Source organism: Dermacentor variabilis, chromosome 2 (genome assembly GCF_050947875.1).
Source record: "Dermacentor variabilis isolate Ectoservices chromosome 2, ASM5094787v1, whole genome shotgun sequence".
Taxonomy (NCBI): domain Eukaryota; kingdom Metazoa; phylum Arthropoda; class Arachnida; order Ixodida; family Ixodidae; genus Dermacentor; species Dermacentor variabilis.
In genome coordinates, this window is record NC_134569.1 from 46508396 (window position 1) to 47025276 (window position 516881).

A 516881-nucleotide genomic window follows, 5' to 3' on the forward strand; every position below is an offset into this window, starting at 1 on the left:
GGTCGAGGACAAGCGCGGAACTTTCCACACATGCGCGCAGAATTTATACTCGGATGAGCAAGAAACGTGAAAATGGGAGAGCCACAAAAAGGAAAAAAAGACAGAAAACAAGGAACTAAGCAGCACAAACCAGACTTGCAGTTGAATGAAGAGGCGTAAACGCACAAGCGTAGGTACGTGCACAAACACAAGTGTACATATTCCTGTCCTCTGCGTTATACCACCTTACTCTTATGAAGAACGGTGTCAACACAGCAAGACGATCAAAGACATATGTGTCACGTAACGTGGCGTGAGGTGAAAAAACATAACGCGTTTGTTCAATGAAGCTCACTGCGAACTTCTCTGGCTGTCACCAGGCAACAAGTTACTGCTGCGGATTGCTGGCTCAACTTTCTTGCTTGGTTGCCGAGAGCGGAAGGAATAAAGAGTCGACATGTTTGCCCCACATGATGCGTTCGAGAAACATCGGCACCAGACAATAAAAGGAATCTCCTTTTATTGTCCAGGAAGAATGTCCAGGAAGAATGCCGCACTGCAGTGGGACGGCATAATTTTCTTGGAAGAAGAAGCGATGAAGAGAGAGAGGGATGAGTTTGTCCGCACGTCGAATTTATAGAAGTTCGTGCGACATTCGTCGTGTTCAAAGCATTTGGAAACAGCACAACTAAACAAGAACAGGAGTAAACATGCACCACAGCACAAGCGCTGACACATTAGTCGCCAGCTTTCATTGTATGTGTGGAGCCCATTTCTTGTTAAGATAAATAGCGTTTTCAGAAGAGCGCATCTGATATTGTCATTTACTTATGTACGTGTGCTCGACCTGAACAGAGTCTGCGAAAGGCTGGCGTCCGTTGAGTAAAATACAGCTGGCAGCCAGCACTTGTCTTGCGGTGTTTGTGTTAATTTTTGTTCTTGTTTACAGTTGCGCGCGGTTTTAGCTTAGTTTGAAGACGAGCTGACTAGCCCTCACCAAGACGAGATTAGTCGTGTCTTTAGGATTCCTCGCACGCTACCTTCAATTCTATTGCCGCTAAGTATAGCATGCATACGCGGGATCATGGCGGCTGTGGCCGTCACACCCGTCAGGGGAAAGGGCTCAAATAGTTTTCGCCGCCTAGAGGACCATTGATCCTCAATTTCCCAAAGAACCAAGAAATGACCTGAGGCGAATGCCGTGGTCGCAAGCAGACTTCACCTAAAGTGACGACAAAGTACGGCGAAAAATCGCAAATGCGACGCGAACGGGTTGTAAAGACGTCCACGCAGCAGCGCTGATGTGGGAGCGTCTATTTTCTTTTTTATTACGGCAGAGTTTCGCCGTCCGAAACATCCAACGAAATACCCCGTGGAGCATCCGGCCTAAGCAGACAGTCTTTCCCTCATGGACGTTGCGAGCGCTATAAACCTCTACTGCGAGGGCGCGTGCGGGGGGCCAACGTGCCGCGCGTGTTTTAAACCACAGATAATCGTCTGCGAACGTAACCACGGGGGCGAACACCTCTCCCGGCTCAGGTCTTGCGCGCTTGCACGAGCGGCTGTTGCTCCCTCGCGGGTGCGGCCTTGGGGACGGCCGGTGACATGACGCGTGGCCTTGACAGATAGTCCTGGTGTCCGGGGACCGGATCGGCCATCGATGCCACCTTTATCCCTGGTCGCATCTCTCGCCCACCGGGCCCCGCCGCCCGGACAGCTCTTTCTTGTGCCGGGTGTGCCTCGCGCCGAAGCCGCGCCGGGCTACGCCGGTTGTCGCACCCTGACGAGGACCGGTCGCAGGGCGTCGAGCGCTGCATACGGCGACCACCCTCGGCCAAGAGCGGCAGCGCGCGCAGCCAGCCCCCCGTGGGACACGGTAAGCCACGCGGAGTGTGTTTGGGTTCTGCCGCGACGGCGGCGCGAAGCAACGCCCGTGTGGCGGCGGCGGGACGATGTTTTCGACCGGACGCGTAGGTTTCGGCGGCGACGCGCACTGGTTGCACGACCTCCAGCTGGGAACTGTTGACTTTTCGGGCGTCCTCATGGCCGCCGGCAAACATACGATCTGTCCGTTCGGAAGGATTATAGCTAACACGTTCATAAGTACCGCACGGCTTCTCAATAAGTGACGTCGGTGCGTTTTTTTTTTTCGTTTTTACAATAAGTCGTAAAAATTGCATGTTCTGAGTCGATGATTTCAGAGTGAACGTCATGCAACGTCTGCTACATGTAACACATAAACGGTGCATGACGAATGCGGCTATCCGCTACGTTCTGTGGAGCACGGTGTAATTTATAGAAGGTTTTACAGTTTTTATGAGCGACATGTACACGATAAAAGCGGTGTCCACGCAACCATCCGCCTGCCTTCGAATTCAGCAACTCTCCTCTGTCTTGTAGTGTGAGATGACCACGCAAGCTTCGTCTGATTATCTTTAGTGAAAAATAGAGTAAGAACAAAAACGCCTGATCCTGACGTACTGCATGAAAAGCACGCGACATGGTGGCCTTCCGCAATTTCTCGTCTCAGTGTGTGATTAACGAGACTTGCCTTATAGCGGTCTGCTAGGCTTAGTATAGTTCAGTTAATAAGTTCATTCAGTCCATTAGTAATCGATATGTCACCGCTGGAAAAAGCAACACGGTACCCAGCTAGCCGAAGTCCTCCTTGTCCATAACAAAAGGGCAACTGCTGAAGCATGCAGCGCAAGCGAGACAGCAACACGGGATACATGCTTGAGCTACTTTGTAATCGACAAGCGATACTCAGAACGACCACTTTCACTGCGCGACGTGACTTGCTGGAGGCCATCTTCGTTGCTGCCCTTGAACGGGAAGCTCGGAATAAGGATCAGTATGCCAGCTGGATGCCGGCATCGGTGCGACCAGCGCAATCAGTGCGAATGCATCGTGCATCAGACCCACATCAAGCTCGTTAAGAAAGATATACAGACGCAGAAGAAACAGTGGCCGTACAGTCTGTCGCAAGAATATTTACGATGGCGTATAGTTCATTTAGAATTCGTGAGACGCCAGCACTTTGTATGCTTGAAGCCAATATACCAAGGATGAATGGGCGCGGGCTTACTTGCGTCTTAGATCGCATTTGGAAGGAAAACACGGATCTTGCCGACGGCGAAGGCGTGTGGGAGCGAATTCGGCTCACCACTGGCGTTGTAAACCGTATAGCCGTGATTCATGTCAACGCGACAGCTCCGTCCACACAAGCCCTTCTGGTTAATAGTAATCAACACTGGTGTACTTCAATAACTGCATTGTTACAGATCCTTGTATATGTCACACTAATTTCGTTCCTTGCATCCGTCATGGGCATGGTGCTGCTGATGTTACATTGCCCGCTAATGCAACTATAGCACAAGGACCATGGTGCGTCTCGCGAAACGTCATCTGTCATTGTGGTCTGTACCACTATACCAGACTAGTGAAATGAACGCACTTGGGAAACCAATATGGGATACTTATAAAGTAAATGTTTGGCCGTAACATATACAGTGTCTGTTTTCAGGTTAGGGAGAACCATCGGTACCCGGTGTTCCGTTGCGGTCTTCCTCTCGAGTGCTGAGCAAGTACAGAGATGCTCAAGTTCGGTCATTTGTTCAGAACTGGCGTATTCAGAGTTACGTGCCCAGGCAGTAGCGGTACGGACGTAACGTGAAACTGAACGTTCGTAATCGTACGTCGTGAGAAATTTTTTGAATGGGCGGAACCAGTAAACGAAGGCGTATTTCAAAACAGACGCAAGAAAATATTGACGTCCGCTTGAGCTATCGCTCGTGGCCATATAACTGACTCTGTAGCATTAAGTAAACCGGAGGCATGTCGAAGAATGTCTGCAGTTAAGTCAACTACTTACGATGACGAAAGACCGACTCTCAGTTAAGCTGTTACTTCCTGGTGTCACGCCCTCTCTGGGCGCCGCTAGTCATTCCTGTGAAAACTCGGGGCAGCAGTTCTACCGTGGCGGCCGCGCGGTGACGCGCTTGGCTGGTCACGCGAAATTTCCTCTCGGATTGGCCGCGCCCTTAAGCTATAGGAACACCTCGTAGAGCCTCCGTTTCACCTTTCTCGCGACGTGAACGCGCAAGAGAAAGAGAGAAAAATAAATTTAAGGTGTTAGTACTCAAAGGAGAGTGCCACTTAAGACAGCGCTTTAGCTGGCCCAACCACAACGCCACAACGACGACGATAAAGACGGCGAAGATGACGACGACAACGTTCGGCGTCGGGGCAACCACATGAAGAAGATGGCACAATTAGTTACGGCAGGAGACGATGACATTACCACGACGACGGCAAGACGACGGCGCGGCGATGACGGCTGCGGAGATGACAAGCTTGTTAGATGTCGTGACGATGATGATGATATCAAAGATGGCGACATTTGACGTCATTTGACTATGAATGATGACGCCAGGACTATTACTCTGAAGTTGGCCCGATGGCTCGCAGGGCGAGGACTTAGCATGAAATCCTGGCTGGGAACAAAACAAACAAAACAAAGTTGTATTGTGATAGCATTTATATAGACACTCCAAGCGAATTTCCGCCGTCGTCGTCGCCGTTGGGCTCCGCACATACTTACGTGTATGTATGCTAGATGCTCATCCACGCCGTATATGTGGGTTAGATCGCTAGACCATTCAATAAGTAAAGTTGCTCGCACCCGGTCTTACGTTCTCGGCTAAATTATTCCACAAAATTTTTAGGATGGCAGTCCACAAAGAAATGTCGCTGAACACAACGTTCATAACGTAACATAATGTCATAAACATAACATAATGTTCTCAGATTGTTAAATATTAAAAGTGCAAAACAATATCGGTGCTCAGACCTGAAAATTATGTCATTTTACTGGCGCAACTCTTTACGGCCAGTGTAGTGGCGCCTGTGCGATGTCATTATAGGCCCTACATGCCGTCTTAACGCTATCAAAGGGGCCAGGAATTTTGGCCCAGCCGCATATGTCGCGACCGCGTTAGTCGGACCTATCTAATTAGAACTCCGTCCAAGAAGTGCAGAACTGCCCAAGAAATGTAGCACCTTGGGCGAAACTGTCAACTTATTTTTATAGCTACGATGGGTCTTCCAAGAAAAACTGTCATTATAAACGTAGTTATTACGCTGTGACAAGTTCCTAGAAATGTGAGGTCTCGAAACAAAAAAAGCGAATAATTTTGTGAAAAAACAGCTATTTTCTCGCTTTTTCTTCCCAGGGCATAAAAAGCGATAAAATAAAGGGTCCAAATTTATCAAATAAAATGGAGTTCATTGACGTCTATCGTGCAAACATTAGGTTGGTGTAACTTTGTGAGTACATACATTCAGGCGACATATCATCCCATCCACTTTGCATAAATTATTTTATCGTTATTTGATCGTAGTGGTGTGCTGCATCATCAAATTCTGTTGCTACATACGTCATATATCCCTGAACACAGGATCCGACCTTTTACGGTCGAAAAAATGACAAGGTGGACAGCCCCGGTAACTATACCATACACAATGATCCATCAAAAACAACGCTATGAAATACTGAGGACATCCTCAACTGGAACGTATACGTTAGGACGTCCTCATGACATCCCTGCATAAGCCTCAAAACGTACTATAATCAAATTTATTTGTTCGATCTGAGCACATCCCCAGGGCGTCCTCAGGACGGTACCTGAGAATTTATTCAGTAGGAAACCTTCACTGAAAGGTCTCAAATGTCTTGCGCAGTTTGCCCATAGACATCTTCGTCGGTATGCAGAACAGAATTTGCTGTTGCGTCAACTTAGTACCAGAGTTCACGTGAGCTGAAAGATGAGCAAATGTGTGCAGCATTTTTGAGTAGCAACTCTGCGTTTGCGTTTCTTGGCATCAAAGCGAGTGCGCCATCCTACAGTCGTTGCATACGAGTTTCTGTCATGGTGGAACAAAGCGCGCACTCCTGCCCCTCCTGTATATTTAGTAATAATTCTTCCAGTATAGCTGTTCTCTGCAAAGGAACTGCTTGACTTGGTTTTATTCTCAATCTGACAAGGAAGGTGTGAGACCGAGCTAGATGGCAATCCATAATGCGCACAGCGGGACAGCAGACAAATGATGGGAATACACGACGGAGACAAGCGCTGACTGCGACTTTGGGCGAAGAGCAAAGGTACGTCTGACTAAGTCGGGTAAGATGACGTCATCTTCAGTGTGGATCTGTCCTGGATACCCTCTGTTTTCCGACGGGTGGGTAACTTCTTCTGTTTCGCAAGATATCGAAGATGGTTTCCACATCTAAATGTAAAAAATTTTTTTGATTGCGACATATAATTTAATTAACTAGATTTTATATCAAGTGGATACCTTTATTCTTACATGTACAATGTAAGAACAACAGGTCCCCCTACAGCCTTGAGCTTTGGGACCTCTTTCTGTATATCTTGTTACTGTGATTTTATTTTCGTGAGTGAATAAATAAAATTCTTCTTCTTCTCTTCTCTTCAATGAAAAATCTGTTATATTAAGCAGAGTTAGCATATTATTAATGCTTCATGAATGGCATTTTTTTAACCGTGAGGGGGACATTTACTAAGGCAGAAATGACGCAAAAACAAAATCTGGGTGGTGGCCCTACTCTAAAGTTCCCCGCTGTGTCTCGTGAAAAATGTCATCGGTTTCGATAGCATTTCCGTGGATCTATGGTTACCTTATTTTCATTAACGAATGACTACATTGCGTTCTGAAGAAACCGGCTCAATCTAATAGAAAGTGTTTAAGGCTAGTAGCGCAGCTCAGGACGAGCAAAAATGGAAAGAGGTAGGGGTAATCAAAGGGAGCGGAAAACAGGGTGAGCGCTCACCATGTTTTCCGCTCCCTTTGATTACCCCTACCTCTTTCCTTTTTTGCTCATCCTGAGCTGCGCTACTAGCCTTAAACAGTTATGACATACCAACTCGCCCAAACTGCCACGCTTTTGACTAATAGAAAGGTTTAGGACCTCATCTGAATCCAAAATGGCCCAAGTACGAGAGTAAAAAATTTGAATTAGTGAGGTCACGTACAAGCACTGAAGTTTCGACGAAAAATTCACTGAAGAAAGTTTGGTCTTTAGTTCTTTAATTATTTAGATATATCTTTATCACAGCATGAATAAAAACGGCGAAAGAATACTTTACCAGTGTAAACTGTTTCAAGCGGGTCGCATTGGAGAATCTACTTAATTATGGCTTCTCCTCTGTCACCTCTCCGCAAGTCTCAAGGCCTCGACATGGCGGGCCTTTTTTTTTTTTTTTTTTGGCCATGGCGAGCCCGCAACATGTAATTGAACACGTAGGGTATGCATTGCATCCGCAATCTGAACGGCGTATGTTCCGGAATCGCGCAGGAGAGTATGCGCCAGCGTTCCCTACCTAAGAGAGCAAAAGAGCAGCTTTCACGGATGGTAGATGAGAATTACGAAAACTACCGAGAATCTCGGAGCATATAAAGAAGCGAGTTACTTGTTATAGAATGTCAACATATTGCCTTAAGTTTTGAAAACACGCCGCTGTATGTACTCACGCCTAGTGTTCATTTTACTTTCCGTGGTGCTACAAAATGTCAGGCTATTCTTTCAGTTTTTCCGAAATTTTTGTTTTTGTTTCTCTCAAGCCTTTCAAATTTCCGGAAGTTTTGCATCACCATTTCCACAAAAACTGGCCGCTCAATAAGTACTTTAACTATAACGAAGAAAAAAAAAAAGGGAGTCGAAAGAAGGAAGTAAAAAAAAGTGGAAGTTCGAAGGAGTCAGCGGTGAAAACGGCAAAAAGTATTATCCGCGTGAACCGCTGTAAGAAGGCGCCGCTCTCAAGGATACGCGTATTGAGCGCAGGTTTTGCAAAGCTTAATGCGCGCCGAGAGCTGAGCAGTGGCTCGAGAGGCTTAGTGCAGCAGTGCCGGGCCGGCCATGCTCCGGCCATGCTCTACTTTATGAAGACGTTACATCTGCGAGGCCGCAATTTTAAACGAGCGAGCATTTCTACGCCTACCCAACGAGGAAACCTGCCCGCCCGCTCGTCCGTCCGTCCGTCCGTCCGTCACGTAAGACGAATCGCTATAAAGAAATTAATGTATAAAATAAAATAAATTCAAAAGGAAAGACGCTGGTGGTGGTGAGTTTCGAATCTACGAACCCACGCTCAGAAGCCGAGTGTCTCAGAAGCGGAGTGGTTTATATGACCTACGCTTGCAGTAGTCGAATGTACCTGAGCCATATGAACGTGTTGTGCCGATGGTACAAAACAAACGGCAACGGAGAACAGTTTCTACGAAGGCTTTGTTGAATGATTTGGTCATCGAGAAATAAAAGCCATCACTAGGAATCGTCTTGGAGCACTGCAGACATCAGGAAAATTACATTTTTGCGAAAATTTAATGCTAAACACGCCACATCCCTGGTGCGTTTTGATGGTCGCGGGATATGCCTTTCGTTGGGACGTTCCTCCGCCGACCGAAATGCCACCGACCTCTGAGGTCTTATGAGCTTCACGTCGCGCAACACAGACAGATAAGCAGTGAATGAGTTGATAAGGAGTGAGCAGAGGTTGTATGGGACTCATTACGGTCGATAATAATTCGACGCGGGTGGATAAGATGCTAAAGAGCGATAAGGGCTTGTAATTGGCGGAGCAATTCTGATAAGGTCAATAAGTACCGATAAAGGTCGGATCAGGTCCGATAATGTTGATAAAGACCGATAAGAGTTGATAAGGATCGGATAATGTTCGATAAGGTTAAGGATAGATACGGGTTGATAAGGCTAGTATGGAGTCTGATAAGAGTGATAACAAGCGATAAGGGTCCGATTTAGTCCGATAAGGTTGATAATGACCAATGAGGCTGATAAGTGTTTATACTTGTCGGATAAAGTTTTATAACATTGATAATGACACCGGGCTATGTGGAGATGAGCAAGTGGCATAATGCTTACGCATACTTGGACAACTCCAGGAGGACTTTCTGCGTGAATCTTTTTGTGCACAAAACGGCACTCGCGACAAGCAACGTCTCACACGGTCACTATCGTACCTTCGCGTAAAAGGTTACCCAAGGGTCGGTTGCGCGGCGCTTGATTCACAGTCAGTCGCATTAAGCTCCAGGCCATTCTGGAATAATGAGAGGATGAAGCTCATTCCATGATAGCGATTTTTACCATATTTCAAGCGAATTCGCTGTCACCCCTTCAGTAATACAATGAGCAGGATGCGCTGGATTTAGAACACAACCGTTTGACGAAGCGCATAGACGACGAACCTATACAACACAGAATGACGCCCGCATCAGCTCGTAGCTCCAGATGACAATTTGCATCACTTGCGTGGAAAGCTGCCGTGCGTGTTTGTTACACGGTAGCATTTCAGTCGGCGGCGGTGCGCTATAGCCAGAGCGTCCACTTCAATGGCCAGATAACAATACGCCTCGAAAGTTTTCGCTAATTTCATAAGTGAGATCGACCATATCGCACGTATTTTTGCGCTAGAGTGGTTGGGTGGGTGTTCCACTATTTAGTGACATAGTTTTGTGCTTGGGCGTTCCCGCAATCAGTCCCCATACGAACGCAGCCGGCTTAGACTCGCTTTCGTCTAAGCAGAGAGAGGTACTCTTGTCCCAACTTCAATGCAGATTACACTTCTGTGCACATCAGCGGGCTTTGAATGTGCAGACAGGCTGGCGCCTGACGAGGAGTGCCTTGATGAGCGAGCCAAAGGCGATGAAGGTCCGTAAGGCCGCCCTGTGATGACAGAAATGACAAATACCGGTGAAAGCTGGTCGCCGGACCTGTAACCACAATTATGGGAACAGCTGGCACAGGGATCGACCTCTTCGCCTGTCAATCAAAGCTCTTCGCTTCCTGCCCCTGAGAGAAAATTGTGAGGCTCTGCCGCAGTATACTATGTCATAGCAGAAAAGCCAGCTTTACGCCGTAACCCAAAAGCCGTTTGTGTGGAGAGCGGCCTAAGCGGTAAGTCGTACACATAAGAAACAAAATAGTGTAAATGAATAATGGCAAAAATAAAAGAAGTGTATACAATGGTGGGTGGATGGGCAGGCATGGTGTATTAAGCGTGTCATTTGCGTTTTGAGAACAGGGTTGCCGTACGGACACCAAAACGTAAATTTAGTCGTTTGTTGGTCAGTCACACGATTTATAATTGTTATACAAGGATAGCACGTTGTGCGATGGCTCATTTAAAGTAATTCCGTGTGCAATATTCTAAAAATGAAAATTGAAAAGGAAAAATAATAGAAATTCTGCTGTTAGAAATCCTTCTACAATTTATACCGTGACAAAGTTGCTGTTCTCGGATGGGAAGATAAGTCTAGAGTTGGTCTTCGCTCTGAGTTAATCCGTAGAAGGCTTTAAAAAAATGTGTGTGTGGGGGGGGGGAGGGAACTTTAGCGAGGGAGCTTATATATATATATATATATATATATATATATATATATATATATATATATATATATATATACATGACAACGAATAAATCGTTTTCCTCGGTAACCACTGCACCGATTTTGATAACGTTTGTTGTATTTAAAAGGAAAAAGCGAACATATAGTGCCTACAGGAAGCGGATTTGTTATTTAGGCCGTCAACATTTTTAATTCTTGAAAATTGCAAAAATGAAAAATTAAGCTTGAAGTTTGAGACTGTGTAACACAACAATAAAAAACGATGTCATAATTCTGTAAGCTCCACCTAATAAAACATCTAAAGCGTATAAAATTGATGTATTATACACCACTCTCAAATATATACTACTGATTTCTGAGTAGGACTTTTTCAAAACCCTTGTAAACATTGTAACGATTTTACATACGCTCTGATTACATATATCAAATTTGCCAGCTTTAGATTATCTAACAGATGCAGCTCACAGAATTTCGATATCTCTTCTTAAAGCAGATTTACGGATTTGTAAACTTGTTGCTTCAATTTTTTTAACATATTAATTTTCAAGAACTTTTATAAACAAGTGCAAGTCTAGAATCAAGATTCTACATCCCAAGGTCAACAGAAATTAGCTTTCTCTCCATAACACACCAATTTTGTTTCAAATTGGCCATGCGGTTGTTCCTTAAGATTGTTTCTGAGTTTTGCATGTATATTAGGCAGGGAAGTTGGAGTTGGCCTAAACCTAAAGCTTCCTCTGAACCGTTGATGCAAAGACGTGTGCGTTGCGGCTACTTTTATCGATCGTATACCTACCTGTTTTGTTCATTTGCAGCATCACCAGCGGGTTAGCAACAGGAGCAGCGCCAGTATCTGAGGCGGAAAATACGCACCGGTGCCGGAATGGGGTTGGCTGTCCCACTGGCGGTCACCCTGACGGCGGTCCTGCTCATCGTACCATCAGTTCAGGCACTGCGTCGCGGTACGGAAGTCCAACGGACAGATTTTCGTCGCCTAGCGCTTCATATGTACCAGGTGTTTCTGCGAAGACTATAAGTAATCTTTAAACATGACCTGTGGCAGATAGCATACAATTCGAGTCCTTGAGCTGGTCTACCCTAAGAGGCGGGCATGACAGAAATCGGAATGCATAACAGACGAATTAACGAAAATTCACTAATGAATTTTTGAACTAATTAGCTTACGACACATATTGCAATTTAAAAAGATTGTATCAAGGGAGATCGCTAGGAATGTCCACTTGAAAATAAGAATGTGGATGACATAATTTTCGAGATATGCCCCGTCATAATTGCAGCAAATTTGACGTCTTGAAAGCTTTAGCTCGGGTGCTCCTATCTAAAGACATGTAAAAGGAAAAGTTGTTTTTCTCGGCAACCACTGCACCGAACTTGACGCGGTTTGTTGAATTTAAAAGAAAAACTTAAAATCTAGTGATTATTGGTTTCGAATTTCTGAGTTAGGTTGTCAATTTTTATTAAAAATTCGCGAAAATCGAAAATTTTCAGGAAACTAAGCTATCAAGTTTAAAAGGCTGTAACTCACCAAGAAAAAATAATATCACAATTCTGTGGATTGCATCTGATAGTACATCTAAAGCGGACAAACTTGATATGTTATGCATGAATGTAAAAAAGAATCAGTAATATGATAATACAGCTTTTGCAGGACCCTTATACACATTTTAACAAATTCAGGTGAGGTACTGTTACGGAGATGTTGGGAGTATAGAAGGAGTGTATTTACAATGTATATACAAAATGAGTCGGAGTAGTTAAGATGGCTGACCACCAACAACACGCAGCAGCCAGCGTCCCGCGATCTTCTTCCTCTCTCTTCTTTCATACTTCCGTAACAAAAAAAAAAGATACACACATCGAATTTGTGCGCCTTGAATGATCTAATGGATGCCGTTTACGAAACCGCGATATCTGTTCTTGATGCAGAGCTATTAATTTATAAACTTCGTGTGTCTATTTTTTTCGAGCTGCCACATTCTTTAAGATTCTTTTAACAAAATTCGGACCCTAAATCGATATTCCGCTTCCAACAGTCACTAGAATATAACTTTCTCTGTCAAATGCAACACATTTTATTAAAATAGGTCCAGAGGTTATCTCAAAAAGCATTTTTTCGTTTTACATGTATTTGAACAGGTAGCATCGGAACTGGGCCCGAGCTAAACCTTCCTCTTAAGCGTCCTCCAAATTTTTTGAAGATCACTTAATATCTTCGCAGAAACATCCGGTATAGAGAGAGTAATATGCGGGAAAACCGCCGAAGGCCATCTTATTAAATGTCACATTGCAGTCAGCGCGTTGACGAGCACGAGTTATTTATGTGTGAATATCTGGCGAGCACAATGAGAAAACGTTTGTAGGCCCCTAGACGTTGAGAAAATAGTCATAGCTGTTTTGCAGTATCAAGAAACTATTAAACAGAAAAGTAGGCCATAATAAATACCCGAACGCAAACACAAAATAATTATTTATATTAATGATTTATTGCATCCCCTTATTGCTAATAGTGCAACAAGTTTATTTTCTTTAATTTTAATTAGTGACTCTGCTCAACCGGCTTATGGCTAATTCCGCGAGCCAATGTGGAGCAACGCGTTTTTCTGCTTCAGAAATGAAAGAGTAGGTTCGTTTTATTGATTTTGCACAAGATATCGTGTTTTCCTATCACTGCATTATTACCGCATATACGCTTAATTTCAGTATACATGCAGTACGTCATACTTGTCGACGAAAAGACCATGCCGTCTTATAAGCAGAGCTAAAAAGAAACTGCACCATATCGACCAGTGGAACTCACACAACGTGTACAAGACATCGAAGCGCCAAATGCGGAACCTAATTATCTAGGAAGCGCGACTAGAAAATTCTAAAAGTGAGCCTGCCCGTAAAGCCAAGTACGGGTTTTGTGGTCGGCTGTGTTTATCTTTGCAGAGGAGCTAACTTTTGTTATCTCCTTGACCGTTGTTGGTGGGCTCTTTTCATTCTTTTCACCTGCGAGTTGAGGCAGCTTATCATATGCAGAATGACGAGAACAGCACTTACGTTGTTCTGCCACATTGTGGGAGTGGCGGTCAACTTCTGGCATAACTTTAACAACTCAAAATAAACATTTCTTAAACTTAACCAGTACACTGTCAGAGGTCGATTTATCTTGTTCTGAGCTGAGAGTTGAGCTTTGGCTGAGTTGGACTGAGAGTTAAGTTGAAAGCTGAGCTTATCAATGTTTCACAATGGCAAAAAGAAATGTAAGTAAGCAAGCAAGCAAGCAAGCAAGAAAGAAAGAAAGAAAGAAAGAAAGAAAGAAAGAAAGAAAGAAAGAAAGAAAGAAAAGAAGGAAACCTGCATTCACGCTTGAATCTAGACATAAAATGTCGCCACCAGCGCTAATGTTTCCGTCTATACATTTCCAACGTCCGACGTACGGTTATACGTAGTAGTACACGTCAATATAAACAATGCTATGAAACATCGCATGCTTCGCAGGCGTCTACAACGAGATACCGGACATAGCCAACAGGACGCTGCCGCCCGATGTGGAGCCACTCGAGAGCAAGCTGGGATTCGCCTGCTTTTACCCCAGGTACCTGCGGGGGTAAACGGGAGCAGGCGAGGGCTCGAAATACAGTCGCTAGGTGGCCACCAGTAGACAGCGAATTACCCTACTCTCAGGGAAAGCTAGTTGAACGTTATCAGTCTGAATGCGTGACGTTAACGTCGTCTTACACGATTCCGATGTGTACAAATCAATCAATCAATCAATCAATCAATCAATCAATCAATCAATCAGGGTGAACACTGGGTACGTGGCTCTCCCCCGAAATTTTGTCCACTAAATACAGTACGTGCCCAGCCCCCCTGCCATCCCCCCCCAATCCCATCTCCTGGCAAGTGCCGTTCACTCCCCCCCCCCCCCCCCTCCCACTACGAAATCTAGTTTCCTGGCTACGTCACTGCTTGTTGGTACTACCAATAGTACGAAAGATCGGATAATTTCTGATAACCGGCCGTACAAAATACCGGAGCTATTTCTTCGTACGTAAGATCGGACGACCTGCCCTACGACAAATTGGACATATTTTTTACGCCCACGTGGCTGCCAAATATACGCGTGTCCGTAGAGACCATTCATTGGCGTTCTACGAGCGGTAGTACTAAGACTTTCAAAAAACTTTCGGACAGGCTTCCGCTGCCCAGTGCAAAGAGCCATCTTTTAGACGTGTCGTCTGACAGATGGGACGGTTTTTGACGCACGCGCGTTCGCCTCGACTCGCGCGCAGCGAGCCCCCCGTGGCCGGTCCGAGCGCGTACCACGGCAACCGTCCACTGGGCGCCCGCTCCGTGGTTCCGCACGGGGGCCTGGTGCGCTTCCACTGCTCGGTGCAGCAGTACTACCAACTGGTGGGACCCGAGGCGGTGCTCTGCATCGACGGTGCCTTCAACGAGACGCTGCCCACGTGCGAGAGGGCCTTCCTCGGTGAGCAGCTCCTCTCTCTCGACCGCCGTCACATACGCGCTCTCCAATTGTTCGGCTTTGCCTCTCCGGTAGCAATCCAATTCCCTCGTGGCATGAGAACAAAACAAAGTTTATTGAGGAAATCAGCCTGTTCGAGACAATAAAATGCACGTTCCGAGAGACGCTGTCAAATGCTGTGACCACGCAGGGAGAAGTGGTGCCGCAAACTTTTTATTCGACATATACGACACGTGATATTTAAGAACGATCAGACCATTCTATTATATACTTTCCTTTTCTGTAAATTTTGTTGCAGATGAGACTAACAACAGATGTCCACGAACACTTTAGTACAGTTTGCAGGCATTTATGGTATCTATAAACGCTCGTAGGACTCGCGTACAGCGTTAAGAATGCTTTTTGCATGGCATTTCACGGGCCTTTTACAACATATTGCCTTTGTAGATTGCCTTTGTAGCACTGCTTGCATTTCAGCGGTATGGTCCACGGTATGGTCCACGGTACGGTCCACGGTATCGTTAGTGTGGTTAACCTTCTCATTCTTCCATCTTTCCTGGTGCTGACATTTTAGCGCGAAAACTAGACCTACTCCATCATCGTGTCGTGTGGTCTCTATCGTCTCCTTTCAGAAGCACGAAGCGTGGTTTAAACGCTAATACGATGGGACGATCTTGAACGAACGCGTGAATGAAACAGGTTTCGCGTCTTTCTGAAATGGCAGCGACGGCGCAACTCACTCGCGTTCGCGTTCAGCACGACACACGCGACCGCATTGCGGCCAGCACGCCGTGGTGCCGGAGGGTGCGCATTGGATGCAGTGCGGCGGAGCTCAGCCAACACTCAATGCTGATAGGAGGACGTAACTCCATGGACTTCCGAAATCAGCGAGCCTTGCTTAGCCCTGTATATTTTTTTTTTCGCCGTTTGCAACGCACTGTCGCGACGGGCAGACGGGTAAAGACGCGTCAGTACACTGCTATACACGGCGTATATACGCTCGTGTTTCACTCGCAGAGCGGCGACTGGTGGTCAGCGTGAAGGGTGACTACGTGCTGGGACCCGGCGGCCTGTACGTGGTGCCGCCTGATGCGCCGGTCGAGATCACCTGCCGCCGCACCATGGGCGGAGGAGGCGGCAGGCCTACTTGGCAGTGGGACGCAAACCTGGACGTCTTCGTCAAGGGTAAGCGGCACCGCCACGGTCTCCTACGCTGTTCTTGCGTCGCCGATATCGACCACGACGGAAGTACGTCACGGTTCAGGAGAACGGACTGAGGAAAGGCGCGGAGGTAAACCATCAGGCCATGCCCCGTTGGCTACACCGCAATGGAAAGTATAGGCAAGCAGAGTGGGGGAAGGTGGGGGAGTAAACGAAGAGAGACAGAAAAAACGTAATGCGGCCTCACACGCACGTGCATAAGTGCCTGATTGCAATGCAGTTCAAGCAGTCATACAACTGTTCAAGCATCAGGCCAAGGTTCCAAAACCCTCAGCTCCGTAACATGGTCAGCTGACCAGCACGCGTATATAGGCTCGAGAAAAGATGTTTGGTCGCCGACCGAAAGGGCAGCTAAGAGTTTCATTTCATTTCATTTATTTACTCTCAGAGTTAATGTCATTACATAGAGCAGTAGGTAATATGGTGTAATTACATCACGTGAGAAGAAATGTTAGTCTTTAAAGTTGTTGTCGATGATGGAGGCGAAGTGGGCCGAATGATGGTTCCAGCCCACGCTTGTGGTTGGCACAAAAGGATGGAAATACATATTAGTACGACAACCAGGCACATCAGCTTTGAACCGGTGGTCGCGAGTAAAAAGAAGGAGCTGAATTTCGCAATAATTATTTTTCCTAAAGCCGTATTGATGTGCGCAGAAGGAAGAATTGGCCTCAAGAAAATCAACAACGTGACAGTAAATTACATGCTCCATAAGCTTACACGTTAGGCTTGTTAATGAAATTGGTCTATAATTATTAAAAGAATGTACGTTACTAGTTATCTTTGTTATTGTACCTGTCCAGCTTGGATAAGAAAATGAGACTATCAAAAACATGCTAGTCCCCCTTCTGCATAATTTTCCGTACTTTACCCGTCTTTTCTTCACCAGGAGGGCGCTAGAGTTTGTGCGTGCGAGATTTTTCTCGATGAGGGGGCTCCCGTACCTCATGTCTTTTGACTCATGAATCACCCGTTCACAGAGAGCACCTTCTTCACGGCCCCGACGTCGACGATCCGGATGAATCCCGTGGAGGGAAGCCACGGAATGTTCATCTGCTCGGACGGCAACGAAGAAGTGATGCTCTCCCTCGAAGCACGAGGTGCGCATACATTTTCAATCGCTTTCTGTTAGCTTTACAGTATATATGTTTGTAATCTTTGCTATCATGTTAGCTAGCAGAAAAATGAACGTCGAGTCCGCCTTGCATTCATGGCGAAACCTTGCCCATATCCCCTCGTCGGTACGTGAGCGAGAGGAATATAAGCGGATTCGAGGGGCTGGATATTTTGTTTTTGGTGGTCCACCGTACGAAGAAACATACATTGAAGCCAGATAAAGCATAGGGAAATTTGATTTTGTTTAATTGAAATACAGAAATATTAAAATAGAAGGAAATAAAAAGTTGACGAACAAATAACTTTCCGCAGGTGGGCAAGCCAAATGTGGCGAAATTGTATACCGTCTCGTGGGTATACATGTTATTTCTAATAAACATTATCAACGCACGGCACGCTGACGCATCACCTCGACACATCTTACGCCGTGCCGCTCGAATGTGCGCCCCGCCCCCACTGGCTTCATAGTCGATCATCATCATAATCATAAGGTGTGTCAGCAATCGGAATCAGCGGCCGCGCATTGTCTCAGTCTGCAGTGCACAGAATTAAGTGTATTCCAACAGTGGACCTTCGCCGAAAAGCGGCGCGCATGATCCTTTAAACATCACACAACACGTTTCGGCTCGACAGACAGACAGACAGACAGACAGACAGACAGACAGACAGACAGACAGACAGACAGACAGACAGACAGACAGACAGACAGACGGACGGACGGACGGACGGACGGACGGACGGACAGACAGACAGACAGACAGACAGACAGACAGAAAGACAGACAGACAGACAGACAGACAGACAGACAGACAGACAGACGGACAGACAGACAGACAGACAGACAGACAGACAGACAGACAGACAGACAGACAGACAGACAGACAGACGGACGGACGGACGGACGGACGGACAGACAGACAGACAGACAGACAGACAGACAGACAGACAGACAGAAAGACAGACAGACAGACAGACAGACAGACAGACAGACAGACAGACAGACAGACAGACAGACAGACGGACGGACGGACGGACGGACGGACAGACAGACAGACGGACGGACGGACGGACGGACGGACGGACGGACGGACAGACAGACAGACAGACAGACAGACAGAAAGACAGACAGACAGACAGACAGACAGACAGACAGACAGACAGACAGACGGACAGACAGAAAGACAGACAGACAGACAGACAGACAGACAGACAGACAGACAGACGGACGGACGGACGGACGGACGGACGGACGGACGGACGGACGGACGGACAGACAGACAGACAGACAGACAGACAGACAGACAGACAGACAGACAGACAGACAGACGGACGGACGGACGGACGGAGAGACAGACGGACGGACGGACGGAGAGACAGACAGACAGACAGTTCTTTGGGAAAATAAGACTAGATGCAAAGGTGCGTGGACTACCCGAAACGTATCACATCAAGAAAAGGGGATGCTATACTCTTTACTGGTGTCCTTTCTAATATGTTTCCATTCTGGTTAGATAGATAGATAGATAGATAGATAGATAGATAGATAGATAGATAGATAGATAGATAGATAGATAGATAGATAGATAGATAGATAGATAGATAGATAGATAGATAGATAGATAGATAGATAGATAGATAGATAGACAGATTGCAAACATCAATGCATCATAACCTGTCATCTTCCTTGTGTGTGCCAATACCTTACACCAAAGGCCACATAATCGATAAAAAAATGAGAATAGTCCACCATCAGGTATAGTCCCCTGCAAAGTTTTGGGACGTTGATCTTCGTCAATTGTCCAGTTCCCTGCGTTTTCGAAGTGGCCGTGCAGCCCTGTAAAATGAAAGTGCAAAGCGGCCGTTTCTATGCACACACACACACACTGACGCCTTGTTGCGCTTGCCACTTCCTACTCAGGTGACCGGTGCCCTCGCCCCCCGCTGGACCGGAATTTGCTCATGCGATCCAACACGCTCCGGGCCGAGTTCGCGTGCAGCCGAGGCCTCCTGCTGGGCCCGCTGAGCGTTCGCTGCCAGAGCTTCCGCCGCTGGGACATGGACCCTCCCACGTGCTTCGTGGCCGAAGGCTGCCCCTCGTCGGCGCAGGGCGGACAGCAGGGACCCCGCTTTCCCTGCGTGGTGCCCGAGCTGGCGACCGCGGTCGAGGCGTTCGCCGGCAACCGTCGCGTCGTGTCGGGCGACGCCGTGGCGCCTGGCGAGTCGATACGCTTCCACTGCGCGCCCGTGGGAGGCTTCAAGCTGTTGGGCGAACCGCAACTGTCCTGCGTTGACGGTCGCTGGAGTGATAAGCCTCCGGTCTGCGGCGTCAGCAGCCGTAAGTCAGCCTTACCTTGACGGTGGAGTTGCGACCTAAGGCCATATATTTATTTAATTAAAACATCTTGGCTTGGCGGCATACCCGGGTGCTTAAGTGAAAGCGTGCTGGTCCTCGGTGTGCAAGAATTGATGTAATACTTCATAGAACTTATTGTCCATTAGCCAACGCATATAAGTGTCTTTCTGATCAGTTAACAGCTTGAACATTCACAACTCTCTCTCATGTGGCCATATTTTGTAAAGATCGATTTCGTTTCCGCCCACCGTTGTTATCCGTGACGCCACCGAGCTGGAGTTATCACTTGTGTGTGTGTATATATATATATATATATATATATATATATATATATATATATATATATATATATATAGAGAGAGAGAGAGAGAGAGAGAGAGAGAGAGAGGTTTTCACAACACGCAGAACCAAAAGTGTACGTGTGCTGTAGACTTGACAATGTAAAAGGAAAGAATTGTTTTCTCAACTGCTGAGCTTTGTTCGCGATAAACCCCGAGTGGGTTTCCCTTGTAGTTTCGTGCTACATGTGGGTGGACAACAATTTTCCCTTTCCATGCACCTTTCGGTATTCCGCAGAACTGGTTTACCAGACTTAAGAACAAGCCCTCAGTCGATATTAAAGAAAAAAAAAACACACACACAAGATACGCCAATTTATGGCTATAGAACAACAGGGTTCCAAGAAGTGACGTAATGGGTGAACAAAATGCCCCGTCCCGTGTTCCCGGCGCAGCGCACACGCTGTCGGTGACGCTCAACTTCCCGCACGCCGTCGCCCCGGGCGGTGTGGTGCATGTGCTGCCCTACACGGAAGTCAACATGGTCTGCACCAGCAACGACCCGGGACTGCCGCCCCAGTGGACCATGGAGGCCGAAGTCAACGCCACAGCCACCGGTACACGACACGTGCGCGCTCGCTAAACAAAGGCGGCCACGCTCCCACGCGGCGGTTGCTTGTACACAGCAAAACCTGCTCAATACGTGCTACGTAAAAGTGTTTTTTTCCGAGCGTGAAAGAAGCCAGCCAACGTACACGCAATGTTGTCGCGCGATTGGCCGCTCGAGGCACTTTGTGCGCATTTGCGGGCTGCTTTCACGCTCAGAGAGAGAGAGAGAGAGAGAGAGAGAGAGAGAGAGAGAGAGACAACTTTATTGTCGCTCAGTGGATTACCGAGTAGGTGGCGCCTCAGTCGGAAAAACACTCTTATGTAGCACGTATTGAGCAACAGAAAGCTGTATCGGGAGTTTTTCATGTTGCTCTACAATTTTTTTTCATTCACACTTCTCATCTAGTTATAATATTTTAGAAATTGATTAATTATTTAAAACTAATTGTCTAATTAAGCAGGATGAACAAAATAATAATGAGTATCTCCAAGCGATAGCGACCAACATTACCTCGGTTCTGTCCAGCTACGTGGCATTCACATATTTTTTTAAACTCTGGCTAAAGTTAGCTCGGGCACCCTGTATATACTCTCAATGTGATGACTCTGGATAAAGCGGTACGTGCCTTCAGAATAGTAACACACTAAACATTACCAAGTTTGGAAGCGATCTATGTTTAGAAGGGGTAGCAAAGAAATAAAAAGTTATTGATAATCATACACCACGGGAGGAAACCCGGCCAGGCTTCCGCATGGGCTGCAGGCAATTCGCGGCAGCTGCAGTCGCTCTGCTTCCCGCGCATGTATGCCAAGCACGTACGGTGTTACACGCGCGCACATAACAGCTGCGTCAATGCCGCGCGTGCAGAGAACCCCGGCTACCGGCATTCGACGAGCCACCTGCGGTTCACGGCGCCGCAAGCGGGCCTCGAAGGGAGCTTCACGTGTCGGTCGCACCCGCAAGGCGGCTGGGCCGAGTCGCGCACCGTCCAGGTGCGCGTCAGGGGTGAGTGCGCGGTGCGAGCCGTACACCTTCCTGCGAAAGTGTACAGCCTCCTTTATTACACTGTAGCGGCAGTGAACAGAGAAGCCATTCATTTTAGACAGCGCCAAAAAGCACACACGCACGCACACACACACACACACGGACAAGGAAGAGCACAGGACCAGCGCTGTGGCAACATCTTTATTGAAGCCCGCACAAATATATGCTATTCGCAACGGGCTGAAAGAGAGAAAGGAAGAAAGGGAGTGCGAGTCATCGTCAGTCAACTCCTGCTGCGCATGGGTCAAACGTAAAACTATACAAATGTAAAGTGCACAATACGCACACAATACAAATTGAATCACTTCTAAGGAACTTAGATTCCTTATTGCAAAGAGCTCTGGTCCTGTGCCCTTCCTTGTCCGTGTTTTTTTTTTTTTTTTTACGCTGTTTAATATGAATGACCCATACCAACTAGCTCGCACCCAAACCCTTCTAAGAGAAAGATATAGGGTCGGAGCCTTTGAGCATGTGTTACAGCGCCAAAATGTTCCGGCAGAGTTTGACAGCCCCTTTGGTTTCTGAGAGTCCACATGCGGCGGTTTCGCATTTGCCCGAACGCGGAAGAGAAAAAGCAGGCGAAAAGAAAAAAAAAAGGAATATGTAGCACTCGCTAGTGTATCCTGTCTCATTTTGCCGCTGTAAATAAATGTCTTTCTTTTATTCCTCCTCGGCGTAAATCAAGTCGAATGAAAATTCGGTGCATTTTCAGGGGCGCTCTTGCTCACGCGCGCCTTGCCTCGCTTGATTGTCTACGAGCACAGTGCATGAAAAAAAAATAAAATAAAGGAACAGCTCTCGGCCTTGGATGTTTTCACCTTCGTAACTGCCCTGCGAAAGCAGCTATGGGCAGTTACAAAACACCAGAGTCAGACAAACTCATTTGATGAAAAGAAAAATTGGTTCGTCTCTTAAAAAAGAAGTTATTTTTCTCATCCGTGTAACGTACGGGTTACGTAAAACAGAGTCATATTGCCATCAAAACTGAGAGTTGAGCGAGTTGGTGTGATTCCAGCTCAACGAAAAAGTGCGCCAAAAAGACGTAGACGAGAAAAGAGTTCTCCTTTCAGCACAGTTTTCTACTTATTCTGTTTCTTTGAATAATGTTTCTTTCTTTTCTTTCTTTGTTTCTTATTCTGTTCGTCTACGTCTTTTTCGCGCAATTTTTCGTTAAGATCGATCATATCGCCATCCCCGCAGAAACTTCGAAAGCATGCAGTGATCGGTCATCGCAATCCGCTAGCCGATTCCAGCGTCTACCGTCCTCCACGCCAGGTCGTCACTCACTCGTTCCTCGGCGAAGAGCCTACAAAACCATGCCATATAAGCCAAACTAGGAGATTCTCCGCACTTCACGTCGTCGCAATCTGGGCCCTTTGCAGGCAAATTATGCACGTTACCTAAACTGTTCACGCCGCCGCACACATGTGTCGCGATGCTCGGCGGCGAAAAGGCACAGAACTGACGGCGGTGTGTCATCTCGCAGAGCGCATGTGTCCCGTGCTGATGCCCCCGCGTGGCCTGCGCATGCGCGCCAACTTCGACATGGCCGTGTTCGAGTGCGAACCTCCCGCACAGTTGGTGGGCTCCTCGCTGCTCCAGTGTCAGCCCTTCGGGGACTGGGACTATCCGGTGCCCCAGTGCCTACGGCCAGGACGAGTCGAAGACTGCCCCGTTCCCGTCCAACGTGAGTGTGTGTCCACATGTCGCCGTTGCTGCGATGGGAAAGGGTGCATGGCGCTTCGAAGCTACGCAGCGTTGCTACAGCATAACTATGTCGTAACATTGCTGCATTCTTAATTTCGTTTCGCACTGTAACCTCTGTTTTAACATATATGTTTTAAAAAAATTTTCCACTTGCTTAGTGGCCCTAAACTGTGTCTGTTATATAATGCTACCGACTGAAACGCTTGGAATCCGTGTGTGGCGCACACAAATGCAGGGCCTCGAGGAGGTGTCAAAGATCCGGACGGCGTAGGTGGAGGCGAGGAGGCGGATGTCGGAATGGGAGGCGGCGTCAGTGGAGTGACCTGGCCCGACGATGCCGAGGGAGGGGAGCCACCGGCCACGCCAGAGGACAGCCCGCCGCTGCGAAGTCGGAATGCGTTCGTGGCGCCCTTCCTTTCGCGCCTGCGCCCAGCAATGTTGCGCCCGCTGTAGAACCTGCTCGCACAAACGTCCCCATAAAGAAAGCAGTTCAGGACACCTCACAGGCTCACAGGCTCGGTTATATTGTCCGTGTCTCGTGAAATGACCGCAAGGAGCGCCACATGGCAGTACGCTTCCGAAAGACAGTTTTTCGTTTTTGCAGATTCGTAGTATCATATTTACTCGGAAGCCATCGGTATGTACGATTGGGATGGTCTGTGACCTGCGTGACCTATGAAAACCGGGCAGCCACTGTGACGTCGGAATGCCGTGGCGGTGATCAAAATTAATACGGGAATGCCCAGGTGATCAAAATAAATACGAAGTCTCCCTTTACGGCGTGCCTCATGATCAAATCGTGGTTATGGAACGTAAAACACCAGAATTCATTCACACAAACGTATCGTTTAGCAGAGAAGTCAAGACACTCACACCTCGAGTGATATCGTCTCTGTTCTTTGAAATGGCTGGAGAGGATGGAATGTATCCCTGCCACACATTTATAAAGATGGAAAGGTTTTTACAATGCGCCGATAAGGCGATCGGTGTTAACCGGTACTTCGTCTAGGTGACGTGGTGCGCGTGTATATATATATATATATATATATATATATATATATATATATATATATATATATATATATATATATATATATATATATATATATATATATATATATATATATATATATATATATACACCTGATGGCGGATGACACGTACGCTGCTGCCGGGTGCTCTTGAAGTGCGGTGGCGGTATACAGCCCGTCGCCCAGAGTCGAGGGGTAGAAATAGGGTGGTGGGGATAAGGTAGCGTAGGAGCAACGCCACCTAGATTAGGTGGTGTTGGTAGGAGACGGTGGGTGGCGGATGCACAGCATATGAGAGGATAGAAATACAGAGATCCGAAGCGGTAGAACAGAGGAGAAGACAGTGCGGTGAGGAGTTTGTCGGCGACGCTGAGATGTTGCAGCACCTGTGTGGATGCATGCAGCAGGCTCACGTGTCGTGCGTGCCAGCCACGTGCCCATCATTATAATAACAGCTCTCCATAAGTGCCTCTGGAATGTTTCACTGTCAGGAGTGTCAATCGTGGGGCACCATATTTTAAAAAAAGAAACTAATTCGTTTGTCATTGTGTCATCAAATGTGTTCTTCTTTATTGCTTGTTTCTTTCACTTTTTTAAATTTCTGCTGTTTGCAGTTCTTATCTCATTCTGTGTGGCTAATCTCCCTCGTCTGTATACGCCATGCATTGGTGTGACAACAATGACGTATCATTGTGCTTCGTGTTCCTGCCGTCATCTGTCGCCTGTCTTCCTCTGCATGCTCAAAGAAGCCAGTTTATAGCTTTACTTTTTCTCACATATGAAATCTAATCATCACATATACCAATACGAGATAGGTAATGCGAAGCGGATTTCCCGCTTTCGCATAAGCAGTCTGATTACCATTAAGGGTTTTTCCCGCTCTTCAGGTGCTTGGCTTGGCTTGTCTTGTATCCTAAACAGTGGCGCATACCCACTATGGGGGATTGGCCAAGAAGCAGGCGGTTTTCCGTATACTTAGAAGTAAAGCAAAACTAGATTTGAATAGTAGAGCATGGGACTATCTAGTGGAGCGCTTTCTCATGCCCCCCCCCCCTTTCTTCTTTCTTTCTTTCTTTTTTTTTTGTAGTTAAACACTGAACATCTACACTTGCTAACGCAGTTGAGAGCGACTGTTTATGAAAAAGTGGGACAAACATTCAAGCGCGATGCAAACCTTGACAATACCACGTCACCGGGGTCTTCACTTTACGTGCTACTACACGTATCCGGAGCGTACGGCGATTTCATCTGGCAACAAACAAAATACTGCGGTGGATGGGATGCTTCAATATATTTTGACGAAAACATGCCGAACGGGTTTCGCTTTTGCTTAATTAAGGTAACACTTATAGCAATTGGCATGGACGTTTCGTCATCGATGGGTGCGGCGTCTCTCGCAATGCTTATATGCTTATACACACCAAAGGTGGCCTCCAGACAGCCATATCCAAAGAGCTACGAAGAAGTTTGCATAGCCGATCTCACAGCAATACACGGGTAAGTATAACAAAGCAAGATAGGGTAAGCAGGGATTTCAGACCTTGATGTCATTGCCTCCTTTTGACTCCGTGTACTTCCTGCAAAGAAACACCGTGGCGCATGTATAGTTTCCGAAAGCGTCAGATGCATTAATTTGTGAAACTTGCTTAGAATATTAAAAAAACTATCACAATATTGCACTGGTTGTTTTCGGAGCGGACAGGGACAGCCAGACCGAGTAGCTGGCCGCGAGCCGCTATAGTAGACACGAGCGAATCCAAATGTGGGCACTCCGTTTTATAAGTATATCAGTAGACGTTAACAAGTTTGATAAAGGATGAACTGGATTTATTAATTAAAATAAGCGACGTAACGAAAATGTTGCAGAAACCATGGAAGATTATTGTCGAAGTGATGCGGTAGCCTATGAGGGCCACATAAATCAAATGCACACTAGCAATAATTCCGAAGTATATGCTGCTGACGTCGACAAAGGTGTTTCGTAATGACGGCACAACTTATCATCGACATGTTTTTTGGTAAATGGAATGACCCGCCGCGGTATAGTCCATGGCTAAGGTGTTACGCTGCTGAGCTCGAGGTCGCGGCGGCCAAATTTCAATGGGGGCGAAATGCAAAGACGCTGGTGTACTTAGATTTAGGTGCAATTTAAGGAAAAAACCAAGTGGTCAAAATTAATCCTGAGTCCCCCCCTCACTATGAGGCGCCTCGTAATCATATCGTGCATGGTTTTGGCATGCACGATATTGGATGCACGGGCCGAGCTGGCCCGTGCAGTGCTTGATGACAAGCGTGACGACAACGGGACGACAACGGAATGATGACGGCTCGACGGCAACAGCCGGCACGACCAAGACGGCACGACAACCGCGAAATCGCGACAGTGTGACGGCGACGACGACGCGACGACAGCGGCACGAAAACGGCGTGGCGACGATGGCATGACAGCAGCAAGCGCTTCCTTCTTCACTCGCTTGCTCCACGGGGGCCAGATACTTCTCCGACCATTCTCTTCGAGGTCGTGCAGATGCAGATCCCACGCACTGTGGGAGTCGGTCTGAGCGAAGCTGTGGCGAGCTGGCGAGACGAAAATTTGTTTATTTGCTGACATGCTAAATAACGGCCTTTAATAGGATAGGATGATAAGACACCCTTCTTCGATGGCGCGTACCCACTGCGGGGTATTGGCCAAGATTTGGATGCTATTAGGAAGATGTTGGTATTACAAAAGAACTGGCAAAAGTGTCATGTGAAAACGGATAAAAATAGTATATGAGAATCATCTCGAAACAAATATGAATTCCTCCACGGCTGAGAAATCATCCCTGTGGTAGTTTCTAAGAGAGAAGGCTTCTAGAGAAGTGATATTTAAAATGTGAAAATTTAAACCAAGTTGCGTGAACGTTGGTTCTAAAATGTTTTTCGTTAAAGAATAAGAAAAAGTGATCTATGGTCTCATCTACTGCACAGAATTTGCACAGAGGGGAGGGTGCCAGACCAGTCCTGTGACTATAAAAGTTTAATAATGGCGTTCGACAGCGTAACCGGGTAAAAATTACTTCAGTTTTTTTTTTTTGTGTGTGTGTGAAAGGAATTTTTGTGCCAAGGGAATAGGAGGTGTCGATATTCTGAAAAAAAAATTGCTGTTACTGGATTCAAAAAGCCTAGAGCAATTGCATACCTCCTGAATCTAGTAGTAGTTAGGTAAGCTGATGTGGGAAGTAATGATAGTACAGGGCCATTGAGGGCCGCTCTCGCGAGACTGTCAGCCATTTCATTCATGTATAATCCCCTATGACAAGGCACCCAGAGTAACCTAATTAAATTTATGTGGGCAGGCACTACGAGATGAAGTGTACGTAAAAGGTAATTAGTACTACTATTTGTTGTGAGCGATGTACATAAAGATAAAGAATATGACTATCGTCGATATTGATGAATTTAGTTTACGTAAGGCTAACACTACAGCTAGAAATTCAGCCAGAAATACGGATAAGTAGTCCAGAATCCTAATTGAGAATGACCAGTCTAGAGCAGGAGCTAAAATGCCTATTCCAGATTTTTCTCCGCACTGTGAGGCGTCTGTTGTAATGACCGTATTTATACCTGAACTCAATAAATGATCTTGTAAAAGCCCATTTAATATATTTACAGAGAGAAATTTTGCACTGTTTGGGTAGATGACATCATAGATGAGTCATAGACTCTCTCGCACATTACAAATGATGGCACCTCCCAAATACGTACATTTAAGCAGTTAATCAATGTTTGTACAAAGACCACTTGTGGTGTATGAAACCGGCCGGGGCCAGTGTACTTCGAAAAATTATGCAGGCTGGGAAATGAATATGTTTTCCAATCTTCTAATAGGGGATTCGCACATATTTAAGAATGTTTGCACTGTCAGCAACCCAAATCTGAACAATATTGAGGGCAACCTGGCTTCTTGATGTATTACGTTATTAGCCCGGTAATCCGCAGCACAATCGCAGGGCTTCCCGCTCATCAGAACAAGGGGTCGTAATTTATAAGCTGACGCATCAGAAAAGAGCCCACATCCAAATTCTAAACTGGGCCGCACTTACATTATATAAATCATTAGTACTGGGTCTCTCCGCATACCCGACCGACTGTTGCATAGCTTACGTGCCATGCCAACTGCTCTCATTCCTTTTTTTAACTATGTGATCAATATGGCCAAGCCAACTGAGGGAGCCGTCACAGACAACACCTAAGTACTTCACCGACTCCACCTGAGGTATAGTCTTCAGACGGTAGGGTAGCGATATGCTAACGGGATTGTTAAGAGGGAAAACCAATATTGAGCATTTTCTCACGTTAAGTGAAAGGCGAATCTTGTTTAACCAGCTTTCCATAGCGTAGAGATAGTTCTGTATAGATAATGTAGGGAGTGAACATCGCTGTCTGATGCATAGAAAGCAATATCGTCTGCGTATACATATGTTTGTACATCTGGATGTAAATGAATGGAACTCATAAGAATGGTAAATAATAATGGAGAAATAACACCTTCTTGAGGAACACATCGTAAGTGATTACGTATGCTCGAAGAAAAGCATCTTAGAGAGCAGTAGAATTTCCTCCCATTTAAAATTTCACATATCCAGTTTACAAGATAACTTGGCAACTATAAATTTCGTAATATATCCCATAAAATTACGTATTCTACACTGTCGTAGGCTTTGGAGATGTCTAGTATCACAATAGCATCTATCTGCCTTTGGCGCCGTGCTAATTTTATATTTTTCTAAGTCCGTGTGAGCATGCCAGATTGGGCATGGTGGTCGGAATCCAATTTGGCAGGGATTAAGCGAGTCTTCGTTCTCTACAAATTTAAGCATACGGGCATATAGGATTATTTCAATTAATTTCACCAAATTTGATGTTAGCGCGATTGGTCTAATGTTATCTATTGTATATCCTTCCCCATGATTTTTAAGAACTGGAATTATTTTAGAAATTTTCCGAGCAGACGGAATACATGAAAATCTAATTGAGTGATTTATAATAGCTAAAAAGTCATAGGAGCTTCCTTAAATAAAATTTTGATCATGACAGAGGTTACCCCATCTGCGCCGGGAACTGAATCTGGGAGTCGCTCCACAATTTCAGCCATTTCTAACATGGTAATTTCTACAATATCATCTGATGCCCTACGTAAGCTTTGAAAAATTTGGCAACACTGACGAAAATCTAATTTATAATTCCTTAACGATTTCTTCTAGTGAGTGGTTCATTTCATTACTACTTAAGACTATACGGTCAATATTAATTGCACGCGGAAGAATTTTCCTACTGCGGAGAAAACTGAAAACCGCGCGTTTATTTTTATTGTTAGATAGGAAGTCAAAATGCTTGCAGTCGTATTCCTCTTTGGCTTTTGAAACTATATTTTTAAAGACGGCTCGAAAAAAAATTTATAATCGCTCCAATTTTTCGGACTCTGGTAATGTAATAATTTTTTTACAAGCGTCTTTTCTCTCTCTCTAATCACGAGCGCTTTCTTTATTCCACCAAGGGCTGTACGAATTTCTGTTATTTAGACGAATCTCAAATTCAGATTTTTTGCGACAACCTTCCAAAGCGGAACAGATAATCGTGGTTTTTTGCACAGTGCACGCGTCAGACAGAGATGAGAGAGCATTTCGTAAGCATTTTCTAAAAATATTGTAATTATTGTTCGCACCTGATAACTCACAGAGGTTACAGGGCGTGCTACTTCAAAAACTAGTGGAAGGTGATCACTGCTCGTCGCATACTCAACAGTCGAACAAGAAGATACGGAGAGTCTCGGGCCACAGATTGTAAGATCTATTGCAAAGTAACATGTGCCTCGCATAAACGTAATAGATGCTGAGTTTACACACTTTAGCCCATTGTCCAATGACCAGTTCCATACTATGGCGCCGCACAAATCTGTTCCTAATCCTCATGATAGAGGGTAACGGTTGAAGTCACCTGACAGTAGGATGTCCCGTTCACAAGAATTAAGAACCCTATCCAGTGTGCGTGTGTCCTGTACGCCAAAAGGAAAACATGCATTTACTATGGTAAAGGGGCAACATCCAGGGATATTCAGCTGTATCGCTAGGATTTGAGACTCAGGAGTAGAAAGTTGAAATGAAATTTTGGCTGCATGACAAATTTTAGACAAAATAAATGCAATTAATCCGCCACCTCTAGTAGGACGGTCTAGATGAAAAGTTCTCTAAAATTTCATTTGAAAATGTTTTGCAGAGTTTAACCAAGTTTGTTGTAAAAGAATTAAATCAGGCTTAAGTTGAGTAGTTAGACAAGATAAACCTACTGAAGCAGAATATAAAGAGCGACAGTTACACTGAAGCACTTTCAGCGACCCTATGGTTTAGAAAGTGCGCCGCCTTTTTTTTTCCCTTCTCCTTTCTTCTTGTGTGGCGTGGCAGAGGCGCGGAGTGATACGTCCCGGGCTGACGGCCATCTTCATGCTGACTCCTCTGATTGGCTCACGCGCCCCGTAGGTTTCACTGCACTGAGTTGGCGATGAACGCATCGCGACCCTCGGGGACATGGGAACACGCACAATCAGCGGAGAAGGCGGCAGCCGACCATCACGGAACGGGCGAAAGAGCTAATTAGAAAGCTGTCCTCTCTAAAACGACATCGACGACTGCGGTGTCGGCAAAAGGGTTTTGCAGGCTCGTTGGAACACTGTATACCTTCGCTGATTGTAAATGAGTCATTTTGCCAAAAAAGCTTTCAGATAATATCGTAGATATAGGTTTCCAGCCCCTGCGTCGCCTGCAATAACGCGCATACTTTTGTTGGGTGACTGCAACCGTTGTCGCGCACGTCAGTCAGTTTAGTGCGTGCGCGTTCGTCAAAGCTGGCTTCGCCGCAGTGGCAGTGTTTGTAGGGAGAAGCCCACTTCAACAGCGGACAATAAACCTAGCTCCGCCAGCAAGCTTCACCACGCGACCGAGACATCACCGCTGGGATGATGGATGATGGTTGGAATTTGAAATCGCGCGCTGTGACCAAGGACGGGAAAACGGCGCGATAGAAAGCGTTCCCTGCTTTACCTTTTGCCATTGCCAGTTTTCGTTGCGAAAACACACGCACACGCACGCACAAACATACTTGCCCACCTACCACCTATAAAACTTCACAGACAAAGAATGAGTCAGCGCCGCCTCAATGCCTATAGCCACAGATGGCGCGTGACGAGACGTGGTCGTATTAAACGTGCGTTCGTCGGGCTCAATTTGTGTCGCTCTTTCGTTAAAAACAACATTCCGCTGTCGCAAATGATTTTGCGCTATAACGAACAATTCCACTGTACAACTGGAAACCGCGTGTCATTATTTAGGTACATTTTTCTGTGCATGCGTATAGATAAACAACAGTGCAAGGTTGCGTAGCTGGTGTGCGCGCAAATATGGGAGGTGTCGACGCATGCGCAAGCACGACTGCTTGCGCAGCGTGCTTGAGCTCGCGTGGAAGTCCAGCAAGCGTTTTCTAAATTGCCTGAGGAGAGCAAAGCGCGAGAGAGTTTTCGTAAAGGGGCCGTTACGCAGGCTCAACTTGCTCGTCGGTACTCCTCCAAGCCCAAACTTCATTCCACGGTAAAACACGATTACTATAATACAAAACATTGTTAAAAAACTGCGTTAATTACAGTAATTTCAACTACAGCCATACGTATACGGCAACATAGCATAACAGCGCAGTGCACACTATAGCGCAGTACAAACCATATCCCTCACAGTATACAGGTCACGTGTGCCGAGGCAAGTGGACGAAACACGTTTTTCCAGCCATGATTTTTTGACGGAGTAACTAAGACTTACAATGAGCTACTTACAAAAAAAAAAAGAAGAGAGAGAGGAAAAGAAAATCTCAATGAAGTCGATAATGTGCAATTCCCAGTGATATAGTGACAGCCAGCAAAAATTAAATGATCTAAATAATTCTTTGAGAAATAAAAGATGCACCAGTTGCAATTAATTATTGTGGTCTGACGCTGTAAGGCCGTACTGTAGGTTAATCTCAGCATACAGAATTAGGCTCCAGTTTACTTCTAGTTAGAGCATTGATTAACTTCTTTTTTCTTTATTATAACATAAAATCTAAAAATACACTATTCCGTTAGCCGACCAAAGCACTGATGCTTTTGAGCGGAACTGCATGATGACATGGCCCAGAAAAAGTTCAGTTTCCGCACATTCCGCTGTCTATACAACAGACAATTAAATTGCTCTCTGTCTCTTTCGTAATTGACCAGACCTCAAGTCAGCTCAGTGTCTCTGTAGCTGCAGCTGCAACCACCCGTCGAAGACGCTTGCCGCGAGGCATTCTCCTGCTTATGCTGCAGCTGGAAACTGCGGTCGCGAAAGCTTACACCGCTCTCATTAGAATGACTGATACTGCCGCGCGTGACATACATACATATATGGGAGACCATCTATACATAGCTTTTTGTTTCACCACCTTAGATTTGTTGCGCAGTAAAAATCGCCTCGCTCTGTCGCGTTATCATGATTAGACACCTGCCATTGTCTATAGCATAAATACGATAACGGAGCATCGGCGTACCTCGTCGTTCTTCGGCGCACAGGACTACGAAAGTGGTATTGCGAAGTTCCATCGTATATAGCTCTTATAGCCTCTCTCTTGGCTTTGAATGCATGGCCTGTGTGGCCTGCAACAGGCAAATCAAGAAAATTTACCATCGCACTGCTCATAGATGACAGATCATAATGTTTTTTTCAATGTCTGCCGAGTCACATTGCGGCATCGTTCCTAACCATCTGCTCGACCGGAAGACGTCCGATTAGCCAGCGCCGGAACGCCAGCTCTCGTTGGATCGTACGATTGTGAACAGTGCGAGCTGCGAGACGGCTTCGCGATATTATAGTCGTAATATCGCGTTGGTTTGCTCGAGATACGCCGCACGGTGCCAGTCGTCATTTCCTCGATTCGTCCTTACGACTGCAGCGATACTGCTGCCCACTCTCCAAGTACACGTGACGCAACACTGCCGACGTCGCCGGTGATTCGGAATATCTTTCACGAAATCACACTCACTGGAAGGGCCGACTTTCCCATGTTCTCCCAATGCACATGTGGATAGCCTATCGACTACCTTTTCTGGTGCTGTTCTCCCTCCGGCTTTGTATATACAGTGCGCTTCGAGCCAACCGGGCGACCGGCTTTATTACTGCCGAAGCTATAGGGAGCGGTGCCTCCCCCGTCCCATTTCGGCCCACGAAGCCGCGCGAGCGCGTCTGGCCTCATGGCAACGGACTTTATGTGTCCTGTCTGGTTCACATGATCAGTGCTAATTCTCGTTCCTTGCATCACTCTGTCTTTCGCTCGCCCATTTAAAATTCACGTGTGGTAACCAACTGCGAAGCGCCTACTTAAACTCCCTGAGTTTTCTCCCCCCATCTCTCCTCATCTCTCCTCCTTGACGTCGTCGCCATCGTTTTTTGTTGTTGTCAGAGCCTGGCTGTGTGACGCCATGACGATGTATTGTGCCGCGAAGCAGGAAGTGCCGGTCTGCTCAAGCGGGGATGCCCAAGTGATTGCCCTCTCCCTTCCTCTCAGGGCTGTTGTTTTGCGATTGCTGTATCGTGGAACAGACCGCCAAACAATGGGCGGAATGAAAGAAAAAAAACGCGTTTCGACCAGCTGCCACTTCTTTCTGTCTTCTTTTGTTTGGTCATACTAAAGACAATTCTTTAAATTACCCCTTTGATCGAGCTTTTTCTTTTTCTCTAAATATCATCTCGCCTGTGTAGCCGTCTTTCGCGATGCCTTGGGTTAACGACATTGGTTCGCGGGCGTGCATGGCTATTCACGGAACCTTATACGTACATCTTCTCATACTATGTACTATCCTCTGCTCCTCTACCCAAGAAACGAATTCTTTCAAAGAAAAAGCATGCTTGATCAACCAGAGCACTGAGAACGAGGCTATATATGTATAGTGCCAAGCACGCTCGGTTCTTTCCGAGTTTCTGGCACCACCGTTGCGCTATACGAACACCCAGCTTGGCGTATAAAGATAAGTTTTAATGAATTATTTACAGCTCATCGCACCGTGCAGCTCACGACAGCGAACGGGATCAACATTACAGGCCGCCCTTCAGAAGTTGCGTCATACCAACTTTTCCACGAGATTTCGCCCGTCTGAAACTGGATTCAGGAGTCGTTGCCGATTCCTTCTTGCAGTGGAGTACCCCTTGGTTGACTACGTACATGGATCACTTTGTATTTCCGGAGCAGCCAAGTCTTCAAACGAGAGTTAAACTGGTTTCTTACGTCAGAGCAACGAAGACACGCGCATCTCGGACGGTTCGGAACGCACTTTGGTGAAGCTCCCCCTCCGGCGCGCTCTATGTCATTAGGAATCTGTACAGGTTTGTATGCTGGCCTCCGCACATAATGCACTTGGTTTGTCGTTTACTAAAAAAGAGCAGCGAAAAATGTGGGAGAAGAGAGAGAGAGAGAGAGAGGACTAGAAAGATATCAGAGGGCAGAGGCCTTACACGGCGGCTGCTGTGTACCATCTACATCCAGTTATCACGAATAACTTTGAACGAAGGAAGCTGAAATCCATATTTCCCAAGACACAAAACATAGATACCATAATAGCATAAGCATAAAACACAAATAGGGCAACACGCTACAGGACAGACAAAAGAAGAAAGGAAACTTCAACGAATATTTAAAGCTGCCTCTTGACTGTGTACAGTTCGAATTCCCAACTTTAAAATGAATGTGAAAGTAAAAGTTGAGTGACTAAGTAAGGCTCTTAAAGTTGGGATGAGTAGGTTCTGTCCAGCATAAAATCTAGTGCGATTGCTATCGCTCTAATAAGAGGATTCGTAATTAAAGGAGGATATGTCAGCAGACAGACAGACAGACAGACAGACAGACAGACAGACAGACAGACAGACAGACAGACAGACAGACAGACAGACAGACAGACAGACAGACAGACAGAAAGAAAGGAAGAAAGGAAGAAAGAAAGAAAGAAAGAAAGAAAGAAAGAAAGAAAGAAAGAAAGAAAGAAAGAAAGAAAGAAACGCAGTAAGTACAGCTTATCTATAGGTGAGACCCATAGTTCCATAATGAACGGCAAGGATTACGATAACTAAGCACACGAATGGCACAGGATTTCTTTTTTTTTTAATTTCACACAATGAAGGCGCAAGACAATACGTGGGTACGAACATTCACAGGAAGAAGTACAGTAGCTGAAACAAGAAGACGCGGTCGAAGTGGGAGGGTCCGCACTGTCATCTTGGCTGTCTTTGGGGGAGGGGGGTTAGGTGCCGCTGCATTCCAAGGCATCCGGCGCTACGGCTAAACGAGGTCGAAGTCATGTGACGAGTCATATGAACAGCATCTGGGAATGGGTTGGGTCCAAGGGAACGTTTTCTGATGGTACTAGAGGTTAAGACATTCGTCTAGAACGCGCTCCTTGTGGCCAAATCAGTTACCAGAGCATGAGACGACCAGCAGAAAGAGAAAAGACAAGGATTCTCGTAAATATAACACCGCATGCTCACATTCGGCCGACAACGCACAAGGTGTCATCGGTAGATGTTGCGAGAACGTATAGCCCGGTGCACAGGGCTTGTCGAGTGCATTGACTTCTGCACGATGCCTGCCGTATACTCATCGTGTATAGGCACATATATGAGGAAGGCACAGATGCATCTCGATTTGCAATAACTGCGCGAGCGGCCCTATGTGCCTCCTCACTGCTGCTAGTGAATTCGAGGCATTGAGCGATACTTATAAGTGGTACTATAAGCCCGTTCATATGGCAACCTCGGTCGTTTGACCACGGCCGCGCTCAAATGCGCCCGAGCACGGGTGCTTTCGAAAGCGGCCCTGATTTGATGAAGAGAATCGACGAGAACCGTCGAGTTGCGCGGTGGTAACGGCGGGGGCATGCAGAAGTCTACAGATGCTGGCGAAGGCGCGTGTTCGTTAAACGCACGTGACGGCAGTATCAATGAAATTGCCTCAGCCCAAACTCTCTCTTTGAAGACTATTTTTTCCCGGAACACTCAGCTTCAGGCAAAAGGCACGAAGACCAACGTGCCCAAAATGTCATCCTAAGAGCATTCAAGCTCACTCAAAGGCGTGCTTGCCCGTTCTCTCGACGGACGCCGCGGCCGACGGCGTTTGCGATCGAATCCGAGCTGGTCGAAGAACTTTTATTTTTGTCAACACGATTAAAGCTGCACACTTGGGTCGTCCATAATCAAATATTTGCTCGACGCCGTCGGTGCGAAGAACAAACGTGCAGGCCAAGCGAGCAGCCTCGCTCGAACGGTCGGTGTGCGCTGTTTAAATACCTGCGAAATGCCCTCGCATCGCGGCTCCCGATCTCGCCAATAGCTTAGTAGTAGTGTACTTAGGTGATGCTTTGCAGAACAGGCACACATGCCAGATAATATTACTGCATTGGTAATAATATTACTGCATTCGCGTCAGAAACAAATTGTAGCTGGCAAGCAAAGAAAAAAAAATTCAGCGCCCTTCCACTCTGTGAAGAAGGATGACCAGCGAAGTTGTAAATGTGGGCCTCTTATTGGCGAAGTGCACCTCCGCCGCGGGTCGGCCCGGTATTGCACAATCTTCGGGATCAGCCAACGTATGGGTAGTTTAACGCCTGCTTCACCTCCACCGCAGGTCGGCCCGGGATTGCACTATCTTCGGGATTGGCTCACGTATGGGCAGTGCTTAAAGGGACACTAAAGGTTACTATGAAGTAAAGTTAAAGTGATAAAGCAATGCTCTAGAACATTTAAGGCGTCAATATAATCGCGAACAGAGCTTTAGTAACCGAGAAATTGAGGTAAATTCATGACACGAATTGAGACCCCCCAGCGACATTCCGGTACTAGCCCGATGACGAAAGCACTCCTCATCATAATTTATGTCACTAGTACTCAACTACTCGTATTAAAAAGATTCATTAGGTTATAAGACGGAAGAAAATGCTACTTGTCTACTTCTGTTCGATTCTAAGAAAAAATAACATTTTGACGTTACCCTTCAGTAGTATGGGTGGTCGAGAGGTTTCGTTTTCGTTCTACTCTGCGCCGCGCGCACCTTGGAGTTTCAGTTGTTTCGTTATCGCGTCGGGCTGCGCTGGTTGTGCTGGCTCGCGAAACTTGCATTTGGAACAAGCAGCGAGAATGCCACGTCCATGTGATGTCGTGGGATGCGCGAACGGTCCGCGGAACTTGGCCAAGAGCAGTTGCAGCGGCGAATCCAACGTTACTTATCACTGTGTGCCAACGAGTGAACTTCTCCGTTCGAAGTGGTTAAGTGCCGTACCTCTGCCACGTCGCGTTGGCAAAGAGCCGAAAAATCGCATAGTGTGCTCGCTCCCCTTTTGTCCAGAGGATTACGAGGTCAACGCCGACTTACTGAAGTCGTGTGGAGTGCCTTTCAAAGCAATGCTTTCCCTTAGCGCTGTTCCGTCGATCTTGCCTGCATTCTCCGAAGCGCAAGAAAAACTGCAGGTAGAAAACTGGGGGGGGGGGGGGGGGGAGTGAGTGCGGCATTTGGTTTTCACGAAGGAAAAGCTACAAATGTGTGAATATGTACAGCCATGACGTACAGTTCCCGTCGTAGTAGTACGCAACGACGTCTGCAGCGCGAGCCCTCAGCAGCAGGCCAAGTTCATCAGTGCTTAAATCGCTTGAAGTCAAGCCCAGCATCGCGAGCCAATGTGTCGTTGTCAGGGTCGTCCATTGCAACAAGCGTCAAAGTTGGCGTCATAAAATAAAGAACCGCCTTATCGTCGCGCGCTTTACCTTCCGCTAGCCACCATAGTTCCGCTTTCGCACTGCTGTCGGCTCTGTCTTGGCTCTGTTTCTGGCCGCGCGTTTGCGTTTTGCGCAAAAAAGCCGTAGCGCCGTCTGCGGGCGCCGTTTTACTCACCGACGGCGTAACGTCACTATGAGACCATGACGTCACCACTCCTTGATCGGAGAGCGGGCTATTTGAACTGCGCTAGATGTACGCGGACGCTTCAGAACGCATTTTCTATTAAAATAAGTATCTTCTTTGCATGAAACAAGCGTTCTGAGGTTTCTGGGATGGTATCTCAACAGTCCACGTTGACTTAACCTTTAGTGGCCCTTTCGCCGTCCGATGCGGCGTGTCGGACGCCGCATCGGACGGCGAATCGAACTGTGTGTCTGCTGAATAGGGTTTCCGGCTTGCGTTATATAGCATCACGCTATTACTACTGCACGCGGAAGGAAAATGAAAACATAATGCTAGAGAAAGAAACACGAAATAATGCAATCCGTAATATTTTACATGATGTCTAGTGTACATCAGAGTTTATTATTGCGATATCAATTATATGGACACTCCAGGCGCATTCTCCCGTTGCCGTGATCTTCCACATAGTGACCAAGGACGATAACACCGTCGCCGTGCGCCGCATGCATGCTGTAGGGGCGAGTGAAAGCGTGCGAGGGGAGCTGACAATCGCGCAAGGTCGCGCAAGGGAGGAAGTGGGGAGGAAACGCGCAGTCTTCCATCGCGCGCATAGCGCTGGGAGGAGGGGAGGGAGGCGAGGCGGCGTTGCACTCTGGCAGCGACTCCGCATTGCGCGGCCGCGCACGCCCCATCTAAAAAGCGATCTGCGCCAGGAGGTGCGACGGCGGCTCCTATCTTTGTGCGTGCTGCGTTCTCGCCGCTCAGTTTGCGTTGAAGCGATACAAAGCGCGAAGGTCGCTTCGCTCGATGCTGCTGCCGCGCTTTCTCACGCTAGCGTTTTGACGGCGAGTGTTCGCTGTCATCGAGTGTGGTGTTTTCATATTTGCCGGTGCGCGCTGACACCATGCTTGCTAATTTAGATACTAAGCGAATGTTTGCAAGTTTATACGGCCGATAAAACTACTACCTTTATTTCGTATAGCTTTCTACGCATTTGCTTTCGCAATCGATGGTTCACCTTTCAGGCGAAACTGCGACTTTTTTTTTATTAGCGAGACGATAATCGTTAGGGGTCCTTTATCACTGCCGGCCCCTATGCTAAAATAGCCTAATTTTGTACTAGTTCGTGTAGCCTTTTGTTTGGCATGTGTGCCCCGGCGTGGTATCGAGCAAAATTTTACTCGCGACATCAAGTGGCACTTAATGTTGTCACTTGTTCGTGTCGGCTTGTCTGAAGCCTTTTGAATCATATGTCATATTACGCAAATAAAAAAGAGGCAGGAAAGTACTCAAATGTAGGCACAGAAATGTCGAATGAAGAGCTGTTAGTCGCAACGCGCACGCTAAATAGCGCCACAATACCGCGCCACAGCAATCGCAGAGGCTTCACCAAAGCACGTACGTAGTACTTTCACCTTGCTCATGCATGTTGTTCAACGTACGCCTGCAGCTGCGATTGATAAGCAAGAGACCGTGTAGATCAGCCGCAACGTGTACAAAAAGAAAAATCTTAAATCAAGTCCATTTAAGTCACATTATGTTAGCCAAAAGTCTCGTAGTTATTTCTTTTCTTTTTTGTCATTTCGCGGTTGTCATGTCTCGGGGGGGGGGGCACAAACAGCTGGTCTTATGTTACTTCACTCAACAGGCTCACTGCCCCTGGTGGGTTTGATTCACTGACGCGCCACCAAAATTCCAGTCTCCTCTTAGTCACTTCTACCGCTTCCCACTGTCCTGTTCTTTCGGGCGATAGTATGGCGAAAGCCTACTCCCTGTCGGCAGTGATGCCAGGTTGGACAAGGCAGCGTAGCCCAAAGCTACAGAAACTAGCCCAAATGTAGCCAAACACAAAAATGAGCAAAAAGATGTGTAACCAAGTATAGCCATTCTTATTCTCAGTTTTATTTATATATGCATTTTCAAATTTGACTAGGGCAATCCCATTTTGCACAACCCGTCGCAACAAAATGGCCGTGACGGACCTTTGATATCAACAACAGCGACATCATGCTTGCACACAGAACAATTTTTTGTTGGCCCTGGAAATGCAAGTTCTAGCGAATCCATACAGAGGGCGAACCTATCGAAATGAATCTCGAATGTAAGCCCGAACAGGAAACGTGGAGGAAGCTTCGCCTTTATGAGTGGAACGCAATAACATTCAAAGATCCCTGACTGCTTCTCACGCTTCCCGGCAACTGCAGCTTACATTACCGTAATGTTCACCTACAAGGCTGGCGGCGAACGCTATACAAAGGCGAGCCTTTCTGGTTCTTTTCCCCCGCACGGCGGGCGCCATCGCTGCCGTAAAAGTAGTGACACGCTTTGAAGCACTTTGAAGAATGCCGCCTCCTCCTCGCGCGCTCTGGCTGAGGCCGACGCCGCGTCGCTATTGGCCTAATAGCATCCCGTGGGCCCTCGCGCCGTGCATCAACGCCATTTTTGCTCGAGAAGCGTCTACGGAGTGGCGACGAGCGCATGTTGGCGCCGTTACTACGCTCGAGCAGTGTAGGCGGCGCCACGGTCGAGGAGGGAGCGTGAAAGAGAGGAGAAACGAGGAAGAGTGCTACTTGTAGCCGTGCGTACGCATAACGACCTACTGTATAAACAGTAGGTCGTGGTACGCATATTGATAGCTGTCGCTGGCCGCACTTTCCGCGTCGCCGTTTTGTAGCGGATCGAGGCAAAAGTGGTTGTCCTCGTCTACTACGGCGGCGACTAGCTCCCGCCTGCAGGAAATAGTCGCCGCTGGAGGACGAAAACGAGGACGACGATGATGGCGAGGACATCGCAAAGCACATGCAGGCGTAGCAGACGAACGATAATAGCTACACGAAGCTTGCGTGCTGGCGAGCGCGCTGGCGTGCGCACGTCACAGTTTTATGCGATCACGTACCCAGCTGTGTTTACATTCTTTCTTTGGCCCATCTCGTTGCTCTCGGAAACCGAAAGTTGGACTGGTCGCTACAAACGAAGACTCCAAATAATTACCTGTCGCGCTCTGGAGCAAATGATGTTTCTTGACGTGATTACTGGGTCATTAGCTACTTATTGCATAAGATCGAAAACTTTTTTTGCAGTACTCGTAATATGCTGCAACCACACCGACCGCCTACGGCGCTAGCTACGGGGAGAACCCGGATTACAGGAGACGCGAGAGCCATGCGGGGAAAACAACTTCAGGGGACGCGTGATAGTCGAGCATCCCCACAAACTAAGAGAACCGTGGTCACGCTAGCTGGCCACTATGCATGGTCTAGCTAGCAAAATTAGATGACTGCAGCCTTCATAGGTGGAGGCTGCGGACATGGAGACGAGATTGAAATAATTTCTCTCTCTCTCCCACGCGGGTAAATTTTCCTAGATGTGAAAATGTTCGTGTGAGTGGCCACGCGACACTATACGCCAACCTTCAGTGCCATCTAATAAGTGGAAAGGGACATTTAAAAACCAAGCCCACTTTGTAACAATACAGATACAAATACCTGTATGCGTCTTTCTGTCCTTTCCAAACGCGCTTGCGCTTGTGATAGGCGCCCCCGACTGCAGTCTTAGAAGAATCTGCGGCGATTAAGCGGTAATTGCTAGAGAAATCTTCTAGTATTACGCCGCACCTGTTTTGGGTCCCGGATCGATGGTTTAAACCGCGGTATTGCTCAGGATCGAGCTTATTCGGAACTTGTCCTGCCTCTACGATGAGCGAAGTACACCCGTGAGCAAAAGTATACGGACCAGGGACAGCGCGATAATGCCGATTTTTTTCTTCTGCCTGTCAATACAACTTGGAATTGAAGACTGCGGTCAAACTTCGTATTGCGAACTTTCCATTGTACTCGTCAGCTTCAGTTTATGCACGTTAATTGCAAAGAAATTCAGTTTTTTCGGCGACCCTATGGTCCGTATACTTTTGCTCACGGGTGTACGTGAAACTTCTCCGTACACCGTCAGAAGCACTATGCAGCGTGATCATTTGAAGCGTGAAATTTTACGGAATATTTAAAGATTTCCTGTGGCAGATAGCATAATTATTATCTTCGAGCTGAATTATTCGAAGAGACGGAGATTACTAGCACGGAAAATCGAAACACCTTATGCAACTAACAAAAATACTAATTATTTTAATTAATGACTTTATGCCACATCTTGTAGTTTACTGATTGTAGCCGGAGAGCTTGAAATACGTATCTACTTGAAATGAATTTCCAGGATGACACCAGTTTCGAGATATTATTTCCCGTAGCGTGCGGCGAAATACATGGGCGTTCCAATTACATTCGTGCTTCAATGCATAAAAGCGTTTTATTAAAAAAAAAAAAAGGTATGTGGAACAACTAGTGCATTATTATGGCGGGTTTGATGGTGCATATCTCCAAACTGGTGTCATTCTGGAAATTCATTCCAAGTACATACGCCCTGCAAACTCACCTCTTACAATGTGAATTGCAATATGTGCGGTAAAACAATTAATCAGAAAGTTCATTAGCTATGTTTTTTAATTAGTCGAATATGTGTTTGGATTCCTTGTGCAAGTAACGTCTGCCTCTCTGAAAGATCCGGACTGAAATAATGTTATCTGCAAGAGGCAAGTTTTAAAAATTCCGTAAAGTTAACTTCAAAATGACTAACCCGTACACTCTTTCAGCGAACACTTTCATATATGTTTAAAAATTGCCGGTGTCAGCTGGCACAATTGTAATACAGGTCTGCTCGAAGAGGCGGACATTATACTTGCACAAATAAGTTAAAATGCATAATCGACTCATTAACGAAAATTCGCTGAGCTTTTAACCAATTACCTTACGGCACACATAGCAATTTACAAATTCCAGCCGGGGAGTTCGCAAGGCCAATCCACTTAGAACGAATTCTCAGGACGACGCCAGTTTCGATAAATTAATTCTCGAACTTTGTGGGAAAATGCGTTGGCGTTCCAGTTACTACTGCGCTTCAATACATACAACGAAGTTTTCACAGTTTCACTCGCCAGAATTTGCAAATTGCAGTATGTGTCATAAGGTAATTAGTTAAAAACTTAATTAGTACATTTTTGTTAATTGGTCGATTATGCATTTTAAATTTTTTTGCAAGTAATCTACGCGCTTCTTTGAGTAGACAATTTTGCTTGTGCACTAGAATTGTGCAATCTGCCACAGACAATTTAAAAGAAAATGGAAGTGAACACCCGTATATATATACACATACATAAACACACTTCTAAGCTCTCCCACCTCCTCTCTACCTCTACATGCGCAACCAGCTGCCCACACATCCTCTTCTTTTTGACTGTTCTGTGTTATATGTTATATGTTATATATATATATATATATATATATATATATATATATATGTATGTACATGAACGATATGTATAACTTGCAGTAACTCGCCTCTGGAAGTTAGATTTCAATTTATGTTATTGTCGTGACTGATCTCTGAACGCTCTGAACTATCGATAACCAATCCAATGTCTGCAAATACAACCAGCACGAGCACATACATATGAAATACCACCATTAAACGGGAGAAACGCGTATCTCTTTATAGGTAGGATAAAGTGCGTCACCTTCCAGAGAAACTTGGTGTCCCACGGGCTTCAGTCGGAAGTCAAATAGTTCTGGCTGTTGAGTTTAGTTTACTGCCACAATCGAGACCCTGGGCACAACACAAGGGGCGGGGGGCACACGATCCCACAACCTCCCCCTCTATCGGGTCCGTCACTGATAGAGCCAGTAGAGCTGCGTTGCTGGCTGTACCATGGCTGTACGCATCTGCGCGATAACCGCACCACAGCACACTTGTGGAACTGTAAAGTAACTTGAACGGTGTAACTGAGCTAACCAACGGCGGAGGACGCAGTCACCGTGGCAACATTAACATTGCAGCCAGTCCATGACCAATCATCGAGAGATAGAAGCCAGTGAGTCCATCAACCAGCTGCCCTCGCTTATATCACCTTACATGGAGCCGGGAGAAGTTATAAACATTCCCGATCACCTCGTCGCGGCAGTTCGTTTGCAGCACATGGTTTGAGCCGCACGAGATTCGATGCCACGCGGGGATTGCCCAAGCGCGTCCAAGTAAGGGTCGACGTACCGGCAGCACGACTACACCGGCTACGATTTCCCGGCTGATAAGATAACGCGCTGCGCGCGCCGGCGCGGCATGCACGCCAGTCGCAGTGGTCGCACCACCCTCTGCAACAGCGCTCTTCGTGAGCGAAAAACGAATCAGCAGCGAAGCGTCGCCTGCTGCTGTTCAGCCTGTGCTAAGCGTGCCGCGTCGGAGCAGTTGAAGGTCGGCGCCACGGCGAAGCGGGCTAAACAGTGCGCAGTGAGAGCAGTCATGTTTTTCAAGCCTGTTTTGTCCGTAGTCCGCTCGAATCGGGTACCATGGCTGCTGGGACGGAGTCTGGCTAGTACGGCAGTGGCGGGATTTCAGTCGAAACAAGCAATCGTTCTCAAGGCGTGTGCTACGAAGATGTGCCGTTCCGTGCAAACCGGTCCCTGTAAGTAAGCTTGTTTTCGGAAATCGCGAGCTTGCCGATAGTTATCGAGACAAAAATTAAACTGTAGTGATTCCGCAGGACAATCAATTCGCCTACTGCACTAAGGAAAACGGCAGTACGTTTTGCTTATACTTTGTTCAATTTTTCAGCGAACTGGCAGGTTGCGCCATGCTTTTTCACATTTCAGCGCCACAGTTTAAATATACATTTACATTGACAAACCAAGGCCTGCGCTGTGTGGCATTGCCCGTGCCATGTGACTACGCAAGTTCTACTTTGAGTGAACAGGCAATGTGCATTGTCTACGCTGCGTTGGAGGTTTGCGTTGCGTGCTTTCGCACCCCTTTTGACACCGCCCTATTGGAACTGACCCTCCCCGTCTTCGTTGACACCTTTGCTCATAGTAACTACAAATAGATTACCGTCAAGTACTTCAGTTTGTTATTTGTAAAATTCCACGCCTTTTTCTTTTGCCGTAAGAAAAGTTGTAAGTCTGCGTTTGCATACTCCGTGTGTGCCATCAGTTTCATTGTCAGCAATGTCGGAATTTGAATTTTGATGCTCGACACATCCACATTATCACACCAGGTTTGTTACCACTACTGGATTCGGTTGTGGCAACACTTAAAAAATAAGCTGTGTGATATGATTAAAATGGCCTTGTCATTACTGGCAGGCAACTGTGTAGACATGTTTCGATATTGTGGGAAGGGAAAGAACTGGACATGTCTTGTGCAAATAAATGAACACTGTGGTGGGAAATCAAGCACCTCGCTTTTTCTCACAGTGCTGTTTGTTACAATACAATTAGTTGTCAGCTGCAACATTTTTTTTACAGGAACCATTGCTAAAGATAGCACCCTGGTGTCAAAACAGTGGCATGACATATTTTATGTAGCTCTGCTTGGAAATTCTATAAAGTTTTATAGGAGCTGTGCTGCAGGCTCACACTAACAAACATCATATATAGAGTCGTGTATACATTGCTAAATAGCTGTGTGGCATTTCAGGCTTTAGTTAGAATGTTAGAGAAGCCATGCATGAACTGCATAATTCTACCTTTGTGCAAACTCTTGCTTATCTTGGATATTTTTCTTACCTTGTAGATTTGGGCCTGTTAGTGATACATCACTGACTTAACAGCTTGCTAGGAAGAAAGACAAAATGTAAAAATACACAATGAATAAGAGCAAATACCATTGCATGCAGTTCTGTGCACTAATTAGGTTTTTATTTCCGTATACATGCCCTTCTATGTCTTTACTGGAAGTCAGCTCAGTGTTTGTTGTGCACTGTAAGCCAGCAAGCTCTTTAACAAAGAAACACCATCATGGCTATTTGATGCGTAAAACGAGGTGCAAAAGAAGCTTATTTTGCACATGGAAGGCCGTTACACTTAACACAGTTTGCATGCAAGATGTTCCAGTGATAGCTGAGATGCTGTACAGCCACCTACACACAGTTGTCAAAGGCAGTATTGACTTTAAGCAAGTGATCAGTTTAAAATGGAACAATGTTTTACAATGAACATTACGTAGGAAAAAAAAGGGGGGGGGGGCACTACGGCCATTTGAATATTTACATCACGCATGCTATATACAGCAGGCACATGGGTAACCTGGCTTTCCACGAGAGTGATTACTGGATAGGTGATAGTTAAGTGAAGCTGAACACCTTTCTGTCAAAAAAATTGCACTGCACATTAATTTTTTGTGTCACTTTACTAAGAATGAAATTTCAGCAAGCTGGTGCGCATTTATGTTGCTAAAAGTTTATTGTGAAAAAATAAATTTGAGGCTTAACATTTTGAAACTACACAGTGGAAGTTGTGAGAGATGCTGTAGTGGAGGGCTCTGGGTTAATTTTAACCATCTTGAGTTCCTTGACGAGCACACAAATGTAAGTACACAGGCATTTTCACATATCGTTCCATGAAATATGGTTGCCAATACTGAGAATCGAACCCACAACTTTCTTAATTTAGCCCATCCCTATGATCATGCGAATGCTACCAAATTCTCTACGGAATCCATTTTCTTTTTTTGTTGCACCATTTTGTCCAAGTTCTCAACAGTGGGCAAAGAAGGGAAGCCTCAGCCATTTTGTCCACTGACACTCGCTTTTGCAGGTATTGTGGGCACTCGCCCTGTGACAACGTCGAGTGTCAACTTCCAGGACCTAAGCTATGAAGACCTCAAGGCTCTGCTGCAAGGTGGCGACATCCAACTAATTGACGTGCGTGAGCCTGCAGAGGTGGCTTCCTCCGGCAAAATTGGCAATGCCATCAACATTCCATGCAAGTGGCCCTTACCTGTTGCAAGTGTATTGATCAGCACATCACCACTTGACATATGATTTGTTCATGATAATATTGTGCATAACCATTAGAAAATGAAATACAGCCTGGAGAGCACACATTCATTGCCATTATGGGAGCATGTTATCTGTGGGTATTGTACGAATTGCAGTGAAACAAAGTGAAGTTGAAACAATGCACTCAAGATAGCAACCGTGTTGTCTAGGGCAGATTTAATGTTTCAGCTGTACTCCCCAGATAGAAACCTCAGCATTACAGAAATAGTGCTGGATGACCTGTGCAGGTGATTACTATATCACTTACCTTTTAGCAGCATCACAGTAGTACATAGCAGAGGTTAAGTTTCATCACAATGTAACATGCACAGCATTTTTATGATTGTCACAATTGATGAGTTTGTGGAGAATACGACTTCTCCTCTAGTGCAAGAGGAATTTATTCCTAGCACTGACAATACAGGAACAAGTTATCTATTATTGAATGCAGGGAATAAAGGCAAGCAGTGTCTTGCTGCCGATTAGTCTGTGCTGAGAAAGCTTGAGGAAAGGGAAACGAAGGCCAGATAGGACAAGAGAGTAGAAATGTATAAGTGCATTCTGACTTGCAGCATAACATTGTGCTTTACAAAGAAAAAGCAAGAATACTGCACTGATGTAGCCTTTCACCATCTCATTGTGATAACCCTGATTGAAACAATCTACTTGAAAAGCATAATAATTGTCTAGCCAAGTAAGCCGTAAGCACATTTTACAGCTAAGTTTGGTAGCATTAAGGTACTGCACAAGACTGTGACACAGAAGAAACAAACCCGTAGAACAGTTTGGAAATAGTTGCAGGTAAACATGGGAACTATCACTATTACTATGTATAAAATGTCGCTGCACACTTTATCTTGGTTTGACATTTGCTATGTCGTTATGTGAAAATTGAATCTCACAACTGCAGCTAAGTGTCAATAGCTACATTGCATATTAAACATCTAGAGGTTATCCTGACTGCATTCGGCTTCATGACTGTGACATAGCACTTCCTCCCTTTGACCCCTACATCTAGTTAGAGCCATCCATTCATTAACATAAGGATTTATTTTCTTCTGTGCACTAATGTATGCCTTCTTTGAGATTTAGCAGAAGTTACCTAAAACATCAGATAACAAATTATGCTAAATATTACTTATGGTAAGTATAGGCAGACTTGCAACTGTCTGGTTAACAATTGTGATCCCTTATATGCACAAAAAACCTAACGGAACATTGAATTAAACCTCCTTGATGAAAACTGAATCACGACAAATGCATTATCTGGCTACATTTGTATAGCTGTCACCCACAATTAAAACATGCCTCACTTTCGTGGTGCATACTGTATATGTGCAAATATATGAGACTTTAACCTTCTAAATGTATTAGATGGCTCAGCTAGTCAACACGATCCTGGTTAATTTTGCTTTGGATGACGTCAATGGCAATAATTTCATTTTCAACACAATTTGAATGAACCCAGCATGTTCGCTTCATTTTTCTTTTACTACCTAGATGGCTGCACTAGCAATGCTTGAAATCTAGTTATTTTGCTTTTTCTTGTTTTAATACATAGACGCTAGCACTTTTTCAGCGCCCAGTTATGTTGATTCACTATTTGTGTTGTACAACATAGAGGGCAGCCATTTCGCCAGCACTGGAGGGATGCGTTTATTGCGGTCGTTGTTTTCTTGTGAAAAGGTCAGCTGTAAGAAATTCTTCATTCACACAGTTCGTTTGCCATTTCTGCAGTGGGACAAGTGAAAGACGCTCTCCTCATGACTGAGGAGGCCTTCCAGAAGACCTACCATGCACAGAAGCCCCAAAATTATGACCACAACATTGTGTTCTACGGCCTTGGCCCCATCAAGAGCCATGCTGCACTCAAGCTTGCTCACAAAGCCGGCTATACACAGTATGTGTGCCATGTTTCTGCAAGTCATGACAAGCAGAGAAATGCATACAATGCGCATGGCTTAATGTAACAGCAAAATTTCTTGTGCAGCCAGCCTGTCCGACTCAGATGGCTCCAGGGTGGCATAAATCTAGGGAGAGAGAGACTATAAAAAAAAGAACAAGTTGGGAAGGCACTATATGAATTTTAAAAGCGTGTTACGCTTGAAACCAGAGACCATATTTTTAATCAGTCATTTCCAGTCATACTTTTTCAGCACAGTACTGCAGTGCAGTCATGGGCTTTTGTGTAACATTTTTGCTATTCATGCTGCCATAGTACTTCACAGACCTGTCCACAAGTTTTCTTGATTACATCTTTATCTGATGGTTTAAAGCAAATGCCTTGTGAAAATGGTATCTTCAATGCTGCTAGTCAGAACTATATCCTGAATTTCAGACTGTGTCTCATAAGAGAATGAAATCATGCTGGCAATCGTTTTAACACAGTTGGCTCCCTTCAAGACAAATACACAGTGGCCTTGGAAGTGTCCAAAACACCAGGATGTGCAAGAGTAACTGGGCAATGTTTTACGAACTTCAAATGAAACAATCAACAGTGGTTGAGCAAGGGATGTTTCAGGCTGGAGCCAATCATTTGGACAAGAACAATAAATGCCCCGACAAGAACAAGTCCCCTTGTCAAGCCGTTGGATCCAGGCTGAGACATCCCTTGTTCAAGCACTGTTGACCACTTCAAGTTCCAATTTCCCCATGAAACTCAGTCGTGTTTAAACACAAATAAGGAAACATCTACTAAAAAATGTGAAGCATTGTGTAAGAAAGCTTTGCGTAAGAAGTGCAGCTGCACTTTCAAGGCATTTTGACATAGAGGGAGGGAAAGGAAGAAAAAAAAAAAGATAACCACTGAGACAGCTTTTGGTGCACCACTTCATAACCACAATATGTGGTGTAGTTGTATGGCCCACCGCTAACTAAGAGTGCCTGTCGTTTCTTAGGCCTGTCCGTTCGGTACGGGGCAATGTGAATGTTGTTGATTACAAAAGATCCGCATGGTTACTAGCCTTAAAATGTTCGCTGCAGTTACTTTGGTGACATCTCTTACATTTTTAACAAATTTAGTTGAAGTGAGATATTGTTGCACTTGGCCCTTAAACTTGGCTATGTTTATTTTCACTTGAGTGCTTTAATGGTGACTCATTTTATATGTACTCCACTGACCAAGTGCAGCAGTTGCATCATTGCTGCTGAAAATGTTTCCTTGTTGGCAAAATGTGATGCTATGAGTGGAATATATAGAAGTATAACTGGTTCAAATTGGTATACATAACTATCTGTTTCCAGTGCCCGGGAGTACAGCGCCGGCTGGGAGGATTACCAGGCAAAGAAGGGCAGGTGATCCCTGCCTTCACCACCATATTCTTGTTCCAGGAAAGCTCATAGAAGTCATCTTAGGCCTTGCTAGGCAGTCTTCCAATGCCAATCTTTACTGCATTATCATACAGACGGTACTGCGATTTAAGTTCTTAAATAAAGCGAATCGTTTACACATTTTGCAAGTCCTGATGCCTTAGTAGTACGAGAAATTTATACACAAACATGCAGTTTTCAGAGACCAGATGTTTCTAGTGTATACAATATATCTGGCTTATTTCACTGTATAGTACTTGCAGGCAGCTTTCTGTGGCAATAAGGGAAAGCTGCAGAGGCAAAGCATACACGTGCAGTATTGCTGCTGTAAATAGTCTGTCTCATCCATCTTTCATTGCATAAGCTGGTGAACAGAAAGCATGAACATTTTATTTACTACAAGATATCAAAATTGTGCATAAAATACACTCAGAATTAAATCTGAATTTCATATTTTTGCTTTACTCTTCCACATTTGGCACATGTGAAACCATTGCAAGTAGCAAGCTAATGATTCCGTATGTGCTTTGAAAAACCGTAACACTGCTGTCTGCCAGACCACTTCACACAGTAACACGTTGTGGAGCTTTGCCCCTGTAGCTTTTCCCTTCATTGCCACAGAAAGTAGTCCAGAAGCATATAGCCAGCAACTTAAAGGTATTAGACTCTTTCATGCACAAAAGTTTTTGTGAGTAAGACTATATTTTTTTAAAAAGGTGCTGCTGAAAAAAAAAAAAGCCTTTTAGTGAGGCAGGTGAGCATGCTGGTGACCCTGGGTTGACCACCATGTGCTAAGGGTCTAGCAGTCACTTTTGGTGTAGGCCAGCAGAACAGATCCTGTCTCCTAGCAGGCACAAAGAGACTTTGCATGCCTCGCACATCCATGTGGTTCTCAAAAAGTGGGCATTTGTACTGCAGACAGCACACCACTGTAGAATGCGACTTTTCGGCTGGTGCTTTCAGTTAAGGATACATATTGTAGTGTTTACATAAGGTAACGACTTTATTATCTTGCCCACCTCGGTGATGGGGGCCCAGAAAAGAACACATTCCAGTAATTTAGTTGGTGTGTACAGTTTGCACCACTGCTAAGCATAGGCATTTGTCTCGAAGACCAACATCTGTGCCGAGGAAAGTTTCAAGAAAAGGCTTAAGACTTCACTTGGACTTATCTCTTTGTTCTGATTGGCAAATGACACTCTACTGTATTATAAATGCTTCAACAATGAATTTTGTAGGACAGACTCCATATAGGCAGCTTCGCATTCATGAGAGGAACATCTTCATCAGTCTCTGTACCAGGAGGCTCACGCACAAGTGCTTTTCTTGTGCAGGCTCTTTATCTATGCATTTTAGTAGCAGTATCATTGAGCTTCAAAGTCGGAATCACTGTCATTTGAGTTGTCACACGCTACGAGACTAATATATCAGAATCTGATCGCATTTCCACCAACTCCTAATACGAAAAACCGACCAATAATGATAAAAACCAGCCTTCTAAGACCCCTCAAGGTTGGTGATCACCACAGGCAATCACCAGCTTCAGTGATGTGTCAAATTATAATAATGGAGTTGAGTACAGCTGAAACTCGCGATGACGAAATCCCGCAACGACGAAATTCTTGCAACAATGAAATATTTTTGTATCCCCGGCAAAAGCTCATAGGCTTCAATGCATTTCATAGCTCTCGACGACGACAAAATGTTGCTGTACTATGACCCCGCATCAACGAAATTTGTTGGAACATTACCCCTAATATTACTTACTTGCGCAAGTCTAGCAGGCTCCAAAATGTGCTAAAATGCGGCTGCTTTGCACTAAACTTGCATAAAATACCACCACATTACACTTGCGTGGGTGCCGCCATTTTCGTTTACAAAAGCAATCGCGCGCTGGACGCGATTGCCTGTGCTGGAAACACGTCAGGCCGCCATCGTGTTTGTTGATCGCCCACTTGAAGCGGCACGCATGTTGCTAGCGGCATGTGATGATGGTTTTTGCACACCTATACTCGGGGACAGTGCATCTTGGCAGTGCATAGAAGGCTACAGAGGTGGGACTTGTGCACATTCGTGTTACTCCGCTAGTAGTCCGGCAGCTTACAGCTGATTTCAGTGTCAGTTTCGCTTTTGCTTGCTCGCAGCGTTAACACATTTATGAAAACGTATACAGTGAACTCTCATTTGAGTGAATTTCAAGGAACCGAAGGAAATAGTTCATTTAACTGAAAGTTCACTAAACTGAATATTCACTAGACCAACATAAGACATGGCATACAGAGTCAAAAGTTTGAAGTGCAATTCATGGAGCAAAAGACATGGCATCCATAGTGTTAGAAATGTGTGAAATGGAATTTGTACATATCAACAAGAACAAGGTTCATAACAGTTATAATGCTGCCTTTCTCACTTGGAAAAAAAATCTGTAATCTTCTTCTGCACTTGTACTGTTAAAGCACAGGAAGTAACAAAACTGTCCAAAGAGTCAATGTTTTTGTACACTTCTTCTGGCACAGCTTGCTGTTGAGACACGAAGTCTGTCAACTTTCCAATGTACCCTACAACCTCAGCTAGAGTTATAGGGCTTGAAACTGGCTCGACAATGGCCTCTTCTTCGTCTTCTTCGCCTCTTCTTCAAAAGAAAAAAGACGACAATGCCACGACTAGCCAGTCAAAAAAAAAAAAAAGCACACACCACGTGGTTTGTGATGTGACAGATCGCCGCTTTACTCTGGTGGCGTTGTAAGCGCCAGCGATGTTACTTTGTTTATGGCCTCCGAGATTACATGCTTGCTCGTTTTATGCGGGCGATCTCAGAGGCCATGACTCGTTGCCGTTCGTTTTCCGCGCCGCCGCTTTACCCCAGGGGCGCTGTAGCGCCAGCGACGTTACATTACCGCTGGAGCGGTGGTTTAATGAGGGCGGGCATCGGTTCTGATCGTAAAAATAAGCCTTGGTCCTCTGAGCGAGTTCGTTAAACTGAAATATTGACTGTTCCGAAATTCGTTTAAGTGAAACATTTTTGCATAGAATCTATAAGAAAACTGCCGGGGATTTTTAAGAAGTTCGTTATTCTGAAATATTCGCTAAACCGACGTTCGTACAACTGAGAGTTTACTGTACATGGAAAATGTGAACGGGAGAAAGACATTCCATTTGTTCAGTGTGCATATAGGCATCTATTTGCTGTATACAGTTGAAACTCAATTTAACGAAGTGAAGACCACGCTCGAATTATTTCGGTAAATCGGGAAGCTTGGAAAATCGAGTAAGGGATTTTTCCTTCGAAATCTAAAATTTTAACGCAGCGACACCCAAAAGGTACCGCGGCATTGTATTTGCTGCTAACGTATTCCCGCACGTGTGAAAAGTTTGCAGGGGGGGGGGGCGCAAATACCGCTGCCCCTAGCGCCATCTGGTACGTAAGTATGCTAGTGACTGCTTAGTCCGTTGCTATGTGCATGGGTGTGGTGTGTAGCCTCATAAAGATAAAGCTAGGGCTGTGACTAGGATGCCTAAATGTTTTAATGTGATAACGCCCTTGAAGAAAAACCTATCTGCATCAAAATTAGAATTCGCAGCTTTATTTTACTCGTTTATTTTCGGAAAAGCTTCGTTAAAACCAGTTTAATGCAAGCTAGTTTCGCCAATTCGGGTTGATGAGAACATTGAACTTTATGGGTACTTGCCCGGGAATGGAAATTTCTTTGTTTGATCGGGAACTTCGTAAAATCGGGTTTCATTAGATCGAGTTTTAAATGTATACAATGATATTCTGTAAGTCTTCCGTTTTTCTTTACTGAGTGCATTTTGCAGCCATTATAGTGCAGTGCGTAATGTGCGCCTCGCTGAGAAGAATGCAGCAAAAACAAGGAAATCCAAGTCCCACCGATGTGGAATTGTTAATGGTGCTTGAGATGGCGGTCGTGGCATGGAGTGCCAGGCATTGGGCTGTGACAGAGCGGTCGTCTGGGAATACACCTCCCTTGCTACAAGAACGCTGGTTTTGGTGCCACCCGACGGGCATCGCGTGCTGCTTCGGTGCCGTAATGTCGATCGATCGATAGTACAAGATACGATCACTTTTGCACTCAGCACCAAACATGTCGGCGCCTCCAAGCGACGGCATGCACTGGAGAAACGCTGCTGCATGCATGGAACGCTGTTGCTCTGCATCCAGTGCCTAGCTACACAAAATCTCGCAAAAGTGAACTTATCTCTAAGAGCAAATGACCGAGAATACTGCTCTATGACGGTGCTGCCACTGCTGATCGATGCATGCAGCGCACTTTGTACTGTCGGCAAGCTAGTCCAAGTAGGCTCACGGAATTTCGACAGTAATGTTTCATTCTGCAACTGATAGCACGCTAGCCTATCTGTGGTGTCTCATTTCGCAACAATAAAATTCTTGCGAAAGCGAATTTTTTTGCATTTCTCGCCGATTTTGTTACTGTGAGGTCCAACTGTACTTCATTTCTTGCACGATACTAACTTTCTATGCATAAAACACGTTATCGCATGCTTGAAACTCAATAAGGACATAACTGAAGTTTCTTTCCATACAAGACTTCTGGGTTCAGCATGTATCACGTCATGGATGTCATTGCAGTCGGGTTAAAATGTTGCCACACGTGACACTGGAGTCCAAAGGCTGTGTGCCATGACTCTTGAAGTAGCAGGTTTGAAAGAGTGCGTCATATGAATGTCGACATGCGAGACTCGCACGCTTCAAGAGGAACAGAATACAGAAAGGGTGACGAACACGCTGCAATGAGTTAAAGGATAGAGAACCACAGATTTGTCATGCCTGTAGAAATGTAGCTTTAAGGTGGCATTTTACGTATAGCTACAGCTTCCAAACCCGCATACGGAATGGACAACTTAGACCAGTCCTGTCTGACAAATCAATCCAAGAAGTATTATTTTATTTAGGACTGAACACGAAGAAGGAAAACAGAGGGGTTCAGATTTTTTTTAAACCATGACCGTATAAGGCCAACAGGCAGTGAAACCCAGGAAAGCATAGGGGTAATTAGCTGTCACAGAAATTAAATGTAGAAAATAATAAAGAGAAATGAAAGTGGACGAGAAAGATAACTTGTTGCCAGTAATATGTAATGTGAAGGCTGTAAGCTCAGTCCTCATCGACAACAAGTTATCTTTTTCATTCATTTTCATTCATTTTCATTTCATTTTTCTTCATTATTTTCTATATTTAAATTTCTACCACAGCTAATTACCCCTATGCTTTCCTCGGCTCCATTGCCTGTTGGCTTTATATGGTATTTATATAGGACTGTTGCACAATTATAAACATTCAGACTAAGAAGGCAATCACTCCGCTGTAAGAAGCACAAAAGCTCGGGTGATCGTCAATGTTTTTTCACATAAACCCATGCATAAAAAAGTTCACTGTGTACACCTACATCAAAACATTGCAGTATCTTGCTCACAGTTCCTTCAGCTCCAAATGAAGGTAAAAGTGGGCATCTTCTTGTGTGCCTACTCTTCAGAAGGCATTACTTGAAAAGGTTAAGGGCATTTAAAATGGAACTTGTGCCTTAACTGTGTGCTGGCAGCTGGTGGTAACATTGCATGGCAGGCATGGCAGCAGTTGAATCTCCTAAACTTGGACACTGGACCTGCAGTATGCAAAAAGCAGAACCCCACAATGACAACACTGCCAGCAAAAAATTATTCTAATAGCATTCAAACGCATTGATCCCCACTAAATTCCCCATCGGTTCTGTTGCTGAAGACCGCTATGCAGCAAATTTCTTTTAAGAAAAGCATGAAGAGATCTTGGGAATGTTTTATTGAAGGTTCATTGTAACAAATCCACTGTATCTATGAGAATCTAAACAGAGGTCTCCAAGCAGCTCTGTTAAGCAGAGCAATTTTGTTGAATTTATGAGAAGTACATGCAAATTCAGTAAATGAACCTAAAATATAAAATATCAGGCCAGTGGTAGGAGATGTTATAGCTTCACTTTTCACAGGGAGGAGAGCTTTCCAAGGAAGAAAGTGATGTGGACATAGGACAGGGTTACTGTGAAAATATGGTACCAACTTCCATGACACAACTTCCTGTTTAAAATTCATAAATTGTAGTTTACTATTCATAATAAAAAAAAGTCTGTAGTATGTTGCATTTTCAGAGGGGAGAAAATGCATGTTGACGAACTTCGCCCCTCATGAGGCGCCCTTAGGATGAGGTACCCCATTAATTGCATGCAATTTGAAGAGCAGAAGAATTATACGGCAACTCCTGTGCTGAACATGACAATCACGCTATATACTCATGTCATGCCATGTAGGGAATATTCAAATAGGGGCCGCAAAGGTTTTGTGGCCGCAATAAGAAAGATAGCGACAACGCCACTGCGCAAGTGCGAGATGCAAATAGGGTTTTGCATTTGCATTTGCGTCAGCGACGCTATTTCGGTACCCCAATAGCAGCGACCCAAGCTCGAAGCAAAAGTTTTGCGTCAACAAGCATGGCACAGCCATCAAAGTGCCTGCTCTCGCGGTGTACCACATTTGACCTCATTCGCTAATACCATTTTTAACTATGCACCATGTGCGATTCTGATCACAGTGGCTCTTTTGCAAAGCCTCACTATCACCCATGAACATCGAAAAGGCCTACCTTTAATCCTAAACTCTGACATCCTCCTTTGGCAAACTCTGCGGTACCATATAGATGGGTTTGATGAACACCGAAATAAAGCGAATGCAAGACAGTACAATGGCACTACATTGCACGTCTGTCAGAGAAAAATGTGCGAATGGTGAACCGGACGACTCCAAAGGGCCCATAGTGCTCGTAACTCTATGGACAGGCCTCTGTTTCCTTCTATGATGATGATGATTGCAAGCTGTTGGTTTTGATTTCAGTTTTGCTGGCTGCGAAGCATCAACGGAAGGAGGGTTTCACTATCATATATGCTTAGGCGCAGGCTCGGCGCAATTTTCCGCTAAAATGGCGCTTTGCCGCAGGATGGCGCAAAGGCATGGTCGTGATGCAGTTTGGCACACTTGGCACAGTTGTTCCACCACTGCACAAATGCTCTGGCTTGCGCGCACTTTGCCTCCGTAGGTTTCCCTTCACTGCCACAGAAAGTTATCGGCGAGCATAGGCTGAGTATATGCTTCTTTTAAAATGCAACATCGATCAACTATTATCCAGCCTCGAGGAGACACTGCTCATGTCACAGGACTTCGTGAGGAACTAGTAGAGATTTCGTCTTTGTTCTGATACGAGTGCATGAAGTGTGTCCTCGCTATAGTTTTAATGCGGTTTGTAAAGCAGGTTAATCCTGAATGCAGTGCAAAATCACGACACCACGCACATTGTAGTATTGACCTACAGAGCCAACCAATAAGTGTGCCCAACAGCATATCTGAGCAGGTCTGCCGAGAAGATGTCGCTTGACTGACAATCGTGCTCCAATAAATTTTGCCCAAATTATCGGGCTTACAAAAGACACCACTCATGGTAAAAGCAACGTGCTTAGTTTTACAGAAGTGTAACTTACTAATCTAGCTTAACTACACAGTCCTCTATTGCGTCCCTTTATGAACACATGCGCACATTGTTAAAATTTTTGAGGTCTTTGCAGTGATGTGTTTGTAAAAGAAACAGGCCTACCCTTGGTACTGTCGACGGCTGTGGAAAGTCATTGAGGTCCGAAGCTGTACATTCTGCCTGTTGTAGAACTCCGAGAAGTCCAGTCGGAAGCCTAGTCCTTGAAGGTTGGTGTCGTCATGCCGGGACAGGCTCAGCAGAAAGTCCTGCACTAGACGCTGCAAACCCCCGCTCCTGCTAGTCAACAAAAACTGTTTTGTCAATTCAGTTGCAAATGATGGTGCTTGACATCTGCTCAGTTAAATATTTCATATGCCAACAGTTAATGTTCTTTTTCTTTTCAACCTGACAGCATCAACATCTCCTGGCCACACATCTTCATGTGGATACTACTAAATGGCAGTCTGGTGCAACAGTCATTCAGCAATCGCAAGACTCATGAGAAGCATGTGGGTTTTTCTTAACTGGAGGCTTCTTTGAGAACATTAATTGTGGCTTCCTTTTTCTTAGGTGTTCGTGTTTGTTCTCTAAAGGGTAGTATAAAGTTAAGTGGACACTTCAGAACTTGAAGTAGTCGCTGTTAATCTGGAGCTTTCCTACACCCTTAAGCATTAAATTCAGGCAGACCATTAAATTCAGGCAGTTATAATACAGTGTGTCTGTAAAGTCATGGTGCATTTTTGACCGGTCACAGGAAATGAAAAAAAAAAAAAAAGAACACTATAGAAATGTGCAATCTTCCCCAAATAAAAGAAAAACTCTCCAAGTACTTTGACATGTTGGAATTGTATGCAGTGCCACAATTTCCCGAAGGTGTCATCTTTCAAGATGACGGCGCTCCTCCACACTATGCCAGCACTGTTTGTGAATTTCTGGATAGACCATTCCCCCAGCGGTGGATAGACAGGCGTTCCGTCAAGGCATGGCAACCACGATCCCTGGATCTGATGCCATTACACCTTTACTTGTGGGGTTATGTGAAACATCATTTGTACAATGAACGTATCAACATTAATCATTTAAAACAGAGAATCACAGATGTTATTCACTCTGTTAACTGGATGTCCTTAACCGTGTGTGGGAAGAACTTGAATATCATTTAGATGTTATATGTTATATGAGCTATATGGGACCCCTTTCACGAAAACCTAATACATTCCCTCGAACTAATTTAAAACAATGCAACTCATTTTATTCCTTGTAACTACAACTATGCTGCGGGCATATCTTCAATGAAATCAAATCTGGGTCTTCAGACGCTAGCAACACGTTGAAGAATTTCCCGCCTTTCATATTTTTCATAAGCTGTATCACCACCCTACTCTTCATTCGAAATTCATGTTGCAACCATATTACTTATCTAACCATACTGATCATCAACATAAAATTAGAATTGGTGCAAGTAACTTGACATATTTTTACATTCATTTTTGCCACGTATAGTATCAAAGTATTGGAATGAACTTCCCTCCAATATTGTTTCCATTAATAACAATGATAATTTTCAAAAAGCACTAGCTAATATTGTATAATAGCAAGCATTTGTACGAACTACTGTTGCTTGTTTTATTTTTTAATGTTGCTTACATATGCCATGTTCTATTACTGTATTTATCATACTTTCAGCTAACATTGTATAATTAGCAGATACTGTGTATAAACTCGCAATATATTTCCCCCTCATTTCTTGTATAACCCACTCCCCTCTCTAATGCCAAAAAGCCTTGAGGTTAAATAAATAAATAAATAAATAAATAAATAAATAAATAAATAAATAAATAAATAAATGTGTGTAGGGGCAACAAATGGAGGCCACATCGAACTGCACTGAACAGGTATGAAACTTGGAGAGTTTTCCATTTATATGGTGAAGATTTCACATTTCTATCTTGTTTTGTTGGTTTCCTGTGACCGGTCAAACATGCACTATGACTTCAGGGACACACTGTGTATTTGTTCCGCATTTCAATTGCCACAACATTCACTTATTTAACATTCAGAAAGAATTATAAATTTTCCAGCACCAAGAAAGAGTAGCATTAAGAGGCTGAAACAACCAGTCATGCAATAAATTTGTGATGACTACTGTCACTCTGTGTGCGTGTGTGGTGAGGAAGTGGGCCCCACATACCTACTGAGCACAGACATGCACAGAATGACAATCATTCTCTGTCAAGTTGTAGCTGAGGCTCGTTACAACGGACTATGATAATCCAGCAAAAAAAGGTGCATTCTATTCGAAATCCATTCTATCCAAAATTAAAGTCTCGGTATGTTGTAAAATGGCGGAACTTTGCATATACTGCCATTTATAACCCGTTGGCGATTGAAAAAATTATAAAAACATTGAAATTAAAATTTGTAACTATAGGTAAGAGGTTTGCGCCGTAATCGTACAGCTACGTGGTACTGCGTCTTTCTGTCCATCGTTTTCCAGACGCAGGTGGCTCACAAATGGCAGTTTCCACACACTAGAGCATCTACACATCCGCATAACAGCAAGATTAACAACGAGGAGTCGACCAGCCAGTGCAGCCTTGACAGTCGCCTGGCCCAATCGTGTCACTGGTACCGATGACACAAACACCGGCTGCTGGAACAAACTGATGTCTTAATTATATCTTTTGCGACAAGCGATGACCACAGTCAAATCAGTAGCACGAATGAGAGCTGCGGTACGTGGCAAGTTCAACTCGGAGCCCGCGTCGGGCCGCTGCTGCACTTCATACAAGACGGCTCGACCACATCACGCACCTTGTAGTCTGGATGCTGAGAATAGCAGCCTATCTTCTTTTCTTGTGCGAATTGATGCAATGTGAAGTAAAGTGCACTCAAAAGGGTGCATTTTGCAATTGTCAGTGGCTGTTTTGAAGTGCCGTATGAGAAGGCTTCCCTTCGAGGATAGTTAGGCCTGGTGACACCCTTGGCACTTGCTCAACACTAAGCTGACAACGGCGGGCAACGTAGGGCCACTTACGTGGTTGACACAAAAACGCCCCGCTGGTGGGGCGTTTTTGCTGCTTGCCGCTTGTGCATTCATTCCTTTAAGGAAATGAATTTTCACAAATGCCGCCAGCGGCCAGAAATAGTTGTGTGCTGTGTAATACCACATGCACACATCGCTGCAGCAAACTAAGTTTTATTTACCCCGTCTAGACAAAATTTGCCATAAGGGCTGCCTGTTGTAACCAATAGTCTGTTATAGCCGGGTTCGTTAGAAGTGGGATTTGTCGCATTTATAATACAGTAGAACCTCGCTGATACGTTCCCGTTGCCTATGCTTTCCCCGCGCCAACGTTCGCAATCGAGAACACAAAAAATGACCCAAAAGAGTTGTGCTCAATTTTTACCAGTTCCTATGTTCCCGGAAAGCACGATTTTTCGGCACAAACGTTCAGTACGTCACCAAACTGCTATCGTATGATACGTTTTCCGGCCTCTAGATCCCATGGAAACAAGAAAATGCGCGAGGTGTGCGTGATCGAAAACAGTACGTATATATAGCTGCCCAGCGCGGCACTTTTACCACAATACTCGCCCGCTCGTCTCATTTGAAAACGCCGGCGCACACTCAATTTCTCATTTCGGTATCAGCATATCTCCTCCGGGGTTGCCGCCCGCCGCATTCACAGCTATCACCGCCAATCCTATGTCAATAGGTCGCATTGCTGTTCTCACAGCGCATGGTGCCGTCGGAAGCGTAGCGCACGCTTTTAATAGGCAATAACCAAAACACGCCGCCATTCCCTGCTGCAGACTGCAATCGTATATGTTTTCTGGCTGTTAGATTCCACGTGAACAAGAAAAGCCACAAGGTGCGCGATCGAGAACAGTATAGCCACCTGCCTTGCATGAAAATGACGCCGTGCACAGTTTCTTATTCCGGGACCAGCAAATATCTGCCTGGGTCGTCAGATGCCGCATTCACAGCTATCGCCGCCAGCCATATTGCAATAAGCACATTCACCTATCTGCTTTACAGCGCGAGTTTCCGTAGCGCCATTTGTAGCGTACTGCATGCTTTTAGAAGGCGATAATTCAAATGTGCCGCTTTTCCCTGCGTGAGGCGGCTTGATGTGGGCATTACGTTTCGCAACGGCGGCATCCAGCGTCATCCACCAGCTTCATTTCATTTTGGTTTCCCGTCGGCCTCTTAAAACACCACGCAATAGGCATAGTGTACAACACAAATTGTCTCGGGCCGCCGGAGCACCACCAGCTAGACACGTGTCAGTGTCTTGTGCCGCGACGATCCATGCAACACTTCGCATTACGTAGATGTCAACAATAGTTGAGCCTGTCAAATTTTTTTAGTTACTTTGGAGCGTACATTTTCCCGGTTAGCACGTTTTGTTGGCGTTTTTTTTTTCCAAAACGCATGAACGAGGCTCTACTGCATATGCAAACCAAGCTAAGAGAGAAGATTGGTCTGTTATATTGAAAGTATGTTGTATACTTTTGTTAAGTTACTATGGGTGTGGATTCATTGCAACGGGTCTGGAAAGTACTAAAAGGAGAGAGATTGATATGCATATTGAAGCGATAACTCGATAGCTGAGTGTGGGTGTAGGCCAGTTGGTTATTCACGATTTTGGGAGGTTACTGCAAGAAAACACGAGACTAGAAGAAAGGGTTTGAAAAAAGACTTGAAGAAAGGGACTACCACTTCGTCTTGTCCCTTCAAGTCTCTTGTTTTCTTGCAGTAACTTCCCAGAATCATGGATAACTCAATGCCTATTTGGGGAAATGCATAAGGGTAAGGGGTGGCAGGGCTAGTCAAGCTGCTAAAATGCAGCTCTTTTTGCCACACCATTTAAGTACATTCTGTTCTGTACTGATGTGGTGAAATAAGCCAAATCTAAAAAAAGAATCTCAACAATGAGATGAGCTGGGCTGGTTGGTGCAAGTTGAAAGGAATAAAACAGTATGAAGGATGGCACATGCAGTGTAGACACGTCACTCCCTAAGGAAGTTTTAAGTGTGAAGCTCCCAGTAAGCGAAGTGTCTATTCACATTAGCCTGAAGCTGGAACCAGTCCTTGAACTCGAAAGTTTCTACAAAAATGATGCGGTGTAGCCAACCTCGATAATATTTTTCCGCACAATGTTCTGAAGTGAATTCTTGCTCTTGCAGTTTACACTGTACTCTGTCATAGCGATTTCATCATAAAAATATACTTACTAACCCAGCATTTTGTATGTTTCTTAAAGAGACACTTGGCATTAAAATGGTTAAGGGAAGAATGCACAAGGTCATCTGAAGCCAACTTTCTGCTGCAAACCAAGAGAAATACACATAGCACTCACTGTTCCTGTACTGGTTGAACTGCCACACTGATGGTTTCCTCAGCAGGTACCAGCAACTACCATACTTTTTCTATTGAAACGCCTCTTTGATTGTAGCATGCACTTCAATTTTTATACTTCAATAAATTATATGTGTGAGTTCCTCTATATTAAACTTGCCACTCTTTTGTTGTAAAAGAGAGGGTAATGATAATTTGTTTTCCCTTGCAAAAAGGAATACTTATTGCATCCGAGCCAGTTAATTGCACTCAAGCCAATCATCTCTGGCTGCCCATGGGCAGCCAGAGATGACAATATGACAAATTCTACAAAGTGACAGAGTTTCACATGCAGTGTTCAGAATAGCACCCTTTCAGCGACTTGTAGATTGGATTGGATCACAGAAATATTAAATGCCATTGAAGATAGCTGGTCAATACAGTCAACGGCTGATTTTTCTGGTGCCGCATAGAGCCAGCATATAACAATGTCTGTTAAGTCAGATGCTGATACTTTTTGTACATACTAGTCCGTATTTATTTAGACTTACTGCCATGATCGCAGGTCTGAAATAACATTAAATGAAGCCACCACAACCACCATTTTGATTATTCCGCAGCCTCAAACCAGTTTTCTCGCATGCCAATTCACTAACAACTGTAGCCATTTGGCCACATGGTGTTTGGTGCTTTTGGTGTGTAGTTGTTTTGTTTCAACCATTGTGACCTGCAACGCTTGGCCTAGTTAGCTGCTCTGAAGTTCGTTGCCATGCTTCCTGCTGTTTGGCGCCATGATTTTATTTGAACCAATTCGTGTTGTCAGCCATGGCATCGACTCCAACTTCGTCATCCTCATTGATGGCTTCAAAGTGCGGAATGCGCTACCGACTATCGACTGATCTGCAAGCCACAGGCACCTCCACTAAAATAGCATTTTAACGATTCGCCAACACTGACAACAAACTCAACGTCTGTATTGAATTAACCAAACATAAAATCGTTCGTCCCATGATGGCAGATTCAAACTCGGACACCAAAAACGAAAAGCCAGCACCTGCACTGCCAACGCACTGATTGGTAGGTTGTCATCAGTGTACAAAGATAGCCTCACACTAGCCTAAATTCAAGCAGACATTATTGTGTGCAGGCACAATAGAGAATCCATCGGCTTTTCAAGTTATTAGGACAGTAAAAGGCAGTGTTCTGAAGAGTGTTGAAAACCCCAGTTGAAGATAGTGCCGGCTACTTTGCCAGCACACGCTGTCAACATTTCTTTCTCCTTTCTCCTTGTTTTCTTTTTTTTAACCAACGGCTGTTTTCAGAGCCACCTCAATGATGCATTGCAAAGTCTATCCTTGACCCTCTCCATCTGAGAAATACATATAGAATGGCATTTTCCGCATGCCTTTGTTTATTCAGACCCCATTTTTCAAACGTTTTTGCGGTCCCTGGAGTTTGAAAATTCAGACACTGATTGTATTGCAGTTCTGGCTTCGTACTCGAATCAAACCGCATGTAATTTTGCAAATTTTTACGGAAAGAAAAAGTGCATGCTACAATTACGTAAATACGGTATTTTCTACCAGTAATCTTCGCATTCAACTACTGATTACTTTTTCTGCATTGTGCATGCAACAAAAGTTGGTTGAATGAGCAAACCTGGTAGGAGTCGGAGATCATTCGGAGAGAAGCCTGGGCCCGCAGGCTGCTGGTGCCACTGGTCAGCTGGGAAAGCAGCTCCCCCTGCACTTCTTTGAAGCGAAGCACTTGGTCGAAGATGGAACGAAGTTGGGAAAGAATATCCTGGACACGAGAAGAACACGAGACTTTTGCAAAAGCTGTTGGCATCATCACCAATTACTATCACACGTACATTGTTTTGCTTTTTGGCAGCAATTCTGTAGCGAGAGTTTTGTCTAACAACACTGCGCAAGTTCAGATTTCGAAGACCGACAACTGTGCTCACCACTATCATTGTGCTTTGAGTGCTGCTGTTATTTCTGGACAAAAGTTCGCCCAATAAAGGGTTAGATTCGTGACTCACAGTTCTGGCGCTGTCTGGTTTTGCACCACCACTACAACGTAACAACATTCAAGTTACCCAAAATGAACTGCAGCAAAATCTCACTCTGGCTAAATTGGTTATAAATAAATAGCATGTATCACTGAAGCAATTTTGGCAAAGCTGCATGAATGGTGACTGTCCACTTTCTTTTTTATTAGCCTAAGGAAATCATTTCATCATAGCACCTAAGCAGATGATGTCTGCACCTCTTGTTTAGCAGATACTATGGAAATTCCAGACAATGGCTTCCGAGACTTTCAGCGCACCACAGTCGCCAACCAATATAGGAGGTCATGCTGAGCTGGTTCTCAACTTTCTGAGTACTGCATCATTTCTAGCGAGCAGGAATGGTGTTTCTTTTCTTTTTGTTTTTCTTTCCAGTTTTGGTATCAAAATTGCTTACTTTGACAAGTTCTTGTGACACAGCCACTGTATTTCAATGAAAAACTTTGCAATAAACTTAGAAGGGTGGTGGTTTTGGCTAGCTGGCTTTCCGTAAGGTTAAGCAGTGCAGCACGAAGCAGTACAGAGGGACACAGAAAAGACACTGACCGACTGTGAAGCACTTGTCCTCGTCTTTTCTGTGTCCCTCTGTCCTGCTTTGTGCTGCACCACTTAACATTTTGCAAGGAAGCTGTTTTGTATCTATGCTATCTGAAAATACGTTTTTTACACAGTCAAAAATTTCATTGCGGTTGACCTTTAATTCTCAAAGCAGCAAAAGGTTATAGATGCTGTAGAGGAGGGCTCTCAATGAATTTAGAATGTTTCAGGTTCCTTCACCCAACCACGGCACCCAAGCGTTCTTGCATTCTATTATTATTAGGATGTGGCTATCACAGCAGAACGCCATAGGCATTGAGCCACTGTTGCACATGCAATTAAAGGTGAAAATAGTTAACAGATAAATGGAACCCACTATATTTTTGTGCCAGTTATACCAGCTGTCCCAACTAAATTTCACTAAAAATAAAAGAAAAATGAAAGGTTAAACACAATCGGAGCTAACTGTATGTCGATAGGCATTGTCCATGCAAGTCCCAAGTGTATTTTTCAAGGTGCACAAATTATTTGCATTTAATTAGCTAACTCACTTAATCTATAAAGTATCAATGCAAAAGTTGCAGGGGATGTCCGGAAATTACTGATAGCATTGACCTGGGTCTCAAAGAAACATAAAGCTCACTTACTCGTCTTTTTGCATTACATGATGTTCATCATGACCATCTAGCCCAACAACCAACTAGCCCACAAACAAGTCATTACAAGTAAAAAGCATGTGACCACATGTGAGCACGACACTTATAGCAGCAGTCTCAAACATAACCTGGCCATCTAGAATGTTGTGTATCTTGCACTGGTTTGATCTGGAGCACCAAGCATTGTGAGCGAGCTTACGTTGTCCACCTGTTGACCATCACCGCCAATGGCCTTATTCACAAAGATCTGCATGTCAATTTGGGTCCACAGTGGCAGCTAGGCAGAGATGCACAGTGACTTCATGTCTAAAGTGAAGCACAAAGAATGTTATAAGGCACAGCTGGATATCACTAGCTGTGACCTCAGCCAGGACTTCGGTGTTGCGGCTTTTCCACAATGTTAACCCTTTGAAGGTTTTTGCCGTACATATACGGCGGCGGTTTTCTGTCCTGCAAGGTCTTTGCCTTACGGGTACGGTTTCGACCTTCCGTTTGAAATTTTGCACCATAATGACGATGCGTGCTCACTGGGAGGTGCTGCCACCTCTTAGGACTTACAAGAAGTGTTTGAAATTTATGCTACCTTCTTGGGGAGATAAGCAGAACTTATTTCTAGCTTCAGCACGTCGCGCAGACCGCGGCAACACCCCTTTTGCGGTTTCGGTTTCACTGCGTGATCGCAATGGAGGTGCGCGAAATGTCATTTTTCTCTTTGTCGGCACTCTCTTGCAGGGCAGCGGAAGTTGATCTCTATCTTGATTGGCACTGCTCTTAGCCTGTTTATCACCACCGCTCGCGAGGTATTCTTGCTCTCTGCGGCAATGCGTTTATGTGAGAGGGTGCCTCAGACCTCTGCCCAAGGCAGCCGCATGCAGAGATGTCATGTGTGCACCAACAGAACTCATTGCTTCAAGAGGAGAACAGACACGCATTTTAGGTGTGCAGACTGTGATAAGGCGCTGTGCGTAGACCTGTGTTTCAAGGAGTACCACACTCTGAAATACTATTGAACATTTTGCAGTTCTGAGCGATGCCGACACCAAAATACTGGTCCTAATTTTTTTTTACTATTTATTCCCGACTTTATACATTTTGTGCAATCAAGATCCGCAATAAGTAATTTGACCATTTGGGATAGTTTTTTTCAAAATAATTCGGCTCTCAAAGGGTTAATTGTAGGGCTGCAAACCTAACCTTACCGTATGTGTGCCTCACTGGCAAGCGCACAAGTGTTTATTTGCACATTTTGGAAAACATAGGTTTCCCCTGAAAACAAGAAGCTTCAGGACCTTCTTCCTACAGTATTTTCTTCTTTTTTTTTTAATGGGGTTTTACGTGCCAAAAACCACAATGTGATTATGAGGCACACCGTAGTGGGGAACTCCAGAAATTTGGACTACCCGGGGTTCTTTAATGTGCACCGAAATCTAAGTGCACGGGTGTTTTCGCATTTCGCCCCCATCGAAATGAGGCGGCTATGGCCGGGGTTCGATCCCATGACCTTGCAGCCCAACATCATAGTCACTAATCAACCATGGCAGTTTTTTTTCCTACAGTAACAGTAGCGGTCTCGTCCTGCCTGAAACTGCACTGCTTACAAGACAGAGAGGTATGCAAGCTTTAATGATATGCCGGAGAGATTAGCCTGGCTGATCGCCTGGCATGCTTCTCCATGCTACCAGACGGGAGCACTCACCCGTGACTCTGGCTCAAGCAGTGCCCTGGTCATCAGGGCCGCTAAGAAGTCGTCATGAGCATGGATGACTTGGTCCAAGTCTTGTGCCTGCTCCACACGCGATTCCAGCTCGGCCCATGCACACTCTATCACCTGCATTCACAATTCAAATCACTCAATGATTGTCACAACCTTTTGTGGTCATGAGCATTTACCTGCTTTGGAGTGGTGCCAGTGTCAAACTACTAGTTTGTGTGTTTTGCATGCTACCCCAAAATAGCTCTCGTATGAGCAAAGACGCGTTTGTGACCGAAATATTCCCCCCAAAATTTACTCCTGAGCCCTCTCATACAGTGCACAATCACCAGCCTGCGCCACGTAGTTGATGGTCACTACAAGAACTATTTTCTCCAAGGTCTACATCAGCATTTTATTTTCATGCTCTTACCCGAGCATACATTCCTCATCAGAAATAAAATCACCACATTTACTAACTTGCAATGGCTTTCCTTCCTTGAGGTGAACGTGAATAACACATTGCCTTCCTCAATGCTCTGTGCCACAAAAGCGTGCCACAATGAAGTGCTTGCCTCATACATAGATGTTGAGAGATGCAATTATAAACTGCTAAAAAAAGTTTTCAAAATGTGCCAAAAACAGTGCATGCAAGCATGCACTTGTTGGATGCTTCCCGACACAACTGAAACCAATATTTTTTCATGTCAGTAGGGGTCCGACACATTAGTACTGCAAAAGGTTCATTTTGATGTACCAAGGTTTGCAGAAAAACTATGTTGGGTGTCCTATTTGCTTCTCAGGTAATGCCACCCGGGGCAAACACTTTTGAGGAGTGTGCACAATAAGACTGGAGGTATTTGAGCTGACCATTTTAAGCGATGTGGTTACTCCTCTGATTTTCAGCCCACGCATTTTTTAAAGAAGTGGAAAGATAAAGCAGAGCGTGGAATTGTAGAAGCTTTTTTTCACCTATGAAGTCGGAGACAATTGCATTAGCAAGCCTTCTACAGTCGACTCTTGTTACAACGGACCGTGATAATTCGACAAAAAAACGTCCGTTTTATCTGAAGTCCGTAATATCCCAGACGCCTCACTTCCAAAATTTTCGTCGTGATGTCTAACAACTTTATTGCAAAGAGTGAGTGACAAACATCCAAAGTAAAAAACAAACATAAATGTCGCAGTTTTGCCCAAAAGGCGAAGCATCAATTGCAATAGCAAACTAAGCAAGATAAGCGCGGCCGCAGCAACGAGCAAATGTACCTTCGTGCTCTCTCTCGACTGAACTCCAACTAAACGTCAAAAGCACAGCTCATACAAAGCTACTGGCACTGGGTGCACTTTGTCCACATTGCAGATTGCTTTGACGATGAGGCCCCTGTGGGTGCGCACTTTGTTCACATCGCAGGTCGCTTTCAAGATACGGCGCCCATGCGGCCGCGCCATTGACAGCAGCCACTGGAATAGAACCCCCTCTTTCCCTCGCCTCCCCCCCCGTGCCTCGCGCATGAAAGACAGTGCGCTTCTACCCCGCTTTCCTCCCTCACTCGCATGTAAGAAATTGAGCCGCGATTGTAGGCTGACCCTTGTAAGTCAGTTGCCAGCTGGTGTCGACATGGAAAAAGTCCGTTTTATGCACCCGAGTGTGAAAAAAATTGACGCTAATTTCGCCCGCATTAGCCGATAGTCATTTGTAGAGCGGTCCGTTAAAATCGAATTTCGTTGCATAAATAAAATAGGCGGACCAAACTAAGGCTGAAAAATGGTCCGTTATATCCGGAAGTCTTAAAATGCGGGTTCGTTGTAACGCGCGTGGACTGCTGTATTGCACTGTCTAACGCAGAGATCAATTACCTCAGGGGTTTCATTGAATGCGCCATTTTTTTTTTGCCCTGTAATTTCTTTTTTTCTTCTTTTTCACGCTGTATTAGGGAGTCTCGCATGTTGTTGTTCTTAATGACTTCTATACGCGTCCTTGTTGATCACCTCCTGACACACACACATAATGTGCTTTCTTGGTTTTTCTCGCTGTCATTTCTATTTTCATGGTTTGTATTACTTTGAAGCAAAGCATCCATTAGTTTTCACCTTTTCGTTTGATTAGTTCTGCTCCTGGCATCCTTCATCCCACGTACGCTCAGAATGAAACATCTGTTGTGTGAAATCTTGAAAAGAATGTTTTTATCATAAGTTGTTTGAACTGGCCTTGTCAAAGCAGATTGTGAATTCTTAGTTAGGCGATTGTGCTACATATTAATGTACGGGTGATGGCAACAAATACTAGTCGTGAGTCAGCACTCGTCCTGTGTACTATATGTCTCTGTCTCCAAGTTTTTAGCACTGCTTTCCCAACTGTTCGACCATAAACCTACTCGCCCAAACCAAAGTTCTGCTTGATGCATAATGGCCTACCACAGAAGTCATGCAGGGAAGAAAACACAGCAATGACACTACCTCGTCTCTGTGGACCAACTAATCGCATTGCTCGCACCATGGAACAAAACATGAGCAAGCAAGAATAAATAAATAGGCACAATCTAACTCAAAAATTTGGAAACCAATGCCAGTAGTTTGTTCAAGCACATATGGTACTATGTGGTTATGTGGTTTATTCAGGCACATATGGCATACTGACATTTTGTGGAATGAAGCTACACTCTTCAGTTAGCAATAAGCACTGCTATGCTTACCTCAAAAACCATGTAGTACTGGACCTGCTGCATGAAATGAATCATCTCCGAGAGCAGAATGTGGCACTGGTGAAGCGTGCATCGGCTCTCTGCAAATGAAGATGCAAACACAATGCACACAGTCATTCACTGTTCAAGGGAACACTTATCAGCATACTCTTCAACTAATATTATAATTGCTATATTTGAAAATCGCTTAACACATGCTCCAACATGCATGGAAATACAGTCACTTTATTGACTGGTGCCTTAATGTGCTCACATTGAATCTCGCCACTTTCAGAGCTCTCAAAGAGTGGACAATAATGTCTCGCAATTCTCACTAGATGGCAGTGCCTGTTCTAGTAGTACTGGCCAACAAATTACTTGCTGAAGGGAAAAAGAGCCACCATAGCCAAGTTTCTAAAGTGCGTCATTCTTTTTATGTTTAATACTTTGAACAAGAGGGTTTGAACGTGAACTCGGTATGAATCTCTCGAAGAAAATAGCGCTAAAAACAGAGATCAGAAAGGAAGAAGACAGGACGCGCGCTTGTCCTGTCTTCTTCCTTTCTTGTCCATGTTTTTAGCGCTGTTTTCTCTGATGGACATTGAATAAATTTTTCATTGCCATACATAATGAAGATAAATGAGCAGTACCGTGCTCATTTACCATGCTCATTTATCATGCTCAGTACCATGCACCAGTACTGCTAGTAATTAATAATCAAGAAGATTTGGTGTTTGATGTGTAGTCATGGCAGCCGGTAACAGTAGGACAGTATCTCTATGCTAAAGCACTCAAATACAGTTAAACCTCGATATAACGAACTTCAATATAGCGAAATTCTCAATATAACAAATTATTTAACTTAAGTATTTGAGTTGGCACTTCGCAATTTCTGCCGCCCGTCTCGGCCGTAGCTGCGCATGGCTGTAAGCATGGCTGAGCACCTACGCAGCTGCGCACCCTGCTTTAGAAGTAATCTGCCGTGTGTACAAAGAGTGAGCATGCCGAGCCAGTGTGGCATCATGTCAGCTCATGTACCCATGAGTTTAGTATTGAAGGTTGCGTTATCTAAAGTTTTGGTGACTCGATGAAGCGAGAGGCAGACAAAGCATTCGCTCCCCGTTGCCGGCGCATTTCATGATAGCGTTGTCCCAGTGCGGGTGACGCCATCAGCCGCGGGGGCAGAGTGCACACAAAAGCGTGGCCGACTTTGCTTAATTCGTACTGCCTATGTGAAGATATCGTCAACGTGGCAAGAAACTGTGTCATTTGTCGCAGACTCCCAAATTCATCAAAATGAATTGTTTTCTCATTCAAATTTGCTTTTTTTGATTGCCTGATAATTCAGAAAATTCTGCGGCCCCTTTCCATGTAAGAAAAATTGATCAGCGACTATACTTATTTGCATAAAAGGTTGAATTTCAATACAACGAAGCAAATTGCAGATTTTACCTACTTCGTTATATCGAGGTTTAACTGTATCAATATTTAGGGTCGCTTTAAATGTGACTGGTGACTTTTGTCTATGTGCTCAAACACCTTACAGCATCGTTTGTATTTGTATGCACAAATATCAGATAAAGCTACATTGAAGTGTTAACCTCTGAAGAGCATGCTGATGCTCCCTTGCCTCATGCTTCTTCAACACGAGTAGAAATACAAGTCAAGAAAACAGCAAAACAAAAACAAAAAATCAAGATTTCCCGAGAGCTGTGCTCTAAGAAGATACAGGAGCCACACACCAGTAGCATGTTGGCGGTTCTTGACCTTCAGGTCGATGGTCTGTTGCATCCAAGCTGCCGTGGCTACATACTCCATGTGCTTGGTCCTCCACATGTGGTTGAAGAGACGCAGGTACACTGACATGCAGTATGGCGTGAATACCTGCACGCACAAATGCTCACTCAGCAGGAAGCCTAGCTGGCCGTTAAACTGCAATATGTTCATCATAGGCCGTCAACTTCACTGAAATAACTAACAGTAACACAAGTTAAATATCCATCTATGGTTATGTCCATCACACTGCTAACACTTTCCTGCCCATAGGAAAAGCAGCAGTTTCTGGGTAGTCTATACATTTTTTTTTCGTTCACAGAGCAGGCTTGAAACTAGTCTATAGCATCAAATTGAAAAAAGGAAAAATATTCTCTTTCCGATGGTACTAGTCTCAAACAACACATTTATTAAAAAGAATTTACAAAATATACCTAAACAAATATTTTGTAGAATGAGTTATATAACGTCATTGTTGCTTTGCACAGAATCTTTCTTTTTCTTTTTTCAGAATATACGTTATCTACGGAAAGGACCTGCACAATATTTCAGCAATTAGCAGCTTTCTATGTAAAAAATTTCTAGATATATAAAAGAAAATGTTAATCCTAGTGACTAGACCTAGTGGGATGCTGATGCTGGCTCCCAGACATCTTATCACGTGAAACCACTGCTATAAGACCGGCAAATGCACAGCTACCAGCAAATGATCTCTACCAAAGGATGTTAACACCCTGCAGATAAAAACTGTGACCTGTAGAACATGCAGATCTTTATCAGCGCATGGCAGTTTTGAAATAGGTCGGCAAAAAGACTGAAACTCTGTTCTGAAGTCCAATGAACTGAAGTTGTCTTCTGTGTCAGTGCTGCTGATGTGAAGATAACGTCGACATGGCCTGAAACCGTACCTTTGGTCACTGACTGAAATTTAACAAAATTAGTTTCTTTTTCTCATTGAAATTTGTGTTCTTTTTCCGATTTCACGGCCCCACCTGTGTGAGAAGAATCCTTTGGGGACTGGGCTTATTTCGATTTAAGGTTGACCTTTAATACAACAGAATTTCCGTAGAATGAAGTAAAGTGCTGATTTTAGCGACTTCATTGCATCAAGGTATAACTATTTCTTTTTTTTCTCATACGCAATTAAGTAGCCCTGAGAAGACACTGAGACCTCAAAGAGAGCTTGAGCAGAAGTTTTAAGGTTACACCACCATTTATTTTCACTCATCCATCCTGAGGAGTAGCTTCACCGCTTACCATGCCGATGGGTCCATCGACGCGGTAGAAAAGGCTGAACACATCCCAGCCAGTGTCACCCGGGTTTATCTGCAAAAATGTTGGTAACATAAAGATGGTGGGCTTGTTCTTAGAGTAAGCAAGTGACAGATTTCATGCACAATGTCAGAGCATTTATTTTTCACACCCATCCACATATATGATGTACTACAGACCATAGTTTGCTACAAAATTACTAGAGGGAGACCTCGCAACAGCGTCTTTGGGACTGCAAGAATGGTGTTTCAGCCAGAATGGAAATGACAGGCAGTACACTATGAATCACCTAAGCTTCGTCTTTCTCCTGACTTCAAACGACTGTTGGTGCGGAAAATTAAAATTTTAACAAAATATTGCATTACAAATGCAATTATTCACAATGATTATGCATGTACACAGTCTTATTACATATATGATTGCATGAAAATTAAGGCCAACAAAAGCAAATCAAGTGAAATAAGTAGAGCCACAGGAACATTTCAAGCCACGAGAATGAAGATTAGACAAACCCATGCACTAACCCTTATTTCCATGGTAGCTGAATGATTGCATTGCCAAAGATCACCCTAGCAATTTTAATAGGAAACTGTGCTGTCGACAAGCTGCACAGCTTGATATCACAAAGATGTGGCAGTTGTTACGTCTCAACACCACAAAGGCATTAATTGGACATTTGCCACAAGGCAAACCCCCGCCCATCCATCAGGCGGGGGTCCGGACGTCAATGCAGTGCGGACGCCGACTCTTGACGGGTCCCCAAAAAGCCCACAACCCCGCCATTACCTGGCCGCCTGAGCTAAAGGGGGGCCCCCATCTAATTCCACCAAACAATGACGGCGACCTGGGATTTGCAGTTAACTACAACTTTTTCCACGAGGTAAACCACCACCCAGCTATCAGCACCTATCCAGAGGTAAACGCAGCATGGACACCAACTCTAGACGGGTCCACAACAGGCCACAACCCCACTATTACCCGACAGCCTGAACTAAGGATGAAAGGAGGGGGGGAGGGGGGCACATCCAATGCTACCAAAGAATGACCCCAATCCTGCCACATATTCCTACCATTGGGCATCGGAAGCGCAGTTGCTGGGGAGTGTTGCGAGCATGGATGTGGTATCGCAACGGAGTCGACGATTGTGATTTGCTGCTTGACAGTCTTCAGATTCCCTATTTGACTCGCCTAGGGAAGACGACGGTATTAAATGTGGAGGCTTTTCAAGCAGTAAACAGAGGGTCTTGATGTGAATGGAGACATTTAACTTGCTCTTGCATGCAGTGGGCATCCATAACTGAAGCCGTGTAACTAAGCTAATAAACCCCTTTTTCTTCATTTTTTACAACCTGAAGTAGTAGTCGATGGGCTTGGTGGATTCCTTGCCCTAACGCCACCCTAAGCCGCAACATAGGGCTGCTGTCACATTTGGTAAACGGAAACAAGAAATCAACAAACTCTATGATGACTCTCCTCTGAAGGCCTTATCTTGAATAAAAACATGCAATAAGCACTTTGACGCGCACAGTGGTTGCACGGCTGGGCAATGTGGGCGTTTGGATTTAACATTTGATTAGTACATGAGAGACCGTTCCGCAGCAAGAGCAACTTGCAACATTCGCGAGCAAAAGAGCAAAAATAAGTGCTATTATGTGAATTCAAAGCAGCCTTGATGAAGCAAATCGATAAGTTTCCACTTTTCATGATCTCAGGAAACTGCCTGAGACGTGTGGAGATCTCAGATAAGCTTCGGAGAAGCATATATTATATTTCAAATTATCAATATATACAACTACTGGCGACCCCCTTTAAGCTCAACATATCTGGCATGAACTGTATATATACAAGTTGAACTATGTTATGTGTGACAGCAGGTGCAGAGAAACCTAAACCAACCACTTTCCTGACATGGTTTTAAAGAATTCATGGGAGTTCTACCTTAGTTAACTATTGACATTCTTACATCGAGGAGTTGTATTTCAAGCCGCTTCAGCATTTCAGGGTCCACAAACTGTGCGTTGGTGGTGCGCACCGCCTCGTCCAAGGCTGCCTTCAGGGAGTGGTCACGCAAGAGCTGCGCAGGCTGACTAAGCTGCTCACTGCAATGACATAAACAAATGTGTTCTCACCAAGCCAAGCAACACTAGATGCAAATCAAACATCAGATTAAATTTTTTTTTTTTTTTTTGGAAGAGCCACCACAGTATAGTTTGTGGGGTTCTGACCCGTGCTCTTGGGACAAAGGAACGACAACATAGTAGGGAAAACAATCGCAAGGGAATTTATTGCACCTTTCATAGATCAATGCCTGTTAGCTGAGTTGCTACCCACAAAACATGCCGATGGGCGCGCGACAATTCGCGGAAGTTCGACTCACCGTGACCAGATAACGAGCGAATATGTTTGCCCCATCCTGACACCAATGCCTGGTCGTTCGCGTGTACAGTCACGCGAACGGTGGTGCGTTCGAATCGTGTTTGTCCATTTCGGGGTAGGCTCCGCGAGACGGTCTCACAGAAGCATGGATTGGCGCATGCGCAGAACGTCCGCGCCGCTTTCCGGCCCCGAGCCAAAGAGAAAAAGCCTTCTTCTTTTTGCGCCCAAGTAACCCCGCCATTAGGTTTCGTTAGCAAGGCCACACTCGCGCCATCTCTCGAAATGCGCATCTACCAGAACGACTGCCGCTGGCACCAAGCTATGCGGTGGAGCCGGATTACAGGAGACGGGACCTATGCTGGAAAACAACATATTAGGGGACACGTGAGAGTCGTGCATCCCCACAAGTTATACAGACTAAGAGCTCACATAAATCTGTATTGCAGGCTTGAAATGAGTGCATTTGGACATTCGCAAGCATTGTAAACCTTTTGCAATCTTTTGTTTACCAATTCCTTGGCAATGGATCCTCTGAGCCCTGCTTAGTATTTCTCTAGATGATTACATATGTGCCTTCTTACCAGCCAGATATCTTTCACGCTGAACCTTTGCACTTTTTATGCTTAACGACTGTTTTTACAATATGTATTCTACACACCAATCTCCAACAGGAAAGAAAAAGCACAGGCTTGAGTTGGCACTGTGCACTTCACTGGCAAAAGCTCATTTGCTTCTTGACAGCAGAGAAACACTCACCAAAGTGTTAAAAAAATTTTTTAAAAAAGCTGAAAATAAGTAAATGAGAGCTCTCTCTCTCTATCTTTTTTGTTCAAACTTTGGCGAGTGTTTGCTTGCTGTCAAGAAAATGTATCATCATCATCATCAGCCTAGTTACGCGCACTGCAGGGCAAAGGCCTCTCCCATACTTCTCCAACTACCCCGGTCATGTACTAATTGTGGCCATGTTGTCCCTGCAAACGTCTTAATGTCATCCGCCCACCTAACTTTCTGCCGCCCCCTGCTACGCATCCCTTCCCTTGGAATCCAGTCCGTAACCCTTAGTGACCATCGGTTATCTTCCCTCCTCATTACATGTCCGGCCCATGCCCATTTCTTTTTCTTGATTTCAACTAAGATGTCGTTTACCCGCGTTTGTTGCCTCACCCAATCTGCTCTTTTCTTATCCCTTAACGTCACACCCATCATTCTTCTTTCCATAGCTCGTTGCGTCGTCCTCAATTTCAGCAGAACCCTTTTCGTAAGTCTCCAGGTTTCTGCCCCATATGTGAGTACTGGTAACACACAGCTGTTATACACTTTCCTTTTGAGGGATAGTGGCAACCTGCTGTTCATGATTTGAGAATGCCTGCCAAACGCACCCCAGCCCATTCTTATTCTTCTGGTTATTTCAGTCTCATGATCCGGATCCGTGGTCACTACCTGCCCTAAGTAGATGTAGTCCCTTACCCCTTCCAGTGCTTCGCTACCTATCGTAAACTGCTGTTCTCTTCCGAGCCTGTTAAACATTACTTTAGTTTTCTGCAGATTAATTTTCAGACCCACCCTTCTGCTTTGCCTCTCCAGGTCAGTGAGCATGCATTGCAATTGGTCTCCTGAGTTACTAAGCAAGGCAATATCATCAGCGAATCGCAAGTTGCTAAGGTATTCTCCATCAACTTTTATCCCCAATTCTTCCCACTCCAGGCCTCTGAATACCTCCTGTAAACATGCTGTGAATAGCATTGGAGATATCGTATCTCCCTGTCTGACGCCTTTCTTTATAGGGATTTTGTTGCTTTCTTTGTGGAGGACTACGGTGGCTGTGGAGCCGCTATAGATATCTTCCAGTATCTTTACATATGGCTCATCTACACCCTGATTCCGTAATGCCTCCATGACTGCTGAGGTTTCGACTGAATCAAACGCTTTCTCGTAATCAATGAAAGCTATATATAACGGTTGGTTATATTCTGCACATTTCTCTATCACTTGATTGATAGTGTGAATATGGTCTATTGTTGAGTAGCCTTTACGGAATCCTGCCTGGTCCTTTGGTTGACAGAAGTCTAAGGTGTTCCTGATTCTATTTGCGATTACCTTAGTAAATACTTTGTAGGCAACGGACAGTAAGCTGATCGGTCTATAATTTTTCAAGTCTTTGGCGTCCCCTTTCTTATGGATTAGGATTATGTTAGCGTTCTTCCAAGATTCCGGTACGCTCGAGGTTATGAGGCATTGCGTATACAGGGTGGCCAGTTTCTCTAGAACAATCTGACCACCATCCTTCAACAAATCTGCTGTTACCTGATCCTCCCCGGCTGCCTTCCCCCTTTGCATAGCTCCTAAGGCTTTCTTTACTTCTTCAGGCGTTACCTGTGGGATTTCGAATTCCTCTAGGCTATTCTCTCTTCCACTATCGTCGTGGGTGCCACTGGTACTGTATAAATCTCTATAGAACTCCTCAGCCACTTGAACTATCTCATCCATATTAGTAACGATATTGCCGGCTTTGTCTCTTAACGCACACATCTGATTCTTGCCTATTCCTAGTTTCTTCTTCACTGTTTTTAGGCTTCCTCCGTTCCTGAGAGCCTGTTCAATTCTATCCATATTATAGTTCCTGATGTCCGCTGTCTTACGCTTGTTGATTAACTTAGAAAGTTCTGCCAGTTCTATTCTAGCTGTAGGGTTCGAGGCTTTCATACATTGGCGTTTCTTGATCAGATCTTTCGTCTCCTGCGATAGCTTACTGGTTTCCTGTCTAACGGAGTTACCACCGACTTCTATTGCGCACTCCTTAATGGTTCCCATGAGATAGTCGTTCATTGCTTCAACACTAAGGTCCTCTTCCTGAGTTAAAGCCGAATACCTGTTCTGTAGCTTGATCCGGAATTCCTCTAGTTTCCCTCTTACCGCTAATTCATTGATTGGCTTCTTGTGTACCAGTTTCTTCCGTTCCCTCCTCAAGTCTAGGCTAATTCGAGTTCTTACCATCCTATGGTCACTGCAGCGTACCTTGCCGAGTACGTCTACATCTTGTATGATGCCAGGGTTCGCGCAGAGTATGAAGTCGATTTCATTCCTAGTCTCACCATTCGGGCTCCTCCACGTCCACTTTCGGCTAACCCGCTTGCGGAAAAAGGTGTTCATTATCCGCATATTATTCTGTTCTGCAAACTCTACTAATAATTCTCCTCTGCTATTCCTAGAGCCTATGCCATATTCCCCCACTGACTTGTCTCCAGCCTGCTTCTTGCCTACCCTGGCATTGAAGTCGCCCATCAGTATATTGTATTTTGTTTTGACTTTACCCATCGCCGATTCCACGTCTTCATAAAAGCTTTCGACTTCCTGATCATCATGACTGCATGTAGGGGCATAGACTTGTACTACCTTCAATTTGTACCTCTTATTAAGTTTCACAACAAGACCTGCCACCCTCTCGTTAATGCTATAGAATTCCTGTATGTTACCAGCTATTTCCTTATTAATCAGGAATCCGACTCCTAGTTCTCGCCTCTCCGCTAAGCCCCGGTAACACAGTACATGCCCGCTTTTTAGCACTGTATATGCTTCTTTTGTCCTCCTAACCTCACTGAGCCCTATTATATCCCATTTACTACCCTCTAATTCCTCCAATAATACTGCTAGACTCGCCTCACTAGATAGCGTTCTAACGTTAAACGTTGCCAGGTTCAGATTCCAATGGCGGCCTGTCCGGAGCCAGGTATTCTTAGCACCCTCTGCAGCGTTACAGATCTGACCGCCGCCGTGGTCAGTTGCTTCGCGGCTGCTGGGGACTGAGGGCCGGGGTTTGATTGTTGTATTCATATAGGAGGTTGTGGCCAAGTACTGCACCAGGGTGGCCAATCCTGCTCTGGTGAGAGAGTGCGTTACCGGTTCTGGTCACCGGGATCAGGCCGCACTCCAGGCCTGTTTGTGCAATTTCTCAACACACGGTTTTTTTTCTTTTTTTTTTTTCTTTTTGTATTTCCCGGGGGAGAATTGCGCGGCACCGGGATTTGAATCACGGTCCTCTTGCACTGGAGACGGATACTCTACCGTACCCGCAGGAGCTAAATTAAAAATTGAATTATGGTGTTTTGCGTGACAAAAACCACTTTCTGATTATGCACGCCGTAGTGGAGGACTCCGAAAATTTCGACCACCTGGGGTTCTTTAACGTGCACCTAATTCGAAGTACACGGGTGTTTTCGCATTTCGCCCCCATCGAAATGCGGCCGCCGTGGCCGGGGTCCGATCCCGCGACCTCGTGCTCAGCAGTCTAACACCATGACCACTGAGCAACCACGGCGGGTCCCGCAGGAGTTGTACCCCTCATTTAACCTACAGTGGCGCCCTATTTGATCAGTCAAGGTGGACCAATCTGAGCTCGGTTATACCGCATGGATGGCACTCGGCTAGAGAACCTGGTATTTATGACCTGCACATGTGTGGTCACACATAATTGAGGATATAAAATTTTTTTTCTAGGAGGGTTTCCGTACAGTGATAAAAGGAAGGAAAATACCTTTAAAAAAAAAAAAAGAAAAGGAACATAACATGTGATTTGAACTCGTGATCCTTCAATGTTGCCCGGAAAGGTAGCTCAGTCGGTTGGTTCGTCAAGCCAGCGGTTACTTTCAAGCGCCATAGCTCCTGCTCCGAGCCTCATACTTATGTGGAAAGGGGTGGTTGGAAGGCATAATTTCTTGGAAAAATGGCCGCCAGAGGAGCAGCGTGAACTCGAGCGGCTTTAGAGACTAGGACAACTGCCTTAAAGTATTTAGAATTGAGGGGTAGTTTCGTTAACAAACTATAACACGGCAATCAGCACTCGAATATAATTATAACCCTAATAATAATTGTAAATATTCGTCTCATCTATAGTATCTAAAGCGCGCGCTGTTTCTTGCCTCTGCGTGTAGTAGTTAAGAGAGTCAGTTTAAGGGCGGAGAAGAGGGAAGGAAAAGAAAGCAAATTTGCAGCGCCGTGGTTTTAAGGTGCAACCGTGGTAGAGAAACGGAAAGGCGATATAAGCATGCGTGGCCATGATACGCACACGACAAACTGCCTTACAATATTTAGCCTTGAGGGGAAGCTTCGTTAACAAACTATAACACGGCAATGAGCACTCGAATACGACGAGAGAAATAATTGAGACGTGGAAAATTCCCTTGAAATAAATCTGGTTTGCGAGACAAATGCTTGTATGTATTGAATCTCTTAAAAGATGAGGGGGGAAATATGCGCTCACCGAGCGGGCATCGTCCGCACGAGACCACCAGCAGGCTCCTTACGGGGATGTGGAGAGCTTCGCGGCCGGAACGAAGCCCCCCCTCTCCGCCGGCCAGGCGTGGAAAACGCGCTTTCCGATCGCTCAAGGTTGCGTAAGAATAGTATAGTTCTAGCGTCTAGGAAAAGTTTTAACAGGTGCGAGGACGGCACGCATAGCGTGGGAAGCTAGCCGCCGGAATAGCTATCTTCGAGGGCTATTCTATATTATATTATATTATACTTCGAGAGCTATGACTGATGCTTTTCTATATATATGTATTCATCTCATCTATGCGATCGCATGCGCGTGCTGTTTCTTTGTCTCTGCGTGTAGTAGTTAAGAGAGTCAGTTTAAGGGCGGAGAAGAGGGAAGGAAAGGAAAGCAAACTTGCAGCGCCGTGGTTTTTAAAGCGCAACCATGGTAGAGAAACGGAAAGGCGATATAAGCATGCGTGGCCATGATACGCACACGACAAACTGCCTTACAATATTTAGAATTGAGGGGTAGTTTCGTTAACAAACTATAACACGGCAATCAGCACTCGAATATAATTATAACCCTAATAATAATTGTAAATATTCGTCTCATCTATAGTATCTAAAGCGCGCGCTGTTTCTTGCCTCTGCGTGTAGTAGTTAAGAGAGTCAGTTTAAGGGCGGAGAAGAGGGAAGGAAAAGAAAATGTATACCCCTTGCCAAACAGTGTTCCGTCAAACCTTGGTCTAAAAGCTCACCTGTGTGTTATTTTCTTTTCTAGATCAACATGCCATTCTAAAGGGTAATTTTAATATATTTAGACTGTGTGTAAAGCAGTCAAAATAAGCTGGTCATTACAATTTGAAATTAGAGATGTAAGTATCAAAACAGAAGGTGTAATGAGGTTTAATAAGAAATTTATAACTGCTTGAAGGCACAGTATAGTGTAATCCAGTAACAAGAGCTCTCGCGTAAATCACGGCACAGGTCTTCCTTCTTTCTCAACGCACCACGGACAACACAGCTGGGAGCGCTTCTGCTTCATTACAAATGTAACAATAAGTTGGTGCCTCAAGTTAGCTGACAGTATAATTATGTATCAAATAAACACTGGAAGTTAATGCTAAAGGGAACATTATCACTCATCTACATACAGCGAGATGGAACTGTCAACCCCCACCCCTGTCATGCTTTTTTCATAACACTTGTTCTATTTGACATGTATACTTTCTTTCATACATAGTAGGCAACGCTAAGAAAGCTAAAGAGACTTTTTTCACTGTTTGCATCCACAACAGAAAAATAGAGCAGCGTGTATGAAAGACAGATACAAGTATACACCATGGAAAACATGGAAGGCAGGTGTTGGGAATTCAAGACAATGAGCAAAACGAGAACAAGGTAAAAGCGGGAGCCAACGTTTCGACAAGTCGACTTGTATTTTTCAAGGCGACACATTCTTTCTTCGGCACAGCATATATAGGTAGGTTTCTCCTAAAGGAAAGAGGGGGTAAGGCAGGTGGGTGTGTTAGCGAAGAGGGCGTAGATTTGAGAACAAAGGGGTGCTGTGCACAAGGCCAGTGACACGGCCGTGTGTCAGCTGGCGTGTCAACGGCTTGCACAGCACCCCTCTCCTACCTGCTTCGCTAGTAGCGTTGATAGCATAGCGAATATTTGCTATGCTAAATTTCAAGCTATAGGCAACAACACTTAATTTGGTTGCTTAGTGCTTTTTCCTTCCTTTGTTTCCTTTTTTTAATTTATTTATTCCATTTCAGTATCCTTTTTTTTTTTCACAAGCATAATTTTCTGCCCCACCTTTTATTATCTCTTTCAGAGACACGATAGTGCACGACCACCAGCGAAGCAGGTAACAGAGGGGTGCTGGGCAAGTCATTGACATGCCGACTGACATACGGCTGTGTATCCGGTCTTGTGCACAGCACACCTTTATTCTCAATTCTACACCCTCGCTGCTAATACACCTCCGGTCATTGCCGCACCCACCTGCCTTACTCCATCTCCCCTTTAGAAGAACCCTACCTATGCCGAGGAAAGCATATGTCGCCTTGAAAAAGACAAGTATACACCACATAATGAAATGTAAAATGAAGTCTCATACTTTTATTTTGCAAAATATTACATATTTATTACAACATAGGCATAGGAAATCTGAACCTTTCTTTACTACCAAACGAGCTGAGTGACACATTTCTGTGACCAGTGGCCATAGCACAACCCTTGTGCTTACAACCAAAACATAGCATGAAACATACTGGAAGCACAAAGGTGTGCAAATAACATGTTACTTGACATAAACTTGCATCCACAAGTTGTAATATAAGACATTGTTTCTCCGTAGAAAGCACCACAGGTGAAAAACAACTGCATTGTGAAACACACGGAGTGAGAAATCGATGACCGCACTACTTCCATATTTTCTGCAGCGTTGCCTGCTAAGTATGGAACGAAGTATACACTAGTTAGTTGAAGTGATGCTCAACTTACTCTAATACATCCATCAGGTGGCGGACAAAGTCTCCCTGACCCAACAGAAGAAATCGTCGCAAGGCCTGAAAAAAGGTAGACTTGCATCACCGTTGCTCAACAGTTACGGTTCTCCATGATAAAAAGAGTTGCACTGTAAAGGTATCATTTGTTCAAAAAGATCCTTTCAAGGAAGGGCATGGCTTCCTAGATCACGTGTTCCAAGATTACACTTGCTCATGACAGGAGAAGCCATGTTAGAAGTTAATGTAGCTTGCTGTTAAAAGACAATAAATTGATAGATGCATAGGGAATTCACATTACTTTCTTCCTAAGCTTACTGTTTACCACTAACGTTTTTCTGTAGTTTGTAAGACAGTGTATTAGGAAAGTGTGCAGTGACTGCAGAGGGATACTAACCTGCAGGTGCTCCTTGAACTTGAACTCAGTGTTGAACACAGAGAGGACACGACAGTTGCGTGTGTGGTATGCCTGCTCCAGGAATTCTAGAAAGGAGTCCTCTTGTTGCCCATCCAACAGACACTCCACTGCACAAGCATGGTCCCAAGATATAAGCACCTCTCTTGTAAGAGAAGTTCCACGGGGCGCTACTCAAAGAGTAGCACTTGCCAGTACCCTTCTCTTACATTTACTGATAACTTAAAAAGAGAGTGCAGAGGCAACAATGCCCTTGTGCAACTTCGGTACAAGGAAGTCTACTTGTTGAGCACAAAATTTACAGTAATGTTTAGAGCAAAAGCCTCGATCAGGCTTCCAAGATCTGAATGTAACCTCATACATCCCGCACAATGAGAGAAGACCAAGTAGGATACCACACGACAGTCCATACATCACTGCAGTTATGAAAAGCCACGCTGCAACGGTACCATTTTGGTAAGTTGGTGACCATGTATATAGGATTAGCAGTGCTAATTCAGACATGGGAAAAAGTAAAAAAATATGTGTTCATATCTTACCCAGTTTTCATCTGCTTTCACTCAGTTCATCCAAATAACACAGCAACAATACTGTCATATGAGCAAAACACATTTTGCAAATGCACATGCTCAGTGATAACACATTATTTGGAAAAACAGGAAAAAGAAACAAACTCCAGCTTCTTGTGTTTGGACATGTCAAATGCAGTTGAAAGGCGCTTGAAAAGTACCATGTTTCATAGCTTCCTAAAGTCTGCAAGAGAACCACCAAAAGAGGGGGTTGCTTTTACCAATCCATCATCATGACACCTGCCACAAAGCGCAGTGCTTGATCAGCTTGCAGTGGCCAAATGCAGTACCATAGTTCCCTGCCTGCTTCACTATTGGCACCATCACTAGCGGGCACTAGTGGGCACTAGTGGGAACGTTGGCTGGCCACCTGTTACAGCTATGACCAACTTGTTACTTTACTTCGTGCAGCGACATGGATGGCCAACGCATCCCTCAAGACAATGGATTTCGCCACCACGGCACCCTTCTATCTTGGCAACTGTGCAGAAGAGACCACTGTGTCTAAAGTTTTGGACGCCACTGCAATCATTGACTGCCACCAATATAAGCAACTGGACTCCTCAGATTGCTTCTAGTGGGCACGTCGGCTGGCTGCCTGTCACAGCTATGACCAACCTGTTACTTCACTTTATGCAGCTGCTCCTGCTACGAGCGACATGGATGGCCAACGGATCCCTCAAGACAATGGATTTCGCCAACACCGCACCCTTCTATCTTGGTGACTGTGCAGAAGAGACTTCAACGTGCTTGAATTTTTGGATGCCACCGCAATCACTGACTGCCACCTATATAAGCAACTCGACTTCTTGGATTGCTTCTAGTGGGCACGTCGGCTGGCCGCCTGTCACAGCTGTGACCAACCCGTTACTTCATTTCATGCAGGTTAGTAACAAGCATTCTGCAGTCAAATCTAATGATCCCTGCTTTACCCAACTGACGTGCCCCAACAGCTTGTGTTTGTGTTGCCTGCATGTACGAAATATAGTGTTGTCATTACTGAAATTTTGTGACGACATAGAATCCAATCCAGGTCTGTCTACTGAACAATTATTAAAGGAACTTCTTGAATGTCAAAAGACCACGCATAAAAGATTAGATGCAAGAGAGTTGAAACTTAAGAAGGTTGAAACATAAATGTCAGTGGTTAAGGAACTGGTTACCAAAGTATCCAGTCTTGAAAAAACTGTTCAGGGATTGGAAAAAAAGCTAGCGAGTTTTGAAGACAGAAGTAGGTGAAACAATCTTCTGGTTTTTGGAATCTCTGAAAGATCAGAAGAAACACAGAACTCGCTTGAATCAATCGTAGATGAAGATTTGTTAAAAAATAATGTCGGTGTAGAAGTGAATCCTGTGGAAAGACTTCATAGAATATGGTGCATGCAGCCAAATAAACCAAGACCGGTAATTTAACAATTAATAGACAACCGGAACGAAAAGAAGCTTGCTGAAAATCTGCTTCAAGCTAAAAGGAACTGCTTTTTCAGTGTCAGAGGAGTTCTTGGCAGTCACCAGGCAAATCCGGAAGAACTTGTGGGACAGTCCGTCCACTCATGGAAAAGCAGGTGCTAAGGTGAAACTAACATACAACAAGATTAGAATTGATAATCACATGTATGAATGGGACAGTCTTCATATGAAAATGGTTTTAATCGACGCAGCAGCAGGCTTCGTGATAAACAGTGACGTAAAAGCGAAGTAACAAAACAGTCTCGATGTCTGAACATAAATGCCCGAAGCTTAGTAAATGAAGCTGTCGACCTAGAAAGCGTTCACAAGCCACATGTACTAATAATAACGGAAACTTGGTTACACCAAGGTATTAATGATTATGAAATAGCACCACCGGGCTGCATGATATACCGTAATGACAGAGATTCCTGCAGCGGCGTCGCCGCCATTTTGTTCCAAGAATCACTAAGTTTGATGCGATTGCCCAACATCAAAGGAATCGAACATGTTATCGTTTAAGTTTTCCTAGATGAGCTCACTATGGTCACAGGGGTTTTTATCATCCACCAAATTGTTGTCATGAGTTTGTGGATCAGCTGAACAAATTTTTTTGCATGTACAAAACCAGTGATTAAAACATTTTAATAGCCAGTGATTTTAATTTTCCTATGGTGAGATGAGTTTCCAGGTGCGCTTTCAAATGGTTCCGTACCTTTTCTTGGTGTTTTACAGTACCATGATCTGACGCAGTCGGTGAAGATGCCTACTTGTATTCAAAGCGACTCTAGCAAATTTTAGATAGTTTTCTTGCCAGCAAAGGCATATGCCACCATAGTCCAGATGCGCAAATATATGATGGCATTTCGGACCATAAGATAGTGTCTCTAACCATCTTAGGATCTAGCTATGCTTTGTTAAGTTCAATAAAAAGAGTACCACTGTACCTGCATTTTCACGTGCTAGTGACGTGGACATTACAGACACTTTAGACGATTCATTCTCCTATTTTTCAACACTTTTTGAATAAAATGAGTGCACTGCCGACGAAGTGTGCTGGTTTTTCAAGGACCTGGTGACAAACTGTATTAATAATTTCATTTCACATAAGTGCAAGGTATTCAACCAATCGAACCCTTGTGTGACAAAAGAAATTGTACGCCTAGAACGTAAAGTAAAAAAGGTAAGAAAACAGCAAAAAACTAGACCATCAGTGTCTGGCATAGACAAAATAACTGAGATGAGTATAAAGCTAAAAGACAGTTTGAAGAAAGTGAAATAAAGATATCAAAGTGAAGATTTGACGAATTTCCTTCTAACGTCACCAGATAAGTTCTGGCAGTACCTTTCACCTCAAAAAAGTCCTATTACAAGCATATCAGTAAACAACGAAGTAGTAACTGATAAGAGGGAAATAGCAGAAGCATTGAATGATTATTTTTGCTCAGTTGACATGTCTGATAATTACCTTACCCCTGATTTCGCCACTTATGATGCAGTCATAGCTATCGAGGATGTTTCTATCTCCGGAAAAGGCGTACTGTCACTTTTCCTTAGTCTAGATCTTAAGAAATTGCCAGGGATTGATGCCATACCAAATGCCCTTCTTATAAAGTATGCTGAACGGCGTGTCAAATATCTGTGCTTGAATTTTAAAGCATGACTTTCACGCGCTGAACTTCCCAATGATTGGAAGTATGCTAAGATCACACCAGTACCTAAAACCAATGATCACTCTCTTGTGTCCTTTTCCAGGCCTATTTCCCTGCTATGTTCTAGTGCAAGAATTCTTGAACATATAATATTTAAATATCTTAGCGTCTTTGTTGAAAGTAATAACATAATTACCCCCCATCAACATGGTTTTCGCAAATGATTCTCAACAGTAAACCAGCGCGTTGAGACAGTATATGACTTTGGAGCAGTGGTTGATGTGCATAGCCAAATAGATCATATATTATTAGATTTTGAAAAAGCCTCTGATCATGTGAGTCACCAGATTACTGCTCAAACTCAAATCAATACTGAAAAATGAGCCTTTACTTTTGTGGATAGCAGCATATCTTCCCATGAGAAGCCAATGTGTAATAGCCAATGCTGTAAACTCAAACTCAGCCCATGTGAAATGAGGTGTCCCACAGGGTTCTACTTTAAGGGGCACTGTTTTCCCTGTTATTTATCAAGGACATTGCACAAAATATATCGGTAAAAATAAAACTTTTTGCCAACGATTGCATACTATATCAAGAAATTTGCGGTGCGAGTGATCAAGAATCTTTAAACATAGCATTATCCACATTGCACACATGGTGTATAAATTGGCAGAGGACAATTAATTACAAAAAACAAGCGCAATGAGAGTGACGCGGGAAGGACAACCGCTTTTGTTTACTTACCACATTGATGGTCATGCTCTGTCAGATGTCTCTAGACATAAATACCTAGAATTAATACTCAGATCTGACTTAAAACAGAATGACCATGTCGAGTACATTGAAGAAAGGGCCATGAAAAAGCTCTGTTATCTAAAGAGGAGGCTTGGAAATGCCACGCCAGACATAAAACTTTCCGCATATAAGGCATTTATTAGACTGTTGTTGGAATACGCAGCTGTAGTGTGGGATCCCTCTACAGTGTTCAACATAAAAAAAAAACTAGAAAGGGTTCAAAGAAAATCTATCCGATTTGTCTTTAACTGTTATATGTAGCTGACAGACGGCACCCTCACTCCTCCTACAAAAAGTGGAACTTGAAGGGCTACAAAGAAGTAGAAATAAGGAACCGCTGAAATTCTTTGATTTAGTTTTTCATGACAAAATTGAGATTGATAAGGCATCGTATATAAAACCAGCATCAGAATACACAATGCGCTTTTGTGACTCCAATAACGTTGTAGATTTTACAAATTGCACTGATGCATTCAAAAATTAATTTTTTCCAAGAACAACCCATGAATGGAATTGTCCAGCAGCTGATGTTGTACGTCTGATGTACCAGCTGATGCGAAACAGTCAAACTATTCATAAGTGCACTCAGGAACCAATCCTGATTTTTTTCTCACTGTATTGGTTGTAGAATGATGTATTTCATTACAGATAATGCAATGTTTCTTTTTCTCTGTGTTCAGTCATTTTTCTATTTTTTCACCATGTTTTCGTGATGTTATATGTTGCAACTATTTTGCCAAAAAAAAAAAAAAGTTCTATGGTCACTTCTGCTTAAAGGGCCCCTGAAACTGTTCGGACAAATTTTGTAGACGCGCTAAAGTGAATCATTCACACCCCAATTTGTGTTAAGCGTCTCATATTAAGAGAGCTACAGACGATTGCAAGTTACCCTCCTCCATAGTCATGCATTTTCTCCTCAACTCGTTCACCGAGTGATCGGGGCTAAGCTCCACCTTCACTGGCTCTGCGTCATGACGGCACATCGTGTCGTCGATTTCCGGTTCTCTAGGAGCGAGCACGCAAAGCCTCTCCGAACTCTCCGCCAGCTGCTTGGCAGTCAACCCCAAAGCGAGAGCTATCAAAGCAGCGTGCATTGTGAGCATTCTGTCGCAGCTCCAAATGTGTCTGATATTCCGGTAACCACAGGCGAGCTGGGCGTTACGACGGATAGCTGGAGGCATAAACTCAAGCTGATGAAGGAACTTTAGCGTAGACGTACGTGAGCGGCCTGATCGGTCTGCACGGTCCATCCACCTGTTAGCACAGAGTTTAACCAGCCAAATAAAGCGATAATATTACTCTAACCAAGTGTAAAACATTTTAAACAATTACAAAAACAATGTGCTGATGATTACACTTCTGCGAAAAAGTTACACCAGCAGCAAAGAATACATTTCGTTACTGCTACTGTGTGTGGTTGAGCTCTATGCCACCTGGTGGCTGCACCATGCAGACCATTCACATTCGCGATTCTGCTTATCCAGTGAAACGCCACGGTCAAATGGCCAGGCCCTGTCTCCTTGCACTTGCGTTTACCCGAATACCAGACTTGCGAAATGCTATTGCAGTAGTAATCCTCTGGTGTAAAGTGACGGCCGCAAACGCGCAAATCCTGGCGCCGATCGGATAGCGGCAGTCTGATGCACTGCAGCTAGTCTGCTCATCTGATGCCTTACAGTGATGTCACAGCTTGACATATTGCCAGTCACTACGTTTGCGGCCCACAACGCAACAAAGCCGAATCATGGTGCTTGTGAAAAGACTGAGACCGACTCTGACCGTGGAGCTCTCGTCAAAATGGAAAATATTGTAACGTGAGCAGACGACGCTTGCTGTGTGCCGGAAGTGCTTAAGCGTAGTGAGAAATTGTTCTTGTGCATTCTCTTTCTGTTACTTTCTTTTTATAGAAACAAATTAAATAACAACATTCCAACTATTACGAACAACATTTGTTCAGCATAAAGTTGAAAAAATTATTGATGACGCACCCTGGGCAGCCAATCGGATAGCTCGCCCTACTAACGTCATTGGGGAAAATGACGTCAAATGGGTAGGGGCGGCTTAAAATTCAGCCGAGCGATGTACATTTTTGAAATCTTATAATAAATTACCTACACGCTTTATGCGGAGCACTTAGATGGGTCAATTAATGATCATAAGGACCTACTCTAACGACTTGGTACATTTGTACAAAATCGTCAAAATCAATTCAGGGTCCCTTCAAGGTTTGACACCCTGGCTAGCAGTATTGAATAAACAAATAAATAAAATAAAAATTTGCACCAAATGCAATATAATTATATGGCACAGCCTACCGTAAAGACAATATATTCAAAGTATTCAAATACACAGGATACTGTATGCGATAGGGCAACTTTCAAATAAAGAAAAAAAAAAGGAAGAAGAAATAAAGAAAGGTTGCTTGGGCTTGCCAGCACGGCATATTTCACTCGTATTTATGAAGCACACACAAACGCAGACATTAATGCAAAATAGTATAAGCACAAATAGCACTGAAATGTTCATTTGGCAGCCATGGATGTCATACACTCACTTGTACCACAAAGCACTGTCCATAAAAAACAACTTTCGTTTTGTGCACATACCTATATTTACTTTGCTATTGTGTGCTGTACAAAACTACTGCCTTTTCTTCACATTTATTAACTATAACGATCTGGAGCTATTGTCTCTGTGGTATGTGGGAGTATAAGATGCCTACAGCTCTGGCAAAAAGGTGATTTATTATTGCTATGTGCTACAGCATCAAGATTTAGGGCAAGTAATGCAATGACTGCAAAGATCCATTCCACATTCAGTCCTTACAAAAATCTCGATACATCTAGTCTGCTTCTGAAATGCAAGCATGCAACAATGAACTCAACAGAAAAGTCAAGGCTAAAGTTAAGCATGCCCATGAAGTTGGAAAAAAAAACAAAGTTGTGCGAAACAAATTTTTGTAATGCCGATTCACAAGCTACCAATGCACAAAAGCTTCATATGATATCGCTACCGTGCTACCACACGTTAGAAAGATTTCGCTGTTTTGGAATGAAGCGCCATCAAGCGGAGCTGCTGCTACCTCTCTCGAGTTCTAAATGATGTTCCTTGATTGAGTTGTCACCTATCGGCTCTGGCCAGAAATTATTTTTTTTCGCTTCACGCTAAGGTGGATACCACTGTGATGGCCTAGGAGTATTCGGCATGTGCTGTTTCAGGTTATCAGTGTCACAAAAACTGAATTCAATGTCATTTCTAATCTCTCAAATTGTTACTGCAAAATGGTTATAGGTGAGCACTTAATATGTTTACAAGCAAGTGCTTGCCGACAGATGAAGCCACTACACATTCATCTTTTTTGCGAGACACAGGAGAACTGGTTGTACCTTGTTTAGCAATCTGACAAATGCTGCAAGTTTTTCACTTGCTTGGCTTTCCTGATAAGTTTGCAACTACCAAGTTTGTTTGCAGGCGCTCACGTGGCATGTCCTACTATCGATACTGCCATGGGTGCTGGTTGTTTAAACGCTACTTTGAAAATGAAAGAAGTAGAGAAAATTTTACTGTATTTGCGAAGAATAAGACCACGTATACAGCATACTTGAATATATTTTGTCACTTCAATGACACCCAAAAAATAATGAACTAGTGTTTTTCTTTAAAATAAGACATTCTGTAGACATTGAATGCTCAATAAAGATAACTCTGGCAGACACATGGCAGTGATGGAAAGAAACACACCTCAGAGGGTTAAAGGCTGATGTTTTACTGAGGTCATGGTACAAAATTAAGCATCAGTGTGTGATACATGCAGGCAGAGGCCCAAAAATTTACCTGCATGAGGTGGAGGCAGGTCTGCTTGCTGCGGCAAATTTTGGCAAACATGATGCAAAAAATTGACGGCCTTGCCTGTGCAAAGAATCTGCATGGACGTAGAAGACAAGATGTAGAGTCAAGATATCTTGGCCTTTGTTTGTTTGCAAGCAAAGATATGTTTCTTGAAACAACATGCAATATAAACACGAGCTTCAAAAGAGGTGATCGGGCCACCAGTCTGCTTCACAAAATTTTGCAATCTGGCAGAGGCGCTTGGCATGGGTGGAAATTACAGAATAGTTGCAAGAGACTGTTTTGCGCCACAGCATTTAGTGCAAACGACAGTGTGCCATGGTAGTTTCTGTCAGATTTCCAGCCGTTGTTCAATACATAAAACACGAATTCTCAAACTATCATTTTGCATTTTGTCATGGTGCACCATGATAAACAATGTGGAACTGCACATTTTTCTGCAGGACTCATTTGTACACTTGCATCGGCCTCTCTTTTTCTTTCTTTCCTTTTCTTTCCTTCTCCCATTATACCAATGTTGAGTAAATGTCTAGAACACGCTGGTTCCAGTGGACCTCTCAGCTTTTCTCTAATGACAAATATTTCCACCTTGGTTCTCAAGTTATAGCTTTGTAACCAAGCATCTTTATTTTTACTTGAAAGAACTTCATAAAATAGGTTTCTTAAGCAGTTCTTTTTTAATTAACTCAAAGCATTTATTTCTTTAATCACAGAGAAATGGGGGAGGCCGAGGTTAAAAGCTGCCCCTTGCAGTTTGCAACTTGTGTCATAGGGGCTTAATCACCAACAGCTATTAGACAGCTTCTTAATTAATCATGATCATAACTGAACCAGCGAGTACTTCAGCTGAGGAGCGAAATTTCCCTCCAGTCGGAGAAACAAGGAAGAGTGTATAATCAACGCACATTCGTAAGATGCACCCCTGCAAGGAGCAAGCAGCAAATACAAGCAAAATATAGACAATTCTGACAATTTTGTGAGCGCACCTTCCGGGCCTGTTCTTCAGAGAGGAATGACGGCATCATACTCTTGCGCAGGTAGTACTTGTCGTGCCAAAGGCTTTCCACGGAAATGTTTGAGTTCATGGCAATGAAGAACTGTGAAACACAAAACAACACGGACATTTAGCAGCTCTTTCCTGATGCAGTAAGCTCTATGAAAAACAGTAAAAGATAAACAGTAAGCAGTAAAGTAAAGTAAACAGTAAACAAGCTAGATATAGAGAAATTTCAATCACTGCAATAAGATTTGCTATTCACTGTGCTAAAGCTGTGTGCTGTGGCCTGGATGCAATCACTACAGCTGCTGACAAGCAAGGTTTTCTTACACTTTTGTCACATTTTGAATGTGTTACATGAGCTGGCTTTTACTGAATTTTGCCAACTTTCTGCAGTCACCTTGACTATGCATAATTCCACATGACTTTTGGTGAATTGTGGATTCCCATTTCCAGGCAACTTTCAGGCCGCTTAAAGATGAATTTGCATATCACGCTAAGAACGAAAAGCATTGCAAACAATAAAGGGGCCGCTTATCTTCATCTCGTAGAGCAATAAATATTCAGTAAAACAAACAATACTCAGCAAAGTAATGCTGGACAATGCACAAGGAAACTTCGAGCTTGCCACATCTACATATCATTGAGTTGCATTTGAGCAGAAAACTGTTTTTTGCTACTGTGGCCATGATGATGGATAACAATGCTTCAAGCTTCAAATGCCAGTTGTCATTTCTCACTGCTTCCACGTGTGCCTTTTTCAGCACATTTCCCCATGCTACCTTAGCTTGCTTGAAATGGGAACAAATGGCCGTTTCTCCTTTTCAAATTTTCTTGCTTTATAAATCTGGAATGTCTGGTTAGTTACACACAATCTAACCTGAACTTAAAAGGACAGTACGAGTGAGCAAAATGCACAGAGCCTCTTACCTCATGATGGACATCTTCAAGTTGCCCAGTCTGGATCCATCGGCAAAGCATGTTGTACCATGGTTGAAGCACCTGTTTATTCCAGAGAATATTCATCAAGGGTCGCCCACTTGAAGCAAAAGTTCATGACAACAACTACCATATTTACATGATCGTAAGTTGACCTATTTTTTGTTTTAATTTGAGGATCTGAAGAGGGGGGGGGGGGCTACTTACAATCGAAACCACAACATGCACCATGAATAAAAGCGAGACAAACGAGATATCAGCGCACTACAATGCGGCACAATTCTATGTTTGCTCTACGGCTCTAACCATTGCAGTCGGCCATTCCTCGCTTACTGTCATGCTTTTTCAATCGTCATGAATGCTCCGGGTCCACCAGACATTCTGCACTCGTTCACGGCAGCGTTCCAGAGGGCTGCGATTCTTTACACCAAAGAAAGAAACAACTGCACGGGGGGCTGCAAGTTCTACATGTCTGAACAAGTGGTGCAGGAACGGAGACTGTAGCGAGGCAAAACATTTTAGTTGGGACAGCAAGTGAAGAGGTTTCTGCCAGCGGGGTGCTTTCCGGAGCTGGAGGCCAAGCTTGAGGCATACATAGTTGAAATACGTGATCTGTTCCTGCCAGTCTGGTGCAACATGCTCATGAGACAAGCTTGGGTCGTTGCTTCCGAAACGGGGATAATACTGAGGATAAACTTCAGAGCCAGCAGGGCTTGGGTATCGAAGTTGGTGAATGGGGCTGGTTTCTCTCTGTGTCGCATATCAGTGTGTGCCAGAAGCTACTTGCTGCATAGTATGAGGAGAAAGTCGTCGCCTTTTATAGGCACTTCTTCAAGCTGTGCAACTAACGGGAATACTTGTTCGATCAGACTCCCATCTATTTCGACATGACAAACAATACGACAGTGAGTGTGAAGAGAGCTGGAGAGGTGAAAAACCTCACAAACTGAAATGAAAAGCTTCAGTTTACTGACATGCTCTCATGCTTAGCAGATGGTACCAAGCTCCACCCGTAGATTGTCTTCAAGCGAAAGACAGTGCCATTAGAACTTTTTCCCAAAGGTGTAGTTGTGAGAGTCAACAAGAAGGGCTCTATGACGGATGACACGGTAATCGAATGGCATAGCCTGATGTGGCTCCTGATGCCGAAGGCGTCCTTCAAAGGTAATGTTCCCAACCTCCTCATGTTGCACTCCTTTCGAGGCCACCTCAAGGCCAAGGTGAAAGCGCAGCTGCCGAAAGAACTTACAGATATACTTGTGATTCCCGGCGACTTGACGAGGCAGCAGTAGCTACTTGATGTCAATGTTGGCGTGAACAACCTTTTTAAGGACCTGCTCCCCCGCGAGTACAGGGAGTGGCTGGCGACAGAAGACCGCAAACTGTAGTCAACTAGACGTGTCAAAAGAGCCTTCCTGAGAGCTGTGTGTGGTTGGGAGCACTTGGCAAGGGCGGTTGTTCCACAAGATGTCATGATGCAGTTGTTTGCAAAATATGGAATTTCAGTGGACGATTATGTGCTGTGGGACCGTAGCAGCGATGAAAATGGCAGCATTAGTGAGGATGATGGCACAAGTGCATACAAGTAATCCAGTGACCATGACAGCTACTAATAAATTTTCATTATGGCATGCACCCACGGGTATGTCCTTTATTTCCCACTGAAACACGTGATATGGAGGGGAGGGGGGTTGACTTTCATTCGAGTCGACTTACAATCATGTAAATATGGTATATGAACACTCGAGGCAATATCAGTGCACCTGCAAGCAGGTTAGAGGGCCTTTAGATACACAAACTACGCACAATACGTTTGGTTGCAAAAACAATGAAGTCGATTGATGAACCATCACACTTAGCTCAATCGGCATGAGCACTGTGAACAAGCACAAATAGAATTTCTGCTGGGAAGCTGTGTGTATATGGTAGACTCGGCAGAACGAACAGTAAGTGACAAGCTAAAATTATCTCAATTTTTCATTAGATGCTAACAAATGCCAACGGTTCTCTCTTGGTCTCATCTTGTGCTCCATTGAGGTGCAACACCTGCAACACCACTAGTAAAACAAGCGAAAAGAGGCACTAAACTTGTCTTTAAATCAAGCAAGGAGCCCCAGTTTCAAGGTCAAACCAATAATTCCAATGGCATCAAGATTCGTCAATACGACAAATATGGGAACATGCAAACAAATTGTTTTTCACCTTTGTTTTTTTGGTTGCGATGATTAAGCTATTTTAAATGGAAGATTAAACTATTTTGAATTTTGGGTGCATTATCGAAATGAACATGAGCTTGCAATACAGCCCACTGCAATTGTCAAACGTCACCGGAATAAAGAAATGCACAGCTCGTCACTGTCCAAATGCATATCGGCTGCATTAGCCAATAGGAGCGCTTCTTTACGTACAGAAAGCAGCAGTGAATCACGAAGCCAGTTCTTCCCCTTTTCGCTTGCTTCTTGTGATTTTTAGCTTTGCACAATGAAATACGGTGCTCCGGCTATCTGAAGCTCCGTTCTGCTCTTTACGGTAGTACAACAATGACAGCATTGCGTTAACGAAAAGCTGGGTGAAACGTTGTGTGATGGCGCCTCTCACAGCCTAATTTTCTATTTGATTTTTGTTGATAGTCAACTAGAGACACATGATTTTCTCAACTTCTACTTCAGATTTATTGATCATTTTAATTGCCGAGTCTCCCTTTAAAGCGGTTGGGCGGTCAACCATAGCGGTGATTGGCAAACCGGAAGAATGGGCAGCATTTCCCCACAGCCCACTATTGGGAGAACTCTGGTTTGTTTCAAAGCAAAGCTTTGCAAACGCTCTCGGTCTTTCTTGACCATGGCTGTTGGATGCTGCAGCTGTCTTTCCAAATAGCCCACACTTAAAAAAAAGAAAAGAAAAAAAAAGAAAGACTAATTATGTGCCCGATGTTTTAACTATTGTGCCGCAATCGCACATATACTTCTATCGTGCCAATAGCTCTTTAAGATGACCGCTGTGTGTGTCACATTGCCTAGCATAGCATAGGTGCCCAAGAGCACATACGCATGCACCAGCTTCCCTTGCACCAAAGACACAGGAATGAAATGGCAAAATTTGTAGTATTTGTTTTAAATGCTTCACAAAAGATTTTCTTCAGATAGATTTCAGGATGTACATTGGATCTGCATAATTTTTTATGGAGTCATCTACTTGCTGAACTAAATTCACTTGGTCATTTTGCTCCAAGCTGTAAAGAGATACCTCCCACTGTCACTCACAGCTATCATGGTCACATCTCGAAAACGTGACTACATTAAAGAAAAAGTGCTGCCACTCACCGCAATAAGGAGTCTGCGTGCAAGAGCGCTAACTTCGGGATCCCCATTGGCTAGACATCCGTGGAGTCGGCTGGCTAATTCGCCACCCTTGAGCTCTGGACACAAAACGTGGAGGCACTTGTATTACTGGTTTATACTGAGTAAAGCATGAAAGTGGGTTAGGTGGTGTTCATTTGTCTTGTAATGTGCCGAGTACAACTGAGTAAAACTAAACCACGATAGGACACGACGCACAATGATGACAGAGAAACTGTCATCCTTGTCTCGTTCCACTCAATTGTTCTCGGTGCATTACAGTATTACAGTATCTATATTGTCATGCCTCTGACATACCAAGGTTTTTCTTTCTTGGAGTAGTAGTAGTAGTAGTAGTAGTAGTAGTAGTAGTAGTAGTAGTAGTAGTAGTAGTAGTAGTAGTAGTAGTAGTACTTGAATATGGCAGAAAGAAAAAAAATACCTGGCAGCTTTGTGGCTATGGTGTTCTGATGAGCATAGGGCTGCTCCCATAGCTGGTGCTGCTGACTCAGCTACGGCAGCAGCATTATGATGAGAGCATATTGCAAAAATGCTCATGCAGTTAAATTTAAGTACAGACAGAAGAACCTCAGGTGCTTAAGAGAGGATGTGGTGTTTAAAATCACCTTTCTTATTTCTTCTTAGATTCTGATGAAAACGTGATAGAAGATCTGTTCAAAGAACTCTGTTTTCCAGAATGAGTGGTTGAGATCAGAAAATGTGTATATCTTCTTTATTTAAAACATATATTATTTTCTTGGTTTTCATATTTTATAAGGTACAACATGCATCTACATAGTCTACGAACAACTATAGTCGAATCATTAAAATTAATCTGGGGCCGACAACTGAAACTTGGAAATGCAACTCTGGCATTTCAGAGTTTACATCTTGACTGGCATTTGTACTTTTTCTTTTTTAAAGAAAAAGATTTACTCCTTTTTCAATATTCACTTTTCTGACCAGCCACAATCCTTGGAATGTATCCTCATCATGAGCTCATACAGCCCCACAGCAGGACAACGACTTCTCTACGATCAACCACCTATCCCCATCTTGCATCAGCAAACCTCACCCTATGCCTGCAAATTACCTACCGCATAGACTCATGTAAGAGCTGCACTTCATCAAAATTGTGAAAAAATAAAACATGGCCCTTATACGAGTCTATACGATAATCTTGTTGCTCTATCTAATCCTCTACTACCCATTACAATGTTTCTATTGCCTTAGCTCCCATTCAGTTATTCAAATAGAACACCTGTCATCTGTTCTATGCACTGCATGAACTGCCAAACTGCTTTTCTTCTGCTTAATCTCAACTAGTATATCAGCCTCCTGCGATTCGTCTCCAAGGCACACTGCTGTCTCCCTCTCTCAATTTCATGCGCACCATTTTACAATCCACTGCTTCCTGCACAGTCCTTAGCTACCTTTCGAGTTCATTCATCACAATTCAAGTTTTGGCCTTGCAGGTTAGTACTGACCAGAGCGCATCCACTGCTAGGATGCTCTTGATCCCTACCTGCACACAATTGCACGAGGTCACCCAGGAAACGATATCTGGTCATGGACTTGCTCATCCATGTTACCACTCGAGGCAATGTCAAAGCACCGGCGTTTCCTTCAGAGGGGTTCAGCTGTGTTTCAGAAAAAAGGCTCAGTTTAGTAATTATCTGAGTAACAATGGCCAAGAGTTAAAAGCAATGCCGTCAATACGGAATGAAAATGGTCTTCGATACTGGACACTAGCTACAGTATGGTCCACTGTTAAAGGGAAAATGCAATTAGTATTTTGCCATCGTGATTATCGCTGCATAAATTACAGACAGAAATGTATTGATTACAGCAGTTACTTCTTTCACATAAAAGATGAATAAATGTTCCAGTTTTACAGTCAAACCTCAATTTAACCAAATTTGCGATGTAACAAACTATTTTTATTTCCTGCTCTTAGTTCCATTGAAAATTCCACATTTTCCTTCCCAATTTAATGAAATAATTTCGTGACAGTTTTAATTTAACAGCATTTGGCCATCTCAAACACATACATGGAGCCCGTATGGCTGGTGAATCTAGCAAAAAGAAACTATAAAATGCCAGCCGAGGGCAAACTTATTTGCAAGCAGCCTTGAACACGAAAAGTTTGAGCGGCAAAAAGGTCGTTGAAGTGCATGGCCGGGACACAGTATGCAGGAAACAGTGCTGTGACACTTGTTGCGTAACAACTTGTGAAGGCCGCAGGGTGCGCAGCAGCTCGGAGCAGTCGGAGAAGACTAAGAGCTGAAGAGTCCTTCAGCGGAAGAAGGATGGGGAATGAATGTGCGGCAATCTGATCAAGCATGCGCTAGTGGAGGGGTTGCAGAAACGTATATCCCCCTAGCATGCGCATCTTCCCCTAGGCAGGCCCCGCACAGTATGTTGGGGGTAATCTTCAGCAAGTGCAAAGGCCGAGCCGAGGTGATTGGTGTCCTCATGCGCATTTTGTTCTTACATGTTTAGTGTTGGCAGTCACATAATCTCAAGTTTCTGAGGCACGATGAGAAGCGTTCTTGGTGATTGAGTGATCTTTGCCTGAGTGTGCGAGACACTGACAAAAATAGGAACCTAACTTCATGTAGTTGTCTCTTTGCTGTTGCCATCAATGCTCCGCCTTCCTGGCAAAACTACGTCTTTATTTTTCTTTTTTTATTATTTATTTTCTTTTATTTGGGGAGGGGGGGAATGAATGAAATGTTGCTTCGACTTGTCCCCGTGATTACCTCGTTGCTTTGATGCCATTATACATGGCTCGAATGTATGTGGTATACTTTCTTCTTTAGTTAGGAAGCCTGCCTTTAGGCACTCATCACTATGAGGCACACTATCTGTATAGTCTGTGGTAACACTGTGTGCATAGCTTGTGGTATACAGTAACACCCTGGTTATTCGGATTTCATCGGATTTCATGGGGCTGAATAAATCTACGAATTAAGTGAATGTTGAATTATCAAGAGTACCAAGAGAACAATAAACAAATGCTTAATACATTAACTCGATTTTATTTATCAAATGATTCAGCAAATCCTGTTTCTACTTTGCGCAAAAGCATTCAGAAGCTGCAATTCTCGTCATCTCGTGACTGATTAGCAGTTGCAGTGACGAATGCCTTGTGGCTTCTTTAACATTTCAGGCATGACACAAAGATCGCGTCTTCATCCAAGTCATGTTTTTCACTACCGCGTGCACATCCTGATTATTTTTTTCACCAGTGAGCTGGTCAGCAACAGATTGTCCATCTCACATTACAATGTAGCTGTCGGATTTGATGCCAGCGTGTGGGCCACGGTATCGCCTGCGCATTGCACTGAGTCAAAAGAAACTATTGCTTGCCACAACCGCCGTGAACGAAACAGCAGTCGCTATCGATGCAACCACAGATGGACGGCGACCACACAATTCTGAAGGCATGCAGCCAACATGCACTGAGTCAAAATGAAACTACTGTTTCCTGCATCTGCTACGGACAAAACTGTGGCTGCTATTGACGCCACAATCATGAATGCTGACTGCGCAGTTCTGAAGGCACGTGGCCAACACGATCCACTGCTTCGTTTAGGTTGGATGCTTGTGCCGCCTTTGCTCATTTAGGTCGTGCATTTGCGGTGCTCCACACTTGCTCTGCTCTTAGGTTTGCCCGAATTAACTGGCCCGCAGCCAAATACGTCCGAATTAATGAAAGTTTGATGCCATTAGATATTGCACATGTCTGCTAGCACCAGAGGATGAGTGAATTATCGTATTCTCTGAATTAACGGGAGTTCAATTAACAAGGTTTTAGAGTACTTTACCTAACTAGTACGTATGTTGCATAGCCAGTGCCCTTATAGATCTCTGTAATGTGTTCATGTTGCTTACTAAATACTCCTAATTATGTTTCCTCTGAAATCACTTTCTGATGCCACTGTCTTGGAATCAACAACTGGTACCCCTTTAGGATTTCTTTTACTGCAATGATAGTGCTCACAATGTCGAAAACAGAGCCCAGCTTCGAAGTGACAGCGATGTTAGGTTAAGGAGAAATATCACCACACTAGGACTCTTCATTGCTACAGTTACAGTGGAACCTCGATAAACAGAAATCGCTTAAACGAAACTGACTCTTAAACGCAACCCCATCCACATGGTTGGTTGCTTTTGTATTCATGCAATTATATTCAGCTTTGCCTTTCAGTAAATGGAACTCCTGACAAACGGAACCAATTTCCCTGGTCCCTTGTAGTTCCATTTAAAGAGAGTCCATTTTAGTTCCAAATGACTGTCATAACAGTTGAAGAAACATTCAGACAACTTCCATGCAGCTACTTGAAGCAACTACGGAGACTATGCAAGGTACAGCAGAACCTCGTTCATACATTTCGGAGAAAAAAAAACGACCAACAACGTGAGCAAAAAACGTACTAACCAGGAAAACATACTATCTGAAGTCACTTAAAAAATTGGCAGACTTAATATAGTTGACATCAAAGTAATGTGAAGCATTGCACGAATCGTTGCAGCACAAGATGCCAGCCCTGACGCACACCGAGCTCGCGGGAGTCGAGTGGCCCAAGGCTTTTCCGGCTTTGGCAAGCTTACGTTTGCATTCAAGTCCAGCCTGGGTCTGCAGCTTCTTCAAGTGGGCCATGGCATTTCGGCAAGAAGTTTTGACGTGCCCACTCGGCACGAATCATAACGAATCATTGCAGCATGAGACGCTGATGTGCGATGGAGCTAATGTGCCCAAGCGACCACTGTCATTCAATCACACATTGTTGTTTTCCTTTGCAAAACAAAAGCAAGATCAAGCTTGCGGGCAACAACGGAATACAATACCTACGGTGCAACCTGAGCGAAACGTAACGCTCTCTACTTGCCACCTGCAACATGAAATGGCAGCGCGTTTGGGCTATCACCTTTTAAAAGGTGCAGTATGCTTCCAACGGCACTACGACACATGCACTGTGGAAGACATAGGTGAAGACTCTTATCGCAATAGGGAAGATATTTGCTGATACCAGAATAAGAAACCAAGTGTGCGCGGACATTTTCTCGTGAGACGCGCGGATCAGTACAGCGGGGAAGCGGCTGTCGGGAGCAGCTACTGTTTTCTATCGCGCTCGACTCTTGCCTTTTCTTGTTTACATGAGAACTAGCGGCCAGAAAACATATCAAATGATTGCAGTTTGGCGATGTTCTGAACACTAGTGCCAAAGGATGGTGCTGTCCGGGAACGTATGAACTGGTAAAAAAGGAGAGTAACTGTATTGGGTCGTTTTCAGTCTTCTCAATCGCGAACGCAGGCGCTAGGAAATTATACGAAACAGGATCGTATGAACAAGGTTCTACTGTATCTTGTTTTGTAGTGCAGGGCTATAGATACATCAGAGGCCAAAAAAATTCATTGTGGTCAACAATGCAAAACAATGTTCACTTCTGAAGCTTAGCACAGTAAAGTGGCACCTGAGCGTCGAGCAGTGCGAGTATTCGGTAGTATTCCGCCATCTCAGCCTGCAAGGCTCCCACAAAGGCCTCACACAGAAGCCCACGTCTCATCGTCTCTGGTCGGCAGAAGCCATCCACCAGGATGCGCAGCCGCCCGAGCACAGCCAGATTCCGCACAATCTGCCGTTGTGGACCCGAGAGCTGACACTGCGCAACATTCACCAGCATACTTTAAGTGTGTGTCTAATGGAAAGTTATGGCAAAGGGTAAAAAAACTCATGCTGGTATCATCCACAGAACCGTGCTGATGTTGAGTATTCTGTTAATTGCAAACCAACCCTTTTGGATTTGCACACAAAAAAAATGGGTGGCAGTAGGGGAAAGGAAGGATTGCTTAAATTTGACTCCAATTTGGGCTGTAAGAGAACACACAGATGACAGAAAAAGACAAATTTTTAGCTTTGCTACATGTGCAGATAGATTCAAAGGTGCAAAATGGCAAGTGTGAGTGCCTACTCTCCTGTAATAATTAAGTGTTTTACCTAAAGCGTGCCTATATAATTGAGGAGTCCCCACAATGGCTCAGTGGCTGTGGTGTTGCACTACTGAGGATTCAGCTGAGGTTTTGACTCTTGATCACAGGTACTGCATTATGCTTTAGACCATGTACAATGACTTAGGTGCATACTAAAAAACTCCAGGTCATGAAAATTCATACAGAACCTTCAACTATGATGACCATATAGTCCAGAATGCTTGTTTAGAATAAAAGGAAAAAGATCAGCCACTTTTACATGGTTGAAAGCTTTCTTTGTCTTTGTAGGTGCTGCTCAGTAGCAAAGTTGACCGGAGGAGGTTGGATACAGAAGCTGCAGCTGTGACCCAGTGAGTAGAACACTTCGCTTGGCTGCAGGAGGTGCGTGGTTCGATCCCCACAGCCGGACACCCACCAGATTATAAGATGGGAGCAAACCATCCCCAAAACCAGATGTCCGGCTTTCCTGGGTAGTGCTGCTTGTGAGAGGTTCATACAGACCGTTATGCTTGCTGTGCAAGAAGCAAGACAAACGGAACAACCAACAAATTGAAAAAACGAAGTCTGGCGGTCCCATGCAGCCAACTTCCGAATAAGCAGTGCCCTTCCAAGTATCTGGAACTCCCATATTTACCGAGCACCTGGCTGGGAGCACGCTAGTACCCGTTTTACCGGTTGGTGCCCGGCGGCAGCACTCGTCTGCCTCTCACTCAACTCGAATTGATGCTCAACTATTTCACTGAAGCTGTGGTGGGAGAAGGGGCGCGCAGAGGCCTTCATAAATCTCTATAGGGCCCCATTTCAAGATAAAAACGTATATAAGCAACCGAGTGCAAGGTCGTGGTATGTCTATACACATTAGAAAAAAAAATGGCGGGTTTCTAGCGGTACCAAGATTCGAACCTAGTACCTACCGCATACGAGGGAGACACTATCATTTCGCCACCACTCTGGTTTTGCTGGGGGGTCATGAGGTTTGGCACCATTACTGTACAACCCTACACATGTCTGAAGCTTACAGTGCTGTTTTGCAGTGACATAAATGAAGAACTGAATTATGAGGCTTTACGTCTCAAAGCTACACCAAGACTATGAGGCAATGTCCTCATGGAAGGCTCCAACAAATTTCTAACACCTTTTGTGAAATGTCAACATATGGGTATTTTTACGTTACACCTATATTACGATGTGGTAGGAACAACCAATAACCGCATGAAACAGCACAGTGCCGCAGCCACTAAGCCACTGCGGTGAGTGAGTAAATACGCAAAAAATCTGGACAATACTGCCAAGTGGACAGCATTGCAGGTAGAGCTGATATGTTAAATTCATGGTTTCATTTCAGCACATTTTGTAACAACAGTACATTTCGCTGGTTTCTATCACACTTTAAACTCGGTCTGCAACGATTTGGAGCCCTCTTGAGATTAGAGCCAGGAAATGCCTGCCCCTGCAAACGTTCAGCTGCTCCCAGATAAATCGGAGGGGCCACATAATCAAGATTCTGTTGGACCTCGGCTGCACTACCTTGCTTGCTCCAAGGTAAGAGCGCCTCCGACTACTCTGAGATTGAGTGCGGCACACTGAATGAATAAGGCCAATGTGTTCTGAGTGCTCACTTTTCACCAGCCAAATAAATGTAAACCACCCCGCGAGAGCACTCTAGAGTGTTTGAAAGCTGCCAGTTGAATGCAACATCATCTTACTGCTTCTGTAAAGATCGTCACTCCATTCAGGTTTCATCCGGTTGCTTCCATGTTCCAGTTTCAAAGCGATGACGAGCCGAATGGCAGTGGCTCTTGCTTGCTCAAAATTGGGGGAATAAGCATGGCAATTATTTACAGGCCTAGTTTTGACAAGTTAAATCAGAAGTGATGCTTTCATGCTTTATTTTTCTTGTTACCTTTAGAAATCAAAAGCGATATATTTATTGTTCTCTGTCACAAACAGCTTGTGTCCCTACGTACCCTCCTTCCCATCCGTTCTATAAGGGAGATGTTTCGGTCAAGAACCTGCCCTACGGCCCCTTTTGCTGCATTTCTTTGCCGCATTCGTCTCTTTTGTTTCTTTTCCTGCTACTCCACACCCGTCTCTACAACAATGGCACTATTGAGGCATCGCCCTTTTCTTAAAATTAAATGAAAAATTAAATTATGGGGTTTTACGTGCCAAAATCACAATCTGATTATGAAGCACGCCATAGAGGGGTACTCCGGAATAATTTTGACCACCTGGGGTTCTTTAACGTGTACCTAAATCTAACTACATGGGTGTTTTCAGATTTCACAACCATTTCGTAGGCTTATCGTTGTCGACCCAAGTCACAAGTCCACCTTCAATGTCTAGTCGGCTCCTGTATGCAAGAACCAGCAGATGGACAATTAGTTGGTTCGTACAGAATCTTTTTTTCCCTTCTGTTTTTCATGTATAACTTCGACCAGAATAGTGTGCGCTGCGTCGCACTATACGTAGGCCTAGTCCGGCTTCCCCATGTGGCGCAGGTAACCCATTCTTAGACATCTACATATAAGGCCATGTTTTTTCTTTTTTCTCACACACATAATTTGCTGTCTTCCATCTCGTAAAATAATTCACCTTTTTTCTATTTTTTTTTTCTCTCGTGTAGAGTTTATTTCTAAGCTCTTGTGTTATTTTGTTTTTCCTGTGGCGCATTCCGATCTTTTCCTTTGTTTTATGATCTCGCTCTGTTGTTTTAATTAAATGCTTTTGCTGTTCCCGAATACGCAAATATCAGTGTCCGCTTTGAGTTTGTCATTCCTCCATGACATCGCCACATGTGCACCTCGTGTGAGTCAACTGTTGAACTGAAAAACAAAATCATGGCTCACCACTTGGGGGCCTTTTAGGGTATCGCAGACAGAAGCCTGCAAGTCATTGCCGAGACACTGTCATGGGACACTGAGTGGCCTTACCAAGCGTGTGACATAACTGGCATCCACGACAGGAGTGGTCAACCATGTGGTGGTGTCAGCGAGGACTGACGGAACTCTTTAAGCACTCAGTGTGTAGCAGCCCAGGTATTTATATTAATTGTGCAGAGTTTTGTAACAATGGACAAAACGACTTTTGAGAAGCTCATGGAGCAGCGCAAAACATTGGGTATTGCAGGAAAAGAGCTTTAGGATTTGGTTGATAGGGGAAGGAACAAACGAAAAGAGGAGCACAATGCCGGGCGCGTATGGTTACAACGCACTCAGTATGAAATGCAACAACTTAGAGAACAGTCAAAGATTAGAATGCAGGAGATGGAAAGAGAGCTTAAGGAAAAGGAAAAATAACTTTTGGTGTTACGGCAGGCCACTCTGCAGTCGGACCAGAGGGTAGGTCTGGGAACACCAGACCAGATTGCGTAAGCCACAAGTTCATGCCGCCCTTTAATGAGGAGCGCAATAACCTGGATGCGTATCTTAGATGATTCGGGTGCGTTGCACAAAGACAAAAGTGGCTCCACGAAGACTGGGCGACAGCTTTAAGCCTCTGCCTGAGTGGCGAGGCGCTGAATGTTTTCAGCCGAATGGTGGCCTCAGATTGCATAGACTACAAGTTGCACAAGGCTCTTATGATCCGCTTCCACCTCAGCAAGGAGGCTTTCGTGAGAAATTCTTAAAAGCTATGCCAAGTAACAATGAGACACATTCGCAATTTCTCACGCACCCCCAAAATTTTCTCGAGTGGTGGATGAAATTGTCGGGCGCAAGAAATAGATACGAGGCTCTCCTTAAGCTAATCTTGAAGGAACAATTTCTAAATACTTGGGCTATACCCCTCGACCTGTTCCTCAGACAAAAGACTGATGCTTCAGTCACAGACATGGTGGCAAGGGCTGAACAATACACAGAGGTGCATGGGTGGGACAACTTTTTGGAGCGCGCTTCTACAACAGAGAAGTCCAAAACGCTTGCAAACCAGGCTAGCCAGATAGGCGACACTCCGCCACCATGCGAAATGAGAACCCAACAAGACAAATGTTGTTTCTTGTGCTCACTCTCGGGTCATACCGCCGAGAACTGCAGAGTTTCCAATGACGACAAGGGGGACAAAGGAAAATCCTGTGAATACTGTATAGACTCGTGTGAGGGCCGCAGATTTTTTTTTTCTCAGTTTTGACAAGGTGCAGCCCTTACACGGGACCGAACCTTTAGGTCAAAATTGTGCACACCCCAGATGTACCATTGCACCAGAGGTCAATGCACAGCTCTCGCCATTTAGTAGCGGCACTCGGAAGTATGCTTGAAAAATTCGCTAATGCACGCATGGCATCGGGGTGCCAAACGCGATTGCATCTTCACTGAAATATTTTTTTCCATATTTTGGGCTGCGAAGTTGGGGGTGCGGCTTCTACAAGGGTGCAGCCCTCACATGAGTCTATATGGTATTGCAGAAAGCCCGGTCATTCCAGTTGGGAGTGCTGGAAGAAGGGAACACGAAAGCTTGGCAGATCACCTAAAGAGTACGCAGCTTATTGCATTGAGGATAGATTTTTGGAACTGAAGAACAGGGAGAAGGTCCTCGTCGTCAACGCAGGGCAGGGTGTCCACACATGCCTGAAGAAGATCTATACATTCTCCAAACCCAAAAGCCAAACAAAGAATGTAAAAATGCAGTTCTGAGCTATAGCACTTTATCTTTATCCAGCCACCTCATTGCCTAAGAATGTCTGTTGACACTTCCTATTGCTGCAAAACATCACAACCGTAAACCAATAAATGCCAGTAGTGGCCTGCATGGTGAGTAGCCAATTACTAGCTTCTCAGTCAATAACTATGTATAGCGCACCCAACAGTAAAGCCACTTTCAGAGCTAACATTGCTACTGAAGGTATTGAGAGCCATGACTTACCTCAGGGTCAACAGTGAAACTACCCAGTGGCAAGTCATGAAACTGCACCAAGCTGCTGGAGACACCCTGCAGACAGAACAGCACATCCCGCAGAACCTTCTGCCCAACATGACTGGTCGTTCCAATCACTGCACCAGAGGAGGGGTAAGACATGATCCAACTTCTCACGTACATGTAACAAACCAACAGGCCCTTCGGGATCACCAAATGCTTGTTTTCTTTACATTTCTTTATTTGGCTATGCACTACAAGCTAAGCAATCCTCAGCTAAACACTACTGTAAAAAGAGAGAAAGAGATAGAGAGAGGGAACTGCAGCATTTTCTTTTCAGCTAGGCAGACCACCTAAAAAGTTTTTGACTGTGTATGCATGAAGAAAAAAATAGAGGCACCATCCACTCAATGAAAATGCCCACACTGTGTGGTCACCTGTTCAAATTGATCACCTGTGATTGACGATTTCCACTGCTGAATTAAGCATGTTGAAACCATTTCTCAGATATATAGTGCTGCCCAGTAGGTAGCCTCCCCCCCCCCCCCCGACCCCGTCAAAATAAAAAGCTTTCGCAATCAATTTTGGCTTTGTTTCTACAGCAAAACTGAAATTATTGACAGAACTTTTGGTAAACTGAGGCATGGCATTGTGGCAGAAATTTAGCCTTTGCCATTTCCGAAAAGAAAAGAAAAATGTGTGTAACTTGTGATTGTGGCACAGCAATATCAAACTTTTGTGATCAGAGCACCAGCAACAAGTTGGAAGACAAGAATACATTGTCAGATTGACTGCCTTAAAGTACTGAAGGGTTTGTAATTTAAAGAAATTGTCAGCAGCTCTCAGCTGGTAAGCTTAGGTTTTGGCTCCATATAGTTTTAATCCTCTCAAGCACACTTCAAAAGGTCTGCTGCAAGTCCAACATGTAGAACTGGGCATTATTGCGATATTTACAAAAGTTTCATTTTCCTAGAAGTGTCAAACTCAACTAGTTGCTGCTAAGAATTAACACCTTAACTGCTGATGACGAGTGAACTTTTTATGATAAAAGTTCTGATATGGAATTTTGACACAAATATTTCACAATGTCATTTTCTAATTTTTTAAAGAAGAACAGTAAAGGATTTGCTATAGACATTCCTGGTGTGACGTTCTTTAGACATTAATGGCAAAGTAAATGTAAGTAAAAGAAATGTGCGCTTCTCATAAATATTTAAAAATTTCTCATGGCGGTTAAGGGGCTAAGCTCATCCAGCAGCTACTGGGGCTTGACAGTGAAGGCCACAAAGGCCTTCCAACTCAAAAACCAGTATCAGACCTTAAACACCAACCCAAGAAGATACAGTAAGAGGTGAAACTGCAAGCTGCGCTATTGGAGGACGCTTAAGCTTTGCCATTAAGAGTGGAATGCAACTGCATTCAGAGATCCCCGACTGCTTCTCCCGCATCCCAGCAACTGCAGCTTATGTAACCGCAATGTTTACCGACAACGCTGGCGGCGAACGCTATGCACGAAGGAGAGTTCGCTGGTAGAAGCGCGGCCTCTCGCATGGGTCGATCCCGGAGGTAGCGCACAGCCGCGGCATAAAAAATTACATAATTTTCAGGTTTTTGTTCTTGTTTTACACATTTAATATTAAGTCTAAGAAGATTTAACATAACAACACATGCGCTCTCAGTGGTTTTTTTCATGACATTTGTTTGTGGGCTGTCATTCTCAAAATTCCGAGGAATAGCTTTGTCAAGAATGTAAAGAAAGGTATAAGCAACTTCAATGATAGAATGATGCGGCAATGTAACCCGCATATACCGCATGTCATACAGCAAGGTGTGGCATATACATATACCTAATATATACGGAAATTTTCACTCACAGACAACTTCGCCGACACTGGATTTTCTGCGACACGAGGCACTTAACACTATGGCATTAAAATCGAACATTTGTTGCCAGTAATGAACAGTCTAAAGAAGCAGAGGAACTGCTTCACTGCATGGCACATGCATCAGAAAGATCTTTTGTGTTTTACATGCAAAGAACACCTATCTGCTGGACAACATATTTAGAGAACTGCCCTCAGGACCATTTATCAGTGAAATTTTTGTACAAAATCTTAAAGTTTACTTTTCATATCTTATTACCTTTCTTTAAATGGCTGAAAAAATGTTGACTTGAAAACACTTCCTTAATTACCTAATAGTGTTTTTGCATGTTATGTATTTCAATACACCAACATTTCCTATACCTTATAACGCTGCATTACATGCTAAATCTTTCTCTCTGATGACAAAAAAAAATTTTTAGACAATCTAGAAATGGGCATTTACCGGTGGTAACAAAAGCGCTAGTCACATGCCTTCAAAAAGTTGTCTTTATTATAAAAAGAAGGAAAAAGGAAGCAAGACGTTTAGCTTCCAGTCTCTACCAGTATAGGACAAGTAACTGACCATCAGCATTGCAATGACAAAAACGTCATGTGGGAAGGGGCCCACATATTATCTATATGGCTCACAGAACCTAAGAAGGTTGAAAAAAAGCCCAGTACAGGTACTTCTGCTCTAGCTAAGCCAAACGAAGTTTCATTGTTGAACACTAGATAGTCTTGGCATTCGAAGACCTCAAGAATGAGTGCCTTGAATGATGTGAGTGTTCACAGGGCACTGTGACAGTCAACCCACTGAAAACAAAGGCAGGGCCACATGCCTTGGGTGCGGCCTGCTGATGCTGAAAGCTCCTGGGTCACCTCAGCTGCTGCACGACCTACGTCAGGAGGCCAGAACTCTGGGCGTGGTGTAGGCTGGGACTGGACACGTCTCAGATGGTAAGTTCCCTAGAGAAGTGAAGGTTATCATCAAGCTTCAACAAGGAGGAATAGATTGTGCTTTCATATGAAACCTTGAATCGCCAAGCCAGAGCTGGCTTGGTCTACCAATTTGTACCGATACTGTCAACTGCTTCAATCGCTATGAACAAGTGACACAACTCTGCTCATTCCACTCCCTACTGCTAAGTTTGGGTGCACATGCATATTATTTTGCAGTTTACATTTGTTTTGCTGGCATGCGTTGAGATAATATTATTAAAGACATTTATGTATTGTCAGAAAAACTGCCCTTTTCAAAACATGGTTTGTTTGGTATTCAATGTTTTCATTTGAGTACAAATAACAGAGCGTGCACATTCAATATTTTTACAATGAGCATGCTATGTGAAAACTCTTGGAGAAGCAGGAAAGAATTTGAGAAACCTTTGGCAGTTTATCAAATAAAAATTTTGGGCTTTAAAGTATTACATCAAGTCTAGTTCTAAGTCATAAAGCCCAAGCCAATATGGTGGCAAAGAATGTCTTATGTGTGCAATTTTCCGCAAGGCCTACAAGAATGGAAGGAACTCGGGTTGGTGTCTCTTTCATGCTAATGCAATTATGATAGCCTCACTCTGCCATTACTTGAACCAGCCTTAATTAGTGCTCCACAGAAAACGAATAAATTCACTTTGTCCAACTTCTGTGTTTTGTCATGTTCTGCATTTGCTCATGGTTGTGGCGCACGACTGTCAGCATTAACGTGGATTTGCACAGCTGCTAGTTCTCACAGTCAAGAGCTTGGTGTAGCCGGGCATATGCCTGCAATGACACATCTAAAAAGACATGGATTACATTCCTGAGGCAATATACGCACCCCACAATCGGATCAACAAAGTTTTCATGCAGACTGGCATTTATTGGCACCTTTTGCTGCAACTAGTTCAGTTCAATGAAAAGTGTCTAAGAAGCAAAGCACCCCATTCCCTTATAAAGGTCAATCAGCCAAGAGCTCACGAAGTACTTTTACAGGAAACTTTTCAAAAAGGTCATTCGCAAGACAAGTCAACAAAAGTTTCATTAGAAGCAGAGTCAAGTGATAGTATATGTTTGCAACAGTAAGAAGCTTGGTATGTTGTGATGGCAAGTGATTGCGGAGTCGCGAAAGCAGTTCAATGCATTCCAACAGATCCAAATGCAAGGCTTTACCTAACTGTGTTTTGTAATGAGGTTTCTTTTGCCTGATGATCTGATTGATCACTAAGACATAGCCCGACTTTGAAGTATTTCATAAAAGAGAGCACTGATTACCCTGGCCTACCCCAGCCCTTTGGCATGTTTGGGACATTTGTGGATGGGCATTTTCATACCTGACCTCATTGGAATGAAGTCTGTCTGACTGAGATTTGAACTTGTGCTCAGCAGAACACCGCAGTCATTGAGCCATTGCAACAAGCCCTTAACAAGAGGGTGCCTGCTAAGAGTATTGCCTGTCTCACATAGTGCGATTTCAAACTTGCAATTTTACAGGTGTGGTAAACACGCCACTTCGTGCATTCAATTTTTGTTTTTAGGGATGAATTTTTCTGTAAAATCGTTCATACACCGTAGACGGGGAACCAATAATAACATGATCACTAGGCATGCCATGGTGACCTGCCAGCTTTTTTTTTTATTAAAATTCTTTTATTTGGGGGCGGGAGAGGATGTAGTAGAGTAATGAGTTCGAACATGAAAAAGTTAATTAATTCTAGGGTTTTATGCACAAAAACCTTGATATTACTATGAGGCACACCTTAGTGGGGGACTCAGGATCAATTTTGACCACCTGGGGTTTTCTAATATGCACCCAACGCACAATACACGGATATTTTTGCATTTCACCCCGATCAAAATGCAGCTGCTGTGACCGGGATTTGATACCTTGCCCTTGGGCTTAGCAGCACAACGCTGAAGCCACTACGCCACCATGGCGGGCAAACACGAGAAAGCTTCACGAGTATTTGTTTCACCTTGTTTGGACTGAACAAGCCTATGCCAATAACAATTCAGTCTTCCACTAGGCGCTCGCAAGTGGAAAAATCGAAGTTGCTGCAAATGGTACATGCGAAATAGAATTATGGAAAGTCCACATGTGTGAATATCACAGTGCAAGATCACTCCATGTGAAACAAGCATAAAAGAAAGGTCAAGTGCAGCACGTCTCAAAATGCAAAGCAAACCCACCAAGGTTGGTCGTGTTGTCCCTTGGTGTTCCCCAACATCCTGCAGGGTAAGGAGAAGCTTGAGCAGAGATAGTCGTCTGGACAGCACTCCATCTAGTGCCTGCATAAGGAGTCATAAAAAGATATTCAGCATGAATTCATATTTCTGATATCATACTCCATCCTATCCATATGACAGCCAAGCATTTTTGTGCAATGCCTTGCAACACATTTTAAGTATCAGCATTTTCATCAGCATTTTGCTTTTGATGCACAGTCTTGGCATGTATCGTTGCGCCGACAGTGTCTGAAGGCGCAATACTACAAAACAACAGGAACATGTTCAAGGTTGGATTACTGCAGACCTGACAAAGTTTACAAAACTGAAATATGCGCTGTGCTTTACAGACTGACAGAAAAGCAAGCAATGGCAAGAAATGCATATTCTGAACCTTAAAAAAGAGAAAAAGGGGTACAGGAAAGAGCAGGTGTTGCAGAGAAGAAGGTGAAACAGGCATGAATTGAACGCAGGGTAACTCACCGGAGATCGAAGCCTTCGGTACAGGTCAGAGAACCGGACTGCTTCTTTCTCCTTGTGTTTTCTTATAACTGAAAAACAATAGCCATTATCAGAAATGCAAGCAGTAGTAGCCACGATTCAGCAGGACTGCACTTACAAGACTGGACGATCTGCTCTGCCGCTCTCGTCTCATCTTCCTCTTGAGAGCTTTCAAATGCGCTGCAAGGAATGCAAAAGCTGTTCACATTTTACCTCAATCCTGTCAACTACTAAATGTCTGAATGAGGCACTGCATTTCTCATTGGCACAGACAACACTGTGCTCTATGTGAAGAGCAGGGCGCAAAGATCAGGACAGAAGAACACAAATGACAGGACCTGCTCTTTACACATTCAAGCATGAACCAACTAGCCAAGCAAGAGTTTTACTTGAACTGTGCTCTAGTTGCCTGTGGTTCAAATGCAGTATGTACGCAACGATCTCAGTGCCTTCCCTACACGAACGCACTTCTCCAAGAAGGTGGCTTCAAGGTCGCAAAATAATCGTCAGTATGCATAAACTCATCCCTATCCGAGTTCAACCAGAACTTACGACAAGTAACACGCAACTATTTACACGCCACTATTCCAGAGATCCGAACGCACTAGGTCAATCATTGTCCATGACGTTGATAAGGTGTTTAGTCCCAATGCGTAGCACAACCAATTGCCAGAACATGCGCGACAAGAAGTTTGGTAGCAATTCGTCAATCACTGCACAGCGTTAATGTCGCAGGGATTCTCGTACGTCGGTTAGCAAATGACACTTGCATAACCACAATAGAGCAAAACACTACAGCCGCCGATCACTATCAGACCTAGTTCTGAAGAGGGCCACGAAGTTTTATTTAATCTCAGTCCTTGGTGGTTCCAAGTGGAAGAAAGCAGTTTAGAAGCGTCGACCAAACATTTTACCAACTTCTGAGACAACGAAAGTAACAGGAGGCAGTATTTACCATCCAAGAGCCGCAAGAGTACCCTCGTAGAAACTGTGGACAGAATCTGAAAGAAGGAAATTTTAGGTGATTGCAATTGCACGGCGAATCGTTTTTTCGCCAAGGAGAATACCTTCAGGAAGTCCAGTCAGCTGCACACACAAACTGTGCCACAGCTTCGCAATTTCTAGCTCTCCACCGAGTAAATTCATTTCCATCAGCTCTGTCAAGCGCTAGGCCGCCAACGGTAAAACTGGAAACGTCTTGCCATGTCAAAGTTATTGTGCCCGCTGGCAGTTTTAAACACCGCGTAAACCGTAAAACATTTTCTACATTCTACCTACGATTTTACGGCATTCGCGCGCAGCCATGGAACGACTGACAATTTGGATCCGAATGGCTGAAGTGTGGACTATTGGCTTATAAAATGTTGGTTAGCGCACAATACATGGCGTCCATGACGTAATGACGTGCTTTAGTGAGCATCGATAACAAAAGCATAGTATTCTGTAGTAACAAAAGCATAGTTCGGATTCTGTTTTTCGGTGGGGGCCCATGCTAAGAGCCTTCGCTGGGGCATGAATTTGACGTTCCTATCCGGGGGGCTAGCACACTTCCCCTCGGGACTGTTGCGCGGGGCCATCATAACGCGCGGTGCAGCGTCTGCAGTGCTTTCACGAGGGCCTCAGGTGCAACATTAATTTTGAATTATGTCGTTGCCGCTTTCTACGTTTGTCAGTACCCCTGACACAATATTTACAACAATTTTTTTCGCTTTAAATCAAAGTTCTAGACCTCTAAACCCTAAAAAAATTGTGACAATCTTGAGAGAGGTGTAAACCATTTTACACACTACAGATGCAGTTTCGGTACACAGTAGAAACGAAACTGCAACTGACTGTTACATTACCTATTATATTGCCACGGCGCTGCGAAACTTCTCAGTTGGTTCTTTATTCTATTACTATATTTTCTAGAATTTCGTGGTACCGAACCCTCATTTAAAGCAAAAAAAAAAAGGACTTTAAAGGTTTTCACGTGGTAACTGAGCAGGCAAATGGTAGCCCACAATTTTGCTGAAGCACTTCCCTGTCCATTCCTGTAAATTTTTCTTGCGATAGCAATTACATGGACACCACACACTAATTTTCGCCGTCAGCATCGCCGTGATGTTCTGCATAATTTTATAGAAATTGTGGCTTGATGTGCGCTTGTCTACTCACGTGCAAAAGGGAGAGGGGCAGTGAGGAAGGGTGCGCGCGGTACTGTATCAAGAGCGCACCAATTGTGTGTGTGTGTGTGTGTGTGTGTGTGTGTGTGTGTGTGTGTGTGTGTGTGTGTGTGTGTGTGTGTGTGTGTGTGTGTGTGTGTGTGTGGAGGGGGGGGGGGAGCAGGTAAGTACGCGTCTGCTCCTCCGGATCCTCCAACCTATAAAACCCCTTGATAATTTGAAAGTAGCGACACCATCCTCCTCACGTACGGCGCTTTCCTCCTCGATTTTCCTCGCCCGCCGGCTGCGCACGGCACACTTTTCCTCCTGGGCTCCCGCGGACGGACCGCAGGATTCTATGGAGGCGTGTTATTTTGGGCCAGTTGCGCGCCCCAGTGGGGATGAACATTTTGAGAAATGCTAATAACAGCATCGATAATGCTGGAGCCAACGTTTATGAGGAGGTTGGTTTTTTCTTAAAGCCGTATGAATGGGGTATACCGATGTAAAGGGAGCTTTGAGGCGAGTTCTATGCTCCAGACAATTTTTTCTGCCACATGATCAGATGCTTTACTTCGTGCGTCTGATCTAGTATTGCTTGTGACGTACACATCCCTTTTTTGTGTGTGGCTTATTAAGCGAAAGCCTTAGACCTCTGCTTCAAGGTCCCATTGTAAGCTACAGAAAATATCACGTGACCGAAGGAAGGCGGGAAGTGAACCAAAGCATGTGCAGCCGCGTATAAGAGATATGATTAATGATTAGCAAATTAATGATTGATTAGTGATTGGATTAATATGAATTCGGGTGTATTAAGGAGGATTAAGGTGGATTAAAGTCGATGAAGGTACATTAGGGTGATTGAAGGTGCATAAAGGAGCACTAGGTTGGATTAAGGTCGGTGAAGGTGGATGAAGATGCGTTGAGGTGCATTAGGACGATTATAGTGGATTATGGTGGATTAAAGTGCATGAAGAAGGATAAGGGTGGATTAAGGAGGATTATGATGGGCTAGGGTGAATTAAAATGAATGAAGGAGAATTAGGGTGGATCAAGGAGAATTAGGGTAGACTATATAAGGTAGCTGAATGTGGATTTGGGTTGATTAAGGTGAATTTCGGACGATTACAGTGGATTAGGGTGGATTAAAGTGAATAAGGAAGCATTAGGGTGGATTAAGGAGGATTAAAGGGCATTAATGAGGGTTAGAGTAGATTAAGGTCGATGAAGGTGGATTAGGGTGCATTAAGGAGGACTTTCGTGGATTATGGTGGATTAAAGTGAATGAAGGAGGATTAAGGTCGATGAATGTGGATTCGGTGGATTAATGTGCATTAGGAGGATTATGGTAGACTAATCAGTCTTAATACTCAATGAACCTTAATTCACCTTGGTCCACCCTAATGCTCCCTTATCCACCTTAATACTCCCAATCAACCTTAATACAACCTAATCAGCCTACGTCGCCCCTAATGCACCTTTGCCTACCCTATACGGTCTTAATCCTTCTTTATCAACCCTAATCCATCATAATCCGCCTTAATCCTTATTCATGCACCTTAATTCTGCTTAATAGTCCCAATCTACCTTAATACACCCTAATCCACCACTATCAAACCTAATCCAGCTCCATCGCCCCTAATCCACCTTAATCTACCCAAATCGGTCTTAATCCTCCTTTATCAACCCTAATTCACCTTAATCCACATTAATCTTCCTTTATCTACCTTAATCCTCCCTAGTCCTTGTTCATGACCCTAATCCACCCTAATTGGTCTTGATACCCTTTCATCAACCCTTCACCTTCATCCACCTTAATCCTCCTCCACCCACCTTAATACTTATTCATGCATCTTAATCCTTAATGCGCTCTAATCCACCTTAATCTTTAATACTCTAATAAACCTTAATCCTCCCTAATCCACCTTATGTCAATCACTAATGATTCATTAATTAACTTGGATAATCATTCTCTTATACAGGGGTGGACATGCTTTGGGTCACCTCTGGCCTTCCTTGGATCACGTGATACCTCCAGTTTACAACGAGATTTTGAAACATAGAGATCTAAAGGCTTCTTATCACCTCATCCACGGGTACACTTCACGCTCATCACCTGCAATACCACTATTTTTTCAGGGCGCAAAGCAGAATCTATAATGCTGCACTTCCGAACAAATAACAACAGTTAGCGACGTGCGAGGTGATGGAGCCACCCCAGAATATTAAGCATACTGAGGACAACCGCAACAAAAACGCTGGTGAGCAGGCCGGAAGAATGAAAAAAAAAAAATGCAGCATTACGGGATGTTTTGCTACGAGCTATAAGAAAGACGCCTCAGCTCGCAAACAACGCTGTTCTTTGTCGGAACAAAGTTATTTCGGCCAATGTCATGCAGCCACTGCTTCCTGCGCAAGCCATCACGTTTTCCTTAATGGTATCATAAAAACGGCATAACCATCTGCAGGCTTCTTGCTGCAGTTATATGCGCAAGAGCCCGGCATAGCACTAGCACATAGAGCAGGAAACAGAGCATACAACGTTCGCTACGCCGAGCTAACGCGGCGAGCCAGCCGTGCTCAGGAGGAAAATGGCGCGAACGAAAATAAAAAACACAAGCAGAACTCAAGATCCGCGCGTTTCCAAGGGCAACGGCGGGGAGACCAATTGTCGTGCAGAAAAACGGGGGCAAAACCGCAAAACAGGTTGCCGTGGGGGAACACGCAAGGGGCGAGGAGGAGGTGAGGAGGTCGTGCAGCGGCGGCAGAGTTCCAAAGAGTGTCAAAATTATCAAGGGACTTTACTCCAACCCAGCCGTACGCCGCGCCCTGCTTTGAAGGCACGATGTAAGGCTTGGTGTGGAGCTAGATTCACGACTGTCCTTTCTCATCCAGGTGCACCGCACTATGGCCAGGTCCTACCGAATGCTTGCATTTGTTAAGCACAGTAATGCTGGCATGCCACCCATTGCTTTCCAGCTGCTGCACACTGTCTTGGTGCTGCCCATCCTGGAATATTGCTCCCCCATCTGGCTACCCAAATCTGTGATGGTTCAGGGTCGCCTTGCTAGTGTAGTGTTGAGCTGCCTATATTTTCTATAGCTGCAGTACACCAAGGAACCAACACCTCTGCTACACACATCTCGACTGATGCAGTAGATCGATTTGCTTCCTGGCAACCTCTTCTATCTCGAGTTCAGGCTTCCAGAGTCTGCCTTCTTTGCAGACTTCTTGCTCTTACAATCAGGCATTAGCGGGCACACCACGGCTGAACCGTCGCAGAAATTGCCTTGAGCCCCTTCTCTCTCGAACGGAGAGGCATGGTTCCTCGTGGATGCCGCGTGTTGTTTCATTGTGGCGATGTCTTCCACCAACTATTACCAGGACATTCCCTCCCAAAATCGAAGAGTTTGGGCCTATAATGAGGGCTGCACAGCGATTGCTGTGACAATCCACCTCGCTCCTCCTCTGGGCAAGTATTCTGTAAGAGTCCACCTAGTGGACGTGTCTATTTTGTCTGCTGTTGAAGTGCTTACTGGCTGTGGCACCTCGCTGCTACAGGTGGACAGCCCAGCCCAGCCCATCCAATCGGAACTTCAACAGCAGACGAAATGGACATGTCCACTAGGTGGACTCTTACAGAATACCTCCCCTGCAGGTTTAGTGCTACCCCCATGGGTTCCAAGTTGGGCACACAAAGCACTCCAGTTCTGCCTTTTGCGATCTTGTATGCCTCAACATGCCCCCTCCAAGTGCAAATAAAGTATTATTATTATTATCATTATTATTATTATATAGATACTCTTAAGGTGTTATGTGGACATGTTGCAATAAATGGCATCGCGGGCGCGTCCAGATAATGACCTTTACGCTGCCCTTAAACAAACCAATGTTCATAGTGTCATTCAGTGAAAAATAGTCGCTACATAGTGCTGAAAAGTAGAACTAGAGGAAATGGTCTCATCGCCATACAACTGGCACGTGTGTCCACTAGCTTATTGCGCACAGAACTGGCACAATAACTGCACAGGACTGGTTTTATCGTCGTCAGTGGCAGGGTGCCAATGGTTATGCAAAGGATAAACTTGAATAGCATGCCAAAAGTATTTCTTTTTAGCAACTCCTAAAACAGTCCTTTCTGTGACTTCACACAAAACCATGCACATAGAGACAAAGGTCTGACAAAGGAACACAGTCACGTCCTATTATTCATAGTACAAAACAAGAGAGCGCAGAAAACTATGCTGGCACAGCAGACATTTCCCATAGAAAGGCACTGCTGCCTCTCAGGCGACAAACCTATGATGGGAGAGTCATCTTGTGGTGCTGTTTTGAAGTAGGGGACATTATCAGCCCTTCCTGCAAGGCGTGCTGTAGACACCTAAACAGTATATCTTAAACCATGCTTGGAGGTCATCTCGGGCAGGGGCAAACGCTGGGCAAGACAAGATGGCTGGTGGCTGCATGTGCACTGTCCTTCCGTGCCTAGTGCCTGGTGGTTGCATAATCTCAAGTAGCAGAGATGCGGTGAAGGGAAAGACAGCAGAAGCATTCGCTTCCCTTGGTTTGCACTCTTGATTACACCAGCATTGCAACAGCACGTTTGTGGTTGTCAAGTGAGATTGGTTCATGTTTGCCTGTACATGAATGGCACCAGGCTTACTAAAGTAGTAAGCGAATGTTCACTGCACTTATACGGCAGATAAAACTATGAACCTTGCATCGTGCAGTTGTGCAATGCTTTTCTATAATGTACTATGGCCTCCAAGGATGGTGGCCACACGATATAGAAGTCATGCCGCTAGAAATACTTGGAGTGGGTGGAGCATATGGTGGGCATTACTCTGTGCAGGCACAGAGGTGTAGTGCTCAGCTGGTTCGGTTTCTTATTCTATGTATGATTACGTGGCATAACATGTTGGGAGCTACATAAAGGAGGGGAAGACCGTGAGGGCTACAGACATTTAGAAAGATGCATTCCACACTTTTCAGGTATTCCAGAACATCCCCTTTAATGCATTACCTGAATAAAAGTTCTGGATGGGCCTCTGGGCTAATGTGAGGAAGGGAAGGGGAACTTGGTGCTCTCAAAAGGCATGTTGCGAGGAGCAGGGTCTGCAAGTACTAGTGCAAGAGCCCAGCTTTCCTGGAAAATGTCAGGAGACACTTCAGGGCCACACAAGAATCCTCTAAGCCATGAGCCAGTCAGATACACTCACGGTGGCTCAGCACCCCTTTTGAACCTACCCAAGTGCTTTTTTTTTTGCACTGTAAGAAGTGGCCAAGGTTCCCAAATATCACGTGTTTGCCTACAAGTCTAGGTTATATAAAACACGAGTTCATAATACCCACCATTTGCTCAACAAGCATGCACATGCTTACAGCCTGTGCTGTTTATTTGAACAACCTTTGATGATGCACTGTGCTTACTATTGTTGCATTTGTTCTCAAAGTTCAAAATAAGATTTTTTTGTTTGCCTACATAGTTCAATAGAACATCTAGCATAGTTATTTGCTTGGTTACGTGCCTCCTCCCCCCTCCCTCCACACACACCAATAAAATTTTATAAAGCTGCCATCATGTGCACACCTCACCCCAGGAGAAGCAGGTAGCTGTAGAACAAATGAGACTTTTGTGCATTTCTTAGCACTACTGCAGGAAGACAAAATGCGAGATATACAGAGGCAAATGCATTTGCATATGAATACTTTTGTGCAACCAGTATATATTTCTGGCAAATCTGCATTAAAGCAGCTGCATCACACATGGTTCATCTATGGTATTTTTGTTTCTATACTGCCCCCACATTGCTCATACCAGGTTTCATACTTCATACTTGCACTGATACAGTGACTGATGCACAGCTCTGGAATAATTTTTAGTTTGAAACATTCTGCAACTATTGTTAGTATGAACAGTTCAGGAAACTGTTGCATTCAATGAAACCAACTGCACTAATGAGGCACCAGGCTAACAAAATCACCACACAGACTTCAAATAATTCTTAAGTGAATTCTAAGTGACCTGAAATGACTTAGCAAGGATTATGGCATATTTTGTTGCAAGCAGTAGACAGTTAAAAACATGTCTCAGAACTGCAATAGGAGAATAATGAGCATTAAGCAAGGTGAGACAATGTCATGAAAGATTTGTGTAAGATAAAGTGATACAGTTAAGGTCAAATAAATTTGAAAAATTTTCATTTTGTTACCATGATTTTAGACTTGAATTTGAATCACTAATATGACAAATTATGACAAAATGTAGTGCTTTGAGACCAAAATGGTCATTGAAATACTAAAGTATAGATTGACAAAGAAACAAAATTGTACATAACTGCGAGGAAAGTGTAAACAAAACACACAGAGCACACAATCTTTTTTTAAAAACATCAACGTCATAAATTTATTAAAAATAACTACATCTACACAATTCCATGCTTTATTAAACATCCCAACTAGCAACAACTGTACTAAAATAGTAAGTACCATATAATATTGCAAACTTTTTGTCAAAATAGCCTTTTCATATGAGAACACGACAGTTTACTTTATTGACTGTACACAGTATTCCTGTAGTTGCATAGGAATGCTGCTACTAATAAATATTCTTTCATCAATGATTTGAGTCACATCGATAAAATTGTGCAAATAGATTCAAGTCGCAGATCATATAAAAAGGGCAGCATGAAACCATGCTGTACTTCGTGGCTGTTGTTGAAACGCCACCAACACTCTTCAATGCAAGTTCAACAACCTAATTTGTCCATTCATGGACGCATCGATAGAGGACACAATCATTCTGGAAGAGAAGAAATAAAATAATGAAAGTGCACACATCGTAATCAGAAAAATATAAAAGCACGAACAGAAAGTGACAACATATGTACAGTGGACATAAAATGTTTACGGATCATGAGATCTGATAAAATGTTGAATTTCCAAGCAGTTTGTGACTGTTGGTAGTAAAACCATACAACATTATGCTTCTTGAGCATACTAGGTCACACTGGCAATCAAAATGCCAGGCTGAAAAAAATATTCAGCTTATTTTTTAAATTTCACACTGAACATTTGACATAAATTATACGTTCAAGTACGTTAGCTTTTGTATTTTACTACCCATTGCTTACATTGTAGGACACACACACACACATTATATATATATATATATATATATATATATATATATATATATATATATATATATATATATATATATATATATAATGTGTGCGTGTGTGTTCATTACCACATGATTATTTGCAACAATGATTTCTACTAATCTATGTGGTTTTCCTGTGTACAACTGTCTTGCAGTGATGCCCGCCTTACTCAATGCTACTGATGAGGCATATAGGGTTTTGAAGAAAAAAGAAATGTGTATGTGTGTACATCCATGTGTGTGTGTGTGTGTGTGTGTGTGTGTGTGTGTGTGTGTGTGTGTGTTTTCCAGCAAAAGTACTAATAACTTGTTCTCACTGGATAGCCACAAGTAGTAGTACTCACAGCTCTCTTAAAGTATTGAACAAAAAACTCTTATAAACTAAAAATATGCAATACCAGTGTCTGCATTGTAGAAATTGTTGCAAGACAAAGTCAGAATTAGCATAAAGGCCAGTAAAACATGAAGACCTTCTGTATTGATTACTTAAGACGTGATTAGGTAGTGCAAGAAGGCAAGTGCATTTTAACCACGCAATATTAACTACCCTAACAAGCCACTACTTCAAACTCAAAACATCCTGAAAGCAGTAATGAAGCAAGGGAGAAAGAAAATAGAAGAACCATTGAGTGGACAAACACAGAAAGTGACTGAGTTGATACTAACCACAAGTGGGTACTAACTGGTATGAGCTCACCTGGTAAATAGAACAGAAAGTGGAGAGACACACACCATTAAGCCAAGCACAAGCGAGAGAAAGAGTACAGTGCACATAAACCTACCCCCCGCCCCCCCCCATGGAATTTGACAGCAGTTCGTTGAAGTATGTATTAACTAACACCTGGTGCACATCAGTCTTTCTTTGCTAACTAGCATTAAAGAAAGATTACAGCTAAGCCTGCTCCTGGTAGCTGCAAACATTAAAATTAACCCATAGTCAACGAATGAGCTGCTATCATCGCAAGGCGAGTGCCTATTACAGGGTCGCCGCTGTGAGCAAGACTGGGTCGGCATAATGTAACGATTCCTTTTACTTTATTCAATATTTATTTTTTCATCATTCATCTTGTGACTGACCAATCATGTGATAACAAAGGTGGAACGCTGCCCAGGTCACTGGCAAAGCACGAAAAAAGAATTGGAACAGAATCGTTACATTCTCCCAGCCCAAGATGAGTCACAACACACAACATTATTCAGTGCACATAACCATACTGTGACTGCTGAGAACACATTATAAGAGCAAACTGCATTAAGATATAAGCACAGCACAATAGTTCTGTACAGAAAACAAATGCGGCAGCGAATGCACTCATAATCATGCATGCATCATGCAATAACTACAGTGCACATGTTCTACAGACAGGAGCAATGGTGCTTTTATGAAGAATTGAAGAGGGCACAGAACGAAAAAGGCAGAGCAGCCCTTCAGCACTCTCTTCAATAATTTGACACTGAAATGTTTTGCAGTGACAAATACACAGAGCAAGTGAGCCTGTCAGCATGCTTAACCGTCCTGTTTGTTAAAGGAGTCTCAGTCAATGCTCTCAGGCAGCACTGGTATGGTGCAATGAGGCTCAATGTGAGCGGCTAATTAATAAACACCACTGACTCTTTGGTTGATATGGGAGTAAAAAGCACTTAACAGAGTGGCATCACCAAAGCCAGGCCATTTTGCATTTTGCAGTGATGCACATCATGTGACTGTGCTGCATGCATAAAGACAGCCAAAGATTTTTGACCGAGTTCTGAATGACAGAAATTAGAATTTCGTATCGAATGCCTGCAAGCAAAGCATGTAATCTTACTCAGTAACGCTTTCCAAGCAGTTTTACCAGTTAGATATGGCTTGATCAGTGCCATGAGCAATGTTAAAGAACGCACTTCCTAAGTTAATACATGTGGCGACATGCATTAACCTTTATACTTTTGCACTGAAAGAATCTGCTGGTGCAAGCAGAGCTGGAAGACAGTAGCTTGGCTTTCAGCAATTAAACAACAACTAAAGAGAATACTACGCTAGGCGTTGAGCATACTAGAGAAAGCTGAAATCTGCGCTTGACGCTGCTGCAGGTAGAGCTTGACAATGATGTGTATCGAATCAACGAGCTACATGTACACTTATGGTGATGCTTTGGACTGCATCACACGGTACACTTGGCAAGCCATCTATTACGATTTCATCTAATATTAGCTTCGTTTACTCCTTGAATTTGCACAGCCTTATTTCACGTTCAATTTTTCCTGAAAACGGTTCTCCAAAGGCAGAATCTGACTATACTGACATGTAAAATAAGTGAACAAGGTTCCACTATTAGAAGTTTAATGTTGCATGGAATCAAATTCAAAAATTCGTGTTGCTGAAGTGGCTAATAATTATTTTTTGTTTTTTCATTATTGGTTTACAATTACACAGAAAATAAATAGAGAAGTTAGAGGAAAAAGTTGCACAGATGCGGCTTGGGGAACTCTCTGCCCCTTTTAATGTATTTATCTAAATGGCATGGCACATGTTAGACATTATACAAAAACACAGATGCAGTAGTGCTATGAATATAGTTCAGTCTTGAAATAGTATATATATATATATACACAAAAAAAATATTTCGTTTAGACAATTTTAAAAAAGACATTAAGTTACGGGTTTTACATGCCGAAACCACGATATAATTATGAGGGACGCTGTAGTGGGGGATTCCGAAAATTTGGACCACTTGGGGTTCATTAATGTGTACCTAAATCCAAGTACACGGGCATTTTCGCATTTCATCTCCATCGAAATGCGGCCTCTGTGGCTGGGATTCGATCCCGCGACCCCGTGCTTAGCAGCCCGACATCGTAGCCACTAAGCAATTACAGTGGATGTTTAGACAATGAAATGTTACAGCAAAAAAGAACAGAAAAAATAAAGATAAAAATAATTATACATCTCATCTTCACAACATACATTACTAAAACAAAGGCTCATGCACATTACAGCATGCTATTTTGTACAAATTCAGTAGTCAACACACCATGCCTAGTGTTATAAGTGGACTGACTGTACTGTATTGAACACACAAATCCAGAACTGAAAACTGTGCCTGCAAATGAACAATTAGCAAACTAACAGTACTTGTGGTAATTAGGCAGTAACACTAAGTAAAGCTTGAAATAACCAAATCAGTGCATGAATCTATGCTGCAGGACAGTAAGATTAATTATCCTTATTGTCCAAAAGGAAATATGAATATGAATAGTCATTAAACAAAAAAGTACTCAGTCATAATACTACTGCACAAATACTTTTCACAGTGCATGGTGTTAGCAGCTATAGTAGTGTGCTTATGCCATGCAATGCTTTCTCTAGATGTTCCCTTTCAAAATGGAGCACCCTGCACAACTCCATCCATGCAAACTGCAAGAGAGTCACAGAAACCCATTTTCCACTGCATGGGTCTATTAAAATTAACACTGCAATATGAAAATGTGCGTATTACCAATGCAGATTTTAATGCAGTAGCACCTCATAATAGAAGCTAAAGTGGGCAACATGTATAAAAAAAATTTGATTAACACATGCATATAATTTAACAGATTCAAACGTGACCACATGCTCCCACACCCTTCATGCCCCCCCCCCCCCCTTCATTTAAAAGAGGGAAAGGATCGAGCAACGAATGGCGCATTTGGCATCAGTGCAGAATGTGAATCCTTTACATTACTGGTATGCACTCCAATACCTTCTCCTCGCTACTTACAGTATCTGGATGGCAGCAGGTAAATAGAGGAAAAAGTGACAAAGACAACCTGTCAGATCCCAAAAATGAAGTAATCCTCCACAAAGTGGCAAGCAGTAATATTACATGTAATAGCATTGAGTTCATAGAGAACCAGCATGAGGTGAGCACAAAACAAATTAAAATGTATAGAACTCAAGCACGACAAACAAGATCAGCTTGCCCTCCCTGAGTGGCAGAATAACTATATATCACTTGTGTTTCCAAGTGTTCACAGTGATTGGAGAGACTTGTCGGATTTACAAGACTCCAGGAAACAGGACACCACCTATGAAGTCTGAGATTAAGGCTTGAGAACTTGTGTGAAAATCACTGATGATCAATGATGTTATGGCTGCCTTCAAGCTACAGTTGTTCTGCAAAGCTATATACTTCGTCCATGCCTAAGAACAGTCTTGGAAGTGGTATAGCTATCTTTAGAGGGCTGGCAACAATCTTCCGAGTGCCCTCTCACGAAATTGTGCTGCTTTCAACTAGTATTCCTTAGTCCATCAGCACAGAAAGAGTTGCACAAAGCCAGATTTCGTTAGCAGGATTGGTTGTGCAAAAAACTAAATATCTAGTGCCTGTGCATTTTTTTTTCTTACCCAAAGTATGTACGAAAGTGCCATGTGGGCAGCTGCAGTGTCAGTCATTTGCGAATGCCCCTTTATATCACATCACAAGATTATGGCTTTATGCAGCAAAATCAATGTATCTACAGTGCACAATAAAGATACAGTGACAAGAACACTAGCCCGAAACTGACGCTTAAAAGCAGACAACACTGTGTAGTGCACTTATGGAAGATTCAGAAAAAAAATATGGTGGTACTTTTACAAGCAAGTGCTGCCAAGATTGTCACAGGTTTTGCATTCCTAATGGAACGCTGTCATCACAGGCTTTCATACGTCTCTCGCAATTCGCAAGTTATGCCTTCAACGAATGTGCCTTCTTTCTGACCACAGCTTGATTTCCTCCATAAACATACAAGAGCAAGCTTGGCTACTTTACTGTCTGGTCATGGATGTGTACGGTGACAGACAAATTCAAATGCACATAACAAAATTTGTTTAAATTAGCACTTCAGACTGAACAGGAAATGGTGCATTTCTGTTTTGTTTAGTAGAAGATTATCTTCACAGAAGTGGGCTATATAAGAGAGTGGTTTGCAGCAAACTGAATTCCTCATGCTATAAATAGCTTTGTAATAACTAGGATGGCGCTGTTTCCAATGGCAGTTCGGGTTGATTCGATGGTGCACTTTGTTTATGCCATGTTTATAAAGGGCACAAAATGAACAACTTCCCCAGTCGAACCCACTTATAACAATATTCAGGTGCCACGAAAATTCCATTGTTATAACTGATAATTGTTATAACCAGGTTGCATGAAAAAATCAAAATAGCGTCATGGCAGAGCTGTTGTGAGAAGACTATAATGGTGGGGAGGCCAGTGCCCCTCCCCACCACCTTCCTCCATCCAGCTGCTGATTGTGTTCACTCGTTTAACTGCTTCCTGGGCACTCCGATCGCGTGTAACAAGCCGTGGCTCTCTTGGCGTTAAAGAATGGCACTGCTATAACAACTGCAAAGAGGTGTCATGGGTGGCAAGCGATGTGCGAGTACTGCCGAGGCATCGCTTTGGTGGCACCAAAAAGGGCCTTTTAAAAATTGCGAGAAATCCAGAAGAAACGCTGAGGTGGGATCACCAGAAGCATCTCAACACATACTTCTCACTGGCTTGCACAAGAAAACCCTACGTCCCTCAGCCTTGCATGCTTTACACGAAGCTTGCCGACATCCTTATCCAAGGCATCCAGGTGCTCCACGTAGTGCAGCGGAAGGTTCCTCACGAAAACGAAGCGCCGGAACGACTAAATCATCTGCTAGGTCTCCTGTGAGGACAATGTTGAGGCAGCCTGCCCTATCGCGACATTGCTGCCGTTGTTGCCATCGCTATCTGATGCAAGTACATTCGCGACGATCGCCTCATTGGGCAACCTGCCCTACCACGTAATCACTGCCATCGCTATCTGATGCAAGCACGGTCGCGACAATTGCCTCATCGGTTAAAAGCACTTAGTTTCCAAATCTACTTCCTTTTCACTGGCAATGTCATGCATTGCCAACGATCAGCGGGCAGATCAGCCATTTTCCGTTTCGGTGGTGAGAAACTGAGTGGCCACGAACGATTTCAATGCAAACAACGAAGACCAACATAAGCGATTAAGCTGTTTTCAGAGCTGCGCCAAATGAGGAGCCAGCGAGCAACATGCAAACAACCTGCAAGTAGTGCAGTTGCCATGGTCCATTCGCGTTTCGGAGGGTGGGGTGGCGTAGAGCTGTGAGCGCAGCCGAGCTGTGCGCACAGCCCATTCCTGTTCGGAGAGGGGGAAGGACGACAGGAGAGAGGCGTGCGGAGATGGCTAGAAAATGAGCGCACGGTGGCTGTTGGAGCAGCGGCCCATCGTGCAACGGCTCGAAGTTCTCGTTTTCTTTTTTTCTTTTCAAGGATTTCGCATTTCACTGCCGTTCGGCTCGGACACCCAGCAGCCAAACTTCATCATTATAACCGATAATGCGGAATCGGGGCATTGTAGTAAGCAGGTTATTTCACCATGGAAAACATACAAAAGTTGATGGTGCAGCAGCTTCTCATTGTCATAACCGATATATTGTTAAAACCGGTATCATTATAAATGGGTTCAACAGTATCTGCATACAATAATTTTTTTAGTAGGAAAAAAAGAAACCTTCATGCCAATCGCTTGAATGCTAGTCTATTGCCAAAATTGAGGGTAACAATATTACAGTTGAGCAGCTGAGAGAACCAGACCTAGGAACTAGTAGACAGAATAAGGCTTACCAGGAGATGATGATACGTCTGTTTCAGATGAGTCATTAAATAGCATTCGGTCACTGCGCTCCCTGAGGTGCGGGCCAATCAACTGAAAAGTTGCAAGAAAAACTGTGTGCAAATTACTGCTCCAAATTTTGTGCGTACAATGTGTATGAAAAGTAGCAACTCACGGGAAGTTGCAGCAGTGACGTGCAGCCAAACACAACCAAAAGGCGGGCCAACTGGAAGACAGCCAAAGGCAAAATTTATTAGTGCATGTGTAAAATGTATAAAACAACACTGGCCGCACTCCTGCTTGCATTGCATGTGAAGTAAAGGGAGGAGTGGTCTTGGTATAATATGAACTAGTGAAAAACTTCTAGCCAACAGAACCTTCCATTTTAACTATGTCTTGATTCAGTGAACATTCAAACAATGAAAACCAACCTGATTACTTCTAAAGGTTAATTTGTGCAACATGTAATGTGGATCGACGCCTCAAATTAAAAGATATGTATATACTTAAACACAAAAAAAGGAGACAGAACAACAATCTGAGTATATTGAGGTCAGGTGTGGTTGCAAGTAGGTACACGAGATGCGTCAGTGCATTGCATGAGGGAAGTGACCTCCAGACCGCTTTACTAGAAGTTAACTTCATAGCTGGACAAAAATTCACTTCTACTTGATTACTACAAAGCCCCACTCATACGGTTACATGAAAAATGAACCATACTGCAGAAAGGCTTCTGGCCTGATGATCAACTCTGCAGCTGAGGAAAAGTTGAAATAAAGGTAACTTTTCAAAATTTGAGGAACTTGAAATGAAGAATAAGGTCACATTCTAGATGGATCCTAGCTATTCTGGAACCAGGATCCTAGAATCGGCTATACTTCACTTTTAGACACATCCACTCGACCCTGACAACTAACCACATGGTAACACCTCCCCTCGTTCCCTTTTACCATAAAAATGGAGTATGCTACTCATATGAAATTATGTAAATTTTTCAAGGTGTCTATACTGGGACGGTTTAGGATATCTGCACAAATGTTTAATTAAATGCAACAGCGAGAGCTGGGCTCCAAATCACAGAATCTAAAAACAGTCGACCTCATCTTCTTATGTTCTTGCGCTGCCGGTACATACGATACAGTAACATAAATCCCTGGGGCCAAAAGCGCCGTCCCTATGCTGCCTAAGGTATATGATGCTAGTCTGAGTGGTAGGGCTTGAGCCTCGATATGTGTACATGTTCTGTAGCCGGGGCTGCAGACACAGTGGGGGCAACCACAGGGGAGACCTCATATGTCAAGTCAGTCACTAGGCGCACCCCGTGATAGGGTCCAACGTAACAGGGCAGCAGCTTTTCGCAGAGGCCCACGCAATGAGAAAGCCACCAGAGGAGGATTAGTCAGCCAGGAGCGAAGTGGGCATCTTGGTGGTGGCAATTGCGAAGCATTTATGAAGTCCGAGATGCTACAATATGGTCACAGGCAATGCGGCGGGCAGTTGCAGCGTGGGCAATGGCAACCAGGGCATAGGAGCAAGTGGCAGATGAATCTGTGGGAAGCAAGGAATCAAATGAGGAGTGCGTTGCGGCCATACAAAAGATAGAAAGGTGAATAACCCACAGTCATGGTGCAAAGAGTTATAAGTGAAGGTGACAAAGGGCAATCCACAGTCCTAGTCCCGATAATTTTCTGACGCATACATAGCGATCATGTCGGTAAACGTGCAGTTGAGGCGCTCAGTCAATCCATTTGTTTGGGGATCATAAGCTGACGTGAACTGATGATGAGTGGAGTAGGATTGTAGAAGATTGTCAACGACTTTGTCAAGGAAGCAATGACTGATCCGTTAGGAGCTGACGAGGAGCACCATGTTGTAGAATAACATCTCGAGGGAGAAAATTGGCAACATCGGTGGCGCAGCTCGTGGAGAGAACTCGTGTGATAGCGAAGCAAGTAGCGTAATCTGTGGCGACTGCAATATATCAGTTGCCAAGTGAAATCGGTTGCCACAGGGAAATGTCCAAGTAGATCCAAGCTAACATGAAAAAAACAGATCGCCAGGAATGTCAATCGACTTGAGTAGGCCAGCTGGATGCAAGGAGGGTCTCTTGAAGTGTTGACAGCTCTTGCAGATTGCAACGTATCGTCAAACGGAATGGTGAAGGGCAGGCCAGAAGAAGTGCCGACGGATACGTTCATAAGTGTGAGCGACGTCCAAGTGGCCAGCGGTGGGGGCATCGTGAAGCTGCAGGAGCATGTCCAAGCGTAAGCGTTCTGGAACAACAACAAGAAGCTCGACGCAATTGCAATCAAAGTTGCGCCTTTACAACAGACTGTCTTTTAAAACAAAGAGCTGGAGTGGGGGGTCCAAGAGTTGTGCGATGAGCTGATCTATGATAGATCATAAGGAGGGGGCCACGACGCTGCTCGATGGTGATGTTGAGAAAGTCCCTAAAGGATAGAACACAGGCATCAGTGTTGTCAGTGAGGTTAGGTGGGCAAGCTGGATGTTAAGACAGGCAGTTGGCATCCTGGTGCAGTCGCCCTGATTTATGTGCCACAGAAATGGAGTATTCCTGTAATCTGATGGCCAGCAGCCGAGGCGTCCAGTAGGGCCTTTCAGCGAAGATAGTCAATAGAGGGTATGGTGATCCACAACAACAGAGAAGTGTCGCCCGTAAAAGTAGGGGCGAAACTTTGCGATGGCCCACACGAGAGAAAGGTATTCATGTTCAGTTTTGGAGTAATTCTGCTCAGAACGAGAAAGGAATCGGCTAGCGTAGGCAATAATAAAATGGGCGGATACGAGAGTCTAGTAATAATTCAGGAAAAGGCGACGGCATGATCAGGTACCCACGAAAAGGAAATGCCCTTCTTGAGAAGACCAGTCAAGGGGCGGGTGATGTCTGCGAAGTTCTCGATGAAGCATCCAAAGTAGGAACATAGTCATACAAAGTTACGGACAATATTCGATGAGCGTGGAAACAGGAATTCTTCTACATCACGGACCTTGTCGGGATCAGGATGTATGCTGGCATCGTCAACAAGGTGGCTAAGGACTTTGATGTGACAGCACCCGAAATTGCATTGAGCAGGACTGTTGAGCTGTAGACCTGCTTTTCGGAAAATGGCAAAAATGGCAGAGAGGCGATGGAGATGGCTTTCGAAGTTGGGCGAATAAACAAGAACACCATCAAGGTAGCAGAGGTATATGGACCACTTAAGACCTCGAAGAAGAGATGCCAACATGCGTTCGAAGGTAACAGGGTCATTGCAGAGCCAAAACTGCATGACTTTAAATTGGTAGAGGCCATCAGATGTAATGAAGGCTGTTTTCTCACGATCGTGTTCGTCAACAGCAATTTGCCAGTACCGACAGCAGAGGCCAACGGAGGAGAAGTAACTGGCGTCGTGCAAACAGTCTAATGCATCATCGATCCATGGAAGAGGGTACACATTCTTGGTAACCTTGCCGAGATGGCCTCCAATTGTCGTCCTTTTTTTTTCACCAATACAACTGGGGAAGCCCAAGGACTGGAAGAAGGCTCTACAATGTTCTTCTCAAGCGTTTTGTCGACCTCAATTTGTATGATGGTGCATTCAGGTGCTGACACATGGGAAGGTCTACAGTGAATAGGAAGGGCATCGCCTGTGTTTATGCGATGCGAAACCAGGGTGGTCTGACACAACGGATGACCCCCAAAATCGAAGATATCTTCATACGAAGCTACGAGGGAGCAGAGAGAAACAGTGTAATCAGGTCGCAGGGCAGGGGAAATCATTCGGTGTAATGGGTCTTCATACGTGGAAGTTGGTACTGCAGCAGTCACATCAAGCTGAGGATCAGTGCCAGTGCCGAAACAGTACAGTGCTGCACGGAATGAAGCGTGCTAGGGAAATATTCAGCGGAAGAACTTGCATTGATGAAATGAAGTTCAAAATAGGAAGGCATGCTTGATTATTCCAAACTGTAACAATGGTGTTGGGTAACGTAACATGGCGGGTTAAAAGAACATCCAGAATAGGATATGCCACGTAGCCTTCATCAGAGAGAGCAGGGAAGGGCACCATTGCGGTGTATGCTGCAGCATGGGGCGGCAGACAAATTAATTGGCCACACCTAAGGCAGGGCTCATCTGTGGCATCGTCGGCAGTACATTGGAGTAGATGTAAGCGCAGAATGAGCTTCGCGTCTTTGACAGACTGAGGTACAGGAAAAGTCGTTACTGCTCGAACCTTCTCCGGCTCGGGTTGTACTCCGAAAGCATAGACGAGATGGCCTAGCACTAATCTGTTGGCACCCGAAGTGGCACTTCGATGAGTTTATTGGAGCCCAGCATGGCGGAAGACATCAAGGATAGCTGCGACGCGCTCAATGTGGGTCTCAAATGTAGGAGAAAACACAAGGACGTCGTCGAGGTAACAAAGGCAAGTTGACCATTTGAAACCTTGAAACAGAGAGTGGATTATCTGTTCGAACATGAAATCTGCAAATAACCAGATCGAAGGTCGATGGACAAAAAGTATTTGGAACCGTGGAGAGAATCAAGAGTGTCGTCGTTTCATGGTAAAGGGTAAACGTCCTTTTTAGTAATGTGGCTTAGGTGGCGGTAATCAACGCTGAAACTCCACGTGCCATCTTTCTTTTTGACGAGCACGACCGGCGACGCCCAAGGACTTGACGAGGGCTCAACAATGCCTCTGGCGTGCATCTTGTTTACTTTCTGCTGAATGACTTGCCGCTCTGCTGTGGACACGCGATACAGTCGGCGAAGGATGGGAACAGCATCACCAGTGTTTATCCGATGCTTAACAAGGGACGTCTGACCAAGTGGTCGATTGTCAGTGTCAAATATGTCGCAGTAGGAAAGCAAACAGCCATATATGGCGGCTGCTTGGTCAGGTGCGAGGTACGGAGCAACCATGGGACAGAATGGGCCGTCGAGGTTCAAGGCATCTTACGGGTAATCATGAGGATTTGGAGACACGTCTGCTGCAAAAGCAATGACGTGGTCTTCTGTCGCTGACCGCAGCGTGGCTACCGCACTGCCTTCAGGTAACACTTGCTTCGTCAAGCCAAAAGTGATAACGGGGAGGCACATCCAATTAGCGGCAAGGGTTGCAATGGAGTGTGGCACAGAGATGCCGCGTGCCAGGAGGACATCACGAACAGGCGCAATGACATAGTTGCCATCAGGCACGGTTGCCGTTGAGGCCAATTCAACGAAGGTTAGGGTTTTTGGAGGAAAGCGAACAAACTCTGTCGTGTAGAGGGTGTTCAGTTGTTTGGGGCGGAGGAAGCTCGAGGCACAGCCTACCGGTGGAACAGTCGATGAGACAGAATGCGTCGTCAGAAAGTCAAGCCCAAAGATTAGGTCATGAGGGCAACTGGTCAGCACGGTGAGCAGGACTGGAACTTGGCGGCCAGCAATTCCTATGCCAGCAGTGCACATACCCCTGATGGCAACAGTGGCGCCATTGGCGACGCGTACGGCTCGAGTGATGACAGGCATAAGAACTTTTCTGAGGCGACGACACAGGTTAGCACTCATTATGGACACTTAGGCTCCAGTATCAATTAATGCTGTCAACAAAACACCATCTACATTTATTTCAATTAGGTTCCTCTTGGTGAGGAGCGTCAACGGAGGATTTGGACAGGACAAACGTGATGCAGCACAACCTCCAAGAGCTGCATGGCCTAGTTTTCCGTCCATCGGTTTGGTGAGGGAAAGCGGCGAGGTTGGGGTGACGGGGGGTGACTGAGTTGACGCCGTTGAGGAGACGGCGACCGCACGGAGGAGCGGCTGTCAGGGGCATCAGAAGTAGGGCACAGACGGCGAGGTAAATAACAGCGAGCGTCGGCGTATGAGCAAGGAGCAGGGAATGAGCTCCAGTACAGCGGTATCCAGGTGGTGCAGCAGTGGCGGGATACATGACCAATGCAGTGGCAGCAAAAGCAGATCGGTTTGTCTTCTAGGGTTCGCCATTCAGCAGGATTGCGTGGTCTGGGAGCGAAATACTGGTCATTACAGGATGTGGGCATGGGAATGGGTGCCGAATCAGATTGGGAGACAGAGCAGGTGATAGGGATGCCTAGGTTTGCAATTTCTTTCCGCACAACTGCTTGAATAACAGAAATAGTGGGGGCCGCTTGATCAAAGGTACCGTCAGGGGGTTGTGGATGAAGGGGGACCGGACTCGCTGCTTCAATCTCACAGCGAACGATACGTGTGACATTCTCTTGAAATGGTTGTGTGGCAGTAAGAGCAGAACAGGAGGACGTGGCAGGAGTGTTTGGGAGCCGGGAAAACTGTGGGACGACGCGGCGGCTTTTGGCTACCTCGAAGTGGTGGCATTCTTTGATCATGGTGTCGATGGGAGAAATGTCGTTATAGACGAGCAAACTGAAGGCGTCGGCCACGATGCCTTTTAGGATATGGCCCACCTTGTCAACTTTGGTCGTGTGCTCGTCGACTTTCCAGCAAAGCGCGAGCACTTCCTGTATGTAGGAGACATAGGTACGATTCGGTCGACGACTGGACACGGGTGGCAAACTCTTTTCACGCAGCCTGTTGGCGACCTGACCGGTTGCCAAATAGGTCGCGAAGCTGCTCTTTGAAAATGTCCCTGCTGGAGAGCTCAATCTCATGGGTCCGAAACCAGACACGCAGTGTCCCGCCCAGATAAAAGATCACATTGGCAAGCATGATGGTGGGGTCCCAGTGATGGCTTTGGCTAACACGCTCATACATGCTTAGCCAGTCGTCGACGTCAACGTCATTTTGGGCGGAGAATGTCCCAGGATCACGGAGACTAAGTAAGAACCGTAACATGCGTTGCGGATAGTGCTGCAGGTGTAGGTGGCGACGGGGTGGTTTCATCGTAAGTCAATTAGCGAAAGCCATGGCTGAGAAGACGACGGTGCGGCTGCTTTGGAGCTCCGTGGTGAGGAACGTTCCACCTCTACCACAATGTTACGCGAAGGACGAGTCAGTAAGACGAGCAACTATTTACAGGTTATATTTACAACAGTGGTTACAGCGCTGAGCGGTTAGATTCACAGCGCGAGCCCAGTTCCTTCTTCCTTCTCTTTTCTTGAGTGATGGCTCGTTCGAACAATCAAATACCACACGTGTGTAGCAACATTTTGCGCTCGAGGGAGGGAGGAAAGTGGGGCGGAAGCACGCAGTCTTTCACGCGAGGCACGGGGGGGGGGGGAGGTGATGGAAAGAGGGGGGTTTTTACTCCAGTGGCTGCAGTTAACAGCGCGGCCGCGCGGCGCCGTATCTTGTAAGCGATCTGCAATGGGGACAAAGTGTGTGCCCACACGGGCACCGTATCTTGAAAGCGGTGAGCGATGTGGACAAAGTATGCACCCATGCGGGTGCCTTATCTTGAAAGGAACCTGCAATGTGGACAAAGTGCATGCCCATGCAGGCGCCGTATTGAATGCGATGTGAACAGAGTGCGCCTAGCGCCGGTAGCTTTGTATGTGCTGTGCTTTTGATGTTTAGTTCAAGTTGTAGAGAGAGACAGCGCGAAGGTCAATTCACTCGCTGCTGCTGCCGCGCTTATTTTGCTTAATTTGCTATCACAATCGATGCTTCATGTTTCGGGCGAAACTGCGACTTTTTGTTTTTTCCTTAGGACGTTCGTCACTCACTCTTTGCAATAATGTTGTTAGGCACCGCGACGAAAGCTTCAGAAGTGTGGCGTCTTAGATATTACGAACTTCGGACAAAACGGACGTTTTTCGTCAGATTATCAGGATCCGTTATAACGAGAGTCGACAGTATATGAGAGCTGGCGACAACAGAGTTTCCTGCTGTGTTGACAATATCTTCAGATTGGCAGTGTAAAACGAAGCCAGCAACGCTTTCAGGTCCACTACGCCTACACGGCTGATAGTGTCACCCGCAGTTGGACAACGCTATCCTGAAAAGCGCATGCATAGGGGTGCGAATGCTTTGTTTGCCTCTCACTTCAATACATCTCCAAAACTTGTGATTACGTGACCTCCAGAACACAACCTGTGGGAGGACAGCGCACATGAAGCCACAACCATCTATGCTTGCTCGGCCTTTGTACCCAACACAGATTACCTCCAAGATGGAGCGTGCTGACTGTGTCTATGCTCAGCAATGCTGACAGCGATGTGCAGCCACAGCTTTGGTAGAAAGGGAGGCATGCTGAACTGGCCCCCACTCTTTTTTCTTGCTCACACGGGTAGAAGGCGCTCATCAAGCCATCATCATACTTGGCTCACCCTCGCACATTTTCATACGCCCCCAAAGTATACAGTGCGCGAGACGTGACAGGATCTCATTGCACTTGGACTTTATGCGGAACATGATGCTGCTCTATTTTGGCAGTCGCTCTTGGATGTGCAGTGGACAATTTAAGACATGCTTTCACAAGCAGCTGATTGCAATTCAGCAATTTGGCCACCTGCATCCGTGGAAGTTTCCATTTATCATCTTTGTATTCCTTCGCGGCAGCGAAATTTTGTTATACAGTGAAAGCTCGTTAATTTGAACTTCAATCATTCGAATTTATGGATAATTCGAACTGTACAATTTGGTCCGACCAAGCTCCACAGAAGTCTATGTATAAAAAAGCCTGTTAATTCGAATGCGAGAAGGTTCCGCCACGGATAATTTGAACTACGCGCCACCGTACCGGCGGCTTGGCGCCTGGCACACAGCCAGTGAAACGTGCCTACTGCCCACACCCAAGGCTGCATCGCCTCCGGAACGGAGAGAACGGCGAGAGAAGGCAAAATCGGGAAAAATCTAATCGACGCGGGATCGGCCAGAAGGCAGCGGCGGCTGCCTCCTCTCCATTCTACGTGACCTCCGAAACTTCTTGGCCATCGCGAATCTCGGAGGCTTTGTAATGTAGCTGCTAATGTTGTGCGGCAGATGGTGCGGCAAGCACCAAAACACAGCGAATCAAGTGCGTCGCAGCTGCGCTTGCAATCAAGAACAGACGAATTGGGGCCTTCGCCACCTTCACATGTTCAGCGTCTTTGTCTCGGCAGTCTTCATCGGTTGTGCATGTCTATTTTCAGCTTAGGATGTACTGGCCATCGCGAATCTTTATGATGGTGTTAAGCCTCTGCTAACATTCGTTTCGGTGGATATCGGTGGTGTGGCACAGTCGGACCCAGAGCTGCGACTTGAAGATGGCGTGTGCCCGCAGCACACGCCATCACTTTCTGACACACCAAATTTCTGACATGCCCTACTGCTTCCAAATCGCAGTGTACTATTGTTCTCCTTCACTTTCATTAGTTCGAACTTTTGTTAATTCGAACTGAAGTGGCTTCCCCTTGCAGTTCGAATTAACGAGCTTTTACTGTATTGAAATCGTGTGTAAACATACTTCATTAAACTGAGGTTCTAAGTACATGGTGTTCAATGAACAAGAAGTTATCAAAAGTTAAATACTTCATTATATTGAGAATGTTATATTGAATTTTGTTATGTCGAGGCTTTAACAGTAGACAATAATTCAATATATCCAAGTTTGATATATCTGGGATGGACTGCATGTGCATGTGCATTTGACTATTCAATATTCAATACTTGCTATGTGCATTCAATTTGTATTAGAAAAATTTCATATACGCCCAACTCTACTCATCACACCTGCTGCCTTTTGCCAACTGCTAAGACCATGCCAACAGTTCTGTCTGTAGCACCATTTGTTTTGCCACAATGTGCCTGCACTTTTCTGAGGACTTCAATCAAACTAATGTTCTTTTTCATTAGAACTGGATTACGTGTGGCTGCTCCACTACTGCCAACAGATGGCTTGTTATCATGACAAGCTGACACCATGTTGCAAATGTGGAATCCAATCTGTCGAGAAGGGAATAGTGAACAATAATGCTACATAAATCAAAAACTTTTTTAATGTGCTCCTGCTCGCATACTGTCCCTAGGTAAAAATCCTGATCAATTTTGCATGACCCTTGCAATACCCTCTTTGGATAACCTTCTGACAGCACTACAACGAAATGTAGTGTAACCTCTCTATAACAAGTCACAGCTGACATGAAAATACCTTCGTTGTATCCAATATTTGTTCTAGCATGCAAATGGTATTGGGAAAAAAAAAATGTTTGCAATGGGGTCTATGCAAACGAAACACAAGCGTGATGTTTCCTATGGCCTGCCAAAGCGTCTCCTGTCGATTCTGATGGCCCATTGGCAGCTTGGCGTGCCATGGCACATGAACAATGCTAAGTTATAAATGCACTTCAAAACCACTGTCAATATGCAACCTGTGCGACTGGTATGACCACACGGAATGGGCCCATTGGCTTGCTGGCTGTGGATTAACTAAGCCAATCTAGTGGCCGAAATGTATATGCGATTCAAGGATATGCCATCTCAAGTTCCTCTTACTAAGCAGCTGACATTTTTACTACCAGAATATACATATGTTGAGCTGCAAACAAATATTCACTTTGCTGTATCAAAAATTTTCCTGGACTTTGAATTTTCTGTTTTGTTATACCAGAAGAGTACTAAGTGAAATAAAGCAATGCCAACAAAATTTTATGTTTACTTCATTACATCAGTGTTTGTTTCATCGAGAACCAACTGCATACAAATAACATGTAGCAAAATTAAATGACAAGATGTATGAAACGTCAGTGATTAGGCACTTGCACCATTTGCTTGATTATAAACGGGACAACACACCAGGTAAAGGTTGAAGCCCAAGTACAGGAGCCCGAACAGTGCCACAGCAAGGTAGATGGCCCAGTGAGATGGGAGGTTCTCACGCACGAAGTTGCTCACAAAGAACAAGTTGATGCCAATCACAACCATCGACAGCAGGCTAGCTGCTATTTTGGTCAACCTGAGTCAGCAAGCAAAAGCAAGAGAGCAGTGAAGCTGGTCCTAATGCAATGTCTGTTATGTCCGACTCTATGTTGACTGTTGAGAAGCAGTGACTCTGCTACACACCTTCTTTTCATGCTATGCAGCACCACATGAAGAATTATCAAAAGACTGTCAAAATGTAACAACACTGATATGCAGCACGCATTTCAATGCTGCTTCTGACTGCCTTATCATTTCTTTTAAGTTACTGTGTGTCCTCTGGTGCCATTTATACAGACCAAGACAGTCTACTAAACAGTCCCTTGCTTGTTGGACTTAAAGTAATACTACCTTTAGCTGGCATTCTTGACAAAAAAATGTGAATAAATTGTTAAGAGAACAAACCATGCTGACATTAACCATGAGGTTTGCATCCGTCCTTACTGGTATGTGACAATGATTAGATCACTATCCACTTGAAATATTAGAGGGAACAAATTTCAATAAATTGTACCAGACTTCCATCAAGGTGACTATGCTTGCATGTAGTGTTCATACTTATATCATATATCTGCTATAATGAACAAACCAAATGAAAACAAATTAGTCTTAACTAGAATGCATTCTTGTTTGCCACTATAGCGCCATTTGTTTTGCCACAATGCGCCTGAACTTTCCTGAAGAGTTCAGTCGGACTAATGTTCTTTTTAGTTAGAACTGGATTACATGTGACTGCTCTACTAATGCCAGCAGATGGGTTGTTACCATCCCAAGCTGACACCATATTGCACATGTGCAATCAAAGCTGCCAAGAAGGGAATAGTGAACAACAATGTTACATTAATCAAAAATTTTTTCAAGGTGCTCCTGCTTGCATACTGTCCCTAGGTAAAAATCCTGATCAATTTTGCATGACCCTTGCAATACCCTCTTTGGAGAACCTCCTGGCAGCATTACAGCTAAACCTAGTGAAACCTCTCCATAACAAGTCACAACCGACATGAAAATACCTTCGTTATATATCCGATATTTGTTATAGCGTGCAAATGGTATTGGGAAAAAAACAAATATCTGCAATGGGGTCTATGCAAACGAAACACAAGCATGATGTTTCCTATGACCTGGCAAAGTGTCTCCTGTCAATTCTGATGGACCATTGGCAGCTTAGCTTGGCATGACACATGAACAATGGTAAGTTATAAATGCACTTCAAAACCACTGTCAATATGCAACCGGTGCAATTGGTACGATCGCACGGAAGGAGCCCATTGGCCTGCTGGCTGTGGATTAGCCAAGCCAATCTAGTGGGCAAAATGTATATGCGGTTCAGGAATGTGCCACCTCTTGTTCCTCTTACTGAGCAGTTGACATTTTTACTACCAGAATATACGTGTGTTGAGATGCAAACAAACAAATATTCACTTTGCTGTATTAGAAATTTTCCTGGACCTTGAATTTTCCGTATTGTTATACCAGAAGAGCACTAAAGGAAATAAAGCAATGCCAACAAAATTTTATGTTTTCTTCGTTATATTCGTGCTTGTTTTATCGAGAACCAACTGCATACAAATAACATGTCACAAAATTAAATGACAAGATGCATGAAACCACAGTGATTAGGCATTTGCACGATTTGGTTGATTATAAAAGGGACAACACACCAGGTGATCATGTGATTTCTTGCACAATTTTGGCTTGTACATTTAGGTGGTTTTGGACCTAAAGTGTCCTTGGCAATCAGGTAGGCAGCGGTTCCGCGTTCTTACTTTTAAGAAATATTCTACTTAAAGTTCTTCAGAGACATTCGCATTTCATTTGCCCATGATAGCACGAAAGAAATGGAGCTCATGTTGTCCCATAGGGTGCATATGCTTCATAAAAGCAGGTCATACGTTCCATTCTTGAATTCGCCCATGAATGCCGCCGACGTCGTGAAGGTGAGGGTTGGAATAAGAGCGAAGGGCAGCTGCAGGCTCATGAGTGCGTTGAGCAGGTCATTCATCCCAGAAAGCTGCTCAATGTTGCCAAAGACAGCACACAATATGGTGGGCGCAATGGCAATGAGCCGTGTGATGAGCACCCGCATCCACCGACTGATGGGCAGGTTCAGGAATCCCTGCAGTTTACAAACAAAATGTGTTGAAAGAGTTACGATAACATCTTAGTGTCTTAAGCATTGTAACTGTTACAAATCTATGAATGTGCATTCATACGTGAGGCTTTCATGCACAATGTACATGACAAATTCGAGACTCCACACTCTTAGAAATTAATGCAGGCACAACGACACTTTTTAAATACACCATACTCTTACAGCAAACGCTCTGACTACGCTTGTAAGAAATAAAACAAACACGCAATGAAAAGACAAAACAAAATAGACTTCCCTAGAGCCTCACAAATGTTTAAGGCAATTTTATTCCTGGGTGCACTCCGCAACACAAGTAAAAAGAAATGGGAAATGACATAAAAACACAACAAAGAATAACATTCAGTGATGCACGTGATTTGCGCTTTATTGCTTGCATCATCAACAGGTTATCGATTCACAAGAAAAAGATGAGAAGACTAGGAACTCTATTTGATTCACAGCACCAGTGCTGAAAAAGTTCAGGTGGTGCTAATGTCGCACATAAGTGGTGCGAAGGTACCACTACAGCAAGTTTATATGCTCTCAGATAATGGTGTTGAGTAACCTCAATGGCAATGAACATTATGCTGCTCCATTCCGTTGCACATGCTCCTCCAGGACTACTACAGAAGCGAGTGTACCTCTTGGACAACCTCGGAAAGGCTGTCGTGGGCACCAAAACTGGCAACCATTACCTAATCCTTTTAATAAAGAGGTAGTTTTTCCAGTACTCTGTACAGTTGCATACATTATTACTGCTCTTTACAGGTTTTAGATGTAAGTCTAGATATAACAACTACATTTTGCAGGATTATAGCATTCGTTACATGAGGGTCTTGTACTTTACTTATGCACATCAAATATACGGCCACATAACTTCAAAAAATGAAAACTGATTGAGAATAAGGTGTACACTTGAGTAAGAGGTGTGTCTACTTTGTTAACATGGCATGCAATAGCAACGTGCATGTGTGACCTTGTCACTGCAATATTGCACTGACAACGAATTGTATGTATAAGAAGGTACATGAACGCAAAAGCCTATACTCAAAAAAATTGCTGTTCCAATGCACTAACTTGGACCCCCCCAACAAGGACCACTATACATCTCACGATACACTTATGGGATAAATGCAAATGCACTTGACTCCTTAAGAATACAAAAACAAATCATGAAGAATTCGCCATGAAGTAAGACGTTACCTTTTCACGAGGTGCATCATTATCTTTTACAGAAACTTTTTTGCACTTGTTTTTGTTTGCCTGCCTTGAGGGAGCTGTGGAGCAGTGACTATTTATGTATAAGCCAGAGGGATTCTACTGGGTCTGGAGACAGCACTTGGTAAAACTTGTTGCTGTCTCAATTGTCCCCAACTCTTCCTCCTCTTCAAGAGGGCATTTTCCTCTTAACTTCAGCTGCCAGTTCTCCATTGGCAGTTTCAGATACATGTCACTTCACAACATTATGATATTGGCTAACTTGAAAAGGGCTCAACTGTGTTGCCTTTCATGACATTGCCATTTGCTTCACCCGCTTTGTGCCGTTCAGCTCAACTAGCGTTTAAAACCATAGGGCTGTTGCTTTCCACAGCTCTTGGCTGCAGATACAATACATGGGGTTTGGTTGGGAGCGCAGTGCATGTTCTCATGCCCTATGTTCAGTTGCCAGTATGCCACCAAGGTTAGCAGAGCAAAGCATAATCACTCAGCAGCATGAGCACATAATTTCCTTCTTTTGAAAGGGTGTCACACAGTCACGATCACAGTCAAGCTGATGGTGATCAGGACCGAGCCCAATTGAGATCGAGATTGAACAGGATTAAATTTCTTGACCACAAGGCTCCCTTGCCGTTGAGAAAGCTTACATTGGGCAGACTAGCAACTGCGTGAAGAAGCGCCTGCATCAGCACAATAACACTTAAAGAGAATGCCTACCTCCCATCTTTCAGCACACTGTAAAGCATATGGTTGTAAGCCTTTCTTTGATCTAAGATCATTTGTCAAGCACAAAGTCAAAAGGAGTTTGTGAACTTGCAGACGCCTTTTCACATACAAGAGATGTGTGATGACTGCGTATCGGAGCCGTCAATCTCTTTGTTGGATTGTAAGACATAAATGCTCAGTGACCTATTTCATGTGACTTAATGACATGTGCAAGCAGGTGGTGTCTCTCTCTCTTTCTTTCTTTTTACATTCTTTCTAAATAAACTTCAGCTGTTAGACAGAGCTCGTCCTGTGTCCTTCCTGTCTGTGCTACCATCGTTTCTGTGATGATTAAAAAATGCAAGGCTCTCTTCCGCAGCCCTCGGAAATGAGCCAATCGCAATCAAGAAATTCAATCTCGATCAAAAGTGCGTCGTGTGACACTCGTATTAGTCAAGTAACTCTACAAAGCTGTTCCAGCTATCACTCACAAATTAGATATTGATTTGGAAAGCATATTTAGCGCCAGCAAACAAGGACAGAAGGGAGATGACACCACAATGCACTTGTGTATATTGATACCACATGGTGGAGACATGTTAAAGGCAGGACTGTGTTCTGTAACTGCAGTAGTTCAGTGCAACAAGAACAGTTCATGACACATTACCTCCATAATGAACTGGCCCGAGTATGTACCGGTCATTGTGGAACTCTGTCCAGCAGCCAGAATGCCTATGGCCCAGACATACAGTGGGAACATGCCAAATGCACAGCCCAGGTAGATACCCTGTTGTAAGACACAAACCAACAGTGATATAATTAGAAACAGCTGCTCTGAAAATAGCGTGTTATCACTGTGAATGAAAGCTAAACAGAAAAGCCATTTCTCTCTCTCTCTCACACACGCATGTACACACACACACAAACACACACACACAAACACACACACACACACACACACACACACACACACGCACTGAGAATGATGACCAGCACCACAAGTGCCTGCTACATAAAACTAGAAAATTACAGGCTTTGGAACAAATTTAGAAATGTTACAGGAGCTTTGACTGCAAGTGTCATCGAAGCAACCTAATTGATTACCTACCACTATGATGTTAAGAAATCGAAGAAACCTTTTCTTAGAGCCATTCAAGGTTTTTTTTTTTAAATACCTGCTACTGCTATGATAGCTTCTTGAAGATCTAAGTTCTATACTTGCTAGGTGCTTTCTCAGTTCTTCAGTTGTTAGAACACATGACAAATGGCAGTTGGTTACAATTGCATCACTAGAGCTGCATCAGCCATAAATAGAAAAATTATTGCAACAAAATGTTTTTATTCCACTGTGAAAGCTAGGTTAAAGATACAACATTAAGAGTACAGTTGAAGCATGAAAGAAAAATGGAGACATCCATTACACAAGCATGCAATAGCAACTACAAAAAATTAATTTAGGAATTAGAAATTTTAAAATGAGCAAGTATAATCATTAGCATTAAAATGCACGCCAACTATAATGTAAATAAAGATTCAAAATTACTTACACCCTTATATATGTCCACATCCACAGGATTCGTGTTGTTCTAATAGCACAAAATCAACAAAATATGAGAATGAAAATACAGCAAAAGTGCAAGTTGCAACCTGAGATGGAAGCTAGTTTGTAAGTGTCATCTCCTACTCACTGCAAAGACATCCTGAAACTCAGTTCCTATGCATTGGTCCCTCTGAAAAAATGAAATGTGTCTTACAGAGCATGGACAATGGAGAAACCAAACATTACTATGACAAAATCACATGCACTTGCTTCTCTAGCGTCCCGTCATTACCCTGAAAAACATTTAAAATGCCCCATACATGTGACATGATTTAATGCGTAAATAATCATAGCATGTCTTAAAGCACAGTGTGTAATCTTTAACTATTCAATCTAAGACATATGCCATCGCATGTTCATTGCTTTCAATATACTCCAGATACGAGAAAACAACAACTACACTTTCAGCTTTGCTTGTTTCAGGCTTGACGTCTATAAGCAGCCATTAAGGGTTTAGCCCCATTATGTAACTGGAAATTTATTTTTGACACAAAAGAAATTTAGTAGGGCCCATGCATGGTCTATGATAACTTAGGACACAGTGTCCACAGTTCTACAGTGACAACAGCAAAAATGAAGAAAATAACTTTTTGTCAGCACTCACGATGTCAAGGTTGGTGCGGCCAAAGAGTCCATGGGCAAAGACACCCATGACGAAGATGTTGATGATAAAGGAGACGAGGAGTGCAATACAGGCCTCAATAAAGAAGTATTTGTTGGCCTCCCGCACTTGGACCTTGTCGGCACGGTCTACATCTCGTGACTGCAACGCAAGCACATCATCCACTTAGCAACACATTACCACACCACGTCAAGACCTTGGGCCGCTAGTGTCAGTAAATCAAGTCTTTGAAATGAGGAAGCTTTCTGTGCATTGAGCAATCAAAGTGCCCTGCCACTTTGTAGGTGCTACAGAACTAAATTTAGTAGCCCACGGTCGACTTGACAAAGGAAAATGTTGCAGTTTAGCCCACAATGCAATGCAGTGATGGGATAGCAGGTGCAATATTATATGCAGCAATTCTTGCACTGTTTTGGCAAGGGTTGGAGGAAACATGAGCACCATGCATGCAATAATGTTCTTTGAAAAAGAAAACTTTATTCAATTGTGACATCTAATTCTTGGTCATTCCTCTATAGTGCCTGTGCATAATATCTAGAGAAAAACCGACCAACTGACCAATGCTAGTCCGAGTCACTTTCATTTGCGGAAGTGGCGGCCCCCATTTTTAGCTTCTTATCACTGGCTTCGTTTATGTTATTTCAGCTCAGTGCTGGTTTATGGAGGAGCTTTCAGATTTTGGTATCGGTCAATCAAAGCGCATCAAACAATCAAAGCACCTGGCAGCATGACCATGCTCCCTAGGCACGGTATTATTCTCTGCTGTTTCTGAGAGGCAAAATGTTCCAATTACCAATCTGATGGTCTGGAGCTTGTTCGAATCCTTGCACTGCAAAGCATATTTCTTTTTCCCTTTATTTCTTTTCTCCTTTATCAACTAACTTCGCGTAGCATACTTTGGGATTTCTGCAACAGACACCAGTGAGCATCCAAACAACTAAGGAAGTGAGCTTATAACAGCTATCACTGTACGAGATACAGATGAAGGAAGTCCTGCCAGGCACCTGGTTAGACAACCTTCAAGCAATGCCAACAACTAAACCCCCACCCACACCAACCTAGAAGAACTTGACAGTTAACTCTGACAGTGTTTGCAATGCGCACATAATACAGAAAAAAGGACAGGCAGATTAAAAGAGGCAGCGCTCTTTCACTCTGCCTGTCCATTTTTCCTTAGTATGTGAACTGTGAACACCATCGAAATGAGCCATTACCAACTTGCCCAAGCTTCAACACAAGCACCTGACACTTGTACACCTACCTTCACAAGTGCAGAGTGGAGGTAAAGATTGTGCGGCATGATGACAGCACCCACAATGCCCACTGCCTGCAATAGGGCCCGGCTGTCGCAATGTGAGCACCAGGGAACAAACAGGCCCTCCACCACTCGCACCTGGTCAGGGGCCACTCGCACGTACTGCAGCAACAGACAATTTTGCCAGGAGCTGCCACACCAGCCTATGTCCTGGCAAACTCCACTTCCAAACTTGCCAGTTATATGGAAGTCAGTATGATAAACTGATAGAACATTTAGTCCTAACTGTATTCAGGAGCAGTATACTTAGTCTATCGCTATCTGTGGATGCTGTCTTGCTACGCCAGTGGGCAAAATGCCTGTAGCTATAGTGAGGTGTTATGCTAGATGCAACGATATGCAAAAATGAAATTATCCTAGAAAGCGATCGACTATAAGCATATCCGGCACAACATGAAAAACAATATTTATTCATTTTTATTGGCCCAGATGTTCTTTTTTTCAACAAAAGCATATGCTTGTACTATTTAGAATTTCACGAAGACTATTGTAATGCCATCTACAACCCATTCCTTCTGTGCCAACATCTGTGGCCGACAGAGCATTTTAAAATTTAGCTGCTTACATGCAGAGGTTAGCATTAGTCGCGCTACAAATCATAATTTGCAAATAGATAATTTGTAAAATTTCACTATTTAAATTTTAGTTGTTTACTTTAGGGTGCATATCACAAATACGGAATTGAAACCAGTCAGTGCTCAAATTGTGCCTCTTTCATCTAAATCATTTCCGTAAAATAATTTCTCTCCCTCTCTAAAGGAGTCCAAGATAAGCACAAGTCCACGATATACCTTCCCAAAAAGTGCAACAATTATTCGATGCATTATTTTACTAAAAAGGCTTCCTGACATATTTTTGATTGATTCATGGGGTGTGATGTCCCAAAGAAACACTAGGGCTATTAGAGATCGCATAGTAGACGGCTCTAGGTTAATTTTGATCATCTGGGGTTCGTCAACGTACACCTAAACCTAAGTTTGTGAATGTTTTTGCATTCTGTCACCATCAAAATGCAGCTGCCATGGCCAGGAAGTGAACCCACAACCCCATGCTTAGCAGCAGCTGCCATAGCCACCAAGCCACCAAAGCATGCTCCTAATGCAACATGGAACAAGAATACATGAAATTCCAATGTATTTCATGACAATGTCTCATTACACAATGCAAGCAGTGCAAATTATGTGATTCCATACAAGAGCCCTATTTGAGCTATATTACATATACATGCTATATACAGTAGAACCTCACTAATATTATCCTAATACACATGATTTTTTTGCACCAACGTTCATGACCGGGAATACAAAAAAATGACCCATACATTTATGCTTCTTTTTACTGGTTCATACGTTCCAGAAAACATGATCTTTCAGCACCAATGCTCAGTACATCGCCAAACTGCGAGAGTATGATACGTTTTTGGCCACTAGATCCAATGTAAACAAGAAAGGCGCAAGGCATGCGCAATCGAGAACCGTAGCCACCACCAAATATTGCGGGAAGCTGATTCACCCACCCGTCTCACATGAAAACACCAGTGCACACTCAGTTTCCTATTCCGGTACCAGCAAATGCCCTCACAGGTAGGTCATTGCATGTCACATTCACAGCTATCGGCGCCAACCCTATAGCGATAAGCATCTTAGTATGTTTTAGTAGATTAGTAGTATGTTTTTTCTTGCCCTTTTTTTTTTAGAACGTGTGAATGAGGTTCTACTGTATTCCACAAGTTCAATTCAAGTGAAGCCTGCATTATATGCAGCAATCGCAAAAGCCTGCTGGCAGGTCATAATGCAAACAACATTCCATACCAGCAAAAAGAGAGAAGAGAGGAAAGAGTACTATACCTCATATCCGAAAGTGACTGCCATGACGAGGATGAGGAACCCAAAGAAAGCTTCAAGTTTACGCAGGCCGTACTTGTCCAGCAGCAAGAACGTAAACGTGTCTATTATTGTGATCAACACACCCGCATACAGTGGAACCCTGCGGTGATGTGAATGGAAATAAGAGGCACTGCAGAAGCATGTAATAGCAGTCTAGTTGCCCGGAGGCCATAGAACATGAAATCATGCTCAAGAAACAAATAACAAGAAGGCACAGCAAAGTTGTCCCGAGTTTGCCATTCTAGCCCTGTCTTGTGACAAAACGACTGGCAAGTTTGCTAGCATACACAGTGCCCTGTCAGAGAGCTTTACATTTACGAGAAATGGTTGGAGGTGAATAGTAGTGACAAGGCCACTAAGGCTCAGTAAAGAACAATGATTCAGATTGACTGTGGAAGATGGGAAACAATGTGAGCAAAGCTTACGCTCCAATGCATAAATTAGTCATAGAAGCCTGTGGTAAAGAAGAGCAGTAAGGCAAAAGAAATTGAGGCTAAGAGAAGTACAAGCACGACAGATGAAGGTATGCTCTAGATATTTTACCATTAGCTCTGCTTACTTTCTGAATGATGAATTAACTAAACCTGTCATAGAAGCTTCTTTTTGTTTTTGTATGTGCTTAAAATTTTTGAAGATCCAATCGCGGTTCATATGGTAATGAACATTCTTCTTCAACTAGTACCTGCAGAGCAGCTGAATAAAAGTGACACAGGCCACACAGATGTGAAACTCCAATTTGTGGTGGGCAGATGTAAATGTATTAGAGCAGCCATATGTTTCACAGAACCGGTGAAAACGTAAAGCATTCTTGCAAATGAAGAGAGGGCACTGGTCTTGTGAAAACTTTGCTTTTCTCGTTTTTTGCACAAGGAAGTCCATTTTGTTTCATATGTGAGCATTCGCAGGATTCTGCATCAAGTTGGAATAAACAAACCATAGAGTTCCCAACAAAATTATGACAGGGAACTCTGGCACTAATGCTTAGAGGCTTTGTGGGTTCACAAATTCATAGTTTTCAACAAAATATTGCGCTGTATACCCAAAAAGTTGAAGTTAATACACATATGCACAGACAGCCTTGCTGTGTTTAGAAAATTACGAGTGTTTGGAAATTTTGAGAGATAAAGCGAAATAAGTAACATCACAAGAATGTTTGAAGCCGTGAGCATGAAGATTAGACTAATTGATATACTAACCACCATTCTCATGGTAGCTGATGATCACAGCATATAAGTTACCTCAAGTAATTTTGTAGAAAACTATGAAACACAGTTTGTGCAGCAGAGAGAACTGAGACTTACCGTCCACCTGAAAGGAGGAAAATGGCGATGGCAGTGCCAATGACCTCTTGCATGTCTGAACCAACGACAGCCACTTCAATCATAATCCACAACAGGATACGAGGAAAACGAGGGTAGCCACGCCGGCACATTTCAGCCAGATGCAAGCCTGTCACAACACCCAGACGAGCACTCAGACGCTGCATCATCAGGCCCAGCAGAGTAGCTGACAGCAACACCCACATAAGCTGCAACACGAACAGAGAGAAAGCACGACACCTCGTTTTCACAGTGACCGGCACTTAGTCTTACGTGCCGACATTGGTTTATGCTCTGTTTATTAACACTAGCCACATTCTCATAGATTGGAACATAAGACCAGAAGAAACTACGAGACAAAAGAAGAAGCACTCAATGTTGATGTCTAATCTGTTCTTCTGCAGTCTCTGTTTCCAGTGTTAGAAAAGAAAAACTGGCCATCCCATGTCCCTATACTATGACCAAGATTTCTGTGTACATATAAGGACTCCACTATGCATTAAAGAGCACTGTGTAGCCTTAATTGGTTCAGTTTGGACAAATAGCAAGAGCAATGCTAGACTGCAGAAATGAAATTCAGAAGAATCGTAGGATTCTGCACAATAGCACTGGCAGGGCAAGAGAGCAGCACACTTGTACTGAAAGCATGAGAGAAGAACCTGCTTCACAAACTGCCAGCAAAGCACTTTGCTTGTTCAATCTGTTCGTGCAACAAGCGTAACCTTGTGTTCACTTGTAACGCGACTTGCTGATTTGATGCCACCAAACTTGCGCTTTAGAGATAGACTTACCCAGGCATAGAAGAATACGCGAGCTAGCAAAAAAAAAATGACGCACCTTGTACTCAGCCAGGGCCCCAGATTGCAGGTCTGACTCAATGTTGCCTGGGTCCAGGTATGCTATGCTCATTAGGAATCCTGGCCCCGTGAAGGCCCACAGTTTGCGCCAGCTGAAGGATGTCTGAAAGAATTTGCAAACCTTGTTTAAAACCTGCTACAGCTGGTATTACCTGCTATCATCTTCAACTTGTTGAATGACAGGTTAGAAATAAAAATATCATGAGCCATTTCAGTCTGTGAAGATGGATCGAAGTTGCTTGGCACATAACACAGAGATGACAAAGAACTTTGAACAAAGGTATAAACACATTTACCGTGATTTTTATACACATTCACATGGACGATGGGATTGCCACCAAAGGAGCTGGAGGTAACTAGACATGTGTGGCGTTTTGACGGGACCGCCACCACAGGAGAGTGGAAAGAAAGGAAAGTAGATACGCAAGTGCTTGGAATGCCAACAAAGAGAGGGCAGTGCGAATGCAGACATGGCCAATGCGGGTGAAAGTGTAGTATCTGTTCTTATCAGCACAATATCAGATAAGGGTTTTATTTGGACCCAAGATATTAAACTTAATTTTGCGAGTTGAAGGAGTGCTTGAAGCCTGCTTCATTCCTGCTGTGGGTCAGCCCGGTATTGCACTATCTCCAGAATCGGCCCACGGTCCTTGCACACGCAGAAGAAAAATGCACAGTACCCTAGCCATAAACAGCTTCATTGTAAAAAACACACAAGATGCATGTGTGCCATGCTGCATGTGCATAAGGAGTGTTGGAATGATTAAACGGGCCCTGAACCACTTTTTATCGAAGTAGAGAAAGACATCTGAAGTGAAAATACGCTATTCCAGAAATACTTTGGCGCAAAAACCACTTCAATGCGTTCAGCAGAAGCGGAGTTATTGGCAATCAGACAAGGCCTCCACTGTACTCCCGTTCCTTCTTCAATGCCTTGCACTGCGAAGGCTACAGTGGAGTGGGGCGTACCCACAACGCTCCACCTTCTGAACGTCACCATGGCATGCTGTCCAAATTTCATTTTGAATCTTGGCATAGACACCACGGCTTCCAATTTTGGTGCCTATGACACATTAAACGTAAGCCAAACGCAGTTGTCCTCAGCGAGCAGCAGTGTGCTTAGCCAGTGGACTCGTGGCGGCACCCCACGTCAGCTGCGGCATCTATGCTACGTAGCCGACTGCAGCTACCAATAGCAGCCCTATATAAGAATCCGCTTTATTACGAAATAAAGTGTCTAGAAGAGAATGAGAAGCAAGCTTCTGTTAAAAAGTGCGTTTGAAAGAAGGGTGACTTCGCGTTTTACTTGCGAGCTCCACATACCGTGTACGACAGGGAAAATTGGCCGAGATGTTCGCAGCAGCGTATGGTGCCCGTGGACTTATTTCACTAAGACCGAAGGATTGTTCAGGGTGCCTTTAAAGTGACAAACCATCTGACAAGTGTACATCTTCATCCCCCTGAAGAATAGGAATACCAATGTATCAAGTAATGCTCACCTTCAATGTCTACTTACCACACACAAAGCAGCCTTTCCACATACCCTCTGTTTATCATAGTATTTTATGCCAACGGTCTGGCAGAAAGCATCCATTTACCTCTGCAAATACTGTGCCACTGTGGGCTGCCAATGCTAACTTCCAAACATCACATGATGCTTTTTCATACACTACATATTTAACAACATGCCTCCTCCGGCATGTCACTGATTTCCCATTCACTATGGCGTATGCTTGCATAGAAAAACATGCCTTCACCTGCCTACAAGAATTCAGATTAACAAGTATGTTAGAGAAGCCAGGCTCTTATGTGGGAGGGAGTGCTGAAGAGAGCCACTGGTTATAGAACTCCCAACCCTTTATCCAGCATTGTACAGATGACAGATTTTACTTAAGTATTTGAAAATACTTCAAGCATTAATCTATATACTAGTTGACGTCTACTGTATACCTTTTGCATAAAAAAGAAAGGGGGTACTTTTTGCTCTGTATGGTCTGACAGAAAGCTTTTCAGCAACACTTGCCTGAGTAACGAAAGAGATTTGTTGGAATGACACCAGCCTTATCGCATAAAATTCTTCACAGAGTACAGTCCTAGCATGATGACAGCACCCTTTGTGAAGTGACCAAACTTAATAATAGAAAGCTTATGCTTCACAAAGAGAAAAACAAAAACAAAAATAATGGCTTATATATTGTTGTTCTAATTAACATTTATTAGTTGGACTTGCTTTATGTTCCACTTACAGTTACGTGATGATTATATGTTGGCAATTAAGGTATCAAGACACATGCTATTGCCATACAAGCTAGAAAAAGTTCATTACAAAAAAAAAGCAGAAGAAAGGTTTCGCTTGCTCACCTCCCCTGTATATGGAACCTCAATCTTCTGTTGGAAGTATGCTTGGTCAGAGGGCTCAAATATCTTCTGATTTGATTTCGTAGTGCCATTTCCAAGGCCTTCAATAGAACTGTATGACCGCATTGATTGGTCCCCTGCAGAAAAATATTTCCCATATGCACATGCGAGTACTCGTTAATAGTGGTACATGATGAATACCTGCTGTTGTATTACCCAGGTTCTTAAAATACAAGTTGCTTTATGGTTGGTGCAGTAAACATTGCAAATGGCCCTAGAGCACTGACACACAAATACAACTAGTACATGCCTTGAATGAGAAGCACACGAGTCAAGTGTAGCAATGAAGGGTCATTCCCACTTTTAAATTGCAGTCTGTTAATTAATTATTCAACTTTTGGGGTTTTACATGCTACAACCAGGATACGATGATAAAGCACGCTGTAGTGGAGGACTCTGGAAAAAGTTTGACCACCTGTGGTTTCTTTAATGTGCGCCCAACACAAGGTTCACAGGCATTTTTGCACTTCGCCACCATCGAAATATGGGCGGGCCAGTTGGGATTCAATCCTGTGCTCTCGGGCTTAGCGGAGTAATGCCAAAGTCACAATGCCACCATGGCACACTGTCCATTTGTTCATACATATGAAGGATAAGAGCAAGATGTATGTGTCTGAAAACTGAATGAAAGGTGTAAATATAGAGATAAACAGAACTTATAAGCAGCAGTTTCAATCCTGCTAATGACTTAACTAAGTGTCCTTTGCTTTATGTTTACATCATAAAGCACAGCTTCTTTGCAAGAATGAGTGTGCCTTGCTTAGCACTTTTGTAAGGAGCAGCAAAAGTTGGCAATGTCTTAAGGCTGCTTAAGCACACATATATAAATAAATAGGTGGACAAAATGCTGGCTAAATGAACTAGCAATTTCTTTTGTATAGTATCATACTAAACTGAAATTTATAAACAAAACAACAGAACTACAGTTATACTGTTTCTTGGCCTTTTCAAATTTTCAATGAGCCCCTTGATTACCAAATCCTTGTCACAGAGCCAGGTAAGTTATTTTTAATCTCTAAAACTGGCACAAGCACGATAACAGTATAATGTGGTACACTCAGCTGAAGTTCCTGCCACTGCTCCAGTGAGGTGGCCATTTTGTGTTTCTGATATAAAGGATTAATGTTTGCATATTCCCCAAAGAACACCCTTGCAATCACAATTGCTTTATCAGGCCCCCTTCGTCCAGCTGTAGCCCAGTCACTGTTTACAGCTTCTTTATTTTTTGCCTTTTACTTTGTTTATTTTCTATGTCATTTACTTGCTGAATGGCACAGGAAGTACCCTCAAAAGGTCCTATACGTCACAGAGCATTTGCAAGGCACAGTAGTTATTAGCATCCTTGAAGCAAGTTTCAGCAATGGTTAGTGATGGTCATGTTTGAGTGAAGTAGCAGAGGCTAAAAGGGGTTAACAAAACTTTGACATTGTTCTAGAAATTCTTCACATGCTTTCCGTTTCTGTAGATCTCTTATTTCTGCATACACATACCATGAGTGATGTGTGCGCTGGGTGCATTTTCTTCATATGAGGTTTCTCTAGTCTCGTATGCTCCTGAAATAATGAAACATGTGTCACAATGCATGAGTAACCTTATAGAACACTGCATTAATCTATGTGATGTGCTTCATTGTTTTGTTATCAATAGCATGTCTGTCTAAACATGAAGAAAAACAAGCAATTATGAGGACATTCACCTGGTAGTGACATGCCGAAGTCAGGTCTTCACGCTGGAACAATGCGACACCAATATTACAGTTAACGTTTCAGCACATCAGCAAAATGTTCTTGTTCTGATTATATCCTTATCTTGTACATTCGATCAGCTTCAGCAAACATTTAACAGAAACTAGGAAGGCACAAAGCATACAAATCAAGACTGTCCAGTTTGCTAACATTGCCTATCTACAGCAGGAACAGCTGTGGCCTGAATTGTGTAAATCACAGTGACATAGCAGCACCATGGAAGCAGAGAGCAACTTACAAACTAAACAAAAACATAACAAGCAATTCTAGCACACCTTTAAAAAAACCATAGTGTGATCGTGTGATCGTCAATCTTTTCACTTAGCCTTACAGAAATTTTACCGTTCTGAATCTACCAACAATGTCGGTTTGGCTTGAATGAACTATGTCAAAAGTACAGTGCTTAGGCATTCACATGACAAGTGGGTCAGTCAAAAACAACATTATTTTTTTACCCACATGCAGCCAATCTGAAGAACTCCCAACTATGAGATAAGATTGTGGAATTGACATCACTACATAAGTTGCAGCAGGTGCAGCTATTTACCTTCGTATAATGCACCATTCAGTTAATGCTACCAAATCAAGCAACACACAGTACTATGAAGTTCCTCCACTGTACTGTTTGAGTGCCACGTTTGTACACCCGTGGAAATCAATAAATAAATTTTTAGGAATGTTTGTGCAACTACAATAAATAACTAACATTCTTGTTTTAATCAATCATTTAGCGAGCTGTTACAACTCGACACTAACATCAAACCTTATGAAAAGAGCTAGGTGCCTTAGAATTATTTTAGGCTCAGAGACTGTCTTCCCAATTTCATAACTCCGCAGCCCTGAAAAATTACATATCCTCATGGTTCATTTCACAGCTATGACAATAAGATGCATTAGCACAGCATGCTGCACTCATAATATATGATGTTACTTACACATAAATTTCTGCAGCGATAACTTCAGTAAGTGAAAACAAATTTGTTGTTGCGCAGAATTCGCACTTTAACTGTATGCACTTAGAAAGCTCATTATAATAAACAGTGCTGTGCATAGCAATACGTCTCCAGTGACTTGTACATCACACATACATAATTATAAGTTAAGGGCACAAAAACTGTAAGCTTATATATGCTTCAAAATATGGCCAACATTGACAGGCCATGTGGATGAATAAGCTTACATTCTGATTCATGTTGCTTGTTATGTACACTTGCTTTCTGCATCTTTTATACTCTTCTGTGTACTACAATGCACAAACAAAACCAGAATAACCTCAAGAACCTAAACTGAATAATATAAGAATAAGTGGGTAAAATATCATCACAGACCATGAGATGAGACGGGTGTTTCACAATTTTCTGATCACTTTGCTGCAAACTCTGCAAGAGAAGTTAGTATCCATGCATGAGCTGCCGCTTCGTTTGTCAGCTGCTTAAATAAAGCAACGCTAGAAAAAATTTATTGCTTTACTTGGTATACGATATGATCACGACGGCACGATAAGAATTTTTCGCACAGTCAAGCGTCTTTAGGAAGCATTATCTTGTACAGTCAGAAATTGCCTTGCAGCTGATATAATAAAATAATAATGATAATTTACATTAAGAAATACACGACATACGTCTAGAGTGAGATCTCATGCTTGAAACTCGGTTTTTCCGTCAAATTTTCGTTGGTTCAATGCATTATAGCACCCCCATTGTCTACCTGCTTCATTAATGCATTTATAGTGCCGACATCGCTTTTACAGTGCTTGTCAAAATGAGGAGTACGTGTATAATCAATGGTGTAATACGCTTCGCTGACCGGTTCCAGGGGCTTCTGGTGATAGCCACGAATAAGACTGACCCAGTCGTGAAGGGAACAGAAACTCAAAGTGGTTGGCCATGAATTTTGTCAAGGACCAATTCTGCGCAAGCGCATGACTATGTAGCTGCCTAATTTTTGCAACCGTATACCAATCGCAGCTTGGCAAATTAGCGGAGCTACTCGCACTTAGCCGGCAAGCTTGTCGTTACAGTGTCATCGCTCTTAATATATTGTAACGACGCTGTCGGTTAGAGGGAGATCCCGCCTAGGTGAGTTCCGAATTCAGAGGAATACGGTTGTCAACATTTGACAGAATCTTAGCAAATGTTCACATGAGCATCCTGGGCTTATTGAAATTCCCGATTGAGAAGTCCGGCAATAGTGTTCCCCATAACAAACGCCAGCGTTACACCAACACAGTGGACGGTGGCACCGGTATCGATGACATGTGCATAATTTGCACATGGGAGAAAACAGAAAGAGAAAGGCGGGGTTGGGGAGAAGAGGCGCACAATGAGTGATGTGACTCACCTGAAGGCCTGTCCGCACATGCAGCACACAAAAGTTCCGGCACTCCTCAACAAATAAAAGCTCCGGCAGAAATTTCTAGCATTGCCGTAACGTTTGCGAAGCACCCTTCATACCGCTGCCCGTCCGCAACAGCTGCGTGAGGTGCGAAGGCGCTAGGGCGTACGCGAAGTCAGGAACGAAACTCACGAAACCTCCGAACACCGAACAGAGATTTTTTCCGCGCGCAGCGTTCGCAGCGGTGACTATATAAACTGAAACGCAATCAGCACAGCCTCTAAGATCGGGCAGCGCGCGCCGAGCTGCCAGAGCTTGTGACGTGGCCGCCGAGATGGTGCGTCCGACAGACGCAATCATATACCTTGGCATTTCATTACAATATTTACTGCTACTTCAATCAACCGAATATATAACCTTCGTTACATAGTGTGTGTGTGTATATATATATATATATATATATTTATATATATATATATATATATATATATATATATATATATATTTGACCAACCTTCTCTGCCTTAATCTGTTTATAGTCATGACGCTTACACGGCTTTGTTAAGTGGCCAAAATCGAGATCTGGTTAAAATCGAGATCTGGTTCTCAGTCAGATTCCCGTCAAATCTAAGCGGTTGTCTGATATAATTTGCACTGTACGTTTGCGCGTACTTCTGATATGACACACTCGATCTCATTCCTCCACGGACATGAAAGCCGCACTTTTCCATAGTGGATATATTAATTGCGAACATGGGACCAATGAAATAAGTTTTGCTGCAAACTTCTGCATGATTATTTACAGATTAGTATTTCTGATTACACGTGATCAGCACGCTGTTGAGACGCTAGAGTTACTGTATATGGCTCCCGCATGGGTCCCTGCGGGAGATATATACAGTAACTCGATCTATTGAGACACCACCTCTAATAAGCACTCTCTACTGGCTGTGTACGATTGCAATCTTTGCGCTATCGGTGGCGTAGCCATCTATTTCGGGAAGGGGGGGGGGGATTCTGCGCCGACAGCTACCACTCATCCCTAAAGCCCGTGCCTTTACTCATCCCCCTTCTTCGTCTCTCTCCCCCCCCCATACATATATATATATATATATATATATATATATATATATATATATATATATATATATATATATATATATATATATATATATATATATATATATATATATATATATGGAGGTTGTGCAACGCTCAAAGACAAACTCTTAACATCCCCCGGAGACAAGAATGTGCACGTTTTCTGCATACGTGACTTGGAAAAACGAACAGCGCGCTAAAAACGGGGCAAACGAGAACAAGACTGCACACTATCGTGTGTATTCTTGTTTGCAGGCCAGACTAGTTGCAGCCCAGGTAACAGCGGAGATAACCATTCTTTTCCAGCCAGATCTTAAGGGAGTGGCACGGCCATGGCTACGTACGGAAAATGGCGAGCACTATTTTGCAAGTCGCCTATCTTTATCGTACTTTCGGCATTGTGGGTATGCTATTCTAGATTTAATAATATACAGGAACGAAGCTTTGCGCAAGAACTTCAATAGTATGATATGATGTAAGTTTCACTCCCTTTCGGTGACCTGCTGTCCGACTTGTTTGAAGAGATATTTGGAAGCAACTTGAGATCATGGTACTGCAGTCATCACGCGACGCATATTTTATTTGATCACGCATGGGAATTGATGAGGCAGACAGTCCGAAGCAGGGCTGCTTCCTATTTAGTAGCCCTTGTGAAAATTACGGCAAGCGTAGTTCGCAGCAAAATAAGTCCCAGTAGCTCCGAGAGGTTCGAAAGTATCGTGTCTACTGATGCCCGTCTATTCTGAAAATTGCCGAGACGTTTCGTTAGGATGGGCTTGCCGCAGCGAGCAGCACGTGTTACGACGGGGTGGGTGAGCCCCAGCTAGGCGAATGGCCATGGCCGTCTGGCGTTGAGCGATCGGGCAGTGACGAGATGCTCTCTATGTTCATAATTATTCGCCAACTTCGTTCTTGACGCCTTTTATGCGCGTCCCCCCCCCCCTTCTGATGTACATGACCCCACTCCCATAAATTTATTTTCCGTTAGTCACTATCGCATTCCTCAACATTCATCGGTTTGTTGAACGGCGCAGCGCCCCTTAACATTCCTATATTTTTGTTTATGCGTGGATTTCGGGACCATACACATACCTGCCCTCCTACCTGTTTGTTGTTGCGGTATCTTAGCTTCGCTGGACTAGCACCCCCGTCCTTGAGATGGCCTTGAAAAAACGCGGTGTCAAGTCGAGCGGTAAAAAAAAAACGCGACCTTCTCCGAGCGAAGAGGCGGGTGAACAGAGGAACGACAGTGTGCAGACAGCACAAAATTACCAACCCTTCCCCTACCGGAAAATGGGGGTAAGCGAAGCTTGTCCTGTGTGCACGTGACCTTCGTCACGGTTAAGTAACCCACAGGTAACAGTGCCAGGTTGCTTCGGCCTCCCGCTCCCTCAGCTCGGGATCTTCTTGTTGCTGTCGGATTGCCTGGTTTTGGGCGGAACCCTTCCAGGGCGAGTTCTCGCCGCCGCTCGTCGAACGCTGCCCGTTCCTCGGGGGAACGCACAACGCGTGACCGTCCCACCCGTTTCCCGAGACTGACTGCACGAAAACGAAGCTGGCGCAGCGCCCGCGACACCCTTTCCTACCCTTTCCATCCCCGGCTGAAGCGAAACGGCTCTGATTGGTTGTGCGCGTGGCGTGAGCGCGCGCCTCTGCAGCTGGAATCCTTGCTAATGACCCACGTTCCGGCGCCGGCGCAGCTGTCAACTAATCGAACCGCCCTTTCCAGCAGCTGCTCTGCTCTGGGAGCAACTGGGCTTTGGCGTGACCACATCACCACCGAAACGTGTGAGCCAATGCAAGCTTCTCTTGAAAACAAGTGCTTCGTCACTGACGTCACGCGGCGGCGGCGGCGGCGGCATGTGGCGACAGTCGACTGCGAAGTGAGAGAGATGGCGATGGAGTACGTTCGCCCGGGGTCTAATGGATTACGCGGTAGGCCTCATAAGTACGCTACGGCTGAGGATGCTCGGCAAGCGAGAAACGAGGTGCGACGTGCGAAGCGGCGGCAGCAAGGCGTTTGACCGTGAGTGCTGTTTTGTCCTGCTGAGATGATGCGTAATTGTGTTCGGCTTGTGTTACACATTTGTCACACACTTACAAGCGGCAAGCAGGCTGCACCTTTAGGTAGTGCATTAAGTGTTCGCATATGTCGTTGAGGTCGTCGCGCTAAAGCGCCACACGTACACTCCACACTGCGGCTCGTTATGCCTTGCAAGAAGCCTGACAATTTTTGTCCAGTGATTGAGTGAGTGAGTGAGTGAGTGAGTGAGTGAGTGAGTGAGTGAGTGAGTGAGTGAGTGAGTGAGTGAGTGAGTGAGTGAGTGAGTGAGATCGGCGTATCAAATCAATACAGGGGCATTGAGAGACGCACAAGTGCAGTGCTCCGCATTAAATTTTACCACCGGGGGTTCTTTAATAAAGGTGCACCCGAAGCTCAGTGAGCTCAGCACTTTAGAGTTTTTGCTCTCCACTCGAATGCGGCCATCGCTGCCAAGAAGCAAACAGGCAACCTCGTGCTCGAGCCGCCGCGGCGTGTTTCTTGTTGATACGTTTTCCCTGATATAGCGTCACTGAAGCTTGGTACTGCGAGGTCACCAAAAATGCTGTATATATAGACCCCCAAATTTCAAAGTAAAGTTTGACACTTCGTCACGTGCCCCATAAATCGCCAGTTTAGTGCAGATATGCGAAATGCTAGAGTTGTGCGAGTAGTCCATGTTTGGAATATATGTAGATCGAAGAGACGTTGCTACATGATTCGTGTTCGATAAGAGAATGTACTAATCGAAATGGTGGAATATTCGTTTGTGTTCGAATATTAGGTATAACAGCAGTTATTGAGTCCCGGGGGCAAAAAGATCCGACGCACTCCGAAGCTTCCGAATGAGTCTGCTGAGAGAACGCATGAAAAAGCCAACTTCTGTAAACCAACCCAATTTCAGTCTTAAATAATATTGCCTCGCCTCCAGGCAGCCTACGGACCTGTTGGCACGTGCCCGGTATGCACCCCTCCACACACAACCTCCCCCCTTCCCCCTCTTGCAGGGTTACGCGCCTGGTGATACCTATGCTATTGTAACTTTTACCACGCGAAGTTCTTCAACGTGCACCTAAATATTTGCGCGCGGGCACTTTTACACACACTGCACGTACCGCAGTGCTGTCGCCGTGGCCGGAAACCGCACCCGTAACTTCGTGCTCGGGAGCAAGTCGCCATTAAAGAAGCTGAATCACCGTGGTGGAATCGAAACGAGATGCCTCTCCGCAGTGACAGAACGCCTTTTTGTCTTTTTCTGAACCACGTGGCCAGGCATCATGTGCGTATACTCACGTCTACGCCTCCGTAAGCAAACGCTGGGCGTTTCTCCTCCGCTCAGCTCTGATGTGCATGTGCGCTACGTAGATGGCGTGTACAGTGCCACCCAGCGAAAGTGCGCGCCGGCTGCGCTTGCAGGTGGCGTATGTACGATCAAGTTCTAGTGCTTTTCTTTTCCGAATGTACCGCTGGCGCAAACAAGTGCAGGCGCACCTGAATGCCTCGTGTATACAGTGCACCAGGCTGTCGCGCTTGGCATTCGCAGTTGCAAAAAGCACGCGGCAAGCACATCGCGGAAGCGTTTCAGGCATGCGGAAATGAGGGTCCTTGTGAAATAACTCTACGCGCGCGCACAGCAATCGTCCTACCGCGCCCCCGTGGTAAGCCCGCTTATTTTATCTCTATTCGTTTCTACGCGTTACGTCAGAGCGCGCATAGTGTAGCAGCTGCTTTTCGGCAAACTCGAAGAATAGCCGGACCACCTGACAAGCCGTTACATCTATATAGTATAGATGGAATTAATAGTGTCTGCCACATGCGCGCGGATTCCGCGTGCATTCATGGCCAAGCGGGAACACATCAAGAAATGTCAAACGGGCGTTCGGTGCGAACATGCGAGAAAATTTGGATTCGTAAGCAAGAGAAATGTTGGCTAGAGGCATTACCTTACTTTCGACGCTTACCTTCTGGAAAGAACACACAAATGCACACAAGTAATTGGGCACCAAAGACAAACATGCTGCGGTCGTTGTTGTTACTCCAAGTACTGTCCGCGTTATCGGCTCGTGAACACGGGGGTTTACTAACTGTATCAAGCCAAAGATACGTTGCAGTCGATACGTACAGTTGTGTACAGTCGATACGTATACAGTCTCTGCCGAATGAAACGAAGAAAACACGCACCTGACTCCGCGATCGTGAAGTCCGGTCGGTTTCCCATTGCTTCAGCACACTCTGAAAACGCAGTACAGGAACGTAAACTCTTCACTTTGACATCCAGAGCTGTACTGAGTTTTCTAGTGCAAGGGGCTCCATAGAAGTTGCACGTCACAACAAGTTGACCAATTTTGCTATTGTTAGCGGATTTGAACTTCACGCTTTCACTAAATCGCTAAAAGCTAATTCTCCGTGCTTGCTGGTTATCTGTATCAGAAGCGCTAGCCTATGTCGGATCACAAGGCATGATACAGTCCTTGCCGTACATTCAGTGCGGACATTTGGGCGGTTATACTTTATGTCAATACGTAACAAAAGCAAATTCAGTTATATATCTTCGAGTACGTTGCACCCAGGGCGCAGTGGCAATTTTAGCTTTAATTTTAAGTCGGAGGTATATTTTGTAACGGTTCTATGTAGCCGAACACGGTGTCCAATCCCGCCAGTGGACTCGTGAACCACATGTCGTGAGCCCCGGGACATGGGAAACATTGCATATTGGATCATAAGTTCATCTGGTCACTTTGAGGCGCGGCCAAGAATCGGTGATACTCACGGTCATATATAACTAGTTCGTTTCGGCAAAAGCTGCACATTCTGTTTATTCAAGTATACCAGGGAGAAAAGGAGCGCATCATTGAGTTCCGAAACATTCCGCTGTATATGTATGTAAGGGTGCGCCATCTAACATTGAGCATGTTTCCAAAGGCGAAGCCTACTACTGTTCGGACAAAACCAACTGTACGTTTTTAGCAAACTCCTAGGAAACCTTCCAGTGTACATACATATATATATATATATATATATATATATATATATATATATATATATATATATATATATATATATATATATATATATATATATATATATATATATATCATAAGAAGCCAACAAACACTGACACCAAGGACAACATAGGGGAAATTACTTATGCTTAATAAATGAAATAAAGAAACAACAAACTAATGGAATATATATATATATATATATATATATATATATATATATATATATATATATATATATATATATATATATATATATATATATATATATAGCCGGAATACAGTTGGTTTCATGGGCATCGGAGGGCTTTTCTTTCTTTTCTTTTTTAACGCAATCCATTGTAACTGAGACACGTGGTACATGCGCATCCGGCTGTTCATGTTCCCTCAGGTGAAGGAGTGAAGCTTTATGCTCTTGAGCGACGTACACGGAAACGTTGACGGAAAGTCCCGGCAAGAAGCGCGACATTGCATGCATTGACGCACTCGAAATTCCGGGAACGCGTAGGCTGCTAGGGCGGCCCTATGTAGATGCGTACACGCGGGAGCGTCCGTGTTAAGCACGGGCCAGACCGGTCGACATGCTTCCGCGGGAGGGCAGCGAATCGCCAATGCGCGAGCTTTTCAGAGTGATTTGGCTTCCGTATGCATAGCACCTTGGGGACCGGCGTAAATATCGCGAGCGAGAACCAATTTTGGAAGGTGCATTCTTTGCGAACAAATCCCAAAGCAAATCTTCAGACCTTTCGACATCTAACAGCAGTGGCTAATGTGTCATCACGCGGCTGATCGCTACCGTTCGTCGATGATAAATTCGCGTTCTCACGACAGTCGAGCTCAAAAGGAAATCTCGATTTCCGCCCACTTGAGTCGCCTACATGCTTCTTCAAAAAATTCTGGTTGACAGGGATAAATATGTAGTAGCCCGATGCTCTAGCCATTCGGCCTCAGTCGCACGTATGACAGGGATATCGGATGCAAGCTTTATAATAATAAACAACGCTGTTAAATAGTGCATTGATTAATTTTTTATTTTACTTTGTTATTAATGTTTTTTTTTGTTTTTTTTTCCTTGCTGAGCACTGTGAATGAATGAATGAATGAATGAATGAATGAATGAATGAATGAAAACTGGATCTTCAACGCCCTTCTGGTGTTTCATGATTTGCCGATCGTACTGCCGTGTTTTCATTTAATCGCACAGTACACTCGCGCACAAAAGAAGATAAGTCGCGGAGTCATTCGGTGATACTGCCTTGCGTATAAACAGCATATTCAAGCAAAAACGAAAAGTGTGCATTACACTCGAGGTGGCGCACGTTATAGTTCTCAGAAACCGCGCCATCGCTTGACTCTGCACTGGAACGCCAGCACGTAAACACATGTGGCCACATCTGTTTACAAGGCAGCGCGAACCGCCCCAGCCGCCTCATATCAGCTGCAAAGCAGCAGGTCGCTTGCAATCATATCTGCACTTCCTTTTTGGTCGTCTGCGCGAGGCAGCAACGGTTAGGCCTCCGTTTACCGAAATGTTGCTCATGCCGAAATACGCTGCGATAGCGCGAATGAAGTTCGCTATAACGAGTTGGAAAAGGACTGCAGCGTAGCACACGGCCTGTCATGCACATGCAAGGGTACCGGTCGAAACTCGTGCCGGGTATTATGAACGGTGCCCACCGAGTCATCTGGAGCGGTCAGCAAAGGCGCGAGCAACTGCGCATTGAGACACGTTGTGTATACGACTGTGAACAGCGTTGCTGCTGACGCCAACGCTGCGGTCGTCCACGCAGCTGTAAGACGATACCCGTGGCCGTTTTTTTTTAACGCGCTTTCTTCGCGTGTCATTTTTGGAGACAAGCTTTGGACTTCGAAATGCGTATACCGTTGACACCTCGTTAAATTTGCAAAGTTAAAGCGACCCTGTTACGTTAGGTTGTCGCACCGCGAATAGCCTATACAAGCGGGCGCTTTAGTGTAGTAAGCATGCAGCCGTCGCGGATGCGAGGAGACTGTTGATTATCCTTTGGGCCTCTGTCCGCGTTACGACATTCGCCGTTTTCCCCCAGAAAATTATCGCATGTAGTACGAGATCTTAGGATCCTTCAATCAATGGGCGGTTGGTTGGTCTCTGACCGCGAATGGACGCATGTAATGAATCGGCTGATAAGGCCATCGACCTGCACTATACGTGTGCAAATGTGTCAGTGACAGGCTCTGTCCACTACGGTATTTCGCAAAGAAACAAATAAAGATAACTAAATGCCCTCCCTGCAACAAACAACACGCCGTCAAGTGCATAATTTCTTTTTTTAAGACGAAGCTTGCTTCGCCGGCGTTCGCGTCTGCTCCGTCAGTTTCTCGCCAAGTAAGGTAAGGTAAGGCAGTGTATAATAGTAAGCTTGGTCGATCCCACAGATGCCGTAATCAAAACTGGGCCTATATCTCTGAGGCAGTGTAATTCGCCGTCGAGTGGGTCGCGTGGTGAAGCCACGTGGTGGGGGCCACGTGATGGAGTCACCGCATCGCGCCACTCTCGATCTTCCCGAATGCGTAACGCGCTTGTCCTTGTTTCGTCCTTTAGGTGGTTTATTTAAAATGTAGCTCAAATGAATTCCAACGTATTTCAATGAAGCTAACGCTGCTTTTGGCACTGATTACGGATGTTTTCTACCGGATCTTGTTTTTGTTTTATTTCCCCTTGTTACGTAGCAGACTTCACGCCGGCCTGTACGAACTCGCCCCCCCTCCCCCCTAACCTTTTCTTCATTCGTCTTCTCTATATTACGTTCATCGCTGGAATATCTGACTGCGACTATATAGTGCAGCTTTTAAATGCCTGTTCTACGAAAGCAGAGGTGCTCGGACTATGAACTGACATTTCTGCTGCCAAGAAGCCACGCCAACGTTACTGACGTACACTATTGACTCATGTATACGTGAAGTCGAGAAGCTTATTTGACGGCCTTTGTTGAGCTTGGTGCCTCCTCCTTCAATCTCGTACACCTCCTTTCTTTTTCCTATTTCTCATTTTTATTGCACAAAGCATTAACAAGCACATAATCAAGCCTTTCTTCACTGCAACCGAACACACAAACCTTCAGTTATATCAGTGGCTGTTTAAACGAAGAGCCACGGCTTTTCTCATGTTAAAAGCCCACATAGCGTGTTATCGCTGTTAACTGGATGCATATGAGACTGAAGTAATGAGAATTAACTGTAAACTTATTAATGCGATTCAGCGCAACTTAATAAATGATAATTATAACTGCAAATCTCATTCATCCACAGAGGCAGAGTGCACACAACTTTCTATAGAAGAGCTCGCACAAGCGACAGGTCAGACCGCGGAGGGAAGTGACACACGCAGCGCTGACCAAGCTGCTCAGTCAGCGATGCGTCGGCCGATCAGTCATCTCAGAACGCAGCTGCGTTTTCATCGTTCCTCTACGACAGCGTCGCTGCGGCTACGTGTCGCGCTCTATCTCTCTGTGCCACAGAAGAAAAAAAATGAAGAAGAGAGAGAGAGCTTCAGGCCGGAGAGCCAATATCGTGTTCCGTGACCTTTGTTCAGCTTCGACTGTCAATGTCCCACTTTTTTCTTGCGCTTGAATTCTGCGCTGCTTGAATGCCATATAGAAGGCCAGTAGCGGCAAGTGAAATAGTGAAGTGTCGCTTTGACAAAATTGCACAGAACATACACAGGAAATACTGCACGCGATCTTTTGGAAGTCTTTCGCATCAGGAAAAGAGGCACAGATTGCGCCAGCAATACTTCTTTGTGTCTGTTTGGAAGCGAGATGTGTGTGTTAAAAGAAAATACATTTTTCGTGCTGAACCTGTGCGCATGCGCATTTTATTGTAAGATTTCTTCTAGTCTTCTATAGGGCGACTAATAACTCAGTTGTGAGCGTAGCACCCGTAATGTGTTCTTGGCGACTGCTTTATTTGCGCCGCAACGACTTCATCATGTCTCTTTCACGTGTGCCCGTGACTGGAGTCCTCGAAGGACGTCAGGGCTTCAGGCTGGCACTTATCCATGGGAATGCATATACTGAACTCTTCGCGTTCACGGCAAACACGTTGCGTACGGTGCTTTTAACAAACCTTAAAGGCTGCTAAAGCATTTGTTGAAAACGCTGTTTTCATTCGTTCGGCCGCAAAGAGGCTGATAGATATTGGAGAAAATGAAGAACAAACTTGATTTCATGGAACATGGTTATAACGGCGTGTTTTGACGATGGGACACAGAAAGAACGCGCAGAGGACAGTCGCGCAATCTTTCTGTGTCTCGTCCTCAAAACGCGCCGTTATAACCATGTTCCATCAAGCCAGCAACCAACTATAGCCCATCTACGTCTCTTAAGACAAACTTGAATTTCTTTTTTTAACTTCGTTGCGAAACCTACAAGCGCCAGTACACAAGTGTGACGTCAATGATTCTAAAGAGTAATTTCTTCTTCGAGCATTTGGGTCGCCTTAATGAGCAGAACACGTTCTGTACACTTGCTGTAGGCTAAGTGTATGGCACCTTTATAATGAAATATAGTCCGTCTTCACCGATGGACAATTACCTAGGCCCCAGCAGGTGCTGTCAAATTGGATGACGTAATGGCGAACGTGATACGGGAACTTCAGGGAGGCGCGGGCGCCGCCACCAATTTTTAATTTTTGCGTCTTTTCTGTCTTGCCAGGCCCGCTGTCACAGTAACAGTGACCTTGTTGCTGTGCCATGAGCGTAATTTACTAATATAACTTAATATAATATAACTTAATAGTTTAGAATATTAAGAGGGCATATTCTTCTAAATTTTCGCCTCTTCTGCACTGGTATTTAGGGAACATTGCTTGTGAGTCTGCGGTTGATGTCTGTGAGACTCTTCTTTTTCTCACGTTCAATTACTTTTTCCCTTCTATTTCACTTGTAATTTTTTTTATTGAAATGAAAATAAAAGAAAGAGATGTAGTGAACCCATAATGGTGACGGCTACTCCTTTTCGCTCAGCAGAAACAACAATGTAAAGAAAATGTGTAGTAAGAAAATGAAAAGAAACCACGTCATAGTGTCAGAAATTCACAGCACGCAGTCCCATACATCCTCGAACACATAAATATAAAAGGCAAAGACAAGTCTTACCACAATGAGTTTGTAAACAAAGTCACAAACACTCACAAGCTGCCGTGACGTAGACTGTGATGAGCGCATAAACGGATGAGAATACACAGAATACAAAAGAGTATAACACGTAATATCCAACGCTAATAATTACAAATAATAGAAGCAAGTTGTAGTTACACTGCGTGACTATAAGTGCGATATAAGTGTTATAAGTGCAAAGCCCGTTTTATGCGAGATGGAAAATATTTGGTGTATGCTGTCCCAAGCCACAGTCGATGAATTAGTGTCAGTACTTTTCGAAATTTTACATATACAGCTGGTATTTGAGTTGAAGGTCCACTTCGTAAAGAATCAGTTCTTTGATATTTTCATTGAACCAGGCTGACATACACATGTTCTGTAGTACTCTTAATATGCGTTGCGTATCCATTGGTGATAAAGGGATGAGCTGAATTTCTGTATTTTTATGGGCCGATTTTGCCAACGAGTCCACTAATTCGTTGCCTGCTATACCAGCATTTCCTGGGACCCACTGTAATATCACTTCACGTTTTCTGTGATTAGCCTGAGTTACACAGTTCAGTACTGCATATGTTATTCGTGCGTGTGGTTGGCTGTTATCAATATCTTCAAGACACGCTAAAGCCGATAAGGAGTCCGTACAAATCACCCACTTTTTTAGTGTCTCATATCTTTTGATAAAATAACTGACTTGGACAATTGCCACTAGTTCCGCTATTGTTGGTGACGACGTCCGTCCTCGTCGACAAGCGTACTCTACCTGTGAAGTTGCAATAACGCAAGCTGCAGTCGCACTTGCTTTGATTACAGAACCGTCCGTGTAGACGTGAGTAGATTCCTGGTACCTGTCAAATATCTGAAGTAAAGCTACTTGTTTCGCTGATAATGCGAAAACGTCGCTTTTATTTTTAAGCCCTCTGATTGACGTTTCTATTTTCGGTGCCTGTAGCAGAGGTCTGAGTGCCAAAAAATCGATGGCCCGTGCTCTTGAAAGATGGCGTGTATCTGTGCAACCGTACGGTGCTCTATCAGAGAAATAAGTGGGTGCGCAGAATGCTGGGTAGAAATTCTGAAGAGATTCCGGCACGTTTCCAGACTGCGAATTACGGTAAAATGTGGTTCCCGCGCTTTTGCAATAGTGAGGTGTCTGGGTGTATCTTGCGGGACTTAAAACGCTCTTAAACTCCGAGCCTGCATAAGCTGTAGACGGTGAATGGACGTCGCAGATAATTTGCTCAGTACTGATTAGTGTGGGGGGGGGGAAGAAAGCAATTCCTTCACGGAAAAGTGATGACTGAACGTGAAGAAGGAATGCAGTTGTCCTACCCCGCTTCGTACATGCGATTCTGCGAACATTTATAACACAACTAATTTGGTCCTCCAGGGTGGTCACATGATGAGTCTATCGGAGCTGGTGGTCTAAAACCACGCCGAGAAAACGATGTTTCCGAACCAGCTCGGTCTCATGGCCGTCTGTTAAAAAACCGAAATTTCTAACTTTTTTCTCGTGAAAGGCAAAACCGCTGATTTGGTATAATGTATCCGCATGCTCTGTTCTCCTCAACTGGAGCATTGTGCCGGGCGTGAAGCAAGGGAAGGCTCTCTCTAGCGTTCACTAAACCTTCCGTTTAACCCGCCGCGGTAGCCCATGGAGTGGCCATGGCATAGCGCTGCTGATCTCGAGGTCGCGGGTTCGATCCCGGCTGCGGCGGCTGCATACGACTGGGGCGAAAGGCAAAAAAAAAATGCTCGAATGTCGGTTACGCTCATGTATCACGCAGAGGCTCACGGGAAGGAAGTTCGCTGTTCCCTATTTCTTCGCGGACGGAAGAGGTAAATGTAGCTCGCAAGCAAGAAAACAGTCAACAAAGATCGACCTCGTATGCCGTTATATTTATTTCGGGCACTGTTTCTGTAACCAATACCGATTTAGGGAAAATCCGCGGAAGTCGGTGTGATTGCGCACTGCCGAAGCAACCGAGACGTCGTCCTCGACACGCACAGCGAGACATTGCCCTTGTCTTCGTCGTCGAGGCGTGCGAGACAACAGTACACGGGGGCGTTTAGAAGCAGGTTTTCCCGAGATAGTGAGGAGGGAGTCAACATCTCCAGCGTCGCCTCTGGCCGCGGTCCCATGTCTGTTATCGCAAATGGCACTCGTCTGACAATGCGGGCAGCAAGCGCGCACACGCCCACTGCAAACGGACCCTGTTTTGTTCTTGCTTCCTCTCGTTGAAAGCGGGGATGCACCGTTTCGAATACGTGCGCATCACGTGGCCCAGGCCGCATCTTCCTTGTCGCATAAAGCTCCTCTTCTTACGGAGGTGATCTTTCCGCCTGACTCGCTGGTTCATGTATGTACACCCGTGAGCAAAAGTATACGGACCAGGGATTGCGCGATAAAGCTTATTTTCTCATCTCCATATGAATGCAATTTGAAATTGAACGCTGCAGTTCAAACTTCGCATTGGGAAATTTCCAGGACACTCGTCAATTTCAGTTGATGCATGTTAACGACGAAGAAATTCAGTTTTTTCGGTGACCCTGCGGTCCATAAACTTTTGCTCACGGGCGTACACTGTAGCGAGAAGGCGTTGGCATAAGCATAATATAGCCTCTTGGGTCGGGGAAACTGTGCCCGCGATGCGAAAGTCTTATCTCGTATTTCACACCGCTTACACAGTAGGTACACGGCTCCTGAAACTTTTATCAGCCTTACCACGAGCCATAGCATAGTGTCATTAAAGGTGCGGTAACCTTTAGGAGGGGAGCAGCTATGTTCCATTTCTCTACTTTATCATACTTGATATTTAATTGTTAGATGCTAGCTAGTACGTAACTAATACACCACTGTGAAATATGATATAAGGATCACCTTCATCGCTAAAAAGGCAAAGCAGGAACGAAATCGACGATGCGGGCGGTACACATGTCATTTATTAAGCAGCAGCTAGGACCAAAACAAGTTCTGAATTATGACGATCTAATTTTTTCATGCCGTCTGTCTTATATTGAATTATGAAACAAAAAATGCGCTAACTAGTATAGACACAAATTGTCAGAAAGCTGAATAAAAAAAAAAAAGTCGCAGTTTCGCCCCAAGGCGAAGCATCGATTGAATTGAATTGAATTGAATGGAATCTTTATTATCATGTGTTGTACATGAAGGATGGCGGGAGTAAAAACTGCACAAAAGCAGCTTAACTAGCTGTCATATAACTGCTTTGCGACCCATCTGTAGGTATACCTACAAAAGGGCAGCAAAGCAGTGACACTTAATAGTAAACAAAAGATATCAGACATGAGATTGAATAATTATTACAGCAATAATTCAGAATAATTCCAAAACAAAGTTTACCAGGATACAATAGTTATTGCTCAAGCATTAAAAATATATATAGAAGGTAAAATAGACACGCATTGTTGAAAACACATAGAATTGGATTACTGTGATACAATTGGATAAATCACACGAATAATAAATGGCTGCTATAAATTAGCTCTAAGGCTAGAAAAACAATGCTATAACATCTGTTGACGACATATTTTCTATGTTAACATCAATTCCAATAAGATAATTTAAAATCTTTGGAATAAGACAGCATAGCATCTGGCCGCCATGCTTAGTGCGTGATCGAGGCACTAACCAGCGATTATGCTGGCAAGTATCATATCTATTTCCAGTGTGCTTAAGGTTGGCCATTTCAGCATTTATTGTTCTTTGTTTAAGTTCGTTTTTTATCGCCGTACAAATGTTGTAATTGTAAAGATTCTGCACACCTATCAATTTATATTTTTCTTGTATGTAACTAACAGAATGATTAGACTCCTTTAAGCAACAATTTTAAGAAATCTATTTTGAAGTCTTGTAAGCTTATCAATGTTTGTTTAGCGTTGTGTCACCCCATACTAGGAAATAGTAATGAGCACAGGATAGAAACAATGAATGGTAGATAATAAGTATTGTTTTCAACGGAAGTAGATAATGGTTGCGATAAATTATACCGAGTATACGTGCTGTTTTTGTTACCACCTGCTCTACTTGCGTGTCCCATAACATGTTATTTGAAAATATGAGACCTAAAGTTTTAACGTGATCCACAATTTGGATAGTATTATTATTGAAATATAGAGAAGAGGTTACATGCACCTGCTTGCCTTTTGCTCGAAAAATAACTGCCTTGGTTTTTTTCTGCATTAATTATAGCCCATTTGAGCAAGCCTATAGTCGTGCAACTTCTGTAATATATGATTTCATTTTTGAATTAACTGGTGTATGTCCTCATGAGCAAAAAATACACTCGTATCATCAGCATAAAAGATAAATTTTTCTGAATAATCTATGCTTACAATAACATTATGTATATATTGAAAAGAAAGGGGCCTAATATATTGCCCTGAGGAACACCGAGAAAGTTTGATTTAATCGTCGAACCAAAATTATTTATACATACATATTGTTTCCTTTCGCTTAGATATGATCTAAAAATGTCTAATGCGACACCGTATATACAGTGGAAATCTAGCTTTTGTAAAAGCAAATTTCTATTCAGAGAATCGAAAGCCTTGCTGAAATCAACGGGAATACCAACCACTAATTGTTTAGATTCTATGCAATTTAGACTAAACTCTTTCTGGTCAAGTAATGCAAGTTCAGTGGATCGAGTTTTTCTAAAGCTATATTGTGCATCACATAATGGGTTATGTTTATTAATATACGCCGCTAACTGTGAATAAAGAATTTTTTCTATTATTTTAGAAAATATCGGCAAGATCGATATCAGCCTGTAGTTTGCTCAGTTATTTTTATCTCCCTTTCTGCACAAAAGCTGTCTGTAATATTCAGGGAAAAGTTTCTCTTGACAGTTTGAGGTTAATGATATCAGAAAGAGGTTCCGCGATTATGTCAGCAACGTATTTAATTGGTTTGATTTGAAAATCAAAGTAATCACAGTAGTTTCTATTTTCAAGTGGCATGACTGTCTTACAGACCTCGTTTTCAGAAGTATGCTTTACAAACTAGTACTTGGACATTTGTCCTTGATGCATGACGTGGCATCATCAGATGTTCTAGCAAAAATTAAATTAACGAGATAATAATTAAACGTATTAGATAACTGGCTCCCACTAACAACACTGCCGTTAATTGTAAGATCTGTAATTACGCTATTTGAGTTGGGTGTTCCTAGACTTTTATTAATATTTTTCCAAGTGGAAGCGCAATTACCAGATGAGTACATAAAAATGTTATCAAAGTAGTTTTGTCTAGCCTTTTGGATGTCTTTATTTAGGGAATCACGAAATTTTTTAAAGGCACTAAATAGTTGTGGGTCGCGACAAGCTAAAGATATATTCTACATTACATTCTTTTCGTTAATTTTTTGCAACAAGTCGCGCGTGATCCGCGCTTTCCTCAATTTTGTAGGTGGGCAGTGGGTAATTCGAGGAAAATTACGATCATATATTTGTTTGAACTTTTCAATAAATGTTCTTGCCGTAAAGTGTGCGTTGTCTTCAGTTAGAACGTCATTCCATGAAAAGTGAATTAGTTCTTGACGCAAATTCTCGAGCTTAGGGGATGTTATAGAACGCATTGATATAGAGAGTCGTTTTTTCTTTATTTGTTGCTTAGTAACTAGAAATATAAGTACGTGATCGCTGATAACACATGAAACGGTTCCTTCTCTAATATCGTCAGCGTTAACGTTCGTGACAAAGACATCAATTAATGTGGATGAATTGGCAGTAACTCTTGTTGGCATGTTACTTGTGCTGAGTAAGTCCAAAGCTATCAAACTCGTCAGCTCATGTTTAGAAGTTTCGTTATATAGCATGTCAATATTAATATCGCAGCCACATACAATTACATATCTATTCATCACCGAATGGTGATGAATAGATAATTAGTGCACAGTTATACGAAGTAAGGATAGTAGTTTTATCGGCCGTGTTGGCGGTGGCGTATACGTAGAACACCCGCCTCGCGTGCAAGAGGTCCGTGTTTCGAATCCCGGTGCCGGTAATTTTCCACCGGATTAAAAAAAAATCCGCGTGTTGATAAAATTGCATAAACAGGCCTGGAGTGTGGCCTGATCCCGGTGACCAGAACCGGTAACGCACTCCCTCACCACAGCAGGATTGGCCACCCTGGTGCAGTACTTGGCCACAACCTCCTACATGAATACAACAATCAAACCTCGGCCCTCAGTCCCCAGCAGCTGCGAAGGAACTGACCACGGCGGCGGTCAGACCTGCGACGCAGCAGAGGGTGCTAAGAATCCCTGGCTCCGGACACGCCGCCCTTGTAATATGAACCTGGCAACGTTTAACGCTAGAATGTTATCTAGTGAGGCGAGTCTAGCAGTGCTATTGGAGGAATTAGAGGGCAGTAAATGGGATATAATAGGGCTCAGTGAGGTTAGGACGCCAAAAGAAGCATATACAGTGCTAAAAGGCGGGCACGTCCTGTGCTACCGGGGCTTAGCGGAGAGAAGAGAACTAGGAGTCGGATTCCTGATTAATAAGAATATAGCTGGTAACATACAGGAATTCTATAGCATTAACGAGAGGGTGGCAGGTCTTGTTGTAAAACTTAATAAGAGGTACAAATGAAGGTCATGACAAACATCCAGTCATGATCACCAGGAAGTCGAAAGCTTCTATGAAGACGTGGAATCGGCGATGGGAAGAGTGAAAACAAAATAAACTATACTAATGGGCGACTTTAATGCCAAGGTAGTCAAGAAGCAGGCTGGAGACAAGGCAGTGGGGGAATATGGCATAGGCACTAGGAATAGCAGGGGATAATTATTAGTAGAGTTTGCGGAACAGAATATTATGCGGATAATGAATACCTTCTTCCGCAAGCGGGATAGCCGAAAGTGGACGTGGAGGAGCCCGAACGGCGAGACTAAAAATGAAATAGACCTCGTACTCTGCGCTAACCCTGGCATCATACAAGATGTGGACGTGCTCAGCAAGGTGCGCTGCAGTGACCATAGGATGGTAATAAACTCGAATTAGCCTAGACCTGAGGAGGGAACGGAAGAAACTGGTACATAAGAAGCCGATCAACGAGTTAGCGGTAAGAGGGAAAATAGAGAAATTCCAGATCAATCCACAGAACAGGTATTCGGTTTTAACTCAGGAAGAGGACCTTAGTGTTGAAGCAATGAACGACAATCCTATGGGCATCATTAAGGAGTGTGCAATAGAAGTCAGTGGTAACTCCGTTAGACAAGATACCAGTAAGCTATCGCAGGAGACGAAAGATCAAATCAAGAAACGCCAATGTATGAAAGCCTCTAACCCTACAGCTAGAATAGAACTGGAAGAACTTTCGAAGTTAATCAACAAGCGTAAGACAGCTGACATAAGGAAGTATAACATGGATAGAATTGAACATGCTCTCAGGAACGGAGGAAGCCTAAAAACAGTGAAGAAGAAACTAGGAATTGGCAAGAATCAGATGTATGCGTTAAGAGACAAAGCCGGCAATATCATTACTAATATGGATGAGATAGGCTGAGGAGTTCTATAGAGATTTATACAGTACCAGTGGGACCCACGATGATAATGGAAGAGAAAATAGTCTAGAGGAATTCGAAATCCCACAGGTAACGCCGGAAGAAGTAAAGAAAGCCTTGAGAGATATGCAAAGGGGGAAGGCAGCTGGGGAGGATCAGGTAACAGCAGATTTGTTGAAGGATGGTGGACAGAGCGTTCTAGAGAAACTGGCCACCCTATATACGCAATGCCTCATAACCTCGAGCGTACCGGAATCTTGGAAGAATGCTAACATAATCCTAATCCATAAGAAAGGGGACGCCAAAGAGTTGAAAAATTATAGACCGATCACCTTACTGTCAGTTGCCTACAAACTATTTACTACGGTAATCGCAAATAGAATCAGGAACACCTTAGACTTCTGTCAAGCAAAGGACCAGGCAGGATTCCGTAAAGGCTACTCAACAATAGACCATATACACAATATCAACCAGGTGATAGAGAAATGTGCGGAATATAACCAACCCTTATATATAGCTTTCATTGATTACGACAAAGCGTTTGATTCTGTCGAAACCTCTGCAGTCATGGAGGCATTACGGAACCAGGGTGTAGACGAGCCGTATGTAAAAATACTGAAAGATATCTATAGCGGCTCCACAACCACCGTGGTCCTCGATAAAGAAAGCAATAAAATCCCAATAAAGAAAGGCGTCAGGCAGGGAGATAAGATCTCTCCAATGCTATTCACAGCGTGTTTACAGGAAGTATTCAGAGACCTGGAGTGGGAAGAATTGGGGATAAAAGTTGATAGAGAATACCTTAGCAACTTGTGATTCGCTGATGATATTGCCTTGCTTAGTAACTCAGGAGACCAATTGCAATGCATGCTCACTGACCTTGAGAGGCAAAGCAGAAGGGTGGGTCTGAAAATTAATCCGCAGAAAACTAAAGTAATGTTTAACAGTCTCGGAAGGGAACTGCAATTTACAATAGGTAGCGAGGCACTGGAAGTGGTAAGGGAATACATCTACTTAGGGCAAGTAGTGACGGCGTATCCGGAACATGAGACAGAAATAATCAGAAGAATAAGAATGGGCTGGGCTGCGTTTGGCAGGCATTCTCAGATCATGAACAGCAGGTTGCCATTATCCCTCAAGAGAAAAGTGTATAATAGCTGTGTCTTACCAGTACTCACGTACGGGGCAGAAACCTGGAAGCTTACGAAAAGGGTTCTACTCAAATTGAGGACGACGCAACGAGCTATGGAAAGAAGAATGATAGGTGTAACGTTAAGGGATAAGAAAAGAGCAGATTGAGTGAGGGAACAAACGCGAGTTAATGACATCTTAGAAAAAGAAATGGGGCATGGTCAGGACATGTAATGAGGAGGGAAGATAACCGATGGTCATTAAGGGTTACGAACTGGATTCCAAGGGAAGGGAAACGTAGCAGGGGACGACAGAAAATTATGTGGGCGGATGAGATTAAGAAGTTTGCAGGGACGACATGGCCACAATTAGTACATGACCGGGGTTTTTGGAGGAGTATGGGAGAGGCCTTTGCCCTGCAGTGGGCGTAACCAGGCTGATGATGATGAAACTTGGAAACATTTGCTTACTAACCGAATTAATAAGCATATAGTGTCAGCGCGCACGAGCAAACATGAACACATCCCGCTCGATGAACGCGGACACTCGCTGTCAAAACGCTGTGAGCAACGCGGCAGCAGTAGCGAGCGAAGTGAGCTTTGTGTGGTGTGTACTGATTCAACCCAAAAGCGGCGAGCACACAGCGCGCACAAAATTATGAGCCGTCTGCAGATCATTTTCAGGATACGACGCGAGCGACTGCGCGCGACCTTACAAAGTACACACTTGTTGCCGGAGTTGAAGCGCCCTTGCACCCGGTCCCGAAATGCGCAGTTGCTGCTGAAGCACAACGCCCCCCCCCCCTCCCTTCCCTCCCTTTAATCCCCGGCACTTCGCGTTTCGGAAAACGGCGTGTTTGCCCTTCGCATTCTTCGTTCGAACGTGCCAGCTTGAGCCGCGATCGTGGGCTTCCCTGGCGTGCTTTCACTATCACAAGATGCATACGATGCGCGGCGACGGTGTTATCGCCCTTGGATTTGATATGGAACACCATGGCGACGGTGACGGCAACAGCGATGGCAAAAATGCGCTTGAAGTGTCCATATATAATTGCTACCGCAATAAAAAGAAAAGGTCACGGTTTCGCCGGAAAGGCGAAGCATCGATTGCGATAGCAAATTTCTGGAAGTAAGCACAGTAGCTTTATCGCCCGTATAAACTTGTAAACATAGGTATGCGAACTAAATTAACAAGCGTGGTTTCACGCGCGCACAAGCAAACATGAACATATCTCGCTCGACGACCGCGGAAACTCGCTTTCAAAACGCTAGAGTGAGCATGCGCGGCAGCAGCAGCGAGCGAATTGACCTTCCTGCTTCGTCTCGCATCAACGCGAACTGAGACACAGACTCTATCCCCGTCGCCGACGGCTTTCTCCGTGCAGCCCTCGCGGCCGTGAGCCTGGGCGGCTGCTCACGGCCGCGAGGGCTGCACGGAGTAGAACGCGCCCCCTATTTCCCCCCCCCCCCACTTCCGGAGCCTTGGGCGCGGCGGAGGGTGGTGCGCTTCCTCCCCGCTTTCTGCGCTTGCGTGCGCGAGATTAGAGAGCTTTAGGGTAGGGAGGGAGATTAGAGAGAATAGAATAGGGGCCCCAAACGTTTGGGGCGCCAAAGAAATAGCATCGAAGCCGCTGCACATGCGCGAGACGCAAACTGCGTTTCGGTTTTGCTACATGCTCCTAGGGACCATAGTTTTGCGTCGGGCACGCTATTTCACTAATTTAGCAGGGGCCCCAAAAGCTGCCCCAAAAGCTCTGCGTCAACGAACATGGCGGCACCCATCGAAGCGACGGCTCTAACCCAGCACCAAACTGGGTTCGATTCGCGCTAACGCCTGAAGTTCTCAAGCTAGGAGAAGTGACTGTGGTTATCGCTTTCTCTCAGCTAGAGTGTGTTATGGAGATTTATTCATTAGGCGCCGCTGATTCCGAATTCGATCGCCGATTTCACGGCTCGTAGTCCTAACACAGTTTAACTTGGCTGGAGAAGGCACGTAAAGTTAATTACTCAAGACAGCGCAACTAATTGCTTGCTGCTAATAACCTCTAAATTTTAGTTAAACGCGGAAACACGAATGTCAAAATTACTTATAAAAAGGTGTATCTTGTTTAATTATTTGCTATAGTCTTTCTTTGACGCCGTAGTGGCGCTGCAAGCCCAAGACGCTATCTGCAAACGCAAAGCATATTTTAAAGCTCTTCATTCTTGCGTGCTCCAACGCTAACACCCTCAAAGTTCTTTGGGGCCACCTAACTTTTGGGGCCCCTATTCTAAAACTCTCCATTGAGCCGTGATCGCCGGCTCACCGTTGCACGCTTTCACTCGCACGTACAGCATACGGCGCACGGCGACGATATTATCTGCCCTTGGACTTTATACGGAACCTCACGGCGACGCCGACGGTATAAATACACCTGGAGTTCCGTTCGGCATTAAACTCGCTTATTGAAACGTCTATTATAAAGCTAGACACCTTTGATGCGGAGTGCATTGTGTGCTAGCGAATTAGCTTCATAATCCTGACTCACTTGGAATTTGTGGACCTACTTTAGATCTTTTGCAAAGCTACCTTACTAACAGAACCCAGGTTGTTAGATATGGAAGCCCAATAACAACCAACCAAGGCGTTCCATGTGCACAACGATCAATTTTGGGTCCTTTGTTATTCCTCATTTACATTAATGACTTACCATTATCAATTAACTGTTCTGAAGGCATCCTCTATGCTGATGATACAACGATATTCACTAGTGATAAAGACATTAACAGTCTACTAAGAAAGTTAAACGCCGATGTCACGAATCTTGTTTCTTGGGGTAAAAATAACTTGCTAAACGTGAACCCTGTTAAAACAAAGTGTATGTTATTTCACTCGCCCCCCCCCCCCCCAAAAAAAAAGAAACGCCTACAAGAACCCGTGAGCTATACATCGATAACTACGTCACTACCCCATCTAATTTTATTACCTTCGTTGGTGTTACACTAGACCCCCAACTTAAGTATAACATTCACGTAAACTCTGTCACTAAGAAGATTGCTATTGGCATCCGCTTGCTCATTCGAACAAGACACTGTTTTCAGCAATATATTCTAAAATCACTTCACTACGCTTTCATTAACAGTCACCTTACTTACTGCATTTCATCGTAGGGCAACACATATCCCGTACACTTGACATCCCTCATTCACCTTCAGAACCGGGCGGTCCGAATAATTACCCACAGTTCATACACCGCATCAGCAGCGCCCATTTTTCGCACTCTTGAAATTCTACCCTTAACCTGTACATTTCAAGTCAAACTAAGTCTTATATTGTATAGAAGTAGAAACAGTGACGTTCCAACTGAGTTACTTCCCACGACGCAACTTTTCAATACAAATAACACGCGGTTTTCTGAAAATAATAATCTCTTGCTTCCTTAAGACAACACTAACTATGGCAGAATGACAGCCTTCTTTTCTGCAATTTCGTTTTGGAATTCACTGCCATCAAATATTAAACCATGCTCTTCACTAAACTGTTTGCGGCGGCTTCTAAAACAGTTCTTACTAACAACCTACCTTACCTGATAATTAGACAAGTGTATATATGTTTATATGTGTATGCATATGTATATATGTATATTTGCCTGTGTATGCATATATGTGTATATGTGTATGTATGCATGCGTGCGTGTATACATTCATTACTGTGTAGCCATGTTTTATTGTTTTTCTCGTTTTATGTTCATAGATTATTAGCCGTTTGTAAATTAGTTTTGTTGCATTGTTGGATTGCGCACTGTTGTTACATAATCATTATACTCCTATTCAATTACTGTGATGTTCGTACCTTCATGTGTATTTCAATATAGAATTACTCTTGCTAATTTTCGTGTAATCTTCAACTACCAGATGCTTCATTAATTACTTCTAATATGGTGATTGTATTTTCACGCTGTCCATATCTTCGTTGCTAATCCTATATTATATATTTTATACATGTAACAGGAGGTCCCCCTGACAGTTCTTACTTTGGGACCTCCTTCTGTATTGCATTTTCTTTGTAATTGAAATGTTTAATAATAATAAGATTGATTGATTGACTACACAATTATTATTATTATTATTATTATTATTATTATTATTATTATTATTATTATTATTATTATTATTATTATTATTATTATTATTATTATTATTATTAACGTTGTTGTTGTTGTGATGACAAAAATATTTGTTGCGGTTACCTCCTTGTAAACGAAACACGGCGGGCCCTATGTAGCCCGGATTGTAGCCATTAAAGGTTATTCGCTGCAATAAATAAATAAATAAATATAGAAACATTAGCACACGAGACACACATTAAATTACTTGATATTCTCATTCGAATGCGCTGTTACTTCCTATTACTTGTTTTCTCCCACCAAAGGTCGCGGTTTCGACACCAAGCCATGGTAGTGGGTTCGACCAGGAGTGCCTTATCATCAATTATGTGGTTCGGGTGCTTGTTTTGAGTTTGTTCTTTATTGAAACGTATATGCTGTGCTGTATGTTGTATGCGCGCTTCCAAAGAATGTATGCACTGATCGCTTCACTTTGCTGAGTGCTTGCAGCCTCTGTCTTACCGGGGTATGAGCAGTTGCATTTGGGGGTGTGAGCCTTAGATTATGATAGTTTTCTGTCGACGTTACGCCACGAATAAACCCCGGGATCCTAGCCATAGACAGATTGTCGGTAAAATCCGAGGACACCTGAGCTGTGAATTCACTTCTTACGAGTTGTGAATACGAAAGCATTAATGTGAGCGGTCCTTCGAGTAATAAGCTCCGCGCGGGCAAGCGAACGCGTTGAGACGCTTGGCCAACGTCTCCTAGATAGCACAAGGCCGGTGCACGTCGATCCGTGACGTCATGCTATCTTGCCGAACTGCCATAGTCTAATGGGGACGCCCTCAAGTAGGCCGCGGTTACTTTGGCGGCTCCGCTTTCGTCACGCCGGGCTTTGTAATAAAAATTCCAGTCCTAGCAGCATGATGCTATAAAGCAGAGTGCACAAGGCCGCTATCTAGGAGGAACTGGTCTTTAGCTCAGTGGGTAAGACGCTCGGCCTCTGACCGTGGGCTCGCAGGGTTCGAAACTCACTACCGCCAACGTTTTTGTTTTCAAATTTATACTGTTTGTATACATAAATTTCGTTGTAGCGGTTACGACGGCAAGTACTAAACGCAGGCGAGAGCTTGCGCGAACTAGGAAAGCGCGGATAACACTGGCTTCCGAGAGCGAGGGGGACGGGGCGTCGTGGTGACGCGCTCTCCCCTCACGTAACACCGGGCTCAGCAGCATCTTTTCCCTTTCCTCTCTCTTCTCTGTCGAGGTGCGCAAGAGTTATGGTGTCGCAGCCAATGGGAATTTAGGTGTCGTCTCGCTGCCACAGACGCCGGCTTTCTCGCTCAATAAAGATTTGATGCTTTCGCATCAATAAATAAATAAAGTTTCAACGCAGTTGGCGAACAAGTTCAATTCATGCACCGTCAAATAAATGTCACCATTGTTTTTATTGTCCTTTCGTTCCCGCTTCTTTCGACACAGCCGGCATATGCTACACGCACGCACACACAAAGACAAAACAAGGCGAACAAAACATATGAGGACGACAAAATGTGTTTTGGCGAATATATTATATGTACAACTCTTTCAGGACGTTGAAAATAAGTATGGCTCGTGAGGTCCAACTCTGCACCACGCAAAGATGGACTCTATTGTACACAGCAGCTTCCGCCGTTTACGCACTATATACACACATTCCTCTAGAAAATAAATGCTTGTGCGCATCACTCCTCAGTGGATATATATATATATATATATAATGTTCGATAGAAGCATACACACACCACGAGGCGCCTTACACTGCACTGCATACACTGCACAATAATTGGCGCGTCACGGTAGTACCATGTTCCCTCTTTTCTTCCCCCTTTTTCTCCTGCATCTATTACAACACGCCACTCGAATATGCTTTCCGCGCACGTCTGGCTTATATGTATCTTCAACTAACTATTAATATCTACTAACAATTACGAAATTCCAGCCTTCATAGCAAGCCCGCGTATTTCTGTTCTACTAATACAGAGTTTTTTTAGACCTCTCATAAAGTTCGTTCGACCGAAGTGTTGCGGCATGCTAACTACGCTACTACGCGCGCTAATGACGTCAACAACCACAAATTTAAACTTTGGCTAGTGAACACGTTTACGTATTTCTTTTACACGTGGTTATAAGATTACGGCCATATGCTACAAACTCGGTGCCTAAGGTCTTTGCCACATATGCTATCGCCACTATGACGTCATACGGTACTGCTAGCATACACGATGTATTAGGTTCTCGCTTTCGTAACGCGCTGGATACACGAAAGCGTAAGCGACTCTACAGCTCGTTAATTATGAAGCCTCTCACAAGAACTCCAGCAACTTAAGCGCTGCTCCATTCAGAATGGTCGACCTACATGCGCGCGATGATGCAAATAATAATAAATGAAAGAAAGAAACGGCTACAGGTACGAAATACTAAACGCTCCGGCTCGGTCTGCGTTCTTTAAAGGCATATATACTTTCTCTGAAAGCGTAACACCAAGTACGTACCGCTGGTATTACGCCTATTAGTACTATATACTTCGCAAAAGGTCGGTCTGCTCCTTAATTAAGTGATCAGTCTTTCAAGCAAGCGAGTTGAGGCGAGATTGGGGAATAAAATTTGAACGTCGCCGTTTCAGCAAAGGCCACTTTGTCACTTTTCTCGCGACCTTGGGAACATGTGTTGCGTTTGCGGGTGTCGGGTATAGCTGTCGCACAGGTTCTTAAGATAAAGGTATCTGCCGTTTGGACCAGGCACAATAAACTTGCACTTATGTGAGGGTATGGTAGCTTTCCTTTCCATTAAAGATAACCTAAACGAGAAGGTTCTTCCTAGAAACCTGGTGCTCGCTTGTGCTCTTCTGATATCCCGGGCCAGGAAATTGGATGCGAATGACAGTTGCACGCACCGCATTTAATTGTATGGCATTTAATTAACCGCTAAACGAAAGCGTTTCTTCACATAGATTCCGATATGTGCGTCAAATCTCCCTAATTGCTTTGTGCCTTTGTTACGGACGAAAATAGTCTCTACTATTCTTCTAGACATACAATCGCTTCGAATGAACAAACGAGTGATTAAAGTGCTTGCAACGAGCCACTTATTAGCGTCACAGCTTGGCAGTGAGCGCAGCAATACCTATCGTACTGTCTTTACGTTGTCCATTCGGGACAGCGAGACTCCTCTTTAAAACAGTGGAGAACACGGTCTATGTGGCGACGGAATTTAAAAAAGAAAAAACGAAACTGAAACAGAATACTGTTAATCATCACGCCAGGAATGCAACAGCAGCTGGGCGGACACTTAAGGGCCACGTGCTCGGCGCGCTCGGGCGTTCGTGCAACCCTGTGTGTCATGCACGAGCAAACGCATCACCGAAAGTAACACGAGACGAACGGCTCGGCGGAGGCATGCTTGAAGGCTTTTCTCGGCACGGCGCCTATCATGTAAGCGTGGTCGCAGAGCCTCTTGTACTTGAACGCCAGCTGCCTCGGTAGTGGGTGGCCGTGGACTCAAAACCCCGTTATCGCCGTCGACGGGCACAGATGGGTGCAAGCGGCCTCACACCAGCTCGGCTTTCCACTTAACACAAAACTTGCAGAAAGCTTCTTGAAATTACTGGAAAGGCGCGAAGGCGACTTTAAATTATGGAAAATTTTGGACAACAGTCAACGTGGACGGTTAGAAAGCTGCAGGACGTTGTCTAGAAGTATACGTCTAAATAACGTTTAACCCTGACGAGAGTTAATTGGTTTAGACGTTTTAATTTGTTTTCCGCGACGGTCTAGACTTTCTTTAGCTGTTCTCGTGTTTCGTGTGGTTTATCGCTTAACGACTTGAAGGAAGGTCACGCGCAACTTCGAATCCCCGTCAAAACAACTTTGTGAGGGCAAAAAATCTCCGGAGATTCCTCTGTAATCTGCGTGGCAGAGGAAGATTAATGAACGGTAACATTGATATACGTTTCTGGCTAAGTAACTGACTACCCGAAAGAAAACTTTGCAGTTTAAGAGGATGAAAAATTACATTGAAATTGGAGGAAATTAAAGTGATGAAGAAACTCACTTCCACCTAAGTCCTGCCAACAAATAAAGCATAGAACGTGGGTCCGAGTTCACAATGCTCTTCGTAAGTGCTCTACATGACAGCATGTAGCTGTACGGTGAACTTTATCCTTGTCACGGCGCGGAACGGATGTGAACGAAATTGCATTGTGCCCGGACGACAAAGTCATTCGAAGCGCATAACTGGAGAACGCAGACGCCCTACAGACAACGATCACCGGAATGACGCATGCATTGCGAAACCGCGAATCAAAATAAGTAAAAAAAAAGTATGAAAGGGATAGCATGACGGGAAGAACATTCAGCTGAGCTGTCGACAATTCAGCTTTTGTTCTCCTTCCTACACTATAATCACGTGAACAGCTGCTATACCCCGACAATGTCACTTGCCCTTCAGTCAAGCGGCGTACAAATTAAGCGACACCCATCGGGTACGGCACTGTGCATGGCGAGGGCAACGAATAAGAGGCATTCCGTGCTTTATGCCCGCTTCCCTCTTTCCTTCCACGCGTCACAATTACAGAAGGTAAAAAACGGCAAAGCCGTACAGGTTAGCGTGTCCGTTGTACAATTTACCCCCCTCGTAGATTCTTTTTTTTTTCAAGCGAAATCAGAAATCGGTCCATTCGAATGAGGGAAGTGGCGCACCTAGGCCCGATGCTCAATTCGTGTACAGCTCCTCAATCACGGCAGTGGCGTCCATTACACGCTCTCCATTACCCTTGAAATGTGAAACATTCTCTAAAGAAGAAAGAAAAAAAGAACAACAACATTGAGTCAGGACTAAGGCAGGTTGCGAAGAACCGGAAGAAAAACAACCGGTTGGGAAACGCTATTTCAACGCGCAGGCGGAATGCCGCGCATGGCAGTGAGCGGGCGGCGTAACCAAACGTATTCGGATACCAATAGAATTTAATGCATGGCACTAAAGTAACCTCGAAGTTACCGCCCAAGCTAAGACAATTACAACGGTGGGCTATTTTCATCATGGCTGCTGCAACAGCAACCCAACCAGGATGGTTGGAAGAAAAAAAAAATGTCCCGCACGATTTCCTACGCGACGCACTTTAATCCTTATCTTGTGAGCATCGCGCTGAGCTACATTTCATGTTGGCATTGGAAAGGCTCTAAAATGGGTTGTACCACCCATAAACAGTACTCGGACGAGAGACAGGCTTGTGAACGGATGAAATTTTCCTCCACGCCCTCACACAGCCTCGATCACAAAAGTTCCGCGTGGTGGGTACTGCAGTCGGTACCGCAGGTACAGCGACCGCGGATGCTGACGTCACGTCCACAGTGACGTCTTCGGGCGGCGAGGCGCGGCTTCCGGCGCTTGAACGTGGGACAGGTCAACAGCGCGAAAGAGAATCGCTCGTGTCGACTGCTCTACCGTTTTTTGTTTCGCGTTGTTCGCAGAAGGGAACTTGCGTAAGAGTGAACGCGCGAGAGGGAAATTCGAAGTATTACAAGCTTGTCTAGAGCTCTTTAGACGTAGTCGCGAGGGCCGCTCGTTCAAGCTTTGTTGGACAGCTTTGCTCAAGTTTTCCATGAAATGCAATGAGGACGAAAACATTTACGCTTAAGCGCATGGCTGTGCCACCTGGACCGGACGTAGTTACTGAGTTGTACGATGAAGCTTGCATGAGCGAAATTGAATTTAATATTGAGCGCAGTTTAACGTTTGTTTGCTGGAAGAAAATCACTTTTGGCATGGTGCACGCTATCTGTGAGTTACGTGCCGACAAAGCGCGCAGCACGAGTTTCGTGTTGATCGGTGTAAAGATATACAGGAATGATCATTGCCTGCTGCCGCAGCCTTGACCCACACAGTGTCAGTCGATAAAATCGAGCACACACAGCAGTACACACAGGCATTCAGCGTCGTACACGGACACACGCATACACACACAAGGACCCGGTACAAGATAACACACTATTTGGTGGCAGTGCGACAACTTCAGCTCTTGTCAAGTACACTTCATGCTTCATTTTGCACACTGGCGATCGGCGCTGCATGGCCTCCGACTGTATACCACGCCACAGTCCTTCAGTGCGATTTTTGATAGAATGTCAGTCTTCCGTGCCACTAGCAACCAGATCTTCTGAAGCCTCTCGGTGGTCAAAGGTTCATGCGATCCACCTGAACAGTCTCCCACTCATCAGATGCCGTTGCTTGCAAGAAAGCTGCATTTAGAGTCCCATTGGCACACGATTTTCGCTGCAGCTCTTGTGCATTCTAGAACACTCGCGTGCGAGGTTAAACAGGACGAAATGCTAAGGCAGATACAAAATAAACAGCAATGTCCATCAACAAAGGTAAAACGAGGGAGAGTTCACCACATTAATCATTTTCTATGAGAGCCTCAGTACCTTCAGAATGCTGCGTTTTTTTATGGTCACAAATACTCCCTTTCTTGGCACATTCAATTTGTTACAGAATTGAAAAGCCTGTTAACAATTTTTGAAAAATTTGAAATTAAACAATGCATGGCACACCACTTGAATCAATTCGAGAGAACACTCTAAGGGGCATAAAAGTAGTCACCATTCAAGGTACACACACAGGGCAATGTGCGCGAGCTTACATCAACAAGTTGCAAACAATGCTCTTCGTGATTTCTCACCACAATCTCAGCATTGCCGGCCAAATCTCACAGATTTTCAGGGCAATTATGTTGGTATTGGTCGTGCCAGAAAAAGAAAACTTAACTGTATCTTACATCAGAAACTTTTTGGACATCTTAGACAAACAGAATGCAGCAAAAATATTTGATGACATTTGTAGTCCTCAGCCACGGACATAATTTCCCTGCTGTGTAAGTGTCCTGTACATCTTTGCAGACTAAAAATGAATTCCTGGTTGGGCAAGGGGATTCAGGAGGACATGGTCGGGATGAAGCATCGAATCTGTATAGATCTTTAAATTAGACTAGGACAAGCTATTCATTAATAAAGGGAAAATGAGACATCCACCCAATTGTAGCAATTGCTACAAAGGAAACCCATACGGGTTCCTCGAAAGAAAAGCCTCGCAGTTGAAGAAAAATTTGTCCTGGTCCGGGACTCGAGCCTGGGACCACCGCCTTTCCTGGGCTGCCGCTCTACCATCTGAGCTAAGCAAGCAGCTAGCAGATGGCAGGGCGAAGTCGAATTAATCAACAACTCGAATGAAAGGCAAGAGTTAAGCGTAATAGTTCTACGTAACAGCTTTTCTTTTGAGAAACCCGTATGGGTTTCCTTTGTAGAACTTGCCACGATTGGGTGAATGTCTCATTTTCCCTTTATTAATTACTTCTCTCCCCTCGCAGGTTTCCGCAGAATTATTACGACAAACTATTCATGTTTGATAGGATTGACAGAGCACATAATGATTTGGAGGGCAATGTGGATCCAATATAAATAACCCTGTTTTTAAATCGCTAAATGATAAAAGCAGCCTCTAAATATTAAAAAAAATATCTGAAACAGTTACCTCTTCCACGCTTTCATTCTGTGCTCCTAGCTACAGTTCAGATGCATGTACACATAAAAAAGAAGGACCTATCAAAGATACACACTGCTGCCTTCAGGTAATTTTCACCTTTTGCAATAAAAGAAAAATAATAAAAACCATTAAAAATATGGATATTTCTTGCATGCGTATACATGAATGCGTGCATATATGTTATTCTTTATAACACTTTATCTATGAGTGCATAATAAAAATACAATTCCTTGTTTAAACAGCAGAGGCCGAGAAGTGCCAAACTCCCAACTTCACATAAATACTCTTGGCCACTGAGATTTCTGCTTCGAGCCCACCAGAATAAAACAGCCAGGTACAAGAATTTATATATATATACATATATATTTATGAAAATAAACCAAGATAGAAATGCAATAGTGCAGTAATCTTCAATGCCAGATGGCAGGTCTGTCTTGATAAGGCATTCGAGACATTTGCTCTGCAACTAGTAGTGCAGCAACTGGAGGCCATAGTTGAATCTACTGCTCAACAAGCTGCAGACGCGAGATGATGGACATGCACAAACAAGGAGACGTCAGTGCCCATTCTCTGGCAAGCTGAAACACTGCTCAGCGTAATGTCAATGTTTTGAGTAAGAACATAATATCGTACTCAATGGCATTTGGCATTGCAGACTAAACATGATACAGCTTCACTCCTTTTCAGCGAAGGTACGCTTGAGTTCGTTGTACCCATTGTCCCATATTGCACACTATGTGAAATCACGCATTCTCAGCCTTGATGGCTCAACTTTGAGCTTCAACAATTCACCATTTTAAACCAGTCAGTTATTGCAAAAGCGCCACAACCAAAACAAAGAAGCTAGGACATATGTTCACTGAAACAAAACTGAGATCAATATTTCCTGTATCATAATTTGCTATCAATTCAGGACAAGATAGCAAGTGGAGCCAGCCTTGGACGTTTTCATGCATGCTTAAGATCAATGTAGTGAATGCAGAGGAACTTTTAATACTAGCACGCCAAATCACCAAAAGAATATACTAGCAAAAGATGATGGAGTGAGTATTCAAGCAACGAGTATTGCACAGCCCCTCTCACATGACCACTGTCATCATAAAGCTGAGAATTTCATCACCAAATGATGGTGCAGCTGTTTGCTTCGCTGTATTTTAAAAAGAACACTGTGGTATTGGAAATGACAGTGAACCTCAAGCGTGAGTCGATTGTGCGTGTGTGGAAAGATAGCATTTGTGGTTTGAAGAAAAGAGGAACAGAAATAACAAAGAAGAATTTTAGGGGAGAACTGGAAGACAAAGTCGAGCAGCTACGTCACGCCTTTTGTGCGTTTATGATGTTAAAAGAACATTTGATGCAGAAAGCGAGAAAAAAAATTCACTGCCGAGGCATCAGCAGGTGGGCACTGTCAGCGAACGGTTGAGTCAACAGAGATAAGGAGGCAAGCAGAGTGTCTGACAAGTGCTAACACATTGATATATATTCACACACTTTCCTAGTACCCAAATATCCGCCCTGTATGAATAGCGAAATTGAAATTTTCCAAGCAAGATACTTGAGTAACAACATGAAAGAGAGAAAACAGTTGCCCACATTAGAAAATCTGAAAATGTTACGTTTATATTTCATGCCAGTGGATGGCAAAGATTTGTTATTTAGCTCTCCTATGTCCTAGGCCTATTGAAAAATCGAGGCCCTCGGATTACCCTACTCCAATAGCGCTAAAGCTGTAATTAGATACTCCGTCGTGAAAGGTCGTATTTGGGTCAGGTCGGCTCCCGGACACTAGCGCGGGAAACTGCGCTGCCCCTTATGAAGTGAACGATATACCAAAAAAAAAAAAAAAAAGCAGTGCGCAAGGGAGCACAGAAGCGCTTCTACCACTGACCGAAAGTCCCAAAACACGGACGCTCATTCGACGCCGCAGCTAAGCACAGGTCACGTTTCTCTGGATCTGGACCTGCTGCGTTCGCTGTTCCCACTGGTAAATGCGCTGCAAGGGCTGTGAGGTCAACAACAGAGACACACAGGCGCACCTACCAAAGGGTGCCAGGGGGGCAAAATGCCCACCGCGAAACCATATCGGCACACAATTACTTCACTTTCAGTACCACCAAAGGGGGGGGAACGTGTCCGTTTTTTATGCCTCCCCTGCGAATGTCATCAGAGTGCGACGGGGCACCTAGCTCCTTTTTCTCGGCTTTTTTTTTTTTCTAGGTCAGCAACACCGAGTCCACTGGTCTAGGTGGGTCCCCTTCTTGCGGACAAAAGGGCCCGGTTGCATCCCAGTGGCCGGCGTACGTTGAGACGCGTACGCGGTGGTGCAGCACTGAATCCGGGGCAGCGCGGCTCTCTCAGACGTACAGCTTCCAGATGGAGATGGGCTGCCGGTAGAGTCCCGGGGCGCCCTGCTCGCGGCCCCCGAACACGTAGAAGCAGAGGCGCCACTGGTGCAGCTCGGTGCGCCCACCGGGAGGGCTGCCGTGTCCCGCCCGGCCGGCGCTACGCAGGCGCACGGGCGTGCTTTGGCAGCTCTCCTCCTTGATGGCCTGGATGGGCGTGCGCTTGGACACCGCCACGGCTGCCTGGCTGCACACGGTGGGCGTGCGCTGCGACACGCGGTCCCAGGAGCGCGCGCGCTCCTTCACCACCTGCCAACATTGCAAGGGGTCAGGGCCGGTCGCGGTGGCTATAACGCATCGTTTCTGTCGATATTTGCTGGCATTTGTTTCGTCCATGTTACGTTAACAGGCATGGACCAGCTCACAACACTCATAGAGAGAAAATGAGAAGACGAAACAAAACAAAGCACTTACAACATACTACAACATGCTAACTTGAATGAGACGAGCGATAAATGAGCATAAGCTGCGCTGCAACACACAACTCCAAGGAAAAAAAAAAGAAGTGTCGAGCAGCGGCCAAACATATAAGAGGTTTCGGCTGGGTAAATTTTGGGTAGTGTATATAGAGACGATTTAAAAGTGCACAACCAAGCTCGAGCTGTTGGGGCCAATGTGCAGCAAGCGACGATACAGTCGTGCCACGGGCATTGGACGTAAATACGCGGTGGAGATCACGGGGACACGCCTAACGTTCAACAAGCGCTTTACCTCACCATTAACGCACGCTACTACACGAAATCATTATTCGCCTTAGCAGTTCAGAGTAAATTTACAACAGGGCAATGCCCGTAGACACCGAAAGCAATACTACCTGTGCAGTGAATATTTTACGTTATTTCCAGCTACAGACACGCTAGAAGATAGAAGAGATCAGCTGCAATGTGACTTTTCCAGGAAAGGCAGAGAGTTAGGTTGAAGCTAGGTGACTGTAGGTTCACTCTGTTGACACTTTTCTGCTCCCTGAGTAACAATACCTGGCGATGCAGGAGCTTCTTGCAGGAGCCTCGTACGAGAAACCTATGTTACGCTTATCGACTATAGCGTTCGATCAGGGGCCTTCTGTAACGTTCTATTCGCACTTGAATGCACATGGCCCACCTTTTACAACCATAGGGTAGCTTTCTACATGCCCGAGAGTCACCTTTATACTTCCTACCACGTTCACAATCACCTCTGTACTACCACCTCGCCTTCAATGCGCGCTGTTTGTTACATAACTACTATGTTTGCACTAATGATAAGCATTCATCCAGCGTCGAGCGTACCGAACGTTGCGTAATGACGCGTCGGCTCCCTTTAGCTAATACACCTACCCAATGTCCCAGTGGTGCAATCAGAATGGCGGCATTGTCATAATAGAGATTACTTGGGTTCCATTATAGTTGACGTGCTCCTATAATTAATATATAACTGCGCTTACTATTCACACAATAAATGAATATGTTAAAGGCTTGCTTAAATACTTTACCTGGCTATGTTTTACGCATACGAAAATACTTTTTAAAAAAGGTTAACTTTTGCCCGAAAGGCGAAACACCAATCGCGATAGCAAATTAGTGGATAGCTGTAGGAAGTGAGGATAGTAGCTTTAGCGGCCGTATAAACTTGTGTAAGCGTGACTGAACGAGGATGTAGGAAGAAACAGACACACAAAGACAGCGCTGCCTTTGTGTGTCTGCTTCTTTCTACGTCCTTGTTCAGTCGCGCTTACACATTCTATCATGGATTGAAGTCAACTAGCTCGCCCACGTGTTTTAACTAAATTAACAAGCACCGCGTCACGCGTGCACAGGTAACCATGAACCCATCTAGCTCGATGAACGCGGAAAGTCGCGGTCAGAATGCTGGAGTGAGGAATTGCGGCAGTAGCAAACAAATTCACCTTCGCGCACCTTTGGCTTCAGCGCGAACGAAACATCGAAAGCGCAGCGCATGCGAAGCTACCGGTACTACGCGCACTCTGCAAACATCTCATATCGCTTTGAAGATGAGGCCAGCGCGGGCGCGCACTTTGGCCCCGTCGCAGGTCGCTTTCAAGACACACGAGCATCGGCAACGCACCCTACGGCGTCCGCCAAAGGTGTCCACTACGGCGTCCGCCATTCACGCCATTCGCGTGCCCGACGCCGTAGCAGACGCCGCGGTAGACGCCACTCTGTACGGAGCGGCGGGCGAGGAGGACATCGAGGCACCCTAGCACCCTAGCGACAGCCGTAGAAGAACACCCCTCCTCCCTCACCTGACCCACCACCCTGCCTCACCCGCGACAGGAGAGGGCATGCTTCCGGCCTACGTTCCTCGCTCGCGCACGAGAGATTGAACCGCGTTCGCCGGCTCACCCTCGCAAGCTTTCACCCACACACACACACCATATGGCGCGTGGCGACTGTTTTATCGACCTTGGACTTTATGCGGAACCTTACGGCGACGCCGACGGCAGAAATGCGCTTGGAGCGTCGATATAAGACTCCATCGCAATAAAAAACACCGAATGTCCTAGCAAAACAGATTCAAAAAGCTGGCTTCCTGGCATGCGCACCCTTATTGTGGAGAAGCCAGCTTTCAAGGTGTTTGCTACATAGTATGCAGATGTACTTGAGAATGTAGTGGCACCCGTTTTGATGGCTACCAATATTCTGCAGTAGTAGGGATGGTCCTGAAGGCAGAAATAGGAGCGCAGTGAGGCTACATCTTCGCCAGTCTGCTGCCCAGCCAAAATATCGAAGGGAGGAATCGTTGCGCGAGTGCAGGACGGCCCCTTTCCCTCTTCACCATCGAACGCCACTGCCGCTCAAGTATGAACTATACTCCGTTCCATGCATAGCAGTGCATAGCAGTCAACGCTGTGGATGCTAGAGAGACTTCTTGCAACTTAGATATAGTTCGATGCATTTTGACCGCATTTGTGCGTAACTGTTTTTGCATAGGCTCAGTAATAGAATGAAACAAGTTTTAATCCTTAGAAACAAACACACTGTGGTATACGGGCGCTAATGCGTTGTTTTAGATCATTTTTATTTTTGTCGTTATTTTCGATTTTTTTTATTTGCAAGTATAAGTCTAATAATCACAGCTAAATTAAAGGTTAACCAAGCGAAACTAAGACTCCACCATGCTAAACCAATTTTTCGTTTTTCATATCCAGGGTTAGCTGAGCTAAGCCGCAGCCAATTTTTGCTTAGCGCAAGACAGCTGCATTTGTTTTTGCCTCTGTAAACTTACTGACTTGCATTGCTATCAATCTCTAATTTTCCTTATGTGTAAAAAATCGGCAGAACCCAGCTCACGATGACTGTGGACGGTAAAGCGTTTGGTATAGAAGCGCGTCATGCGGCAGGCGGGTTCCTCTCTCGCTGCCGGGAAGTCCGCGCGAGGCCTCCGAGACTAGAAGCATGGCGCGCCGGTGCCTGCGAACGCTGAGAATTGTTTCCTCGCTTGCCGCGCACTCAGTGGCACATATACTCAGCGACCCAAGTTGCCGAGCGGTTCATCGAAGAGCGACACATACCCAATGGCGGCATGAAAGAGGTTCCTTGAAGAATGTGGCAATGTGCACATATGTACACATTGCCACATGCTCATTGGCGCAAGCCAGTCCGATGGGTTTCGAAGTTCCCTCAACATAGGAGCCCGGTGCGCTACCCATCTGACCATTGACTACCCGGTGACCCAGGTAGGCGGAAAAATGGTTAGAGAAGAACATACACAGCCCCCCAAAAGTACGTAAAGTACCCTAAGAATGCTAACGCATCGACAGCTTTGCATTTCTATCGTCTTTGACGGCGCGTGTCCATTTTAAGCACTTTAGCAACCCGTCTCACATCAGTGTACTTCTAATTCAGTCGACGGGCCTGCGCAACTCCCCGTACACACGGCGTACACACCACCAACCTGTATTCCCGGCTGGGCGGCTGCGCTGAACGTGCTCAGCTCAATGGCGGCGGCCGTGGCGGCGTTGAGCGACGAGGGCCGCGATCTCGGTCCGTGACCCGTCAGGAAGTTCATGATGTCGCGCTGCAACTCGGGGTCGTCCTCGGCGAACGAGTAGTAGCCCGAGCAGTGGGACGCGCTGTGCGACAGCTGCAGGGGCGAGATGGCAGGAGCCCCGGAGCTGCTCGCGTCCGAGAACCACGTGTAGCTGCTGGTCGAGCGTCGGGGCCCACCCACGCGGTACCTACGCGCACGAAGCGCAGGTAACGGGTGAGCGAGAGTACCTAAGGTGGGGTGCGCTGCTTTCGCATATAGCCCCTTGGTGGGGTATATTGCAGAATGCTAGACTTGTAGCTAGTATTGCATCAAACCAACGCGAAGGAGTTGTTTGAAAAAACAGAAAGAAAAGGACGCAGGAAGACTGGAAGTTTGAATTTTTATTAATACTTAATCGAATATTAGCGACAGTCTTTAAGAAGGCGTGGAACAGAAACAGAAACATTTCGGACTTCATGTCGATGATTCCTGCCATACGTATTGCTCGAGCCTTCATGGTCTGACACTATCAAACATTTCTCCCCGGGTTCACAAAATGGGTGCGCTCGAAGCTCCTCCGCTGAGGTCAGGGGAACACAGCACCGCGAATCGACTGCAAAAAAGTCTGCGCTTCAATAAAGCTTCTCGGCCTTCCTTACGACGAGGAGTTGTGTGAGGAATACCACTCCATTGAATTGGAGTAGATGCTGGATGTGCATGGTTGCGAAATTTTGCCTCAAAAATGACCGAGGAGTGTTATTCTCGAGCTGTCACCAGTCAGCGCAGCGGTGGCGTTGCCCTTCAGTTTCTGAAGCGAAGTGGAATTACAAACACGGAAATTAAAACCACGCAGTTAGACAACATAACTGCAGCTGAGTGAAGTGTCACAAAGCAGAGTAAATTGGCCGCAGAAAAAAACACATTCGCAAGGGCCACAACCGGGTCCTCCTGTTGAGGCAGTAACGTAACATGAGGCCCCTTCGAGCTCTCCTAGCAGGCACCCTCTAATATCTTGTGTACCTGACGTTGCTCTGGTCGAGGTCGATGAGCAAGTCCGCGCGGGGGTCGGTGGCGTTCTCGCAGGGCGTGTGCTGTTGGTCGCTGTTCCCTCCGGTGGTCGCGGTGGGCGTGCAGCAGCAGCTGGCCCCGGACCGCGCGGGGGCGGCCGCGGCCGCCGAGGAAGACACGTTGAAGGTGTTCAAGCTCTGCGAACTGAGACACGAAACGCGTAGCGGCGGCCCTTCATGCTTCGAAAGCCATCGGCAGACGCGGAACGAACGATCAACACAGGTAGACGAGGAAAAAAGAGGGATCTGCGGGAAAGCGCAACATAGGATTCATTGGAAAAGTACAGAGAGTCTTAAGCGTTGCAGTACACATGTAAGCATGTTGCAGCAGCTTGCATGGTGTTATGTTTTTTCCCTCAGCGTTCTGTTCTGCATTCCGGTTGAGATATCGTAAGCACGCCCTACGTAGCAGCTGTCACTGTATACCTGCAATAGACATTAAGTAAGTCCTGGCGTGTCTACTGTTTGTTATCTATCTCTCCGTGCGGTCACTAAACATGATCGGGACGCTCGTCCAGACCGAAGTGATGTTACGATCGCTACAACAGACAGCAATATGCACGGTTAGTTGTGCCAACCGTAAGGCAGGTGAAGGGGGGGGGGGGGGGGTGCCATGTGACGCGGGCGCACCTGGTGATGCGCCGGGATCTGCCACCCTGCGGCGGCGGGCTCAGCATTCCCGGAGGCACAGGCACCGAGCAGTCCCTGTTGCGCGGCAGTATCTCCGACAGGGGCCGCACGCGCACGCTCAGCTGCCGCTTGCGCTGGTGCTGGGGCGTCGACTCCCCGCTGCTGTCAGACGCCTCGAGCACGGCGTCGGTGCTCGCGGACTTCTGGATGGCCTGCGGCGTGGGCACGCCGGAGGCCGGGTCCCCTCCTTCGAGCAGCTTCTCGGTCTCGTCTCGGCGCAAGCCGCTGCCCACGGAGTAGCTGCCGCTGGAGATGCTGCGCACCAGCCGGCTGCTGGATAGCTTCTCCTTCAGGGACCTGCGTCCCACGTGTGTTCGCCCTGTCTGTAGTGCACACGGGTCGTGGGGAGGTGCAACGCGAGCCTTTTGGCGCGGTCTCAGATATACGGCTAGTATTTAACAATGCCCAATGCAGCAGCAGGGTTGGTCGATTCAAACTTGGAAACTTGCAGCGCGCAGGAACACCACCACAGCAAAGAGGAAAAGACAAGCGCGAGCTTGCAAGCAACTCTTTCGAACATAGGAAATTATTCTCGGAAGCACAATGCGCAGAAAACAAAAACAAACAAACAAACAAACAAACAAACAAACAAACGGACGGACGGACGGACGGACGGACGGTTTCTTACCAGCACAGATCAACGCCACCAAGTATAAACGAAGATGTTATATTATCTAGATGACGGCACGTAGCCTTGACGGGTCAGTCTAAGCTGAAGACGCGCAAGCGCCTCCCGCGAGTCTACCGTGTTCGCTCTGCATGGTCGCTGTGCTGGTGACGATAATTTTCAGTACAAACAAGCAAAACAACAAATCACTGTTATATCTGTGTGATACAAGTGTGTACAATACAGTTGGCATTTCCAAGTTCGCAAACCATTGCGTTTCTAATGCTCGTTACCTATGTGCCAATGATTCGGTTTGAGAAAGGCTTTGGTGGCGTCGTTAGCGCGTATGTTACAAATGGTAAACGGCTAGTAGTATACTCACGTCGCTTGCACTCGGCATGCAACATGCTGCGTGCAATTCTATCAAACTGCTTGGAGGTGCATACCTACCGAACGCGTGAAGACAGAGTAAATCGGTGCTGCAAAATGTGCTGCATATGTCCACTTCCTGGACTTAGAAGGAGTGCTGTAGAAGTCACATTCCAAATGATAAAAATTTAACCACAGATATAAACGGTGTCATATGCGGAAGCGCTTCTAACGTGTTTTCGTAGGCCACCCTCCTTGCGTCCACACCTTTTTAGCCCCCGCACTACCGAAGACCATGGGCGCGATCGGAGATCGTTGTTCGGATCGTGTGTTCAGTTTCACCGCGCCGACTTTGCCAGCCGCGTGCAGTTGGCGCGGCCTAGGCCAATCAAGCAAGGCGAAACTGAACGCGCGATCCGAACAGCGATCTCCAATCGCGCGCCTTGTTGGCGATGCTAACCGTAACGTTAGCATCACCGACTAAGTAATGTTGGCATCATTAAATGAGGAAAACGTCGTCTATTGCTGCTCATGCGATAACTTAAACGCGAAGAGCTTTGTCCATTAAATAATTTAGCCTCTGTCACCAATGCTACTGCTGATGCAATGCACATGCCGCAGCTGTGAGACACTTTGCAAACCTTAGAGCTAAACCGATCGACTAACTAACTAACTAACTAACTAACTAACTAACTAACTAACTAACTAACTAACTAACTAACTAACTAACTAACTAACTAACTAACTAACTAACTAACTAACTAACTAACTAACTAACTAACTAACTAACTAACTATTTGCAAGCTTTAGTACCTTGGTACATACAAGCGGATGGAAAAGGAGCGGCAAAGCAATGGCGAGAGGAGCCCGCACCTGAGGTTGACCTGGGCGCCGCAGCCGCCATACGCGCAGCCGGCGTCGTCGTCCTCGTCCTCGTCCTGGGAGCCCGTGCTCTTGCTGCACAGCCGGGACACCGGGTGCACCTTGAAGCGCAGCGAGGCGGCCCGGCCGTGGCGCGGCCGATGCTGGTGCAGCGCCGCGCCGCCTTCCTCGTCCTCCTTGGCGGCGGACACGCGGTCGGCCCACGTGGCCAGTCCCGGATTTACCAGGGCCACGTGACGGCACCGGGGCGTCGGCACGACGCCCTCCACCGCCACCTTCTCCCACGTCTCGCTCACTGGACGCCAACGGCGAGACGAATGTGTCTCAAAACGGCGAGCTGGTTCACTTTGCAAGTTCAATGCGGCAGTGTATACGTGGCGGATTGGTTCGCGCACAGGAAATATCGGCCGTGAAGTAAACCACGCTCAGGAATAGACACAGGCTAAAAATGCGCACAAGCATAGTGCTTTGTTTGTGTACTAGCCACTTGATAACTCGAACTCGGATATCTCGAAATATCGGTTAAGTCGAATTTTTTTCTGGCAGTGGTGATAACCCATGTGTTTTTCCATTCTTGTTTCGGAACACTTTTGCGCCGCGAAGCTGTTAGTCTCTAGTTGGCCAGGATTTCTTGCGGGCTCGTGCTCATCCAAGAACAGTACCGCCACCTAGCGGCCGTGGCCACTCAGACATACCTCAAACGGTAGCTGTAAAAGGGCTTTGTCTTTGAGTTTCCGCGTAACAGAATTTTTCTTCCATATTCGAATTACAATCCGAAGCTATCATGTCTGCAGCTTGCGTGTAAGTCGTACTTTGCGAATTTTCTGACGCAAGTTACATTGAAAAATTCAATTAGTTCAATAAGGCACTTGCGCTTGGCGGAGGGCCTAGAAGAATGAGGGTGTATGCTGCACTTGCGCACATGTACGTGCGCGCGTGACGTACGTTGCTTGTGGTGGTGCTGCTTGTGTAACGTCGTGTCGGCAACAGCTTCGCCGTACATCCACTTTCACAGGGTGGAATGGAGGCAGGGTTTTCTTTTTTCCCTCTCATGTAGGACGATATCAGTGGGCCTCTTCGATTATATAGAGCCGGACTATCCGCTAACCATCTGCAACTTCCGGTATGAATAGTCCTGACAGAAGAGCATGTCACAGTCACCTGATCCAGCTGTCGGGGACTGTCTGAGGTTTCGTTCCATGCAGGAAGGAAAGCGTAGGAGAGGCTCCGGCCAGTACGGGCGTGTTGGAGAAAGTGTGGCGGAAGTCACGTGCTGTTTTTCGCAAAGGAGCACTGGGACTGGTACTCCAAACGTCAACGTTGCCATAGCAACCGCGCTCATGAAGCTCTCGCTGCTGCTCTGGGCCTTTTAAAAGTGGCCCGTGTCTTTCTCGCAGCACATTCTGTTCGCGAAACAAGCTGACTTTGCAGTGTGTTGTGTAAGCTTGAAAGTTGTGTTTGAAGATGAGTGTGAGTGTCAGCCAGCAACAGAGACACTTAAGTAATGACGGCGCATGTCTTCGTCGTCTTCTTCAACGTGTTACGCAAATGCGCAAGAGCTCGTCTGCTTAACTAAAGCTGTTACAGATGTTTCGTAGGCTTTGTTCTGACGCGGGTCGGCAGAACACACTTCTGGCGGCTCGTAGCAATGTAAATTCAATGCTGGCGCCTATCTGCTCCGGCGAGCTGGCTGGAGGTGCAAAGATAGGTGGCACATCAAAATGGCCACACTTCCGGCTTCAAAAACGTGACATCAGGGCCTCTCCTATTTCGTTTCTTTCCTCCATGTTTCGTTCCAAAGCACCGTGACCAGAAGTCACTTTCGTGGCTACCGTCATCTGCTCGTAGCTACTCGTAGATAGCCCCCCTACCCAGCGAATTCATTAGCGTGGCCTCCGAGCTGGTGTGCAGTCTCAGAGGCTACGTTGCGGTCACAACCATGCATGAACCTTGCATAGTAGAATCGCAGCCTGAGCGCACAGAACGTGTTCGCAAAGCGCCCTTGTTAGGGTTGGCGTCTGACACCACGTGGCGACAGGTCATTCACCCTAACGCTCCTGAACCGGAGCCCACGTGCACCGGACGGGTCATTCACCCGACCTTCGCTGAACCGGAGCCCACGTGCACCGGACGGGTCATTCACCCGACCTTCTCTGAACCGGAGCCCACGTGCACCGGAGGGGTCATTCACCCGACCTTTTCTGAACCGGAGCCCACGTGCACCGGAGAGGTCATTAACCCGACCTTCTCCCCGGATTCGTCGATGAGAGGATCGACCTCTCCTTCCCGTGCTTGGTATTGCAGGAGGAGGGGCCCTCTCTCCGTGCCTGTCACGTGTCATCGATGGAAGCAAGATCCCGCCCACACTTGTAGAGAGCTATTTAAGGGGCTCCGAAATGTACTTTGATATACTTCTTACTTGAGACTTCATACTTCATGCTTTCCTTATTTTCTTTTAACTACCTTTGAATAAACCGTGCAAGTTTCGCACTAGCAAATCGTCTCGCCCCTGCTTGGTCGCCATGATCTACCGGATGCCTGCAGCCCGCCGACAACGCCACGCTACCCAATAAGTAATGTCGGTCGAGCTTCGTTAGGCAGGCGCCGCTACTTCTCGGCAGCAGTACGGTACGCTACCCTGGAGTACGCAACACCGTTTACGTCGTGCTCTCACTTTTCGTGCCCCTTAATCGCTGTAGTTAAGATAGCGCATTGCTTGCAAAATTCAAGCGGGAGTTTCCACACGGACACAACCAAAATCGCGGTCGTGCCACGTCGCTGTTCACGCAAACTGCGCACTTCCGATATCCTCAAAGCTTGTGAGATTGTCTACTGAAGGCCCGACACGAGCCTAGGACAGAGCGCGTGTACACCGTCTACTAATCCTGCACGTGAAAAGGCAAACGCTTGAACTTGGCAACAGAAGGGATGAACATATGTGAACAGCGATCGGCGAAGCTCCGATTGTATACCACCTCAGCAACCGGCGTGAAATAGCCACATGCAATACGATACGCCTCCTCGCACACAATTTTCCCTCGCCTGAAAAGCGAAATTCACTTGTTCAGTACGCATATAGCAAGCAATGAGCACGACAAATTTCGCGAAACACATGAAGAAAAGCAAGCATGTGTGTCTTATCGCTGTGCTTCTCTCTTAAAAATAACGAAGACTGAAGCTGCAGCAATTAGACGGCTCGTGAAAAGCGCATGATGGCACACAAAGCACCGATATTACAGACGAGATAGCTAAGTGCACAGGATTTGCCATCTGGAATGCAGAAAGTACGCAGAAGCGCATGGCATCTTTCACAACATGGCGTCAAAAGCCGCGCCCATCTTTTCAGGACAACCGTCGTCTGCTACAGCTGCTTGCGCTTAATTATCCGAGCAAAAATCTGCTGATAGCTCCTATAGTCCACGACTTCCGGTCTGTGAAAAACGAACACGATTCTGGAAGTTCTCGGACTAGTGGGCGGTGCTTCCGAAGCTGTTCGAGAATTTGGCATGCGGGACGGCAGTCCCTAGCAGTCCGGCAGTGTCAGGGGCTGATAATCGAAGAGGCCCAGTATCGCATCAATGTGGTCACAGCGTATTAAACGGGACCTTGAGCATGATGACTAGCACTTTTGAGCATAGCAGAGTGTGGGTGAAGGCCAGCTGGTGATTCAGGATTTTGGGAAGTTACCGCAAGGAACAGACGAGACAAAAGACGCTTGCGCGACCGTGGGCCATATAAATGCCGCATCACTTGTGGACGTCTGCTGAAAGCGCGACAGTTGCTCTCTGCCGTAGTTCAGTTTCGGTTTTCGAAGCTAAATTGTTCAAAATTAAGTACGATGCAGAAAGAAGCAGCGTCAGTTTGATTTATTTTGGAGGGGGGGGGATGTCTAGAATCTATTATGCTCGGACGACTGGCTCCAAATCCAAGCACGCTGTCTCGGCACAGTCCTAGTAACGTCGCTGACTGTAAACGCCGACGTGTACGGTGCCGATACGCGCGACAGTGACCGAGAATATTACTAGCTTCGTTTTAGAAAGGCTCCAAGTGGTCTATGCGCGTCCAGCGGGCTTCTATTTTCACGACTTCGCTTATCTCGAATATTTTCCAGGGCTTTTACAGCTTCGAGTTAACGGAGTCTTACTCTGCGTGCTCTAACGGAATCTTTCAGCATATATGTCTCTTCCTGGGCGCTATTCACATCACGAGCAGAGATACTTATCGAGACACTTCGAGCGTGTGGAGCTCCGCTCAGGCTGTAAGTAGTCCTATGCAAGTGCACCAATTCAGAAACGCCGAACCCGCATCCCTTCGAGTGAATTAGAATAAGTGAAGACGTCCCGCGATAAGCATTGACTCAATGCAGTGACGTGTTTCGAGGACTGTGTGCGACCACGCTCTGACGCTATACAGAGAGTCATCAACTCAGAGTGAAGCTTAGCATGCGAGATTTCCGTAGTGAGCACAATCCCCCCTATCTCTCTCTCTCTCTCTCTCTCTCTCTCTCACTTAGCCATGTAGGTATCGATGCAGTGTAGCGATGTTTTTTCTAATCTCACCCGCTTTGTTTGAAAAGAGGCGAAGCTTGTCAGGATGCTCAGGATTTAAGTTGCTAGGCGAGAGAAGACATCTTTGACAGCCACCAGAAAATCACCGTTTGCAGAAAAGATCACAAAGCGGTTAACTCCTTCAGACGGCGAAGACTTTGCGCGCGCAACACGCACCAAAGTGAAACCTCCAGAGGTCGTTGTTGGCAGCGCCCGCCCGCTCTCCGCCAAAGAGGTACATGAAGCCCTGGGCCTGCACCGCTGCGTGCCCGTGCAGTTCGGCGGGGCCGCCCTTGGGCTGCCGTATCCGGCTCCAGCGACCGGTGTCTGCACGCACAAAGATTGGGCGTGGACTCGCGTTTAACACACGCTCCACACAGGTTGATTCGATCACGTGGCACCACTTTCATGCGGTTAATACGGTTGGTCCGTTTAGATTACATTTAAAAGAAAACTCAATATCAGTTAAATATCTTTAATCGAGATTAATTAAATTATGGCGGTTTACGTGACCAAAACCACGGCATGATTATGAGGCACGCTGTACCTATAGAGGTACGCCGTACCTATCTTGAGCACCTGGGGTTGCCTAACGTGCCCTTAAATTTAAGTGCACGAACGTTTTCACATCCGCCCCCATCGATATGCGACCGCCACCGCTATCGGGATCGAACCCACGAGCTCCAGTCCAGCAGCGCAACGTCATAGCAACTGGATAGATATCAATTCAATATCGAATGATAAGAAAGATCGAGTAAACACCAGTGAGTAAAGGGACTACAGTGTTTTGACGAGAAATTAAAAAAATATACATATTTGAGGTAGACATTATGAAGGAATAGTTCCTGAACTCTCCACGAAAGCCTGCAAAACAGTATTTAGCGTTCACTTTTTTTCCCTCCAACAGAAAAAACAGGAACACTGCAACTTGCTGATGTTGCTCCAGATGATTTGGCTATCCACGACAGCGTCTGAACGTTTAAGTGCAGAAGATGTTAGTTAGAAGAGTTAGTTAGTTTAAGTGCAGAAGAGGTACCTGAACTTCCTGAGCGAGAAAATGTAGGCAGACAAAAAAATTTCTGACCACCGGCGTACATTGATTTAGTTACTTCTGCCAAGAATTAGGAGCAATGAGACCTTAAAAAATTGAACAGATTTATGATCAAAAGATAATGAATGGAAAAGAGAAACAGCGGTACAACTGTGGTTACTTATCACAACCATCAAACATTCAATACGAAACTATATAATAAAAACCCCGCCGCAATTTCACCGAGATCAAAACGGTCTGCACACCGAAGTGGTAGGTCCAGAAGTCGGCCCGTTCCTGGAGATCCGTGAGTCCTCCGTAGACCCACATGGCGCCCTGGTGTACCACGCACGAATGGTTGTGCCTTGCAGGGGGGTGGTCGCCACCCCCGTTGCCGCCTTCACCACACGTCAGTTCCCACTGCTCCGTGTCTGCAAAGAAAGTACGAAAATATCGTTCATTCTCAGCTGCCACATAGCGGCATCGTCTATAAGCCACGGTACCGTCTTAAGAGAACCCTGGAATGCTTTAAAGACACTGTAACGGAACCTACTACAACCACTCGATAGCGAAGCCTCATGAACTGTTGATCCAAATATTGGTCAAATATCGGCGGCGGAAAACTATACGCAACTTTTCTATTTTTCCTACAGATTTGTTGAGTCGCTGTAGTGCTGCAGTTACGTCGTCATCGGAAGTCACACAGAAGCGCTCACTCACCCCTCTTGCGATGCGTTTGGCACGTCTAGCTAACGTATCGGTGCTCTTATCCTCCGCTCGCATCCTCTATTAACGCGCCTTTGCAACTCACCCTCGCTCCTTTCTTTCTTCGCTAGCTGCTGCTGATGATGATGTGAATATCATCATTTTAAGAGGAAGCTTTAGCTCGGTTGCTCCTATCTAAATACATGTAAAAAGAGAATTCGTTTTTCTCGGCAGCCACTGCACCAATTTTGACGAGGTTTGTTGCATTTAAAAGAAAAACTTAAGGTCTAGTGACTGTTGGTTTCGAATTTTTGAGTTAGGGCGTCAATCTTTTATTAAAAACTGGCGAAAATCCGAAATTTCCAAAAAACAAAACTGCCAAGTTTACAACTCCGTAACGCCTAAAGGAAGAACGATAATACAATTATGTGAAATGCATCTAATAGTACATCCAAAGCGGACAAAATTGATATATTACACATGAATCTCAAAAAATTTAGTAACATGGAAATACAGCTTTTGCAGAACCCTTGTAAACAACGTAACAAATTCACGTCAGATGTAAAATGACATATCGAATTTGTCCGCTTTCAATGATCTAATGGATGCCATTCACAGAACCGCGATATCTGTTTTTGATACAGAGCTACCAATTTTTAAAAATTGTGCTTCTATTTTTTTCAAGCGGTCAAATATTTGAAAATCGTTTTAAGAAAATTCAAGCCCTAAATAAAAATTCCGCTTCCAACAGTCACTAGAATTCAACTTTCTCTTTCAAATGCAACAAATTTCATTAAAATCGGTCCAGGGGTTATCTCATAAAAACGTTTTTGCGTTTTACATGTATTTGAATAGGCCGCGTCGGAGTTGGGCCCGAGCTAAAGCTTCCTCTTAATATCAGTCGGCAGCCTTCGCGTGAAAGACTTGTCAAAGTAATAAAGCTCGAAAGGTAAATGATGCAAAGTGAATTCTTCGGGTCGACGTTCCTTACCGCTGCCTGCGAATCGAGCGACACGACCGCTGTTGTTGCAAGCACTTCGCGGTAGCTCTTTTGTTGACTCAATAAATAGCACGTGATTCGATATCGGTCAGCAGATGTCGTCGCATTTACAAGAATGCGACAACTGCGCATCGCACCGCATTTCTAGCGGATCGTATCCGTGTAAACTGCGATAATGCGCTAGAAACTCGGATCGCATTATTGCATCAGGGAGAGGGTACAGATCGAGACAGGCAAGTCGTCTCACGCGGTGCGTGTTATTTAATGCTGGCGTATTACAATCAAGGGAGAGGGGAAAAAAGAAAACGTCTGGCTGTGCTCTCAACCGGTCATCGGCAAAACGCGCTCGCCGGAAACAGTTTCCAGTTTGTTTCGGACTAAGGAGAGAGAGAGAGAGAAAGAGAGAGAGTAAACTTTAATCAAGAACCCCGGTCCGGGTTCGAAGAATCTGTACAGATTAGAACGCTGTCGCGTACATCCTATTGACGCGATGGCGCTAAGGAATGCGAAACGCTAATGTCGCACTAACGTAAACGCAGCTAGACAGACACAGTACACGTGACGCGAGACGTAGGCACGCGTTGTACATTGCTGGAGAATGCGCGCGATCTCTCCCGCGTCTTGTAACCTCCGCTCTCGGAGAACGTCGTTTCCTCTCCCCCGATTCATCAAGGCGGAGACAGAGAGAGACCCAAGAAGCACCGCCGTTATTGGCCACCGCTGGACAAAATACAATATATTTAAATTTGAGCACAATCGAGATGGTGGTTCGAGGGGAACAGCTTTACTAAATATTTGCGAGAGGAGCACGTATACAAGCGTTGTTACCGCGGGTGCCCTTCCCAAGCCCGACAACCATTAATTAGCGTGCATTGCGGTTGTCGCATTACGTGTAGTTCTACTACTAATGCACGCGTCTTTCGGTCAGGGACCATCTGCGCGGAGCCTCTCGGGAACTTGAGCAAGGGTTGCATGTACAGGTTGCGCCAACGTTACTTATTCATGCGGACTGGAAATTCGTGGACGCTGTTGGGCAGAGGATAGCTAGTGTGGTTTTTATAGTTCGCTTATAGTTGTGTTCAAAGTGGTGACACGTAACGCCGTGTTGGGATGGTTCCCCAGTGTAAAGTGAAAATGACCGAAGTTCGCCTCCCATCTCGCTCCCAAACCTCTTCCAGGCAACTATCTTTCTATATGAAAAAGTAAAAAAAAAATGGAATCCTTGCGTTGAGTAAATAATTTGTGTATATGTGTAGTACGCCTTACAGTTTTCCCTGCTTCCAGTCCGAAAGTTGCATTCTTCTTCGCCACCTTCATTATCGTTATCGCTATCCCCAGCTCACTCAAGTTACTACGGAACAAAATACTACCCCTGCGATCTCCGCTACTTTTGTGCTGTGTCAGCAGACTTTATGTTGTGCGTGGCAACTTCCTAATCTCAGAACTTCTACTTCTCGGGCGCAACCGGCCACGCTTCCCTTTATTTTGCAATCTGTCCTGTAAACTAACCGATCACTCGTTATATGCCTCTACGCGACCTGACCAACTTCATTTCTTTCTTTTAATATAAACTACAGAAATCAACTACACTCGCTTGCTGTCTAATCAATACTGTTGTCTCCTAGCAAAAGCTAGAAGCCCTGTCACAGCTTGCATGTTGGCTTTATTCGCTTAGATGACTTTCAAGAGCTCTCATTTGTTTTTTTACTTTTTCGTTGTTGATGTTTGTGTAGGTGCATGTTAACTGGGACGCACAGCACATAACACTCCACGCACTCTACGGTATATTGATCGTAATGCTGCTGGGCCGTTACGCACATTCATTTAAGCTTGGCTGCGCCGTATTGCGAAAACATTCTGCTCCGTTCGAGACGCATCGGTAGCCAAACCACCGTTGCGCGAAGCGAATAAATACAGTAAGGAGAAAAGGCAAAGTTGGGAGAAAGAAAAAAGGCGAGAGAGGTTATAAGGCAAAATAAAGCGACGTATTTGACGTCCCGAACGGCAGCATTCTCCTCCAACGCGGCGACGCGCGATCGAGCCATCGCTCAACGTCTTCTTCCCTACCGAGATCGTCGAGAGGGCGAAGAACGGACGTGAACCCATCGTGGAGTTTCGTATGCGATAAAGAACCAGCGACGAGCGATGCTTCAGATACCGCGAGGCGTTCAAGCACACGGCCGCGCGCACGCTATACCAGCAACGATGCACAGCGGCGGGAGCCCCGGGGCGGCCTGGAGAGAGAGAGAGGGGGGGGGGGAAGGCCACCGGAGCTGTATGACTCAGCCCGTTCGACGATCGAGGCGTGACGCTGTGCGCGAACGCGGGAAAAGTAAAAGAAGAACGGAAAGCCAAATAACGCGGGAAGAGACGGTGGACGTAGAGGAAAGCGGGAGGGAGGGGGGGGGGGGCATGATGTTGAAGATAATGGCTCCTCCCGAAAACAAAGCCGGGCAAGCAGGCAGGCAGGCTGTCGCCAGAACCAGAAACGCGTGCACCAGCAGGTTCGCTCTGTACGGCCCCTGCAGATACGATCGCTCCGGTTTCAAGCCCGGAGGCCGGGGTCGTGCGTGCGCGCGCGCGCGCGTTCGCACGCACGCACGCACGCACGCACGCACGCACGTTAGCGTTAATTAAATTGCGGGCTAACACAAACGGCGGTAGAGGAGGCGAACGCGGTGGGCGCGCGCGTATATGTACGCAATCACGCGAGCGCGCCCGCGCGCTGAAGTGAGACGCTTTGCAGCGCGCTTCGCGAGCCCGCAGGCACGGCTCAACGCAGTAGCGTGCAGAGATGGCATATGCATACCGGTCGACGAACGCGCACCGCAGAGATCATCTTCCGGAGTTTCCTACGCGGAAAGAAAGCTGGGGGGGGGGGGGGGAAAGGGGGCACGCGTGGCGCAGGGAGCACGGCCCTCCTTTCCTAGCTTGTACAGATGAGCCCGCACTGCTGCGACGAAATGCCGGCGCCACGCTATATAAGCCGAGCAGCATATCGTATAACGAGAGGTTGCGCGTACCACTGCCGCCTGGTCACTAACGTAATTACGTAACTCCAGCAGTTGCGCTCGTCAGACTTGGAAGGCTCTGCCCGCGGGATTTATATCTGTGAAGTCGCATCGCCCGCCCTTCACGCATGCGGCGCGGACGGCGCACAGCGACGCGCGAATCGAGCGTATACTCGCGAGATTTAGCAGAAAGTCCCCGCATGCAGTCCTTTCGAAGTTGCTGCATGACGGTCTTCGCGGCAGCATTGTAGTGAGATGATCATTTTGGCAAAAGTTTTTTGTCGAGTTAGCGCTCACTACAAGTGTCGCTGAAAGCTTCACGCCAGTGCAGGAATTTCTGAAACTACACAGATTCGTTGCCAGTCAAGTCAAAATTTGACAAGTGCGCCAAGGTATGTCGTAGAATTCCACGGTGACGGGCCAGCGCTTGTTAGAGAGAGGGAGAGAGGGGGTTAATAAGGGACAGACAGGGAGGTTAACCAGCTTGAGCCGAGTAGGTTACCCTGAACTGGGAAAGAGTACTGAAAGGCGAGAAGGAACAACCTCCACATAGTTCACACACAATCAAGCGCGTTCCTCGTTGAGTCAATCACAGGCAATCATAGAGGCCGGTGAACTTCAAGAATTGCAGCAGGCGCTTTTGTGGAATTATACGTCGCAGACGTACGAGGCCATGGTCCCAAGATCTTCTCTTTTGTTAAAGGTCTGTCATCTAAGTGGCCCAAAGCTGTCCGAAGGTCAATCCTTTCAGCTTCGTTTGTTGGGCACTCACGCAGTAGATGTTTATCATTCTTCTGCGCCACATGTGTTGCAGCTGGCTCTGTCCGTCATACCAATTAGGAATAAATAGACGTTCGTGAAAGAAACTCCTAGTCCCAACCGGCACAGTAAGGTTTCATCCTGCTGTGTAAAACAAGGTAAAGGTTGTAATTTCATATGTGGATCCGTGGCATATATCAGGCTGGTTGGTGAACTCTGGTGTATTCCATTTTCCTAAAGTGATTATATGGGCAAGACTGCGTAGTTGCTGCGCTGCCTCCTTTCTCGACAATGCGAATCGAGGTGTTTTAACATTCTTCATCTGCATCACGGGCAGCTGTCAGCGCTTACATTGCCAATAATGTTGCAGCCAGCTAGCGCCTGTTATGTTCATTTCTATTCTAAGTCCACTGTCCTGCGCGCTGTTTAACCGCCACTCTACGAAATTTGATTGATTGATTGATGTTTTATGGCGCAAGGGCCAAGTATGGCCAAAGAGCGCCATGTCCGTGGTAATGAGTTCGCAGTGTAATTATGAGTTCTATGAAGATGGTGTGACGTGGCTGTAAAGGGGCCTTAAATATGGTCGCTCTAAAGTGCATAAAATCTGTATAATAAGATTATGGCGATGAGGTATGACGTGTATTATGAACATTAAGATGCATCTAAAAAGAATGACACGACAGGTAAAAATATATCAGGTTATAAGATATGCTAGAGCACTACTGCCTCCTTAGAGCCCTTGAAACACAAGGGCCTGGAGGCATGTGCTATGCAAAGCAATTATCGCAGCGGCATCCTCTGGAGCGAGGATGCTCTATGAATTTGATAGGCTTATAACGTGCAGAACGACATCATTTAAGAGGTTGAGTACTGCCTTGGTGTTAAAAAGCGGTTCCTTACCAAGAAACATAGCCTGGTGTAGAGGGATGTAATAACGGTATGCAAGTGGAAAATGTTTCCTTCTTTCAAATTGGGCTTTCCGACACTCCAAGAGGACGTGGAGGACGGTCAGCCTCTCACCACATCGACCACAGGTTGGCGGTTCATTTCCAGTAAGCAGAAAATTGTGGGTACCAAATGTGTGCCCTATTCCGAGGCGACAGAATAAGACATCTGTTCTACGAAATTTCCCGCGAAGTCGCGCTGCGGCGTATTAATGGCAGGGCGCTCGGGGGCCTCCTTATGTTTATTTCTCCATCGCAGAAGTTGTCAATTCCAAAAGGAAATTCAGCTTACGGCTAACTTACTAAACGGATACGAGCTGCCGACGTAATGCATTCGGCTCTGAGTATACGTAGTAAATTCTGGTTCACGAAATTATCGCAGAAAACAGTTACTTTCAAAAGTATTCATGTAATATGAATGGAACATTTAACGCACGAGCTCGGCTTGTACCGGTATGCAGCGTCCTCTGCCATCCGTACGTGAACGGTCACGACGGAACCAAACGCTATCAAAAGCTGGTTCCCGCACAGCCTACAGCGGAGGATGCGCCAGTGATCTGCAACGCGATTATGCGTGCCTTTAGGACCGCGGGTGGGTGCTGGTGGGTTAGAGGAGAATCGAAAATGCGGAAAACCGAGGGACGAACAGAGCGCGGCCCGGGTTTCAAAGACGGACACAGTTTGCAGCGGCCGTTCACAACCGAAACAGAACATCTAGGGCCATAAAATAACAAGAAATAGAAAAAAGATAACACCGATGAAAAAAATAAGAGGAGCGAAGAGCCAGCGAAGCGTAGTTTTAAAACGAAACGAGGGGACGACTAATAGTGTTCGCCTCAAAATGGAATCATCCCGAGGCGGCAATCGAAGGCGAGGGAGGGTCGGGCGACCCACGCTTTTCTTTCGATTCCTCTCGCAAGGAAGAAAGTGAGAGAAGGCAGTGCAGGAGCAGGGAAGACTTTTCCTCGTGCGAGGGCGGGGACAGGAAGGAAGTGCGCTCTCCCCGCGCAATGGCTAACAGGAGGAGGCAGTGATCGTTAATTTCGGCGGGTGCTGAACAAAAGGCACCACCAGCGCCGTTTCATTCCCACATACCCCATATCTCCGGAGTGCTGGCTTTTTGCTCGGTGTCAAAGGATGGGAGACGAGCGCCACGACGATTCGTCTGCGCAATGTGCCTGCGCGGATAGTGTGTGTGAGAGAGAGAGAGAGAAAAAGAAGAGAGATCGGGAAGGAACAGGACGATGGAGGAGCAAATATAGCTGTGACTTAGTTGCTGGTTATGATAGCCGGTGGCCAGGTTGAAAGCTGCTGGTCCTTTCTTTTTTTCATTTATGTGCGTTATTATAGCTTTCAAGGCGCCGTTAGGAGCAGCACAGAATGATAACATTCAAGGATACACCTCCCGCTAAATTTAGTCCAGACTGAGATGGATAGCAACGGCGACTGGCTGTAGATCTAAATGGACAGAATACACGCAAACTTTCTTCTGGAAACCAGGTCAGGTAATCCGATTGATTGATTGATTGATTGATTGGTTGATTGATTGATTGATTGATTGATTGATTGATTGATTGATTGATTGATTGATTTATTGATTTATTGATTGATTGATTGAAAGTATGGGAGACGCCGTAGAGTGGAGGTCTCGGGGCTAATTTTGACTTGACCAGACCAGGTGTGCGTGCGTGTGCGTGCGTGTGTGTGCGCGTGTGTGCGCGTGTGTGCGCGTGTGTGCGTGTGTGTGTGTGTGTGTGTGTGTGTGTGTGTGTGTGTGTGTGTGTGTGTGTGTGTGTGTGTGTGTGTGTGTGTGTGTGTGTGTGTGTGTGTGTGTGTGTGTGTGTGTGTGTGTGTGTGTCCGCCGCGGTCGGGAACCGAACCTGTGACCACGTGCTCAGCAGCGGAACGCCGTAGGAACTGAGCCACGCCGGCGGGCGGTCAGATGACCTTGGTATACAGATAAACGTGCAAGAGGCGGAGCGAGAAGAAGCATGCAAGAGCGACGCATCTATTGATTCTAGACTGATTGCTATATAGCTCGTAATTTGTGGCTAGAGGAAGGAAAGAGAAAGACGTAACCGCATTGAACAGAAGACCAACAAACTTCAACATCCGAGTATAACGCATAAATACAAATACCTAAACGCCGAGCTAACCTGCCAACGCAGTGCTCCACATTCAGGTGGTGCCCGAAAAGACCGTCACCACATTGCAATATACCCATTAATATGAATCGCTAGCTAAGCAATTCATACCACACAGGGACTTCTTTTTCCCTAAAGACCCGAAAAAAGTTCAGAGGTGCCGTTGCGCTATCGGAAGGTAAAAGGAAGTAGAACCGAACAGTAAAACTGAAAGTTGAGATGGGAACAATAAGACTGAAGTAGCGAGGCGGCCGCACGAACAAGCGAAACCCGACAAGCTTGTTCGCCCGCAAAACACAGGGAGGCAAGAGCTCCCAGCCACCTCCAATAGAACGGGTCTCTTCCCGGCTTCGCGCATCTCTGGCAAGAAGGAAAAGACAAATGCGAAGGGATGGAGGGATGTAGGAGGAGGTTGGCGATGCCACGGCTGCGTTTGAGATGATTTCAAGTGCGCGCGCGAGCCGCGCGGGGAAGCCGGAAAAACGGGATCGGGGGAGAACGGGAGAGCGCGCTATTTAAGTTCAGAGAAGCGGCACTGGGGCGCGCCAGCCCCTTGCCTTTCCCTTTTTCTATCCTCCTCTATTCCCTCCTCTCTCCCAACAGGGGCAGCAACAGCCAAGGCTCGCGCGCGCGCGCACGTTTCAAAAGCAGGCGGTACTGCGGAAAGGCGCGCCCAGGCCATGGCTGGCGGGCCGAAGGAACGTCGATGAGCGTGAGTCATGCCCGAAGAGGCGAAGGGGGGTACAGTGGGGCAGCTAGGACACAAATGGAACGGTGGCTGAGTGGGGAGGGGGATAGGAAGGGGGAGGGGAGGGTTGGAGGCAATGCCCGGGCAATGATGGCTCGGCCAAACGCTGCTGCCGATGCCGGGTAAGAAGTAAAGCGGGCGGTGGCAGCTAGCAACGAGACGCTTCGTAGTCGCGGCAGCTAGCGAGCAGGCCCTTCGCTGCTAACGACGCTTAAAGAGGGCCACAAGACGATGACGCGCGCGTAAGCACTCTAGAGCCCGGCCGCCGTGTTCTCGCTCTCTCTACATAACGCGCGCGTCTTTCCTCCTATATAGAGTCGAACGCTCGGGGTGCACTTGTCGCGGCGTGGTTCGGGCAGCTGGTTGAGTAGAGGGGACACATTGGCGTGACCACAGCCGGCTTTCACGCTGCGAAGGGCGCAGAGGCCCCCGTGTGTGATAGAACGGCGAGTGAAGCCGTTGTGCAAACCTCTCTTTCCTGTCAACGAGAAGTAGTACAGACGCAAAAGACCCCGTGAAGAGTCATCGGTATAGAACAGCGTGCGCCGCTGTGGGTCAGCCGCTGTTCGGCAAACAGTTCTGGCTCGGCTGAAATCTATAAATGTGTGGTTATATCTTATAACGGCCGCATGCGTTGTGGCACGCAGTTTCTCCTGAACAAGAAAAAAAAAGATATAACAAAATTATAATATGCTAATATAAACACAAACCACCAGTCTTTCTTCGGGATACCGTGATCCATCTGCGCGCGAAAGACGGGAACGCACTTTTCAACTCCTCACGGCGGAGTTGTTCTTAGCAACATAAGATGTATTCCTGCTTCTAAATCTTCTGCTACTAGTTTCTCCCTCGTTTCATAATATATCCCTCTTATCCACGACGACGCAGAGAATCTCCAACACCAGCGCAAAACTTCAGTCAGTCCCGCTGGTTAACGGCGAATTGACTTCGCAGCGGTCGAACCGGAGCGGCAGTATACTGTACACGTGCTTCAAGCTGAACAGACCTATCAGCTTCGCCTCAACTGGAGTAGCCGTGTGCAGATCTAACAGATCTCTCCTGGGCGGCGGAGTAGGGAGAAAGCCGCATGCATGGCTGTCGTGAAACCACTTTCGCTCTGTTTTACCTTTTATTACATTTTTCTTTAGCTCCTAGAACACATCATAGGAAACAGCAGCAGCAGCAGTGGCGGCGCTTCCCGCTTGTCACATCGAAATAGACGGCAGCTTCTCAGGCTTTTGCGGAGGTGGTGGTGTATGTGGTGGTGTTGCCATACACAGCCACATACATCAGCCTGGCAGCTCGCGCTGTCGTCAACTGAAGCCTGAGCGCCGTTGTCCGAGCTGATTCACGATGAAGGTATCCAAAGTTTTGATAAGCGAATGTTAATACTTGCTACAACGGTCGGCCTGCAGGAATGCGCATAAGCTACTTCGCCTTGATCCTGACGAACTGCTCAGCGCGCTTTGCTCCAACAAACCCTTTAGACTTGCGAATCCAAACGCAAATTATACAAGGCAGATACATCAAACGAAGACGTTCCCATGACACCTATAAACAATTAAGTACGAGAGCAAAAATATAATAATAATGAAGTCGGAACCATTGACAGCTGAGCGGGCGCGAACTTTCGAGGCGTTTCCATGGTGACGCCCATCTGGCGAAGTCGCAATCATCGAGAGCTCGCGGGTTTAGAGACGGGGTCAGGACGCTGCCTGCCTCACGCGCCGGCATGGTCGAACAAAATGACGCGCATCTAAAGTCTTAACAGTCAGCGACAGGCTATATTATATGACAATGACGGCGCTCGAAGAAAGGGTCTCGGAACGAGGCACGGGGCAGTTGGAAAGAACGCGCACCCTCCGCAGTGAATGTTCGCACAATGAAAGCCAGCCAAATGTGCCGAGGAAAGGACAATACTACCCACAGGCGCTCACATGGAGACAAAGAGGACGGGTGTCTGCGGGCATCCGTTGGCGGTGCAGAGTGAGAAAGGACAATGGGAACCCGTCTCGTGCAGAACGCGCCGATTCAACCCGGAACCCCCGCCACGGGCGGCCTCACTTGAGTGAATCGCCGAGGAATGGCTGCCCGCCGACAAGACGTGGTTACGCGGTATGTATACGGCTAATATCTTTGAACGAAATGAAAACGCGAAGGCGAAGCTTGTTCAGCCTGCGCCAGTATTGCTAAGAATGTGCCATTTATACGTAGAACACACATTACATATAGAAGCTATTCGGGGCGAGGACTTACGGAGTTGTCATCTGCCGGAAGCGCTTCCCTAGCGTAGTATGAGGGATCACGCGGCGCGCTCCTCATACGGCGCTCCATAAAAACACCACGCAGCAGCCCTCCTGGACATTTATGTAAGTACTCTCAAAACGTGGGAAGTTTTTGACTGTCGATGTAATAATCTTGGGCAAACTGAAAGCACAGAATCGTTTACAGACGATATCTCTTTACCGAATACGTACAGTGAATGCCACTGCGCGCGGTCGCCGCGATGGAGTCTCCCGAACCGGCTTCTGGCGTGAAAGGTAGGCAGACGCTGAGAGTAAACTATGTGAAATATGTTCTTATAGCGGACTGTCTGCATAACCAAATGGAGCATAACATAATGAAGCCTCAATGCAGCGATCGCACATGTTGGCAGCGGCCGACTGCGCATGTGCATGCATGCCCGCGCACAATGTTTCGCTTTCGCTGTGAGCGCATTTTCACACCATGCCGTGAGCTTTAGGCCACAGCATATGAGCATTGGCAGTACACTATAGCAACCATTGTTGCGTGGACGCTATCAGAACTGTTCAAAAATAGTTTCGTATAGAGACTTCGACGTATACGGCGACTGTGATGTGCCGTCGCGTCGATTCAATTTTTTTTTGTCTTCTAAATTCTTGATCATTTCAATATTATTTCTCACGTTACGTCGCACTGTATGTTTATCGGTCTTCTCATCGTGCGACTTCCCTCTGCTTCTTTTTCGTAATCCAGTGCATTAATTCATAACACAAACGTGACAATATGCCATGCCTTTCTTTAATGTGCGTCTAAACGCTCCCTCTCCGTTCCAGTGAACTCGTCAGTATCTAGCATCAACAAGTTCATAGACCAAACCGTCATGACATTAGCCAGGCAGCGGGCGCGGGCGAGCGTCTTGGTGCGCGTTTTCGGTTACTCACGGAACATCGCATTCCCGGCGCCGTAGCAGAAATCTTCCTCGCGTACTTCTGTGCTTGCTGCATACCCGAGTTGCAGCCTATGGCTGTCTGCCAGTTCTAAGCTTTGCGAGCCAAGCTTCACGCGGCCCCTTGTCCTGCGGCTACTTGTGAATAAGGCTGACACCGGGCTCCGTTGCGTACCTCCGGTACTGCGGCACCGAGCAGTAGCCTACCATGCTGCACGCCTCCAAAAGCAGTCAGTATACCTATTATAGTGCTTTCAAATGCTGTCAAACAGATACCCAAGGCGGGAAAACTTCACCACTTAATCAGAACCGAAGCCTCAGGTGGGACCTTAAACTTTCGTTTTCGGTTCGCTTCTGCGCTTCCGAAGCAGCCTACGCGGCCGCTGTGTCTACGTGTTCCCTCATGCCACCTCAAGCCGACGGTGGCGCCAGCTTTTCCAGTGGTGGAGCGCGCCCCCAATATCACTAGAGCATCCAGAGGGTGGGGCCCCGCCACCCCGTTATCTGTATGCTTTCATAAGCATACACATAACTCTGTATATTATAACCCTGTATGATAACCCTAATAACTCACGCAACCCCCCCCCCCCCCCCCCACCGCTTTACCCCCGTCTAGGGACAGACTGCCCTAGCCCTGTATGGATACCCTGAGCCATACCACGCAGAAGCCGTATTATTATTATTAGGTGTGCAAACATACAAACACACAAAGGAAACAGGGAAGGAGCAAGCTGTCAACTGCCACCGAGAGGGGCACAACGCCTGCCAACTCTGTCGGGAAGAGGGAATGATATCACAAACGCAATGAAGGCAAAATAAACAGAAAGTGACGGCCGCGAAACGTAACGCAGCTGCCATCTGCTGTTTACTTCACCAGTATGAGCCGGTTGGACCAGAGTTACTGTATATGCTACCAAAGGTAGCACCTTTGGTTGCATATACAGTAACTCTAGGTTGGACTGAAGAACCGCGCCCTCTCTCGTTCGCGAGATTATTCAGACCGCAGTCGAAAATGTCGCATCCACAGTTTTCACAGAGAGAGAAAAAAAATCCCCGAGAATTACGATACTCCCTAATGCGACATTTGAGCGCAGCTCTATACGGGTTTTCATTACGCGATAGAGCGGCTGGCGCAGACAATCTGCCTCGTGCGGCACGTTGAAAATGGAGCGAAGTGCGGCGCGACAACCTCGCTAATCTGGAGATCGCCAGAGCCAGCTCGTGGGTGACGCATGGGCGCCATTCACAGCAGCCGCCGCCGATAAGACCTTCCAGACGATGCGCGCTACTCCGGCGCCATCTCGTGGCCATCGGCGCCGCACTACGCTTTTCTTCTCACGCTTTCGCCATATCCTCCTCCGCTTCCCACCTCATGGTTCCACTGCGCCCTCCTCCCCGCTTTCCTCCTCGAGTCTATCATCCATTCGTTTTCATCCTTCGCTGTGCTCGTTCGCTCGGTTACATGGCCGCCGACGCTCGCCGCAGGAACGGGTAAATAAGATCTGCGCTCTAAAAGATGCAAAGGCGAGTTAAGAAACGCGGTCATTATGTCACTCCAATATATAGATAAGACAAGTACGACTGTACAGAGCAAAGTTTCGCGTCATACGCGACCGTGAACGTATTCAATGTACACTCAATATGCGCCGCGTATCCGCAGTTTTGAAAACCGAGTGCTCTTCGGCATCGTCAGGCTACATGACGGCGTCAACTTTCGAGTCCACTCCCTCCCCCCCCCCCTTCTGTATACAGGCACATTAAACCGAAAGAAGCTAAATTAAGTTTCCCTCACACGACAACTATGGCGAGTAAAGCAAGCAAGCTGCATGGCGATATAATTTCTATCCGGATCTTTCTCTCGACCGAATTAGCGGCACGTTTTAAACGCGGATTCGGCTTTCATTGAGTCAATGGAAAACCAAGCAAATGTTTACGCACTGTTTCTCGTATCGAAAAATTCAGCTTATCCGGGTTCGTCTTAACGAACGTGCTTTCACTCGTGTGTGAGGACGTCTCACTGGGGCCACCTTTAGTCAGCCAACCAGCGTCAACGCACTCGAGCACTAAGCCAGTGTAAGAATGCCAACACCAGGTTTTCCGCTCCTTTGGTCGCATTCACTTCCGCCGGTCTATAGTCAATCAACGTGCGCAGAGAGTTACAAGCAGAGAAATGAGCGAAAGAAAATAAGTCTTGTGTATCTCGTTTGGCTCTTCAACGTTCGGGAACGCTGACGCATTCCTTACACTTGCGTGTACAATATGCCTGTTCAGTTTCATAAGCACGTACGGTAGGTCGGACGCCTACGTGCCTCAGGGACAAGCAGTGTCTTGTAATGTTACATCAGCAGGGCCCTAACCACGGCTGTATAGTCGTACATGGCGCGTACCAACTACCGAGAAAAACCGACCCCCCGGGGCGTTGGTGTCGGTATACGACCGGATGAAAACAACGAGAAAATATTGCCCACGGACAAAAAAGACAGAAGTTGTGCTATTTTATTATTAATTTTTTTTCCTGTGAGGTCTCTGTGCGGGTTCGTCCTTCCCCTGTACAACTTTCCCCACACCATGCCAAAGTTATATACTCAAATATTATGCTAGTTCATTGCACGAAACAGAGCTTTGTTGTCGTTTTGCCTTTCTTTAAAGCTACGCTCATTCGCGCTGACGCGCGAACTGGGAAGTATTCGAAGCGCGACCTCCTTGAGCAAAAGCAGCGAAATATCGGTGGCGTATTATGTTGTGAATCGTGAGATTGATATTCCCCCATACTACGTTCTAATTTTTCTTTGTTCAGCTATTCTCAAGCGACAACAAACTCAAGTTAGTTCGTTTATTCATTGAAGCATCTTTAGCAGTTCAAATCAACGCCCCCTCCCCTTTCACTGCCATCGTATGCGCCAAAGCAAAAGAAAGAAGAGAAACTAGCAAAAACGTATAGCTGGCCCAATGTTTGGGGATCTCTAATACACCGGGAAAATATCTCAATTTTACCGGCACAGCGCGGATGCGGCTTTTCAAAGGAAGAGAGAGAAGGCGGCCAGGCTCAAAGGGCGCCCTCTGTCTCTCATTTTGTAAGGCGGCTTCTGTGCTTTACGGACAGACAAAAGAAATAAAGAAAGGAAGAAAAGGAAAAAGAAGCGACAAGATGAACGGCGGCTCAATATGCGCTATACGCAGTACCCCCCCCCCCCTCTGCCCCTTATCCCGTCTTCCCTTCTTTGCGAAAGCCCTCACCTTCTCGCCCTCCTCGGCAGAACCCTCTACCTTTCTACGAGGATCGCCCCGGACCCTCAGGGAAGCTCGGGAGCACCTTGCGAGCGGAGGGGGCAGCGCACACCACCGCAGTCTCACGGGGAGACTTCCCACTTCAGGCGCTTTTCATTATTACGAGACCCGAGAGCGCGCCCATGTTTGCCCTCCAATTTCGTGCGCGCCCGATCCCGCGCAGGAAAGTTAACCATGGGATGACGCACACAGCGATAGACAGACAAGGAACGAAAGAAGACTGCTTTGGAAGCAACGTCGACTGCACACGCACGCTCCGCCACTGCACGCGCAAGTGTGCGCAAAAGCACGCAACGAAAGAAGTAGAAGAGAACGAAGGTTGGGAGGAAGCTTACATATTGGACCGGTCCTGTTTTCCCCCTTTATTGTGACTCTCTCGTAAAGATGAACTAAAAATAATAAAAGCGAGAAAATGTCCGAATAAGCATAACTTCTGTGGGCGAACGTTTTGAACCCGACTCACGATTCGAACCTGTTTTCCCTAGTGCATTGCAGTAGCCGAGTCACAGGAGCCGGTTCAAAAACGATGCAAAAATGCATTCAAATGCGACGACGTAAGGTTCCTGATCGCGACGTACCAAATCAGATGACGTTTCTTGTTCTTTTTCTCTCTCTTTTTTTTTAAGCATTTTGTACGGTGGAGGGTTCGGTGCAATCTGGCGCGAATAAAGGCTTCCGTTTCGTATTGCTATTACGGAACTGCTTTTAGCCCCCCTTTGCAAGAGCGAAAGACCGTGAACAGAATAACGCTTCTAGCACTCGGAGACCGAAGTAACCAGATACGTATGCAGCTATGTATCCCGCTGAAACGCCCGACAGCGCCTGCCGTACTTCAGTCGCGAACCTTAGAACGTGCTTCTTCTTCATTTAACAAAACTCTCGCGGCACATCTCGCGGCGCCCGTCAGCAACGAAAAATGCGGGTCCAACTTGACAACAATGCTCGCTGGGGCTCGTTGTGCCACATTGCGTGCATATCATCGAGGCAACGGGCGTTCCCCCCTTCCCATCTCGTTCTTCTGAAGTGGTTGCCCTTGTGACAACCTGAAATGTTCCAAGAAGCTCCCGACCCTCTTTCGCGAGTCGAACTGAGGAACACAGGGCACCGAGACGAATCCACTGACATCCTTCAGAATTGCACAGAACTGCTGACCCTTTGCCGTAGAGTCCTGTGGTATGCAGCTTGAACTTCGGCCGCGACGAAAGAGAAAGGCGGTTGACGTCATCACCCACCTCACCTCGTTCCTGCCAAAGAGATTTAAGGCAGGATCGGCCCATCGAGAGAGAGAGAGAGAGAGAGTCGCCACCAGCCACCCCGTCGGTCTGGTGTGCTCTTCGGCACCGCTGCTTGTATGCTATTACCTGCTGTATGTAAATATTTTATAAAGCTTTTCGTCTCCTCTTCGTCTGCTCCAAGAACCCGCCTCTCGTCGTCGACCTAGAGTCACAATCGGGTACAGCAGATGGGGGGGATTCTGTAGGAGTCCGCCTAGTGGACTGTCCATTTCGGCCGCTCCTGATTGGATGCAACTATACGAGCGAGGAGGATACGAGCGGCCCCAGTTAATCAGGAGCGGCCGAAATGGACAGTCCACTAAGTGGACTCCTACAGAATACCTCCCCAGATGCGAGCATGACCGTTTATTCAGTCTAAGGGTCGTTGAAATAACGCTTCTCTCTCTCTCTTTCTCCACAGAACTTAAGGCAGCATCACTCCTTCCTCCACTTAAGTAGAGACTGCATTCACAGGACGCGTCTTGGCCAGTCCCGTGCCGTTGAAGCACCTCTTCAATCCAATGCATTTAAGCGAAGAGCTTCCAACCCATTTCACTAGAGGGAACTCCGACGCAGCGACGTTCAGCTGCTATTAGAATGATGGGAAATACATGGAGTTGTTTAATCTTCGTGCTTGTGGCTTCTGACTTTCTCGTTTACTAAAGAACGCCAATAACTGTCCACGGTTATAGAAGTAAGTTTCCGCAGACATGCATAATCACTGTAAATCCTTGCATTTCATATTTTGTTGAAAATGATCAATGTACAAACTTACAAAACCATCTGAAGCCATCAGGGCGAACTTTACTAATGTACTAACCATCATTCCCCATACTGGCTGAACCGCCACGCTTGCAGCTCGTGCATAGACACTAGCGCCGAAATTCTCTAGTAAATTTTGTATGAAGCTCTACGCCTTCGATCACGCGCTGAGGCGCTGGCTGAGTGTGCAGGACTACGTGAAGAACGGGGGCACGAGCACTGCCATGGAGCCAATACTCGCCTGGCTTCTATCAAGTCCGGCTCGCAGTTAACGCGATCGTGGAGGCGAGAGACAATGAGGCGAGCGCTGCTGTGACGGAAGCCAGGCGAGATTTATCGAGCGCACGCGCTCGCGTCGACGCCTTCTTCGTCCACGCATGCACAGCCCAGCGCCCGTTGTACGCGACAAAGGAGCCCCGGCGAGAGAGAAGAGCCTCGGCGCTGATACTCCGCGTCCGCGAATGATGAAGTTCCGCAGGTCTTGCGCGGAGCACGTTCTGGAGCTGCCACTGCCACGCGTGGATTTTGAAGACAGATTAGCTTCGCTCGGCTCGGTATCCATGGGACTTCACCGAGGCGAACAGGCTGGTCCGTTATGGAAGGCAATGAGTGAACGGGAGCCCACAACTATTACGCGCAGAAGTGCTTACTGAACGGTTTTGTAGATGAAGAATTCTTTCCACGGTACTTTCCTGGTTTATTCATAGTTCTTTTTTTTTTAATTCTCAACATACTCCTAAATAGCTATGTCACGGGAAAGGCAATCCCGACTCGCGAATAACCATATCAACTTGATTGAATGAAGAAATGTTCTACATCTTTCAAAGAATGGCTCTCTGACTGAATACAAAAAAGAAAAAAGGGAAGTACTTAGGGCAGGAATACAAAAAATAGTGTTATATAAGAAAACTTTGAGGCAATAGAGCAAAGAAACAAAATGAACATAGATAGAAAAGAAACGTACTCGAAAGAGCACACATATCACCGAAAAAACAAGGAAATTTAGAACACTTGTCACGTGTTTCCTTTCGTATTGGTCGCCACTGCATGATCTATGTTTTCTTGACAAATAAAGTGCAGTCAGATCGAACACGCTGCAGTCGTTGGGTAGGCGAACCAGGCACACGAGCGGCCAAACGAGGCACGACATAGACCTAGGATATGGCAAGGGTTATCCGGTTGATTACTGTCACGAGAGCGCTACACAAACACTCTGATTCCTCTCTAGGCAACACACACACACACACACACACACACACACACACACACACACACACACACACACACACACACACACACACACACACACACACACACACACACACACACACACACACACACACACACACACGCACACACGCACAAACACACGCGCGCGCAGATTCGCTGGCCTGGCGCAATGCGGTCCGTAACAACGTCGCGCCGTAATAAACCGGGCTGCAAGTCTGTGCGCCTTCCCTGTCCGGGACGAGAGGGGACGCGTAGCACGCCGCGTTTCTCTGCCGTCCTTTAGCGCTAAGTTTTGTGACCGCAATAAACCGACATGCAGGTTATCTCTTGGAATTGAGATGGCGCACAGAAATTGCCCGCACGCAAAAGCGTGGCGCACGGATATCTTAGTTCTAGGTTTCGCGGCGTGAAAGAAAGACAATTCAGTTTCCCTGTTTACTTTTCATTTCATGGGTACTAATGTTTCGAGGACAACAGCCGCTGGTATAAAGAAGGCAACGGCTGAAATGTGAGAAGCCGTACATGAGACATCGGTTACATTGTTCTTTATCGGCAGGTTATTGCTGTGTCAAAACAAAAAAGAGAAACTAACAGAAAAATAACTAATTCAAAGGTCGCAGTCAAGGTGATAAGCCTAAGTATACTTAAGACAACTGCATTTGTTACAGCGAAGCTGTTAGTGCGACTAGACAGACACAGACAACGAACTTTATTTGATCCTGAGGAGCTACTGTCAGGACCCCCTAACGGGAAGCCGCCCGAAAATGCTATAAGAGCGTTTTCACAGAGTAATGAAAAAAACGTCAATCACCAAGTTTATATTTAAGGGAAGCCGGTGACATGCTAGGCGTGATGTGCAGGTAAATTTTGAAGTGTGTGTGTTCATTGAGGACTAAATGAAACTTGCTAAACCTTCGTATTCTGCCTGCTTAGAGACGTTACACGAAACGTTTACAAAGTTTCTCAACTGCAATGTGAGAACCAAAGGCGGCATCAATTTCACATTTGCAGATCGGGGTACCATACATATTGGTGGGTGACGTGTACTGAAAATTTGAAGTGTGCATGTTAATTATGTGCTTTCAAAAAAAATAATGAATACCTGTTTTCCCTTTATGTTTATGCGTAATGCATGCGCGTAGTTTAGCTTCCCTGTCTCCTCGGTGAACTATGAGTCAGGCTGTTGCATCATCATCATCATCATCATCATCAGCATCATCATCATCATCGAGACCATCATCAGCCTGTTTTATGTCCACTGCAGGACGAAGGCCTCTACTTGCGATCTCCAATTACCCCTGTCCTGCTCCAACCGACTCCAACTACCGCCTGCGAATTTCCTAATTTCATCTCCCCACCTAGTCTTCTGCCATCCTCAGACTGTTTATTGTTCGCTAAATAGGAAGCATATTACGGGCAATGTATCAAAACGTTTATGTTGTGTAGTTGAATTACAGTCTTCGCAGAAGATTACTTATACAAGCATTCCGATGCTTTTCAGCGTACTTTATGAACCGCGTATACTTAAGTCACGGGCGGCTTAAGTATACCCAATGTCCTGAAATGTCTCAATGTGCCACAAAGTTGATATTTTTAGGGAAGAGGACGTGTAATTTAGCTAGCTGTACTAGAGGAACTGCATGAGCTACCGAGATCAGATTTGGTAAAAATGGGGAGGAAGGGAATGGAGAAAGGGGGGGGGGTAGACATTGCGGCTGAGGTGCATGGGAAGTTATAGGTGTGCTGCTAAAAATTTTATGACTGCTTGAAAATGTTATACCCGGGCAATGTTTCAAACAGGTGAGTCGTTTGCGGGCAACGTTTTACAGCGTGTAGTTTATTTACAGGCGATTGATATTTTTAATCCAGCTGCTCAGAAGGAACAGCTTTGAAAATCAGGTTTTGATTCTGCAAGGTTGCGCAAGAGTGCCTTTTTTTTTCCATCCCTTGTATTGGTGAGCTGTAAGTTAAGAAAGCCAATTTTGCCGTCATGAACAATATTACGGCATCGTAATAAGACACCATCTTTGTTGTTTTTGTTGGTATTGCAACGCAAAGCTGTAACCCAAATAACGCCACAAGAACAAACAACGTACCGGCTGGTTAGTGCGAATAAATTCGGAACGCATTGAGAGAGAGGGGGGAGACTTCTGCTCCAGGGCAACACTGTTTCAATGCCTATTACCAAATGCCTTTTACCCAATGCCTATTGCCAAATGCCTATTACAAGCATTCTAAAGAATGTGGCGAAAGACACAAGAAAGAGCAATAAAGCGTATTAAAAGGAGGAAGTAAAGCACTCGCGCTAAAGCAGGAAAATTCGCAGCTCCTTTGATTTATTATGAGCAGGAAATTGAAGTTTTTTGTAAGGCGAATGTTTTCATAGAGATCACTAGCTTATTCTGCCGTGCGCCAGCCGAACGCGCTCTATTCCTGAAAATTTTCTAATAACATATTGCTCTATGTATTCTGCCGCTCTCTACCCTTTTCTTTTTCATTTTCTGGCCCCCGTTACGTTGCACTATAGCATCGGTTAGCAGTTCTACGCATTACCACTCCTTCTTAAATTCAACTAAGAAACGAAGTTGATTCACGCATAACGCTCCCTTAATTATGCGCGAACTAAATCAGCACATAGCAGCATTGACTGGCGTTGTCACGTGTACACGCCTTATTCCCGTACTTATATTTCAGCAGCACACCAGCTTCCCACAGTCTGACGTTCAATGCTGACGGCCGCTAACGAAAAGAAACGTTTGAAAAACCTGCATACGCAAGCAACCGCTCCAAGTGCCGCAAGGCAGCTATAGCTGTCCAATATGGTAGTCCAAACCACATTGCCCAACTCTCCCAACTCGCAACGACACACCAAGACGCGCACCACTCGTGGCATTTCAGTCCTGCACGATGCGCCCTTCTCTGTACTGGACGCCTCAAGCGCGAGCCAATAGGTCAGCCAGCTGGCACTCCCGGGCCGATTGCGTCCCAGCTGACGCCTTCGGCCGAAATCGACCGGCTTTAAACCAGAAGTTGGACAGGCCACCGGAAATGTCATTGGAGCGGAAGTACAAAGTGCGGTCGCCAATATGCAAATCGCGTCTCGAGAGTGTGCAGCGTACATTTGCATGGGAGAGTATGCGGGTGACGTTGAAGCATTTGCATTCGTTCGTAAAAACGGGTCCCTCATTTGACTTTCTGTACTAACCAACAAGTTGAGGCTTGCGTTGGAGCTAGTTGGAAACGCACAGCGAGAATACAGAGTTGAATTCACAGAAAGTACGGCAATACAGTGTGTGTTTTCTGGTGCTTCTTCCGGTCGTTTATTTGTCCCATAAGCTGACTGTCGAAGCGCCTTTAGTAAAATGCAAGTTAAAGAAACAGCAGCTGGCAACCAGGGCACAGGGACCGCGAGGGGTTGTATTACTCCGCCAGCCAATCACAGAAGCAAACAAAATCGTCGACATGCGACCTTTTCAAAATGGCGTCGTACTTGATACCTCCAGAGTGTCTGCTGTTCTTGAAGAGTCTTCTCTTCGGAAGCGATGAGGTGTGCAACAGACATGGACAAAGTGAATGGAGACTGAGCATTTGGAGACTGATCATTCTTCAAAAGTCTGCGGTACAGTTCGTTTCATTGCTGAACCCGTTTTACTAATGAAACTTCGCAGTCAACTGAAGTGAAAGTTAACAACAAATAGCTGTAGCGAAGCAAGCGTTTTATTTCAGTTCAATAAAGAATTAGGCTTTCACCGTTCAACTATAGCACACGAGTGAAAACATATAAGCTTACGCGCTAATAATTTTGTTTTTGTGGTTACCAGCTTAGTTAGGTAACAGGGAAAGTTTGAAGCCCGAACTATTTGCAGCTTCGCGGAGGAACTGTGGCTGGCGGTTATGAGGGCGTGGGCGGGGCTTCACTGCAGACTTCAGCTGTATCCGACTATAGACGTGAAAGTTGGTCGAGTCTCCGAACCGCGCATTGTAAATAAACTGCCCAGTGCGTTTGTGTGCGTTTCTTTTGTACCTATAACCTGGGCCGTCCAGCAGGTCTCGGCGGCTCTTGAAAGACAAAGGCCGAGCGAAACCGACGCAACGTTGCCCCTCAAAGCGACCGACCGCGGAAGTAACGCGCACTGGAGTTGAGTAGAGACCACCCACTGAGAAGACATCAGGGCCCGCGCCGCCACGCCATTTAGTCATGGTGTCGTTCTGCAGGCGACTAAATAAAGCTGTCTCTCTCTCTCTCTCTCTCTCTCTCTCTGTACCTATACCCGACTACAAGCAAACAACACTACCCGAGTAATGAAACATAACTCTTAGCGAAAAACGATCATTTCTGACCAGGTACGGGCGCTGCTCTATACCACAGCTTTTGCCACCTTGTATGTTATCATTGCATACTACCGGTGCTAACATATGGGGCAGAAATTTGGAGGGCAGGGCCGAACAGATGAGACACCAAAAAGCACACCGTCAGGCCGAAGTGGTGGGCTAGTTGGTTCTGATGTATTCTTGATCACCACACAGAATCCTGGATCACGTTCGGCTTTCAGTATTGACGTTGAAGATATGTTTTATTTGCTACCGCGTAATGAGCTTATAAAGTGTCATGTCTTGCGTGAAAAATGATGATGACGAAGCCAAATTTGTTGGGAATTGCGGAACATCTGTGGAAAGTTTTTTTAGAATTGTCGTTTTATTTGCGCTCCATGTATGTTGAATGGAAAGGAAGCACGTTCTTGCACTGCAGAAGCCGGGAATTTGTATAGGGTCAAGAGTGGCCCCAGCCTTAAGCCATAATTTCCTTAGTCAAGTTGATAATTGTGTTGCCAGTTATTTAGGAAGTTTGGCCCTTAATGTCTTTAGGTATGTTGATGATTTATTAAACATAATTTTTGTAATCTCTGGTAAACCTCCCTATATTTCATTTCTCTCTCTCTCTCTCTTTCTTTATGATTTCTTGATCATCACAGAAAGAGAGAACCTAAATAGTAAATTAGCTGGTATATTAAAGATTTTTCAGGAACGCGGTAAAGGCTTAAAATTTACTTTTGAGTTGCCTGCCGGAGATGAGCTTCAGTTCTTGGATATTAGAATGAGGTTTCGGGAAGACCATTTGTGTCGGGTATATAAGCCTCGTTCGGCAAAGGCGCTTTTAAATTTTTCCTCGGGACACGCTAAAATTGTAAAAGCCGGTATTGTTTACGCCGCGCTGCGCGCAGTGTTACAGAAGATATGTGAGCATTCGTTGAGGGAAGATCTGCTTGCGCAGATTCAGAGATTGCAGAACGCTGGTTAGCCGGAAAGTGAAATCTTTACGACCTGTCATAATCTTATTAAATGGGTAAAGGGTACTGATAAGGTAAAAAGAAAATCAGGGGATTCCAAGCGCAATGAAAAAAGAACGGTGGTGGTGCCATATTTGCACAAGTTTTCGCTTTGCTTGAAGAGCGTGGCTAGTAGATATGGGGTACGTGTGGTCATGTGCGCTCCCAACAAACTCGGTACGATTTGTTCCTGTTTGCACAAAAAATTATTGGGCCATGGCAAGGAATGCAGTTTCTGTTTCGAGAGGTTAAAAAATAGATACGTTATATGTAGATCTCCCGTTGTGGGCAGGTTACTTCTATCATGCGGGAAGGTTTATGTGGGTGAGACCGGCCGCTGCGTGAACATTAGATTAAAGGAGCAGTTGTCATCATTAAAAGGTAAGGGGGCTTTGCACTTGCCTTTGCATTGTAGAGAGTGTGAATGTCGATCGTTATCGAAAAAAAAAACCATTCGTTTGTTTTCGCATAAAGATAAAACCACAAAGGAGATTCTGGAAGCTTTTCATATTGATAGGGAAGGGGAAAGCTGCGTTAGTAGGCCGTCTGTTACGCTCACTAAAAAAGAATTTAGCTATTTGGGAGAAAATGTTTCGCGGTAGACAGTTGTAACGTTTGATAGGGAAGTCTTCTATTGGCTTTATAATTTTTTTTATGTTTTGACGCACTAGGTTGTTCACGTAATGACGGACTGATATTTTCCACGTGTGTTTCGACAAGTCACCAGAATGGCTCCTAATGCGCAAGTGCAGTCGGTTAGTTGTTGACGTGTTGGCCTGTGTTGGCCTGTGTATTTTAATGTGACTTTCCTCAAAATAAACTTCAGTTATGAGTCAGCGCCAGTGTCTTGTCCTTTTCCTTCGTCGTTGTCTGTTTAGAGCTGTTAAATTCCGAAACATGAATTACCACCAACTCGGCCTTCTAGTAAATAAAGAAGCTCGAGAACAAGTTAAGGACCGCCCAATGAAGGGTGGAACGAAAAATATTAGGCGTAGCGTTAAGAAACGGCAAGAGAGCGGTGTAGATCAGGGAGAAGTCAGTATTCTGGTTGACATTAAGAGAAAAAAATTGGAGCTGGGCAGGCCATGTAATGCGTAGGGTAGTTAAACGGTGAAACATTATAGTTACAGAATTGGTGGGAAGGGAAGGAAAGCTCAGTCGAGGAAGGTAGAAAATTAAGTGGGGTGATGAAATTAAGAAATTTGCAGGCGCAAGAGAAAGAGAGAGAGAGAGAGAGAGAGAATGAAAAGGATGTATAGAGAGGCAGGGAGATTAACCAGAGGTAGTTCCGGTTGGTTACCCTGCACGGGGGGGGAAGGGTTAATGGGGATAAAAAGAGAAAGACAGTGGAAGGGGGAGATAGAGAAAAAGAGACAAGCACGAACAAACCGCGTACATTATAGAGTGGTAGGGGGCGGGGTTCTTAAAGTCTATCGTGAAGTCCCGTAGACCAGTTGGAATCAGCTAGCGCAAGACAGGGGTAATTGGAGATCGCTGGGGAGAGGCCTTTGTCTTGCAGGGGACATAAAAGCCACAGGCCTGCACGGCACACGCAGCACAGTCACAGCGTAAGCTGGAGAGCATCTTCATAGGAGACCGTGGTAAAGTGATTGAAGATGGTAACTGCAAGTAGTAAGTGTATTGAAAGTCGTGTTTTTCTTTGCAATCATTTAGTGAAACACACTCAGGTGTGCTCTATGTTGGGAAAATTAGGTCGAGAAGGACACGCTGCGGGTCGGTCGGCAAAGTCTACGTCCTGTGCTACTACGAGTTTGAATGGTTCACACTCATTTCCTCGTTCGAATATTGCCACACCCGAGACCCGGTGCGCAGTTGTATTTGCTGACAAGACACAGCTGTAGGCGTTGATGTTATGTGGACGACCCAACGTCTCGGAGAAACAGAGTAGGAACACTCGCATTAAGAAGCACTCGTGCGTGAAGTCAAGCCTGCGTGCAGCCAGATAACGTACGTTGAGAGAGCAGATGGCAAATCGGTGGGCTTGATAGAGCAGTGCAAAGTAACGTTGCGTGATTTACGTGCCGTTTTCTCGAGAACGAGCTAAACCGTGCCCCCGACGTCGACGGCGACCACTGTACAGTGGTCTGCGGAGCGCTAAGTCGCCTAGTTGCAGCCGCGTGCTTAGCTCTACGAGTCGTTTCTCCATCAGCGGTTCGCACCTTACGAGGAGGCGCCATAACGCGTTGCGAAGAGGTAACACCGGTAGCGAGGCTGCACGGTGCACATATCACAGCCCTTGATACGTGTCAAGATACGGTGCAAGTGAAAACTGGAGGGTCCAAAGCACTCAGTCCGCAGGAATAGTAAGAACGTACTGAAGAAGATGATGATGACAATAATAATAATAATAATAATAATAATAATAATAATAATAATAATAATAATAATAATAATAATAATAATAATAATAATAATAATAATAATAATAATAATAATGGTTTTTCCCTTCTGGTTCGTTCTTCATTATAAAAAACGGCGCAGCAGCGAACGGAGGACAGAAAGAAGGAATCAAAGAGCACAAGCGCTGACTTCCAACTGAGGGTTTATTAAAAAGGGCACATATGTATCTAGGCACACACTAACACGTGATCGCAATCGAACTGTCACACTGCGAAGATGCTAACGGAGCTAAAACGAGAAAGAGCAAAAACTAAAAGCAAGCATAGCCACTTATCGTTCATTTGTCAGAAAGCAAGGTGAATTAATTCTCTTGATATCATCAACAATGCGCTATATTACCCGCTTAAGGTGCTGTGCGTCCAATACTCGTAGCTATTGTTAAGAAGGCCACGTATGCGAACGTCGAAAGCTAAAGCCGCGTTCTTGTGCGGCGGAACGATATCGTGTGTTTAGAAGACGAATTACATTACTTATTAATTAAGACACGAAGTCCTGTGGACCGTGTTCTCTAAAGTAAAGTATGTGTTCCAACAACCGATAATGACAGAGACAGTAAGGACGCTAACAGGGCTTGCAACAGAGGAGCCCGGGAGGCTTGTGTAAGTGCGACTGCCACCGAAAAGGGAAAAAAAATCAAGAAAAAAAAGAAACTCGATCTCAGAAACTGTGGGAAGGAACGTGTACCTAACAGGTCTGAAAAAATATTTTTTTTTTCTTCTCTTGTCTCGCTAGACAAAGCAAAAGTAAAAAAAAAATCTATATAGAATAGGATATGAGATTAAACGCAAAACAAGAGGCACCGGCACGTGCACGATAACACGAAAGAAGAGGGAATGGACCAACACTGCGATACAGAGGAGGAGGAGGAGGAGGAGGAGGAGGAGGAGGAGGAGGAGGAGGAGGAGGAGGAGGAGCAGCAGCAGCAGCAGGAGGAGGAGGAACGAATAAGAGACATGATAAAGTGCGCACGAAAGCCGGCGGGAAAGAAAAACGGCTCGTTCAAATATGTAGAGGGCGCATTACGTGACTGCAGGCCGGTTGCAGGGGAAACGAGAGGGCGTGCCTTGTCGACACTGCGAGGCGGCGCCTCGACAAACGCCTGCAAGCGTGCGGCCGCCGAAGCACGTTGCGACAGGGAGAGAGCTAGACGCACGCCCAACGACTCTCGACTTGGCACGGCCAGAGCACGCAGGGAATTCAGAAAGCAGGGAACAAAGAGCGCCAACGTGCAGGAAGAAGCCTGCGAAGTTTTTCACGGTGGTCACCGGCGCAGGGACAGGATACGGGGCAACCAATGAACACGAGAGAAGAGGCATTGAAGCTAGCGCGAAGCGCACAGGTATACTGCAAGCCTGGTCAAATGAGTTGGCCACTACAAACGCGACACTGATCGATCTTCGTCAATCGTAAAAATCGAACGACCAACTACATGACAGACTCGATAAATCGATCGATTGCTCGCTCACTCACACACTCATGTATTACTAGGCGTATGCGAATATTCTAAACTTTCGAATAACGGATGGAACAGCGTCCTATTCTATTCGGTCTTCGAATCGAGTAGTCACTATTCGTAAACTCAAATATTTTTCGAATACTTTTCGAATATTTCAAAACGTCAAATGCACCCAAGTAAACATAAAATTGGAAAAGAAGTACGGTAATTTGTTACCCCCGCGGGCATAAGTACAGACACACAACACGAGAACTTGCACAGTGGATCAGGCTACGTCACTTACGTAGTCATACTTACAAGCTGTACAGCGATCATTCGCGCTCTCTTAATAGTCCTGTGCATGCGAAGAAACTACTTGTTTGCTCCTAATGCTCCATTTGTGATTTTAATAAGGAAGGCTTCATAATGTGCTATGTAATGAGAGAAACTTACTAACTTCAAGAATACTAGGAATCAGCATTTTGATAACGGCCTGTTCATTATTCGAAAGCTATTAGAAAATTATATTATTCGATATTCGATTCAATTCGCTTTTGGAGTTATTCGATTCGGTTTCAAAAATCACTATTCGCACACCCCTACAGTTATCAGTCAATCAATAAATCAATCAATTAATCAATCAATGAATCAATCAATAGTGTAAAGCTTTTTTTATTGTCGCTTCACGTTAGGTAATTTCGCCCTCGAAACCGCGAACAGGTTCAAGCCAACGACGTGTACTACTTTTTGCACTATATGCGGCGGTGACGCCTGAGACATACTGCACCCATTCAACCACTTTCTTATTTTCTTTATTTTTTATTATTTATTTATTTGTTTATTATTTAATTTTAATTTTATTTTATTGCCCACAAGGCATCATCGATTTTGTCCCTGTCGACAGCAACACAGTTCACGTTAACGCTCCCCGAAGGTAGTCTAGCGTTCGTATACTGAAGTCCGGCTTCTCTGCATTAATACTTACTCTTAGGAGAAGCTGCTAATGAAAGCCTACATATCTTTTCCCCGTGAATATAGGATTCGAGAGAAGCCCCTGGTAATTTTACGCGCGTATAAATCTCGCTCGAGTGATTCGCTCTGCAAGTGTAGTAGAAGACACGAAACAGCCTTATTTAACTGCGATGGACCGCTGTCTGACCCAGTGAAGGCAGTACGTAAGCACTTCGGGACAGGTTGGTAAAGTTCAGCCAAGAGGATCACTGAAACTCAATACAAGTATAAAGCACGACAAAAATTCAACATTTCATGATTTCGCCATTGAGAGGAATGAGCTCTAAATCTCGCCGACGTATCATACTTGTTTGAAGATAGAGCAGCCTGATATCTTTGTGCTAGCTCGGACTAAGGCGTTACAAAGAGGTAAACTTGATTGTGTTATAGACTCGGGGCTTTGCAGGCATGCTCGGTTTTGATTCAAACGACGCCTATCACCATTGCATGGCAATCTATCACTGATTCATAAAGAGCAGACATAAAATCAGGCACACAAGGGGTAAGTGAGAGAAAGACCGAGAGATCGATAGAGAGACGTGTACGTGCCTTTGACTCTGGCTCTACCCTCCAACCACGCGCATAAACAACTTTTCCCTCGGCCCTCGTCTTCATCAGTAATAACGATGGCTCACGACAGTCTCCTAACCAGTCCTAAATTGTGAGTGCGCCTTGGCAAGAACCTGCGTAAATCCCTCGACCTAACCATGATTTTTTTCTGTGTGTTATTTCACCCGTGCAATGGCGACGCTAATCCCGCAGAAGGGTGCCCCCTTCATGCATCCCGAAGAACGTCCCCCACCGAGAGAGTCTAGCACCAAGTGTCAGGCCTTGTCCTTCCTTTGTTACACTCTGCTTCACGTCTGTCCCTGTGTCGCCCTTCTTTCATTAATGGACGAATGGCGTCGCGCAGCAGGAGTGCCTCGTTTCGTTTTGCTGCGCGCGCTAATCTCCAACTCCGACGTCAAGCCGCCTAGTGCTCCCTTCCTTTCGCTGTCCCCTTTCCTCGCGACGGGGACGAAATTCGCTCGCGCAGTACTCCTCATTTATCTCCGGCACCGTGGATTAAGACAGAAGAAAGTGGATCTCTTAATCCTCGCCAGCACGCGCCCTGTCGGCAGGGGGTCCGCGTTCCCCGACGTGACCCACGTAGCGGTTGTTTCAGTGAACGTGGCGTTCTGCTGCCAGTAAAGAGGTCACAAGTTCGATTCCTAAAGACGGTGGCCGCAGACCAAAGGATTTCGGGAGGTCGAAACTAATCCAGAGCTCACTACTACGCCCTCCATTCTAGGTCGTTGGAAAGCTTTCTCTAGACTTGCTCGTTATGTTCTTCGCCTCTTCCATCTATCCGCATCGTCACGCATCATACTCATGTCTCTTTCCTCCGTCTTCCTCTTTTTGCAGAGTAGAGTAGCTGGCTTGAAGAATGTACTTAAGTTTAACTTTTCCTGTCCTTCTTATCAATAAACTCCCTGTCTTTATCGGCACGCAAACCCGGATCGGTTGTTCTTTTACATGCGCACCTGCCGCCGGCAGAAATGAAACGTATAAAGAATGCGGCCGCGATACACCACTATCAGCACAAAATATACAAGCTGAGGCAACGACTCCCCACACTGTTCAGATCAATTACGACAGTGAAAACAAATGTAAGAACATATGACGAGCCAGAGCAAGCCAAGGACATTCAAGTTCGTAGTACCATGTAGCCAGGCATGCCACTACGAAGTATTAGATCTTTCCGTTGAGTGCGGGAGTAGGCCGACGTTGAGGAGGATTTTGAGAACAGAAAGTTTATTTACAGTATTTACAGTAATAACACAGTAATGAACAGTCATAAAGTCATCGACGGCCGGCAGCAAATCGGCCGCTGAGGCCCGCGGCAAGAAGAACGAAAAAAAAAAACTCTCCCTGTCTCTCGCTTTTAACCCCTTCGGTCTCTGGGGGTCACGTCATTTTCGGCCAATAGTTGAGCCAACTCAGGTGTCATCATTTTCCTCCAATGGTAGGCGGCCGTGCAAGTGCCGTCACATTCGGCCAATGGGGACGCTCCACGGGCTCCATTGTCCGATGGTTGACTTGCCTCCGGCGTCGCCTCCTCGCCTGAAAGCGCTCAGCTGGAGGAGACGGGCTGTTCTCGTACGAACTTCCAGAGCCACAAAATAGCTTTGCTCGGGACCAAGATCAACTACCTGGAACCATGCCAGCCTCCCACTGCCCTTTCCGGAAGAGTCAAGCAGGGGGGGACACAATAGCTCGACGTGCGGCGCATGAGGTGAGCGTCGCCAACCTGTCTGACGGGTCCGGTAACGTGGTAGACTAGCCCCAGCGCACCGTAATTGGAATGCGACGGCGATTGGATGTGGACGGGGAACTTGAGTGATGCCAGGAAAAGGGCCCGTATCCAATAGAAGAGATTGTTGACAATGAGCACCGCATTTATCTTTAGCACCGCAGATTACGAAGAAACGCGGTCGCATTGGTCTCGAAGTTCTTATGCCAGGAATTGGTGACTGTCTGCCTTCATTTACGAAAGAGCCCGCATGAAATTATACATTTCACGCTTTAGAACACCGTAAGTCCACACGGTGGGACAGAATTTATCCATATTCGGAACAGCGACGCCCGTTGTACCCAAAGTAGCGGACAGACTTTTGGGCGGAGGGAGCCAAGAGTGACCGGGCCATGTGCCCACGTCAAGAACGCGATGCGGCGGACTGCCTAACCATTATAGGCTTGGCGAGCCCTCCAGCCTAAACGGTTGACTTGCCGACTGCGAGACCCGGAACCAGTTCCGACCACAGTGTCTCCTCAAGTTCGCGCCAAACGCGTGCTCGAGAACACACGCTGCTGACTGTACCGGCGTTCTTTTGAAATCCGTGAGAGTCTAACAAAATTAAATGGAACCACAGATGTTACCACCCTGATTCTTGTTTTCTTACCCGTTATTGTAAACGAACTCAACGCAGCGAAGCTGGCTTTGCGAACTGGTCCTTACCAAGATTGTCGGCGTTGTCAGGAAGAACTCCATTTTCTCCTCACTAACTAATCCCGAACAAAAAAAAAAAATATGTGCAAAAGACAGAGCTCGGCGTACTGGTTATGTTATATAGTATTCAATATCCTTGTTTCTAGCTCCATCTCCTTTAAACACAGTGGACGGGCGCAATTAAGTGGCTGACGACACAACTTTTACGTGAATGTTAAAATATTATCTTCACGTCTCTTCTGAAGGCCCTGTTAGCTTTCATATTTAACACCGGCGACACGTGCACATGTACGTGCGATCATTTTAAAGCGAAAGCTTTACTGGCCGCGAATTTGCGATTTCGCCGTGGCCGTACTCCGAGGAGGCACACGACATCACACCGCGTTCCTCGTCGTTGCGTTCGCCTCCGCTCGCTTCGCCAGCTGCGTCGCATGCCTGATAACATACCAGCGAGCCCTCGTGGAAAGGGCTAGGGCGGCGGCCTTAGCCAAGGGAATTCCGGAATAAGAATCCGACCATCCTTCTCCTAACTCCCCTCCCCTTTTCCTTTAAATAAAACGTTTTGATCATCATCATCATCATCATCATCATCATCATGCCGGAGGATTGAAAAGGAGAGCTCGCGTGCGCCGCAACCACAGTTGAGGCGGCAGTATGGACGGCGACAATTCTGATAAGCAGGAGGAGGCCTAGAATCGACAACGGAACAAGATGAAGAGGAAACGAATCGCCCGTGAAACGGACGAACAGCGCGCCGAACGACTGGCTAAACGCCGCAACATAGCTAGACAACCGGACTAACCTGGACTTGCAATCAAGATTAACCAAGGCTAACCATGCTATGCCTTAGCTTTCGCTACGTATATCCTGGCATAGCCGAGCTAAGCCACTGCCAATTTTTTTAACAACGTGCGAGAGAAAATGTGTGCCTAAAAAAGTGGCATCAAAAACTATTATAGCTATTATTTCGAAGAAGGTCGACCATGCCAAGGGCCTCTCTCACGCAAGTGCAAGCCTCGTACCAGCGGATATAACCAGAAGCACACCAGAGAACGGCGTCTAACAATCAAGCGTGTTTGCTTTAAGGAGAAGTCGCACCGTTAAACTATTCCGCGATGCCTTCGAATAACCAGCACAAATGAAGAAGCGTTCTCCCAAAGACGCCAGCAAATTACTTCGAAAAATCTGTTTGCCTCTCGTGACATCAATGTCGCCTACCACGGCCTCTCGCACAGCGCAAGCACCACACAGCCACCCAATACGAGTACACACACGCCTCACGTGTAACACGGATATTGCCACGGCGTTCGCGCAGGGCCACTTACAGCGGCCTCGGATCGAAAGTTCTCGAACACGAAAGAAAATAATAACCACATCGAACGACAGCGAAATACTTGGCCACGAGCAAGATGGGAGAAGGAAGCGCGACCACCCCGGGCGTTCCCAGTACGGCCCGCAATTTTGCCAATTTGAGCGGCAATGTGCGGAGAAACGGTGGGCTAGAGGTGGGGGAGGGGGAGCTGGAAGGAGGGGGGTGGCTGCGAAGTGGCCCCCGTCTCTGGACGGCGCGCCCCTACGCAGGGCCATCGGGCTACCCATCCTGTCAGCCCCCCGGGGGAGTCTCGACGGCTCCGTCCCAGACATGTGCCGAAGTCGAAGCGAGAGCAGGAAAAGAACGAAAAACGCACACGCACGCGCAGCAGAGTGATGCCGCTTTCAATAGCGTCACGTCTTGAAAGCACTTACTGCCCGTCTCCTCTCTTTCTCTATTTCTCTCTCTATATATATACATCCATGTTCGCTGTTTTCTTTTTCGCTGGCAGCAAAGTTCTGCCCAGGGCGTGTCGCTGAAATATTGAGCCCGAAAAACGGTTTGCGAGAGTTGTGAAGCGAAAGTGAGAGAGAGCGTCTATGGAAGTTGGGGGTTTCTGGCTTGAACGCGCAGTTCTTAAGGGCAGCCCAGCACAGGTGCTCGAGTTTCCGACTAGAAGCAGCAGCAGCAGCATAGCGGCACGCATGGGGGAAATTCCCGCAGGGAACCAAGCGCGAAGAGCGAAGTATTGGAGGGGACGGCTGCCACCGTTTACGCCGAGGGCGGTCTAAAAATGTGCTTCAGAAAGTATAACGGCGCCTGGAAACGGCCTGCAAGATTGTTGGACGAAAATAGGACGGCGAAACGAAAATAGCAAGGCCAGTTACGGTAAATCGCTGAAGGACTATGTCTTTTTTTTATGCTTATTCCTGGTGCAGGTCATTTTCATATGCAACTGGAAGAGGGCTAGGCTTTATAATAAAATAAAAATGAAGAAGAAGGGGGATAGTAAGGAAATCTACAGCGTTGGACCGCAGATCACGTGAGGTTTGGTTTGAGCATACGCCAACAAGCATAGGGCTGCGGAGAAAATGATTCAAAGTATGAAACAATGAGAAGCCGCAGCCGCACCTCGATCAAGATTCACAGCGTTACCGAGGTAGCAAAGAAAGCAGAAACGACGCGTAGCTCCCTCTTTAGTTCATTCATTGAATTAATCATTGTAAGCATGCAGCGAAATAAAAGAAAATCTGGAATTCTGCATGAGAAAAGAAGGAAAGGAAAAGCATCCATTTCTGACATTCCCTTAACAATCGCAGATGATGAGATTAGATTACGAAGACTTCGTCGCACGTACAAGCCGTGACCGTACGTCGCAGAGCAATTATGACGCAGGTAGGTGCCCAGGACACGACTAGGAACGTATAACTTCGGCTAGGTTCCAAGCCGAATGTATTCGGGGTCATGTAGAGAACAACGCAAGCTACGGCAACCGACCTGAAAAGGTACACACGCATACAATGGTCCAATTAATAGAAACGGCCGTTATTGTTGGGGACTGCTAAATTAACTATTCGACACAGGGCGAGATTTTAAGCGAAGTATTTTAATAATCACCTGTCCTGTCTATAACCTCGTGGTTGCCTATGCCATGATTCCGAGGCTTCTCTGCATAAAGAAACTGAATAATGCACGCAACAGAATAAACAACTTACAAGATAGTGCTCTTTCGCGCAGTGAAGTGACCGAGCTACAACATCTGGTTGGAAAACCAAGAATATTCCCGTTAACGCTATCGGTGATATTTGACCGCTTCTCGGCCAGCTCAACAGGGCCGAGTGGCTCGTGTTTGAGGAGACAGCCATAACGTGACCTGAAATACGTGCGTTTCACCACTGGTCTGTCGCCTATGCTGTCTCAAAAAAAAAAAAAAAGAACGAGACAAGCGCGTTGGAGCCAAGCTATGACGACTCATGCTGTTCCTTAGAAAATAGAAAAATACCAGATAAGCACCTTTGGTTGGAAAATACCTCTCTCATGAGCATGCGCATAATATGTTTGCTAATGGTCCCTTGCCAGTGCAGATCTGCCGCTTTTTCCGCGGCTGAGAGAGCTAGCAACGCCGACTGCTTCCGGTATATGAGCTCGGTTAGTTTAAGTTTTGAAAAGACGTGTTTCGATCATCCTAGAAGCTTATCAGGGGCAGACACTACAAACAGAATTCTGCAAGTTGTCAAGTAAGCGAAAAAGTTGTCAAGTATGCACAAAGTAGGCCCACAGAAAGTTCTTCTAAGAATTCTGCATTCACTTTTATTTTCCGAAGCCTTTCCGAGGACGTCCCACTATAAACTACCTGCTCACACGATGCATGAGCAGATAATGGCTCTGTTACGGTGATTATCAACCGTACACATACAGACGTCACATGCAAGCGCAAAGTGACAGCTAAGCAAAAGTAATCCGTGCGGGAGAAAAAGTATGCCCCGTACAGTCTTGCGCAAGCGCCGTGTCTAAAACTTACGCATAGGAGACAGCGAGCCAATGCACAAAATAAGAACAAGAGGTAGAACGGCACAAAAATAAAACAGGAGGACTTTCACAGAACTGGAAGCCGCCTACGCGCCTGTCATTAGCGGTCGTCGAGCGCTTTCAGCACCATGCGAAGCATTTCGTTAAAACAAAGCGCACAACCTTATCAGCATAAAATGACCAAAAGCAAACACACAAACACGAAAACATAACAAACAAACAAAAAAGTGTGGCAGAAGTCTCCCTCGGTATGGAGCGATAAGCACGCCCGCTTAATCATTCGCGCTCCACGAATGGGTTCATCAGTAGTCTGTTACGAAACAGCGCAAACGAGGGAGCAGGGATATGGCGAGACACGGTAAAAAGCAGTAAAATCACAAGCTAACTTATCATAGATGCGGGAGGATGAACACACGCCTACAAAATGAGCAAGAAAGAAAGAAAAAGAAAGAAAGAAAGAAAGAAAGACGGCGCGATAGCAAAAACGGAAGCTGGCTTAATGAGTCGTCAGCTTCTGGGAATGTATTTAACTTTTTTCGTTGAAGTCACCTAAACGGCGCTTTTGGGTAGCAGTATTGAAGGATTTGCATTATTTATCAACCCTCATTAGCGAAATAAGATTCGATCGCTCACTTGGGCGCTCAGTCGCAAAACACAAAAGTCGCCAGCGTGATACTGAAACCATCTGAGAAAAACAATAAGCGCCTAGTAATATACTTGTTCATTTATCAATAGAAGTACACTCAGCGCTGAATTAATAGCAACTAACGCCGAGAAGCAATAAAGAACAAATATACTTCTATCTTAAACAAAGAATGGTGCGGCCTCATAAATAAAGGAATTATTCCTGCTGGTACACAATGTCGGATGACATGGCTACTGATGAAAAACACAACGTCTACTGGCGCAAAAAGATGGCTTTGCTTCAGAAGAGAAGGAAAATGAACATCTATGGGGCACTTCCAACGGCAAGCGTGCTTCACTGCATGACGACTGTCTTTGAGGCAAAGTAAGCTTACAAAACCATGGCACAATCCACGTAAAGGCATAGCGAGATCTATCATATTTACAATGGCAAGCGCGCTCCTGATTCTCGGCCTAAATGACGTCGATGACACAAAGGTATCTTTCGGAACCAATGACGCCGTCAGTTTATAGGAGTATCAAAATGTTCGCTTTCGAACGGCAAGCGTGCTTCTCTGCATACAATAAGTTAATGAGAGAAAGCCAGCATACGATGTCACTCCCACTGCGTACACGTGAATCACTGTGAACTGGCAGAGAGAGTAAAACATCTTTATTAATAATATTTGAATGGCGAGAGCAGTGTGGGAGGAACCCTCAGTCCAGGGTCCCTAAGATGATTCCGGCGATATTTCGAGCCCGTTGTATCACTGCTCGGAGGACCTCGGGAGGTCCGTCGCGGAGGGCATCGTCCCACAGCTCTTTGTTGCGTAGGGGGTAAAGGAGAGTTGGCAAGGGAGGAAAGAGGTTTGCAGTGCACTCAATTGTGACGTGGAAGATTGTGGGCGAGCTGCCACAGCCAGGGCAACGATCTGCATAACAGTGTGGGTAGAATTTATTGAGAGAGACAAGATTAGGAAAAGTTGCGGTTTGTAACTGGCGTAATGCCACTGCTTCCTCCCGCGAGAAGGACGGCGGTGGTGCGGCGTGGGTGCGACGAATGCGTGTATAATGACGGAGTATGTCTTTGTAACGGAGCAAAGGATCCCCCCACTCTGAACTAGTCGCCTCACCACGCCGAGTCGCCCGGAGGGAAATTTCTCGGGCAACCGCATGTGCGCGTTCGTTACCCGGCAGCGAGGTATGACCAGGGGTCCAGAGTAAGTGGATGCGGGGAGGTGTGGTTGGTGTATTTTGCGGGATCTGTTTGAGAATTTGGTGCGCCACTCTCGGGATGCCATGTCCTGATAGCAACGCCCAGCATGCCTGTTGCGAGTCCGTCAATATATACACTTCCTCAGGAACACAGATGGCGTATCGAATTGCAAGAGCAACATCGAGAATTTCTCCGTAAGCGGCATTTGTTCCGCGCATTGCAGCAGAGTCTCTCAGGGATTCGGTGCCATCCAAAACTACCGAGGTATAGCCCTCTTGAGTGCGTGATGTGTCCGTGTATAAAGTATGTGTTTCCGGGATGTTTGCAAGCATGCGGCCAATGTATCGTACACGGGTTTTGCGCCGCCCTTTGTCATGCTCGGGGTGCATATTACGTGGCAATGGATGAATACTTAGTGCTTGGCGTGTCGCTGACGACAAGATCGTTGGACGGGTTTCAGACTCAAGGGGTGGGACAGAGTATCCCAGCCGTGTGAGAAGATGGCGGCCAGTAGGAGTGAGTAGGAGGCGCTGGCGATGGCTGACCCAATGTGCCTCTAGCAGCTCGCCTAGTGTGTTATGTGTCCCCAAGTTAAGGAGACGGTGTGTGGAAGTATAGTTCGGGAGGCCATGGGCCAGCTTCGTCGCTTTGAAAAACGTGAAAAATAAATAATGGCAATGGCCCCAGAATACTCTCAGCTGAAGATTCAGAAAACCGGTTATATTTATTTATTTATTTATTTTCTGAAAGACCAGCGGCAGCGGCGCCTGAACGCCCGAAATATTGCGCAGCACTGCTCGAGTTATTTAAGGTTAACGTTCAGACGCGATTCACTCTAAAATGAATTGTTATACGTCTAAGCATCGGGCCCAACCAGAACAAAAGGGAAAGGTAAAAACGCGAAACGATTAACCTCTGTATTGTCTGCGATCGCTTACAACGTAGTAAGTGTACGTACAACCTCTCTTCCGGCTGAAATTCATTCTGAGTGCAAAGCGAACGCCCAAGAAGTGTCGAAATAAATAAAATAAGCAGATAGAACTTCGAGAATTGTCAAAAAGAAGTCCATTCACATCGCCGAAGATTTCTAAGCGAAATGAAATTTAGCAAAGAGGAGCAGATAGCACGATGACAGCTGGGAACATTCGCAGACTTCATGAGGGAGGACGCGGAAAATGGCTTTAGCGAGTAGTTGCGACTCTGCAAGCGGAGCAACTGAAGCGTGAAAGAGCTATCCTTTGGTGACCAGCGCGCAAATTTCAACGCGAGTTATTAAATTTAGCGAAAGCATGCCACTTATCATCCCACTTCACTTTCAAACGCGGCCCTAACCCTGCTTCTCTTCCTCGCGTTCTCGCGAAAATCGCCGCAAGGGAACTTAAGAGGCAGCCTCTTAAACGGCGCCTAAAGAAGGAACACGCTGAAGACCCGAGGGAACCGCCCACCGCAAGCGAGAAGCAAAAATACGAGGGGTAATGAAGGAACCTCGTGCCACTTCGCTGTCTTGGAAAGAACAAGAAAACGATAAGAAATCTCAAGAAATAACAAATAGAGGAGAAAACGACCCAGTTTTCTTAAGAAGAGAAACAAATTCGCACAGGGATGGCGGGTAGTAGCCCGTTCCAGCAATACAGTCTATTTCGACGGTGAGAAATAAATGCAATAGAGAAAATTTATACAGACATAGAGAAAAGATTCTTCGTGCGGATCGGCGCGCCGAGCGAGAGCAACCGAGTTCGCGATTTTCCGAGTGCCTGCGCCGCTCGACAGGGGCGCCGGCCGAGAGGCGTGCGCGAAAAAAGAAAGTCGCACAGGGCAAAAGCAAGAGGGATGTAAGAGCAGACGAAGAACTAGAGCAAGAAGAACAGACGTCGTTTCAACAGAAGCTGCCGAGCGGCTGGTCGGAGAAACGAACAGAAACGGCAGTCATGGCCGGCGGCGCTTTTGCGCAGAGGCTTCTTCCGCGCAAGAAAAGAAGCAAAACAAGGTGGGGGAAGAAAGGAAAAGTAAAGAAAGGCGCAGTTTCTTTGGTGACGGATAACTGCGCTAAAGAAGGGTACACGGGCAGTATAAGGGGCAATCGAGATACAGCGGCGGCGGCAGCAGCGGTAGCAGCAGTAGGAGCCCCCCCAAACCAAGTCCACCACCGTAGTTCATTGCCGATACCGCTGAAGACAGGTTATTAGGAAGCAGTTGGTCCCCACCCGCTCTCCTCGGCGCTCCCTCGTGTTCTTTGCTAGCGGCCAATTCTTTGCCGAATTTATTGTACGCGTACGAGTGGGCCTGCGCTGCTAAGGGGCCATCGAAGGGAAGACAGGTCCACGTCACCTTAGAATGGACGAAGACAGCGCGATTGAGATCGGACCTGGTGTTGCGCGCTTCAATGCCCTCTTTGTTTTCGCTCCACTTGGCTATATACATGTCCTCTCTTTGTTGATTGGACGCGACAGCGCGTATTTTGCCGTGATTCGAAGCGTTATGTGTCGCAGGTTTCTACGTGCTGCTAAAAAAAACGCGCCGGATGGTAAAAGCAAAAGAAGAAAAATGAAGAAGTGTCAACTTGCAACGAGGCGGCACGTCTCAGCATATATTTGGTTGGAGGTAGAATATCGAGCCGGCAATACAAGAAACGGCCCCTGGCGAAGAAACTGTGCTTTTTTGACATAATATGCTCGAGATAGAACAATAGGTTTTAAAAAGGACAGAAACAATCTTGTGCGCAGAAAAAGTAGTATCAGAGCTGCGTACTACGATTGCTTTTGAACTCTTGTATCACAGTTCTCTAACACACAGGCCGCTGAGCTCATGCGCGCGGCCAATGTAGCCCTGCGTGCACTCTTAGGGCGGTCACTTTTGCAATGGCGCACGAATTTTTCACATTATATTCTGCAGTAACGTTTATGACATACCATAAAGAGCACTGTTTTTAATAATTAGAAGTTGCTTTTAAGCAACCTTTAAATGAAGCAAAGTATAGCTGCGCTAAATTTCTAATTTGTGCAATGAGAACGTGAGAACAATACTCTCACAGTCATTGCACCTCACGCTATATAAGCCTCACGTTACACAAAGATCCTTGCTATAGAGGCGCTCTCCACTAACTCTCACAAAGTTCTGTATTAGTATACTTAAGTGTTCTAAGCGCCTGCGGTATCCTCCCTCTTTTCTTACTTTTTCGCTATAGCTACAGCTTTGTCTTCGATATGCAAAAGATCTCCGGCCCCCCTCTCCCCCACACATACACGCACACACACACACACGCACGCATACACACGCACACGCACGCTCCACAAAAGAACCATCAATCTCTTTTTAATGGCCGCTGCGATCTTTACTGAATTTTCCCCGTGCATCATCCAATGCCGAATGCTTCAAAGGAAGTCGAGGCGGTGATAATTTTGTCGCGAGACGTTGTAAGAAACAGCCGCATCGTGTATTTCAAGACGTATACTACATACATATAAAGACTACGCCTGAAAATAAATAAAATCGCACGAAATCACATCGATCATTAAAAAAAGTAGAACGAGATGAAACCACGAAAGAGCTCTATCAAATGCTTCAGGATCAAGTAACAAGGGAAGACAGCCCCAAAAAATGACGCGACGCGAGACGAAGCCGGCGAGCGAGCACGTGATCATGAAAATGAGTGCCCGCCGAGATGATCTTGTAAGATCGATCTCTCGACACTAAGCGAATTACCACTCGCTTATCGCACAAAGGACCGGCTATCTCATTTCGCGGAGTTCGAAACAGCGGATGAAAGCACCTGGCTCTACATCGCGTTCAGCGGAAAAACAAAAACCCAGCCGCCGTCGCCGCGGAAAAAAGAATGGACGTCGAACCAAACGAGAGCCAGTCGACCGTTGCTCAAAGCTCTCAACCCCGCACGACAGAAGCCATTAAGCCCGATCCAAGCCCCAATTCCAATCAGCGCGCGTCGCTTGAGTTTGAGCAGAACGCGTCTCGACGCAGTGTCGCGCCGAGCCATTACCGAGCGACGAGACGAAAACGAAAAAGTAAAAGTAGTCAAAGGCACCGACAAGAGCGCCGAGAGGTCACGTGAAAAGAAATGTAATAAAGAATGGAACGAACCCAGCGAGGCATCAACCCCGGTACAACGCTTCACGCTCTGAGGGGCACGGTCAACAACTCGGACTGCGCATGCTCGATTCAAGCTACCGACATCGGGCAGAGCAACCGCGTAAGCCTTCCGCTCTCCGTTCAATCCGCGCCACACCAGAGCTCGGCGTCCAATCTTGGCCGCAGCCGCGCGTGGCGCGATACCCTAACTTCGTCAGTCGCTCGGCGCAAAACGCCTCTTGCGTGGCATAGCGGTGGCGGGCCCGTTTTGACCGGGGACCGCGGGCGGGTTGCGACCGCGAGATCTGCGCGTCGCGGATACACCAGGACGTGCGCCAAGCCTTTCCTCCCCGCTTCTCTCCCTATCATGCCGCGTTTACGACTGGCCGTAAAACGGGCGCCACACGTATACACCATTCTGGCACGAATGCGCCGTGAATAGTAATCGTGCAGCAGCAGCTGGCCACAGGACTCGCGATTATCCCCAGGGGCGCGCGACGAGGAAGCAAATTGCGCGTGCGTCGCCGAAACCAAGGAAACGGATATCTCGAGGCAGCCACACAGCCGCGGCCAAATTCGCCGACGCGGCGCGTTCGGGCGCGTTCGGACGCGGTCGTGGAGGCTCGCGGGGCAACAGCTCAGCAGGATGGGAATGGAGTGGGAGACCGGGGGCAGTTGCGCGACGCAACTGTGCGTGCGCGGTTGCGTACGTCGCCGTCGTTAATGGATAAATATCGAGCGCGCGAGGGAAGCGATTACGCGCGAATGAGAGCGCGTTGCGGTCGTTCTCCGCGAACGAGCGGCGTAAATCAAGGGCGCGGGGAATGAGAGCGAGTTTGGCGCGTTTGTTGGTGCATACCTTTCACACAGATCGCGTGAGCGGACGGGACGGGCTCCGACGGAGCAAATGCGGGCGATGCGCTCGCAAAGCTGCATGTAAAAGCCAACGCCCGTTTTATCTACAACAAACCAAATCAACCAATCGGACGCGAGGGACCAGTAGAGACCGGACCATCGCGGCGCCTATAGTTCGTACACTTCTCTCCTTGGGCGCACTTGCAGAAAGAAAGAAAGAAAGAAAGAAAGAAAGAAAGAAAGAAGGAAAGAAAGAAAGAAAGAAAGAAAGAAAGAAAGAAAGAAAGAAAGAAAGAAAGAAAGAAAGAAAGAAAGAAAGAAAGAAACGACAGTCTGATCCTACTATAGGCGTATTCAAGTATTTCACTCTAAGCTCGGCGGTAAACAAAGCGGGCCAGATTCAATTTCAGCGCCTGCACTTACACCCCCTCTGTTTGCTTCCATTTCGCAGAAGCTCGTCCGACTAGGGTTCGCGGAAGGGGCTGTTTAGCCGATCCATTTCCGCCCGTACGTCTTTTTTGTAGAAAATTGGATAAATTACAGCGACAAAGTCGCGGCAGTGTTCGACTTTCCGTTTCTTTTCTTTCCATTGCCTTTCCTTCTTTCTTTCTTGTCTTGGGGAACGCAATTCGAACTTGCGTGATTTCTTTCTTTCCAACTCCGCAAAAAAGCGAGACGGTATTGTTCTTAGCCGCACATTTCTCGCTTCATTTGTTAGCAAGCGTTGCTATATTCCGCTAGATGCGAGGTCCGATAAAATAATCATGCCAATATTCGCCTATTTTCCTGTTAGCTCAAGGCTAGATTTATTTATTTATTTATTTATTTATTTATTTATTTAAATTGTCTAAAAATTTATCAGCTATACAAATGCAATGCAGCAGATAACATATTTTCCGTGTCTGGAATGGTCCTGTCTTGTCAATGACAATTGCTTTAGCGGCTATCTTAGCTTCGAATTTATACGAGAAGAATGTTGCCGAGCGACCAGTATGTCGCGTACGATAGCGCATTGCGCACGCCATACTAAATCCATCTACAGGATATTCTTAGGATAACGTTGCACATCATAAAGATACCGATGTCGCACGCGCCACAGGATGAGCTCATAAGTTTCACCACATGGGCCGAGGCCAGCAATATTGCATCGCGCCTGCTAACATCACGCGGAAGAAAAAAAAAAGGAAGGAAGCAAGAAAAAGAAAACAGGCATATCGCGGTAAGAGAAAACAGACGGTTAAATTTTCAGTACAGTATATACGTGCCCGGAAGCTGCCCCGAATGAAGCTCATCGCAGAGTTATTAAACACACTGAATATTTCGCGTGAAAGGAGCGCGACGACAATCGTCGGAGAAAGGTTCTTTAAGGACTCTCCGCAGCGGAAGATAGATGAGATTCCTGAACCCTAATATGTGCTCCTGCTGCTCAGACGTCTCTAACGGCGGGCTTCAAAAATAAAGGTAGCGAAGAACGAATTTATTACGAGCAAGCTGGCGCACAGGGCGAAATGAAAAAAAAAGTGCGAAAGTTGAAGATATACACGTGTACACGCAAAAAAAAAAAAAGTGCGAACCAGTCAGTACCGCGGAAGGAAGCGAAGAAAATTATGAATGTAAGCAACGGATTAAATGTGCAATACAGCGGTAAGAGATATAGAGAGAGATGATGCGTACGAGGAGTAGGCGCATCGAAGTGCTTTTTTTTTCTAATAAGAGCCGCGGCATGAACAGAGCAAGACGATTATAATAAAGAAAGAACGATGAGCTGTGCGCGCTCGGGCGGGTATAGGTTGAGGCGCACATGGAGTTCGCGGCGAACCCCATTCGCGATGGATGCGGGTTGGGACGCGGCCCCCTTGCGCGACCTTAGACACTTATTCGTCCACGTGATGCATGTTTATTGCGTCGCGAATCGCACGACCCGTTCGCGAACTGGGAGTTCTGGAGTCTCAACTGCGAGAGATCGAGAACGCGGGGAATGGGAGCGCGGTTTCTCGACGTTGAATGTATACGCTTGCCGAGTGCACGAGCAAAGCAATGCGATGGCACGCACAACAACTTGGCGTTTGCAGCAGGTGAAAGCAAATGATTTCACCCGAGGGATAAACCACAGCAGTTACTCTTGTTTTTTAAATTACTCTTTTATTTATTCTCTTCGCCATGCCGAGTTTGCTCCCAAGGATTCACAGCGCGGTTCCGTGCGGTAAACCTCAAATGTGAGCGAGCCTTAACGGCCATACATGCACGTTCGTGCTTCGCAAGAACTTTGGAGAGCGCTCGCCGCCATTTCATGAGAGCTCTCGACATGGCACATAAGAAAGAAAAAAGAAGGAATCGTGGTCGAAAAAAAAAAGGAAAGAAAGTGAGAGAAATCTGGAAAGTACGTCAGGAGGAAGAACTATAAATGAAGCAGTGATAAAAAAATGCTGAAATTAATATCGCAATAACAAAAGAGCCGTTATACGCTCGTTGTGGGAACGACGTCAGATGTTCTCTCGCCGAATAAAGAGCGCTCGGTGAGGCCTCTATCGCGACGCCGAAGAGATGCTGCACGCGCCGCGTCTTCTTTTAACGCGGGATCACGGAAACAACACTTGTTTACTTAATTTCGCTCTCCCCATCTCTCGAACGCTTTGACAAAAAGAAGGACAAAAATAGTTCGAGGCTGCCGTTCAAGTTCTTGGCGTTGGATGTAACATTTACGGACGTATGGCGAGGCACTGGTTTCAGCCTTATGGTGTTCTTGTCAAAAATGAGCCCGTGTGAACAAATTGGGGCGACACGAGATTACACCAACACTGCGGCAATATGAAACGATCTGTGCAAGGTCGAGCTACTCGTCCTTGAGGGTCCCACTGGAATAAGATATTCTGCCGAAGAAGCGTAGTCGAAAAATACGTACAGGCGCAAGAGCCAGATCGTGTCAACCAATACTTTCGTCTTATCCCGCAATCGCTTAAATTACGTCAGCAGCCAGAAAGAATAAACTGGTTGTTGCGAATTCCAAAGGTGTTTGACCTATGCATGAGCTATCGCAAGGTGTACTTTCTCGTGCCATTTCCTTTAGTCTTCTACGAGAAAGCGATGGCCGGTAATGGGATCCCATAAGTTTACTTATCGCACCGTTCGAGTGCATCCGCTTTAAAAGCTGGTCGCCGCTGGTGATCAATATTTTTTGGAAGCTGCCGTCAAGGACGACGACACGGTGCCGGTCCAGCAATGGCGCGAGCCGGCGAGACACAGCTGTCATACAGTCAGACTGACAGAGACTCGGTGCTGACCGGAAGCACGCAAAACACGAAATAGCGGTCACTCGCCGCGTCAGAATGTAACGCGAGACGTTTCGGCACAAGTCGGTTTCTTCGGTGACAACGTGCAACGCGAAACGTAGACTGGGTCACGCTCGCCCCCTGAGAACCCGAGCTAGTTCCTTATGAGTGTGACGTATTTTACCACTTTTTCTGTACGGTCGAAAGGCAGTGCTGACAACTAAATTCATAGGGAGGAGCAACAGCTTCTCTCACACTTATGTTCATTTTCGGAAAGTCTCATGTCCCCTAGTGGCGAGGGGTAGATAGAGACCACTTAACGAAAACAATACGTTCAAGTTTTATAGGATATACGCAGAATAAGCGAGCTACGCTGGGATGCACAAATATTGTCGAAATTGCAGTTAAATACGAAACAAACAGTTACTTCCGCAAATGAAGTAATTCTTCCAACGTTATTGGTGTTCTTCGGTCGACATCAGAATGCGCTGAAAAAATCTAGGTGTTTCGGAAACCAGCAAATATTCCTTCAGGCGAACAAGGTTTGTAGCGCCAAGAGGTGTCCGTACTTACGTTACCACGCTTTATTTAACGCAGTCGGTGGCCTCAGGCTCACCTTTTTGTGTGTGTGTGTGTGTGTGTGTGTGCGTGTGTGTGTGTGCGTGTGCGTGTGACCGTAGCAGGTCACTGGTAATAATTGTCGACTACCCGCGTAGAGGAAGCGTGCAACTTGCCGAATCGAAAGGCCCACAACTGGGAAGAGGATCCTCGCAGGTCCTGGTATCCGCCGAACACGTGCATGGCGCCGTTGTACACCACGCTCGTGTGGCCCCGGCGGCCAGTGGGGCGCTGGCGCTCGCCGCCTCCCGGGTGCTTGCGCCACGTGCAACTTCCTGCGCCAGCGAGGAGGGCGTGGGTCGCAGAAGGGCGCTCGACGTCGCTAGGTGCGGTACGCGACAGAGCTCGCCTTTGCCTTTGCCGATGACTTAGGACCGCGCGAAGTTTCGATCGCAGGCGTAGGCTATCTTAAGAGATAGTCGGTTACTCTTGACTTTGTTAAAGCAGCGCGCGAGAAAAAGCCAATGAAAGACACAAGACGAGGGCGGGCACTAGGCTATTACCAGCGTAGTTCTACACCTCGCATCTGTCCTTATCTTTCTGCGTCAACGTTTCGTTAATTAAATTTTGGAAGCACGCTACTTTGACTAACTCAGCAATTTCGATATGCCGCCTCTTTTAAACACTTATGGTGCATTATAGAGACGTTGTAAACTTTAACTCAGTAATTGAAAGTCCTGGAATAGAAATTGAAATTATTACTAACTGACATGTTAACTACTGACTACATGCAACCCGCGTGATAACCTTTAAGTTCATCCAATACCTTTCATTATCTATTTCTTCGCTACTGTATTTATTGCAAGTATTCTTATACTCGACACACGTTTTTTATGATGATATGATAAGACATATACGTACGATATATGTTATGATAGGAGGTCCCCCTTTAACAGCTGCAGCAAGAGACGTCCTTTCGAAACACCTCGTTACATCCACACACGCATATATCCATGCGTGTACCTCCACAGTCCAACAAATGAGGTAAAAGTACTCCCACTCGACCCTAGATGAACGCACATTCCTGTTGGCGGTCTATTGGCTATACGAAATATTAGAGTACAAAGCCTATCCGGCAGTAAAGACAATGTAATTGCTCTTCATCGAGGAGGGCCGAAACAGCGACACGTTGTTACAGAGCATATTGTTTTCCCCAGAGGTTTTTCCATCGCCTCTAAGTCTCCTAACGCGGTAGTCGGCGGTTACTCACCTGTATCGAATATCCAGAGCGGCGTCTCGCCCGTCGACGCGAAGCCAACTTCGCCGCCGAACACGTACAACTTTCCCTGCGGAAAGAGAAGGTCATTGTGAATCACTTCCAAGCGTAAATGACGCGAATTCGCATCTTAAGTTCGCGTTTGTCGTCTCTTCTGCTTGGAAAGGTTATCTAAAGAAATAAAGGCAAGAGAAAGAAATGAACTACACAAAGAAAATGTGAAGACAGCTCTTGCGTGCCAGTGTCCCTTCTATCCGTTCACGAGCAAGTGTTGCTCTGCAAACGTCAGCACCGCTCTGGTCAGGAGCTTTTCAATACGTATCGGGTAAAGAAGAGGCATCACTGCGAGCTGAAGTTTCACGGTGAAAGAAGAGGCAGCACGAGGGCTCACCTTCCACGACACGACGGTGTGTTCCTGCAGGCAGGGCGGTCGGCTTCCCCGGCAGCGTAACTCCTCCCAACGGCTTTGCACTGAGGGGGAGAGAGAAAGGAAGTTTCAGACAGGGGGAAGGGCGCACAACGATTGTCGTAGCATGGCACGACGCACGAACTATCACGATGCAAAGTCTTCGACCACTATACATGTATTCTTCGGCGACAAAAAGCCACTGGCAACAATACCAAGCTCACCCGGAGCGTTTTACATAAGCCGGCGAAAAGTGAAAGCCCCCAGGGGCCACCGAGGAAGGATTTACAAGGTTTCCATTCCAGACCAAAGGTTTCGTTACCTTTGTGTGTTCGGCGTGAGCTCGAGCTTTCTATGACACGCTGTTCTACTCCTTTAAATTCTACTCTACTCCTTTAAAATAAAACGAAAAAGTAACGCGTTCGGCACACCTAGCGTTGCAGTGGGTGGCGTTTAACGGTCCTCCTGAAAAATCCTCTCGAGCATCTCTGTGCGCTAGCCAGCGCAGGTTGGCTCGGCAAAGATGCAGTGCGGTGCGGTGCACTGTCAAAAGGTAGACATGAGTGTAGAAGATTTGCGATTTTTCTTTTCTTCTGGCAACTGCACTACCACCTGGATTTGCAGCAGATGACGTGTGATTGGCGGCGCTGGCACCGTCCTAAAGGCTTTCAAAGTGCATAAACACAGCTTCAGCTGGCGCTTGCAGCTAAGGCACGGAGCAAGAATACTTCTTTCTCCGCGAGCTAGGGTACCAGAAAAGCGAGAGCCGCACGTTAGCGTGACGATGACCCTTCTTTACAAGTGCTCATCTTTTTAACAGTGAACCGCATTGTATACGTACCTCAGTGTCGTGCCAGTTATTCCAATTTAAAAAGAAGCTAACAAAACACTTTATAAGAACACAAATGCGCATCGTCACGCGTTCGCGTCGTCACGCCGTCTGCAAAACCACGTCGTCTGCTTTGTCGTTAGAATTTTGGTTCGTCCTTCTCATTTTTGCCGCTTTCACTTTCATACAGCTCTCGGCTCATTTTTGTCTTCAGTTCTATACTTCGCCCACAGGGCGCCTCTACGTATCTCTCTCTCTCTCTCTCTCTCTCTCTCTCTCTCTCTCTCTCTCTCTCTATCGCGGACCACACGCTTTCTCTCTCGGCCTTTTTATCCGCGCTCGGGCCACGGATCTCTAGGCTCGCTCGCTCGCTTCGTCGCTTCTGAGCCGCCGGCCTGCAAATTCCTTGTGCGGTACCCCGGGCTTTCTGCCCTAGATGCTTTCCACGCCCGCCGCCCGCTTCGTTTTGTTGCTTAGCGTGGAACGCAAACTCTGTTTTATTGGTCCGGCGCCAGGCAATATATTTCTGCGGCCACGGAGTTCGGTCCCTCGAGATGCCCGCGATGGAGTCCCGGAGGAGCTCCCTTATCCGCTTCTTCCTTTTCCCGCTTGCGGAAGCTGTCAGCCGGGAGACCTTTCGCAGCGCGTCGCATTTTAGAGCAAGCGGAGAATTTACTGCGGACTGCCTGTGGGAGTCTGCACTCGCGTTCTTTGTACAGCATCCTGCAGTCTTTGCTTTCTGGTTACGGTCCTTCCGCGACGCGCATCGACTTTGTGCACTTCGGCAAGCATTTAGTGGGAACGGAGATGCAGACAGTGTAGACGAAACGTTCAGACTGTACGCATAGCCTCGTGCACAACGCGTTCTAAATCAATTGACCACACGCATGGACCGCATTTCCGCTGCTTCTTGAACTTTATGCGAGACAGAGGTGCAACAGCGCTCCCATCTCTCTCTCTCTCTCTCAAACAAACAAACAAACACACATACGTACGCAGGCACACAAATGAATTGCAGATGATTATGACGTTAAAAAAAAACCACGCGGCTCTCGATATATAGTGAATCATCGAATGACGGAATCTCATATTGGTACCGCATGACAGCTTTCGTGTTTTCTTTTTCTTCTTCCTCTTTACTGTGCCTAGAGCGCAGCCGTCCGCGGCCAAGCTCTGACATGGCGCCAGGGTGTCTCGGTCCCAAACGAGAAAATCAGTCAAAAAATACCCAAACGCAGCTAAAAGCTAACGACTTTCGCCTGATATAAAAAAAAGGAAAAAGAGAAGGTTGCAAGAAGGGTAGCCAAATAGCGACTAAATGACTGACACGGCAACGCAGAAGATTCCGTTTTCTCAATGCGTACTGCATAATAATCTCCCCCTATGTAATGCCCTCTGTACCTTTAGGGTACTGAAACAAATAAATAAGATATGAGACACACGCAGGAAAGACGACTTACAGAGTGCACGCTACTGTCACAGTAACAAAACACGGTTGTTTATGCAAGGAAAAGAAAAGAAGGCGCTAGTCGGAGATCTCCTGTTGCAAGATTTTTGTTTGTGTTCTTTCGTCTTCGTCTTTATTACTACTATCCTCTCATTTTTTTTTTTTTTTTTTGCTGTTCTCAGGGTGAACATGATTACAAACTCACTCTGTGCACGCGACCGTTTCTTTCTTCTCCTGCACTCTGATTCACTGTCACAAAGCCATCAACGTGCGCGTGCGCCATCACCTTCAGCGCGCTTTGTTTCTCGCTCGATGCACTTTCGGTAAGATATATACGCCGAGACGTGCGTTAAACGTAGGCCTGCGTGACTGCTTCAGCGGTGGGGGAAAGCGGCCCAATCTTGGACTTCCCTGTGCCATCAGCAGCGATTCGTCGCAGTGACATGCGAGTACATTAGTGCGCATATAGTACGGCTGCGATAAGCCATCGTCGCTCGCGGTCAATCGACCCGCGAGAGTACAGCGAACCGACTGAGCGCGTCGCACGGACCTGAGTGGAGCGGGCGACAATGGCCGGCGCTTGTGGTCTCGCGTGCAGGCAGGTGCGCAGCTGCGTGAGCGGTCATTGGACAGCGCGGCCGTCGGCCCAAACGACGCGATAACGGGAATGCGCCAGCCCGCTAAGCGAATGGAGAACATTATACGCTCCCGCTAATGACGTCGGTGGACGTTGCCCCCCGCGAGAGTTGCAAACGGCGACTGTTGTTTCTCCCCGTTTCCTCGCACGACTTCGAAGGTTTCGACCAACGACAGGCTCTGTACACTCAGTGGACCCTGCACCAGTCGCGCAAGTGCCGAACGGTACAGGAAATAGTTACAGCTCCTCTCACTCGCTCTCTTCTTGTCACCTCTTCTTTTTTTTTTTTTGGTAGCGCAACGCCATAGCCACTATCTTAGTACGGCTTGTTGTTGTTGTTGTAATGCCCTTGCAAGCTAGCCCAAGCAGTCGACTTTCTTCTATAGTGGAAGTTGTATATAATTACATATGCTTTAGAGCAATAACGTCTCGCTCCCCTGTAAAATGTCAGGAAACGAGGCTTTTACAACCCCCCTCCCCCCCCCCATTTCTGCGCACATAAGCGGAAAGAGTCGCTCCCTCGAAGAAATCCTACAACGTATATACTTGAGCTGTTTCCGCTTACGATGAGGAGAACAAATCTAGGATGATGACGTAGAACAAATGCTTCCTATTTGGTTACACGCCCGGCACATGTTTCAGTCGTCGATAGATAGTGTCACAGAGTGTAGAGTTTAAGAAACAGGCGCACCTAAAGTTACTGGAGGCCTTAGGTGCTGCATACAGCGTAACTCGGGCATAGTAATTCGGGCTTCGTGCGCGCGCGCCCACAGATGCAGTCGGGGACGTACCGGGGTCGAACCTCCAGAGGTCCTTGAGCGGCAGGTTCGCCGAGCGACCGGCCAGCAGGTAGAAGCAGCCGTCCTGCGAGATGCACATGGCGTGCTTGGAACGCGAGCTCGGCGCGGGCGACTCCTTGGCGCCGGCGTCGGGCGCCGAGACCTCGCCGTTCGCCACGTCGCCGCCGCCGCCGCCGTCGGGGGCCGCCGCGCTGGACAGCTGCACCTGCGCCCACATGCTGACCACGAGGTCACGCGTCGACGACGCCGTCGTGGCCCGGATGCCGCGGTCGTCCCCCGCCCGCGGAGAGGGCGACACGGACGGCTGCTGCGAGGAAAGAAAGAACCGGGTGAATCAGCGGAAAACAAGAAGGGTCCACGTTCAACAGAGCATACATCGTTTCAATCTGATCCATATGTAAAGACTACAGGTGACAATGATGGGCGTCTTCAGCTACATAGCATATCGAACGCATTAATAACGATACCGGGTGAGTCTGACCATAAGGTTTTCTTCCTCCAGCGTCACCATTATAAGTTAACTGCAGTGTACCGCCATGCCGACGCGAATTGCGAGAGGCGATGCCCATCGCCTTTCGTAAAGCGAGTGACTGTATTTGAGAAAAGGAGTGTAATTTACTAAACTGAAATGGGTCGTGCTCGATTCTATCTCTTTCTCATACTTCGAAGAAAAGGCCATGATTGTTCAAATGGAAATACGGCAGATCTCTTTTCCAAGCCGCTGCAAAGCGTGCGACAACAGAGGAAGGAATCCACTCGACATGTGACGGGCAGGCGTAGCGCTCTGCCAAAAAATGTACCCGTGTACTGGCACCAGTTTCAATTCGCTCCGCTTCTTTCATTGAATTAATCCCTCGCCCATTTGGCTAGCTTCGCTGTAAGGCGATATGCAATGACGTGCAATAGAAAAATTAGTTTTTCCACGGCTCAACAATGACCCATTGAAATAAAAAAAAAGAAAGGCAGCGCAAATTAAAGTGACGATAGGGCACGAGGAATGGCACGTGACGCAAGTGCAGACTTTCCCCAGTCTGACTGGCACCAGACCTGGATGATAACCAGCGCTCGTCAGCCATCGCACATTGCTCACGCGCAGCTTGCCAGAGGCCGTGTCACGGCCCTTTCATGTTCAAATTGCACGCGCTGTTTTAGTAACAAACACGTGGTAAAATACAGCCACAAGGCTATCAGCTCTTGCGCTAAGTCTGTTTCCCGCATCCTAAAACAGCCGTCTATTCGTCAACAAACGAGCGCGCGTCGCACCCCAAGTCATTAAGCCGAACAGCATCACAGGCATGCGTATACTAACGGTCAGGGAAGAACGACCAGGCCCACACGGTGGTCATCCAAAATGGAAACGCCCCGCCGCTGTGACAGCACAAACCACGAGGAAAAACGCCTGGGGCACAAACCACGCCAGGCGGTGGACATGTCCCGCAGTGCTCGGAGAACGGGCCAGCCGGGTACGAAAAGAAAGTGCCCTCGGGGGCGCGCAGCGGGTCGCTGCACGCGGAACACAGATTAATACAAGCAGGACGCAAACAAACAGTCGCACCGCTCACAGCCAACGCTCGCGAAAAAGACACTCAACAAACGTTCGCTTGTCTGGTATCCTCCTCCCTCACCCTCCACTTCGCCCCGCTGGCGCCACTGGCAGAAACGCAATTACGTCATTCCGACGGCGACGCCAGGCCCAAGCCCGAACGCTGCGAATCCTCCCCGGCTTTCATCTCTCATTGGCGCCCGAGAAGGCCGACAGCCAACGCTCATTAGCCGCCGCATATTGCTCCCCCGCGCCTACGCGAACCGGACAGGGGCACACGAAAGTAAGCGCGGGCGCGCGTAAATGAAGCATGCGTGCAAGAAAGCGACGCCGGAAGGAAGCCAAATGGCGCGCAGGTGCGACACCTACACTACTTGCTCGATAGCCACCAGTTCTTCCTGTTCCTTCCAGGGTTACAAATCTCTTCCTGTTCCGTCTTTGCCTTCCTCATTTCTTTCCTTGCGCGCACACTGCGTGCATGCGTCTCTCTCTCTCTCTCTCTCTCTCTCTCTCTCTCTCTCTCTCTCTCTCTCTCTCTCTCTCTCCGTGCGTGCGTGCGTGTGCGTACGTACGGACTCCTGTGCGAGAGTGTATGCACCTCTGCGAGTTAGTTTCTGTGCGTGTGTGCGCTTTCCATCGAGAAAGGGGCATCAAGAGTTGGCCTGGGACACATCGGTCTTTCTTAGCCGCGCCGCCCTCAATATAGAAGACGGCATAAGAGGGGAAAAACAAAGAAAGAGAAGATTCCCGATATCTGGTCGCCAAAGGAGAACCAACCAAACACCGCGTGAAACGGCAGACCTGCAGCAAAGGCGAAAAGGAGCAGAGAAAAAAAAAAAGCGGAATCGAAGGAACCGGTCGTGGCCTTTTCCCTCCACCATCGGTCAGAGACTTTCCCCTACCTGCTTTCCCCATCGTTCCACATTCCCGTTTCCCATTTGGCGGCCTGTCTTCAGGTAAGATGGGGTGCAGGCTTGCTCTGCCACTACTGCGGCGAGCACCGAGTCCCATAAAATGGTAATTTGGCGCCAAAGTGTTTCGCGGACTAATCTGGCGGAAACGTTTTCCTCGCGAACTCTTTTTCCTTCTCTCAGTTCTGCATCGTTTATTATTATTATTACGCTGTTTCATTGCGTCGATACCGTTCTCCTGGTTGTTCGTATAATTAGAGAGGCATCAAACGGTATAATCACGAACTCAAAGCTTCGTTTGCGTTAATGATGCCTTTGTGCAAAATGGCAGTGCCCGTCTGACCGTTTTTTTTTTTGTTAATCTCGCTAGAGGGGGAGCTTTAGCATGCGAAATGCGGTTCGTAAAGCTTTCTTGAGTTACGTGTTGTAACTCATTACGTGTTGCCGTTTTAGCAGGCGGCGGATATGGCATCACGTTCAGTCGAGCCTTATAATAAAGCTTTCCTCGATACAACGAAGCTTGCTTCCTCACACCAACATCCAACTGCAAAAACTAACAAGGAGAAAAAGAGAGATACCGAGAAAAAGAGAAGCCTTACACGACCAAAATAAATGGACCGAAAGTCTTGCAAAACTTCGACCAGCTGACGTCTTTCCTAGTATATTCAATATTCAGGTGGACAGTCAATCATTCTTCAAACGATCTTGAACTGAATATATATTTTTCTTTAGACACTTACCATATTATACCAAACCAGAAAATTCATACAAAGAATCACACTCCAGAAGAAACCTATGAAAAGTTAGTTAAATATTATTAGCCTTCTTTTTCATAAGAACTGCAATTTGTTCACAAATACATCGCTGGTATTGTATATCGGTTGTATCTTTGTTACATCTGAGGTGCCTGTTTTGCGAGAAACGTCTGTTTTAGTACATTTACCTCGCCTTAATTATTGTAATCTTTGTCACGTTTTTATTTATTATTCGAAGGCTCTTGCTTTCTACTGTTCTTACCTTAAAGTAATTTGGTATCCGTGTAGTGATAGCTTGTTTCGCGAGGTGCTGTTACCTCACAGAAATTCATTACGGCGCTGTGGGACCAGTCAAGTTGTTCTAAAAAGCTTTTTTCACAATCTTTCAATCTGTATCCAGTACAAAATCAAAACAAACATTGATTTAATTCGATTTTACTTAGCTAGGCCGGATTCTCTGGCGACAAGGCATCTCGGAAGAATGTGCCAGACGCAAAAAAGAAGAAAAGAAAGAGGAGAGAAAGAAATTCAAGAAGAAATGAAGCAAGAGAAGTTAGAAATGGCTATTCCCTGTTACGTAATGCCTCCTAGCCTTTCAGGCTAGAATAAATGAAGTGAAATGAAATAAATTTTAAACTTTAGTCTTTCCTTTCCTCCCTCCATCTCCTGCCCGCACAGTAAGTTTAGTAACAAAACAGTCAGAAACCGCAAGTTCATGCTTTCAGTGCCAGCAATACTCAATAAACTGTGCATGCGACTCATTTGCATTCTCCCTGTCAGAGCTGTCTTACAACAAAGTGTGCATGCAGAAAAATGCATTCTGCATTATAAAAGCTATTTAGGATAAGAGGAGGTACATTCCGCACTCTCCCTTTTTTTATCTATCAGCTGAACCTAAGAGGCGAAATTTAGCGGATTATTTTTGTTTTAATACACCGGGCAGTTTGCGGACGGTTACGCAGTTCAGATAAAAATGCATTTCTTCTTCGTCAAGTTTTCTTCCCCGCAATACTAGTCTTTATGCTGAAAAGCACGCTTTACAGGACAGCGTTAAAAAAAAAAAAACTGGAATTGCAGGCTGTATTCGGCTGAATAAACTTACACCATAGCAAACTGACTGCTAGACGTTTGCATAACGAATATACCAAGTGCTTTTTTTATCTTGACCAAATTTTTAGAAACTGCCTGTGGCACATAACACTATTATAACCCTTGAGCTAAATAACTCGATGAGGCGACCATTACTTCTACGAGAAATCAAAATACGTAATTGAACGAATAAAATAATTAAACTAATTAAATTTGACTTCATTAGCTTGTGGCGCAAATTTCAAATTACCACTTGTATCCGGTGAGTTCACAAGGCGTATCCACTTGGAACGAATCCTCCGGACTACACCAGCTCGGTCATATTAATTTTCAAAGTGGCCGACGAAATGCATAGACGCGCCAGTTATATTTCTGCTTCAATGCATGAAACAGCGTTTTCTTAAAAAGAAGTAAGTGGAACAACAATGCATTCTCTCCGCAAATTTCACAGCGCATGTCGCTTAACCGGTGGCATCCTCATACTTCATTCCATGTGTACGTGCCTCGAGAACTCGCTAGCTACGTGCTAGTAGATTGAAATGTGTGCCGTGAAGTAATTAATTAAAAAGTTAAATAGTGTAAATATGTTAAATATTCAATTAGCGATATTGATTTTTTATAGTAATAAAGGTCGCCTGATCTAGTAATTTAACTCAAGGCTTATACTTGTGCTGTCTGCCACAGGAATTCTTTTAAGAATTTGGTACTGCTGAAAAAAAAAAGGACACCCGATGTATGCCTAATGTAATAGATACAAAGTTCATGCTGCATCAGGTGAAAATTAGGAGTGTGGCGTTGAAGAGGGGCAACGTGTACATTTCACAAGGAAGGAGTAGACAGGAAGCTAGCTGGCTTCAGTCGCCATACAAATTTATCAAAACTCTCTACCTCTTTTACAACCAAAGAAAAGGCTCTTATGAGAAAGAAAACAAAAACAAAATAAGGTATGGAGACGGCATAAAAACGCTAAAAGACATAAGGCATAACACAAAGTTAGAATGCACTATATAGGGGGAGTGGGTCCAGCGCGGGCCCCCCGCTAAGGCTTTTCGTATTGAAAGGTTGGTGGCGCCACCATCGCCTTCACCTCAACGGGCAGCCCCGCGCACCGGCCGGACGCATGTCGCGTCGGAGACCCTACCGCAGCTGCATGGAGCATTGAGAGGCGTTTCACTCTGCTGCACCTAGTTTCGATACTCGGTGATGGAAACAGTGATCTTATTCTCCACCGACATGTAGTAAATAAAGTGGAGAAAGAGCGACGGAAACGATGCAGACGACGCAACAACTGCGTCGAGCAGACGACAGCTACTCGGCCCGTGAGTTCGCCTCAGCCAATGGGCGCTGCCGAAACAGCCGGAGCTTCAGGATAAGGCGACTGCAGCGCCGACGCAACTTCAGCGTTTTTTGCATCAATCTCGGCGCTTGCCAAGGCGTCCGCTGGACCCACTGCCCAAATCTAGTACACTCTACACAAAGTCTGCGGGAGAATGTTCAAAAAAGAATACGATATAGCCTCTCTTAACGGAGAAGAGACGAGGAAGATTGGCTGAATGATTGATAAGATTTATCATCACTGATGGAACGCAACGGCTGCAGGAGACCTAATAGAGAGTTCCAATGCTCGCCACATGCACAAACAGGTTTCCCGCGCAACCGCCATAGCGGCGAGTTCTGAGAGAATTTCCCAGCTGTTGTTTAATAACTCACAAACAAATGGAATGATAGGCCGCAATATAACCGGCTATATCAAAACAGAGTGAAAAAAAAAAAACTGAAGCTACACTTTTTCCCATAACTACGCCAAACAGGTACTACAAACACACGAAACTATCTTTTCATTTATTTATTTATTTATTTATTTATTTAGAAACCTGCATCGCCCAAATGGGCATTATTGTAAGGGTGTTGAAACAAGATCCACAATCAATAAGAAAGCAGACAGGCACCAGCCGTCACTTGAACTTTCAACTAAAGCATACATCTTGCAAGCAAGAGGACAACATATTTTCGGGAACATCAACAACATTCGGATCCGGCTGATTCCACTCGTGAATCGTAAAAGGAATGTAAAATGTAAAAATACATAAATAAATAAATAAATAAATAAAATCTGGCGAACAGTCTCGTACGCACCCGCGCTAAGTAAACGTCCACTGTCCACCAAGCGAACTTTCCATCTAGCTTTTTTTTTTTTTTTGCAAACTCTGGAGCGCCTTTTTCTCCCTGGCTATCAACAGAAGTACCGTAATCTAATGACGGAAGTGGCAAGTTGTTCGATTCCGCGCCCAACATTCGCGGCGCCCGTTCTCTAGATGCGGAAAGCAAGCTCGCACTTCGCGTGTCGGTGACGAGAAACACGCCTCGCAGCGGGCACCTTTCGGCACGCCTTTGTGGTCGATAGCAACCGTGCCGGCTCCTTCGGCGTTTTTGTGCTTTTTTTTTTTGTCCCACACACAGTCGTTTCCCGCACCAAGAGCGTACAACAAGACGTCGGACGCGAAGAAAGTCACGCGCGGAGCTGACCGTATCTCGCCGCGCTGCGCAGCTATAGGATAAACGAGGGCTCGTTTATTCCGCGGCCTGCCCAAAAGAACAAACGATGCCCGCGAAGCAGGGCATAAATGCGCCGCCCGCAGAGGCGCCGTGGTTCCGAAGGAAATAATGACGAGGAACCCGCCGCGCCGCGTATATCGTGCCCCGCAAAGAGCCAGAATCGGACAGGCGCAGCGGACGCTAGAGTGATGTCAAGTATACGCAACAACTAACGGCTGCGCATTTCCACGGTGAGTACCGCCTTCACTCGTGTATGGCCCGCTTTCCTGTGAGATCTGACTTTGTAGCATTTAGCAGTTGCACTAGGTGGGCATGGAACAGTCCCTGCTATTCCTTAACTTCTCACACCACGTTGCTGGCTTATGTAAGAATGTCTTTTGCACCGCGACGCCGCTCGGCAAGTTCCGTTCAGCAAACTTTCTCTGCGTTCGGTAAAGCAGGCGAGAGATGCGCCTGATGTGTCCACGTAATTGCTATCGCAATAAAAGGGCATTCGCATTAGCGCTTGAACACAAATTTCAGGGACGGCGAAGAAGGACGCTGAATATAGAATAATACTCTAGCAGCTCACCACTGGTCACATCATTCTGTGCATAAATGAATCACCACATGCGCTGTCCCCGTAGGTAGTAAGCCGGACTCACGTAACACCTGCAACTCGTCAAGATTTCGAAAAAAAAAAAAGAGAGAGGTGCCGGGTTTACACGAGTAAATGCGGTACTCCCCAACACCACACGCATGCACCCGCCGCTACCTTCAGCGTCGTCTGTCCCAGCAGCGCAGGGGGCGCACAAAACGGCCGCTCTACGGCAGAAACGAAGGCAACAGAGTCGAGCCGAAAAAGCAATCGGCGTTAAGTGACTCGCCAGCGGAAGCGGCCTGGGAGGGGAGAACGATGCTCTCTGTGGCGGGCGCGAGGCCCACGACACTTGCGACGTCGTGTATCACGTGCGAAGCTGTGGCGAAAATAAGCAAGCGAAGAAGCGAACCGAAGCAACGCCCGCTCTCCCGGTCCGGCAGGCGCCGTATGTCATACCACAAGTACAGGCGTACTTGCGGCCATCTTATGTGGAAATGGAATGAATGCTACATGAAAATAAGGAAACGTGTCAAACGAGAGTGACGCACGATCATAGTGTGGTGAAAACGGACAACACCGCAGCAACCTTCCAGAAAAGTGAATTCGATATTTTTTTCCCCATTTTCTGCTGACAACTCTACAAGCAGAGCCCAATTCCGCTTATCCTGGCTGAGATTTCGCTTTTCCCTGCCTGAGATACTTATAGGAAACACAGTGTTAGACTCGTATTCTTTACTAATGCGTTGTGCCGTCTGCGTCGACGGTGTTGACACTCTTAGTGAAGACAAACAACCACGCAGTCAAAGCACACTAACCAAAATTGCGTAAATTCCGCATTCTGGTCGCAAAAGGCAGGCTTCCGGATATGCCTCGATTCGACAAAACTAATCAAGCTGCAATGTGTGGGCGGTTGAAATCGGACTGCTGGAAACCATCGATATCGCGAATCGAAAAGATACATACGTGCTCGCACGTGTAAATTTGATTCGTTACGTCGTATCGTCCGATCGCGTCCCACGAACGCATCCTTTCGGTTTCTCCGCGCTACTTTCGTTTCATTTATCGCATTCGGCTCCGTACGTCTTGCTTGACATTTATCCGCCTTTGTCCCGTCCTTTCGGCCATTTCGAAGGCAAAGCTCCCGCGCTCGCTTTGGGCACGCTTCTGATTGATGGAGGGATATCGGAATCAGAAGAAGCGAAACGGCTATGTGGTCTTTTTCGGCAGGAGACCCCGTATCGGCGGCGCGAAACATTGCTCATAGCGACGCTCATCGCTCACTCCGAAGTCTTCTCCCAGCCTGAGTGAGAGAGGCGGCCAGACAGACACGGAGGACGAGGGCAAGACGCAAGGCGCCCTCAAAGTAGTGTGCCCTTCCCGCAGGAACGCAACTGCGTCCAGAAGCAGCAGAAGCAGCAGCATTCCGTGCTCAGGAGCTGAGATGAATGGTGCCGCCGCCGCACTGTCGGGAGCGTATACTCTCTGCCTCCGATATCCCCACGGCCTAGTATAGTAGTCCACGATGAGAGCCACAGCTGCTATCCTCTCCCTGGCTGCGACCAGATCCGAAACGTTGCGCGCCTTCCTAGGCACACCGAATACCCACGCGGCTGCATCACCGCACTGCACGGGAAGAGAAAGAGGAGAGAGGGAAAATAGGGAGAGAGAAATATACAGGCGCCCCCTGCCACGTTCATTGCCTTATTATTTTCCTCGAAAGAGATGGCTGGCGTCAGAATCCCTGCGACCAGTTCAGCTGGTACTCCTCCTGGCTGCTCCTGATCCCGTAATACGGCGCGCATGATCCCGTGTCCCCCCCCCCCCCCCCCACCCCAACCCCCGCCCTCCCTTTCCGTAATAACTGAGCGCAGCAATAACCGAACGAGCAGGAGTCGCGGAATCACACGAATTTATCTCTCGCTCCACACGCCCCACCATGAAGAGGAAGGTCTTTGGCATGTTCCCGTCCGTCTTGAAAGCGCGGCTGGAGAAACTACGCGAACCAGAGTCACAGGCGCTTATATTGGGCCTCTGACTTCTCCCGCCGCTGATTCGTTCCATCGAGACCACAGTAGCGAATGAAAAAGGGAGCCAAGTGGCAAAGCCCCGAAGCAAAGCCAGCCACATTACTTGCTTCAAAGACCCTGCAAAACGCCGGCCATGATCGTTTATGCACATACAAACCCCAATAACGCGAGTAATGTGATGAAAATATGATGTTGCTGCATCGATGCCGTGATTACACCATAAAATGCAATGTTAGTGGCCAAGTGCCGTCTAGTCACATTCGAGAGGACTTAAAGAGTTCCAAGATAAAACGAAGAGTAAGGGTATGAAACCAGATACCGAGAGGGACAATGAGGAGCGCTGCATCGCAAGCTAAGCTTAACATTCAATTTCTACAGCAGATTCCCTCGGATTTGCGTACATCAAACAAAGCGACGAGGGAGAAATAGAGTGAGATAGAAGTGGTCAACTGTGACACGTTAAACTGAAAAAAAGAAAATACACTCATTAATGTTTCACTCATAAAGAATTATTACAACGCTGTATTAGGAAGCTCTCGGGTGCGTCACGTTGCGTCCTTCTGCCAGTGGCGGCACGCTAGAACAAAGATCGGAACCAGGGCGGCCTCCACTGCGTCCACATTCCAGGACGGCCTCCGTGCTGTCTCTGCCCGATGTCGCAAAATAAATGCAATATCGCATTCAAATGTCCACTTCTTCTAGATGCATAACGGAAAGAGAAGTAACCTCGCCTCGCTGCCACGGCTAGCGCGGCCAGACTTCCCCAATCTTGCGTCTATTCTTGGCGTGAGCGTTGCGCAATGTAGCGGGAACCACGGGACGGCGCGCCTCAGCGCGAGAGGTGGAGAAATGAGCGGACGGAGCAACGCGTCTCCCCCAGCCACCGACGTTTCAACAATGGCGTGTAGACGAAGCCAGAGAGAAAAAAAAACTGGCTACTATTCGCGAAAGATAAAAGGAAGAGAAAGCATTCCCAATTCTTCTCAACCGAAGCCCCAGCGCAGGCGCGAAAGAGCCAGCATACGGCGAGAGAAGGACACACGCGGTGCGAAGAGTAGAGTCGAGGCAGGGTCCTCGGGAGAAGAAAGAAAGGGAAGCCGCACAACACGGCGGCGGCGTGCTGCTGATGACACGAGACGTCGCCGGACGACCAAGAAAGAAGGGGCCGCCCGACGACAACGACTCATCGCTCCCGAAAGCTACCGCCGCCGATCCCACTCTCCCAACCTTCGCTGCTCGCTCCTCTCAACTCCGCGTCATCCCCGACTCCCCATCGGTGCGGGGAAAAGGAAGACGCGGAGGGAAAGACGCTGCTCCCCTGACCGCGTCTGGCTTCTTTATCCCTGCGCTGAGCCCGCGCGGGGCCTCCTTTTCCTGCCCGCTCGCCTCTCGCATGCAGTTGACTCCCCAAGGGAGCATAGAGGAAGGCGAGTCGGCTTACGGCGCCTCAGCCCGCGATGAGCAGGGGGGCCAAGAAGGAACCGTAGTCGTATCGTCCCTTCTGACACATAAACGCAATGCCCGTTCACGTGCCGTGGCAACTGCGCTGGGGACAGAGCGCGAGAAATGCGACCATCCACCAACGAGTCGCGAAAAGCAATACGACCGGGGCGCGCAGGATGCAGGGTATACAGGAGGGGGAGATCGGCGTCAGTCATATGCGCCCTCCTAATAGGAGCAAGCCGTCGCCCACAACGGACGTGTATATACTCGTATATCTCTCTCTTCTTTCTATCCTGCAGCCGTCGTTCCCGAGCAGAAAAGAAAGAGGCAAATCGAACAACGCAACAAGCAGATTGAAAACGAACCAGAGCACAGGGGAATTCACAGCCAAATAAAAACAGATGTCAAGTGCTAAGGATACAAGGGTCCGTATACAGTGCAAACTCGGCGACGGTGGAGGTTTGCTTTCTTTTTTTCTTCTTCGGAGCCATTGTCTCGCTTTCTTGCTCATTTTGTTCTTTTCTCGCAATAGACAGGGTCGCGACGCGATTGCTCAGGCAAGGAGGCAAAAAAAAATAGGAAAAGAGAGATCGTCTTCCCTCGCTGGTTCTTCTCTTTCTTTCTTTCTTTTTTTATCGTCCCCGAGGCGGTGAACCAAAAGGGTGTTTCTGCTAAGCGCAGTCGTGCATGCGAAGCGAGGCCCAAGCCCTAGCTACTACGGAAGAAGACGAGTTCGACGATGTGGAATGTAGCTGGGCTCGCATTAAGGGAACGAACCATTTCTAATGCGTGTGCACTACTCCGCGCAAAGAAGCGAAGGAGCACGCGAAGGAAGGCCAATCTCATCAGCCCGCATGATACAAAGTTTCGAAACGTGAGCTTGCTTGCAGCGCGTTCAAAGTTTTAAAGTTCACTGTAGGATTTGTCTACCCTCCTTTACTTCTACCCCCGTTCCGGGTGGCAGACTTGCATCTAGCTAGTTAACCCTTGCTGCCTTTTACTCTTGTCTCTCAATTTACATTGCAGTAAAAGCTATATTTTTATTAAGAGGCTTACAGTGTATTAACGCTTACACGCACAGAGAAATAAGTGCGCAGACAATTCGCAGACACAAACATGAAATATACGAATCTTTTCAGTGAAACTAACCAGTAAACTGCGCTAGTTGGGCGCATTGCAACAGAAAACAAAACCAACAGATGAAACGCACCACGATTGAAGAGAATAAATAAAACATTAATTTTTGGGTTTTACTTCGCAAAACCGCGATCTGACTATGAGGTCTACGGAGCTCGTTTCATTACCTGGGGCTCTTTAACGTGCACCCAATGCGCGGCACGCGAGTGGAATGCGGTCACCAAGGCTGGAGTCGAGCCCGCGACCTCGAGCTGTGCTATCACCGCGGGTGATCGATAGAAGCGAAGCCTGTGTCTCGCGACCTCTCCTTCGCATCTCGTTTGTCCCCTCCTGTTTGAAACAAGTGGCCCGAGAGCATTAAAATTGTAGCCTCAGCTCCAAGAAGCACTCTGACTTTAGATTCGAAGCCCTACAGCACAAAACCAAACGACATCCACGACGCGCTTTATTGGCCTGCAGCTAGCACTAAGTTACGCGAACAGGGCTCGACTTCGAGCATTTACGGGACTGACTGTCACGCGTTTCACAAGTTACCAATTTTCCGGGGCATAAAACTCAGCGCAGCGGCATATACAATTATAACAGAAGGCTAAATTCCATAACCAAATGAAGCAAATACATAAGCTCGCCAATGTCAACATCGTTATAATCAACCATGACTCTACCTTCTTTGTTTTTCTTCTAGCACGAGAAGGTGGAATGCTTCCACCCGATCACAAAACTTCGAGCCTGCAGAATTGCGGCCCTCGATGTATACACCGTGTGATGTCTAACTCATTCCTCTAAGGCCGCTTAACACTGCACATACGTTAGTTCTTCTTTAGGCCGCCCTCCACTGTAGTTCGCTGGACTAACGTTGCCTCATGGCAGTTTTCAGTGACCTACACTCCGTTCGGCTGTACTAAACCAAACGATATATTGAGTTTCGTTGAACGTTGTACGTGCGCAGACAAAGTGGTCGCAGAAGAAAGGTCGAGACAAAACAAGTACTGTAAGTAATTATATGTTACTCGGGTTTGCAGCACTACAGAACGGCAGCAGCATCCCCCCAAGGAAGGCAGTGAGAACTCACCAGCTGGCCCAGTGCACTGGTCACGCAGTGCGAATGATTGCCGTACAGTGGCACTGTGCGCGCCGTAGCGGCACACACAGCGAGAAAGCCGCGAGAGAAAGCGTTGCTAAGAGGGACGAAAGTAAAATAGTGGGTTAGAGGAGGAGGGGGAGGGTTGCTGAGAAGCAGAGTCCCAGACAAGGCTGTTTCCTCGAACAAGCGACGATATCTCGGACACGGCGGCCGGGGGCTCGCGAGTCGCTGATGCACGCACGCGGAATCGATTGAGCTCCGGACCAAGTCGGCAACATCTTCCGCGATTCGGAAACCCGTGGCGGCGGCAGCAGCGGAGAACTAGATTATTGAACCCCTCGCATCTTCTTCTCGCTCTTTTTTTTGTTCGTTCACCTCTTCTTCTTCGGTAGTCGCCGTTTCACTTTCTTTCGCGGCGCCACGACGCCGCACACACAGACACACGCGCGCGCGTACGCTCTGCCGCCTGTCTCGGCAGCTGCGTCTCCAATGGCCACTGCACAACCTCCCCCCCACTCCCGTCGTCCCAAATCTCCTCCAGCTCCCGCAAGTCCCACCTCGCCCCCTCCCCCTCCCCCCCCCACCCCCGGCTGCCGGGCGATACATGATTTGTCTTGCGTCTTCCGAGGTGCCGCCGCCACGGCTCACTCTTTCGAAGCAAGCCGCCGCGCACGTCTCCTCCCGGGGTTTTTCGCTGCCGGCCGCAAATCCGCGGTTCCTTGTAGTATACACGTACGGCGCGCATCCCACCAGCCACCGTTGGGACCCAATGGTGCCATTGCGAAGAAAGGAAGCAAAAAAATAGTAAGAAGAAGAAGGTGAATGAATGAACGTAAATCAGGAAATATGGCGCTGCGATTGATTTCGTTCCGCAGACAGCGGTAGAGGAGGCGGAAACGTGCCGGGGAGATGAAGACGTACGAAGCCCACCAGGTGCTCGGTACGCAAGTGCGATGTGCTGTACTACAACATACGCAGACAGCTGTGTGCCGCCCCGAGTCGAGTGAATCCTCTGCTGCTACCCACTCCCCTCCACTCCCCAACACACCCCCTCCCGCTATCTTCGCCGCTCGACGTTGAAGCCGCACCGGAAAGCACGCCTTTCCTTGTTCTTTCCTGCATGTTTGATTCGCGAAGCGGCCGGAGGCGAAGGGAGTATATTACAGCGGCGCATGCCGGCTCGCATTTGCACGCTCGACTCGGCTTTTTTCTCTTCACTTCCTTGCTTTTCACCGTAAATCCATGGCTGCAAGGAAAACGCGCTTTGTTTTTTGTTTTTTTCTCTCTATTCTTTCTGGCGCCGTTCTTTCGCATCTTGTCCCCTCTGTCGGAACAGATTACAATCTTGTCATGAGAAAGCGACAGTGACACGGCGAAAAGTGAAAAGGGAGAACGCTTGGAAATTCAATATTTAATATTTCGTCGACGAAGACTGGTAGGTTTAAGATGAGCTTCCTTGCTTCTTTTCTTGGCAGAATATTCGTGATGCTGCGATATCCCGTAAACGTACTTTTCTTTACGGAGACAAAAGTGTATGCGAAGTAAGAGTTCCTCTAATCGATTTGCTGTCTTCTGTCGCTGTCGTCCTTGACGCTCAGAACGCGATATGACGGCACAGAACTTACAGTGCGTAGTCACGGAAATCGCAGCTGAGAGGTTAGACGCGTTATTTCCAATGATTTTCAGCAAGTGTCGAGGCTCAGTGCGGAAGAACAATGTTTATGACAGGAAACACGGATGATCACAGGAGCGTTTTCTAGAGCACCGCAGTAATCGGCATATATTCAGTAATTAAAATTTTCGAATGTACGATAATCATAAATGAATCAAAACACTGTGAGTGCGATTCCAGAGGGCCGACGTAATCTCCGGGGGGCAAAGAGGGGAGCAATCACGTGGAGACCCAGTACGTAAGACTGAAACGCCTTTGAGGAATTTGACTTAATGCATCTTTCTGGCGGCAGGCAAACTTCGCGTTTGTACACAAAGGTGTCGCCTCACAGCGCAGCGACGGAAGAAGGCGAAAGAAAGTCAACAGGTAAATCGTAAGGGATGACGAGGTTTGCTACCCTACACTGGGGGCGGATGAGGTATAAAAATTAAAAGCGAACAGGGAAAGCACAGCAGCACATATTACAAGTAAACATTAAATTGCTCTCGATCATTCGCCCTTCACCCCCATTGGTCCATTTTCAGCATTTGCGTTACCAATGGCATGCGGATCAATGCCTTTCATGTCAGTGGGAGGTTGCGTTGACCAGGTTTCGACGTAGAGGCCCATCCTTAAAATGTTACCAAAATCGGTTATGACCCTTCGATTTCTAACCTTCGCTTCTTTTGTGATGAAGAATAAAACAACTGAATTTACCATTTCCTACTCCGTTGCCGCAGTTTCGCCTCCAAACGCAAAAGTTTCCTTGAACTTCATCTCTGTCATCTTCTGTCATGTTGCGTTTACATTAAATGTCCCAAACTTATTATCCTTCGAATTTGTAGAGTCTGGCCGCAGGGCAATTCACACTGCGCTTCATAAACATCGATCAGGTTACGCCGGTTGGATAGACGTCTCTGCTGTGATTTGTATCATATCTCATTTTAACTGTTATTATTAAACCCCGGCATAATTCCTCATCATATACTAACTATTATTTTTACCTTCATTATAAGTCCCCATGCAAGTATACTTATTTTATTGCTTCTTCCAAATTTTACTATTAATAGCTACAAATTTAATACGTAGTTGAGTGGCAAATACTAATCGTGAGTAGTGCCACGATGGAAACAATCAACGCCAACATACGTCAGCGCTAAATGCGTCTACGTAAATTTGTTGCACAACAATGCTTCCGTCATCCCCAATTCTGCCACGACAGCTGAACTCGATAGTACAGCACTAAATTTCAAAAGTAGGAAGCGGGTAAACAAGAGGAGCAGGCGAATGCACTCAGCAAGCACTCCATTTCGCCCTCTTAACCACCGCTCTTAACAATATCCCACGAAGGGAAGCCACCGCAAACTTATTACAACGTATTCGCCTTGCGCTCCGCGATAATACAAGTCATTATAACTTTTCGCAATCGTTCAAATCACGCCTATAAGCTCATTCGTGCACGTCGCTCAAAGAGGATGACTGCCACTTACGCTTGCACATAAAGTGGCGGCAAGCCGTCGCGTATTTGCGATATCCCGCCCTTGCGCTTGTCTACAAAGGGCGACGCTATTCTGCCGCGTGCTTTGATCGCCACTGTCTGGGAGCCTTCGTCGAGCCTTCGTTGGCGCCACTGATTCGCTGACTAAAGACACATCTTGTACAGAGACAATGCACTTGACCGTCTGTTCCACGCTTCCTACCCCATAATTTTTTTTTACTTTTTTTTTTTGCGCGCTCCCAGCTCGTACGATTTATCGGAGCTACAACTTCATCCCCCCCGCATGAGCGGCCTCGCGGATACTGTAAGCAGGTCCGTACGCAGATTTCCACAGAAGCTCCGAGCAAAGTCTGCCGGAGATTGCCGAGAGAAGTCCAGCGAAGCTAATTTGAAAGCCGGCGCGGCGCCCGAGTTTAAAGTCAGTTAGCAAAGCGTCGAGTAATCGTCGAGTAACTTTCAGGCCGGGAAAGTTCCCAGCGTATACAGCGGATATCGAAACCGGACCCTTAGATTGCGAGAACCTCTATACGACTTGCCCCTAGGGCAGGCAGGGCTAACGTGGAGTATGGAGCGAGCGGAGATCCCGGGCGGAGATTAGAGGGTGCACTCGAGCATGCTCGCAGGGAGGGGTGGTAAATGGCTCGAGAAAAGCCGAAGAGAGCGAGAGAGAGAGATAGGGAAGTTGCGGAGCAACCAGCACTGACGCCGTTGCCACACGTACTACAGCCTTGTGGTGATGGAAGCGACGACGCACACGCTACCACAGCCGGCTGCCGGTCTCAAATTGGAAATATAGTATTCACTATGAAGTGTCGGCTGCCATATTGTATGCGGAATTCCTATCACACAGGCCACACACGCACAGGCGCCTGTGGTGCTACAGAACAAATAAAACGAAATTCGTCCATATGTCCCGATGGCAGTCATCTGATACACTTGCTTGTCGTACAATGTAGAATGCCGGGACGGGCAGATGGGTGCCATCATATGGTGGCCTGTGAAAACAACAGTGTTACAATGTTACGTTTAAAAAAATATGTTTATAAGCTTTAAAGTCCAAAGAACTCATGGGTTAAAGACGCCGTGGCGGGAAGCTCCGGTTTAAAATTGATACACGAGCTTTTTTTTTTTTTTGCATTCCGCCACTTCAAAGTGCATTGCTACGCATGCTGTCAGGCTGCTTCCGCGCCAGAGCCTCGTCAACACGGCGCCAGACGCACTGCATAAGCACCCATCGCTGAAAGCCTTTGCTCAATAAAGCGGTAAAGAAAACGTAATTTAAAATTCAAACGCCCGTTATTTTTGTCTCCGTCGCTAGCATTAACTGCTGACTGGACGCCGGACAGAACAGCAAATGTCCATTAATATTGCATTCAAGGCAAAAAGAAAGAAAATATCGAAGTAGTCGAGCAGACGAGCCTGTAGCATTACTCAAGTGCTCCGGAGCGCCTCAGCAGACTGTTTACCCACACTCGGAGGTACAAAAACATCGGCGAGCGATCTTTCGCTCCTCAAAACAACGCCGAAGCACAAACACTCTTAGCAGCCCGGCTAAGGAAAAACCCGCTCGGAACTCCTTCAACGTGCGCGAATAACCTCGCGGCTCGCTCTCGCTTCAACAGGCGCGAGCTTTGCGCGACGAGGGTCGAGTGAATCGAGCATCGCCGTCATCGAAAGACGGCGTCACTCTCGACCGTTGGGGCAACCAGCTATCCTGCTCGCGCACATCTTTGGAGATCGTACATTTTTTTTTTTAATACAGATACGTATGAAAGGTTTACGGGGTCGCACAACGAGCTCAACCTCCCTGTGCCGTATAAACTGCGAGGCGTGCATTACTCAAGACCGCTCTCGTCTCCAGCTTTCTATTCAGCATCCTCTTACAGCATCTCGCGTGGGCTAAGCACTTAGTAGCGCGTACGGGTTTGGCAGTTTGGACCTCTTCCACGCGAAAAAAAAAAAAAAGAATATGGAGGAAAGATATAAACAAAAGTGAAAATGAAAGTATGAGGCGCTGGCAAAACCCAAATGTTCGTTCCATTGAGTGATACAAAAGAACTTTCGAGGCAGAAGCGGTTAAACGGGTGGCGTCTTCACAACTGCACTTTCGAGAGCGCAGCATTAAGCAACCCATTAAGAACACGTCTTCTCTCTTTCAGACTTCCCGATAGAAACTTACGAACTTATGCAGTTCGACTTTGATCAAACCTCACGCCAACTTAATTTAGTATCGTGTGATCTTTCTTTTTAAATTTTATCAGTGAATCCAGTAGAGATTTGTCACCCTCACTTTCATGGTTATCGTGTTGGAAAAATGAAGGTTCCTCCTGACTCGACGGCGAGCGCTTGTTGCTGACACAGATTTCAAGGGAAGAAAAATAGCTGTCCCTATAAAAAAAAAACCTCGTTCGCCACAATATTTGCATGTGTCGATTTTTCTTTTTTTTTGACAGCATGTACTGCCTTACCCGGGTTCACGTTTGAAAAAACGCACACGGACACAAAGGCAGTGCCAAAAAGGTACACAATTTGCCCCTCGAAACGACGGCGCTTCTTCGGGAACCACACAGGAAATGGAGCCTTACATCCCTTATAGGAATACACATAGGCGGGAGGGCATTGACCTCGCAAAGTGGTTGAAACACGATGGCACGACGCAGAACAAAGGCGTCCACGGTCGGGCACTTTTCTTTTTTTTTCCCACCCAGCAGAGAAGTCCTGCTGAGAAGCCCGAATCGCAGGCCCACCTCACGGACTCCTCCGTTCCTGCGCGCGCCATTATTCTTGGCATAGCCACGTATACGTCGCGACCACACGAACGCGTAACGCCCATTCGCCCTTCTACTTCGCCATGCCATATCTTTTTCTAAACCAACGCGCCGGCCGTTCTAAACCACCTTCAAAGCCTCTCCCCTTCTTCGGCTATAGCCCCCGTATCGCGCGAGCGAGCGGCGCTTCTCCGGCACCGGTTCCGCTCGGACGAACCTCTCTCAGAATGCGCCACTGAGCACGGAGAAGGATCCCAGCTTTGCGCGCGAGTTATACCGTTTTTACTCGTGTAAGGGGCCGCGCTTTTCTACTGGCAACAGCCAACCGGAGGTTCATCTGCAAGAGCGGGGCAAAATCGGTCCTTGTCTTTCACACTTCTTGCATTTCCTAAGAGACGCTGGTCTCCTAAACACGTGGTAACGTACCGCAGTGACACTGCGGTACGTTGCCGCACGTACCACAAGAGACAGTCAGTCGGAGTAAATGCGGGTCTCGATCGCGACAGGCTAAATCCGCCTATTGCTAAAAAATTCACCCACCACAACCGCTATCGGTTCTTGTCTGGTCTGCACAAGTCTGCGCACTAGCTAGTTTTGAGACCGCAGCGCCACCTTCGAGCGTACTGTCTCCGGGAGAAGCCCACCCAATATATTCGCAGGGCGCAAGGTGTCGGAACGTTGCTCTCCTCGAAGAACGGCAACGTCGCGCAACGAGGTCGGAGCTTATACGAGTATAGATACGGCACGTGCAAACCGGAAGGCGGAAGCGAAGCGGGCCGCGCAGAATATTGCACAAAAGAAAAAAATCGAAGGCGGAATATAGGAAGGCAGGTAGTGGCAGCGAGACAGAAACAAAGGTTTCTTAAAAGGAAGCGTTGGAAGACGAGCAGAGGCTGGAGGAAAAAAAAGTACACGCACACACACACGTACACACACCGCGTGCAGGGTACGCTTTCCCTGCATGCGGCTTAGCTAGCAACGCAAAGCAGGGCGTGGTGCAGCAGCTTCGAGCAGCCAGCCGCCTATCGCGCGGGTTTCTGCTGCCGTTGTAAAGCGCTTATGGCTTTCCCATAAGCTGAGGCGGGGAGCCACGAGGAGGCCGGCATTAGTTCGGCGGACAAACTATAAGGAAAAAAAAAAAGGCGATGAACAAACTACGAAGCTGCGTTGCAGTTCTCATGCTGGCGCGCCGCCGGACCACGACAGCGCTGAACGCCGCTGTCGCCCGCGCTACGGGTCCGACATAAATAGAGGAAACAAAAGCCTCCCTGTTTTTGGCAGGCGCGGAATTAAATCGCTTTCGGCGGCATCGAAGCGTGCCTCGGCGCCGGCCGCGCGACCAGACGCAAGAACGCGTTTGGTCGACAAGAATACCGGCGCGTTTGCAAGGCTGGAAAATTAAAAACGTCGCGGCTGAGCTTGTTCGAAAGTCTACATGAGTACATATGTACGTGTTTGTGTCCATAGGAGAAAACTCAACACATTGCGCGCTGCAGGGCTCAAGTCTTCTTCGGCGTCCTTCCTTATAGAAAAGCCCCACTGCAAACGCGCCTGTGAACACGAAACGTGTATTTAGAATGCTTCTACGTCTGAAGGATATTCGCGAAGTAATCGCTTAGTCTTATTTCAGCTTTTCTGTTCATTTGCTTTCCAGTTTACTACATGCATGCCTTTAAGACCACAGTGCGGCCATGTGGCGCACATGAAGTATATATTACTCGCATATAGCATACCGTCGGCCACGACATCATACTACGTCCTTTTGTGGCAGGGCGTTCTTATACTGACATACGCCCTAACATTGTTGATATTCACAAACGACAGAGAGAGAAGCGAGGGGAGGGGGGAAGACTATGGTCAATGTCCTGGCGAAGTAAAATGTTTGTGGATGAATTACTGCCTTTGTAAACATTCCTTAACAAGCGCTGCAAAGTTACATTCGGCCTAGGTTACAAACAGAACAGTCATCTATGGGCGACACTTTAATGTGTGTGAGATAATTACAGGCAACTGGAAACTCTAACTGCAAGTGCTCGAAAGGAACCTCGTTCTCTACCGGTGGAAATATGATGTGCCTCGCGGACCCTCAGAGCGAGGGATGCTCCACGAGCGACATGCAGTTGTCACGGTTGATGTTCACGCCTCATCATACACTTCAAGGCAGCTCGCTTGAAGACAGCAACGTCGCCTCTCCCGACCATCACGAAGAGGCATCTGATCGATGACAGGGTCATCATCAAAAACTTCCGCGGAAAAGGGGTCAACGGCAGGGGGTTGCCTCGTACTGTGCCACGTTAGAGACAGGTGCGCCACGTTGGAGACCCGAGCAGCGCGTAGAAGACAAGCACTACGCTGGAGACCAGTGAGGGACGCCAGACGTGGTGAGCGATTCGGCGTTTGTGACTGACCAGAGAATTCCCTCAACGAGGGAAAGAGGGAAGAAAAGGGCGTAAAATGCGGAACCGGACGACTGTGAACGAGAGAGACGCTCGGACATGCAAAGACGCTACCACAGTGTGCTCCGATAGTTGGAGCCGCGCTGTATAACTGAACCATGTACTTTTTCTGAATATAATACTTTTTTCATTCTCGTCAACGTCGCTCGAAACCCTTCATTCTCCCGGCACATGGCCCGGCAACATCCATGGAACCTTCGTTGGCCGCAGGGACGCCGAAATTCACAACAATGGCCACTAAATGCAAGACAAATAAATACACACACCAAGAAAGAAAAAAAAGAAAAGAAAAAGAAGCATCCTTGCTCGAAATTGGGTTGTGATTCTGTACAGCTGCACAAGTCTGCTGTGTTTTCTTTTCCTTTTCATTTTTACTTGAAATATTACTTGAAAGAGAGGTCGGAACACAAGCTGTTGAACCAAGAGAAGAAAATATGATAACCAGTATCACGCACACACACACCCGGACAAAAACGCGCGCTTGTATGCATAGGTTATTCCTATTACCGTATGTACTCGTGTAATGGCCGCAGGTTTTTTGTTTCTCCCCCCAGATTTGGGGTGAAAATCGGGGGTGCGGTCATTACCCGGAGAAAAAGGCACTTTATTTTTCGTAAACATTTTCGGTGGGACTCGCTTTTATTGAACTACAGTACTCGCTTGTACTGACTCTGGTCATTGTTGGCTATTCCCGTAGCGCGTCACCTGCACGTTGGAATAAATGGTGACGCCCTACAGACGAGCGACGGCAGCGTCTCGGAGGCAGCACCTGAATCTCGGAGGCTGTGTTTTTGCTGCCTGGAGGCGCCGGAGACTCGACACGGCTGGCTATTTTTGCCGCCGATTAAAAAAAAAGAAAGCTTCGGAACTCTCGCACCACACAGCAGATAAGACTGCTCACCTCCTCAAAAATTAAGGGTGCGGCTTATACACAGGGAACTTTTAAATATTTTTTTTTAGGTATCTCTCTTTGCAAAGTTCTGGGCGCGGATCTCACACGGGTGCAGCCATTACACGAGTATACACGGTATCTTACAAGTCAGTGCACTCGCAGAGCTGCCAGGAACGAAAACCACGGACACCTACGTGTAACAATGGCCTCCACACAACGTCGGCGCTTATTACTAAGTTTCAAGCGTCACTCAAACAGCTGCTATTTAATGGCGTTCATCCGTGAAATGCTGCTACAGTGAGCGCGGCGTTGCGGAACGGGGTAACAGCCATCTGTACATAGTGCACGCGTGTCCTGCAACTGCGAACACCGATCCTCGAGCTCCTCGACAGGGAGGACGAAAGCAGAAACCGCAAAAGAGAAGCGCCACACCCTGTGACCCTTCTACTTGGCGCCCTTCTGGCACTAATAAGAAGCTGTCGGCGTATAGAAAGAGCACGAGACAAAGGAGAGGGTAAAAAGCTTTCGCTCTCTCGCCAACGGCCGTAGAGCTGGCTGAGCGTCTTGCAACTGGCCCCCGCAGCAGCAACATTCAACCCCGACCCCTAACATCCCTAACCGAGGCCTGCGCTGGCCCGGTGGTACAAGAAGCTGCTGTCGGCGCCGAAGCAAAGGAGGTCGAGGGAAAGATGGTAAGGTTTTCGTTAACTTGCCAACAGTCGTCGCTGCGGCTGAGAGCCTTGCATTAGCCTCCTCAGTAACAACCACTTTCCCTTACCCTCCCCCCCCCCCCCTACTCTGCTTACATCCCACCAGCGCGGAGTGCTGGCGTGGTGGAGGCCCAGGAGCGCGGCGCGGGCACTACGCCTGCTTCGGAAGCCCCGGCAAGAAAGGTTTCTGCGAGCAGCCGGAGCCTAATGCGAAAGCAGTGGCCTTTCGATCGCCCGGCACAGCTTCCCCCCTTCCTGCAGTCCGCGGGGACCACGAGGGAACCGCCTCCTTCGGGGCGCCCCATTTAATTACTTCCCGGCGCACGCGGGAAGGGCGCGCCTACCAAAGATCGTCCGTGCAACCCCGCGGCGCCGCATGTGCTTCAACGCTGCGCTGACGACATGGGCGTTGCGTGCGCAGCGATAGACGCGCGAGCCAAAGACGCAGCTTGGCTACACCAAGTGCGGGGGGCGCCGTTCGTTTTGTAGCAGTGCTTCGGAAGCAGGAGCAAATGGAACGTCGAGTGCTCACGCAAGTGTTCTGTGGAATTCTCATAACATAAAGGGGCTCAGATAAGGTGATCGCACAATGTGCAGTTATTGCGCTGTTAGGCCAAATAATAAAAGAATGTATTAGTTGCGAGTGCTTTCGCAGAAGCTCATCGGAAACATGTGGTCAACTTTTTTTTTTTCAATTCCTAACTGTTCACACAACCATCGCACGCGTATTCCTTTAGCTCTTCTCAACTTCGGACTGCGTGATTATGAACGAAGTAACTACCTTGTACTAAACGTCATGTCAACGCACAAACGCTTTGGTGAGTGCGCAAATCATATATATATATATATATATATATATATATATATATATATATATATATATATATATATATATATATATATATATATATATATATGTATATTTTCACTGCTTATAGAACACCCCCACCAGTATAGATTAGTCACACGTTCCCTACAAATACCAGCAACAGGTACGACAGGAGAGACCTCCTGATTTACTGGTGGCATCCATGTAGTCAAACATGATGCCTTGACGAAAGCGTCGTAGTGCACACGGAAAGTATCGGCACAGTTGGCCGATACTGAAATTGGCGCAGAAAACACAGGAGGAAGGCCGAATAAGGGGACATGCGCAGATTTATGCATCAAGCAGCACACAGAATTTTGCTGTGGGGAGTGCACCGAGTCAACACGTGGGGTGACGGAGAGCTGCAAAACCTTCGAATAAATACGTACATGACTGAACGCTCTTGCCAACACCTACTTTCGTATGTCATATGCCACGTATTACGTGATATATTTACACTGAAAACTGTGTGCTGTGTCCGACCGGCAGTTCAGCTGGCCTTTCTGTTGCGCCGTCGTCGTCGCCATTTCCCCATCATCGGCTTCACCCCTGCCATATGACAAAGAAAAACAAAGCTTTGCCTTAGCAAAATTGACCAGGATTTTCCCGCGGAATGCAAAAGTTGTGGATACACTCCGTGTCTATTTGATCGTATGTTCTGGCTGTGCCCCAACCAAAGGGCTTCGGATCTCAACAGTGAGGAGGACTGGAGTTGGCGCATGTCCAGCGAAGTCCTCCAAGGTCAACTCCTGGCTGTCCGGAGAGCTCACGACATCGGGAAAGCCTTTGGCCTGCCGGTGCCTACGTGGGCGGAGCCACCGACTTAGCCTGGGGGCTTGTGCCCTCGGGCCCTAGTTTCTCTGGACCAAAATAAAGTTATTGCCATGTCATGCCTTCCACCAGGGCAAAGTTTGAAGGCCAAGTTGAAGGGCAACCAAACTTTGCCCTTCACAACACTCTGCCCTCAACTGCCCATCTCACTCGGTCGACCAGCTCGAGCTGCTCTGACGAGTTCGAAGCTGGACAGCGCTGCCTCCTATTGCCGTGTGGTGGGGTGCGGTATATTGGGGCAACGGAGTTTTAGAGTAACTTTCGCGCTTGGCAATTCTCGCGGGGTATTGCGCGACATGCAGACTCTGAGAGTGGTGACGTACACGTCTGCGCACGCATTTCGGAGGCCACAGCACGCAATATACTGTATATCGGACGAAGACGACGATCTACACATCGCAAAGAATAAGTAGTTGAAAAAATGACGGCGCGTGCACGCTGCAGGAGCCTGCCGCTGTCGCAGCAAATGCTTTCACAGCCAGATATGAATATGCAAGGTCGGATTCTTACGCATTTTATTTCTTATTTTGTGTTTCGGTTCTACTTTTTCTTACGCCTTTCCCCCGCCTCTGCTGAAAGCGTACCATCTGCACAGACGCGAGATGACGAGCGCACTGGAACGCGCGAGAGAAAGAAAAGCAGCGTATGCTACGCACTATACGCGTGCGCACTTTATCTGAATTCAATTACGGGACTGAACGCGCCCCTATACACGCCCGCCGGCACACACGACCCGCAGGGCGCAGACAACCGGGGCAGGAGGCAGAAATTGATCGGCAGCACTTTGCCGAGTTTCTCCCATCCTGCTGCATAAGTATGGCCCGCACACATATCGCGCCAACACTGTCGCGAGCCCTATATATACAAACAAGAATGCGGGCACCAGTATCCAACGCTTTCGCTTCACACTCTCACTTGCGTCCATAGTGCGCGGAGTCGAACATTTAATGCGATGGCATTATATGCGGGGCACTCGCCGACCCTTCGCTGTCGGTGTGGACGCACAATAAAACGGTCCGATCCCGAGTGAGGTGTGATCGACTCGGTGTGTCGGTCGACACTGACACCAGCGCAAGATATACGTGCACGCGCTTTATAATGTATAGTGAAAAGCGTGAGTTGGTCGATCCTGACAATGATATCGCATTACAGTCGCTCGGATGCATATCAGTACCGTTGACTTTCTTATAGGTAAGCGGCGCTCTTCACCCTAAATAACGGAGACGGCCGCCCCGCCTTAGATGGTGTGGTCATTATTTTTTTCACCCGCCTTTCAAGCGGCCCTCGTCCTCCGAAACGTACAGTATAATGCAGCACTTGCAGCTTCTCGCCTGCGTCGCAAAGAATGCCGCGGCGATCGTGCGTGTACGCCCGCCATCTAAAGGGCTTTGAGGAACGAACTTTATATATATATATATATATATATATATATATATATATATATATATATATATATATATATATATATATATATATATATATATATATATATATATATATATATATGTGTGTGTGTGTGTGTGTGTGTGTGTGTGTGTGTGTGTGTGTGTGTGTGTGTGTGTGTGTGTGTGTGTAAGAATAATTAACTAGACAGCTAATTAGTGAATTCTTGTTGATAAGTCGATTTTGCATTTCATTGTTTTTGTGCAAGTAGTGCCTACCGCTTCATGTAGACAGGCTCATAAACTAGAATTGAGCTATCTGCCACAGGCAACTTTCAAAGATTTTTGAAACTGCTCCCTGAAACACCCTGTATAATAAAATGCAGTTTCTATTGTCTTTCGAGTCGGGTTTAACAAAGTACTCAGTTGACGGGGTTCTACGTGCCGAAGCTGAAGTGACGCAACATACGAATAATTTCAACATACCCTCCCTACCCTTCTTCCAGTGTAGGGTGGCAAACAAGAAGCTTCACTGCCGGTTAACCTCCCTGAGTTTCCCATCTCATTTGTCTATCTCATGCTTAGAAGCACAGTGTCACAGCCCAGCCTTCTTTCTCTCCTCAGTTCACTCCCATACCCCTTCCTCTTGCTTGAGAACACAGCTGGCCAGAATTCGATTCACGCCGACTCCCCAGCCTTTTATACATAATAAACGTCACTATCTCTCCGCAAGGCCCAAAGCCATCTTGATATAGAGGTCGAGTTAGTGGCGAGCGCGAATGGAAAGAGGAGAGAGAGAGCTTCAGGCAATCATTTCCTCACCACAGTCAGTGAACGCGAGATCGAGACCACAGGCAGTGGACGCATATGGTCAATTGCTGCGCGCTCGATGATCATATTCGTCCACATCGTGCACAAACAACTACGTAAAAAGTAAAACAGGGCATTTTACATAACAGGAAGTGGCAACAGAAACGTATAGGTGGGCACACCGTGTCCGACAGTGCGCGCGAACTTCCAGCCGCGACCCACGCTGGACTTCGTCGTCGAAGACAAACTGTCGATCATATGTACGGCCAACGCTGTTGGAAATAGGTATGCGTGCCGTTCTAAAATTAATGAGAAGTCAGCTAAGCTAAATTTATCGCGATTTTCTTCAATAAAAATGAAGAAAAAGACGTGAGATTTACAAAGGAAGGTTAAAACTGCACAAAAAAAAAAACGAGGTCAAGCGGGAGGAACACAAATACGCCACGAGCGCAGACTGCCAACTTTTTATTGTTGGTAATCAAAGCAGAGGCTATTTCAAACAAGAATCCAGGCACGCGACCATATCGTCACTCACACCTGAGCACATAACGTAAGAGAGAATTCTGCAGACTAACTGTATAACATTGCTTGCACCGGTGCAAGCCGTTGGGAGTCTGCCTCGTGGTGTATTGCGTGTTCCTGCCGCTTGTCCTAGTCTTTTCGCCCAGTTTTAACCTTCCTTCAAGTATGAACCAACCAGCCAGCAAGAACGTCCTACTAAGATTTATACGAAGACGCCGCAAATCCGCAATATCCGTGATTTCATGAGATGCCATCCCTCGGTTTCAGTGCGAAATTTGAAAGACATAGCTTGGCCTTCGTTTTTTCTTCTACCGCATTTTGCTTCCCGTCGGACAAACAGTTAGGGAGGTTAGGGAGCGCAGTGCACAAGCTTAGTGTGATCGAGCTTGTCATTTCAGCGCCCGTCTCCTTAAAGTATGGGTTCGCGATCTGTAGATGGCCACATGCATTCGACGGTGTTCCACAGCACAAAAAAAAAAAAAATAACACGCCGGAAATCCGTTTAGAAGCCACTGGGGAGCCATAAACATCGGGACGGTAATGCTGCGCAGCTGCGAGAAAGCACTTTGTTTCTCCCAGCGTCTCCTCTCGCATCCACAGTCAACACCACCATTGTGCTGTCGGAAACATGTCAACACCGGGATCCTCATTGAGGACGGTGAAAGGTGACAGTCGCGTGATTTAAGCTGCTATCATCGCCAAGCTGTCATTCTTGATGTGTAGGTGAGCGTTAGAAAAAGGATTTCACATGGCAACTGTCTGGGACTGATGTGACTAAGCGATACAGGACTCAATTTCTTCGGTACCGAGCTTATCGTCTCGGAACTGCGTTCCTCTGTTGCGAGCCAGGTGCCCCATACTGAGGGTTACTGAAAACAATCGAACGCCTCTCTCTCTCTCTCTCTCATAACTACATTTCTTTTTTCATTCATTCATTCATTCATTTATTCATTTATTCATTTATTCATTTATTCATTTAAAGAGGAAGCTTTAGCTGTGTACCAGCTCCGGTTTCCCCGTTTAAATGCATGTGAAACACACAAATCTTTTATAAGACAACCGCTGGACCGATTCGAACGAACTTTGTTCTATTTGAGAAAAAAAAAAAGAAAGTTAGATTCTAATTGCTCTAGTAAGCAGAATTTTGCCTTAGCGCCTGAAATTTTTTTACAATGGTTTCCGAAAACTGACACGTTAAAAAAGAATTGAAGCACGGTGTTTACGACCGTAACTCTGCATCAAAAACTGATATTGCAGTTTTGTAAAACGCATCTGTTAGAACACCTGAAGCGGACAATTTTGATAAGCTTACGTGGCATCGTTGCAATGCCTACGAAGGCTTTGCAAAAGTCCTACTCACAAGTTAGTGGTATACTTCTGAGCGATACATAATACATCAGGTTTTCCGCTTTAGATGTATTATTAGGCGCATGTTTAGAGAACTGTAATATCGCTTTTTATTGCTCCGTTAGAGCTGTAAGCACCATACTTTGTTGTTGTTGTTGTTGTTGTTGTTGTTGTTGTTGTTGTTGTTGTTGTTGTTGTTGTTGTTGTTGTTGTTGTTGTTGTTGTTGTTGTTGTTGTTGTTGTTGTTGTTGTTGTTGTTGTTGTTGTTGTTGTTGTTGTTGTTGTGCGATTTCACCTTTCCTATGTGTTTATAAAGGAGTTTCCGAGACACTACAGTGGAGGGTTCCAAGTTACTTATCGCAAAATGTTCTTTGGCGTGCACCCAAAGTTCGGCACGTGAGCGTTTTTGCATTCCGCCCTCATATGAGGGCAGTATCGCAGCAGCAGGGAGTCGAACCGGCCACCTTGTGGTCAGCAGCCTGATGCCATGTATCCAGTGCGCCGCGACGGAGAGTCGTTTCATATTTTGGCTATCTGCAGTGGACGCCTATACATTTCGGTGCAGAGGTGTTCCAATACGCTTTGATTATTTACGGAAACAAAACGAAATTAAAGACAGAAAAAAAATTATGCAGATCCAACCCACATACCTGGGAATCTGAGAAACGAAACTTTCGCGAAGCGGTTAAATGAATGCCGTGCAACTGGTTATATTCTGCACCGCGTTTTACACCATTGCATAGTGATTGCCGGCCTGCTGGTGGAGACGGCAAGAGTGTGAGACCCCCAATTCGCAACTGCGTATTACAATGTCTTCGAGATTGACCCCTTTCGCTAGGACACTGCATCCAGGGTCTGCGCGCCGTCTAGATCGGGCCGATATTGGAGATGGTGCAACAGTAAACTGCACTTTAATCGTTGAAAGACCGAACAAGCACATGCGCCAAACCTCAAACCCTGGAAGAGCATGCACAGAAAGGTTTGTTTTATTAACGGAATTGCGCTCTTCACGACGTACATTTGTTGCGATGATGACGTTTAGTTATAATTTGTTTTATCACCGGCGTAGTTCTGTAGAAAACAAGGCCAGCAGCCAGGACACCTGCCAGGGTAGTAGTCTGCCCTGCGTATGAGCTGTTCGGCAATATATATGTAAGCCAGAGATAGGCCAGAGATAGTATACTCTGTCCTGCTACTGTGCACAGGCGAAAAAGGAAAGCGGACAAAAAAAGAGTGATGAAAGATGATGAGGGCAGGAAGAAGCGATGCACACAATAAACCAGGTCATATCGTAGGTTCCTTGAACCCTTTAGTCCGGTGATCTTCAAACAGTCCGGATCAGCCCTTGTTGCTGTTGTTGCTGCTGTGCGCTCACACATTGCTGAGAAAATAGTACTTTCGGACAAGTCAGCGTCTTTCACTGTTACGCGTGGAGAGGGCAGTCGCTAAACGGATGTTGGAGAGTCTCAGACACTTGGCAGCGCTCACAGTTTGGGATGTCCGTAAGGTCGATAAGACGTGCATAGCGTACAGTGAAGTGACTTTAGCTGGGAGGTGAAAAGTCCTGCAAAAGTGTGTTTCCCGCACGGCGCCTGTACCGAGGCGCAGGCGGTCGAGCCGTCCACTTCCCGCAGGAGGTCAAGCCCAGTAATCTGCTGCGCAATCTCGTATGAGCGCAGTGAACAAAGAGTTTACGTCGCTCCGCGAGCATGGAATATTTACGGCAACGGCTTTAATAGCAGCGGTTCTTGCTTCCGCGTCAGCTAACTCGTTGCAGGCCAAGCCACAGTGACCAGGTAATTAACTTGGAAGGTAATTAACTGACCTTTTCTACGCGCAATATCAAATGCATGTACGACGTCTAACGCTAGCACATAATACTGACTTCTTCTCGAAAAAGGATCGACGGCTCGCGTGTGCTGACTTTGCGCCAGGAAGTAGAGTGCATGTACGTGGTGTAAGGCGGGAGACAAAGCGAACAGCTTCGCGCACAGCAACGAGTTCTGCTGCTGTTGAAAACGATTCGCGGTTCACTTTGTATTGGCGGGACGCACCCAGCTGAGGGATCACAAAGGCCGCGGTCGAGGCGCACGAAGCCACGGATCCGTTTATTCGGAAATAGAAACCCAGCAGCGCAAAGTAGCGACGGTCAGGAAAGTACGGGAGCGTTATTGTCAAATAACGCTCTACTTTAAGATAACACACTCAGCGGAGCCGCTCGTGCGTAAGCATATCGAAAAGAGCAGAGCGCCACCAATCGCATTAGTGAGCGAGGGATCCACCTCGATCGGCTTCAGTCAATGCCCTTTATGCGTCCCTTCTACACGTAGAAGGTAGAGTAATGACTGCCGTGGTTGCTTAGTGGCTATGGTGTTGGGCTGCTAAGCACGGAGGTCGCGGGATCGAATCCCGGCCACGGCGACCGCATTTCGATGGGGGCGAGATGCGAAAACACCCGCGTACTTAGGTTTAGCTGCACGTTAAAGAACCTCAGGTGGTCCAAATTTCCGAAGTACTCCCCCACTACGGCGTGCCTCGTAATCGTATTGTGGTTTCGGCACGTAAAGCAACCTAATTTAATTTTAAGTAGAGTAATCCGGACGCACTGCATCACAACTTCACTCGGCTATATATACACGCCCGTATTGCACGCTGGAATGCGCTTTACAGATTACGGCCTGCTGTATATCTGGGATACGCTTACGCGCGACCGCGCAACGTCGACGAATTCTGTGAGCACAGTCTCTCTCCTTGATTCAGATAGTCGTAAGCGAAATCGTGAACTTTAAAAGCAAGAAGTTTGTGGCAGAAAAAAGGAAGGGCTGGTGAAAAAATACAGAAGTAATATCCGCGCGCAGCGGATCAGCCTATAACTCGCTAAGTTAATCTAAAGACAAATGAACACGGGCAGAAATCGGAAGGGAGAGGGCATTTTCAATTAAAGCTGCAGAGATCTGCCTAGAGCGATAGCCCAGCACGCTGCACCAGATGTGACCTACGAGGTGACGCACGCTTCGCTCAAAGCTGATTACTGGCGTTTGCTTCCGCCGGCGTTCCGACAGAAAATTAATAGTACAGTGCACGATACACAGGCAACACAGTTTCACTGTATCTCGAAAAGTCCACCACACAGAGCGTCGTTATTGCCAGTAAGAAATAAAACGAAACGGAAAGGGCCGCTCAAGGAGTATACTATAGAGTGCCACACCCAGAATAGCGCGACAGTTGAATTGATGGCGACGACGATAACTACGGTGACTTACGTGGACTTGAGTGATACTTTCCTTCATGGAGGACGTACGTTTTATAAACAACCATAGGGGTGTAAGAAAATTCGAAAAGCAAGTCAAATACTGCCCTGTGCTGATTGGGTCTTCGAATCGAACAGTCACTATTCATAAGTACAAACATGTTTCTAATACTTATAATCCCTAACTGTGCGCGATTAAGCACAAAATTGGAGCAAACGTGCGAGAGGAGGAATATGAAGACGAAAGTTAAGTGAGAAGTAGCTGTTTCGAAGCACAGTGCAGTCCGCTAAGGGCTACTTCTACGATCGGCATCCCCTGTAGAAGCAGTGTCAACGTGAAATCGATCTCGCTCAGCACCTGGATAAATTGTTAGGCAGTACCGCAGTACGGAGAACGTAATGGCGGCAACGTTAGCACACCGAAGTGCCGTACTTATACAGGATATCGTTTCTTTTCCTTCTTCTTCTTTAACACTGCATAGCATCTATCGCTGAAAAGGACGTCGCGCAAAAGTGTACGAGCAGGATGGCGGAAACTGGGACGTGCAACGAATGTGCAAGAAGCAAAGAAGGACGAAGCAGCTCCTACCGGCGCAATAAAAAAAAAAGCTTTTAAGAAATTCTTTCCACTACCGGTCGACAACGCGTACGCGTATTACAATCGGGAGCGGCGGGATCGTAAATGAAGAGCGCGGCCTTGCCGTGAACACGAAGCCAATAGGAGCATCGAACTGTTTCCTTAAAGGTCAGCGACGGGGTTTCGGGGTCACCGCAGTTGCCTAGCAACGGGCTGGTCTCCGAGGCAGCCGCTGGCTGGCGCAGCCTGGCTGGGAGCGCCAGAACACCATCACCAGCGGAGAGGAGGCGCGGGATGCAAAGGGCAAGCTGCAACCATGCTCTAAGCTACGGCTGTTCACCTTCGTGGATGAACTGCACCTGCGCGCAAGGCTATACGTAAAGAACCGTAAGCGCGGGTTTTCGTGTTGAAGCGTCTCTATAGCCGCTGTTCTGGCGGGAGTGAAACCGACTGGATCAGTCTACAGAATGCCTTCGGACGTAATTATAGGCCATGCTTTGCCTCCTTGTGATCTACTATCTATACGAGAGGCTTTAATGGGAGCATGGATAGGTTGACATATATAGCCAGATGCCTGGAGTGATGCTTAAGATGGTAAAAGCGAAAGATGAAAAGGAGAGAAAAAAATGTTCAAAAGGAAAGACGGAAAAGAAAGACAATGTATCATAAGATAACAGGCCAAAAAAAGAAAGAGAAACCAGACAACCATTCCTCCTCCCCTCATTTCCCTTCCCCGTGTACACTCGTAAAAAAAAGGAAGCGCTCATAAAATACGCGACCTGGGCAGGAGTCCACGAGACCTACATTTGAAAACATCCTGCACCCACCGATTATACGCATCCTGCATATAACAGCTGGTTACACGTGAGAGTGCACATAAGTTCACAGACCGTGCATTTATGAAGTGATATGGTCGTACAAGTATAGTGTACGTAGGCATACTACAACCAGTCGATGGATGTAGCAGCCCGACGAGTATATAATTTTTTTCCAACGGAGGCTGCCTGCGCTGCTACAACTCTTCTGGGCTGACTGTGCGGCACTATACCGCAGAAGCGCATTGACTTTGTCCAGTCACATGGGGCACGTATAGGTGCCGGGTCAATGGCAACATCTATTTCCTTTAGCACAGACCCAGACAACAGGTGTCTCAATTCTCGCTGCCCGTTCTAGAACTTGAATTTTGGTGTCTGGATACAAGAATGATTCGATGTTTGAATGCAAACTGAAAATGTGGAAAAATGTGCACCGTGGAAAGTCGCACAAATTTCTGAACGTCGAGACACGTTCTAGTTGCGTGATTGCCAGCAGCACGAGGCGAATTTCCGCCGTATTTCCAGCGTAGCGTCAGTGCGCTTATTTCGCGTCGCACGGTGCAGAGTGCCGACGCTGTAATGAGTGCGCTAAATTTCACTCGCCATGTCGCATCGCATAAAAAAAGAAGCGTTGTGTACACAGAGGTGTAAGTTGCCTGGCAAAAGGTATCAAGACACGGAACAGACACGCCGAAAAGCGACAGGAGCTATATCACGAACCCGCTCCGCCATGGCTGTCACAGACGCGAATGCTGTAACGTATTGCCAGTGGCAATACTTTACACTCGTATTTTGCAAAGAACGGCAACGTGTACTGTCACTGTGCTGCTGACTGCCATTATACGCGTTTTTGATAATGAACGTCGTCTGGCAACGATATAATCTGGGAAGACGAGTTAATGCGAGAGCAGCAGTGGCTAGGCTCCTGAAAGCACGCTTCGCCAGCAATACCCTACCCATGCAGTGAAGACAACCTTCTCGACACGACGTTGCGGCATCGGACGAAGATGCGAGTTCGCATGCATTCGTAATTCTTTTTTTTTTTTTTTAGTTACGGGGGTTTCACATCCCTACTTGGCACAGCGCGTTGTGAGGGACACCGAAGTGACGGGTGCTCAAGATTGATTTTTACCACCCAAGTTTTCGAAGGGGCCCTAAGTACGAAAGCGTTTTCGAGTTCCGCCTTCATCAGAATGCACCTGCCGAGACGTACCTGCGAGATGCGCTCGGCAGCAGCCAGTGAGCCATCGCAGCGAGTACACTATATGTTATAAGGTTTGTAACCAGGGGGAACTTCTAAGTTGTGGAGCGTGTCCGCGTGGTGCTGAGCGTCCGCTCAGAGAGACGGTTGCGCTGCTCTGTCACCGCGTTCCACAAACCTAATGAAATGCTGCGAACCAATGGCGATGCCTCTGAACTTCCGAAGCAAAGGGACCGTCCTATACATTTATGAAAGGGCAGTCTCAGCATTCGCGAGGGTGCTTGCGCGCAACAAAGAATCCCAGCAATGAAGATGTCCCGTTTGCGCGCGCCTCCGGCAAGGAGCTCCGCACGAGAAAGATTGGGCTGCGAGGGGAGGATGACGCGACGCAGAACGCATACGTGACCGGCATTCCGTCGCCGCCCACGTGGGGAGTGCACCTCGCATCGAGGCGCGGCCGCGCAAATGGGGCCCGCGGGCGCGCACCCCTCGTCAGCTGTTGATGGCCCTCCGCCGACCGCGTCGGCCAGCAATCATCGGGGCACTCCGTCGGCACGCATCCCCCCCGCTCGGCTCTCTCCCGAGGGACCCGGCGCGGTATACGGGCAGCCATGCCCGTCTGATACACTGGACGCGCTTCCGACCGACGCATCTGCGCGCGTCTCGCTTTACCCATGTATGGCAGCGACGTTGGCTCTCGGCGCTACGACGACGTGACGTCGCGCCATACGCAGAGGTCCTGATCCAGCATGGTAACATCTGAACTAGTCAGTCGGTCACGGCCGAGTGAAGAAACATCACTGCAGAGGATGACAAACGTGGAAGAAGAAATACCGAAACCACTGGAGAATGACTGCTATATATCAAGCGATATCTTCCGGGCCGACCTGCTGATATATAATGCTGCTGGGGACACTTATTGATGATGGCTGCGCAGCGCAAGGGAACAGTACATGAGGGGAAGAAAGGACAGGACACGGTGGGCAAGGGTTTCTTTTTTTTACCCCTTGTACTGTTCCCTTGCGCTGTGCAGCCATCGTGAATTCAAACCGACTCGCTCAACTCCCAATGCTTCGACACTTATTGGCATAATTCTATAGGTTAATGCTATAAGCGGCGTATACGGGTGCAGTGACGTTGTGCTGCCTCCAACTTCGGCTCGCGTTACAAGCCACATTAAAATACTTGCAAAGATACATGTCGTGGATAGCACCTTTACCGCCAGCGGACGACGACAGCAGGGAGACGTTGACAACAGAAGCGCATTGTGCTGTCAACGTCTCCCTTCTGTCCTCTTTCACTGGCGCTAAAAAATGTTATCCGAGTTAGATTACCAACATGCCCAAAACACAGCAATGCTACACATGTCGTGCCCTGGTATCAGGGTCGGCCCTACGTATATAGCCACCATACTTCATTACCCTGTCTCCGGCACCGACGCAGCTTTGACTCCGCTATTCCCTGGATCGGCCCAGTTTATTCGCACGCAAACTGCGCGGAAGAGACCAAAGAAAGCTTCGCTTTGAAAATACAAAAAGAAGGAAATAGCACTGGCCGCTGTAGTTATCGGTCAGCGATTGTGCTTTTGTTTGCCTAGTGTCCTCCGACCGACGCGCCGCTTTCACCCAGAAATAATTTTTCAGGATTCAGTAAGATCGCGACAGTGTGGACTGCACAATCACTACGCACGCGCGAGACCTCGCGGAAAGATATATCAGCCACTCAGTAGGCGCTGAATCTCTTGCCGGCATCTTCCTCTCTGATTCTGATATCACCCTGCCTCCACGGCAACGCCAACCCGCGCAGTTCCGCCGAAATGCGGATTCTACTGCATTTACAAAGCTGTTCATCCCGCGGACACACTGTGCGCCACAGCCTTAGACATTGGTCCACGTAAAATTGGGCCAAGGATAAAGGATAGGAAACGGTCAGCCATCAGTTATTCATTGTTTCAAGTGATGAGACACCGGAGTCGAAGTTGCAGATGGCGTCGACCATACAATCAGCAGCGTTATCACGGGAATGCGCTGCGCTGCGTGTCCCTACACACTCCACAGCGTCATCTGTTTAGATGGAAGTTTCAAGGGTAGTCTTAAACATCAGAGCATGCTTCGCAGCTCCCTACTTCAGAGCCACATTACTTCAAAGCAGAGCAGACATGTTTAAGGAAGCTGGATGCAGCACCGGAGACGTGGAATGCACACGTAACACATGGGACGTGCCACGATAACGACTATCCGACAAAACACGAAGGCGAAATAAATAAGAAAGCGCATTGGTTCCGGCGGGAAAAGAAATAGCTCACGCATTATGAAACAAAACAAAAGAACTTCTGGAGGACGCCGTAAATTTAAAGACGCGAAGGTCATCCCCCCAGGTAGAAATTCTCACGCGGATATCCGACCAACAATTCACGGCGATAATCTGCAGTTGTGCCGAATCATTCAATTCATAAGTCCATCCAACCTAAGCTCAGCATTACCAGGCGCCGAAAGCTACAACGCAATCCTATGGAGACTGACGCTCGTTTTCCCGCAATTATACTAACAGCTGCGCAAGGGGGTCGACGACGTGCGGAGGAGAGCCAATGCCAATCACGTCTCGCTTCGCGGATGCGCCTTCCAAGTGGCAGCCCAGGTTGCCGATGGGCGGAAGACGCCCTAACGAGCTCAACGGCTCGGCTTTCTTTCGAGGCACGCCCGGAACTTGCGCAGAGTCGATACAGGTCGATTGGGTAGTCGCGCTGATTGGGACGGGAGGCTGAACCCATTCCGTTGGATTTGCCGACCCTCATTTGACCGCGCGGTTTTGTTCTGGCCTTCCGCTTGTACTTAGGGCAGGTGAATTAAAGGAGGAAAAAAAGAAGGCTAAATAGTGGACCCCATCCAGCACAACGACCAATTGTCAGAGACGTTGGAGATGGTTTGAAGAAGGAGGAGGCGGAGGTTGCAAAGGGCTGCAGGCGAGGAGCCATGTGCCCACCACTGAACTTTCTCACTGAACGAATCGCACTGACCCCGGACCCCTTCACTTCCGATGCTACTGCAGTGGCGTAGTATCTTTCTCCATTATCGTTTTTTTTTCTCCTTGACACCCCCTCCCCCCTCCGGGGAATGAGCATGAATTTCTCTCTGGCACATTTCCTTGAGAACAAGCATCCCTACAGTCATTCGCATGCGCTTTGTCAAAAGCAACAGCAGCAATAACGGCGAGAGAGAAAAACAACCGCGCAGTGCGCACGGGAGACGGCGGAAACAGTAATTGGGGAGGACGAAGTCGTTCGTTGGGACGGCGGTCTAGCCCTCGTCTTCCCAAATGAGATCCTCCGCTAATTAAGGCAGCGAGCGGTCGCAGTGCGAGATTTTTACGAGGCTGCGGCCGGCCTCCGAATGCATACGGGCGCGGGGGTGCGCGGGCGTTAGTGAGAGAAACGAAGCACGTGCGTTCGCTCGCGCAACCGCTATGTGTATGTTGCACGTGAACAAATATTCACGTGTAACAAGCGTAAGTATCGAACATTACTTTCACAAAGTGCACGCAAGAGTCTGTTGCAGACATATTCACCCTGTTTTCCTGGCACTGATTGAGCGACCGATTAAAAACGTCTTTATTATGCGTTATTATACCGGATACTCTCGCTCTGAAAGTTTCTCACTTCACATGAGATAGGCAGCGGGATAGCAGGGTCGGATATCTAGGTAGGCAGGTATACGTCATGCGTGAGTAAGGCTATTCTGCTGTAATCCTTGTGGCCGGTGATGGGATTTCTTACGCAGCTCGAAAGCGTGAGGCGCCTACCCGGGATCCCATCCAAGGGACGAGGGACGGCCACATCCCCACGACTTTTTGAGGTCAGTACGTCATGCCGTCATTGTGCCGTTATTCGCCGTCGTTATCGTTATCGTATATATCTACGTGTGCGTGTGTGTGATATGCGACAGGGCGCTAAAATTGTAAACAGTTGGGTATTTGACGCCCTCGACTCCAGCATTTCTACGCTTCTAGTGCAAGAGAGAGAGAGCATCAGAAGTGCCAATGTGAGCACTTTGGCTCAGCCGGGGAAGAGACAAAAAGAAAACACAAAGAGAAAGACTCGACGCAAACAAGCTCGCACATGAGTTAAATTACGCTCGCACAGGCCAGTTTATCTCAAGAAACATACTAGCAGTTTGGTCGGCCCCAAAGGGGCCGACGAAGAGGCAGAATTACTGTTCAAGTGTCTTCTTAACTGGCAATCCGTTGTCCGGTCATCCAGTGCATTCGAAAGCGATCGCCTTGGCGCACATCAAATGGGGGACAGCAGAACAATTGGTGCTCGGAGCCGCAACACGATGCACAAATGCAGCTACGGTCCTTCGGAAGAAACATCTGGATATGTCGGTGTTCTGCGCTGCCAGCATTCGGCTCCGACTGAAAGCTCTGCTCCAGTTTCGCAACGTTGCTCCCGTTACAATAAGCACGCCAAGCCTGACTGCCCCCCCCCCCCCCCCGTGGTACTTACTTTTTATTTACTTCACATTTAAAGGCGGTATAGTGTCTGCATAAAGCTGCATCTACTACATTGCTCGTTGGCGGCGGCGGCGGCGGCGGCTGTCTGTTTGCCTCCTGTCCGTCCATGGCGGAGAGCCTGTTGTGTGTCACAACCGCTAACCAGTTGTTCCTTCGGAAACTATATATATGGCACGCATATCCGAGAGGAGGGACAGGCGAGGATTTAATGCAAAAAAAAACAGCAGCTCGGAAGACGCAAGGACGAAGAAGATCGACGTAATGTGTCTTCTTTCTTTGTGCATTTTCTTTTTCCGCGCTTTAAGAGAGTATAATCCCACTGTATTTTCTACCCTTCCCAAAGGTGCTGAGCCGCGCTTCCTAAAAGGCTGAAGTAAATAGCGCCTCTTACTCTCAACAATCACTCAATCTCTCTCTGCCACACGATTCTTGGCCTATCTCACTAAATGGGGACGTGTCACAGAGTTGAGGACCACCCATGCCACCATCCCTCTACTACACCTAGCTCAGGTCAATCTCCCTGTGTTTCCTCAATAAACTCTCTCCCGCTCTGCAATACATTTTCATTCCTTCTCCAATTATCGCTATCCCACTCATCTTCCTCACATACAATCATGGCTCCAGCAGAGCGCCACCAGCTTTTTCTGCAAAAGAATGCTAACTTGGACCGCTTGGTACGTGTTGAATTTAATACTGGTGTTACAGGGTCACTTCTGATCGCGATAGACGCCGATCCGCATAGAAATTCTCGACCGCAATGGGCGAGCAAAGGAGTCAATCGCGACCAAAAAATTCAATCCCCGTCGGGCTTGATTGCGATCAAAAGTGCGCCGTGTGACACCCGTGTAAAAGGAGTAACAGCGCAAGAAAGCGGACGAACTCGAGGAAACGGACAACGCGGTGGTCCGTTTCCTTCTGTTCGTCCTGTCCATAAATGACGTCGTTACTCCTTTTATATTCGCGTTTTTCTATGCCGACGATTGCATAAATGAATGAACGAATGAGCGCAGCCACAACTTGGCTGCGTGGATCAATCGTGGAACAATGTAATTCCATGTCAACAATACGGCTTTAACCTGTCTCTTTCAGTATCCCCTGCGGGGAAAAAAAAATATTTCGCCATTAATTTTATTTTTCTGCGTTATTACTGGAAGGGCACCAGGACATTATACTACGTGGCATCGTGATCGAGGCTCCTTAGATGTAGAAGGACGGAGCTGCGGACACTGCACGACCTCTGCTGTGGACCGCCTCCTTTTTACGCATGCGTGCATCGCCGCGGAGACGTCTCGCACGCTCTGTGCGGCAGAAATTTCAGCTAGTATTTCAAGACCGAGATCGCCAGGAAATCCGTGTCGCGCACACCCCAGCACACCGGTTTCGAACGGATATATAGCGCGACGGCCAGCCGCCACCCAGTCCTCAACGAACTTTACCACACCGGTAGCGCAGATTTACGGCGCATGGCAGCTGCGATGTCAAAACTGGTGGGGAAATAACGTACACTGTACCTTCGCATGTGTCGCTATATCAGCCAAAAGAACTTATCTTCGTGCAAGTACGTGTTTAACTCTGTCCCTGGCTGCATGACCAGACCGCGAAAGAATTGTGGTTTCTATCCTCTTTAAAGCGGTGGCGCTTTTATGCTAAGGTCTTTCGGAGCTTCTTGTTTGACAAAGACAGAACGGCTGGCAAGGATATGAACTGATTACATTATGGGCCAGATTCAACGCCCCGAAAGTCCACAGTGATGGGTCATGAAGGACGCCGCGGAGGAGGGCTCTAGATTAACTTTGACCCCCTAGGTATTTTTTAACGCAAGCCCAATCAGCACGGAATCGGAATGCGGCCTCCGTGACTGGGAATCGAAATGTCTAGCTCTTGAACGCCACGAGCCACCACGGCGGCCGGGTTGATATACGAACCGCCGTGTGTCACTTGACGCACTGGAAATCGATTCGCGGAATCTGAAAACGTCCGTCAGCTGCAACTATACTGCCATTCGTCTACCCTGCTTTTTTTTTTTTCAGCTTTTTCGTGGAATTTCCGTTCCGGAAACACATTAAGTGGGAGACTGCGCACACGTGTCTCTCGTCAGCCAGCGCCCGCATCCCAACGGTTGCCGAGTTCGATCGCTGGGTCATACGCCGTTTCACGTTGACCTTTGTAGGACAGACGAGAGAAAAGCAAGAGACCGGCCTCGAGACGGGTCGGCTTGTGCCACTTCCGCATCACGATAGAACAGCGCAGAGTGTCCCGTATATACATGCGAGGAGCCAGCGGGGAACGGCGTCCGGAGACGGTCGGGACGTCACTGCCTGGCTAGCGCGCACGGCGCAGTGTCGCATTAGCTACCTATATTTCGACGGTTGGAATTAAGTCGCAGATTTCGCCCTGCGATCCGAAAGTGTAGAGTTGCGACGTTCCGTGGTTCCACGACGAAACAGCAAAGTATGCAGTACGTGATAGGCGCAGAAACCTTTTTTGTCGCGAACACACTGTAAATGAGCAGTGCAGAGCCAGAGGAGGCACTGGCAGAGCATATATGACCCAGTTTTCATCCGGAGCAATTTCGGATCAACTATCGCAAGCAATAGTAAACATTGACCGAATCGTTATCAGTTAAGTAATTCACAATTATCCATTTGGTCAGAAATAGTTGCCCAAGCGTTAGAGGCTTTGGCCTTTCGAACCAAAACAAAACGTCACTGACCAACAATACTGCATCAATACAGCACCGGGACATAAACATCGTGTGAAAGCAAATCATCGCTCCAACTGCGTGTACGCTGATCTACTTAGAAAACAACAGTAGCCCTCAGCTGGAAACTCATGGCTTGAAACTGAATGAACGGATAAGTTGTTCCGTCTCAGCTGATCAGACCGATGGTCCCGGAGACTCACGAAATTGTCCTCACCTCACTTATGCATCGCTTGGCACTTCGGCGAGCTTCTCTGCACCCCTTCGATGTTGTCTGATGCTTGGTGCAGTCAACCTTGAGTCACTTGAACCTCGATCATTGCGTAAGTAAGGATAAATGCAGGAGTTCTCACGTCCCTTTGGCACACACAAGAGTTGTTGTGAGCACAACTTATGTAGATTGATGGAAATTTCGCTGATAAATTCTACGCGAGGTATGGGAAAATTGCGGGAGTAAAAATCAACACCACTCAGAGTGCTACGCGCCAGCGCTAGCACTCGTACACACACGCCCACAACGCTGCAGCCGTTACCAGACGACAACTGCCGAGGATGTCCAATCAATAAGAAGTCGCGTTGAGCCGACGCGACGTGGCGTTGCTGTACACTCTGATTTAGCGCTCTTGCCACCACTATAGACATACCATAATCGTCTCCATCATTCTGCTTCAAAGATATGTAGCAAAATATTTGTCCATGGACGTAGTTAGACTTCTATATGACCAATGCCTTTGATATGACTCATAATATTCTTACCATAGAGCTTAATATTATTGCAGAAAATTCTATGATTCTTACCACATTCTTACCATAGAGTTTTCTACGAAAATTATTCTTACACCGTGCTTCCATGGCTTCTATGTGGCTTCTATTATGACTACCTGTGTGGATGAAAGAGAGGTCCTGACGTCATGCTTTTGAAGCCAGAAGTGCATGCAGTCATGCTGGTGTGCCATCTCTCTTTGCGCCTCCAATCAGCTCGCCGGAGCCAAGGAGGATATATAGAACTTGCAATTTTTATATATCCTCCTTGGCCGGCACATAGAGTTTCCTTTTGTAGGAAACTCTATGCGCCGGAACAGATGCATGGGAGAGAGCATGGAGGAAGAAAAACTGAGGAGGGAACCTGACGTCACTTATGAAACCGGAAGTTGGCGTTGCTCTGCCATCATATCGGGATAGTTCTCCTCTCTTGTTTACATTTCTCGCGAAACCACGCCGCGCCATATGGCCGCGCTGCGCGCAACCGGGCTGATCGGACACGCGCGCTCCGCAGCAATACAAACAAAAGGATGTAATCACGATGTTACCGTTGCGGAAGTCACGTTGAAAGAAGTTCATAATGAACTTTACAAATTGGGCCTTGGAGTCGAATCGGCTGCTTTTACCTTTTATGAAAACATACTTCATAAGGCCAGCCACTGTTCTCATCAGCCGCAGGTACCGGTCGCTGCCCACTTCTTGCGCGTGTTTTAAAAAGATCGCCTTTATCGCTGCCTTCTACTTTTCTCTCCTTGGACTTCCTGGGGCTCTCAGACGGACTTGCGAGCTAGACGTCTGGCGATACGAAAATATTGTACGCATTCTCACTGCACTGAAGGAACGCACTGGACACACAAAATACACACAAAGCACAAACACACATTCTCGCTGTAACTGAACATATTCTACGTAACGCTCTACACCTGTGCAGGTGCGCATGAACCTCGAACGCGCTCTGCTTAAAAGACTTCGTGCTGTCGCGAATACTACGAGAAACAACAGTTAAGCAACATGTGTTTTAATGCACAAAAGCAAGTTGTTACTGAACACGAATGTTCTAAAACCAGGACTATACATTCTTGCATAAACGCGCTGCAAATGCACCACGCGCTATCAAAAGCAGGAATCACTGGCTTGTAAGGCGTTCATTGTAGAGATTCTGAAACGCATCAGTTTCAACTTGCGATGGCACGTTAGCACGATTCTGCCGAAAGAGGCAAAATTTCCCGCGATATTCCTTTGTCCGTTGCCATTGCCATATGGCGCGGTACATTACGTACAGCGTTGCATGCGCGTTCATTTCACGAGCTTTATAGTCTCTCCTGTCCCACCTGGCCACAGCAGCATCCGGGAGAGCACGGTCCAGATAACACTGCGCAACAAAACACGGCGTCTTATGGCACGCTTCGAAATCTACGGAGCAACACGTGTGAGCGCACGGCACCATAATAGAGCCACTATTGTGGCCCAAAAGCACGGCTGCTACAGGAAAAGAAAGAAAAAGAAACGGCAAAAAAAAAGGAGACCCTACTATGTAATTTCCTCCACACTTTTCTCCGAGCGCGCGTACAGGGTAGGGCCTCTCCTCAGTTTTCCTTCCTTCATGGGTGCGAGGTTTAAATTTGCATTGTTAGAAGCGCGCCAGAAGTGTGTGCTGCCAACATGCGCAGAACAAATCGTACGAAACTCGTGTAGCAGTTTTAGTGAAGCAGACATGCTCCTGTGCTTTTCGGCACGTTGAAGACGACGACGAAGACCCGCCCCCTGATTACTTGAGTGTGTCTGTTGCTGGCTGACACTCACACTCGTAGACACTGAAGACAACTTTCAAGCTTACACAACACACTAAAAATCAGCTTGTCTCGCGAGCAGAATATGCTGTGAGAAAGACAAGTGCCGCAAAAACTTGTCTCACTCTTTATAGGCAGAGAGTAGCAGCGAGAGCTTCAGGAGCATGAGTTGCTATCGCAACGTTGACGTTTGGGATACAGGTCCCCCTGCTCCTTTGCGAAAAACAGCATGTGGCTTCCTCCACGAGCACTTTCTCTCTCCAACAACACGCCACACTTTCTCCAACACGCCTGTGCTGGCCGGGGCCTCTCGTACGCTTTCCTTCCTACATAACTACCCGGATAACCACCATAACCTGCATGTCAAGCGTCGTCCTCAATTGTACTTCAGGCCATGTGTATTATTGCGTACATCTACTTATTTATGCATACCAAAGGTTTGTGGCGCTATATTGGCTAAATTCTTTGGCTACATTATCATATTAGTTATTTTTACACCAAAAACAAGGAAAACATGTCAGGCATATGCAAGCATGTTCTGTGCATCATTTAACCTTAATTAGTGGGCATGCAGTGCTTAACTAGGAGCGAAGGTTCTGCATTTTTAGTTTTCCGAAGTGCAGCTAGAACGAAAAAGATTCAATTGGATGCTCTGATTAACATAGTTATATTTGACAGGTTATCAACCCACGTCTCTAAGAATCAGCCATATACCAACTGCTAGCACCATGGAACCACCATGGAACCACCATGGAAGCACCATTCAATTAGTCCACCACTCATCCATCAATTTTATTTCACTCTAAAGAACACACACGAGTTTCACTATATCTATAGTTTCGTGCTACGTCAATGCCAGTCAACCCCGGTGGAGAAGTACTTCTACAGCAGTTACAATGAGCTCTACAGGGTGTGTATGCGAAACATTACGTACCTTTCAAGGTTGACGCCTCTAATGAATATTTTATTTGAACTCCACGCTCTAAGGCGTCCTAAATCATTATACATATGCTTTGCTAAGGGCACCCTCCTACAATTTACATTCCCTTTTGTTTTCATAGCGAAAGGTGCCCAGCACCTTTTCGCTTCTTTGCTGGATAATTCCTTACCATTTAACCCTTCTCCCGCCATTTTCACTTCCCAGCGGCATCTTTACTGAGCACCGCACACAGGGCAGTCATTTACACTTCATTTTACTGTATTGCCTGATGTTGGTGAGCAGAGTTTACATGCGTTTACGGTGCAAAGGCACTCTACCTGCATGGAACTGTAGTTGTTTCTGCTTGAAAGCACCTAACAGCTGCCATTTGCCAAATGAAGATATGATAACTGAAATGAAGATATGAAGATATGAAATAATAAATGAGCTTTTGCTAAAAGCTCAATACCAGACTTCACACTGTCGTGCATTGTTCGTGAATGTACCTTTGAAACTCTACAAGTGGGAGTTTTCCGTGTAAAATTCACGCAAATTTTACATGGCAATAAATATGTACTTATTTCACAGCTGCACATGCAATATGCTCTTGAGTTTGGAATCATTATTGCACAGTCACTTGAAAAATACAACAGTGATAATATGCACAACCTTTAGCTGTAACAACAAACTGCTTTCTTCAAGCTAGTGTGCACAGGACAATATGCACACGGGTGGTGGAATTTCATGTTTATTGTTCAACAAAACAAATACACGAGCTCAACATGATTCGTCATAGACCAACATTTCTATAGCTTTAACCATTGTTCTTATCAAGCATTGCAAGTCTGACAAAGAGTGCCAAAGGCAAACTTTCGATAACAACTTAATATCGCCTCCTTACAACCACAGTTCCTTCAGAACACCAGAAAAACAAATCCATCTGCCATAACGATAAACAGTTCGCAAATTGAGCATTAAGAATACATCATATGTGCATAGAGTAGAGCAAGTAAACATTATACATCTTGGACAATTAAAATGACATACTTTTTTTTCCTTTTAACATTTCTATTTCATAAGCTGCCACAAAAATAAACGTATATATTCGTGCAATACCGGTTCACACACACAAGGATGGTTCTTAAATACGATGTAAATATTAAAAGAAAACACATCACACACACTTCACTTGCTTAGTATTTTAAAATATGAAGCAGGAGTCTCAAATCCATTGAGAGATGTTGGCTGCATAATAAAACTGTCACAATCTAAAGGCAAGGTATTCATTCATAAAAGTACAGAAACAAAGTGACGATCAAGAAGCAAATTTCTTAATAACAGATGTTCGACAACTTTGTAACCAATGCAAGGTAAAACAGCTTCCATTGCAAGGTAACATGCTGTCATCTTGTGACAGTCTCCTATGGGCAACTGAAACGCAACATAAGGTCACAAGAAACCATCGGATGTAGCAACAAATATGAAGTGCATACACAGAACTGCTTGTAGAGACAGGAATTGCTGTTTGTGGATATTGTTACTTTTTTTGTAAGTACAATACCATACCAAACATACTGAAACATGTAGCACGGATGTTTGCATTTGAGAAGCCCGTTATCATACACGCAAACTGCAGAAAATAGCGAGTGATGAAAGCATATAGGTAGTGTGCTCAAAAGGTGAACAAAACAAACACTTAAGTATAGTCGCCAACCATTAATTCAGACACGTGTGATTATTCGGACAGCTTTGAGGCACTGCCACAGACTCCATAGGCCTAATGTATAAAGATGACAGAAATTTCAGGCACCTTACAGCAACGGTTCAAACTCTGACTGCATGACTTGTTCTAATTTGCCCACCGAGTTGAGCAGAAATACCTACATTTTGGTTTTGATACGTCGCCAACATGGTCATCAGCCATGCTGCCGGCACCTCCTCACCTATTCGATCCAGTAGTCACCATCTAGGCCCAAGTATCAGGACAAGCCAAGTCATAAGTTGTAAAGGCAACATTTGTAATTTGTCATGCAAGTTCCACGTATCCAGCATTTGTTACTAATTTACACGTTAAATAGCGACAATGGCCCTGGCAACTTCGTCAAGAAAGTCAAGTGCCAACTTGGCCTTTCATTTCTGCCCTGATGAGGGCGGTGAAAGAAGCACCGGACAATGACTGACCGTTGCAGAGAGACCTGCCAGCATTCGGCTATCACAGCACAGACAACTTTTGTTATGTTGCCGGGAGATTCATTTGCATGCAGTGACTGTAGTTTCATCTATCTGTAGCGACAGCATGACAATGGTCAAGATACAAAGTGTCTGGGTCAAAGCCAAGCTTATGTGTGCAGCAACGCATTTACAAACTCTGGCCATATTTTCGGAAGACCACTTTCGAAGATGAGTACTTTCACGATATTTCGCATGTATGTCACTGGTTGCATCGACGAGGAACAGTGTTCATGGCACTATGATAAGACAGCATGCTTGCCACTGTGCCAAGAATGTCATCACTTATAGGTGCCAATTTTGCCCTATTCACATGAAATTGAAGGTATGTAAGAGAGCGGCCATCCAAGAATATGGCACAGCTTTTTTGGCCACTTGTGCAATAATATCATTTATTTTATATGAATCCACTATTTCAAACTTCCGATTAATTGGATGTTTTGGTGGCTCCTGTCTAGTCCAAATTATTGGTCAGCGGCTGTACTAGGAGAAATGCACCTCCATGAGCACAACCTGACATACCGAAGGACACAAGCTTGTGGCATACTACTTCTAACATTAACTGTGCAAACACATACCATATAATTAATATGATATTGTATGAAACAGAAAAAGAAAAGTTTGGATCATGTACCTAAGTGAACCTTGAAGTGGATGCAATGTGAAAGATCAGAACAGTGGTCAGTAAGGCATTTTGCAGGCAACTTCATGTACAGACAATGCAATATCCCAATGAATTCTATGCCCTGAGTTTCATAAACGTCACATACTATACAAGGCAGCAATAAACAGCTGGTTTACATGTGAAGCTCTTGGTGATGACTGCAAGGCAGTGGGGACTTAAAGCTGCCTTCAGCAGCTCCCGTCACAGGCCCAGAACCAATGTCGACATGGTAAATGACAACTTAGTTTGCACAATGCAGCACCAATGATGGTTGTTCACAAACTCTCCACACACTAATGCCTTCCATCTAATAAAGTTAAAGGGTGGCAGAATTATAGTCTATGTTTGATTTCTAGCAGCAAAACATTAATTTCCACATGCACACACACACACGCACAGAGAGAGAGAGAGAGAGACAGACAGACAGACAGACAGGGAACTGTATTGATGGTCCTGAGAGGCTTGAAAAAAATAAAGCGAGTAAAGTGATGAAATTTATAAGCATTTGACACAAGCAACATGGATAACAAGCAACATGGATATGCATGTCAGCTCTTCTCCTTACTTGCTGTTGACATCACGTCAGACACCTGGCTAATAGAGCACCTGACAATAATGTGATTGCAAAGATCAGAGACATTCAAGATACCGCAAGCAGGCTTCAGTGCAGAATGTAACATCACGAATGAGACAGCATCTTTCTAACATTTCCATGAAGAAAACACACTACTTCACCTGCAGTAACCCGCCGTGGTTGCTCAGTGGCTTTGGTGTTTGGCTGCTGAGCACGAGGTCGCGGGATCAAATCCCGGCCACGGGGGCCTCATTTCGATGGGGGCGAAATGCGAAAGCACCCGTGTACTTAGATTTAGGTGCACGTTAAAGAACCCCAGGTGCTCGAAATTTCCGGAGTCCTCCACTGCGGCGTGCCTCATAATCAGAAAGTCATTTTGGCACGTAAAACCCCATAATTAATTCACCTGCAGTGTTGCTCATTGTGATGTTTTCTATAATGTTTATATACCCGCCTTTCCATCAAAATCACGCTCTGCCGAAGTGGGCAATCTGAGATTAACAATTTTGTTTTATCTTATCCTCTGCAAACCAACGGGGTGGTGTTGGCTGAGTCGAGAAGAGTTCTGCATCTTGTCTGATGTGCCTGCCAATCACAGTCAAGAAATTTAGTGATGACCTGGCATGATGACTATCGTGCCGGAGCTACTGCTACTGTATGCGTGACATCTTGAGGGGACAGGTGGCTGAGACAGTGAGGAAGAAAGGCCCTTCTTGGAATGGCTTGAAGGTGGACGGGATCACATTATACACACCAGCTGGCACACGTTCCAGCTCAAGAACTGTGAAGCCAGACCTGAAACACAAAGATCATCAACACAATCAGGCACTACGTGTAGCTTCACCACTACCTGTACAGAACACAGTGAAGTGCACAGCCAGGCACCTTGCACATGGAAATTAGCAATTTTCTGCAATCTGTTAAATAATATGTAGGTGAACCTTGGGAAATAAAAACTGCTCAAATGAGGTAATACCGTCTATGTTGCTAGAACGAAGAAAATATGTATACGCAGAGGGGCAAGGAAGGAAAAGACAGCAATAACTAGCAAACTAATGCATTTTCTTATTCCCAGCAATGTGCCGTTTTCACTTTGAAGAACCACCAAACAAAAGCCCTACAAAAAACTCTCCGGCACTCCTAATCGGTTTTGGTTGAATTCATATTTAGGCCCCTCAGCAATTGTGACTAGAATTTGTCCCATCTCCATGCAAGCAACATTTAACGATTGAGAAAGACCAGAATAGGCCAGTTTCAAAGCCACCGCCAGTCTTATCACTTGGCTTCTCATTATCACTTCTCATTTTTCTCTGCAGCCTGTGTTCGGGAAAGCTATCTTTCATCTATTTGAGCACAGTTGAGGTAGACTTAACACTTACAATGATGGCATGGCCATGCCCACATCATACTTGCACCGGAGATGCTGGAGGCCATTATAACCATTCTGGCAGTTACTGCTCGCCAAACTAACCCTCACAACAAGTTACATCAATCCAAACACTAGCATCCACAAGTGTGCTCCATTATGAAAAAAAGTTTTAAGAAAATAGTAAAGCTAGTATAGTTGTCTTGTGCTCAGCATCTTGAAACGCATGCAAAAGATGATTCCACGGAGAGAAGGAATGAGTAGAATGAGCACCAGGAGCAAACACTACCATGTATTGTCTTTAACCCTTACTATTAAGATGCTGAAAAATACAAAATTGCAGGAGAGCTGCTGGCATACACGACAATACTGTGCCAATGCACAAGAACAACCAAACTGCCCACACTTCCTTTTAAATGCTATCACAAATAACATACCAAAAGGCAACATAATTAACTGAAGCACTTGACCTAAAGGCGTATTGACATGATAATTCCAACTGTTCTTTCTTTTTTTGCGTTAAGTGAAGGTCAGGGGCCTCTATAACAAACTTTGGCAGGTTTCAGAGTGCTCTAAATATTGTAATATACTCTTGACTTCCGTTAATTCGATTCTGACGGGACCGATGAAACTGTTCAAATTAAATAAAAGGCAGAAAAGATGCCTAAACACTCCCATGAGTTATAGTTGGGTACAACTTTAGAAAAACGCGGACCCCGCCCAGATGACCGAAGCGCGACAGCCGAGTGCCTCCGCGACTAAAATACTCCCGCTCAAAAAACCGAGCTTCTAAAACGCGTAATTTTCGGTATAAGTAAATATTTTTATATTTGGATTACTGGTTTGGTAGAGCTTTTGTGATTGGAATGCTACAGCACATGCCGGATCGCGAGAGAAACATAATCCCATGCCTTCTACAACGCTGTGTGTTGATCATCTGCTTTTTAGCTTCATTGCAAGGCACTAAACTAGAAAGAGCAGTTCTGCATGACCTTTGTGCTGGTTTACATGTAAAGTCAACCGCAAAAGTTTACAGGACGCAGGATGTGCCAAGAAGCTGAATTCTCGCGAAGCATGGTCACACAGCCTCGAATTAAATGTTCCAGCATGTAGTAGCCTTCGCCGCCTACACAGTGATCCATTCAATACGAAGTGTCATGCCTTAACAGCGCAGGAATTCACATTTGAAGAGGAAACCGCATCCCGTAAAATTTTGCTGTTGACTGTACACAGCACATTTACTATTCGCTTTCCGAGCTTAAGATGAATCAGTCGCTATTTAACAAGTACTTAAAAAAACAATGCATTTATAGAAACCAATACAAACCTCGAGAAGACGATCGAGGCAGCAAAGGTATAAAAGTACTTTATTCATCGTTTTATATGAATAATCTTGGTTTTAAATAGTATAATAAAATTTGTATTTCTTGGTTTTGTGTTTTCAGAAACTTATTTTCAAGAATGTGATAGTTTTTTTTTTTTTTTTAACAGCGACCCAGTGCACGAACACACCCACTGCTAATATTAGGCACCAGACTTTGGAAAGCATTGCTCATCGTAAATTTGGAGCAAAACAAAACACCATGGAAAAAATACGCAGGATGTTTGTTTGCAGTGGTGTGTTGCCGCGGGATCCTGTTTTCAAATGAAGCGTAGTGCAGAGTCAGCGATGCTCATTGCAATCTTTCGTCACCGGATCACGGCTCCGAAAAAATGCACGCAGCACAAATGGTGCATTGTAGGCTCGCAATAATATGTCCGGCATGGTAGACCACCACAAACAATTTGGGAATCCACTCTGACAAGGGGCAGAAGCAACATGATTGACGCGACTCAGCCCAATTCGAAGCGTGGGTGGCCATCTTCTTGATCGGCAGGGTCACTGGCCAGCCGGCTCATGACGTCAGTCTAGAGTGCGCCCATTGGTGGAGGCTCGTGTGAGTAAACACCCCTTTTTTCTAAAGTTGTACCTGACTATACTTAGAAATATTGCCTTTGACATTAGCTTCACCGCCATACAGCGTGTTATGTAGTGAAGCATACTAATTAGCGAAAGGTGCCACTGTTATGGGACACAGCATGTGTTAATTTACACACACACCTGCGCCATCTCAGGTCACAGTACAAGCACCAAGACACCTAATAAGCTTACTGGCAGGCACTGAGAGTCTTAGATAGACTCCGCTCTTTTTTTTTGGCGTTAAAGGGACACTAAAGACAATTACAATGTCAATGTGGACTGTTTAAATACCATTCCAGAAAGCTCGCAACGCCTGTTTTGTGCCAAGACTTAGTTGAAGAGAAAATTGCATCTGAAGGGTACAAATACCTTATTCAAAATTCAAATCTCCCGCCACCCAACCGGGGCAGTGCTGACGTTGCATGCACCCATAGAGTTTCTAAATAAGTACCCTAGAGGGAAATGTGGCGCTAGTGAGTACGGAGGCTCTCCTAAGCATTGCCTCAACCTACATGGGAATGATTGGAAGAACAGGCTTTGGATTGACTTCGATCTTTAGACTAGTGGCGTTAGCATGCGGCACAGTAAATGAAACTATACTAAAATCTTTTCGCATAAAATCAAATTTTATTTCTGCTGTATCTTACATAATGCACAATATGTCACATAAACTTTGTACGACTTTGCGATTGAAGCACAGTTTACCACCAGGGCACACCAGGGTATGCACTGCCCCGCAGTGCTGTTCCCATTTTAGCGCCAGTGAATAAATATTTATTTTTACAACAGCAAAACAACAGTGCATGTACTTATATAAGAATACTCATCAAGTATATGTAGAAATAAAAATTTTGCATTGTGAGAAAGTGTTGCGCCTTTGAGAGGAATGCTACAAGTGTCGTCTGCTGTGACGCCTGCTCACTGTGAACGCAAGACTTTTCACGCAGATGATAGGAACTTGCGAACTCTCTCGCTTTTTCGAAAGGCTGCGTCGGCTGTCATGATTGCTGAACGCATTTAAGTACTTTTAAGCACATCTACTGCAGTGCTAGCTGGGACGCTTGTGGCCTCATACGAGTATGCTTCACTAAATTTTATATTGACGTACCGCTACTTCTGAAGCATGTGCCAGCATTTGGTATGGCGTGGCTTTGCGCTTACCCATTTTGCGACAGCACGCCATGGAGCAGCAACCTTTCCTACCACAAGTATGTTTTTGTTCTCAAATGTACTGAAACACACATTTCAACGAGCAATGCGCAATGAAGCCCTCAATCAAATTTGACTGTCAACCCACTAGAAGTACAACTGTCTATGTAGTAAACAAAATGCGTTATACAAGCAGTCAGCCTTCTTTCTATTGCCCTCCGCATTACTAGTAGAACAAAGTTACTGGCAGGTTATTATAAACCCAGCACATATGTGCAGCTAAACTTTACAGCTATAACGCTCGCACTGCAAATACAAGCACGTACAAGAAGCCTGTAGCAAAACAGTAAGTTGCATCTGCATATTGACCACGCTAAGAGCGACTGAACAAAAGATATTATGTGCAACAGCAAGAGACAGCAAGAGACCAGCGTGGATGCAAACGAGGAAAGCCAATATTCTATTTGACATTAAGAGAAAATAATCGAGCTGGGTAGGCCATGTAATGCACAGAGCATATAACCAGCGGACCGATAAACACTGGCCCGATCAGTCAGCCCATAAGAAAGCACCAGTAGATGCTCAATTGCGACACATTTTAATGAAAGCTTGGGCGGCGCGGAGTTGAGCAAAAACAATGCCTTTCAACCGTCCGTGTTGTCATCAAGGGTAATTTTGATGAGTTCTTTTTTTCTAAAGATGAAGTAGAACTGGGCAAGTAGCATTTCATTTTGTCTTATAATACAATACAAGGATGTTTTTTGCAATGAGTGGTTCAATACCACTGAGAGAATTTAACAGACGAGTGCTTTCATCATCAGGCAAGTACTTGAATATCCCGGGGTAATCTCTAATCAGGTCGTGCATTTACCTCAATTTCTCGATTATTAAGGCTCTGTTCATGATAATTGACGCCTTAGAGATTCTCAAGCACTAATCCATCACTTTAGCATGACTTAATATTTGCCTTTAGTGTCCCTTTAAACATCCCCTTAATTTTTTTAGTTTTTCATCTCACCATCTTCCTTTTTGCTAGCTTTCCCAAAGCACGGATGGTTCTTGTCTGCTTCTTGGTACACATCATGTGCACACACGTATAATTAATGCTTACTAGGCCCCATTATGGTCTCACATACGAGACGCATGGCGGGTAAATCGAGGGCTCAAATCATAACAGCAATGTCAGTAACAGTTCTAAATGCATGCCAGTATGCTGATTAGGCGTTTAGGTACTCGTACCGTGACCAGAAACAGTGCCTGCATGCCTGTAGAATTAAGGAATGCATACTATGGCCAGTGACAGTGGCCCCGTTCTATGTTTGGTGCAGTTAACTGCAATAAACTGTGTATGCTTCACTGCATAACACAGCTGTATCGCGACAGGACTAACTAGTCAAGTTCGAATTATTCGGCGAAGGCTAATTTTGAGACTGAAATAACGGAAGTTTGAACCCACAGAAATGAATGGGCGCCAATCGGAACCTTTGGCTAGGATTGAATGAACCAAAAGATCAAATTAGTCAGAGTCTAATTAAGCGACGTCTACTGTAATAGCTTTTCTACAGCCAGTTTTGGTGTTGTTTTTACTGTGTTGAGGTGTCATGCAGCAGAAAGTGGTCACGGTGGAGCAAGACAATGCAATGTTTTGACACTCATTTCAGCTCGCATGGTTGTCTGTTATGCTGGTAGGTAGAGCTCAGATGGTAGAGCGGCTGCCCCGGAAAGGCGGTGGTCTCGCGTTTGAGTCCCGGACCAGGACAAATTTTTCTTCAACTATGAGGCTTTTCTTTTGAGGAACCCGTATGGGTTTTCTTTGTAGCAATTGATACGAACAGGTGGATGTCTGATTTTCCCTTTATTCATTTTCTCTCCACCTAGCGGGTTTCCACAGAACTACTACGTCACACTCTTGCCTTTGCTTCGTGTTGTAGACAAATTCGACTTCGCCCTGCCATCTGCTACCCACCTGGTTAGCTCAGATGGTAGAGCGGCTGCCCCGGAAAGGCGGTGGTCCCAGGTTCGAGTCCCGGACCAGGACGAATTTTTCTTCAACTATGAGGCTTTTCTTTCGAGGAATCCGTATGGGTTTCCTTTGTAGAAATTGCTACAAACGGGTGGATGTCTTATTTTCCCTTTATTCGTAAGTCAGTGCCGAAGGTGGCAAGCGAACGAAGTCTACGGAACTGAGGCGACTGGGGGATGGTTCAGCGGGGTCCAGAACAGACAGGTCAAGGTGGAGAATATGGACTGAAGAGTCCATCAGAGCGGACTGCGCGATGAGGAAGTCCAGGCTGAGAATAATGTGGGGACAGTGGGCGATGATGGCGAACAGCACAATAGTAGATCGATCGGTGACAGAGACTCGAACGGCCCACATACCAATTACGGGAGCTGTTCTGTCGTCGGCGACACAGACGTCGAGGCGGGTGTTATTATTTTCTTCAGGCAGTTACGAAGGTCAGTGCTGATGACAGATAAGTGCGCACCAGTGTCTGTCTATAAGAGCAGCTACAGGAACGCTGTCAACTTGCACATCAAGAAGGTTCATATGAGTTGCAATGTCAGCAAAGAAATTGGCGGCGTAGGGGGCAAAGCAGCGTCACTTCAAGGCACTGCATTGTCTCGTTTTCCGGCTGCGAGTGTCCGTAGGGAGTCAGGGAATATGAGCGACGGGGCTGGGGCGAGCAAGATTGTTGGCATTGGGGCAAAGGTGACCGTGAATAGGGGCGGTTCTGCGCAGGAGGTTCAGTGGCAGCATTGTTGGACTGTGCGGCATAGGGACGAGAATAGCCGCTTGGGCGACAGGAGCCAGTATACGTGGTCTGGGCTGGGGAACTCCAGCAACTGTTACAGTGGCGATAAATGTGCCTGATTCGACGGCAGTGAAAGCAAATAGACTTGTAATCAGCAGTGCGCCATTCAGACGAGCTGCAGAAATGGGATGAATAATAATGTGTGAGATGGGGTGCAATCAAATAATCTGGGTCAGCATCAGGGTGATGGGCCGCACAAACAGAGTGAAGACCCATGTTGGGCAACTCTTGGCGTACAACTGCCTGAATCAGGGAAACCGTGACCACAGGTGTGCTGAAGGAGCTAGATTCAAAGGCAGCTGGATGGGTGGCCTCAATTTCTCGTCATACAATCCGGGCAACATTGTCAGTGTTGTTGGAACAGGGAGTGTCGGCACCGGAAGATGTCACCGTGGTGTTTGGTAGGTGGGCAAACATCCGTCAATAAGTCGGCTTTTTGAGAGTTCCAAGTGGCGGCACTCTTTGATAACTGCGTCCGCCATCGCCACATTGTTGAAGGCAAGTTGAAGGCGTCATCAATAATACCTTTCAAAATGTGAGAAACCTTGTCTGGCTCAGTCACATGTGCAACAACTTTGCGGCACAGAGCCAAGACATCTTGAATGTACATGACGTAAGGCTCTGTTGACATCTGCACTCAGCTGGGTAATGCCTTCTTCATGCTTTTCATGGCAAGTTGGCGACCTAAGAATTGCCGGACAAGTCTAGCAGGTTTTGTTTAAGCAAATATCAACTGGTGAGCTTGTCTTCATGTGTTCTAAACCATACTCGAGGTGTCCCACCAAGGTAAAACACCACATTAGCGAGCATGATAGTATGGTCCCACCTGTTATTGGCACTGACGCGTTTGTAAAGGCTGATCCAGTCCTCAACATCCTTTCCCGAGAATATGCCAGGATCACAGGGAGTGCAGAGTACGATGTAGGTTGTCGGAGTAGCAGCAGGTGTCGCAGCCAGCTGAGTTGCGCTGTGGTCTCCTGGAGCCATGACGGAAGGCTCAACGTACCATCAACAACAAAGCTCCGTGACGAGGTACAGGGAACGTCCACTTGCACCAAATATGTTACATGGGAAGACGCAGATGCGACGCTATATACAAGTAAATTTATAGATCAATATACTGCACTTGGTCACAAGGCAACAGCCGGTGCTAGCTGCTAATCGTTTTCGTCGTCTTCGCACGACTGGCTTCTTCGTCATTGGACATCCGAAATACTGGTCCGTAGCGATATCATGTCAGTACCCCTCTAAAAACAAAAGGTAAAAGTCACATTCACAAATATTGACAGTGTATCTCCAGTTTGCCATACTTCCTTGAATAGGATTCAATTAAAATTAACCCCATTGAAAGCCCTTTTTAACCTAGTATCTTGCATTGCTCTTTCAGTTCTTGAAGACAGTGCAGGCAGAAGGAAACCAAATGTGCAGCTTTGCACATATCTATATGACTACTCCTAATGTACAACAACAAAAGACACCATGCTTGTGTATGCAGAAATGGCTGGCCACTAATTACATGGTCAATCAAAAGTAACACTCACTTGAACATTCCAGATCCCTTCCGAGCGAAGAAGTCTGAACATGATGGGTTGTTCACAGTGACAGTCACAATATCAAAGCCAATTTGGTATTGCCTGAAGAAAGAAGATATGCAGCAAACAGCCATGACTCAGACACTACTTGAAATGCATAGTAAGCATATGTGTACTAAAGTAGTGGAGCTAAATGTACTGACTACATAGGTTGTTACATTTTATAAACTAATATTTGTCCACCAGACCGAAAGAAATAACTTCCAGAGTTTAAAAAAAAAAATCATGAGTGAAAAACCTCCACTTTGCAGCACCTTGTTAAGTTTGGAAGGACAACTTCCAGTGCTTCCAGTATTCCATTATGTGAAAAAGAAAAAAAACTTGAGCGTGCATGGGAATTTTTTGATCAGGTCTCATTACGACATGGTTCTCTTAATACCGGAGAATTAAACTAAGCACGAAAGCAGGTGCAGGCTTTTGTTATGTCTAAGAGCACTGACTAAAACAGCAGGCAAGACCCATTTATAAGACTTTCATTACCGCAAATATGTATTGCGTTTATGCTTCACACATTTCAAGTACAGCACTCTCTCTTAATGGAGCAGCTGATGTTACAGCGGCAAGAGCTAGCCTGTCGTTTAGAATAGGAGCCAATCCGTTTATGGAAGAATACAGAGGCACAGGCTTGATGTGTATTGTACAAATCTTATTAGAAGACTACCAAACTTTAGGTAATGCGCAAGCCACCAAGTCAATCTTTGCATGGAACAAATGTTAGACCTTATGCACTGTGCATATACAGAGAACGTAGCGATACCACGGATATAAAGCGCATTCACAAATAGCTTTTCAGTGCAGCTTCTTGCCGCAGATATCACAACTTATGTGCCAACATGTCTACATATCAGATCAGATACAAAGCACTTCCGCATCCCCCTGAACCCAAATATGATGCGTGGTCTCTCACTTTGGCCCCTTCAGGCTGACTAGCATTTGATTGTTGTCATGGCTACTTTGCAGAGACACCTGGTAGACTGGATTGCGACCATAGGTCTCTGGGTGATTGCCACAGCCACCGGCGGTTGCTGCTGTCCATAACCCATGCTTCTCCTGCACGACAGGTGGGCAGAACTGGTCACCAAACTGCTGGTCAGGACACCCTTAATTAAAAGTCAATAAACTGTGAATGCATCCCAAATGAAGTATTCGCCCATAATGAAGCATAGATCATCATTTTTAGAACTGTCTCGTGCAAGCTACATAATGGACTTGCTTCTCGCTGTCTCCCAACACAACACTTGTGCCACCTATTGTGATACATCAAAATGCTTTGAGTTCAGTGTGACTCCCAACGATCAGCACCGTTGTGGAGCCATGCTTTTCACTTAGCCAGCCCTGCTTAAGTATATCGCAGTGCCTTTCATTGTGTTTACATATTAAATGATTTCCTAGACCTTGCCATCACTACTATATTACACAGCAAAACTAAAGAACTGTTACTTTTCCATGCAATATGGGTTGAGTGCGTGGTGCGAAACATGCAAGCGTACCGAAGCACTCTTTAGCTACTATGCTACATTATATGCACCATTAGTCTAAGAGCGCAGCTCTGAGGCGCCCGTTCCTGCGCCGAATGTCGGCCTAGTCCCTCAGTGTAACTGAGCAAGAATGAAAGAGCGAACGTAAAGCACTGCGGGCGATGAAAGACATTCACACGTTCGCGGCAGTTGCAGCGCTGACTGAGCGGGAAAGGCAAAAAAAAAAGAACTCACAGAAAGCTCGCATTCCGCCGGAGCGGGGAAAGAGAAGAAAAAAAGAACCAGAAATCCTGCCTTCTCGCGTAACATTTGCCACTAGCAGTTCCCGGTAAATATTGTGGTAGCAATAAGATGCAGTCAAAGTGGCAACTGTGTGACTGGTCTATATAGTATAGCGCCGCACATTGCAGCTCAGCCAGTTGGTGCAGTGATTAGCACGATGCCTCAATATATCGCGGAATGGAAACACATATGAAGCTGTGCTGAAATTTCGCATTAGGTAGCACCGTAATCGTCGGCGAAATTTTTTATGCTGTGCAAGAAAGTGCACAAATGCTGCTGGTCACATTGCTGCTGATGCAAGTTATTCCACAGCAAGGGGGAAGACCCTAATCAGCTGCGAACAAGTTGCTCACCTCTATGGTTTGTTCCTTCATAAGAGGCAGACTAATGAAAAGCGCCCCTTTATGTCTGTCCATCGTGGGGGCACTCGACTCTCATGCGGATGTTGTTTTCCCCGCATGGCTCTCGCATCTCCTGTAATCTGGCTTACCCACATAGCTCGGTTTGTGTAGTTGCAGAATAGTACGAGAGATGGCGCGCGTGTTGCGAGGCACCAGGATGGACGAACACAATCATTGGAATGCACCACCCTTCACATGACTGTTCACATCACATTCACATGATTGTGCACGGGAACGACCAGGGATCGGTGTCCAGCATGAGGGTGAACATATTAGCTCGATATCCTGTTATGGCGAGTTAGGACTTCCTCGATTCGTCAGTGCCCATCAGAATTTTCCATTGGCAGTAACCTGTCATTGGAGTATGAAAGGCAATAAATGCCCTTTTAAATGTTTGCAGTACTGTGTTGTCCCAAACGTTCCTTTATCCCAAGAGCACATTTGAGACCACAGCATGTATTAGTGATCACAGTTCACTCACAGTGAACAGATGTTTTACCTTCCAATCATGTGCAAAACATACCCAATCCCTTGCAACCATGTGGAAAGCTAAAGGCACTGGGCTCCAATAAGCTACAATGGTACTAGAAACATTAGAATGACAGAAAGTTGAGCTAGTTGGTAAGGATTCATTACGCAAAAAAGATACAAACTGCATGCTTGTGCAGATGAGTTTTGTGTCTTCTTTCTTTTTTCGCCTCAGTGCTCCCTTCAGTTGATAGTCTGCGTTCGTGTTGTCCACTTCTCTAATCTTGTGTCCTATCTGCACACCTCACCTCTTTTTTTGCATAAGACTATAAACATGGCTGCTGCCACTCTGTTTTCTTGCAACGCTTTGCCAAAACACTTCCTTTTTTTCAGCATATTGAAAGCAGTTTTAAGTCCTGAATATTTTGGGAGTGGCCTGTAATCTAATAACTTCCCATCACTTGCACTGCTGCAGGCATTGCACAGAACTGATCCCAAGGCCAGTGGTAGCAGAAAAAGTGATTCATTCACATATAAAGAAAACCCCAAAACCATTCAATACTAGTCATAAAAAACTGAAAATTGAATAAATATCCTTCTCATGGAATAAATATCCTTCTCAATCTATATCTTGCTTTTTCAACTCTGTACTCAACACCTGTGTTAGCAAAAGTGCTATGATGACATCAAATACCCTTTGCCACTTTGTGGCAACGTGATGGGCATCACTGAGTCAGTGGGAACCCTACCTCACGAACATATTTGTAAGGGTTCCCAATGGGTGCCAGGTGGAACGGGCAGCTGCTGTAAGCCCGCAGTGTGTAGAGAATGGTGTTGTTCTTCTCGTACTGCGACACCACAAGGGTGTAGCGGGTGTCTCCACCTTTGGGAACCACCATCTTGCACAAGTAGTGCGGGCTGTTGATCCGCACACCATCCAGGTACGGTGGAGGATCAACTACATGTGTGAATAATTGAAAAAAAAGAAACAAAAGGAAGACCTGTTAAGGATGCTCAATGCTCCACTGCTTTGCAAAACAGTTCCCTATGATAAGCCACTACTTTTTGCACTGAAAAGATATAAAGCTGGTACTATTACATATTTGCAAGACAGATGCCGAGGTGCATTTGCAATGTTCATCAAAAGGTTGCCATTGTAAACTGCAGTGCAATTTTAATTTGGAGATTGTTGTTAATGACATTGTTTCAGGAGCAAAGAAAGATAAAGACACTTGCTCTTTACAGAACGAAGCTGTAGACTGGTCGCACTGTTTGTTTTATTCACGGAATGTTTATATAGACTTAGACATGATGCTGACATGCTTATTTTGCTCTCCACTACACAAACAAAATACCCAACTTTATGGAGAGAACGCACTGGCAGTCATATGCAGCTAGTGTTTTCATAGATCGCAAATGAGTATGGCGTATGTACTAAGCACTTCTACACCGAGTCACAATTTTATTCTGTGCACACTAGTGAAAAGAAAAAAAAAGGTGAGGCACAGTCTGGAGAGAATAAGGCTGCTCATTATTTTACTCTCAAAGAAGGCGCAAATCATAATAAACTCAGCCGACAAACTTTAAACTACTGTTTTCAGATGAGTAGGCTTCATCATGCCAGTTCCATGGATTGATTTTAGTATGAGCAAAGACAAAGTAAGCTGGACTTACATGGCAGGTACACCTTTTTCCCGTTGTTTTTGTACACAAGCAGGCAGATGTACTCACGGTTGTTCGCAAAGTCCTCCTGCAGGGGCAACACACAATGCATAATCAACATGAGGACCACACATACAAAGAAGAAGGAACACTGACCCTGTCTGTGATGTGCCGTGTCAGCAGGATCCAGACAGCACAGCCCGATTTGCTCAGCTCGAGTGAAAACTGTGGGTTCTCACCAATGTTGTACAAATCTTTGACCGGGCCAGTTCCAGCATTCCACGTCCTGCGGAGTGGATCCAATGCAAACAATGACAGCAAGGATTAACATTCCTTAGACAATATTGCGCAACTTTCATCATGCATTCTCTATTTCTTTCCTTTGGTCAAAAGAACAGAAGGCGTCTTGCCATGATACAGCAAGAATTGCAATATGACAATGATGATGCTGGCGACACTGAAGGAAAGATAACATAAAGGTTTTAGGACATACTACCGTTCATCTTGAATATTAAGCTATACTTTGTGAATTATTTGCAAATACATTTTTCCTTATCCCTCTGCCTGCAACATTTCGGAGAACGTGCAGGCGATGCGTTTCTATCAGTCACTTCTCATTTCTATGTGGAGTTGCAGTTTTTTCACTACTTCCAGATTTATGCTGAAGTGCGTGGTACAAAACAAGCTCACAATGTTTACTCTTGCACATAAAACAGCAATTCAGGAGACGGAAGTACCAAAAGAGGGCACTTAATTAAAAGAACACATAACATCAACTTTAGTGTCATTTTTAGGAAACCATGTCCAAGAACTAAGTTGCAAGTCCCACTGTATGCCCATTGAAAGGACTAAGCACAGCCCATAAGCAGAGTTCTATGAGCCCTCTTGCCTATGAGTGCAGTAGGTGTACTGGAACAAGGCCGGGTTCCAATTGAGGTAGGCGACATCGAAGAAGTGGCACACAGAGTCATAATCAATCCAGAACACTCCTGCAGCATGAAAATTCAGAGTACTTTATGAATGTACACATTTCGCATGAACTAGTTCAAGAATGAACTTTGTATTATCAGCGCAAAGAAAATGAGGGTGCAAAACATTTGCTGAAAAAGAATGAAATAGAACCTGGGTGAACCGCATTTGAAAAAAACTTCAAAAAGTTAAAAGAAGTTCAGTCAGCAAGAATTTACACTGCGTGAACCCCTTTAAAGTTGTGGGGTTTAATGTCCCAAAGCGGACACAGTGGGTCACGAGAGACATTATAGCGGAAGGCTCCCAATTAAGTGTGACCACCTGGGGTTCCTTAACAAGCACTTAAATCTGAGTGCACAAGAGTGTTTGCAGGGGTGTGTGAATATCAAGTTTTCAATTTAGAAGCAAATTCAAATAATGAAAACCAAGTGCGGCTCAGATATTTTTCTAATACGAATACTAATGGTTTTGTAAATATGAAATTTTTTTCGCCACCCAGAGGTATGGAATAAAAAGCAAGTTTGTTGCACAGCAAACAATGTACAGGAAAATTACGCTTTGTGGTCAACAAAATTCTCTAGTACAACACTTCTCCTTGACAGTATCACAACTGCCGTTACCTAATGTTGTCATGAAGGAAGGATAGCTGCTTAGCATGTTCGGGGAAGCGACACCCCCTTTCAAATCACAATTCCCTCAGACACTGAAAAAAGCCGCCCACTGGACACACTTGTGTCTGGTATTGGCAGGTATCTCTTCACAATCAAAGCAAACAGTGGGCCCCATACTTACACCACTACTCGCACGTATCTATTTCTGGCACAAAATTTCATCATGCACATATCTTTCAAACTGTGCTTTTGGCAGTGAAAATGTCTGCCACAAGCAAGTGAAAAGTGCTGCTGGTTGATGAAATTATCAAAGTGATTCCACAGCACTGATATGGAAACAGCGTTTTCAGGAGCTTTCATTTCAGGAGAGCCTTATCCTTGGTGTTTAATTTTCCTCGGTTCTTCTAAAGCCATGTTTTAACCCAGTTTGCTATTGAAGCCTCCTGGTGGTACTCAACTACTTTAAAGCGAGAGTCTAAAAACATTGCCAAGCTTGCTAACTGGTCAAATCTGTAGTTTGCAAACTGTGTTTTTAGGCACTTATACAGATTAGCAGCAGACACAAAGGTTTTGACCTGGTGGCTGGTATTGTCCAGATGGATGAAGAGGCAGTACAGTGTGGGTACCTGAGTTGGTAGTGTCAAGCAGCCATAAGCATCATAAATGCATCAATTACAGTGCTCCCTTTTTACATTTAATATGCTTCACTGAACAGTAAATACGCTACACTAAACAGTCTGTATGCTTCGCCGCATAACATAGCTCTACTGCGTTGAAGCTGCCTTCAAACAGTGACAACAGCAATTTTGGGGCATTCCAATATTTTGAATAGTAAAAGTGTCTTTCAATTCGAATCACACATTCGAAATTTCAAACATTTGCACACCAGTAGTTTTAATGCATTTCGCTCTCATCAAAGTGAGAACCGAACCCCCGACCTCACGTTCGGCAGTAGAATGCCATAGCCACTGAGCCTACATGTGAACTTTTTTTTTTTCTGTCTCCACATGTTCTAGTGCACTAGCTGTTTAAACTTATGCTACACCCACAGCCACAGCCAGCCACTCTGGCCATGAAATGCAGTAAAGATGGCCTCTCAATACTACGAGTTGTTGTCCACTGGATGAGGAAGCATGAGCACTGACATGTTGAATTAACTAAATTATATTGAAGGGTTTTAGGTGCCAAAACCACATTATTATTGTGAGCCCCACACTGAAGTCGGGGACTCCGGATTGATTTGGACCACCTGAGTTTTATAATTTGACACATTTGCCAAGTAAACAATGCCCAATAGACTCAATGCATAGGTGTAGTTGAAGAAGACATTTTAATTTGTCTGCATTGATGTAAGGTAGCGGAAAAGAGGGTAGGAAAGCTGGCCAAGAAGTGAGCTTAAGCCTAAACAGATCAAAGCCCACTTGAATGGAATGCCCACTTGAAGTTCAATGCATATGATTGAAAAAAAGATGTGAAATTTCATCTTTTATGCCTCTCTTGGTAACCATGTTTGATTATTTCTACTGAAATGTACTTATCTATTACACACATGTGCACTTAGCTCTGTCAAAACAACACACCACCAGATATTAACAAGTTCAGCATGTACAACTAGTCCTAAAATCTATGATATTTTCCCACTGTTTTCATTTGATATGTACTCTTGTTATGAATGCTGAATGAAAAGTGCAGAAATTGAATCAATTCGCTTGGACACAAATACAAAACCTCTATTAGCACATTTATTCTACCAATGGTTACAATATTTTGTCTGTTGATGGTGGGAATGAGATGCAGCTACATGAAAAAAATTGGCAGTTGGCTTGTTCTTCTAGTTAAATTTGGCTAAAGCTTCATATATAGAACAATAAACCCTTTTGATCTATCTTTGTGACACCATCTCTCTGGTACATAAATATTTCTGAAATTTTTTACATCAATAAAAATTTCATCTCTGCTTTCTATTTAAAAATATACTTTACTGGACTAATGCCTAAATGACAGCACATGCTGCACTGCACAAGCAATATTTTAGCTCCTTCATTTAGCCAACTGACATGGATTCGAACTGCCACCCTCCATTGCTTCCACCTATGACCTACTCACACAGTAATTCAGGAGCCATATTATGCAACGATGCTTTTCATCTTCTATTCTTCTTGTCCTTTTTCATTGGCTGGAACAATGGGAGGCCTTAGTTATCACCAGTATCGGTTACTCAATGCAAATACTATTGAATACAATGCAAAGAAATCAATACAATCAAAGAAAATAATCTTTATATAATACAGCCCCAGTATCACTATAAAACCTTTCATCATAAACAGCAAGCAAATGTCACAGTTTGCCCCTTAGCAACATTCCACACTGTAATTTGGAAATAAATTTTAGAAAGTAAGTAAATGCAGTGTAAAGAGTACTGTGATGCATTTTTTGTGTGCACACCTACATGGTCATACCATTGTCAAACATGGCAGCATTGTGTGGGTCATATCGCAATGCCTGTGCCAGGGCAGGTGTCCAGCTGGTGGTGTCACGCTCCGAGAAGCGGCCCTTCCAGCGCAGGTGGCTCCAGGGGTTTTTGAGCAGGAAGAGGCGCCGACCCTGGAAATTGACACAGCAAGGTACCGAAGCAATTCTGTTTGTACTGCAAGCCATAATGCCATCAATGCGTCTTCCATATATAATTAAAGCTCTCAAGCATGAATTACAACAATTAGCAGAGGAGCTTGGCAATGCATGTTCTATCAACACATAAAAAACCATAATGCAAAGGTAAGCTCAAAACAAACAGGAAAAACACACAGAAATTGACGGCTGCTGTATTTACATAATTTGTGACATATTTTTTTCTTCAGTTTGGGGCTTTGGAGAGGGTGTGTGCAAATTACGCAGGATTTTCGCTTACTTGTTCCTGATAACATGCCTAAGAGGTCACAATCTGCAACATGTGCAGAAAAAGAAAGCAAGTGTAACACATGGGCAAATGGTCTTTATTTCACAAAACACCTACTTCATCTAGTCAAAATCAGACCAGGGACATGGCGGACTCTGAGCCACTGTCGTCATCACTGGTGTCCCTAACACCACTGTTCTCAGTTCCATTAAGAGCATTTGCAATTTCAGTTTTTTTTTAAACTGGACACCATGATCTTGGGAGAGACCATGCCCTACATTACCAGAATCCACTCAGAGAGCATCTCTACAGGAAAGCTTTTTATTCTAGAACCCAGCGGGAGTGAGACTATGTTCTTCAATGCCCATCCACTCCATGCACAGCTTTCACACAGTGTTTAAAAGGATTGTTAACTGAAACTTTCAAAGGCTGCAGGACTGATGCTAGGCCCCCTGAGATGACAACCAAGTTCGTTTTCATAACCTGCAGCCTCTGCTTCACGCTGTCAACAAGGTGAGTCTTGAAGCTGCTCGGGACCAGAAAAGATGGCAGCCGCAAAAGAGCATTAGGTCGTCTTAAACAGTGCTGAGCCAATTCTACATTAATGCTTCATTCAGCCATCTTTTTTAATGAACACAGATGTGGCCGCATCCTTGTGCCTTCAATTTCAACGTTTTGCACTTGAAAATAACAAACAGTGGGAGTTTGTGCTCATCAGCATTCATGGCCAGCACCGCCACTCACCAGTGTTTTTCACTGCTTGCTGTTCTTATCAGAACAATTAAGATGCCCTTTTCACTCAATGCAGTGTTCAAAGGCACATGAGGCGTCAGTGGCGTTTTGTTGTGTATTCCAGATTTGGGACAAGATGAGGTTTTCAATCTTGTGCAACGCTATTGGAAAATGGTGATATGCCACCACCTTATCTTTAAAGTCCTCGGGTGAACACTGGCAGAGGTTCATCCTCCACATCAACGACAGATGATCAGATCTCGTAAAACATGTCACCCACCCTCTACTCGCCTATCTCTTGTGAGATTGGCAGTATTGCTAAATAATAAATAAATAAATAAATAAATAAATAAATAAGGCTTCTGTAGGCATCCGTTTTTCCTGTGCTACCTTCCTTGCCTGAATTTCCAGAATCCCAGATGACATCAAAAAACCTGAATACCTATGCTCTTCAGTGTACTGAAAGAGTTCCTCTTCAATGACAGGAAACTTTCACTGTTTCATTCACTGAACAGGCTCTTCTTCAGACTTACATTAGACAGCTCGGCTTTCTGTTTTCATTAGTAGAGCACTTGGCTCTCATTCACTTTAAACTGCTAGGTGGTGGCACAGTTTCCATTTCCTTTGGCACATTGTGCGACCATCACAAGAACAACCACTGAATCCTCAAACAAGAGCTGGAAACATCACTGACCGATGCAACGTGACACCCGTACTTTATTACCCAGTTTTATGAAAAATGCACATTTACTCGCATATTTTGTTTTTCCTGGGCTGCCTCATGTCAGTGTTCATCTGCAGAGGAGCATCCTGTGTTCAGAGAAACTGTGCCTTCGCATGACCGCAATGCAGAAAATGTGTAGTTGTAATCGCTTCCACTACCACGCCTCCACTACCCACTTTTTTTCTTCTGCTGTTATTTCTTGCTGTTTGGCCAAACATGCCAAGCCTGCCTTGCATGCTGCACTCACGCAAGGCAGCACGTGGAGAACAAAACATTCGAGTAAATGTGTGTTTTTTATAAAACTGGGTAATAAAGTGAGGGTGTGCAAATTATGTGAGGGCAAAAATTAAAGTAGTAAATGCCGTATCTGCTTTGTTAGTAAATCAAATCTTGATTTAGTGACACCCAATTTTGTAAAATTCTCAATTTAACGAAGTGCTTTTGGTTCAAACTTCTCGATTTAATGAAATAATTCACAGGTCCAATCGACTATGTTAAATCAAGGTTCAATTGTACATAATGGAATGTTATCTCTTATAACAGTCGGGAGCAGAGCAGGCTGCATTTGTTCACTTCGGTGTTTTGAACGCACCTGCACGTGGCGCACGTCAAGCATAGCGTAGGCGTGTGAAGGCACCAGACCTGACCGTTCTGCCTCAGCGTCACTCAACTCCCCAGTGGCAAGCGTGACCAGCACATCCCCACGTTGGTGCCGCTCAAGCAACTTGTTGAACAACGCGTCTGCGTCGAAAGGTGTGTCCGCACTTCCATGAAGGCTCACGCGCTCGGGGATCCAGCCAGTCAGTGCGTGCAGGTCGATGTTCTGCAACGGGCAAATGTTGCCACACAAATGTTCACGGAGATTCAAAATTAAGAATAGCACTACACAAATAAAACATGTACGAGAAGGATAGCACAGGTGCCAACTTCCGATTGATTTTTATTGCCAGAAACCTAGACCAAAGTAAACTTCGGCACATGCACGTTCACACACACACACAAATACAATAACCAAACAAGCTTCGCAACCATACAATCGGTGTGAGCACATGGGATCGGCATGTTGCCTTGCCAAAGCTGCGGGGCCGGCCAAGACAAGCCAAGACATAGGCCGAAGTGCACAAGCACATCCAGAATTTGCCATGTCAGGTTGCTCTTGCCAAGCATTTTACATTTTTTCTACCAGAACACATACTGTGAACTGCCAAATACACATATCTTCACTTCACTGTCTCGGATATTACATGTTCAGTCTTGTTGTTACAATAGAATACTCATCTGAAATAAAGCACGCCCAACCTAATTTTAGATTCACTTCGTTGTAATTTTGATGTTCGACTTTAATGAGGATTGTCTCTAGTTTGCACAACATGAAGGGAAACCACTGAAAAAGAGTATATCAAAAACATCATTACTCACAGAGTTCGAGCCAGGGAAGTCGTAGCCACCCATGACCTTCATGTAAGCCTTCTCCAGCAGTGAGACCCAAAACTCGTTCTTGTTGTTTGAGTACGAGCACAGCATCTCTGAGCTCTTGCCCATTGGCAAGTAATCATCAATGACCACCTGACAGGGGTTGTACCCAAGAAAGTTAATTGACAAGAGTAAAATTAATTAATAGGTAAAGGTTGAAAAGAAAATTTTAAAAAATATATATTACCTTTCTCGGCACACCATTGATGTTAAGCTTGACAGTGTATTTGCCACAAGGATTGTACACTGGCTGCCCCTGTCGATTTTGTGGGAAAATTATGCTGAAACGAAACAAAGCATGAATCAAACACGCACCTAAGTTCTTAGCAAAAAACATGGGTAAGCATCTAATTTGAGTTGCAGAATGACAGCCGGGTTTATAAAGCCCACTTCGCCGCAATGCATCCGTGTTCTGCGGTAAAGCACAAGGACGCCACGAAGACTGTTTTGGTTTTGTATCCGATTGCACTGACAATTTGTGGCTTTTTATTTTTAATTGTGGGCCAGAGTTATTGCTTGAAGATTTTCCTAGGGCAGGCTGAAAACAGGTATTTTTGTTTGAGGTCACCATAGTGGTCAGGCGCGTATGTGCTGACTGGGCAAATTTGAATTATCTGGCAAAGGCCAATTTTAGGACAAAATAACGAAAGTTTGGGCCCACAGAAATGATTGGGCGCCGGTCGGGACTTTCGGTCTGGATCGAATTAACCGAAAAATCGAATTAACCGAAGTCGCATTAACTGAGGTCTATCATTTTATCAGGCAAACAGAAAATTGTTGCAGAAACTGTTTCTTAATTTGTCCAGTAAGAGTTGATCATTAGATAGACTGCCATAAAGCGATACTCCCAGCTGGTACACCTTACCCTAAATGCAGAGAAGTGAAACATTTAGGTGCACATCCAGCAACAAGTGTAACTGATCTTATTACATTGAAATGCTCACTAACACTGCAAAGCTGGCAAGTGCACAATGTAATAGTCTTGACCTAAGCATAGGAATAGCACCACCGAACGAGGTGTTCCTTTTTCGGCGCAGAAAGCTTGAAAGATTTGCTTTGAAAACTGGGTGAGAGAAGCACACACAATGTTATGAAAATACAACTTGGTGCTGATACAGTTGCCAGACTTAGCAGATGTGCAGTGGCTAGGAAGCAGGAGTGGTTTCTCTTATAAAAATTCCTACAACTGCATGAGTAAGCAGCTTCAGTGTCACATAAATATATTTTGTCTCATGTTAACAAAGTGGTATTTTTAAAGAAATTTAACAAAAATGGAAAGGATATTAATTATTTTCCAAGATGGACTGCGCATCGAAGTCCGAGTTCAAACAAATAAAAGACACATAAATACACTACACTGCCCTGCTAGGCCTACTTGATTTAACATGCCCCAAGTCTTTGACAGATGGTACGGTCACAACAGTTCTCTGCATTCTGAACATAATTTTGTTATTTGACTTTGCAGCTTAAATCACAATACATTATGCACACAGCATTTCACAGTTAGGTAAATAGCATCGTTAATGCTAAAACAAGTAGTACAAATTCAACAAGCCATCAACTTTATAGGAAAGACTTGCTAATATGATCTGTTAAGCAGGCATCTATTACAGAAATGTCGGTGAGCCTTCAACGTAAAAATTAATCTGCTAACTTCTGAAATACTAACAAGGTACCAACCCTATACACTAAATACACCTAAAGAATATCCATGCCCTTACCCTGTAATAATTTTCTTCTTGAACCGTTTTTCGTAGAGGCCACTCACAGCCAATGATGCCACAAATGAGCAGTCCGAAACAACTGTCTGTGAAGAGAACAAATGACAAAATTATATGGCCAAGAGCAATTTAAAACATAAGCTGGCAAAGGCCAAGTCATAATCAAGAATTATGTTCAAACTTCAAGAAGAAGACACGAGATACACTTGGTGGTAACGCATTTATATCCAGTGCAATTTCATATAGCCTGTTATGCTGGCTAGATACGAGAGCAGATGTAAAGCACCTACTCCAGAATTTCAACTTTCGATCAAGAAAAGAAACATAAAGGTCGCCTGAACACAGTGAATGGATCCAAAACTGGGTGTGGATGCAACATACTCCAATATGTGTACTTGCTTACAGCTGTCCCAATGTGCTCTATCTCATTTAAAATGCACTGTGCAGCAGCTGTAACTGTTCTTTTCCTTCTGTATCCCCACCCTCTTTCTTTTTCAGCAAACCATACCCCACCTTTCATATAGAGCTAATTTACTAACATAAAATGGGCAGCCCTGCTCTGAAGCTGTGAGGTATACAGGGATGGTAACGATTACAAGCAACAAAATAAGCAATAAAGCAAAATGAACATGAATGCTTCAGAACTCAAACCCCAATTCAGTAAGGCAAGGAGATCATATGCTATGCAGCGCTCTTGCTTGTGGATAATGATGAACATAGAACATGTTTAGGTCTTGTCAATTATGCAACTGTTTCTACACTACTATATGGTGTACATTATAGGTAACACTGTAAAATGGTGCCTCTGGAAGACTTAGCCGATCCCTGCCATTGTTGTTAGCTTTCTGCTGAAAAATATCTAAATGCACGAGTGATGGCCTCACTCTTGCCAATATTTTAGTAAGGTGTCCTTAGTTTACTACTGCACTCCTAAGGATGCAGGTTGCATTATTCCAGCCAACTTCTCTTGCCTGTTTTAAACAAACATTGCATTCTACTACACCATGCCAGTCTAATGTGACCAGTCATACCTGGCGAATGCTGAAGCAGTCCACCACCTCAATGATCTTCGGGTCGTGTGACAGCTCCTCGAGGCGTGCCCAGTGGCTGAATGAAGCACGCTGTTTGGGCGACAGGGACAGCTTGCCGTCTGGGTCACAGAATGGCAGCTTGAATGCAAAGCGGTCCCGCTTGTCTGTCTCCAGGAAGGGGACATACTCCCGACCGTTGATCACAGATGTCTTCCTGGGCCGGGTGCGAGGCTCACAACATGGCACAGCATTGGCACATCACTGTACACCACCATTCACACATCACGGAAGTCTGCAACCATTCCCATGTTTCTCCTTCTCTTTTAGCATAACATACTGCACTTTGTAACAATGAGTAGGGCAAAATCAATTAAATTCTGTAGCCCTTGTAGTGCCTGCGTAGCGGTAATTTAATTAGCAGTAATTTATTGTATGGTGAGCCATCAGTGTTTAATCAACAATAATGAAGTCGCATCTAAGCACGCAGCTCTGCGTGCTCGAACAAGAAATGATTGGACCAGCTGCGTTCAGTGATTTCATCAGTGTTCGACCGACTGGAATAAAGAATCCCACTATTGTATGTGATAGAGAAAAAGAAGGGGAAGGAGAGGCCACGAGCCTATTCACAGTTCTCACTTTTCAGTAGAAAGCTGAACTGTCCCACGGGCATGGAAAATGTGCATTTCTGTATGTAACATACATGCATTGACACGCTTTCTAGCATCTAGTATTCTGTTGCATAGATATTTTGTTCCTCAATTTGACAATGATATCAGAGCATTAGGCACAGCAGAGGCATAAAAGAGTGAATACCAGTATGCTGGAAGACGTATCCAGATGCAGAATATTAATGGCGACCATCTTGCAACGCTTTGCTCAACTACAACACATCGTAAATATTCTTGTTGCACGATTTTTCTAAAAAGAAAAACCAGGGGATTCTCTAGATCTTTAGAGGGTGGGAAGGAGCACAAAATTTTGTGCATATTCCCACACACTGAGTAATTACTAACTTGCCCAACAATGCACACAGCTAAGATACCCTGGCCGCTCATAACCTCGCTGCTGACACGTTTACAGTGTTGCGATTTACCTGTTTATGAGCAGGTAAATTGAATACACACTGAAAAGCCTGCTGTAATGTTAATGATTATTAGTGCAAACAAAGCAGCTACAGTTAAACTTTGTTACACTGAACACCACATTTATCTAAGTTTTCAGATTAAGGAACATTCAGAAATGCTTTGCTGACTGTTTATGCATGTGACTGCTTACGCACATGGACAAATGTAAAGCTGTGTCTGGTGGTCAGTGGCATTCTTGTGGGGATGCCACACAGCTTGCACTTTCTGGACAGTGTCATTTACACACATTTGTGTTATGGGACAGTTCAAGTGTCCACCTTAAGCAAGACACTTGTGGTGCTCACGGCAAGGAATGCAAGAAAAAAAGAAAAAGAACACTACGCTTTGGAGGCGACATGGACGTTTCGCCTTGTCAGTATTTTTGTGGGTGTCATTGTTTCATTTGTGCATGCCACTGTCACTATATGGTGCATCAGTGGTGCGTGGCAGCCGAACAGAGGCATTTAGTACAGCGTTCCCCGTTGCCAACGCATGGCCAACACTAAATGCTGTGCAGCCATCTGGTAGACAGAAATTAAATTATTTTGAAAACAAGTCATCGTTAGTATGGATCACTGAAGACTGAACAAAAGTAAATTTTACCACGTTCTTACTTTCTTAGTGCGAATGTGACAAAAGGCACCGGAGCCACAGTGATTTCATCTGAAGCAGGCGCACAGGAAACTGCAACATGCTCGCACTAACTGTAAAAGTTGTGCAAAGCCTGTGTGCCACATATAAATGGTAATGCCCATTACGATATTTGTAAACTTTCCTGCTGCATTTGTGCATGCACACTCTGCATCTGCTATTTTATAGCATTTATGAGGGTTTTGCGAATGTGTCACAGGTGCTGTTGTTGCTTGGTCATGCCTCGCACTCAAAGAAGGCTCACCTGAGGACCTCAATCTCGTCACGCGTGTAACCGTCGTTGCCGCTGATGACCAGCTTGTTCCCTGCATCTCGCACATGCTCCCCATCAGCTCCGGGGAAGCTGAGGGAAGATGACGTGGTGGATGCCTCAGAGCTGAGTCTGGTGGTCAGTGACGTGCTGGAGGCCTTGCTGCTGCCAGAGGGTGGTGGTCTGGCCCCCTCAAGTATGGGTGCGGATGGGGCAGGTCGAATAATTGTGCTGCCACTGCCGCAGCTGCTTGCCAACTTGGCCTTCAGGCTTTCCGCCCTGCACACGCGCAAAGACAGTGTCATGTCCCAGTGAAAACAGGCATTCACTTCTGAGGAACTTAAGGACGGCATGTATTTGGGCCAGTTGGTGCGCAACTGGCCCGCTGCAGTCGTTTGACTTTGGGACCCTCGCCTGTATACTATTAACAACCAACTATGTATCTTGAAAGAATAAACTGAAACTGAAACTACATGTGGGTAAAAAGCACGTGGGACACAGCAAGAGGAACAGGACAATACATTCAAAGCAGTGCAAGGATAGGACACAGTAAAAGCAACAGCTCAATGCGCTGTGCAACCAAATGTTATGCACCAACAACCAGCCCGAATGCATACCATCTGGAAGCTGGACAGTGGAGCATGAGGGGTGCCTTGATTGAGGGCTCCAGGTTAAACTTGACAACCTGCAGCTTATGGGATACTCAAAAAGCTCTGACCAAGCTCTTTGTTAGAGGTGTTTAAGTGCTGTTACAAGACTGGATCCAGAGGTAGACTGACTTAACTGAAAGTTCAGCTGCTTCCAGAACAATCAGAGGAGCCAGGTGACAAGAATTATGCTGGATTCCATTGTACTCCCAGCTCGAAAGTGAGAATGCCCACACACTTTCAGCTGAAGTGCAGCACTCTGTATGAACTACGTGATTGTGTGCCGAGTACTTGATTTTGAATAGCCAAATGTAAAATGTGCCCCTATAGTGCTTGAAAGAAATCAGTTGAATGTAGCATAAATCTAAGTGCATGAGAATTTTTGCATTCCATCCCAATTTGAATGTGATCATTAGGGACATAGACCAAGCCCACTGCCTCTTGGTCAGGTCAGAAACAGGATAACACGCAAAGTACTTCGAAACTAACTGTTCAGTCAGAAAATAATACTAATACTAATAAATAAACAAACAAATAAATAAATAAATAAAATTTGCACTCAAAAAGCTACGGTTCTGCTTCCCCACAGTCTAGGAATTGGATGCACCATAGTGCTCATGATGAACTACAATGCACAACCACTTAGCCACGCTCTTTCACTTTGTAGCTCATACTGAAGATCGCGATAGTATTGTAATATTACCGCCAAATAACACAAGCAGACATCTATGTAGTAGGATAATCCACAGTTAACCAACCTCTCAAGTCCTTGAGATGCAATGCTTGTTAGCTTCTCATGAAGGGCCTTGTCATCTGTAGCAGCTCTCTGTCCCAATTGAGAAAAAGAAAAGGAAGAAAGAAGTGCCATAACCATCACGCACAAATAAACTGCCGAATTGCACCAAATTACTCAACATTACACTTAATTTGTGAGAATTGATCAGCAGTGAGATAATATTAAATAATTTTTTCACAAAAATTCACACTTCCATCATACCAGCTGCCACTGCAGCATGACATTATAACTGCAACACATTGCCTATTACTGTCTTAAGAACTAATGTGACAAAATGAATGTAGCTACCTAGAGTGGTAGATATCACATCACAAGTGCTTAGCTCTATACTTTTCACCCAAAATGATATTGTAACAGGTAATCAAAATGTTATTGCTTTCCTGGAGGGAAGTGGAGTCAAACTTCAACAATAAACAAGTTGTTTTCTGCAGTGCAGGTAATGAGCAAACACATTATCTGTCTAAACGGCCATTTCCTGCCTTTTCTAAGCTTCCTAATGCCAGTTTGAAATGTTGTGCACATTATCTGTCTAAACGGCCATTTCCTGCCTTTTCTAAGCTTCCTAATGCCAGTTTGAAATGTTGTGCACATTATCTGTCTAAACAGCCATTTCCTGCCTTTTCTAAGCTTCCTAATGCCAGTTTGAAATGTTGTGCATGTCAGGAAAGTGAGATTAAAATAAAAACACACAAAATATCTCACATCCTCATTTTCACTGCTGTATGCTGATGAGGTTAAGGAAGAGGCTGATATATTGAGCTTTACAGTGAATATTCCTCTGTAATAATGTGACTTAACACTAACTTGCAAGCACTACATTCTTCCATAAAAACACATTACGTCAATAAAAAACTTCTTTATCTGCACTCATCCACCAGTCTATCATCCTTGCTAGTATCCACCTCATTGCAAAGCTTCTATATCAATCTGCTGGGAGTTTTGCACTTGCAACGATGCTGAACAAACTGGAACATCTCATCATTATAACTACCAATTCTCATGTTTAGACAAGCTTTAAGGATACCCAAATCACAACCATTGTACTTGTGCCATCATCCATTTGTGCCTTTCAAGAAGTCACACAGTGAAACCTGGTTTGTCAAACAACTAAATATAAAATATCACAATTTCGCCATAAGGGTGAAGCAATGAATGCGATAGCAACATGTTAGAATATTACATCAAATGTAAGACTCGTAGCTGCAGTGGCAGTATGAATTGAAGTAAATGCAAGGTGACAAAGTAAAAAGGAGTTGTTGTGCTAGAGGTCCTCTGTGTGAATCCTGCTATCGGACAATTTCATTTGTTTATTAATCAAAGCTAACATCTTTCCCAGCGACTTTCCCACCACTTTTCCGTATCAGGTATGTTTGAAACCTCTCTCCTGGGCAGATCCCGGTGGTAGTGCACAGCCATGCCAATAAAATTGCATCATTTTCAGGTTTGAGCTCTGTTATTGTTTCACACTTTGAATATTTAAGCCTGAGAAGATTTAAGATAAAAGGTATGCACTGTCAGTGTTTCGTTTTACGACATTTGTTTGTGGATTGCCATTCTCAAAATTCTTAGGATTAATTTTGTCAAGAATGTAAGGCACGGCATGAGCAATGTTAGAGATTGCATTGTGTGGCAATACCGCATGTCATACAGCACGGCATGACATATAGCATACGTATACTTAAATATATTCGAAATGTCACAGTGACGTCGACGGCAAAAATTAGCATGGAGTGCCCATATAGGCAATTGCTACCGCAATAACACGCTGGCTACAGCAAGTACACTATAAGTTCATGACAACGCTGTTGAATCTAAATGTAAGACTAGCTGCACTTTAAGAGATGCTAGTTAAGCAAACACTGACTATGGGGATTTTTAATCTTAACCAATGGTTTCAGAGTCTTTTCAACTTCTCCTTCAGGAGCAAGATTAGGAAGCTGCAGCAGATCTTTAATGATCCAGCTTGTGGCTCTGGTTGTTTCTTCACGATGTGACTCACCTTGCAAAGGCACTGTAAGTAAGTTAGTGACAACACTTCCAACTATTAGTTTAATGTCTTAGTGGCAGTCTAAATATGCCATGAAACGCTACTGCGCGTTGCTGAAGTCACCCCCAATGAAGGAGTCAAAAGAACTGCAAAATGTTCAGTTAAGAATTTAATAAACTTACTTGGCTGGTGTTTAATTTTGGCACGTTCAACTGGTTCCTACCATGCTTCGACTCAGTTTGCAACGACACGGAACCCTCTCAAGACTGGAGCCAGAGAAAGTCTGCCTAAACCTAACCCTAGGCTGCTCCAAGAGCAATCCGAGCAGCCATGTGAAAGGAATTAAGTCAGACCTCTATCACACTCCCAGCTCAAATGTGAGAGTGCTTCCAAGTGCTTGAGTGTGGCACTCAGAAAGAATCAGGCAAACAAATTTCAAGCACTGGATTTCAACCAGCTAAATGTAAAGTGCACCATTAAAGCTCTCAAACGCAATCAGCCGAATGTTTACCTTCAAGAGCGCGTAGTTGGGCTAAATGCTTCTATTCTATTTTGATGAGTAGCACAATGGCATGAGGGACAACTAAAGAAGGTGAGAAATGAACATAGCTATCGCTGCCAGGACTTTTTTTTTTTCCGTGCCTCGTCTCTGTTGCGTGGCTTTTTAAATTAGGTTAGCTAAAGTACAGTTATGCTACGAGAGAGGGCTTGTCCCTGTACTATACTTGGCCGGAAGGGGACGGGGAAGAGGAGTGTCCTTTGGGGCTGCGATGGCGTCCCCACGTGGAACGAAGTGCCCTCACCGCCTGCAGACAGAGCTCAACTGCCAGTGTGTACAGCTCGAGCGCCTCTTGGTAGTTGTCAGCCTCATCCTCATCCAGCGCTTGCGACAACAGGAACTTGGCCCTGTCCAGCTGGAGCTGCTGGTCATTGCTTGTGACGGGGAGATGTGTGCTTGACGCTGTGGCCACAACGCAAGAATCCCAGCCATTATGAGAATGACAGCTTAAGAAAGGACAAAAGCTCTTGTGGAGATGTCAACAGCACCATAGTTAGGTCATGAAAACAGATGTCCATGTATGGACTAGAGAAAAAATATCTCTTCACTATACCATCACGATGTGGTGTGCACATCCACGCTTCTCCACAAAACCTCTAATAGGAACACCAATATATGAAGCCTGGCTATTACAAAAAGCATAAACACACATTCCTGACACTCCACTAAACGTATTACATTAACAGAGACCAAAGCTTCTGAACTTGTAAACACTGTAGAGCCTATCCCTAAAATAAACCTTGTGGGAGAGCCCCACTTTCAACGTGATCACCCACTAAACGCAGTGGCAGCTGGAAGGAGTGGACCACTCTACCCCAAATGGCAAAAAAAAAAAAAAAGTGGTAACAACATTTCATGCACAATCAAGAATGTGTCGGGCCAGGAGGGCTGAACCTACCAAGGAGGCTTAGACTGGGGCATTAGTTCTTATTGGACTAATAAACATCATTTCTTCCTGCGCTTCTACATTATAGTGCAGGACATTCATTACCTGCGAAAATATTTGTAATTAAAATGAAATTATTACTAGGGGGTGGAAACATTCATAGTTTTAAACATGTTTCAAATTGGAGTGTTAAGGAAAAAAAGATTCCTATGTAGATATCCTACATGGCTTCACGGTAAATACAGTTCCACAACAAATGAGGGTATGAGAACACGAGGTTTATTAAAACAGAGGCATGACTTACTTAGCTTTATGAGTTCCTCAGCACGGTTGAGATATTCATTTGCCTTGTCAGAAATGCAGGCCACCTGTGACCCAGAGAGCATTGCTGACTGCAATGCTTGAGCAGCTTCCTAAAAGGAAAGGAGTGGTCAAAAAACACCAACAGGGTTCTGAAATGGAGTGAAACAACAACATAGAAGTGTGGATCTCATTACTCCAAAGTGTTTTACAACAAAGAACATATAGAAATATGCTAAATGTACAGTGGCATGGCTATAGGAGGTTATAATAGAAATGAATGCAGCTGTTCCAGTCACGAGTGACACATTCAGAAGCCTCTGTAGCTGTTACAATGTGTGAGGTGTTGCAATTACCAAACTGGTCACAACAGTTCGTGTGTCATCGTATCCGAGTTAATCAGAGGGAAAGATCTTTATATTCCTAGTGATGAAACTATATTAACTCTTTCTTTATCGGGCCCATAGAAATCTATCAATGTGATAGAGAGCCTTTCTACACATTATTAAACATTTATGTTGGAATTATTCTACTAGCGACACTAAGCACCATCTCAAATGACAACCGATTGTTAATGATTGGTTGGATTTTACAATTTTCGGTAGATTAAGAAGTCTGGAAAAATAAAACTTCGGTTGGAGGTATTGTCGAGACTAGATTCCAGTGCTCCTAGCACATCCTGAACAAAATGATGCAAAATTTGTGCTTTAATAGATTTGGTAACAATTTTTAAATGAAAGCAGCAGTGAAGACATAGAAGCTTGTATTGGTTTGTCTAATCTTTCTATGCAAAATATAGGCTGTCTTAACAATGTCTGAAACAATGGTAGATGCTTATGAGTGTGCATTATTTTGATAATTGTGTTTGACTAAATCAAGTGCAAATTAACTTTTGCCACTCAGTGTTTCGACAACATATGTACAAATTATTGCAAGCAATAATTCCTGTTGTGTGGGATCTTCATCCACAGAAGAGCTTGCAGTCGATTTCAGACCGACCTGCAACCAAAGCTTGACTAGCTGTCTAATCTCTTAGATATTGAACACTGCCTGTGCAAATGTCCTTATTTATTACAGTACAATATTGTGCAACACTCCACATTACTGTACGGGAACTCAACAAAGCACGTGGAGGCACCAGCGCCAGTTGAACGTGCACTAGACTAGCTTGCTTGCACAGAAAAACTGATCGAATGCAATATACAAGGTTGAGGAGGCATGCTCCCTGACCCGACAACCATTGCTTCGCGAGCCTAAAGAATGCAGTAAAAAATGAACCAAGGGCCTGCTGCAATGAATAAAAACAAATGTTCCCTGCACAATAGGAACTTGCCCGTTTTCACATTCTCGAAGCTACTGCTTTCCTGCATAGCATGGTCATCACTATGGCTAGCACTGAGGCCAACAAATCTGCACAATTTTTTCGTAATCTAACTTACATAAGTTCGTCACTAAGAGCCACGTGCATAGCTTTTTTTTTTCGTTTTTTTTAACTCTCGGCACGTATACGAAAGATAACACATTACTACTTTCATTCATCTTCCTTGAGGTGCTTCTTTGAAGGGCACCAGTGATCAGGCTGTAATTTAATGTAACCCGCATAATTCGCGACTACTACGTCTTGTTAAAAGATAAAAGCATCGAAAATGAGCACATTTATAGCGATAAAGAAAGAGTTAAGCTGTAGTTACTGCAGTGTTGTTAGCTTCATTGAGCCGGCAATAGGCGTCTGAATTTTCATAAGAGTTATTGTTACGCCATGCACTACGTGCCTAAGTGGTTAGCTACCTCATTCGCTAAACCACAGTACACAATGATATAATTTTTCAGTAATTTTTTTTTCGAGGCGTCAGTTCTGCGTGAGTTTGTAAAAGCTCGGTGCCGAATTCACAAACCATTTTTGTTCGTTAAGTGCTGTTTGCCATTGGCCGGGGCCCAGGCGCCTTTCCGAGTGGCTGGCAGCTAGCTCTAGCTGCTCTTGCTAACAATTCTAGCGCAACAACGTTTTCGTGGATATGGGCGCCGGCACACAATCTAGCAGAAATGCTAAACCGAATCTCACAAACCACAACTGCATTACGCTGCGTGTGCCTACAACACCAGGCAACTGCTTAGCGAACGAATTTTCTCGCCTACTCGTACACAACCCTGCAGATCAATTTTCTCCCTGCTAGCCCACAGTTTACTACAGCAAGAAGCGTGCGCTGGGACGCATGTCAGCTGGGAAAGACTGAGAACACACCCTGTAGTAGTACGCAGCAGGGCCGGGGTTTCCTTCCAGGTCGAATTTGACAGCCCGAGATGCAAACTCCACGGCATCACGTTCGAACTGAGCTCTGCTGGTTTCGCCCATGACGACTGACTCATGCCAGTGACTGCCGATGCACGGATGTGCCTAGAAGAGGTGACAATGACGTCGCCCAAGCTCTGACTTGTCAACGAGCTTTATATAGTCTTGTGATGCAAGAAAAGTTGTCACACAAGTTACGAACCTCGGCACTTCTTCGGCCACTTCGACTTCACCGACGGACGCCCTGAGCGAGCGAGCAGCTGGCCAATTGGATTTGGTTGGCTTCGACTTGGCTGCATATGTTCCGCAAAATCCTCGCGGTCGGTTGTTCGTGCCCGTTTGTGCATAAAAACTTCCATAAAGAAAGAAAATTTGTTCCTTCATAAAAACTTTTTTTTGAGCCTTCTGCCATCGGCATTCACAGTCTTAACTAAGTTCAGTATATTCTGGTCTTAGCATGTCATAGAGAAAGGTCGCTTACGTCTGGCAACAAGAACACTTTATAAGCGTTTGCCCTGATTGTGCGTTTCCTTTCACGTGCGCGGCATCGTACGTAGCCGTCATCGTGTTTTTCGGCTGCGCGTTAGCCCGACTCGCTCAAGATGGTGCAAAGGAAGGTAAGTTTGGGCCTATATTTAAATCTGCTGCTAGTGAATTGTTTTAGCGGAGTAACAAAGCTTAGTGCTCATTTTTCTCATATTTATATTTAGATTAAAGGGAAGAAGGGCAAGAAGAAGATCGCAGCAGCCCCGCTGTCTGTGAAGAAACCTGAACAGAAGAAAGTGACAAACCCGCTTTTTGAAAAGCGTCCTAGAAATTTCAGCATTGGTGAGTCACTTGCTAGAATGCCTGTGGCATATGGCCTATGATGCCTCGTGGAGACCATGAGTTCCTCGGAACGCACTGGTAGAGGCTAGGCCCTAGCCGGCGTTTCAGGTATGGACGAATGTTCTTTATCTTGAAAGCAATGCCTCCTTTGTTAAAGAGGTACATTTTCGGTCAGGTAATACTTTATTGTGTAAAGTGCACACAGTCGGCCACGGAATCTTGATTGGCGCAGGGCTGTAGCCAGGTTTTTCTGTATCAGATCTGCGATTTCCGGGCCCAAGCGTGTATTCGCATGCCGTGAGCCTTGGGAGTTCCGCTAGCGCATGCTTATGGCGATTCGATCCGGTTGGCCTGAGGGGCCGAGGGTTACGATAAATTTAGGCTTGTACATCACGTTCAGATCCCGTTGTAGACCTTTGATGAATCTTGACACGTAATTAATTCTATAAACTTATTTAAGTGAAGGAATGCAAACCATTTCAAGGGAGAGCCTCGTGGCGTCGCTGTAATTCCCTCGCTCGCAACTGTTGCGAGGGCACGTGGGCTTCATAAGTCAATTGCAAATTATGCCTATTGGAATACGTTGAAAAAGAGCAAATAGGACACTGACGAGGCAGTGAACTGCACAAGCGCGCTTCATAAATCAATTGCAAGTTATGCCTATTGGAATACGTTGAAAAAGGGCGAGGACACTGACGAGGCAGTGAACTGCACAAGCGCTACTCCGTATTGTGAACGAACTCGCCCACGACGCGTCTTATGCTGTTTTGCTGACATGTATCACACGTCAATTATCACTCAAAATTATTTAAATGTCATAGCTTAGCATCTGCGTTAGATGATGTTAGATCCGTAAACTACTTCCCACGAACGATCCGCGTATAAGGTGTGACGTCTTGTTACCTCCCATTTCGTCCACGGTTTAAAATTCGTGGCCTCGTCATCCTTTACGTAAACGCCTAACATGGGCATTGAGGCATATGTTGCAGCGAAAGCTGTGTATGGGCCGGAACAATAAAACTAAAAGGAGGGTTGTGATGACCCTATTGTATGCTTCTGATTGCAGCCGGTTTTTGCAGTGATAGGCAGGCATGCGCCCTAGCCTTTAGCCTTTGCTGCACGAATTTCATCTGACAGCATAGCAGTGTTTGTAGTCGTGAAGCAAATTTTGTAGGAGGCATGAAAATGTGCTTGCTGCATCTTTTGCTATTTGCCTTCCGTAGGCCAGGATATCCAGCCAAAGCGTGATCTTAGCCGTTTTGTGAAATGGCCGAAGTACGTGCGCATTCAACGCCAGAGGGCCATCCTGTACCAGCGTATCAAGGTTCCACCTCCCATCAACCAGTTCACCCAGTGCTTGGACAGGCAAACAGGTTCGTTTTTACTGCTGTTTCTGGTTGTCAATGGTGCTTTGCAGTGATGGTTCTTGAATTTCTTCACCTGAATTGTTTATTGTAGAAAACATACTTATTCTGAGCTAACTCCACAAATGTGCTCCAGTGGTATTAGCGAGGGTTTCGTTGTGCCCCTGAACTCATCATAGTTCCTTTCTTTTTTTTTTTTTTTCTCCAGCTACCAACTTGTTTAAGCTTCTGGACAAATACAAGCCAGAGTCAAAGGCGGCAAAGAAGCAGCGGCTGCTCCAGCGGGCTGAGCAAAAGGCTAAAGGAAAGGAGGATGTTCCCACCAAGCGTCTTCCTGTGGTTCGCCAGGGTACCAACACCGTAACCTCTCTGGTGGAGCAAAAGAAAGCCCAGCTTGTGGTTATTGCCAATGATGTGGATCCAATTGAGCTGGTGCTGTTCCTCCCAGCTCTCTGCCGAAAAATGGGTGTGCCCTACTGCATTGTGAAGAACAAGTCTCGACTGGGGCGTGTCGTACGGCGCAAGACTTGCACTTGCCTTGCCCTGGCACAGACCAATCCGTGAGTGGCTTTCTAGTATTAATTTTGCCTCTTGCTTTGCTGTGATGAGTTCCTATCACTGCCTGATCACAACTGAGGGTGTTTTATTTACGAGCTTTTTAACTCTGACCATTGTTTATTGACTTCTGCGCAGTGGGGTAGCTGCACTGTTACTTAACCATGCTCTTGGTGTTTGCAGGGAGGACCGATCCAATCTCTCCAAGCTTGTGGAAGCCATCAAGACCAACTTCAATGAGCGCTACGAGGAGATCCGCAAGCACTGGGGAGGTGGTGTCATGGGCAATAAATCTGCTGCTCGTGTTGCTAAGCTTGAGAGGGCACGAGCTAAAGAGCTGGCCCAGAAGGTGGCCTAACCATCTTGCTGTGTCAAATAAAGTTGGTCTGTCCTCAGTATTTCATGCGTTCAGCTGTCTTCATTTGTAGTGCTATACAGAACTGCTTCGTACTTGCATACATGGAAGGATCTTTGCAGAGTTTTAGCGAAGTATGTATGCCTGAATTTACAATGGCAAGATATTGCAGGGTTGAGTAGACAAAATATTTTGAGTCTGGATGCGAATGGGGTTGGATAATAAAATTGATGGGATCATAAGGAAAATGTTTGGGTATGTCCCCTATTGGTGAGGAAATGCTGGTATCTGGACACGTTCGTCGTCGACTAAATGCCGCATGTCTATCGGGAGGAATTTATACGCGTAGTGCACAGTTGACAGGAGTCTGCTGGTTAGTAAAACGATAGCTTTGTTCATTGCTCTTCTATGAACAGTTTCGCGTATGAAACTATACTGTCATGAATACGTCCATGGGGAAGTGAGAAAGAAAACTGCTAGCAACGCTTGACTGTGGTCCGTTCCTATCCACGTTCTTGTGGAATAGGAGACAATGGAAGAGACGAAAATTTGTGAAATATGGAGAGTTTCACTCTGAATATCTTGTTAAAAAAGCTGCTTGATTGATTCTGCTGAGGCAGTCTGTCTTCAAATAGATTTCAGGGATGCTTGTGACTACTGAAATCATGTTCATGAACAACGGATCTTGAGGGGAGATGACGCGCCGGCTGTGCTGAAAGAGAAAATGTTTGTATTAAGGTCGTACATTTAAATCGGAACCTTTTAATGAAGAGGTTATCGTTTATACACCTATCTTTTGGTACTGAGGTCCCCAGCCGCCGCTCATGCCAGCATGCCTGCTTTATAGAGAGTTCCTCCGTTAAACCGTGTTTGTATGCCGGATCAGCAATGCTCCCTATTTTCTTATATTTTTTCGCTACTAGTCCTAACGGTAACGTGGGCGGTGCAAGATGCCCAGCAAGCCGTTTTCTACCGGCGCGCTTTCCTTTAAAAAAAATGTTGCGCTTACCGCAGCTCTGTTCTTGCTCAAGTTTAACAGCAAAATCGTATTATGTGGTCCGATTTGTTGTTATATTAACACTTAACGCCCTGCTAATGCGCCTTAGTGCAATTGATAAAAACGGATCTTGAAGGCCTTACGTTGCCGTACTACAGTACACGTAGCGTGCGTCTATTTGTCGTACAAAAATCCCTCACGTGACCTGATCCTAGGTGCCTAGGGACAGCATCGTTTAGGGATTTTTGAGAAGCACGATGCTGGCGCCGAGCGACGCCGTGGCGTGTTCGTCCTCGGCGGGATCGTTCTCTGGACCCCGCGTTGTTCAACATTGCTCATGTCATTGTACGTGCCTTGCTTGTGTGTTGGTTGTAGGTTCTGCGTTACTTGGCGGAAAGCCGCGAGTAGTGGTGGTGCGGCAGTGCGGCTTTCGCCTCGGTGAGCTCTGGCAGTAGAGAATCTGCGTTGTGTGACCCGTGCTTGCTTGACAATTGAAATGTCGAAGTGGCCTAGCGCATCGGCAGCGAAGTTCTGCGAACCGCGATGTGGCGTCGCCGTGTCCGACTTTGCTTAACGGACATCGAGGGATGTGCTGCTCGCTACAAGTCATGTAAATGCGACTGCGTCGACCGCCCACTGTTCAGTGCTGAATGTGTGTTAGGTGTGCTGTGCTTGAAACGAGTGGTTCAGCCGTGCAGCGGGGGGTGGTGGAGGAGCAGAGGTCTCCATTTGCACGTTCACAGATATGTGCTCCCGTTTTGGTCTCATTAGCGGCTGTCGCGGAATTGTGGTGTGCTCCTTGCCTAGTATGAAGTTTACGATGCTAACACACAGCATGTTCACGTTTTTCCGTGCTATATGTCATTTGCATGACGACCGAGTTGAAAACAAGGCATATGTATCTGTTGTTTTCGTTTGTGTGTTGTAAATTACTTCCTGTTGTGGAAGTTCTGGAAGTCTTATTACGCAAGGAGTACGAACGTAAACATATAAACATATTTCTGTGTGTGTGAAATTATGAATTACCCAGAATAGCCTTTACGACTGATAAGTGGGCTACACATGCTGTGTGAATCGGCTACCTTTTGTTGCGACGCTCTTCCATGTGGTAGACTGATGCATGGTGCGCGTTTATTTCTGTACTGTTGTAAAAACCATTTGTTTATTCACTCAACACAAATGTACTGCTTCTTCGACGCAGTGCATTTTAGTTACGCGGTAAAGGATACTAAAAGTGGGAGGGGGCCGCTATCACCCAGCATAGTATGTCCACTCAGGCGACCTGAGAGGCGGCGGTTGCGCGAGTGTATAATCATAGGGTATAATTAAAGAACTCTTTTTATGTCCAGTGACAGTGGCCCCTTTCCACTTTTAGTATGCTTCAACGCAGTACATTGCTTAGGCTTCACCGCAGAACATAGGTGTATTGCAAAAAAGGTAATCTTAAAAAGCTCAATTATGCAAAGTTTCTTTCGTAGCTTGCTACACCGCAATACAGAGGTGGAAATAAGCATCGCGCAGTAAAGCATACTAATAGTGGAAAGGGCACATAGGTTTGCTCATTATTTTCAATTGTGATATAATTTGCAAGTGCATCTGTGCTCTTGGTAAGCTTAATTGACAATTCTTTGTACATTACAAATTCATATTGCAGGGAAGCTTACTAAGGCACATTCGTCATTTTGTAACGCATTATTCACCTTCAATGCAGGAGCACAATGCGGATTCATACCTATGCTTCTGGCTGGACTGCACATGCTCTTTGAGAATTGATTCGTTTTTCATAAGTGCACTGGTACTTTACTCTAAACTGGAGGGCTGAAGTTTATACGGAAGCACAATTTTTATTAAGGGGACAAGATGTTGCCAAGATGGTTGCAGCACAGCTTTTTTTTCTTCCAGGCACCTTTTCTATTAGAAGCTTCCATTGCAGTGTTTCGAGCATCTTTGAGCCAGCATATAGTGTATATAAAAATCGGACACCGATTGGGAACATCACCTATGCTCTCTGCAGTAAGCTGTGCACAGGATAAGTTCATGCCTATGTATAGAAAGAAATGTAGCATGACCAGACAAAATAAAAGGGGTGGGCTGCAGCAATACTAGGTGTTAAATGGTGCCTTATCCTTTCCCTTCAGTTTTCTGTTTTGTGCTTTTTATTATGGATCCTCCACAGTAACCACACGAGTGCTGAACTTGAGCTTGTTGGTTTCAGATCTGATGGTTGTTACTAACAGAACAGTGTGATACACGAACAAGGGCTTGGAGACATCCGGTCACCTTGCTTGTCTCATGGTGTCGCTTTGTGAGCACCATGAGCCTCCAGACCAACTCGGAAGAAAGGTTTCTTGCAATCGCTTCTGAACTGTATTGCCACCAAACCAACAGTGCTCTCAATGACAACTTTTGGACAGTAGAATGCTTGCACCCAGCAAAGTCTAAGAAGGAAGCATTCAGGATGTGCCAAGTGGGCCTTTTGAAGCTGGCAGCATTGCTGAAGGGGTTTGCCTATCCGCCCTCTTTATGGATGCACAAGGATGATTTCTTCTTTCATAAGGATTGTTTCAGAGGTGTCACGTGGCAACAGTGTTGGGTGTTTAGTAGCAGATAAGCTTGCCTTTGGCCACTGTCAATAATCTGTTTCTTCTCCAGTGCCCCTGTGAAGTGCCTACTTTTTGGACACAATGTGCGCTCCATGCATGCATGCATTTTTAGCTTGTAAAGATGTATATTACCCCTTGCCTAAAGCCGGTCCTTGCTGATGTCAACCAAGAAGGCAGTGGGGAGTATGGCGATGCATACTTACAAAGCACTGCTGATACCAGTGAAACCAGATTAGTGGAGCTGCCGTTTTTTTTGTCCACTCCATCTTCATCAGTTACAATGAGCAGTTCTTTGTCCAAATAGAAGGCATATGTAGTTGGTCATGCATAGCCTGCGCACTAAGATTTGTTGGCGTGTTACAAGAGACGTGCCTGAGAACCTTAGCAGTGCCTATACGCAAAAACCTTCTGATGTGTTGATGACTTCCTTCTCTTTATCACAGTTTGCCTGATGAAGCCAGCAACTTGGTCAATTAAATGTTCAACAGGGTTCCCACTAGTTTTCCCAGCGTCTCCTTTACCAGTGTGCTGCTCATAGATATCTGTTTTCTTGACCTTGCACTGCACTTCAACCATGGCCACACCTGCTGAACCTATAGTATGCGATCAGAAAAGTGCTGTACATCATGTTGCTCCAAACTCATGACAAGCTAGAAGGCCTTGAGGAACACCTTCATTAATTTCCGTCCTCATCATACTGTAGGAAGCTTCGCATGACAAGTGCAACAATTAACATCTGCTGGTTTTTCAGTGCTATTCCTGTCCAGCTTGCTGAAAGCTATCCTGAGTGTTTCAAAAGCAAAACTGCTGCCAGACAAGAAGTGCATAAAGCAAGAGTAGCTATAACCATATGTCACACAAAATGAAGAAGGCCACCGAGTGTACAGGCGGTTTAATTCATATCCAACAAGCTTGGTTCTCTCTTTGCAAGTGAGTAAACCCAACTTGCCCCAAAAACATGGCCTGTGACAAACTATGTGCCAGATGCTGTGTCCCCTGCAAAGCTGAAGATGTGTACAAGATCCTGACACCCACAGTGGCTTCTACACTGCGCAAACAGTTTACTATAAGAACAACTGCCTCAACTAGTATGCTAATAACATGAAAACAGGCAGAAATTTGGCTATTCATTGGGCCCCAGTGCAGGTGCAAGCCACTCTTCCGCCAGATTCGTGTTGTTCACAGGAACTGGAGCTATACAAATGCAGATAAAAACAATGATGTTTGAAAGTAGTAGAGTTGAACTATATTCTGCACAAACAGTGCTACTTGCAGTGCTGGTAACTTATAGCTACAATTCATGGCTGCCCCACCATGCAAAGGCACTATTCTTGAATTAACTTCTATTTATGGAGGCCATATATTGCAAGTACATATCATCCACATTGTGTGCAATATGATTAAATGATGTCAACTGTGATAGCCATTCCTAATCTGAGATACAACAAAAAAACTAATATAGGCAACAAATTGTAATTCAAAAAGACAACCAGTGCACAGGATAAGTGACAGACTTCCTTTTATTGAACAAAAGTCACATGTGTGTCACATGTCAACAGCACTGGGTAGCAAGCTTGGGTGACAGAGGCAAAACTTAGCGAAATGCTACACTCATACTCAAATGTAAAACGGCCTACGACACAAAAAACAACATTATGTTGTACTGAATGAAAGGGCAAGACTCCATCCAAGAACACACTATGGCACCACATAATTGACATGGTGTAAAAGATGTTAACATGCCCTCTCCATAAACAAAAGAAACACTTGAAACATGCCTTAAAAGGCAATGTGCAGAGTCTGAAAGCAAGGAAAAACAACCCAAAAAAGGTTTCGCTAAGTCTTTCAATGATTAAAATTGTCAAACTGTCTTGTCACTTCTTAATGAATCTGCACAGCGGAAAAGGATGAAAAGAAAGCCCAATAGCAGGGCCACAGAAAATGTTACCAAATAAATAAACCTTGCTTACCAAGGATACTGGTTTAGTTGTCTGACTCTGCACAATAATTGTGTATGAGCTTTTGTTTAGAACGGTTTAGCAGATAGCGGAAAAAATGGACATGAGAGCACCAGGTGCATGCATAGTCGATGCACAAAGAGCCACTGTTTTCTTTTTTTCTCTACTACTATTCACGAATATGCAAGTGCCTTAATAGCACTGCTAAAATCCTACTGCAAAACACAAGATTGGGCAAGTTGTGGCATAACGAAAATTGGAGTTTCACTCATACTGTGAAAGTGATGCAATAAATGGTGAAATATGCGCAGGAAGCTTGCTTCATTCGGTGTTTGGTGAAGTGAACACTTGCCAGTGCAAGTTAGTAATCTCCTTTAAAGTAAAATAAGTGGGAGTTGTGCCTCCCAGTGTTGAAGTGGAAAGACAAGTTTTGTTCCTCCTCTTTCACATCCAGACTTGGTCTCTGGTCTCCAGAAAAACAACCCTTTAGCTTCTTACTGCTGAATTAATTTGGTTTTCTCAAATCTATATTTGAGCTGCCCATTGCTAGGTCTCTCGCTCTGCCCCATCAACCAGCCCCATCCAGTAAATCTGAGAAGCCAAGCACTAGAAGATTAATAAAGCAGATGCACCCAATCACTGTCATTACATGTAAGAAAAATTAACATAGTACTGCCTTCAAGGGGTGGAGACATCAAAATTTTCGTTCATGCGTTTGTTGATTCAAACGTTGCGTCATGCTTCAGGGAGCACGATACACACAGCGGGATTCATATATATCCGATAAATAATTTCATAATAGCATTATTATACCGAGCGATTTCGGTTTCGGTTTCTGGGCTCCGGGGGATGCTATGACGTCACAGAGGAGGAAACGCAACATGGCTTGCTCACGTGGCCCACAAAAAATAGTGACGTAAAACTATGCTGCGTCGTCTGCTCGCGAATACGCGTGCTCTGCCAGCAGAGGTCAACCACTGGCGATTCGAAGTGCATGTCGCGATTATTATAATTATTGCGAAGAGCGACAACAACGGTAAGAAAATATTGCGGCTTGTGAGAGTCGGTGATTCATTCCGAAGCGCCGTAAGCTTTAGCTTTGAAGTGAACCGGAAAAGGCCTAGCGACGATATCGGCGGCGCTGAACGATCAGAGGCGGTGAAGCTGCCGTCGATGCCAGAGTGACCACTCCTCTGTCGCTGATTGGCCTCTTCGCCGTACGCTGCCGCACAAATGGGTCCCGGGCCCGTCCTCTCTACGGCAAGGAAATCTCGCCGTTCGCGAGCAAAACCGCCGTCGCACGGGGGCCCGCGAACGGCAAACGGCGTGCGGCGAGTTTCCGTGCCGGTAACGTGGACGGGCCGGTAACGTGGAAAGGCCAAGCGAAGGAGATTCCGCTCCGAGCTGCCGAACTATGCGGCTATGCGAGGAGAGAAGCAGACAACACGAACGCCGCATATCCTGGTCCCTTTCGAAGTCGGCCGGCGGCGAGCGCTCAAACGTGTAAAGGCCCGTCCGCAGGGCAACTCGCCGCACGCAGCTTGCCGTTCGCGGGCCGGCGTGCGGCGTTCGTGTTGTCCACTTCTCTCCTCTTGTGTCCGTGTACCCCTTCTTTGCATTAAGAAAGAATTTCTATATTCCTGTAGCTCGGTCGTAGAGGAGGCTATGCTCGGTTGCTCGGCTCAGCAGGCTCCGTAATCGGCATTTCATCGCTACTCATCATACGTCACGTTTTTGTGCTGGTGTGCTATGACGTCAATATTTTCGTTCCTCCTCTGTGACGTAATAACTGCCGCGCTAGCGATGGGTCTCGACTACGAGAAGGAGTTTTTAATGACTCTTTGGAGCTGAATTAAAATTATTTTGAAATGTTTGCAGCGTCCAATACCTCGTTCTGGGTGTCCTTGCATACGGAAGCAGCCTACAACATGCTTTTTATAGCCTCAAAATTTGGTGTCCCAACCCCTTTCACAAAGAAAAATTAACATAGTACTGCCTTCACAAGTGGGGAAAGTGATGAGTAAGAATTTGAAGGCGTGGACGTCAGCTCTATATACAGCACGCAGACACTGAACAGGTGTTAGCCAATCATGGCACCTGTTGGCTAGATCGCACTCTCCAGGATCGGTATTCGCCACGACTGTACCTTCAGCAGAGTGGCTGAAATGTAGAATTGTGGACTGCCAATCTTTTGATCATATGTTTGAATCCACACATCACAATGAGAACTTTATCTGCAATATTCTAGCAATAAATTTGGGAATTAGAGTGACAACACCAGTACACATCAGAACCAGGGGAGTTGGCCCATAGCAGCTATTGGTGTAAAAAAGAAGAATGGCATAAGAAGAATTGAGATGTGCACGCTACATGCCTTTGTTCGGTAGTGTTCCACTACTTTGGTGCTACAGTTAATGATCTCGAATGAGTTCAAGGAGCAAGAATTTAGTCCAGAAAAAAATATTGCGCACAACAGCTGTACCTAGTTGTATCATTTGCCTATGCCGCTGTATATAACCCTGTCCACACTGCTAGGAAGGGAAGCGTAGCAGAGGGTTGCAGAAAGTTGGGTGGGCGGATGAGGTTAAGAAATTTGCAGGGACAACATGGCCACAATTAGTACATGACCGGGGTAGTTGGAGAAGTATGGGAGAGGCCTTTGCGCTGCAGTGGGTGTAACCAGACTGATGATGATGATGTCCACACTTACCTAAAGCACATGAGTGGCATCCTAAACAAAATTGAGCTTTTGATATTGCTTTGGAGAAAATTAATCTGTTTCAGCCTAACAGTATGTATACATACTGCGCATACCTGCATTCGGTGTGCCTTATCACCAACTGTTAAGTCACCTTCTTACCTCATCAGCGAATCACTCCTGCGACCAAGTGTGCTGGTCCGGGTTTTACCTTCATTTCCACCTGTGCAGTTGGTAAAAGTCTTTGGCTGTTTACTATAACTTCATATTCAAACATATGGTTGCATTAGAGGCTTTCACACCACTAATCACTGGGCAGGCTTCACGAAAGGCCACCAGTACCTCCTCATTGCAGACTGTGCTCAACATCCTTCTTGGTTGGACTGTGACTAAGAACCAATACATCTTTCCTCCAAAGCGGCTGGCATTGACGATGGTTTGATGCAGAAAGAGGCTATTGTCTTTCCCAGATGCTGGTTCAGCCTCGCGAGGCACATTCCTTCAGTCAATATGCACACTGTCAATGTGAGTGAGACTGATCAAAGGTTGTCTATGGTGTCAGGTTTCTTGCCTGGTTTCGGTAGTGGCATCATGACCAAGTGTTTCCACTCTGTGGGGAATTCCAATATTCCAGATTTCATTGATTACAAGCAATAGTGCTTGCTTCCTTGTTTCGGCAAGATTCCTCAACATCTGAAAAATGACTCCATCTTTGCCATGTGCACTTTAAGTGTTGACATGCTCGAGAGCAACAACAGGTTCTGCCATCGTATACAGAGGCTTTCCATTCCTTCCTTGGCAAATGGTCATTAAGGTGCGTACAACTCAGGCGACGGTCAGTCACTGTGAGGTGGTCGGGGAAAACATCTGCCGCTTGTTCCTCAAGTTTCTCAGATGTGCACTGAAAATCGAGCAGCATGTTTTCAATAGTATTACAGTGTTTGGTGCATCCTGTTATAGCCAAGAATGTGTTACAGCTTACTGAGGCCTATATGTTTAAATGACGCGCCCAGTAAGCTCTAGTTAGCATGTCGCTCTTTGCAGTGTGTAAAGGATGCGTGTTGCTAGCGATTCTTCAACACCTTCACATTCTGCACACTCAAGTGCATCACGGAAATGGTCCCAGCCTGAAACCCCGATTTTTATATGTGGCACATTTTCACCCCTACATCAAGTATTATATCACATAATAGTCGCTTCCTCTTGGGGCAGAGTCGCATTGACACTCTGGATGAAGGCCCTAGTTGCCCATGCTAGGTAAGTGTACTGCCCTTCTGGTTTGAATGGAGGGTATACCAGTTGGGATAGTTGGTGTCATTTGTTAATTCGAAGTCTGTGGTGTCTGCTTCGTCAAGGTGGCATCCTCTTGGCCGTATGTCTTTGCATCCCCAGTGCGGGTGATGTGCATTGAGCTCACCTCGACTGAGTATTACGTGCTTGTGAAAGCGAATTTGAAGCTGTCAAAGCCAAGTGAAGTCGCCTTGGCTGTGGTGCCTGGTTTTGGGACAGAGGTAGACCAATGCTAAAACGGCTTTTAGCCTGCAGCACACCACCGCAACTTTCTGATGAGACATATGTTTATTCAAGCAGTTTCTTCCTTGCCCTAATTCAATAATAGCCAATTTTAGCAGCTGCAAATCAAGCTGACTTCAGAAGACTGCTGATTTTTTAGCCACTTCTAGTAGATTATTGCATGGTTAATTTTCTAGTTGGGCATGACATGCTTCGTGCTTAAAAAATGAACTGTTTAAAGAATTATTGGAGTAATATTAGGACAGGCAACTCTGACTGAATCATCACTGCTTTTGTCGCAAAATGTGGCAATGAGCTAGGCAGATGCTGTCACGAAAGCATAGGTTGTACAAGTACAGAAGAAACAAAATTGGAGTTCTGAAATTTAAAGCCATATTTTTACAGCCTCTCTTTATACTGCTGACATTAGAGAGCTTTAGATTAGTGGACGCAAGCAGCGTGTGTAAACAAGCACCATGTTTGGGTATTTCTGGCACCCATGTGGTTTGCATAACCAAGCAGCACACGAGTCGCTTGCGTCCTATTATGCAGTACTATTATTTTCATTGTAAAACAACCAATATCAAAGTAAGTCTGATCAGCCTGCATCAATATGCTAGAAATTTTTAAGCACTTAAGGTGTGTTGGTTGAATGTTTGAAGCACTTCACCACACCCTTGGTCACTAGACTTGAACTTTCCAGTATTACTTGCTAATCAACTCTTGAGGTGTTTACGTTGCTTTTCTGTGCCGTAAGATTAGTTTGACAGTCCTAATAGAATTGTTAAAGTGAAGGTGTGAGCTGTTGTATTGGCCATGTCATTCTATAACTGTTAGATCTGACACTGTCAAAGCACTTGGCAACATTAATCAGCTTCACCTCACTATATATATGTATTGCGGTAGGACCATTCCGCACGTGAAAATAAAAAATACCGGCAAATAGAGAGTTCGAGAGCACCTGAGATTATAGTAAAGCGGGCGGGGCAGTATGTTCAGGGTAACAAATGTGTTGCGGTGAAGTTATTGCAGAAGTATATACACATTCATTCGTCCCAACTTTGCACCGAACCCTGCGTCCCGTCCTAAGAGCGCGAAAAACGGGCACAAATGCAGCTGAAGATTACAGGGCACAGTATTCGGCTCCACCTCACTGTGCTTATCGCGCCCTTAGTAGGAATAGTATTAAACATCTGCTCTGCATTTCGTGGAATTCTGGCAGATCATGTGACATTACTAAAGCTCCGTTATGTTCACAGCACTACGCGATAATTGTCGTAAAGCCCACGATAAAAGTAAATCACATGAAGTGACGGATAGTGCACTAGCGCTGAACACGATTGAAAACATGCGCTGCCCTATTTCAAGGACGCGTGAACAGTTGTGAGCAAACACCACCTTAAGCATTATATTACTTACGTAAGTCGTGGCGAAACACACGTGCAATACCTCCGCCTACGAGTCCCGTCAAGTAAAAGTGCATGTGCGATGTGATGACGCTGCCGAAAAGGGGCGAACACGACGACGCTGCTGCACAGCGCCGGTTCGCAAATTGCATTGCCGAGGCGCTACGCCACTTGAATATTTCAATCGTCAGCACCAATGAATTCTTCAGAAATACGGATCTCACACCACCAGAGTTCACCGAGACTTAAAGCCGACATGCCACACCACTACTACTGCGCGACTTTTAGCCAACAAATACTGAACCCACTGCGGAGACACACGACCAGCGGTCGGCGTGGGCCGGAGATTCAACGCACGCCACGGCATCGCGGCTCACAGAACTTCGCTGCCGAGGCGCTAGGCCACTTCGACATTTCAATTGTCAAGGAAGCACGGGTCACACAACGCAGATTCTGTACTGCCAGAGCTCACCGAGGCGAAAGCCGCACTGTCGCATCACCACTACTCGCGGCTTTCCCGCTAAGTACCTACAACGCTACAACCAACACACAAGCAACGCAAGCACAATCACATAAGCAACGTTGAACAACGCGCGGTCCGCGCGAGCCGGTGAACAATCACGCCGAGAACGAACACGCCGCGGCCGCGGCGTCGCTCGGCGCAACCATCATGCCTTCTCAAAAGTCCCTAAACGATCCTGTCCCTAGGCACCTAGGATCAGGTCACGTGAGGGATTTTTGTACGACAATTAGACGCACGCGTACACGTAGGTGACAAAATTGTGTTTCAAGCATCACTCGCTGCGAAGGGAAAAAAAATCGCAGTTCTTTCTTGACAAACCGCGTAAGTAACAGTGCCAAATGTTGTACTGAACAATTATGATCATAAAATGTGATTTGTTTTGCTGTTATATGGGAACAATGTAGTGAGAAACTCTATGTGTGGGAACGACCATAGAGTTATGGGAACGACAGCACGCGCCACCAAATCTCGGAGGCCATAGAGTTTTACTACATAGGTTGCATCTCACCACTCATCGATCTTGCAACTGGTTTATTTTTCACCGTTAACCCTTCAACTTGGGATAGAGTTCCGGTCCTGCGTAAACATTTCCTTTTTCTTAGTTTATTACGTTTGCCTCGCTTGTTTGGTTCTCATGGCGAACGCCTTGTACAATTAACGCAGGCGAGCGCTGTTGCTGTCTAAGCGAACGCATGCCAGCTGTGTCCACGCCAGGTTGCATTCCCGTGTCTCTTGATCGCGGTCGTGCTTCGCGGTTTGGGAAAGTTGTGCGCCCTATCGTCTGTGGTGGTGTCGTCGTGACGCGAAGTGTCGCATTTGTTGTGGATTGACCCCGTCCCGTCGCTACCACGAAGGAGGTGAATTTGTTTTGCTTTCGCTTTTCGTGTCGTACTTGTCGCGTGTCGCTTCGCCGTTGCCGCAGCTGTCGGGGTGACCGCTTGATTGAAAAGAGGAAGCTCGTGACATTGAGTCTCGTTTAGGAGGCTGGGATCGTGCAACAAGTCCGTAAAGTGCGGGAAGCAGTGTGCGCAACCACTTGCTTCGTTGCGGGCGTCGCCGGAAAAGAATGTATTTAATGCTGATGAACTTTCGGTTCACCCCCCTAATCCCTGCTGCGAAGGTCGAATCGGCAATTATCGCAATTTACGTTATCGTTGCGTTGTCGCTTGGCATTAACGCGCGGTTGTGTGCATGTCTGTCGTTTTATTCCAAGCCGATGAATCACTTTGCAAGTAGGACGCGCGCTGTGCATGTCGGAATTGGCTGGACACTCATTCTTTCGCTTTGCCTTCAACACTTGACCATTGCGCGGTCGCCGTAGGCTTCATTCGTTGCTAATTTCGGATCGTTCTATGAGCGAAAAGAAGCAAGATAGAAAGCGGAACGGCCGTGCATACTCGCCTTGGCGTGTAACCGCGTTTCGCACGCCGGAGGCGACGTTAATTGTATTCGTGCCGCTCGGAAAACGCGTGTCAAAAGCGCTCAAAAGAGACGGAAAAGAGTGCATTGCCAAGGTTGCGTGAAAAGGAATTCCGTGACTGCGTCCACAGGCAACGAAGCGATCTGCACTGGCAAGCTGGGCACGAGTGTCAGTGCAGTGAATGGACATATTGTGAATATATAAATGGCAGAACAAATTTACCGAGCATGACGTTGGCTGTTCTGTAACATTACGTGCTCCAAAAGGCACAATTTTGTAGCGCTTGCTTCTGTCCAAGAGGATGCTATTGAACTATATGCCAAATACAAATATAAACGGCTTTTATACCGTGGTTAATAACAGTGTTCGAGAAACATACTGTTTATCGTAGTATCAATTCAGTGCCATAAGTCGTGTCATAAGGGCTTTAGAGCTAGATTTAGCTGCGACATCATGCAATTTTGCCTACAGCATGCATGTTGTGCGTGCAAAAGGGCCGTTAAGCACATTGACCAATTTTCTCATTCCTTTGCTCCTCATTTAAACAGACTGCATACAATGTTCTGCTTCGTAGCCATGATGCCCATGCACACCACACTGCATTTTGTTCAGAACTGTGCAGCTGCAGATGCAGCACAGCAATGGATATTGCAGATGTAAGTAGTATTGCTCTAACAAGTTGGCTCTCATGTGACATACCTCAGGCAAGGCAATCTGAACAGGCACATTACCATTTTATTATTTTATTTTCTCTATGATTGACATGCATGTCTTCATGCCATAAGTTTGAGTCATTTGAAGTTGCCGCATAGGACAGGTTCAGCCATGCTACACAAACAACTGGCCCAGCTTGTCAATCTAGTTTTGTATGAAGTGAAGCTCGCCATTGTTTTACCGTGTTAAGCTTGTGAGAGGTGTTCACAGCATCTTTGCAGCTCCGTTCTTGACAAAGTAAGCACTAATATGGTTGAGGAGCATTGTAGAGGCATGTAAGCAAGTAGCTTTTCATTTCGCTGGTGTTGGCCCTGCTGATTTAAAAGAAAGTTCACTTATTCCGCATGGTGTGTTTAGGAATTATTGCATGTCTTTCTCGGTTACCTCTCAGGACTGAAACAATTATAAAAGTTCTGAAAGCTGGTTCTTTTGGTCAACATAACTGCTGACACATTTGAATATTAATAGGTGAACAGCTCTTGAGCTATGTAGGTAGGCACATTCTGGTACTAACCAGCAAGACCCTAGTGCTCATGGCCATCATTGTGTGCCAGTGCGTTTACCAACAACTGTTCTAGCATGGAGCATAGTTGTAGAGAACAGCCATTTATTACGTCGCACATAATTACGTTCAGCGTAAATCGAGACGTGCTGCAAGTCGTAAACTTGGTAATGTTAACAGCCAGTAGTAGTGCTTCATGACATTACCTTTTTCCATTAAAGCCATGATAGAGATAACAGGGGTTTACTTTCCGAATGTAGGCTTTGTTTTCAGCCAATCTGGGACACATCTTAAGCCAAGCAGCATGGCAGAGCTTCTTCATTATCATTTTTCTGCTTTATTTAGTTCACAAACTCAACTTGTGCGTTCTGGATACATGTATGTAGTAGAACTTGCATATAGGGAAGAACTAACGTTGACATTTAAAAATTACTCTCATATTTGCATACTGGGGATTGATTGTTGAGCTAGTTGGTTGATGATCAGATGAAAATGTGCTGTGTCTGTGGGCTCCTTGTTTTGTCTGGTGTGTTAGTGTTATTTTCATTTGAACTTATTGCTTCGTCACTGCACACCAGAATGAAATTGCATTTGCTGCCATGGGCTGACAAATGCAAACATTGGAAAAAAGCATCGTATAAGCAGAATGTGAGCTCTTTACAAAAACTCCAAGAAATGTAATACACTTAAAAAGTTCTTTTAAGCATATGGCCACCTGTAGATTGCCTAGTGAATAGGCTTTTGTCACAATCTATTCATCAGCATTTTCACATCTGTATGTAGTCAAAGTTCCACTCATGTGAACGATAATTTTTCATATATGCTTTCCTTGTGTAGCCATTCACTTTCTGAACAAAAGTTTCATCTTTCAGTGTGTTCTTACAAGTGCAAATGCATAGCCGATGTAATATAGTGATTCCTTTCACTCAGTTCTGTTGCTTTTTTATCATCCACTGCTCATGACCAGCCGATCCTGGAGCTAATGTAAGCAGATTGCCATTTGCGATACTGACTAAGCAGGCAATAAAATGGGAACTGGAATAGAATTGTTACACTTATCTTGGCCCATGGTCATTTTAATGAGTAGCTGTAGGCCCTTACTAATTTGAATTAACCCTTTAACTGCTAAGCCTGAACATGTACTTGTTCTGGCTGTTTATACCAATATCTAGGAGGATGAGCCATACTCTTCCAGGCCACAGTTTCTTCTGCTTTGCTTGTTGAAGATAAGCTGAGCTCGCCAACTGTGATCACATTGTGCATTTGAATTTCAGTGCTTGAGCATATTCTTTGATGCTTTCGATTCCTTTGGTTATGAGCTTTTTGGATCAACATGTTTGAATTTTACACGTGTGCTAAAGGAAAGTCTCTTATCAGATGTCCTTCATTCATATTTTTACTCATTATAAGAGATAAACTGCACATGTAATGTAGTCTTCAAATTTGGGTGCAATGCACAATCATTTGCTGGAATAAAAAATATCGTTAACATTCGCAAACTTCTTTTTCTAAAGAATGTGGAAGTTTAAAGGGTTCATTTTGAGGGTAACTAAATTTCACGTCTGCTCCTGAAATCAGATGTTATGATAATTTTTGCTAACAGCTTGCACAAACAGGAAAAAAATCTTTAGCTAAAATTTATGGCTGTTAAGATGATGCGCCATTGTTCACGTAGGTATTCATCATGGCCTTTGCCAAAGTATACCTCTCTTGTGGCTTCTGGGCAAGATGAGCAGATGCGGTATCCACTTGCACTCTCCTGTATGACTCATGCCCTGCGAGTGCTATATATCATTCTGTCATACATACACCTACAGCAAGCTCAGCACTTGCACTGTAGTCTGTATTCTGTCTTTTCTCCTAATTTATTTTTTTCTTTCTTTTTTTTAATGTGTGCATTACTGTTTTTGACTTGATGATGTTGATGTGGGACTTAATCAATTGTTACATGTTGGCTTGTATTGAAATTATTTTCATTTAGCATTTTTCACGATACAGAAATGAGAGAAATGCTACATCAACAGCTAGTTGAGGCTTCGAAGTCTTTTTCTGTTCATTGAAGACTGCGAACTAGAGTTTGGGTATGCAGTGAGCAGTATATCTATGGGAAAGTCAAATGTAGAATGTACAGGGTACTTCGTCAATGGCTATCTGCAGTTAATTTAAACGAAAAGGAATTTAAGATTGGTCTGATAATTCTTGCAGACAAAACTTTATAGCAGTGGTGGGTGCCAGAAGGTGTGCAAGTGCAGCTTTTAATTAACTAAATTTTCCTAATGAACTTGCTAACTGTTTACTTCAATAAACGTATTGCAAGTGCACAATATAACCGGCTGGTGCTCAGGGCATGTCCACTTAGAACAAACCATGACACTCATGTCGTTTTCAAGACAGCTAAAATAGTTTGACAAAATGCATTGATGCTTCACTTTGCTTTCTTTCACATTGTTTAAGAAAAGCTTTGTGGGAAAATGATAAATGGGAATCAAGTCCATTTTGATGCAGGTCTGAGAACGGATATCTCAAAACTGGTATAAATCCCAGGTTTCCCATTAAAGAAGTACTACTCACACATGTTTTGGAAGTTGTATAAACTCTGCTGCACGCTTCTCGCACTTAAAAGGTTGATGTTGAGCAGGTGTGAAGGTTAGCGAACATTTCACTAAAGTTGGCAGCAAAAAGCTGGACCTGGCATCATCAACATTATCTGGATGTCATGATGTGGAGAAAAAAATGTGTCCCCCCAAAAATAAGCTCCTTATGACTACTTTGCACTTTAAGAATTGCAGTTTTGCACTGCTAAGCAAGCACGGGGTTACGGCGGCTGCATTTCGATGGGGGAGTGAAATGCAAAAATGCCCGTGTCCCATGCATTGGGGGCATGTTAAAGATCCCCAGGTGGTCAAAATTATCAATAGTCACTTACAGTGCATACATAGACGAGGGACAAAAAGGAAGACGAAGACGAGCGCTGACTTCCAACTGATTTTTATTTTGAGAAACAAGTATATATATACTGAGACACCAAGACAAAAGTGCCTCCTACAAAGCCTCAACCCGACATGAGTATGCATTCAAAATTCATGACCTAAGATGAACGAGAGCGCATGTACGACCTCAGAAAAAGCAGTTCTGACAATGGTGACTGAGTCACCATTAGCAATCGCTGCTGCTTCAATGATAAGTCTGGTGCATTCATTAGAATGCCTAGCTAAGATACTGGTTTCTCCAAAAAGCGGGATACAGCCGCATTGTGTGCAATGAACACCTAGAAACCCTTCCCGCCCTTTACTTTATTGCTGTGTTCTTGTAACCTAACGTTAAGACATCTACCTGTCTGCCCTATATAAGACCGACCGCATTTCAGAGGTATCTTATACACAACACCTTTCGAACAAACTGTATAAGATACCTCTGAAATGCGGTCGGTCTTATATAGGGCAGACAGGTAGATGTCTTAACGTTAGGTTACAAGAACACAGCAATAAAGTAAAGGGCGGGAAGGGTTTCTAGGTGTTCATTGCACACAATGTGGCTGTATCCCGCTTTTTGGAGAAACCAGTATCTTAGCTAGGCATTCTAATGAATGTACCAGGCTTATCATTGAAGCAGCAGTGATTGCTGATGGTGACTCAGTTAGTAAGCCATCAATTGCATTAACAGACAAAGAACTGATTTTTCTGAGGTCGCACATGCACTCTCGTTCATCTTAGGCCATGAATTTTGAATGCATACTCATGTCGGGTTGACGCTATGTAGGAGGCTCTATTGTCTTGGTGTCTCAGTATATATATGCCTGTTTCTCAAAATAAAAATAAGTTGGAAGTCAGCGCTTGTCTTCATCGCCTTTTTGTCCCTCGTCTATGTATGCACTGTAAGTGACAATTGATACCATGGAATACCAACTAGCCCGTACCCAAACCTTGCTTTGGTCAAACTTAGTCCAGAGTCCTCCACTACAGCGTGCCTCATAATCAAATAGTGGTTTTGGCACTCAAAACCCCAGAAATAATTTTTTAAATTTAAGAATTATGGTAGTTAAAGAAGGCACTGCAGAGCAACTCCAAGTTGCCCAAGTCTGGCGTAAATTTTTTTCTTTTTTTTTTAGATTTGATGCACGCCTATTTGTCAAAAAAATGTTTGTGATTAATGGAGAAGCTGAAGAACAAGTTTCCCTCTTTTCGCACCTAAACTACAGTGTCGGTACACTGGTACAAATTCATACATTCAGAGTATATTTTTTTGTGTTCTTTGGCCACTTTTGTTCAGAAAGAGTTAACAAAACTTACTAAGCTTAGCACTGGTTCCCTTATGTAGTATAACCCTTATTTATCTGTTAACTATTACTAGACCAAGCAAACTGCATCCAGCTCCCATGACATCATGAGAAGCTAGCATGGGAACTTCAGTTCACTTGTTTTGCATCTATTCTGGCTTACCATGGTAAGATTGACATTTCTGGTGTTCCAGAAATGCAATGTAATAATCAAGCTTAAGAGGATGCTTCAGCTCGGGTGCTCCTATCTAAATACATATAAAAATAGAATTCATTTTTCTCGACAACCACTGTATCAGATTTGACGAGGTTGGTTGCATTTAAAAGAAAAACTTAAAATCTAATCACTGTTGATTTATGTCGTCAGTTTTTTATTAAAAATTGCCAAAAATCAAAATTTTTCAAGAAACGACACTATCAAGTTCGCAACTCTGTAACTCAGAAAAATGATAATACAGTTCTGTGAATTGCATGTAATAGTACATATGAAGCGGACAAAATTGATATGTTGCACATGAATCTCAAAACATTTATTAATATGGAAATTTCACAGAACCCTTGCAGAACCCTTTCGCAGAACCCTTGTAAACAACGCAACAAGTTCATGTAAGATATAAAATGATGTATAGAATTTGTCCGCTTTTAATGATCTAATGGATGCCATTTACAGAGCCGCGATATCTGTTCTTGATGCAGAGCTATGAATCTCTAAACTTCGTGCTTCTATTTTTTCCATACTTTCGAATTTTTGAAGATCTTTTTAACAAAATTCAGAACCCAAATCGAAATTCCAGTTCGAACAGGCACTAGAATTTAACTTTCTCTCTCAAATGCAACAAATTTCATTAAACTCGGCCCAGGGGTTACCTCAGAAAATCGTTTTTGTGTTTTGCATGTATTTGAATAGGCCGCGTCGGTGTTGGGCCCGAGCTAAAGCTTCCTCTTAACTTAATGTTACTTTTAGCTTCTTTTATAATTACGGTGTAGCAAAATGGTAATGTAGTTGAGCTATATTAAAAAGGCACTAAAAAGTGGCACTAAATCAGCCTTTAGTATTCTTAATGAACAGTGTTTTTATCCATATGTGAAAAGCAGTTAATTGGCGAAGAAAATTGGGGCCAAATGCACCCCATTTTTTTAATTTCATGCCAAGTCTTGAGCTCCTGTACATGAGACCGACATAACGAGTTTCAGAGTATTTCCCCATATTCGGGATGTTTTAGCTGGAGGAACGGTTTTTGAAATTTGCTAGATTATGTGTTCGGTTTATTTAGAATGCAATGTAGCCAGCCTTTACCAATAAAATGGCGACCAAGCCTGAGTAGGTGCTGTTGAAACCCATGACGTCACAACAATCTGGTGTAGGAATATCAGAGCAGGTCACCAGTTGTCTTTAGTTTTTAGTCTTTTCTGGCTTACCGAGCTTTCTTTCACAGTACTAAGTTTATTAACGTTAATAAGTTTTGCTATCACAGGAGGGCAATGTTCCAATACAGTTTAGGCTAATGTTTTGCTTTAGTGCCCCTTTAAAGCACCTAAATGTTTGCAGGACAGTTACTCTGCATACTGTGAGTGAGGATGGACTGAATCTCTCCATTCCTGTTTCCAACACCACTGCCACCAACAGGACAGTTGAGTTGGAGCACTCATATGGTGCTCGGGTCAACATTTACAGGGTGGCATGGGCAAAGCCAGCCATAGATGATGCAAGCTGAAGCATGTGTGAGCAGACCCGAGTGCTGCCAGAGTTTGCGGGCTGCCAGGCGAGCGGACGGCGGGTTGACCCGCTGGACAAGAGCAGTAGCCTGTGGTGGCGGCTGACCGGCCCCAGTCGTCACGCAGCTTCACGTCAAGCCAGCACTGCAGAGGGAGTCTACGCATCTATAAAACCACTGGCCAAAAGCCTGCCTCATGTAAGCCTTGGATGGATCACTTTATCTACCCAGTGGTCAGTCCTAGTTCTTCCCCTTTTGGTAGGAAAGAGAGCTTTGGTAAAGGGAGAAGGAGGGCTTTAAGAAGTGGAATGCATTTTTGTCAAAAGCTTATGAAGGAGAGAAGGCTGTTGGCAGAAAGGGATTAAGTTGGTTTATTCACCAAACTCTTTAGTTATGAGGCTAAATAACATAGAGAAAATCTGCCTAGTTATGGTTATTTTGTATGCGGCACGAAGACTGAGGAGTTAAAGAGAAGTCGCCTGACTGTGTCAAGAAAAGTTATGACTTAAATGCTCCTGCCACTTTGACTGTACAAGCCGAGGGCCTAGTCACTTCCTTAATCTAGCAAGCCGTATGAGAGATTTCATTTTTTATTTTATTTTTTCTTCTGATTTTGTACATTCTTGATCAACTTCTCAGTAGTACCGAAATGTTCAGCTATGCTACATAATTTGTGTCTTTTGGTAGGTGTGCATGTATGTCCTGCCTCACTGCATGCCTCTGTATTTTCTCATTTGCTTCAAGATGCCCCGCAATGCAGGTTGACAAGCCGGTGCCTTCGGAGCTGTCTGGTAAGCCCTTGAGCATCCAGTCTAATATGCGGCAGCGACAGCGGGCGTCAAACTCGTCCTTGAACCATGCAGAAGACCAGTGGCAGTCGCGTAGCCTGAGTGCTTCACCTAGTGATACTTTGGACTCGCCTGCAGATGCAGCAACTCCTATCTCACGCTCGTGCGAGTCTTTGGATGAGCCTGAGATTGACTACTCGGACAATGAGGAGTCCTCCAGCACTGAAGCAGCCAAAGAAACTGCCTTCAATGAGCCTTCATCCCATCGCTTTGTGAGTTATTCCTACCAGTGCTCATTCTAGCTAATTAGAAAAAGATGACATAGGTCGTTAAGCAGAAGAAATCCTTGGGACCTGCAAAGAGCAAGGCTGGCAGTGGCACCTTGTGCTATCTAGTAGTGCATTGTCACCTCATGAAGAATGAGTGCTCTCCACTCATCCCCATGCAGCATTAAAAGCAAGCTAAACGTATACATACACCTCTGGCCAACCATTTTACCCTTCTCACTATTAAGGCCTCTTTCTCTCACTGTTGCTTTTGTTTTTCATCATGGTTTGTGACAATGCTTATCTAGGTGTACTAATATCCTTCTTTCTCAAAAATTGGTGGTCAGCGCTGTGGGCTGTCTGATGTCTGGTGAGTATGTGTACATAAACACATCCTGTAAATGCATTGTCACAGTTAAACATTTAAAGCTAGCTTAATTAGCATATTCTTCCACATTATTAGTCGTTATTAGTCCTCTGTAATGTTTCTCAGACTAATTTGCTGACCCCCCCCCATGACTCTTTAGAGTGTTCAAGGAAGTGTAGTTTGTCCTAATAGTGTTGTTGGAAAGTTTCTCAGCTTAAATCATGTCAAGCGATGATAATTTCATTGTCAGTAAAATAGTGCACATTTAATAAAATGGCACATGTTAATCCGTCTGGCATATGCTGATCCAAATTTCATTTACATCAACCATGGTAACAAAATGAGCTTGGTGGTAGTTCATAATGGTCTAGAGGAATGGTATGTGCAGTAACAGGGACAAACAAAGACATGAAAGACACAGCTGGCACTGCGTTGTATTTGTGACGGGTGTTTCCTTCCTTTCCTTATGCAGAGGCGTGACAGGGGGTCACCAATCTACGCAAACTTTCCACCGCTACCGTGTCCTCCGAGCCCGCCACACCCATCACCCGACGAGCAACCACTGCGTTTTTTGAGTGACCACTGGGCTGAATTTGATGCTCGTGGTGTTGGCCGAAAGTTCTACTACAACTTTCATACGGGACAGCGCTCGTGGAAGCCTCCCAGGCGCCGAGGGGAGCTGCCTGCTGCTCATGTTAGTTGAAGTGCCCAATGTAACTTGCTTTCTGTACAGAGTCATCAAGTGCATTTCAGCTCATTTTAATGTTGCAGAAAGCAAGTCTTTAATAAAACAATTATAATAGCTGTCTTTAGTTTGTAGAAGCCAGGCTACTAGGTCTCAAAAACAGAAAATAGAAAAACAACAGTGTTCTAAAGATTTGTAACTGCATTCATGTCTTGCCATTGCTAAACGTACTGTAACATGGCACACTTGTCTTCTCCAGGAACGAGATCATGCCAACCTAGCTCCGCGGTTGGACTCGCCTCAGGTTTCCCAACGCAAGGGCCCACCGCCCCTTCCACCAGCCAAAAAGAAGCCACCCAGCCAAAGCAATCCACTCTCGTCAAGCCAAGACAGTTTGCTGTCATCCAGTCGAGACAGCTTGTTGTCCTCTAGTCGGGAGGAGCTCCTGTCCAGCAGCCGAGATAGCCTTTCACAGTCCTGTGCAACTGGCCGTAGCCGTCCTGGTCTAAACCATCCTGGTTCTTCTTCCCTTCCACGAGAGCACACTAATGAGGAACCCGTCCAGCACAATGGCAACAGCAAGTTCTACTTTGCTCGTGGCAGTCGTCTGGCAACAGCTTACCAGTCTGCTACAGACAGGGTAGGTAAAGTTATAAGGCTGCAATCGTAGAGCTTCATGCTAAGAATACTAAAGGGAAATTCGGCATTAGTGTATGCATGCGCCATCAGTATGGTTGTTGTGCCATCATAGAAATGACGTGCAGTACATGTGTTTGTCTAAACATTGATCCTCTGTCTTCAAACAACCTTGTGAATTGTATTCCTCATCTTAAAGCTAGTTCTTTCTGGAAAATTTGTTGTATGGCAAAATTCACTTGTCTGTGCTTTAATTTGGCCATTCAGTAGTTTTCGCTATGTCACAAAGAAAATCATTGATCAGGATATATAAAAACTTATTTCGCTGGCATGTGTTGCAATGTATATAGTGTATCTGCTGGAAGCTATGTAATAAATTAATTGCAAATGTAACGCAATTAATTGTTTTTGAGAAATGTTGCTAGGCTAGGATAATAATAATAATAATAAAAACAAGCTGGAGCATGCTTTCTCAATGAACCCTTGCCAAATGATAGAAAAATGCGCTTGCTGTCGATAATTGCGATAGTGGCTCTTTGATCACCACACTCAATTTTTCTCTTTCTAATTACTTTGAAGCTCTATCACTGGGGGATAAGCGTTTATAAAATGCTCGTGCACTTGGCTTTTGCATAGAGTTCCACTGCATAATTCAAACGTCTTGCTTATAAGCAGTAGCGCTATGACCATGTTAGTTAGTTGCTGCAAATTCAGAATGACTTGAGCCTCATGCGATGGTCCACAGTGTAAGCCAAAATGATTTGTTGTGCACGAAAATGAGGCAGTGATTTTCTTCTTCCTCCTTTTCTGATGTTGCCCTTATTGAGGCCATCAAGGGCATTTTGGTGCTACTGTGTGTGATACTAATGCATAAACATAAATATTGGCTTGTTGAGAGCAACACGAAGCTGGGATTGACACAAGAGTGCCATAAGCTGCTTGGTATTAGTATTTAACAGCAGTCTTTGTGGAAGACTATACTGGGAGAGTGAAGTCTTGTGAGCACAGAGTGATGGATTGTCCTGGTGAGAGTGATGTCGTTTCGGTGAGAGCACTGTGCATAATACTGGGAAGGAAATGGTTGTCATTTTCTGGTAAATGGGTATTACCTCCTTTTAAGAGCAGGCCATTGTTGAATATAGTGTATGTTGCATGTAATGATGTCAAGAGATGTTTTCTTTAAGTTTGAAGTTATTGCCTCGTCTGCTTATAGGTAGAGTTTGTCAGCTGACTGTAGTACTGGCTCAATATCAGTAAGCAGAGGCAGAATCCGAGGCAGAAGCAGAGGCAGAAACTTGACATATGCCTTTATCGTTGAATAATGGCCGTAGTATTACAAAGAATCTTGCTAAGCCCCACTTGTTTTCTTCTTTAATTTTAGTTCAAGCTTCGATAATGCGGGCAACATTAATTAATTTATTTTGCAACTGGTGCACATGAAGTGAGTGAAGAACATGACTTATGAAGACTCACCTTGGAGAGCAAACTTGGATCTCTGCCATGACAGCAATTCAATGTATTGTAGCACATCGCGAGAAAAGAAAAAGGAGGTGAAATCGAAGTGCACCTCGCTCCAACTGGGGTGGGTTTGTTGTCGGCACCTCCTGTAGACTTCCTGGCAACTTCCTTCTTTCTCTCCCTGGAGAGGAAACGCTGCCACTCTCACTTCCTGTGTCGTGTCGGCTAGGTTTCCCGTGAGGCAGGGGGTCTCGTGAGATGTCGAGTGGTCGTTCCTTTTTGGCAGCCAAGATAGGCCCTCTGTCGTAATGGACCTCTTCTTTAAGAACAAGCTGAACAGGGCTTTCTCCTACGAACTGGAGAGCCTCCCGTCTTCATTGTGCCAAGCTACGAGGGCCTTGGAGTCGCCATATAGCAGTACGGGCTCAGAGACTGACTGCTTCTTCCCACCTTCTGATGTGACCTCATTGTCATCATTAACATCTTCTGAGGAAGAGGTAATGGTGAAGTTACTTTTTGTCCCGATGTTGTTGTCCTAATACGCTCTGCACCTAAACATATTTTAATTGGAAAACACCCGGTTTCCTGCCCCATGTTGGTTAGTTTACTTGCACCATCATAGTCAACAAGTTCCTGTTCTTGTGCATTTGCATTTGCGCATCACTTTGTGTCACCATCATATTCTGTGTTAAAGATATAAAGGTGCAAGTGATAAATTTTCCATCTCAAGAGAGTGTGCATCCCTAAATGTGCATTTATGTCCCCCATTCTATGCTTGCATTGCATGTCTTATTGACAGCGTTGACTTTGGAGACTTGCTTAATTGTTTTTTCCAACACAGTTGCGCAGTGTTATTTTATAGTGTTCATTAGAAGTCATTACCTATATGTGCGTAGGACTGGCTATTGTGCTGCTGTGATTTCCAGCCATATCTTAAACACTGATTTTGGCGCTTATGCCATGGTATGATACCCTACCTTTTTATCGAACTTTTCAATTCAGTTAGATGTAGCAGGGAATCATATGGCTGCCAGGTACTGCCATGTTTGAGCATAGCCAATGTAAGTTATCTCTTGTCTTGCATTGATAAGCAAGCCTTATAAAGACTGAGGAATTTTATTTGTTGCAAGTCTTTAGCAAAAATGTCACTGTAGTACCATTGTTCAGCTTAGTGCTTTCAGTCAATTCTCTGTAGGATTTAGAAGCACACATTGAGAACAAGCGTAGATGGACAAATCAATGGCCTGTGGTAATCTGCATTTCTGCTCTAAGGTGCAAGAATTCAGTGGCAGAGAGAGTAATCAGATCAACTTCTAGTCATTCATGTGATTGCCAAACATCCTGCTGTGCCAGTTAAACAAGGAGCCAACTCTTCCTCCCCCCGAGTCACGCAATACCATGACTGTGTGTCTTTGTGCAATAGGCTTTTGTCCTTCATTCACTTTATACTATAACTCGGTGCTTTCTTCTTTCCGTTAAACTCTTCCAACTTCTTTTCTTGTAGTGGTACAGTTCAGCGGAGGACCCAAGCCAGGTGACTGGTGACAGGCCCCGTCTGCTTCCAACCAGTTCCATTGAGGAGGAAACTGACTCCTGCTCCGAGAGTCAGCCACCATGGGAGCGCAGAGCACTGCCAGCAACAGCTGAGGGCAGCAGCAGCAGCACACGTGGCAGCCATTACACAGGGACTGCGCCAACATTGACGCCGAAGCTGAACCGGTTGAAGCCCACGCCTCCACCGGTGCTTCCCTTATCCTCATCCCTCTCCGAGGCAAAGCATGCCAGGGCCATGAGGACGCGTTCCATGATCCTGCCTGAGGACTACCCACTGCACGGTCCGTCCGTGGCAGAAGCCATAGAGACCTTTGACACACTAGAGGCAAGCATGCTGCTTTACTTACATTAGTGCATTTGTGTACAGTCGGCAACAAAAGTTTCTGAGGCATGAGGTTTGTGGAAAAGCTGCATTCCTGCAAATTAGTGTATATAGCCTCGAATTCAAAGCGTCATTGTTGTTTCCTACCTACACAGTTCTCCATTAAATTGGAAGTGCAGTACCTTTACGGACCAGAAATGGTCTGTAAAGACCATTTACGAGACACATGGAACCTGTGTCTCGTAAATTTTTGTGGCTAACTGTAACTTCACTTAGGCTGTGCTTGCTTGCAGGGGACACCAAAGACAAACATTATGACACTAAACCATTCGGTCACTCTTTTTAAAACTCTCTTTGGGAAGCACATCGTAAATAAAGGCTTTACTTCTGTGTTCAAGTTTCTTTTCCCACGTCAGAATTACAGCACCATAATTAATCTGCGGAGAAAGCACTCAGGCTATCTGCATCTGTTGGTATTCACCCGTTTTGACATTGGTGAACATGTAAAAAGCAGCACTAAAATTTTTCAGGCCATATATGCATGAACAGTTCAAGGGACATGAACTGAACATTCTTACACTTGAAAAAGTGTATTGTGCCAGATGAAAACCCAATTTTAAGGGACCACCTGACCAATTTAGTTATTCCAAAGGACTAACTGCATTATTCAGCTGTTTCTTTGCAATGATGATGACATTCTGGGCCTATATTCTGGAACTTGTTCACAGATACAGTTCCCCATATTGATATTGCAAACAAAGAAACAGACAAGAGAAAGATGACGTGACTGTCAAGTGACGGAATGACACCTGTTGCCCATCCCATCTGGCCTTGTCTGTATTTTTGTTTGCGCTGTCCAGTTTAGAAGCTGTGAACCAACCAACCATGCCCTGATTTGCTGCTCATCTAAGCTTCCCAGTGACAAATCATCACTTGTACTGTGGTCTTAAAGCTTTCGGCAAACACTGTATAAGCCTCCCTTGCACACTTGGACATACCAGCAACTGCAACAGCAGTTGAAAATCCCACCTCTTTATTACGGCTATAATAGTACACCAGAATTTCCAGTAAAATTCAACAGCAGAAGAAAGAAATGTGACAATCATACTTCAGTGAGTCAACTATAACAGAGGATTTATTTAGAACCTCTTCCCATATTTCAATCATCACTTGACTGCATATGTTTTTGAAGCATGGAACTCACAAAAAGAACAAACAAACAAATCATAAGGAGCATAAAATTCCTAGTGCAGTGAAGTGTTCATGTGGGAAAAAATACACTGCACCGTTTAATTCTCCGTGAAATACACTGGCCTATGACAATTCTTTCTTTTTTCTTCCCCCCATCATGTACTTTGAACACTTTTTCTTTGTATACGGATGCGTGTTCATATGTGTAGCGTCTGCTCTTTGATATTTATATACATTCTGGGGGATGTCACCATCAACTTGAGACATGCTTCACTAATGTTCGGTGGACTTGTTACATGCATATGCTGTTCTGACAGTGTGCATTTGTTTTGAAAGCCTTTCTTTCTCTGCTCCTCACCAGTTGGTAACACGTCAGGGTACGCTGAACAAGACGGAGTTGGTACGAGCGGGCAAGAAGCAGAAGAAAAGCTGGTCACCTGCATATGTGGTACTCACCAACCGGAACCTGTTCCTCTACAAGGACATCAATACGGCGCAGGAGGTAAGCCATTTTCAATGTCAAAGCTGCCGTCACAGGCCAAGTCAATGGTTGTTAAAGTTACTTTAGAACCCAACTAGATTTTTTTATTACAGTGCATGAAAATGAGATCATGGACCGATTACCAGCCACAATGGCTGCTCTCTAGTTGTTGTGGAAGGCAAAAAGACTCATGTGCACGTGGCCTCAAAATTTTACGGACCTCAGTATCTCGGAAAACGTCCAATTCCCAAGTAGCCCGTAGCACTAGCAAGTAAAACTGTGTTTGACAATTTTGTTAGCAAATTCTAGTCGAGGCCGGAAATGCAAATACAGTCGAACCTTGATATATCGAACAGCGTGGTGATCGGGAAATAGTTCGATATAGCCAGAATTCTATATATGAAATCACGTAAAAAATACATAGAAACTTCTGCAAATCAATAAATGAACCAACGGGGATCGTTGTTCAGAATGTGCATTCGGTTGTGCCGCTTGCAATTAGTGCAGGCCGTCCTGACTTTGTCATCTGCATGAAGTCGGCACGGCCTAGGCCAATTGCACACTTCAAACAACGATCCCCAATCGCGCCCCAATCCACCACCACAACCACCACCATCGTCATCATCGTCATCCTGTTTTATGTCTACTGCAGGACGAAGGCCTCTCCCTGCGATCTCCAATTACCCCTGTCCTGCACCAACCGATTCCAACTAGCGCCCGCAAATTTCCTAATTTCATCGCTCCACCTAGTCTTCTGTCGTCTCTCGATTGCGTTTCCCTTCTCTTGCTACCCAACTATCTGCGCCCCAATCGTGGCACAATAAATACTCGAAGCTTCACACAAAGTATTTGGCTGAAAGTGCTAGTGCAGCCTTCTTATTTGCTTGCTTAAACACGGAGTCCTCAACATAGTCTAAATGATCCACAGCATGGGATCCTAAGCATGGGATAGGCCGGTGCCCTGTATTGTGCCGCAGTAGCGGCGTAGAAGTTGCCAAGGCGTCTATGAGTGAGCCCAGTGGCCGCGCGCTTTCGCGCGTCTTTGCAAAACCGCCAGTTCTAGCGAGGCGCGGCAGGTGCAGAGCGCGGCACCAAGGAGGAGTCAGTGCAGCAAATGCAATGCGTCGTTGATGTTGTCGAACTAGCCAAGGTGCCGTGTGTGTATGCTGCTGCATTCAAATAGCGCCCTCAGCATGATCAATTTGTGCAGCTATAGTCTGCAACAGTCAGGCCCATCGTGCTTGGCTATTTTCTAGGGTGTTGCGGGAAAGCTCACCACCTGTTTACAGAGTGCATGTGGTCTGGGATGGCGGAGTTCGATATATCCATTTTACGACAACCCCGTTTGAAATAAAAAATTTAAAATGCATGTGATTTTCCAGGTGATGTAGAAAGTATTCGATATACGCAATAATTCTATATATCCGTGATTGATATATTGAGGTTTGACTGTACCATGTTGCATAGTGAGGTTGCGGAGATATTCAGCTTTCTCAGATTTCATGGGCCATAATATTATGTGGCCGTGTGTACAATTGTATACGTTGAATAACACTTGCATATTCAAAATTAATCTGGAGCCTCTTATTGCAGCAGCTTGAATAGTCCAATTGTTAATTTTTGTTAATTTCGGTGGTTTAACTCTGTCACACAATCAATCACAGCATTGCACTGTAGCATGCTGTTTACCTTATTTCTCTAATGTATGTGTTTAACTTTTGACCATTGTTCTTGCACATTTCAGCCTCTGTTGCTTTTGTATTTAGTCGTCCTTATTAGCCATCTCAATGCAGATAAGGGCCTGTAACCTGTTTTATGAAGGCCAAGATATGACAGTTTTTATGAGTTGAGCTGCACGAGTCAGCTTTTCATCTACTTTCATTTCCCTTTACCTCATTATTTATACCATTTCTATTAAACATAATTAATTTCCCCTGTGCTTTACCTGGCTTCATTATTTCTTCATTTAATTGAAGCTGCATCATTGTGATTGTTTCTGTAATTCTTCTGCAAACTGCTTGTGAGGAGGTAATGAAGGAAACTTGCGGAAATGTCAATAGCCACTATACTGTGCCTATCTTATTTTTGTATTTGGACACATAGCTTTGCCATATTTTGTTGAATAATGACAGCAGTGTACTAAAAGAGCAAATTGTGGTTCAGGATACCTGGAAGAAGAGTGAGCATGAAAACATTTACAAGAGGGCAGGTAGATGTTGCACTTGAAATTAAGATTCTATCATGTTCCTAATTGAGATTGTTGACATCAGGAAAGTTAAAGCAAGAATTTAAATATTCATACCTGGGATTTTGTATTTAGGTGCACATAGCTCTGCTGATTTTTCTGAGTGTGATTTATCTCCACTCAGAAACCGGCTGGTAAAAGCGCTGAGCTTCAGATAAACCTGGCTGGAGCAGTCATTGACTGGTGCCCCGACAAGTCTAAACGTCGAAATGTCTTTCAGGTAAGGGTGTCTGTTCTTAATGTCAGCATAAATTTCAGTTAGGTCAGTATTGTGAACTTATTGTGAATTGTATTGTGAAGACTATTGTGAACTGGCAGGCATCAAGATGTAATTCTTGTGAAGTGTTTGTTGTTCATCAAAGCAGCTGAACTTTCAGCCACAACATGGCCTACAACAATAATATACAACTGTTGTTTGCTGCTTTCAATGAATTTCTTTCTTCTTTCGTTCCTTTTTTCTTTTATTTTGTTATTTTTTCATAAGTGCATTGCTGTGTAATTAAGCCAACTTCTGGGTTTATCTTGATTGTTTCAGCCAAGTTTTTAAGTAAGTATCGCTTGAATGGTACTTTAGCTTGAAGTTGCACTGGTCTCCCAACATTTGTAGCTTCTTAGAAAATGAAGGGAAATTTCAGTAAATTTAATTTTCTCTTCCATGAGCCTAACTCCATGTTGTGGGTTTTTGCAGAACTCATTTGGTCTTTATCAGCACTTTCAGTGCTAAGTCATTCCCGTCATTTGTCCACATGTTGTGAAGTGTGCTCACCTTGTCCATTGTACAGTTCCCACACTCTCGATAGTTCGCTGAACATATTTTTTTTGCGTCTACGTTACAGCTGAGCACTACAGCTGGGCAAAAGGTGCTCCTCCAAGATGACAATGTCCAAACAAGCAAAGAATGGTTTGACACCATCAGTGCAGCTGTCAAGAGGCTGGTATGTGAGATTCTTTCCCAGTTTGCATCTGATAAGCATTGCTGTAGGACATTGTGGGTTTTATTTCAATTAAAGGGTCAAAGCCAGGATAGTATGGGCCAGAAGCAGCTTAAGCATGGGGAAAATTTTGCAGGTTGTCTTCCTTGTGCACTTGTTTAAAGTTACATTGACGTGTGTCATCCTTACTTATTGCTGGCAAGGCGACTAAGCCATTCAGATGCCGCTACACCATTTCGCCATCACTTTATGTTGCCCCGACTGCCATGACCCACTTATGCAAGAACTCCATCCTGCAGTGGTTTAATAGATCCTCCTGCTTTTCAGATTCTGCATGGGTCTCACATAAAAGTTGCTTATTAGTTTCAAAATCTACATATAAACTAAATGACAATAACATAGAAGACAGCACATGCTCCCTGTGCTCCCTGTGGTCAAAGAGTAATCTCTGTGCTTTCCTGAATTGCCCTAGAAACACAGCTGTGACGTATAAGGCTGTTACATTTCAGAAACTTGACACAGAAAAACAAGCTTCCTTTTCTCATACTCTGTTTTCCGTCGTCATCTTTGTACATTATCATCTTCAACTGATGTAGTAACCTGTAACGATATACATGCATCGAAACATCAAGGCAAAGTTCAAGCCTAAATTTGGTTGTAACTGCATCTTATTGAGAGGTAGTGCTTAGCAGCACTGCAGCAAGGCAAGCACTACTGTTTCTGTGCATTCTCTCGTCAATGGAGACACACTTGGCAGTTCTAAGTTACCTTAAAATGTAGTCTAGGTCTCGTTCTCAAAGACAGACAAAGATCAATTTCACACCTTATATTTAAATTGAATTTTTCCTTCTTTCTGTGTTTCGGGTTTTCAGAAACTTGTGTGTGTCAAGGTGTGCTTTTAAGTTTGAGCAAGTTCAACCAAACTTCTCATGCATATACAGTAGAACCTTGTGCATGCATTATGAAAAATATATATATATATATATATATATATATATATATATACACACACACACACACACACACACACACACACACACACACACACACACACACACACACACACACACACATATATGTATGTGTGTGTGTGTGTGTGTGTGTGTGTGTGTATATATATATATATATATATATATATATATATATATATATATATATATATATATATATATATTTTTCATAATGCATGCACAAGGTTCTACTGTATATGCATGAGAAGTTTGGTTGAACTTGCTCAAACTTAAAAGCACACCTTGACACACACACACACACACACACACACACACACACACACACACACACACATATATGTATGTGTGTGTGTGTGTGTGTGTGTGTGTGTGTGTGTGTGTGTGCAAACTGGGAAAACTTACAGTCCGAAGTCCCTAAAAATTCGGCAGACTTCACTGAAGTTGACATCTACATAAGGCAAAGCATTGCACAAATCATAGCAGCACGACGCACCAATGCGCACAGATTTGGTGGGGCTCAAGCGGCCCAACACCTGCGCTGTCATTTTTGCAGCTTCAGCAAGCCTATGTTCCCGCTTCTCAAATTCAGCTCGAGTTAGTAGCTTTAGGACGGAGAATTTCGGTGGGAACTTTTAAAGGGATCCTGAACCACCCCTTAGGCTTGGTGAAAAAAACATAGTCTGCACATAGCATACGATGCTGTGGAGATCTCAGCCAAATTTTACAGTCGTGAGCGACACTTGGAGCTTGCAAGCGAAGCGTGAAGTCATCCTTCTCTCAGGTGCTCTCTTTTCAACGGAAGCCTGCTCCTCACTCTTTTCTGGACGACTTATTTCGTAATATAACAGATTCCCATACCCGGCTATAGCTGACGTTAATCAAGAAGGGTGTTTGGATTGGTGTGCATCTCCCTACTGTTGTTGCGTGTAATTATTGACAAAATTTAATAAGCAGGCTGAAGTAAGCGAAAATCTGCTTTCGAATTTCGGTAATAATGACGTACTTTCATAAGAAGCCAACGATCATCTGGTCATCATGCTCAGCCGCAGCCGCCCACGTACGAATTAAACATTGGCCACGCTGCTTATCGTAGTTGTAGTCGTGGCACTGATTTCGACTAGTTTTGAACACTTAACTAACTTCGAAGCATGCGAAACTTAAAGTCAGACCACACGCATGCTTGCCAACATGTGCTCACTCCTGGCCGCTCCTGGCTAGATGCCTTGGCCAACTTCGCTTTGTAATCAATTACGATAGCAGTTCGAAATGTGCAAGTTGGATGCGGCTACTATCCGTCGTTGGTCACGCTGGTGAAGTACAAAGCCGGTCCACACCACGTAGCATGGTCAGACTGGAGCATATGAGCATGAGTACGCACTCAAGCCCTGTCATGCCCAAAGCCAACGCTTACGGTTGCAAACTCTTACACACTACAGTTGCATTTAGCTGCGGTCTGCTATGTAGTGTAGATACCGCAGCGGCTGTGGGGTGCCGCAACGAGTCCACTGACTGAGTGCACTGCGACTCACTGAGGACAACCACGTTTGGCTTACGTTTGGCGCATTGTAGACGCCAAAATCGGTAGTGGCATCTAAGTTAACATCAAAAACAAATTTGAACTGTGTGCCACGGTGCGTTCAGTATGCAAGGCGTTGTGGGCATGCCCCTATTCTCCGCAGCCTTCGTAGTGCAAGGCATTGAAGAAGGAGCGGAAACACTGCAAAGGGTGTGTTTGATTGCCAATAACTCCACTTCTGCTGAATGCATTGAAGTTTGAACGCATTTTTGCGGCGAATTATTTCTGAAATAGCCCATTTTAAATTCAAATGCATTTCTCCATATCAATAAAAAGTGAATCAAGGCCCTTCTAACGTGCCCACTCGGGAGAGAATTGTTGTAGCACGAGATGCCGGCACGCGTCAAGCTCGTGGGGCAACGCGAGCTACTTGAGATTCACATTTTCGTTTTAAGATGGTGAAGGTAAACTGAAACGAAATTGAGCTTGGGGGCATTGCCGGACGATGCCACCAGAGTGAAACATGATGCTCACTTAGGGTTGCAATATTTCAGCAAATTTTGAGCGGGAGGAAACACTTTTCTTTCATGTATTTATGCAGAAAATTTTGGAAATATCGAGAGATTGAAACACCCTTAAGTATAGCTTATGTTTATTATTCCAGCAATGAAAAATAATGATGCTTAAAGGGACAGACGTGCTCAGAACATGAATCGAGATAACCGCGCTGATGCAATGATTGCCTATCGTATTGGCTAAACTGAGCCTTGTTTTTCTTATTAAACGTGGATATTTATTTTTAATTCTTCACTAAAAGTTGGAAGAAATTACCTTTGCTGTGCCACGTGGCAAGTACATGAAGATACATAAGAGACTTACCACATGACCTTCTACTAGTGTACGTGGTTTCTAGTCTTCTTGTTAGTATTGAAGTGCATTGCTCCTTTTTTTTCTATTATAAGTTATCTTTAACTTACAGTGTGCAAATAAGCCTTCATTTGTAGGGAGTAGAAAAGTGGTGCTGCCTTCGCCTTCATTTTCAATGAGTTGGCTTGGCTCGTCTATCGACAGTACAGTGACGCTGAGGGCCAGTCAGCCATCACATAGGTGTGCACTCGGGGAAAAACGGGATACAGATATAAGAAAGGTCTGCACAACAATGCAAGCTTACTGTACCAGCTCTTTATATTCGAAAGTGGTTGAAAAGGTGAAAATATAGGTGGTTAATCACAGTTGCACTCACTCCTGTGAAAGCAGAACGAAGGGCCGTTTTCACAATTTGCAAGGTGAGCTATCGGCAGCTCTTTCATTTCTCACCATTAATGGAGGAAAGACTCTTTCTTTTTGAGAGGCTGCTCAGATCTAAAAATTCTGCTTACGAAATATCCACATGCTTTTTGGAAGTAACCGCTGCAGGCTTAAACACTACTAAGGGTGAGTTTTCTGTTGTGCCATAAAAAACTGGGTCCTTAAAAATTGGTTGTTAGCCCCTTAAAAGACATGCAATAATTACACAGAGAATGCAATAGAATGAAGGTCCAACACCTGCGTCCAACACCTTTGGCGAGGTCAGACGCTGCCAGGCACTTTGCCTACCTGCCCGCAAAAAGTCACAAGATCTCTGGAGCTCAAGTGCCTTCAATTGCCGATTACATAAACTGGACCCCATGCTACGGCTACAACTGCCATCTAGCCTTTCCCGCGACGAAACAACCTTGCTGTGCCGCTCGTGGCTGGGAGTGGCGTTCACGAACGCATACTCCTATCATTTGGGAATGGCCGAGAGCCCGATTTGCGACTCCTGTGGGTGCGAGGAATCCATCGAGCACATATTGTGTACCTGCCCTCGCTATGATCTACAACGCCTCTCTCTGCGGGCAACTTTACACCGACTGGACTCAAGATCATTCACCGAGTCAAAGATACTCGGACTGTGGCCATACCTGTCACTGGCACGAAAAGCGATTCATGCACTAGTACAATACTTGATTGAAGTGCACTGGCTTAAGAGACCGTTTATAGCGTCCCTGCATATAGTGTCACTCCCACACTCACTCAGTGCTCACTCTTTCCCTTTTCCTATTTCTATTCCCCTTTCCCCCACACCCAGTGTAGGGTAGCAAACTGGGTGCTCTTCTGGTTGACCTCCCTGCCTTTCCTGTCCTTGCTCTCTCTCTCTCTTCCCATTGTGTAGGACTTAACTCAAGAACTATAGCAACTGCATAGAAACCAATAATATATTTGAAATCTGCTTGAAATATAAGTGGGTGGATTATCAAATCTCTAGTACAAATATTAAAGAAATCTTTTTTCGAGGAGCATCTCCTCTTATGTCGTGTAGTTAGTATGCCCTCTTGGTGCTTTGTATTTAATGTGCCGTCTTGGTGCACTGTTGTATAGTCACATTATTTACAAGGTGGATGTGCAGATGTTCATCCTTTAAAATAGTTTTTACTTCTCGTTACAATGGAGTCACTCGTTGGTGCCCTTTTGGGATTACTTTTACTTTATACGGTGTGGAGACGACTCTCACGCGTCCCCTTATGTTGTTTTCCCCACATGGCTTTCACATATCCTGTAATCCAGCTTTCACATGTAGCTGTGTGCTGCTGGTGGTCGGTGTAGTACGAGAGAGGGCACAAGTGTTTCACGGCTGATGCCACATAATTTGGGGGTTACTCAGGCCAAAAAAAAAGGGAGTGGCCTCTTTCTCTTTCGCTTGGAATCTTCGGCATGCGCGGATGTTTTGCACACCCAGCACACTTCATGGCACCATCCTGTGAGAGGCTTTGGAGCAGATCATCGGGATAGACTAGCATGATTGTTCGAGTGTGTCACTGTTCACGTGACTGTACACACAATTGATTAGGCATTGATGTCCGACTTGAGGTGAACATATTTGCTCGATATTCTGTCACGCTGAGTCGAACTTTGTGATATTTTAGCACCCATCAGCATGTTCCATTCATTGTGATTCAGCTAGTTGGCATTGGTGTATAGAAGGCACAATAAATTTCCTTTTGTTTGCTTCCACAACTGTGTTGTGCCTTCGTCCCAAGAGCATGTGTGACACCCTACAACTGACACTGCTTATAATTTTAGACACAGAACCCAGCTTTGCAGTTATTGTAATATATATTAGATTAAAGTAAACATGTTTTCACTGGAATCATTTACCGCCACTGTTAGTGATTTATAGCTGTTAAGAATATTGACGAAACATATATACAAACTTCAAGTTAGCCACCCAAAGCATCTAATGCTATAATGAAACACAGCTAGTCTTGTGGAACAGCCTTTAGATAATTCTACAGATACGTCCAGCGCTGAAATAATAGCTACCATTCTATATGAAACATGGTATACATTGCAGTACTTCCAATTACAGTTTTTGTCATCTTTTACAGCCTAACGGCTTGGGCCTCGTTATGGGCTGGCAACCAGAACAGCCTCCTGCTCCACCTCCCCCTCCCGAGGAAAGTGCACCTCCACCTTTGTCCAGCTTTGCATCTCGGCGTAGCAAGAAGGCTAGTCGATCCAAGTCCATTCGTCAGCCAGCCTCTCCGCCTGCCCCGACTTGTGATGTTGCACAGCAGCCACAGTCACAAGCTACTGGTGTGGTGGACACCTGTGGAAGCCAGAGCCCCCAGGAGCGGAAGAACCGCATTCGAAACAAACTTCGGCAGTTTTTTGTCCGAAGGCCAACACTAGAAAGCCTTCAGGAGAAAGGCATCTTTAAGGTTTGTATAGTGTATTCAAAGCATGCTCTAATCCTATATGCAGTACTGCTTCCCTGTTTAAAGCAGTACTGGCATGAAACTTGTGACTTTTTTATTTATATCTTTTATATGGCTACAAAATCAGCCACCACACCACGTGAGGTCGAAGCATAGCTGCCATTTGTAGCTGTATTTGTAGCCACATTTGCTCCTGATGTTGAGTGCCGTGTCTTCAAGACCACCAACTTTACATAAAGAAGCAAGCGACGAATCTTTGAGCAGCAGAAGCAGCGATGGCGTTGAATATGTCATGCATTTTGACTTCGACCCCATCGCCACCAGCTCAAGTGTAGAAACATGGCCTCAGATTTGCGCATGCCGGCTGGCACGTGCAAATCTTGGAGGTCATTGACAAAGACAGTGCAGTAAGCGTGGTCAACATTGGTGTTGTGCAAAATGCTGCTGATGCCTTTCTGCACTGGTGAGTACTGCAGCTTTGTCGCTTTATTTCATCATATTTCATGTGAGCAGCGCAGCTTAGCCAGCTGTTCACAAGAGACGAATTCTGGTGCTGCTTCACACAATGTAGGTTGTTTGCTGGCCTGCGTTAGATGTGTACATGCCTCTCGGATACGTATTCAACAAAACTGTGATTTTGTTAAGCTGCTGTGCGCTCCTACCAATTTTTTTTTCCTCTGTAGTTGCATGCGGCTTATGTGAACAAATCCCAGTGCACATGTGTGTGCTGCGCAAGGATTTTGCGCAATGTACGCTTTGGCTGAACCTTTACTTGATCTTTCTTTATTGCACCCAATATCGGTTTAAAAAAAAAAAAAAGCAAGTTTGGTCGGGGTACTGCCTGCCGGATGAGTCAGGACGTGAACGCAGTCAGCATCGCATCTGGCTGCAGTCTCAGCTTTTCCCCGGGTATCCCAAACTTGGCAAGCAGGTGCGAATTCTCATTGTAGCTGGCTGGTGTGAAGTGTTCTGAGAACAAAACAAAAGCATCCGATGAGCACCAGTTCTTCCTGCCCACATTCATCTCCCAAGCTTCACGCTTGACGAGCTCCTTGGGGAACCTGAAGAACGATATGGAACACTCTGTGCTCTGTTCGCTATGGTGCCCCACAGTGCTACATTCCACTAGCAAGTTGAACATAGCAGAAGTTTCCTGCATGCGCGCACAACTGAAGTACGGATTTTTTGCCGGAATATACATGCTCGCTTGGCAAGTAAGCAGCCTGTGACGTCATGGCTCGCGAACGTGCCAGTGCTGCTCAACTGTTATACCATTCAAGTGTATTATAAAAAATCAGATTATAAATTATGTGCTGGTTAATATACATTAAAATTTTGCCTACGTGTTCTTGAATGCACAAAGATTACCTCACACAATACAGATTGTGATTGAAAATTGTGTGTCATGTCCCCTCTAAGTCAATGTGGAATGTTAAAATACCATTCCAGAAACCGTGACGTGCTTGTTTCATGTCAAGAAAAGACTTAGTTTAAGAGAAAATCACGTCTGAAAGATCCGCATACCTTTAGCACAATTCAAATTGCCCACCTCCGAGTGGGGAGTGATGGCGTTGCATATGCCCTCACCACCCTTTACTGCCGTCGGTGAGTAAAATGGTGCCAGACAGATGGTGCTATGTGTTTGTGAGCAAAATGCAAATGTGCAGCCATGGAGAAACTGAGCTTAGACAGTATTGGTGGACCGTTTGGGCATCCCACAACATCATGTGACAGCTTGTGCCAGTTATGTGAGCCAGCATAGCCAGCACAGCACTAAGCGATAAAGATACTACTGAAATTTCGAAAGCTTGGGTGGCACAGAGTCGAGCGAAAATGAAACATTTCGACCACCAACATCATGGTCAAGGGCAACATCAGTGATTTCTTTTTTTGTAAACATGGAATGGAACTGTACAACTAGCATTTACTTCGATCTTATGATGCAATGCAATTATCTGTTTATTACGAATGGTTGAGTACTAGTGACAGAATAATGATGAGGAGTTCCTACGTAATTGGGCCAGTACATGAATGTCGCGGGGGAGTCTCAAATTGTGTCCTGAGAATTTGTGTCCTGCATTTATCTAAATTTCTTGATTACTAAAGCTCTGTTTGCGATACCATTGATGCCTTAGACGTTCTTGAGCATTTATCTATCACTTTAGCTTTACCTAACATTTGCCTTTATTGTCCCTTTAAATGAAAATCTAAGCACTCTAAACCTTAAGCAGAACACTGGCGAGTGCCAGTTTTCCTCAGTAACTTTCTAAAATACATATTTCTACCAGCCACATTCAGTACCCGGATAGTGCACGAGTCATGATATCACGATAAAAGAGGCTGGCTCCATTCGTTTGATCACTGCAGCCACCACACATAAAGGTACAGCTGCATGCATGTGATTTTCAAGTGACGCCGACAAGCGCCAAGCTTTGCTGTCAAGGGAGGGCGATCCATTGCTGTTGCTTGTTGCATTGCCGGTTTTTGCCCAGCCAGAAAATTTCACTTGTCACCCAGAAGTCCATGAGGCAACTTTGGCCGGGAACAGCATGATTTGTGCCACAACATGAAAGCAACCAGTGCGCTCGCGTTGATCTGAATTAGCTCTTGCAACTTGCTCTCAGCCTTGACAGCAAAAAATAAACAGTAAAATTGGCCACGCTTCGTCTCATCTCATGCTGAGGACAATGTATGCAGGACGAAATCGCTGTCTTTTCAATATTATTGAGATGAGTTGTTTGTTTTGACACTATTAGGCCTGAGAGGTCACCATGAGCTGCGAAAATATTTTGAGCTTTGCTCACCAGATGGTGCTACGGCATTTTATGCTGACGACATCAAACGGATTTTCACTGGAAATGAGAGCGTATTACAGCTAGATTTAATACACCTGGGTTAAAACATTGGCCTCATAGTATGTTTGCAGTTTCTTTAAGGGTGCACAATTGCATTTATTCAGACAACAATCAAATTTGTCACTACTTTTTTTTTTGTGAGGTTGCGTCCATGTGGTTGCTCCATGCCACAGTCTATCATGTTGCTTATTGGTGTTGCTGAAATATTGCATGCATACGGTTGCCACTTAATTAAGCACAACCAAAAGTAATGTGTACGGCACTCTACCTACATTTTTATGAGGAACACTAGCATGTCTAACCTTATTGCTACATGAAATCCGCACATTTTGCTTTTTGCCATGTTGTCATGATAATGGCAGTGATGCCAGGTCCGGCATTTCCGGCCTCAATTTCATTATTAAATTAAACTGCCTTATAAAGGCATTCCCTAGCCTGATAGTTGTTAAATGTCATATTTTATGTGCAAGAAGTGTATGATAGGGTTTCTAAAGCTTCGAAAATATGTGCCAGTACTCCTCTAGCTATAAACTTACTTCAGTTATGAGTGGTCGTAACTATGTAACAGTGACTGTTCGTCTGCTGTGCCCTGGATGTTCACTTGTAAACATTGTGCGCCTCTGCTTTTTCGCTACAGGATGAGCCTGTGTTCGGTTGCACACTGGCACACTTGTGTGAGAAGGACCGATCAAGCGTGCCTCGGTTTGTCCAGGAATGTATCCTCGAAATCGAGAGGAGAGGTGTGTAGCATTGTCACTTGGATTGTATCAGTTTGAGTACAGGGGCGGGTGTGACAGAGGCTTAAAAATGTGGCAGCGTGTCTCATTAACTTAGACGGTATGCCCACTCTTAAGAGGAACACTTTAGTGCTAATAAATCCTGTAATATTAGTGAAACATTTATTCGGATTTGTTGGTTTCAAAAGTGGCTGATACAATGTATTCAGCAACCACCACGCATCAAAAAATAGTTTACGTGCGGTACATTATCTGAAGTGTAATAAATGGCAGAACGCCAACTGGCTGCTTCTAAATGGACCATACAGTACCCGTTGGCACATTGTTCCATGTCATCAGGGCCGTCTGAAATTCTTGTTGCTTATACCAACCACTCGCATGTCAGTGTCCTTATTTGTACATATACAGGTACAGTCAATGTCAAAAGTTTACAAGCTGCGTGATCTGAGAAAAGATTAGAATTTCCTAGCAGTTTGTGATCATATCTAGTAAAACTGTATAGTAGAGATGTATGAATACTCGAATACTATCACTGAATCGAATTGAATACTGAAAGTTGGAATAATTCGATTTGCAAATCAAATATCTGTTATTAGATTTTTAATGTATTAGGTATATTCGGTGTAGAAACCTGGGGGCACAGTGCTGCATGTCATATGCACTGCATAGCCCCTTATGTTCGTTGGTGCCGATCAAGTGAGCGCCTTGCTCCGTTGTTTTCAATGCAAAAGGAGTGCTGAGTGCACCACGGATGAGCCGTCCTGGCTAATGCGTTCGTGAACCTTGTCTCTGCAAGAGCTTCTGCCCTACTGCATATAATTCTCAGCGTTGGCCTGATGCAGGTATCGCACACAAAGTGGCCCAAACGCTGCAACTCAGAGAATGGCATCACGTCGAACCTAGCCAGTACTAGGTTTGTCCAGATCCGTGGGTCAAATTGAAACAATGCAACATGGACAGAAGGCGCTGTCTAGGATATTAGGCCTAATCATCCGTGCTTCATGTGTCGTTGGCAACTAAAGTTACGGTTTGGAGTCGAATCGACACAGATCTATTTGCAGTAACTGTGCAACACTCGGAAAGTGGACAAACTGCCTCACAAATGAAAGCAAATGTACGGGATGGCAATAATGTTGTTCGCTGCCGTGATCCTTGTGGCACACTGTGTGACGGCCTCTTGTTACGACGCTGTTAGTTGACACATGTCGGTCTCTTTCTGTAGCTTCAAGCTTCCCGTCACAAAACTAGCTTTGGATTTAAATGTTGTGTAAAAGTGTCATGGGGCTATAAACATTTCTTATGTTCAATGTTGTGTTCAATATTTGGTTTCTTTATTTCTTGATTGTATATTCAAATAAGTATATTCTAGTATTCAGTATTCTCGCGCTTCTATAATATACCAATCCATCAGTTAGTGCTATGCTGCCACAACATATTTCACTATCTCTTATTCTTTCTGCAAGAAGAGGCCTGGCAAGCTTGTGAGTTCTCTAAGCAACATGAGTGTGTTTATTCCAGACATGACGGCCGATGGTCTTTATCGTGCCAGTGGCAACCTCTCTCAAGTGCAGAAGGTCCGGTGCCATGTCAATCAAGGTAGGGTTTCATGGTGTTTTTAAACTTTTGTTTTGTGTTTTTCACTTCTGCGCATACAAGATACACAAATAAAAACATAAAAGTTTGTGCGAGGAACGTTCCAAAAGTAAGCCTTGTCGTTTATTTTCACATGGAAACTTCATTGCCAAAAAAAAAAGATGCACCATGGCATCATGAATTATACACCTTGCACTATTTTTGCACATAGTCGCCACCAAAATTGAGACATTTGTCATAGTGTGCAATCAGTTTGAAGAAACCACTCTGGTAAAACTCAGTGCCCTGCAATGCAAGGCCTGAGACCTAACCTCTTCACCATGCACGACCTGTAGGCATTCACAGCTGACAGACACACTAGTCCCATGTGCCCATTCATACTGGATAACACTACTTTCTTCCACTGGTGACGACGTTGACAGCACACGTCTCTCTGCCATCGTGATTTGTTCTAGAATAACCTCGGGCATGCTGGTCTGCTGCTACTCTCTCTTCTTCAGCCCTCTGTGCATGCGTCATTCCTCCTCTGCTGACACTCCTTCTGTCTTTGAACCAGCAATGGGTGTGGATTCTTATGCCGATCGTTTATTTCACTTGGTGTACCATCTTCTCATAAAAAAAAAACATTGACATAACTTACTTTCGGAACATTCTTCGTACTTTATTTGATGAGGCCTCTGTGTATTTCAGCATTATTCAGGGTAAAATTCATGGCCCCTTCATATCATATGTTTTTTAGCATTATCTCTTTATATACATGTACACTCGCAATAATTTGTTCTCAAAAGTGAAGGCCCGCTGTGGTAGCTTAGTGGCTATGGATTTGCGCTGCTAAGCTCGAGGTTGCAGGTTCAATGTCGGCCGCATCAGCAAAACTATTCAATGGGGGCAAAATTCAAAAATGCCCGTGTACTTAGATCTAGGCGTACATTAAAAATCCTGCTCGAATGACAATGCTATTGTTTTATTCATTGTTAGGTGCAGGCATTGAAAGTACAGTAAGATAGATGTTCATGTCAATTGACAGAGTATTGAAGAGAGTTGTATTCACGTGCGAAGATAAATGTATGAAGAATTCGAAGTAGCATTAAGTGGACAATCACAATTTGTAGACAGTATAGATGCAACACTCACAACCTTTTTATTTTCAAGTCTGAAATTAAAGAAATAAGCATTCCAGACAAGAATGCCCATGAGTTAATGACACTCTCATATCGAGTACATAGGATATGTTCCCAAGACACATCTGCTTAAAAATAACTTTACATGGAGAAGAGACAACAGGTGTATAATTTGCATCAATAATATGTCTAGTTCTCTCTTCACTGCCGACATCAATGTCATCAATGAAATCATGACCTCTAAGGAAATACTACAGATACTATCAGTAGCCATTTTATGACTGGCTTACACCACCCTGTATCGTCAATGATCGTGGGAATTTAAAGCTGTGGATACCCTGCTTTGAGTAGATGTGTAGTATTTGGCCTTGGTGTTCATGGCAGTGTGATTTAGTGAGTTGACAGACATGTGATTTGGCAGTGATGTGCTGTCCGCTGCAAATGGACGCAAAGGTACATGGTTGCAGTGTGGTCACTGACCACATGATGCCAGAGAAGGTAATTATGGCTGTGTTTTGTTACCTGCAGATGATTACAGCATCCTAGCGCAAGAAGAAGACATCCATGTGCTGACAGGAGCACTTAAGATGTTCTTCCGGCACATGAAAGAGCCCCTTTTCCCCTACAATCTGTTCCTCAAGTTCCTCAAGGCAATTGGTGCGTCTGATGCTTTTCACCATGTCAAACAAGGAAAATAATGCATTTGTCGGTAACATAACCATCAGTTTGATTTGTACAAGCTTTTTCTTGGCTATTCCATCTAGGAATCAGAAGAAATAACTTAGATTAGAAAAAATTCTGTAGTTATGCATTCACTGCACCTCAAAGAAAGTACTAATATAGTGTTGGTTTTCTAGAAAGGCTGCCGTTTCTTACAGCTGGGGCTCTAACCACATGACTAAAGCTGGACTGTGCTGGTTTTAGTGAGCTTCATGTAACAGTAGACAGAATTGTACTCATCTTTATAAGGGGCCTTGCTCTCATTTGGGCTGCTTGTTTCAGTCGAAGGCATTTTTTGTCACTGCAGGTCAACCCACAAGAACGACTAAGATGGCCATGTTTCGAGATCTCCTGTCAGAGCTGCCACGACCAAACTATGACACACTCAAGTACCTGCTCAGGCATCTTCTGACGTAAGAGAGATAGAACTCTTCTGAGTTTTTGATTCAGCCAAATTAATCCACTGTTGACCGTATTCAAAGTTACAACTTGCTTGCACTGCATTATTAAAGGGGACTTGGCTCATTAATTGCGCAGCCTCTCACTGAGTGTGATATGCTCTTTTGTGAATTGCGCCGAGAAGATTGCCATACTGCTTGGAAAATGCATCTTTATTAATCTTCTCTTTGGGAAAGACAGACAGACAGTCAGTATTGCATAGGCTGTTCAACATTACGGACAACACTGGTTTCGTAAGCGAATGATAGCATTGTCTGCTGCAATTATTTCAGGCTGGAGCACCTGCCGGGACAGATTCGCCTGTGCCTTTAAAACAACCAATACCAATACCACCAACACTATGCAGATTTAGTGCACAATAATTGGTTAAGCCAGTAGAAGTGCATGTGAACATACAAGCCTGCAGCGAGCAAGCATACGGCCCATTAGCATTGTATTCATGTCTCTTAGTTTCCACCTGCACCAACAAGGCAGGCAATAGCATTATAACTTCTTGAAGCAAGTAATTATCAAGGTCTCTCAGGTCAGACATAGGGCCTACAGATAGTCTATTTTACCTTCGTTGAACTTTCAATTGATGTTCTGCACAGGCCTTGCCTGTTGTACAGTCGACTCCTTTTAAATGAAACTACCGTTTGCTGCAACTGCAGACAAAACCGCGGTCGCTATTGACGCGATCATGGTTGGTGACTATGCAATTTTGAAGGCACGTGACCGACGTGTGCACCAAGTCAAAACGAAACTACTATTTGGGGCAGCCGCTGTGGACGAAACCGCAGCTACTATCGATGTAATCACGGATGGCGATCTTGCAGTTCTAAAGGCACACGGCCGACGTGCACACCGATTTATCATGCAATGGGCACGAAGTGTTCCAGCATTGCTGTGATTCATGTAGGATTTCTGCTGATGAATATGGCGATGTGGGCTCCGCTACTTCATTTTGGTTGGACGCTAGCGCCATTTTTGCTCTTTTGCGTTGCACATTTGCTGCACTCGGCGCTCGCCAAGTTCCAAGAGTTGTTCGAATAAACCGGTGTGTAGCCAAATAGGTCTGAATTAACGAGGGTTTGATTGCATTAAATAATGCATATGCCTGCTGGGCCCAGAGCACGAGTCCAACTTATTCTATTTTTCAAATTACCGAGGATCAAACTAACGAGGATTTACTGTAAGTGTAGATGTAATTAATCATTGCTGGTTATAATATTTTTTCTTCTCCTGTTTCTTATATATGGCACATTGAAATGATGGCGCAGGGTTACAGAGCACAGCGACAAAAACCGCATGCACATCCAAAACCTGGCCATCGTGTTTGGGCCAACACTGCTGTCATCAGGTGAGGAGCCCCGAAACCTGGCTTTGGACATGATGCAACAGAACCAGGTCATCGAGTTCCTCCTGCTCGAGTTCAACTTCCTGTTTCCTTGAACACTGTTCTTGTTCTTCTTCATACTCCCAAAGAGCAGGGAAATCGACCCCTGCAGTTTTCAGTTCCTACTGCTACTACTGCTCTTGTGCTGCTGCACTGTGGTCATGACACGTGGAGCAACCACTAAAGTTCCAGAATTCCGTTTGCACCGTGCAAGCAAAAGAAGAGTGTTGTGCCCTTGTTAATACCCCTGTTAATTCCTGGCCATTTCTTCCACGTGGATGGCATCTCCTGCTTTCTGTCATTGGATGCATGACAACAGAACAGTTCCGTGCTCATTCAGGACATCGACCTGCCAAACACACAACTTGAAGAAGTTGCAGACAGTGCTCATGCTGTGCCCTATAAATGGTGACATTGCTTCGTGCCTGCCACTAGGTGCCATGGTTCCGAGTAATTGCTGCAAGACTGTGCTTTGGTCGCTCCGGATGCATGCCCATCGTCCATCAGCCGTTATGGCCATGGTGCCGCCATCATGGTTGGCCTTGCCATGAAGTTTCACCGTGTTCTCGAAGCCGGTCTAGTTGATAGCCATGTTTGAAATATTTAAAGGCCAGAGGTTGAATTCTCTGGGTCTGGTTTTAAGCTAGAATGGATTTATGTTATCATTCCAAGTGCCCAAACTCATCTGTAGTGGATCACTGAATATATGTTATTCAATTATTATTACTACTACTATACTTGCTTTTTACCTTGATGTAGCCGTAGCAATGCTTGAATGGAAGTGGCAGCTCCTGCTGCTCAGCTTGAACAGAATTCATGGTTCTGCAAACATCGTCGGAATACTACGGTGGATTTGCCCTCATGAATAATACACTGCCGATGTGAATGGAAGTCAGGAGAAAGCAAGCCGACAGAAGGGGCTAGTGTGCCTAGATAAGCTCTTAATATGCAAGGTAAAGACATCTATTCTGTAAAAGCCCAGTTGTGTAAAATTCCACAATATTTATGCCCTAATAATACAAGAAATATATAGGTTGACATGTGCAGTCGGATTGAGCCAATCATTGCATTAGCAACTGCAGTTACTGTGTACAGAAACCCACGTTCATTTTTCTAGAAAGGCTGGTGGGCTCCTGATTTTCGCTACAGATAATATGCCAACTGTGGTGAGCATCTTGTTTGTCATCTTGAGGCAGCATATGTTGCATTTGAACACAATCAGTCGGAAGGTTGTTTCTATCTATGTCCTTGCCTGCAAAATGCATCTTGTACCTGTGGTTTTTGAGCAGCAATGGACATATTAGGCTGTTGTAGTCAGCTGAGTGCTTAAAAATGCCAACCTGACCAGGATTCTGAGTTCTTCCCACACCCACACCTTCCCACACACCTTTGCTTCTTGCTCCATTGTTGAGAGCTGGTTTTCTCTGTGAAGTTTCAGACAGTGCTGCACAAAACAAAGTGTACAAAGGTAAATATGCCAGAAAGTTGTGTCGGCAGTGTGGTGGCAATAAGCTTAAGCAAGTCATGATGCACTGTACAAAACGGAGTACTCTCTCTCTTTCTCTCTTATATATTTTGTTTGTTATAGAGGTACAAATGCCACGTTGCCTGTATTGCAGCCTTTGTAATTTATTGTTGTTCAGTTGAACACAGGAGTACCATGAATATTGCAAGATGCTGGTCAGTGTGAAACCAGCTGCATTGTCTCTGCTAGTTTTCTTCCGCGAGGGAAACTGTTCTGTGTAAATGTGTGACACCACAACCAGCAACCTTGGGGGCACTTTCGAGCATCCAGTAAAAAAGAGATCTGGCATGTTTGTTAGGTATTTGTAGTTTAGTTTGGTACTTGTTGCTTCAAGGGAACGTTGAGAATTGTGCATAACATCATGGTTCATGAGGCATGCAAATGTGGTTGCTAATTCTGTGATATTTTATGACAGTATTACAGCCCGTTGAAAAGGTATAGCAGTGCTGCCTCTTTTGCTGTGTACAATTTTGGCTTTAACAAAGACATGCCATTGCTTGTGAATAAAGGAGCACGTATCAGGTTTATTTATTGACATTCCTCACAGTATACTCTGTGCCTTAAGAGAAAATCAATGATATGCAGTTTTTGAACATGTTTCAAGTTTGCCATTGTGTTGTTGAATTTAGAGAGCACTATAAATTAATAGCAAATAAAGTTGATTTTTCGAGTCACACACAAAGTCCAATTTTCATTTGTTATTATCCCTGTCGCACTGTGCTTTAGATGACTTGAAACGAACAATTAATGAAACGCTCCGTGGGCCCTGTTGTGTGAGCTTTGTAACAGATACAACGAAGCTTGCACAACAGTGAATAGAGTTTTACAACAAACGTTAACCGAACTTCAATGGTCATTGAAAGTATTTGTATATGTGGTATGCCAGCATGAAAATTGCATACAAGGAACCTCCCGATGCCCTGAGGCCCCTTGTGCATTGTATTGCACACTAGTAACTTCAATCCTCAAAATTAACTAGGAAGTAATTGCGTAATATACTCGCCCCTGATACAATGTCAGACGCATGCAGAACTGTAAGTAAGTGGTTTAATCACGTTCTTGCGCCCAGCTCTTGAGAAAATTTACACGAATTTAATATAAGCTGTTGTGTCACCACAGACAACGAAAAAGTAACCATGAGGTGCATTTCGAGTCCTGCGAAGTGACATGCAAATCTGGGATGCAGTGCCAGCAAGGCAACCCACCATGTGATGTCTCATCTTTTTCTGTGTTGTTGCAAAGGAAAGCAGTTTTTACCACATGAAACATGAGAGACAGTTACTTTGTCCATGCACATGGAGATGGTGCTTCTGGCACCTAACAGTGACAAACAAAGAATTGTTTTCTCATGTTCCTAACATACCAGTCAGACTTGAAATCGCAATCATGTCTTGAAACTGTCTTCAAGTCTAGGGAGGATATAAAATGCATTTGCAAATGTTAAGAACAAAGTTGCTGGGTCTCTTTTGACTTTTTTTGTCCAAAGGTGCTTGGCCTGTCACACAGCAGCAGATGTATATTCTCAGTCAGTCAGTTTCAAGGATACTTCCACTTTCACATGGCATAGCATTCAATGCAATGCCCCATTGGAGCAATGAGCATGCAAAGACATGGTTACAGCAGGGTTCACACACCTCGAAGTCCTAGAAGTGGAAAAAGAGATTCAAGGGCCCTTTTAACTCCTTGAACATAAATGCGCTCCTCGATTCACTTGAAAGCTGAGGTTGAAGGTTACTTCTGAAGATACAAAGTAACTGACTCCACATAGGAGCTCTGCCATGGAGGCTGTCTATCAAGAAACAGCCCTAGATAGTTTCTTTTGGGAGTGCCGCTAGACCATTTAATGTGGGATTTCTGCAATCGCAACAACAGGCTTGTTTAAATTGTCATGGCCTTTGTAGAGCTAGACAATTTCCAATCACCTGACCAAGTGGTGCATTTTGTTGTTTTGCTAGTTCGTTCGCATCCCAGCCATCGTGGCTTTATTTTCGAGCCCTAGGCTCCAGAAAAGCAAGTTTCTAGTTAAAAAGTTTTTGCCATTTTGCTCTAACACAACAAGTATCTTTGGCTGAAGCTGAACACTACTAGCCGCCATGTTGGGAGGTGATTGAAATCGCTACAGTGGGAAAGTGAACTTTGGATTGGCACCTGAAGAGCTTGAAGCACATGTCCAACTCGGAAGCTGCTTAGCGGAAAGAAATTGCAGCTAAGAAGGAGATTCACTATTTTTCAGTGTATGTGTACAAATAAGGTTTGTTTCCTCCTCCTTGAATTCTGGCCTTCGGCATCCTTCAAGTCCTTGAATTCTCCTTGAACTTTGAGTGGATCTAATGTTCTGTACCAACCCTGGGAACACGTGGAGAATGCAGGAGATGGAAATTCAAGACGATGAGCAAAAACAAGAACAAGTTGAAAGCAGGGGCCTACATTTTGACAAGTTACGAGTTATGACAAGTTAAGTTTCAACATTTTGACAAGTTACCAACCCTGTTGCAAGAATGAGGCTCAAACAACACCTTATCTTACTGCACTTTCAATATTGCACTGTTTTGTTGGATGGCTACCACGTCGATGCTTTCATTCAGCTTCTCCACAGCCTCAGTTATTATGCAGAACTGGATTTCACTGGATGCAGAGCAGCTCAGCATAGAGATAAAATGCCTAAAAAAATGTGATCAAGAATTACTGCCCCTGAACAAAGCAACTCTGAATGATGTCACACTTTAAATATCCATCTGCTGGTTGAATATACTAGCAAATCTAATATACAAAATTCACAAGTGATAATGCATGCTTCGTGGCATCATCTGCTTCTTGAAGCAGGAAGAAGAAAAGAGAAAAACCTTTTTTCAAGGATATTGTCTGTGCTTCCTAGGAGTACAGTGCATTGGTGTCTCCATAAGCGGAAAGTTTTTGTTTTTCTAGGGGGGCTGGGGTCCAACCAGCTTTCCGAACTATGTATATATATATATATATATATCGTTGGTGTCTCATTGAGGTTGGGTGGGGTGCCCCAGATCCGACCCAGGTGGGCAGGAAACCAGATGATGGTCGGTGTGGTGTTTGAGGGTGCTCGGATCAACGCTGCAGAGGACGCGTACCGCCTGGTCGGAGACAACTCCTCTCTCGAACACTTTGATGGCCGGTCTCCATCCGTTGAATATTGTCTTTCGCTTATTGTCGAGCATTGCCAGGGCTATGGCCACTTGCTCCGCCACCTCGAGGTCACGTGTGAGTACCGTGGCGGCGTTTAGTGTCCACTGTGAGGACAAGAACGCTACCACAGCCTTCGCCACAAGATATGTTTGCGATATTATTGGTCTTAGTGAGGTTAGAAGAACTGGTGAGGCTTGTACAGTGCTGACTAATGGCCATGTCCTCTGCTATAGAGGATTCCCGGATACGAACTTATACAGGGTAGGATTCCTAACACATAAAGACATAGCGGGCAACATAGACGAATTCTACAGCATTAGTGAGAGGGTAACAGTAGTCATAATAAAACTTAATAAAAGGTATAAATGAAAGGTGGTACAAGCCTACGCTCCAACCTCCAGTCATGATGATGATGAAGTAGATCAGTTTTATGAATACCTGGAATTAGCCATGAGAAAAGCACAAACTCAGTTTACTATAGTAATGGGCGACTAAAAAAAAAAGTGAGGAAAAAGCAGGCTAACGAACAAGTAATTGGCAACTACGACGTCAGCTCTAGAGACAATAAAGGAGAGATGTTGGTAGAATTCGTGGAAAGGAATAAGCTACGAATAATGAACACTTCCTTCAGGAAGCAGAGCAACAAAAAGCCTTAATGGTCAAACAAGGAATGAAATCGATTTCATACTTTCTGCCGATCTCAGCATAGTGCAGGATGTAGAAGTGTTAGGTAGGGTAAAGTGCAGTGATCATAGGTTAGTAACGTCTAGAATTCACCTGAATAGGAAGAGAGAAAGGGTAAAATTGGTCAAGAAGAAACAGGCCAATCTATATGCAGTAAGGATAAAAGCGGACCAATTCAGGCTGGTACTTGCAAACAAAAATGCAGCCGTAGAACAGCGAGATGTAGATGATATAGAGGTAATGAATGAAACCATAACTAGGCTGACTTCAGAAGCAGGACTTGAAGTGGGAGGCAATGCACCAAGCCAACCAGTAAGTAAGGTGTCCCAAGCAACGAAGGGCCTAATAAACGACAAATAATGAAACAGTCCAACTCATGAGATCAGATAGAATTCGTGGAAGTGTCAAAACTGATCAAAAAGGAGAAAAAGGATATTCGAAATTATAACGTAAGAAGGACTGAGGAAGCAGTAATAAATGGATGCAGCATGAAATCAGTGAGAAGAAAACTTGGCATAGGACAAGCCAAGATGTTTGCACTGAAAGATAAGCAGGGCAATATCACCAGCAATTTCGAAGATATAGTAAAAGGAGTGGAAGAATTCTGTACTGACCTGTACAATACCCAGAGCAGCCAGGACACCTCCTTTGAAAGTAGTAATGGACTGGATACAGAGGTCTCTTCTATAACTTGCGATGAAGTTAGAAGGGCCTTAGAAGACATGAAATGAGGAAAGGCGACAGGTGAAGGTGGAATAACAGTCGATTTAATCAAAGATGGAGGAGACATCATGCTTTACAAGCTTGTGGCCCTTTATATGAAATGTCTCACAACTTCAAGGGTCCTAGAGAACTAGAAGAATGCCAACATTATACTAATCCACAAAAAGGGAGACAAAGAATTGAAAGATTATAGCCCCATTAGCTTACTTCCAGTATTGTATAAAATATTCACGGAGATAATTTCCAGTAGAATAAGACCAACGCTTGACTTCAGTCAACCAAGGGAACAGGCTGGCTTCAGGAAGGGTATGGTACAATGGATCACATTCATGGAATCAATCAGGTAATCGAGAAATCTGCAGAGTACAGTCAACCTCTCTACATGGCTTTCATAGATTACTAAAAGGCACTTGATTCAATAGAGATAATAGAGGTATTACATTATCAAAGAGTAGAGGAGGCTTATGCAAGCATTTTGGAAAATATCTACAAAGATGCCACAGCTACCCTGATCCACAAGAAAAGTAGGAATTTGATTTGACAAAATACAAGAAACACAGAACGAAACACAAGCGCTGTGTCTGTGTCAGTGCTTTTGTCTCGCCTTGTTCCTTTGTGGTTGCATGTTTTAGCGCTGTTATATTTGTCAAATCAAGTATGCACCAACTCGCCCAGAAAGAAGTTTTAAAAAAGTAGGACGATACCTATAAAGAAAGGGGTCAGACAAGGACACACAATCTCTCCAATGTTATTCTCTGCGTGCTCGAAAGTATTCAAGCTGTTAATTTGGGATGGCTTAGGCGTAAGGATCAATGGCGAATATCTCAGCAACCTTCGGTTTGCAGATGACCTTGTTCTACTCAGCACCATTGGGGACGAGTTACAACAAATTGACGACATTAACAGAGAGAGTATAAGAATATGGTTGAAGATTAATATACAGAAAACAAAGGTAATGGTCAATAGTCTGACAAGGGAACAAACATTTAGGATCGCCAGTCAGCTTCTAGAGTATGCAAAGGAATTTGTTTACCTAGGACAATTACTCACAGGGGACCATGATCATGAGAAAGAAATTTACAGAAAAATAAAATTGGGTTGGAGTGCATATGGCAGACATACTCAGATCCTTACTGGAAGCTTACCATTATCACTAAAAAGAAGTACAATCAATGCATTCTACCGGTGCTAACATGGGGCAGAAACTTGGAAGGGCGATGGAACGAAGAATGATAGGTGTACCATTGAGAGACAGAAAGAGAGCAGTGTGGATCAGAGAGCAAAACGGGCATAGCCAATATTCTAATCGACATTAAGAGAAGGTCATGCAATGCATAGATTAGATAACCGGTGGACCATTCGGGTTACAGAATGTGTGCCAAACGAAGGGAAACGCAATTGAGGACGGATAAGAGACTAGGTGGGGTGATGAAATTAAGAAATTTGTAGGCTCAAGTTGGAACCGGTTGGCGCAGTACAGGGCCAGTTGAAGTTCGGAGGCAGAGGCCTTCACTATATATAGAGGCTAGGAAGTTATCCTTTCTTGAACTTAAAGTGAACTTAAAATAGGTTGATGATGACGATGACATTGTCAAAACCCGTCTTCACTTTCAGACAAAAAACACACCGTCGGAACCGCAACATTATGCTCATTCTGTGGCGAAGCGGAGGCAACAGACCATTTCTTGTTGTCTTGCAGACGTTTTTCTATTATAAGAAAACGAATACTCGAAATCCCTCTTCGCTCTATTGGTCTAACTTTATCAGTGCTTGTGATCCTATTTTTTGGAGCCTCCATTATTGGGTTCAGCCACAGAAATGTTTGCTTGGCAATCCAAAATTACCTAATTGAAACCAATCGATTTTCATGTTAGACTGATCGTTCTCCCTCCCAACCATAGCTTTCTTTTATTTCTTATCTATTATTAATCATTCTTCTTATTATTATTTTATACCTGGTTTTCACCTGATTATTTTCTTCTTTCTCCAAACATAAAATGTTTACTTTCATACTCCAACGCTCAAATTGTTAACTCCCTTGTTATTATTATTTCTTTTATGCACCTATTGAACCACCCGATTCTTGGCCAATCCCCCACTGTGGGTATGAGCCACGGCCACTCAGGACAACAACAACAACAACCGCAACCAACGTCGCTTAAAGGCAAATATTAAGTCAAGCTAAGGTGATAGATTCGAGCATCACTAAGGCGTCAATATTATCGCGAACAGAGCCTTAATTATCGAGAAATAGACGTAGATGCAGGACATGATTACAACCCCCCCCCCCCCCCGGGGGGGGCATTCAAGCGTTGCGAGGTTTCGGCATTCAAGCGTTGCGAGGTTTCTGGAATGGTATTGAAACAGTCGATCTTCAGCAGAGCGAGCTGGTAAAAGGCGGGAAAACGGGAACTGAACAGGGGACAAACGAAATCCATTTGGATCCGCAGCTCGCTGCCAGTCGTAGCCAATAAACCTGCATGCAAAGCTCTTGTATGCTCTTGTGTGCTCGGTTTCGGATATGTTCATTCAGCGCTTCGTTCATTTTATTGTCACGTATTCCTAGGCAACACCTATTACTCTTGTGACACCAAGACTAAGGAGTCAAAGAGTTCCTCATGAGAAAAACCTCCAGTAATATGGAAGCTTTAAGAAACATCAGTGATGTTATTACAGGACAAGTATTGCATCTGAAAAGCACATTTGTTGTGATCGGTGGCGGCATTGCAGGCGTGTCGTGCGCCGAGCAGGTGAGTGCATGGTCCCCATAATTCATGCATAGACTGGCATCTAAAATTTAAAAAAAATGTATATATCGTCATGCTGTTTAATGTTGATCACGTTGCGCTTGCGCACAAGTGTTGAATATACGTGTTGTGCTGTTCTCTCGATCGCTGTCCAAGGCGGCATACCAAACGGGCAGTACCAGTGTTCAGTTCTCTGCCACCCTTTTCCAGCTCGCCGTTAATTCTCCTGAGGAGTCAGTTCTACTCATAACAGCGTCACCTATTGTAAAAGCCGCAACGAACGTTGTAAAGGTAAGTTATAAATTAGTTAAAGTGGTTTTGTCAAAAGTGCTTGCACCTGGGGATATCGCCACCGTACGTGGCAGGATTACCAAACTAGTGACCCAAGAAAGCGTTTAATTCAAAGTAGATGTAAGCGCCCTTAGATCACCGAGCGCTCATTTCACGAAAAAATGTGTTTTGTATGTGTTGTATATATTGTGCCAACCTCTAGCTTCGCAGAATCATCGAGAGTTTCGACATCGAAGAGCGCTCTTTCAACTACCTAGAGCAGCAGTACAGCAACATCAAAGTGCTTCAAGATGTGCTCATCTCCCTGGAGGCCAGTGAACGAGCAAGTATTGCATATTATTGTTGCTCATATTTTCTAAAAACACACACACATTGGTAGACTTAATCTCTTACTTCTAAAATTCGGGAGTGCTGCGGCTTCAGAACTTCTCATTTGCATGCTTTCAAGATTATTATTGTGGCCTGTTTTTCGCCATTCTTGCTTGCTTAGAAATGCTTTAGGTAGAGTTTTTGATGCCATTTGCTTTGAATTTGAGACTCCTGCAAAACACGGGTGTATTTTGCAGAAAGCCTTGCTCAAGAGTGGTCGAGTGGTCAGTTATGGGGTGATCTGTCTTTGCATGGGTGCAAGACCTCAGGTATAGCAGTTTGAGTACTTCCTTAAATTTAGAGGTGGCTCTTCTTGCTTAATGCATGACTGTTTTCATGTCTACTTTCAGTTAATTTCCAAAGACAACCCACTGGTATTGGGCATTCGGGACACAGAGACTGTGCGGGTAACAGCAAGTTCACACATTTGGAACCTCCAGCTTGAAGCTTGTAGCACCACGGACATAGGCTCTGTTTTCTCTTTTCAGATGCTGCAAAACCGACTTGGTGGTGCTAGACTTGTAGCTGTCATTGGTAATGGTGGAATTGCCACAGAATTGGTGTAAGCACTCTTACAAATAACCATGCCCACAGGTGCACCCACTGTGCGGCTTTTTGCATGTAGCAAAATGGCAAAAATAATTACAGCCTTTTATATCTGTCATCTATTATTGCAATGTCTGGCTGGCCGCACTGGTCGTCATTATATTTCCTGAAGTATCAATCATGTGACCTGCATGGCACTCTTCAGGTTTCCCCCAGTGAAGTTACACTTTTAATTCCAAAGCACTTATCAACACTTTCTCTGTATTGCAGTGAAACTATTGAGGAAACATTGCTGGGCAGCCTTTGTTTAAAAAAAAAAAAGCAATTCAGCACTGTGAGTACAACTGACTCTAGGTTTAATGAAATCGTACCCCGAAAATGTAAAAAAATAAAAGAACACTGCAGTAGTTGGGCCTTAGATGAGCAAATATTTTTATGTGTTCCCAGATGTCTCAGCTGTCATGTGAATTGAATTGTCAAATAACAGTTTAACACGAATTGATACAGTAGTGACTAGATTGAGCAGCTCATATTGTTGCTTGAGTGTTGGAGTAGTGCAAAATGAAAGGAGGACAGTGGAAAGCACAGAGCGACAACAAAGATGGGTGCCAGCTTTAATTGTGGCCGTTTATTTGAAACATTAACACTCAGCCATACGAGCTGGTAGTGGAGCATGGACTGGTCTAACATATCTCATTTGCTGCCAGCTACAGGCTTTAGAGACATGTAGGTCGTTTATGGTTCATGGTATATGAAGTGGGCCGAGACAGAGCTAATTAGCTCACAGAAAAGACACAGAGTGGTTGCGGAATTTAGAGGTACACAGCAATGGGATTATTGGCCCTAAGGCCTAGATTGGTGGTATGTGGGTGAAAGGTTTTGCAAGGCAAAACAGCCTTATGCTGCCACTGAGCCAGGCTGACTGGGAAAAAATTGCAAAGGCACTTCTGTCCTCACTATCTACGGAATCGTCACCATCGTCATCAGCCTATTTAGGGCCACTATAGGACGAAGGCTTAGCAATCTTGGCTCATCCTTTGTTGTGTTAGCACGCTTGCTACTATGCCTGCATAATTTCTAGTTTCGTCATTCCATCTAATCCTCACCCACCCATGATGGCATTTAGTGCCACAGACAACTGGTTGTCTGTATTACATGCTGCGTGTCCTTCCTAGCTAAACTTATTCCTCTTATTCTCTCCTAAAATGTAAGCTACTTGTGTTTGCTCTGTAATATATACTGCCGTTTCTGTCCCTTTGTGTCACACTTGTCAGTTCCTGTTCAGGGTGTGCGAACAATCCCAACTTTCAAATAATTAATTGATTATTGTTCTATTCGGTTTGGTCCTCGAATCAAATAGTCGCCACTCGCAAATCCAAGTATTTTTAGAATGCTTTATGTCATCTACTGTTCACGATGAAGCCTGAAATCTGGTGCCATCTGTTGTCCCCCCTTCTCACATGTGAAGTGAAGAGACTGTGTTTGCATTTTTACTGTGTACAGACATGAAATGGGTGGCTGCCAAGTTCTGTGGGTTGTGCGGGAGAAAAGCATTGGTGCTACTTTCTTTGACCCTGGAGCTGCACAGTTTTTTCTGCCACAGCTGAGTGCCGAGAAGAGGGAAGGCACTGCAAGCTCTGCCACAGCAGAGCAAGACACTGCAGACTGCAGAGACTCCGAGTGTCCCAGCCACGGTTAGTTCCCAAAATACACAGCCCCACTTCTACAAATCCTGGGTGCACGAAGGAAATCTATAACCTTTTCATGTCACGGCCCAGTACCACTGTACAAAAAAAAAAAGAAAAAAAAAGAAAAAAAAAGCAGCCTTTTGCAGGAGCCCCATTCCTTAAACTTTTGGCACCGACTGTACACATTGCTTTGAAAAGCAAGAAATTCTGCACAATAACCCCTCCTTGTGCATGAACAGCCTCTTCAGCCTTTGTAATTGCAGCGTAGAAGACTGTAGAGCAGGTTGACAGTGCTATCAATCCTTGCAGATTCTGTGGATTCCAAACAGTTAGATCATAAATGTTAACACCATGGGAGACCAGGAAGACCAGAACTCAATTACACTAGCCCTCTTTGATTTTTATTCATCAATAAGTCAACTGGCACGAGCTATTTTTCATACTTGTGCTCCACAAGACCTAGCTCTAGCAGAATATGTATGATACATTGACAAAACAAGCACTGTAATTTCTCTTGAAAGCCGTAGTACTGCCAGCTTAAAACCTCATGTAAAATTTGTTAGACTATATAGTTCCTTCATGGCAAGCTACCTTGTGGTAAATATGCCGAGATCATCTGCCCTTTTTTGTGCAGCAAACCAGGATTCCTTGCCTCCTGGAAGTGCTTTGGGGCCAGACTGGGCCAAAGATCGTGTTTTGCAAGGTGGAACTCAGGTTAGAGCTTGAGTGTTTCACAAGACCTCTGATTAGTGCACCATGGTTGTAACGTTTATTCACCATACATATAAACAACACAAGCAGCGTGGCTATTTATTGTAGCATATCTAAGCAAGTGTGCTTTTATTGGCATTTTTGTGAACATAGTGTGGATGGTCTTAATCCAGTTTTTCTTACGAGTGTTATAGCATGACTCTGCCAGTGACAGGCACGTCTAATTTTTCAGAGCTTGGGATGTGCTGATCCGTTACACTGCTTACACATGGCAGTACATGACAAGGTGCCCATCCAGCAATTAAGATTTCTTTATTAAGGAAGCCAATTGGATGGAATGGTCCAACAAAAACACTCTAAATCTTTGTAAAGAATGCACACCACTGAGCTTTCATTCTATGCATGTGCTTACCTGTGTAAACAAGCTGCCACAAACTAAGATAAAGCCAGAGTGTGCAAATCTGTACAAATGTGCTTGAGTCCAAGTTCATTGTGTAACTGAGGAGTCCACAGTAAAATTTTCCTAATGTTGTACTACACATTATTTATTATCCAAATGTTTTCTGCATTTGTCTTGCTAACACTCAATCTGTATTTGTGAGGCTTCAGCTGTAATATTGTTATTTTGTTCCTGTTACATGTGCACATTTCAAGGATAGCTGCGACATTTTGCTACTGTGAGCACCGGCTCACTATTGTCCTTTCTGCTTAAAGGGGCCTTGAACCACCTTTTACCAATGTCATATAATGTTATTGACGTTAAAATACACTGTTTCGGAAATACCTTGCTGCAAAAAGTACTTCAATGCATTAATCGGTAGTGGAGTTATTGGCAGTCAGACATTCCCTACGGCGTGCTTCCGCTCCTTCTTCAATGGCTGCACTGCGAAGGCTATGAAGGAGTGCGGTGCGCCCACAACGCTCCGCCTACTGAACGTCACCGTGGTGAACAGTTCAAATTCGATTTTGGACGTTCATAGACACCACTACTTTTCGATTTTGGCATCTACTACACGCCGAGTGAGGTTGTTTTCAGCGAGCCGTAGTGCACTCAGTCAGTGGACTCTTCGTGGCACCCCGCGGTATCTACGCTATGTAGCAGACACAACTACATGCAACTGTAGTGCATATGGGCAGCATTTGCTTTGTGCATTTGCTTTGAGTGCATGTGTGCACTCAAACGCTCCAGTCTGGCCATGCTACGTGGTGTGGACTGGCTTTGTCCTGCACCAGCTTGACCGACGGATAGCAGCCACATCCAACTTGCGCATTTTGAAGTGCCATCAATAGCTTAATACGAAGCAAAGTCTGCCAATGTGCCTAAGCAAGAGTGCCCAGGAGCGAGTGCACGCTGGCAAGCATACATGTGGTCCGACTTTGTTTCGTATAGTTAAAGGCTAGTAGAGTGTTCAAAATTAGTTGAACTTAGCGAGACCTGGTGGCCATGACGCTGATAAGCAGGGTGGCCCATAGTTTGATGCATACGCAGGCAGCCACGGCTGAGCATGAGCAGACGATAGTAGATTCTTTCAGAAATATGTAATTATTGTTGAAATTGAAAAGCACATTTTCACTTACTTAAGCCTGTTTATTAAACCTCGTCAATGAATATCCACAGTAACAGTAGGAAGAAGTGCACTGCTACATTATGAAATAAAGCATCCAGAAAGAGTGAGGAGCAGGCTTCTGTTGAAAAGAGTGTTTGAGAAAAAGGCGACTTCGTACTCCGCCGCGCACAATAGCGAAATTCGGCTGAGATGTTCACAGCAGCGTGAACATCTCAGATTTTTTTGTCTTTTTATCAAGACCGAGGGTAGGTTCAGGACCCTTTAAGGGTTAGTTTGGTGCCACTAAGGAGGTTAAAGGAAACCTCCTTGGGTGCGACATGGCGTGAGTGATTACTCGTGGCCCTTTGCGATACAAAATGAAGTACAAATAAGGATGCAGCTATGTGCTACACAAGTTCGTGCTTCTCTCACACTGACCTAGCTGCTGCTTTGTTTATGCCATTTCTTTATCTGTACTGTTATAATGATTGCGAGTATTGAACGAAATGTAACTAATGTAATTATGTTCACCTGCATATATTTTAATGTTGGCCACAGTGCCCTTGATAGTGTGTCTTTCCAGTGTTGGTCACAGCTACATTCAGCATCTGCTGATCCAAATTATAACCTCTGTACAGGACGGCTATATGCTGTACTGTGCTCACGGAATGGTATGCAACAATTTCGGGCTAACTGATGCACTACATACTTTCGTTTCCACCATCTGCAGTTCATGTGACATCAGGGTTAATTTGGCTTATACACATCGATCAGAGTCTGCATCACTTTTAGTGACCAGAATCGTAGTGACATGACAAGTTACTCTCAAGTAATTGCATGTACGGAATGTTCTACCATACTGTGGCATGCCTAAACAACCGGACACCTACGCTCTGCCCATGTTGCAGAGAGGTCTCTCATCCAGCAGTGTCTTGCACATGGCCACACCACACCGCCATGGCACTTGTTGTTGAAGGGCCTGGCTTCGAGGGCTATGCTGACTACGGCATAGAAGGCCCAGAAGCAGAGCACCGGCACACCGAAAGGAGTGAGGCTGAGGAACATGATGTGGGTGCAAATCATCCTCACCCGCGAGGAGAAAGCCATGGCATTTGAAGGACAGCTTGTGCAATGGGAAACTGGCTTACATCTTATCAGTGCCTGTGGCACGGTCAGATGAAAGTGCCGTAGTCTGCACTGCCACCGAGTGTTGAGGGGCCTGGTAATATCCTACGGAATTATGTGACCCGTTTGCTGCATTGCAAATCAGTGCGTTGCTCAGCGACAGATGCCTTGACAATGCCTTGTCGCATGCTTCTGCATGCTTGAATTACACTTATGGGTTCTGTAAAATATGCCTCTTTGCAGAAAAATGTGCACATAGAGTACAGCTGTGAGGTACGTCTGTTGCTGACGCCTGCTGAATTCAAGCAGAAGCGTCTCGCCGATGCCAGCTGCGACTTCAAGTGCGGCTCCAACTGGCCGATCTATGTGCTCTTGACCAATGACAAGTGCTTTGGCGTTGACCTCATCGTCAGTGCAACTGGTGTCACACCCAATGCAGACACCATCACTGCACCTCAGGTGGGAAAATTGCATCTTAAAAAGTACTAGTGCAGCCTTCAAGGAGTGGCTCTGATGAACCACCATGTTTTTACAGTAACTTTTTAACAGTGGTTAAGGGGTTTCGCCGACATTTTTTCCGCCAGGACACTCACGCGGCTGCATGCTCGGTGTTAATCAGCAATGGAGCCTGTATCAGAGCCCCAAATTTTTGCTTGTGGATAAATTGATAAATGATTATAAATTGAAAGTCACCTTGTGTACATTTTGTGCCTCCTCTCGTTGGTTCACCTCACATGAATTAAACATGTTTGGACATTATTTTTAGCCAGTACTCTGTAATTTTTCTTTCTCACATAGCGTCTTACCTGCTCCACGTTGGAGGTCAGTTGGAGTTTGTATGGCTGCGATGGTAAAGAGCAACCAGCAACGCAGTGAGCATGGGAACCCTGATGTGGCCATATGATTAGGTTGTCAGTGATGAATCATCACTTAGAGTAGCCAGCACACAGATACCCCAGTACGGTACAACCTCGTTCATACGTGTTGGAAAAAAAGAGCCGCAGGAAAAACGTACAATCCGAAGTAACTAAAGAAATTTGAGGGACTAAACTATTGACATCTACGTAATGCGAAGCATAGCGCGGATCGTTGCGGCAAGAGATGCCGACGTGCGTCGAGCTGGTGGTGCCCTGGTGGCCCGAAACACGTTTTGTTGTTTTCCTATCGCGTGGTGTTTTAAGAGGGCGATGGGAAACAAATGAAATCAAGCTGGTGGGCGACGCCAAATGCTGCCGAAGCAAAACGTGATGCCCACATTACACCGCCTGCAGCAGGAAACGGCGAAGTCTTTGAATTATCACCTACTAACAGTGTACAGTTCGCTGCCAATGGCATCACGCACCACGCGATGCAAAACAGATAGGTAAAGATGCTTATTGTAATAGGTTTGGTGGTGATAGCTGTGAATGCAGCGTGCGACGACCCAGGTGGAGATTCGCTGGTACCAGAATAAGAAACTGCAAGCTGTTGTCTTCACATGAGATGGGCGGCTGTATACTGTTCTCGATTGCACGCGCCTCATGCCTTTCCTTGTTCACATTGGATGTAGCGGCCGGAAGACATACGATCGCAGTATGCAGCAGGGAATGGCGGCATGTTTCGGTTATCGCCTAAAGCCTGTGCTACACTTCTGATATCAGGCACCACATGCTGTGAAACAGATAGTCGAAGATCGCAATATGACTCGCGGCGATAGCTGTGAATGTTTTTGTACCGAAACGAGAAACTGAGTGCACGCCGGCATTTTTGCGTGAGACAGGCGGGCAAGTATTGCGGTGAAGCCACGGCGGCGGGCAGCTATATACTGCTCTCTATCGCGAGGTTCTACTGTACTTCCGAAGGGGTGTGTGAAAACTTGCATTGTATAAGCACTTTGTATGAACAAAGTGTGTTCATACAGTGTTTCATAACTGGAGAGAAAGCTGCACTCCTAAGCGTCCACCATCATTCCACTCCAGTTGGAAGTGGCCACAGATGGAGGCATCCTGGTGGACCGCCAAATGAGATCCTCACTAGCAGGCGTGTATGCAGCTGGCGACGTTTGTACAGCAGGCTGGGAGCCTGCGGAGCTGTGGTTCCAGCGGCGCCTATGGACACAAGCACGGCAGATGGGCCACTGGGCAGGCACCTGCATGGCAGCCCACTGGTCAGTCGAACCTGATCCCCTTGCCGATGCCCGTTTCGACCTTTTCTCTCACGTGACACGCTTCTTTGGATACCGGGTGAGAACCTGTTTGTTTTGGCAAGCTACATATATGCAGCACAAATGAAAAGGCTCAGTTTTGAATCTTCGAAGTCATTTTAGCGGTGCTTACCAAACCTGTCATTCCTACATCACGTAAGACTTACTTTTAGGGTGTTTTCTGGAGTTAAATTTCTTGCGAAATACAACTGAGAAACCGTATTTCTAAATTTTGCTTTATCATTCTAAGGTTATGGTTCTTTCAGTTCATCCTTTCTTTTTGACAAGGAAGACTGCTCCACAATTGCACACTTTGGTCCCTCTTGAAACAATACACAATAGGAGACCAAGCGTTGTCATAATTTTGCAACAGTGGGTTTTTAGCAACTACAATCGTAACTCCTTGAAAATAAACTTGGAGCCTTATACATGTAAATATGTATTACTGCTATAAACATTGTAATCAAATCGGTGGATTATAAAGTTGGGTACCTTGACCTGCATCTCCCCTTTAGCTTCCAGTTCTGCCTTTTGCATAGTTTCACTGCCACAGGCACAGTCATAGCTATGAAAACCTTAAAGAAAGACTAAGGAAAACACGTTGTCCATGGTGGGCATTTATTCACAGCAGCATTGCCGTTAGCTCAGCGATATGGTCTTGCAGGTGGTCCTTCTGGGTATCTTCAATGGCCAAGGCCTAGCCGACTGCCGTGCACTTGTGCGCGTGAACCCAGGCCAGGAGTACATCAAGCTGCTTCTCCATGACGGGAGGCTCAAGGGAGCAGTGCTGATTGGCGATACAGATCTGGAGGAAACTTGCGAGAACCTTCTGCTCGACCAACTTGACCTGGGTCCTCTTGCTGATCACCTGCTTGACCCCGAAGTGGACATTGAAGACTTCTTTGATTGACCTCTTGTCAAGACACCCACGTCTGCTTGAAATGACTGGAAAATGCTCATTCATCACTCACAGAACTGTTTTCACGAACAATGAAGCACAGTCTTCAGCTGGAAAAACATGACAAGCAAGGATTGTGCCTTCAGAAACCATTCGACACCACACATGGCTGGCTGAAGAGCCTACTACTGTTGCGCGCAGTGCTACACTGCTTTCCATCACAGGTTTTTTGCTCAAGCGGCCGGTGATAGGGACCCTGATGAACCTGGTGTGAGCTTGAGCATGGCCGCTAAAATACAGTATGAAAGTGCCAGTACAGGCAGAGGTGGTGCTCTTGCCCGCCAGCCGTAGGACCACTTGCAAAAGGGACTAAAGTTTACATTCACAAGCCACACATTTCCCCACAGCGCAGCTGAAGGGAAGCCTGCTGCTGAACACCACGCACAGCATGCGTACGCCATAAGACTTTGAATGACGTTGAACACTGTCGCATGTGTACAGGACGGGACATTAAAGCTAGTGTTTCTTTTTTTTTTTTTTCAAGCATGGCATCAAGTGTTATCCAATTCTTCAGCCAAAGAATATTAATGTGGCCGAAGTGCTTCAGTGAAATGCGAGATGCATGCATCATACCAGTCAAAGAGGAGCCAGCCACTTTAACGGTACATCCAGCGGCACCTTTCCCTCTCCAGCCGCACTGCAATAAGCTCTACACCAAAACATAGATGGATGGACGTCCACAGCTTGCATGATCGCAAGAGTCCACTCTGAAGGTGTGTGCCTCGGATAAGTGGACACTGCTGAAGGGAGCTGGAGCACAAATGGGAGGTGTCACAAACGCCTTCGGCTGTTGGAACTGCCTGCCTGAAGGTGCCTGGTGACCTGCCTTGGACAAGATGCACAGTGAGGGACGGGAACATTGGGAGGGCGACTGTCGATTCGCAGCCTTGCCTTCTTGCACAGACCCTGCAGAGGCGGTGCACCAGGAAGTGGAGCCGCCAGTCAAGGTGGGGGACGGGAGCTAAGCTCGTCGACGGTTTGGCACTTAGGGAGCGCACAGACTGCAGTCCCCTCAGGCGTCCGTCTCACCGCGGAGCCGCAGCCGTGCAAAATCTTCGAAGATGATGTCATCATCATCTAGGCTGGCCGCAGCATCCCTGCAATTCACAAGAAACTTGTTTAGATGAACAATGTTAGTAAAGCCAACAGCAAAACAGTGAGCAAATGAATTCGGAAATCTGCAGGGTGGCAACAGTTATGTGTTTATCTGAAGGTAGCACAAGATTACAGAGGAAACCTATCCAGTTTCCTCAAGAAGAACCCTTTGCAGCCAAAGAAAACTAGCACATTGGAGAAAGTGGGATCTTGTGAACTTTTGCCATTTTGCTTGCAACATTATGCATTGCAAAGAAGCTTACATGTGGATTCTGAATATTATGTATTTCATTCAAAACATGTTTTATGCTTGCCACTGTTTGGTAATCTGCTGTACATCAAGCTATGCAGTTTTCCGACACTGTAGAGCTGCTTGATGTAATATCACAGAGTAATCCCCATACCTTTTCTGCCATGAGTACTTGAAAACTGACTCGTGCGAGAGTACATATTTTTCCTCTTACTCATTTTACCAATGTGCTATTTCCTGCTTCTGTCAACAAAGTCACTCGTTAACATTTTTTCACTGAAATAGCTCCCTAACGCCTCCCTAACAGGGGAAGGCTAACCATTCTGCAGGCATTCACAACAAAGTTTCTTCACTCACTCACTGAAATAGCTATTGCACCAGCATGCATCCATAAAATTGCATGCTACACTTCCATCAGTTTACTGTACAAAAGTGCATAAGCACTGTAGCGGCATGGCTATCACCTATAAAGCAGGTGGGCTCACGTGCAGGTAGCACAAGATAGAACACGCTAGGCGCTCGACTTAAGCGGTCGGTCCCGAGATCCCATGGCACCATGGCTGGCCAGCCTAAATAAACTGTGGCTACAGGGGCTACCTCTGCGCGCCGCCTTCCACAAATTGTTGACCTGGATGTGATTCTTGAGCAGCACTGCTCCTGCAAAACTTCAGTAGGCCACGCATCCGTGGAAGTTGTGAACACAGAACATTGGAAGGCTCACCTGCTACTGCTTGCGTGAAATCTCAAATGCCAATGGCATCAGGGTTGCGGTGTTCGCTGAACGCATCCTGAAGGTTGTGCTTGTGGTGTTGCTGTGCTTGCAAGTGAAATTTGTGCCTAGTGGAGCCGGTCAGAGAGCGCCTGTATCGGTGATGAGTGAGTTGCCCCCAAAAACCCGACAGCTTGCAGGAACGTCCAAGCAAGGAGAGCGGTGGGCCATAAGTAGCTGAAAGTGCTTAAGTTTGGCCCATTGAACTCCCTGGAAAGAGACGCTGCGCTACCTGCACATGAGTCCACCTTCTTCGCCTGCTTTGGAGGCGATACTTGCACCGCTACAGCACTATGGCCAATTCAAATACGAGGAGCATGACAAATTTCTTGTATTTTCTAAAGTTGTGTTTAATGTACACATTTTCTACACTCAGGTCATGTAGATAAGGTAAGATCAGAGGCTCATCTGCATAAACTGAACTACAAGTGGTAAAATGTAATTGCATTATACTATCAAGAACCCTCTCTGGAATCTGCGAAAGTAAGAGGCACCTTTGCCAGTATCACTTACATCATTGCTTTTTTTGGCAGTACAAGCTGCATACGAAATTTCTTTAGAACAGCAGCTACAGTAACTATGGTGGCCATCTGTGGGTTGATATCAAAAGCTTGGAAACCAAAACGTGTCTTCACGGAGCTCTCTGCATTTGAATAGCAAAGTATTTGTATCACAGCTACAAGTTGCCACCTGTGCAAACGTATCTTGTTCTGGCACACTGCACTGTGAAATAGAACAGACAGGAAACGTACGTGTCCAGCTCAATCAAGTTGGTGTCCAGTGGTACAGGGCCTGGAGCCTTGGGTTCACTGACAACTCGAATCGGGCTTGATTCTTCGGGTTTTGGGTGCATCAGGATGAAAGGCAGCTCAGCTACCAGGTCCCTGGGGCACACAATGAAAAATTTGCAAAGGCCTTTATGCAAAAATCCAGAAGTTGTATTTTCTACACATTTGACATAGCATAGCCAGTCTCATGATTCAAGCACAGGTGATGCGCAAGTACAATAGAACCTCATTCGTACATTTTGGAAAAACCGTGAGAAAAACATACCAACCGAGCAAACGTACGATCCAAACTAAAAAAATTTGACAGACTCAACTATTGTTGACATCTACGTAATGAGAAGCGTCACGCAGATCGTTGCAGCACTAGACGCCAAAGCGCGTTGAGCTGGTGTTGCTCCGGCGGCCCGAGAGGCGTTTTGTTGTTGTCCTACTGCATGGTGTTTTAAGAGGGCGGCGGGAAACCAAAACGAAATCACGCTGGTGGGTGACGCCTAATGCCCCCAAAACTAAATGTGATGCCCACATCATGCCACCTGCTGCAGGGAATGGCGACACGCTTGGATTGTTGCCTACTAAAAGCATGCAGTACGCACCATGTGCTGTAACACAGATGAGTATGCTTGTCGCAATAGGTTTGGTGGTGACGACTGTGAATGAGGCATGTGACGGCCTGGGCGGAGATTTGCTGGTATGTACCAGAATAATAAACTGCGCACCGTCCTTTTCACGCGAGACAAGCGGCTATATACTGTTCTCGATCGCACGCGTCTCATGCCTTTTCTTGTTCACATGGGATCTTGCAGCCGGAAAACGTATACGATCGTAGTGTGCGGCAGGGAACGATGACATGTTTCGGTTATCGCCTGCTAAAAGCGTGCGCTACGCTTCCGATGGCACCAGGCACTGTGAAACAGATAGACGAAGATACTTATTGCAATAGGATTGGCGGTGATAGCTGTGAATGCCACGTGCGAAGACTCCAGAGAGTCATTTCTGGTACCAAAATGAGAAACTGAGACGGGCAGGCGAGTATTGCGGTGAACCTGCCATGGCGGGCACCTATACACTGTTCTCAATCACGCGAGCCTTGCGGATTTTCTTGTTTACATGAGATCTAGCTGCCAGAAAATGTATCATATGATCCCAGTTTGGCGACGTACTGAAAGTTGGTGCTGGAAAATCGTGTTTTCCAGGAACACATGAACCAGTAAAAAATGAGCGTAACTCTATTGGGTCATTTTTTGTGTTCTTGATTGCGAACGTTGGCACCGGGAAAACACGTGATGGGAATGCATCAACAGAGTTCTACTGTATTTCTTGTTTATGGCTTGTAGCATCTTCTCAGTGCTTCAAGCGATAGCTCGCTACCTCATTTGTTATAATTGTAATCTCACTCGCAACATTTTGCAGCTGCTAAAACCACTATTTGCACCACTGATGAACAGGCAATGTGAACCTGCTCTGTTATCTCCTATGTTGAGACACAGACTATCTGCTGCACCGTGCTCTTGCTCTACTACATACACTAAATATGTTAATGATCAAAACAGCGACATTGTAAACTCAAGTGTAAACTCAAAGTTTAATTTTTGTCTGACCTAGCATGATGAAAGTGTTTTAAAGTTACTTAGATTTCCCTTGTAAAACTGACCTAACACACTCTCTGTAGTAGATCTCTGTAGCCTTCAGCAGAACTTTAGAAGCTAGAGGAAAAGACAAACAATGTAAAAACTGACCCTCCAAGTGGCCCCAGGCAGAGCTTCACCTTGACCTTGTACTGCACGATGATGCCAAGGTTCTCCTTTTGTGCTGGGTCTGTGATTCTGCACACAATTTTCAGTGCAATCAGTTTGGATTGTGCTACAAACGTGTTGCAAAACGAATACCAGAAGGAAAAAAGGACGGCAAGGGTTTTAGTATAAAGTTCTCACTACGTATATTATGTGTGGTTTCTGTTACTCTTCTTGCACATAACTACAGATGTGGCATATATTCCTTGTCTGCACATGTGACAAGTTTACCTATTTTTCTCAGACTGAGCAGCATGCCTTCAATATTTGAATCCACATTCTACTAGCAACCGCTTGTGGAACTTTAGGTAGCAGAAAAGTTCTGCACACGTAAATGTGATAAATTACATAACGGTGTTTGCCTTAGCTTGTTTGTTGCACCTAGCACGAATGGTTTCACGCAAAGCACCCTGATCAGGACAGAAAAAGATGATGACACATGCTGGATTAGCAACTGAGTTGCTAGTCCAGCATGTGTCATCGTCCCTTTCTGTCCTTGACGGTGCTTTCTGCTGGAAAGCTTTCATGCTGTGATAAATTAGCTTGATTGCAAGATCTTGAACTAGCAGTTTCTGCAAAATTTCACATGCACACACATGTAGGCACAGTCATGGAATACAACATTGTTTAGGGCATGTCATTTCTGTGCACATACCTACACAAAGCTTACAAGAGCAGATTTTGGGGAGGACAATATTTTACAAAAGATGCTGTGGCTGTTTTTTATTTCAACAAATGAAAATGAGCTCACATGGTGGATGAAGCAAGGTTGGTATCTTCATGCTTCAGCTGCCCATCCAGCGCCAGACCTCGCTTGTCCTTGTTGTTAGCAAGCAGGGGCCGCAGGTAGTACACCTTGGAAAGCGTAAAGCCCGGACTCACTGGACACCCCTCCCTGGGAAAAGAGAGAGCATTTCTATTACTGTGTGGTATATTTTGCCACTTATGTGTACGAACCCCTATACGTGGTCATACACATGAAGGGGAGAATCGGGAACAGAATACCTCTAGAAGGGTTCACTCAAGGAAAAGGAAACACTTTATAGAAAGCCAGCAGCATAAATGCATACACCTTTACACAAAATTATACAGAAACCTTTCAAGGTAAATGTTGAAGTGAGTTAAGGTCTTCATTGTCCAAATGTCTTAGCCATCTCTCATCATCGTCAAGGCTCTTGTCTTTTGGCTAAAGCAGCTCTATATGCTGCCTCACTTGTTGGTGATAAATGGGCTACTCCATTTGGAGCCAACTCAGTGTTGCAGAATGTGCCAACCACGCTGACACAGCAACACCCACCACTGAGGTGCGTGTGTTCGGCTACGACTGAGCGCAGGTGTGCACCCTCCGTGGCGGGGATGACATAAGTGATGCAACCAATCACTCAGTGCCGTGCCTGCACACATCTCCCCCTTCCACAAAACTTTTGTCTCACATTTCGAGCACAGCATCATCAAAACTTGTCTCAAACTTTGAAAAAAAAGCTTTCGTTTAAAAGCTTATGTGTACAGAAGTTTCGTAACCACACTCTGGCAAGCACTTGCTGATAGCAATGAAACACGCTGCATTGAAATGGTGCACGAGGCTCCCATATGCGACTGCCATAGTCAGAAGAGTGTGTCCAGAACTGCACAATGTTAAGCGGCTGTCATTACCCTGGACAGCTAGGCTGGTAATATTCTTCCAAACACAAATGTCGAGTTGATGTTCATAACAGGCACTGTTCTCAAGTACTGATTCAGAAACTTCTGTATCTGTCTAGAAGAAAATTATTGCACGTTAGCAAAGAAAACAAAGGCCAGACATTCCTTCTTGAATTTTATGCCACATACGACATCAGTTTAGGGTCAACTACTTCACAGCTTTTAACACATTTAGGTATTTTTATGCAGAAACAGCCTACACAAATTTCTTCCATATTGACATTTTTTTTGCAATAACGTTATTCTCTATGAATACTTACTAGTTATGGTCCAATGTTGTCACAGTTTGTAATGTCACTGGGAGCTGGTACAGAATTTTCAAAGTGCTGCTCCCACCTGCCTCTCTCTGGCATATCAAGCTTCCACTTTGGAAAATTAGTATGTTTAGTACTTCAGAAGCATTATCTACAAGCGTTTCTTAAATCAATACCTTTAGTTTACAGCTGGAAGAATGGCTCTAGATGCAGTTTCAATGTCAGAGGGACATTGGCACATGAAATTTTACTTTCATTCACGTGTCGCAGCTGGAAAAATGTAATTGTATTCCAGTACCAGTCCATTCCTTTTCACGCTTCCTCATTGGTTCCCACCTATATGCTATCAAAATTGACTAGCCTGAAGTAATTGATGGCAAGAACTTAACAGAATTAGATGTATATAATGATTTACTTGTGGTATCATGGCATTACACTGGCCCAACACCGTAATTCCTTTATGCACTAGTATGTTGAAGGCAGAGGGAAAAGCAGCAAAGCAAGGTGCTGTTTTCTCTCTGGCATGAACAGTGCAAAAACAAATGGGTATAGTGATGAAATGACAAGCCACATGCATCGTCGATTCCTTGTGCAACAACAACAAAGAAAATGCTCACTCGGAGTCGATTTCGGCCACTGTGCACTTGTACTGTGCCGTCGAAAAGAGGCAGATGTCCGCAAACTGGCGCACTGCAGCAGAAAGAAGAGCAACAGCCTTTTTTACCTGCACCTTTTCAAGCCGTTCTATCAATCTGCATGACTTGCAAGGCTACAAAACACTAATGGAATGCATCTTCTCTCTGTATCACACATACATGGCTCCCAAGCTACAAGAGGCTCATCCTTCAGGCATTTTACATTGATGCTGCCTAGTCTACCTGGAAAGGCCTTCACTCAAACTTTCTGTTCACAAAGACAGATGTTTGTGGCTCACAGCAATTAAGTCCACACCCCTGATTCATGTTTGCCGCACTGCACTGACAGTTAACATGTGTATTGAGGGAAATTTTTTTTTTACTTTTGATGGACCATGTCTGCATTGTGGAAACGGACTTGTCCTTGGTGGAGTGGGGACAAGGGATATTGTTATTGTTTAAAAAAGTGCAAAAGTGCCTTTGGGAAAAACAATCTAAGCAAGGAATTTGTGGGTGACCAAGGTTTCAATGAAGTTTTCATTTTACACAAGATGGTGTGCGCGGAAGTGTACTGACAGGGTTTGCAGGGTCCGAACACTCTTCGGCAATTTACTCTAGAAGTAGGCAAACAATATGCAAACCTTATGAATGCTTCATGTTGTTCGCTCCCATTGACGAATGTGAGGATCTGATTGCAACATACTGAAGGGCAAGTTTCTTGTTCACACTGCACCTTTGACACCTTTGACAACTGCTAGGGCAAGTCATATGCTTTAGAAGCATCAAACAGCAGCTTCGTAGCAAAAATCAAACCTCTCAAGAGTTCACACATACATGCTCAATGTGTTGCTTGTGGCAGAACAAAGTGAATACAGAGTGGTGCTTTCAGCATATTATTTTCACTGTAATGAGATATCATGCAGGGTGTTATCATGCAAGTATACCACTGAAGGCTTAGGGCGCTCCTGAATGCACCCTTTCTATGAAGGCATGTAGCTGAATGTGTATGACGTTAAAATTACACACCGCGGGGTTTAACATTGCAAAAGTGCGAAGTGGATTATGAGAGATGCCGTAGCAGAAAATTCTGGGTTAACTTTGACCAACTGAGATTGTTTTATGTGTACCCAAATCACAGTACATGTATGTCTTTGCATTGAACCCCCATTGGAATGCAACTACTACAGCTGGGAGATGAACTCATGTTCTTATGCTTAGCCAAACAACACCAGTCACTGCAGTGAGTCACGACACTATCTGAACGTCTTGGAAGCTATGCTGGAAGAGGCTGTATGCACCATGGTGCACATGTAGCTTAGGTATATTATAGGACTGCACATGCTGAACTGTTTGATGCCTGCTGGGGAATGAATGTGAAACGCACCAGAGACCTTGACCTTCTTCACAGTGCGGTTGGAGTTGTTTGCAATGTGGACATTGACAGCAATGTCCTCCCCATGATGGTAGAGCTCCTTGTCAAGGGAGGCCTCCAGGTGCAGCTTGTTGGGTGACATGACAAACTCCTTGCTCACCTCCACGCTGGGTTGCTCTCCTTGCCGGCTGGGTGCATACATGATCTTGCGGATGGCCAAGCGCACAGAGTTCCTGCACCAACATGCTACTAAATTTAGAAGAAGAACAACAAAAGTAACCTTGTGCCAAATTTCTGTTTCTTTCACAATGACAATGAAAAGTACACTACCCTTAGAGACCTGTCAATTTTTGTTCCTTATTTCTAGTATAAAAGGAAGAACCTATAAATTATGTTTAGCTCACTGATCTCAATCATAATAAGAATTAAGAGTGCAGTTACAAATATCCATGAATAGCAGTGCATTGATTAGTAAGGCATCATGAACAAAGATTATATGCTGCATTCAGGGCATCACATAGCCCCAGCTACAAAAGACCCTTGTGCCACATAATCTGTTCATGTATCATCTTCATATAGTCAAATTTTGATAGTGTGATTTTTGTGCTTCACATTGTTTGTAGCTGGCACTTAATTCTCAACCCATAGAATTACAGGCAGAATGCCACAGTTATTTCTGTGGCATGCTTGCTGCAACGGTGGCGCGGTGTCAATGCAAGCTCTGCTCACCGCTTGTGAGGCTTGTCTTCGGGGCTGTCTGCAACATAGCCCTTGAGCTCATAGTCGACTCCGCAGGGCTTGCCTGTGTCCCCCGGAGCGGGCTGAAGGGTTACTGAAGCAGGACAGTGTGGCGGTAGCTCAAAGTAGAAGGGGTATGCATTGGGGCCCAGCTTGCGCAGTAGTCGCTCCTGCAGCCGCGTCAGTGGTCGTCCTGCAGTCTCTGCTAGAGGCGGGTATATCTGTTCTGAGGCCAGGTACAGGTCCTTGCGGAACGTCAGTCCCAGCACATCCAAGTCCTCACGGCCATACCGGAAGGCTGCCAGTACGTGTCCGAATACCTTTCGTTCCTTCACATAGTCTGGGTCAATCAGGACTACGCCGTCTGAAATGCAAGTAGCATTGCGAGTACTCTTGCGCCATGTTTGAGGATGTGAAATGGCTTAGTCAAAATGACTTAAGGATGGGCAAAATATGTTACTGGTCTTTCTGCGTTAGGCGAATAATCGGTCATTGGACACGGCCACTGTGTGAATTTATATTATTACAAGGGCCTGGCACAATGACTCAAGGCAAAATTTACCAAAGTCCTCAGCCCGAAAATAGCACCTATGAAGTTCAGTGCCTACATTTGCAGAACAAGTGCTGCTGCGGGCAGTATGAATGTCTCAACATGATGATGTCTGTTGCAAAGATGTTTTATAGAGCAAGAGGTGTGAATTACTCTGACAAATACAAAACCTGCATTGAGGTTATTTACCGCAGCTCAATGTGCCACGGGCACTCACCTATTGGATCGACGCTGGTGATGTGGTCCACAAAGTCCCTCTTTCCCAAGTACATCGTAATCTTTCCATTTGGTGAGCTCTTCTTGAATACCCTACACATTGGAAAAATTACCATACGCCAGATGAGCTAGATAGGTACAGGATGCTGAGAAAACGTATGCGTGTTAAATTCAAATTACTGAGCAGCAGACAGTGTCTGTAATGGTTTGGTAACTCCAGCATTGGTAATGACCCTCGCTGCATAACTAAGTAGGCAATAATGTTTACCTGCAATGTCACTAAATATTGAGACTCCATTGTGCTTTATTGTCTTATTACATTTCTAGACAGGTTTCGCATACTACAAATCAGTGTGTTATGTTGTTTTTGCTATGTAGCCAAACAGGCTGCCTGCGCAATCTTAGTCACTTCATGTGCTAAGCCACAAGTAGAGCAAAATAATTTGCCTGAACTCACTGTCAATCTCTTAAAGGGAATCATCATGTGCTACGACAAAACAATGTAGCAGAACTAAAGTGGACACTGGAGTGGAGTGGAGAATCAACATTTCATGCATTTCCAGTGCTTTAAAGAAATAGGAAAAATTAAGAGCCATGTCTGTAATGGTTTGGTAACTAATTAAGAGCCATGTCTGTAATGGTTTGGTAACTCCAGCATTGGTAATGACCCTCGCTGCATAACTAAGTAGGCAATAATGTTTACCTGCAATGTCACTAAATATTGAGACTCCATTGTGCTTTATTGTCTTATTACATTTCTAGACAGGTTTCGCATACTACAAATCAGTGTGTTATGTTGTTTTTGCTATGTAGCCAAACAGGCTGCCTGCGCAGTCTTAGTCACTTCATGTGCTAAGCCACAAGTAGAGCAAAATATTTTGCCTGAACTCACTGTCAATCTCTTAAAGGGAATCATCATGTGCTACGACAAAACAATGTAGCAGAACTAAAGTGGACACTGGAGTGGAGTGGAGAATCAACATTTCATGCATTTCCAGTGCTTTAAAGAAATAGGAAAAATTAAGAGAAAAGGAAAGACGCAAGTACAGTGGATACTACTGTCACATTTCCCTCTAAGTATATTTTTTTAACTATAGGCTTGGAATGAGCAATTTGTTCTGCTTCATGCACATACCGTGTGCCCCCTTGCCGCTTGGCTGACTCTTCCGCAGCAGCAGCCTCCGTTCCAATTGTGCATGCCGGTGTGTCGTCCATGCTCACAAAGCTGACCGTTGCGAGAAACCTGGAAACAATGCTGCCATGAAGAACTCCATTTGCCAACAGCAAGACTAGCTGCACTAAGCGCAACTTTACTGTAACAGAAAATGCATTCTGGCATGTGCTGAAACAGATGCGTGACTACAAGGCCATAGTGAGAATGCACAATAAGCGCAAAGCCAGTTAACTAATTTGTTTTATTCAGAAAACAGCCACAGTGCAGTGCAGTTGTCTACAGATGCTGCTGCAAAGATGAGCAAATACTTGATGTATTGTACAGGGTGTCTCAGCTAATTTGCCCCAGGCTTGGAGAATTCCACGTGTGCATTACAAGAATGAGACCAACTCAGTATTATTCGCTGTCCTCATGAGGAACTCAATGTATTTTTAACTATGGGCTTGGGTAACTAACAACAATTCTTGTCTGTTGTAGCAATGAGGAAAATGGAGCCATGTGAAATGCTATAAGTCATGCATGACATTTCTTGAAGCTCTGTCAGCAGTTTTGCTGTTGATGGGCACTGTAAAGGGCAAGAAGGTTTTGGCAGTGGATGGCGATGTATTGGAGACAACTGGTGTAGCTATTGCCTATCATTTTCGCTTGCGTCGCATTCATGCCTTTTGTATGCATGTAGCATCAATCATTCATTGGTAGGATGTTTGGTGGCACTAATGTCGCTGTGTGCAAGCAAGTCCTAGTCGCATGACATTTTTTCAAATCTCGGACACTTTGCAGCCCAGAAAAATTAAAACTACATCTAGCATCATAAAAAGAAACTATTTGGATTTCATCAATAGCCTCTACAACATCTGATTAATATTCAAGCTTATTGTTTCATTAGTGGTACATATATACAGTAGATGTTACCCAGAAAGAGGTCCCACAGTTAGAAACTGCAGTGGGACCTCTTGTCTTTAGTTACAGAATAATATATAACTAAAGAGGTGTCAGTTGCAGTTAGGAACAAACAAAGAGCAGATTACACAATTATACAGTGTTAAAGCAATAAAACTTATAGCAACACATCATAACAAAAAAAAACGTACATAATAATCAATGGAAAAAAATACATATAAGAGATGCAGTTTACAAGTTAGTAGTAAGACCTCTCAGTGAAAGCTGGTACAATTATAATGTAGGTGAAGATTTCACATGAGCTGGTAAATTATTCCACATTCTCAGACTAGCAAAACAAATAGTGTCATAGTTGCTGTGCGATTTTGGAAGTAAAAGATTTTTAAAGAGAACCTAATAGTGTTACGGTTAGCAAGGCTACTTCTGTCAATGACGTAATGTAATTGTGGGTTTCTAAGTAGGCAGTAAATAACGATGATGTGCCTGTACCAGATACTTTTATTGATTGTGAGGAGATTCAACTCAGTGAAGATAGGGGTAACATGAGCGTCATAAGGAGCTGATGCGATGATACGGACAGGATTACTTTAGATGTGCTGCAATGGAGACTTATGACAGTGATATGCAAGACCCCAAGAACTGGTGCAATAATTTAAGTGCCTATGAATAAAGGAATAGTTATACAATGTCAGGAGAATGTACTTTGCAAAGTAGTGTCTGGCCTTTAAAAGCACCCTGATACCATAAGCGGTTTTCTTCTTGAAGAAGCTGACATGCAATTTAAGGTTTAGAAAGAAGTATAATTGAACACCTAAGAATGAGCACTCATTAGTTGGTAATATTGGGTGAAATGCTATGTACACTGGTGGAAGGTTAGGTCAAGGTTTATTGCGTGAACTAAAAACCATAAACTGTTTTCTGAGGGCTAATTAGCAATTTTATTTTTTACACCAACTGCTGATATTATTTAGTTCATCATTTAAAGGCTCAGTGTACAGATGTCATTACGGGAGGTGTAAACAGTTGTGTTGTCCATGTACAGAAGACATTCAGTAGAGGTTCGGCAGTCTGGGAAATCATTAATGAATAAGTAAGAGGGGACTGAGTATGGACCCCTGTGGAATGCCAGTGTTAATTATTTTTTCGGACAGTACTTGTGAAATGGAAACAAGTTGCTATCTGTCATGTAAATAACTTCGCAGTAGCTCTGAAGATGGACCTGCTATGCTGTATTTGCTGAGTTTAGTAAAGAGAATGTTGTGACTAAAAAAATTGAATGCTTCTGAGTAATCGATAAAGACAGATCCTATGAATCTGCCCCCATCAATTTCCGCTTTGATCTTGTCAGTGAGCATGATTCAAGCAAGGTTAGTGGAATATCCAGGACGAAAACCGAACTGTCTTGGTGTTAATAGTTGGAACTTGTCCAAGTAGTTAGAGGCACTGTTCTATTAGTTTTTCTACTGCTTTACTAAAACACGGTAAGACTGATATAGGCCTGTAATTTGCTAATAAGGTGACGTCTCCTCATTATACACAGGAATTGTTTTCTCTTTTTGAGTCACAAAGGAAAACAGCAGTTTTAAAGATTAAATCGACAATGTGACTGAAAGCTTCACATATGCTGTCAATTTCCTTGATATGATAAGAGCGTGTGGAATCTAAACCAGGACTACAATTTTTAAGATTCATAACCGCTGCGCAAACTTCACTGGGTGAAGTTGGAAAAAGATAAAATGGTTGTTGTGACAAGCATGACATGCGAGTGTCATTACCACCAGGAATATCAGGCACAGTAGCAAAAAAGTTGCTGAACACAAACATAATATCTTTCAGATCTGTAAGTATGCTGTCTTTTTTTTTCAATTTTCGTTATTCTACTCCTAGTAGTATTCTTATTCAGAAATGCATTAAGTACCAGCCATTGCTTTTAGGAATCATTCCCGGCTTGATTTATTACATTTTCATTGCTTTTCATCGTTTTTATCACTTCGTTAAGTATGTATGACAGTAAGGTGCAAAACCTTTTGTACTGAAGTTTTAAGAGATTGGTTAAATGGTCGATTTTTGCATTTATGATACAGACTTTCTTGCGCATGCTCTTCAACAACCCTGGTGTACGCCAAGGGTTTGAAGGGGAGACAAAATGTTTACGGCACTTAACTACTGTGGTTGCTGAAGATAGACAAGCTTTAATTATGCAAGGTAAGAAGCGTCATCATCATTTAATGATGTTACGCGTGACCAATCTGAACTGGCGACTAGCTATATGAAGTGTTTTTTGTCAAATATGGATTTAGTGTGCAGAGTGTCAAAGGCATGATTAAAATGTGGAAAAGAGAGCACCATTGGAATGTGGTCGGTTACGTTGCTTCATAAGACAAAAGCCTCAGAGTTTGTTAATGTATTATCAATGAGAGTACCTACGTTAGAGACAACTTCCCACTATATCTAGTGGGAAGTTGTAATAATATGTCGATACCATATCCATGACAGATGTTAAGGTATATTTTGTTGTAAGCACAGTCTTCATCCATAAGATTGATATTTATGTCTCCCACGATAACTATGTTTTTGTTTTCATTTGAAACAGTATTCAAAATTTCATCTAGAGCACAGAAAAACGTGTTTACACCAGTACTCAGTGATCAGTAGATGCAGCCAAACAGAGTGCTTTATTCATCGGTATTAAAACATGAACTATTTTAATCCGTACTGTTTTGCAATCAGACATACAGAGGTTTAATTCTGGTTTGTGTTTGTACTCTATATCTTATGAAGTAAAGATTGTGGAACAGCCTTGGCTGGATGACATGCGAAGGCACTATTCCAGAGTGTACGATGGAGATGAAAACAAATCTTATTGTTATCACTTAGCCATATGCCTCTGTGATACAAACCAGTGAAAAGGATGACAACAGCTGGTGAAATTCATCATAGTGTTTTCTGGGACTTCTTGCATTAAAATGGATAACTGAGCAGCTCTAATTCAACAGCCACGATGCTAGTTCATTTGATTCAACGTAAGCCATGTGGGAAGAAGTAAAGAAGTGCTATTACACATGGTTAGCGAAAATTCTCAGATCAACCTCATCTCGAATGTGGAAAACCCAGCTGTCAGTGTTCTTCCTTGCCTTCATTAGGCAGTCATCTGTCCATAGGAACTGCCAGTGATTCTGTTTACAGAGACAGAGCTTTTGAAAATATCTTTTTGTTTTCCTGTGTCAGAGTGTCGTTGACATAGATCAGCTTTGATTCTGTTCTTTGAAAGCCTATAATGCTAGTCTGAAGACATGCCTTACTTACGAATTCTGCTTTCTTTGCCCTCAATGTGAAAGTTACGAATAAGTTTTTTGTACTTGAGGCAGATGGCACTCAATGTGCACTGTCGATGCCGTCCCTTGATACTGGGCAGTCGATTTTATTTTCAACAGTCTGAAAAATTGCCACACAGTCTTTGCCTTGAGTGTAGGGTACACCCTTTAGTTTAACATTATTTTTGTGCGAGTATGGCTCTAGCTCATTTACTTTCTTTTCCAAGGTTGCATTTCTAGTTGTAAGTGCCGAGTTTGCAATCTTCAGTTTTCCGTTCTCAGACTTCAATTCCTCAACAGTTTCATTTAAGTAAACCAGGCTCCCCTGGAATTGATTAGTCTTTCTTAAAGACACCAACAATCGTTTCAGGTTCACAGGATATCTTCGATTTAACACTCGCAAGAACTTGGACTACAGTAGCCAGCTTTCCCTGCAGAACAGTGCCAAGCATATCAAGACGCTTTGTCAGTTCAACATTTGAGGGCATGATACATGCAAAGCACAGAGAGGAAAACTCTAGTAGTGGCAGCAGTTGCAATATGCAAGAGTTAAGAAAATATGAAAACCAAAGCCCGCCTGTGCAGGGAATAACAGATGCCTATTAGCAGGATTCGCAGATGCTCACTCGTGCACGCTCGCAGCCACTGCCACTAGTGTCAATTACCAGGACATGTCCGGTTATTTATAGGCTCTGAAGAAGACTGTGCTGCCGCTTCGCTGTGCAGAGTTTGGCGATCAGTATTGAGTCCACTGGAACATGTGCAGAAGCAAACTTCAGGATGCATTGTCACCGGATCTGCATGCCTTGGGATATCTGTGCAGGGAATAGCAGATGCTTATAAGCAGGATTTGCAGAGGCTCGCTCGTGCACACTTGCAACTGCTGCCACTAGTGTCGATGATCTGGAGGTGTCTGGTTATTTATAGGCTCGGAAGAAGGCGGTGCTGCCGCTTCGCTGCGCAGAGGTCGGCGATCAGTCTCGAGTCCGTTAGAACATGCACACAAGCCAACTTCAAGATTGTCACCGAATCTGCGTGCCTTGGGTTGTCTTTGCAGGGAACAGCGAATGCTTATTAGCAGGATTTGCAGAGGCTTGCTCGTGCACACTTGCAACCGCTGCCACTAGTGCCATTTCTCCGTTGAAGATCTTGTGTTTAAAGCAATACTTCAAAAAATAGTTAATTTGTTACTGTTAATTGATAACCATAAGTTTATAGCAAAACATACTCCGAGTTGCTGAATAGGACAGTTCGTTGCATTCTCGTAAATAGACTTGCCACAAGATGGCTGAAACAACCCCCGCCCTCCTGTAGTTCCCTATACATCAGTAATCTTTCACAAACGGTAGTATTGAAATAGCCATCTTCAGGCACTTTCATATTCTGCGAAATTTTCACCCGTGCCTTCTGTCACTATTACTTCCCAAGAAGTTCGCCTTGCGCGTTATGCTATTGGACAATGAGCAAATTTTTATGGTTGTGGCAGCATGTACAAAGGGCGTAAGGGATGGGGGGACGACTCTGGAATAATGGCTACCAGCTGGTGTTCTCTATTATAACATGCACGCAAGGCACGGTGAACGAGCGTTTTCGTATTCCGCCCTTTTTGTAATGCAGAAACCGAGGTCGGGAACCGAACCTTCGTCCTCGCTGCACAGCAACAGAACTCCATAGGACGCTGCGCTGCGAGACATCACGAAAAGAACATTACGAGGATGTAAACTAAGCAGAGATCTGGTTCCTCTGATTCACGCGCACGGAGCCTATCAACGACGCATTTTTGGCGTCGCGGTTTTGGCGTCGCGGCGTCAATATTCCGCTACGGCTTTGATTCCATCAGAGAACGTGCTCCGCTCCACGGAAGGCCGCGGTCTGGGCCGCGATTTTGTAGCGATGCCTTTTCGCGCTTCCTCAGTGGTCATAGCGACGCTCCGCCCGCGTTATTAATCGGATCAGCCCGCCGTGAGCGGTGGATAGAATCGACTGGCATAGAATCGAACGGAAGGCTGGAGTAGGCGCGCACAAGCAAGCAAGCGCGTACTCCACACCGGCCCTGTCTTCCAGACGGCGCCGCGCGGAGGGAGGCGAAGGCCAATCAGAGGCGGACCTTGGCAAAGCCCCTCTGGTTTTATTGATGGTTGGCTGATTCGATAGCTTGTGCTGCACGGCACATAGTTCGTGGGATGAGGCGTACGGTAGTATAGAATATACTGTATATTCTAGGCACTACAGTAGCACCATCAGCGCGTAAATTGAAACGCGAACATGTAATAACTAATCAGAACGCCAGTTACGAGTATTTACATAAAAAGGGCATGTGCGATCTCTATTTGGCTGGTTTCTATAAACAAGGAGTATTCCTACGATTTTGGGGAGGTCTTAACTAAGCCACTGTTACAGGTGCAGATAAACCTGGAAACGGAACGCATTGGTGTTGCTTGCGACTTGTTTGCGTCTTTGGTAACGGAGATCCCGGCCTCGCAGCTCATCAGCTCGAAAGCCACACGAGCTGTTCCATGCAACACCTCAATGCGAGTGCCCTACTGTGGAAACGCCAACCGTCCAGTGCACACGCGTAAATAACCTCCCTGCACCTCCTTATTTCCTTCTCTCCGTCTTTACTCAACACCGGCAAAGTAAACCAGGCAGCAGGGATTTACAGCCGGCTATGGCACGTCGCTCATTCGGGCTGACCGACTCTCGCCACAAAATCCCGCCGAAGTTACACAGCCCCTTGAAATGCCAAAATGACGAGCACCGAAGCAACTGCACGGTCGCTTGGAGCCTCATCAGAGGGCGGCGAGCTCGATCGCTGCCATGCAGATATGCCGCGAATTAAATATCTTCGAGCTCCAGTGCTCAGTCGATATTGCATGCACTCGAGCAGCGGCTAGATGTTTCTGCGGAAGGACTATAACTGCAGGGCTAGTTGGTCTGACATGTTGACTGGAAAACCACGCGCGGATAAATTAGACACAGACACATGGAGCAGACGAGGACAAGCGCTACCACCAACTCTCTATTATTGTTTCTAAAACGCCTACAACGGATAGTATTCGGATGACAGTTCGCGACTGACACGTCACTCGGTGACCGCGCCCTTGCATTTGGAGACGTATCGCAAATGCTAAGCCCCTCATCCGGGGCGCCCTGTGGGCGTCAGGACGCCGTAACATAGATATGTCGCCCACATCGTATCCAGAGAGCACGCACAACCCGAAGCGGAAACGCCATTTCCGCGCCAATCTGTGAAGTGCTACAGTGTGGGTTCAATCTTGCGGCTCGTCACCGTCTGAGAGCCTTCGCATTAGCTTTCTTGTCTTTCCTTTCTGACAACGGGGAGAGAGAGAGAAAGGAGTGAATGCGAGCAAGGCAAAGTTCTTTCGCTTAAAACTTATCCGCCCTTCGCGCGTCCACAGAGTTTTCGCAGGATCGCCAGTGTCTCGGGCGTATGTGTAATTCATTCTGAGGACAGCCGCGCGCTGGTGTATCCGATACGTTCGCGTCGATCTGACAGGCGGCTTCAGTCCCGCGGACCTGCCACAGCCCGTGGAGACCGCGGGCTGTCTTTCAGATAGGCACGGAGTAAACACGACAGCCCGCGCCCATACGTTCGTCTGCAGAGAAAGTCGATAATTCGATATCGGCTATGACTGCGCAGCTATGGAGAGAGACAAGGCGAAGGCGCCATGTACGACGCATGGCGAAAACGGAGTCTTTATTTAGCATTTCTTTTTCTCTATTGTGGCTGCAGTGAGCGCTGTTCTGCCCAGGGAGTTTGCGCTGAAGGAAAGAAATACACAGCCCTAATGCACAGAGGAAAAATCTATCCAGCCGGGCGCCCACACGCGATCATGCACCAGACTCTCTCCTCTACAAAAACTGGGGGACATGGTGTGCAAAACGTGTGCGCAAGGATGAGGAGGACATGCAGAGGAATAGCATCCCGCGCAATACAAGAAAGCAAATATGACAAAACAAAAGTACTGCTTCAAAAGCCGTACTACCTCCTGCGAGATTGCGCACCTGCACGCGCTATCTCAATATTACAACAGTTAAACGAAAAGTGGAATTTGAAGAAGGCCTAATTATACAGCCAACTTGGCGCACAACGCAGGCGTGATATATATTCAGTTTCACATGCTTGACCGACCACATCAATGAATATTAATTCCAGGCGACATTAATCCGCTTTCTGTGCTGTTTTACAGCTCCCGTGCTTTATTAACATTCCAGGCGGTAGCTCGCACGTGGTACTTGCGACCGTCAAAGTCGGTCCTTGCCTGCGTGCGTAGTGAAAACCTTCGTAGATAGCGAGATGCCAGCACGCTTTGAACAGCGGCGGCACACACGTAAGCCATCGGCCTAACGCATTTAAAAAAGCCTAAAACATTTAAAGCGGGAACCCGACGACGCTTGGCGCGTTAAGCTTTTCTGCAAAACATCGTTTTCAATCGCAACGTTAGCCTGCCTAGTATATACGCCACGTCACCTGACGTGCAGACCAGGAAGCCGCCTATATATGGTGTTTTTTTAGCCGCCAAATAACACTCGTCAAAGCTTACTTCTCTGCAGTAAGACTTATTGTGCAGAGAAGCCCGCTTCACTCATTCACTTCGTTTTACAGGCGACAAATTTTTGTCTTGTAAGCACTCATGTAGTACAAATGCAGCCATAGTGGTGCAGCTATGAACGCCACAAGGGTAACGGTAAGCGTCGCCGGGAATAAATTGACAAACGTGCATCAGCCCTAGGTTGAAAGTGGTCCCTTTCGATTGTAAGACAGGCGCTCAAATGAGTGCAGCCCAGAACGTTGGGATTTGAATATATCGCCGTCCGATAATTACGAGGGTATCTGTGCAGCCACGGAAGCAGTAATGCGGTAGCGTTAGGTGTGTCAAATTTGAAAAAAGTGTGGGAAGCCGATCACGTGGTAGAGGGGTGATGGGAGAACTTAGGAGAGCGCGCGTATGTATGTATGTATGTATGCATGTATGTATGTATGCATGTATGTATGCATGTATGCATGTATGTATGTATGTATGTATGTATGTATGTATGTATGTATGTATGTATGTATGTATGTATGTATGTATGTATGTATGTATGCACGTTGCAAATGACGGTGGCCTGCTCTGGACCACCGTCAGTTGCATTTCGCTCCTCGAAGAGGCAGGACGTGTGTCGAGTGAGTTCCTGAACGACATTTTGCAATGTGGTGAACGCGGTTTAAAGCATAGATCCGGGACCTCAAAAAGGCGCAACTTAAAGCTAATTCTGGCAGATAGGTGTACACAAAGAGAAGATGCTACAAAGATGACGCAAATGCAAAACTTCATGCTCCAAAACAAACTGAGCACGTTCTGCTGGAAACAAATTACAAGAAACAATGAACAAGCGCAGCACACGCAATGTCAATTAATTTTCTGTAACATTGCTAGTAAGGCCATTCCATTCATTTATTGAATTGACATGGACATACCGAACTCTATAAAACTGCTCCTGATATGGATCAGTGTTGGTAACCTTTTTCATGAGAAAGTCGCAAAGTCGCAGCCCAAAACACTCCAATTTTTAGCGAAAAGTCACTAGGTGATGACTTCCTTGTAATTTTCTTCTGTGTTTTATTGTTCCTAGACACCCTCAACATTTTCAGCTGTATAGTTTCAAAGTACCTTCCGCGGTGGCGAGTCAAAGTCTGAGTACGAAAAGGAAATGTAACTCCGGTTTTCTACGACGGTGCTGCATCTTAGGATCGTTGTTTGCTTAGAAAAGCAGCTCTGCTGCACCCAGCTGGCTCGCTATAGTAAGTTCTTCGCTATGTCTATAGAAACAGCGAGCAATGGAGGCGCATATGAAATAAAATGGAGACAAAGCATCATATCCGAAGACCTTTAAGCAATTTCACTAAGGATGGCCATTTACGTCACTAAAGATGTCGCTAATACTCCAAAACGGCAAATTGGTCGTTTATGTGGCTAAAAACTCCCTAAATTTGGCGACCTGGTCGCAAAGTTACCATGCACTGGTGCTATAACGCTTCTGGATATTGTACATTTTGGTATTTCGGAAGTGCGATGGGTTTGCGAAAGCCAGTTATTTGGCAAATTAGAGCCGCCGTAAAATATAACTCGCCACGCAGCCGATCGTTATCTTCACTTTCTCTTCAGTGAACCCGCCGCATCGCTAGATAGCAGTAAGAGGAATCTGCGAACAGTCGCGTCGCGTGCTTCAACACATGGCTAAGTAACGCGGAGATGCCGCGGATTATTTGACGCTAAGTGGAAAACGGCAAGGAACCTAAATTACAGGATCGATGCAATCAAGAAAGGACAAATTAACGGACGAAAATACGAAGCCACCAAGCCGCTAGCACGCGTTCAGTGGGGATCGCGATATGAAAAAACAAAAGGGGGGGGGGGGGAGGGGAACACTTGATCTGCACCGAAGAACGCGTCCTTGTTTCTGGACTAAAACCAAGAAAGCACGCGAAAAGAGATTCAAGTTCTCTCTCCCAGAGGAGAGCTAGCACGCGTTAGCGAGCGAGGTGCGAGGTCACACGTCTGTCGCAGTTGCTTCATTACCGAATAGACATGTTTCGTTTCGTGCCGATACAACCTGTATACGAATACAAAATGTATCGGGACAGCCGCGCGTCGCGTCAGCGCAATCCATCGAAAGCATATGCGGTGATGCCAGGGGCATTTGGTTGGTGCATACTGCTTCCTCTTACGCGTAAAGGGACACTAAAGGCAAATACTAAGTCGACGTGGACAGTTTGAATATCATTCCAGAAACCTCGTAACGCTTGTTTCTTGCCAAGAAGAGATTTAGTTTACGAGAAAATTGCATCTGAAGGGTCCGAATACCTTTTTCGAAATTCAAATCTCCCGCCACCCAACCGGGAGAATGGTGACGTTGCATACGCCATCACCGCCATTTGCTGCCGTCGGTGAGTAAAACGGCGCCCTACAGACGGCGGCGCTGAGCCACGACAGAGCGGCGGATTCGCCGCTGCAGCTTCTTTTCCGTCAAGTAGCGCGGACCGTTCGGGCATCCCGCGACATCGCATGGAAGTTGAATTCTCTCATTATCTGCTACTTGCAGTTTGTTCGAGTTTCGCGAGCCAGCAAAACCAGTGCAGCACTACGCGATAACTGCTGAAACGCGAAAGTGTGGGCGGCGCGGAGTGGAGCGAAGACGAGACTTTTCGACCACCCGCGTCGTTGTCGAGGGAAATTTCAATGTTATTTTTTTTTCTAAAAGTGAAACATAACTGAACAAGTAGCATTTTATTTCTTCTTATAGCACAATAATAATAATATTTGGGGTTTTACGTGCCAAAACCATTATAGCACAATACAAGGATGCTTTGTGGAACGAGTGGTTGAGTACTAGTGACAGAATTTAACTGAGCAGTGCTTTCGCCATCGGGCAAGTACTTGAATGTTCCGGGTGGGATTCTAATCATGTCCTGCATTTACCTCAATTTCTCGATTATTAAGGCTCTGTTTGAGATAATATTGAAGCCTATTGAAGATTCTCGAGCACTTATCTATCACTTTAGCTTTACTTAATATGTGCCTTTAGTGTCCCTTCAGAAAGTAAGGACAAAGACAGGCGCCAGCGTAAACATATATATATATATATATATATATATATATATATATATATATATATATATATATATATATATATATATATATATATATATATATATATATATCGAATTCTCGTGCTGAAGGGCCATATTTAGGAAAAGCCAATCATACGGTGGTGCCGCGTGTTCTATATATACGTATACACGTCGTGTGCGGCGCCTCTGCGTTCGATATATCCAACCTTACTTTCTCCTCTTACCCGATCGCATTCCTCACAGCCTCAAAATTTGATCGATGTACGGCGAAATTCGATGTGCGCGACTCCGATATGCCGCAGTGTCTCTGCATGCGGCAAGCGAAGTGCATAGGTGAAATGAAATTTCGCAGAAGCGAAGCTGCGCACCGCAAGCACTGCGTTGTAGCTGAGGGAGCATGCACATACATGGTGAGAAGGAAAAGGAAAAAAAAAGAAAGTCTGATCACCTCACCAGTAATGTACCGAGATAAGCTTCCTCTGAAAAGCTAAGTACCTACAAACCTTTGAGGCGCCGTCTCCCGCCATGTTTCTGCTAACACGGTCCGATATCTGACGTCTGCGAGATAAGAGCTCAACGTAAAAGCGCATGCAGGTACTTTGCTTCGCAGACGGCCACACCGTGCGCGTGCCAGCAATCACGCGGTCTCCGTGCGGAAGCAGCGTGCAGCCTTCTCGCCCCATGCAACCTTTCGCTTCTCAATCAACGTCCAGAGGGCGAGCGCTAGAGGACGCGTTATTTCCGATGCGCCGTGTTTCCATTACGGCAAATACGTCTCGTGCGTAAACAGTCAGTTCGCCGACGTCTGGCTCTCATCTGGGCTCCGGGCGTCAACAGGAGGGTGAGGACAGGCCGTTCAATCGCCAGCCCAGAATGGTCGTCGTGCGCTTCGCGCTACGAGAACACACGTGTACCAAGCGCCTCCCCAGGACGCGGAGGGCATGCAGAGCTTTTTTTTTTTCTTTTTTTCCCTCGTTTCGGGTCTCGAACAACGTATGTCGGGGGACGTAGCGCGCGGAAACCCACAGGGCGCGCACTTCCGACACATTTCCGACGTATATTTGGTGTTGCGTGCAGAGCGCGTTTATACGCTGAGCATGCATGACAGAGCCGCGAGAGCGATGTCGACCGAAGTCCACTCCGAGCGGAAACAGCATGACACGTATTTCGGCTACAGTTTTAGCTTGTCTACAAACGTATTGCAACCTTAGCGCAATACGCCATTACCGGAAATGTAGACGTGCACGGAACTATTAGTGGTGCCATTGGTGACGTGGAGTTTAACCATGCAGGTCGTACCAAACTCCATTGCAATGATGGGATATGTTATGCTTGGTTGTATGGTGCAAATGCACGGGCAGTAACTTCGTAGCGAGCCCACTGCTGGTCACCTTGGTGACACCCGCACTTATGGTCACGTGAAGCACCGTTTCTTCTGGTCTGGTCTCTACTACTCCGTGCAACGATATGTCGCTAGCTATGACCAATGACAACGCCACAAGCGGTCAGCTGCGCTTCCTGCAGGGGCCCTATACCGTAAAACTATTCCAATATGTTTTTATTCCAATCTCCTGACGTCAAATTTGCGTAACCACCGACGCAAGCACCGGGCGGTCAACCGCAGGGTTGTCTGAACAGACCAATCAAACGCTCTCCTTGTTCATAGGAGGTCACTTTTGTTTACTTAAAGAACGAATAACATTGCCTACACTGAGCGGCTTGTCTTATCTAATCGGCTGGCAAGAGGCGAGGAGCGCTCTCAAGTGGAGAGGGATTCGATAGGGCCGAGCCAGTGCACTGAAAGTCGATAACCGGATGAAGAAGGTGGTGCCGGCGTCTGCGATTGGTCCACTTCCCCTTACTTAGCTTGCGGTGGCTGGTCGAAAATCGCGGCGGCATGCAACGGAAGCTTAAGAATGACGCTAAAACGGATCCTCAGCACAGAAGAGGTGGCAGAATGAGGTCGTAAACGTGCCGAAAGTGCTTGAAAATGTTACACTGCCACGCAAGAAGCTTTATTATGCGCAAATAAACCCATGATCTCCGGCAGGTGCGAGTAGCCAGTGCCTGAGCGATCGGCGGAAGCCATCTTTTATTCCTTTCGGAACGGGCCAGCCTGCGACTATTCAGAAGAAAGTTCATTTTTGTTCGGTATATTAATGCATCTTTAATGCGTACACGTCACTTTGACGCGGCGAGTTTTCGCGGTTTTGTGGCGTCGCGTGACAGGTAGGTGAAGTGGGTGCAGCCCGAAAACTTTTGAGCAATAGCCGGCAACTAATGCCGAAAAGGCTTCGAATCAGAAATAACTATTTTTCTTTTTTCGGTCAAATCATGCATAATCAGTGTGTACACGTCATATCAGATGGGGATCTATCGCGGTTTTCGTGACGTCGCGTGACAGACAGGTGAAGTGGGGGTGGTCCAAAAAAGTTTTTGGCCAATCGCGGAGGGCTGATTAAAGAATTGGAATAGAAAAGTTTGGAATAGTTTTACGTTATAGCGCCCCAGGTCTGCTTCATCCTATATCGACATCCCTGCCGAACCGTTTCTTGCGTGTTGGGCTCGACCTTCGTAGGCCCTTTCAAACCTCGACAGGCAACAAATCGGTAGCCGTCGCGACACGTGACGCGATACGCCTTTACCCGCGCCTTCACAACCAGCTGCGCTACGCATGTCGCCGACTTTCTTCTTTATGACATCGTCTTGCACCACGGCGCTCGTCGACAGCTTCGGACCAACCTACGCCGGTACTTTAAAGCGAAAGTTCCGCTAACCGCGTCGAGCCGAGTTTCGCCGTTGCCAGCAATTTGACCTTCATTTGACCGCAGCTGCGCTGTAGCCTTGGCAACGCATCACGTGACTCTCCGCGCCGAGCTCCGCCGCAGCCGCCGGCTTGGCGCATGCGCTCTCTGCAGGTGGGTCGCCACCTGACCACGTGACTCGTCGCGCGCCTGGCGGTGCGACGCGCTCGCCTGGCCAGTGCGAGCTTGGCCATGGTTGAGAGCGATGCCGGGCCGTATTTTGTGAGCGTTGCGCGAGTGCGGGAAGCTTTGAGCCTTCGTTGGCGAGCGGCGCCTAACCATCCCGCGGATATCGCTCGACCATAGCCTCGTATATTTTTCTGGCTATGGCCCGGCAAGCAGCTTCACTGGAGAGGGTCCGCAGTGCAACAGGCGTCGCACCGTCGAGATCAATGAAGCGACTGCGTTCGCGCCCTGTCCGTTTGTGCGTCGACGCTGCGCACGTTCGCGGCGTATCTTTGCATGTATAGCACTTGCGCTTTCCCTGCGTCACAACAGGCATCGCACCGTCGAATGATGCGTGTCTGCGCAAGCCTAATCACAGTCATGTCTAGCCACCGACCGAGGCACAATCGTCACATCTGGCTTAACAATGAATGCATACCTAAGTATAATAATTACAGCTAAATCAAAGGTTAACGAAGTGAAACCAAGATTTAAGCAGGCTAAGCCAAGCTTCCGCTTCGTATATCCAGGGTTAGCTCAGCTAAGTCGCAGCTAGTATTTTTGTCTCGCGTTGTCGAAGACATCCTTAGTTAATGCTTTACCCGCCGCAATTAAGCTCACAACCGCTCTTCAGCCGCAAACGAATGGGCTCACAGAGCGCCTGAACCGAACTCCCACCGATATGCTTGTTTCCCCCGACGACCGCGATTGGGAGGTTACTTTGCCGTATGCTACTTTCACCTACAACTCATCTGCCGCTGGCTACTCACCCTTTTATATTCTCCAAGGACGCGAATCTTGTCTGCCTCTCAATACTTCTCGCTGCTCTAGGCTGCAGATCCACTACGTACGTTTGCGATGGCACAGCGCGCGCCGATACAACTCAACGTTTTTAGATTCCTTTCTAAAAACGTTGCATACAACTCGTCAGACCGCTCGTGCACGGCTCCCAGTGTCCCAGGTTTCCCAGAAGGCCGTCGCCACAGAGGCGTTTGTTACTCCCCAGGTTCCCTCGCGCTACTGTGCTCTCCGTTTCGCCGTATCGGTCTCTCTGAATATCCCGCTACGACGGTTGTTGCGCCAAGTCACGGGACGTTACATAGGAAATTGAACCAGTAGTCGAGCCAGCGTCGTATGCGCGACCGCCCTCTGCTATAGTGCACGTTGTGAGGCTCAATCCGTACACGTGACGGCCCCATCTGATTTGTCCTAACAACCGCCGGCTCGGCACTCTCGCTCCTACCAATTTTAACGCGCACCGACAAATGTGTGTGTGTGTGTGTGCGTGTGTGTGTATGATAAGCGAACGGCACAGGCACGCAATTTCGAAAGCTCAATGCGGTAGCTGCGCGCTGCAGACGGCTCGCGGACAGCTTGACGCGCCGAAAGACCAGTGTCATGTAACGTCAAATGTCAAGTTAACATCACATGTACCGTCCAGCGCAGCCTCTCAACTCTATCTCGCAAAAAAAAAAAAAGAAATGTTACTTCCCCGAAAAAAGAAAACAAACTAAGTTATCGTCTCGTAGTCAGACAAAGCAGGAAAGCACAACGTTCGCAATGCCCCCGCACTCGTAAATTCTTCACTCAATTACCGCCACTTTTCGCGCAGCGATGTCCGCGGGAAATATCGAATCTGCGGCCTTTCCTGGCTTCGACCGCCGTCGGCTTTCTTCGCAGTTCCTCCCTCACTACTTGCTGAGCCACGGCGGAAGCTTTTATGCGTTTACAGAGTTGCATTCGAGGCACTCTCGCTTCCTATGATTACCGCACAGCAGCTAGGAGCCACCTCCCAGCGTTTTCCATTGCCTCCACCGCCCCCGCGATCTTTTCACGCTGCCAACCTTCTTCCACTGCTGCATAAAAGACGCCGGATGTTCCCACTCGGCACTATGTGCAGCACTTGTCATTCAGCAAGATCGAGGTTCACTGCAGTTGTTTAGATCACGGTTTCGGAAAGCGCTTCATTGATTATTTTTTTTCTTTTCGTTCTGGGTTTCCTGCGAGGGTGTTATTCCTTCGACGCTCCTCGCTGCATTTATGCCCTCCCTCCCTCCTCTGCCGGCTGGCTTATCCAGTGAAAAGCCAACAGTCCCAGAGAGCAGACTACAAAGGAGAATCGGCAGACGTGCAATCACGTGAACAGCGGGTGTAAGACGAAGGAAAGAAAACCCGGCAGCCACTCTTGCAATTGCCACGAAAATCAGCGCGAAAGTATTAAAAGAAAGAAAAGGGAAAAGCGCCAGTGAAGAAGCAGGCGAAAAGGGCACGGAAAAAGGGAGCAGTCTATAGCACCGACATTTCCTTTCTGCGTGCGTTTCGATTTTTCTCTATTTATTTCGGTCACCTCCTACCTACCCTCCGATTCGCGGTCCATCCCTCACAGCGAGTTTACGCCATTGTCTGCAAACAACAAAGCGACGCGCGCGCCGTTTGCCACATATAGCGCGCGTGTACGAACGCTCGCCGACAAAGGACCTCCTGTCCTATACGGCGCCGCAGCGCCGGTACGAATACACGCGCTCACGCGCAAATACACACACACACACACACACACACACACACACACACACACACACACACACACACACACACACACACACACACACACACGCGCGCGGGGGGGGGGGGGGTTGTCTCGCATTTTCCGACGCCATATCTGTCCACGCACCGCGCGTCGATCGAGCAGTCAACACCACCGCCGCATTGCCGAAGGGGTTGCCACACATAGGCCCACTGTGCCCGCCACCTCCGGGAAGTTCAAAAAAAGAAAAAAGAAAAGCGGCGCGCGAGTGCTAAAGTGACGCAGGCACACATACGCATCACGTAAAAGCCGGGCATACAACAACAGCTGTCGTCAGAGCACGCGGCGTCGATCCATAAACCGCACGTAACTGTCAGAGCTACTCGCAGTCCGTCTTGCGCCCATCTGCGTCCGTCACACGAACCGCGGCCCTGACAACTTCCAAAACACGGCTCGCGCTTGTCATCTTCAAGAACACTTAAAGGGCAACTCCGCTGCTTTTTTAACCACATTAGGACACTGTCATCTTCAAATGGCATATGCCATTTGAAAATCACAATATCCTAATATGGTTCGACAGTCTTGTCACCGGTAGGGTGGTTCAATTTTCTTAGAAATTCATCAATAATTTTGAATAACCAATAAACGAGATGCCGAAACCGAAACGGGTAGCTGCTTCGTGTGACGTCACCATCAGTCAATGACGTCAGATCCTACACTACCAAATATAAATACGCAGAACGCGTGCTAAACACGCAGTACACGTGGCGCTAGCGCCAAGGAAGCGAAACTGATGTCTCCTGACAACACAGGATCGCTCTTACAGAGTTTCCGAACTAGACAGCAGCGATTTAAGCGACGATTTCAGCGATAGTGGCGGTGTAGTCTCTGACGACACGAACACAGAGTGGCCAGTAGAAAGTCATGAGTCGGCAACGCAACCAACCTTTAAAATTCATTTTCAGGAAAACTAAATGACTTACACCCATACAGTTTGGCACAGTTAGAGTGCAAAATAGAATATATATTCAAAATTCCATTAATGTCAGTGAACCTCGCAAAATCGCCGGAGTTGCCCTTTAAGAGCGACACTGAATCACTTGAAACCATGGTAAAACATTCTTTGAAGAATATATCTGGATTTACTCAGAGGAAAAAGTCGAAGTTTCGCACGAAAGCCGAAGCACTGCTTGCGATAGCAAATTAGTAGTTTCATTGTCTGTATAAACTGCCGTAAACGCTCGCTTACTTACTAAATTGAGAAGCACGGTGTCACGCCGCACAGGCAAACATGACCACATCTCGCTCGATGACCGTGTACACTCGATGTCACAATGCTGGCACGGCCGCTCGATGATCGAGAGGCCGTGCGTGATGCTGGTGTGGCGAAGAGCGTCCAGCAGCGGCGAGCGAATTCCCCTTCGCGCTGCTTCTCGCTTCAACGCGAATTAGGGGGGGGGGGGCGAACACGGCGCACACGAAGCCACAAGCTTTCTAAGGTTAGAGTTCTAGTACACTCTTCTCAGGTCGGCTAGCCTTCGAACCCACCGGAGGCTACCTCGAAGATAGGACGCGCGATCTTGCACGCGACAAGCGACGCGATGGAGATGGCTGTCGCGTCCGCTCGTCGCCTACAAGTTGTACTATAGAGGCTAGCAAGGGATAACCTTCTAGCCTCTGTAGTTGTACCCCATGCGAGCGAAGACTTCGAGCGACGTCTCCCCAGTGTTGCCGGTATGAGGGCAGCAATATAGGCGCCGAAACTAGCGTGACGCGTGCTTTATTAAGGTAAGTTGATGTGTTTTGCTGTAAAAAGCAGCATAAAATATTTTTGAAAGTCTTGCAGTAGGTTCTTATCCTAACACGTATAAAAATTCAATCGTTTGCTCGTTCCGTGCAACAATCGGAAGTACTTGAGTTATGTACATCCAGTTCCGGCTCCGCACTATTGGCTAGTCGCTCATAGCACTTCCGGGCGACGAGCGACGAATTCTAGATTTGCAGAACCGAGCGATCGCGCGACCAGATCGAGCGATCTGTAAACGCGACGGCCCGATCCGTCGCTCGCAGCAGTCGCTGTCGCGCACAAAATCGCGCTCATGGGGTTTGGCCTTTATACTTTCAGCCTTAAGTCTAGTGAAGCCCCGCCCTCGCTCGTTTTCGCTCGTCTATTACAGTCGAATGGCGAAAGCCTCATTCGATTAAATGCTACCGGGAACCAAACATTCCTGGCAACTATACGCCTAGTATCGGAGGTCACATGCTGGGCCGACGCTACGAGGTAAAAAGCGCCCTCATTACCGCCAGCCACTGCTCCTCCGCGAGGCTGCAAATAGTTCGTACTTCAAACTTTCAATTTTACCTAAATAAGGCGGTAACCACGAAAATAAAATTATTAGCGCGTAATTTTATACGTTTTCACTCGTATATTATAGTGGAATGGTGAACGCCTAATTCTTTATTGAACTGGAATAAAACGCTTGCTTCACTGCAACTACTTATTGTCAAGTTGCATTTCAGTTAGTGAAGTTTAATGAGTAAAACGGGCTCAGCAATGAACTGTACTGCGGAATATTGAAGAATGAAATGCTCAGACTGCATACACTTTGCCCAGGTCTGTTGCACAGCTCATCGCTTCTGCCGATGAAAAGACTTCAAGAACACCAGACGCTATGGAGGTATCAAGTACTTCGCCATTTTGAAAATGTCGCATGGCGATTTTGTTTGCTTCGGTGATCGGCTGGCGGACTAACACAACCCCGCGCGGTTAGTGTGCCTTAGTTGCCAACTGCCGTTTCTTTAACTTGTATCCTATACTATAGCAGTGAAGTGTCGACAAGAGTTGATATAGGCGGCATTAGTAAATTATAAGGCCGTATATCGACGTTGAAGCTATGGCGGCTATAAAGAATGCTATACAGCGACTCCTGGTACACAGCTGAGCGATTTCGACCAGGCGTAGCACAAGAGCCCTTTTTTTTTTTCATTATAATTTTTAGTTTCGCAGCTAAATCTCAACACCGTAGCTATACCTTTTGTGTCACGTCACATATTTCAACGCATTTTCTCGGACATGTAGTCTACGAGCAGAAAAAAAGAAAGTCGACAAGTCTTGACAGCCCAAGTCTTTTTCAATGCAACACACTACTCTCTCGACAAGAATCTAAAAAAAAAAAAAGAATCAGCGACGTCACGAAGGGCTGGCGAAAGAATTTCGCGGCTGCTTCGCCACGATCGCCTCGAGGTTTTGAGTCTTTCTTAGCTTTAACCAAGCCGCAACAAAGGCGAACCTTTTTTGTTATTCCAGAAGCGTACCTTAATTTGCTAAGTCAGGTTAACTTGATAGTCCTCTTAAGCTGCCACCTCTGATGACCACGCGCAGACGACGACGATACGCTGCGCTTCCCCACCGGCTTCTACGTGCTTAGCCTCATTTTCTTTTCCTTTCATTCTCGCAGGCTGCTGAGGAAGCATGTTTGTGACAGAAAAAGAAAGGAAAGAGCTGAGAGGCTGGGAGGGGAATGAAAAGTAAGCACAATGGTTTCGTCCTATACACGGTTTCACTGTGTTCATTGCATGCACGGTTCCACAAAATAGCGTTTTCCTCTACACAATCTCTCTCTCTCTCTTTCTCTCTCTCTCATATATATATATATATATATATATATATATATATATATATATATATATCATATATATATATATATATATATATATATATATATATATATATATATATGCACGGTTCACTGTGCCGTTCTTTGATGGCTGAAATGTCAACAAATGTTCGCTGTTGCTTTTGTGTAGAGCAACAACCTTTGCTCCGTTCCGAGAATTTTACCTCTCCAATGCCTGTTGCGAAATCGGACTTTCGATCATTCCCCTATTTTCTGCTAGCGATCACGCCTGCGAGAGTGGCTTTGATCGACGCGTTTTGGTGTCCTCGTCAGCCAGATCATACATATGTTCGTTTACTTCTGCACAAGGCACAATATACGCAGGAAGCTAAAGATCAACGGTGGTCGAACAAGGGGTGTCTCAGACTGGAGCCGACGTTTCGACAATGGGACTTGTCCTGTTCAAGGCCTCTGAAGTTTCCTTCAAGGATACGCGATATCGTGCCAATGCAACACAGAAGAAAGTTGCCACGACAACTATATTCACGCACAGGCTAAAATAAAAGAAAAAGGCAGAGCTACGCTTCGCTTGAGTCACGTCCTACAGTTGGAATTGCGTATGTCGCCTTACATACGTTAAACGTAGAGCACCTTATCGGGACGTTACTGTGTGCGTACTTTCAAGACTTTTTACGCACGGAAACGCAAACGTAAGGAAGACAATTATTATAAAACAGGGTGCCGCCTCGTTCCCCGTGCCAAAGGTATCCAAGACGAGGCAATCTATTAGCTGTTGCTATGCGCATAGAGTTTCCTAATTTTTGTAGGAAACTCTATGGCTATGCGGACGCGTCTCGTTAGGCCTACGGGCGCTGGAACCGCAGAACAACCTCAGAAATTGTATGTGCTATGCGCTCATAAGTAACGTTTCAGGCGAGTTTAGCGGAAGCGAAAGCTCATTTCAATAGTTACTGGCGATGAACGAGTGTGAGCGTATATATATATATAGCCATCACAAGAATCCACGATGAAGCGGGAGCCATGGGGGCCGCCTTGTTCGACAACACTAGGGGCCCCAAACGTTTTGGGGCCCCTAGTGTTGCAAAGAAGATTGGTTCATTAGACGCCGGTGATTCCGAATTCGATTGTCGATTTATGGCTTGTATAGGCGAAGGCACGTAAAGGTGGTTACTCAAAACTAAGCACAACATATTGCTTGCTGCTAACAGAATAACTTCAATTAAATGAGAAAAAACGAAAGTCAAAATTACTCTCATCATAAAATGGTATATTTTCTTTTGATATTTGTAATAGCTATTTTTCGACGTTCGGTTGGATTGGCTGGATTGGAAATTCGCTTGCTTCACCGGATCGATCGTCTCTGCATTACTGACGAACTCATCAGTAAACGGCTGCGCAGAAATATAAGTAGAACTGCTTTTGCTGCGCTCCATGGGCCCATGAAAAGAATGCGATTCCCGAAAATTTTATGTTGCAATACGGCGAGAACTGACCAAAAGAAAGGCAAAGGAAAGCACCGCTAAATGTTCACTTGGAAGAAGAAAAAGAACGCACTCAAAGCACCTTAAACTGCGAACGCGAAAAGACGACAGACGCGCACTGCTTTTGGCAGCAAAAACGACGAAGCCAAGTAGACACACCGTCGCGCTCCGCCCAATTGGCTCTGTCACACAACACAGGATGCTAGACTAGTTCCACGAAGTGTTGGTTTGGCCGCTTGGCCGCAACACAGCACATAAAACCAAGTCCAGGCAATCGCCGTTAAGGACGCAACAGACAGAGACAGTTGATGAGGTCGTGTTAGAAACAATGTAGCGAGCAAGTGGTAAAACTATACTAAAAAAGCAGGGGGAAAAAATTCTTGCGACGTGGCAGGCACCCACTGAAGTGCACGCCATAGCGCCTCATTTCGCGAAGCTGCATCTGCCGCTACAGTCGCAAAATACACCGTGGGTGAGGACATCATGTCGATGGGCACCCCGCCGTCGGCCATCGGGGAATGCAGAGGCCATGGCGAACCGTATACTGCGGGGCCGCAACCTGAGGGAAGAATTCACGCTTGAAGGAACCTCCCATGGCTTCCATACTGAAGGGGTCCTCGTAGGACGCGAAGCACCGCATGGTCTCTATGTCCTCTTATGCATGACCACATAGGGACGACGGATGGGGGATCGAAGGCGCGACATGTGTCGCGCGAAATAACTCCCGGCTCGTCGATGGACTGCGTTTCTGACGTCTCGGTAGACACCGGCGGGGAGTCCGCTTGGGTGCTGCAGCGACAGCACACGCCCCGAGAAGAGGCTGCCGGGTCTAGCATGACTCGCAGTTCCCTTGTTCCAGGTCACCGACTCCGGTTTCGAGCTTCCGAAGCTGACGGTCTCGGGAAGGAATATTTCGGTGGAGCTGCAGCGGCCAAAGCGGGCTGGTGGGCCGTTCGGTCCACAACTGGGGTCACGCGGAAGCAGCTCACGTGCACACGCGCTCTTCGTTGATGATGATAACGTGGCTCAGAACGTGGCTCGCACCCACTACGGGTGCCTCGCATTCCCCCTTTGCTTCCTCTTAAGTTTCTGTTGTGGCTATACAAACACATGAAACCCAACAGGTAATGAAGCCACGGAAAGCGCAGGTAACCGAACGCGGGAGATGTGCGTTAGGACCGCAACTGCACCACGTTGTCTTTCGACCTACTTTCAGTTGTATTTTCCCTTACTATTTCTATATTTCAATTTTTAAAAAAATGATTATTACTCTTTTTTATTGAGATGACAAATTTCTCCTATGCTTTCCATGGCTTACTTTCTGTTGGCTTCATGCCATCGGTACTGACGTTTAGCGAGGTGAAGTAAAAGAAGAAGAAGAAACGTGGATGCAAAGAAGACGCTCAATTATTCCTACGAGAAATAACCTTCTATCCGGGTTCAACTTGGATACGACGACCTCGTTCAATTCACTGCACTGTCATTTCGCACAAAGGAATGGAAAGGACGGACAAGTCCCCGTACTATACTCATTGTCTTCCGTGCGAAATGCCAGGGCAGTAAACGAATGATGGGAAATATATACCACACGGCAGACAACGTCTCAATCAGCCCGCACAACCGTTCTGCAGACTGAATTATCTCTGCCGCTTATATACAGCGCGGCTGCGTGCCGGTCATCAAGATCGCAGAGCGGTCCCGCCGTTCCCGATTTATCCTTTTCCCGCGACTGTTCCCACCGCAGCCCTGCCAACGAGGAACGTGACGAACCGGCAGCGACAAAGAGACAGCCAGCTCGTCCTCTATTTTTTTTCCCCCGCCCTCTTCCCAACGCGGGCTCCTAAGATAACAACGACGCGCTCCACCGGATCGATGCACCCTCCCGGAGAGAAAGACGTGTGGCCAACACCATCAGAGGGCACATCGTGAAATGCTCTCGCGCAACCTGGACGCCTCGTATGAGCCACGATGCCTTGGCACCCGTTTTTTCCTTCCGCTGGCGGCCCATTTCTCTCCGATATCGCTCTGGATCCCGCGGAGTCGGCTATCGCCTTTTACGAGGCTCGGCACAGTCGCAGTCTGAAGACCAGATGGCGCGGCGGCGTTCAGTTGGTCGGGACCCCTTCCCCCTCCAGCCCCTCCCTCTTTCCCCTCTTCCCGAGTTCCCAATAAACCGGGCCGATGAACGCACTCCACTGACATCGCTAGAACCCCTCAGCTAGAATGGCGTTCGCGACATCGCCGAAGGCAGCCGAGACGTGAGAATGGACTGCGAGGCGTCTGCTTCGACGAGTCGCTGTCCGACAGCGATGTTCTCGCCCTCGTGCCGATCTCGTGCGCGCGGATCACAAGAGCGGCGCTGCCTCGCAACTCTACGCTTTGTTGGAAAACAGGTAAAGTATAAACAAAATAAACAGAACATAACATGTCATTAGACATGTTACATTAGCGCTTGTCTAGGTCCCCCCTCCCTCTCCCCCCCGCCCTCCCTTGATTTGTGGCGCTGAAGACCGTGCTTTAGCGTCAATATGATACTTGCTTCACAAAGTAACACCAGAGGACTCTGGTAACATTGAGCTCACTCGCAAAAACCTAGCAGCGATCTTCACTGAATCCATAGCTACAAACCGTTGTTTGCATTTCATGCCTCAGAGAGAGCGAGAGATAGAAAGAAAGAGAAACTACAACTCTTACCCCCGTACTCAAAAATGCACCTTAACTTGAATCCCATGCTTGACTGGATCCAAATGGCGCCTGGCGTGAACGTGCCCGGGCGCTTACTGCGTTTTCTACGGCGCGTTCACGACAAACGTTATTTAGACACGGTGTAAGAGTATTCTCACACCGTGAATTTCGATAAAGTCAAGCATGGGTTTCAATTTAAGATACATTTATGGATACGGGGGTTAGTCCACAAGTCCTCGCTGCCAAAGTCCGCCTGAGTCACCGGTCTCACGTGGCGAGTGCGCTTGTTTGAAAGTATTGATATATTTGATGAGGGCCACTAGCAGTAGACATATGTAGTGTAGGGCGCACATTCTGCGGTGCATGGAGCGGTCTAGCTCTACCAGGTGCAGGGAAGGAAAGGCGGGATGTTTAAACAAAGTGTAGAGCAGAGAGTGCTCCGGGGCATTACCATTAAATATGGTGTGCACCAAAGATCCGTAAGCGTTAACTCGACATTTCCTGAAAACGTTACAGCACTGTACTGTACCCACTCCCACCATGCGCGCAGCTCGGTAGCGGGAGCGCGTACGGAGACTCGAAATCTTAAAACTGTTGCTACAAATTGTCGAGACCCGTAAGAGTACAGGATTGAACTAAAGGGTCACATATATATCTCCAGTTCAACATTTAAACCTGGCGTACACGTCGCTAAAGTATTACTGGTGGCACCGAAATGTGGCCAGGGACAGCAGTATACAGCGTGGACAACATGGCAACACGTTAACAGAAGTCGGCGGGACAAGGAACGCGATATCACATACAAGGTGGGATTTCGTCTAGTTAATAGTATTACATTCCTTGTACTGTTCAGTTAGCGCTTTAATGTGTCCCAACATTCCAGTTACACCAAGCTTTCTAGCGCGAACATTTATCAACACACTGTGATGCTGTGCACAAGTGAAGCACTCGGAAAGAGAAGTTACGCATTTCGTAGTAATTGAAGCTTTAACCGTATACAATCGATTCAGCGCACGACAGCGCGGTGTTCTATTTTTCTGTCGGTTTAACTGTTTCGGCAACGGGATTTAAAGCTAGACTTTTTTTTCCCGCCAAGATTGAGCTTACTTATGCGTGTTAGCGTCCCAAAGCAATACAGGTGCTGCAAGAGGCACCGCAAGGGCGAGTTAGTACACGAGCTCTCTCTCTCTCTCTCTCTCTCTCTCTGGCGTTTCGTCTTCATTGAAATCCCTCGTTACAAAAAGAAGAGAGAGTGAGAGACGATACAGTTCCGGAGTGTGGGCGGTGCCTGGCTCCCCGGGTGTTCCCTCTGAATCCACTAGGCGAGAGCCCGTATATGCCTATGGGCGCGGGAACTCAGTGGCTTGCCAAGACGCCATCTAGATCGACTTCCCCTGCCATGTATATTGAACGTCGGTAAGGGGATGGAAGGAACCCACATGAGCGGAACTTGGTAGTAGTCCAGAAGCACAGCCTCAAGAAGGCGGAGTACTCCATTAAAAAGAGAAAAAATGATTTCTTCTGGATCAGTAAATTACCTCTCTACGACACCAAAAACACCACTCTTACCACGTTAAGATGCTTGGTAAGCCAGAAAAAGCGCAAGAACGAAAGACGGGTGGCGACACCTGCTTGAAGTTTCCGCACCTGGTAGCTGTGACGTCATGGATATCTTGATGGCATCTTCTAGGGCCTACCTAAATATATAGCGGTACAGATCTACATTGCGTTCTAAAGGAACCGAATATCGGGAACCTTTACTCAGCTAACGCGGCCCAAATGCAAAAACATACTTTGGAATCCCTGACGTCACACTGACATACCGGCGTCGGGGTTTCGGCGCGAAATTCAAATACTGACACTTCGACCTTCATTTTCTCATCTAATAATGAAACTATAATTTTGAAATGGCTGCCTGCAGTGTTCTCAAATAATGCTTTATTAGTCTAAACTGATTTATTGTTTTGCTTTAGTGTCCCTTTAAGCTTAGAACTGGTCTTAATTCACATTCACACTGTTCACATTTATATTCGTATAATGAGCGGTGGCAGAAATTTTCGTTCAATATAATGAGAAAATGAAATCAAGAACCGGTCGTCATCATCAATTGCAATGCTACCGCGCGCTATGCAGATACACTGATAGTCTCTCGGGGTCGATCTTTATCGTTTCCCAACAAGAATTGAGAGCCTAGCGAACTCTGCAATCCAAGTCACGCGAAAATTTGGCTATGCAGGTTACGCGAAACTACTCGTGATTCCATAAAACAATTTCTGCAGGTAGTACAGTAACCCGACAGCCAACAGCTAGGCGCGCAAACCCGCGGCAATTTAACGACTGGAGAAATTTAGAAACGGTTCGGTTACCTGCAGCGATAAAATATTTCTATCGAAGGTGCATTTCGGCCAAAGCTCGTGAACTGCCAGAGCTTCTGAAAGCCGCTGAATGAATGACTGACCGGCTGGTATTATTTATTGATCCGAACCATATAGGCTGGAGATACGGCGTACAGTGGGGGGGGGGGGGGGGGGGGGGGGGGGGGGGGGGGAGCATCCCGCATTAATCCCGCAAAAAAAAAAAAAAAATTTGACCAGACGGGTTTCGGTAACGTGCAGCTGCGCGCACCTATATAGGTACACGACCGTTTCTGCAGAATCAGAATCAAAAATTTATTATTAGAAGTTTGGTCACATTACAAGTACTTAGTATGCAGAACGAGGTCCCATAGTCAAAGACTGTATCGGGACCTCCTGTACAAGAACAGTTATTGTAGTTAACATCTAAAAGCAACAATAGCACATAATAAGGAAGTATACAGGCAACAAGAAAAGAACGGTTACAGAACAAAATACAGGATTGATTACAAAAAATAACAAGGTTTAATATCTCATGGTAGCAGCAAAATTGCGCGGGAACAAAATACCAGCAATTTATTTACAACAACAAAAGAAAGAAAGAGGGAAAGAAAAAGAAAAAAAAAGCGGACAATGACCGATACAGTAATCCTTGTCGTTAATCTGTCAATAAAAAATGCATTTTTAGTTCTCTTTTAAAATGTGATAAAGATCTTGCTTTTTTCATTGTGAAAGAAAGAATTCTACAGTGTGTTTACCATAGTTAGTACATAGTTAGTACATAGTTTACCATAGTTTCGAAGGGGCGTTCCGCTCCTTCGAAACATGGCCGCCGCAGCCGCGAGTATCAAATCTGCGCATCGGCAGTGCCGCGTACACGGCCACACTGGTTGGCTGGATCTAAATAAACCAAGTCAATCAAATCGAAATTGAATTCATCTCACTGAGCGAAATGGGTAACGGGATCTAGAGAATCCGCGACGGCGACAGTAAACGCGCCGGCTGTGCTTGGGAGGAACACGTGAGCGTGACGACGTGTTCGCATCGCGCACGCCGTTGGGTGCAACGCGCGAGTGTTCTCAGCCAGACGTGACACGCAATTAGCATTAACGGCAAGCATTAGCGAAAAGGCTTGGATGTTGCATGGAAATTAAACCTAAATAAAATGCGGTGCGCTGTATGCCAAACGCTGTGTTAGTAAATTACCCTTGTGCGGTATAAAAGAAAAGGCTGGTGGCGACGCCATCCAGAAGTTTTCGCACCAGCTCGCCATGACGTAATGAATTTCAACGGCGTCTGCCCGAGCCTAGCATACGAGAGTATGCGCTGAAATGCGTGATGTCACACTGTCGATATAGCTGCGAAATTAACTCTAAAAATAAAATTGTGACTCGGTTTAAACCACCGTGGTCTCGGGTGACTTGGCGTTTCTCTGCACCGTGTACGTTTTAAGGGAAGGCGCATTTGTGACAGCAGAGGTACGACAAGGTGTACAACGTCGCGCGACGCTCACGCGACATCCCACGCAAGACATGCGTCGCGACAGCGCTTCGCCACGAACGCAACGGTTCTTGAATTGTAATGTACGAAGTGGAATGGTTGCGAATGGTGTGGGGGGAATCCCCTTGCCACTGTCTCGCTCATGCAGGCGGCAAGCCACCTGAATTGTTCCACGAGAGGTGAAGAAGCGCCACCAACGCGCCCTGAAGGCTTTTCTACAGAAACGGTTACACTTAAGAAAAACGCGCGCCATCTGTGGCTTATCTCGTCCCCAGACAATTAACAATCGTCATCTATCCCGGTGCCTTTATTTAGAAGTTGCGCGACCGGTACATTTTAGTACACCATACTTTCTGGTCACGAAAGGCATGCTCGCATCAGCGTGACACAGCGTTCTCGACAAGAAAGTAGAGTCTTAGACATGGAACTTATTATTTTGGTGCAAAAGGGTGTAAATATATATATTTTTTTAACGTAACCGATGACAATGCGGCTTATGGCTTCGGTGATCTCGCGGCAACCGCCGCATTTAGTGTGACAATCGATTATACTTACCTGTACAACGCGGCAGAAGACCTAAAACAAAGCGTGTACGCGGGCAATGTCTGCATGTAAGATGTATGCAGCGGATTTACATATTCTCACTTTCCTGCCTTTCGACGTGCGGGCCGCCGGTCGTAGTCAGAACGAATACAACGAAGTTTCAAACCGAACCATACCAGCAGAATGGAGCGCCAGTGATAAAAATGAGCTCTTTGTTTGAGATCAGTCCGTTGTGCACCGTGTGCCCCGGGCTTTTTCAAACCTGGTGACCTCCCTTGACACCTGAACGTGCCGGTATGAGCTCCGCAAATCGACGAGGTGCGCAATGCCGAGATTCTTGGCACTCTACAAGTGTTTTCATTCCGCATTCGTAGTACGTGCAGGCTGCGTTTCAAGGCTGGTCGTGACGTCAGCAACTGGAGAGCTGCAGCAGAACCCAATCCGAAACACAAGCGCGCGCGACGCCGCACAAATCGCGACCGAACGTGAAACAATCTCGCAATGCTCAAAAAGGAAAGCGAGTATATATGAGCAGGAGAAAACGTAAAAAAAAAAAAAAAAAAAAGAATGGAAGGAAGAAAGAAAGCGAAATATGAACAGGAAATTTCTTGTTTTGCAGGTACGGCTGCGCATTCCATGGGCGTTCAACAAATGTCATCCAATTTCCCGTGCGTAGTTCGCAGAAAAAAAAAACGAAAAAAAAAATAAAAAGATCGCTTGGATGCCAACGATAAGTTTTTCGACGTCAACGGCAAGTGACTTCCTTTAATTTGTTGCAAGTGTTTTGCGAGCGAATTTCAGCCTTCTGAAGGCTAGCTACAAAGCCGTCGAATACTTTATTTTTTTTAATCGCTTGCTGAGAGGCTCTTAGTCAAGGCACAGTAATCATCGCAAAAAGTCGCTCCGGCGTGAAGATGTCAAGCGCGCAAATCCAATAAACCTTCGCAATCAGTCACGAAGCAACAATCGTAATTTTATTTCAGTGAAAACAGCAAACATTTGCTTCGTCTCCATCGGGCTCTTGCGCAAAATATCTCTGCTTTCCACGAGCACCATCACAGCTGAAATCGGCACATTGTATATACATTTAATTTATATAGCGCCAATTTTGCAGCGGGCTGCAGGTAAGCAGGTCGAAAGAGCTTCACGTGCGGAATCACGATACTTTTCATGAGTTGTCAAAATTGCTCGACTGCATTTACTTAATTCACTTAAGGCTATAGAAGTGGTCCTGGAACATTGTTCGTAATCTGCAAGCTACCGGTTTAAGCTACGTTTTTTTGTTCATTGGACCTAAAGCGCTTAACTGTTTCTCCGCAATGCAGACTTCGTGTGTCTCGGGAACCGGACTGTGGTACTACAAGCACTACTCAGCTACTCAGCCCACTACTCAGCCCCGAGACAACAGCGGCCGAATATGTTTCCGTACACGGGTTTAGATAACCAGACTTTCTACGTATGAACACTTATGCAGGATGCATTATGTATAACGAAAAAGAATAACATCCGTGCGCTAACCATATGTCACTGCTTCTCACGGCAAATTGTGCCCCTCGCCTCGGGCAAGTCACTAAGCCGTGCTCAAGAGCCTCTAGCGCAAATAAATGTAAGAGGAAATTGCGCGCACCGATGAGAGTTTACCTTGCGAGCGAAGCAAACAAAGCTTCTCGTCCATTCATTTCCACTGCATTTTGACACCTCTAGCTTCGTCGGCCTGCTGCGTTTTCTCTCTAGGGCCTGCAGAGCGGAGCGAGCGGACCGTTTGGATCGCTTCTTTTCCGCCAGTCTCCTCCGAAGGTGTCGCAAGGCGCACTGAAGGCCTTGCAGGGAGACACCAGACCGACTGCAGCACTAACGTGCGGCCCGATGTCTTTGAAAAATACTCGCTCGTCGTCAGTGACGCACGCGCCCTGCCGTCAAATGGTTCCGGTCCCGAGCCGTTTCCTCGCCCGCAACGCTCGAAAGCCGCCGAAGGAGGAGGGGCATAAATTGCCGGTGTCGCGGTACGTTGTTGTTGCAGAGGAGTCGAAGGTTACATCCGTTTAAAGCGCCGGCCTTGGGCCAGCCTACTTGGTCAACGCGCAGTGAAAGGGAAAAAAGGAAATCGTAGCAAAAGCCACCGCCGCCGCCGCCGGGCCGCGGTCTGCTCTGTTACCGAGGAAAAAAAAAAAAAAAAATGACGCGCGCGCGCTCGCGCACAAACACACGGCTCTCAACCGATGCGCCGTGCAAATCGCGCGCTTGTCTTCAGGCCGTCATGCAACAATGCCCTGACTGGAGAGTGTGCTGGAGAGTGAAGAGCAAGCTGTCGTACCCGAGATCCGCAGGTGGTGACGGATGGCTTCCGAGGTGGGCGCCGCAGCGGCAAAGTGGCTCGGCGCAATGGCGGATGCTTGTCAGTCGGGGCGAGGCGTGCTTTGCCGGCTCCTCGGGTGTGAATGCCCGCAGGCGGAGGTCTGCATCAATGCTGCTCACAGGGCCCGCGAGCCGCGCCCGACGCGCACGTTAACACACGCTACGGCTCGGGCGGCGTCTCGTTAACGCATCCGACACTCCCAGCGGCGAAAATCAAGCGCGGACGGAGACTCGCGCAGGCGCTCGGACGGAAAGAGGGCGCTGCGGAAAACACCCGGATAGAGAGAGCACGGCTACTCGCGCGACGCGCTGCTCTTTGCGCCGATTGGCCACGTTGTCTCGCGTGGCCATCTTCGTTCACCGTCTTTGTAAATTTTGGCGCGCATCATGCCATATGTCGTGGGCGCTCGAAAATTGGAAATCGAAGAAAATAACGGGGACCGTCCAAACAGGCACTAAGTCATCGCCACATCGAATACGTGTCCTGCAGTAATTTTCTGACAACCTGCGTAAACGTGAACGTAACACTCTTTGAACTTCGACAAACCAATCAAGTGGTCGGCCACAAAAAGGAATAATGTGCGGCTTATCAGCAAACGTTAGTCTTTTTCATGGCGCGAACATAGGAAACAAGCAGATGGTACTGTGATCTAGTCTTATTTGAATAATGTATATTTATGATTTCGTGATTGTCAAATAAACACGCAAACTTTATTCGCGGATTTGTATTCGCTAGAAGCAAACATTTAGAGCAATAGTGGCATACACAAGAGGCACTCGAATGTTGCAGTGTTCTGTTTTTGGTGCGTCAATTACCAAAGCTTGCAGCTTAGTATACAATGGCGGAACTTCTGTGAAATAAAAAAAAAATGTTTGTTAGCTCAAGCGCGTTGTGTGCGCCATAGACAACACCCAATAAGCCTATCAGCTGGCAAAGAACATTTGTGCAGAGGTCATTCCATCTCGGCAGCAAGTTGTTTAAATAACGGTTCCCCCCCCCCCTCTTCCTTCTTATTCTCGCCATGCATGTCTGAGCGGGGGACAACGGCGATCGCGTACGACGTGAACGCGTCTTATTTTGCATAATGGCAAAAAGAAAGTGCTTCTGCCCACAAAATATGCCGATATGTAGGTTATTTTGCTTCATTATGCGAGTTCTTCCGTGTAATCACGCGTGTGCGCGCTACCTAAAAAAGGAATATGCAACAAAATATAATCGCAAAATCTAAGTGCGTTTCACGAGATACCAGTGAAATAAAAGCACGTCCAGTTATCTTTCACTTGTATATTTTATTTTATCACGCATACTTTTTTTCTTTAATATGCGCGTACGCAAGAGGTGGTTTGCAGGTTTGTTGCAGGTTCCCGCTTTCTACGTTTTAGAGACGTCGTTTCTATGTGTTGTCGCTATTCTCCCGCTACTTATGTATAATGGCACCCACTGTAACGCGTGATCATGCGGCAGTGTTCTGAATGTAGGCGCGTTGTGGAAATAGTAAACCGTATTTTTCTTTGTTTTTAAGCGAAAGTTTCTTTGCCTTCTCTCCCGACTTCCCGGGCGTTACTGTTGCAGTGGTCTTGCTCGCGCGCGCCGCTGGGTTTCTTGCACCACCACCAGATGGCACTCGCCTCCGCGCATCCGAAACATACGAAGGACGAGAAGTGGGCTGGTGACTTGCTGGTCGCGCGGTTGCTTTTTTGCAGGGCCCACGGGCGACCAGGAAGCCAGTGTAGGTTATAATGAAGAAGGTCCTCTAGGGGAACCTCGGAATAGCATCGCCGTCAATAAGATAAAAAGGAGGAAAACAATATCCAAAGCTCGCCATGCAATAGGCTACATAAACATGCAGGGCGGTAGAAGAAAGGAAAAGTGGGTAGATATTGAGGAGCAGTTATATAGAGAATAAATAGGGGTCTACGTGGCTACAGAAACGCACCTTAGAGACTCGGAAGAGTCGCCAGTGATTGAGAACTATGGTTGGGAAGGGTGCAACAGAACTAAATCGGAAAGAAAGGGATGAGGAGTCGGAATGCTCATCCATCAGGGAGCCAAATGGAAAAGAGTACATTCAAAATGTTAAGAGCATCTTTGGCTATCATGTACAATGAGTGGGAAAAAAATTTGGCCGGATGTGGACCGGAAATAATTGCAGAAAGAAGACTCAAGAGTTAGTGGAATGTCTAAGTGCCGATATGAAGGGTTTCGGGGATGGTGCCGAAATTATCCTATTAGGTGAAATTAACGGCCATATACAGGATCTAGATGCTTATACCGACAACAACTGGAAGTTAATGCTAGATCTTTGTCAGCAACATAACCTCTTTATCGTGAACACAGGGCCTAAGTGGGACGGGCAGACCACGCGTGGGAAGTGGAAAATCGGCAATCGACCATTGATTACTGCCTAATGACAAAAGGAATGCATGATCAGTTGAGAGAAATGGTCATTGACGAGTAAGGGTATAACAGCTTAGGGAGTGACCCTAACGCATCATTTTGAAAATGGGATATGTAGTTGCGAGAGAGAGCAAGCAGCACAAAATGGTCCGTCTAAATTTGAACGCTGAACAAATAAATATAGCCACAAGAGTCTAGGAATAACTTGGCAAAGGGCCAAGCAGAGAGTGGGAATACAGGTGAGCTTCTAAGTGTAATAACGACAGAAATACGGAAAGAGAAGCAACACGCTTGTTGGAAAAAAAAATTGAAAAGCTGGTGGAACAGGGAGATACGAGAAGCGATCGCCGAACGACAGCAGGCCTCCCGAGAGCCCAGGCAGGCAAAAAAAAAAAAAAAAAAAGCGCAGTTGCCGCAAGATGAAGTAGCCAGAAAATGGGAAATATATCGAGAGAAAAAAAATATATGGTTCAAATACTGGTTCAAGCAAAGATAAAACGTGAGAATGAACGTTGGTTGTCAGAAATACGCGAGAAAAAGAAGGCCGCACCTAGTATATTTTGGAACCACATAAACTTATTGGGCAGGAAGTCTGGAACAATACAATATATATATATCCTAGACGAAGGTGGAAACAAACTGGAAGGGTACGAGACATTAAATTACATCCGGAAAATAACAGCCGAATCTTTCCAAGGCAATGACGTGGTTTTACTTGAGGAAAAAAAAAAAAGAGGATGAAAGAGAACCAGATGGAAGAGGAGCTGGTGCTGACAAATTTCAACTAGAAGAAAGCCGAAGAGAAAATTCCGAAGCGGACAGCGACAGGTCTAGACGAAGTTCCCGTTAGGCCAATTAATGAACTAGGTCCAAGAAGTAGGGAAGCTCTGTTGAAAGCAACAGAAAAAAGTTTAAAAGATAGGCGAATACCAGACAATTGGTGACAAAGTAGAGTGAATTTAATTTACAAAAAGTAAGGGGGAGAAAGAATTCGCTAATATAGACCATGGACCATCACATCGGTAATATACTGTTGGCAATGCAGGTAATTAAATCAAAGCTGCAAGCATGGGCAGAGAATAATTCGTTTAGGATGAGCCCCGTCCATAAACGTCGGAATCGCTTAAATAAATAAATAAATAAATAAATAAATAAATAAGGCCCGCGAACAGCGGGAAGCAATGTTATGCTAAGAATTTTGCGGGTGTCCGGCTACTTATAGTCTGAGGTTAGCACATGCCCGTGAGAGTTGAGTCCCTATATATGTACTAAAGTTTCTCAAACTGCGGGTCATCACCCCCAAATGAGTCGTGACCTTTCTTCTGGTAGCCATGATGGAGGGTCCAACACACACGCATATATATATATATATATATATATATATATATATATATATATATATATATATATATATATATATATATATATATATATATATATATATATCGCTCCTGAAATGTTTATTGTGCACATTATCTTATCGGCAAGACATACGGAAATCTAAACCTTCGGTCGCCACAAGACTCCGAACACGGGCTCCCAACAGCAGCCAGTTTTGTCGCACCGAAACTGTAGCATTTGGGCACATCAGATACGGTTGTATCATGGAAGCATACACATCCTTCTCCTTCAAATACACGATTAACTCAATCCTCGTTAAAATACACTAACAAGTGTTTTTGGTAGCTCTCTGTGCCGTGGCTAATGTCTTTCAATTAAAGTGCAAATGTAACTGCGTCATTGAAGAAAAAAAACCTATTCAGAGGGCTTATGAAATAATGAGGGAGGGCGGGGGCCCAGGCTGTTTTGGCGTGCATCGATTTATCTCCCTCGTACGCAGAAATTTCGGCGAGGGGAGTGGAACGCGTGCTCGGTGTGACTGAATTTGCTCGTATCTTAGCAATCTCCAATGAACGCTTGTGTCCAGCTTCACTTTCCACGTCTCATATGCGCGAGCCAATTAGTCGTAACCTAATTCTGAAAGAAGACAGCGCTGCTCGGCGGTTAAGTCATGCCACTGAACTAAACGAGTTTATGCTTGGATGTTTCGCGTATATAGTGCCGGGTGTCTTCTCGCTTCTTATCTGTCCTGCGTAACATGGTTATCAGTATGACCTGTTACAACCGCATCGCAGCATTTGATTCTTCCGCTGTCCCTGAAAGCAGCTGTATGTAAGCAGCAGTCGTGAGGTGAGTGGGAGCTACTCCCATAAGAGAATTAACTATGTAAAAACTTTATTACTGTAAAATGCCGAAAGAAGCTCTAAACATAAAGTGTTAGTGAAACTACAGAAAAAAAAACGTAACAGAGCAAAATAAATATGCCACTAAAAACTGACATATGTTTTTATTCTTTTTTTAAATAGTGTATTTGCGCCAGCAATGTTCCAAATTTGCGCATGCATGCAGACGCGCGCGCAGAATCACGGTTTAGGCTCACAAACTGCCCCAAAGCTTTGTGAGAATTTCCGACTTTAACCTTCCTCTGTACATTCATTCTTTCCTAATCGTAACTCTGTGGTGCGCAGAGTCGAAATTTACCACCACATCGCGGGTGCGGTTAGGTTAACGTACGGCTCACAAATTAATTCATTACCAGGAAAAGGTGGCCATTAGAAATGAAAGAATAATCCAGTGCCTGTGGAGCTTATTATGACGGAGATCAGAACAAATTGCCTGAAATCGTCGTTATTTTATGATTACATAGCACAAAAGGAATTGCGGAAGAACCCATCTCACGATGACTGTAATGTGGTTATCATTCAAGCAACATAACGACACACCGCACTACTGAAGACACCATTTTACGGCGGAGTTGCCTTAGGCTAGTTTCCACTGTTTCGTGATGTGCATGTGCAAAAACTATCATCATGCGAGCCGCGTTTATGTGGGTATGAGCCATTGCTTAAGGGGGTATGGGCTGTGGGGATGCGCGACTCTCACGCGTCCCCTGATATCTTGTTTTCCTGCATAGCTCCTGCAGTGCGGCTTCGCCGCGTGGCCTGGCGCCCGCGGCGGTCGGAGTGGTACAAGCGCAGTGCGAGAGATGGCGCGAGTGTTGCGCTGCTGCGGGGTTACTTGGGTGCGGGGAAGATAAGGCGGCGGAACGGCAAGTAGCTCGGACGTGCCGCGCGTGCGCCGATCCAAGCTTCTGCGAGACTGTCTCGCGTGGCCGCCTTCGAACACGCCACCGTTCGCGTGACCGTACACGCGAACGACCAGGCGTTGGGATCCAGCATGGGGCGAAAATATTCGCTCGCTATCCGGTCGCGGTGAGTCGGACTTCTAGATTTGTCGCGCGCCCATCGGCATCTTTTGTGGATAGCAACTCGGCTAGCAGGCATTGATCTATGAAAGGTGCAATAAATGCCCTTGTGATTGTTCGCACTACTGTGTTGTCGTTCCTGTGTCCCAAGAGCATGGGTGGGAGAATCCCACAGAGCCTGGAGGGGGTATGACCTCTACAGGCGAACGACGTACAGGTCACGTACAGGTTCCGCGGGCCGTACGGCGGTCTGGACATCATAATGTGCGGCGATCTGCGACAACTGCCTTCGCTTCGCGTCATCGAGAGTCGGTTCGTCAGGGCCGATCGAGCCTTAGTCGTTTCGACCTTTTCCAATAAGGGCGTCGATGCGTTCAACACCGATGTTGCCCTATGCAGGATGTGGGAGGGGTACACGAGGCGGCGGGCAGAACATGTCCGCGAGGCTAGAGCAGTTGATGTGTACCTCGGATACAGGTTCGACGACGAGTGTATGCGCGCACAGGCCAAGGTGGCATGCCGAAATCGGCAGTTTACCCCGTACGATACTGCTCGCTCGGGGCAAGCCTTACATGGTCACCTTCAACATCGCCCTGAAAAACGAACTCGTGAACGGTGCCGTCGTTGTGTACTTCGAGAGATCCGAGTGGATGGAAGGCGGCGCGAGCGATGCAGTGCGCATTTGGGTGACATTTGACGTGCCACATACCGGCCGTCTGAGTCAGATCAAAGTCAAGCCCCTCGCGCATGCTGCTCGGGAACGGGGGATCAAGATCATGGCCGATTGTGTGCCCATCGAGTCGCGTACCCTCACCCTTACCCTGTATAGAAAGACTGGACTGAGTTGCCGACGAAAGTGGTTCAAGCTAGCGCGTTCACCGTACACTCTTAAACAAAATTACACCCTTTGGGTCGTATCTTGCCACACAACGATAATTGTCACTTGTCTTTGCATGCATTTCCTTTCTTTAATGCTGCGAGCCCGGTACTTCCAAGTCATGAACAGCGTGCGAGTTATCAGCATGACAGAGCATTCTCGACAGGAAAGTGGCGAGCGCAGCGTTTTCAAGAAAGGACACGCAAGCAAGACAGATGACGATTATACACTCTTAAGCGATATTACACCCTTTTGCCACACAACGATAATCGTCATCTGTCTCGTCTGCATTTCCTTTCTTTCCCGGTACTTCACAGTAATGAAAAGCATGCGCGTTATCAGCATGACATAGCATTCCTGACAGGAAAGTAGCGGGCGCGGCGTTTTTAAGAAAGGAAACGCAAGCAAGGCAGATGACGATTATCGTTGTGTGGCAGAGTTACAACCCAAAGGGTGTAACTTTGCCTAAGAGTGTATGCACTACCGATGGCGCGTCGTGAAGACGTTGGTGTAACAATGAAGGCCGAACCTTCCCAAAAGAAACTCCAAGAACCACTTTCCGTCGGAACGAGAAACATTGACGTTAATGTCACCCACATTGACGATGGGATTGGGTCCACCGGGAGGATCCACCCAAACGCGTCGTTGAAGTCTTCAAGGTCCCTCATTGATGATCCTGGATGAACGTATACGGTGGCGACAATGATTCCGTCCCCAGTCTGTACACATTCTTAAACGAATCTACACCCTTTTGGGTGTATATTTGCCACACAACAATACACTCTAAAAACAGTTGCACCCTTTGGGAAGTTGCACTCTTGAGAACGCTGCGCTCGTTACTTTCCTGTCAGGAATGCTATGGTCATACTGATAACGCTCATGCCGTTCGTGACTTGGAAGTACCGGGATCGCCGCGTTAAAGAAAGGAAATGCGGACAAGACAGATGACGATTATCGTTTTGTGGCAAATATACACTCGAAATGGTGTAAACTTTTCTTACAGTGTAACCGTCATTTGTCTTGCTCGCGTTACCTTGCATGAAAATGCTGCGCTCGCTACTTTCCTGTCCGTAATGCTATGTCATGCTTATTACGGACATGCCGTTCGTGACTTGGAAGTACCGGGCTCGCCACGTTAAGGAAAGGAAATGCGGACAAGACAGATGACGATAATCGTTGTGGCAAAAGGGTGTAATTTTGCTTAAGAGTGTAGACCTAAAGTTCGCTAAGATTTCCAGTGTTGTCACAGAGCCCATGGCCCTCTATCATATCGACCATTAAGCAATAATTACTGTGGCCACGAGATCAACGTTTATACAAATAAACATAAAAAAGTGCATACTTGTGCAATATTGCCTTGTTTTTTTATTTTATTTTCTTTATAATTATATACAGCTTCACAGCTCACTCACCTTCACAGAAGGGAATGCCTCGGAATTTTTTTAATGCTCACTATATGGCCCATTACGCGAAGCATGTAGTATATAGGACCTTTCTTCAAAAAAGAATTTTTGGCGCCAATAGCTGTAACGCTGACTTAGCATCGCAGAGCAGCGTCCATTTACGAGGTGCCCGAGTTCTGGTAAGACAGACGGCCTCCCTCCCGTATAGCAGCCAGTTCCGCTGCCGCTACCGTAGATGTGGATTTGTGGTCCAATTGATGATCGCCGGGTAATGCCAAGTTACGGGATAAACGCAGCCGTTGTGGCAGATGGTGTGAGCGAACCATCGGGATATACTTGTTTAGTTCCCTTAGATAACATAAATATATGGGACAAGCCTTGTGAGCTGTTTTAAGCCAATGGAAGAAACGTGGGACTTCTTCAGGATTCCAGACATTTCACGGCTCTATATAGAGTGGTGCAAGGATGTGTTTCGGGGATGTCGGTGACAGAAGCTTGCAGGTTTAATGCTTATATGACATGCAACTACTTTTAAGAATTCGCAGTCCAGGTCGGTTTTTGGAAGTGATGACATAGGATGGTGCAAGTCAGCAGGCGAAAATAGGTTCGCACAGATTCACAGTACCTGTACTCGTAGACTGGCCAAGCCTGCACTTCCACTATTTTACCTTTAGTTAAGGTGCAGCGTTGCAAGCTAAAGCATATATGCGCAGTTTGTGTGCATGAAGGTCCTCCATCGTGCACAGACACGATGACCTCATGTCAGATAGCATGATCATGCTGTAATACAGCCCATAAAAAAGCGTCTTATACACTTGGAGCAACCTTCGTTCAGAAGGGCCCCACCTCAGTCCCGATATAACACGAACATGTATGTGAAGCTCGTAAGCTTAGTCCCAATTGCAGTAATGTTTTCTCCAAGAAAAACCGCGGTCTATAATGACGCCAAGAATAGTGTAGCGGGTGACTATAGCGGGAGCACCGTTCCGTCGACAACGATGGGATACTGCAACGGTTATATTTGCGCGTGAATACAAGCACAGCACCTTTAGTTGTCGAGAGCTGCAGTAAATTACGGAGCGGGCATTTCGTTGTGATTCTAACCCCATGTTGAAGTCTTGCACGCACTGTCTTTATTTAGAATCTGTGTAGTGGTCATTCTGCGATTGTCATTGCTTCAGCTAAATGCTATATATACACTGTCTCCGGGTTCCGCCCACTTTGCTACGACACATGCTCGCCAGAGTCGGCGCGACGTTGACGGCGTGAGGACAATGGAATGAAGATCCTGAAATGATGACGATTGTATGAGGACATGTGACGACGACGGCATGATGGCACTGGGATGACAACGAGTGTATGACAATGATGGTGTGACGACGAGTGTATGACGATAATCTAATGACAATGAAATGGTGACGGCACCACCGCGACGGTGTAACACCGCACGCATCGACGACCAGGCGCGTACCCAGAGATGGGCCCGCCTCACCCCCCCCCCCCCCCTCCCCGCCCCATGCCACCACTCCTCACACACATTCCTAAAGCGCTGCCAAATCAATCTTGAGACTTGACAGCTATTCGGCAGGCAACATTTTGCTGCCTTTTTCACTGCTTTTGGGTGGCGATAGTTATCGGCATCTCCTGGACTGTGAAGGCCAGTTTTCTCATCAATTCGGTGCCAGCGCGATTTAGTCGAGGTACGTTCGATCAGTTGTCACCATCTATTGCAAGTATCATGCGCATCGCTGTTGCTTTGTTAGTTCAACCTTCTTTGTTCAGACTGAACCAGGGACCAGGAAAGGAATTCGGTTCGTAGTCAGCTGGTCTGTATGCTCGAGGAACGAGTTGCGGCAGGAGAGAAAGCCAGTTGCGTTTAACTTTTCATTTTGCTTCGTTATTTCCTCGAGTGACGGCTCGCCGCGACGCTGGCAGAACCTCGGAACAATATATGGGTTCCGAGGATCCGTCATATGGGTTAAATAAGGTGGAAAATAAAATCATGCGAAACAGCGTCCATCATCAAACCCTGCAATAACCGTTAAACCCATAAGCAATATGACTGTAACCTGTTGCCTCGTCTGGTTTTTCCCTAATCGTACAGCACTTTCCGTGCAAAATTGGCAACTGGAAACAAGTGTCGCAAGGAGTTGAGAAATTAAGCGATCAAATAAAGGAGAGAGCCGAGGCAACAGCCAAACAGGAAGGAAAAGCGAAAATGAACAAATTTAACCGTCGTATGTGAAAATATTTATGCATCAACATCTTTTTATCTAAAAATCACCGCCCCTTCCAGTCTGTGATGATGGTTGAATGGCAAATCTATGTTAGTTACACCGAGTGTTACACCATGCAAGTCAAACTTTGCAAGTATCGTGATTTTTTTTTTTTCACCATCCTTTCACCTCATTTCGCTTTTGCGGTAGGCAGCTTCTTCCTCAGGAGTACGCACTACTCGTGGTCTTCCCATAGTTGCAGCTGGGATGGAATGTGCGCAACCACTAATCAAAAGCTCCGTATATTGAACGCAAGGCCCACCACTGGAGATATGGGCGCTGCAATCGTTTGGACGATTGGCTGGCTTTGTTTGACGATTGGCGTGGCTGCCGGCACTTGGTCCTGGCGCAAGAAGTGCCGGCAGCCCCGTGCTCCTAGTATTGCGTTTCAATCGCTTGGCACTGTTCGTTGGCCGCAAACCGCCAGCATAGCGTGTTCTTCCTTCGCGGCAGGGTGGAATCAATCGTCGATAAATTCGATGCCAATCTAGCTAGATCGCCGAAAATGCACCGTGTGACAACCGTATAAGATTCGCGCATAAGATAGCATTCTCACAGGATAAGATAGCATTCTCACAGATAGCATTGTCACAGAACCGCAGCGTCTTGCGCTCCACGCGGTTGTACGGGACTGGCGGCAGCGCATCGTTACGCAACTTCCCAAATAACAGTACAAGTCGGATTTGGCACTAAACTTTGTAGAGCTGTAAACGAGGGATCTAAAAGAACCTGTGATTGTTCCACAAATATATCTTTCTCTCTAATTCATCCGGAGGTAATTCAAAAAACGCTACTAGAAATCTTTATTTTACGCTTTCGCTTGTTTACTTGTTCTTGGCAGTGTTCTTCCTGCGCTTCCTTTCTGCGCGCGAGTGCATTTGATGCGGTTCCTTGTTTGCCAAGTAAAGGAGACTTGTATCTCACAGGCGCACTAGTGAGATGCACCTTATTTCATTTCGCTTTTGCGGGTTTACGCGTCCTTATGGCGAGCGGTGGGCATTATTCACATTTGCACTATAGTAATGGTACCCCCCCCCCCCCTCACTTGCATGGAAAAGTTGCCGTGGGTTGCCCCACCCCCTCCGAAAAAAAATTCTGGGTACGTGCCTGTTTATTCATTTATTTAACATACCCTCAGGGCCAAAGGCATTAGAGAGGCGAGGTGCCCCTTACATGTGAAACAATAAATAGATGTATAAATACGAGCAAACATAAAATCCTAATTATACAATGTTATATATATATATATATATATATATATATATATATATATATATATATATATATATATATAAGGCATTCTTGAGCAGGTGGTGATTTGTGATGGAGGTTTGCATGCGGAGGAAGTTTATTCCACTCTACTGATGTCCGTGGCAAGAATGAATGAAAAAAAAAAAAGCATCAGTTTTGCAAAAAGGAATTCGAACTTTTAGTGAGGGATGAAACATATCGAGAAGGTGATGTAAACCCATTGCGGAGATGAGGATGATGAAATATGGCGTGAAAAGGGCTCAAACGAAATAACTTACGACGGGATGTAAGGGATGATAGGCCGAGACTCGTTGACGACGACGCAATGACCACCATAGCATGACAACGGCGGCATGCAACGAGGAATATATGATGGAATGAGCAACACGAAATTAATAAAGTTGCTCACCATCCCAGGCCTGAGAAAGTGGATGCCCATAGAAGTTGCTGCAGATCACCGTAAATGCTGATGGGTGTAATGAGCGTTTTGTTATTTTAGGTTAATGGTAGCGGTAATCGCTTTGTGGTCACTGTGGTAGGCCGTGATGGGTTCGACGACAGTTTTCGCTACATTCTTGGTGAATATCAAATTCAAACAAGACCTGTGCCGCGTGGTTGGTTGATTGGAGACGGTGGAGCATGCAAGTCCGAAGTTTTCCCTGAGAAATGACTGGAACCAGACCTTGTCGGGCACTTTACCTCGTAGAAGAAAGTTTCTGCACGCACTTCACAATCTGAAGTTTGCAACGTTCTCGTTGGGAAACGACTCCCTGAGAACACAGAGAGCCCTTTTCTTCTTCACAGTGCCCTTCACATTCGTAATGCACGACAATTAAGTCAATTTCATATCACAGTCAGCCACTCATACACTGTACACGATACACTGAATTCATGGTCCAGGAACTGACTCTTGAATATGGAGTTGGCCCGTATGCTTGGGCTCGGCTTCTCTGCCGTCCCCATTCGGTTCCTCTCTCTATATATATCTACAGCTTGGCGCTTGCGTTCGGCTTCTCGGGAGCGTTCTTCATGCACGTGCGCGGCGCCGAGCCGTATACACTGACGTATTTGTTGCCTTCGGCTTTCCTCGTAATCCTGCTGCTCCTCCGGAGCTCTATCTGTGCGTGGCCTACCCATAGCATTGCTGCAACGGCATTGTTGCAACAGCATTGCCTACGGAATCTGCAATGGATTTGGCTTAACTTTGTCCTTATGGATTCAAAGGGCTTCGTGAGCTTTGCTTTGCTTATTCAAGCACTTTGCCGAGTGCTTGAAGCATCCGACTTACGGGGTGTACAAGGTGCACTGTCGGCCGGATCGGTCCACGTTTTTGCTAACGCACACGGACACGAAAAAGGTGCCGACCACCAAGAGGCTAACAGCTTCGATGTAAAAAAAAAAGAATTATATTCTGGGGTTTTACGAGCAAAAACCACGATCCGATTATGAGGCACGCCGAAGTGGAGGATTCCGGACCAATTTTGACCACCCAATGCACGGTACACGGGTGTTTTTGCTTTTCACCTTCATCGAAATCCGGCCGCCGTAGCAGGGATTCGATCCCGCAGCCTTGTGCATAGGAGCGCAACGCCCTTGCCTCTAAAACATGCAAGGCAGGCAGGTATAGACGAAATGAGGCCGATGGAACGACGAAGGCGGTGTGACGACGGCGGTATAAGGCTGGAATGACGACGGCAGCATTACGTACAACCGCGAGCACATACAGTGGCACAAGCTAGTAGACCATCTGGTTACTATGCAGAAAACGGGTTCGAGACGGGCACGGATATACGGACCGGTTAAGTGCGTAAAGTATTACAAGAATGTTAATCGTATTAAAACCGATGGTTCAAAACGCTCTTTTCTGCACATTATATAGCCATTAAAGGCAACGATTTAATCGAGATAAAACGCCGCGAATGAAAATGATTTCACTGCATTGTCCCCTTCCCGTCCCGAATTTCCACAAGTGTGTTGAAAATCGCGGTTGCGGAATGCGAAAACGCCCAAAGCACATCGCGACACAATACACGCGCTTCCTGCAATTGGCAAAGTTACTGAATGGGCTCCTTTTGCGATCCCTAAACAGTAAAGCACCCTAAGCAGTAATGCAGTAAAGCGCTGTGTCGGCGTCGTTCCTTTCAGTCCTGCGTTCTCTTTAGAGCGACAAAGTTGTTGCTATGAATTGCCAACACGCCCAGGCATATGCTATCTCAAGCTACACAGAGACTCCAGCCTTGGCACACACGGAGAAAGTTCTCTACTACGCGTGCACGCGCAACAAGGCTCCACTCGGCACAACAGAGTGCGCTTCCCGCAATTCAGCCGGCACTCCCCCTTCCCCACACACAGACACCAGGAGTTTACAACGAATAGGTGTAGATGGCTTCGTGTGTCGTGCTCGCCAGTCACTTCCTCTTCATAGAAATGTACACGTCTGGTCTTGGCAGCTGATTATACCTCGTTTACAAACGTACTCTTGTAAACCGTCTAAGCGCCGTGCCACGAAAGCTCAAAAACGCATTGCAAATTTCCACGTGATTTAACGTTTCAGTAGATGTGTCCTCTAAGTACGACAAATATGCGGCACATTCATACAGATCTATTCGACACGTACCTAGCTGGTACATTTGTGACGCTATTTGGTAAAACATGTCATGGTATTCTTTTTAGTCATTGTAGGAAAATAAGAGGCTGCGCTATTTTGCAGCTGCAGGGTACTTGAGTCGATTAGGTGTCGCGTGAGGTGTCGAAGGGCCACACCATGCTCGACCTTGTCGGCATCGACGTTCTGATGCATATGCTGATGGTGCTGCTGTCGAGGTGTGCCTCCTCGTTGCCGGTGAAGCCGGGCTCTCCTTCGACGTCAGCGCCCCGGCGGCTGGAAGCAGAGACCGACCGACAGCGAGGAGTGGCCTCATCGGACCGACCGCTGTGCCGCCCCGGTGAACGCGCGGCCGCCTCGCTGCGCGCCAAGCGTGCGGAGAGCGCCCGCTCTTTCTTCTTGAGCTTCAAAAGCTTCCTGCGCCGCATATCGCGTCCGTGGCGGTGGTGGTCTTCCTGAACCGCAGCTTGCTGCCCGGCCGGTTTGCGGCTCCTCATGACGCCTTCCTTGGCTTCGTCCCCCTGGGTCCCCGACCGTACTGGGCCAGGGGACACTTTAACGGGAGAAGCGACGGCAGGTGTGTGGTTGCGCGTATTGCCGAAGCTGTCCGGTGGTGGCAGTGCTGGACAGCTGCCCTGGTGACCAGCGACGCCGGGTAGTACATCATCGGGGCTATCTTTACCCACGAGATGCAGCGCCGTGGACCGCCCCGCACCGCTACGCAGCTGGCCGTTGTCCTGATGCGCCTCACTGCGTGGACGGCTGTTCGAAGGAGATGTCGCACGCGGCGCGACCGATGACGTTTTTCCGGTGGGCGCAAACGCTTGGTTAGAGTGCCGCTCGTCAGATGCGGCAGGGGTCGGACCAAGCGAAGGTTGCGGTTGGGCGTTCACCGTTTCAACGTCGGCGGAAGTAAAGCGTTCTGCGGGGAACGGCGGTCCAGCCGACTTCTCGGACGATTCAACGATCCACCGCAGGTCTTCGTACAGGTTTTCAGCCGGCGGCCTTGCTGGCAGTGGCTTCTTGAAGCGCTGCGGGCTCACCGGCGTCGACATGAGCGAAGAACTGCGCGCGGAACTGCGTGTCCGAATGCTACGCGTAGCTGCCGCAGGTTGTGTCGGGCGCCTCGGATAGAGCACGTCGAGTTCAAATAGCTCGAGTTCGCCAGGTGGCGACAGAGCGTAGCTGTCTTCTTGACATGGGTCCCAGGCGGCCACCTTTTCTTCTAAAGGTACTTGCCGCGGTTGGTCTTTGCCAAGGTTTAGCGGTGTCCAGCAGCTTCTGCTCTTTCCAGCGCGTTCCAACTGCGCGCTTGTCGCCTCGATCAGGTCGCTGATGTCCAGCAGTCGCTCAGAGCGTTCACCACTTATCTGCTGCGGCTCTGAGCCTTTCCTGGCGCCGTTGTCGGCAAGCCCGAGACAAGGCGTCGCTGTGTCTTTTAACGAGTCGCTGTTTTGCAAACAGCAGTCTCTGCCGCCTTGTTCTTTGTCAAGCGAGGTCGTCATCAGCGTCGCCGACAGGACGCACGGCTTCCCGAATGTGACCCATTTCGAGTGGCGCTCTGAAATGGCCTCCGCTTCGCTTTCGGACGAATTCTCGGCCGGTGTCTTCCTGCTGCAGCGATTTCTGCGACTACGCAAGCCGTTGGCGCTGCACCGCCCGGACAACGTTCTCTGTCGCGCAAGGGTCCACGATGCGGCGGACTCCTTTATGTCGGCACTTGGCGGTCGCCGATCGGTCACCGTCGCAGAACGGGCTGTCGGGGGCGCTCCACTCTCATCGTCGTCGTCGTCTTCAGAGTGGACAAAAGCCGTCAGTTTGGTGTCGTCGGCGCTGGGGCGAACAGTGGATGTCGACAAGCGCGCCATCGTAGCGTGGCTGCTAGGGTGCGCCCCCGCGAAGTTCGCACCGTCCAGCTCCTTGAACCCGGTTCCGCTGCTGGGACTGGAGCTGCAGGTGCCCCAGCTTCGCTGGTCGAGGAGCGGCGGTTGCCGGCCGGCTCTTCCGCAGGCCGATCTCTGCATGTGGCGCAACGAGCCTGGAGGACCGGACAGCTCGACCAGCAAGCAGCAGCAGACAGCAGCGAAAGCGTGGGAGGAGAAGCCGACTCGGGACAGGGACGTCACTGTCGGCGTTGGACGGCGTCGGTTATGGCGTGGGGCGGCGCGGCACAGCCACCGTGGAAGGATATGGATCACTGCCCGGTGCTCGCTGACGTGCAGATCAGTGGCGTTCCGGTAAAGGTACGAGAACGTTCGGAGCCGGTATCAGCGACGACCTTCCACCTTCTTGGTATTCTTCTTCTGTGCCGCGTGGCGCATGACCGCGTGGGACTTGAATCTTCATCTTCGTTCGCAGCAGCACCAAAGAAGCGATGATGATTCTTTACCCATCCAGTACTTTACCCATCCAGTAAAAGAAAAGTACTTAGGAAACACGGTTGTGAGTGAGTGAGTGAAACAACTTTATTTGGTCCACTATAGACGTAAGCAAACTCAACGTCACCTGGCTAGGCCCACTCGGGGACCATCAGGTGAAACCTGACGGCCCTCTCGCGAGCCCTCTGGACTGACGGTTGTGGAGAAATTTTTGATTACTTAAAACCAGATATTGTGGGAAGTACCTGACGAGCTTCAGTGAAGAGAATCAAAGACGCCATTTATCTAACAATAAATTAACCGATGCTATAGACTAAATAAGAAGAGCGTGAGGGTGGATACGGCAGTGAACACCACGCATTTCCTAGTGGTTACTAACTCTTATTTTTTTTCTTTGTTACATTTTATTTAACCCATGCAACACCACCGAGCTCAGGACTCTCACTCCGAGTAGCACAGTGGAAGCTACGGGCGATGCCAGCCAAGAAGAACTGAGGAACGACTGCGCGTATCTGTAACATAGACCGAGGAAGGCAGGCGCCCTCTGTGTGCCTCCATTCAACAGGCGGCAAGTACAAAGGATTTAAAAGCGGACAGTGGATGATCCTTTATTCCCATTATTCTTCTTGGTTGGCTAACACAAGTAGCTTTTGCCGCGCTGTAGAGAACTTGTGGGACGGAGATCGAGTAAATAATCCAAGAATCAAAGGCCGCTTATCACTCCGGCGCCCGAAAAACGCAACTCCAAACACGTGGCGAGCTATCATATCGAAAACTAAATGCTGGGATTTTACGTGCCAGTACCGCGATCTGACTATGAGGCACGCCGGAGTGGGAAACTCAGGATTAATTTTGACCACTATGGGGATCTTTAACGTGCACCCAATGCACACGGTGCACAAGCGTATTTGCGTTCCGCCTCGATCTGAATGCGGCCGCCGTAGACGGGATCGAACTCGCGACCTCGAGCGCAACCCGTGGCGACTGATCCTGACACTCGGAAGTGCTGACCTTCTAATAGAGTACGCACGGTCTTCCGCCATCATGCCTCTTTCCGCGAGGTGGACCAACTCGCCAAACATCGCACACTTTTGCAAATGCATGCCCGGGACGGCCTTTTCTTGACACCCTGTCAGCCCATCGTGAGGCTAACGGCAAGAACTGGCGGTGCACACTCCACTTGAGAGAGAGAGAGAGAGAGAGAGAGAGAGAGAGAGAGAGAGAGAGAGAAGCAGATTTACGACGCTTTCAGGCCGATCTCGCCACACACGAGACTGCACGCGCAGCTGACCTTCCAAGGCAGTGACAGTGGTTCTGGTGGCTTTCCCGCTTTGGTGGGGCTTAGAATGCCGAGGACCATATGCCAGTGTGGATTGTTCTAGTGAATTCGTGGTGGAGCCTGGGATGAGTCTTCGCAAAGCCACTCCTATCGGATCTTTTTATTTCCACTGCCCTATCCCTGCCTTTCGATCCCAAGAGCTAAATGGATTTGTCATAGTGCAGTGTCAACACGCTTCTTAGCGTATAGTTGCCCTTCAGCCCGGCAGCACGCTAAAGATTATTACTATACCGGCATGCTGCGGGAGCGCAGTGAAACCTGTCGGCGCGCTGGTTCTTACGAGGGCGCCTCACTAGGTTTGAATTTTTTTTAAACAAACAAACAAGCGTAGCGTATACACGACGAGCTGACGTTCATGTCTGCGACGCATTGCGGCGCTGCACGCCCGCGAAAGCAGCTGAAGTTTCAAACCAAACGCCGCGCTCCTTCACTCTCGAGGCCGCCCGCTCCCAGGCAGTGTGTGGCGGTCAGAAGCACACATGCCTCTTTGCGGAATGCACAACGCCGCAAGAAAGGAGACGTGGCTCGGCGCCGATGTACGTCACTTGGGCCTTGGTAGCGACATGGGAAAATAGGCAGGGAACGCTACTACAGGCAAGCAGAGAGAGTCTCTGTCAGCAGTGACACTCGCCTTCTGACTGCATCGTCACAGGACAGTTATTTCTTCTGTCTCCTCAATAATGAACCGATTTGATTTTTTTTTTTCCCCGGTAAAACGCTTCTTGGACTTGCAACTTCCGATGCATAACCAAAATTTGCCATGGAGTCTGGTGAGCGGCTGAAAACAGCAGGTCATACTAATGGAGCCTAAATGTGTTGTGTAATCCTGAATTGGCGCTTTCAGGTCTTTCACGTTAGGACGGAGAACATGCCCTATATGCCTGGCACAGTTCTTGAGCAAAGCTGTGGCTGTGCCGCAGGAAACCCCCGCGGCGCCTTGGCGAGCGTTTCGACTGGCTGACCGATGTAGCATATAGCTACACACAAGAGCTACGAGAGACGCTGTAGTGATAACTTCTGAGCGCGTGGGCGATTCTTTTGTGCACTAAACCCTCGGTGCGCAGCCTGCTCACCGAAGCTGGCTTTTCCGCAGCATGGGGCATTATGCGGAGAACCCCACCTCACTGGCAACCTACGAGCGAATACCTCGAGTTGAGGATAGTGCTTTGCGCGCGCCGCATCCCAAACGGCTACGCCGCGAGACAGCGGGGTCCCGCGCTGTGTTGCTACAGGTTGGACGCGTCGAATTAACACATCGAACGTTTTGAGCGAACGCACGAAGCGCAGTTACATTACCCATTCTAGCCACTGTATCGCCAGAAAATCAGTCCGATCCCATTCCGCGACGTGAGCCGTCGTGCCGTACGTAACCGCTTTTCGTCGACGGCCCAGCTATCTCTGTATTGAGCGGGACTTTCCTTCGAGTAACCCTCTACAATTTTTTCTTCTTACGACGTGCCCCTTATCGGAACGTGATCGCCGCGAAAGGCATCGAGCACACGACACCGCGCCTACGCAGCAGAACGCCACGTTCGCGCAGCCACTACTACAGTGAGCGACACACGTCAGCCCATTTTTCCAGTGGCGCTACGCGAGGATGGAACGAGCTGCTGTCATCGCGTTTCGTAGGAGCAGACAGGTCACGCAGGTCCATCGATGCCGTGTAACGGAGACCACCTGTCCGGCGGGGTATATATGCGCTTCCAGAGCATATGTCGTCCCTCGGTTCCGCGGTTTCGGGTGTCCCGAAAAACCAGCGCAAACACCGCCCCGTCGACGGGGTGCGGCGGCGATCGATATATAGGTAAAAGACACGGTGTCGCGGGGTGAAACTCGACGGAGCACGTCCGAAAACTCTTTGCGTCTGTCGGGTCGGATGTACGTGCCCGCGGCCTGCAAGCATATATGCACCTCTACATGCGTCACATGGGCGAAGCAGTCTCGCAGACAGAAAAGTGCGAGGCATATATAAAATAAAACAATCGCAAGAAGCAGAAAATGATCTCGAAAAAAAAACATCAGAGCGTTTGTGAAAGGCTTTACTTCAGCACCTTCTCAGAGCTCAGGAATGGCGATTTACCAATCGTGCCCCAGAGGATTCAGTCATCTTGCGCTAAGATCTTGATAATCAAGGTGCCGCTGGCTGAAGCGATAATCTGACATGCCTGCAAACATAAAAGGTTGCTTATCCGCTCAAGCGAGGCTTTTAACAGCAGGGGCATCGCCAGTAGGTGTCACAGACGGCCATTTCGCCATGCAATCGCATGTTCCATATTTCCTGGCCAACTGTACGCAGGCTCACTTATTAAAACACAGGTCATCCTGGGTGAATTCCTTCAGACCTGCGTCAGCATTTTAATGTGTAGTCACAGGTTGAATTCATTCAAAATTTCAAATTAATTCAAGATAAATGACTTCATTCAAAAGGGAGACTTATTATGAGAGTAAAGCTGAGAAGTTGGCCTGAACTACTACTTTCTAGCCTGCTACTCAGCATTGCGGAAAGGGAAAGGGGGAGCAAAAGGAGGAGAAAGTGAGGATGATATGAAAAGGAAAGGTGCACAAATAAAAAAATAACCTGGAACACTTATAACCATATATCCATCAGTGTCACAAAATACCAACAATGGCCTTCATGTCCTGACAAGAGTATTTTGGCAATGAACCAAAGAGTTCCTTTAATATTATTACGATGTCATCGAGCGATGCTCAAGAGACGAGCCGCCGCGAGAACGATGAACTCATGTGAACTACTCATGTGTACCAAGTTTCATACGACATTTCTGCTATGCTTGCTGCTAAACTTGTTTGTTGTAGCCGTAGCTTATCATAACAGGGTGCCGTCGCATCCACCACAGGACTTTGGTAGGTGTAGGTGTTATGATCAGTATATTGTAAAACTGAAACTTGTCTTTGTCAGAGATTTAAAATGTCTTGCACTCCTAGACCATCACACCACGCAGCTTGAGCTGTCATAACATGCTGATGAGTTAATCAACAACAAATTCTCATATGGATGAAACTCTTGTGAATTTGGCTGTTGAAGGTTTGTGATGTATATCTAGTGTTCATACTGGCATCTGCAAGACCTTCTATTCTTGTGTCTGAATCCTTTGCATACTGTTAGCCTGCACATATTTCAAGTAGAAGTGTGCAAACATTTGAAATTTCCAATATGAATCAAATAGTCCTTGCTATTTGATTTGAGAATTCGCTATTCAAAGATAAAAAGAGTTCTTGCAGTCTAGAGGGAGAAAGACTGATGCACGTGGACTCTTTGGAATGACTCTGCTGCAGAACCACGTTTGTTGCACAGAGACATCAGTTCCTGAGAAAACACTTAGAGCAGACCACTTCTGCATAGTAGTTGCCAATAAGCATGTTTTGCTTCGGGCAGCCTATCAATTTGTTGCCTTGATTTAGGCAAAGCAATTTATTATTTGGCTAAACTTATTGTTTGCAATCCTTTAGAATGATACGCTGTGCTGTGGTATTATACTAAGCCTTTTCAACAAATGCAACACTATCATGTGCATCTGGTGACGTGTTGCTCCTTTGCATTATTATCATCAATTGCTGTGGTGCACACGCACGATCACCTTTCGAGTTACTACTTAGAGCCTCTTGGCAGACCTGACACCCAGTTAACAGCAATACATGTATCGAGCAATGTGAATGACCCTTTTTTGCCAAACAGACTCTCTGTGACCCTTATAATACACTTTGTGCAGGAATAGAAAATACTCAGTGTTCAGTATTTGAAGGCAGCTTTCTTTTTAATTATTGTCGTTCGATTAAAATACTTCATTCACTATTTGAGAATGCCTAATTTTAAATAATACACAAACAGAATGTTGATAGAGCAGAGAAGATATTAGCACGATATAATAAAATAGTTTAATGAGTGATGAGAATCAACGATATTGTGGAGAGCAATAAAAGGAGCCTAGCTTATGACTTGTATCACCGTCCCAAATCGCACTCGTATCAAGAATTGCATAATATCAGTCTTTCTTCAGGCGACTCTGATTGAGAACTCCACCTACAAAAGCAGAAAAGAACAGGTTTGGTGTGTAAATGCGCAGTTCTGTGCAAAAGGCAAGAAACGTGTCAAAATTACACAGACAAAGGCAAGCTAAAAAAAAAAAAGAAAGAAATCAACAAGGAAGCACTCTATGAATGGCAGCCAGAGTTGTGGCCTTTGTTGCTTTATATACAATGTCATGCTTGAAGAAAACTTTCTGCAAATTGAGCTGCTTGATCATAAATTGAGCACACAGAGACAAGGTGATGCATGAGTTAGTGTTATCACTCTCAATGTGAGATAAAAAATGGACTTTTTTTGGTTTCAAGTCATTGGGTAGCTCCATAATGATACCACACATTTTACTGTTGTAAAGTATTTTTTCATGCAGATTCTGTGAAGTAATAAGCACGTGAGTGGAGATCCGTTTTCTGGATGTGAATTCATCATAGTAGTTAGAAACCATTAGCTGGTTGTGCACAACTGAATGCTTCCATGATCGGTTAGAGTTCTCTTAGTTACAATGCTAGTGAAATATTGTTGCCTCACCCTTCACCGTAACAATATTTACAGTGACTGTCATACTTAACCAAAATATGCCTTAGACACCTTTTCGCTTCTCCTGCAAAGGGTGCTGGTTATTTCTAGTTGAGTTTGGCACATCTTTCGAAAGCATTTTATGTTTGCTCCTTATAGAATGTGCTTAGTAACGTTAAGCTGCTTTAGATGCTTATTCATTGCCTGGGTCAAGTCTGATGGCAGCTTTACAAACAATGTCGATAAACAAATAAGATAATTAGGTTGCAGTGGCAGCTAGAAACTGATATTATAGTGAATTTCATCAAGTCAAGGTTTCCATGCTTCTAAAAAAAGAAAAAAGAAAGAAAATAAATAAAGAAAGAGAAGAAAAGAATTCTACTTCACAGGTCATAAAAACAGTCCTAGTACCAGCAAGCATTTACAAACAAAATTCTACAAGGAAACAACCACAGGATCAAAAGCACTGATATGCATGGTAAAGATTGTGATGAAAACAAAAAATCTGGACAAACTGCACCACAAGCTGCCATCAGATGGCACCACTCACACAAATGTTGCCATCATGTCATCTGCACACTGCTATCATTGGTGTGTAACATCCCGTGCAAAAAGGATGATCGAAAGACCATGCCTAATCGAAATGGAGGATGGATCTCCAATTTGTCATGGGTGTCCTGAGAGATTGTTGGTCTGGCGTACGCCCCGCAGTGATTACGGGCCCCTTTGTGTGTGTGCCTGACCAAGGGGAGAAAGAACCCTTCTCGTGAACTCTGTGACTCAAGGGGAGAACCCTTTCTGCAAACTGTGCGACTCAAGGGGAGACCCTCTCTGCGAACCAAACAGGACTCACGGGTTGCCGCCAGTGGAGGAAAGCACATGCAACGTCGCCTAGGAGAAAGGGAGTAGCCACCAAGCACCGACGGGACTCAGTACATGTCACGTGACATTGACGTGAGCAAAATCTTGCCTATAATTTTAGCGGGCCCATTTAAGCGGCCCCGCAATGTATTTTTTTTAATTCATTCTCTTTTTTATACTTCACCAACCATGGAATAAACAGTGCAAGTTTCGCACTAGAAATCATCTCGCCCCTGCCTGGTCGCCTTGGTCTACCGGACACCTGCAGCCTGCCAACAATGCCACACTACCCTGTAGTAACGCCGGTCGATTTCGGTTTCATTAGCTTACAATTAAAACGATGCAATTATTCTAGAGGCCAAGGTCACTATAATGATGTTTGCTATATTTGTTTGCAATAACACTGAGAACAGACACATCCTGACCACACTGACACAATGCATGTCCCTATCATCATTACCGAGACATCTGTATGCTCATTTCTGGTTGCATTTTCCTGTACTGACTGGTCGCTGGTGTGTTCAGGAGCACATCGCAAGTACAAATCGAGTACCCAAGCATGATGCCTGTACTGTCACAATGATGACATAGTCCTATATTCCATTCCCTGCTCAACTACTGGGGTTTTTGGGTGTTCGCCGGCAACACTTGCATGTGAAGACGTGCATGCAAATGAAGAATTCTGTGTTGGCTGGTGCTTTTCTTTCTGTAGGCTTGTCGGAACGGCTTCAGGTACACGCACGCAATGTAGGTATACTTCGCTGTATTGAAAGTGCAGAACAAGATTACTTAGCTAAATAACAGCAAAAGATGCACTGCTTTTATTGGGACTGTAGATCAAGCAATGAAAAAAATTTCACAACATTGTAGATTTTGCTAAATTGAGATGCAGTGTACCAAAACTCGACTGTACATTTGTTTTCTTTGCTAACATTGTAATAACAGTTCCCCACAGCTTTTACCTACTGTCCGAAGCAAGTAAGGGTACAAAAGACGTGTCTATTAGAACAATAAATGAATGCAGCGCTTACCTTGCTTAGCATTCACCATAACAAGCAAAAGGCAAGCAATGAGAGAACCTGCAGAGACACACACAAAAGAGAAGACGAAATGTTGATGCCGGGTCATAGATGTGTGTCCTAAGAGGTTAAATATGGGCCACATCTGTGCAATGATTTAATATGCTCCCTGTGGCAGCACTTTTCGAGGTCCCGATTCCCAAGTGTCATGACCCACTATTAGTAATTCACATTTTCCTTCAAGCACAGTGAGAATCACCACTCAGTCATGCATCCTTTCTGAAGGTGCAGAGAGATGGCAGCACTGAGCTTGCGATAGGAAGCAACAATAATTTGTCACCTGTGTTGATTTTTGTTGTTGTTGTTGTGATTTTGTTGTTGTTGATCAATAAAAGGAATTAAAAAATTATCAAGAAACTTAACTCATGTAATTGGAACATTCTAATAGATAAATCAATTGATTAACCAAATTTGCAGTTGTCTAAATATCAGAGCTAAAAAAATTCAAGACTGTTGGTTTATGTACATAAACATTGAAAGAAGAAAAAAGTAAAAGACATGTACTGTGCTAGAAATCGGCAGCAGTGGCCTTTAATAGCACGTTAATGACACTCATACGCAATCATAAGTCCAGCAGCAGAGGCAAGGAAGCTTGTTAACATTCTCTGGCACTCCCGGTATGAAACGTGAGAGCCTTCTCAACATGCTGCTAGCCATTTGTTCAATGTCTACGCTGTAGCCAGAGACTAGATTTTGCCTCTGCCAGCTCGAGGTGCTTTACTACGCAGGTGTGATTTTTTTTTTCTTCTATAAATCAAGCTTCATATTTAATATAGCAAATATATACATAAACATGACAAACGATATATATACAGAAAGAGGTCCCAGGGTCAAAGACCGATGGCCCCCATCGGTCTTTGTATAGCGTCCTATACCACACATGACAAGAACACCAAAAAGCACATTGCAGTATTTAGACTGTGTTTTCAGACCTACAGGCACCCATCTAAGTGAGAACATTGTAGCTCAATCTGTCATTCTTTTCCTTGTGTGACTGTAACTGATTAATCACAATCAACATAATAATAATAATAATAATAATAATAATAATAATAATAATAATAATAATAATAATAATAATGACAACAACAACAATAATAATAATAATTAAACATAATTAAAGCATAATACAATCAGAACATTAACCCTTTCAGTGCCACTGACAAACCAGTACATTCTCCAGCCTCTACAGTCGGATGCACGCAGTAACATGAAATTGGCGAGCTCCGAGATAGTTTCCCGATCTGCTGTATATTTCTAGAAGCACATTTTCTCATCTCTCTGGGTTTGCTGAGTCTGGGTTTTTGGTAGCACACTGCGGAATGCGCCCATTCGTAGGCATTGTTGCGCAGTGCATATCTGCCAATTGGAGGGCTGGCTCCCGAACTTTGTATACCGCTACTGCAGCAATTCTCCATTCAAATATTTGTGCTGTAGCACAAGAACTACTCTTGCGTGTTTCTGACATCTGTCATACAGTTATAGCAGTTTCATTTTATTTTATTTTATATCCCAACACGGCTGCACTAACATGGAATCGTGCATGTCAGAACGAAACTACGTAGGAGATAGAAAACGAAGATAGGAATGAGAGGACCATTTAGGAGTGCATTTGTGATCCTTCTTGTCATTTTTTCCCTTCTGAATAACCAAAAACTATAAACTGTTGTGTTTGCTTTATAATATCAGAAAAAGACAACATTGAAAGAGTTAATTACAATGAGACATTAATCAATTAATTTGAATGGTAATCGATGAATTGTCTAGCCATAGTACATATGCTAATGCTGGGATACTAAAATGTCAAATACTCAAAGCCTAAAAAAGTTAAATATCAAGTAACTGCCGGTGGACTACACTGCAACTACTATCCCGATACTTGAACAGCTTTTTGAAGCACATCTCACAGCAGGCAATTGGCAATTAAATATAGAGTGAAAATATAACGTCTACATAGTCATTTATTTTCATTTCCTTTAGAAGAAATCATCTGAACACTAAAAACATGGCAGGCAGTCATAGAACTCCCGAACTGAGAGCATTACAGGAAAGGTAAACTTCATTCTAGAACACTTCATCAGTTGGCAGATGTTAAGCGATCAAGAAAGAATGAAAACAAAGCAAACATTTTGGAATTTCATGCATACGTATTCATAATTCAATCTGTGAGGTGGTATTCACCTACATCTTCAAACAAAAAGAGACATTACAAATTCAAGTGGATGTCTTGCATTCACCAAAATAACATTTTTGGAAGGTGCTTGCTGAACAGACTGGTGACAGGACAGGTGCTATCAAATGGCTTCTGTCTGTCTTGTCATGCTCTTTGTCCCTCGTATTGTTTGTGCCGCAAATGGGATATGACCCACTAACTAGCTCAAACCAAGATTATGATTGAACACATATGTAAGAACTTTTCAAGTCAGGCTATGCATCGTAATTAAGTGGCTACGTATGTTGACAGGCACTTTTACAAAATAATGGCATTTACTCATCCCACAAATTCAATGTGGTATTATGTTCTTATAACTGTTGTCGCTTATATATCTGTTCAAACACAACTAAGTCATTATTCTGTCCATGTAACAGCCCATGTTCTGTTTTAAATTATATTTTATTTAACATTGCATAATCAGAGCTTTTTAAATAAGGATGAGTTCCGTAGAAGTCGACTGTATTTGAAGATTGGAACAATTTACGTATCTGTTTAACTTTCCATAATCCTAGTACACTTATATGCTGAACTTAAGAGATAAAAGTCTCAATGTACGAGTCTAGGCGCTTTCCACACAAGGCACATATTCTGTTGAGAGACACAAATAGCTGTGACAGCATGAACATAATGACACATTCATTAGCCGAGGATAGGCCAGCCAACTTACAGCAAAGCCACGCCATGAGAAAGACCTCGAGGACGAAATAACCGCTGCTGTCGACAATCATGCCGGACACCATGGAAATAACAGCGAGACCCAGGTTCTGCACAGACTGCATTCTGGAAAAGGTGCAAAGTAATCTGACTTCATGAGGGGTTGTAGAGGCAGTTTGTCAAGTCAACCTGGAAGAGCAGGAGCAAGCTCAGTAGTTAGGATAGGTCCTTTTGTTTATCAAGGGCTAAATTCTAGTGCTCTGCATGAGCCATTTAATTTATTATTAGGTTTTAAACATCTGCATCGCTAGAGGTTGCAGTGGCACCACTTCAGCCACCTCTTCCTATTCTATGCGCAGTGGGTGAGTGACATCATTAGCCGAGTCACCTGATTAACTTCAGATGAAAGGCCATCAGGGGAATACCTGCCCCCTGCCACCCTATAAAGATTTTTCTAAATGGTACAGTCAGACCTCGATGTAACAATGTAGGTAAAATCGGCAATTTGCCTCGTTAATTTATATTTACGTCCAACCTTTATGCAAATAAGTATAGTTGCAGATGAATTTTTATTACATGGAAGGGGCTGCAGCAAAATTTTATGCATTATCGGGCAATCGGAAAAAGCAAATCTGAATGAGGAAAGAATTAATTTTGTTGAAGTTGAGAGACGGCAACGAAATATACGGTTTTATGCCATTTTGACAATATCTGCCCATTGGCGGTTCAAAGCGAAGCCAGCCACACTTTCGCGTGAACTCTGCCTCCAGCGGCTGATAGTGTTGCCCACAGTGGGATGGTGCTATCATGAAAACTGCTGGCAGTGGGAAGCAAATGCTTTGTGTGCCTCTCACTTCAATGCATCTCCAAAACTGAGATTACACAGTACTAAATGCGTGGGAAGACAGCGCACGTTATGTCACCTCATGTCGGCACAACCACTCTTTGCACACACAGCAGATTACATACCTCTAAGACACGGTGCATGGGCTGCATATGTGCTCAACCATGCTGTAAGCCATGCGCAACCACAGCCTCGCTAGAAAAGGAGATGCGCACCAACCTGCCCCATACTTCGTCCCCCTCTACTTTCCTTGCATGCACTTGATCGCAGTATGACGAGCTAACTCCCCTGTCCCCTTTTCCCTTGCTCGCACAGGAAGCAGCCACCATCCTTCTCAGCTCACCCTCACACGCTTCCACTTGCACCCAAAGCACATAGCAGCAAGGTACGATACAATCTTCTTGCACTTGGACTTTAAGAAGAACATGATGCTCCTCCACTTCAGCGGTCATTGTAGGTCGAGCGGGGTGCGTTTTGAGAGGTGCGGTCACAAGCAGCCGCTTGTTAAGCCATTTCAACTCTACCATTGTTCAAACATTTCAATTCAATCATTTGACCACCTGTGTGAACGGAAGCTTCCATTTATTGCCTTGGTATTCCGTCGCAGTAACAGTGAAAATTCATTATAATGGAATTTTGTATAAACACACTTCGTTATATTGAGATTCTAAATACGTGGTGCTCTAGGAACAGGAAGTTATAAAACGTTAAATACTCCATTATGTAGAGAATTTCACTATAGTATTCAACTTGGTTATATAGAGGTTTAACTGTATACATATACATAGTAATTTGTGTACCTGTAAAACTGAAAACACAAATACAATAAATATAGTTGTTTCTCCAAACCAATACACTTAATTTCCTCCTGAAAGTATGAATTGTCTGCTGCAGCTGCTGTCCGTATATGTGTATTTATGCACACCTCAAGGGAAGGAGTGAAATAATTGTTTCTACCTAAAAGCTGGGCTCTGGTATAGAAATGTGATGCCACTCAGAGAAAAAGAGGAAGCAGGAAAGAAAGAAACAAATCTTAATAATGTTACAGGGGTGATGGCAGCTGTTGGAGCCAGTAGGATTACCTCACATAAATGTAGGTGCAGGGGACAATTTCTGGCGGCACAAACACGAATGGTACTAGCGCTGTACTAGGCTCATCTTGTTGCACTGCAACTATATGCAAATAGCAAACTGCAGTGACGGCACACAGTAGAAGACACAAGCGCTGAATGTAAACTTCATTTTAAAGCTGCCACCATCACTGCAGAAATGAGAAAAACTGTTGGTAACAGATGCATGAACACACTCACTTGAAATCAACTGGAAGCACAGACAACACTTGTGTCATTGCAAGATGAACCATATTTTTTATGTACCATATTTACTCGAGTCTAACGCGATCCCGATTGTAATGCACACCCATTTTTCATGGGGGGGGACCACCCTTGATTGCAACGCGCACCCCTTTGATGTGACTTGAAAAAAGAAACGTCCTTTACAGTACCGTGCACCTCATTCATTCATACAGAAATACAACTTTCTCTCATTTGGAAAAACGAAGATTTACTCCCAAGTTGTGATAAATAGAAAAAGTCACAGTTCTGCCCGAAAGGCAAAAGCATCGATTGCGATAGCAAATTGGAAAACAGCTATATGAATAGTAAGGATAGTAGTTTTATAGGACGTATATCGCAAATCGATTTCAAGATAGGGGCCACGCGGCCGCACCATACGCAGTAGCTACCAGAGTAGAACGGCTCTTCTGTTTGCGCCAGTCCCGCATGCAAGTTTCGGGAACTACGCACGTCCGTGATGGTGGCCCGGTTTTCGTCTGTCTCCGCACACATGATCACTTTCGTTTTAATTGCAGTGTTGCATGTCTTCGCAGTCAGTGCTTCCATGCTGACAGAGCAAATGCCGAAAATGGGAAGACGGACAGTGTACTAACCTAAGCACACATACTACAGTACATGGAGGAAGCTACGGCTGCTAGGCTCGAAGCGCGTATGAGGCGGCCATTTTGAAATACCGATGGCGATATGGTAATGCAGATTTAAGGTCATATTCAACTCTAAAGCTCATGCAGTTTTTGGACCCATTTTATCGGAAACTGCGTTAGATGTGACTAAATATGCTAAATGCCCCAGGAGATGCGACATAGTCATGACTTGAGAAGAGGGCAAGGTTTAACTTGTAGCTCGTAATGTAGCCCGCTGACATAAAACTCTTGTGAGAAATTATGCCAGAAGAGATACTCTACGCCTAGACATAAATGATTTTAGGGAGTCCTTAACAAGTCAATAAGTGATGTACAGCATGTTTATCTCCTGTTAAACTTGTACCTTATCTTGTGTAGAAATTAGGTCAATGAACAAAAAAAGAGGTAAGGAAATGTTTTGTTATTTAGTGTAATTTTTTTTGCATCACTCTTCTTAACAACACAACTCTTAATCCACTGCACTGGGGGTTTAAGTTTTGGCGCAGGGACTCAAAGCATTTTTGGGGACCAAGGAAAATAGCATGTTACCACTGCACACGTGCAAGATGCAAATTAAGTTCAAGGTTTTCATAAGGCGCGCCACTTTCTGCAAACATTGGGCTAGCTGAAAGTTGCACCGAAAGCCTTGCATCAACAAACCTGGCAGCAACCATCGAGATGATGGCTCTTGCATTATGCCAAATCCAACCAGATTACACAGCAATCGTCAACATTCTTAAGCAATGAATGGCGATGTAGGCTACAATTTTCATCTTGTGTAGAAAACAAGGATTGAGTGATATATCGCCAATGTTTTTGAGATCGGTGCCTATTTCTGAGAGCTCATCAACATAACCCAGTGGGACTCCTCTGATGTAGCCATTGCTTACTTGAGGGGAGGAAAATGCACCTGCTTTAGAGACTCTACAGTGCAAACTTAGCAACTCAGATTTGGTATTAACAACAAAGTGCACCTGAGAACATTAGTTCACTTAGCGTACTTCTCACAGTTTGCCATATCATTTTTGTTGCACTGGCAATGCAAGCGCAAGATGCAAAGTGGTGGTGCAAGAACGTGTTACAAAACTTCCTGCAACAATGTGCTTCAATTCTGCATGTTTGCCAATCCTTACCCCACCAAAACTTCAGGGCTGCTATGCTAGAACTGTAAAAGGTCTCAATAGGCTAATGTCATACAGCCACGATTCTCACCAGATAAAACTCTTTTCAAAAGCTTAGTGTTCTTATACCACATGGGTGTAGCACACAGCTACCCACTGTTCCATTAAATCAGAAAGGCTAGCAATAGGTCTAATGAGCTCTCATCACTTACATGCCATAAGCAGTGCCCAGCTGATGTTCAGGTATCACCATGGCAACCAAAGGCCAGAAGGCACACGCCAGAAGCGAATACATCAGCCCCATCAGAACCTGAAAAATGGTGTATGTGATGTGATACACTAAATTAATGACAGCACACTGTGCAATTGGTGAATTGGTGAAAATACACCATCAAGTGCCTAAAAAATATTTGTGGACATCTGAAATGAACTATTATCTGGATCGCCTAAAATATCTGTTTTTTAAAGGAACACTAAAGAAGAAAAAATATATATGTTTTTACAGATAAGGTATTCATTGAAAACTATTTTCACTAATGTCATGGCAATAGGTTGATTAGAAGAGAAAATAAATGTCAGTTACATTTCTTCAATTTTTCACTGAAACGCTAGCATCATTGTGACCTGCATTATTGGTAATCTGCTATATTATGTTATTTTAAAAATCTAACGCTCTTAATTGCCATTCTACACTGGAAATGAGCTTGAGGCTCCACCGTACTATGGCTTCCCATTGATAGTACTAACTTGCATGTCATTCAAAACACAGAAGACTCTTTAGAAAACGAACCCTGCTGATACAGTGGATGCAATAAAATCCGAGCATATTGATGGGCCATCATACCCTTACGGGAAGGAAGAAGCGCATGCCTACTCAAAGATTGCTTTTAATGGCGGAGCCAACAAGCATTAGAGCAGCGATAATCCTAAGCTCTTCTTCCACCGTCAGCATCCTTTTCTTCCCACTTTACAGACTGTAACAATATCGTAGAGTTTTCTACAAAAATTACTAAAAGGGAACTCTGATGCCAGTGCCTGCGGTAGACAAGGGTGGCTGTTCAGACAGCACAGGAGTGTTACGCAAAACACACACACTCCTTGCCTATATTTTGTCCAAGGTAGATGTATACATTGGAGCAAAGCTTCTATAAAAGCTTATATGTTCAAAAACGTGGCAGTCCCGTCAATGGTTAATGGGGCTTAGCACCATCTGTGTGTCGAAGGGACGCTTCTGGCGGAATGAAAAATAAAGTAATGCCATATCCAGGAAAAAAGAAGAAACATCAGACCAACAAAAATTACTTTGTTGGCATGCAACAACTTGACTCAATGTGCCTTTCAAGGGAAGAATAGGTTTTTAGTACGGTGCAAAAAAAATGTCAGTCTTGTGGTCTTCACTCTCGCTACTGGTTGTCGCTGTTTCTTCTTTTACCCTCCCACCCCACCATCTCCCCCCAAAATAACCTTTGGTTTTCAATGCTGGTAGCATCGTCCCCAAGGATGTCAAGCAATAACGGCCATTGCAGCTGGATGGCCATCGCAGCTGCACGAAGGCAGCTAAAGTGAACAAATATTTTGGTTATTTGTTCACTTTAGCTGAGTTGTAACTTGCTGCTTTTGATTGAACATGGTGACTCATGATGGAACACCTCAGATAACCACGTCCAGCAATTAAGTTCGCTGGATTAAAGCATGACATGTGACGGGGGACTTCAATAGCTGGCGAACTCTACGAGCATGCCTTTTTTCCACACTCTACAAGGGCTGCATTGCATTGTTATTGGTGGTGGCATGAACACCAGTTTCTAGTGGAAGCTGGAAAAGAGCCATACTATTTTATTTAAGATAAAGTGAACGACAGTCATATTTTCTTTGCATGCCACATCTAAATAACACTGGTAAGGAATTTTATGTTTGAATGACCTGGATTGCCTTGTTTTTAACTAAATTAATTTTTCTTCAGCAGTGCGTTTTCTCCTCACCTAGCTGTGCTTCTATCGTATTTCCTAAAGCCACAATTAAACTTAAACTTAAACAATAAACTTAAACAAATTCAACAGAAAGGTAAACATAGGCAACAAATAATGCCACAAGGGCATCTGATGCCATGAGTGTGAATATTCGACAAATCTATGTACTAGTACTACTCATTTCTGTGGTAAGTGAATGATCGCAGTTCCAAAGCTCCCTCTGGCAATTTTTGCAGAAAACTGATGACATGCATACATCGCCTACTTTTCCCGGTGACCATTTTCACCGTCACTGCAAGTGATGCTACACTTTATGTTCTATATAATGCCTATTGGTGAGGTCAAACAGTCTCCAGATCGATTTTGACACCACTGGTGTAACTTAATGTCCACTCAATGCTCTGTATGTGTATTTCTACTACATTGCACCCCTACAGGAAACCTGCCACTGTGATTTGGAATCAAACCCTCAACCTTGTGCTCAGCAGCAGAACCCCAATGCTTCTGCAGTGGGCACCAGCACGTTTTTGTTAAGATGAACATCTGTTAAGATAAACAGATTTCCAAAGGTTACTTTGTGCTCATCCTCGAGCAGGTCTACAGAGTACATAAAAAATTTTTGAGGTCTACTACTAGATTTCTGAACCAAAGCAAGTACTGCAGAAGCTTGAACTAAGCTGAATTCCCTTGCTGTCAATTGTGTAAATCCTCACGTACCATGGCCGCGCCATGTATGGCAAACATGCTGGGCGCGTGCATGCCAAGCAGGTTGTGGAGTGGTGAAACCTTCCTTTTGCGGGCAGGGCACGGAAATCACAAGTGCTATCAGTGCCACTGGGTGTGTCACGTGAGGTCCCTCTGACATTGCCCAACTCTTTGGTCACTGGCAAGCAGCGAGTGTGGAAGTCTTCACCGCAGCTCTCATTTTCCCACACATGGTTATTCAATTGTGTTTTCTGCCATGGCAATTGCTGTGGCTGCCCGTATCCCCAGCTGGTAAGTTGGAAGCCCTTCTTTACCTAGCATATTATTCTCTTCGAGCAAACCCTTAGTTATGCCAACTCTAGCTAGTTGGCCTGCTCGAAGTGTTACTTTCAATCATAATGAATGCTTTCTGTGTGTAGCCGTGGTTGTCGTCTATTATAGTTTCCTCAAGCTTGCACTGGACCGTGGTTGCTGAGCAAGCGTGCACCAACCGTGGAGCTCGGCGTGCTGAGGCAAAGCGCCACAGGCATCTACCCCTTATCCCCAATGCTATGCAGCCACCACTCCTGACAAAGACATGAAGAATGGTAACACTTGTCCCTGTAGCCTAAAGTGAAGTTTAGTCACGAGAAGCTGTGATGTGTGGTGCGCGACGTGGTGCGGGGCTCGGGACGGTCGAGAGCAGACGACGCGAGGGGCGACACGCAAGAGGACACGCAGGGAGACGCCGGGGAGACGCCAGGAGAGTCCCAGGAAACGACGGCGGGAGGAGGTCAACCACCGGAGCGGGCGTTGAAGACGGGCCGTCGGGTTCCGGACCCGAGCCCACCAGGACTTCACCCGCCCGGGGCCTCCTGCCAACCTGTTCCTGTGCGTCGCCCGTCTACCTGAGCGTGCCGTCGGCTCCTCAAGGCCGGTGAGCTTTTGCGCCAGTGGGCAGGACGGGAACAGTCGGGCTTCGGGCCCGAGTTCTACGCCAGCTGCCCGGCCAGAACGCCACCCCCGTCTGCCGTGCCTCCTGCTGCCCGAGGCCGGCGTTCGAGCTTCCGTGCCCGTGGGCGAGAGGGGAGCAGTCGGGCTACGGGCCCGAGCTCTCTGCCCGGCCAGAACGCCGCCGCCGTCCACTCCTGCCACCCAGCCGCCAGCGTTACCTCGCCTCGCCAGAGCTGGCGCGCTCCCGGCGCCCGGTCAGTCAGCCTACGCCGCAACCTTTGGTGAGACCGGCGCCACCCCTTCTGCCAGCTTGTCGCCGCGTTGCCGTGTCGAGACTGCGACGCGTCCCCGCCCTCGTGGCAAGCCCGAACTCGCACCCTCGCTAACCTCGTGCAAGCCCTATAAGAGCGTTCCTTACCGCAATGTTTTCTTGAGTGTGTAATTTAAGCATGTTTTCTGTTTCTTTTTATTTGCTTTATGCTTCTTTTGTGTGTGATTAAAAGTCTTTGTGTGTGTGTCCAAACCAACGGCTTCGTCCTCAATTGGGTTCTCGGAGGCTCCGCCTAAGAGAACCGCTAAAACATTGAGAACACGAACCTTTGCCCATAAGTGGGTCATCACAGAAGCTCATGCATGTAGGATGTGTTAAGGAGTCATGAAATACTTATAACTATATCGGTTTTAACAATATATCAGTTATAACAATGATAAACTGCTGCACCGTCAACTTTTGTATGTTTTCTGTGGGGTAATAACCCGCTTACTACAATGTCCCCATGCCACATTATCGGTTTTAACAATGAAGTCTGGCTGCTGGGTGTCCGTGTTGAAAGGTAATGGAATACGAAATCCTTGAAAAGAAGAAAGAAAAAGTGAAATGCAAGCTGCTGCATAATCGCCCACCACCCCAGCTGCTGCTGCACGCTTCTCTCCATGAAAGATGCATGCCAGCCTCGCACGCATTTCTCCCACCACCCTTCCACCACTCCAAACACGAATGGGCTGCGCCCATAGCTCTGCGCTGCGCCACCCTACGAAACAGCAATGGACCGCTGCTAGCACTGCTCCCAGATTAGGGCACCCTACCCAGATTGCTCGCTCAGCCAGGCCCTCACAGTTCTTTATTCTATGGCTCTCATTCTTCGCAATTCTGCTAATGGATGAAGTCACTCGTGCTTGTCGTTGTTTGTTGGGACTCGCCAGTGAAACGGAAGATGGCTGATTCGCTCGCTGATCATTGGCAATGCACGACATTGCCGGTGAAAAGAAAGCACAATGCTCTAGATTTGGAAACGAAGTGCTTCTAACCGACGAGGCGATCGTCACGAACATGCTTGCATCAGATAGCGACAGTGAAGGCCACGATGGTAGCGCTGACGCAGTGAGACAGGCTACCTCAACATTGTTCCCACAGGAGCTCCTGTAGATTAGTCAGTCCCTCATGGGCTTGTTTTCGTAAGGGACCTTCTGCTTCACTACATGGAGCACCTGGATGCCTTGGAGAAGGATGCCGGCAAGCTTTGCGTAAAGCAGGCAAGGCTGATGGACATGTGGTTTTATCGTGCAAGCCAGTGGGAAGTATGTGGCGAGATGCTTGTGACGATCACGTCCCAGCATTTCTTCTGGATTTCTCAAGCTGAGATGCTGCTGCGGCAACCTTCCAGCAGTGGGGCCACCAAAGCGATGCTTTGGCGGAGCTCGTATGTCGGTTGCCGCCCGTGACCCCTCTTTGCAGTCGATATAGCAGTGCCATTCTTGAACGCTGACAGCCGCTGCTTGTTAACAACATGTGATCACAGTGTGCAGGAACCAGAGTTAAACAGCTAAATGAGTCAATAGAATCAGAAGCCGGATGAAGGAAGGCGGTGGAGAGAACTGGCCTCTCGACCATTATAGTTTTCTTGAAACAGCTACGCCATCCCCAATTTTGATTTTTTTTTCACGCAACCTGGTTATAACAATTATTGGCTATAACAATGGAATTTTCGTGGCACTTGAATATTGTTATAAGTGGGTTCGACTGTAGTTATAAAACTGATTTGACACATCCAAGTGTTCATGCACGAGCGTGGAGAGCATACATGCTGGCATACGCTGCCTAAAGGAACACCAATTTAAGGCGATGGATGGCAAGTATGTATTGCATGCGGTGACACTGCTCAAAAGATGTTCATTTGTGAACAATGAAATGCGTGGCGTGCTTTGCTGCAGCAGTGACAGATGGCACTACACCTCTGTTGCAGTGATGTCACAAGTTGCCCATTTGTGACCATAGGGCTAGGCTTTATCACTCTATATTGAGAACCAATCTCAAGAATACCGCCAAGATAACACTTGAACTTTGGTGCAGAGCAGAGATAAAGTGTAGCGAATGTGCACAACACCATTCACTTTCTGTGAAAGGGGAAAAACGAGTCATAAATGGCTACATGTTCCACCTGAAGCGGGCACCAAGGCGGGCCAGGTGCTGCCATGTCAGGTGATGACAATTTCTGCTGCATTCGTGTAAAAGAAAGCGTGTAGAAAACCTCGACAAAAAGTTATTCTGCGGTAAAAACACGAAGCAGACCATGCATCACAATTACCATGGAAATCCAGGGGTTGAGGAAGGTGAAGGCAAGCAGCCCGTGAGCAGCAAGTGTCCCAAAGACTGCCGCTGTGACCCAGATGAGGTTTCTACCCAGCAAATCCACCAGGATGCCAAAGACGGGTGAGGCAAAAGCCGAAATGAGGTATGGGACACTGTAAAAAATTTAAAATTTCATGGAGAAAGATGGAGTAGCAGTAAATGGTATTTTTACATGTCGCATACACTGTGCTTTTTTTCTCCAATTCCAAGCTCAAAAATGCACCTCATGCGATTTTTGAAATTATGCTGTGAACATAAAAGAAGGCTTATTATCTTTTATTTGATGCAGTAATGCTACAAAAGAAGGTTGAACTTTAGAAGGAAGCCAACCATTTGTCTAGCTCGACATTCTACAAATTGAAATTCTTCAGGTCTATGCTGTGCAGGTCGTGTGAAACAGATGCTGCAGGGCGACATTGGGGAAGACCTATCTTCATTGCACAACACAATTTCAGTGGGAACAATGCACTAATTAGAGGCAACTGAACGTATGACTGAAAACCCAGCAACTAGCACTGCTTATGCAGCAGAAGCAATGCGCAGGATCTTTACCCCCTGATATTTCTTTTACATTGTCACTATATTCTGGGACAGGTGGTGTCATATTCATAATAAAGTATAAAGAAATTTAAAATGAAATGGATCTTTGTAGAAAATGAAACTTAAAATGCAACCAACACAGCGTCAGCCCTTTATTGAAGAGTTGACTACAGGCAACATATTGGACAATTTTTTTTTCTTGCTAATTTCAGTATTGAGCGCAATATTTCTGATTAAATGTCTTCAGCCAACACTGTATGACATGCAGCATGTGTCAATTGTTGGTTTAGAGCAGGAACACAGGATAATTAAGAAGTTTGGCACACGACTCGCTTTCTTTTGAAAGCACTGTCACAGGAGACAGACTGATGCAAGATCTCTGGCTGTACGGATGTCGCACATGTGACGCAAAGCAAATGAAATGTGCATTGATGGTTCATATACGACGAGAGCTGTCTGTGCAAGTTCTAAACAAAGCCTTAGGTGGCTTGGGATGAAACCCACTTCCAATTTTCTGTCTGGGGGTTAACCCCCCTGCTTCTGAGAAAGCTTCAGTAAAAGATATTTTTATTTTTGCTGATTATGCTTATTCTCTGTATTTCGCACATTTCGATGGAAAATGAACAATTTCAAGGGGTATTTATATCTGCCGTCATTAAAGAGTTAAGGGAAGTTTCGCAGCTATTTTAGTGCAGTGAAGGCTGCTGTACGTCGGTGTGCTTGGTGTCAACCATCAGCAAAGTAAATGGCATTGGAGTCCCAAATTTTTGCTTTAGAAAGCAATTATCAGCCATTATAAAATTAAAGTTACCTTGTGTATACATCACTGAAACGGATGACGACTTCTTGGCACATTTTTTATCATTTTTTTTTTCAGACAGTAATCTGCAATTTTTGTTTCTCATGTCACGCTTTACTGGCTCCACGTTGGAGGTGAGCTAGGAGTTTGCACGGTTGCGACGGTAAAAGCTGCTGGCATGGTCCGGTAACGCAGCCAGTGTGGGAGCTCTTAAGCAGCCGTACGATGGCTTTGCTGATGAATCACCACTAAGAATAGCCAGAAAACAGACCCCTAATACTTCTGGAGGGTGTGAGAACCCACTTATACAGCTTTGCTGTCTTTAATGTCTCAATTGCTAAGATTGGCATACATCCTGCACAGGATTTCTTTCCTTTCTGTGGTGGCAGCTCGAAAGCCTTCATTCCTCTATTTGAAACAAAATGCACCTTGGGCATTACCCCTCTGGTGGCATTACTGCAGCATCTGCACTGTTTCTCATCACTGGAGATGTTGCACAAAATAACTTCTAGGGCAGCCACTTCACGAAAATTCCATTTGCAATATGGTGCATGTCACCTCCTAAGGGTTGTCCCAATTATAAAGAAAGAAAGAAAGAAAGAAAGAAAGAAAGAAAGAAAGAAAGAAAGAAAAACACAGGATGAAGTGGTGGCTAAAAGACCAAGTAAGCACAGGTAAAAAAAAAGCTGCTTCTTTCCTTTTTTTTTTTTGACTTGCCCAGTCTTTGAATGAGTAGATATGGCCATGACTTATTTTTCAGAGCTAACATCAATTGTGAACTAAGGTTTGCTATGTGTACAAATAGTGTATGCTTGTTCTGTAACCTAAAATAAAATATGTGGAGTTATAAAAACAGTGCCCTGCACACCATGTGGCCCATTCTCATGGTAAACAAAAAGCCACGTAAATGCAACGAATGTGTCTTGTCTTTTGAGGTTCTGCTAAGAAAAGCTGCACTGTACATAATTCTTAAGGCCTCAAAAGGTCAGACTTAGCAATGTTTTTGTGGCCATGTTGCACTCATGAAAATACAGCCAAAATAAGTTTGCAGATGGTACCTATAATAATTGTAGGCTTCAAAAAGTTCCTTATATTAAGGCAGAAATGAGATGGCAAGAAATCATTGTAAACAATAACTCCAGCAGTCTCTGAACTCACTGACGTCTCTGTTCTTGCTTTCATAATTTTAAAGCAGAGCGCGAGAAACTCACAAATGATGCACATGTGTATAGGCCTTGCTATTCAGGCTTACCCTTTAGTGAATCAGCCATCTGGAGCCAATGTAAACAATGCTAACTTTAAATATTGAATCATTGCATGGCATTCACACAGCTAAAGTAGCATACTGAGTCATGGTCAAGAATACTGTGCATGAAACAGCTGTTGTAATGGACATGCCAATACCCAAGAGCCTGTCAAAATAGCCTACTGCTGGTCCAAGTGCAACAATTAAGTACAAAATAGGAACTTATCTCTGTGACAAGCACCTTCCTTGCAAGCATACAGTAAATGAAGCTCACATCCATGCAAGAGTAAAACGGTGCATTCTAAGCCAACTCACCTATCAACCGAGTTTGCTGCAACGGCAGAGTACTGGTACTTTCTCTGAAAGAAGACCCTGTTGGGAAAAAAAAATGCTCACGGTAAATGCCCAGTTTTGTTATATAGATGCTGTTCTGTGATCTCACTTTCACCAAGTGTCTGCGTTACTGAACAACTATTGACCAATCAGAAAGCAATGTTTGGGAAGCGCAGTTGTGTCAGTATACTTTTATACCTTTGCAAGGCTAGGCTTTAAACATCCATGACTACTTGCATTTCTACCTCTTCTCTAGAACTCCTCCTTTAGCAACTAGAGAGAAATGCACTTGTCACAAGTCATAGCAAAATGCCAATACAAGGCAGACTAGTGGCTTTTCAGAAGCAAGTAATAGAGATTTTTAGCTGAGTGTTTGCGGTCTGCTCCGCTCAGACCGATGTATTCTAGCAATTAGCACGCAGCTGCTTGCTGGAACTTCAGTGCATGTGCGAACAATGCTCATGCAAGCAGTGGAAAGCTAGAACGCTTCCCTCCGTACGAAGCTGGGTGAGCAGAGCATCAGCATACATCCACTTGTCCTATTTGTCGTTTTGCAACTAAGTTAGCACTGAATCGCTCACATATCGATAAGAAGTGGTTATCAAAGATTCCAACTCAATGCAGTTCCTTATAGTGCCCTGGCCCATGAAATCTGGGTGGAACGGAGTGTAAGCAACGTTCAACTAAACCTCTGAAATGATGGAAGAGATTGCTATCCTGAATAATACTCACGTTCCCAGGCCAATGAAGGGAAATATGGTGACATAGTACGAAACACAGATGAAGCACAGAAGCCAGAAGGTCTTGGGAAAGTAGCGCACATCGCTCAGCTTCACCACCTCACCTGCACAAAGATCACTATTAGGCCAGCACTAGGTACTAACAAATGTTATGTATGCTACCATCTGGCTGACAAAAACAATTGTTGACAAACAAGCACAGGTAAACAATTTAAAGGCTCACGTGCTTCATTTGCTCAATATCTCTGTGCACGTGGAGACCATCAACCTTGTGTTAATTGTGAACAAAGACCCATGATATATTCAGGTTTCTAGAACATATAATGAGTACTGCTATGGCTGAAAATTGGAGACAGGATGAGGTACATGTGGAAGTGGGATACAGCAGGCAGGCATGAGCTCCTTCAAAAACTAGTTTACATCTCCCCCATATGTGCTATTCAAGCTGAAGAGCCTTGAGTGAAACAGCTATCATTACAATAGTAAGGGCCCACTTCCAATCTCAGCAGCCACTTCTTCCTTCTCCATCTCTGCGCTCCTTTCACTAAACTTGCCAAAATGTTAAATGACAAGAAGTATCCTGATAATCTCCTTTCCCATCAAGCTGGCTCCTATTATTGTGTCATTACAGTCGAACCTCGATATATTGAAGAGCGCAGTGATTGTGAAATAGTTCAATAGAGCCAGAATTCAATATATAAATCACGTAAAAAATGGGGAAAGAACTTGTACAAATCAATCAATGAATCAATCGTGTCGTAGTAAATACTCACTTGAAGCTTCACACAAAGTATGTATTTCTTTGGTTGAAAGTACTGCAGCAGTGTAACCTGCTTCTTATTGGCAGCCACATGCTTAACCATGGCATCCTCAACATAGTCTAAACGATCCACAAGCGATAGGCTGGTGCCTTCTATTGCACCACAGTAGCGGCGTAGAAGGGCCAAAGCAGCAACAATCTTAGTTGAAGTTGGCAGCAGGGCAACATCAGCGCTTGTGGGATCAACCTCGGCAGCGTCTTCATTTGGCCACTACTTTTGCTGCAATCTCCACGTCCATCAATCAAAGGATTTTGAAACACTGTCAATAATATAGTATTAAGTGGCGTCTGCCAAGGCATCTATGAATGAGCACAGTGAGCACGGGCTGTCGCGCGTCTTTGTGGATGCTAACCACTAGTCCTCGCATGGCACAGCAGGCGCAGAGCGTGGCACCGAGGATTCGGTACAGCAAATGCAATGCGTCGTTGACGTAGAACTAGCCAAGTTGCCGCGTGCGTGTGCCGCTACGTTCAAATGGCACACTCAGCGCAATCGATGTGTGCAGCTATAGTGTGCAGCAGTCGGGAATGCTCATCACACCACCGCTATCTTTGAGGGTGTTGCAGGAAGGCTCGCCGCCTATCAACAGAGTGCCCGTGGTGTGGGATGGCGGAGTTAGATATATCCATTTTAAGTCCAACTCCGTTAGAAATAAAAAATTAAAAATGCATGCAATTTTCCAGGTGATATAGAAAGGGTTCGATACACGCAATAATTCAATATATCTGTGTTCGATATATCGAGGTTTGAATGTACCACATGGTATGCAAAGGAACTTCAAATCAGTATACAGGAAAAATTGACGTTAAGACAAATTCTATGCGACAGACTGGTGAACTTAAGCTTAATAAGGGGGTGTAGACATGCCCAGCTTTCAGGAGCACCACTATGATGTGCTGAGTGATGTCTTTTGTGCATCACTTATTTATTTAAAGATACACCCTTTGCAGGCCTCACCGAGGCTATTACAATTTTGCATAGTGTGTGTGTGTGTGCAAACGTATAGAGTTAAACCTTGATGTAATGAACTGTAATACTGTAACAAAATTCTCGAAATAATGATGTGTGTTTATACATGATTTCAGTATGATGAAATTTTACTGCTGCTGTGAAGGAATATCGAGACAATAGAAACTTCTGCAATGCAGATGGTCAAATGGTTGAATTACATGCAGCTGCTTTCAACAAATCTTTCAAATCATGCACCACACAACCAAGAGTGACTGCTGAAGCAAAGCAGATTTATGTTCCGTTTGAAGTAAGCATGATAAGATCCTATCACACCCTGTGTGCTGAATGCTTTAGGTGCGAGTGAAAGCTTGCGAAGGTGAGCCGAGAAGAATGGTGGCTTGATGAGCGCAGTCTTCCCGTATGAGCTAGGCAAAAGGGGCAGAGGGGAGCGAGCATGTGATCAAGCCCGCATGAGAGCGGGAGTTGGGGGCATGTAGGCGCACACTTCCTTTTCTGAGACAGCCGTGGCCACACATGGCTATCAGCACGGCTGAGTGCATACACAGCCTGTGCGCCCCGTTCTAGAGGCAATCTGCCGTGCTTGCAGACTGCGTGAGCTAGATGGCTTGGCATCATGCGCATTTAGTGCTGGGCGTGCAATCTGTTGTTTCAGAGATGCGCTGAAGCAAAAGGGAGACAAACCATTCGCTCCCTGCTGCCAGTTCTTTTCATGATAGCATCGTCCCACTGCGGGCGACACTATGGGCAGCGTGGCTGGAATGGACACAAAAGCATGGCAGGCTTCGCTTCGTACCACTGATGAGAAGATGTCGTCGACATGGCATGAAACTAACTTTTGTCGCCAACTCTAAAATTCAACAGTTATTTTTGTCATTGAAATTTTTTTCCAATTGCCGAACAATTCAGAACATTTTGCGGCGCCTTCCACGTAAGAAATTTCAGCAACTGTGCTTGATTTAATGAAATGTAATTTCAATATAACAAAGCAAATTGCAGATTTTACTGACTTCATTATATCGAGGTTTAACTCTATATATATTTACAGTGAAGTAGACACATATGAAGCGATTTATTGACGTTTCAACTGGAGTCTGGCTGAAACTTGTGTATGGGTAAATATATATGAAATATACTGAAGTTCACCAATGTAAGCATCACGGTTTATATTCGTGTAGGCCATGATCTGTACTTATGCCATGCTGTCGCTATTTGTGATGCCACATTACTGCCAGCTGTATTACTGGCTCAATAATTACTGCAACAGGAGAGTTGACACTAAACTTCTGTCTTGGCAGTCTTTAGCCATATGAGCAGCTTTCCAAATGGATGGTTAAAACTACTATCATGAAAAGCATAGGAGACATGTCCTCTATATTTACAGAAAGTAAGAGGACTTGTGGTCTGGAAATGTAGATGTACACCTTCAGAGAAAAAGTATAGAACAAGAAATCAAGCATATGGCAAATCAGCTCTGCAGAAGCTTGCAAGCTAGAGGAAGGTTCACAAAAGGAAAAAATTTGTCATCCATGCATCTGTAGTATGAAGTTAGAAAGGGAAACCATATGGATTTTTTTAGAAAGAAAGCTTCAAAACTGAAAGACCATTTGTATGGCTCTGGGTTTATACGTGGGACCAACGCCTTTCTCAGGCTGTCACTACGCCATACAAGCTAACCGAGTGGCTAGCAGATTGCATAGCAAGGCCGAATTAATCAACAACTGGAAGCACAGGGAAACTGAATATGGCAAATCAGTTCTGTGAAAGTCCATAAGGTGGAGCACTGTCCATATTGATTTGCCATATTCAGTGTGCCTCTGCTTTGAGCTGACTAGTCATTTGGCCTCACTCTGATCCGATAGCCTCCTCATTAGTTCAAATGGTAAAACGATTGCTCGGAAAGGCATTGGTCCTGGGAGTGATCCGCTGACCAGGATGAATTTTTCTTGAAATGCAAGGCTTCCTTTCCATGAAACCTGTATTGGTTTGCCTTTGCAGCTTCATGCTACAGTCGGGTCGATGAGAATTTTTCCTTTCAAGAAATCGGGCAGTTCAGTCTGTCCTCATAGCACTACAGGAGTACGCACCAGTCATGGCATCTTCACGTCCCATAATACGTTGCGCTCTGCGGTCAAGAACAGCCAGCACGACTGCACACAGCATCGACATTACACACCAGGAGGCAGCTGAAAACAAAAGTAGAGATTGACAAGAAGAGGCATGCTGGAGGTTCACTAACCATACAGAAGCATCAACATGGGTGATTACATATATATGTAACACCGCGTATGCGTTCACCTCAAGAGCTTCAAGCCACAGTGAGTACCTTAGCGTCAAATGTAGAGCATCATGTACTATCATGAAGAAATGAAACAAATGGAAATGAAACTTTAGCGAGTCATTACTCAAGTGTGCATTGCGACACTGACATGTAAACAGACAGTTGCTGTGTGTGTGTGTTAGACAAAATTCCTTATCAACACACAAAATATTTGCTAATGGCAATGAACAGAGAAGCATGAAAGTCTACGGTACTTTCTGACTTGGATAAGCTATTCGCATGTCACACTGGCCTGCAAGTACAACAAGCATCTTTATAAATTCAGAAGCAACCGTGTTTGTGCAAGCATTCTGATACACCTTTATGTACTTTCAACTTCTGCTCAAAACCTTATCATAAAAATTATAACGTTAAGATCTTGTTAATTTGACCTTTATTAATTCAGAAATCTGATATTTAAGAATAACTTCACAGTCCTGGAAAATGTATGCATTACGCATTTATGACATCAAACTCTCATTAGTTCAAATGTATTTGGCAGTGTGCTAGTTGATTCAGGTAACTCCCAAAGCATGCCATGCACCACAAGAGAGCAAAAGCAGCACAGCCTGCATTAGAATCCAAATGATATAAAGTGGCAAAGACCACATTGCCATTGTCACCAGCAAGAACCATACAAGATTGACAGAAACTCCTTGCAGGCTTTGCACGTTTTTGTTTAGAAGAACCAAGTTGTGCATTCGAAAAAGACAACCACAGGAAAAGACGATGGAGATGGAAAGAGCGCAAACTGTTGGTAGTTTGCACTCTTTCCATCTGTGTCGCCTTTTCCTGTGGTTGTCTTTTTTGAATGCACAGCTTGGTTCTTCAAAGCAATGCACCAGCTAGCATAGCAAGAAGTTCTAAAGCACCCTTTTATTTTTGCATTTAGTGCCATGCATGAAATCGCATTGACCACTGCCATTAGGACTGTGTGGTTACCATTTGTGTTCTCGACAAGAGCAACCACAAATTCATCTACAGTGGTTCAGTCAAATCTGCCAGTACCATAGGAATGTATGACTAGTTACCAGCCAGCTCACTGATGACAGAATAATGGGAATGTGTTACACTGATCAAGACACTTGTCTCGCGCCACTGCAAGTGCTTATCAGTCACAAGATGCAGCAGCAGGATTGCTCTGCACACGTCATCGATTCCAACTTCTCTCGTTTTGCAAGTGTTTCACAAATAAAGAAAGCATTAGACCACTCCTTGCGATGTGGCATCACTATCACCTACATCTTTCGTAAAATTTGTTATAATAGCCCAAGTGAAAAACAAATCCTTTTTAGTTTCCCTGCTTCATCTCGCCAAGAATTGACCACCAGCTAAACGTCAGTGTACCAAGGTACTCAACGAAACAGCCCTACGCTTCAGTCGTGCAAAGATACAGCTTGGAATAGAACCACCTGCTGTCCTCCATCGTCTCTATCACAGACCCTTCATTGTTCAAATCATAATTATGTGATGACCCGTTATAACTTGTTCTGCCCCTTTCTCTCCAGTGCCAAAAGGCCTTGAGAGTAAATAAATGAAATGGTGAGAATTGCAGCTTCCTGGTAGATGTTGTTCAAGATGCAAACAAGCGTTCAGTAAATAAATAAGAGCATCTTGATGTAGTTAAGCGTGTTTGTTTTCATGATACAGTCAATAATTCTACATTCGGTTAATTTTGACATCTTTTTTTCCAGTCCTGTGAAGGGCAAATTAAAGAGATTTTACAGTAGACATTTTATTAACCTGTATCCATTACCACACTGCAATGCAAAGAAAAAAGAAGGAATGGTAGCGCCTCTGTGTGATAAGCAGTGTGTATACACTATTGTCAAGCATAAGTAATGAGGCAGCGGCAACAGCCAGAGGAGCCACCATTCATCGCTCTGCCTAAGAAAGCAAAAGCGTTCCAGCAGTCGATTCACTCACTCACCAATGAGGAGTGCTACTCCCAACCCTGTGACACCGGGGTACAACTTGGCCACAGCTGCGTACAGGAATGGCATGGTCATAAAGTTGGCTGTACTTCCCTGCAAACAGAATACTCGGGTAAACAAGTGGCAGCAAACGTTTCCACAAGTAGGGAATGCTGTGCTCAATGTATTACTATATGGTTGGTGATCTTCCAAACCATCCACAAAGAAATCCTAAATATCTGTCTCATCAAATGTTCAGTGAATGAAAGTACACTCAAACCTATGGGATATTAAACAAATTACCCCAATATGGTCAGCTTGTAAGACTAATACTCTGGTAACATGGGCATACTAAAGGTCCTTTGAAATTAAGGAGCACAGAGCTTTCACAAGAACATTACTTCAAGAGATATGTGTCAATGCTATACGGTCTCCAGATGGTCTCTGCAGAAGCTTTTAACAAAAACAGCAACATATTCTAAAACACAAAAGTGATGAGGGACAAAATAAGCTAAAGATGCGCAGAAGGAAAATGAGGACAGTTTGATGCAAAGCAGCCAGTCACCAACGTGCACACTGCGCCCATATGGCATCGATTCTGCTGTTGGCTATGGCAGGTGTGCCAGCCCTGCTGTACCGGCATGTTCGTGATTGAGATTGCGGGTGTCATGAAAGTGTTTAAGGCTTAAAAATTTCTATAATACAGTGAAACTTGTTTTTTATTTGGTAAAAAATTGAACTTCCATATTCATACGGAATATTCTTTTTTTTTTTTTTCGGACACCCTCAAAGCTCAAGAGTATTCCTTTTCAATTTTAAAGGACAAACATTATTTTTAAATTATTAGATTTAAAATTCCCTTCAGCTAGGCCTCCTTTGATGCGCCCATCAGACAGTGCACACCTTCCCTTGAGGTAAAGGTTCTTTGGTTGAAAGGACTTTGAAAGTGCCCATGTGACTGGGGTACAAGAGTTCACTTTAAAGGAGCCTACACAATATTTGGTATTTTGTGCCTAGATCCATTTAATGGTGGAGTATCATTAAAGAGACTACACAGGAACATTATGTTGTGTCAGTAAATTAGGCTTCTGCAATAGCACTAAGAAAATGACACAAAAATTAAAGGTTGGTGGTGACACTGTCCCAAAGTTTCTCCACCAGCTCACCATGGTGTTATGGAGTACCATGACAATTTCTACTCGGGTCTAGTTAACTGTTTTATCAGAAAGGAAAGACTACACTGCATTCTAAAAGAACCAAACACTCATCCTAGCAAGTTTCAAGTACCCTTCCTGCAGTAAACCAGCTCATAAAGAATAGAAAGAAACACTGAAATTTGCGATGCCATACTGACACTAACACAGAGGTTTTAGTGCGAAATTAATACGAGAGCTTGACCTTCATTTTCTTCAGCATTGAACAATTTTCTTATGCCAGATGAGTGAAAAAAAAGATTTCTAAAGTTAAGAAATTTCATGCTGGGGTTTTACGTGACAACTGCATGACCTGATTATGAGGCACGCTGTAGTGATGGCTCGACATAAATTTTGATCACCTGGGGTTCTTCAACATGCACATAAGTCCAAGCACATGGGTACCATTGAACATCACCCCTATCGAAATGTGGAAATAGAAATCTCAACCCCATGCACAGCAGCACAATGCTGTGACACTGCGCCACCACACTGGGTCAGAAATGGAGTTCTCGAAAGATATTTTACCGGACTAAACTGATTCGGGTTGCTCTTTAGTGACCCTCCAAAGGGTAATATTTATATCTTAATGAGAGTTACTTAGCTGATTTAGGAGTATGGCTTAAACCTTTGCGGTTATGCTGGTGACAAACTATTTTGTATGCTATGGACTCCATACAAAAAGAGCCCTTTTATGAACCGACGTGCTGCAAGTCGGCTAGTTCATAAAATTTTCTTCATTTCCGAGGCTATTGTATGGTTAACAATCTCCAACCAGCACCATATTGCGGCTTGCAAGTGATCAGCACAGGAACCACCTTCTCCAGGGTCCTCATCGTCGCTTACTTCTTCAGTGCTCTTATCTGAGCATCGGCATATCCAATGAAGCCACTAAATGCAAATTAATAGCTTGCTACAGAGTGCTGAGACAACTCATAGGTATATGGGGTGGTAGAGAGAAGGCAGCACTATAATATAAATTTAGCCAGGCAGAACACAGAAAAGGACAGTGGAATACTACAAGAAAATGCATTTAATACACAGCAGGCTAACCTGCAATGTTGAATGAGAAATGTTTTAAAAAAACACTAATATTGCCATTTTTATTAGGTATTACTGGGGACACTGCCTTTCAGCTGTGTTTTTATGCTTTCCATAGTACTTACCAAGGCTTCTGCTACTGCACAGGCATTGTGCCAAGAAAAAGCGACACATACGTGCAAAATGAATCTCTCTTCTGTTGATGAGTCATACACAATACGTGAGGATGCTGAAGGCTATGTTGCAACAAACAGCACTATCATCGTCATAATAGTGAAATTCCAAACTTGTTTAAGTGGGTCACTAACCAGCCTGGAGATGCTCAGCTGGAGGCCAAACACTGTGTTCAGCTCCTTGTCTTTAAACCAGGCCACCGAGTAGGTGTTCTGGGCAACAGCCAGAGATTCACCTCCAACCCTGCACAGATAAAAGCTCTAAATAGAACAAAAATAAACTGCGGAATTCTTATGGCCCTGAACTTGATTACTGAAACTGCAGTAAGTGTGCTGCTTACCTTAAAGGGTCACTAAAGAGAAAAATTATTTGAGCTGTGTTAGTAAATTACTCTTCTACAATGGCAAAAATGCTTGGTAAGCATTTTTGGTGAGATGTTTGGTAAGTCAGAAAAGATAAAAATGAAAGACGAGTGGCGATATCACTTCAAAGTTATCAAAACCACAATATCATTATCATAATATCATTATGAGGCATGCTGTAGTGGGGGGCTATGAATTAATTTTGACCACCTGTAGGTCTAACGTACACCCAAAACACCGTACACAAGTGTTTTTGCATTTTACACCCACCGAAATGTAGCCACTGCAGCTGGGATTTGATCCCTTGCCCTTGGTCTCAGCTGCGCAACACCAAAGCTACTACGCCACTACAGCAGGTTATCGTGACATCACAGATTTTGACACTGTCTGCTCAGGCATAGTCAAATATATATTGGTAAAAATGAACTACATTGTATTCTAATTGAACCAAAGACAGAAGTAAGGAAGACAAAGTCTTTTACTGAATCACAATGGCCTAAGTGAAAAATAATACTTTGAAATCTGCGACGTCGTTGCAGTGATAAATTTGCTTTGGAACACTGGCACAAAATTCAAGAAATGGAACTTTCACTTTCATTTTCTCTCCTAATATTAGTTATTGTAGATTCAATAAATAAATAAATAAATAATTAATTAATGGGCAGCCTATTAACACGAAATCAACGAAAGTAGAGTTGTTCAAGAATACTTTATCAATTTAAGCTTTAGTTTTGAAGAAGGGAGTGTTATATATGAGCATTGCTTCCTCTTCTCCTGCCATCTATACAACGTCTTTCAAATTAACCATCAGTTCGTGCCACCTACGTCCCAGTTCCACTTCTGCTCTCGACTTGGTTGGTCTTGAGTCCAACTTGCTCTAGCAGCAACACAACAGTTTTCTCTTTAAAGTTTTGTTCACCATAAATAAATTTCTTAATGAACACACTAAGAAAAATGCTTATGAGAAAGTTGGGGGTGCTTCTTAAATATAATAAAATCTTTATAAGTCAGCTCCATGAAGATACTCACCCAAAAATGAACCTTCCAAGTTGCATAAGCCAGAAACGGTTGACGAAGGCCCCCATAGCAAAGACAATCTGAAGTGAATAGTACAGCACACACACATTTCAATCTGCACAACTGTTGTAGCCGATAATATGCAACAAAATGTGCTATTCTTGCACAATTGTATAAACAAACGAATACACAGGCGAAAATAAGATAATGTGAGGTCACATTGCTCTGAAAAATTTAAATAGAGTAGGTTTACATGACACATAACCTTCCATATTTATGCACACCTTAGTCACCGACAAGCACATTTTACTTTTTATGAACTGCTGAGGTGGCTCAGAGATTATGGTTTTGTGCTGCTGAACGGGAGCTTGTGAATGGTGGCTGCATTGCAAAAGAAGCAGAAAGGAAAAAAGCTTATGTGCGGTGCTTTCGGTGCGTGTTAGAGAACTTCAGGCCATCGAAATTATTCCAGAGCCCCTAAATACAACACCTCTCATAACCTGCTTGTCACTTTGGTATGTTAAACTATCTGTCAATCAATCTGCATTTCATGAAAAGTTACCTCACTACCATTACGGCTTTCATAGCCATGTTTTTGTGCCTGTGCTATGGAGAACTTCTGTTGAAAAATGAAATGGCTTTTGCACCAAGTACAGATTACAAACAGGCCACACAAACACACTAGAGCAAAATGCTGTCCAACTGGCATTTTAGCTCCCATGTTTCTTACATGCTTCCTTTTTGTGCACCTTTCCAGCACCCTTGAGCATCATCTTTTGCAATATAACTTTGTTGACTTGTTGACATGCTAACAAAGAAGGCTCCTAGAGATCCACAACTTGTTCTAAAACAAGCTGTCACTAGTAATTCTCCTTATGGTCACCACCTCACTAGCCCTTGCACGACATAGGGGCTGAGCAGGCCAGAAGCCTCCATGCCGCATTGCGTCCACACAGTGCAAACTGTGGCATGGCTATACAAGATAGACCGACTGCATCTCCATTACGTGCGACTTGCAAGACTTTAGGTGATCTTGAAGACTATTTGCTGGAGTGTCCTGGACTTATTACCGAGTGCAACTTTTTCTCTGACACACTCCAGTGTCTAGGTTCTCCACATGCTGGTGTGTATGACATGGCGTTTCGTTTTGGGTTGATTAGGGGTTGAGCAGGCCAGAGGCCTCCCTGCTGCATTACCTCTGCATAGGGTCAGCGCATACTACAGCATGGCCATACAAGATCAGACCCACTGCGTTTCAATTACGTGTGGCTTGCAAGACTTTAGGTGATCTTGAATGGATGGATGGAAACAACTTTATTCTGAATCCGGCAAATTTGATGACCCGGGCTCAGGTCTCCCATGAGGGGACTTCGAGCCCTTGCCTCGTTGCTGCCTCTCGGGCTTGCTGGACAGCCCACTCTTGCGTTTTGAGGTTGGAGCTGCGAAGAGCGGCGGCCCACTTCGACGCAAGAGCCTCCGGAGCTACTGCCATTGTAGCTGATGTAACCCGACACTCCCACAACATGTGTGACAGCGTCGCTCTAGTTTCCTGACATAATTTGCAAAGAGCAGTCGGGTATTGCGCAGGGAAAATGTGCTCACTATTTATTGGAGTGTTCTGGACTTGTTACAGAGCGCAAATTTTTCTTTGACGCACTCCGGTGTCTAGGCTCTCCACATGCTCATGTGAACGACAGGATGTTTGCTCATGGGCACCGGACATTCTGGAAGTGTCCCGGCTCCTCCTAAAGTTTTTAGTAGGAGATCTGAACTAAGACAGTGATTAGTAGCGGTTGACAGACTAAGCGATGAAGTTTTCTGAAAGGAACAGCTCGGGCAGAGCAATTGCTAGCATGTCTTGCAGAGATAGATTTGCCTACAGTCTACAACATCCTTCTCCTCTTTTGGCTTTTTGTACCGCCCCAAAAATGGGGTTTAAAAATCAGTGGACTGTTTCTTGAAATGTGGGTCAACATCAGCCTATTCTAGGTCCACTGCAGGATGAAGGCCTCTCCCAGCGATCTATACTTACTGCTGTCTTGAGTCAGGCAACTCCACTCTAAGCCTGCAAACTTGCCAATTTGACCACATCACCTATTATTCCGCCATCCTTGAATGCGTTTATAATCCATGAATGACCATTCTCTTACTTTAAAAGATCAACGGTACACATTATGTGACATGTTCAACTCGTGCTCTAGCTTCAAATCTCACCTGTGATATTGTCTACCTGCATTTGCTTTGGAATCCATATGGCTGTTTTTCTGTCTCCTATGTTATGCTTATAACTACCCATTTTATTATTGGCTGTCCAGTTCTTAGCATACTCCCGAGTTTCCTAGTTATTTTAATTTCGGCTCCACAGGTTAGCATTTGAACCACATTCAAACAGAACATGTAAAAATTGGCAAAGGTTACCTGGCCCACGATGATAATGAATGAGAAGAGGAAGGCACCAAGGCGGATGCCAAAGACTCGGTCGATGAGGAAGCCCCCAGCAAAGCAGAGGACTGTGTTTGGCCAGGAGTACCATGAGTATAGGCTGCTAAAGTCTGCCGCTTTTATTGACATTACATTTTCTATTTGGCTCTGTAAGGCACCAGGGTTGTCGAAGCAGTAGTAGCTACCTATGCACATGCAGAAAGAGAAAAATATACAGTCGATTGGCAGAATAGAGAGCAGGCAATAAATACAGTAAAGTCAAGCTCTGCATAACTTCATATTCAAAGACAATTACTACATCTTAAACCAGACATAGCAGAAACAGCATAAATGTTACCATATTTAAGAGCACCAGTAAAAGAAGGCTTTATAATAGACCTATATGAGTCAACCAACGAGAGGCTACACATCATAGCAACCACCAATTGTCTACGTGTGAAGATACGATAAAGAAACAAAGGAAGGCTTTCCGAAGATAAGATTTCGGGCGCGAAATCTCTGCATTCTATGGCGTACGACCGCTCCACTTTCAATTTTTCCTAGGAACCCCGTGCAGGCGTTGGCGGATGTTATGAACACGTGACGAATGAACTCATTTTATTCAATGTAACGACCACTTTCGCTTGCAGCTGCTAACTGACCACTGGTTTACCTGATAGCGTATTTTTGTGTGCGCAGCTGTGATATATAAAGCGGCCCGCGACTTACACAACACCAGTCAGACCTTGCCGCACAGTCAAACATGGACGATAATAAAGAGCTAGAGCATGCCAATCTGGCTAAACAACTGTCCAAGTGAGATAGAGGGGATTAACCGAAAATACTGCTGCAATAAGCACAGCGAAAGTTACCAGTCATGTCAGCTTCGAAGTTTCGAAGTCCAGTGTCAAGCCCCGTTTGACGCACGGCATATTTTCGCATTATAACAGTCTTCAAAGGGGGTGGTTGCTGACTCCGTATGAAAGCATTCATTGAGTTTCTAAATGATACGGGGGTCGATGCACAGACACTTGTTTCAGTGAGTCCGCAATCAACGAAAACAAAGTAAGCTCACCGAATGCTAGGAAACACAGGAAGAATAGTACAATAAGGCGATGTGCCCTCGTAGTCGGGTCGCAAAAGACGCTGGCGCAGTTTCCGAGCCTGCGCACGACGACGTCATCTTGTTCTCCTTCGACGTCTTGGTCTGAAGGCACTAGACCTGCTGTGTCCGTCTCAGTCATCCTCGCGCAGAAACACCCCTCACGCACTCACGTGCCTCCGCTCGCGAGCGCTCAGCTGTCACCAACACTCCTCGCGTGCCTCCTCATAGAATAGCCTCCTTTCCACCCCTGTTCGTCCGGAAAAGAGAGAGGCCGTTACCCTGTTACCGGATATGATGTCATAAGAGAAACTCTAGTGAACTAGTTAACTATGAGGGTGATCTTTATTGTAATTCTCACCTAACAGTCACAAAGCTTTAGACATTTGTTCGCATACAACAGTTTGGTTCAATTGCCGCTACAGAGTTGAGCAACTCTGTAGCGCGGTAATTTCGAATTTACTTTTCCGTCGTAGTACTTATAAGCGCGCTAACAATGCTATTAAGGATGTTTTAGGTCACAAACCTGCACAGTGGTCTACGAAAGATGTGGTATCGGAGGGACCCGGATCATTTTAGTACTTTTCACTCATCAGAATGCGGCTGCCAGTCGTGCTCAGTAAGAGAACGCCATATCCACTGAGCCACCACGACTGTTAATGAAAGAGCCGGTCTCTCCGCTAAATACGGCATGACACGTTGTGATGTCGCGTATAGCAGCTCACGGATGAACGACACGAACACATACGTGATAATGAACGTCACATTGTGAGTCCGTAGTTCTCGAGAAAGCATGGCTCTAGGCACAAAGTTAGCAAAAGGTTACGTTTTGACTACTAAATGGCTTCAATTCTGCAGTTACAATATGACGCACGAAATCATTAGTTGACAGGTTAAATAATTAGTGGTAATAGCCGGATTCGTTATTATTGTACAAATTATTTTAAAATTAAATTTAATTATGGGGTTTTACGTGCCGAAAACACTTTCTGATTATGAGGCACGCCGTAGTGGAGGACTCCAGAAATTTCGACCATCTGGGGTTCTTTAACGTCCACTTAAATCTAAGTACACGGGTGTTTTCGCATTTCGCCCCCATCGAAATGCGGCCGCCGTGGCCGGGATTCGATCCGGCGACCTCGTGCTCAGCAGCCCAACACCATATCCACTGAGCAACCACGGTGGATTATTGTGCAAATTATGATGTCTGCCACTGTCATGAAGCTTGGGCAGCAAAAGTTATTTTGTCTTCAATCCCCTAGATTTAATATTCAGACTGTTGTCGCAGAGGACTAGCTGCAGAGTTCCCAGCTAAAATATGCACCAATTATGGAAAAGAAGAAGAAATTTAAACACTCTGTGCGTGTGGAACCAGATGAATGTTGGTCACAACTACCTGGAGAAGCCTTCAGTATTTCTTAAAATAACTATAGTAGTAAGTCCTAGATTAACTATTTAATGATGAACCTTACGGCTAGTATGCCAATGCCGCGCTTTTAGGGCACATTTGAAAATATCAGTATCTGTTGTTTGCAGCGCGATATTTTTAGTGTACCTTCTCTCTTCTTTCCCACCCCTTCCCCTTCAAGGTAAAAGAAAGTATGCGAAATTTAAATAGAAAAGAGAGAGAAGAAAATAAAAAAAAGGAACAAGAACGAAAAAGCCAATGCGATCTTTAGCTTGTGCAACAAAACAAAACTACTTTAAAACACTAATTCTGCCCGTAAAATGGCCCGCTTCGCTCGTAATAAGACATATGTCGCCTTTCCAACCTTGTTTCGTCGAGTTGGCCGCTATATACATTGGTCTTGCGGTTCAGGTTAGCTCTTTAAATCGATAGTTTGTGCCGCGGCAGGGTAGCCGCGCTTCCCGATAACTTGGCTTTCTCAGATTCCTTGTCGCTCTTACAAACAGTCTGGTGCTCAGGATGGACGTGAGGTTCGTGAAGCAAGAATACGGGGGCCGCATCAAGGGCGCTATAACGTAAAGCTATTCCAAACTTTTCTATTCCATTCTGCAATCAGCTTTCCGCGATTGGTCAAAAACTTTTTTGGACCACATCCACTTCGCCTGTCTGTCACGTGACGTCACGAAACCCGCGATAGCTCTCCATCTGATATGACGTGTACACACTGATTATGCATGATTGGACCGAACAAAATAAATATAATTATTTTTGATTCGACGCCTTTTCGCCAGTACACCTCGGCTATAGCCGCGTTTACATGAATGCGACAGTGTCGCATCGCATCGCATTTCTAGCGCATCACATTCATGTAAACAGCAGTAATGCGCTAGGAAGGCGCATCGCAGTAATGCGCCAGGTGAGGGTAGGTTTACGGGTGCGAGCCGACTCTCGCGGAGCATATCAGCGCAGGATCGTCGCATTAGGAATTATGGAAAGAAATTAGCTGCGGGACTGCCGCGCTGATGAAGCTGCAAGACAGCAACGCCCGAAACAGAAGCAAAATGGCGTCCCCCACGGCAACTTCGCACGCCGCAGCGTGCTCTACGCGAAAATATTTCTCGGCACTCAGCCACCAACATGCACTCGGCCCACTACTGGAAGTCAGTTACAACGCAAGTTGGCTGCACTTCCCTTATACGACACCATGCGGCGCTACGTTCTCGCAAGAGTTAATGCGCTACATGTAAACGGCGTCGCATCGTCTTTCCCGAATGTGCTTGGAAATGCGATGCGCCACTGTCGCATGCATGTGTAAACGGGGCTTATGGGCCAAAAGTTTTAGGGCTGCACCCACTTCACCTGCCTGTCACGCGACGTCACAAAACCGCGAAAACTCACCGCGTCAAAGCGACGTGCACCCGTTAAAGCTGCATTAATATGCCGAACAAAACTGAATCTTTTTCTGAATAGCCGCAGGCTGCCCCCCCGTTCCGAAAGGAATAAAAGATGGCTGCCGCCGATCGCTCAGGCACTGGCTACTCGTGCCTACTGGAGAGCATGGGTTTATTTGCGTACAATAAAACTTTTTGCGAGGGCGCGTAAAAATTTCGAGCACTTTCTGCACATTTACGACCTCGCTCTGCCAATTCTTTTTTGCTGAGGGTCCGTTTTAGCAGCATCCGATCTTGACCTTCCGTTGCATGCCGCCGCGATTTTAGACCAGCCACCTCAAGCTAAGTAAGGGAAAGCGGACCAATCGCCGACGCCGGCACCACCCTCTTCATCCGGTTATTGATCTTCAGTGCACTGGCTCATCCCCGTCGAATCCCTCTCCACTTGAGCGTGCTCCTCGCCTCTTGCCAGCCAATTAGACAAGACAAGCCGCTCAGTGTAGGCAATGTTATTCGTTTTTAAAGCAAACAAAAGTGACCTCCTATAAATGAGGAGAGCGTTTGATTGGTCTCTTGAGACAACACTGCGGGCCAACGCCCGATGCTTGCGTCGGCGGTTAAGCAAATTTGACATCAGGAGATTGGAATAAAAACATATTGGAATAGTTTTACGTTATAGGGCCGCAAGATAAGTGCCCATTCATTAGGTTACGGGTGGAGCGCGTTTAGTTTGTTGCAACGTGTTTGAGAGCAGCGCTGCTGTGGCTCGCAAGCAGGAGATCATGCAGGCATTTCTTGTTCGCGAGTTTCCTTTTAAAAATGGAAGAACTAGATGCACCAAACAACTGAAACTGATGCTTTAAAGAAAATGATAGTAATAATAAGAAAATAATAATGTGCTGTCGTTTCAAGTTGACGTATTGACCGTAAATTTAATCGTAAAGGAGACAGTTGGTTACTGCAAATTGGTGAATTAGAACAAGAAGTACCTGAACTCGAGTGGCTGTTAAGAATATAAGTCTAGCTTCATGCGCAGATAAAGCTCTCTCTCTCTCTCTCTCTCTCTCTCTCTCTCTCTCTCTCTCTCTATATATATATATATATATATATATATATATATATATATATATATATATATATATATATATATATACGAGAAGGAAAGGGGTTAACCGAGGGGCCCGATTTTTATAGTCATATCATAAGCCAACAAACACTCACACCAAGGACTACATAGTGAAAATTACTTGTGCTTAATAAATGAAATGGAGAAACAATAAATTAATAGAAATGAAAGTCGATTAAAAAGCAACTTACCGCAGGTGGGGAACGATCCCGCAACCTTCGCATTACGCGTGCGTTGCTCGATCAATTGCTAGAGCATTGGCGTTCCAGTTACTTGTGTGCTTCAGTGCATGAAACGACGTTTTGTTAACAAATTAACTGGAACGCAAATACATTTCTCCGCAAAGTTCGGGAATTTATATCTCGGAACTGGTGTCATCTTGAGAACTCGTTCGAAATGGATCCGCCATGCGAACTCCACGGCAGGGCCGGATTAAGAAAAATGGCGGCCCTTGGCTAATGCGCATGCAGGCCCCTTTTCCCTATACTGACCCCCCCCCCCCTTTCGCCTGCTACGCTACTAGAAATATGCCATGTTTCATTTTAATTCCACCGAATTAAAAAGAACGAAGTAGGTACTTTGTCATCTTTGGTAGCTTCTTTTCACGCTCCTCTCTTTCTAACTTCGCCTTTCGTTTAGACGCACCACTTTGACGCTTACGACCGAGCATTTTCGCATGAATGGATGCTAATTGTTCACCGGGCACTTCGTCAGTCCGACGCGACCGCAGGTGCCCAACGGTGGCCGTCCAGATGACTGGCGCACGCTGCCTGGATGGTCCGTGGCTGGCCGAGAGTGGTGCGTCCCCCGGGAGCTCCTCAGCGGGCGGCCTTATGCAAGCTTAGCCGGCGGTTCGAGGCTGAATCGCAGCCCGTGATCAACTTCCTTTTATAGACGCGCGCCGCGCCAGTCTGTTACTAGCGCCAAAGCAGGCGTTCACATACGCATAGAGTTCCTTGTACAAATTCCCTCCTTCTCCGTACAAACCCACTCCTTCTCCCGTTCCGGTCTCGTCTTCCTATTGGCTAGGAGCAATCGTCTGTTCTGGGAGGTTCTCGATTTTTCTTTCGCCCCGTCGACGCCGAGAGCGAGAACGAAGGGGAGAGGGCAACTCCTAGCGCGGGCGAAGTTACGCGCCCTCCGTCGCATCTTTTTCTACTTCTTTCTGGAAAGTTCGGCGGCCAGTCTGACCTACTTTTTCCGTCGAGCGCGCTCGAGGGTGCTCAGCCACTAGGCAGGAATGGGCCCTGGAGACGGGCCTTTGTGTCCAGCTCTCCAACTTTCCCCTTCACTTTCCCACAACCCTAGCCTGAACAGTGAACATCCCCACAAGAACCACTTCTCTCTCTTCCATGCCCCACGGCACGCGGACAAAAGCACGTGTGACGTCTTCGTTCCTTTCCTGCCTAGACTCTGCCATCAGACTCATCATCATCTGCTATCGGACTCATCCTCCCTCGCCTAACTTACCATCACGGTAAAGAAAAGTCGAATGGGAGGCACTGTTGGGTACTGCAGCGCACCCTTTCTATGAGAAGGACAGCGGCGGTATTTGAAAGGTGGATGGTGGCGTGGTGGTGACGAGGGGCAAGGGAGATTTAGGTCCTCGATCATCCCATGTTACATGTTTTAGGTGTTTCCCCCTTGCCCCTCTAGACAGCACTCCAGACTTCAGTGATGTCTCCAGACAGCACTGGACAGATGGACTGACAGGAAACCACGAAAACTCTTCCAAGCAAACGCACCTCCCTTCGTAAGAAAGTGGGCCCCGCCAGGGTGGCGGGGATTCCTGTTTTTTGCAACTCGACAAGCTCTCCCCAAATGATCAGGCTAAACGCATGCTGTTACAATAGGCGGGGGGCCCCGTCTGCTCGTTCTGGTTTTCTCGCTTCATACACGTCGCTCGAAGTTCCATTGGCCATGATTCCATATACTAAGCAGGTTAGAATAAGTGGGCCCCGTTCTTCTACTGTCCGAGGTGAGGCCCTGGGCTGCAGCCCCCTCAATGAGTTGAGAAATTAAGCGATCTACTAAAGGAGAGAGCCAAAGCAACAGCCAAACAGGAAAGAAAAGCGAAAATTAACAAATTTAACCATTGTTCATGAAAATATTTATGGTTCAACATCTTTTTATTTAAAAAGGAAGTAGAACGGAAAAAGGAAGTGGAGAATAGTACCGTATGTTCTGAATGACGCTTCTACGGTTATCATTCGAGCCACCTAACGTAGCCACTTCCCTGCTGTGCTTATGCAGGTGTTTTTCTAAACTTCCGCGGTGGGCGTAGTACGTCTAGAATCGCAGCGTCCTGCGCCCTACGCGGTTGTACGGTGCCGGCAGCCACGCATAGTTACGTAATATCCCAAATAACGGTACGAGTCGGTTGTGGCACTTGGTAGAGCAGTAAACGAGGGATCCAAAATAACTGTGCTTGTTCCGCAAATATATATTTCTGTATAATACTTCCAGAGCTAATTCAGAAAACGCTGCTATAGTCAGATACAAATTAAGTCTGCAGTGAAGCCCCGCCCACGCCCTTATAACCGCCAGCCACTGACCCTCCACGAGGCTGCAAATAATTCGTACTTCAAACTTTTTCTGTTACCCAAATATGGAGATAACCGCAAAAATAAAATTATTAGCGCGTAATTTTGTACATTTTCCCTCGTCTATTATAGCGGAATGGCGAAAGCCTAATTCTTTACTGAACTGAAATAACATGCTTGCTTCGCTGCAACTATTTATTGTCAAGTTTCACTTCAGTTGGCAGTGAAGTTTCATGAGTAAAACGGTTTCAGCAGTGAAATAAACGGCACCGCAGACTTTTGAAGAGTGAAATGCTCAGACTCGATACACTTTGTCCATGTCTGTTGCACACCTCATTGCTTCCGCCGATGAAAATACTCTGCGAAAACAGCAGACGCTCGGGAGTATAGTGTACTAGAATGATGTATTCTAGTACACTATACTCCGGAGGTATCAAGTACGACGCCATTTTGAAAAGGCCGCATGACGACGGTTTTGTTTGCTTCTGTGATTGGCTGGAGAAGTAACACAACTCCGCGCGGTTTGTGTGCCTTGGTTGCCAACTGCTGTTTTTTGGGGTTATATTCTGATAAAGTAATCTTTATTTTACACTTTGGCTTCTTCACTTGTCCTTGGCAGTGTTCTTCCTGCGCTTCTTTCCTGCGCAAGTCCATTTGACGTAGTTCCGTGTTTGCCAAGTAAAGGAGAGGTGTACCGCACAGGGCGTACCTGTAAAATACAGCTTATTTCATTTCTCTTTTGTGGGTTTACGCGTTTTTATGGCGAATGGTGGACGTTATTCACACTTGTACTAGTAAAGGCACCCTCCCCCCTCCCTCATTTGCATAGAAGTTACCATGGTTCCCTCCCATCCCCCCGGAAAAGAATCCTGGGTACGTGCCTGTAATAGTGCATACTAACTGGAACACCCTGTACAGGAGTACCTTTGCGTACTTGAGCACCAACATGCATTATCGGGAACGCTGATGGAGCTTAATTAAGCCAAGTAAAATCTCAAAGTGGGAGCACCTGTCGTGCGTAATGAGGGCTGTCATTGACTATCCTCATTACACACGACGGGTGCTGCCAGTTTCTTTGTTACTAGTCAAAAACCGTTAGTCGGTGCTTCGCGCTAAGCAGACGCAAAGCCTGCAGTGTACCCCTTCAAGAGAATCAAGATGACGGCGCTGGCAGCATGGAACCGGCAACGGTGCAGTTCTCAAGCAACACGCCAGTTTTGTCTTACACAAGCTTGCATCGGAGTATATCTATATAACAAAGAAAAAGAAAACAACAGAAAAAGCCGTGCGTGTTTGGATTTTGAAGAGCTTGGTCTCATCGCTGCTAACCGCCGAAATCAATACGCGCTTGACCATGGTTCAGCTTGGAGAGTCGCCAGGCGCCAGCTCAACTGTGCAGAAGCTCATATGTTTGTGGCCGCGGACAGCTGTCGGCACTCAATGCGAAGCCTTCTTTGCTAACTTCAGTCACTATCTCCGACACGCCTCGGGGCTGGCAGTGCCTATACCAATATGAGCCGCTGATATGCTCATGTTGTTGTTACCGGCGTGGTCGCGGCATCGTCGCCATTCGAGCTCCGTCATCCGACTCTTGCCGACGATTCTCGCGTACTACTTGTGCCGAGCCAGGTGGCGCACGTAAGAAAACCCGGGCATATTGAGGAAGAACCGGGCATGTCGGCTGCGGAACAACGGGTGGTGGTTGCTTCCGTATGAACAGCGACTCTTTCTTTCCTTTTCTTTCTTTCTTTCTTTCTTAGAACCTAACATATACAAATGAAATATTTCGTCAGCCCGCCTAAGCAATGACGCTTTTGGGCTGGGCTGAACAGTGCTTTGGCTTGAATGACACAGATTTGTTTATTTATTTATTTATTTATTTTGCTCTAACAACAGTACAATATAAAAAATTAAATTTCTTGTATGTGCCACGAACACGTCACCTTGTAGTCCGCGAAAGCACCGATGCTTTTAAGGGGACCACTGTATAATTTCCTTCAACAGGCATAGTACAAGCACATCATTTATTTCCGTTTTTTTCATTCTTCCCTTTCCCCTTTCCTCCATCGCTCGGCTAATTGTTGTTCCTGCAAAAGAAATAGCGCAAGCAATGACATACTTAGGCAGGCAAAATATATGTACAGCACAGCCCGCCATTTCATCATATACTGTAGTTAAATGTTTTGAAAAAAAAAACAACATAGTCACCAAGGACAAATACAAAGAACAGAATACTCTAGTCTGTTTTATATAACAGTTAGCGAAGTGTTGTTGGGAGAACTCCTGTCACATGGTTTTCTTCGATTATTCCCAGTCATGATTTTGTCAGAACCGTGCGGTGTACAAAATCTTTTATTTTTCTGAATGATGATACGTTCACAACTTCTTGTATTTTATTAAAGTAGAACGGCACATAAAATTATCTCGTTCTTTTACCATAGTTCGTGAACGCTTTAGTCCGAACGAATATCTCAGTATTGCGCATATCACGAATTTTTAAGCTCTTTCTATTAAAAGATTAATCAAATACTGCTTCGTAAGTAAAACCGAAAGAAAAAGTTGTTTAATATTAAATATACCATGCTCTGCCATCAGCTCACTGTGCCTAACGGCGTTGCTGTTTGTTCCGTATGTTATGTTATCCGTTATTTTTCGTATTATGCTATTTAACACGTTTATCCGATATGGCGAAGCCAGTTCTTAGATCGTAATGCCATACCTTAATACAGGTTCACCTAGAGCCTTATAAGTGAGTTTTCTTAAGCTAAGATCACATACCGATCTGATTTTGTGCATGACTGCGCATACTGGTCGGATACCTTTAGCTACATATTGCATGGGATTGACAAATGAGAAAGATTAATTGAAAATAACACCAATAGTACTTTATTTTGGTAGCACACTGCATACTTCGGCGAGAGCAACCAATGCAGTCCTCATTATGCAAGTATAGATGTTCAGTTAGTTGCACTTATTTGTACGAACTGTGAAAGCAGATTAACTGTGTATTATTATTTTTTTTCAAAAGCAAGTTTTCCATCCCTTGCACGCCCACCGGCTCCTGACGCTCACAAATAAGCTTCTGAAAGACCGCAGCTTCGTCGAGAAGTGGGCGTCAACTCGGACATCGCGTTCTTCAGAGCTATAGGTTTACTTAAGCAGCCGGAGAATGGTGTACCACTGGGTTACTATACTGAGCGCTGAGGAAGGAGAACACGTTCGAAACGATCGAGCAGCTAGGCAAGCCCACGCTCTTTCAGATCTTCAGCATGCCCAAGCTCCACAGTGACCGCCTGCTCGAACTCATCGAGAGAGTCGAGGAGCCGGTCGAGGCGAGCCGCCGCAGGGTATAGACGCCATATTGTCAGCTCTGCAAAAAAATGCTTCGCATAACTTCGATTCCCACAGTACGTGAGACTTGCTTCATTCGTTCGAATACGAATCGGATACGAATACAGTAAGTACATCTAACATCGAATAGTAAAACGCAGTCGCATATATTTACAGCTGGAATATTACGCCTGTGTTGACTTTTGCAAGAAGAACAGATATTAGGGAACATGTGGATCAGTTTTGCACAGACGATCCCACATTGCCATTAAAGAAGAAACTGTACTAATAGCCTCTCGGCATATTTAGAGCCTGGTTTCAAACACGCTTTCCAGGAATGACTGGCTGCTGCATGGCTACGTACTTTACTCTTTTCTGTCCTTTTTCCCCCCCTACATTCCCGACCTTCGCAATACCGCCGTTATGAACTACGACTAACTCGCCCAAGCTTCTACCCTAACATGCATGACTAGCTTTCTAGAACCGTTATGTTAATGGTTGGCGAAAAAAATGATCAGAAGTTGTGAAAAATAAAATGCTCCTGAAAGGATTATGCGCCGTAGACACGTGTACATGCAAGGGTTCGTTGGGAGAAAAACATCAATGGTTGTAGTGCAAAAGAAAACTGCTACGTGACTAGACTGCCAAAAAACATTAAATGAACGACTACAAGCAGACATCGCAGGTTGTCATGTAGGCATCCGCGAAAGCAAACCTCGCATTGCCCATTTTATTTCTGCATTGCTTCGAAAACTTTTGATCTTTCACCTGCTGATTTGCGATACCTGATAGCATATGGAAAACCAGGGCTTGTTATTCGGCTGTTGCTATATACTTGGTTAGTTTCTAATGTTCGAAAATTTTTAATAGTTCTTTTTCGAACATGAATTGTTGGTGTGTAATATTCTGTTCATATTCGAAACTTCGAACATTCGGCCACCCCTTTTTTCTCCCCAAGTTTTCGCACTCCAAAGAAGGGGAGGGGGAGTGGTAAGGTAGATTGCGGGGCTTAAACGAGTAAATACGCCAAATTCGTGACTTTCCTAGTGTTGTAGTACTATACTCAGCGGAATATACCTCAGGCCGACCTCTCTGCATTTCGTATAATTAAACTACTCTCTCTCTCTCTCTCTCTCTCTCTCTCTCTCTCTCTCTCTCTCTCTCTCTCTCTCTCTCTCTCTCTCTCTCTCTCTCTCAAACTTTAAATCTACCTGTCCTCAAACATGTGTTTCTTGGTTCATCAGCACAGCGCTCCATCGCTGTATAACGACAGGGACTGTACGCTGGGAAAGCGTTCATTACATCTGGAAATAATACTCTGAGATCACCAGCTAGCCGTACGGAGATCGCTGATGTATTCCTTGAAGAGAAAGTGTTATACGTTGAGAAGCTTTTCCGACTTACCCAAAGCCATAAGGAACGGGTGGCCATGGACGGAGCCTGCCGCGGCAAAGCGCAGAGGATTGCCCCA

General features: G+C 45.4%; 10 protein-coding genes, 1 long non-coding RNA gene, 1 other non-coding gene and 1 pseudogene across 30 annotated transcripts; 7 read left to right on the forward strand and 6 right to left on the reverse strand.

The window, feature by feature from the left end:
* Positions 1 to 44459: 44459 nt before the first annotated feature.
* Positions 44460 to 50567, forward strand: LOC142571772 (thiosulfate:glutathione sulfurtransferase-like). Its single transcript, XM_075680363.1, has 4 exons — positions 44460 to 44762; positions 46891 to 47058; positions 48852 to 49014; positions 50358 to 50567. The coding sequence occupies exons 1-4, from the start codon at positions 44600 to 44602 to the stop codon at positions 50410 to 50412; spliced, it is 549 nt and encodes a 182-aa protein (XP_075536478.1). The 5' UTR covers positions 44460 to 44599; the 3' UTR covers positions 50413 to 50567.
* Positions 50568 to 55331: 4764 nt separating this feature from the next.
* Positions 55332 to 115866, reverse strand: LOC142571771 (gamma-tubulin complex component 3 homolog). Its single transcript, XM_075680362.1, has 23 exons — positions 115601 to 115866; positions 115489 to 115534; positions 114652 to 114713; positions 114516 to 114583; positions 113997 to 114095; positions 111671 to 111797; positions 108976 to 109103; positions 103599 to 103787; positions 99643 to 99757; positions 98103 to 98197; positions 94771 to 94842; positions 93830 to 93940; positions 92829 to 92916; positions 84512 to 84639; positions 84113 to 84177; positions 75939 to 76074; positions 73961 to 74029; positions 72673 to 72814; positions 70943 to 71031; positions 68256 to 68387; positions 64955 to 65098; positions 58075 to 58229; positions 55332 to 56065 (listed from the first exon to the last, which is right to left on the reverse strand). The coding sequence occupies exons 1-23, from the start codon at positions 115683 to 115685 to the stop codon at positions 56047 to 56049; spliced, it is 2364 nt and encodes a 787-aa protein (XP_075536477.1). The 5' UTR covers positions 115686 to 115866; the 3' UTR covers positions 55332 to 56046.
* Positions 115867 to 123055: 7189 nt separating this feature from the next.
* Positions 123056 to 159726, reverse strand: Mvl (solute carrier family member malvolio). 5 transcript variants are annotated; one of them, XM_075680364.1, is made up of 19 exons: positions 159451 to 159720; positions 158439 to 158489; positions 157062 to 157094; positions 156856 to 156918; positions 155309 to 155442; positions 152928 to 153050; positions 152073 to 152299; positions 150733 to 150871; positions 148832 to 148987; positions 147553 to 147711; positions 147037 to 147078; positions 146896 to 146934; positions 146016 to 146135; positions 143187 to 143410; positions 141172 to 141331; positions 130633 to 130683; positions 130469 to 130550; positions 124509 to 124539; positions 123056 to 123479 (listed from the first exon to the last, which is right to left on the reverse strand). In XM_075680364.1, coding segments are annotated over exons 3-19 (1764 nt in total). In that variant the 5' UTR covers positions 157075 to 157094; positions 158439 to 158489; positions 159451 to 159720; the 3' UTR covers positions 123056 to 123478. The 5 variants fall into 5 exon arrangements, with proteins under 5 accessions (XP_075536479.1, XP_075536482.1, XP_075536480.1 ...); XM_075680367.1 differs by lacking the exon at positions 124509 to 124539 and having other exon boundaries at positions 159451 to 159726; XM_075680365.1 differs by lacking the exon at positions 158439 to 158489 and having other exon boundaries at positions 159451 to 159724.
* LOC142573515 (U2 spliceosomal RNA) lies at positions 153418 to 153597 on the forward strand (annotated as a pseudogene).
* A 28728-nt stretch (positions 159727 to 188454) lies between the features above and the next one.
* On the reverse strand, positions 188455 to 301170 carry LOC142571774 (uncharacterized). 4 transcript variants are annotated; one of them, XM_075680371.1, is made up of 12 exons: positions 300823 to 301170; positions 258684 to 258996; positions 254965 to 255044; positions 254568 to 254643; positions 253474 to 253632; positions 206877 to 207041; positions 205758 to 205907; positions 201025 to 201328; positions 199116 to 199472; positions 198439 to 198630; positions 197344 to 197626; positions 188455 to 193698 (listed from the first exon to the last, which is right to left on the reverse strand). In XM_075680371.1, exons 2-12 carry the CDS (start codon positions 258907 to 258909, stop codon positions 193402 to 193404), a joined length of 2289 nt encoding a protein of 762 aa, XP_075536486.1. In that variant the 5' UTR covers positions 258910 to 258996; positions 300823 to 301170; the 3' UTR covers positions 188455 to 193401. The 4 variants fall into 4 exon arrangements, with proteins under 4 accessions (XP_075536486.1, XP_075536485.1, XP_075536484.1 ...); XM_075680370.1 differs by having other exon boundaries at positions 258684 to 258999; XM_075680369.1 differs by lacking the exon at positions 300823 to 301170 and having other exon boundaries at positions 258684 to 259588.
* A 3632-nt stretch (positions 301171 to 304802) lies between these two features.
* On the reverse strand, positions 304803 to 340660 carry LOC142571776 (calpain-7-like). 3 transcript variants are annotated; one of them, XM_075680375.1, is made up of 19 exons: positions 340564 to 340660; positions 340314 to 340466; positions 338076 to 338184; positions 337052 to 337287; positions 334302 to 334369; positions 332891 to 333175; positions 330872 to 331085; positions 329841 to 329926; positions 328307 to 328400; positions 328066 to 328212; positions 327239 to 327469; positions 324754 to 324898; positions 321604 to 321703; positions 320871 to 321000; positions 320727 to 320802; positions 319802 to 320010; positions 317331 to 317473; positions 316373 to 316465; positions 304803 to 308338 (listed from the first exon to the last, which is right to left on the reverse strand). In XM_075680375.1, the coding sequence occupies exons 2-19, from the start codon at positions 340422 to 340424 to the stop codon at positions 308194 to 308196; spliced, it is 2622 nt and encodes an 873-aa protein (XP_075536490.1). In that variant the 5' UTR covers positions 340425 to 340466; positions 340564 to 340660; the 3' UTR covers positions 304803 to 308193. The 3 variants fall into 3 exon arrangements, with proteins under 3 accessions (XP_075536490.1, XP_075536491.1, XP_075536488.1); XM_075680376.1 differs by having other exon boundaries at positions 337130 to 337287; positions 340314 to 340634; XM_075680373.1 differs by having other exon boundaries at positions 340314 to 340634.
* Positions 340661 to 340851: 191 nt separating this feature from the next.
* RpL7A (ribosomal protein L7A) lies at positions 340852 to 343506 on the forward strand. Its single transcript, XM_075680377.1, has 5 exons — positions 340852 to 340978; positions 341072 to 341189; positions 342413 to 342562; positions 342762 to 343113; positions 343292 to 343506. The coding sequence occupies exons 1-5, from the start codon at positions 340964 to 340966 to the stop codon at positions 343464 to 343466; spliced, it is 810 nt and encodes a 269-aa protein (XP_075536492.1). The 5' UTR covers positions 340852 to 340963; the 3' UTR covers positions 343467 to 343506.
* On the forward strand, positions 342601 to 342670 carry LOC142573483 (small nucleolar RNA SNORD36). The gene has a single exon (XR_012826337.1). It is a non-coding gene; the product is annotated as a small nucleolar RNA SNORD36 (small nucleolar RNA).
* Positions 343507 to 355385: 11879 nt separating the features above from the next.
* LOC142571778 (rho GTPase-activating protein 15-like) lies at positions 355386 to 391995 on the forward strand. Of its 8 annotated transcripts, none has more exons than XM_075680379.1 (16): positions 355711 to 356017; positions 357129 to 357236; positions 363748 to 363985; positions 364548 to 364847; positions 365681 to 365902; positions 366153 to 366533; positions 369492 to 369866; positions 371416 to 371556; positions 373905 to 374000; positions 374617 to 374715; positions 380607 to 380939; positions 384429 to 384531; positions 386047 to 386124; positions 387771 to 387899; positions 388270 to 388375; positions 389681 to 391995. In XM_075680379.1, the coding sequence occupies exons 3-16, from the start codon at positions 363791 to 363793 to the stop codon at positions 389850 to 389852; spliced, it is 2730 nt and encodes a 909-aa protein (XP_075536494.1). In that variant the 5' UTR covers positions 355711 to 356017; positions 357129 to 357236; positions 363748 to 363790; the 3' UTR covers positions 389853 to 391995. The 8 variants fall into 8 exon arrangements, with proteins under 8 accessions (XP_075536495.1, XP_075536494.1, XP_075536496.1 ...); XM_075680381.1 differs by lacking the exon at positions 357129 to 357236 and having other exon boundaries at positions 355712 to 356017; positions 364548 to 364578; positions 364651 to 364847; XM_075680382.1 differs by lacking the exon at positions 357129 to 357236 and having other exon boundaries at positions 355713 to 356017; positions 364548 to 364578; positions 364714 to 364847.
* A 6343-nt stretch (positions 391996 to 398338) lies between these two features.
* Positions 398339 to 409459, forward strand: Pyroxd1 (pyridine nucleotide-disulfide oxidoreductase domain 1). The gene is made up of 11 exons (XM_075678705.1): positions 398339 to 398634; positions 398842 to 398922; positions 399125 to 399253; positions 399489 to 399560; positions 399642 to 399698; positions 399780 to 399853; positions 401341 to 401531; positions 402160 to 402239; positions 405152 to 405367; positions 406867 to 407130; positions 407755 to 409459. Exons 1-11 carry the CDS (start codon positions 398503 to 398505, stop codon positions 407998 to 408000), a joined length of 1542 nt encoding a protein of 513 aa, XP_075534820.1. The 5' UTR covers positions 398339 to 398502; the 3' UTR covers positions 408001 to 409459.
* On the reverse strand, positions 407688 to 451539 carry krz (beta-arrestin protein kurtz). Of its 3 annotated transcripts, none has more exons than XM_075680389.1 (10): positions 451239 to 451539; positions 419342 to 419449; positions 418208 to 418299; positions 417432 to 417804; positions 416715 to 416935; positions 415313 to 415385; positions 413492 to 413635; positions 412687 to 412773; positions 410915 to 411046; positions 407688 to 409145 (listed from the first exon to the last, which is right to left on the reverse strand). In XM_075680389.1, the coding sequence occupies exons 2-10, from the start codon at positions 419419 to 419421 to the stop codon at positions 409061 to 409063; spliced, it is 1287 nt and encodes a 428-aa protein (XP_075536504.1). In that variant the 5' UTR covers positions 419422 to 419449; positions 451239 to 451539; the 3' UTR covers positions 407688 to 409060. The 3 variants fall into 3 exon arrangements, with proteins under 3 accessions (XP_075536504.1, XP_075536501.1, XP_075536502.1); XM_075680386.1 differs by lacking the exon at positions 451239 to 451539 and adding an exon at positions 450566 to 450766; XM_075680387.1 differs by lacking the exon at positions 451239 to 451539 and adding an exon at positions 424260 to 424282.
* Positions 420828 to 450394, forward strand: LOC142571781 (uncharacterized). Its single transcript, XR_012825950.1, has 4 exons — positions 420828 to 422485; positions 439338 to 439408; positions 440182 to 440251; positions 449544 to 450394. It is a non-coding gene; the product is annotated as an uncharacterized LOC142571781 (long non-coding RNA).
* A 21410-nt stretch (positions 451540 to 472949) lies between the features above and the next one.
* On the reverse strand, positions 472950 to 505850 carry LOC142571782 (lysosomal dipeptide transporter MFSD1-like). Its single transcript, XM_075680390.1, has 13 exons — positions 505586 to 505850; positions 504508 to 504716; positions 502102 to 502169; positions 500845 to 500953; positions 498320 to 498416; positions 496157 to 496255; positions 492272 to 492383; positions 491522 to 491578; positions 488578 to 488734; positions 482597 to 482694; positions 478455 to 478567; positions 475525 to 475572; positions 472950 to 473113 (listed from the first exon to the last, which is right to left on the reverse strand). Exons 1-13 carry the CDS (start codon positions 505752 to 505754, stop codon positions 473076 to 473078), a joined length of 1374 nt encoding a protein of 457 aa, XP_075536505.1. The 5' UTR covers positions 505755 to 505850; the 3' UTR covers positions 472950 to 473075.
* Between the last annotated feature and the right edge of the window lie 11031 nt (positions 505851 to 516881).

Coding starts and splice junctions, on each gene's coding strand:
- LOC142571772 (XM_075680363.1), top strand. CDS start 44,600: ATGTTTTTCAAGCCTGTTTTGTCCGTAGTCCGCTCGAATCGGGTACCA. Junction 44,763..46,890: donor TTCCGTGCAAACCGGTCCCT/GTAAGTAAGCTT, acceptor TCGCTTTTGCAG/GTATTGTGGGCACTCGCCCT. Junction 47,059..48,851: donor CAATGCCATCAACATTCCAT/GCAAGTGGCCCT, acceptor CCATTTCTGCAG/TGGGACAAGTGAAAGACGCT.
- LOC142571771 (XM_075680362.1), bottom strand. CDS start 115,685: ATGGAAATGAATTTACTCGGTGGAGAGCTAGAAATTGCGAAGCTGTGG. Junction 103,788..108,975: donor GTTTCACTGTTGACCCTGAG/GTAAGTCATGGC, acceptor AATGTTGCGCAG/TGTCAGCTCTCGGGTCCACA. Junction 58,230..64,954: donor TGATCTCCGACTCCTACCAG/GTTTGCTCATTC, acceptor GGGGGTTTGCAG/CGTCTAGTGCAGGACTTTCT.
- Mvl (XM_075680365.1), bottom strand. Junction 148,988..150,732: donor CAGTCACTTTCGGATATGAG/GTATAGTACTCT, acceptor CTGTTGCTGCAG/TACGTGCGAGTGGCCCCTGA. Junction 147,079..147,552: donor GCCGCACCAACCTTGACATC/GTGAGTGCTGAC, acceptor TCATTTTTTCAG/AGGGACCAATGCATAGGAAC.
- LOC142571774 (XM_075680371.1), bottom strand. CDS start 258,909: ATGTGGGCGCAGGTGCAGCTGTCCAGCGCGGCGGCCCCCGACGGCGGC. Junction 253,633..254,567: donor GCTCTGGATATTCGATACAG/GTGAGTAACCGC, acceptor TCGCTGGCGCAG/GAAGTTGCACGTGGCGCAAG. Junction 193,699..197,343: donor CCGCCCAGCCGGGAATACAG/GTTGGTGGTGTG, acceptor CAATGTTGGCAG/GTGGTGAAGGAGCGCGCGCG.
- LOC142571776 (XM_075680375.1), bottom strand. CDS start 340,424: ATGGGCGAAACCAGCAGAGCTCAGTTCGAACGTGATGCCGTGGAGTTT. Junction 338,185..340,313: donor CTGCTGCGTACTACTACAGG/GTGTGTTCTCAG, acceptor CTTTCCTTTTAG/GAAGCTGCTCAAGCATTGCA. Junction 324,899..327,238: donor TTGACGTGCGCCACGTGCAG/GTGCGTTCAAAA, acceptor GTCAATTTCCAG/GGTCGGCGCCTCTTCCTGCT.
- RpL7A (XM_075680377.1), top strand. Junction 342,563..342,761: donor GTGCTTGGACAGGCAAACAG/GTTCGTTTTTAC, acceptor TTTTTTCTCCAG/CTACCAACTTGTTTAAGCTT. Junction 343,114..343,291: donor GCCCTGGCACAGACCAATCC/GTGAGTGGCTTT, acceptor TGGTGTTTGCAG/GGAGGACCGATCCAATCTCT.
- LOC142571778 (XM_075680380.1), top strand. CDS start 363,791: ATGTGTGAGCAGACCCGAGTGCTGCCAGAGTTTGCGGGCTGCCAGGCG. Junction 371,557..373,904: donor ACATCAATACGGCGCAGGAG/GTAAGCCATTTT, acceptor ATCTCCACTCAG/AAACCGGCTGGTAAAAGCGC. Junction 386,125..387,770: donor CCGGTGCCATGTCAATCAAG/GTAGGGTTTCAT, acceptor TGTTACCTGCAG/ATGATTACAGCATCCTAGCG.
- Pyroxd1 (XM_075678705.1), top strand. CDS start 398,503: ATGAGAAAAACCTCCAGTAATATGGAAGCTTTAAGAAACATCAGTGAT. Junction 398,635..398,841: donor GCGTGTCGTGCGCCGAGCAG/GTGAGTGCATGG, acceptor ACCCTTTTCCAG/CTCGCCGTTAATTCTCCTGA. Junction 402,240..405,151: donor TTTTGCAAGGTGGAACTCAG/GTTAGAGCTTGA, acceptor GCCTCTTTGCAG/AAAAATGTGCACATAGAGTA.
- krz (XM_075680386.1), bottom strand. CDS start 450,603: ATGAATGGACGAGAAGCTTTGTTTGCTTCGCTCGCAAG. Junction 416,936..417,431: donor GAAGACAAGCCTCACAAGCG/GTGAGCAGAGCT, acceptor ATGTTGGTGCAG/GAACTCTGTGCGCTTGGCCA. Junction 411,047..412,686: donor TGCCTGGGGCCACTTGGAGG/GTCAGTTTTTAC, acceptor TGTGTGCCCCAG/GGACCTGGTAGCTGAGCTGC.
- LOC142571782 (XM_075680390.1), bottom strand. CDS start 505,754: ATGACTGAGACGGACACAGCAGGTCTAGTGCCTTCAGACCAAGACGTC. Junction 500,954..502,101: donor CTTGGAAGGTTCATTTTTGG/GTGAGTATCTTC, acceptor TTATCTGTGCAG/GGTTGGAGGTGAATCTCTGG. Junction 496,256..498,319: donor GGGAGTAGCACTCCTCATTG/GTGAGTGAGTGA, acceptor TTTTGTTTTCAG/CTGCCTCCTGGTGTGTAATG.